Source organism: Stegodyphus dumicola, chromosome 6 (genome assembly GCF_044657685.1).
Source record: "Stegodyphus dumicola isolate Sdum_Otavi_A_Nest chromosome 6, ASM4465768v1".
In the NCBI taxonomy this organism is placed as follows: domain Eukaryota; kingdom Metazoa; phylum Arthropoda; class Arachnida; order Araneae; family Eresidae; genus Stegodyphus; species Stegodyphus dumicola.
This window is the reverse complement of record NC_140773.1, coordinates 166077213-166653928: the sequence shown is the minus strand read 5'-3', so window position 1 is coordinate 166653928 and position 576716 is coordinate 166077213. Positions and strand designations below refer to the sequence as shown.

Genomic DNA, 576716 nt, shown 5'->3' with positions numbered 1-576716 from the left:
GAATTTCCGTCGTGAAATTCAAGGAGAGACATACAATACTCTGGCAGCAACATAAGCGAACATACAGCTTCATGTTTAACAAGCGTGTACAGGTAGAAGGAGATCACTTCCAGCACCTCTTTTAATGCACTTTTGGTTTTCAAACGTAAAGGTATTTCCCGTAAAAATTTGATTTCGTTTCCTTTTAATATAAGATTTTTATTTCCCTTTTCACTTTTTTTTATCACTTCCGAATGAGATACCTTGTAGCATTTGTAATATCTTTTATTAAAGCGTTTTAAGAATTTTTAATTTGCATCAAATAGATAAATTACTTTAAAAGTAAATAAGGAATAGTATGTTAACGAATGCATTTATTGATTTTAAATCGCTCAAATTCCTCAAGCAGTTACAGACTGACTAAATATGAAAGACTTGTTAGAAATCTTTATGAGTTTAGTAAAATGGCAACATTTTTGAGTTTCCTTATAAGGAAATATTTTGTGGTTTATGCGCTAGGCACATTGAAAATAAACGCCTTGTATTTTTGTCTAACGGTCACACTTGCTAATGGGAAAGGATAATTTATTCTCAGTAGCGTATATAGCATTATGAGCCAGTCATTTTGGGAAGACTCACGATAACAACATTTCTAATGTCTATATTTTCACCTAAGTCATACTTCAAAAGGAAAATTTTCAGCGCAATTAATAGATTACTTTACAAAAACATACTGCTTGATGTAATAAACAGCTGGCTGACAGGCATTTAGCCCACAATGTATAACTGAAATAAGGCGAATCGTCGGTGTTTCGCTTCTTAAACAAACGTGCCATTCATTATTACCATATTGGCCTGCTGTCTACTTGACGTTTGAAATAAAGGATTTAGTGTTAAATCAATCATAGTTTGCTACAAGGTTTCGGCTTGATATTTAAAGAGAGTTTTTTTTTTCTTTTTTTTTTAAATCCCATTTAAGAAACGTTTTTCATTTGCCTATCAGGTTACCAACTTAGTAAAAAAACAAAGAGCGAGGTTTTATTTTTCAAGGATGTTCGATGTTATTTCTGTTGGGTTTATTTACTTCTTTCACCGCTTAGAATTCTGACAAGAATTTGCGGATTTAAATGCTATTCCATGTCAATCTCGTTTACTCTCAAGTGCTTTAATTTTTAAACAGGCGTTTGACAGGGATGTATTTGGAATTTCGTTTTTTTTTTATGGAAATTTGTCTTAAACAATATTTAAAGGCGTCAAGAGTTAAGCACTTGATTTATGAAAGCAATCTTGAGCTTCAATATTAAATTCCGAAGAGGAAGAAAAGAGTAACGCTATCTTTTGAATAACATCTCTCTTTTCAGAAGTGCTACTTCAAATCGTGCGTTGGATATTTACGAAGAATAACAGAAAATATTCAAGGTTATAATTTTCTTATACATTTCCTTATGTTGCTTATTTGTGAAATTATACCCTTGATAAATTTATAAAGATAATAGCTTACACCTTTGATAATGTAATTAAACTAACAGATTTCGTTTTTCTTATGCTTTTATTATTCGAGATATAAAATTGTAGATGAACTGTGTAAAGAGAGTTTTTTAATTATTTTTAACCCATTAAACTATATACAAATTATTGTTTTCATTTTAGTTTGTAGAGTTGCGCGCCTCCAACTTGCACGCAACCAAGAGGTGACTGTTGAAACTGGAAAAATGATAGAGTCTTGCTAAGGGTTTAAGTCCCTTTTTATTCAACTTAAGAAGTTACAATTGCGTGCTCTTGACGCTCACAAACTACGCCGACTCGGCGGTAAAATAAAAATAAGAAGCTGAAAAGAAACTAATAACAAGACTCTAACTACGAGGCTCTCTAAAAGTAACTAACCTCACCGCGTTTTACAATACCGCTGCTAATTCAGCAAACTTTGAATATCACTCTGAACGATTAACAATTCTCCAAGGGAAGCGCACAGGCCGAAACGCGAGGTTCTTCAATTTCTGGCTAACTACCTCCGCGCTCGTGAAGTACGAACAACACACTTCGAACTCGTTTCCTTTCTATTTAACTCAGAATACTTCCGCTGATAATTTGAATCCTTGCGCGTTCTGTTAAAATTTACATACTCTGGCATTGGCAGTTCCAGGGGAAAGTAAGGCTTGACAGGAAAGATAGTTTAAACTTAAAATAAATGTTAGTTAAAATAAATATAAACCCTACATTTGCCGCTGCCAGAATTTGGAAAACTTGGAAGCAGGTCCTACAAACGACCTGTTGTAAGTTTCTATAATTCTGAACTAACTCTCGAGAACCTCGTTTACACAAAAAAAAAAAATCTTATGTAACAAATTGTATACTAAATTTCTGTCGATACTTATAAATCTCTCTTCTTACAGCAACTTTTCCTGGACTTCATCAATTAATCTTGTTCTTTTCCTTCCAGCATCTGGAAGGAATAAGTATCAGTATCTTTCTAAATACATTATAATTTACACTTTCTTGACACTGAATAAATTTTTGTTTTTAAACGATTCGTTTTCCTTAGTTATTGCTTAATTCACATTCATTCAATTTTTCAAGCATTAATTTAACTTTACCCTGGCTCTCCACCATGTGTGGTGTCAAACGGGAATATACGTGTTTTAGTCTTACAACACTTCCCCTAACCACCATGATTTGTTAGAATTCAACGACCAAATAGACACACCTTACTCGACATTCTACAACTCGATGAGCTACTTTAACATTCTTAAAAATTCAAGTGTAGGTGGAGAACCCTACAAAACACATTCATTATAACTTGCCCCTCATTCATCTTTAAACATGCAGGCTTTCGCTCTAAAGCATGACTTTATCTACAGTTTAATACTTAAATTTTGAATTCATTGCTTTTGAACATTTTACTTTTAGCATCTAAAATTTTATGCTTCTAGACTAAATTCTACTTTTACATAACATTCAAGTATTTACGTACATTTACAAAATTTTAATACATATGATTTTTACAATTTACCATAACATGAATAAGAGAAAATAAATTTTTACTTTACTCATTCTTCGCCAAGCTGGCGGCACTGAAACTAAAATTCTTATTAATACAAGAATACGAAGTTTTTTTTATCTTCGGCCAAATTTTGGCTTTAAAATAACAGAATTAGTCTTTCGACCAACAGAAAATGCTTGTTCTTAGCTTTTATACTTAAAGAATATAATACTTTTGCCTTAGCTAAATAAAGTAAAACGAAACTAAGTCTCAATCGAGACATATTGACTTTCGTCAAGACATAGAACTTCGTACTTATGCAAAACATTTCGGAACAAAAGAAAAAAAAAATTATAGAAGATTTTAACTTATCTTTGAGTTATCGATGATTGAAACTCCGTCATTCTTTTGTGGCAAAATTGTTCCCATGTTATAGGTTTCATGGACGTGAATAGGATCCTTACTGACCTGCGAGTGTCGTCCACATTAGTTTTTCTTTTGCGTCCTCTGCATGCTGGCCTCTTGGCGGAGTAATCGTCGGGTTGTTGTCGTTTCCGTTTTTTCATTGGACGGTTGGTCTTGACGTCCTCCGGTCTGGAGTCCTTCTTGAATTTCTTCTGTTGTTCCTGGTATTTTCGTTCCTCCTGCTGCCGTTTCAGTTTCTGGAACGGCGGCCTTGCTTGCACCTGAATCTCTGGCCATGGGAGCGTTCTCTTTGATGTATAATTTCTCCTGCGATACGTTGTAGGTGGTGTTTTCCTCTTTACCACGGTTTCTTTACGCGGTGCATCTGCATTCTTGTTTTTCTTAAATGCTGGAGTTTGAAAGTTTTCATTTTTCTTTTTGGTACCGTCGTCCGGGTTGTAGAAGGGCTAGGTCTCTCTTCAGTTCTCTGCTTCTTGGGTGCTGGAACAGTTGTTGTTATTTCTGGACCTTCTACTCCGTTTAGGCTTGAGTCCTGCAAGAAACTTTTAAGGATTTCAAAATCATTTGGATTATAGTATTTTTTCACCTGGTCGGGACTTGCTTTACAGATATTTCCTCTCTTTTGTTCTTAAGATACAATACGACTCCTTTGATTTCCTGAATTACATAGGCGCCTTCAAATTTTGGAGCTAGCTTTGCAGTAAAATCGTCTGGGGCACTTGATAAAGAAAATTTCCGCTTCAATACTCTATCCCCAACTTTAAAATCTGCTTCACGGCGTTTTCTATCATAATACAATTTTTGCTTATTTCTTGCCGTATCCGAGCTTTTAAGCGCCTGATCAATAAGTTTTTGCACATCTTTCTGTTTAAACTCTTGCTCTCTTTGTTGCACAAAGAATAATTTCTCTAAAGGCGTAATTAACTTTCGGCCTAAAAATAATTCTGTTGGGTTTTTTCCCGTAGTATCGTGATTTGCCGTTCTTAAAGCATAAGCTAATTCATTTATGTAGCCATCCCAGCGCTTGTGATGTGTGCTAACGTAACTGCAAATTATTTTTACTATATTTTTATTCACTCTTTCTGCTATGTTTGCCTGTGGTCTATACGGAACCATTTTGATATGGCGTATGCCAAGCCCAGTGCATATGTTTTCAAATATTTGACCAATGAATTGTTTTCCGTTATCGCTAATGACTTTTATCGGTGCACCGTATTTTAAAATGTATCTGTGTAAGAATGCATATGCGACTGTTTTGGCTGACGCGCGTTTAAGTGGAACAATTTGTGTCCATTTTGAAAAATGATCTACTATTACTAAAAGAAAACGATTTTTATTTAACTCGTTCTGGGGAAAGGGACCAAGAAGATCTATGCCTAAAATTTCATTCGGAAATGTAGCGCGAATGCTATTTAAGTACCCGGCCGGGCTGTAATTAATATCATTTATTAACTGACATTGATGGCAGGACCTGACATACGCAGTTACTATTTTGTATAATTGCGGGAAATATACCGCCTCGCGTACCCTTTTTAAAGTCTTTCTGACCCCTAAATGACCCGCTGTTTTCGCGTCGTGTAATTCCTTTAAATGCTTAATTGAAGCGAGGCTGGATGACTGGTTTGTACTCAAGATTTTCGTTTGTTGTTTTCGTATAAAATAATAAATTATCTATTATTTCATAGTTTTCTGCTCTATTTCTTATCGCATCGATATCTGTGTGCTCAAAGCTTTCGGGGTCTTTCAAATATGCATAGATATTTCCAAATTCAGGATCAGCTTTCAGTTCAGTGATAATCGTATCTCTAGAATCTAAAATTTTTGAAGTCAACACAGCGCATTTAAGTTCATTTCCTTCATCGTCCAGTTTTATACGAGAAAGTGCGTCAGCTACATTGTTTTCCTTACCCGGTTTATATTTTATTCTGAGATTATATTCTTGGAGTTTTAAAGCCCATCTTATTAACCTGGGCGTTAGGTTTTTCCCCGAGTAAAGTCTACCAACAGCCGCATGATCCGAAAAGACTGTTACTGGCGCTTTGCCGAAATAAACTCGAAATTTGTGTACTGCCATTAATACGGCTAATGTTTCTCTCTCTGTAGCTGTATAATTCCTTTGTGTCTGATTCAACGTTTTACTAAAAAATGCCAGAGGATGGCTATTTTGCATAAGAACCGCTCCCACCGCATAGTCTGACACATCTGCTGCAATTTCCAGGTTTTGGTCCCCCTCCGGGAATTTTAAAACAGGGCCATTGATGAGCGCTTCTTTTAATCTTTCAAATGCTGTATTTGCTTCCGCTGTCAACGTAAATTTACCTCTCTTTCTTTTGATTACTAAGAGTGGTTCATCAATATTAGCGAAATCTTTTATGAAAGACCGATAGTAAGAACATAACCCAAGGAAAGAAGAAAGTTTCTTGGCGGTGTTGGGCGGTGGGAAATTCTTGATGGCTTTTATTTTTGAATCTTGAGTTTCTATACCCTTTTGCGAAATTTTATAACCGAGATTTTTAAGTTCTTTAGTTGCGAATTTGCATTTTGAGGCGTTAATTGTAAGACCGGTCTCTTTTAATAATTTAAAAACTTCTTCTAGATCATTAATGTGTTGTTCCAACGTACTACTCGTTATAATTATATCATCTAGATAGATTAAAGTTGATTTTCCTAGGACAGGCTTTAGAACAATGTCCATAGCTCTCTGGAATGTTGATGGGGCCCCACACAACCCAAAGGACATGCGTAAAAATGCATAAGTGCCCGATTTTGTTATAAACGCGGTTTTATGTATGTCTTCGGGTCTCATAGCTATTTGATAGTAGCCAGACGTTAAGTCCAAAGTAGACATGTATCTTGTCGATTTGATCTGTCTAATAATTTCCTCTATAACCGGCAAAGGGTAAACTGGGAATTTAGTAATACTATTTAGTTTTCTCTAATCGATAGCAAACCTCCAAGCCCTTTTATCCGAAGGAGGAAACTCGTTCTTTTTCCTACATAGGACGACTGGACTCGCGTACTCACTATTTATGGGCGTTATTATTTTATTCTTTAAAATCTCTTGAATATGTTCGTCGATGATTACGTCTTTTTGTTTGTCATAGCGGTAAGGTTTAGTCCTACAAGGTTTTTCGGCATTTAATTGTATCTGATGCGTAACTATTTGGCAACTACCAGGCTTTTCTGAAAACAAGTTAGAAAAATTATTTTTTTCACCACTTGCTGGATGTCTTGACTTTCATGGTCATTCAGATGGCTAAGGTCCACTTGCGGTTTCTCCACAGGTTCCACCACCCTCTGGTCCATCTCCAGCACTACGGAACTGTCTTGAAAATTCAGCTTGGCCCTCGCGGCCCTTAAAAACTCCATACCTAAAATAAGAGGATTTTGCAGATTCTTCACTACAAAAATTAATACTTTGAGGCTTTCCTCTTTTACCTGTATGTTTAATGATAATTTCCCGATGCAGTGACATGTTTTTCCTTGCGCCGCTATAATTTCCGTATTTTTGGTTTTAAATAATCGTACCCTATAAAAATTCTTTTTGAAGAATGATTCGCTCATAAAATTTCCTTCTGCTCCTGTATCGATGTGGGCTTCTACTGGTACATCGCCCACCAGGACTTGTATAATTGGTAGATGTGAGTTCTTCACGATGACCGTATTTAAGTGTCTTTTTGAGGGTTTTTTTAAAACTTCCGGGGTCTGGACCCTCGCTTTCACAGGCCCCTCTACTCGTTTAAAGCTTTCCTTTCAACTTCTGCCTTCTGGGTACGCGGACGTTTGTTTTCAAATTTCCTTTTTGGGCCTTGACCTTCGAGGTTCGATGAGTTAGCTTGATAGCTCTTTCCCCCATAAGAGCGGTTTGCATTTCTGGTCTGCTCATTTGAAGATTGCCTTCGGGTACTTTGAGAATACGATGCCCCTCTAGCTTTTTCCGCTATTCTGCGATTTTGAAACTTCACCGCCAATTCGAAGAGCTCCTGCAATGTGCTTGGGTTTCTAATTTCGAAGTAATCTTGAACAGCAGGTAGCAATCTTGGTAAGATTATTTCAATAATCTCCGCGTCGGGTTTCTTCCCATACAGCATATCCGTCAGCTTAATTTTTCGCAGAATAAAGTCCGTTAACTCTTCTATATCCCGTTGATAGAAACTATATAGTTCGGCTTCTAGCCTTGCTCGATCTTTCACTATGGGGAAGGCCTTTAATAACGATTTTTTGAAATTTTCAGATGTATATGTCTGGCCTCCAAATTCCCCTAATAAAAATTTGCCTATATTCTTCCACCATAGCGCGGCCTGTCCTCTTAGTGCAGATGTGGCGATGGCAACTTTTTGTCTTTCAGGCACAGGGTAGAGCTGAAAGTGATTGTCGAGGTTTTCTAGAAATATCTCCACCGAATTTTTTCCGTCGAAATTGACGTTTGGCTTGATTGACGCTCTCAAAGTCTGGACCAGGTATTCAAATCCTTCCAATTGGCTTGCCATTTCTTGGTGTTGTCCAGCGGCTTCCATCCGATTTTCGGCCATTTCAGTTCGATAAGTGTTCGGGCGCCAATGTAGAGTTGCGCGCCTCCAACTTGCACGCAACCAAGAGGTGACTGTTGAAACTGGAAAAATGACAGAGTCTTGCTAAGGGTTTAAGTCCCTTTTTATTCAACTTAAGAAGTTACAATTGCGTGCTCTTGACGCTCACAAACTACGCCGACTCGGCGGTAAAAGAAAAATAAGAACCTGAAAAGAAACTAATTACAAGACTCTAACTACGAGGCTCTCTAAAAGTAACTAACCTCACCGCGTTTTACAATACCGCTGCTAACTCAGCAAACTTTGAATATCACTCTGAACGATTAACAATTCTCCAAGGGAAGCGCACAGGCCGAAACGCGAGGTTCTTCAATTTCTGGCTAACTACCTCCGCGCTCGTGAAGTACGAACAGCACACTTCGAACTCGTTTTCTTTCTATTTAACTCAGAATACTTCCGCTGATAATTTGAATCCTTGCGCGTTCTACTAAAATTTACATACTCTGGCATTGGCAGTTCCAGGGGAAAGTAAGGCTTGACAGGAAAGATAGTTTAAACTTAAAATAAATGTTAGTTAAAATAAATATAAACCCTACAAGTTCATTAATTAATTTTTGACTTTTAAATATTAAATATGCTTTACATATTTATGAGTTTTGAATGTGTGAAACTTATTTTTTAAAAGTCTTCTTTTGATATTTTTTATTTTTATCTTTCGGGAATGAAAACGTTATCAATCAAATTAATCGACTGAAAATCCCTTTGAGTGAATTTTTCACAATGACTAATCAACCATTTCAACAATAACTAATCATTCTTTTACTTCCAACAATCCTGCTATGTGAAATGGTTTAAAAAATTTAGCGAATTCCCCCAAATTCAGAAATTAAGTCTCATATGCACTTTAACAGATTTTTTCCTCTCTCTGTCTGATAGGGAAAATAATAAAACTATGAGAGTTTAAGTTTGTTTCTTAAACGAAGATACATGTAGAAAACCATTTTAACATTAAATTTCAAAAAATACTAACTCCAGTTCTGTAAACATTCCCTCACTATATTGCATCGTTATCAAAATGCGTGCGCATGCAAAATTTGGGCTTCATAGCTTATCTGGAAATAGTTCAAGAACCTACGGTAAAGTTTTAATCTTAGTGATAAACACCATGAGGAAGTTAAATAAAAGCTGGCTGACAAGCGGCCGAGCGCTGAGATCGCTGAACACTGGCGGTAGTTTGATCCGAGGCTTGCGAACGGGCTGGTTGCTTGGGCGCTTTCGTGGTTTTTCCCACGTGTAACTTGTATACGAGCCAGTTTCCCTTAAGAAGTTCTCTACGAAGGCTTCCTCCCTCCCTAGGCAAATGGCTCTTAAGTGCTTTGCCATAATTAAATATACCATACTAAAAATAAAAGCTTGTAAAAATATAGATAGTTTAAAAATTCTAGAAAGTAGTATAATTAATAATTTTTTATTTTATTACTATTTCTTGTTTTAAAAGAGGTGAAGTGGTAATTTTATAATTTTTGTAAATTTCAAATCTTTATGACTAATATATTTTTCTCTAAATGTCTGTGTCGACTAAATGTCCTGTTGGCTAAGCGATTGTCAACTTAATGTCAAGGATCTTGGATCTTACTGATATAACTGATATAATGAGCCTATATCCTGTGGGCAAAGTATCTTGTTGGCTAACAGGTTGTCAGCTGAATGTCAAGGACCTTGGATCTGACTTGTCCAATGAGTCTTATAACGCACTGAGCATATTTACTGTCGAGGAACTCTCGGAGCCCTACTTATATATAGCGCAGTACGAGTTTAGGGAAGAACCAGTCGAAAGTGTATTTCCCCCGAATTTTCCCCAAAGTTGCCATGTTGGAGAGAAATAGCCAAATGTCGCCAGCTTGGCGATAAAAATTTTCTTAAAGGTTTGTCAGGAGCATATTTGCTCAGAATCTACCCTTCTGCCTTCTGTTTGGGTTACTTTTAAAATTTAAACGTTACCAGAGTAGAAAGCTCTAAGATTATATACCCCGTTCCAAAAACTTACATACAAAACACATGGCTACAAATTCAATTACACACAAAATAAACTCTAAAATTATCACCTTAAAATCAAAGAATGAATAAATATCGAAATATAACAATAAAATATAATGCAATAACCCTTTCCGGCACGCCACCTTTTAAAATCGGAGTTTTGATAAGAAAAAAAAAAAGGTAGGCAGTCTAATTAGGCCTAGAGAAGTACGCAAGTAAAATTTTGTGAAGATAGCACTTATCTTTTAATTCTGTGTCACACTGATTGAATAGAGCTTCGAAAAGTGTGCTGAAACGAGCATTGTTGTCAATGAACTGACCCATGAGGTGTGGAGAAACAAATAATACAGACTCTCAGTTGTCCTAGATTATCGGTGAGCCCGGTCTGGGCACACCTAGGGTTCGCCGTTTGATTTTAGACAAGATTTCAAGGTAAAAATTTAGAACTAATATAGAATAAGGAGATTAGCATACAGCCAAAAAATAACATAGAAATTTCTTTTCAAACAATTCCTTTTATATCCTAAAAAAATCTGGAAGATTTCTTTGAAAAATAAGGGTCTTAAAAAACTAAACATGGCTAAAATATATGGACTGGTTTGTGTTAAGCTGCCATCTACTATAAATAAAGAAGGTTCAGAGTAACCTCTAGCAACCTATAAATCTTTTTTTCATTCAATTTTTCTGTGCGTACAGAAGGAAATTTTTAGGTGTGTCTACATCGGACACACTGTGCCGCAAAGTGTTAATGAACAAAAATAACAATGCAGTAAAATCAATTTAAATATTTACAGAAATTTACAACAATGTCAAACTAATGGTCTAATAAAATAAATATTGATTTGGTATTTAAATAGCTAATGTTAGTTGAATTATAAATAAAATTGTTTTATTCCCCGTGCAGTGTAGCGCATGACGAATATTATAGGAAAGCTAAGCCGGAAAATTAAAAATACAAGAGCATGTGCATTTAACATTTAATAAATAAATATATCTCTTTTTGTTTTCGAAAAAGTTCTAGAAAATTCTCGCGCGCGATTTAAAAATCTTATAAAAAGGAGGAAAACCTCTCAATTCGATGATTAGTTAGCTTGTTGTTGTTTTAAGAGTTTGTTTAGAAAACTACTCTTGTTGACTGTAGCGAATTCGCGGATTAGCTTTCTCTAGCTGTTTCGAATTAAGTTCTCTTGAACGTTTGAGTAGTTAAAAGACAACTACTGTGAGATATTGTCATACTGCACGAATAGTTTAGGAAATTTAAGCATATTTGTTGTGATAATAATAAATTTTTGTTCATTTTTCATCAGACTTGTGCATTCATTTCGTAGCAAACCCGTACGCACGCAACAATTTTTGGTGTCAGGAGTGGGGTTTGAATGCCAATAACAAAAGCGATGAAGAACGGTTCAGGCAGTTGATATCAGCCTTTGCCTCGTTTAAGGAAGAAATGAAAGCGGGACAAGAAGAAATGAAAGCAAAGATGGAAGCTAGTCAGGAAAGATGGAAGAATCCGTTAGAAGAGAGATGAAATCTGTTAAAGAGGAAATGAAAGTAGGTTAGAATGAATTGAAGAGAGAAATTACTTGCATAATAGAAAACAAGTTCGAAGCTATGGAAGGAAGAATAGATACAGTTGAAGACAAAGTTGGAGAAATTCAAGAAATAGTTTCTGCAGTAGAGCAACAAATTGAACAAAGAGTTTCTGCAGTCCAACAACAAATTGAGAAAAGGGTTTCTGCTGCTGTTGCCAAATATATTGACACTTTAAAGAAGAGCATAGCTACACAGGGAAGCAATTCTGAGGGTTTTAAATTCTTACCGATGCCTGCTCGTTCATCTCTGAAGCTATCCACATATGATGGGAAGACATCCTGGCAAGTGTATAAGACCCAATTTTCTATAGTTGCGGATGCGAATGGATGAGATTTCCAAGCTCAGGCATGTCATCTCGCCGCTTCTCTGAGAGTAGATGCAACGGATATCCTGCAGACGCTTTCCGAAAATCAGAGACTAGACTTTGGATCTCTATCCGGCGCATTGAGGCTGCGCTTTGGGGAAAAGTGTTTGAAAGACTACAGCAGGCTTCAACTAAAATCTCGTCAACAGAAGCCCACCGAAACACTTCAGGAGCTCGCCACGGATGTTGAAAGGCTGTCACATCATGCCTTTTCCGAGTGCCCGACAGAAACAAAGGAAATCCTGTCCATGAAATACTTCATCGATGGTATCCGGGACCCTGAAATACAGAAAGCACTGCGAATGGCGGATGTTAAAGATTTGAAAAGCGCTCTAGTGTACGCCATGAAATTCGAGGCAGCCCAGCAAGCCACTCGTAGAGACCGCCCCCCAATCAGAACTGCTCAAGTCCAGGACCCAGGAGATCAAGTCACTGCTTGTCTAGACGATTTAACTAGACAATTGAACGCCTTGAGACGGAATATTGGTGATAAGAAACCGAGCGTAAAGTGTTGGAACTGAGGTGTGAAGAACACATACAACAAAACTGCAGAATACCCCAGGGTACGGATGTTAAGACCGCTCCTAGCAAACAGCAGGGAAACTAATTAGTGGCCATCTCGCGGGGCGGAGGTTGCCAGATAATGAAAAGCTCCAGTTTAAAGGGCTTCAAATTTCTGCAGTGAGAGGCGGCAGTAATGGACTTTTCGTAATAGGATATATTAATGGAGTTCCCTGCACTATGACGATAGATACAGAATCCAATGTTACCATCATCCGAAACGATTTGGCTCAACAACTGGGAAGCAAACATATCTGAACGCCGCCCTGCGTTACCCTCCAGACTGTGTCCGGTGACAAGATCTACACCGACGGAAAAGTAAACGTTAACATCACGTTTGGAAGTGCCGCTTACCATCACATGGCATATGTAGCAGAGATCACTGATTCTTGCATACTCGGATTGGTCTTTCTAAGGAAATACAATATCACAATACCGGCAAGAACAGAAATTTTACTTCCTGGATCCATAGCCGAAAACAGAGATTTCCGCTACGGCATCATAGAATATCCCAATAACTGTAATAGCCCAAAAGGAGTACTACTAGCCTCAACACTCGTCGATCTATCCAGAACGGTTATCCCGGTAAGAGTCACAAAACTGAGAAGGCGAGATTTATTAGGAAAGGTGAAGTGGTTGGAGCATGTACTCCAGAAACCAGCGTTGAAAGAAAGAGTAAAATCTCAGATTCCGTGTCCTCAGAGAGCATTACATCGGAGTTATTGCAGAATGCGCAATTAAACGATAAAGAGAGGAATGCTGCAGATCGCGTCATTAAAGATCTTCAAGTTGTTTTCTCCCGCTCGTCTTCTGACGTGGGTCGAACCAGTTTGACACAACATAGAATCGATACCGGCGATCATCCCCCGATCAAGCAACATCCAAGACATCTACCGTTTGCTAAACAGGAAGAGGTGCGAACACTATTAAAAGATATGGAAGAAGGCGATGTCATCAAGCCTTCAGCAAGTCCATGGGCGTCTCCCATCGTCCTCGTTTGAAAGAAAGACGGCTCAACAAGATTTTGTGTTGACTATCGCCGGCTGAATGAGGTTACGAAGAAAGTCAGTTACCCTCTTTCTAGAATTGACGACATTCTATACACACTTTCTGGAAGCAAGTGGTTCTCAACACTTTATTTAAAAAGTGGGTATTGGCAGGTAGAAATACACCCTGATGACCGAGAAAAGACGGCATTTACTACGGGACAAGGGCTTTGGCAATTCAAGGTGATGCCGTTTGGACTGTGTAGTGCGCCGGCAACATTTCAACGCCTGTTGGAGACTGTTTTGAAAGGACTTTCCTACGCAGCCTGTCTGATATACCTGGACGACATCATCATCGTCGGAAAAAGTTTTGAAGAATATCTAAAAAATCCTAGAAAGGTGCTTCAGAAACTGAAAGCCAATCTGAAGCTGAGTCCCGCTAAGTGCAAATTGTTCCGAAAGGAAGTGAGTTACTTGTGACATGTCATCTCTGCAGAAGGTGTGTGCACGGATCCTGAAAACGTATCAGTGGTTAAATCCTGGAAACGTCCCGAAAATGTCCATCAGCTGAGGAGCTACCTTGGGCTTTGCACCTACTATAGAAGATTCGTGAAAGACTTTTCTTCCATCGCAAAACCCCTTCACAAGCTGACAGAGAGCAAGCAAAAGTTTTTGTGGACAAAAGAATGCGATGTTGCATTTAACAACTTAAAGGAAGCTGCCCCAATCCTCACGTAGTCTCTGCCCATCTGCCCCAATCCTGACGTATTCTCTGCTTGACATACCATTTATTCTCGACACGGACGCGAACTATCAAATTGTCGGCGCTGTTTTGTCCCAAGAAATAGACGGCCAAGAAAGTGTAATAGCTTACTGGAGCAAGTGCCTGTCTAAACCGAAGAGGAATTACTGTGTCACTAGGGAAGAGTTGCTCTCCATAGTTAAAGCAGTAGAGCATTTCCATCATTATCTATACGGCAGAAAATTCCTCTTCCGCACGGACCATGCATCAATTGCCTGGCTTTTAAATTTAAAGAATCCTGAGGGTCAAATAGCCAGGTGGAAACAGTGACTCCAAGAATATAACATCACTATCCGTCATCGTAAGGGATCATCACACGGAAACGCCGACGCCCTGTCTAGAGGACCTTGCCCAGAAAGCTGCCGATGTTGTTCCAGAGTCGAAGCGGAATACAAGCTGCTGACTCCGGTCGCAAGACAAATTACAACATCAACATCGGCTGATCTACACCCGTGGAGTGACGATGAAGTCAGGAAAGACCAGCTGGAAGACCACGATATTAAACCCATAATTGATTAATGGAGTCATCAAACAGAAAACAGACATGCAGGACATTTCTATCTGTAGTCCCCCAACAAAACAATACTGTGCACTCTGGAATTCCCTTCACATTCGAAACGGCGTCTTATACCGGAATTTCGAATCGGATGATGGGAAGACGTTCCGATGGCAACTGATACTTCCAAGAACCGGATTCCTGATGTCCTTAAAGAACTACATAACCGCCCTACAGGAGGGCACTTTGGAATAATGAAGACTTTGCTGAGAGTTCGTGAGTACTTTTACTGAAATAATGCAAAGTGGTGCCGCACGTCATCCTTTGCATTATTTCAGTAATGCCTGTGCAGGTCGGAAAGGACGGAAGAGACGCAGACGAGGCAAGCTGCAACGTTACAACGTAGGGGCGACTCGGTTTTGACATCTTGGGACCTCTGCCACGAACTGCTGATGGCAACAAATACATACTCGTTGTCATTGATTGCTTCACCAAGCGTACTGAAGCGTACCTTATTCCTGATCAAGAGGCTGTCAAAATAGCTGAGGTGATGGTGCAGCACTGGATTTCCAGGTTCGGAGAGCCTCTTCAGTTACATTCCGATCAGGGAAGGTGGTGGCGGTGGTGTATTCAATTATGGCAAAGCACACTAGGGCTATCTGCCTAAGGGGAGGGATGCCTTTCGTGGAGGACTTTCTAAGGGAAACTGGCTCGTATACACGTTACACATGGGAAAAACCACGAAAACGCCCATGCAGCCAGCCCGTTCGCGGGATTCGAACCTCGGACCGAACTACCAGTGTTCAGCAACTTTACCGCTCGGCCGCTGGTGGGCCTCGAATAGGGAAGGAATTTTACGTCGGAAGTAATCAAAGAACTCTGAAACTACTCGGCATTGACAAAACTCAAACGACGCCATTACATCCCCAGTCTGACGGTATGGTAGAGAGGTTCAATCGAACCATCCTTAATAACCTCTCATTAGTGGTTTCCAGAAACCAACAGGATTGGGACAAGAAATTACCACTGTTTTTACTGGCTTACCGCAGTGCTGTCCACGAGACTACAGGCTATTCACCATCACAGATGCTCTTCGGTGGTGAACTTCGTCTGCCTTGTGATCTCTTGTTCGGTCGCCCTCTAGATGCTCCTTCATCGCCTGAAGAATATATTCAAGATCTCCAAGCCCGGATTGAAGTGATGCACAACTTTGCACGGGAGCGAATCAACTTGGGGATGGGGAAGATGAAGACCCGATACAACACAAGAGCTACTGAACATCAATTCCGAAAAGGAGACAAGGTTTGGTTGTAGACTCCGACTCGACGGAAAGGACTCTGTCCGAAATTACAGTCATCTTGGGATGGTCCGTACACAGTCCGAAACAGGCTGAATGATGTTGTGGTTCGAATCCGTAAGTCTTCGAACTCTAAACTTAAAGTCGTTCATTACGACAGGTTAGCTCATTACTATGGCCATAGTACGTAGTATAAATAATTGTAAATAATGTTGCGTGCGTACGGGTTCGTTATGAAATGAATGCACAAGTCCGATGAAAAATGAACAAAAATTTATTATTATCACAACAAAAATGCTTAAATTTTCTCAAATTATCATGCAGTATTACAATATCTCACAGTAGTTATCTTTTAACTACTCAAATGTCCAATAGAACGTAATTCGAAACAGCTAAAGAAAGCTAATCCGCGATTTCGCTACAATCAACAAGAGCAGTTTTGTAAACAACAACAAACTAAGCAACAACTACGAACTGAGATGTTTTCCTTCTTTTATAAGATTTTAAAATCACGCGCGAGAATTTTTAGTACTTTCTAGAAATCAAAAAGAGATATTTATTAAATGTTTAATGCACGCGCTCTTGTATTTTCAATTTTCCGGCTTAGCTTTCTTTTAATATTCGTCACGCGCTGCACTGAGCGAGAAATAAAACCTTTTACTCTATAATTGAACTAACATTAGCTTTTTAAATACCAAATTCGTAACACTGACCCTTCCCAAGGACTGCACGTCCCGCGCAGTTCAATCCCTGAACAGGAAGCCAAACTTAAAGTATAAATGCAATAATAAGCATTACATTACAATAATAAACAACATGAACAATAAATGCAATAAATAAAACATATCAAATGCTATCAAATACAAATCAAATACAAAATACAAATCAAATCAAAATACAAATCAAATACAAAATACACATTTAGAAAAAAAAAAGGACCATGGTCTTATACTATTTACAATTATTTACATTACGTACTATGGCCATAGTAATGAGCTAACCTGTCGTAATGAACGACTTTAGGTTTAGAGTTCGAAGACTTACGAATCTGAACTACGACGTAATTCAGCCTTTTTAGGACTTACGGGCCATCCCAAGGTGACTGTAATTTCGGACAAAGTCCTTTCCGTCGAGTTGGATTCCACAACCACACCTTGTCTCCTTCGTGGAATTGATGTTCAGTAGCTCTTGTGTCGTAGCGGGTCTTCATCTTCTCTGTCCGCAAGTTGACTCGCTCTCGTGCTAAGTTGTGCATCACTTCAAACCGGGCCTGGAGATCTTGAATATATTCCTCAGACGATGAAGGAGCATCCGGAGGGCGACCAAATAATAGATCACAAGGCAGACGCAGGTCACGAACGAAGAGCATCTCTGATGGGGAATAGCCGGTAGTCTCGTGGACAGCACTGCAGTAAGCCAGTAAAAACAGTGATAATTTCTCGTCCCAATCCTGTTGGTTTCTGGAAACGACTAATGAGAGGTTATTAAGGATGGTTCGATTGAACCTCTCTACCATGCCATCCGACTGGGGATGTAATGGCGTCGTTTGTGTTTTGTCAATGCCGAGTAGTTTGAAGAGTTCTTTGATTACTGCAGACGTAAAATTCCTTTCCTGATCGGAATGTAACTGAAGAGGCACTCCGAACCTGGAAATCTAGTGCTGTACCATCACCTCAGCTATTGTAACAGCATCTTGATCAGGAACAGGATATGCTTCAGGCCACTTGTGAAGTAATCAATGACAACGAGTATGTATTTGTTGCCAACTGCAGTTCGTGGCAGAGGTCGCAAGATGTCAAAGGCTATACGTTCAAAAGGCGCCCCTACGTTGTAACGTTGCAGCTTGCCTCGGCTGCGTCTCTTGGGTCCTTTCCGCCCTGCACAGGCATTGCAGGATCGGCACCACTTTTGCACGTCATCCTTTGCATTATTCCAGTAAAAGCGCTCACGAACTCTCTGTAAGGTCTTCATTATTCCAAAGTGACCTCACGTAGGGCTGTTATGTAGTTCTTTAAGGACATCAGGAATGCGGGATCTTGGAAGTATCAGCTGCCATCGGAACGTCTTCCCATCATCCGATTCGAATTTCCGGTATAAGACGCCGTTTCGAATGTAAAGTGAATCCCAGAGTGCTCAAGATTGTTTGGTTGTAGGACTACAGATAGAAATGTCCTGCCAGGTAGGTTTTCTGTTTGATGACTCCATTAAATCAATTATGGGTTTAATTTCTCGGTCTTCCAACTGGTCTTTCCTGACTTCATTATTACTCCACGGGTCTCGATCAGCTGATGTTGATGTTGTAATTTGTCTTGCGACCGGAGTCAGCAGCTCGTATTTCGCTTCCACCCTGGAACAATATCGGCAGTTTTCTTGGCAAGGTCTTCTAGACAGGGCGTCGGCCTTTCCGTGTGATGATCCCTTACGATGACGGATAGTGACGTCATATTTTTGGAGTCTCTGTATCCACCTGGCTATTTGACTCTCAGGATTCTTGAAATTTAAAAGACAGGTCTATGATGCGTGATCGGTGCGGAGCAGGAATTTTCTGCCGTATAGATAGTGATGGAACTGTTCTATAGCTTTGACTATGGCGAGCAACTCTTTCGGTTTAGATAGGCACTTGCTCCAGTACGCCACTACACGTTCTTGGCCGTCTATTTCTTGGGAAAAAACAGCACCGACACTTTCATTGCTCGCGTCGGTGTCGAGAATAAATGGTCGGTCGAGCTGAGGATAGGTCAGGATTGGAGCAGATGTTAAAGCCTCCTTTAAGTTGTGAAATGCATCCTCGCATTCTTTTGTCAACAAGAACTTTTGATTGCTTTCTGTCAGCTTGTGAAGGGGTCTTGCGATGGAAGAAAAGTCCTTCACGAATCTCCTATAGTAGGTGCAAAGCCCGAGGAAGCTTCTCAGGTGATGGACCTTTTCGGGACGTTTCCAGGATTTAACCGCTGATACCTTTTCAGGATACGTGCACACACCTTCTGCAGAGATGACATGTCCCAGGTAAGTCACTTCGTTTGGGAACAATTTGCATTTAGCGGGACTCAGCTTCAGATTGGCTTCTTTCAGTTTCTGAAGCACCTTCCTAAGATTGTCTAAATGTTCTTCAAAACTCTTTCCAACGATGATGATGTCGTCCAGGTATATCGGGCAGGCTTCGTAGGAAAGGCCTTTCAAAACAGTCTCCATAAGACGTCCGAATGTTGCCGGCGCATTACACAGTCCAAACGGCATCACCTTGATTTTGCCAAAGCCCTTGTCCCGTAGTAAATGCCGTCTTTTCTCGGTCTTCAGGCTGTATTTCTACCTGACAATACCCACTCTTTAAATGAAGTGTTGAGAACCACTTGCTTCCAGAAGGTGTGTCTAGAATGTCGTCAATTCTAGGAAGAGGGTAACTGTCTTTCTTCGTAACCTCATTCAACCAGCGATAGTCGACGCAAAATCTTGTTGAGCCGTCTTTCTTTCTGACTAGGACGATGGGAGATGCCCATGTACTTACTGAAACCTCGATGACATCGCCTTCTTCCATATCTTTTAACAGTGTTTGCACCTCTTCCTGTTTAGCAAACGGTAGACGTCTTGGATGTTGCTTGATGGGGGGATGATCGCCGGTATCTATTCTATGTTGTGTCAAACTATTTCGAGCCACTAAACTATTTCACGTCAGAAGAAAACTATTTCACGTCAGAATACGAGCGGGAGAAAACAACTTGAAGATCTTTTATGACGCGATCTGCAGCATTCCTCTCAATCGTTTAATTGCGCATTCTGCAATAACTCCGATGTAATGCATTCTGAGGACACGGATTCTTGGATGTGACTCTTTCTTTCAACGGTGGTTACTGGAGTAATGCTGCAACCACTTCACCTTTCTTAATAATTCTCCCCTTCTCAGTTACATTGGGGACTCTCACCGGGATAACCGTTCTGGATAGGTCGAAGAGTGTTGAGGCTACTAGTACTCCTTTTGGGCTATTATAGTTATTGGGATATTCTATGATGCCGTAGCGGAAATTTCTGTTTTAGGCTATGGATCCAGGAAGTAAAATTTCTGTTCTTGCCGGTATTGTGATATTGTCTTGTGCTATGATTTTATGGACAGATTTAACTTCTTCATCATTAAATCCAAATAACGCTGTATCCTCAAATGTAGAATGCAATTCGTTATTTTTAAAGTCCAAGGAAAAATTGTATTTCCTTGCTGTTTGCTAGTAGCGGTCTTAACATCCGTACCCTGGGGTATTCTGCAGTTTCGTCGCATGTGTCCTTCAGCACCGCAATTCCAGCACTTTACGGTCGGTTTCTTGTCACCAATATTCCGTCTCAAGGTGTTCAGTTTGTCTAGTTAAATCGTCTAGACGAGCAGTGACTTGATCCCCTGGCTCCTGGACTTGAGCAGCTCTGACTGGATGGCGGTCTCGACGGGTGGCTTGCTGGGTTGCTTCGAATTTCATGGCGTACACTAAAGCGCTTTTCATATCTTTAACTTCCGCAATTCGCAGTGCTTTCTGTATTTCAGGGTCCCGGATGCCATCGATGAAATATTGCAGGGACAGGATTTTCTTTATTTCTGTCGGGCACTCGGAAAAGGCGTGATGTGACAGCCTTTCAACATCCGTGGCGAGCTCCTGAAGTGTTTCTGTGAGCTTCTGTCGACGGAATTTTAATTGGAGCCTGCTGTAGTCTTTTAAACATTTCTCGCCGAACCGCAGCTCCAAAGCGCCGGATAGAGCTTCCAAATCTAGCCTTTGATTTTCGGGAAGCGTCTGTAGGATATCCGCTGCGTCTGCTCTCAGAGAAGCGGCGAGATGACAGGCTTTAGCTTGAGAATCCCATCCATTCGCATCCGCCACAATAGAAAACTGGGTCTTATACACTTGCCAGGATGTCTTCCCATCATATGTAGATAACTTCAGAGAGGGACGAGCAGGCATGGGTAGAAATTTAAAGCCATCACTATTGTTCTCTCACTCTTGCTCCCAGTTGTCGCTACGAATTTCTTTAAAGTTTCCAGTTCTTTGGCAACCGCAGAAACCCGGTCATCAATTTGTTGTTCGATTTGTTTTTGAACGGAACAAACTCTTCCTTCTATTTCTCTTTAGAAGAAACATTTTCCTCAATTTCTCCCACTTTATTTTCAACCACATCTATTCTGCCTTCCATAACATCAAAGTCGGTTTCTATTATGCAGGCAATTTCTCTTTTCATTTCGTATTGAGTTTCTTCAATCTTGACTTGTACAGCTTTTATTTCTTCTTTAACAGATTTCTTAACTTTTATTTCGTCTTTAAAAGTTAATTGACCAGCTTGAATGGACTTCATCTCTTCCTTAACGGATTCCTTGCCCAATTTCACTTCTTCCTTAACGGATTCTTGACCCAATTTCATTTCTTCCTTAAAGCAAAGGCTGATATTAACTGTCTTAACTGTTCTTCCATTGCTCTTGTTATTGGCATTCAAATCCCACTTCTTACACCAAAAATTTTTGCGTGCGTACGGGTTCGTTAAGAAATAAAAAGGAGGAAAACCTCTCAATTCGATGATTAGTTAGTTTGTTGTTGTTTTAAAATTGCTTAGAAAACTGCTCTTGTTTACTGTATCGAATTCGCGGATTAGCTTTCTCTAGCTTTTTTGAATTAAGTCCTCTTGAACGTTTGAGTAGTTAAAAGATAACTACTGTGAGATATTGTAATACTGCACGAATATTTTATCAAATTTAGGCATATTTGTCGTGATAATATTAAATTTTTGTTCATTTTTCATCGGACTTGTGCATTCACTTCGTAACGAACCAGTACGCACCCAACAATATTGTTGTGTAGCGAATTTAATTTAATTAAGGGATTCATAAAAATCAAAATTTTAATTTGTAATTATTCAAAATTTGAGCTACACAAGTTTGGTTATATTCTTTTTTTGGTCTATTAATTCTAGTGTAATATATTTTGGCTTTCCGAGTTTACGCGAACTGTGTCGTCAATCTTGTACACGCAAACAATGGATAGGTGATTTTTTTCACGTAATAAACTCAGTTTTTCATGTCAAAAATTAATTTGATTTCTTAGTATTTAATATCATTAGTTGCAGAAAAATTAGCTCTTTAATTTGACATAACTTTTGTTTTTCTAACTTTAATTGCATATCAGTTATGAGCTTTAATTGGTAAATTTTTCTTCGTTTGCTTGTGATTTAGTTAAAGGGGGATGAAATGCCCTCTTTCCGGTTGAAAAGTCACTTTTTGCGAGTTTCAGCGTTCTTTCGTTGGGACCCCTTGCAGGGTTGTTGAAATTCCGAATTTTTCCCTGCCACAGGTGGTGTTTATTTGGCGACATAGAATTTCCGTTCAGGTTTCAAAGTAGTGGATTTGGCGAGTTTGATAACATGAGGGTATGCTGTTGTTGCAACTATTTCAACTTTCGGCGAAGAGTGGGTTGTGGCAACTTGGCAGTCCGGCGTCCTCCCTTTTAACAGGATGTTTTGAGGGACAAGGTCTCTTTTTTGCACTTTTGACTTACCATCGGACGCTGTACTCGTTGGCAGATGAATTTTTTTCGGAAGATGCATTTTTCCACCTTTGGATCTACGGGCTTCTTGCCCTTGAGTTTTGAACGAGGGACTTAGTTTTATGCATCATGTCCTCGACTAAATTATAATCTCATCAGTTTTTTTTTTGTGTTTGAATATTTAAGTTACTCAAAAGATAATTAAACTAGAAAAATGCTAAGAAAGGTGATGCCTGGTAATGGTGCCGTTAAGAAGAAAATTTCAGTTTCTCCTCCACGAATAGAGTCTTCATCTGTCTCGATGTTTCTTCCACGCCTTTAAGAATTATTTTCCGCTATGCAAGAAATTCCTTCACTGCTAGCTCCGGGGTCGCTACAACATAATGCATCACTTGGCTTGAGTCTACTCCTCGTTGCGTCTATGACCTGTGAGGATGGATTCACTGCTAGCTCCGGGCTCGCTACAACATAATGCATCACTTGGCTTGAGTCTACTCCTCGTTGCGTCTATGACCTGTGAGGATGGATTCGTCGATTCCTTTAACCCATTTCTTGATGTAACTTCAGATTTCTTCACCTTGCTGAACAACTACTAACTTAAATATTGGATTGTAAATCAACTATCATAAGAACTTGGAACCTCCATAGTGCATCCTAAATCAACTAGAAACTTCTCGGCTCCATTGAAAATTCATCTACATATGAACTCTTCTCCTTTTCCACCACGCTTGGCAGCCGTCCTCCTTGGCATCAATGATAATTTTTTTAAATATGAGGGTTTTCTCCTCCTCCTATTCACTTGCCGCCTGTGATTTCTCAGATAAGTCTTTTTGTTTTCTTTTATTTGTTAGTCTGATGTTAAAAAAAATTCTGCAGTTAATAGTGATTGAAATAATTTAATTAGTTGAATTAAAATATTGTAGTTGAGTAAATTAACCTAATTCTAATGAAATCATTTTGTTGTCCATAAAGTAAATTATTAGATTGGCTAAGGAAATATATCCTTATTTAAATTATTTAATTGATACAGTGAATGTAACTTAGTTGGATTGGTTAAGGAAATATATTCTTCATTAAATTATTTAATTGAATTTGTGAATTTCTTTCATGGTGAGGATTGATTGGTAAAAGTGTCATTATTTGAGCTTCTTTGCTCCTCTTAGGGACTAAATTGCTAGTAGGATGTAATAGCCTGATTTTATTTAACATTTTACCCGGTTAAATCATTCTTTTTGAAAATGGAAAGTTACTATGTGCAATAACCTGAATTACATTGGTATTGATTATTCTGTGTGAAATGTTTTTTTTTGGAAAGTGTAACTTGTTAATTATTCTTTTTTTTTCTCCCCGGGCAGGGTATTGTTAATTTATCCAAAGTTTTATCTGATTATGTTTACCTGAATGTAATAGAAATAATAGTTTGATATTATTGAGTCTAAGATAAAAGTAATATTACTCTGTAGGGGTGTGCATTTGTATAAGGCAATATTTTACAGTTCAGCCTGAATATAATTTGCTTACTGAGTTAATTATGCATTGTGTAATCATCAATATGTTATAGTTCTGATTGAATATAAATTGCTTTCAAATTAATGGATTAAGTAATTCTTGAAGAATTAAATAAATAGGCTCACTTTTCTAGATCAGTCAATGTTTATTTTTTTTTTTTATTTTTATTTTTTTTTTTTGTGTGTGCTCACGATTTTCACTAGTCTCTTTCTCAAATTGATTTCAGGGTTAATCCGAAAACACAACGCAAATGTACAGGTCTTATTGATATTAGTATATTACTGTGGTTAGAAAATTTTAAGTATTTGGTCAACTGAGTAGGAAACCTTTTAGGTACCTACCTTAAATTTTAAATCATAACAATATAAACCAGATTTGAAAAAATCGCTTCACCGCATTGATTGCTATCGACAACAGTGTGTGTGCAAAATTTGAACTCGACAGCTAGTCAAAGAACAGGTTAAAATTGATGGCGAAATTCCAGCCGAGATAAGATAACATGAATGAACTAAATAAAAGCTTGTAAAAATGGCTGGAGATATTACTCCTCGCTGTGACAAAAGAATTGCATTTTGTATTTGCAAAATTATCACCTCTTACTCCCAAAACTATTTTCACAATATTGTTGTGGGCGTACAGGTTCGTAATAGACTGAAAACCCTCACTCAGAATTGATGATAGCTTGATAAAATTTATTTTACCAAAAGAAACACTTCATAGTTCTGGAACTTTTCACAAAAATAGCCGAACAACTAACTCTTCACAGTACCACAAAGTACAATCAGTAGTTACTCTTCAAAATACAAAGAACGTTAAACACAACCAATTCAAAGGTCATCTAAAGAGCGAAGCTAACTGGGAGATATCTCAGTACTTCGAAATCACACTAAACTGCTTTCTCCGATCCTATACAGTTTTCACCTGGCAGCCGAGAAATTCATAGCACTTTCTGCTCTTCGAAATTACTATAAGGCATATGAGGGTCGAACTACTGTTACAGCTACATGGAAGATCAATTACAGTTATACAGTTACATCACCCATTACAGTAATACAGGGACCAGATTAAAATTCGGTCAAATGGTTACAAAGATTTGTGACTTTTGACGATTTATTGCCAAATTTGTCGACAAAACCGTTACTAGCTAAGTGATATCTCGCCAAATTAGATAGGCATTTACTCGATAAATAGACTTGCCCCTGTATTATTGTTTTTCCTGCAGAGCATCGTTTCTCTCGAGCTTTTCATGTTACTAAAAAAAAAAAAAAAGAAATTTCACTCAAATTATTTTTATGTGTACAAAATTCGTAACATTGCCCCTTTTCAAGGACTGCAGTTCCTGGGCAGTACAATCCTTGGACAGGAAACCATACTTACTACTAAAGAAAAATCAGTGCAACATTAAAACTGTAATTTCAGTAACAAATCGACTACTAAACCAATAAATAAATGCATAAATTTACAAATTTATATACAAATATGACCATGGTCTTAGTACAATAAGTGCATTATATGCACTATGGGAACGCGTACCGTGGCCTTAGTAAGGAGCTAGCTTATCGTAATTAACGACTTCAGGCTTAGAATTTGATGATTTACAGATCTGAACTAAGGCGTTATTCAGACTGTTCAGGACTATTTCAGGGCCGTCCCAGGAAGACTGCAGTTTAGGAAAAAATGCTTTTTGTCGAACTGGATTCCATAACCACACCTTCGTTGAATGAATGTCCTTTAGCTCTCGTGTCGTATCGGGTCATCATCTTGTCCTTGCCAAGCTGTCTCGCTCGCGTGCAAAATTGTGTATCATTTAAAACCGTGCCTGGAAATCTTGAATGTTGCCCTCAGACGAAGAAAGCGCATTCAGAGCGCCACGAAATAACAAGATAACAAGGCAGACGTAGGTCAAGATCGAAAATCATCTGCGATGGGGTATAGCCACTTGTCTCGTGGACAGCACTGCGATATGCAAGTAACAAGAAATGTAATTTTTTCTCCAGTCTCGTTGGTTTCTTGAAACCACTAGCGAGAAGTTATTAAAGATAGTTGGACAAAACCCCTTTACCATGCCGTTTGACTGGTGATGTAAAGATATCGCTGGAGTTTTTGTCAGTGCTGAGTAGCTTGCAGAGTTCTTTAATTACAGCTAAGGTAAAATTTCATCCTTAATCGGAATGTAACTTAAGAGACACTCCGAACCTGGAAATCCAATGCTGTATCATTACCTCTGCTACCGTAACAGGCTCTTGATCCAGGAACATGATTCACATCAAGACACTTGATGAAGTAATCCATGGCAAAGAGGATGTATTTGTTGTCATCAGCAGATCGTGGTACATTTCGTTCTAGGATGTCAAAGGCGATAGGTTTAAAAGGCGTTCCTGCACTGTAAGGTTGTAGCTTCGCTTGGGTGTGTTTCTTCGATCCTTTCCTACTTGCACAAGCATAGCTCAGGCTGGCGACATTTGGGGATTTCTTGCCAAATTTGGCAACTTTTCCAGCTTGGCTATACCTAACCAAATTAGGGAGATAGCCATTTACTCAATGTTAAGTAGACTTGCTCCTGTATTCTTATTTTCCCGGCAGAGTATCGTTTCTGTCAAGCGTTTCATGTTACAATACACAGGAAAAAAATACAGCAGTTTCACACCTTTTACTCATTATTTATATATGTATAAATTCGTAACAATATTCTTTACTCTGTACTCAGAAACTTTGCAGGCACACTAGCGGCCGAGTGGTAAAGTCGCTGAATACTAGTAGTTTGGTAAAGGGTTCGAATCCCACTTAACGGGCTTTCTGCATGAACGCTAGCTTCACTTAAATAATCTTCCACGAGGGCATACCTCTCCTTAGGCCTCGAGTGCTTTGCCATAATTAGATAAACTAAACTAAACAGAAATTTTTCGTTTCTTCAGAGGATTTGTCCGCAACATCTCTCTTCGTACGAAGTAAAGGAAGTATTATGATCGCGAAAGTTTTCGGGCATCATATCTTAACAGAAATGTAGTACATTTTGACCTTCCAAAATTCATTTGTACGACTTTTGAGTGATATCTGCGCGTACGGACAGAACGAAGGACTTTTTTTTTCCCAAGACGGATGTAAAATGGATTTGAAATGGATTCAAAAGGGATATTTTTCGTGACGTCTATACATATGTACTTATATATGTATGTATATATCTCGCATAACTCAAAAATGGTTTGTTGTAGAAATTTGAAATTTTGTTTATGGGATTATAATACATAATCTATTTGTCCATGTCATATTTTTATTGCTATCGTCAGAATCAAATGTGTTAAATTCTTTGCATTTACAAGCTTATTTGAAATTTATTAATTATTAATTTCAATTTTTGGTCTTTGAGAAAAATTGGTTCTAAATTTCTTACTGTACGTCTTTAATGATAATTTTTCTGCAGCTTAATGTGCTGAAATACTAGGCATGTTTATGTTTTATTTTCGAAAGAAATATGCATCAACCTCTTATTCTGTCTCTAGTTTCGCAATCGTTGGTAGTAGTCATATGCTTCCAGAAGTTACAGAAATGTTACAGAAGTGCTTTAAATGATGAAAATATTCCTGTTTTGACAATAACAAACCAAAAAAGAATTTAATTATCAACAAATAACAAAATCTGACTTTTAATGCTGTCTTCCGTTTCTTATATTTGAGAGCGTTTTACACTCGTTATGAAAAAATAAAATTATAAGAAATCTGACTCCCGTAGTCCGGGATATTTAATATCAAAATTCGCCGTTTTTGATATCATTTTCAACTTGCCTCGACAGAAAAAAATTTTCCCCGTTGATTATTATTATAAACTTTTACAATCTTCTTCTTGTAAGTCTTCCCACCAGCGGCCGAGCGGTCGCTGAACACAAGTCGCTGAACACTGGTAGTTCGGTCCGAGGCTCGAATCCCGCGAACGGGGCTGGCTGCATGGGCGTTTTCGTGATTTTCCCCATGTGTAACGTGTATACGATCCAGTTTCCCTTAGAAAGTCCTTCACGAAAGGCATCCCTCCCTTTAGGCAGATAGCCCTCGAGGCTTTGCCATAATCACACACACACACACACTTCTTGTAAGTCTTTCATACAGTTATCATATTCAATACAAAACGCAAACATTTTTTTTTTTTAAAATTCATGAAAGGATATTAAAACAGTTATTTATTCATTGTAAGTCTTTTCTGTAAAGCAACCTAAAATTAATTTAGATACAGCAAAATAATAGAAAATTAAAACAAATTTTGATAAATGCGCTATCAACATATAAACCATTTCATATATAGTTTCACAATCTTTTTTTTAAACAAATATATCTCAATATTATTTCCGCGCAATAATTTCATTTCTTTTATGTCTTTGTGGTTTTGGTTCTAAATTTTTGACTATTTTATCTATAATTATATATATATATATATATTATGTATATTATTATATTAATTATTATTTATATTATAATAATATTATGTTGTTTATATAAGTATAATTTACATCTCAGATAATAATTCATAGATTTATGGGTTAAAAAGATGAAGTATTTTGATATCAAAATTTTGATAACAAAAACGGAAAAAATTAATCTTTCTTTTCTAAAACAAGTTATTATCAATTATAATGATGATATTTTTTCTTAGCAAGAGGATGTCGATAAAAGGAGGCTGCTACTTTGAAAGACGGTTGCACAGATTTTTGGCGATTTACGTGGCGCAATTATTGGCGTGGTTTTTACAATCGTCAGCCATCTTGAAAAACGCTGTTTTTACGTATTTTACGCATAGTAAAGTATTCGAAACTTTAAAAAAATAAATATTGTTAAAAGTAATGGATTAATTTTTTGTTGAAAATGTCGTTTTTCAAGATGGCAGGCAAATGTAAATAAATACATTTACTATGAGTATAAAATACTAAAGTAAGGTTATTATTACTTTCATATAGCAAAGAAATAGAATAAAACACCGCTATAAAAGCATTGCACCAACGTTTAATTTTATTAAAATATTACTTAAATTGAATATCGAATTAAAAACATCATACCAACTTTTAAAAGAATTAAAATATTACTTAAACTGAATATCGAATTAGAAACATCATACCAACGTTTAAAAGAATTAAAATATTACTTGAATTCAAATCCTTTAAAATAAGTTTTATAGGATATAATAATTTAACATTAAAACATATGTGCAATAAATATCTCGGCAATTTTTGAAAACTGTATTAATTTTTTAAATAAAAGTTGAAGTATACAATTATAAAGTAAAAGAAAAATATGTATTTACATTTTTTTAGTATCATATATATATATTGATAAGTACCACAAAAAAATCGGAATCATAAATTAGATATCGATGAAAAAAATTTCCGCTAAATCGCAGAATAGGCTGCATCAGTCGATGCTGTGTTTACTTCTCTTATGCTTGGACACGCCTTTTTATGACGTAATGTTGGTTACGCCTCTCCTTAAAAACAAGTTATAAGTATGCTCTAGCTTCGCATTTAAAGAAAACTTAAATGAAGTTTTAACTGAGTTGAAATGGTAGGTTTACAATGTTCTGCGCGAGATTTTTTTAATTATAAATCTACTTTTGTGTGGTGTGTGGTAGTGTTAGCATTTAACGCAACGAATTATCTCTAACAAATGTATTATTAAGATACCAAACGATTGAAAACGATCATTACCAAACGATTGAAAATATTGAATGCATGAGTTAAAAATTATAACCGTAACTTTTGAAAATACAGAAGAGAATTCTTTTGCTTAAAGAATGTTTTGATTATTCATGAGTGTGTCAAAATCGGTGCTTACTACAGAATGGATGAGTATCTGAATATGGATTTTTTTAATCAGTTGGAGCGAAGAGGCAAAAAGAGCGTTATTGAGTGGTGTATGGAGAAAAGTTTGATTGCAATATCGTATAAGTGCCCAATTTGTGGAACAAATATGAAACTAGTAGAGAGACGGTTTTGAGACGTATAGACGATTTTGAGTGGTGCGCAATGCCGAGTTTGTGCAACTCTGAGATGTTTTTTTAAGTGAACATTGATCGATGTGCACATGGGCAAAGCCAATGCTGTGCGCGATGCCGAGTTTGTGCAATTCTGGGATGTTTTTTTAAGTGAAAATAGATCGATGTGCACATGGGCAAAGCTAGTGTGGTGCGCAATGCCGAGTTTGTGCAATTCTGCGATTTTTTAAGTGAAAATAGATCGATGTGCACATGGGCAAAGCCAATGTGGTGCGCAATGCCGAGGTTGTGCGCGACGCCGAGTTTGTGAATTCTGGGATTTTTTTAAGTGAAAATAGATCGATGTGCACATGGGCAAAGCCAATGTGGTGCGCAATGTCAAGGTTGTGCGCTATGCAGAGTTTGTGCAATTCTGGGATGTTTTCTTAAGTGAAAATAGATCGATGTGCACATGAGCAAGCCAATGTGGTGCGCAATGCCGAGGTTGTGCAATTCTGACATTTTTTAAGTGAAAATAGATCGATGTGCACATGGGCAAAACCAATGTGGTGCGCGATGCCGAGTTTGTGCAATTCTGGGATTTTTTTTAAGTGAAAACAGATCGATGTGCACATGGGCAAAGCCGATGTGGTGCGTGATGCCGAGTTTGTGCAATTCTGGGATTTTTTTAAGTTACAAAAGATCGATGTGCACATGGGCTAAGCCAGTGTGGTGCGCAATGCCGAATTTGTGCAATTCTGGGATTTTTTAAGTGAAAATTGATCGATGTGTACATCGGCAAAGCCAATGTGGTGCGCAAAGCCGAGGTTGTGCGCGATGCGGAGTTTGTGCAATTCTGGGATATTTTTTGAGGTGAAAATAGATCGATGTGCACATAGGCAAGCCAATGTGGTGCGCAAAGCTGAGTTTGTGCCATTCTAGGATTTTTTTTAAGTGAAAATTGATCGATGTGCACATGGGCAAAGCAAATGCTGTGCGCGATGCCGAGTTTGTGCAATTCTGGGATGTTTTTTAAGTAAAAATAGATCGATGTGTACATGGGCAAAGCCAATGTGGTGCGCAATGCCGAGGTTGTGCGCGATGCCGAGTTTGTGCAATTCTGGGATGTTTTTTGAAGTGAAAATAGATCGATGTGCACATGGGCAAGCCAATGTGGTGCGCAATGCCGAGGTTGTGCCATTCTGGGATGTTTTTTTAAGTGAAAATTCATCGATGTGCACATGGGCAAAGCGAATGCTGTGCGCGATGCCGAGTTTGTGCAATTCTGGAATTTTTTTAAGTGAAAATAGATCGATGTGCACATGGGCAAAGCCAGCGTGGTGCGCAATGCCGAGTTTGTGTAATTCTGGGATTTTTTAAGTGAAAATTGATCGATGTGTACATGGGCAAAGCCAATGTGGTGCGCAATGCCGAGGTTGTGCGCGATACCGAGTTTGTGCAATTATGGGATGTTTTTTGAAGTGAAAATAGATCGATGTTCACATGGGCAAGCCAATGTGGTGCGCAATGCCGAGGTTGTGCGCGATGCCGAGTTTGTGCAATTCTGCGATGTTTTTTTAAGTGAAAACAGATCGATGTGCACATGGGCAAAGCCAATGTGGTGCGCAATGCCGAGGTTGAGCAATTCTCTGATTTTTCTTTAAGTGAAAATAGATGGCTGAGCACATGGACACCGAGTTTGTGGAATTCTTTGATGTTTTTCGAGCGAATACTGATCGTTGTGTAGAAGAGAAAACGAGGTTGTGTGTGTACATGGGCAAAGCCGAGCAGTAATGTAACTTTATTTATGTGCAATGTTTAACATATCGTTAGTGCATTTTAAATTTGTATTGTTGTTTTAATTGTGAATTATATTTAAGACGTCATTTTTCATTTAAATTGTATTTTTAATTTTTTGGCTTTGATTTGTTTATAACGCTTTCCGACTTACGACATATATCGATAGCCCGACGATCTACTCAACAGTAGCAAAATTATTAACTTTAACTCTTGAAGTAACGTTTACCTTATATTTTAATACGTAGTGTTTGGTATCGTAATTGCACTTGATAATATGAGTTCATTGATAATATGTGTGTGTGTGCGTATGTGAAGCATTGCTTAGTGTTCCAAGTTTGTAGTATTTATTTTATTATATTATTTTCTTTCATTCTGAGAAATTAGTTTTTTTATTTATTAATGCGTAGAATTCTAGCATGCCTACACAGAATATGGCGTGATTTAAGAATTTTAGAAACTGATATGAAAGCTGTGTAATGATGTTCATATGCAATAAAAAATATTCTTCTTTTTTTATTAATGTAAAGTTTAAAATTTTTAGAAATAATGAAAATTGTCTAATTATTGGTATGTAAGGAATTATGTCGTTACGTAGCAAGAAGGTAATTTGTAAAAATGATAAAATTGAAATGTTCCACAAAAGGAATTTAAATTTAAAAAAATTATTTTATTTGTATAAATAAAAAAAATAATTAATAATAATAATAATAATAATAATAATAATTTAATAAAAATCTTTGAAAATATTGAAGCTCTACAAGTATTAGAGACTGCGACGTTGTTTAGCGTTTTAATAATTGGTAGAATTCGCTCACTGTATCATGGTAATTTTAAATATAAACAATTTATTATACTTATTATCAGTAACGCCTAAGCTTAAATGTTATAAATGTAAATTAAAAGTAAAGAATTTGATATTAATTTACAATAATAAACAATTTATTATTGTTATTCTTAAGAGAAAATAGAAAGTACACGTAGTGTAAATGCGAGACTATATTGTGACGTCATAAGCTTAGTCCCACCCATTTATGGACGTCACACAGCTCCGCGTACTGAACTTTGTTGATGCAGCCTATTCTGCGCTTTTACCAAAATTTCAAAAATGTAATATAATTGTCGCGCCACTATCGAACTCCATGAGAGGTAAGTTTCTCTGTTACGGAATGGCAACGAGAGAGATTGTTGTTCAGAAAAGATGGATGATCGAACTGCGTTGTAACGATCATTTTTGTGGATGTTGCGTATTGTAAAATGAACCTATTACACTGTGCTAAATAGTATTAAAATGCTATATATTAAAAGATCTTTTATCTGATCTAAATTTTAACAAACCGCTCATTATTTTCTCTTAAACTCACAATGTTCACGACATTTCTGGCGCCCCCGGGTGGGCGTGTTTGTTGGAAACATGTTGGATGAAAGAATAGATAGGGTAAGTTGATTACCTTATACTTCCGTTTTGAAGTTATTGATTATTGTTTTACTGAAGTTTAAAATACTTTTCTTGCCTAATTTTTATGTGAATATTTTAAACTTTTATGACAAAATGGAAGTGATGAAAAGAAACAAAACTGCTCAACGTTCAGCTTTTACTAAAGCATATAAAAGACTAGATGAACTTTTAAATGATGATAATGTTGATTATGAAGAAGCAGAAATGTGTTTTTATTTGTTCAAGAAAAATGCAGAAACATTAGAATTGACGCACAGTGCTTATTTAAATACTATAACTGATGATAAAGAATTCGAAACAGAATTTGAAATAACAGAGGACTATCGAGAGAAGGCTGTTAGGATACAGTTAAAATCAGAACGATTTCTCGATAATATTAAGAGTAAATTAAACGAAATCCAAAATACATCGTCAGAGAGTAGTCAGAAATTAGTTACTGATGAAAATAATACATGTAAAACTTTGTGCCAACGCCTACCGAAAGTAGAACTTTATAAGTTCGCAGGTGATTTAAAAAATTGGCTTACGTTTTGGAATCAGTTTCAAAACATACATGAAAATAATAACTTAACGAATGCAGACAAATTCCATTATTTGATACAGTCAACAAAAATTAAATCAGAAGCTAGAGATATTGTAGAATCTTTTCCGGCAACGAACGAAAATTATCCTTTGGCTATAGAAAGCCTTACTGAGAGATATGGCCGTAAAGAACTTTTAATTGATTTTTATGTTCGAGAGTTAATAAAACTTGTTTTGGATAACGCAGCGAAAAAGAAGCAGGATTCTTTGAGTAGTTTGTATAACAAACTTTCAACACAACTAAGAGCCCTGAGCAGTCTTGGTGTAACGACTGATCAGTGTGGAACAATTTTATATCCTCTTGTGGAAAGTGCTATTCCTATTCACGTATTGCGATCGTTTGAAAGACAACGAAAAATTACTGAATCTGAACGAAACATTTCGAGTCTTGATGCAATAATTGAATTTCTGAAAAGCGAAGTTCAGTCAGAAAAAAAAAAAAAAAAAAAAAAAAAAAAATAAAATTAAGCAGAGCGGATATTTTTTTAAAGTCTGATTGTAAGCACTTGGCAACTAGCCAAAATATTCCTTCCGCGTCGGATTTCATGAATCATGAAGCAATACCTTCTTGTTCGTTTTGTTTAAAAGATCATGAAACGCGCAATTGTAAAATTTTATATTCCGTTAGATGAAAAAATGTCTGCAGTAAAAAAGAAAGGTTTATGCAGAATATGCTTGGTTAAAGGTCACCTCAATAACCAGTGTCGATCAAGTGTTAAGTGTCAGATTTGTTCAAAAAGGCATTTGAAATTTTTTTGTCCTAGTCTTGAATGTAATAAGTCTAGTGAAATGCATAACCAGGAAAATGATGAGAAAAAAAGAGAAAACAATCGATTCTTTGCATTCGCGTGCAACGAATGAAGTTTTCCTTCAGACCCTAGTTGTAAACATAGAGGGTAAGAATAAAAGGCGTAAAGTTAGATTAATGATTGATACGGGTAGCTCAAAAAGTTATGTTTTAAAGTCTACCGCAGAAGAAATGGGTTTTGACTTGCAATGGGAGGAAGAATTTAGTCACTCTTTATTTGGTGGAACGAAAACTGAAATTTATAAACATAAATGTTTCAAGATTTATTTGAGTAGCCTTCATGGTAAATATTCGTGTAAATTAGATGCTGTAGACCATGATGTTATTTGTAATGATATTTCAAGCATAAGATACGGTTCTTGGATTCGCGAATTAGGAAATAAAGGAATACGCTTAACTGATACCCAAGCGAATCCAGGCCCTATTGAAGTACTATTAGGGGCAGACGTTGCAGGGAAGTTATTTACTGGCAAACGAGAAGAACTAAGAACAGGTTTAGTGGCTATACAAACAAAATTGGGTTGGACTTTGATGGGTAAAGTACCTCAATCCGAACATCAGCACAATGTAAATATGACTATAGTTTCTATGTTATCTCAAGAAGACCTGCCTATTTCATCGTTGTGGGACTTAGAATTATTGGTTATCCGAGATCCTGTTGAACAAAAAACTAAAGAAGAGTCAAGAAGAGCTATACCGAATCTACTACGAAGAAGTTGGAAAAAATCGGATATCGTGAAAGGTATCATGAAGTCTTTAATGAATGGCTGCAGGAAGGAGTGATTGAAGAAGTTCCCCAAAAGGAGTTGTCTTTACCCGTTGTTCATTACCTCCCACATCGTCCAGTCATTAAGGAAACGTCCTCACTATCTTCCATGAAAATTAGACCCGTTTTTGATGCTTCGGCAAAGCTTTCTAATCAGCCATCTCTAAATGATTGCTTAGAGACTGGAATTAATTTGATTGAAACTATTCCGTCTATTCTAGGAAGATTTCGCTTACATGAAATTGGTATGATTTCAGACATCAGAAGAGCTTTTTTACAGATATCTCTAAATGAAAGAGATCGAGATTTTTTACGATTTCTTTGGTATGGTGATGATGGTAGAGTGAAGACATTTCGTCACACCCGTGTGGTATTTGGCATTACTTGTAGTCCATTTTTGCTGATGGCGGTTATTGACCATCATTTATCCAAAGAAACGTGGAAAGAAAAATATTCTGAAGAATTTCTTAAAAAATTACAAGATAGTTTTTATGTCGATAATTGCGTAACTAGTGTACAAAATAATGACGAACTAGAAATATTCATCGAATCTGCAACTAATGTAATGAAAGAAGGAATGTTTGATTTCAGAGAATGGGAAAGTTCTGGCATTCCTGCATTTTCAGAAAGTAAAACATCACCGGTATTAGGACTGGTTTGGGACAAAGATTTAGATACCTTAGAAATAGACACCGAATTTTTGAAATTTGATGAAAGAGAAAAAGTAACTAAAAGGAAAATGCTTTCACTAGTTAGTCGAGTATTTGATCCCATAGGTTTCCTTGCACCTGTTATGATTCAGCCTCAGATTTTGCTGCAGGCCGCTTGGAAGAGCGAAGAATCATGGGATGATGAAGTGAATGATGAAATAAAGAAGAATTTTTTAAAATGGAGAAAACAACTGAAATACCTCAAAAATATAAAAATTCCAAGATGGTTAGGTGTGATGAAGGAATCCAGTTTAAGTATCCATACTTTTGTCGATGCCAGCAAGACAGCTTATGCGGCATGCATTTTCTTAAGAAGTGAATCCAGTAAGGGTTCAGTGCTGTTCAATTACTTCAAGCCAAATCACGAATAACTCCAACGAAGACTATTACTATACCACGACTTGAACTAATGGCTGCTACCATAGGTGCTAGGCTGTTTAGTTCTGTGAAACAAGCTCTAAAACTTCCCAACATCAAGACTTACTTTTGGACAGATTCTTCCACAGTTCTTGTGTGGATAACTCTTCGAGAACAGTGGTCGGTATTCGTTACAAACAGAATAAGTGAAATTAGAAAATTGACTATTTCGGAAGATTGGTTCCATATTTCAACTGACCAGAATCCAGCAGACATTTTATCAAGAGGTTGTGGACCTAGGCAACTTCAGAAACGCAAGTGGTGGCAAGGGCCAGCCTGGTTGAAGAATCCGAAGGAGCAGTGGCTAAAGTCAGCTGTAAATATTAACGAAAAAGAAGTAGAGATAGAGAAACGAAAGTCAGTCATCTCTGCTAGTAACACAGAGCTAGAGTCAATTCCATTACAGTTAGCCAGAAGATTCTCTAGATTTTCAAAGATGCTTAAGGTTATGGCTTGGATACTGCGTTTTCAACCAAAGGCCAAGGACTTAAGAAAATGTAAGGAACTTCAAAATGAAGAATTGTTAAATGCACAAAGGACTATTTTCCGTGTAATACAAAAGGAATGTTACTCTAATGAAGAAACACGAAAAAATTTGAAAGGTCTTCTAATATTTGAAGATGAAGAAGGAATTTTACGATTGAAGTTCAGATTGATAAATGAGGAAGAATCGAAAGATTTTACTTCTCCAATAATTCTACCATCGAAACACCTGGCAGTGAGAAGATTTATAGCCCAAGAACATATTGCTAACAAGCATGCTGGGACATTAACTCTACTTACTGTTTTACGGGAAAGATTTTGGATAGTGAAAGGGAAAAGAACTGTCCGGAGTGTGATCAAAGAATGCTTAACATATAAAAGGCAAAAGATAAAACATCTTGAGGTACCTTTTCCGCCTCTTCCAGAAGACCGAACAGAAGTAGCAGCAGTTTTTCAAGTATCAGGTGTAGATATAGCTGGACCTCTGTTGACTAAATCTAAACAAAAGGTGTGGATAGTACTTTTTACTTGCGCCGTATTTAGAGCTGTCCATCTTGAGCTAATACCTTCACTGAGTACCAATGACTTCATCCAAGCTATGCGTAGGTTTATAGCCAGAAGAGGACGAATTTCTGTGATGTATTCAGAAAATGGTACTAATTTTACAGGACTAAATAATGCTCTGAAACAATTAGATTGGACTACAATTGAAAGTGAATTTAGAGTCAACGAAATTCGTTGGAAGTTTAACCCACCCTCCTCTCCATGGTGGGCAGGCTTCTGGGAACGCTTGATTGGGATTTTGAAAGATCTTTTGAGAAAAAATCTTGGACGCTCCTGTTTGTCTTACGAGGAATTGCAGACTCTCGTCTGTGAATGCGAATCTATCATGAACAGCAGACCGTTAACTTACATATCCGAGGAACAAGATCTGAAGACCTTGACCCCCTCAATGTTTCTTCAGGACATTCCATTAAATGATGTTCCTGATTTGGATCAAATTGAAAAGACTAATATTGTTTTGAGATGGAGACATATTCAAAAGGTTCGTGAAAATCCTAAACGAAGGTTTAAAAGGGAGTATCTGGGTTTCCTTCGTTCTTCAGTTAACAAAAGAGAAGATAAAATAAATGTAGGTGACATAGTGTTAATTGGTACAGATGATAAAAAAAGGCTCCTAGGGAGGCTTTTTTTATCATTGGCTGCTAGGGAGAGTATTGGAACTCTTTCCAGGAAAAGATGGAATCATCAGACTTGTGAAACTGCGAACTGAAAAGGGAAACATATTAAGACCAATCCAACGACTGTACCCTTTGGAATTGACCCCAAATTACGAGCAAGTCGTATCGGAACCTCAGAAGGTTCCGGAAGTGATAGCTGAAAAACCTGAGCTTAATACTGACTCTAATGAAACTATTCGCGTGTCTCGCTCAGGACGAAAAATAAAACCAGTTAAAAGACTGGATTTATAAACTTCTAAACAAACTTTTGAACTTTCTGTGTTTGAACTCTAAAATATTGATTTCAATTTGCATTCTAATATTTTGAAATATTTCTATTATTATTATGTACTCTATAGTTATCTCAAAATTGTATGTATGTATTATCATTATATTACTGTTTTGAGTTTGTATCCCCAAACTCAAGGTGGGGAGAATGTCGCGCCACTATCGAACTCCATGAGAGGTAAGTTTCTCTGTTACGGAAGGCAATGAGAGAGATTGTTGTTCAGAAAAGATGGATGATCGAACTGCGTTGTAACGATCATTTTTGTGGATGTTGCGTATTGTAAAATGAACCTATTACACTGTGCTAAATAGTATTAAAATGCTATATATTAAAAGATCTTTTATCTGATCTAAATTTTAACAAACCGCTCATTGTTTTCTCTTAAACTCACAATGTTCACGACAATAATTTTAAAAATGAAGGAATTCGAAGATATGAATAATAAAATTTTAAAATGGCGCGGTAATGCACAAATATTCAGTAACCAATCAGGGAGCTGATTACAGCTCGTTAATGCACAAATATTTTGTAACTAATCAGGGAGCTGATTACATCACAAGTAGAATTAAAACTATTTATATAATCATACATAATAAAATCATTTTAAAGAAAATGCAAAATTAAATTGTATTTTAATATTTAACAGCCATAAATAATTTTTAAAACATTAGATTAAATTTATAGATTTCAAAACCAATTACTTTTAATGTAATATGACGTCCTTCATTACATCATCCACAACATAAAATTACATAAAATATCATAAACAATAAAATTTTTATTTCTAATAAAAATGCAAAATTAAATTGATTTTTAACATTTAGAAGCCGTAAATAATATTTAAAACGCGGAATTTATGCATAATAAAACGCATTATTTTTAAATAAAATGACAACGAAGTATCGGTTACTATAAATAACTTGTCTAGCAATGGGTTTACCATAAGTCGTATCGCCCGCCCCCCCCTCAAAAAAAATTGCTCAAATCCTTGCAACCGTCTACTAAAGCAGTACCAAAAGGAGGTTAAACATTTTATCGTTTACTTTCTTTTAGCGTATCACTGAAAATCCGTTTTCCTAAATATTCATTCCTTTTAACCCCTTAAGGCAATACATATTTACAGTTCTCATGTAACAAATGAGGATTGCGATTTTAATGAGTTGGTTAGCCAAATACTCTGTTTCCTAGAACTGAATGGCAAAATTTGTCATTTGATTCTAAATTAAGTGTACTTTTATTGAAAATGGTTTACACCTTCATTTCATCTTCACGCTACGTCATTATCTATACATAAAAATGAGCAATATTAATATTATTGAAGTTAAATTCTTTCTTTAGTTGCTTAATTATAAAAATTTAACGGATTATTGATTTACTAGCTTAGGTTAAGGCAACGAAAAAAATCTGTATTATTTAAGGTTAATTAGCGGCTTCACTCTAGTTAAATAATATAATTGCAGTTAGACTTAAATTTCTGCCCATTCTATAATAGAATTGAACTGCCTCTCTTTTTTTTACACTTTTTAAACATACTTTGAAGTTTACTTTGAAGAGTTTCTCATTGATAAGCTTAAAGCAGTTTTCTAATCAAGTTGAGTGAAGCATTAATATAATGCGTTCCTCAGGCGATTGAGATTTACCGTCATTTTTAAATTTAGCTCTTTCTGATAGGATGCAATGCTTTTAACATCATCTCAATAAAACATGAAAAATGTATTCAGATGCGATATTACTCATCTGCGTCTGAACGCAATAGTAGTATTGGTTTATTATATGAAGACAATGGTATTTTTATTTCACATGACAGAGGCAACAAAAAATTAAATAATGCTTCAATAACTTACTAATTGTTCAATAGCTATGACTGTTTAATAAAGTTTTTAAATTTCTAAATGTTTTTAATTTTTATCGTTGAAAGAAATATATGAATAGTACTACAAACTTATGCAAACATTGTAATATCAAGTTTGCCTGAAAAAGACAGGTTAAACACTTATAAAGTTTTTTTATTTTAACCACGAAGTATTTATTTAACACCGTTTCATAGAGGAAATTTTCGAGTTTAAGACTCCTTCGTTACGTTTGTTTCCTTCACGGCAGCATCGGATGAGCGTTCTTTACATCAGTCAAAAAATATGGCATTTGATCAGGTAAGGAAAGATTTTGTGTGCTTGAGTAATATTCAAAAGCAAATTTTGTTATTGGGTTACGGCATAGTTTTAGAAATGGACGAAAATTTGCCTTGGTTTTGAATCTGCGGGGTGTCCAAACGAGCAGCAGACCAGAATATGGCTTTGAATTGTTGATCACCATGAAGTCTGGATTTGCCATGGTGTGACTACTTCTTCTTGGAATGCATAAAAGACTACGTTTGTTTCTCTCGTCCCTACAAGTTTGGAAGATTTTAAAAAATATATTGTAATAGCTGCTGCAATTTTAATATGGAAATGCTGAGAAAAATTTGGAAAGACTTTGACTATTGCTTTGATCTCTGTTCTGTTACTAGAAATATACATTTGTAACTTAGCCATGTAAACTTCAAGACATATTGTTCTAACATGTAAGTATTTTAGTAGCGCTATTAAAAATATAAATTTCTATAGAACTTTAGAATGCCTATATGTTTTAGTCTAACCTTGGGTATTTGGAATGCAACTATGTCCGTAACTATAGTGTTATGTTTTAGTGTAAGAAATACTGCTTACTATTTACTATTTTGAGCTTGTATATGACTAGGACACTAGATAAGGAATTTCAAAATTTGAAGACTTTAGGACAAATATAGCAATAATATGGCAAAATACAGTTAAAGTGGAGACTAAGAGAATTCTATCTTCGATATTTGAACTGATTTTTACAGCAAGAATGGTAATTCAGATATGGTAATAGAAGAGGGTAGAATGATAACCACGAGAAGCCGATGTACGTTTTACAGCACTAAGTTCTGTTGTTAAGGTGCAAGAAAATAAGTAAAAAAAAAAAAAAAATAAAAAAATAAAAAAATAAAAACTTCTGTAACTTTAGTAAATTAACTTCTTGAATGATAAAGCTTCAATTCCATTCTTATTACACATATGTAGAAAAGCTTATTCCTAGCAAGCACTCTAACTTCCGCATTGCCAGTAAAACTTCTTCCGCAAGAGTTAGCAATAACAACATTCTGATAAAGGTAGACTAAGTTCTAATGAAAAAGCAATTCTGCAATAAGTTTTAAGTTTGTTAATTTTTACATTGCATTTCTTGATATACCTCCTGTTATATTTACTTTAAGTTGTTTCCCGTTGAGGAATTTCTTGTCAACCAATGAGCAAATGATTATTCTTTCCCTAGATACTTAATACTAGCATTAGAAGCAATTTTTAATTGTACAAAAACTAAAACTAATAAAATGTCATTTAGATATATTATAAACTATATCAATAAAATGTGTGCAGTATTCTCGAATGCTCTTTCCTAACGTGTATGATTAGTTCGTCCAAGTAACAAATGAAGAACCATAGTTCGAATCCTAGAGAAGTTCGAATCCTAAAGTTTTCGTGTTCTTTGTTCTGAAAATCATAATATTCTCCTCACAGGCGATAGAACTAAATATAGTGAATAATAACTGGAGTCTCCAGGATTTGGCCAACTGGATCTTTTGCCCCTCTTCATTGACCCTTTAGGTGGGAGGCTATAAAAATGTTTCCTTTAGTAGTTTTTTGATACAGCATATCTGACAACTGAAGATCCTTATTTCGAATTAAGAGAGGGGTAGGACTAATTTTTCCTGTTTCCTGGCTTCTAAAAATATAAGTCTCCATAATTATGCTACAAATTACATTCATTAACTATACTGTTAAAATAAACAATCAATTATTAAGAGGTAAATTTATTGATTTTGAATTTAAGCAACTATTAATAAAGTTTGAAAAATTAAACTAAAACTATTATCTCAGGTCAAATGGCAGAATACAGTTGAAACGCGTGTGCTGCGTGAATAAAAAATACTTTGGTAGAACAATGTAACATAGTATCGGCCCCCCTCTCCAAATTAGAAAAACTAAGCGATATATATTTGTAATCGTAGACAATAAATTACATGCCTTTTATCAAGTCGTTACTAAATCTCTATAGATGCGTTGGGGGGAATTTTGCACTTTTTATCTGTTAAAAAGTGCATTGATGATATCGATAACTCACAACACTACAACACTATGAAGAAAGTTTTGCCAAAGTGGCGCAAAATTTAAGAAAATGCTTTCTATTTTAGAGTATTACAGCTGCGTTAATTACGGATTTCACCAGAATGTATTAAATTCCGTAACCAAGTAAGCATATGGCGTAGCAAAGACGGTACAAATTGGTCGGAGAAGTTGTTCAATGTAGTCCTGTTACTTTTACAACGTCTTTGCCACGTAGCGCAGACGCAAAATGTGCGGCGTCGTATCTTGGCCATTTATCGAGGCTGATGAAATGTTGTGAAATAAACACTTTTAGACAAGACTGTTCTACATTCCTTCGCAGTTTTCAGCTGTATATTTAGAATGAGAATGGACTCATTTTTCAAGTCAAGAATTTCCCACAAGCTTCGATTTTTTAATTCAGTATTTAGCTCATCTAAAAAATATAAATTCAATGCAAATCATTTTAATCCTCAATTTAGTTAATACTTAAAAGTGCGTATTAAATGAATCTAGGGTGAATGCGTCAAATTAAAACATAAGTTTAATATGAATTATTTTTATATTATATTCAATCAATACTTAAAAATACGAAATAAATAATCGTTTGAAAATATTCTTGATTAATACTTAAAAATCTGTTTTTTTTAAACTCGTGTAAAATATAATATTTAAAACTCAAAGGAATATATATGCTATAAATTATTACTAATTTATGCGTTTTAAATATTAAAAAAATCATATTTTTGAGGGATAAAATACGAAATTTAATTCTCCGTACATAAAAATTTAATTTATTATTAATTTTTACACACGAAAATTTTATAATATAAGTAGATTTAGTTCTTTGTTAATAAATATGTTAAAAATACAGACATACTGCTCTACATCATCTGTACTTCAAAAACTTAAACTATTCTGAAAGGAATGAGAGTGCTGGAACAGGAGGTGGGTATCTTTTTTTTATATGTGCGTTGTAAATGTAACATTTTCATATTTGTGTTGCAAATATGAAAATTAGTAGAATAAATTAGTTAAAATATTCCTCCCCTTCCAAGCGTCTAAACGCACTTTATTTGTGAATCTCTACCAAGTGATACCCATAGGCGTCATTTTAAAACAGTAATGCAATTCTTAATTTATTATACTAATCAATTTATTACTCTTAATTTATTAACTAATCAAATTACAGTAATTTATTATACTCAAAAATCATGAATTAAAGAAATCAGATTCATATTATAGTTTTAAAATGCAGAACAAAATAGGTATTTTTTAAAGAAACTGTAATCCTAGTACATTTTTTAACGTTTTTTTGGAAGAAATTATTGCCAGTCAAAATTATTTTCTCTAAATTTCAAAATTTCCTATAACTTTCATATTGATGATTTCGTTGCTGTAAACATTCTTTGGGAAAAGGCAAAAATTTTAGAAAAACATCAGGTGTGTTAATGGGGCGCAATTCTTTCCCTCACCAAAAATTCTACTTTTCAAACGTTCATTTTATTTTCTTAAATAAAATATAAAATTGTACGTTAGAGATTTAAAATAGATCCGCAGTTAATATATTAAAAAGAGAGAGAGAAAAGAACCGCTAAGATTTAAACTAATTATTCTACTTTCACATGCAGCATTTAATGAAACGGATAGAGATTGAAAGGGGAATCAAGCATTATTTACAGACAAAATATATTTTAACGGTTTACATTGAGCCCAAAAATAATATTTAGAAAATAAAGATCTGTTAGGACTTAAAAAAATTGTTTTTAATAGCATCTAAAAACAAACAACTGGTATAATTAAATTAGAACCTGACTTGCGATACTGTTTTCAAATGACGCAAATGGAATGGATTCACTTCGAATGGATTCACAAATAAAGGCGCACTTAAAAGCTTGGGAGAGGAGGAATATTTTGCTTCCAGTCACAACTGAAATGAGCCAAGTTCATTTCAGTTGTAATGATGTTAGAAGAGTGATAGTGTTCGTCTGTACAAAGTAAGTAAACAAATCTTAATATGAATGTATAAAAATGTAGTTATTATGCATGTGCTTTACAGGTGTCCTTCTTAAACTTTATTATCAATGAATTTTCTCATCATGTACGATATTAAGACTTATTGTGTTGATTTTGATAGTACAAATTTCGCAAAGCTACCGTTCTATTCTCCGCGGCTATCAGAAACGTTACTTTGAGGAGGCGATACCTATCTTCGAAGCCTTGAGCTTTTCATTCCAACTAAAGACAACATAACGTTCAGTATTGTCTGTTTTAAATAGTAGGTTATATTTTTAAATAGAAAGGGTAAAAAATGAATAAATAAATGAAAAAATTGTTAACATTATTATGCTAGTATTTTATTTTAATTTAGAATTATATTTCGTTACCTTTCAATAATTATGCAAAACATTTAATTTTTCTTGCTTTTGATTATAATAATAAGTTTGCAGTGGCCCAGTTACTGCATGCGTACTAATTAATTTTAATTTCAAGTAATTTATATTTTTAAATGCATTTAATTATTTTGTAAAATTGACTTTAACCTTTCCTTAATATTCATACTTATATTTCTTTTATACCAAATGGTAAGAAGTAGTTATTAACTCAAAAGGGACGATAGTTCCCAAGGCGGTAGAATAGCGGGAGTAGGCACGATATCACAAAAATGAAGAAAAAGAGATGTTCGAACACAAAACGTAACGCCCTTTTGGGAGTAATATAAAATCTGAAAGCTTTCAGATTTTTATATTTTTTCGTTAAGTATTAAAATTAAAATGGGATACTTATAAACATTGACTGACGAGTAGTTAATATGTAAACAATACCGATTAGAATGTAAACAAAACCAGCCGGAAGTCCACCTATGACAGCGGCCATGATAAATCGCGACATCAGGAGAGGTTTACTCCTTTCGATGCGGCATTTTGCGTCGAAACACCTTAAATGAGTTATATCACTTTTCAAATTGTTGCCACCAAATATTATCGTCCTGTATTACATTTCAAGAAATTAAATAAAGAAGAATCTGCAAGAATGTAAGTATGTTTCTTGCATTGTGAAAAAATAAAGGTACCTAGAACCATCAAATTTTGAGTAACATAGTTCTCCACCCAAACACGTGCACTAGGAAGCCCGTATTTTAAATTTCGAATTTGTTTTATTATCTATTCCATCTTCGGTAAAACGTTAACGAATTTTGATTAACAAACACAACGATTTCATAGCAAGCAGCGGCAACACTGTACAGAATTAGACATTTTTATCTCCAGTGTGCGAGACTGTCTATCGGAAATTCTAAAGATATGCTGTTTTAAGTATTTTGTGATTTTGCTATTGAATCGAATTTTATGTGGCGTAAGCGTCAAGAACGTGATGTCTAATAGAATAAACATACAAAACTTTAATAATAAAATAATAAAAAATATTTTAAAGCCAAAGTGAAAAATATTTTATATTCTATGTAGCTATTAAGTGAGTGTATGACCAACAAAAATTAAGGAAAATATTTTCTTATACAGTGATTTAATTATTGGATATTTTTGTGGGAATCTACAAGAAAAACGTCTCATTTAATACATGCAAAAGTTTATGAAAATATTTCCTACGCTTTTCCTACAAAATAAATTGTTCAAAGAAGAAAACAGATCTTATCACTTGAAGTTTATTTTCTAAGCTCAACTTGTTAGAAATAATTTATACCGCCTAATAAACAGTTCATTCGGTCATATAAAAATGCTTCAGATATTTTATACGAGTTGCTTATAAGATCTAATCAAATTTGTAATTCGTATTCAGTTTTATTTAACTATTTTTCGTTAATTAACTATTTATCAAAATATGCAGTTTTATATAAATCTTCCGAAAAGTGCATAAGTAAATCAATTTCAGAACATCAGAAACCTTGAAAAGCAGAAGTTCGTGGAATAAATCAAACGAATTCGAAAATTTAGTTGGAAAGTTTAATTGGTATGTATAATGTATTATTAAATACTAATTATATTTATTAAAAGGTGTCTAAATAACGTCTTCTCAATAGTCACAAAAGAGGATACATTCCTGCAGATATTAGGACGTCACAATGCGACGTCGTTATAACCTAATATCCAGTGTTTTTGAAACAAAAATGGGGTTTGTGAAAACGAGAAAATGATGTCTTTGCGTTCATAGAGGTGAAAGTTAAGACGTGTTTACAGCGATCACAATACAGTTGAATTCCTCAGACATCCGGGTGTCATAAAGATGACATGATTAAACAAGTTTGTAGCATCATGCGAGACGAAAATGCTACGTTGTTATTCCGTACTCGTGCTACTTGGATAAATATAAAATACAATTGTCATTATTGTTATTATAAAATGTTACTCACCCCCTTTGAAATATTTGAAACTGACCAGTTAATTACATTGCTGAAAAGTTCTCTGACTAAACAGAAATCTCTTAACCAAAGAATTTGACAGGCCTAAAGAAGTCTACTAGAATCTTTTACTGAAATTCTTTGGTTGAATTGGCAAACAGAGCTAATGTTACGACTGATGCTATTAAGGAAATTTTTGAAATTTTCTGTATTCAAGGAAAGAGGAAGCAGTGAATGGTTTCTTATGAGCTTGGGGTTATACGCGTGATTCGTCTTTTAGAAAATTAAATTTTTTCATCCTTATCAGTTTGCTTTGATTCAAAACGCTTTTTAATTTCTGTTTTGTGAAAACAGTTTTTCTGTTTGTTTAATTTCTTTAGGTCTTTTGTAAGATGTAGGATATTGCGCCTTTGCTTTGCGACCACCCACATCTTGGGGGAAATAAAGGAATTCTCAATTGATAATTGAATAGGGCAGCTACATTAGGGATAAGACGATCTTCCTTTTCCATCTTTTACACAAGAGTGAAACTCAATATATTTTTTTAACTATCTTTAACTAACGTTTTTATGCCAAAATTCATCTTTATGACTAGCTGTGCACATAAAGATTTCTGCATTGAAGATAAGGTGATGATTATTCGAAAAATATTGAACATATGTAGTCAAATCGTTATCTGCTGGGAATATAATTTATCCAAAGCTACAGATGGAAAAACGTTGAGAGAAGCCGAGTATAAGGATACTGAGGAAGCATTGCCTCCTCAATATCCTTACACTGAGCTGAAATCGTTGAAATGGTTGCCACTCAAAGAAATTGTAATCTGCCAAAAGCTGGGTAAATACTTCAGATAAAGGCGAATGAGTTTGCTAATCACTTTGAAGGGATTGACTTTTAATGGTCAAATGGCTGATTGGAGCGATTCAAAAGGAAAGACATTTGTACAGCTAAACTAATTTGTCGGAGAATCAAAAAGTATTTCAAGATTAGATGAAAAGAATGGTAAAAAACGTGGTGTGATATCTTTCGCCAGTGAAAAGAAAAAGCCACTTTTAACGCCAATGAAGCTGGGTTTTTCTACGAGATGATCTCAAACTAGATGATAAAATTTAAAGACAAAACGAAGATGATGGAAAATAGCAAAAGCTAACAATCACAGTTTTTGTGTGTGCTAATGTAAACGACACTGACCGTAACACGGTCTTATTTACATAAAATATCAAAAGCTGAGATGCAATTAAAAGATGAGATTCTTCCTGTTGAAACTTTGAAGATGATGTTGAAACTTTCTGAAGAAGAGCTACGGAAGTAGGATCATTAATGTTTCCCTCAAAGTTTCTACTCTGATTGAATTATACTCTGATTCTGATTGAAAACTACGTTGCACACGAAGCTATCTAAACCTATGTTGTACACGAACACATCCAAAACTAATGCTGTACACGAACGTATATAAATTTATGTTGCACATGTAGCTGTCGAAAACGTAGAATTGATTTAGGTTGTTTTCTTGTCTCTGAGTGCAATTTTGATGCTGCAATCATATGAAAAATGCATGATCAGGAACTTGGTCAGGAAGTGTCATACCCAAAAAACAACTCATTTTAGGCATTTTGCAGAAATACGACAATCGAGTAAATTACAACATTTCACCTCTCGATGGAATGCTACCACTATAAAAGTCTTGTACAGAATCGTCAGCCCGAAACTGCATCGGGCTTGCAAAGGGTGTCAAAGAGGAGATAATGAAAATGAGGATTTGATTATCGCTTAAGTACTTAGAAAAACGTAGCCTTTAAATGCTTTCGAAATGAGGTACGAAGTTTATCCAAACGTGCAATAACGATGTTGTTACATGCAAAGATTCGAATAATAAGTATGTGGCAGAAACTATAATGAAAAAATGCTGATCTGAAGAGTCTTCTATCATTGTTGACACAAGAGTTGAGCTTAATCTCATTAAATAAATTTTATTCACATACAACTGTTGAACCGAAAGTGATGGAGTCTTCATTATGCCAAAAGTAAATTACAAATTATTATTGTACTCAGGTTTTAAGTGAAAGTTAAAAGAAAATTAATCAGTTCTTTTTTCCTACTAATTTTTAGTGTTTTAGTGTTAATAAAATAATTATTTATAATTATAAGTGCGTATTTTAGAGGGATATATGTAATTTGAACAAAGGATCAGCTTCATAACTTTTATGCTAAGTTATAAGGTATTTTCCCACTTTCCCTAGCGAGCCTTCGTGGTGTAGTGGTCAGCACACTGAGCCGGTATTTCAGAGGTCCGTGGTTCGATTCCCGGCGAAGGCGTTGCTAATTTTTCATCTCTCCGACCTCCAACAAAAGTCCTAATGTCTCAATAGTGACACCCGAACTAAAAGGGTTGTGGATGATGATTCTCCGCCGCCAGGATTTGGCGATTGGGTCCCCTTAAAACCCCAGTCGCCCTTTAAAAAGGGGAGTATATAAAGTATTTCTCCAACTTTCCTAGCGTGCCTTCGTGGTGTAGTGGTTCTGCACGCTGGGCTGGTATTCCAGAGGTTCGTGGTTCGATTCCCGGCCAAGGTGACTGCTCATTTTTCATCTTGTTTGCTTCCAAAAAAAAATTCTAATGCCTCTACAAAGTAATTTACCTTTTTTATCGCATCGTTAATAGTTTTGTTAAAACTATTGATGTATACTAAATTGCAAAAGATGGACAATAAATTTGATATTTATATGTACCCATAATTGTAATTAAATCTTAATATGATTTGTTTATATTTATTGTTAATTTGTCTTCGTAAATTCATTGGGTTGGAAGTAGCGAACCACCAGAAATAGTTAACTAAAAATGTACTTCCCTCAAAGTTTATTATATTGGGTTTCGAATTTATCACTCGGTCTCTGTGAGAGCTAACGTAATTTAAATGAGATGTTACTAATTAGCTGTCGTGTAGTTTCCCCTGAAAACTAGACGTTTCCTGCCGCTACACGAATATCATGAGAGAACTGCTGCTTGTTAATGAAAAACGCAGTCTCAATTAATGTTCTTGCATCTTTTCTGCTACAGGAAAACACGCTCGAAATGAATTTCTGACAAAAAAGGTAGAGGCATCAATGTATCTATTAGTAACCTTAAAATATATTGTACCTCTTTCTTATAACATTGTTCTTGCTTTTTAAGTAAATGTCATCAATATGTTTTGCAGCGAAAAAGATCCAGTTTTTCCTAAAGTGTCTAGATAGAGTTATCCAGACATATGAAAGACAGAATTAAAGTGTCATACAATATTTATTCTTTCCAGGTCTCTCAGGCTGATAAATACAATCAGAACATTTGTTAGGCCTCGGTCATATTTTGGAATCAAATTTCGTACAAAAATAAGCCAAGATTTCATTGAAAAAAGTTAACCTATCGAGAATTCATGGAAGCCATTCCAAAGCAAATCTTTTCGTCTTTTCAAATTTATTGCATCTCTTTTGCGATTTGAAGTATCGATCATCAGGTTCCAGACAGTAGACTGAACACAGACGCAGTGTATTTGTATCAAGATTTCAATATTCTTTGAGATATTCTGAAAAAATCTCTTTCAAGTGGGAAATAGAAGTGATAAAAGAGTCTTGATGCAAGGAGCCTTACATTCCGTATGGCAATCATCAAATTCTTTGAAGAAGAAAAGACGTTCAGAAAAGATTTCTTTTTATAGCTAAAGCGAAGAAAACACACAGTTGTTAGAAAGGGTTAGAGAATATGTGCTTATTGCGAAATATATTTACAAGTTTAAGGGAATGATTGATTGGAGTTATTGTTCAAAATTGTATTTATTGAGCAAAGCGTTTTAATTGAAGAAATATTTTTCGCACAAAGTACTAAAGGAAATTTTGTTTGAGGTTTATGACTTAAAAAACTCGAAGACTGTCGGCGCAGTTTAGAAAGAGGCTCATTCAGAAAAATTCATGAAGGCATAAATTGTAAGTTGGTCTATAAATTGAACAAGCAAAGAAAGTTGAAATGATAGAAGTTGAATATGCCGTGAAAGATGAAAATATGTTTATATATTAGTTTTTTTTATCATTTGTTACCATGAGTTTTACCAAAATCTACCGCAAAAACTTTGGGTTGTTCATATACTGTGTTAGCTATGTATATAAGATTTAGAATGTTTAGTTCTTTCGTAAACTGTCGATGCACACAGAAAATCAAAGTTCTAAATTTCGGCAGCAATAAATACAGGTGACACATAAACTAAGTGACCCGAAAATTCTTGGAAATAGCTATTCTGGTTTTCTCAAAAACTCTTTAGAAAAGAGATACGTGGGAAGTGGTTATGGGAATTTTAGTTGCCATGGTATACTTCAGAGGAGAATTAATGTGTAAAATACATTTATAGTAAAAATAAAGATTCTTATGTAACTTTACGGCACCTATATCGTTTACATTACGAAGGGAAACTGGGGAAATAATAAAAAATCACGAAGCTTATTCAAGAAGATAAGTGTTTTACCTAAAGCCAATGGCGTTAATAATGAGTACGGCATACGTAAAACCATTACGAATCCTGCACTATACAGGATGTTCTAAGCATGTATGTTTAGGTTGTATTTAGTTATATACTTTTTGTTACAAAATTCCTCAAAATAAAATATAGAATTTTATAAAAATAATATAAGCCTGAGTTTTGGTACTCATGATGAAAAACAAAATAGTTTTATCAAATTATTATAAATTTTATGCCATTTAATATTTGTTCATACAAACTGATTTTCAGAAATTTAGTGCTTTAAACGAAACTGCTGACTTTTATGTAATGATATTTAGTATAGTTAATAAAGTTAAATTAAAAAAGTACTCTGTTTCTTCGAGAGCTCGATAACGCGCAAGACAATAAGCAGATTCGTAAGTTTGTACTAGCTTTTTGTACTAACCACGTATAACATGAACATGATCTAGCTTACCTTGGAAAGGCCTCCATAAAGTTAACCCCCCGTTAGGTAGATAGCGATAATGTGCTTTGCCTTAATCTAATATTACTAAATCTACTGTTACTACTACTAAATCAGAACTGAATATTTTACAAAAGTCTGATGATTTAGGTTATTGTACTCCAAGAAAAATTTTTTATTCGTTTTTATTTCAAGCTATTTAATTGCCTGCAACAGCAATGAAAAACTACTATAAACTGACGTACAGAATGTTTCGGGGTATATTTTAAATATTTTTTGAAAAATAAATGATATTGATAATAGCTTTTATTATGAATACAAGAACTACATTTCGAAAATATGTTTTAAGAAAAATATTAATTTTAGTCTGTAAATAATATACCCTTTATAATGTACTGCTAGACATTTAAATTAATGTATCATGGAGGAAAACCATTAGTGGAATCATATCTCTTTAAAAAATACACTATAATGAGAAAAAATTAGTAAAATTTCAGGTTATGTTGAGGTATAGAACAGGCGAAATTCAAAATCCTGAACATTCGCCTTTGGCAAAAATAACAGCTTTATATAACTGGGTTAAGAATAAACTTCAGATAGAGAGAAATTTGGATGGCAGTCGCGGTTCCTGTTCCGATTTGTCGTAATAGATGACAGGTGTCGTTATGCCACTCTCTGTGCAACCTTGATTACACATTTTCAATTGAAGGGAGATCTGGAGACCATGCCAACCAAGGCAGGTGACAGGTAGCGGAGAGGGGTGATTCCTAGTGGCTCTGAAGAGCTGAACACAATGTGTGTCGAGTAAGCGCAGGACAGTGTGGCCAGCATGCGGTCAAGCACATTCCTAGTGAAAAACAGAGTGACAAAGGCTCCGAAGATATGGCACAATCTCAGTAACATAATGGTGATTGATCAAAGTACTGGATAAGAGGACTAGAGGTACACGATACGAGTATTCGACGGCTCAGTCATACCATAAATACATGGTTAGGGTCGGTAAGTTGATACCTATGCTGTAGCATCAAGGGAATCCGAAGCAATCATCGTCTTAACAATCCATGATATTGCAGACGCCGTCGCAGCATACGTACGGATACGTATTGGTATTGTGCAATATACCAAGTTTCTTGTGCCAGTGAAAATTATATGGCTATACGATTCCTAATAAAGATTATAATAATGTCTGTCGTCTTGAGCATTGATGAGAGGGGGCAGTTGAAATTCTGCACAACACTCTGTGTGGCTTTTCTAGACTCATCGATTACAAATTTTTACAACAGTCATTGGATCTTGATCAAATCGAGCAGTAATTGCACAGTACAAGAAATTGTACTCTCGATAAACTATGGTTCTTCGGCTATAATTCGGAGACTAGTATGAGTTTCTGCTTCTTACGTAAGGCATAATAGGATCCATAACACAAAAAACAACTACTAAATCCAATTTTTGCAAGGAAAAATTAGTTTTTCAATATGCTTTTTTATTCTGCTTCGAAAGTCATTACTGTTGCCTATATATCATGAAATGCTGATCATTTGCATAACTTAGCATATTTTTTTTTCATGAAAATGTCAGGTTTGTTGGCGCTTCCTTAGTAACGTCGCAATTATAACAGTTAGCAGTGTAAAAAAAATAAAAAGAAAAATGTGGAGTAATCAGGATCTAAAAATTAATACTTGTCCTAAAACCTACTGATAAAAATGAAGTCAATAACACATTCAGTTAATATTCGCGCTACAAATTATCCAATAAAAATCAAAATAATTGAAAATCAGACACATGAAAGCTTAACTTTAAACATCACTTCCATCGTCACCTGAGCTCACTGAAAAACGGAAAGTGTAGACAAGAAAGAAAACAAACAGCGCGAAAAAATAAAATTTCATCAGATTGACTATTCCTCCCCCAAATTATAAAAATCTTTATTTACTGATACGCCTAAAAATAATTGTTCAATTTTGATAATTATATGATAATTATAAATTTATAAAGCGCGTAAAATACTGACACATTTACACACGCTCACAATTTCAATAATTAACGATAAAATCGAAATATCTTTAATTCTTTATAGCTTTTAGGATTTTAATTCATGAAAAACTTTAATTATTTATTCTTTTCTTCATTCTATAGCGTTATGTAATTTTATCAGACTGTAGTTCGAGAGCTTCCTGCCGGAAGTAAATGTAAACGCGAAATATGGTGCGGCTGGTTTTTTTTATTCATTAAGACAAAACACTAGAGAACAGTCCTGCTCAAGGGATACCTTCGTTTAGCCTTTTCTTTTGGTACACTAGTGGCCGAGCTTAAAGTCGCTGAATACTGGTACTTTGACCTGGATTTCGATTCCAAGAGAGCAGGCTGGAATCGAACCCAGGTCAAAGTATGGCTGCATGTGCATTTTCGGGGCTTCCTTTATGCATAAGATGGATACGAACGAAATTCCCTTAGAAAGTCCTCTTAAAAGTCTTCTTTTCACTTAGGCTGATAGCCATAATAAAATAAACCTAAGGCTAATTTAGGAGTTTTTGATAAAAACTACTTCAAATTCATGATATGCAGGTGTAAGACCACGAAAACAACCATGCTGCCAATTTATTCTTCGAGATTTGATCTCCTAAAGTATTAGTGTTTAATTCTTAATTACTCTGTCAATGATGGGCAGAGCACACGCGAATTTATTACTGGAAATTCTTGGACATTTTTAGCGATACCGTATCTCTAGCATATGTTAGGAGAGGGTCGAAATTCAGGATATTTCAAGCCCTTTCTATTAAATTAAACTACGAGTATTATTTATTAGATGCAAAATTTTGAGTTGATCTATCAGTCGATATTTACACGGTTTGCATAACAAACATGAAGATGAAATTTTATTTTTGTATATTATTAGAGTTTAACAAACTGTAGTAAGAAAAAAAATAACAACTTAAATTAAAAAAATATTAAATTTAACATTCTTCCGATAGAAATCATTAAATAAATTCTAATTCAGAAAAAGTAGCAAAAATTGAAGTTATCTATGGCAACAATTTGACAGACTGAAGGAAAAAATAGATTAGTATTATTTACTGTAAACGGGCAGATAATGCAGTTTAAATTGCGGAGTACAACAAAATATGATCGTATACTTTAGGGACAGTTTTAAATTAAAGCCAGATAATTCTTGAACTAATTTATAAACCAATACCTGACTTCATGAAATTCAATAAAGAGATGGTAACGTCGAATGAAAATACGAGTAAAATAAGTTTCTAGAATTGAATTGAAAAATCTCTTCTCCGCGATTAAAACTAAAAGGCAGTATTTAATTAAATGCAGAATCTTTTGTGAATACTGCTTAAAATAATATGATAAATAAATAAGAATAAAAAAAGATTGTTCCTGGAATTCTTTTCATGAATGCAGCAAATTAACGTGACATACGTAAACAGCATTAAGTCAAGGCTTTTTTCCTCCTTTTAGCGGATGAAAAAAATAGAACTTGATTTTTTTTCTCGAGATATTTTACTGTTATTTCAAACATTTTTTTTTAAATCTGCGTGTTTATAAAGCGTATTGGAAACAAAATATTGTCTGCAGCGAAATGGTAAGTGTAGTTTTCAGTTAGTTGGAGTATGTGCCAACAAATGATTCACTATACAAAAAATTAAATAGTAATTTAACAGTGTATTATTTTGCGACGAATGTGTATCTGAGTAAAAAAAAAAAAAAAAAAAAAAAACCATGCAACTTTCTTTTTTCCATATCGCCACTGACAAAACAGCTGGTCCATTGGGATAAATGCCTTACCAGCCTATTAGATCCTGTCGATGGAGCTAAAAAACACTGGAGCTTGGTGCAGTGTCCTCCGGATCTTGACTAGGGGAAATATTAAAAGAAGAAAACGAACACGGACGGAGAGAGAAAGTGGGGACTTTGCTATTTCAGTATTGTAGCCCAAGTTGGGAATACAAGTTTAATAAGACCAGGATGCAGATGCAATTGAACAGAAAATCTCAACAGGAAATCTTCCGTAAGCAGACTGAAATTTCGCAATTTCAGATCCAAAATAAGTATACTATGCCGGAAACATCGAGGGCGAAAGTACCAGAAAATACATAATGAAGACTTTAATATCACACTTAAGACATTTCGTATTTTTTTAAAGCAGGAGAGATGAAAAATGGGCAATGCCCTCGCCGGGCCTCAAAACTGGGACCTCTCGAATGCGAGTTGAGCATGCTCATCACCCCGAAGGCATGCTAAGAATGCTGGAGAAATTCCTTACATACTTCCCCTTTTAAAGGGCGACTGGGGATTAGGGGACCAATTCGCCAATCCTGGTGGTGGAGAATCATCATCCACCATCGTTTTTAGTTCGGGCGCCACTGTAAAGACATTAGGCTTATTCAAAGCAGAAGACATGAAAAATGTGCAATGCCCTCGCCGGGACTCGAACCTCGGACCTCTCGAATATGCGCCGAGTGTGCTGGCCATTTCACCAAGAAGGAATGCTAAGAAGGCCTTATAGACATAAGACTAAAAGCATAAGCTATTTTAGCATTGATCTAAGAATTTAAGCTAAATTCATTTATAAATGAAGTGCATAAAAGGAATTCGATATACGTCAGAAGATTTAGACGATCTCCAGAATTTTCTAGTTTCTAAATATCTATTTCCTGGACAGATCCGAATTCGAAGATTTGAGTTGCTTCCAGAAAACGATCAAATGACGACATATTTTTGTCAGATTTAGTTAGTTAAGAAAATTTGGAAATCTGATATTTTCAGTTCTACTATAAAGCGCAAATCTAACCTGCATGAAGTTTCAAAAGCTTAAATACGATGAAGCAGCTACATACGTAAATAGAAAACAAATATATATACATTCTTAGCAGTTAGAGTTCAAAATAAATAGCTACCAATCCAAAATAACACAAAACAAACAAATATTTAAACTGATTTTTAACGGCACAGATTTTACACGTTATTTAAAATAATAAAGAGTTGTAATAATCTAGTTGACATTAAATATTTCTTTGGGAAATTTTTTAATATTGCTATTTATTTTAACATTGCTATTTAATTAAGATATATAAAAGAAAAAGGTATAACGGTTTCTTTTTGATATTTAAAATAGTATTTAACAGTCTCTTTTAAGAAAATTCACCCTTTTACCGCGTAATTTAAAAGTATAAAAAGTTGTCTTTACGTATAGTCAGTCTACTGTGTGAGTCTGTTTGTTTGTGACATCATCTCCTTCAGAACGGCGGGGAGTTGAATTTCGAAGGAGGTACCTCCGGATTCTGAAACTTCGTGAGAAGCCATTTCGATCATTCTCATCTTCGTACGACTTTAATCAGCCGAGATATTAATTAAAAACTCTGAAAACGATAATTTGTGTCCTCAATTTTCCGAGTGGCAACAGTCTCGCGCATTGGAGATAAAAAACGCCCGTCTCCGCTTTAACCCAAATCCTCTAATTCAGCAACGCTATTGGCTGTTTAGAAATATTAAGATTTTGCATGGGTTACAATGTTTTATCTTTTATTACCTAAACGACAATTAAAAAATTCAAAGCAAATACATCATATTTTGTCAAATATAGCCAAGTAGGTGATTAATTGACTGTATGATAATTTAAGTTGAATTGAAATGTAACTTAAAAGGTATAAGTATAATAAATAAAATAACTTGAACAAAGAAATAAGTTTTAAGCAGGCAAATTCATTTACGAATTGGTTCTTGCGAGACATTAATTATAAACTCTAAAAACACTAATTTAGCAACAAAAATTTTATTTACAAATTGGTTGTTTGCTTGTAAAGCCCGCTCATATGGCGGGATTGTCCGCTAGTTTATTATTTAATTTGATTTTCGCCCATTTTGTCTTTTCTTACAAATAGTAACTTCTGCAAGTATATCTTGGTAAATGGACGCTGTAAGAACATCCATAGATATTTGTGGGACGGTTAGCGTTTAAATTCATAGAATAAAATTTCTTACGTACATAAATTATACATACATTTTTTGAGTCATGTTTTAATGTACTGTTATGATGTACTCATTATGCTCGAGAGTAGACGTTGCTAAATAAACTCGCAAGATTATATTAATAAGTCTTGGAACTTTATCATGCTAAATTACAAATGCTTTCGTAACACCATAAATATCGATGCGATAGTTTAATTCTTCTCAAACTCGTCTATGCAAGCCCATGTCTACAGTCGCAGCAGAGGTAATGCGCTGTTTAAGATAATCCAAATGTGTAGACAGGAAAGAAATAAAATTCAAGCCTAGATGTGTCCCAAATAAGGACTATACGGATAGTAAATTAGGACTTGTTGAGAAATATGTTCTGGTTTGTTGAACCGCCAATCCAATACTGAGGTAGACTGTCATCCACACCGTACTCTAAAAGGGCGCTGTATAAAAATAAGAAAATTTTGGTTTTGCATTTTGAAGCACAAGGTAAAGCCTTTTCTACCTAATTAGCAGCCATACTGCTTTAGCAGCCATATTGCTTGATTGAAATTTAGAGTTCTCACAAAATGCCAAGATCACACACACAAATAACGGAAAGAGGAGATTCGTAAACTTGAAGACGGTGATTATTAAAACGGTACCAAATGATTCCGGATAAAAATTAATTCTTTTCCATTTTTAAGCATTTAATTATTTTTTTAGGCTAACTATTGGGTCAGTCCATAAATTCTTGCGTATTTTTTGGTAAATTTTTAAATAATATAAAAAACACAATTTAACATTTTAATCAATTATATATTTTCCTCCATTATCTACAATGTTTCGCCGTCTTATAGGCAGCTTTTTTTATGCCATTGCTGTAGAGAGACTCTGGTTTTGATGCAAAAACCTTGAAAGTTCGTTGTGTACATACTGTTCAGAATTTAATTTTTTCTCAGTAAACAATTTTGTAAGGTACGAAATAAGTTAAAATCACTTGGGACAATATCTGGGAAGTAAGTAGGATGTGGAAAAAGCTCCCAATTAAATTCACTAATTTTTTGCAGCATTGTTCGAGCCGTATGCGGTCTAGAGTTATCATGGTGAAACAACACTTTCTTTCATATTCACCAATCGTGGGCGTTTTTTGATCAATTCCGACTTTAGACGGCAAAGTTGTTCACTATAAACTTCTGAATTAATCGTTTGATTTGGTTCTAACAGTTCAAAACGTCCTCAAGGGGGTTCATCATAAATGCTGCTTTTTCCGACTTTAAATTAAATCAACAACAACTCTGGGCAGTCCTTACACTAATAGTGTGTTCACCGTGTACACTATTAACTTTTATCGCTGCAAACCTGGCGGATTCACCACACGAAAATAAAAAATGTAGAACAGCACGTTTGTACTGATTATCTATATTCATCTTCTATGGGTACTAAAATGCGTTCGATATTTATGAAAGTTGGTGGTGAACTGAATAATATGTTAGTCAAACGATGACAAGTTTCAACAGGTTTAAAATTGTATTCTTTTAGTATATGCGTCATAGTGAATTCTACGCATACTCTTAATGCGCACGAACTTACGGACTGACCCGATATATAATCCATATTACAATTCGCTCAGGCATGTAGTCATTAGTTAATGATATTCACCCCTATTGTCAAATATAAAAAACGATGAGAACGTAAACTAGCAGCATTCTTTCATAACTTTCTTTTCGTTGAATGTTTTGTATTTATTTCTTTCCTTTTCTATTTTTTTTTGTTTTGTTTCTCCATAAAATGAACAGGTAATAATTAAAACGATGCAACCTCAAGTTTAAATCATAATTCTTTTCCTGCTGAATTCAATAAGAAAAATAAAATAAATGGCCATACCAGGGAAAGACAAGAAAGATAGTAGTTAATTCATTTTCGGAATAATTATTAAAATTTCTTCGAATCACATAAAACAGTTATCAGTCATAACAAAATTGGGAACGTAACCTAGCATGCAGTAAAGTCATTATTTTGGTTCTTTTATGCTGGGACGTGCTCAATTTCTTTACCATCATTCATGGGATCAAAGTTAGTTGTCAACACTCAAAACAACAAACGATTCTTCACGTTGTTAGTGTAAAACAAACGACTTATGTTCCTCTCAGAAGAACTTGGGAAAGAGCCAAAAGTTTTCTTTCTTCTTCGAGAAGATAGATATTATTTACACACCCACGATTTCGGAAAATTTTACGCTCTTTTACCTCAGATTGCATTGCAACAGAGGAAGAGTCTTGTTACTTTCCAGCTGTTTTAGTAAGACTAAAGATATAACATAATAAGAAAGAGATTATTATTTTGAAGCAGCTGTAGATTTAATCAAAGTATCTGTAATGAGTGCAGCGAACTGAGTTTGGCAATTGAGAAACGTCAAAATAATTTTTTACATAGAAACTTGACAAAATTTTGAACATATTTTGAAATTGTGGGTGCAAAGATTAGTAAAAATGTAGCATATAAAATATAGGAAATAAAATCTTCTTACATTAAATTAACTATCTTATTACATTTAAATCGTTTTCAATTTTATAAATATATGAAATGCAATTTATAAAAGGATGTAAATATTATTACAAATATGTGAAAATCAATGGTAAAGGCAGATTCATGCAAGTCGCCAAGGATCCTGCTTTTCAAAGCGCTATAGATCATTTTCCCTGTTAAAAAAAGCAGTATAAAAGTGTGAACCCATTCCCCGGGATTCTCAATTAAAATTTGAGCTGAGCTGCACAGAGGTGGGGGCTGTAAATTTTGCTGAATCATGTGTGGGCAATATTAATCTGGATTTGCATTATAATATCCCCATTAAAAATAAATAATATGTTGCATGTTGCAATTTTATCTAAGTGTCTCGATTATTCAATATGTATCTGTTTTCTTGAAAGATCAAAGCATTCTGGAGATTCAGGACATAATTTGCTCTTTACCTTTCCTAATTATCAAGGTGATACCACAGGGATATTCATAATTTAAGACAATGAAATGTGGGAGTTGTTTCCGAAAAGCAAAGATCCGTTTCAGACTCTCTCTTGGAAATACATACGGTTTTTTTTTTTTTTTTTTTTTTTTTTACCGTTTTCTTTACTTAATTGATATTAGTTTAATAGAGGATTGCATTCAGTTTGTAAATTTTGTGTACGTATTAATTAGTCTGTATTATTAGCAAAATGCACATTTGTTCTTATTTTTAATTGCTTACAAATAGCACCTGATTTCAATTAAGTAATAAATTATATTTTTCAATATGTTTAATATGTTTAGATTGTGTATTGAATTTAAGCATTAAGTATAAAAATGATCAAAATACGTTAACTTTTTTATCTTTTTAAAATTTTTTAAAAAATGTTTGATTTTTAACTTATAAGCGCAGTAATTTATATGAAATATAAAAAATAAATGTTTGCTAATTTATGAGAGTTTAATTTAACACTAAAATTTAAAAATGAAGGTCTCTTTTTCTCTAGCCTATCCAATAAAAACGAAAAAAAAATTACTTCCCTCAGTATATATTGATTGCAAAATGCACAGTTTTGTAATCAATGAAATGAAATAATTAGTGCAAATAAAGCCTTTTTTTTATTTATTTTAAATTTAATCTCAACACTCAATCTCTCATTTGAAAGTCGTTATTTTTTACGCATGAAAAACTCTTACTTAAATCCTTTTTTTATTGCTGTCAAAGGCTTTGAAAATACTGCGTTTCATACGTTCTAAAGAATTTTTCAGCGAATTACAGATAATAAATCGTCAGCAGAAAACATTAATTGGCCCGTCTTTGCCAGATTTACATCAAATAGAAAATAACGTCACACGTTTCATCTTGATAAAAATCTGTCAACTGTTTGCTAATCGTCTTAATTTTAATCAAAGTAGATGGTTTTTCATTGCATATGTTTGCCTTAACTGTCAGCTGAGCTTCAAATTTTATTTTTTACTGGCTCTTTACTGAATAAATAAAATAAACAATGCAGTACCTCACTTCGGAAATTGGTTAATCCACATGAAAATCTCACAAGAAAGTTTTTTTTCTTGTTAATAATGTTATTTTGTATCCTTAAAAAAATTAAAAATGGATTAGGGGATATTTTGAGATAGTTGCCGAATGAAAGAATTAAAATTTCTTTGAATCTGTGGCAATTAAAAAACAACGACGAGTGTAATCCTTTATAAATAATGCCTTCTTGTTCGGCCCTAAAATAAAATTGTCTCATGATGTCTTCCTTGTAAGGCCTATAAATTATACACATTTTTTGCTGCACTTCATTTAAACTTGCTTCCTCTACTTTCATTAAAGATATATTTTTCTTTCAATCAATACAGTTCTGATTTCGCTGCAAGCCAAAATACGTAAAAACGCAAAACATCTTCATTAAATAAACCTAAAATACCAAATACAATTGAAGTTTTTCTTTTAAAATTTTTTTTTACAATTACAGTAAGAGTTTCTACGCAAAAGCAAGCAATTCAGCTAGCCAGCAGGAAGACAAAATTTTCAGTGCTCGAAACTGGAAGTTAACTTTTGATCCCACTGGGGAAAAAGGCACTGAAGTTGGTGCACTGACTTTAATTCACTATTCCACTAAGCTTTTCAAATGTAAACAAATCGTAGCCTTGTTAGGCCTAGCGCACTTAACCTTTTAAATTGTTGATAACTCTACAACTATCGCCGGCAGATTAACTACTGAGTAAAATCCTTAACCGGAACAATAACAGCAACATAATTCAATCATTTTTAAAGAAAAAAATTCACAATTTACCAACATATAAGAATAAAAATCTGAGCTTACCGAGCCGGTATCTTTATCCAATGGAGGATAAAGTTATCTTTGTTTGAAGGTAAAACTTTGATATGAAGTTACTTTGTTTTTTCCGTGCTTTGAGAAGGGGCGAGAATTTTCGGGTGAACTATTAGAATGAAAATATACTGGAATGGGTTTCACAGCTAATTCTGGATACAGAAAAGCAAAGATTTTTTTTTATGAAAGAGAGATTTTGATCGATTTCAATGTTCCTGCTCTGAAGAAGTGGCATTGAAAGTTGATTTAATTTCTCTTTAATTCTTTTTTGTTCATTAATTTTTGAACAAGGGTTTTACTTGTTTGAAGCATTTTAGTTTTAACATTTATTAAATTCTTTTATACATTTATAGGACTTTTTTTTAATTTATTATTGTTTGCAAGTTTGTGTAAACCAACAAAAGATGCATGTCTTGCCTTTTAGTAACGATAAAATTCGTGAATCTGATCCGTCTCTCAACTGAAACCAGGAGGATTTTATCAACAAGAGAATCATTATTTTGTTCCTTGTTGGGCTAGGTTTTAGTCAATTCTCACCTAAGAGCTGAAAGGAAGGCATGTCGAATGTATGATGATTAAGAGAAGACTACTATATATGCATAGAAAGTAAAAAAAAAAAAAAAATTAGAACTTCACATTCTAATAACATTTTCTCCTAAAGAAAGTCTTCTGTTCAATGTTAAGCATAAAGCCAGAAACCGGAAAATTTTATGCCGTTGGCATGTATCACATTTATCATTAAAATGGCAAAAACTAAAATGTAAATCAATAATTCGCGAGAAAATTACACGGTAACAATTCTTATTTTTTTGATAAACTAATCAACAGCGACGATAAAAAAAGATTAGTATCTAGGCAAAGAAACGTGACAAAACCAGATGATTAACATAATTGCTTTCTGGCAGATCTTTTCCTCGGCCAAGATAAGAGCAATTCCCATTAGGTTGACCCTGTTATCTGCAATAGCAGAGATGTTTCTTTTAATGAAGTTGATCTTTCCACATTTTTCATTATGTGTTTTAGCATGAATTTAATACAAGGGACAATGAAATCTAGTTAAAAGTTTTATCTGTAACCATTTCATGTTACAGTGGATAATTAAATGCAGAAAACAGAAATATGTCAGAAAGTTACTCAAAAAATTCTAACAGCACAAAAAAGTGTCCATTAGCTTCCCTTTCATGACATGGAAAAAGTACTAAGAGCATGTTCTATCTCTACAAGGAATTCTGAAAGGAATATTTTGAAATTACGAATTTCCGCTGAACATAAATAATACTAGAATAGTTTAGACAGCAAAATAAAAGCGTTATGATCCTCCTTGGTAGATTTCAGAAAGCGCATATACGAGTAGCTCTGGAAAATGCATATTGATAATACTGAGGTGCAGCTATATATTATTAGAAGCTCTGGAAAATGCATATTGATAATACTGAGGTGCAGCTATATATTATTAGAAGCTCTGGAAAATGCATATTGATAATACTGAGGTGCAGCTATATATTATTAGAAGCTCTGGAAAATGCATATTGATAATACTGAGGTGCAGCTATATATTATTAGAAGCTCTGGAAAATGCATATTGATAATACTGAGGTGCAGCTATATATTATTAGAAGCTCTGGAAAATGCATATTGATAATACTGAGGTGCAGCTATATATTATTAGAAAATAATACGTTGTTGAATATCAATCAATTAAAGAAAGGCATTTTTTCCTCCAAATACCAGTAGGTTCCACTGAACACTTTTATTTCGATACGGGTTCAAATCCCGGTGAACGGTGTAGCTGAGTGAACGTTTTTGAGTTTCTGCCATGCGTAATGTTAAAATAAGTCAACAGTTTTTAAAAAGTTCTCCACAAAGAGACAATCTTATTAAGCATTCATTTAATGAATAATCCAAACCTATACCGAAAAAGCATCTGTTCCCGACAGTATATTAAAATAAAAGATCTTCACTCGGAATTAATATGATTTTTCTGTTTCTTACGGGTATGCCTGATTAAGTATAAACAGTCGGTTCATCGAAAGGCTAATTTGATAAATTTTCCTCATGCTTTATTGTTTTGAACAGCGATAGCAAACTCAGTTGCAATGAGATAATTTTTCAAAAATCATAAAATATTAAAAAATTTCATACTTATTTTATAAGTATCCGCCTTGCTGGCATGCATTCGTGGTCAGCACGCTCGACACATATTCGAGAGGTCCGTGGTTCGAGTCTCAGCGAGGGCATTGTTCATTTTTCATCTCTCCTTTTTGAAATAACCTAGTGTCTGTATAATGGCACCCGAACTAAAAAAGGTGGTGAATGATGATCCTTCACCACCAGGATTTGGCTATTGGGTCCTCTAATCCCCAGTCGCCCTTTAAAAGGGGGAGTAGTATATAAGTTATTTTTCCCACCTTCGTAGCATGCCTTCGTGGTGTAGTGGTCAGCATGCTCGACGTGTATTCGAGTCCCGGCGAGGGCATTGCTTATTTTTCATCTTTCCTGTTTTGAAATAACTTAATGTCTCTACAGTTTATACATTTTTTTACGAATTTTAGGATTGTGCGCATGAAAACGATTTCACGACTTGAATTTTTGTTTATTAAATAAATAATTATATATACATGATTACAATGTAATAAATCAAATAAAGTTCACCACTCATGTCAAGACTACGAAAATTTAGTGTTCGACACACTTTTTTATAAAAATATACGAAAATTAAATTTTTAAATGTGTTGTTTATGCTGTTTAAGTTTGTTATATGTATTGTTAAGAACAAAGTTTCCATTTAGTAAGTCTTTCCTTTTCTAAATAAAGACTTTTTGGAGAAGTCAACAGTGATCTGGATCTCACATTACAATCTACAACCTTGAAAAATGGCCATTAAGAATGCATAATAAAAAATTTCAAAATTTAAATAATGTTAAACACACACACACACACACACAAAAAAAAAAAAAAAAAAAAAAAAAAAAAATTTTTTTTTTCCTTTTTAGCAGAAAAGGGACGTTAATATCGAATGAGATGTTTGTCTCAAAACGCATTTTGTGCTGAATCACTATAGCCCTCCACCTGGAAGCCTGAATTTTCAATTTAGAATTTATTTTATTACCTATTTCATAGTTTGTAAAACTTTTACGAATTTTGATTAAGAGTCTCAACGATTTTAAATCCAGCAGTGGTTGTGCGGAAAGAAATATTTTTATCTCCAGGGCGTGAGACTGTCCATCAGAAATTCTAATAGTATACTGTTTTTGAATATTTTATGACTTTGCTATTGAATAGAATTAATAACAAAACATTAATAATAAAAAAATAAAAAGTTTTGTAAATTCATTAAAAAAGTGTAGATCAATACCGTTCCAACGGGAATTCTAAACTTATATTGCTGTGCTACTTTAAATTTTTTAAAAATTTTGTTAATTTAAAGCTAACAAAATGGAAAGGTTAGTAGGAGTGACTTAACATCAGATTTGTAGAGTGCCAGCTCAGCGAGAGCGAAAAAACCTTAACAAATCCTTTTGGGCTACGGTTCATATCTGAAACCTTTCAGATTTTTTTTTTTTTACGAGAATCTGTACCTACAGATTACTTTGTATTACGTAAGATATGAGACATGATATAAAAACAATTTTTTTAATTATAACAAAGTTGCAAATATACGTAAGATTATTATTTGAATATATTAAAAACTAAATGTGTTTCAGTTTGTATAAATTAAACATATTATAAAAATCATTAAAGTCGTAAATTAATAAGAATTATTTTTAACATTTTAAATTGCTGTTTAGCGCAAACACTGATCACTCGCAATTGTACTCGCAATGATAAGAAAACTGATCACTCGCAATTGTCATTAGTTAGTCTCCAAAACTTTTGATTAATAATATAAGGTATTTATGCGAAGTTCGATTTGTATTGTTGACTAAGTCAGATACGGTAAACTTTTTTTTTTTTTCATTTACGTGTTTTTATTACGAAATCCGTATAAAAATTTAATTCCTTATATTTACATTGAAAAGTACTCTGTCACTAAGTATGTCGTAGGAACCTTTAAATATCTTAAGAATTCGACAGCGTCTAATATACTGGTGGAAATGATGTCCTTGGGGACATATCTAAATGTTTATTATCTGGCAAATTTACTTCAAGTCAGAATGGTAGGTTCGGCGTTTACATGAACTAATACAATAAATAAAAACTTTCATACAATAAATATGCACTTAAATTAATATAAACTGACTACTTTTCAAATGCACAACTGTGCACGAACACATACAAAATCACGCAACCAAGACTGACCATTACATCTTTCGAATTGTAACTTCAGTCACTGCCAGTTTAGAAAGGCATCCTTTAAAAAAGGTTGTTTCCGTTTATTAGCAGACGATTATTTAAATGTTTTAATACAGTACATCCACTGATTGCAGAAATCATGTGCGTGAAGCGCATTAGGAAAGTGCGATTCTCATTTTAGAAAAAAAAGGATTGTTTTCAAAGTAACGCTTCTCATGTATACAGTGGCATTTTTCTTTTTTGTTTACTGAAATATTTTCCCCCTCCCTTTTTATAAAAATGTTTGGTTGCTTGTGTGACATGTAATACACTTACTTCCAAAAGTTAAGCACGAAGATATAAAATGCAAAAAGATCAACAAATAGTGCTTTGATTGACAAAGAATTTGGCAGGAAAGTGGCATATATATTTATGCATAAAACAAAATCATCAATTATATACAGAAATGAAAACAATATTAAATTTTTGTAAGTTATCAGATAATGACATACTGGATACTTAACCAGAATTATGTATTATCAATGGGATTAAGGTCGGGCGAATATGCTAGCCACGCCATAGGCACAATCCCTTCACTCTCCAGGTAGTCATCGCCGATGTCAGCTCTATGGGGACGTGCATTATCGTCCATTAAAACAAAAGTAGGGCCAACTGCTGCATCGTACAATCTCACAATAGGTTTTAGGACTTCATCTCGATACCGGGCAGCCGTCAAAGAAGCCCGTTTAAAGATGTGCAGGTCGGTGCGGTATCCTAATGAAATCCCTGCCCACACCATAATGCTTTCGCCTCGGAATGCGTGATGTTTTGGGACTGATTGCGTGTTCGTTGTTCACGCCATATCCTTATACGCTTGTCATCTGGCTCCAGAGCAAATATTGACTCATCAGTAAACATGACATTGCCCCAGTCAGACACATTCCAACTGACATGTTCCCGGCATAATCGTGCCCCTCTTGATTGGACGAATAGAGAACACAAACTCGAGGTACCCGGGCGTGTAATCTTCGGCGTACAGTAACTGCAGATATCGCCTTACCAATGGACGCTGTAACCATAGATGTCACACGTGTGGAGGTCGCTCTGCGATTCCGCTTGGCTACAATAGAAATATATCGATTTTCTGCGGGGATTGTAACCCTTGGGCGACCGGCTACGGGGCTTCGGATAACTGTCTGTGTGGTTTGGAATTGTTTCCATAAACGTGAAATTACAGAATGATGAACGCCGAAGAAAAGAGCGACATCTGTGATTCACTGTCCTGCTTCAATGCGCCCCACAGCACCTCAGCGCTCAGAATCTTCCATTTGTCTTTTGGAAGTCATAGAAACATGTATGCCTTGAAAACAAATTGTACGAAAGTTTAAACACCTTCTATCAGCACTTACAATCAACTTCTGTAACTCTTCAAAGCTGGTTTCTTATAAGACTGCCTTTTTACATATTTCTTGATATGAAAGCGCGATTGGCTGTTACCTAACATATTTGCACACTTCCATCTACCTCTGCAGCGAATATATCCTCTTCAATTCTGATTGGCTTTCGGAAATTAGCATTTTCCTCTCCGTGCTTAACGTTTGGAAGTGAGTGTATTGGTTTGACTGTATATTGCAATTTTTACTTTCAGAGTTATTCTCCTGACACTTCCTATGTCTTAGAAAAGTAGATGTTTGTGGATCTGCGGTTTAATAGAAATTTAATTTTGAACCGAATTTTGCAATTTCACGAAAAATCTATTACAATAACAAGGAAGAGTTTTAAATTTCCGAATATCTTCATTTATGCTTGAACTGAAAGATTTGATTAATAAACAATTTCATATAATGATAGCTTTTTCAAGAAGACAGCCAGAATTCATTCACAGGTTTTGATACATATAAAGTTATTGGTTTAGTTGTTGGATTATGAGGCATTTTGGCAACTTCCTGAGAACGTTTCTCTCAAGTTGATTTCTCTTTTTCATTTCCTTAATAAATTTTAATTCCAAATCTTTATTTTTCCAAATATAATCCTCTGTGTTTTGACAGATTGAGTAATTTCAGAATTATTAATTGTGCATTCGGGAAGATATTAGTCCATAGGTTTTTTTTAAGGTATTGATTTATTTTCAAATGGATCTAAGCTACAGTACACTGCAGTTTTTCTTATATTATAATCTCTATTACGTGTAAGGAAATGGAGCACTTGTATTTTAAATCACTTATAAAATACCAATTGATTCATTTATATAGGATCGCCTGGCAACTTCTGAAAATATTAGATCATTACGCTAGAAATTAACAGTCATTTTGGTAATAAACTGAAAACATTGAGCTTCATCTGAGTCTGAAAACAATAAACTAAAAGCATGACTTCCTCGGCGATACTAAGGTTTTTGCTATATAATTTATTATTTTAAGTAAAATCACAAATACGAAATTTAGCGATGATATTCTTTCCTTGTTGGACTTTCGATGATTAAAACATATTCTATTTCAGAACGCTGTTCTTTGCTTATACTCACAATTCTATGAATATTCTCTGTTTTATTTTATTGCGTCAGAATCTTTATCGACATATGTTAAATTTGTTTAAAAGAACTTGCAACCTGTTTTCTTCATATTACAAATTAATATCTAAACGATATTAAAGAGTAGTATCCTCGCAGTTTAAATATCGACTCGTTACATACTGAGACCATAGAAAAATTGAAATTAATTTATATTAAATAAGAAACCTTTACTGATGTGCAAATACGGTAAACTGAAAGGGAATTATAAAGTTTCGGAGTTTAAGAACCACATTTTGTCGAATTAATTGACATAATATCATTTCAGTGTTTGATTTGTTAACTTCAGGAAATTAAAATTGAAATTTACTGTGCGGTAAAACAGAATATTTATCATTTGCATATAATTTGGTTTAGGAAGGTAAGGAACATTTTAGATGATGGTACTTGAAACCATCAATCCTTTAACATTCTGCTGTAGGCTTTATGAAATTTCACTGCTCTTGAAATGATCCAACTTTATTAATTTCCAAATCATTGTATACACAAGAAAGTGATACCTTTCTGTTACAAATTTTTTCATGTATTAATACTAGCCGCCTCAATCAGTTTGGTAATAGCAAACATTGGCTACAATGTTTATGGGTACGGTTCGAATCTAGATGAGGTATAGACATTTGCAACTATGTCGCCCTTGCAAAAAGAGACACACAGAATCCGTCTGCTCAAAACTCTCTTTAGAAGTTAGTGGTAGGGAATGAGAAGTACAAGCCCTTAGTGTAGTTCTGGAGATTATGAAACCAAATCTTTTCCTCATTCTTTCTTTAGCTAATACATACAGTCTTAGCTCCGATTAGTTAACTACTTTAATATTTATTGCGAATTTTCACTTCCTTGTACGAAGTACTGCAATCGCGAAAAATTTCCTATCATATTTCAACAAAAATATCCTTTTTGACCGCTGTCGAAACCATCTGAATGATGTTTTTATGTGACATCTGTACTTACGGACAGAATACCCCCCAAAAGACTGTAAAATGAATTTAAAATAGATTCATAAACGATTTTTGTCGTGACGTCTGTACATAAGGACAAAATAAAAGACTCTTTTTCCCCAAACGAAGTATTAAACTGATTTAAAATGGATTAAGAAGAGATTTTTCTTGTGGCGCCTGTACGTACCGTACATACGTATTTATGTATCTCGCATAACTCAAAAACGAGTAGCCTCAGAACGTTGAAATTTTGTATATAGGACTGCTATAACATGTAGTTGCGAAACAGCCTTTTGGCTGCAATCGGCGGCACAAAAGTATAGAAATATATATTATATACCTACTCTGTTACTCGGCTCCGTGAGCTCAGGTTTTTATACTTATATGTTGTTAAATTGCGAATTTTTTGCTTTAAAAAAATGGTTGAATTATGATGTTCTTATCTTCCGGTTTAGGTTTTTATACCTTTAGTTCAACTGCATACAATAGTCGTAGAATTATCAACAATTTAATTTAAAAGTTGTTTAACTGAGGCCACGCCTAAATTTTTTTTAGCATAGCAGCCACATTTGTTTACATTTGAAACTTAGCAGAATAGTGAATTAAGTCTTTTTGGCGAGTGGGACCGAAAGTAAACTTTCAGTTTTGCGCACTGAAAAGTATGCCTTCTTGCCTGCGGGCCGAACTGCCTGTTTTTGCGTAGAAACTATAATTTTAATTGTAAAAATTGTTTTAACTGTATTTGGTGTTTTATGTTTTTCTGTATTTTTCAATTTTTAATGAAGATAGTTTGAGTTTTTATGTATTTTTTGCTTTGTCGCGAAGTGAGAATTGAATTAATTGAATGAGAAATATATCTTTAATGAAATTCGAGGGAAGATTAAATAAAATGAGGAACAAATGAGTATACTTTAATACTTCGTATGAGGAAGTCATGTGGCGTACACATCAGATTTTTTTATTCCTATATGTTGGTAAATTAAGCGTTTTTTGCTTTAAAGTGATTAAATTATGTTGTTCTTATGTTCTTGTTAAGGGTTTCATGCCTTTAGTTAAGCTGCATGCAATAGTTGTAGAATTATCAATAATTTAACAGTTGTTTAAATATTACTAAACCTAAAGAAGCCGTCATTTATTTACATTTGAAACTCTTCGTAAAATAATGAATTAAGTCAGTTTCTGCACCCACTTCAGTGTCTTTCTGCTCACTGGGACCAAAAGTAAACTTTCAGTTTTGTGCATCGAAAAATCTCGCTTCCTGCCCGTTGGACAAATTGTTTTATTTTTCATAGAAACTTTAATTTTAACTGTAAAATTTATTTTTTTTCAAACTGTTTATTCGGTATTTTACATTTTTCTGTAGTTTAGAATTTTTGATAAAGATGTTTTGAGTTTTACTTGTTTTACTGCCTTGATGCGAAGTGAGAACTGAATTAATTGAATGAGAAATATATCTGTAATGAAATTTGAGGAAATACGTTTAAACGAAATACAGAAAAAAAGTATATAATTTAATAGGCCATACAAGGAAGTTATGCGGTGTCCTCATCAGATTTTTTTAAGATAAATGATACAGAGGGCGTTTTCACATTTTTAGAAAGATTTCGATAAAAAAAATTAAAAAAAGGTTGTAGGGTTTATATTTATTCTAACTACCATTTATTTTAAGATATCTTTCCTGTCAAGCCTTACTTTCCCCTGGAATTGCCAATGAAAGAGTATGTAAATTTTAGTAGAACGCGCAAAGTATTCAAATTTTAAGCAGAAGTAATTTGAGTTAAATAGAAGGGAAACGAGTTCGAAACTGTGCTTTCTTGCTTCACGAGCGTGAAGGTGGCTAGTTAGAAATTGAAGAACTGCGCGTTTCGGCATGTGTGCTTGCCTCGGCAGATAGTTGAATCTTTCAACTTAATATTCAGAAGTTTGCTGAAATATCAGCTGTATCTTAGAACGCGGTGAGGTTAGTTACGTTTAGAGAGCCTCGTAGGTAGTAACTTGTTGTTATTCATTTTTAGTTTCTTATTTTTATTTTACCGCCGGGTCGGCGTAGTTTGTGAGCGTCAATTGCACGCATCTGTAACTTCTAAAGTAGAATAAAAAGGGAGTTAAACCCTTAAGAGTTATTGTGTGCTTTCCAGTTCATAGCAGTCACTATTATTGTTGCGTGTAGGTTGGGGGCGCGCAACACCAAATTGGCGCCCGAACACTTGTCGAACTGAAATGGCCGAAAACTGGATGGAAGCTTCTGGACAACACCAAGAAATGGCAAGCCAATTGGAAGGATTTGAATACCTGGTCCAGACGATGAGAGCATCAATCAAGCCAAACGTCAATTTCGACGGAAAAAAATTCGGTGACGATATTCTTAGAAGGCCTCGGAAACCATTTCCAGCTCTACCCTGTGCCTGAAAGACAAAAAGTTGCCATTGCCACATCTGCACTAAGAGGACAGGCTATGGTGGAAGAATATAGGCAAATTTTTATTAGGGGAATTCGGAGGCCAAACATATACCTTTGAAAATTTAAAAAAATCATTATTAAAGGCCTTCCCCATAGTGAAAGATCGAGCAAAGCTAGAAGCCGAACTGTATAGTTTTTATCCCCCCAGGGGGTTGACTCAGGAGACGTCTTGGGAAGCACTGGTTAGGATCTGTACCTAGGCAGTCTCAACCACTGGGGTATACAAACACTCTTCACAGGACTCGAACCCGAGTATTGTACTCAGGTAGGTTTGGGCTTGGCAGGGATCGTACTGGTACTGTCGTGTCCGTTCCCCCGGCTGTTGTGGAGCTGATATGTAGATATAAGCGGGGCTTTTCGATGGGAGTTTGGCCCTCATAGTCCCAGTGACGGGGACTGACAGAGTAAGGCAAGGCACCGATCATGAATTAACTGATGCTGAGGGAGTGGTGCCCCGAGGTAAAGGTGACATAGTGTATCTTCTTCGTATTTAGCATTTTTACCTCGCCGAGGCTATGTATAAAGCCGGGCAGGGACTGTGGGGTCTGCGCCGCCACTGATGAGTCCCTCCAGAGCCCGTTTCATCAAACTTTGTAAGGAATATCCAGGTCGAAGGTTCGGTCTCTGGTGTTCGTGTATAGTTTTTATCAACGAAATATAGAAGAGTTGACGGACTTTATTCTGCGAAAAATTAAACTGACGGATATGCTGTATGGGAAGAAACCCGACGCGGAGATTATTGAAATAATCTTACCAATATTGCTAACTGCTGTTCAAGATTACTTCGAAATTAGAAACCCAAGCGCATTGCAGGAACTCTTCGAGTTGGCGGTCAAGTTCCAAAATCGCAGAATAGCGGAAAAAGCTAGAGGGGCATCGTAGGCAATCTTCAAAATCTTCTCAAGGTCTCCGTAGGCAATCTTCAAATGAGCAGACCAGAAACGCAATTCGCTCTTATGGGGGAAAGAGCTATCAAGCTAACTCATCGAAGCTCGAAGGTCAAGACCCAAAAAGGAAATTTGAAAACAACCGTCCGCGTACCCAGAAGGCAGAAGTTGAAAGGAAAGCTTTAAACGACTAGAGGGGCCTGTAAAAGCGAGGGTCCAGACCTCGGAAGTTTCGAAAAAACCCTCAAGAAGATACTTAAATACGGCCATCGTAAAAAACTCACAATTACCGATTATACAAGTCCTGATTCGCGATGTACCAGTAGAAGCCCTCATCGATACAGGAGCAGAAGGTAATTTTATGAGTGATAATTTTTTTAAGAAGAATTTTAATAGGTTACGATTATTTAAAAATAAAAACACAGAAATCATAGCAGCGCAAGGACAAACTTGTCAATGTATTGGCAAATTATCATTACAAATACAGGTTAAAAACGAAAGCCTTAAAGTATTAATTTTTGTAGTAAAAAATTTGCAAAGTCCACTTATTTTAGGTATGGAGTTTTTAAAAGCCGCGAAGGCCAAACTGAATTTTCAGGAAAGTTCTATTGTGCTGGAGATGGATTGGAGGGTGGTGGAGCCAGTGGAACAACCGCAAGTCGACCTTAGCCATTTGAATGACAACGAAAGTCAAACCATCCAACAAGTGGTGAGTACTTTTTCGAACTTATTTTCAGAACGGCCTGGTAACTGTCAAATTGTTATGCATGATATACAGTTAACTGCTGACAAACCCTGTAGGACTAAACCTTACCGCTATGATAAACAGAAAGAGCAAATCATCGAACAACACATTCAGGAAATGTTAAAGAACCAAATAATAACGCCCATAAATAGTGAGTACGCGAGTCCAGTCGTACTATGTAGGAAAAAGAATGAGTTTCCTCCTTCGGATAAAAGGGCTTGGAGGTTTGCTGTCGATTACAGAAAGCTTAATAGTGTTACTAAGTTCCCAGTTTATCCTTTACCGATTATAGAGGAAATTATTAGAAAGATTAAGTCTACGAGATACATGACTACGTTGGACTTAACGTCTGGCTACTATCAAATAGCGATGAGACCCGAAAACATATATAAAACCGCGTTTATAACAAAATCGGGCACTTATGCATTTTTACGCATGCCCTTTGGGTTGTGTGGGTCCCCGTCAACATTCCAGAGAGCTATGGACATTGTTCTAAAGCCTGTCCTAGGAAAATCGACTTTAATCTATCTAGATGATATAATTATAACGAGTAGTACGTTGGAACAACATATTAAAAACATAGAAGAAGTTTTTAAATTATTAAAAGAGGCCGGTCTTACAATTAATGCATCAAAATGCAAGTTCGCCACTAAAGAACTTAAATATCTGGGTTATAAAATTTCGCAAAAGGGTATAGAAACTCAGGATTCAAAAATAAAAGCCAGCAAGAATTTCCCACTTCCCAACACCGCCAAGAAACTTTCTTCTTTCCTTGGGTTATGTTCTTATTATCGGTCGTTCATAAAAGATTTTGCTAATATTGTTGAACCCTTGTTAGTAATTAAAAGAAAGAAAAGTAAATTCACGTGGACAGCAGAAGGAAATACTGCATTTGAAAGGTTAAAAGAAGCGCTCATCAATGCCCCTGTTTTGAAATTCCCGGAGGGGGACGAAAACTTGGAAATTGCAGCAGATGCGTCGGACTATGCTGTAGATGCTGTTCTCATGCAAAATGGCCGTCCTTTGGCATTTAGTAAAACTTTGAACCCTACGCAAAGGAATTATACAGCTACAGAGAGAGAAACATTAGCCGTATTAATGGCTGTACACACATTTCGAGTTTATTTTGGCAAAGCGCCGGTAACAGTCTTTTCGGATCATGCGGCTGTTGGTTGACTTTGCTGAATTCAAAGCTGATCCTGAATTTGGAAGTATCTATGTGCGTATTTGAAAGACCACGAAAACTTTGAACACACAGATATCGATTCAATAAGAAATAGAGCAGAAAACTATGAAATAATAGATAATTTATTATTTTATACGAAAACAACAAACGAAAATTTCGAATACAAACCAGTCATCCCAGCCTCCGTTCGATTAAGCATTTTGAAGGAATTACACGACGCGAAAACAGCAGGTCATTTAGGGGTCAGAAAGACTTTAAAAAGGGTACGCGAGGCGGTATATTTCCCGCAATTATACAAAATAGTAACTGCGTATGTCAGGTCGTGCAATGTCAGTTAATAAATGATATTAATTACAGCCCGGCTGGGTACTTAAATAGCATTCGCGCTACATTTCCGAATGAAATTTTAGGCATAGATCTTCTTGGTTCTTTCCCCCAGAGTGAGTTAAATAAAAATCGTTTTCTTTTAGTAATTGTAGATCATTTTTCAAAATGGACAGAAATTGTTCCACTTAAACGAGCGTCAGCCAAAACAGTCGCATATGCATTCTTACACAGATACATTTTAAAATACGGTGCACCGATAAAAGTCATTAGCGATAACGGTAAACAATTCATTATGCAAATATTTGAAAACATTTGCACTGGACTTGGCATACGCCATATCAAAATGGTTCCGCATAGACCACAGGCAAACATAGCAGAAAGAGTTAATAAAAATATTGTAAAAATAATTCGAAGTTATGTTAGCACACATCACAAGCGCTGGGATGGCTACATAAATGAATTAGCTTATGCTTTAAGAACAGCAACTCACGATACTACGGGGAAAACTCCAGCAGAATTATTTTTAGGACGGGTGTTAATTAGGCCACTAGATAAATTATTCTTTGTGCAACAAAGAGAGCAAGAGTTCAAACAAAAAGATGTGTAAAAACTCATTGACCAGACGGTTAAAGGCTCGGATACGGCAAGAAATAGACAGAAATTATACTATGATAGAAAACGCCGTGAAGCAGATTTTAAAGTTGGGGATAAAGTGCTGAAGCGGAAATTTTCTTTATCAAGTGCCCCAGACAATTTTACTGCAAAGTTACCTCCAAAATTTGAAGGCCCTATGTAATTCAGGAAATTAAGGGAGTGGTATTGTACCTTAAGAACGAGAGAGGGGAAATCTGTAAAGCAAGTCCCGACCAGGTGAAAAAATATTATAATCAAAATGATTTTGAAATCCTTAAAAGTTTCTTGCAGGACGTAAAAGAAATGGAAGGTCGAGAAGTAACATCACCCGCTCCACAACCCAAGAAGCAGAGAACAGTAGAAAAACCTAGCCCTTCTACAAGTCATGCGACGGTACCGAAAAGAAGAAAGGAAAACGTTCAGACTCCAGCATTTAAGAAATACAAGAAAGCAACGCCGCCGTGTAAAGAATCTTTGGTAAAGAGGAAAAGATCAGTTACAACGTAACGCAGTAGAAATTCTGCATTGAGGAAAACACTTCCAGGGCCAGATCGTCAGGAGCAAACAAGGCCGCCGTTCACGAGAACGAAAAGACAGCAGGAGAACGAAAAGACCACCACCAACAGAAGAAATTCAAGCACGATTCCAGACCGGAGGACGCCAAGACCAGCCGTCCAGGGGTAAAACGGAAAAGACAGCAACCCGACGACTACCACTCCAAGAGGCCTGCATGCAGAGGGCGAAAAAGAAAAATCAACATGGACGAAACTCGAAAAACACAAAAGAGACGACTGACTTCGATGAATTCCATAACGTGGGAGCAGTTCTGCCAGAAGAGGATGTCGGAGTTCCAATCATCGAAAACTCAAAGATAAGTTAAAATCTTTTATAAATTTTTCTTTTGTTCCGAAATGTTATGCGTAAATACGAAGTTCTATGTTTTGACGGAAGTCAATTTGTCTCGGTTGAGACTTAGTTTTGTTTTACTTTATTTAGCTAAGGCAGAAAGTATTATTTCTTTAAGTATAAAATCTAAGAACAAGCAGTTCCTGTTGGTCGAAAGACTAATTCTGTTATGTTAAAGCCAAAATTTGGCCGAAAGTAAAATAACTTCGTATTCTTGTATTAATGAGAAATTTAGTTTCAGTGCCGCCAGCTTGGCGAAGAATGAGTAAAGTAAAAATTTATTTTTCTCTTATTCATTTTATGGTAAATTGTAAAAATCATATGTATTAGAATTTTGTAAATATACGTAAATACTTGAAAGTTATGTAAAAGTAGAATTTAGTCTAGAAGCATAAAATTTTAGATGCTAAAAGTAAATACTCGAAAGAAATGAATTAAAGTTTAAGTATTAAACAGCAGATAAAATCATGCTTTAGAGCGAAAGCCTGCATCTCTAAAGATGAATGAGGGGGAATTTAGAATGAATGTGTTTTGTAGGGTTCTCCAGCTACACTTGAATTTTAAGAATGTTAAAATAGCTCATCGAATTTTAGAATGTTGAGTAAGGTGTGTCTATTTGGTCGTTGAATTCTAACAAATCATTGTGGTTAGGGAAAGTGTTGAAATACTAAAACACGAATATTCCCGTTTCACACCACACATGGTGGAGAGCCAAGGTAAAGTTAAATTCATGTTTGAATACTCGAATGAATGTGAATTAAGCAGTTATTTAAGGAAAATAAAACGATTAAAAAAAAACTTTATTCAGTGTCAAGAAAGTGTAAATTATAATGTATTTAGAAAGATATTGATACTTATTCCTTCCAGAAGCTGCTGGAAGGAAGAGAACAGATTCATTGCTGAAGTCCAGGAAAGGTTGCTGTAAGAAGAGAGGGTAAAATGATTATCTACAGAAATTTATTTTAATTTGTGAGAAAACAGTTTGTTTTATGTAAACGAGGCTCTTGAATTTTAGTTCAGAATATGGAAACTTTTCAACAGGTCGTTTCTAGGACCTGCTTCCAAGTTTACCAAATTCTGGCAGCGGCAAATGTAGGGTTTATATTTATTCTAACTACCATTTATTTTAAGATATCTTTCCTGTCAAGCCTTACTTTCCCCTGGAATTGCCAATGAAAGAGTATGTAAATTTTAGTAGAACGCGCAAAGTATTCAAATTTTAAGCAGAAGTAATTTGAGTTAAATAGAAGGGAAACGAGTTCGAAACTGTGCTTTCTTGCTTCACGAGCGTGAAGGTGGCTAGGTAGAAATTGAAGAACTGCGCGTTTCGGCATGTGTGCTTCCCTCGGCAGATAGTTGAATCTTTCAACTTAATATTCAGAAGTTTGCTGAAATATCAGCTGTATCTTAGAACGCGGTGAGGTTAGTTACGTTCAGAGAGACTCGTAGGTAGTAACTTGTTATTATTCATTTTTAGTTTCTTATTTTTATTTTACCGCCGGGTCGGCGTAGTTTGTGAGCGTTAAGTGCACGCATCTGTAACTTCTAAAGTAGAATAAAAAGGGAGTTAAACCCTTCTTAAGAGTTTTTGTGTACTTTCCAGTTCATAGTAGTCACTATTATTGTTGCGTGTAGTTTGGGTCCGCGCAACACCACAAGGTAAATCTTTTGGAATACAAATGTTTGTCACCAACTTATTAATTAAAATGAGAAATATTATCTTCTGTTTTTTAAATATATTCTCCTTTCAAAATATCGTCTGCTGTTTTTAAATATATTCTTCTTTTTAAATATAGCATGTAAACAAGCTCTGGATTGAAGGATACGTCTTTACGCTTTTCGAGGAGAAGTATTCCTATTCTATAATTTAGAAAAGTTATGAGATGCACGGCATTAAAATTAAGTGGAAAATAAGCAATATTTTCAATTGCAAAGGGAAAGACTGTCAATCATTACTCTTACATAGAAAGAAGACTCCAAACCAATATCCTAAATGGTGTCTGCTATTTCTAATGTTTCTAAAGTTATATCGTTAATAACAAGAGAAAATATACCGACGCAGAAAAAAATTTCAAAACCTTTAAATACATCTGCAGCAACAATAAATACAATAATAAACAAAGATTTACACCTTAAAACGCTAAAAAACGTAATATTTACGCTTTTGCCGAGGCATGTAATTCAAAGCAAAGCAGTTGTAGAACCTTGTAATGAGAACTATTTAGCAGGGAATAAATGGAAGCCATTATGACCCTTGATGAAGCATATATTTACCTAAATGGCTACAACTAAAAAAGCCTATTTGTTATCGAAAACGAAGAAAAAAATGCACAAACCTGTTTCTGTCAATGCAAAGAAAGTTTCAGTAATGGTATATATGATTGTCACAGGCTATTTTCCACGGAGAACTTGAAAATAAGGAGAATGGAAAAAAGTGTTAAAACCAACTCAACGTACAATCAAGAACAGAATTTAAAAGTAATAGTAAAGATGTTATGGTAAAGAATTCCGAAACGTCATCAAGACAAAGCAAAAGCCATACTTTAAAAAGTACCACTGCATTCCTTGAAAACATGAAGACTGATGCAGATATTGCAAATGTACCTTCCTAATGTATTCCTACTAAGTAATACGCTATAATGTTAGTATAAGTTGTAATGTATTACCACTGACATTTCACCTATGAAATGTTGTGGCTTTGGTCTCTTGAAAAGAGCTTTTTCTAAGCGTAAACCCATCATTACTCTGAAAAGTAATAGAAGAGGAATGGAAATTTTAAGAAAGGTCCTTCTAATATGGCAATCTAAAAGCAAACTTATAGTTCAGAAAATAGGATTTCAGAATAGGGATTTAAAAAATAATCTTTACTGATAAAATTAATCAAATGGCCCCGAAATCGTACTTAAAATGTGTAAACACCCTTTATAGTTAACAAGTATGATCCGGAATATTTGTTTGCCATTTATGTATTATTTCTGCGACAGCAATAGATATAAAGCTGGAAGTTAAAATAAATAAAGAAATTAAAAAAGTGGTTTGCTCTATAAGTAGCAAAAATAAACTTTAGGAGCAAAAATAATGCATAACAACTCGAATAAATTAACCTGCTTGTGATTTTTGTGCTGTTGGAAGCATATTAATGTAGCTTAGCGCTAAAATAACCACAATGATATGAAAAAAGTAAAGAAAAATAGTGGGCTGAAATAGCAAGAAACAGCAAGAGCAGTGAAAAGAGAAGAATAAGCTTTTAATAACAAAAATTGTCTATTATGTATTATCTCATCGACGAAAGGCACGCATGACACATAAACAATTATTACTAGTTACACATTTCTGAACATAGAGCTTGAAACTTATTTAATTTAGTCAATTTACCATATGCAGTTAATATTACTAATATATGATTAAAAGTTTTATATATCTTGAATACGTGACATTTGTGATTCCTTACTTAAAATGTTGATGCGCAAAAGTTAATAAACAGTGGTAGATGAATTTATAGCTGTGACAAACCATAAATAGCTGCAAATTCTGTAAGTCCATTCATTAACTATTCAATTAATCAGAAAATACGGTTTTTCTTCATTCATTTTAAAAGTTATAATGTTATAATGTCGATTTTGCATCCAAGTAACAGTGATGTTTCTATACAAGAAAGATGAAGTGTTATAATATATAAGCATTTCACTGCTAGTCAAAACCTAAGCAAAATGGTGTCAGTATACAATCCTAAATGCTTTCCATTTTTATTTTATTGAAAAAGTAATGCATATTTTTTATATGAAAAACGATGGCTGCTTCTTTCTCTCTCTCTCTCTTTATATATAGGTACGTACATACGAACGTATGTATGCATACACATATATTTGTGTGCATGTATGAATCATATTTTTTTAAGAAACATAAAATTAGACTAGGAAACTCAAGACACTTCACAGTCAATGCATTGTTGGGAAGATCAGTCAACGCATTGTTGTAAGATCAGTCAGTGTCAAAAGATTCTAGAATCAATCTTGATAAAACAAATAAAGAATTAAAAAAAAAGATATACGATATACATAGTATAAAAATTAAGTATATTCACTCTTTCATATGAAAAAGATACTGTGTTGTAAGAAAAAGTAACTGTGCGACTGGAGGTTATTTAGAGTCTGTGATTTATTTGCTGTAATTTTTAATCGAGGGATAAAAGAACAGGCTGTTTTCTTTATTTAAATTAAAGATATACATTTTATTGCTTAGTTCTAGCTTATTATAGATCAAGTGTAAAAAATGCTGTATTTATTTTACCAATAAATGTTTAAAAAATGTATGAGGTTGTAGAGACATTAGGTATTTTTGAAGCAGGATAAGTGAAAAATGAGCAATGCCGTCGCCGAGACTCGGACCACGGACCTCTCGAATACGCGTCTAGGGTGCTGACCGCTATACCACGAAGGCATGCTGAGAAGGCGGGAGACATACCTTACAAGGTAATCGCTATTTTGCTCTTTTCTTGTAACTATATGATAAATTTTATTTAAATAAATATGACTTTATAAACATCAAAATTCACATTATCTTAATAAGATATCGATTACTATATATCTTTTTCTGAATCGTATGCCATCAGGTTTTTTGCTCGTGTAATATTAAAAAAAATGTAAGCTTCATCAAACACTTACTTGGAGACGAAGGAAAATGATAGGGTAATGTTTTTTTTTAATATTCGTAAACCAGTCTTGAAGCTACTTTCAATTTATTCTTATTTAATTTCGCTTCTAAGGTAACTCGATTTTGCATCCAAGTAACAGTGATGTTTCTATATAAGAAAGATGAAGTGTTATAATATATAAGCATTTCACTGCTAGTCAAAACCTAAGCAAAATGGTGTTAGTATACAATCCTAAATGCTTTCCATTTTTTTTTTTAATATTAACCACTTTTGAGTTGTGAAACATGAAAATATATTAAATGGGAGTATAATCAGAAATTTTTAAAGCTGGGATCCCACAGTATCAGTTCTTGGCCTAATGTATATGTTTTTTATTCTCGTGATATTCGATGCTTTAGTTATAAAACGGACATTGACTAACCGCATGCTATGTAGATGATATTGCAGCGATGGCAGTCTAACTATGTGACAGATAAGCTAATGAAGAGGATTTTAAAATGGATGTAAAAAAGGAAAAAGCTGTATTAATGCATCAAAGCTTAATGTAGAAAAATCATATAAACAGAGACAAGGGAAAGGTTTATAACATCTTAACCAAACTGGAGCCTATTCTAAGTGAAAATTTGTAGCTAAATCATGCTAGAAGACTCCATTTTCCTTAACTATCATTCGTACAATTATTACATCTTGACAAAACTTCATCTATGGGAAATTTATTCCCTCCAGGTGTTGACTAGTTTGCTGACTAGAATCCGTACATAGGCAACCTCGGCACCGGGGCATAAAATACGTATACGGCCAGAAAGGGCAGCCTATGCTATCCCGGACTGTCTTGGTTTAACACATCTGAATGGGTGGAGCGACGGCCAGAAGACAGGTTTTTTATTATGCTTCCCCGCCCATCGTGGTCTTTGTGCGCCCGGTAGTGGCAACCTTAGGCTGCCGGTTCATCGAGGGACGTTAAGAAAGAGTTTTTTTTTCAAATTTTGAAACTCCGAAGCAGTGGGGTGGGATCACATTGCTCGGGGTTTATGAGTTAATGAGGACCTACTTTTCAGGGCTTCCTTCCTCCCGCCTAATAAGGAGGTGTGGGGTCCGTCCGTGTAATGCCAGAATTAGAGATGGCGGAACACGTAATTCGAATAGATATTCCCAGCTTAATCTTGCATGCCTAAAAGGGAACTCCAGCGACTTCAAGTGCTTCAAACTAGTTTTTGAGGACTATTATGGGAGCATCGTATTTCATAAGAATATAAGTGCTGCAGCTGAGAACCTTAAGCTAAGAATGTCTGGAAAATCACTTAGAATCGAGTAATTCTTCAGAAAATCTAGAATTTGCGATACTAACAAGTACTAAGAGAATTTCTATTACAAGATGTTATTGGATGACCAAACTGTATGTTTTGGACGAGATCTGGTGTATCACCAGCATATAAGCTGCCTGATTATGTATTTTAATGTTTAAGGTTAAATTAAATTAAATTTTTTGAATATTTCAAAGCACACGAAATTTATCTGCTTAAGAGGAGGAATGCCTACATGGAGGACTTACTAAAGAAAACTGCCTCATATTCAAATTATACACGAGAAAATCACGAAAAACAACCATGCAGCCTGTCCGTTCGCTTTGGTTCGAACGACCAGCATTCAGTGACCTTAACTACTCAGCCTCTAGTATTAAGATATTAAGTCTAAATTATTCCCTGTACTTTCGTCAGGCACTTGCCTTCTTATTCATTACTCAAATCCAGTTCTCCAGCAATGTTAGGAAATACAGATATATAAAATTCTTATTGCTCAAAAGATTTCATTAAGTTAGGATGCTAGTATGCGTGGTAGTCTAGTGTAAAAATTGTATATCTATTTATTAAGGTAATATCACAAAATTTATTTTCTGTACCAATGAGGACAGAATTCTACAGAACTGTTCATTGGTATTTCGAGGAACTTTAGATTTCCGCAACAATATTTAGACATATATTTAACAGTTATTCAAAATAGTTAACTTCATTCAGTTTTCCCATTTTGTGACGATAGTTTTGTACACTTTAAATGTACAGGTTGAAGAAAATGAATCATTTTGACTTTGAATTTCATTTAAATTAAAAGATGGTTTTAAAATTAACATATCTTCGTGATCAACGTTAATTTTAAATCTTCTGACGATTAGTAGTAGGAAAGTTCTGACGATTAGTAGTAGGAAAGTAGAAAGTAGGGAATAGCGGTAAAAAGTTTGCCTTGCCAACAGCAGAAAACTTGAATTGTTTCCAACTTTTATAGATAAGAAATCTTTAAAATAATTTTAAGCTGATTTTTAAGTTCCTAATAAAATTCTAAGATGTAGTTAAAATGACTATTGGAAAAGGTTTTTTACATTTTTTTTAAAGCTCATATGCGTTAGAAAATGTTTTTCTTTACATCTTGGCAAAAATTAAATTAAGAAACTGCTAAAAGGTTTTGATATGCGAAATCCGATTTCGAATATTTAATCAGATTTCAAATAGATTTACTGAAAGAAAAAACGAGATAACATTCTTATTGAGAAGTGCAGTAATGGGTTTCAAATATTAAATGCTTCTGTGATCTGTTATGTTTACATTATGCAACTTAAAAAAAATCTCTGTTCCTTATTTAAAAGTTTCATTAATTTTATAAGGTATTTCTCCCGCCTTCTTAGCATGCCTTCGTAGTGTAGTGGTCAGCATGCTCGACCATACAGGAGAGATTCGTGGTTTGAGTCCTGGCGAGGGCATTGCTCATTTTTTCCATACCTGCTTTAAAAAATACCTAATGTCTCTACTATTTATTAAGAATAATTATTCTACACTGACTACCAATATGTATTTGGACACCTATGCAAATGACGATATCTGCGGTCCCAAGGTACGCCACGGACTCCGCCGGTATATATCGTGTAGGAAACAGCATCGGCTTTAGTCGCATGCAAGATGCCTCGCAGTTCGGAGCTCTCTAATTTCGAGAAAGGTATAATTATCGGGTATCACAAATGTGGCCGATCCTTAAGGGACATATCTAGCGATCTGAAGTACCCAATATAGACAGTGGCCTATGTGATTAAGAAGTGGAAGGTGAGTGGTGATTTTCGGAATGTGGCCCGAGTCGGCAGACCAACGAAACTGGGGCATAGAAACCGACGAGTGCTGTTCAGAGAAATTCGGAAGAGCCGCACCCAACCGATAGCCCTCCTCCGCGAGGAGTTTCAACAGGCATCCGGGAGTATTGTTTCAATGAATACCATCCGTAAGGAAGCACATCTGCTTGGATTTCATGATCGTGCTGCTGCCCATAAGCCTTTGATCTTAAAGTCTAACCGCGCTGCTCGGTTAATGTGGTGCAAAGCACATTGAAATTGGACCGTAGATCAGTGGAAACGGGTTCTTTGGAGTGACGAATCAAGGTTCACCCTTTACCGTTCGGATGGAAGGGTCTGGGTCTGGCGTCTACCTGGAGAACGTCTCCTGCCAGAATGCATTGTGCCAACAGTCAAGTTCGGCGGAGGTGGGATTATGGTCTGGGGATGTTTCTCCTGGTATGGGCTGGGACCCTTGTTCCCCATTTATGGTAAGCTCAACTCCGATGCCTACTGCACTATTTTGGATGACAATGTGCTTCCTACGTTGTGGCAGTTTTACGGGTTGGACCCCTGTTACTTTCAGGACGATAATGCCGGTTGTCATGTTTCGACGTTAACCAAGGCTTGGTATGGTGCCAATGGAGTTCATCGAATGGACTGGCCTGCCCAGAGTCCAGACCTGAACCCTATCGAGAACCTCTGGGACGAGTTGCATCGCCGAATTCAGGGGTGCACTACCCGTGCAAAATCGGTGAAGGAATTTCTATGTCTTCTCCAAGCCGAGTGGAAGAAAATACCACTAGCTGTCATACAAAGACTTGTGGAAAGTATACCCCGGAGGGTACACGCTGTAATTACCTCTCTTGGAGGCTCTACCAACTATTGATTTTGAATAAAGTTAGTTTTTCTTTTCTATCACAGGTGTCCAAATACTTATTGGTAGTCAGTGTATAATCATCATAGAATTTGAAAGCTGACAGACGTACTTGACAAAACTAAGCCGAGAGACTTTTATAGAAATATTCCTGACAAACTTGGATGCAAGCATTTTTTATTCAGAGAAATATTGAGGAAGGGTGAATAAATGTAGCGCTAAAGAACGAGATATTGAAGTGAAACCCTTTAATTTTCCTTTAACAATCAGAAAAATTATTCGTTCTTTAGCAGAGTCGTCTTTAATGTAAAAGCGATGATTATTTTGTTTAGGTAGAAAATAAGGGAAAATTTATTCAGTGTTACTATATGAAACTAAGGAAAATTTTAAATGCCTTTTTAAACTTTTGTAAATTAATAAAAATAATAAAAAGGTGGCAAAAAATATTTGAAACTCTGAAATGTGAGTTAAATATTCTACACATATTTGAGGATTTAGAAATCAGTCCACAATATTCCATAACCATTCCAAATGTGTATTATTTTTGCAATAATTAAATGTACAAACGTATGCCAAAAATGGCGAAAATGATAGTGATATTTTTATTAAGTTCATAAGATCTGTTGCTTGCCAGTGCTTGCTAGGGATTACAGGAATACTGATAGTTCAGAGAGTTCTCTTTTTGATGGACGCATCAATGGATGAGCTGCTTAGGAATTGATATGAATTTAATGTAACTGCGAGATACTTATTTATAGAAGGTATCCTTCTGATAAATCATAATGATTGTCTTCATAACTATTATTCTTTGAGTTAATATAAATAAATTGTTATGCCAGAACTGAAAGATAAATATAGGTTGTGGTACAGTGAACGACAAATTTACTTCAACTTCATTATTTGTATTATAAAGAAGAAAAGATTTTTTTCAATGAATATTAAAGAGCTGATTACAAATAAATTGGTAGCTAGATAGCAAAAATTAAATCAGTCATTCTACAGAAAATTATTTTTATGGACGTCACATCATTTTTAGAGTGGTTTTAGATTAGTGGATAACATAGTAAACAATGGAAGTTCAAACCAAGTTCGAATTCTGATCAACGACCTAACTACATGAACATTTTCGTCTTTTTCGGTATTTGTAATTGGAAATGTGAACGATTTTCCTTTAGTAAATCCTAAACGAAAGCATCCTTTTTCTTAAGAAGATAATCCTTTTGCATTTTGTTAAACATACATTTATGCAGTAACTGGCCCTTAGTGTTATCGCTAAAAAGTATATTTCGTTCGAAAGATCATGTATAGTTCCCGTAATATTCACAAACAAAAAAACCGTATATTTAGTAATGTGTTTCAGAGAAGTAATTCATTTATCAAATTTGAAATCACAGTTGTTGTCAGGTACATTTTTGGGATTTAAAAAGACGCCAACTTGATCCAATGTTTTAAAACTATTTCTCGAGCTCAAACGCTCTTTAATTCTTTTGCTATTCTTTCTCTTTCTCTCTCTGTTCAATATTTAGTTTTAGAGAAAAGTTATAAGATTTAAAGATTCAATAGTGGTCTAATTTTTTTCTTCCTTCGGCTGAAGTTTCATTTAGAAGATTACCTTCGGGAGTTTTTAAGATACTTAGGTTCTTTGAAAAAATCAGCAAAATCACTTTCAATTTATATATTTTTATTACAAATGCACAAAAAATGCTTTTATAAAACAGAACTTTCCTGAGACGGTGGAATTCGAACATCACACAAGAGGGCCGAGGTATTCCAGATGCGGCCTGGAACCTCTTCCTCTCCTAGAGCAATCAGCAACGTCGAATTTAATAGTGATTTAGGTGATTTCAAACACTCATTTGTTATACAAAGAGGCTTCATTTCTTATTGAAATATTTAAGTATGCATAAAATAAAAGGGAATGGGAATCGATGTTTTTCTTTTACACTATTTACCATTATAATGTTGCTCATCAGCTACTTAGTTATAAAAGTAACTTAGGAAAAGTATGAATAAATTTCAAAACTGCACAAGTAATTTAAGTTAGCGTTTATTTTAACATCCTTATGGGTTAGTCATCAGTTATTTTCTTACAAAATACGTGTACTGCTGACACCCTAATTTGCAAGACGCAATTGACTTCAACCTGACTCTTAATGTGTAGAAACCATTGGCACTTTATTTTGGAGCAACAGAAAAATGTACCATACCCTCAACTGGGCTCGAACTTAGGACCTTCCGATGACAACTTGGAGTGGACGTATTTTCCACTAACACCACGAAAGCACCCAGTAAGGAATGAGAAGAAACCTAAGAAATTAAATCAAATAAATTTATAAAGATGTGCCCTTTGATAGGTGTGCACTGTACATATCTACGATATGTATATTAGAAAATAAAGATTGCAACCATCTTTATGAAAATACATTCGAGTATCTCAGTTTATTAAAATTTTGTTTTACAATTTTTTAAATTAGAAAATATTTATTTATAACCCCGCTTACAATATATGTATAACATTACACCCTCTCATAGAAAATGATTTTTTTAAAAGTAACTATGCTCTTCTAAAGATACTATTGCGCATTGTTTGGAGATTTAGATTTTGCCTTAATCTCGAGTAGTACTTTGCATGGTAATCTTATTTTAAATGTACCTGTGAGGAGAGGATCATAAAGATGGATTTATTAAGAGGCTTTTGGAAGCAATAAATCCATCCTTTTTCCTACATCCAATTATTAGTTTAAAGGGGCTTTTTTCCTGAAGGACTATTGTTTCGTTTCGCGATTTTGCGTTGAAAACTTTTTGCTATATCACTTATCAAATCGTTGCCACCAAATACTATCACCTTGTATTATATTTGAAGAAATTTAATAATGAAGAATCTGCATAAATGCATGTATGTTTCTCGCATTGTGATAAAACAGCGGTACCTAGAGCTATCCAATTTTGAATGACATAATACTACTGCGAATATGGGCATCTGAAAGCCCAAATTTGAAATTTGGAATTTGTTTTATTATCGATTTCATATTTTGTAAAACTTTAACGAATTTTTGATTAACAAACTCAACTATTTCAAAGCGAGCAATGGCAACACTCTACGGGGAAAATAAACCTTTTTATCTCAATTCCGTGGAACTGTGCATCGGAAATTCTCAATTTATGCTCATTTAAAAATTATTTTGCGACATTGCTGTTGAACAGAATTTTATGGTTTAAGTTCAAAGAACAGGATATTTAATAAATAAAGGTAACACACAGAAACGTTAAAAAAAGTCCCTTTGAATGTAATTTAAAATCTGAAACTTTTCAGATTTTTTTTTTTTTTGGTTTTTATTTTGAATGCTTTGAAATCTTACGAGAGGCTTTAATGTTTTAAAAAATTATTCTTTATGCAATTTTTAGTGTCAAATACTGAAAATTTTACTTATTTCTCCTGTTTTAGAATAAAAAGAGAATAATAAAGATGTAGAATTTAAGCATAGTTATCCTACAAAACAAATATTTGAGTTGCATTGACGTTTTTCTGAAGGCGAACCTTCTACTTTTATATTATTTCTTATTTATTCACATACATAAAATCAGTCTGAAGTGCAAATCCTTCAATTCAATTATGTTTTCTCGGTGATTCTTAAACGCTATATTTTCCTAGGTTTCCTTGATTCTCTTCAGTGAAACTTATAAAATATGAATGGACTAAAATAATAATTGTTGCATAAATTAAAAATATCTGTAACGTACGCTTCCATTTTTTGCCAGACATTATTTTACGTTAAAAGGAAACATCATCTAGAAGACTGTTCTTCCTATTTGATTACAAAGACGCTAATATATTAATACAATTTTCTTACTTCCTTCGGTTTAACTTAACAGTTCTTTCAACTGACGATGCCATTTACCGCAGCTGGCATTTAAGATACTGCAGGCGCCCTGTTTTATTCACATTTATTCTGGTGAGTTCATACTGAATGGAATAGTTTTTCACACATATTACAAAATTTTTTTATTATGCGTGATACTTTAGAAAGTGTTTCTGAATACTAAAAACGCAAATATTTGAATACCCAGAATTCTAGTAAACAATTATCCCACGAGTAGATGTTCCTAAAATTTTAAATATATTCATTCGTTTATCTAAATGTATAAATAATGCAATTTTAGTTCATTTTAATTAGCGATATCCTGGATTAAAATGTTTTTAAATCAATTTGAAAAACTCGATTGCAGACTAGTCTTTAGACCAAAAGAGGCCTTTTTTCTTTTAGTGGAACTGTCATCTCTGACGGAAGTGAATGTTTAAAATTTAATATCTGAAATATATTTTACTAAAGATTGTGTTAAACTTATGTCACAAATAATATTCAGAATTTCTTCTTCAAAACTAGTTCCAACACTCTTTCCCTTTCAACTTCCTTTTTTCCAGGAGACTTAAACGTGTTCTTTTGAAACTACTGGTCTATCAAGCAAAAGATATCATCAACAAGATCACTATGGGATCACGTTTTCTAAGGCTTCCCTTTCGTAGAAGACAAGAATTACACAGGAAAGTCTCTCAAAACTTGTACCTTTGATAAAATACTTTTGTGTCAGAGTTCTCTTTTCTTTAATAGGATGTTTTCAGTGGAAAAGATTAAGGACTTATTTTTGCCACTCCTCTGAAATCCTTTATTACATATAATCTTATCAAACTGAACAAGAAGGCTATGATACTTTGAGAAGGTCATATGATACTTATAAACAAAATCAAAAGATAAGTGGATGCAAATGTAAATAGTCATTTTTTAATGTAAATAGCCATTTTAAATCTTTTCATTGGATTACTAGATAGATGCTTCAGATTATTTAATTTGTTGGTGAAAATTTTTATCTTTGTTTTAATCAAATTTCAGCGTCTAATTTACTTTTCTGTAATTTCATACATGAATGTACCTCTTAATATTTGAAACACCTCGGGTATTTTAGCTTTAAAATGTTTCTGCTAGTTTCTTTCTTATTTAACAATACGAAACAATAATAAAATTTTGAAAACTTATTTTTTATTTTACATTGATATAAAACTTCGTCTCTGTATTTCTAATATTACTTTATTATGGTTAAATATTTAACTGGACTTTTCACTCTTATTTGTATATCTGAAAAATGATGAGCATTAGTGTTGAACTGATAATAATTCATAAATTAATCTTCTTTTTAAATTGTGTTCCTTCGTTAAGAGGACAGAAGAGGAAAACTGCTTAATGGCTTTATTTATTTAAATGAACTAGATCTAAATTATGCATATGTATTCACCAAATTTGTGAAGATATTGTTGGACATGTTAATTCTTGTGATATTTGGTAGCATACTTTTACGTGTGAATTTTAATTATAAATTTTACTAACCAAAGTTATAATGAAAATAATTTTAAAATGCTCCATTAAAGAACGAAATTTCATTTTCAGGGAAAAAAGTTAGTTAAATTTTCGTCGATAATCATACTTGATTTTCATTTCCAGTATTTTCCTCATTCATTTCAGCTGAAACAGTCCAAAAAATATTTCTATAGTTAGTGACTTCTTTAGTTATTTGAAGTCCTTAACCTTTCTTAAAATCAATTAGTATCTTGTAGTTAAAGTTTCTAATTCTAGTTCTCAGTAGCCAATCGCATCTACCCAGTGCATAGAAGCATCTACCCAGTGCATCGAAGTATACACGATAATATACGAGTAGTTACTACTCCTTCATTCTTCAATCGATGGACAGTAGCACTGTTATGTTGCTGAATTCGGGAATTTTAATCCAAATCTTTGAAAATAATCATTTGTAACAGTCACATAAAACTTGAGTTGATTTAGTGTTTAAATGAGAACTCTTAGTTACAGATTGCACATTCATTACTACAGTCTAAGGTGAGGTGCGCATAACTTATGTGGGCCGTCTTCGGGGTTCCAAAAAGATGAAAATAACTTAACGGTTAAAATAACCTAACCTAAGGAATACCTCATCAACTATTCCACTCTAAGCAGGAGGACCCCTGATTTTAATACACCGAGTTCTTAACACTGCCCTTCATCATACCTGTGGAACTATCCTCATCATCACGTTAAATATTAGTTTGAAACAGTCTTTTACAATATGTTGCAGTCAAGGTTACATCACTAGGATTGCATCACAATCGTCTACTAAAGCTGGAGTTGACACATGCGCGTCTCTTTCACTCTTCTCTCATAAATTAACCGTCTCGAAACGTATTTCTGTTGACCACTGTTTAAAGGGTAATATGACTGTAATCCCATTGCGCACAATATATCGTAGATAGGAACACATCACACGGATTGTTGCATCATGATTACAGACGGAGGCCAATACTCAAAGTCTCCAAGTCTGGATTTTCACGTCCTCTTCACCGTCACCACACATAAAGAACAGATTCGAACCCCATTTCAACGCCCATAACTTAAGTAACTTCCTGGCTGATCATCCCGCGATTTCCACGGGCAACTCAAATGTACCAAAATTTGCTCATCCCGCGATTTCCGCGGGTATATGTTTTTCTTCCTTTATTGAGGAGCGGATTCCGTTTTTTCCCCGTTTAACCATTGAAATAAATTATATATAGTATTAGGTGTTTAGTTTGCGTTTTGGCCAACATAAATCGTCCACTAAATTGCGGCATTTGAAGGCACATGGTAGTAGCGCTCGAACTTCACTTTTTGTAGCTTTTTTCATACAGAAATGGCTGCTAGAAAACGTTAAGCGATTATCTTGATTATTTAATTAAATTATTGAATTATTAATTAGATTTATTGATTAGATTAATAATTAGATTGATTATCAATTAGATTTATTGAATCTGGTGCAAAGACTGTGAAGTTGGACTTTTCCTTGAAACCTGTTTTGAACTCTATCACATTTATCTTTTATTAATTTAAATTTTTGTTTTATTTTTAAGAGTAAATTGAATTTAATTGATATAAGTAATTTATTTCTTTCATAGCTAACTAATTAATAATTATGAACTCGGCTATTGTGATATCTAAAAGGTTTTCGATGTTATACAATACGAATTTCGATATAATCGGTTGGTTTTTGCAATATTTCAAAATCAGGACTGGCTGTACTTCAGCCTTCTTGGATTAAAAAATTAAACAAACAAATCTAAAGTTATAATAGGGAAAATTTAACGTGTAAGGTAAATTTAACTACACCTTGACCTTTATATCAGACGACAGAGTATGTTTTTCATTAGAGTTGTAACATATCGTTTGAGCAAGCTCAGAATAAGCTCAGGTGATTACGTTCACGTGATAAAGGGAAAGTAAAACTTTTCGTTAGAGCTTTATAGCTTTTTAGAAAATGGTTACATCACGTTCTAATCTACTTAAAGCATTAATTAGCTAGAGATTTCCCCCATTGTTTGTAAACTATTATTTTTATCGCCTTGCAATAAAATAAATTACTAAACACAAGTAACTGGTTTGTTATGCTATTTATTATGTTAATTATATCGGGTAAACCCAACTACAAAACACAGATAACTCGATGAAAAAGTTTCATAAAATTTTATAAAAGCATATACTTTGTGCATCTGACCACAATTTAAAAATTAATTTAAATACTAGGCCCACCAGCGGCCGAGCGGTAAAGTCGCTGAACACTGGTAGTTCGGTCCGAGGTTCGAATCCCGCGAACGGGCTGGCTGCATGGGCGTTTTCGTGGTTTTCTCCAGGTGTAACGAGCCAGTTCCCTTAGAAAGTCCTCCACGAAGGCATCCCTCTCCTTAGACAGATAGCCCTAGTGTGCTTTGCCGTAATTTTTCCTATTTAAAACGACAGATTTCGTCGAACTTTACTATTGTAATTTATCTGTCTCACAATAAAAAAAGTATGCTAGAAAAAAGGAGAAGAGAAGAAAAGAAACGAACCCCCCCTTAACGTTTACTCGATAAGTACATACAACGCGAAAAGTGACAGTTGCCGATTTGTAATGGTTCAAATTTCTGAACCGTAAATTTCTAAACCTCGCTTGCACCATTCCTTAATGATACAATAAAAAATATCCGTTTCTCGCGAAATTAAATAACTACGATGATGATGATGATGATGCCTTCTTAATGGTACTTCTCCTTTCAGATAGCAATCTAAGCAATTGATTAAGTGAAGTTTAAATAGGCTGTTAAGAAACGGGGAATTTCTTAGAAAGTTCGATAAACCTCCATAAGAATTTAGTCGATGATCGTATGTAGTTTCCTCGCCATTTAACATGCAATCATGATTCAACGGAATTATCCGCTATTATATGAAAAAGAAATTACACTCATGTCCATAAATTAAGGATAATGCAAAATCAGGCAAAGAAAGAGTTAGAAGCAAAACAAATTTGACTTATTTGTAAAGCTTATTTATTAAACAAAAGATACAGAGCAAAAAAAGAGGCTATATGTTTGATATTATTAAAAACAATAGCGATTTTTTCTCCATGGAGCAAATTTAAAAAAAAAACCTATTTACAAAAAACCAATATTACATGGTTGTATGATTGTTAATACATTGTATGTCTCCCAGACGATGCAATACAGTCCGTACAACGCCTAGGCATGCTGAGTATCAAATTATCGATCTGATCTTGGCGAATATTACGTCACTCACGAAGTTCTCCGAAGTTAGACATGTAGGAGGAGGTTGACGGGCTGCAACTCGTCGGCCAAGCATGTCCCACACGTGCTCTACTGGATTCAAGTCCGGTGAGAATGCTGGCCCGTCCATACGGGTGATATCCTCCGATTGAAGGTATTCGCTTACGATGTTTGCACGGTGAGGACGGACGTTTTCATCCATAAACACAAATTGTGCGCCCATGGCGCCCCAAAACAAACGTACATGTTGTTCCAGAATGACGTCCCGATAGATTTGGCTTGTCATGGTTCCAATTTGAACATGCAGGTCAGTTCTAGAACCCAGAATATTTCCACTCCAAACGAGCACTCCTGCACCACCGTAAAGGTGTCGTTCAATGATGTTTTCTTGATGGTAACGGGTACCTGGAGCTCTAGATATGAAAGTCCGGCGAGAATCAGACTGCAAGCTAAACCTGGACTCGTCGGAAAACATCAAACAAGCCCACTGTTGCGGTGTTCCCAATGCATGCTCTCTACTCCAGGCTAACCGCAGGCGACAGTGAGTTGCAGTAAGTGGAACGTATCTGACAGGTCTACGAGCATATAGACCAATCTGCCCTAAGCGTCTGTACACGGTCTGCCTTCACCAGTGGCTGAAGAGAGCTGCCGATACAGGTCTGAGGCTGTGCTCCGCCTGTTTCGTTTGGCAGTAACTGTCAAATACCGGTCTTCATTCGGCGTTGTAACTCTGGGGCGACCTGTGCTGTAACATCAACTCACATTACCATCATCTTGGAATCGTGGCCAAAGCCTGGAGATGACACTCTGGGCAATTCCAAGTTCGTCTGATACTTCCAGTTGGGTACGCCCACATTCCAGACGGCCGATAATTCTACCACGTAAAAAATCATCCAAATGCGTCCTTTGTGTCATAACTATTCGGTTATTGCACTGAAATGCTTATAAAGCGCCTGCGAACAATTTTACTTCTTTGCCTGTATTCTTATATAGCACTCTCTTACACTCTCGTCATTGTGACGTACCATAGGTGTCATCTGGTTACTTCCTGAAATTTGCATATGATTCTTGAAGATGTGTGTAGTGATTTTACAGGTGATTAATTTATTTTAGAGTTCGATTTTCGCTTGACTCCGAATTATCCTTAATCTATGGACATGAGTGTATTTCTGATACAGCAGATTTAATCTTAACTAACATAGAATTAATCTTAACCACCGTGAGAATAATGCTGTATTTTCAATGTATTTCAGTCTCAGTGACTACGAATGGAAAAAACTAAATGAAGTTCTTTTGTTTTACACTTGGCATATAAAATCTTGTCCTGTTAAAATAAAACTCGTATACATGATTATGGTCCGGAAACTGATAGGCAAAGAAGAATGGAAATTATCTAAAGGCAGCCCTTGTTAAATGCAGCAAGCAAAATTTAGGATCTTTAATTTATCTTCCATGTGCTTATCTGACAGGTCTACGAGCATATAGACCAATCTGCCCTAAGCGTCTGTACACGGTCTGCCTTCACCAGTGGCTGAAGAGAGCTGCCGATACAGGTCTGAGGCTGTGCTCCGCCTGTTTCGTTTGGCAGTAACTGTCAAATACCGGTCTTCATTCGGCGTTGTAACTCTGGGGCGACCTGTGCTGTAACATCAACTCACATTACCATCATCTTGGAATCGTGGCCAAAGCCTGGAGATGACACTCTGGGCAATTCCAAGTTCGTCTGATACTTCCAGTTGGGTACGCCCACATTCCAGACGGCCGATAATTCTACCACGTAAAAAATCATCCAAATGCGTCCTTTGTGTCATAACTATTCGGTTATTGCACTGAAATGCTTATAAAGCGCCTGCGAACAATTTTACTTCTTTGCCTGTATTCTTATATAGCACTCTCTTACACTCTCGTCATTGTGACGTACCATAGGTGTCATCTGGTTACTTCCTGAAATTTGCATATGATTCTTGAAGATGTGTGTAGTGATTTTACAGGTGATTAATTTATTTTAGAGTTCGATTTTCGCTTGACTCCGAATTATCCTTAATCTATGGACATGAGTGTATTTCTGATACAGCAGATTTAATCTTAACTAACATAGAATTAATCTTAACCACCGTGAGAATAATGCTGTATTTTCAATGTATTTCAGTCTCAGTGACTACGAATGGAAAAAACTAAATGAAGTTCTTTTGTTTTACACTTGGCATATAAAATCTTGTCCTGTTAAAATAAAACTCGTATACATGATTATGGTCCGGAAACTGATAGGCAAAGAAGAATGGAAATTATCTAAAGGCAGCCCTTGTTAAATGCAGCAAGCAAAATTTAGGATCTTTAATTTATCTTCCATGTGCTTTGGCGCATAGTGGGTGTTCAAAGTGTCTTTGCTTCCAAAGTGCTGGAGCATAGCGGATTTTCAAAGTGATCTCATACTTTGCTAACAAAATTATGAGATCTTTAACTTACTTTTCGAATTTAATCAGCTTGTTGTGGATTAAGAAACTAAGCAAAATATCAGAAATATGTTGCCACTGTGTCAAACAGAAGATTTTGAATTTATCTTTCACAGACCCTCGCCTGCAGAATGTTACGATTTCGTAATCCTATCTCAGACCATTTACTATTTCTCAGAAAGTTACCATTTGGTAAAATATAAGATGTGTACCTTTTAGATTCAACCCCTCTGTCACTAATTTACAAACAAAGCGATTTAAAAGCAATAAACACATCTTTATTAAAATTTTTATTTTACTTTATTTAATTATGTATCTTATGGATATAAATTTAAATCTTTTTTATTTCTAATATAGTTAACTAATACATTTTGTAAACATTTGCAGCTTTGCTTCAATCAATAGAAGGCATTTCTAGATAAAGATTTGGTAAACTAACTAATAGTAACTAGTAACTGGTAAACGAATATTAGTATTTTTAGAATACAAGGACACTTCGTTTGATACAGAAATGGCTGTACCTCACGATAAAAAAAATTGAAATTATACGATGAAAATATATGTCTCTAACAGTTAAGAAAGGAAGAAAGAAAAACATTAAATTTGAATAAAACATAACACATATATATTAAAAAAGTCTTAAATTTAAAATTTTAGCTTCAAAGTGCACAGAACCACACTTATTCAAAATGTGGTGATTCAAAAGGTGTCTCCGCTTTTTCATAGTACTACAAAGTCACGTATGAAGACTTTATGCATGTTTACATATGATAGCTAATTACAAATGCATGTAATATCTATCATACTTGATATACATTTTTCTGCCTTTCGAAGATGAATTCCACTGGACTTCGCGGTAAAGCTGACTTTGAGCTACTTCTCATTGGATTTCACTTAACATATTTAAAGTACTACAGTTAATCCTTTAATTTCTCCTGCAGTGTTTTATTCCTATTTAGACCTAGAATGAGCCCCTATTTTGGTATACAAAATGTTTTCAAAGTTCATGTAAGACATCTTGAAATTCATAAACTAAGTTAATTAAAATACTTAAGTATATTAGACAACATTCGACATATAGAGTTTGAATGTCGTTCATTCTCATTTAAAATGTTATTCAATCATTATAATTTACTTAAAAATGTAATTGATTAATCGCTGAGAAAATTTTAGTTTTGTACAATGTTTTCTATGAATGAAGTTTCGATATCTTTGATATAAAAGGTAATTTTCAATTCAATAATTCGGAATAATTTTGTAGAAATACAACTGATTAGACTGCGTCTAATATTCTTTAATTGTGTATAATATTTTACGTAGATGTAGCCACACTGAAAAATATGCTTTAATAATTGATTAAAAAAAGAAATAATCTAGTGTTACCAGTCTAGCATTTATTTATAAATCGTATAAGAGTGATTCTCTATTTCTTTTTATTCAAAAGTTAGGTGCAAAATCAATAGTTTTTATGAAACGTTTTCTTGGTCTTAAAATGTTTTAAATGCATAATGAAATGCTTTATTTTTGAAGAAGAAGGACGAAGAATTAAAAAAAATTAGAGTATTTTTTAACAAAATGAATGTTAACATAAGATACAGTTCATAAAATTTTTAAGGCCTCTAAGCATATTTGCATTTATTACATACTTGACAAAAGTTGTAGAATTTCTTTTTTTGGAGCAACATATGTGGTGTTATTTACAAAGGCACAGGTATGAAGGTTGTGGGTGGGACATCAGAATTTTACCATTGGTCGTACAGGTATAACCCTATTGCACTAACTGTGCAGTTTCGTTGGAGAATACCCCAAGCGACGGATTTGAATGCTTCTACTCCTCTTTCTGCACCACTTAAGCACCGCGAGAACTTTCGGCTCTCCAGTATTTTAAGCTTCCCAAGCCACACAGACACTATATACTTACAAGCATCCGTGTCTTCTTTGGAATTCGAAACCACGCCCAACGATACGGCAGCCAGCATCGCTACCCAATGTCCCGATCACGGCGACTTTACACACAGAAAAAAATTCTATTCTAACATATAAACCTACATCTAACATTCAAAATGCCCTTTTTTAACGAATGGAGATGAATATTATCTTAGCGTTTCGTTTACCTTCATAATACCGAAAGAATGAAAACAATGCTTAATAAATTAAATAATTTTTTCTCTAAATTTTGAGGGTTATCTGTTAATAGGAAAAGTTAAAAGAAAAATTAAAATACTGTTCACTTTGCTCTACAAACGTTTTAGATCTGTATTAAACCACAAAGGGAGATAAAAGTTGCTTATGAAGTGACAGTCCTGCTGAAGTGAGAATCAAGGTTGCTACTTTCATCTTTAGTACAAGCGGAAGGTCAAAGTAGCCATGTCTGTGAGCACAGAAGATTTTCATATAACAATGCACTCCCAATCTCAAATGTCTTCAAAGCAGAAAATATACACGACAGCTGAGATTGCATATTTAGATAACGGTTTAAACATGTTCCTTTATTCCATTGTTACTTAAAAAAAAAAAAAAAAAAAAAAAAAAAAAAAAAAAAAAAAGAAACAATTTTAGCTTCACAAATTGAACTTTCATTTTGATATTTTCAGTTGTTACCCCAAAAGAGCTATTAATTTCATTTTGGCATTTTGTTTTGGTTTAATATAAATGTCGGTTCACGTTTCAAATTGTTGCCACCAAATATTAGAGCCATTTTTATATTTAAAGAAACTAAATATTGAAGAATCTGCATAACTGTAGTGTTAGGGATTTAGTATTTATTTAGATATTTTTGGTAGAATTGTAATTAAAATTGTTTTATTTCTTCGTGTAATGTAGCACTTGACGAGTTTCAAGAGAAAGCTACGCCGAAAGAGTAAAAATACAGGAGCACGCGCATTTAATAAAATAGATATCTCGCAATTTATATTTAAACAGAAAAAAAAAAAAAAAAAAAAAAAAAAAAAAAAATCTGAAATTTTTCAGATTTTAAATTACGTCCAAAGGGGCGTTTTTTTAACGTTTTGAGTGTTACCTTTATTTATTAAATATCATGTTCTTTGCACTTAAACCATAAAATTCAGTTCAAGAGCAATATCGCAAAATAATGTTAAATTAAGCATATCTTTAGAATTTCCGATATACACAGTCTCGCGAGCTGGAGATAAAAGTATTTTTTTTTATATATAACGTTGCCATTTCTCGCTTTTAAAGCATTGAGTTTGTAAATCAAAAATTCGTTAAAGTTTTACAAAATATAAAATCTATAATAAAACAAATTCCAAATTTGGGATTTCAGATGCCCATATTCGCAGTAGGATTTCGTCATTCAAAATTCGATGGCTCTATGTACCATTGTTTTATCACAATGCGAGAAATAGACAATCATTTATGCAGATTTTTCATTATTTAATTTCTTCAAATATAATGCAGGACTCTAACATTTTGTGGCAACAGTTTGAAAAGTGAACCGACGTTTATGAGTCCGACGCAAAATGCCAAAACGAAAGCAATAGTCCTTCGGGACTGAAATCCCTTTGGACTAATAATGCAATTGTGTGTTAGCTGTAACTGTAATTCTACCCTTTTGCCTTTCGGAAACTTAGAAAAATTACGAGAAGCTTCTCGTGACTGATTAGAAAGCTTATAATAGCCGGAGAAAAAAACTCAATTCAGTTGTTTATTAGTTGTTGTTTACTTAGCTGAGGTAAATTTTGTTGAACAGATTAACTTCTTCTGCGTTTTGAATTGTGTTCTATTTAACGTTTTAGTAGTTTAAAAATATAACTAGTGTGTGATATTATGATACTGTATGAATATCTGTGAGGAAAAATTTCAGCATTTTGTTTTATTTCTTGTGATAAGAATAAATTTTATTAAGTTTTCATCAGACTTGTACTTTCTATCTATTACGAACCAGTTCGCACGCAACAGTATGTATGTTTCTCGCACTGAGATAAAACAACGGTATCTAGAGCCATCAAATTTTGAATAACGCACGTTTCCACTCGAATATAGGCATCTGAAAGCCCAAATTTGGAATTTGGAATTTTTATTATCTATTTCATATTTTGTAAAACCTTAACAAATTTTTGATTAAACTGAACGATTTCAGAGCGAGCAATGGCAACACTGTACCGGAAAAAATATTATTTTCATCTTCATCGCGCGAGACTGTATCGGAAATTCTAAAGATATGCTCATTTAAAAATTATTTTGTGATATTGTTGTTGAACTGAATTTTATGATTTAAGTGCGAAGAATATGATATTTAATAAATAAAGGTAACACACGAAACATTAAAAAAACGCCCCTTTGGGCGTAATGTAAAATCTGAAAGCTGTCAGGTTTTTTTTTTTTTTTTTTCCGTTACATTTTATTTTGTTCTTCTTTTCTTTTTTTGTTTACCTATTTTACACATTTTCCATTTAAAAGCTTACAAAATATTTTATATAAAATAATAAAACACGACCGTGTTACTAATTTTCATGAAATTATTAAATTTGATGTAAACCTCATAAAAAAAAACTACTTAAACAAGATAAATTTGCAAAGCATAATTAAAAACGAAGTTGCGCTGTAACCAACACGAGTCAATTGATGCTCATTTGGTTGTAATCAAAACTGAAACATTGTAATGGCCTAGAAAAAGAATTCAGAGTTAGAAGTTGGCTAACATTCAGGACTGCAGTGTTATTAAGTTTCGGTCTAATAGCAGTTCTTGATTTGTATCTCATTGTCAGTGAAATTGTTTGGGACGACATTCGTAATTTATTAGGACTGAGAAATAATAGCTGGTTTAAATAAAGCAACGATTCTAAAAATAATATTTGCTCTCTCCAAAGGAAAATTACATAATCTTCTCTGATTCATTTTTAGAATTTGAAAATGTTTTCTGAAGTTTACAAATTTTATTAATATCTGTAATGGCATTAATTTTCATGAAACTAGCAGCTGTCTTGAAGAGAGAAGCTCAGATTAAAACTTGAAAAATTTATTCTTATTTGTTTACATTCTTTGATTAAATATGTGCAATAGTTTCTTAATTAAATGAAGCCATGTAATCCTATTTAAAAGTAAAGGTAACGAAATAAAATTGTGTTTCGAAACAATACTGTTGGCTGAAACGCATATTTGTAGTTGGCATGTTGTATTAATAAGAGACCTATCGAATTTGCTGTTGAAGTTTTCTCTTAGTATAATAAACTGAACATTCCTCAAATTAACAACATAAGTAATTATACGTCGCATCCACACAATTCCTTACGTGGCCTTTTTATTTTCAACCATTCGTCATAGACAGGCTCTTTCAATAATAACTTTTTAATAAGTCAATATTCCTATTGTTTCATTTTTTAAATCTCAAAGTCAGTTTTGTAAAATTATGAAAGCTATATGTTCAGAGGTTCTCCCAGTCCTCATAGTTATGCCCAATAAAATTTATACTCATTCTAAAAAATAAAACTCTAAACTTTTAGCTCCTGTACCAGCAAAATTGATTGAGATATATAAATTTGCCATTTGAGATGCATATTTCTGAAATTCAGGCATTGTATACAAACTGAACAGTAAAATATTAAAATTTGTAACTAAAAATAAAATATCAGTTTAGAAAAAATAACTGGTGTAATACCACCAGTTATTACATCAGCAACGAAATTTGATTCAACGCACATTGATAGATTGTTTTAAAAAAGTTATGATCATACAATTTTTTCTTCCAAAAAAGGATACTTTATTGACAGACTAAGATAAAAACTCATATCCCTTTGTTAATTTTAATACATTAATTTCCTAACTAACGAAGAAATATCTTCTTCGAGTTAAGGATTCAGACTTTATCTATTAATAGATTTTAATAAGGTTTTGTAGAACAGATAAGTGACTTTTTATAACAGACCATTTTAAAAATCTTGGAAGTTTTTAAAAGTATCATCATTTCAGGACTTTCAAAATGCTTCATGCTGTGGTCGACTGGAGAGATCAGTAGCATTTCGCTGTAACATGACTTTGTCTGAGGGTTACATTTTGGTATTTTTTTCCTTGCTTCGTCCTCCTTCTTAAACCATTTTTTTCCATACTAAAATCTTCTGAAGGGACATTTTTTCGCTATAAAACAAGTACAGAGAACGCTGAACGTACACAGGAAGAACGGCAGGGGACCTAATTTTCCAATAACCCTTTATACTCCAGATAAATAGGAAGAAATTAACCCTTTATTAAAAAATTAAAGACACACAGCAAGATATGTAACTATAAATAGCTAAAGGTGAATGCGGATAGTAACAATTCCTTTCTAGCGCACGAAAAAGATTGTAAGATCCCTAAATTATTCGCCCAGCAGCGATCGAGCCGTAAAGTGGGTGAACATTGGTTGTTCAGTTCGGTGTTTTAAATCCTGGGAACGGACTGGCTGCATGAGCGCTTTCGTAGTTTTCCCACGCGTAAAGTGTGTACGAGCCAGTTTCCTGTTAGAAAGCCAACCACGAAGACATCCGTCACCTTAGGGAGATAGCTCTTGTGTGCTTTGCTATAATCAAGTAAACAAACCAAGCCCTAAATCACTCACATAGTAAACTCTAAAAAGCAGCTAAACTCAGATAAATCTCTTTTAAAAGCTGACTCTCGCAGCTGAATAACACCTAACTCATCCTAGCTATCGGAGCCATATTTATGTAGTGCAGCATGGGATTCTGAAATCTTTCGGAAAAATCGGTTTTAAGGCTTAAAAATGCGTTTTCTCGAATCTTCCAGAGATTCGCCAAATGTCGAGTTGTTGAAGAAGTTCGAGAGTATGTGCCAAATGTCTCCGACTTGGCGACAGCTTAGCCCGCCAGGATCGTATTTTCCCATAACGCACATTTCACTTGATTTGTTTTCACAATTTAAATGTTGTTGGACTTAGAATTGACAAGTTAAAAATTCTTTGTAAGAAATAAACTTATAAGGTTCTTCCGTCTTCTTGGCATGCCTTCGTGGTGTGGTGGTCTGCACGCTGGGCGCGTATTCCAGAGGATCGCTGTTCGATTCCCGGCAAAGGCGTTGCAAATTTTTCATTTCTTCTTCTTCCAAAAAATACTTAATGTCTCTACAGTGGCGCCCGAACTAAAAGGGTGGTGGATGATGATTCTCCCCACCCAGAATTTGGCGCTTGGGTCCCCTAAACACCGGAGTCGCCCTTCAAAAGGGGGAGTATGTAAGGTATTTCTCCCGCCTTCTTCGCACGCCTTCGTGGGGTGGTGGTCTGTACGCTAGCCTCGTATTCCAGAGGTCTGCGGCTCGATTCCCGGCGAAGGCGTTGCTAATTTTTCATCTTCCCTGCTTCCAAAAATACCTAATGTCACTACAAACTCTTATATGCAAAAATACATAGCCATAAACTGGATTAAAGACAAAATAAGTCTTAAAATTATCTCTCCAATAGTAATAAATAAATAAATAAGCAAGACACTGTACAGTGTTCCAAGAAAACAGAAAAACAACAATGCAATAAAAAAATGAAGTATTTATAGATATTTACAACTGTGCTCACAGATATGCATTTAATTTAATATTCCAGTGCTAAATTACCTTGGACAATAGCTAAATGACCCAAGTTTATTAATTTTCGTCCAATGAATGGGAGTATGACATTTCAAATCATTCATTAGTTCAAGAGTTTGAGGATCCATGAGAATATTCTTAATAAGACTGGTGCTCTGACTACAGCATATGAGGGATTTCTTCAGTACGTAATAGAAATTTATAGCATTATCGTACAATTAATTTACTGATGTAGCTTTTAGTTTATTCGTAATTTCTGTTGTTAATGATTTAAATTTATCACGTACTTTTTTTTTATTAAGTGTCTGATTTCATGAGATAACGTTTTCAGCACACTAAAATATTTTTTAACGAAAATGGTTAGTTAAAAGATTTATAAGAAAAGGCTTCTATAAAATTTATGTCTATTCGAGTAAATGCAATGCAAAGGACAGAAGGGCAAAACGTTGAAAATAATCCTTTTTTTATAGGGCGTGTGTGTGTGTGCAATTTAATGGATTGTGTGTGTGTGTGTGCAATTTAATTAATTCGATGTTCTTCTTCTAAAGCGTTTTATAGCAATATGAATTTAACAGTTACTAAAATATGTAGTTTTTCTTATAAAACTGTGCTTGATTATGGACATTTTTAGTAATTATGCAGCGATTATGATAATTTTGCCAGGAACCTTAGGTTATTGAAAATGCGCATTTGAATTTTAACATAAAACCAGTAATTATTCGAAAATGCACAAAAGTAATGTTCATGCTTGTGTGTCTAAATAAAAAAAATAAATTAAAACTTAAAATAAAATAAAATAAAATTAAAAATTAAAATTTCAAACACTTCGCTTATTACACTACAGGTATACATATTTATGCAAAAGAGAATGTTTAAGAAAGACAAATATTTTGCTCTGCATTTTGTAGTCACAGAAGTAATCTACACTCATGTCCATAAATTAAGGATAATGTAAAATCAGGCCAAGGAAGAGTTAGAAGCAAAACAAATTTGACTTATTTGTAAAGCTTATTTATTAAACAAAAGGTAAAGAGCAAAAAAAGATGCTATATGTTTGATATTATTAAAAGAATTAGCGATTTTTCTCCCTGGAGCAAATTCCAAAAAACTCCTATTTACAAAAAACCAATATTACATGGTTGGTATGATTGTTAATACATTGTATGTCTCCCAGACGATGCAATACAGTCCGTACAACGCCTAGGCATGCTGAGTATCAAATTATCGATCTGATCTTGGGGGATATTACACCACTCAAAAAGCAATGCCCTCCGAAGTTCCGGTAGACATGTAGGAGGAGGTTTACAGGCTGCAACTCGTCGGCCAAACATGTCCTACACGTGCTCTACTGGATTTAAGTCCGGTGAGAATGCTGGCCGGTCCATACGGATGATATCCTCCGATTGAAGGCATTCGCTTACGATGTTTGCAAGGTGAGGACAGGCGTTGTCATCCATAAACACAAATTGTACGTCCATGGCGCCCCGAAACAAACGTACATGTTGTTCCAGAATGACGTCCCGATAGATTTGGCTTGTCATGGTTCCAATTTGAACATGCAGGTCAGTTTTGGAACCCAGAATAATTCCACCCCAAACGAGCACTCCTGCACCACCGTAACGGTGTCGTTCAATGATGATTTCTTGGTGGTAACGGGTACCTGGAGCTGTCCATATGAAAGTCCGGCGAGAATCAGACAGCAAGCTAAACCTGGACTCGTCGGAAAACATCACACAAGCCCACTGTTGCGGTGTCCACAATGCATGCCCTCTACTCCAGGCTAACCGCAGGCGACAGTCAGTTGCAGTAAGTGGAACGCATCTGACAGGTCTACGAGCATATAGACCAATCTGCCCTAAGCGTCTGTACACGGTGTGCCTTGAAATTGTCGTACCTGTGGCTGAAGAGAGCTGACGAGACAGGTCTGAGGCTGTGCTCCGCCTGTTTCTTTTGGCAGTAATGGCCAAATACCAATCCTCATTCGGCGTTATAACTCTGCGGAGACCTGTGCTGTAACGTCTACTCACATTACCATCATCTTGGAATCGTGGCCAAAGCCTGGAGATGACACTCTGGGCAATTCCAAGTTCATCTGATACTTCCAGTTGGGTACGCCCACATTCCAGACGGCCGATAATTCTACCACGTAAAAAATCATCCAAATGCGTCCTTTGTGTCATAACTATTCGGTTATTGCACTGAAATGCTTATAAAGCACCTGCGAACAATTTTACGTCTTTGCCGGTATTCCTTATATATCACTCTCTTACACTCTCGTCATTGTGACGTACCATCTGTGTCATCTGGTTACTTCCTGAAATTTGCATATGATTCTTGAAGTTGTGTGTAGTGATTTTACAGGTGATATATTTATTTTAGAGTTCGATTTCCGCGTGACTCCGAATTATCCTTAATTTATGGACATGAGTGTCGTTAGCATTCCTAATGCTTTCAAAACCTGAACTAATGAATAATTTGAAGTGTAATATTTTTAATTAGTCGACCAAAATTAATATATTGGTTAATATTGGTTATTTGTATTTCAGACGTTAATTTATTTCGAATATGGCTGTTGTTTAGGGTTATTTAACATCCTACTTTTGAAGTAGAAGTACACGTTGCACGAAAAAAAAGGGGGGTTCAGTTCTATATCTTCCGCTCTACTAGGCCGATTGATGAAACAGTATTTGCGTTTTTCATGTCTGGAAAGCGCGACTTAGGATATATATTAGAATTATATTCAACTTAGGATATATATTAGAATTATTTTCTAACTTAGGTATTCTGTTACAATATCGGACTGAAATCTGAAATGACATACTGATTTGTTTTCGTACTTCGATTCTATGACTCAAATTATGCCAAAGTGCCAAGTTTTGCAAATATCTCACGAGTTGCTTTTAAATAATTATAAATCAGAATTTTAGCTCCTCAATTGTAATTGAATTTGGTATATATTTATTAATATCTCTTTTTTATTGAGCTTACTTGATTCTTTCTTTCACGATTCCAGATTTACTTTCAATCCATATAAAATTCGCAACTCTTTTCTGATTTTTTTTTAAAATTTGTATCATTTTATAAATTTTTGGAAAATATTTTGAATTATATAACCCATAAATATTTTCCATCATCTTAAAATAATGCATTTTTAAGCATATCTGCAAAAAACTTAGAGATTTTCTTTCTAAATTTCTAAGATATACATGAATTTACATATTGGCACGTTTTGAAATTTGGTAAATTTGTTATAAGGTGATAATAACGCCAAATGTGGTTTATGTACTATTTGAAAGAATGAACGAATTGGTTTTTTTTCCTGCTTGTGAACAGTGAAAGGGAAAGGAAGATAGTTTACCATAAATTAAGTATTTCGTTTTATTCTTGGTGCAAACTGAAAAAAGCGCGCCAAGATCAATTTTTAAATTTCTTGGTAAGTTTCACACCAAATTTTACAAACCTTAATGTTAAGGCACAATCTGAGTCGTAAAATCGAAATATGGAAAAATGTCGGTATTTTATTTAAAAAAAGTACGATTTTGTGTCAAAATACCTATGTTAGAACAATGCTATACATAAATCTAATATATATCCTAATTCGCGCTTTCGAGACATGAAAAACGCAATTTCCTAAATCAACCCAGTAGAACGGGAGATATAGAACTGCCCATTTTTTGTGCAAAGTGTACATATATATTGCTAATATCGAGAAAAGGATGAAGTATAAAAAGCATTTCTGAAATATACTGAAGTATGCAGGGAAAGTTGCGCTGAACTAAAGCTTTATCTACGTTATATAATAACAATATTCTACTGACTGCATTAGTCGGCCACAAGACGATCGATGAACATTTCCCAATAATACATACAGATAATATATCTTTATTGCGGAAAAGTCTTACAGTTGAAACGTATTCAACAAGGCTTTTTCTGTCGTCTCTCATAGATGAGCATCCAAATATTATATAAAGGCAACAGAAATACTACTTTTTGTTGTCATCGGTATTTTTGTGTCAAGCGAGTTTTCTATTAAGTAATAATAATAAAAAGAAAAAAATATCAAGTAAAACACTTTTGTAAAATTTAAGAAAATGCCTATTCATAATTCGGCTTTGTGAGAAAGGTACTCTAAGAAAATGTCATACTCATATATCTGGTTGAATTGTAAAATATAATAAACAGAAAATTAAATAAATATAACTAATTTTTTCAAGAATTTTAGTTGTTATCTTTTTATTGAAAACTATGAAAAATTGTTTTGATTTATTTTTTGGCCGTGATGGTGCATTTTATTCGTGTTAATGAATAAATTGTAAAAGCATATTTTCCCTTTTTCTCTCACTCAAAACTGCTAGTAAATTTTGAATTATAAGCGTTAATGTTGCCTACATTAGGTGTATATTTTAATCTTTGAAGAATTCTACCTTTTTAAGGTTTATTAGAATATAGCCCCATTATAACCACATGGATAAATTTAAATCTGAGTTACATTTTTCTCTAGTCTTCGAAAGAAGGTTTTATTTTTGAAATTTGAGTTATTTTCTTAAAGCAAACAGTATAGATATTTTTACATAAATTATACGATAAGTAAACAGTGAAAATTTCCCAACATTTTACTAAAGTTTCAGATAATTTTGACATTTTGTGGTGACAGGCATTTTAGAAAGGTGAAATCTAATATCTATGTACATGCCTTAAATAATCAAATATCTGTAGGAGGTAGTTAGCACGATAGGAATAAAACACAACCAGAGGAAGCATTTGATTAGTAGTATGATGAAGTTTCAGTCTTTACTGTCGTAATTATCTAATTCTGCCATGTGCTAACAACTGAAATTATACACATCGTCGAATTATATATATGAAATAAATCCGAGTATGATGTCTTCACAAATTTTGAATATGAAACGGGTTTATCAAATCCAATGACATCATCACTGGGTGCTGTAATTTGAGAATTCTAATGATATTAGAGCTCAAATCATGGAAGTCTAATATACATTTATAAGATAAATAATAATTTTTCTTCGTGAAATTGCTTATGAGAGTTCGGAAACCAAGAAAGGTACTATTCCAACGTTTTGTGCCCGTTGGAATAGTACCTTTCTTGGAGGCCTTTCTTAGTAGAAGAAGGCCAATGGAAGTTTTCTTCAACTTGGCCCAGCTACGTACATACTTCGACTCTGAACTCCAGATCGATCTCAAGAGACTTACAGAAAGTTACATAAAACAAGTTTATTATTTTTGAAATACTAATATTTGTGATATACTTCCTGCTGTCGAAAATTTTAATAGAATCTACAAGGTTAAACAGCATTTTATAACATATTTTATAACATATTTTACCTATTTAAATCTACATTTGCAATTTTCTGTTTTTAGAATTTTCTGCCATTTTATCTCTAGAGATATAATAATCTAGAAGATTATCTCATAAATGTCAAATGAGAACAAATCTATATTACATTTGTATAGCACATCAATGACTCTTCAACGATCATAATTTTAGTACATAGTTTTATAACTCAGCGGCACTACGGCTTTCTTCTGTAATACGCTTTTTAATACTCGTTTAGGATTTCATGCCCACTCTGCTCCTAGATACCCTCTTCTAGGAATTCTGTTTCCATAGCAACCTGATTACTTCATTTCTATGATCTTTTCACGGTTTGTGATTGCATTTTTACGCCTTATAAAAGGATCCTTTTTTATATGGCTGTTATTCTGAGCACTGATGACAGTTTTCTTCCGAAGTTATTTGCTCCTCCCCTGTTGATAATTTAAGTTTTCCCAGAAAACTAAATGTACTCTTTTCGATTTTATGTCTACAGTTTATTTCGCAGAAACTCTCTGAGAGGACTAATGTGCAAAAGATAGAACTGTTTTATTGGCTTCAGCTATATTTAGGTTATTCTTTAATGTGCAAGTGACTGGAATGCAGTTCAACAGATAATTTTGGAAAGAAATTACATTTTTGATACAGTGTTTCAGAATTGCACGTATGATTCGTTTTTTACGAAGTTTAAAAGGTACTCTTTTGTTATCTGGACCGGATTCAGAAATGTATGTATGCAATCACATGTATATGTATGTATGTTTTACGTATGTGTGCATATGCACACACACATGTAAAGAATACATGGACACATGAGTCCCTACATTTATAAAAAACGCACATATATTCTTGATAAAAGAAGAGTACCATTTAATCAAACCCTAATAATATTATGTCGTATACCTGTCTAAAACTGTTTCGAAAGCTGTTTCTTAGTTGTGTAAATCTACAAAACATTCTTGAAGCTGAAAATTATTAGTTTTATTGGAAATGAAATGTAATTCTGCAAAATATTAGTAATTTTTTGAAGAAAGATTCCAGATTTCATAAGATTCGAATCTACATAACAGGTGCTTTCTTGTTCCTAAAACTTACTTTTTTGTTTCTTAGAAAACTCTCTTCCAGTTTATAATTATATTTCATTTTGTTTAACTTTATTAATAAACACCCCCTGTGCAAAATTCTTTCTTCTTTCCTACTTGCTTTTCTAACTGCTGATAATCGCCTTAACCAAGAAATTGGTAGATGAGCTATTATTAGCAGATCGTTAGATGAGATATTATTAATAGATTCATGAGTAATTTATTTCTGCTGATAATCGATTATGATATATTATCTGCCTCATGGGAAGAATGCCTTTGATTCGAATTCAAGCAGATTTATTGATTTAAAACATACAGAAAGTATAGATTTTAAAGTTTAGAAAATAAGCACTATTATCATCAGAATAGAGCAAAGGCACGCATAATCATTTTAAGATTATTATATGAAACGAATAATAATCTTAAAATGATATAACAATCTTAGAATGATTTATTATAAGCGTATAAACCTAAAATGAAAGTATAGCTAGACTATGAGATAACAGCAAGTAAAAGGTAAATATATTTTTGAATTTGTCTTATAACAGGAGAAGTGTGTGTGTGTGTGTGTGTGTGTGTGATTATGGCAAAGCCTCGAGAGCTATCTACCTAAGGGGAGGGATGCCTTCGTGGAGGACTTTTTAAGGGAAACTGGCTCGTATACACGTTACACCTGGGGAAAACCACGAAAACGCCCATGCAGCCAGCCCTTTCACGGGATTCAGCCTCGGGACCGAACTACCAGTGTTCAGTGACTTTACCGCTCGGCCGCTGGGGGGCCTTTACAAGAGGAGAAGAGAGTTTGCATGTACAATGGCCTCACATACTTGAAATCTTGAACGTATTCTAGATAAAAACGTAATTAATCTGTCTAAATACAATATCTTGAGATAATGTAAAGCAAATATATTTACTTTTAATGCAAAATTTATGGGATGGGTCATTCATTACCTGAATATAACCATTTTTAAATGTTAGGCTGTTCATATAAGCATTTTCAGATGGATGTAAACATCTTGCCTTATATTAGGGTCAATTGAGTATCTAAAAAATGTTTTAGCAATATTTATCTCTCTTTATTTAATAAAAAGTACCTTTTCTTTAAGAAACCGTGTGCTATTTCTCTCAGTGTTGGGTGAACTGTAGTAAAAACATTTGATTTAAAACTTGAGAAAAGGAGCTTGATTAAAATTGTTCCGTGCTTAGAAGGAAAATGTACGCGAAAGAACGAACAGTTATCGAATAATAACTTTTAGTCTAAGAACATTTCTAAATTTAGTCCTTATTTGAATTTAAACAGAAGATATTTGCTTTGTACGCAGCTTTCCATTTTCTGCATTGATGATGAATTTATCAGACAATTAGTTTACGCTATCCAAAAGCAAAAGAATAAAAATCCATGAACAAAATTACTGTTAACTTTACAGTGTTATTCCTTATATCCTGATATATGGTGTCATGTTATCTTGAAAAATTTCCTTTCAGTCATCATCTGTAGAATTTCTTGAAATTACATCTCTGTGTCATTCTTCAAATACGTTTCGATATTTAAATGCATTGATGAAAGAAGAAGCAGCTTAAAATTACATATAGCTTCCTTTAAACTCCAAGAAACTTTGTGCAAAACTTTGAATGAACTATATCAGTGCATATACGTTTTTCAGTTCTATTTGATTTAATAAATTGTGTTGAATGGAATATATGTGCTAGTAATTCAATTTCCCGAGAAGATTTATTTACCATCTTTATTGAATACTATTTTGCTGTTAAATGAATTTAATTTTCTTTAATTGAAATTTTTATGAAATCTGAAACTCTTGATAAGTAAAAAATGTAATAAAACGTTTAATTCAACGCGAACTTATTTAATAAAATATGGGTAACGAACCGATTGAAACGATATTATACCTATGTAAAACTGTAAAACCGTGTAACCTGAGCATGAAGTTATACCTGTGAAAAACTATGAAACAATGTATTTGAAAATCAGGTAAAGCATGTATACATTTACATTGTAACATTGTTTAATTTCGCTTTGTAAGGCACTTTTTAACTTCCTAACAAGGCACTGTTCCACTTTCCTGTTTTGACGTGCCTCATTTCCTTCTACGTTCATTTCCCGCAGGAAAAAATATTAGTGAAACTTCGATTATCCGTCAATCTCTGTATCTTTATCGAGGCGCACTAGACGGTTAACAGAAAATCTACCATCATCGGAACCACCAGTTAACAGCAATCGATAACAGTTTTAGCGCAGTATTTTGTATATTGTATAGTAAGAATGAAAGGCCATCCTAGAATTGAAAAGTGGGAATATTATATCTCTTTAGCTTGCTTATTGTTGCATAATGTAAAAACATCATATTTAAAACAAATCCAAAGCCGTTTTCAGCCAAAATACGATCAAATGTCGTTTTAGGATACTTTAATTATCAACTTAAAAATAAAATGTAGAATTGTGTTCTTACCTATTACAGTAGTTAAAAGGTATACATTTTATTTATAAATATAGACTATAAGGTATTTTCTCCATCCTTTCTGCATGCCTTCCTAGTGTAACGGTAGCATACTCGGCGCGTATTCAATAGGTCCAGGTTCGAGTCCCGGCGAGTGCATTGAACATTTTTCATGTCTCCTGCTTCAAACTAACCTAATGACTTTACTAAGGCTCCCGAACTAAAAGGTGCTGGATGTTGATTCTTCACCGCGAGGATTGGGTGATTGGCCAGCCTAATCCCCAATCTCCTTTAAAAGGGGGAGTATATAAGGTATTATCTCTCTCCTTCCAGCATGCCTTCGTGTTGTAAGGGTAGCACGCTCGGCGCGTATTCGAGATGTACAGGTTCGAGTCTTGGCGAAGGCACTGCTACCTACTTCAAAAATTCTAATGACTCTACAAGACCATTCTAAATTAAGAAATTTTATGTTATTGTATTTAATTTTACTTCCTTGTACGAAGTAAAAGGAGTATCGTAATCTCGAAGATTTCGGGTATCATATTTCAATGAAGATACGCATTTTAACCGATCCTGAATCCATTTGGACTATTTTTTTTGCATGACGTCTGTACTTACGGTAGTTACTTACTCTAGTAGATTAAAGGACCCGTTTGTATTACAAAACGGATTGTAAAATGGATTCAAAGGGGATTTTTCGAAAATGGATTATAAATTGATTCAAAATAGATTTCTTCGTGACATCTGTATGTACTTATGTATTATCACGAATAAAACTATTAACTGAGAGCGCTGAAATTTTATATATGGGACTGCTATAGCATCTAGTGTTTGCACCTCCCGTTTGTATTACAATCGGCAGTATCAAATATATATATATATATATATATAAATTTAAACAAATTTAAATTCTTAACAAATACGTATAAAAGTAAAAAAGTAAAAAAGCAAATTTAAATTCTAAAAAAGGAAAAAAGCCAAAATAATTTAAAATAATTTAAAAATATGCAAACATGTAAAAGATTTAATTCTCGAACTAATTTTTTTAATTAAACTCAATTTATTCTTATGTATATATATATATATATATATATATATATATATATATGTACATATATATGAATACATACACATATTTACACGCCCATTCCCTTATCCGGCCTTTATTTTCGCAGTCGTTGGTCATAGTTATATACTTTAAATTACAGAAGTGTTTAAAATGACGAAAATATTCACATTTTGACAACGCCAAATTAAAAACCTAAATAATTATCGACAACTAAGGAAATCGAACTGTCAGTGCGATCTCCCGTTTCCTATACTTATATTTGAAAAAGTGTTATACTCGGTATGGAAAAATAAAATTTTAAGAAATTTTATTCTCGAACGACAAAAATTGATCGGGATATTTAATTTGAAAATTTGTAATTTTTGATGCAATTTTCAACTTGCCTTGAGGAACCGGTTAATTAAGTTAGAATAATTCGATGATGTACGTTTAAATGTATTGCAGTAAAAAATGCGTATAATTAAATAGGTCATACACGAAAGTCATGTGGTGGCCGCATCAAATTTTCATTTCATTTTTTTTTTTCATTCATCGGAATGTTTCAGTACTGTCGCAAGCTAAAAATGTCGCTTAAAAGTGTTACAGAATAATGAAGATCCTACTATACTATGCAATTGAAAATGATATATTAGGTCAGAATTCTATAGAAATGAGATTATTATTTTGTGATGTGTTGATTTTGTTTTTCAGTTCACCTTCAATATTTTGTTAATAAAATTTTCTCATCTCTGTCATTCATTATTAGTTTTAAATTTCAAATATCTAACAAAATGTCCAACTCCTGTTATGTGTTACAATATACTTTGCCGTAGCCCAACCGGGATAGTGCTTAGTGACTCTAACTGCCGTACCGAAGGGCCCCGGCTCGAATGCCGGAGAAGGCATGGATGTTCGTAAATGTATAGTGTTTGTGTGGCATGGGGCACTCTAAACATATAGCGAACCGAAAATCTTCTCGAGAGATTGTTGATAAAAAAAGAGAGGTGGGAGACCCTCGGACTCGTCCTCGGGGGTAGCTGTCTTTCAAAATTGGGGGCGAAACTAAGCAAAGTCTTATCGTCACCTGTATGGTGCTCAAGGCTCTTGCCAACGACAAGCACAATCTTGCACTCCTTGCCACGAGGAATTTCGTGGCTTGTTCTGATATTACTGTCAGACAACCGAGAGAGATATGTCACAAAAACAACTGCAATAATATATTTTGCCTAACATAGACATGCTTTAAATCAAAGTCTCTAAAACATTGAAGTCTTAGCTAAAGATGTAATTTCATTAAGACTACTTTATACACAGAAATCTTGACGATCGTCCACTGGTAATCAAATTCGGGACTTTCTATTTGCTAGTACACTATAATATAGGATGCTTGTTATCGCATATTTAGAAAGCGACTGAGAACGAGAGATGAGATTTAGTCAATTAAATGAAGACCGGTACGCGTTATCACTGAAAACATTCGAACGCCTGGTAAGTTACCAAACTTTTTGGTGAGCACAAATCTTGAAAAATCTACTGTACTTTCCCTGCCTGTCGAATTTGAGGTCTCCTAAATACTAACCGGATGTACTGGCCATCACGCTACAAGAAAACACGGGAATAATAATTATTATTAGTCCAAAGGGATTTCAGTCCCGAAGGACTATTGCTTTCGTTTTGGCATTTTGCGTCGGACTCATAAACGTCGGTTCACTTTTCAAACTGTTGCCACAAAATGTTAGAGTCCTGCATTATATTTGAAGAAATTAAATAATGAAAAATCTGCATAAATGATTGTCTATTTCTCGCATTGTGATAAAACAATGGTACATAGAGCCATCGAATTTTGAATGACGAAATCCTACTTGCGAATATGGGCATCTGAAATCCCAAATTTGGAATTTGTTTTATTATAGATTTTATATTTTGTAAAACTTTAACGAATTTTTGATTTACAAACTCAATGCTTTAAAAGCGAGAAATGGCAACGTTATATAGAAAAAAAATACTTTTATCTCCAGCTCGCGAGACTGTGTATATCGGAAATTCTAAAGATATGCTTAATTTAACATTATTTTGCGATATTGCTCTTGAACTGAATTTTATGGTTTAAATGCAAAGAACATGATATTTAATAAATAAAGGTAACACTCAAAACGTTAAAAAAACGCCCCTTTGGACGTAATTTAAAATCTGAAAAATTTCAGATTTTTTTTAAAGTAGTTAATTGCATTAATAATTACATTAATATATTACAATGAAAATAAAGTCATATTAAATTTAGTGCATATTAAAAACGTTCCTGAAAACTGTTAGCTGTTTTCTAAGACGTCTAGGTATCCTTTACAGTATTGCAGCTTCTACGTTTACTGTAATGCTGATAGCAAAAGTAAAAAAAAAAAAAAAAAAAGTTTAAATGCTATAATTTTACACTGTATTCGAGTTCTGTGAATACAAATTTGAGTTTGGTATATTTTATTAAACATTTTGTGTAGTGCTCCGCTCCTTAATGCTCTATGCAATGAGTTGAACGTTTGGGATATTTAATATATATATATAAAAAAAAAATTAAAAAAAAAATCTGAAATGTTTCAGATTTTAAATTACGTCCAAAGGGGCGTTTTTTAACATTTTGTGTGTTACCTTTCTTTATTAAATATCATGTTCCTCGCACTTAAACCATAAGATCCAGTGCAACAGCAATATCGCAAAATAGTTTTAAAACGAGCATATCTTTAGAATTTCCGATACAGAGACTCACGCACTGGAGATAAAAATGTTTTTTTCTGCACAACGTTGCCATTGCTCGCTTTGAAATCCTTGAGTTTGTTAATCAAAAATTCGTCAAAGTTTTTAAAAATAGGAAATCGATCATAAAAGAAATTTCAAATTTCAAATTTGGTCTTCCACATGCTCATATTCGTTGGAGGATTACGTTATTCAAAATTCGATGACTCTATGTACCGTTATTTTATGACAATGTGAGAAATATGCATACATTTACGCAGATTTTCATTACTTAATTTCTTCAAATATAATGCAGGACTCTAACATTTTATGGCAACAGTTTGAAAAGTGAACCGACATTTATCCGTCCGACGCAAAATGCCAAAACGAAACTAATAGTCCTTCGGGATTCAAATCCCTTTGGACTAATAATGTAACACTGACTACCATGTGTATGTTTCACAGGATGAGGCATCGAAATTAATTTTTGAACATAACTTAAAATTAAAAGTGATTTACTTGTACAATAAAATACAGTAAAATTGTTGATTTTAGATTAATGAATACTGTCAAAATCATGCTTTTCATTTTTATGTGCAAGTTTCGACCTTCCGATAAAAGATGGCGCTGCTACCGTAGGTTTTCATGCTAGAAATAAACCCTCATCAAAGAGAGTTGGGAGAACTTCCAACAGATTTTGTTCGAGTTGTTGGTTTTGACGGGACAGCTCGTTCGAACGCTGAATTCTAAGTTATGTTCAAACTTTTTTCTTTGTGGATTCATGCCACTGACGGAAGGTAAACAGCTTCAGGAATGGGTATGTTAACTGCATTTATTTTTCCTGCCTTTAGAGTTTGCAAATAATTTTTAGTAAAACTTTTCGCCCAAAATCAATCATTTAGTTCAGTAAGAATATATTATTTAGTGGAAAATAATTTTTAAAACTTCAGTGCTGAATTATTTGGTACTTTTGAGCTAGCATTTTCGAGTGAAAGGGAAATGATTTTAGGTCTCTGCTTTTTCTTCATTTGTTAAATTCAGTTTATGTAATAAATAATAAATTATTTTGGTAAATTAAGAAATACATTAAAGCGCTTTTCTAGTATTGTGCATTTTCTATTATATTTTGTACGCATAGTTTTGAAGAATTAGAAGAAAAATATTTTTAAAATTTAAAAACAGCTGAAAACAATTTTAATCCATGTAAGTAGGCTCATAATACACTCACGTGTTTTACTTCTTCGGGAAACTTTCAAGAAAAATATCATTTTAAACATTACTGCTAATAAACAGCTCTATTAATGATAACTTATCTTTAATAATCTGGAAATATGATACTCGATTAATTGCTTCTAAATTTTGTCTTGGGGAAAAATTAATCCCATGTGTATTACAAATGAAAACATAATACAACCATTAACAAAGCTAAAGATTTTTTAAAATATTATATCATTTTTGTTGTTATTTTCCTCAGCGCAAGATCACCACTTACCTGTACTACAGAACATTGTATTGCCTTTTGTTCTATTTATTTTAACTTCCAAAATGTTTCTTTTAATTGATTTAATTTAAATTGTTTGCAGTTGATTATTAAGTGTTCTACAAGTTCTACTAGGACATTCGAATCATTGAATTCCGTAAATCTCGAAAAGGATATGGCATTCCAAAACTCGAATCTCCGCACTGTTTCTTCATTCGAATCATTCCACGTCTGTCTTAGAAACGGTTAAACGTTTTAATTCAAAATATTGCAAATAGTGTAGTAATATTAAATTTAAATTAAGATATTTAGAGAGAATTTTGTATACACGTCTAACATTTATTTCTTGTAATTCTTGAAGTACTTCTACCGCTCTATACTCGCTTTAATTAAAAAATATTCTGAAAAATCTTAAAACATTTGAAATATTATAAATATATTTTTGGCAAATTGCTTTTCGAAGATAAACTCGAGATTTTTAATTAGGTGTTTCTTTGAAGTACATTTCATTTCCATTTTTTTACTAAGTGTACTTTTAAAAATTGCATTTTTAATTTGCCTTTTGATTAAATAGAGGTTTAAAGTATCGCTGTAATTAAAAACCTTTATTACTGATAAAAAATTGTCTTTTTCTTTTGATTCTTATTATATTTGTTTGAATGATTCATGATTCATAAGATTCGAGAGAATCGAAAATATTTCATTATTCGGTTCGACAAAATTTAGGAGCCGTTCCAATTCTATTTTCTACAATTTAAGAACAGTCTGTATCAGCTTTATCAGTTATTGAACACTTTTAATGTGTTGAATAACACATTAAAAGTGAACATGGAAGACACAAACAGTACGTAAAGAGATGATATGAAGGAATATAACAGAATTTATAAAGCTTGTGGAACTTATATATCTATAGTTCATTAATCGATTTTGCAAAAGTGATGTTTTCTGTCCAGGACGGAAGTTGATGGGGTATTTGTAAAAGAAATTTGGGAACTACTCTGATATGCGCCCTCGAGTGGCCACATTTCTCGCCAAACATTTTTGGCGAGAAACTTCACAGCTCCATTTTACTATTTAAATTTTTTGTCGACATTTCGAACTTTAAGCCTAAATGTCTCCAAAAACGCGGTTTTCGCACATGCAAAAACCACGTTTTGAACACACAATTTAAGCTAAAAATCCAAAACAAAAACAAAAAATTTAGATAGCAAAAACGTAAAGTTTCTAACCAAAAATACTTGACAAGAATCCATGTACACAGCGATATGTTTTAACTTAAAAAATATCTAAGAATTGCAAAATATAGGCAGCGAAGGAATCTACGAACTACGCACACCTCGCTTTAATAAATTAACATAACAACAATAAATTTCAAAGAATATGTACACAGCATACTGTTTAAACTTTAAAAAAAAATCTACGAATTGCACAATTTAGGCAACGAACGAATCTACGAACTACTCACACCTCGCTTTAATAAATTAACATAACAACAATAAATTTCATAGAATACCATGTACACAGCGTTCTTTTTCAACTTTAAAAAACATCTACGAATTGCACAATCTAGACACTACGCACTAATCAACAAAATAAACTAAAATAAATTTCAAACAATTAAAAAAAACAATAACGACAGAAATTCATTCTAAAAAAACAATGAGCATGACATTCTACAAAATAAGAACAAGAATAAAATAAAATGCACTTACCATGAATTAATGCTTTTTCAAACAGCAGAAATACCAACATGCCGACACGTAATCACTATCGTATTTATATGACAGCCAGACACACTATCTAGAAAATTCATACTATGGTTCACAAAGAATAAAATCACAAATCCCTACTTCTATCATGCACTGCCATTAAAAATAATCTCCCAGACCCTCTTTTCACTCCTCCAAACACCCACTGCCCCTCAACAGGATGGCCACAATGATATTTCTTTTTGCCGAACTTCAATTCAACAACTTCCACCAGTTTATCTTCCCCCACCCCTATCTTCTCAGACACAGACGCGAACCAACGTGCTCCAGCGAAAGATTTTTCAATGTCAAGAGGGTTGCCATACAACACGCAGTCGCTCCAAAAACTATCTCAGAACACATATCCCCACATTTGGTTAGTTTTACGATGGCTCGGAAATATACGCAGCTAGTGGAAACCGTATAAGGTATTTCTTTCACCTTCTTAGCATGCCTTCGCAGTGTAGTGGTTAGCACGCTGGGCGCGTATACCAGACATCTGTGGTTCTATTCCCGGCGAGGACGTTGCTCATTTGTCATCATTCCTGCTTTAAAAATAACCTAATAAATCTCGAATTTAGACTTTCCCCATATAATCAATGTGAAATACGGTACGATAACATCGCAGCATACGAGGAAGTAAAATTGAAGAAGTTCATAATTATTTATATACAAAAAAATTATAAATAAAAGAAATAGACCAGGTTGTTATTATTTTTATGTTTTGTGCTATTTGGAAAACTTCCTCTGAAAACTTAGGAATTTTCCATAATTTGTTTATTTTTAGTTTTAATTAAAGTAAGTTGTTTATTTAATGATTAATTAAACATATTACCGTTATTTAAAATAAATGTCAATCTGAAAATTTATATTTCGTTGCAAATATTTTCGAATTACCAACATACAAATATTTCCTAAAGGTACCAAATTTTTGATTTCAGATCGGAAATAAATATAAATTTGATTTTTTCCCCTGCAATATTGTTTTTAAAGTATGCTTTAATAAAAATTTAAATTAAAATAAACTAAACCTTTTTTAGAATTCCTTGGTATAAGTTTGGTACCATACTGAAGAATAATAATGCTTCCCAAACTTTCACTAAATGATGATGCCAACGTTGACTGTGGTAGCTATTCTCAAACTTCAGTAGAAAGGAAAATGAGTGAGTTTTCACTTTACGATTTTCAGCAACTAAGCTTTCTTCAGCATTGAACTGAGATGCATTGCTTTAAACATTCATCAGGCCTAATGTATTTCTATTTTATGTACTCGTGTGTGTGTGTGATTATGGCAAAGCCTCGAGGGCTATCTGCCTAAGAGGAGGGATGCCTTCGTGGAGGACTTTCTAAGGGAAACTGGCTCGTATACACGTTACACATGAAGAAAACCACGAAAACGACCATGCAGCCAGCCCGTTCGCGGGATTCGAACCTCGGACCGAACTACCAGTGTTCAGCTACTTTACCGCTCGGCCGCTAATGGGCCTATTTTATGTACGTTATACGTTAACAAGTACCTGTGCAACCATTTAGTATTCACAATTTTTAATTCCGATAGTCACAAATTAAATGAGACATTTAAAATTATAGTGTTAAAATATTTTCCCCGAGTAGGCTATTTCAATTCTTTTAAATATTTTGAACATGTTTAAGATAGATTAGACTGTGATGTAGAATATGTTTGATGTATTAAATGTATTTTCGATTTACGATATTTTTTGTTCGCATGTATTTATTAGGAGGTAAGCTCATAAAATCGAAGAATGCTCTCTTTCTCTCTGTATATATATATAATTCATAATAATTTATACTAAGAAATTTTTCCATATACCAGTCTCCAAGGAATAAAAATTCAATTTAAAACTATGAATGAAAAAAAAATTAGTCAGAATTTAAATTAGTATTTAAGTAGTAATTTCAATCTCCTTGTTTAAAACAATCTGCTAACAAAAATCGTTAATTACAAAAACACCAATAATTATTTTATTTCGAATTATTAGCAAAATAATTTCTTTATTTTGAATTTATATATGTATAAATTGTGTAAACCTATTCTACTCTAAAGCTGCAGGATTGAAGTAGAATAAACTTAAAGCATCTAAATTTATTATAAACTGGAATAAAAGCAAGGCATTTCCTCTATAATATAATAACTGCGACCGTCTATAAATGGTTTAATACAATATCAAACAAATCCAATTAATGAATTCATATTAAAACAAACTCGAAAAATAAAAATGCGAAAGGAAAATATGCAAAATTATACAAATAAAAATGAATCTCCTTTTATTGAAACTCCAATTCAGAACTCATCAGGGAAAATTGAATTAAATGGCAATTAAAAAACACAGAACTTTACATGATATACATTAAAATTTAAAAAAAAAAAAAAAAAAAAAAAAAAAAAAAAAAAAATTGGTGTAAAACCAATATATGCTAATCCGAAATTCAGCAAGTATAAATAAAGAGCAAAACTAATAGTCATTTAAGCAAAACTGAAAACTTGGGAGTTCCCCGATTATGCTAAACTAAGGTTTTAATACCAAGAAAACGAAAAACTGTACATATAGCTTTCTATAAATATAAAAAGTTAAATGTGAGCCTTGAACAGCTAAAAACTGAAAACCTGTTTGTAACAATAATTGAAAAAAATTGAAAAACGCAAACTTACTGAAATCTTAAGACAACCTTCTACGCATAATCTAACTGAACTCATAAGATGACCAAACTGTCTTCTTGCTAAAAACATACCAGGGGTGCAAAGCATTTATGATGTAAATAAAATATTATGTTTTTATGTAGAAGTACACCCATACAAGGTGCGTGGAGGTGTTGTGCAGTGTCACAACTGCTAACACTTCCACCACTCTAGTGAGAATTGCAAATTGCAGCCCCGCTGCGTAAAATGCGCGGGTGCACATAAAACTACTATGTGTAATGTTGAAAAATTAGAAACGCCAATTTGCTGTAATTGTTTGCAATCAGGGCACACGGCACATTACCGTGGTTGTCCTAAATTTCCAGTACGACGCACGGCTGGCGTTAAGTCAGCTAGTACAAATAATGTTAAAAATGCTGATGTCAAGGCACCCAGTGCGCCTCATTCTGCTATGGTGGCCCCCGGCCGAAGCTACGCCAGTGTGGCCAAAGGTTCAACTGTTAACCTTGCTGCGGCTTCCGTAGCAAAACAAGATGTTGTAAAAAATGTAAATAGTGTTAATCATGTTAGTACTAGAACTGTAAATAACAACAGGACTGATGTGGCTGCAAGTAGCAGCAATGTTAATGCTTTTAAGGATATTTTTAAAGTGTTTAAAGAAATTTTTGACATGTTCAAAGGAACTTCCTTTGTTACTGTTTTAGCAAAAAATCTCCGTAGTAATGCCTGAGTTAAGGGCAACGGAGAACACTATTGATAAACTGTTCATCTTGTTTAACGTGTTAGATGATGTTTTCAGTTCTTCTTTAACTGCTTATTTATGAATTGTACTGTATATAGATATTTAAGCATAATTACTTGGAATGCGAACGGATTGTATCGTAAAATCAATGAACTCAGGGAGTTTGTAAATGAGCACGCCCCCGACTTACTTTTCCTACAGGAACACAAGCTTGACCCAAAAATACCAATTAATGTTGCGAATTATAACACCTACAGATCTAATAGAAGTGCCAATGCTTTACGACCAAGAGGAGGAGGAACAGCGCTCCTTATCAAATGCTGCATCCCCCATAATCATGTAACAATACACAGCTTTCGGTCATTGAGGCCACAGCTATCTGCATCACAACAGACACTAACATAACATACACGTTTTTTCCACCTATATACCACCAATGAAACCAATGGCTGCTGTTCAGGCAGACCTTGAGACGTTACTCACACTTGGAATACATATTGTCATAGGTGGAGACTTAAATGCACGACACCGCGCGTGGAACTGTTACACCTCAAATGCTACAGGCAAATTAATTTACAGTTTAGCCGGTTCGGCTCGATTTAATATAACAGTTCTAAAAACCCCAACACGGTATGCTGCTGGGTCAGCTGCAATAATTGACTTCTTCCTGCTCAGAAACACCAGCAGTCCGCTGGATGTTTTTGTGCTGGATGAATTGTCATCTGATCATAATCCGGTCAGAATTATTCTGGACCTCAGCAGTTTTACTACAACAGGCAGAAGAGCCTTTCGCACCGACTGGCAAATTTTTGCCAAAGCTCTAACCAACATTCAGTACACGATTCCAACGATACGTTCGGGGGATGACATTGATTGTTTGGTTAAGGAATTCACCTGCCAAGTTCAATCTGCTTATGAGAAAGCAAGGATAGAGGTTAAACCTGAGAAAGCCTTCAAACCATTAGAGTTACGTCTATTGTTAAAACAAAGGAATGCAGCCAGAAGGCAGTACCAGAGAACAAGGCACCCACAAGACAAACAGCACTTCAACCAACTGTGTGAGGCAGTAAAGCCTCTTACAAACAAACTTGCACAAGATCGCTGGACCAGCTACCTGGAATCACTTTCCTGTGAGGATAGCTCATTATGGAAAGCTGTGAAAAGGTATAAAAAATGCTACAAGTCCATTCCGCCCCTTAACGGGCCTCAAAGGATCCACTACACTGGAGCTGAGAAGGCAGAACTTTTAGCGCAGCATCTGGAATCTCATTTCTGTATGAACAACATTTCAGACAACAACACAGATCAGCTTCTTGCTGACTTTCATCACAATTACACAACAAGCCCATACACCGACAACATAATCTTAGTCATGCCGTCGGGGGTCTGCAGTTACATCAAAAGGCTGAGAAGGAAAAAGAGCCCTGGGTTGGATGGTATTTCCAACCAGATGATCAAGAATTTTCCACCAAAGACCATATATTATTTCACCAAGCTGGCTAACTGCATCTTACAGTGGCAACACTTTCCGGCATGTTGGAAAACTGCTCAAATTACGCCAATACTGAAACCTCACAAACCAGCCACTGCACCTGAGTCCTACCGTCCCATCAGCCTCCTGAGCTCTGTCAGTAAACTAATGGAGGCAATAATACTGAGCAGATTGAATAAATATCTGGAGGAGTATAAGGTCATCATTCCATACCAATTCGGTTTTCGTCAGAAGCACTCAACCACCCATCAGCTTTATAGAGTTGTAGAGATGATCAGTGATGGTTTACAAAGAAGAAGAGTGACTGGTGGTCTGTTTCTAGACATTGCTAAGGCCTTCGACCGTGTGTGGCTAGATGCCCTCACATGCAAGTTACACAACCTGGGGTTACCAGGCTACATCACTAACACGATCAAATCCTACCTAACATTTAGACACTTTGTCGTTCACGTTTCTGGCACATTATCCACCAGCCGCCCTATAAGGGCTGGCGTACCGCAAGGGTCCCTTTTGGGCCCCCCTCTATTCAACATTTATGTGAACGACATACCCACTACACCCAACACGACACTCGCAATGTATGCAGACGACACTGCGATCCTTACACAAAGCGCATTTGTTGGTTCAGCTATACAACACTTACAAGAACACATCCAGGCATTAGAGGCTTGGCTTGTCAAGTGGAGGTTTAAGGTTAATGTTGAAAAAACATATGCTATATTGTTTACAACAAAAAAGAAATTTCCAGTCTGCCTGCAAATGTATGGAGAAAGCATCCCGTGGGTCAAGCAGGTCCCTTATCTTGGGCTGATCCTCACTAAATCTCTTACATGGAACCCACACATTACAAATATTATCAAGAAGTTTCGAGCTAGTAAAGCTTCACTCTTCCCCTTAATTGCTCGAAACTGCGTTCTATCTATAGATAACAAGTTGCACATTTACAAATCTATGTTACGCCCCATTCTGAGTTATGCCTGCCCGGTATGGGCATACTCTTGTAAATCACTTAGAAAAAGACTGCAAGCAGCCCAGAATGGGGCAATTAGACAAATTTGCAATACCCCCTGGTATGTTAGGAATAGACAGCTCCACAAGGATTTAAAACTTGAGAAACTCAAGGATTATTAAAGCCGCCTATCGCGGAATTTTTATGACAAGCAGGAGACTATTGACAATCCTGCGATAACTAAGTATAACTATGATGTAAATAATCCTATGAATATTAAGCGCCCGCGGGCCATTATGTGTGTTAACCTACCTTAATTTCTGTGTGTAATGACTGATTATTATTATACATATATAATCTACAAATTTCTGTACTGTTATTGTATTATATATCATGCATGTTGTCAGTTTAGAGGCAGCAAAGTAGCGCACTTACCTCTTTTGTTTTGCCATGTTTGTCTATGTTCTCTTTCCAGCTCTACCACTCTACAGCTTCTGTGCTTGACTGGCTTTCTATCCAGATTATTGCTTTAAGTTACCGTTAGGAGATATGCTTTTAAAAAATTATGTACCATTACCTGATAATTATGTATATCCACAACATTTTAAGATATGTTCGTTAATGCATTCAGTTATAATTCACATATATTCGAAACTATACTATAATTTGTTCGATGAGGGGTAGGGTTAGTAATACCCAGGTACCCTGGTGTCTGGAACCACTTTAGATATAGCCACCGGTGTTTTTGCTAAAGAAAGTAGAATTCAAACTGGTCTGGAGAAGCCGAAATTTTGTAATTCTTGGAAAAACTGATAAGATTCAAAGTGTCCAATAGCAAAACTAAGTGTTTATGTATATGTGTTCAAAATGTCCTACCCTGTTAAACTTTGCGGGGTGTCAATGGTGGGGTGCAGTCTCTAAAAATTATTACCAATGAAGAGGGTGTGATCGTCACCCCAAAATGGTGGCGTAAGAAACTTCTAAAAGAAGCTGCTCTGTGTAAAGTCTTAGAGCACGAAAACAGTACTGGCTTAAAGTTGCGGAAAAGAAAAAAAGTATATGTTATAAAAGATAAAAATCTTCACGTAATTGGAGTACAATGCGCATTAGAAACTAGAAACCCCATTTAGTAACAGCTAGGTTTGCCAATTATTAAATTTACAAAATCATAGAGAGCCAGTATATAAAAATAGTAAAAATAATTAAAAGGACAAAATACAAGATCTTTAATATAAGTAATAATTATAATATTTCTTTAGATGAGAAATGAAAAAAAGTAGTTAATACCAGCTTTCTTTAAAGTTATAGAAATTTTGAATAGAGGTGTTTTATTTTCTAAGAGAATAGTTACTTAGTGATTTCTTCTTGTAAGTATTCTACGTTGTTGCAAATATCTTTTATTCTAATGAGTTGAGTATGTATGGTATTAAGTATTACTCTTTTGGAAACATTGGAGTACCAATGGATGAGTTTTATAGTAGGGATATCAAAATATCTTCTTTTGTCGTAAATTTTAATATCTTTAAAATTGATAATTTGTAAATCTAGGTAATTAATATCTCCTTGTTGAAAGTTAGTTTTATTTAGTTTCAAACATGAAGGATAAATGCCATTTTATTCTATTTGATTGTAGTTGTTGAATGTCCATCCATATATCTGTAAATGATAGAGTAATATGTTCTTGAGATAACTGTTATTGGAAATGAAATTTCTTGGTGAAAAGGTACAAATTAAAGTTCGCTGAAATCGTGCTAGTCTCCATCGGGATACCGTTGATTTGTTTAAAAAAAGCGTTATTAAATACGATGTAGGTATTAAACAGAATACTTTTTAAATACAACTGCTACTCTTCTTTGGAAATAACAATAATTTTTTTTCCAATGGCAGATTGTGAACAATTACAAATGTAACCCAGTCCATTAATATATACAAGGCCGGATTTGGTGGTCTCTTTATTATGGAGGCACCTAATAGGTGGGCCACCATCGCTCTTCCTATGAAGGGACGGACAGTTACAACCATGCCTTCTCCGGGATTCGAACCCAGGTCCTTAAACATCGCAGTTAGCTTCCCTGACCACTATACCGACTGGGAGACAGAAATAACAGTAATAACTTGTGGAAATAGGTCTGGTAAATTAATAAGGTTTTGAAAGTGTAAGAAAAGAAAACTTCTTGTAAAGGAAGAGCTGTGTGTAAATTCTCGAAATCGTAACAGAAAATATTATCAATCCTTAAAGCGTAAAGTGCTTCTAGTATCAGTTCGTTATTACTTATTATCCAGTCGAAATTGTGGTCTTGCCTCTGTTCATCTTTAACAAAGTAGACAACTTTTAAAAGTATTTTAGGAAACGTAGTCTATTTCTTTCATATAATTTCTGGTCCCGTTAGCTATGAATCGAAATTTGACAGGTGTTTTGTGAAATTTAAGCAATGCATAAAGGTTAGAAAGTCTGTTTTAAAATTTATTTGCAGTAATTTTAAGTCTCCGACGAATTGCAGTGAAACGTTTTTGCAGGATATTCGCCGTAGTTTTAACTTTATGATGTGTAACTGCGGAGTTCTTTTTTGGTCAGATTGTAGTAAAAAGCCTTTCAAATAATGCTAAAGTTGTTACTGGCTTTGTCTATTTTCGTAATGGTGAACAGATCCTTTAAAAGTTTCACTTTCTAAATCTTCCTTATTATGTGTCCTATTAAGTACTGGTGCTTCAATTCGTCTTCTGAAGTCGCTGAGCACTTCCTCTTTCCATTCCAGGTAAGTGGTAGTAGGAAAGTTAGTTTTGTAGCTGGAGAATGCTATGAAAGTTTGTAGATTTTTTTCGAATTGTTGTGTGCAGAAAGTTTCGCTAACTTTGAAAGTGGGTCGAAAATTTGGTGCCGAGATTCATCAATCGCCTTAAATTTTTATCTTCTATAATTTCTAAATTTCGTAGCAACACATCTAAAATCTCTTATATTTAGCAAGTCTGCACATAGCAGTCACAGTCAACTGTATCATAAACAGTGGATGCTTTATGTCTGTAATAAAAATATTGACCAGTGCGTAAAAGATTTTCGTTTACAACTGATTTAAAATAACTCAAAAGCTTTAAAAAATAATAAAAAGAGAAAATGTATTGCATTGATGGGAGATTCCAGCATATGCAGTCCCAGGATTAGATATTTTCTACAGAGGAAAAATTATTGTAATTTATAATTTTACTACGTTTCAGTCAAAACTAGATGCTACTATCATGATCTCATGTTGAAAGACACACATTAGAAAATTGCTATAAAACTGATGTTTTGAGCTTTAGTTTGTTATGTCATCAGCATTGTATATAAGGTATTACCCCTCTTTTTGACATGCCTTCATGGTGTAATGAAGCATACTTGAAGCGTATTCGAGGTCCAGGATTCGAGTCCCGTCGAGAGCATTTCACATTTTTCACGTCTCCTGCTTTTAAAAAAAACTTTAGTTCGGCAAGTGGTGCCCGAACTAAAAAGTGGTGGACGATAATTCGTCACCACCGGGATTTGGGGACTAAGTCTCCTAATCTTCACTGGCCCTTTAAAAGAGGCAGTATATAAGGTATTTTCTCCTTCCTTTCCGTATGCCTTCAGGATGTCATTGAAGCTTACTCAACGCCGATTTGAAAGGTCCATAATTCAAGTGCCTCGATGACACTGCACAATTTTCACGTTTCTGCTTCAAGAAGAGCGTAATGACTTTGAAAACTCAAAGTGATCAACGTTAGTTTATTAAAAATTATAAATTTAAAGAAGAGAATTAGAAGCTATAATTATTATTCGTACTCGAAACTGTCGTAAACAAAAGGAATAAGTTAAACAAGATAAAAGGGTTATATTGTTGTAGCAGTGAGGAGTTTTATTGTTATTTTATCAGTGTAGTAGATTCTTTGCAGATTTACAAAGGATGAAATGTTTTCCAGAGCATTATTCATTATAAAAATATGAAAGCATTTTATAGATCGTGTTTTCGCAGAGGCTTTAAAAATTTTTTGACAGGTTACATCTTCATATTGATTCTGCAGCATACATCACACTGCTGTCTTTTGTAAAAGTTTCATCCAACTGGTATCACTTTGAAATAAATGAATGATGCATATCGGCATTCTTTGTACCAAAGTAATAGAATTTATTTAAGTGTGGTGCCATAAAAAGATGTCTTTCTTTGCAATTTCTCTGCGGCTTCTATCAGGAAGAGGAAACAGAATACAGAAACGCTTCAAATGATAGAGCATTAAGAGGAGAACGTGTGGAAGCCCTTAATGGGAACTCGTTTCTTGTGAAGTTTCAAATCAAATTTGTTTCGGAAAAGAACTAGCAGCATAAGAACGGTGTTGATAATTTGACTGATGATTATAATTCCCATATTTTTGGTCAAGCTAGAAAAGTTCATTTCAAATGCAAGTGAGTAAATTATTTTTATTAGAATGTTTTCTGGGAAATGATATAACATATTTTATAGGGAAACTGTTACAGTAAACACTAAGTACGACTAATGAAATTTATTGCACTGTATTTATTTTCATCCAGAAAAGAAGGTATAACCCACTTTAAAATTACTACCCCAGGAAGAAAAATAAATAGCAGAATCTAATTTATTGTACACATACAGTATAATGGTTAGAAGATATGATTAAAATTTGTAGTTGCTTTTTGCTGCACATCGTGAAAAATTTAGTGCACAGGACTTCCAACTCTGGTAGGAATCTCAAAGACGTCAAAGATAAACATTGAAAGGATAACATAAAGTATAAATTATTTACAAATATATCTTAAATCAATAAATCAGGGAATTTTGATGAAAAATGCAATTATGATTTAAAGGATAAAGATTTTGTATCAGTCTAATGGCAAAATTCTGGAAACTACTAGTTATATACTAGGCAGGGTGACTCGCATCTTGTATAGATTAATCGTATATCGTAATACTTAGAGAAATCTCCTAAAGCTAATAAAAGCGTAATAAGATAGGGTAATGTAACAGTACGAAAATTCTGGAGACACCGAGCTAAAGACTAACGGCAAGATGAAAGAATGTCACATTAAATCAATGAATTGTTGCCAGCCGTATGACAACTGCAAGGCAAAAACTGATTTGGTTTTACATTATACACAGAGAACAATTCAAAAACGCCCATGCAATCAGCCAGATTCTTAGGATTCGATAGTGAGTTGAACTTTTGAAGGAAATATGTAAAATGTTCTGGGAAAGAAGAATCGTTAAATATCTTTAAATTTTGATTATGTATAAGTGATAATTATATTATATTACGATTCATTATGGATTTATTAATGGCAAAGCACACTAGGGTTGTCATTTTAAAGAAAATGATGTCTTCGGTAAAACTTTCTGAGAGAAACAGACTCATATTCACGCTGCGACAGCCCAGTTCGAACTCATTTCGCATTATCAGGTTCAGCAGTCGTATCTGCTCATGAATTAAGTTTTGTGAAACTTGTAATTAATTAAAATTTTATAATGAATTTGAACCCGTAAATCTCATGTAAAATATTTTTACTACTGAGTAGTTTAGATGAACTTTTGTTTTAGCTTATTATTTTCATTACGTAAAAATTACTTAAAACATGATTCATGGGTGACACTTTTACAGTACATTAAATGTATCTTTATATGCTGATGAAGGAATGAATGTCCAAGATTTTTCCGGGAAACAATGGTTACTGATTGAAATTTTTTGCTAATGACGACTACTATAAACATTGGCCATTCTAAGGCCAAAAGCGATGGTCACTTTATTATGGAGGCGCCTGATAGGTGAGCTACCGTTGCCTCTTATGAAGGGACAGACAATTTACATCAATGCTTTTCCAGGATTTGAACCCGGGCCTTTCGGTACGGCAGTCAGATACACTAACCACTTTCGCGTCTGGGCGGCACTGATTGAAATTGTTCATACGTATTTGCACTTTTTGAAGAAATCGCTAAAGAAATAAGATCGTCAAAACCAGTAATTTCACAAGTCATTCCAATCAAAATAGCAATAAATTGATCCTCAAAATCAATCAACAAACCATTGTAAACTACTTGATGTTGGAAACGTAGAAGGCAAGTACTTAGCATGTAGACATGGAAAACTTTTCTATAAACATCAAGGCTACGATAAAGAAACTAAAAAAACATTTATTTCTATTAATGAAAACGATATTTTGGTTAAAACTCTCTAAAAACTGAAAGCTGATTAAATAGTGTTAAATCTCAAAGTAATGAAATTTAAAATTCTGAATACCTTTTTATGCCTAAATACTTTTTAATTATATACACAGAAGTATCATTATTTATTTAAGTCTTGGAAAATGAATGCAGAAATTTATCTTATTTATTTATTTATTTATTTTTTTGAAATAGTAACGAAAATATTTTTAGACTAGCTACTATCATATACACTCTATGAAAAAGATTTGCTAAAAGGTGTTGAACAAATACTATTGTAATAACAATTTTTCAGATAACAATTTTGAAACAACATCATTGAAAAGTTTGGTCACTTTGTAAAATCAACTAATTGTCTTAAAATGCAGTTTTTATTTCGTTGTTTTGAATTAAAAAGCATTTTGTCTTTATATTGTTAAGTGATAAAATTCAATAAAAGACTTGAAACTTAAAAAGGGAATACTGTTTTTTAGCCTAAAAGAGCGTTAGGGTAAATGGCCTATTAGTCTAGAAGCCGGATATGGCGGCATGTCACTTTTCAATTTGTAGTCACGAAATATTATTGCCCTGTATTACTTTTAAAGAAATTAAATAAAAAAAAAATCCGAAAGGTTTTCCAGTGTGCAGACTACCACACCACGGAGCATGCTAGAAAGGCGGGAGAAATACCTTATATACTGTTGAAATGAATGTTATGTGGAAAGAACATAATATTGCATTAATAAATTCAACGCACAAGACGTCAATAATAAAAAGACAAAAAAAGTTTGCAAGCCATCTTACTGAGAAAACTGTACATTGACATGATAAACTGAGAAAAGACTGAATAAAAAAGAAAAATTTATACCAGCACTTTAAAACTCTTTCGGGAATTCTAAACGCATGCTGCTTTTAAAATTTTTGTAATTTTTCAGTTGAATTCATATTATGAAAGCGCGAAGAAAATGGTGCTTAAAAATAAAGCTAAAATGACAAAAAAGAAATGGATTATCAGAAATTAGTGCAACATCAGACTGGTAGACTGTAAGCTCAGAAAAAGCATGAAAAAAACCTTAATAAAAACTTTCGGGCGACCGTTAAAATCTGAGTCCTTTTAGATTTTTCTTTTTTTATTTATTATGTATTTAAATTACCGAATATTCGGCTGGATGATTATAATATCCATCAACATCTTGGTCGCAGTTCTGTTGCAATCCCATTAAATGTTACTGGGCTACTGTAAATTATGCATCGGGTTTAAAATTAATTTGTTTTTAAAAATTTCACACATAGGGCAGTATTTTATGTGTAAACGAAACGGAAACCCACTAAGTTTTCTTCACAGACTATAAATATTATATATGCGACCTGCTAGTCATATTACAGGGACGCGTCCAAGTCCTTTGTTGTAATGTGCATAACTTCTTTTGGAGGTATGTTAAGAACTATGCTTTTGTGCATATTTCGCTCCAGGTAACACTAATAAAGCTCAGGAAACGCATCGGAGTTGTTCTGATCATTTTTTAAAATTGAATTGCATTATTTAATTACAGTAAACCCCAATAGGACTACCTGGTAGTGTGAAGTGAAGCATTTGTCTAAGCCTTTCATTACAGAACTTCTTTTGTATGCAGTTTACACTATGGGAAACCATCATACAGCATGCCCGTTCGCTATATTTCAAACCTTATTCGAGTTATCAGTATTCCAAGGTCTTACCCATTCAGCCACTAAAGAATCCCGTTGTCAAGGCAATATTAGAAAAGGTACGGATCAAATCTGAGTACTCTTTAATATATTTCCTATGATCAATTTAGCACATATAGAACATTTCTAGTTTAGGATAAAAATCTGGCGTGTTTTTTTATATATATGAGTTATTACAGGTGACATATTTTTTAAAATATCGTACTCTCGGATCCGATAAATTATTTATAGTAGCTCTATATTTAAATCAGGCGGGTCAGATTTTCACGATTTTCTAAATAATTGGATTCTCTTCTTGAGCACTATTCCGGACAATTATCATAATCTTGTTTCAAGGAAAGTTTCACTGTAAGTCATTTTTTTTCTTCATTTCTAAACCCATCACTCTCAGCGTAACTTTTGTAATACGAGTTTAATCTCCCCCTTCTTACCACTTTGTTTCTCATTATAATGAAACAAAACTGCATATTTTCTTTGTTAACTCTCCCATTTAGTACTTATATGCTAATAATATACCAGCAAAAGGAATGCAACCCAGTTGCATGGCATTTGAGGTGTATGGTTTAGTAATTAAACGAAGGCGGTTACAATTGCTTCTATAAAATTACCACAGCTGATTCTTAACGTTAGAGTGAAACAGTCGAAACAGTCTTATGCGAGTGAGAGCATGATACTCCCGTTTGAAAGGAATGAGTAATTAACGTTTCCCCCCTTTTTTCTGAGATAGAAGTGCTAGGATGTATTTGTTCATATTAATGCTTGTACACCCCTCGCACTTCGTCGAACTTTCTAGAGATAGGATGTATTATAGCTTTCAGATTTTTCAAAACCCCTAAAGGGGAGTTTTTAATGTTCTTTTTAACGCTTTACTTATTAAATATCATGTTCTTCCCACTTAAACGATACAATTAAATTCAACAGCAATATCACAAAATATTTAAAACAGCATATCTTTAGAATTTACGATACACAGTCTTGCGTGCTTGAGATAAAAATTTTATTTATTTATTTATTTATTTATTTTGTACAGTGTTGCCATTGTTCTCTTTGAAATCGTTGAGGTTGTTAATTAGAAACTCTTTGTTTGACAACATATAAAAGAGATCATAAAACAAATTCCAAATTAGGGCTTCCGGATGCACTTATCCGGTGGAGGACTATGTTATTCAAAATTTGATGTCTGTAGGTACCGTTGTTTTCTCACAGTGTGAGAAACATACATACATTCATGCAGATTATTCATTGCTTAATTTCTTTAAATATATCTCGGGGCTCTAATATTTGGTGGCAATCATTTGTAAAGTGATCCGACATTTATACTGAACCGACGCAAAATGCCAAAACGAAATTAACTGCCCCTTTGGGGAAAAAATAAAAATGCATTTTATACGAATATTTTTTAAGAACAGACATGCTGATATAATTATAGTGTAGAATTTTACGAAGTATACAAATAAAAAAGTATATTTTATTAAACTATGAATGGCGAAAATGAAAGATTGCTCTGAAGATAACTTTTATTTCCTTTGCTTTCAAACGATTACTGTCAATTCCTTTATTGTGATGTGAATAAATTTCATTAATCTTCACTTTGTTCAATCAACATCAGGTGGACGTTCAGCTTTATCTCTGCTGCAAAATAATGCGACATATTATGCTTGTAATCATAACGAAACGAGAAACACTTGTATAATTTGATACAAAAGGGACAAGCACAATTTATACATTCTATTCCCAAGTTGGCACATTGCCCAAGTTTTAAGGGTCGGACAACTTCATAATGAACTAAAAGCAGTTAAAATTCATCTGAAAGTGTCATTTGCATAGCTAAAGTGGTTCTAATTAATTAGATGGTATTCACGATGGTTCCGTTTTAGGAAGTGCAGGAATGAAATTTCAGCTGGTTAAAAAATGAATGGAATGAAAATTTTCAACTTATATTCCATTAGGCGTTTAACTTCGGTTTGGAAAGCTGACGATTAATTTCTATCTAGGCCACGAACTTCAGAAACAAGGGGAATATTTAAGCAGTTTTTAATTAATGCTGCATATATGATTTGTATAGCGGCTCAGATATGCGGGAATTTTATTTTCATTTGATGTATTTGATACACATTTCACGCAATATAATTGAAAATACGTTAATAAATCATTTTAAATATATTTTATATTTACGTGCCATAAAAAACGGTCTTTTCTTTAATGCCAAAGAAACAAAAAATAAGCAACTTAAACTGTGATTTCTAAATGATTTTCAATGAATACATTTTAAATAAAAGTTCATGCCTCACTGCTTTATTTCAAAAGGCTGGAATAAAGCTTTATTGGATGAGCGGTTTTTTAGCAACCGTTGCCATTTATTTTAGAAAATAGCTCTTAGAATTTATCATGTGAATTCAGGAAACAAATCATTTATCATCACTACAGTTAGAGATACATAAAAACTTAATATTTTTCTATTCTTTCAAACAAATTCTATGTAAAGAAAAAATATAAAAATAAAAACTTAATATGTTTCTATTCTTTCAAACAAATTCTGTGTAAAGAAAAAATATAAAAATAGAATATATGTTTTTCAAACACTGAATAATACATCAGTGGCTGTTGAGCCACATTAAGTCTCACTACCAGTTTCTTATCTCGAACTCAAATTCTTCATGCTTCTTATATGGAGTATGATTATGTACGAGATTCATTAATTAAGTATTAAGGAATTACCACATTCCCTCACCGTGATGTGGTGTTGTAAATGGTTAGCACGTATAGCTAGCAATTAATAATCCGTCTTCCGGATCCTGTAGAAGGCATCGTTAATTTTCCATGTAACTGAAACGTCTAATTATGTCTACAATAGTGGCGAAATTTAAATGTGATGGACAATAAATCATCCTCCCGGATTTGGTCGACTGAATTTTCTGTCCTTCCCCAGTCGCTGTTTCAATGTAAGGTACTATGTAATGTAAGGTACTCTCGCATTTCCTATTTCGGACTATCGTGATATGAGTGGTTAACACATCCTGCTCGAATATTGACATGATTATAGTTGATTTTCATGTTTTCTACTCAGAAAAATCAAATGGCTTGCCGAAAGTTTTCAATGATAACTATTCTTTGCAAAACGAGACTGATTTCATCTGTTGTTCGATGAGCTTGTTAAGAATGTAGATATAGTACTTTAATTAATTTATTTGGAAAATTCTTCAATTCAGAATTTACATTTTGAAACAAGAAATTTATTGGTTAGATTGCTTTCGAATAACATAAATGTATCTTTGCATATTTTCTACATAAAAATCACTTAAAATTGAACAATCGATTATTAATTTTTAATGAGTTCCAAGATAAATAATTGTGGGTAAAGAACTAAGAAGCTTATATGAATGATTTTATGGTATTTTTTAATTAACTGAAAACAAAAATAACTATACTTTAGTAGTAATAGCATATAATAATAATAATAACTTTTGGGCTAGTAATACTAATTTTTATTTATTAATAATAATTTTTGGTATTTCATAACAAAAGAAATTTGCTTTGTTCCTTGGGTAATTATCTGAATTAAAAATATTTTTAAATTCCTGAAGTCTTTCAAAATAACGTAGCCTCAAAATGCAAATAGAAGGGAAGAACAACGTGCCAGATATTCATTTTATGTCATATGCGAAGTCTAAATTATGTAGACTTGATCAAACATGTTTTGAATCATTCACAATTATAAATCATTCCCTCATACGCATAATACATATCAGAATTAGTAAAAGAAGACGTTAGAACTACTTATTTATTTTGAAATTAATTTTGAGGAATTAATGATATTTGATAAAAGTAGCTTCGGTATTTTGTTTATAGTGTCTAATAATTTTATACATATCTTTTATTTCACTGTGCAGTTTTCTAGTTAAATGTTCAAAATAAAAAGGAATTACAAAACTTTCATGAAATCTTTCATGAAACATCACTTTTAGCAGTTTTTTTCTGTATCAACTTCTTTCAGATGTATTTATATTTGTTAGATACATAAAGGTCGTACCGCAAGCAATCTAGTCTTAGTTATCAATTTTCAAGAACCAAAACCGTTGAACAGAGATGTTAGCTAGGGGTATACTTGTCTGTTCTTTCACAGATTGTGTCTCATACCTTCAAAATGTAAACAATCGTTGACCACAAGCTATCAGATTTCTTAAATGTACTTATAAAAAAGATAAACGTGAACAAAATGTACTTACACAGATCATATTATTTTTCTTTATGAGTTCGAATCCTTGGCCCTGTGAGAGGTTTTGTAATTTTCCCATGTGTAACCTGAATGCGATCTAGTTTCTGTTAATAAATGCTCCACGAAGGCATACATTCCATAAGCAGATATCCATCGAGTCGCTTTGCCTTAATCAATTAACCTGAATGAATCTATCCGAATTGCTCATGCCCATTCCTGCTCATGATTGAGTTATCCGCAATCACGCAATAATAATATCGACGAGAAATTTGCAAGAATTAGGATCAGTTTGCAATTTTCAACTTCTTGTTGCAATCGTGCTTGGCGAAATGGACATCTGTTGTTGAGGAAGAACGTTTTAGCAACATATTTATAAAATGGATTCGGAATAGAGCTGCCACATTGGCTTTTCCATGTCCAAGTTTATGTTTACAGGAAAAAAAAACCTGCAAAATAAAAATTCAAAATTTATCTCAAATGTATAAATTTTTTAGATCTAGCTCCAAACTGTAAAAATCTGTTACGAGATGTTTACTCGTCATTTTTACCTCTCGAAAATCAACATTGATGGCGTAAAAGAAGAAATTTTGTCTTGTATCCTCAGTTACAATTAAAAGAAAGAAAAAGGTACCGAAGTCTTCTAATCGGATGGGTTGTAATCCAACGAGATTTCTTGCTTTCAAAGAAATACTTCAAGAATATCTCTATTATCTTCAGAAAATGTCAAAAAATATTATTTCTGACGAGACTTATGTCGACGATTCTCTAAGTGCGAATGACAGTGAAGTGGAGGGTTTACACCTGGAGTTTTTCGGATTATGTGAAGATGAAAAATTGTGTTTATGACTGTTGAGTATTTTTATGGTTTCTTATTATGTATATTTGACTTTAAATCAAAATTCAATGTGAAAACTATGCAATGAAATATTTTATAATTTTTGTTGAAAATTCAAACTGTATACAAATTTATAAATTTACATGTTTCATCCCCAGTACTGAATATTGATAATTCTAGAATTACAGTTAACTCCTTATTAACAAAGGTGGATTAATTGGGCTGAAGATAAACCAGGCTTTGTCTAAAAGCGTTCAGTATGTTTACTATGGAATAATAGAAAGATTACAAACCATCTATCAGAGTCAAAAATTTTTAAAAATACAAAAAGAACAAAGTGCGGGAGATCATAGTATTATCAGAAGATGCAACCTGCCATATGAAGCTCCATCAAAAACGGAAACGTTCTAAACGATTGTTTCGCGATCTTGAATTCAAAAATATTGTTTGAGGTTTTCCTGACATTTAAAATTTAGTTTCCTTATTTTAAATGATGTTTCTTCCTTCTTCTATTTACAATTAGTTCATTTTGTTTTGAATCCTAATTTCATTTTCGTAGCCACATTGTATATTAATCCGTTTGAAAAAGTATATTAATCCGTTTGAATCCTAATTTCATTTTCGTAGCCATATTGTATATTAATCCGTTTGAAAATGCAAGTATATTGCTATTATTATTCTCCAGATTAATGCGCTTGAAAATTCAGGTAGATAGTGAATAATATTGTTCTAATAATTACAAAAGATTCTTTCTCATCGCTTCGTTTTTTTTTAAATTCTCCTCTGATTAGTCATGATTTTGCATGGATGTCGTCCCCTTTAGTACCCCTGTTATTACGGATTTAATTACACATATCATAAATAATATTAATTACAAATGATGTTTTATCAGTTTTTATAAGTGTGATAAACATATTCTTTTACAAACTGGAAAATAAAGCTTTAACACAAATTAGAAATTTCTTTATCCGAACTAATTGAGAGGAATCTATCTCTGGAAGTTGAAAGGTAGAAATAAATGAACACAATATTATTAAGAAAAATATATGCATTAGTATATATTTACATATCTTTGCAAAATATTAACGCAGCTTTATTACAAAGCATGCGTCTTTATTATAAAGCATGTATACAGAGTAATTCCAAAATATTTTAAAAAAATGTAAAGACTGGTAAAGGGAACCGAAATAAAACGGATTTTTTAAACAAATGTGTTTGACAAATGCCTTGATATTTTGTGCTACTGAGATGGGTAGGTGAAAATAGCCCGGTGGGGTAAATCTTGGTCCCCGTGCAAATTTTGAGTGGTATAGAAAGTAAAGCTCATCAGTGGACATTTTAGCTGTACACACAAAGAGTAAATGTTCAAAGAATGTACAAATAAATATTTCTGAGCAGACAAGCTCATGAATGTTTGAATGTATTATCGTCGTTGTTAATCTTTTGTTATTATTGATGATCACACATCTGATTACTTTTTGGAAAGCGAGGAATTATTAAATTATTTGTTTCACTTGATTTTTTTCTTACTTAACTATTTTTCGTACCTCTCTGACGTGTCAGCACTTACACGTGCCATTTCCGCACACATATTCTGCACGTTTAGTGCTCCCTACCTGAATTTATAATTTTTCCCGATATTTTATAATCACCCTGCACGTATATAGTAGTTTTACCATTTGATCCACTCTCCACCCCACCCCACTTCCGTAATGCTCAAGAGCAACTGTGTGCTTGACAAATGATTGAGCAGCATAGATGAAAATCAGGAACCAAGAACGGTATCCTGGACCGCGAGTTGTTCACAGTTCCATTATTTCCGCACGGATTTAATTGTTTTCATTATAATATACACACTTTATAAATCTTTAAAGAATTTAAAAAGTAAAGAAGGAGTAAAATAAAATGATTTTTTCATCTTTTTTCTACCAAAGGAACTGCTGTAAATCCATTATTCTGACTTCTGGAACTGGACTTATTCCCCCTTCGATGTTTGAGTATTACGAACAAAATATCTGCCAATTAAGTCGTCTGGGGAAGAAATGAAAATATTTAGTGAATCGTATAACTTAGTATGGTATTAAATTATCCTGCTTTCCGACAGTTTAGAAAAAATGAGAATGCAAGAAGTAATATTATGTTTGATAGGAAAAATGTAAATATGAAAGGCAGATATTAAATATCTATACTAAAGAAATACAGGATTGATAAATAAATTTGCCACTTCTTTGAAAATAAAAGAAGATGTAAATATTTTTTTCCTCCATCAGCTTTGGTAAAATTAAACCTATCCTTCAAACCTTTAGAAAAGATTCAATATATAGCGAGTAAAAATACAGTATGAAAACGTAAGAAGAAAGTGGCAACTAAGGAATTATTGATTAACAGAATAAACGAGATCGTTAACCTCTCAATAACTCACCTAAAGAACCTCATTGCTTAGACAAGCGTGTAGCACACAGAAGGCGGAAAGTGTGTCCAAGAATTTAATTATAGTACGATCTTTCTGTTGCTAATTATTGCCACAAATTATACCCCTGTTCATGAAAGTTCTTAAGCAGCCTAGCCCAAAAGAAGTTTTTTCTATCGATGAGTTCGCAGTCTACCAGCCTGCTGTTGCACTCATTTTTATTTTTCGTAACCTTTTTCATTTTGTCTTTTTAGCTTTATTATTAAGCATAATTTTTTTTGCACTTACGCCATGTACGATTCAATAGCAAAATTACAAAAATTTTATAAACAGCACAGCTGCATGCATATGTTCAGAATTCCTGATGCAGTGTTAAGTGTTGGCAGAGATCGCTCAGATTTTTTTCAATTTTTTTTTCAGTCTCAGTTCATCATATCAATGTTCAGTTTTCTTAGCAAGATAGCTTGAAAAACTTTTTGTTTTTTAATTATTACCATTTAACGTGTTAAATGAATTAATTAAATATCATGTTCTTCTCACTTATGCCACATAATATTCATTTCAACAGCAAAATCACAAAATATTTAAAAACAGCATATCATTAGAATTTTCAATATAGTCTCACGCTGGAGATAAAAATGTTTTATTCCCTATACACTGTTGCCCCTGCTCTCTTTCAAATCATTGAGTTTGTTAATCAAAAATTCATTAAAGGTTTACAAAATTTGAAGTTCTAAGAAATAAAACAAAGTCGGGCTTTCAGGTGCACATATTAGAGTAAACGACTAGGTTATTAAAACTTTGGTAGCTCTAGGAACCAGCAGGCTTTCGCAGTGCGAGGAATATACATATTTACATGCAGATTCTTCATTATTAAATTTATTTAAAAATAATTCGAGACGATAATATTTGGTGTCAACAAATTGAAAAGTTATAAAGTCGTTTATAGTGGAGGATGCAAAAAAAAAATCCCGTTTTGAAACTAACAGCCCATTAGGATTAATGCCTTTTGTGCTAAAAAGTGTTTGAATATGGAATGAGGAATATATTCATGTTACGGATTTTTTAAATTTGAAAAACCAATTTCGTAAATATTATGAAATCTAACTTCTGATTTTAACTCTTTGTCCCTATTATTGTATTTATTAAGAGCTTCTACGCATTCTAAGAAATAAAACAAAAAATGCTTGACTCTTACACGAGAAACATTGATCGAGATCTTTAATTTTAAATTTGAGATCATATTGTAGAGAGAAATGCGTCCGGAGTCATCTGTTTACAGAAATGTACAGAATTCGTGTTCTGGAAACGAGAGCCAACCTTCAGTATTGGGATATAGAAAATTGGTAACATTATTTTCATACATTAAAAATAAAAAAAAATTCTAGTATAAGCAAATTTTTTAAAAAAAAATAAAACTGAATGGGAATATTAATAATGAATTTTTCGCATTTGAATACTTATAAACATTTTGTGTGAAAATTCTTTCGGTATACCTAATGTAACAAAGTTGTACATTAAAGAATTTTAGACACTAGTAAAGCACAAAAGAATATTACTGAAGAACAGAGGAATAATCAATCTTGAATTATTCTAATTTACTTTTTAATCGACCCCTAAAGGAAAATCGAAAAAGATATTAAAAATTCAAAATTTAGAAATTAACTTTGTTTCGGTAGCGGTCTTTTTTTTCTCCTGAAATCTAAGTCTGCCGTTTCACTAATTCTTTGAAAAGCTGTTGCACTGAAAATTATGTATTTGATTTATGTCTGATTATAGATTTATATTATTTTATTAATATTTATTATTATATATTTATGTTATTTGGTCATGATGCAGCTTATTAACCTATAGATTATACCCTGCTGCATAAAAATTTGGAATCTTAAAAGTTGCAGTAATAAAAATATGGTTTAATATATTTGTATAAAAAACTGAAAATTGAAACTAATATGTTTAACTACCGGAAGCAATCGACAACATAAGTGCATCTTCAGATCTTGATCTATGTATAACAAAGAGATATTTTACAATTGCGTATTTTCCCTGTTATGCTTAAGAGTTAGGCGTGATGACATTGAATGAGAGATAAAAATTTTGCATTTAATTGCCCTTACGTGCAAAATATTATTCTAATCATGGCTCTATAATAATCTGTAAATAATAACTGGGTGCTGATAATTCCTTGAAGCATATTTATTAAATTTTATGGTTATTCTGATAAAATATTTTTTAATCCAAAGAAAATAATTAAGATGTAGATTGTTGCCAGGGGGCAGACAACAATAATAACGGAGTATTACTTTCTTGAGTCCATTTCTAATTACATTTTAATTAATTTTGAAAAAGACTATTTTTTTGCACAAAAAGTAAACAAAAAAGAAAAAAAAAATGTTACCAGAAATCAATCGACCCAAGGCAATATTTCGGGGAAAAAGTCGACAAAGCAACAGAAAAGGAAATGGCGCCTCAACCGACCAAAATGTTAAAAAAAAGAAGAGCAAAATAAATAGCAGAAAAAATAATTTAAGTAAAAAAGTGCATACTTCATTTAAACAGAAAGCTATTTGCACCTCATAATTTGATCTGAAGTTCAAAAACTAACCAAAGAGTTCAAAAACTCCTGACTACCGTAAACAGTGCCTACAAAAGTTAATTTCTAAACCAAAATTAAAGACTTCAACATAATAACAACAGAATAGAATATATAAATATATATAGATAGATAGATATTGTAATGTATTTTGCAGTAATTGACAAAACAGGCAATCTTCTTATTAGAACATAAATTTTATTTCTAGTTCACGGAGATAGATAATTTGAAGAAATTATTTAGTGGCAAAAATTTCATACAACTGCTAGCTCGTCAAACATCAGAATTCTAATCTTAAAACAATTTCTTACGTTGCTGAGTAACGGTTATATGGTACAAATATGGCGTTGCCATTTCAACAATAAATATAGTTATTTGTTAAATAACAAGATATTACAATATAGATATCTATATATGTGTATATATATATATATATAAGCAACACACACCAAACATAATAATAACATACAAATATAGTAATAGCAGAATATATATATATAATATATACATGTACCTTTGAGATTCACGTTTTTCGTTTTATATGAGTTTTTATGTAATATAAATTTGTTTCTTTTTGGGTTTTTGATCTCAAATTTACCGGGAGAACGAAACATGTTTTCGAAGCATATTAATCAACTTTTATGAAGCTTTAATTAACTTTCCCCTGATGAGTTCTGAATTAAAGTTTCAATAAATGGTGATTAATTTTTATATTTATATTATCTTGTATATATTTTCCCATTTTGCATTTTTAGTTTTCGAGTTTGTACTACTATGATTATTTTATTTTGAAATGTTTTGATTTTATGCTTAACACCTTTACAAGGATGCAATTATTAATATTGTTGAGGAATCGCCTTGCTTTGATTCCAACTTACTTTTAACTTTAGATGTTTTAAGTTTATATATACATTATTACGGAATTTGTATTATTTAGCTATTTTTAGTTGAATCTGTAATTAAAATTGTTTTACATTCCCGTGCAATACAACATGAGACTTATTTGAAGAGAAAGCTACGCCAAAAAAATTTAAAACACAGGAGCAAGCGCATATAACAAATAGATATTTCGTAATTGTGTTGTGTAGAGAATTTGTCTGATAGCATTATAAAAACTAGGTGAATGATTTTCTGATTTATGGAAATCTTAATTTTATTTGATTCTGAATTATTTATTTTAATTCTTTAATTTTGGGGGAAAACAGATGCTTCTGGGAATATTATTTAGTTTAAAAGAATATTATTTATTTTTCTTTTATTTGCAATTTTTGTACAAGCTTTGATTCATTGTGAAAAGAAGCAGGGAAAGGGAGGCAATTTTTCTAAGTCATGATTTCGCGCGCTTTGTCCTTTAGAATGTTCTAGAAGAAATTTCATTGTGCAGTTGACCTTAGGACAGGAAGTACGTGACAGAAGGGTCAGAGGTTGTCACTTGACTTACATCGAAAGTCAAGTCATTCAGGTTTTGGCTATTGAGGGTCCGGTTGTTGGCTAAGTGAAGAAGGGCGCGATCACCCTTATTTCCGCATTCAGGAGTTGAAAACGCAAATTTTGCCATAATTAAGGGGGCGATAATTAAAGCCATAGTGGGAGCCCGCGCTTGTGGAGGAGAGGAAGAAAATTCGAGTTTGAATGACTTTTCGTGCGAGACTTGGCGAGACTTGCTTGCGGAACTTACTTTGGACGTTACTCTTGAAACTTGCTTGAAAGCGATAGAAAGATGTAATTTACGAAGAGAGATGCTCCCCGGCCGCGTTTTGACTAAGAGGCGAGAGACTTTACTCACTTACTCTTCTTACTCTTGGAATCACTTACTGGGTGGACTTGCTTACTTTCGGGCTAAGAGTGTAACTTCGAGCTTGCTCTTGGGATGAGCGAGAAAGGACGAGCTGTAATTGCCTAGAGTTGTTTCCGGCCGGGAGCTGCAAACATGCTCCCCTGCCGCGTTCTGGTTAAAAGGCGAAATTGAACCGGGCGAGTGACTTAAGACTTTCAAGACCAGGCGGACAGCCGTGCTGGGCAACAGTGCTCCTGTTTCTGTTTTCCAGAGTAAAAATAGCTTCGTCGTTATGAAAATCAGTTACCTGAGTGTGTGTTTCGCCAACAGTGCCAGGACAGGACGATGTCTTCTGAAACTTCCATTTGTGACCGTAAAAATCAGCCCCGCCGACGTCAACGCTTATTAGGATACGAGTCCTCCACTTCAAGACGTCCTTGCAAGATAAGTTCTATTTTTTTTTGTATTTGAACTTTAAGTAAGGTTTCAACGACTTCCTTGGAATGTAAAATAACAACGTCGAATCTTAAATTAATTCTCAGGCTTTCAATTGTTTCCCTTTCCCCTTCTAAATTACCGAGACAAACCTTAAGGTTTTTATATGAATTAGGATGTAATAATTTAAGTTGTTTGTGTAATCTTCCTTAGAACAGATGTGAATAGCAAATAATATGTTTTCCTTAACCTCTTAGAAATTATAGATCGGGTACCCGTTAAATTAAAAGAGTCATGTAATAGATTTGCAAATCATGAATTTAAATGCAACAAAAAGGTAAATGACAAATTGAAGAACCCACCTGTGTCTAAAATAAGTAAATTGTAACTGTAACAAAAATAAGAAATTAGACTCTCTGATTAGGATAAGATTTAATTTTAATTGTGAGGAATTTGAATAAACTGGTATTTAATCTGGAAACCTATTACTTATGTTTCTTTTTATCTTTTATGTGTTTTTCTTATATATTTATTGATTTTACATGTTGTTTATTCGATCCTCTCACGGCGCGGTCCCGGATGCATTTTCACAACGCAATGCATTAAAAATTCACTTATACGATCACTAAAAGTGTGGTAATTAGCAAACTCTTAAGAGTTTAGTTTCTCAGTTGATATTTAGTTAATTATGGTTTCACCTGTCTGTTTCTGCATTAGTTTCCTCCCTAAGAGGAAGTAATAACACTGCATTGGTGCTCATGATTTTTACGGCAAAGTATAGAAACAGAACATTGGTGCAGTAGCTATTTAACAATTGTACGCTTTTGCTTTCCAGAAAAAATCTAGAAAATATGAGAATTTTCTCGTGCATTTAAAAAGTTTATAAAAGCTGGAGGAAAACATCTCAATTCAGTTCTTTTATGAGTTGTTTAGAAAACTGTTGTTGTTTACTTATTGCTGTTAATGACTATAACGAATTCGGGGTGAAATCAGATTAGCTTTCTCTGTTTTGAATTGAGTTCTGTTGAAAGTTTTAGTAGTTTTAAATATAATTACTGTGAGATATTGCAATATTGTACGAAAATCTAAGGAAATTTAAGCTTTTTGTTTTATTTGGTTTGATAATAATAAATTTTATTCACTTTTCATCGGACTTGTGCATTCAGTTTATTAAGAACTCGTGCGCACGCAGCAATAGATAATGTATACATAAATAAAATGCAAAATATAAAGTAATAGCCCTTTTGTTCTTCATTTTAATTCGGGTACTCCCCCTTTTTGTCCTAAAAATAGTAAGTATTTATAAGATACTAGTATAAACTGTGTCATTTAAAAATTAATCTTCATCGTAAGGCCCAATACGGTGGAGGAGTAAAGTCGCTGAACACTGGTAATTTGGTTCGAGGTTCGGATCCTGCGAACGGGCTAGCCGCATAGGCTTTTCCGTGGTTTTTCCCCATGTGTAACGTATATAAAAGCCAGTTTGACTTAGAAAGTCCTCCATTAAGGCATCCCTTCCGTTAGGCAGATAACCCTCGATTGCTTTGCCTTAATCAAATAAACCAAAAACCATAAGATCTTACGTAACACGGCGATGCAGTCTCTAAATAAGATTTCAATTAAGAGCTGAAACTTTTGACCCCACGCACGAAATCTCCCACGATTTTTGTGAATGCTTTGCACATTTTCCAGCTTACTTGCATCAAAGTAACACGTCGCCACTCGCTTATATTTAGCAACCTTTGTCTTTATATGTAAGCTTCCAAAAATTGTGGCATATGTATTGCGTCCAAAATGATGTGTGAATCAAATTATTCGTCCACAGAACTTTGTTACCCAGTAATAAAATGATTCAAAGCTGTATATACAGAATTTGAGTGACCCTGATATAAAATGTTTATTAGCATTTTGATGAAATATATCAAACCAACTTTTATTAAAGTAAAAGTGCTACAGACCATTAAATCTCCGGCCTGGACTGCTTTTATTATAAGATGAGACGGCAAAAGAACTCTTATTTCTTTATTTGTCTGCCACATGATATATCTGGCACATGACAGTAATAATTGCTGGACTAGACTTTCAGATGGTAAAAAATTCTGGATCGAATTTTTTGCAATTAGAAATATTTTTTAAATAAAAGGAAAAATATAGGTATGATTAAATATTAAAAACAGCCATGGTGATAAAGCTATTTTATTGGTTAATTATTATAATTCAACATTTTAATTTATTATTATCTATATGGCTTATTTCCCCTCGCTGAACTACTTTAATTATTGTTTTAAAGTAGAGAATTTTACGAACAACCACAGAGCAAACAAGAAATTTCAACCTGGTAACTTTAGGTTTGGTTTGGTTTATTTAACTATGGCAAAGCATACTATGGTTATCTGCCTAAAGGGAGGGATGCCTTCGTGGAGGACTTTCTAAGGAAAACTTGCTCGTATACACGTTAGACATAGGGAAAACCACGAAAACGCTCATACAGCCAGCCCGTTCGCGAGATTCGAACCTCGGACCGAACTACCAGTGTTCAGCGACTTTACCGCTCGGCCGCTGGTGGGCCCCTGATAATTTAAAAAAATGTTTGTAATTTTGGTTGATGTGTTTAGAATCCCCTTTTCATATTATGTCAAAGTTATCAACGATTGAAAACTCTGCCACTTCTCTTGTGATTATATTAATTTATTAACGAGGAAGAGAATTATGACACACATTGTTCTGTGCTTATGAAGAATAAATATTAAAGATGCGAATTTCAAAAATGCAAAGTTAAATTTCAAAGAGGGGGGGAACTTAAGTTTAATTTATATATATATCTATGTGTGTATATATATATATAAACAATGTGCAAAAAAACATAGTAATAACGTAAAAATATAGTAATAGCAGAATATATATATATATATATATATATATATATATATATATGTACCTTTGAGATTAACTTTTTTCGTTTTATATGAGTTTTTATGTAATATAAATTTGTTTCTTTTTTGGGTTTTTGATCTCAAATTTACCGGGAGAACGAAACACGTTTTCGAAGCATATTAATCAACTTTTATGAAGCTTTAATTAACTTTCCCCTGATGAGTTTTGAATTAAAGTTTCAATAAATGGTGATTAATTTTTATATTTACATTATCTTGTATATATTTTCCCTTTTTGCATTTTTAGTTTTCGAGTTTGTACTAATATGATTATTTTTATTTTGAAATGTTTTGATTTTAATTATTAATTTAATTATTAATATTGTTGAGGAATCGCCTTCCTTTGACTCCAATTCGCTTTTAACTTTAGATGTTTTAAGTTTATACGTACATTGTTACGGAATTTGTATTTAAATGTTATTGAATTTAGATTTTTCCATATAGTTTGATTGGTTAGAATTACATTCATCAAATTTTATTCGTCCTGACAATATAGCTTACAAAGCTGTGTTATAGTTGTTACGATTGTACATTTATACTTGTCACTTTTGACTAGCTTTGAGTGCAAAAACGTTTGGTAGTTATCAGATAACTCATGGTATTTATTTTCGGTAATTTTAGGCAGAAATATACATCTATAAGACTGTGAAGCAATAATTTTTTATTATAATGCACTTTTATAGCTATACTGAAAATTATTTAAATATCTCTGTTACTTAAATTGCCAGATCTTCTGTCAAGGGTTTTATTTTATTTCATCTTTTCAGTGTAACATGTCATCCATTACGCCGTAAACCGTTCAGACTAGATTTTTTAAAACAATTTAAATACCTCATTTTTGTACGCATATCAGATGCGTGCGAAAGGTTTTTTACAATTTTATTGTTGTAACTCTTTTGACTTTCACATTTGATTTCTGCGTTCATTAGGTGTTTAGCAGAATAGAAAGATGGTATTTAGTACCGAGCCTAGCTAGATCTGATAAGCAATTTATATGAGTTAATGTCGCAGCTGTTGTCAATTGTAATGTCAGTTTTGCAATAATCGCAACGTAAGACTCTTGTGGAATTTTATAAAAATTAATGAGTGATGCTAAAAGGAGATAAGAACGTTTTTTTTTTAAATTTTATATGCAGGTTAAGAACTGCATGTGAACGAATGTTGCGGCTTTTAGGTCCTAAATGTAAAATAAGAACAATTTGAAGGTTAGCAAAAAATAAAATAAATGACAATTTGAAGGGGATAATTTTTAATAACTGAGTTATAAGAAAAATTATTAAGACAGTGCTGTTTTTTAATTATTGCAGGAAATGTAATGCCCTTTTTTTCGCGATTTAATTGTTTCTAGATGCAAGCAACAGACAGATATGAGTATGAAATTTAAAGTTGAGACTTGTTAAAAAATAAGGAATTTATATCTATTAGTAATAATATTAAGAGTTACTTTAAAAAATGGAAATTGTAGTAACAATATGAGTGAAAGCGTTCAGTATCGAAACATTAAAAAGAATCGTTAAATATTAAATCTGTGTTGAAAATTACCCTCATCAGTTTGAATAAATGACTGCGCCGTATTTAAGGCAAATATTCTTAAATTGTTTTCCAAAGAAGAAAAAAAAAGTACTGTACTATATTTAGTTGCATTTGCTAAATTTGAAAATTTTATTTTTCCTTTTAGAGGAAAAAAAGTTACAGTTTGGTTCAGAAATTTATGCAGTTTCACTAAATCGTTCCGTTAATGCGTTTAATAATTAATAACCGAAGCTTCTTAGATGTTTTCTGCACGCTATTTCACTTAAAAATCACTTAATTAATCAGCTTCTTTTAGTAACATTAAGTAGAATCTTTTTATAGGATATGGTGGTATTCTGGAAATCTCGTTGGTGTTATTTGACAGTAAGAGAAACCGAAAATAATTAAAACTTATTAATCTTTAAATAATTGCCTTTATTTTACTCTACTGATTATATAAGTTGTTGAATAAAAGACATTTTTTTTCAGCAACAATATAAGAAAGTTTCTCCCTCTTTCCTGCATGCCTTCGTGGTGTAACGGTAGCACACTCGCAGCGTATTCGAGAGTTCCAGTCCCGGCGAGGGCATTTCTCATATTTCACATCTCTTGCTTTAAAATACGTAATGATTCTACTGTGGCGCCCGAACTAAAAGGTGGTGCATGGTAATTCTTCATCACCAGGATTTTGGGATTGGGTCCACTAATTCCCAGTCGCCCTTTAAAAGGGGAGTACATAAGGTATTTTTCCTCCTTTCTGCATGCCTTCGTGGTGTAACGGTAGCACATTCAGCATTTAATTGAGAGGTTAAGGTTTGAGTTCCGGCGAGGACATTGCTCATATTTCAAATTTCATACTTTAAATTTCCTAATGACTCTACAACAACTTATGTAATCATTTTAACTATTAATTAACAATTCGGATAATTCAATAATTAATTAGAACCAAATGTAGTGGTTTTAATGCACCTCGAAAATCAGAAAACACCACATATCTATACAGAGCAAGTTAATGTTCGATTACGTTATTATTATCTTATGACATTAATTATTGGCCTTTATTACTATCCTGGAAATAATTATCAGCGTGAGGTATTTAAATAATAGTTATTCGCATGTACTGCTTATTAGCAAGGTTAAGTAGCATGAGAGAGCATTTTATAATAGTTTGAATGCCTAGCGAATTTTAATGATTTAAAGACATTTGTGGGATTTGATGCAATATTTAACGAGTCAAACAATTACATTTCGAATTTTTACTTTTCACTGCACTCACAAATGGCCGAATGTAAATGACTAAACGAATGAAAACTGTGTATGGAGCTCTACTGATTACGGACATGAAAGTTTCCTCTAAGTTACTAAGGTACTTGCTGAATTCTAATTTCGCTCCCTAACATTGAAACCATCTATTCAAACTTCTGTAGAATGTAAGCTAGCCGTTTTCTTGCGCAACTACATGCGTAGATTGCAAAAGACGCTATCGTTTGGCGCGTAGCGGAAATTTCAGGATAAATTGCATTATTTTATCAATGTTGGTTTTGCTTGGTGTACCATTTGAAGAGTACCATAATCTTGCTTTTTGTGATTTTGTGCAATAAAACTTCAATGACCCTTGCGCAATGATTGGTAAGTTATTTTCAGAACAATGGTGGCTTCACATATTTTGTTCACGTGACAGTTACAAAGTCGTACATCTTGTTCTTTATGAGTAACGAAGGTCAAGCATTACTACTAAAAGGTTTTTGAATTTATGTATCGAGAATATCGATAACATTGCGAAAACTTGAAAAACCTAGATGGAAAAGTGACGATATCAAAAAACATGCCAGAAAATACAGATATTTCGTGCCTTCTGAGATTCGCCACGCAGAAGCAGCGCAAACTGTAGTATATGGACCATCGTTCCGATGTTGTTTACGTAGTACAAAAGCTGAACCATATCACACAAAATAACAATGCACAGTTTGTAACACTTGACTCTGCCTAAACGATAAGAAAAAATGTTTCCTGCAGTACCGTCAAAATTAAATCGAGATCTACAATTCTAGTGATATTATAGCATAACCACCACATTTTTCATAATAATTTAAAAGCAAAATAAAATTAAAATATAAATGCTTTTCTGTTTGTGTTAAACATTACCAATATGTTAACCACATGACATGCAAATAAACCGTTTTTACTGAACGCGTTTTTTAGGAAGCCAAAGGGTTAAACAGACTCAGAAGCTAAAATATGCTTCAAAAGTTGAGAAATTTATAAAATAGTTTATTATTATTAAAGTGATCTAACGTACTGAATTTTCTGAGGTGGTTAAAATTAACAAAATTTTAAATTTATACTAAATCTAAATGTACAATATTTTAAGGTGTAAGTAGTAACTATTTAATATGTTTGTTAATAATTAGTCATTACAATCTGCATAAAGTATATATATATATATATATATGCAGCATATGCATAAAATATATATTTGTATATACACTGGCCAATGAATTAAAAACCCCAGATTAATATTTTATTGGACCATATTTTGCACGGATAACTGCTCTGATTCATTTGGACATGGAGTCTACATGCTTCTGAAGTGCATTTACGTTCAAATAATATCATTCATTGGTTACGCAGCATTTTAGATCTTGTAAATTAGATGGAAGAGGAGAGTGCTATCGGATGCGTCGTTTTACCATATCTCGTACATTTTCTATGAGGTTAAGATCCGTGCTATGCAGTGACCAGGGAAGGTGCTGAAAGTCAAGATTGATATTCAGCGAACCAATCGTGCGTGAAGTATCCGTTGTCATCAGAGTAAAAATGCAACATTGTAGAGTACACTTGATATGTCAGCATATCCAGGTATCTCATGGCTGTTTACCCCTGTGAAACACCAGAGCACCCCTTTCATGCCAGAAGAACATGCCCCATAGCATGATACTCCCAGTAGACCCTTGCACAGTGCGAGTAAGGCAAGATAGCTTCATGGCTTCATGGAGTTCTCACCAAATTCGACGTCTTCCATCAGTGCAAAGTAAGTTGTTGCGCGATTCATCCGACCACATTACACGTTTCCAATCATCAGATGTCCAGTATCTTCTTCCCGACACCAAAGCGAAGGAATTCTTGCTTGTCGGGCAAAAATGAGTGATTTTCTCACAGGCACCCGACTATGCTTTTCTATCCTCTGCGCATGGTTCGAGCTGAAATCTTTTGGAAAGAGTCTTGGTTGACAATCTGTGTCAGTTGAAACATAGTAGAGTTCTGCCGTGTAATTCATCGAAGACGACGCCGATCACTCTCTTGGAAAACTGTGCTCGAACGCAGTCATATCTTCTTAAGAAGGACTGTAGGTTCTGACTCCAACTTTTGAAAAACCTTTGATATGGCTGCTTTTGAGAATACAGTGAGATTTGCTGTCTTCGAAATCGAGGCTCTGCTAAACGGGCACCAACAATAAGCCTTTTTTCAAATGGTGAAAGATCTGTCGTTTTTGCCATTTTACTTCTTTCATCGTGAAAAGCACTCTTATACTTTACGTATGCTAGCATTCTATTCACGTGTAACTGACATCATAAAAACTGTTCGTATACTTCATCCCTAGCACGCATTCAAATGAAAATCTCAAAGGTTTTTAATTCATTGGCCAGTGTTTATATTGTTCTTAACCTTCTTCAATATATCCAAACTTAGTGATATAAAAAGATTTTAAGTTTGATTTGCAGTGAAATGTAAAGTAGGAGTTAGTATCTGGTCTAATTAAGGGCACCTGACACCTGATCAAAAATAAATAATTAAATAAATAAAGTTCACCAGATGAACAGGAAAGTCTCACAAACTTTAAAAATTATTTCGAACACTTTCAAAATTGAACAAATCCTACTTTGCAGAAATGCCTTCGGATATCCAATTAAGATTTTTGCTTTAACGTGTAATATTGAGCTTTCAATATTTTCATGACTGATTTCATGACTGATGCAAATAACAAGCATTTAATAAGTTGCGCACATTTTTCAGCTCTAGTAAAACCTATGAATTTATGAAGCATGTTATCCTAATAAGCAAGCACGAATAATGAATTTGGCAGTTCGGCATTTTTATGGATTCAATACTCTTTTTTTAGTAGAACAAAAGATTTGTCACTATATTGCAGGAAGCTACTCAAATACAGGAAAAGCATTTCGTTGAGCTAAACGGATTGTGTCACTTTTCTCAGCCCGTGAAGAAGAAACCACTGAATTAGTACTAGGCTTAGCAATATCCCGTTTGGAGTCAGTGGCTTCGTTAGATGTTAAGAACCACTTTTGTTAAAGGTTCATTTTATAAACTATTAGAAGTTTCATTCCAGTATACTGCATATAAGCTTTAAATTAAAAGTTAGCGATGGAGCTTTCAGAGAGTGGCATAATGGTTTCAGAGTGACTAAGCGAAAACTTGTTTCTTTGTTATATGTTTTATTCTAGTCTTATGCTTAAAAGATATGGGAAATCGAAAGTTGATATTTTATGCTATTGTTATCCATATAATTCTTTTTTGGCTCTTGGAAATATATTTATTGAACGAATCTATCTTTCAGACAGCTTTTCAAAATTGAACTTTTTATCTAAATGAATGAAATTTAAAGATGCCTATTGCTATTACTCAAAGGTATTTTAATTCCAGATGTCTATACCTTATCCAGATCTAAAGAATCCATCTGGTTAATCTCCTGTAGCCGACAAATCGACTGCTACGGTTTTTATTATTGTAATGACAAAGATATTTTGCCTACGTTTTGTCATTCTGTCGCGCTTAATAGTTCATTAAGCAACATAATAAATGTTGACTGCTCTGATCGGTATAATGGTCCAGACTGCTGTACTGTTGGCCTCTGATTCGAGTCCTGGAGAAGGCATTTATGTTTGTAAGTGTGCAGTGTCTGTGTGACATGGAGTCACTCAAAATTCACAGCGATTCTTCTCGAGTAGTTTGATGGTAGAGGAAGAGAGATGAGAGACCCTCAGACTCCCACCCTGTGGTTCTGTCCATCATAACTGGAAGAGAACCTAACAGTTATGGACGCTATATTACCTGTACGACTAACAGTGAGAGGCTGATATCCCACCCTACTTAACCTGTACTTATAATATATGTTTGAAGAGATATTTTTAAGTATAGGAAGGGAATATGTTTGCTGATATCAGTAAAATATTTGAATTAATTTATTATTACTCTAGAATTTGTTATTTGGAAAAAGATTTACTAATATTTTAATTATTCAATCATTATTGCTCAACCGCTCACTGTCAGAAAAACAAATGTGTTCCAGGAAAGAATCACCACTTATATTTTCCCTGAAGATTGCAGTAATGGGTGAAATACATTTAAATGCGTATAGTAATTTAACACAAAAGGAGAATGGATGCTATTGCGTTCCCTTAATCTTGTGTCTACGAAAGTTTAAAATCGCAGATCATGTCGTCACCATCAGACCCGAGAAAAGATTTTTTTTTGGGGGGGAGGGGTCATTTTTATCCTAAAGGAGTGTTAGCTCAGAAGGGCTGTTAATTTCGTTTTGACATTTTGCGTTAATTCACCATAAAAGTTTTGAATCACGTTGTTGCCACCGAACACTAGAGCCCTGCATTACATTTAAAGAAATTAAACATTGAAGAATGAATGTATGTATGCTTCTTGCATTATGAAAAAACGGCGGTACCTTAAAGACATCAAATTTTGAACAACGTAGTCCTCCACTCGAATATGTGCATCGTAAGCCCAAATTTGGAATTTGTTTTGTTATCTATTTCGTATTTTGCAAAACGTTAACGAATTTTTGATTAACAAACTCAACAATTTCAAAGCGTTCCATTAACATTAACATCGTGTGTATCTTCAAGCACGGATAATTTATTCGAGAGATTTCTTTTTTTTTCCTGATATTTTGTTGAACTGAATTTTATGGATTAAGTGCGAAGAATATGATATTTAATAAATAAAGGCAACACACAAAACATTAAAAAACGCCCTTTTGGGCGTAATAAAAAATTCGAAATCTTTCAGAATTTTATTTAACTTTTTTTAAAATAAAAGAGAGCATTTGAAATTCGGTGATTGGCGTCATGAGAAAAATGCATGTAAAAAGAAAAAATATTTAATTTTAAATGCTTAAACTTTAATTTAAAAAGTAATGTAATAATTAAAATTATAACTATAACTTGCTTTGTAAAATGACGCACACCTCTTTGATAAATTTAACTTCTTGTGAGTACGCAATGTAGGGAAAGGTTAAATAATCCTCATAATAAAAGAGCATCTGCATTGTATTTGTACCATATGGAAAGGAAGAAGCACTAAAAATACAAACGCCGTCAGCTTATTTACCGCAATCTAAAATAGAAGCAGACACCAACTTCTAGAGTAAAGTTCTTTCAGATGTTGTTTTGCAAGTATATGGGATGTAATAAAGAGAGCAATTCATTCGATTCTCAGAAAAACACTTATTTATAATATCCACGTTTAAATAGGACACAATGGTAGCCACGAAATGGTCCAAATATTACATATATGCTTTTTTAATTTGATTGTGATTACCATGAAAAGGCAATTTTAATGTAAAATAGTGCGTAAAAGAGGAAGTGATATTTACAATTTATTGCTTACTATTTAAAGAAATATCGACGTATCATTGAGTTATTGCACTTAAATAGACAGAAATGATGGTGTACACAAATATCATGGCACAGACATGAGAGAATTGGAGACAATCATTCTTGGCGGAGGGCGAATTTTGGTTAAAAGCCCTCGTATCAAATCTTTTGTTTATATTCTATGACCTTGTGAATAAGCGAATTCGGGAAAAAAGGTGTTAGACAGATCAAATTTATTTGATTAACAGAGCATAAAATGACTGGCGGGAATTAAGAGCTAACTCCATTCTGCAATACCCTATCTAAGTGGCTTCAAATTGGCGGCTTTGGTAGCAATTTTATGCTGCCCGCGATTACATTTACCGTAAATTAATTAGTATTATTATGACAAGCATTTGAACAAAAAGTTTCAGATTTTAATGGTTTGGAGTAAAATTTTATATTATTTTCATTACCGATATAACGTATTTCTCCCGTCTTCTTAGCATGTCTTCGTGGTTTAACGGTCAGCACACTCGGTGCGTATTCGAGAGGTCCGAGGTTTGAGTCCCGGCGAAGGCATTGCTCATTTTTCATCTTTCCTGCTTCGAAATAACCTGATGCCTCTACACTGAAAGCGAACGTTGTAGAGTCAGAAGGGTTTCTGATATGGGAAATACTAAAAATGAGCAATGCTGTCACCGGAACTCGAACCTGGACCTGGAAAAACTAGGAAGAAAATACATTTTATGCTCCTCCTTTTAAACGGCGACTGGAGATTAAATGACCCAATCGCCAAATCCTGGTAGTGAAGCATCATCATCTACCATCTTTTAGTTCGGACACCACTCTAGAATCGTTAGGATTTTTTGAAGCAAGAGATGTGAAAAATGTGCAGTGCCGTCCTCGGCACTCGAACCTGGACCTGTCGAATACGCGCTGTCTGTCGTACTGTTACATCACGAAGGCATGCTGGAAGGAGAGAGAAAATATCTGATAACGTGAGTAACGCTCCGGAAAATCTACAAATGGAGCTAATAAATACACAGTATGATATAAATCTTAGTCAAAGATTTGATGATACAAATTTGACTAGTTATTATTAGTACTTGTTAAAAAATAAATATCTTTGCCCACCTAGTTTTGCAGTAAAAATAATTGCTTTGTCATGGAGTGTATTTACAAGTAAACAGTTTTTTCCGTAGTTGAAAAGTAAGAAGTCTTAGAGAAATTATTTATAAATCTGAATATTTCTCTGAGTTGTTTTATATGTATGTTTTCATAAAAATATAGTAAAATATTTTTAATTCAATTAATAAATTTTGTTTTGTAAAAAAAATCTTATTTTTTATTTTATTATTATTATTATTGCTGCCCGTTAGCTACTTTCAATACCGTACATTTGGCCCGCTTGGAATTAGCGTTTGAGAGCACTGCCCCACCTAACGTCCATATGCATGGATTTTCAAATAGTGGAACAAAAATTTGCGAAGATATTTATCTTTGAAAATATGCCAAATTCATCATTCTAATGGTTCTTTAAACAGTAAATTTTCTGACAAAAGATATGCCCTAACCATTTAAAATAACTTACTAGTCCTCAAAAGTACATTTGATTTAAATGATAAAAATTAAAACTAAAGTTTTGCAATCAGCGAAATTGATTTTTCTGGAAAATCTATCTCAAATAAAAGGGCTCCGTGATCAATTCAGATAAATGAGCTCAATTTACGTCCTTCATATTTCTGTCAAGTATTACGTTATCTGTTGAGCGAAATGAATTATTCAGTTTTTCTTAAAAGGAAAAGATAAAAGATTTTGATGCAGAAGACCTAATGGGTAAAGCGAATTCCCTTTTATGACAAATTGGTAATGTATTTCTCCATTTGTATTGTATCCACCCAAATGCCTTGAGTAAAATGTAATTTATTTTAAAGGAATTCATTTAGGCGATTTTAGATTTTGCTGAATACTGATTATTTTTGCCGAAGAGATTTTAAAAAAAAAATAGAAGAATATCTGAAAGGATTCAGATTTTAAAGTCGAAAACCCTCCGGTGCGTGACACTCTAATAAATACTATATTAGATATAAGCGTTACAAGCGATGCACGTTGCCGCCCAAAAAGCAAACATTTGAGAATATGAAATTTTAGTGTTATAAGGGTGTATGTGTTATTCGGAAGGACATACACCTGAGTTAAGGCTCCAGTTAAAAGACTGGGTATTAAGAGATGAAACAGAAATAAAGATGGATGTAAGAAATGGCCCATCTGTATTAAAAGTCCCACTTGAGGCCATTTCTACAGGTGCTGATAATAAGAGGATTACATAGGAACGCAAATGCACAGAGATGAACTTCTGTAATATAACGCCTTAGGTAAGTGTCCCATCGATCGCCAGTAAAGCTTTGTATTACCACTTTGCAAACCTTGAGATATTTATATTTTGAATTCAGTCAGAGAACTCGGTGAAATGAAAAAAAGTTTGTTACCATTCGGCATTATATCTGTCTCTGGAATTTACTGAGCAAACTCAGCAATTAAAAGAAATGCGTTGTCACTGCCGGAATTAAAATTTTTATCTCTCATGCGGCAATATTTTGTCATTCAGAAAAGTGTACGATATTTAATTTTCTTTCATATGTATTCTATGATTAATTAAGAAGTAAGGTTATTATTTAAATTTATCAGTTATTTATAATTTCAGCCCTTACTGTTCTCCGTTCCATTTTCTCACCAGAATGTAAATGAGTTATATGCTATGTAAACTGAGGTTTTGGGTCTTAAGATAGAGCGTGTTTCTAGCCTGCGTGTGCACACTAAGTTTAGTTTCTGTCAGCTTTCATAGTTGTAATTTTGGGCTTTACTTTATCTTCTGCCCATAAATTTATTCCGAAGCTCCGATTAGAATTTATTGAATCAACTTATAGGAAGATTTAAATTGTGTAGTCTTCGACTACTATTTCTATATTTTAAATATGACTGTTTCTGTTTAGTTTCCTCACCAAGACCTGTAGTTGATATAGTCGGCACACGAAGGTGCATTAATGTTCTAAGTTCTATTTAAATAAACAAAACAACTTTATTTAAACCTTTCCCTGACATTGTAGTTACTTTCAGACATAGCGATAATTCTTTTCACGTCTGTTAGGGGTTTTGGACTAATTAATTTCCACCAGATCAAGTAAGACCCCATAAACATATTAAGCGAATTAAAAGAAATAAATGCCGATTCACATGAATTATTAATTAGTAATTGTACCCGTGAAATTAAACAAGCCGGATTCATTAAAATCCTCTATATACATAAAGAAGAGTGTCCGTTTGTTTATTTGTATATGTATAATTGATACAAATGTACAGTTTTATCCCGATCTTGATGAAAGTTTGAGTACCTGACCTTCAAAACAACACTGTCTACGTAAGGCCACTGTCTACTCTTTCGAAAATCTCTTCTTCAACAAACTCATAGCGTGTATGATAAAATGTTGAGCTCATGTCACCCATCTTAAACTTGTTTTTAGCAAGGAGTTTATATTTTTTAGTTTTACAAAAAGTAAATATTAATATTTTTTCAGAGTTTTGAAATCACGTTATCCGTCTTAGTTTCATGTCGTCATTGTTGCGTTCCCTCTCAGTTCTTACTTAACATCAGTTGGCGCCGTCTTCGTTGCCTTTTTATAAGAATATAGAACTTTTCAGAACAGCGTAGAACCTTTGAAGTTCAAGTACGCTCTGCATAAATCTTTCGTGGATATTTCGAAAACGGTGAATAAATCGGCACAACTGAATGGAGATTTCCCATAAGCTCATTTCGGAAGAAAAGCATAAACGCTAACAAAAGAAGTAACAGTCCTTGCTAAAATCATTACATGGCATCGTATTGTTACGAATTTGGTATTTAAAAAGCTAATGTTAGTTCAATTATAAATTAAATGGTTTTATTTCTCGCGCAGTGCAGCGCGTGACGAATATTAAAAGAAAGCTAAGCCGGAAAATTGAAAATACAAGAGCGCGTGCATTAAATAAATAAATATCTCTTTTTGATTTCGAGAAAGTACTGGAAAATTCTAGCGTGATTTTAAAATGTTATAAAAGGAGGAAAACATCTCAGTATTTGCTTAGTTTGTTGTTGTTTAGAAAACTGCTCTTGTTGATTGTAGCGAATTCGCGGATTAGCTTTCTTTAGCTGTTTTGAATTACGTTCTATTGGACATTTGAGTAGTTAAAAGATAACTACTGTGAGATATTGTAATACTGCATGATAATTTGAGAACATTTAAGCATTTTTGTTATAATAATAATAAATTTTTGTTCATTTTTAATCGGACTTGTGCATTCATTTCATAACGAACCCGTACGCACGCAACAGTATTAATTCTGCACTGTTATACAGTTACATTCAAGAGTGGCAGAAATTTGCATTATTCACCTTGAACCAAAGTAAGAAAATTATCACTATCTACCTGAGATTTTGAAAAGCCTACTCCTATCACCATAAATTTAGGATTTTCATCTAGTTTTAAGTATTTTAAGATGCATATATTTTTAATAATGTTTTTAAAATTATATTTGATTTGTGATTAACTTAATGAAATCCATTTTTATGTAAGAACATGAAGAAGACGAAACCTTCAGCCGCCCATCAGATATATAATTTTAATAACAGAAATATCTTTATCTGAGTCTTTTCAAAACTGTTGGACTATCATATTACATTACAGTGCGCTACCATCTGCTCGCTTTTGGGAAGTGGATATACTTATGTTTTATGCAATATATACTGCTCGAAACTATAGTGTTTAATTTATCGTTTGCGCACGTTGCGCATAATCAGATCTCAGTCTTTTGCCATTCTATGAAGTGTAAGATTTCAAATTTATGTTTTGAATTTTATCAAGTCGTAATTGCTTAAAAAAGTAAGTGATTTAAATAAACGCATTTCTTAATATCTCATTTCTTTACTTTTTTTCAGTAAAATAGCTAACTGACATAAATTAAAGTGCACCATTTTGAGTAATAAAATATATTTCTAACATTATATATATTATGTCAATGGTTTACACGTGTGTTTAAATTTTATGTTTTTTCTTAGGCACTGTTCTAATTCATCTTAATAGGTGATTAAAGTTACAATGATTCAACAGTCGCGTATCAAACGTTCAAAAACTAGGAAAGTTCAAAGTGGGTAATAATGGCAAATGGGTTTCAGTGCATGATTCTTTTAAACTGTCACATATAATATGTCATTTGGAATTTCAATTGCAGTTTAAGTTGTTGGCTTTAAAGACTTTCTTTGGAGCAAGATGAAGCTTTCCAGAGCAGAATGAAGTTTCATGAATGAGAATTATAACTTTGAAGTCGACAAGTTTTATTATGAGATAGCATCTATCTCATCCTCTTTGTTGATGATAGCAACATTTTATTCGTAACTCTGCCCATTTTGTTAGCACAAAAAGAAGATAGGAGGCAATGTTGAAGCAAATTCCGGATTTTTGTTTTCATTTATAATAACCATTGTACTGCGTATCAGTCATCAAGAAGAATATTTTACTGATAGTCTTAAATAAATCCTAAATGTCGGGTTTCCGTGGCTTTCAATAGTATTGCAAAGTAAGCTTCTTTTATCATCCTCTCAGCTATCGGCGTAACCAAGGTTATATGTATAATAGTCTCTAAGAGTTTAAACAATAGCTTAACTGCCTTTTGAAACAGCTATCAATGGCTCTTTCGTACAAGTTTTTTATTTGGTAACTTCCCTCCACAAACAAATGATTCTAAATGGTTCGCCTTGGATCTTATAATAATAAAATATGATATTTATCTTATCAAGAATAAGTACAAAGCCAAGAACAAATATTCATAGCATAAAAAGGGTACTTACTAGCTTTATTTTTTTATATCGGCGGTTCTGAACCGAGAGAGGGGATGTTTTTTTGCGGGGTATTTTATAGTTTAAGTGGGGGGAATGCAGTCACCTTTATATTTATTTGTTAAATATTTTATTTTATGAATATAAAAAATTACTTCTATTCAAGTTTTATTATTTATAAACATTTCATATACTTTTTGTGGTTTAATTAAGAAACACGTTGTAAAATTAACTATATTTAGATAACTATATGTAAATATTATTTTTATAGCGTTTTGAAAAAAAAATAAAGAGGATATCTGAAAAATAGTGAGAGGGGTGCATGCTGCAAAAAAGGTTGAGAGCTCCTGCTCTAGATAGTCACTGGCTGAAGCATTCATCGTTGTTCGGGCTTTACACAGAATGAATAGGCTTCAATAAAGCAGTAGTCAGCAAACCGCACCTTGCAAGCTCCATGCGGCTCTTTAGTCACTTGAGTGCCGCTCTGCCACAAATCGATTTCGACTACGTGCGGGGGAGTAGGGTGCGGGTCTGGTTGACTTAATGCAGGTGTGATATGTAGAGTGGACCCGAAGCGAACCATTCACATCTTGTTCGTCAGTGTGTACTTGTGGTCAGTGCCTGGAGTGCCAAAAAATCTCAAGCGAGCAATAAGAGTGCTTACTTTTCAGATGAAGCTAATGGTATCATTAAGCCAGCTGCAGATCTCATAGGTATTTCTGGCATCAAATTGTAATGATCTCGTGGTGTCGTAAGCTCTCTCAGTGTTGCTCGATATGTTGCTGCTTGCTCATCTCACCATCATTTAGCACCTTTGAAGTAGCGCACAAGATTGGTTTGCTCTTGAAGATTATGGTGACCTTGGAATTTGATCATAGGTCTATTAAGTGGCATTCAAATGACACACCGCTAACACAAAAGAACTTTTGGGCGACAGATTCAGAAATTCGAACTGCTTTGCAGTGCGAGTGTTTGATTGGCTATCGTGATCATTACAAATGTGACAATTTGTTATAACTTTGTGTTTTTTTTATTGTTATAAGGGAGAACATGTATCGAAATGTCACGTATTTGATATGACTACAAAGAAAGCAAAGAAAAATGGAAGAAGAAAAAATTTCAAGTTGCGTGGGCCAAATCAATCACGTATATACAAAACTCAAACAACTTTCCAGCCTGTTTTATTTGTTGAAAAAACTGGCTCAGAGCAAGAAATTTGGAGAGACAATTTGCTACTAAACACTCGTCATTTGGCAGTAAATATCCTGCCGGTGATGTGAGGAAGAAAGCAGGTGAAGGACATCAGAAATGTCAGAAAACTTAAGTTCCGCATTTAATTATTACAGTCTTAATTTTACAAGCATTATCGTTAATCAAGAGATCGCTAAGAGAGGAAAAACATTTATAGATGGGTTAATACATTAAATGTTATTTTATAAATGGATCCGAAGATCATTTTTGAGATTTAAAGAACAAGGCAGAAATTCTTTAAAAATTAAAGATGCCACTGTCTGCTAAAACAAAGACAGTCAAAATACTTTCGAGTATAACTACCAATCAGGGAATCGAAAAAAATTAATTGGTTACAGCTTTATCAATAGCTGTTGACGAATCTTATGACATAGATGATACAGGGCAAGTTTCACTTTTTGTTCGATTTATTTTGTCTACGGGTCCTAAAGAAGAACTTGTAGGATTATTGCTTCTAAAAGGCAAAATATGTGGGAAGGATTTTGCAGATGCATGGAGAAACATCATATTCCATTCAATAAAACTGTTTCAGTTTCAGGGGCAAAAAGTATGACTGAAGTGTGAAAAGGTTTTGTTTTCATTTTGAAAGAAAAAAAGTCACAAAATACTTGTTCACATCATTCATCAAGAAATGCTTTGTGCGTAGACATTTCCAAAAGAAATCTGCAATGTTATGGAGTTAGTGATCCAGATTTTTATAGAATTTTTAGTTGAAATGGGGAGTGATTGGGCAGATTTTCTACTGCATAATAAGATACATTTCTCTCTTGATTTTTTTGAGGTTTCTTTCCACTGCCGATCAGTGGATTCAAAAATTTTATTTCAAGGCAGACGTTACGTCTGATCTAAATAATCGTAATCGAAAACTACAGGAGAAAAGAAACGCAATTTTTTTTAAAGCTGGGAGAAGTCGTTTCATTCGAAAACGAATTATCCCCTTTTTCTCAAGATTTTGAAAGAGAAACGTTAATTCACTTTTCGAAGTCTACTGAAAAATCGCCAAGAAAATAATTCAGTAACTGACATTTACTATTTCAAAACAACAATTTTAAATATGAGGGAAGCTTTTCTATGGAAGTTGCAGGAATTCAGAAGTAGGATAGCGAACTTGGCTTTTAATAAAATACTTCTCATCGCTGACGTAACAGAACTGATTTTTTTCTTCTTTTAAATATGAATATTGGAGCTTTTGAAATGCAATTACTGGAGTTAAAAAACATTATGGAGCTCAAAATTTGAACGCTTTAATTCTGATATGAAAAATCTGAAGAAAAATAAGTGTGATCTAAATAAGCAAAAGTGGTCTACTTTGAAAGACAAGGTAATTTTCAACGCCTAGAATTGTGTTTCTGACTCATATATAATCAGTTAAAACAAAAAACTAGTATTTGGTGTTCTTCGGCTGTTTATGTTCATGCGAATAATCGTTTCAAGCATGAACCTTATCAAAAGTAAACTGAGAAATCCTCTTATTGATGAGAACCTGTAGTCCTGCCTGAAATTAAAAACAACGACATACAAAACTGATATATCGAAACTTTTCAAGAAAATGCAAAGTCATTGTTCACGTTAAATACGTGTTTTGTCATATTTTTATTTTAATGCAAAAAATACTTTTGTCAGTACATAAGATTATCATTTTTGTGATAACTGGTTTTATTTAATGTTAGTAGCTAGCTTAATCCTACTCTTGAAAATATGGTTATTGAAACGAAATTTGGCTCTCAAAAGAAATCTTAATCGTTTTACTGCTGATCTTTGGCTCTTTCGACTAATGAGTTTGCCAACCACTAATTTAGTGGAATGGAGGTTTATTTAGGTTGATGGAATGGATTAGTTAAAATAAACATAAAAATTTTAAGTACCTTATATTATGTCTCAACGGAAATGTAAATTTTCATTTAACATAAATCCTGTACAGTGAAAATAAAACCTGTGGACAGTAATCTCAAATTGACAGTTGAAAAGAACGGAAAGAAACTCGCAGTATCTTTTAGCAAGTGTTGCCACAGTGCAAATTATGAAACCTTTAATATATCTTCCCTGAGTTCTCACACACAGCTTATTCTCAGATTGTTACCATTTAGTAGAGCAATTTATCTTCAGTTTAATCTTAATTTATCTTTAATTAAGTTTAATAAGCCTGTTATTGACCAGCAACAAAGCTATTCTTAATAATTTAAATCTTTTTTAAATTTTAATAATGAATCTAATTGATTTAAATTAAAAATATTTTTAATTTATTTGACCTTAGATATTTAATGTTTACAAGCATTTGTAGCTTTGTTTGTTAATAACGGATTATTTTAATTTCATACATAGTGTAATTGGTACAAAAGCATTTGAGATGTTAGGCTGTAAAATGAAATTTCCATATCGGAATTTTTATCTGTTTGTGTGTATTTTATTAAATTTTGATGGTAAAATGGTTATTCATTTTGTAATAATATGGGTTATTTATCAGAATATTTATTTATGAATGTTTCGAAAAAGATGTGATTGTTTTTAATTCTCAAATTTTGTGCCTTGGCAAAATCGAATTTGCTGCTACTTTACAGTTTTTTAACTACGTGATAATGCTGCTTTTAAGCTTGAATTTCTAGGAATTAATTTTTAGATTAGTAGGCTAATCCTGTCGGTTTAACTCAGAAACTTTTTCAAATGTTAAACTGGAATGTGGAAATGAAGTCAAACTGCAGGATTTTTAGTATCAAATCTTTTATATATTTAAGTTTTTTTTAGCTTTTAATAGTAAATATATATTATGGGTACTATGACCTGTAATATTTGTTTCAATTAACACATCTTTTTTGTGTTAAATGTATCTTGTTACTTCTGTTTTTCCATCAGCATCCCCAGAATGCAAATAAGGAGGTGTTTAAAATAGTTAGCGAAGGTGTAACCTGAGAAAGAAAGAATTTGGCAATGCTATTTATATCGTGAGCAGTTAAGTTGTATACCATGCTAGTTTTGGTGATTGCCTTTCTGACATTGCAAGTGTTTATGCTTAGAGGTTTCGAATAATACGAAACCTGGTCATGTAATAATAATAAATATTATGTAATAAATATATTTATTATGTGTTACATATCAAAAAGTTTCGTATTCCAAGTGTCCACAAGGAACAGAGAATAATTTTTGTTAATTTCTAGTTGCAACTATAAGCGATGATGTAAATAAAATTATACTTCAGCTTTTAACTCTGATCTGCTTTTTTAAATTCCTTGACCTTAGGTTATGTGGATGGCTTCGTGGTTGAATGAAGCACCGTTTAACAAAACGAAACAAACATTTATTAAAAATAACATTTAAAGTATGATATTAAACTCAGAGCCGTACATCGCTCCCACAGCCATAGTAAAGACCGAGAACCTTTGTCTTCCGAGGCTAAGATGCAACTCTTCCAAAATACATTAACCCTCTTTGGAGAAGAGGCTACACACGCCAAGCGCGCTTTGTTGATCGCTAAACAGTCGCCAGATACTACAGATGGATGATAAGCCTTTTGTTGCACAGAAAGGTTAAACTAGTAGTAGTTGGGAGACAGGTTTAAACTAAACTTTCAGACTTTAATCTGAAATTTCCATATTGTACTGTGAACCGTGCAGAAAATCATCTAAGCTGTTTTGGTCAGATTGGCATGTAAAATGCTGATGCGTTTTCAGGGAAAGACTACCCTAAGCATGATTAATGTTTAACTCAATAATCGAGGAACATCTGTATCCTCATTTTAAAGATCTTATTCCCTAGCATCGATGATAAATCGTAGCATATGTTCATATACGGTATTCGTCATCACTCATGGATATATATATATATATATATATGTATATATATATATATATACACGTGTTCATGATTGATGACGAATATATATATATGTATATATATTTCACTGAAGACAGCTAGCATTATTTTCTCTAAGTGATCATCCGCATATCATAGAAATACTATGACTTGTAATCATGCAAGCAGTCATTGCGAGTGATGTCTTCATTAGCAAATTAACTTCTTAATTATGCTCTTATCCCATGATACATTTGTAACCAGGTGCGCAGCTAGCGTGGAAATATGATTTATGAATTAACGTATTGCCTTTCTTAACTAATACATGTTTTAAGGGTTTAAAATCATTCTTCCAATGTAGTACTCATACTTAGCCTGTAGTGGTAGCGTGTAGTGATAAACAGGTGGTAGCAGTTACTAATGTCGATTTTCGAGAGAAAATAATTACTTTTCATGATTTCTTGGGACCCAAACCCTAACGATTTTATAAATTTATATTATATGTAAGCGTATTTGAAGTGCATAGATCCGTTATTACAAGGAACGTTTTTAACAAACATATTTACACAATCGCTCTAATGTTCTCAGTAGTTTTATAAAATAAGCAAATGAATCGTCATATGTAAAAATTTAAGGCATTAAAAATGTCATGAACGTAAGAAATATGTAAATGTTAGACCAACTGTTCTAATAGTTTCAGCATTTTCATAAAATTAGCAAATAAACTATTTAGTCTTTAACTAAAAACTTTAAATTTCATATCTATTATGAACGTAAGAAATATGGAAATTACAGTCCATTTTATCATTTATTAGTATAATATATATATAAATTTGTTTTAAAACGTCCGACTTTGCCAAGATATTAGCAAACAAACACTTGCAGATTTATTACGTCATCCCTAAAAGTGAGAGAAAAATCAAACTTGTAAAGATAAATCACGTCTGCTTAAATTTGTTTATACTATGACCCTAGTTTAATAATATTTTGATCTCCTCCGTTATCTGAACCATTTCGAGCTGAGATGCTTGTGATTATTTGGTACAATGCCACGTTACGTCTGATGCCCGTATATTCCTGAAGAGTTAATGCGATAAATTGGGGTACTGTAATAAATAATATCTACTGCAAATGCCGCCAACTTTTCACTCTGCTCGAGTTAATATTGCAAATCGTAAAATAATCCCAAACTATGTGTGTTTAAGCACGCTGAAATTTTCTCCGAGACGAAGATAAATGTAGTTGTGTTTCACCGAGAATCAGAATTTTTTGGTATGTGCTCTATATAGTTTTAATGTAACGAAGTTTCCAGCACCTTAATATGAATTTCAGGGGGTATAATTCACTATGGGATAGTGTGGTGTAATGTACTACTTATTGTAAATTTGAATGTTGTATAATTTACTAAGTTTTATTACCGTCGTGACATATTATCAGAAATTTCTGATAGTGGGCGAGATTGTACTATTTTATAAATCAATCGTATTGCCCAACGATGAATAATACCTGTATCTGTAAACAAAAGTGGTTTGTTAACTAATCGTGGCACAGAGAGCAAGACATTTCTGCCTATAATAAGGAAGCCATTCATAACGAAGTGTATAAGGGAAAATGATTCGTATTAATGTTACGCTTGGAAAATCATCAGAACACCCCTACTGTAAAGATATTTTGTAGGGCTTTGAGCCCAGTATTCATTTTTGTTATGTATTTCTCAATTAATTGGAAGTCTATTTATTGGGACAAAAATATCTTTGCTTTCATGCAAATTTCTATCACAATACAAAGTTATAATGCTCTGAATTATAAGCTGGATGTAATAAAAACATGCGTTTAATGTCTATGGATCTAAAGCACATTTCGTAGCCTTTTATCCAGGGCGGAGCTTTTCAAGTAATATTCATGTTCTAAGAAACACCTACGTGAACATTATAAATAATGAGTTATGCATTTACATATCATTAACCTATTCAGTGCAATTTCTTGCGAAATGTATAATCATTCCTAAGAGAACAGAATTCTGGTGGGAAAACATGGGTCTTAAGAGAAAAATACTCAATTTCTTATAATATTCATGGGTCAGAAAATGCAGACATGGACACTGCATATGAATAGCTATACTTTTACCTAATATTAACCCATTTACCTCAACTTCTCGCGAAAGAAATGATTTCTCATGGAATAATAGGACTCTAGGGAATGCCGTTTGAGAAATTCTGGTTTAAAGCGTAAATTTCTGAAATTTTAATTTTCAGTTAGTCATATGAGAACTTATGCAAAGATTCACCATTTTTAGGGAAGGTACTGAGCATATTTCATCTTAAAATGAAATTATAAATATGAATTCTAAGATTCACAGATAACGGATATAAAATTTTACCCAGAACTTATTACAGTTAAAAAAAATCTGATGTGTACACCACATAACTTTCTTGTAAGGAATATTAAATTATACGCAATTTTTCTTGAATTTAATTTAAATTGATTGGATTGAATTAAATCTACCTCGTCGATAGCGCATAAACCACAATAGAATAAATGCACTCTTTAAAATTCCCTATATTTGTTTACTATAACTATCAGGTTCAATGTTCCTTCTTACCTTCTTCGGGAGCATGCAAGGACCTGACTCGGAACAGAGAGTTTACTAAAGCTATGTTCACTAATTGTGGGAAGTAGACAGGATACAGACGAAGGGTATACAAAAACCCTTTATTTTTCTCTATTTACAAAAACTTCCGTACTTCGGAATACACAGACACGCTACTCGGGGTCTAAAGTAAAAATATAAAAATAGAACTAAACTCTAATTTAACTTTAAAATAATAAACGTGGAAGATTGGCCTTATATTAACAGGAGGCGTATGTAGTACAGAGAACTGTGAACACTACAATACGTTTAAAACTTATCAAGAGGATTAAAACCTCTGGCCTGGAAGGCAACAAGCAACTGCGTAACTTCTAAGGTAAGCGGCCTGCTTCGACTCACTGCTTCCTCTCTCTCGCTTGGCAGAAAGCCACAACTTAAATACTTGGCGTTCGCCAGACAAACTTTGCATAAAAACCTTAACGCTTATAATTCTGGCCGGAAGTAGAAAATAAGAAGTGATAGTAAAGATTTAAAATAAAATAAACGTTAGTAAAACTTAAGATCCTTACATAATTCCCGCCAGAGTTAATTAGTTTGAAACTGAGGTCTAAAACGACCTTGTTGAAAACTTTTAGCTCTAGAATCTAACGCGAGGCCAATCTTTTATAAACATACTTCGCTAGAAACTAGAAATTTAAAAGAAAGAAATTTGTTTTTACAATAGCAGCTCCCAGAATACACAATTTTTTTTTCATCTGTACTGCATCCAAAAAGGAGCTCTTATTCAAATCTGATTCCTTCCAGAGATCTGGAAGGAAAACTAGTTTAATGAAATGTTACACAAAGAAATGGCAAGTAACATGTATAATTATACTTCTCTTAACATTCTTATTTCATTCATGACTATTTTAATTATCTCTCCCCGTGCTCTCTGACATGTGTTGTAAAAGAACACCAAACACGAATGTGTTTCGGTCTACGTGTTCTACACTTCCTCCTACAATCAAAACACTAACGTGTTAAAATTCAACATGCCAAGACCTCGTAACACACCCTAATTTCAACTCTAAACCCTGAGGTACTATTCTGAAAGTGTCTAACTCTGAAGTGTAGCGTCAGAGAGCCTAACTACATCATTCAACCTTTAACACATATTCACCATGATTTAATCTTTTTACAGTCACACGAATAAAAAAAATTGTAAGATTCACTTTTACCATATCACGGTATTTCTTAACATTTAAAATAACAGTTCACATTTTATATAAGAACATATCAACATGCCGTTAATTTTACACATTTGAAAACATACATTAGTAGTACATTGTTAACTTCTATACTTTTCAAAGCAAGTGCCAATTCTTTCTACATTGAAATAATACATTTCAAAACGTCTTTCAGACTAAAACATCTTTCTTGCTAGAATGTTTTAAATAAAATTTATACAATAACTTTTTACAATATTTAAGTCTTTACACAACGCTATTATACATCAACTTTAGTTTTACGCGCGAGTAATTGAAAAACATAATACCAAAATCGGTAACAACTCATTTCTCGCCCTTTTGGCGATAAAGGTAGACCTCGCATGAGGTAAAACTTCTTGAAATCTGCCACTTGCAGTAAGAATGAAAGATTAACTTAATGTTTGCAAAGTAACATAAAATTTTACTTATCTTTGTGATATTCGGACATCCTTTTCTGGGCCCAGTCCTTAAAGGTATTGCAGATAGTTGTTTGATTTATCCTCCTTCTTGTACGGGCTCGCCCTTCAGTGCCTTCCTCTGGAAGCTTACTTTTTTCACCAGTTCGGTCACCCTTGAATACCTTCTTTTTCTCCTCTGCTTGTGGTCTTGGCCGTTTGATGGCAGCTGGTCTTGGCGGAACCGGGAAACTTCTTTCGTGTGCCTGCTTGGACCTCGTTGCTGGCCGTTCAAATTTTCCTTGTAACTTTTCCTCCGTCGCTGGTGGCCCTTCCGCAGTTCGGCGACATTTGCTGCGGAGAGTCCTATCGGATGAGTAGATCTTCCGTTTTAGAGCCGGGTTATAGTTGCCGTGATTTCTCCTGGTTCTCTTCACATACGTCGTCCTTCTCCCTTTTTCATTCTTGGGGTGTTCGTGAACTCTCTTCTCTGGACGGTGGAACGGCTTCTTTTTCTTGCTACCTTCAATTTTTCCGCGGGGAAATTTTCTTTTCACTTGCTCCTGCCTCTTAATGGCTTGCCCTTGTACTTGTCGTTTTTCCACCTCTGGAGCTTGTGCCTGCGGTGTCTGCCTTGCCGGATCCTGCAAAAGACCTGAAAATATTTGCATTTTATTACGATCGAAGTAGGGTTTGATTTGATCAATGTTTGCGGAGCAGGTTTCACTATTTCTGGCTTTTAACACTACTACAGCGTGAGTTATTTTTTCTATAACATATGGTCCTTCAAATCGTGGAAATAATTTGGCAGTTTTATCTTCTGGTGCTGAAGAAAGTGAATGCTTAATTTTTAAAATTTCATCCCCTACTTTATAAGTTACTCCCCGTCGTTTCAAATCATAATATAATTTTCGTTTTCTCTGTGCTACTTCAGTATTCTTCTTTGCTTTCTTAATTAGTTTTTCTATATCACCTATTTTAAATTCCTGGCCTCTTTGTTGCACATAAAATAATTTATCTAACGGCGTTATAATCTTTCTGCCTAGAAATAACTCAGCAGGAGTTTTGCCCGTTGTATCATGTTTTGCGATCCTAAGGGCGAAAGCAAATTCATTGACATAGTTATCCCAGCTTTTATGAAAATTTTTAACATAACTACGGATAATTTTCACTATATTTCTATTGACCCGTTCCGCTATATTTGATTGCGGCCGATACGGGACCATTTTTAAATGACGTATGCCCAGTTTTTGGCACATGTCTTCAAATATATTACTTAGAAATTGAGGACCATTACCCGATATAACTTTTAGGGGCGCCCAGTATTTTAAAATATACTTATTTAAAATAGACTCAGTAACTAATTTCGCGGAGGCTCGTTTTAAGGGAACAATTTCGGTCCATTTACTAAAATGATCAACCATAACAAGGAGATAGCGACTTTTATTTAACTGACTTTTTGGGAAAGGGCCCAATAAATCGATGCCAATTATTTCATTTGGAAATTCGGATTTAATACTATTTAGAAACCCGGCCGGGCGGAAATTAATGTAATTAACTGCTTGACATGTTGGGCAGGACTGGACATACGCCCTTGTTAACTTTTGCAGTTCAGGAAAGTAGACTGCCTCGCGTACGCGTTGGATAGTTTTTCGAATACCAGCATGAGAAGCTAAAGGGCTGTCATGGAGCTCCTGCAGGATATTTAATCTAAGACTAGCTGGGATAACAGGTCGAAATTCGTTGTTGGAATTCGTAGTTTTTGTATAAAATAATAGACCATCTATTAGTTCGTAATGGGCCGCCCTATTTCTTATCGCCACAATATCTTGGTGGCTAAAATTTTCAGGATCCTTTAAATACTCATAAATGCTTCCAAACTCAGGATCCTTACCCAGTTTGGTTATTACAGTTTCTCGGGAATTTATTGTGCATGCTGTGAGCATTGCCACCTTTACAGTATTACCTTGTTCATCTATTTTAATTCTGGATAGGGCATCTGCTACGATAGTTTCCTTTCCGGGGGTATGCTTGATTACCAGATTATATTCTTGTAGCTTGAGTGCCCATCTTATTAATCTTGGGCATAAGTTTTTCCCTGAGTACAATCTAGTTACCGCCGCATGATCAGAGTACACTGTTATTGGCGCCTTTCCAAAATAGACTCGGAACTTTTGCACTGCTAACAGAACTGCAAGTGCCTTTCTCTCGGTCGCGGAATAGTTTCTTTGTGTTTGATTTAAAGTTCGGCTAAAAAATGACACGGGCTGCTGATTTTGCGAAAGTACCGCTCCTACCGCATAATCCGAAGCATCCGCTGAAATTTCTAAATTCTCATCCTTTTCAGGAAATTTCAACACAGGGGCTTGCGTTAATGCTTGTTTTAATTTTTCGAAAGCACTATTGGCTTCGGCCGTCCACGAGAATCTTGCCTTTTTCCTTTTTAATTTTAACAATGGCTCAGCAATAGCTGCAAAATCTTTTATAAAGGACCTATAATATGAACAAAGTCCTAGAAAAGAAGAGAGCTTCTTTGCCGTGTTCGGAGTCGGATACTTTTGTACAGCGATTATTTTTGATTCGTCTGTCTCGATTCCTTTCTGAGATATTTTGTAACCTAAATATTTTAATTCAGGGGCTGCAAATTTGCACTTTTCGATATTAACTTTTAGACCGGCCTCATTTAATAAAGAAAACACCTGTCTTAAATCCTGTACATGTTGGTCGAGATTATCACTAGTAATAATGATATCGTCTAAATAGATAAATGTGGACTTTCCAAGAACAGGCCTTAACACAATGTCCCTACATCGCTGAAATGTTGCCGGTGCCCCTGAAAGTCCAAACGGCATACGCAAAAATGCATAAGTGCCAGACTTGGTTATAAAAGCAGTCTTAGGCACGTCCTCAGGCCTAAGCCCTATTTGAAAATAACCAGTCGTTAAGTCTAAAGTCGTCATATATTTGGTGGATGTTATGTTCCTTAGAATTTCTTCAATAATAGGTAACGGATATACCGGATATTTAGTTATGGAGTTTAATTTACGGTAGTCAATTGCGAATCTCCACCTTTTTGGATGTGTCAAAGGATAGTCATTATTTTTCTTACATAAAACCACCGGGCTAGCATAACGACTTGAGATGGGTGTTATGACCTTTTTACGTAGCATATCGGTGATATGCCATTCTATAATTTTTTCCTTATTCTTATCATACCGGTATGCTTTGTGGCGAACTGGCATTGAATCTCCGGTGTCAATACTATGGTTAGTAACCTGAGTAAATCCTGGAATATCACTAAATAACGAAGCAAATTCACTTACCACTTGTCGGATTCTTCCTTGCTCGTCATTAGGCAGGTGGTGAAGATTTAACATCGGCGGTTCAGCCTTTTCTCCACGAACTGGTTTCATCGTCAGCTTAAGGGACGCTTCATTAAAATCCAGCGTTGCTTGTGCCTCTGAAAGAAAATCTATTCCTAAAATAATATGTGCTTGCAGATTCTTTACTATGAAAAACATAACCTTTACTTGTTCGTCCTTGATACGGACATACAGCGGTACTTTACCTATGCACTTACATTTTTCTCGCTGCGCAGCTAACACTATCGTATTATCCGAATTATATATGCGATATTTACGAAAATACTTCCTAAAAAAATCTTCTGCCACACAGGAACACTGCGCGCCTGTGTCCAGGAGTGCGGTGGCTGGGATATTATTCACCAACACTTCAATCTTCGGAAGAGTCAAATTTTTCACCATTACTGTATTTAACTTGTAGGAAGAGGGGTTTTCGTGGCCTTCGGATTTCCGCACCCTCCCGTCAGCAGAAATCCGTTTTAGTTTAAATCCTTTTTTGTTTCCATGCTTTCCTTCTTTTTCACTGGCCTTGAGACGTTTTTCCTGAGTTGCTATTAAACTGTCGACGTTCGCCGGCTGTTATTGAATGCTCGGGTTTTCTTGCCCACTGATTCGCTTTGCCTCCGTAGCCGTGTGCTTGAGTTTGTTGTAGTCTTGGCGTACCAAATTGGTTTCGCTGTTGATATTGGCGTCTTCTTTCGACGTCCGCCGTTCTTCTACTTTCAAACTAGATTGCTAGCTCAAATAACTTTTCCAGTGTAGTCGGATTTCTTAATTCAATAAAGTCTTGCACTTGGGGCAGTAACCTCGGCAAAATCACTTGAATTATTTCAGGATCCGGACGGTTTCCATACAAGAGTTTGAAGACGTGAATTTTTCTTAAAATAAAGCTTGAGAGGTTTTCGATTCTTTGTTGATATATACTAAAAAGTTCCGTTTCTAATTTCGCACGATCCCTTACAACAGGGAAGGCTTTTAGTAGGGCAGTCTTGAAATTTTCTTAAGTATAGGTGGGACTTCCTGCTTGACCCAAGAGACTTCTGCCTATACATTTGAACCAGTTAAGCGCTTGGCCCCTCAAAGCGCTGGTAGCTAAGGTAACTTTTTGAAACTCGTGCACGGGGTAGAGCATGAAGTGGTCATCCAATTTTTCCAAAAAACTGGTTACCGGTGAGTTTCCATTAAATGTTGCTTCTGGTTTCATCGAAGCGCGCATGGTCTGGACGATGTAACCAAATCCTTCCAGGGCGGCAGCTGGCATTTCTGGATTCTGAGCCGTTTCTGCAGGCAGCACAGGTTCTTCTTGAAACTCGGCCATGTTTATTCTTCTTCGTTGGGCGCCACTATCAGGTTCAATGTTCCTTCTTACCTTCTTCGGGAACATGCAAGGACCTGACTCGGAACAGAGAGCTTACTAAAGCTATGTTCACTAATTGTGGGAAGTAGACAGGATACACAAGAAGGGTATACAAAAACCCTTTATTTTTCTCTATTTACAAAAACTTCCGTACTTCGGAATACACAGACCCGCTACTCGGGGTCTAACGTAAAAATATAAAAATAGAACTAAACTCTAATTTAACTTTAAAATAATAAACGTGGAAGATTGGCCTTATATTAACAGGAGGCGTATGTAGCACAGAGAACTGTGAACACTACAATACGTTTAAAACTTATCAAGAGGAATAAAACCTCTGGCCTGGAAGGCAACAAGCAACTGCGTAACTTCTAAGGTAAGCGGCCTGCTTCGACTCACTGCTTCCTCTCTCTCGCTTGGCAAAAAGCCACAACTTAAATACGGCGTTCGCCAGACAAACTTTGCATAAAAACCTTAACGCTTATATTTCTGGCCGGAAGTAGAAAATAAGAAGTGATAGTAAAGATTTAAAATAAAATAAACATTAGTAAAACTTAAGATCCTTACATAACGACACTCTGAATGCTCAAAATTTATATCATTTGAAGAATTATCATTGCCACATGTTCTATTCAAATACTATAATAAAGCTAAACCGATGTATGAAAGAAATTAAGCAAACAAAGCAGAAAAGAAACAGTTTTTCACAGACGATTTAGTATTTCTCATTCAATTAATTCAGCTCTCACTTCGCGACAAGGCAAAAATACATAAAAACTCAAAATATCTGCATTAAAAATTACGAAGAAATCTTAAACACTTATTTGCTCGAAAGAACTCCAGAAAGGATTAAGCATGATTTAATTCGAAATAATAAATGAAGACGTTATTTTTGTGTTGCGAAGGTTAGTCTCTCTAGATTGGCAACAAATCTACAATTCTGCTGTTTCAAATGTAAACAAGTATGTCCGCCATGTTATTTAAAACTTAACCGCACTTAAACAGCTTTTAAATTGTTGATAATCGTACAAATATTGCTTTCAGAATTACGAAAGGCATAAAAACCTTAACCGGAAGGTCAAAGCAACATAATTCAATCATTTTTAAAGCAAAAAATGCACAATTTATAAACATATAAGACTAAAGATACTGAGATGGTTAACAGAGTGGATATATATATAAATATATTTATATACGTTTTCTGCGGCCGATTGCAACCAAAATACGAGGTGCACATCTACATGTTGTAGCAGTCCTATATACAAAATTTCAACGTTCTGAGACTACTCATTTTTGAGTTATGCGAGATACGTACGTACGTACATACGTTCGTACAGACGCCACGAAAAATTCTCTTCAGAATTAATTTTAAAGCAGTTTTATAATTTGTTTTGGAGAAAGGTGTCTTTTATTCTGTTCTTACGCACAGATATCACGCAAAAACATCCTTAAATTGCATTTGATAGCGGCCAAAATGGATATTTTCGTTGAAATATGTTGCCTGAAACTTTTCGCGATTAATACTTCCTTTTTACTTCGTACAAGGAAGTAATTAGAAAATGTGCTAAATGTTAAACAGGCATTGTGAAATTATGCATTATATTTGGTACGCTTCTTTTTGTTAATGAAAACTGTGGTTAATATTGGTTTCCAGTCGTTTTCACAGACTGACACATGCACATTTCAGTGATTATAAAAATTTCAGTGTTTCGTACATTTTACAGAAACTGCATATTTTCAATTTTCATAATTTTCTCATATTTTCGTTGTATTTTTATGAAATTCTTTCATAAATATTTCACGCTTTCTTAATACGTATCATTCCGCTTGCACCGTCTCTTTTTTTACTGTAAAAATTTTGTGACGTTACAAACATCTTTAGCGTAGTGTTTATAAAATGTTTAAACTGTTACTCTCGCTACATTACGTTATATTACTCTAGATGTATCATTTGTTCGCTTGCCAAGTGTTGCTATCCAAGCAAACGTTAAGATGTTTAATTTACGTTGCACGTGAGCTTACCCATAACCAGCTCCCAAACATAAATTGCCATTCAGCGAAGCATAAGATCTACAATTTTTTTCATTTTTAATCGACCTGTAACTGTTTATAAACTAAAAAATTTAAAAGCAGTAAAAGCCTTCTTAATAATTTAAATCCTTATTTCATTCTTAATAATTTTAATGGTAAATTTTATCACATTGTATTATTTATTTTTCGATATTATAATTATTACAACTAACTGATATAATTTAATTATATTTAAAATTAATAATGGGTGTAATTTTAAATATAGTGAATGAACTGTATATCAAACTGATGATTTTTATGAATATTTGCAGCTCTATTTTAATCAATAAAAGATGTTTCTAACTCCAGATATCGTAACTGATTACTTAGCTTTTATGAGAAGTTGAGATACTTAAGACAATATGATTTTAAAGTGTGGAAAAAAATTAAAAAATTAACTACTGTAAATATTTGTTCCTAAGGAAGAGATATTCACATGAAAAATTAATTACTGTAAGCGTTTGTTCCTAAGAAGAGATATTCACGTGTTCTGTTTAAATTGGAAAAGAAGAAAAAAACCAGAAAACTTCTCTGCGGTTTTGAAATTGCAGAATACATGATTATTTATTTTTAAAATTACATAAATCTGACGATTTAAAAATTCATTTTACGCCACTTCTCCTCTGAAAATACTATATATTTGTGTATAGTATTATACTTTACGATTTACGAAATAAATCGTGTGATGATGGTTTAGCTTTTATTGCCGAATGTAAATAAGTGGAATGAAGCTGAACTTTCGAAGGAAAACATTTCGGTGAAGGATAAGCTATCTGGTAATAAATTGTTGAACGCAAAAGTTTATTTAGAATGACATGCAATACTGGAAAATTAAACACAGTTTTAAAATGGAATTGACTGAGGTTTTTCCTCTAACCAGATAAATAATATAAGACAATAACAGACAATAGAAATCTTACTAAAGCCAGCGACATTGCTTTAGTGGGTAAGTCCAGAAAGTATGTAGCAGAATCATTCAATCTATTAGAAGCTGAAGCAAGAAAATTAGGCCTAACCATAAATGAAGATAAAACAAAATTTTTAGAAATTGCCCATAAATCAGCTAATCCGTCGCCACTGACTGTGAATGACTACACTTTTGAAAATGTGGCACAATTCAAATATCTTGGAACTATAGTTACCAATTATAATGATTTATCTATGGAGGTTAATAACAGGCTCCTCATTGCAAATAGATGCTACCATGGTCTTAAAAATGAGTTCAAATCTCGATTTATCTGCCGTAATACTAAAAATAATATATATAAAACCCTGTTACGTCTCATCATAATATATGGCTGAGAGTGCTGGGCTATGACTAAAATAACTGAAAGTAAACTACTGATCTTTGATCGTAAAACTAAGAAAAATATTTGGCGCTGTTTGTGAAAATGGTGTTTGGAGATCAATGTATAATCATGAAATCTACCAAAATTTTTAGAATCTGATATTGTCAAGGTCATAAAAAGCCATGGGATTTGATGGTTGGGTCATTTATACAGAACAGGACACAAAACCAACTCACATTTACCAAACCTATGGGAGCTAGAAAGCGAGGAAGGCCACCAACAAGGTGGCTTGATGCTGTTGAGGATGACATTAATACCATATATAAGGGAGACTGGAGGAGTATTGTTGGTTGAATAGGTACAGATGGCTCAGTAGGCTGTAGTAGCTGTAGTGGCGTATTTCTTTCTCGACAAAACTCGACAAAATAAAAGGACTCGACAAAATAAAAGGACAATCTGAAAGTATGCTTACTGACTGAAGTTTGCAACCGATGTTCAGTGGTGTGACTATTTATGTTAATTATCTGCAACTGAATATAAAATTAGGTTAGCTCTTGAAATAAGCAAATTAGCCGAATGGTAACGTGTTGTACAATTGACACTTAATGAATTTCGGATATTTATGTTTGTGTAGTTTTTGAGGCGTTATTAGTATTTAGTAGTTATGACTTAAAAGCATCATTTAAGTGGCGAGCCAAAGCAGCAGTTAATTGGTAGACTCGACGAGGAGGGCAAAGGCAAACGAATTTTCCATCTACATCTGAATATCCTTCAAATGGTTATATACAATCCCTGGAATCGTATTTTAACTAGCAAATGATACAGTATACAGCCCGATCAAGGGCAACCAAGAGTAACTATTACACACGAAGATACTTTTCTGCCATTGTTGACTGAAAGGCATTGTGAAGTGACTGCAAGAACGTTTTTGTACCGTCAGGATGTTGAATCAGCCGTTCTGCTGCTCTGCAAAAGCTTTGTGAGTTTAGACTTCAGGAGTGAAAACAAATGGATCGTGCCTCACTCAGCTCATGTTTCAACTCTTTTAAAATGGTGTCATCGTCTTTTTTGAAGCATTCGTTTAAAGAGGTGTCGTCAGTGGATCCATAAGAAATATGACCGTTTGCTGAAGTTCAGATATACTTTGAACTATGATTCCAAATGTGTTTCGCTCTTGTCGTGTAGCGAAATTCTGTTAAGTAATTAATTGATGACTTATTAAAAATTAATTTATTTATATTCTAAATTATGCTACACAACGTGTATTTATTTAATCCCTATGCGAATTTGTTTAATTTTAATTGGTTTTTTTTTTTTTTGGTACTTTTAAGATTTGTACATTATTCCACTCACTATTCGGCGAACGCGCTGAGAAGACAACGAAATCAGGTATTTTCCCCGTAATGCTCTTGAATTTTTGTTACTTAATTTAAGTTTAATATTCATAACTTTTACTACTGGAAGCAGAAAAATAAGCTTTTCAATTCAAGACTACTTTCAAGCCTTTAGCTATAACAGATGTTAAGTTACAATAAATTATTTAACTAAATTTTGCAATTTCGGGCCATTTTTGTAAATGGGAGAAAGAACACCGAAAAACACAGTTTGAGCAAGATTTTAACTCTCCTCTTTTCACTGATAAGGGATTTCTGGTTGGAGTGAATAAGTTTGCCAGTTCAGCCTTTGCAGGCGGTTTTGTTTTGGCGGTCTTTTGGCGATGCGTGAATTTCTGGTTAATTTAACGCCCTGGAAAAAAGGAGAAATTTTACAGTGTGTAAGGCGGTGAGTGAAAAACTACTTTTGTCACAATTTTAAGCGTGTATTGGCAATTGTGGTAAACTTTCCTAACAAAACCAGGAAACATTCAGTTTAAACTTCACTTTATACTTGACTTTGCTTCTACTGGAGCTTCAGGTTGCGGTGTGCGATCGGATGTAGCTTCCACATTTGGGGTGCTGAAAATGTTAGCGACGAATTTGTAGGGGCGTTTAAGCCTGAGGCTATTGATGTGGCAGAATTTCCTTTACACCTTCCATCACGCTCCGAGAGTAGCGATTTCACTTTCAAAGATGAATTCAATACGCTGTCCCTTTTGGATCTCAGCTTCACTGTAATTTGCCATTGAAATAGATATTAGTAAGGTTCTCCACCCTTTCGTGTCAGAGAAGATGTCCGTCGTCTTCTTCAAGCTGCTGTCCCAGCCAAGGTTTCCTGGTTGGACCTGTTCCCGTTTCCATCTAATCAGGGAGACTTTTCATCTAATCAGGGAGACGGGAGTGATTCTTCATTTTTTTCAACAATTCCAGTGATGGAGGACTTCCTAAAAAATCAACACCATCTGATTAAGCACCCTAGTCTAATCAACACCAACTGATTGTTGTTTCTCTCTTTCCTACTTGGATCTCGGAGGGAGGCCGCCTTGTTTCTCACCTTCAGTCTCAGTCGGCTCCGATGACATAGTTAGGATTTTTTTTTTCAAAGGATGCAGATAAGTTAAAAATTTTATGTTTTTCTGTTTTGTTCCGTAATCATCCAGTAATGGTAGTTAAGCTTTTCCAGCCATATTAAGATGAAAAATTTCTTCTTTACTAAATTCTGATCAGTTTAAGAAAATTTATATTTATATTCAGTAACTTGCAGAGATTATAAAAACATAACTAATCAGTAAATTATTGTACACCAAAGAAAACTTAGTGGTAGCTCTTCTCTAATGCAAAGCTTATTATTTAATGTGTCTTCAATCGATCTAGAGCTGTGTATTATATCAATGAAATTTTTCTGATGAAAATGCTAAATATCATCTAAATTGTTTTCATACATTGAGTAGTTTTGATATGAAAAGTGCAATCTATAAAAATGAACTAGTGCAATATTTAGGTTAAACTAATCTGTGGTTGGGAAATTTTCACCAAATTTAGTATGAAACTGTTAAAGAAATCATTATGTACGTAGAATTAAATTGTGTTATTAATAATTAATCTCCCCGGAGACATTTTAAAAAATTAATCTTGAAACTCATTGTTTTAATAATTGTTTACCTTCCACTTTAAGAAAATTTAATAAAATTTAAGTTTTATATATGGGATAAAGGTTGTATGTGTTTATTACCATGTATTATTTATTACATATGACCTTTCACCAGTCTTAATTAGAAATAAGGGTTACTCCATTTTTCACACAACGCAGATGTTACTTTGAGGTTAGATTGAGGAAAATTTAATTTGTGTGTAGTGACTCTTAAAGGTACCACATAATACTCTACAGTAAACGAAGAAGGTGACTGAGTGAGCGCCACCAAGGAAGACCACTGACCTGGCCTTAGCCTCACAGTGTGTTATCTTCCTGGCAGAAACCATCTACTCTCTGCTCCATCCTGCTCCGGGAACGCAGCCGAATAGACGGCTAAGAGCCTCATAAAGTCTACATATAAGCTTGGATGTTGTTGTACGGGGAAAGAGTATCCTGTTAGGAACTACTTAAAATTAAGCAAAGAAGCAATCAAAAGACTGTTAAGAATCGCTGTTAGAATAGACAGAAACTTGTGTTAGATAAAGTAAAGATAGGAGGACTCTGCCTGAAAAATTAACTGCCGGGGATTTTCTGGACTTGCTAAATGTCTACATGCGGGTGCTTATCCTGACACAACTGTCATATCTTTATGGGCCTCATAAAGTCTACATATAAGCTTGGATGTTGTTGTACGGGGAAAGAGTATCCTGTTAGGAACTACTTAAAATTAAGCAAAGAAGCAATCAAAAGACTGTTAAGAATCGCTGTTAGAATAGACAGAAACTTGTGTTAGATAAAGTAAAGATAGGAGGACTCTGCCTGAAAAATTAACTGCCGGGGATTTTCTGGACTTGCTAAATGTCTACATGCGGGTGCTTATCCTGACACAACTGTCATATCTTTATGGGGCTTCTGTGAAATCGTTGGTCCTGCATGGAGGAAAGTTGTAACCTATTAAAGTATTGCACATAGTAAACTTAAAAAATTATAATAATAAATAAATAAAAAATAAAAAAATAATAAATAAAGAGAGAGAGATTAAAAGATGATTAAAAAAATCCTAGCGCCCAAACATAATTTAACGCAGTTTACTTTCCATGTGCCTGACTCTTATGTAAGAACATTTAAAAGAATGGGTACCTGTTATCACTAAGATAACAAATTCCTGCATAATTTAGTTCTTTGCGCATACTTAAACTGTAGTTGTTTTACAAATTGAACCATTCACCTACATTTTCTTTCGTAGTACTTGCAGACAGGATAATACATACATAAGTACAAAACTGAATATTAAAGTGAAAAACTAACATGATACTGAGTACAGAAAGCTGATCCCTAATGCCTGCATACATAACACTTAAAAATGCATACATAATACATGAAAACTAAAAATAAAACTGATAAGCATAATACATAAAACTGATCATTAAGTACTGCTATGTAGTCTGTAGCGTTGCGCGCCTCCAACTTGCACGCAACCAAGAGGTGACTGTGAAAACTGGATAAAAGACAGAGTCTTGTTAAGGGTTTAAGTCCCTTTTTATTCAACGTAATAAAGTACAAGTGCGTGCTCTTGACGCTCACAAACTGCGCCAACTCGGCGGTCAAATAAAAATAATAACCTGAAAAGAAACTAAAGACAAGACTCTAACTACGAGGCTCTCTAAAAGTAACTAATCTCACCGCGTTTTACAATACCGCTGCTAATTCAGCAAACTTGAAGATCACGTTGAACGATTAACAATACTTCCAGGCAAGAACACAGGCCGAAACGCGGGGTTCTTCAAAATCTGGCTAACTACCTCCGCGCTCGTGAAGTAAGAATATCACACACTCGAATTCGTTTCCTTTCTATTTAAATCAGAATACTTCCGCTGATAATTTGAATCCTTGCGCGTTCTACTAAAATTTACATAGTTTGGCATTGGCAGTTCCAGGGGAAAGTAAGGCTTGACAGGAAAGATAGTTTAAACTTAAAATAAATGTTAGTTAAAATAAATATAAACCCTACAAGTCTAAATCCTAGCCAAGTACGAACTTGCCTTCATAGTACATGCAGAGAAGGAATAAATACAGACTTGAGTACTTTAAAGTGAACATAAACAGAAAAGTACAGCACCATACTCAGTAAAGCTGATATCTGATTCCAAACACTTGAATACATAATGCTGTTACATAATTACAAAGATAAACTTACCTACATTAATTCCATAGTTAGTTTTATCACCTTAGAACATGCACATAATTTATACAAAACATAATTAAGCACGTAATGCTGATCACTAGGGAAGAGATTCAAACATGCAATTGATCACATAAATACAGATATTTCTTCCCTAAAATTTGCATAAAAAGTTGAATATTTATTAAAATTAAGAAGGCAAAAATGCCATACAAATAATAATATCATTCATAAACTTGAGGTGATAACATAAGTTGACCTTGCCCTTCTTGAACCTATTTATCACAAACTTGTAATTTAAATACACGATTAGTAAGTGTAGGAAAAACTCATTGCTGTTGAAGATTTTACTGGCTCGATCTGGTCTTGCGAGTCCTAGACCTGTACATTAATTGCAAAAGTAAACATTATAAAGAATATAGGCAGGTTGTTGCCATAGTCCTAATTATCTAAGTTAGTCTTGGGTTGAGAGGTTCGAGGTGTGTGCCCAGATTGATTTAGTGTGATTTATACATTTTATGATTCAGAGCGCTAAGCACTTGATTATTTCTATTTGGGGACACTTATCGTCGTGTTAGAGAATACTTTCTCTGACAATGGCTGATTACCGCTTGTAGCTTTTTATTTGCTGTTTTGTTTGTTCTCATATTTGCCGCCCATTGTGGCCAGTAAGCTTGATTTGGCTTTCTTATATGGTACTGTGCCGTGTTTGTGCAGTGGAAGACGTAGTGGTCTGGATCCCCCACCTCTCCACATTGACATCTTTCTGTGTCACTCAGGCTGAATCTATGCAGATAGGTCAGGAATGGGCCATGACCTGTATAAAACTGTGTCTGACTACCACTATTGCAGTTTAACTCTAGCGTTGTTTTTGGGAAGAACATATACGTTCTCCTTCCTGTATCTGCTGTGTCCCATCTGGCTTGCCATCTGTCTATCAGTTGTTTTAGAGTGATCTTTTTGAGATGAGACCTAGGTAATTTATCTGGCAGTTCTGTTCTTGAGACCTCCTTTGCCGCTTCTTTTGCCAGGGTGTCTGCTTCCTCATTGCCTTTAATGCCCACGTGAGCCGGAACCCACGTGAGGCATGGCCTTTCTGATGGTAGAAGACTGAGGAGGATTTTTCTAATTTCTTGGACATACTGGCTTCTACTTTTGTAACCTTTGATTGCGTCAAGGCTAGAGGCAGAATCACTGTAAATAGTAATGTGGATAAGTCTGTTCCTCTTCACATAATTAATTGCTGCTTTAAGTGCTGCCAGCTCAGCTTGGAATACTGAGTTCCTACTGCCAAGTCTTCTTTTCCATTTATACACAGCTGTATTACCTTTTAGAACGCAGAAGGCACTGCCAGTACCCGTCTCAGTTTTTGAGCCATCTGTAAATATAGCTGTGTGGTTATCTTTTGGTGTCACATAGTGGCCTAGAATACACTTTTTTAGATGTGTTTCAGCCGGATGTCCTTGCGGCTTGTGTTTTTCAAAGTCTTCAGCAAAGTGGTGTTGTTCCCATAGAACTCCATCCTCACCTAGCCTTAACACTCTTGCAATTAACGACTCCTTTTCGAAACGAAGAAGGTATAACTTGCCTTCCCTCTTTCATGAAAAATACCGTTTCCACAGAAGCTGTTTGATGGTTTGAATTGCAATGATTAGAAATGGGCGCACCGAAGACACAGCCACAGTTACAACAGCACAACGTATATTCCGGTTACATACATAGTGAAACTATAGCGATCAGCCTCTTAAAAGGATGTTATTTCTGAGAATATCGATAAATAATGATAATAAATATGTCTGCTAGTTATATTCCGTAACGCGACCATTTTCACAGAAGTCAGAATTTGATTAAAGCTGCGCACTCTATTTTGACGATCCTACTGTGAAATGTAAGCACACAGGAAAAAACAAACAAAAAAAAAAAAAAAAAAAAAAAAAAAACAAGGTGAGACTACTGATTGATTGAAATAACATGATTATGCTTTAAAATGAGTTTTTTTCTTCATAAACTCTCTCATACTGGTAAGTTGTTGAAATATTTCACTTTGCTTTCAGAAAGTTCTAGTCACTTACCATAGTTTTTAATGATATTTTTCATTTCACACATTTTGGATTACTCAGCTATCATTGCGTGGACTTTCCAGTAATATTGGGAAATATAACTGCACGACGTTTAATATTTTGAGTTATATTAGATGTGCATTTGTTATATCAATCTTATTTTTACTGCTAATTTAAATTTTATATCTTATTTGGTATGATGTTTTAGGTGTTTTTTGAAGACGACGGGATGCTCAGAGTCTTTTCTTATCTAATATTATGGAAGTTGTTTCTCCGTTTTATGAAGCGTTTCATTGAAAGTCTCTTTTAAAAGGAGGAGATATTGTATATTCTTTTTTTCCTTTCTTTTTTATGCATGTGTGTTTAAATGCTAATTGCTAAATTTGAAAAGTTAAGAACTTATTTGTATTCAATTGATTATATATAAGAATAAAAATTTCCGAAGTATCTTAATCGGAAAAATAAATAAATTATTTTTTAATAGTTTGTGTCTTAACGCTTTTAATGCAATAAAACTAAAGAAATAATGGAAATGAAGTTCTTTCTGTCTTATATTTAAGCATAAATAGTATTAAATTTTATTAAATGGAGTCTGTTGTCGTGACAGCAGTTTGAAACATTTGTTGCAATAGATGGTACGTAAAAAGCATCAGTCCTAGAATACCGTCAAGCAGAATTTATTTTCCTCCTTCAAAATGTTGTACGGCAAAAAGTTAAAACCAAGTATGGGTATGTGCAAATATCTCTCATGTGTCTCTAATGTCTCAAGTCATTATAAACCCATCTTGCTTTTGCTTTTTTTTTTTACATTTCAACGCATTGCTATAACAAGGAAGAAGAATATTTTAAAGCTACCTAAGATAACATTATGTAATTATTACCACTAGCGTCATTTTATCCAAGATAACATGTTGTACATTAAATTTGGTGGTAATTCATTGCTATACTTAAAAGAGATAGTGAATATTAAATACTATTCTTTTGTTTAACACTGGATAATAAATTCCATTTCCCAGATCTGCAATCAAAAGGTATTTCGTCTGTATTATTTGCCTTGCTTGTGAATATTTGTTGTAAATGTGAGATAAGGGTTTCACAATTTCCATTGCTTATTTTAATAATATTATCCAATTGTGTTAATGTTCAGTAATTACTTTGAATACAATCTAGCGTATAGTATGCGAGTGAATGGAAGAAAAAATATCAGAATGCCCACGATTTTTAGAAAAATGGTCAACAAAGGAGTATTCATATTAAATACATAATTACATATTCATTTTCTCATTATTCGCAATTTATTTCAAATAATCTAATACGATACCAGAGTATCCAACTTAATGCAATGTGGCATTGTTAAACTGAAATTCTACTAAACAAGCACATCCTTAATTACCAAATTAGGTGTTAGGGTTGAACATTATATCGCAGTGCAGAGAGTGAAATAAAATCCTTTGAAGCATATTATTTTGTTAATCTCCGAATGAAAAGGATTCCATTAATTCAACGTTGCACCAGGCGCCGTTGACAGCATTTAAAGTGAGAACAATTTGGATCCCCGCAGAGATGCAAAATCATCTTCAAATGTCAGGGCCAGCTAGTTTATTATGATTTCTAATTAATATAGAGACAAAAACGAAAATACCATTAATAAAGAAGCATAGATTTATTTCTAATATGTCTTTTCTTAATTGCTTATCGTGCCAAGAGCTTGGTATTTCAAGGTTATTCATTCGGTTTAGAAAAGTATTTTAAAAGCGTTTTTAATTGGATGCGAATGCTTTTTGTAATCGCAACTCGAATACAATTAAAAGAATGTATTATGGGATAAATGATCTTATTTTAATGTTCAATTGTTATAATTCTAGGTCCAAAACAATCGTGATCATGTATATGAAATGTCGTGTATATGAAATTTGCAATATCAACCAAGACGATGCAGTTTGCGCTGTAGTGCAAACAAAATGAAAGCATTTTTTGCTCATTCGGCAGCGGTTTTTGTGAAGGCACAAACATCTCTTTCCGAGCAGTAGAATTTGGAATAAAGAGTGTTTGAACGAAAAAAACCTGTGTTTCTTTTATTAGAAATAAATCTCTATCATGCTGTTTCTTCCGCATCTGCCAGATTTCTCAGCCTTTTTCCTCTCTTGTTTTTCTCTGTCAACAAGCCCGTGGAATCGGTATTTTCAGATAATTCAAGCTATTCAAAACGATGCGACTGATAATCTATGATAGATACCGAAAACTGTATTTTTTCAGTGCTTCTAGAAATGGCAGGAGGTCTGGAATCTGTTTAATTTATCTTATTAAATCTTATCTATCCTATTTATTTAAGATAGAACGTTAAAGTAGAAGCGTGTATTCCAGTATGATTGTAAGGAATTATCTTATTCCACCGGACGTGCTTTTGCGATATAATAGGTTACCAAAACCATGTAATGAATGGAAAGAATCTGTGTTTCGAGCTAAGTGCCTTTCAAAACCATATAATGAATTGAAAGAATTTGTGTTTCGAGTTTCGAAAAAGGCACAACTGATTTTCCCTGTTTCCTGCACCCTAAAATCTTTTGAATCTCTACAGTGATACTGAATTAAAAAATGTAGTAGGCAATAAATAATTCGTAACTATCTTAATTTGATCGATTATATCTGGTGCTTTTTAATCTTCTTTTAAGTGGGAGAGAATGTAAGGAATTTTTGCATTACTCGTACATGTTCTCGTGGTGAAATAATTAGTTAGCACATCTATTTAAAAAACAGAAAGTCCGTTGCTAGAATTCTGTTGAAAGCATAGCATCACATTTTGAATTTAGGAAACTTAGGGATCTTTAAATGATACGCTTCAAAGCTATGCATCATATGAGTAACAATACTAATATTGTCCTCAAACCACGAATCTGCATTTTTTGTTGTTCGCATTTATATGAATTTTTACCTGGACGTTTTTTCAATGTTATGTTCTGTAGCACAAAATATTTTGTGAGGAAAGTAAAAGCATTATGTAATTACTAAAGCAATACTATAAAAGTCATATTTCGGGATGGCTGTCAAATTTTGAAACGAGTTTTTATCTGGAAAGATTAATTTTGTAAATATATAGTTTTAGCACAGGACACGCATTTTTACATGTCAGTTTTATTCTTCATTGCAGAAAAGTAAAACACTGAAGTGCAGTAAAAGTTTAAATAGCTAAACTAACTCGTATTCTATACTTTTCTTTTCTCAGTAGAAAAAATAGGGATACTTTAAAAAAAAACTTAATACTTCTTTTTTTTTTGTTTCATTGGCTTCAAGCCAGACACGTACTTATAACTACGCAAACGAAAAAAATGCTATATGTGGTGAGACAGAAATTTCTTTCATCTAGAGCTAACTCTCGTAGCATACATCATTTGTTTAATACATTTTTAGAAAAAGAGCACTTACCAGTGTTTCAGAGAATGCTAAGAGAACTGCTGGTATGCACATACTACGTCAATACATTTCTGTTAACATTTATGGGCTCTGTATTTTTCGAAAATTTTATGCCTATCTGAATGTCGAAACGCTTCCCGTAATTTAGTTTAAAAAATAAAATTTTTAAATCATATTCTGTTTTATCATTTTGCGTTAATGAAAATACTGGTAGTTCGGTCGCGAGGTTCGAATCCTGCGAACGGACCATGCGCGTTTTCGTGGTTTTCCGCATGTGTAAAGTGTATACGAGTCAGTTTACCTTAGAAAGTTCACCACGAAGGCGGCCCTTCCCTTAATAAGATAGCTCTACTATTCTTTGCAGTAATAAACCATTTTGCGTTACTTAAATCAAAGAAAAATTTAAAACATATGTGGATTTAACCACGAGCTAAATTTTCCATGGCCTAGATAGAAAAAACGATCCTGATAACTGAGTTTCCGGATATTTTGAGTCTTGATGACTATATTCTGCTGTAAGTTAATTCCTGCATAGATACGCAACCATAATAAAATGGTTCTATTTTTAATAGTCTATAATCAAGCCATAAATTATTTCCTTATCTGCTTGCCACTGAAAAGTGTTCAGAGAATTTCTAGGTGCTTATATCTATTAACGCAGGTTTTAAATTCAAGAATAATGCAGAGATATGCATTGGCTTTATACGTTGCTGGTGGAAATGTATATTTGTTAACTTTGCCGCTCAACCGGGGTAGTGGTTAATGACTCTGACTGCCGTACTGAAGGGTTAGGGTTCAAATCCCGGAGAAGTCATGGATGTTTGTAAATCTACAGTGTCTGTCTTGCATAGGGTACTTTAAATATGCGGCTAGCCAAAAAGTCCTCTTGAGAGATTAATGGTATGGGAAAGGGGGTGGAAGACCTACAGACTGATTCACCATCTCTCAAACCTGGGAACGGAACTGAGTTAAAGTCTAAACAGAGTGTCGCTTATGTGCTGCTGAAGGCTCTTACCAACGATATGCGCATTTGGCTCTCTGCCACGATGAATGTCTAGGCCTTGTGCTGACCTTTGTCAGACAAGTGGGATTGGTAACAACAACAAAAACAGCAACATTTGTTTACCATTGAACGTTAAAGAATAATTTAGAAAAAAGCAATAAATTTCAGAGTTTTTAGAAAAATTATTTTTCTGGATAGCAAATTTTTCACTTTTTAAGATTTATGTTTCGTATAACTTTTTATTGAAATTTACTCGATTTTTGAATTTAATACAATTAAATTTTGAAAGGAATTGACTATTCTTGGTCTAGTCATTTTCTTTTAAAACTTTGCCTACATCGCTTGAATGGGCGTTAAATAAAACTTAAAACGTTTAATTTAATTTCAAGTCAATGAGAAAACCTACTAGTTTTTCCCTAAGGCATACACGACGATTGATTTTAAATACAAATGCCTGTTATGCACTTGAGATCACTTGTTTTTCTTATAAAACTTGCTGTATATTTGCCTCTGAAGGAAAACAAAAGTTTGATTATAAAAGAAAGTGGCCGGTTTTGAGAAGCATTGACTCCTTATCATTTTTCTCCGTGGTTTCCCTGTATTTCATCACTTATCGGTTAAAGCCTTCGGTTTAGAGAAATAGGATAAATACTTCACTTTAAGAAATTCGGGTAATAAGGGAACTAATTTCATTGAAAGATATCTATAAGAGCGAATACACTCTGTGGTTGCAATCTATAGCTTCTTGGCCCAAAGCGATAAAAATCGGTAAAATCCCTGAATACTGGTAGTTTCGACCTGGGTTCAATTCTGGAACGGACTGGTTACATGAGCATTTCCGTGGTTTCCCCCCATTTGCAACGTACATACGAGAACGTTCCCTCAGAAAGACCTTCAAGAAGGCATACCTCCCCTTAAGTAGAAAGCCTTAATGTGATTTGCCATAATTAATCCAAATCAAAGCGATTACATTTCAGATTGATATTTTCTTATACAGTGTAGAGTTCGTAAACAAAAATGAAACATCTCCTGTTATCTCTAGAGCGAAACTTCAAATATATCTAAAAGTAGAAATACTCATGTGACTTTAAAAAAATCGATAATTACACATAATTTAAGGCATAGAATGGAAATATGAAAAAAAAAAGTTATATCCTTTAGAAAAAATCAATTTTATGTCAAAATATGTTAGCGTATTGCTGTATACAAATCTTATAGTATCCTAAGTCACACGTTTGATACATGAAAAATGTAATCTGAAATTTGAGGATGCAGACTTCTGTTTTTTTATTCGACTAATAATGTACATTTCCCAATGTTTATGACGAAAATGTTTTATTTTTTTAATACAGCTTAAGCAGTCCAGATAAACCTTCTAAGATTTTTTCATCATCTTGTCGTACCATTAAATATGAATTTATACCCATTAAAATGTACATTCAAAGCCGTTTTCTCAGTTGCAAAAAGAACATTCTTAATAAAGATGAATCATGCATTATGAAGGAAAAGATATTATTTTTTTAATAATTTAAGTATTCTTGACTTTAAAAGATAATGGATTCTCTTTAAATTTTTAAAGGCAGCTAAGAATTCCAAATCATTTTGTAGCTACAAATTTAAATAGAAATTAATTTAGAAAATTAGATTAAAAAACTTGGAAAATATTAGAATGTGAAAAACGGAAATAGAATAAGGCATTTTTCCCTCCTTTCTGCACGCTGTCGTGGTGTAACAGTAACACACTCGGCGCATATTCGAGAGGTTGAAATTCGAGTCCCGGCGAGGGCATTACTGATTTTTTTCAATGACTCCACTATGTGTAGGAAAATTTTGTGCGCCATTTTGCTTAAAACAGGTTCGGAACGTAAATCCATATCTTATCAAATTGTTGTAGTTTTTAGAAGATAGTTATCAGTTTTAGAGATTTTATATGAACCCCCCCCCAAAAAAAATGGAACTAATACATAGCAGCTGCGTTAAGGATTACGAGGATCCTTTTCATTATTTCTCCTTAACCCTTTTTTATATGAATTCATTCTGTTTTGGATGCTTTCAGTTCTCGTACATATGCCTTGCTGTTAAATGCTAAAGATTGTGAAAATTAACAAACAGTTAAATGAATTCAGAAGTTTCAACGTCTTTAATTCAAGCATTGACTGACTCCTTGCTGGAATTATTTTTCCCGCTATAATTTGAGAAAAAGGTCAGTTTCAGTCTCAATTGGTATCTTGTTAGTTTTAGATACTCCATTTAACTTATAAATTTTATTCCAAAACGTTTTAGTTGTGACTTCCATTTTGCTGCTAAATTTCAGAAATAATAGTCTTAAATAATATACTATCGTCAGCAGTTTTCATTCATTGATTAACAATCTGTAATATTTTGGTTTAATGATAAATTTATCTGTAGTAAAATTAAAGTGATATGCCTGTCCCTTTATAAAATACAGTGAACTGAAACGCATGGAAGAACTATTTCCTTAGATTTACCTTTCATTTAATAAATTTCACTTACGCAGTTGGCCACATTTATTGCCGAAATGTAAATATGCTGTAAACATAATGAAAAAAATAAAAATAAATAACATGACCTTTAATAATAATACAAATCGTTATATAAATATGTAATATTATTTAAACTAATAATTTTTTATGATTTCGGTCTTTTTTATAATTTCTCCTTATCATATTCCTAACCAGAATACAAATGAATAACCAGCATTTAAAATAGGGCCTTTAGTTTTTAAAACAAAGATTGTGTCTGGATTTGCGCATACGCTAAGTTTTAGTTTTCTGCCCGCTTTGATGGTTGTAAGGTTGTAATGATACGGCGTTGCGTTTTATCGCTGCTGACGTTTTGATTTTGACCCCCCGATAGAGCTACTGAGCCAGTTTATAGTATACTTAATTGCATAGTCTTTGACTATTGTTCAACGTTTAACTTAAATTTCACTATTTGTTCTATTTAGCTGCATTACCATGACGTACGGCTGATACTGTTACACGAAAGAGTGCCTTTGTGTTCTAAATTCTCTCTAAATAAGAAGATTATTTAAACCTTCTCACTGCTTTGTAACTTACTTTAAACGTGCTGATGATTTGCTTCACGTTGTTAGGGTTAATGGATTAACTAACATCATCAGATCAAGTGCAATTCTGCAAATCTCCTGCATAAACTTCTCATAGAAGTAACTATGAAGAAGAATTTTCGGAAACATCGTCTGTAAATTAAAAAATAACTTTAATAGTAGTTACATTGTTCTGGCTTAGGATCTAATTTCAGGTGTTATCCGTTGCTTTAGGGAAGCAATAACCAAATCAAATGCTACATTTAATAGAACTTCAAATTTAATTCGTTATGATATTTTGTGTTACTAATAAATAATCACAATATTTTAAAAGAGGAAAGAAGCTCCAACATTTTAGCTTGAGGTAGAGTGCAAGTCAAATGACTTGTTATTCCAAATGAGCAGCTACAAAATAAAAGCTACTAAATAAAACCGTCATCTGCTAAGCAAGTAAGATTAATGAGAGGTGGGCACTTACCCAAAACAAACGGAGAGAGAGCTTGAAAATTAAATACTCTCTTTGTTGTATTCTTCGATAAGAATACTAACATAATTATTGCATTTTTAAATCGTCACATAATTTATTTACTTTTTAACTTTTTGCTTACTGTAACGAAGTTATCTTATTAAAAATGCAGCTACATAAAATAAAATTAGCTTACATACATTGTACAAGTATAATATACTAGGAAAATATATATTGTGATGAATATTAGAAGGATATGATAATATGTAAATTTAAAGTTTAAAAAGTTATTTTTCAAACAACCTAGTTAATAAACTGGGAAACGTGCCAATGTGAAACTTAAAAATTAAACAAAAAGGAAACCTTAGATTGTCATAGTTTTTGAATAAATGTCAAAATCTACATAAAAGTTTCGAGAACTTTGCAAGTCTAAGATTGATATTTTTTACTTAACTTTAAAAGCTGTAAATGTCATACTCTGATTAATAGTCAACCGGCAATGGTTGGTCTTTTATTCAAACAACATAGACTCAACTTTAAGTAGTACGAAAAGCATTCATTTAATAAACCATACCGAATACAACTATTATTGCTAGCGGAACAAGTGCTAATTATATGTATGGAAATTTTCAATAGTTTTCATTAATCCTTCTAGTCTATTTTATGATAGTATCTTAAAGCTTCTTTTTTTTATTATTTTATTAAAGCTTCTTTTTTTATTTATTTTATTTTATTGGAGAAATATTTGCCAGGTTCCGTTGCCTAGGTAGAAAGAATAAATGAATTTTACTGAAAATGTAATATACAGCACCTGAATGACTGTTATGTCTCTAACATCAGGTTTTTCAATTAAAAGAAAAGGAAATATCATCGTTTGAATTAACGTCTGAACTTCCAATACATATTGGAAAACAGGATAAAATACCAAAAATAACATTAGCAGGAAACATAATGAAAGATATAAGCCGTTCTGTATTCATTCTCCGAATTTAATTGTTAAATATGCTTTTATGCCCTTAGAAATTAAAATAAAGTATCGAAAGAAATGCTAATAAATAATATAAAGTGAAATAAGAATGTTCAGGAGAAAAACTTCGAATTTGCTCACTAAAAACCACACAAAAAGCATCTCTTAAAACCAATTTTTGGAGTATTTCATAATTTTATTCTATGCAATTTGCAAATTCTAACCCCTTATGCTCAAAATAATGAAACACGTGTGCATCATTATTAAAATGTGACAGTAAAAATAATATTCTCTGACATTTTATAATAATAAAGATTATTAATCCCATTGTTGTTGCTGCTAATATTCATTAATGTTTAATAATCATTATTGTAATATTAATTATTATTGTAATGATAATTATTCATAACTAAATTTCGTAATACATATTTACGTGTTACATGTCACATATCTGCGCAAATTTCAGTATAAAAGCTTATTGTATTTGATTCATTTTTTAAAAATTGATACTGATTTACTATCGACTACTAAAAATAGAAGTTTATGTATAGAATATTTTGAAAAACTGAGTATGAAAAATTTACATTGCTTCGTCTAAGATTCGCTTTATATCTCGCAATATATAAGCATTGCTCATTCTACACTTTCCTGAATAAATTAATGGAGTTTCGAGCTTAAAGCAATATTTCATCGATTTTGTTTAGAATGAAGAAATGAATTAGAAATAAATGATGTAAAGAAAATAATGTGCTGGCCGGACTATTACCTTCGTAAATATATCAGTTTACTTAATAGATTTTATTCAAGTCGTTAATTCTATATTCAGGATCATTATTGGGATAAAATGGAAATTACCGAATGGCTACAGGCTCACCAGCGGCCGAGCGGTAAAGTCGCTGAACACTGGTAGTTCGGTCCGGTTCGAATCCCGCGAACGGGCTGGCTGCATGGACGTTTTCGTGAGTTTCCCCATGTGTAACGTGTATACGAGCCAGTTTCCCTTAGAAAGTCCTCCACGAAGGCATCCCTCCCTTTAGGCAGATAGCCCTCGAGGCTTTGCCATAATCACACACACACACACACACACAGAATGGCTGCATGAAAGGCAAAGGTGCGTAAATATTTAAAAGCTATTCATAGAAACGTTCTTACTATATCATTCATAAACAACATTAAATACTTCACTACATAATAAAGAAAATTTTCCTTACAGATATTTGTTTTGGCATAAAGAATTTTGCATTAGCGAGAATATAAATAACAAAGTCTATTAAATGAACTGTTCTTTCAATTCAATAGATATAATATACTGTATTTTGTTTATGACATATTTTATTATTTGTCTATTACGCGGACAGTAGAAAAATCAACCTTGAAATATATTAAAGGATTTAGAACACTAAAGATATTTAGTTGCTGTTCTGACAGCCAAATAGAAAATATTCTGCTAACTGAAATGATCGGATTTTTGAGATCACTTTATTACATACCGTACAGCTGATTTATACGAACGTGTGTAAAGATGTTAAGAACAAGGAATTATTTTAAGTGCACAATCATTTATTTTCGCTACTTGATTTGCCAAAGACATAATCATGTAAGGTGATTTTAGTATTACTAATTTCAAGAGCGCATTTGTATTTTATATGAAGCATATATATGCGCATTCTTCCAGTAAATATTAATTTTTATTTTTAATATATCGCTATTAAGCAGTACCAACCAGAAAATATAACATAACACAATCTATTCTACAAATTTCATAAAGCACAAAGACAAAATTATCAACATTTCAGATACTTTGGACAAATATAATATATTATTATGAACAATATTGGACATAACCCAATATGAGAAAAAAACATTGTTATACAACAAGACACAGAATCGAAGGGATTTTGGATGGAATTTTAGGTTGCTGCAGTCCGTTCAGCTACAATTCTTTGCTAAAATTCAGCTTTTGAGATTGCGTATAGTTTTTGTTGTATGTGTGTATGGGAAAACATTATGTGCAGCTTTCAATAGGGAAAAGATCTGTTGAACACGTGGACCACGTAAAAATATAAGCATGTCCCAGAAGTGTCGAACACTGAGGGCTATGTAAGTTCGCTCATTATCCTGTTGAAAAGTGGTTATGGGATGCTAATGCACATATGACACAATCACAAGTTTTAGCTCGTTTGTCATGTAACGTCGATTGGGAAGAATGAAAGATATGAGTATCAAATGCGAGTGAGACTCTCATTCAATTGCACCTCATGCCATAACTACCAGTGCTAGGGCGATGTGATAATGCATAAGGCAAATTTCTAAATGAGTGCTCCACACGGTAATGCCATATGCGCAGACGTGCATTATGATGTCGCAGGCAGATGCGGGTTCGTCTGAGAAGAGAACGTAAAGTCAGTTATACAGCCATGTGTGTTGTTTGGCGAACCATTGTAGGCTTACACGTCTACTCTGTACCATTGAAAATAGGTAGGTTAAGCAATTGTCGTCTTTTAAACAGTCTATGATTTTCAAGGGAATATTTTACCGTATGTGCAGACACTTCATGCCGTGCCACACAATGAATTTTCTGTCTTAAAGAACTTGATGTGGCTGTAAAATCTTTCGTATAAGCTATCTATCCTTTCAAGCAATGGTGGGTTGAGATCAACGTGAGCTCTGCTACTTCATTTTCTCCTTCTGTTATTGATTCTATGTTCGCGTGATACTGATGCGAGTGGTGAGGCAGTTTGGCCGAGATGATAATCCACAGTAACTGGGTGATGTTATTCTTCATTTATCAAGTTTGCTGCTGTTAGGTCTTGCTTTCTTATTCAAGGCACAGCCTATAATTCGAAAACTCGCTCTCTCTTTTTCTAGTTCTCTGTTTCGACCTCTGTTTTTCCGACCTCTATCAGGGTTTTCAGTGCCAAATGGTGCCAAATTGCTAATCATTTTCATATCTTTCCTATGCTATATCTATTATGCAAATTTCGCATCCAGCGGCTGTATCCTTCATCGTACTGCGATTTTAATTATCAATAATATAGTTCTTCTTCTGTAGCATTTGAAATAATAAAATGTTAATTATCATAGTTTTCGGTTAATTTTTATTATTTTAATACATTATTGAAAACTTTAAATAACATGTAACCTTAAAAACATAACCAATTCGCATATGGCATCTTGAATGCCGTTATAGCTTCCGAGATGGTAAAAAGTTATGTCACTTGAAGACTGAATTTTGTGTATTTTACTGTAGATATTTCAAGTATTTAATTTATAATAAATTGTTTGATTTTCTAATGTCTAGAGATAATAGTATATTATTATTAGCAGTTACTTTCCCGGTTATAGTACTGTATTAAAATAGGTACGAACACATAAGGTAATATTTACATAAACAGATGTTCTAAACTTATGAGTTCGATGAATACAGAGTTTTAATGCAGATATATTTTCCATTATTATTTCGTGTAAATTCTTTAAATAAGAATGAAGAATATAATGTATGCAAATAACATATATGTGTGAATCTGTTGTAAGATTTACAGTTTATTAATTTTTACGAGTTTAGTAAGTAAAATGTGGTATACATATTTGGAACTGCGAAAAAACTGATGATTTCACTAATCGTTGAAATTTAAAGGGCAAACCTTTTCTATTTTAACGAAGCTGATCATTACAAGCAATTTTATACATGGGTACATATATAGTTCATCTTTTCGGGGTAGAAAATTTAACATGCGCATTCTTTTAAATAAGTTTTCCGTGGTTGCTAGATAGCATTGCTAGATAGCTGCTTCTGGGATTTGAGATGTTTTTGTCTGGTATGGGAGTTTCAAATATACGGCCTAAGAAAAAGATTCTTGTGACAAAGCCATATTCTGATATTGTACTTGTTAGCACGAGAAGGAAGTACTGAAAAGAAAACAAGAGCAAAGAACCTGTATCTGATGCTTAGTGTCATTAAGTTAAATATTATACTTAATAAGATGTACGTTTTAACCTTTGTAATTATTAAATACAATTAATTACTATCATTACTTTTGTATTATTATGTTAGTTAGTTAATTAATATTATGTTAGTTACTCTAGGTTTTGTATGCTACAAAGTAAGGAGTTACTTTGTTTTAAAGACAAAAAAAAAGGGTTAAGTAAAGTAATAATTAAATTACTATTTGATATATTGCTTATGCTTAGCCTTATAATCTATGAAATTTTCAGAAACGTCGTAAAGAATTGTGTCATTCTTCTCGAAAGCCCTTTTGTAGTGTAAGTGGTTATATGTGAAGCTGGGAATCAGGGGACTCTAGTCCGAATCTAGGAGATAATGTAGGTGATTTTACATCTTTCCTGATTCAAAGTTCCCAATCGTCTTTACAGAGTAGAAAAATGTTTTGTGATAGAAAAACTCTGATAGATTCTGAAAGCAACATTTTATTGTATCAAAGACCATACAGATGACAAAAAAAGACATTGTGTCAGAAAATTCTTAAATATAACTTTTAATTTTCCTATCTTCTAAACCGTCCTTTCTCAAAATTATTATCATTTTAAAAAGAACACTAAAATTCTTCAAATTTCTAAAAGCAAAACGAAAATCTGTCATCTAATTACTCATACTGTTACTTTTAATGTTAAACCACTTATAATTGATTGCATTGTCTTGACTGAGCGCTATAAATTTTATAAAAGTTTCGCTATCATCTTTTGTAGACTAGAAGCAGGTGCGATAAAAATCTCTCGTCCTATTGTCTTCGAAATAAGTTCAATTGTTGCTAAAAATCTATGGCATTAAACCTGAATATTCTAAAGAGATAACCGTTTTTGTCAAACTATGTGCATAATTTTCTTTCAGGAATTAATAAGAAAGTATGTGTTCTGGAAGTAAATTAAAAAATTGGGCAATAAACCTCTATTTTAGTACTTTATATATTCTTCAGTCATAAATAATATATCTCGTAGTGAATCGATCCCATACTGATGCAAAGAATTTACCTCCCTCACATCGATAATAGTGTTTAATATGAACATTCGAACGGTAGTAGAGTGCTGTTTATACGAAATGAATTAGTTTGTAAATTAACCCAAAAAACGGGATTCTGACACGATTATAATGCATGTCATGCAAGAATGTTTTTTTATCTAGTTAGGGGTTTATCCGAACTTATTTAGTTCGCATTAGAAGCGTTCTATTATATTTTGGATATAACGGTTTACAGAAATTTTTCGGGTACTTTAAGACAAGGCCTGTTTGAAGAATCTATGGAAATGCTTGAGTTTTGTATACATAATTTTCAAAAAATAATGTAGTCACACAGTTTGAATAGAAAATACTATGGCATTTTCTTTTAAAACATTTCTTCCATCTAATTCACACAAAAATGATATACATCTATCTATACATTTAAAAAAATCTGTTTTTTTTATTGAAATTATAATTTTAAGTTTTTAAATTTTTCTCTGGTGCATTACACAGGAAACGCATAGTGAAGATTAATTTATAGGCATAAAAACTTCAGATGAGACCTGTCTCTTCAAACAACCGTTTATCATTATAATTCCATAAATTAATAAAAAATTAAATTGTAAAACATATGAAAATTTTAAGAAATTATTCTGTATACTAATTATGTAACAGCTGGCGTCAAAACATCTTTTGATAGTTACATCAAGGCTACAAATGTTCATAAAACTATCCATTAGTTGCATTTAAATTAAATCTGTTATAATCTGAATTAATTAGACACTTTAATTTAAAATCTGAAATAAGTTTTTAAATTATTAAGTAATGTGTTTATTATTTTATATCACTCACTTTGTTAATCAATAATAGCCTAACTAAATTTGAAAGAATAAATTAAATTTCCTATAATTTATCAAATGGCTACACAATAGGTTATGAGAGAGAAAATAAATTAAACAAACATTATCCGTTTTGATGCAGTTGCAGTAGTTTAGCTGGTACTATATCATAATAAAATACTCTCGTCCGCCAGGTTTCAAGATGTAATTGATGTACGGATCAGTTCTACGGTCGACGGGTATTTTATTTTGACGAAACGTGATTTTATGCGTCAAATGAAAGCAAAAATTTTTGAAAGCGAATAAAATGAGGAGGAATTTGTATAAAACATAAAATTAAGAAATTTTGTAATATTCCAACAATAACGGCTAGTTTACATTTCATTTATTCTCTTCTGAGGTATTGTCAACATCGATAATAGTAGCCCATTGTTTTCTGCATAAAATTGTTTAGTGTATTAATAACATTTCACGTAGGATATGTGGAAAAACATTCTTTATAATCCATTAAAATTATTATTACCTATAATTTTTAGCCAAGACATTGATTTTAAGGACTTATTTTAACATAAAATAAATTTTAATTAAAAAAAAATCCAACATGGAAAACAGATATTTCGAAATCATTCCCCTGAACAAGATATTTCACAGTGCATTATTCTTTACATGCAGTATTCTGATGCAATTTGTAAACATTATAAAATGTATTTATCTCTAAACAGTGAAAATTGCTGTTTAAAAAATATTGGAGATGACCGGATTCAAATATCGTATTCATTTTTCTTCTTTCGGTTATGCAGAGTTACGCTTAATAGCTTTTTGCTGTATTTGATTTTTCATCTTTTTCAGTAGTTTGAAATAAGGAGCAATGATTTTAGTAGCGTATATACCAGGCTTCATGACTTTGCTTACCGACAACAATTGAATTAATTCTAATTTATTTGCTTGTATTTATTTGGGATGCCAATGAGCCACGCGATGGGAAAAACAGCAAGAAAAGAGGAGATTTCTAAATTTCAAATAGCTAACAATTTAATCAATCAGAAATTTTCAGATTCTGCATCTTCTGGGCCGTTTTCGTTGAACTACAATGCATAGTTTCTCTTGTTCAAAAATAGATGGCCGTTTACTGTGTGAAGACATCGGAAAGGTAGAAAAAATGATAACTAACACATGTATAAAAAATATCTTACAATATTGAATTTCACGTTTTAGTACATTAATTTTTATTTAAAAAGTCAACAGAAATACATAGATTATACTAAAGCTATTCAAACTGGTATATTTTCAAAAAGGAATTATAAAAATTTTTCGAAATATAAATGAAATATGTGCTGGAGGATATTTTATTTAATTCTTCTTTATGTTGTGTATTAGACAATATTAAATAATTCAGCATATTAAAAATTAGAGGGTTCGATAGAAGTCGGATGTATGCATAACGTGCAGAACAGACATGCTCACTATAAAAAAGTCGTAGTAGCATTCTGTGCATTTCCAGCTTACCCCTTAATATTACTCCTTTCTTGCTGACATTACTTATGAGCAGGCCATTGTATTTTTGACGAGTACAACTTTGCACTCATATCCGTAACATTTAATGTTATATTTCAGAATCATCTTTGAAGATTTATTTAATATTTATACGTCTATTAAATTAAACAATAAACACTAGTGGTATAGAAATTAAATTGATGAAGTAATATTTGTCTTTTCTGCAAAGCCATTATTGTGCGACATATTTTTTGAAATATTAAGAAGAATTATTTAACCATTCGAAACACAAAACTAAGCAAATATGTACCAAAATATTTTACTTTAAAATAACTGTATTTATGCTTCCAAACAAGCAGAAATTTTTTCCGCGTGGCTGGTAATCTGCAGTGATGTTTGACGCACTATTTCTCATGTCTTCCTTCAACAGTTGGCAAGAGTTATATGGAACTTTGAGCATTCATCTCTAGATGTAACCTTGGAAATAACAGCTGCGGTTTTTTTCTCTCCTTCCAGCTGAACACATTTAGCATATTTAGTATCACATTTCAAGTAGGCTTGCTTATAGTATTCTAAACTGGAGGAACTAGCCATATTTTATCTTGGTAAATATTCGCAGATATTACAACTTATTTAACAACTATTAGCTACCCTTGTGTAAAAATAAATGATATATTTTTGTTATCTATTTTTAAAGTACCAAAATATTCCAAAATGTTATAATTGGCCTTTACAAGAAAAGGAAACTGCGCATTTGTTTTCAAGTGTTCTTTGAAGGATTTAACGTATTGTGAACAATGTGAGAAAGTTATTAACGTGACTTAAATGGAATATATTCTTCTTAAGTTGCTGCTTAGAGGTGCATTTCGTTCACGAAAAAGGCATAAGCTTTCTTCTTATTCTGAATAAGCTGTTTTTTCAATAAATTTTCAGGCAATATACAATGCATTAACAGTACTTAAAGTACATTCAATGTATTAATTAATTCATTTAGCTAATTCCGTTGAATGACGTAGTTAGCTATACTCAATATTTCTGCCTTGAAAAATATGATTCTTTTTTGTCTCTTTAATGCCTCTGGTGTGTTAAATAAACCATTCAGCTCTTGAGATAAAATTCTTCTGAATTAAAATAATGGTTATTTCAGTGCGGGGGATAAATATGTAGTTTTATTAATTTTTTTTACTTCTTTTTAAATGTGTGCAATGTTTCTTAAATTAGGTTTTTAAAAATATGCATTAAAGTATGCAGAAAAGACATGTTTATGATAATATCTTATAGCTGATTTTATTTCTTTTTTGTGGCAGAAATTACATTTTGAGCCTGACTATGTTAGAAATTACGGTTTGAAAGACCAGTGCAGAATTAGCTATATTTCCATATTACCTATATCATATGCCTTTACATTAAGCCTACTTTTTTGTTACTGCTAGAAAAATATTACTCAAAATTTCCTCTTAAATAAAAGCCCTTTTCGAGTAAGCTTTAACAACTATTTTTATTGTAATAAAACTTTAACAACTACATTTTTTATAAAGTAAATTTGAACATCAACTATTCTGTAATCTCGGGGATTCGGTTGATTTACAACATGAACAAAGGTAATTAGGAAAACGAATAGTGCTGATATATGAAAGAAAAATTATCACTATAAATAGAAATTGTGTTCACATCTGAAGTTCTTTTAAATTGCTATTACTGAGACGAACGTTAAAAATATACAGGAAATGTACGTTAACGATGGGAAAAAATACAGCAACAATGGAAAAATAAGTACACTTTCGAAATATTTATTTGGACAAAATTGTTTTAGCTTCATTCAGATTTAGTATTTATAGTTTAACTGTTGCGCATATGACGACTATGGAAGTTTTCGTCACATCATAGAAATATAGAATAAACCAGGAAAATTAGCTTTACGACCTATAATTCTGCATTCAAGATAATCGAGGTGTCTTTACACGCTGCCTAATAAGAGAATATGAAATATCTTGGGTGGGGGTGGGGAGTCTGTAGTACTTATTTGTTCTTTAAAGAATTAAGATACGTCTTTCAAAAGACCACATATTTGTGTATGGTATTGAACACAAAATCGAATACAAATGTGTAGATGGGAAGATTTGGAATCAATTTCTTTCACTTTTTCATCTTTAAATTTATATTATATCTCCTACCTCTGTCTATGCATATCTATAACATATATATCTCTGTCTAAATCTCTCTCTCTCTCTCTCTATATATATATATGTATATATACATATATCCCTCAATTACTAAATAGTGCAATACTATTTTTGGACAAAAGTAATGATTGTCATGAATTGAATAATTCAGGTATACTTCCTTTTCTCATATTATTTATTAAAGGAAAAAAGTACTAATTGAAAATAGTCCTTTATAGTTTCCTTTTTCTAAATTCAGAAATTGACAGTACTCTTCAAATGAAAAGTTTTATTTTAGCTGAGAAAAGAAAATAGGAAGTAACAAAGATAGTCATGGCACCACAGGTGTTTTCCACCAGCGACATGAATGTGGCATCCTCCAGATATTCCCGTCAACTCTTTACGTTGGACGGGTTAAAGCGGTGGCATATGAGTCTGAACTAAAAATATATTTCGAATTTAGTTATCAACTATGAAATGTAAGGAAAGTGTACTTATTTAAGAAACATTAAGAGCCACTGTAGTATTTCGGGTTATGAAAATATAATTGGCTGTTTATAAAGCGGATTTATACTGCATGGATTAATTTTTCATACGGATTTTTGTTTTCAGTAAACATATTTATTGGAAGAAGTTTTTGATGTTGACATGGAAGTTAAAACATTTCGTAGATAAACCGAGAAATTTCGAAAAGTATGTAAAAAATAAAGAAACATTGATGCATTATGGAGGCGTAAAGTATGTGTATATGCTTCTATTTCGCCTTTCATACCAGAAGTTACAAGAAAAATTGACGTAGTTGCAAACTCATGCAACTTTAATATTCATACAGCTAATAGTTTTCACAAGATTTTTATTATATGACGTCGGACATATTTTCGAAACGTAGAATTGTCTATTTATGAAAAATAAATTTAAATTAGAACACAGAAAATGGCATATAAAGGGGGAGAACAAAAGTTTGGTGTTACAACTTTTTAGAGGAACATAGAAAAAATTAATAAAATGAAATGGTTAACCGTGACGAAAGGTAACCTTTTTCATGCTGTATTGTAAAAATCTTATTTTATTCTAACCAATTATTAGTTTGATTTTCCTTTTCTTTCTGATTTCAGTTTAATTCCAGAATGTAAATTTTAATGACGTAGTATGCAAAATCTAAGTGTGTTTAGAAGGAGAATTTAAGCTGCGGTTTCAAGAGTTCGTGAGGAGTAGTAGTGGAGTTAGTTCCGAGTTTATACTGAGTGTTTTGAAATAGCTCTCTAGTTGGTACTAGACACTCATTTCAGGTTATATTGATATTCTAGACTCGGCTTTGCTGTGTGCAGCCGATTTAGCGATTTAGATCAATGAGGAGCCAGTCGCGTAGTCATCCTAATTGTGATATTTTATTTAAATTTTCTCTTCAAATTATTTAGCCACAAGTAGTGGTGAATTGTGAGCACCGAGCGATTGCATCTTATTACTTTGTAAGGATTTTAAGTTTTACTAATGTTTATTTTATTCTGAAACTTTGCTATCCTCTCTGATTTTCCATTTCGGGCCAGAATAAGCGCGAGTAAAATTTTATGTTAATGAGTCGCAAACTGTATGGGTATTTAAGAAGTGGCTTTTAGCCAAGAGAAGAAAGAGACGTCTTGCTGCCTTGCCAAGCGTGTGCTTTTCAGTCAGTTTATGTCAGCCTTTAAGGCCAGAATTTAGTTCCTGCTGATATACTAAGATGTATTGTAGTATTTGCATTTCGTTCACTAAATACGTAGCGTCAAAAGGCCAATCTTCGCGTTAATAGTTTCTGTAAAGCATTTAAATTTAGTTCTTATTTAGTTAAGTTAGTTTATTTCGTATTTTCAACGTTTTAGACCAAAACTGTTGGTCTTTGTATCTCGAAGTGCGGGAGCGGCTGTACGCTGTGAGAAATAAAAGGTAAAGTCAGCCCTACTTATTTGTGTTGTCTCTTCTACGCACACACGAACATAGTTTGAGTAAGCTTCCTGTTCCTACTCAAGACTCCAATTACGTTTCCCAAGGCAATTAGGAGGAACAGAAGTCCAGACAACGTTAATTCAAATAACGTAGTATCAGTCTTCTGTAGTATCAGTTCTTCAAAGACATAGCGAGAATTCGCTACGCATTCTTTTCACGTAGGGGTCTACTGTGAATGCTCCCAAAAAGAACACGTAGATTCCAGAGCATATTATCAAAGTATATTCACTATGAATAGCGTTTTGAAGGTCTTGGAGAGTGGTATGCGGAGGCTGAACTGAAGAAATCAGCATCCTGGTAGGTACCCATGTGTTCTATACGATTTAAGCATGGAGAATAGGCAGTTCATTCCATCCACTGCATTCTTTCTCAAGATAATCGAGCAACAGTGCAGCGCGTTGAAGACTAGAATTGCAACTCATTAGAAAGAAGTTATTACCGATTGCAACTCTAAATAGCTTGGCATAATAATCAAGAACCTGGTTTCTGTATATCTTAGTACTGATAAAAATGCATAGGAGAGTGCGGCCACTGAGAATGACACCCGTCAATACCATTATTCTACATTTGTACCGATAACTTTCATAGATGTTTTCAGGTTTCTTGCAATTGTTTTGCTCTTTCCAGATTGACCAGACGTTCGGAACCACCCTCCAAACAAAAACGAAATTATTTGGTAAACGGAAATTGGCTCAGTCCGTGGTACGCCTGTCATGATGATTTCTGGCCATTACAAACGGGTGCTACTTTGATGCTCGACTTGGCGGCAGTTTCTCGTATCCAGCCTTCTATTACGATCTCAATGCAAAACTGTGTCCGAATGATTCTTTGTGAATTCGTTAAAAAGGAAATGTGATATTGCGGAATTATTAGCAAATTCTTTTGTTCTGTTACTGATAGAAGTAGACAAAGCACACTTGAAAATATTATTAAGATATAAAGGTTAAATATTTTAAATATGATCTCTGTTCCCAAAAGAAGACATCTTATTTAAAGTTGCGAAGTTAGTAGTTTTCTGCAAATTAACAGCGTTTCAAGATTGTTTTCGCCAAATTCTACAAATAAATATTTTCCTAAGAAAAGTCTATAAGATCTTCATATTCTTGTAAGGTATATTTTAATTTCATAACAGTTATTTTAATTTAATTTTGCTTTCTTATCTTTCCTCGTTTCAGCTTAAACTCCCTACCAGAAAGAGGGTTCAAAATGCAAATGAGTAAGTAGTAGTATCAGCGGGAGTTTTAACTTAATTCGAGAGAGAGTTAGGAATCATGAATAGCGCGCGTTTTCCTTCGGGCTAAGGCTATAAAAGCTGTTATTCTCGGCCGTATGTTACATGCCTTTTTGATAGCCTCTGGCTAGTTTAAATTTAAGGGCCAACTACGTTAGATTTGTGTTAGCTTCGACTAAGCCTCTTTTAGTTAGATGTAGTTAATTCTTATTTCTTACTTTTGAGTTTAAGCCCAAGTGGAGGCTTTGATGTAAGCCTGAAGAAAGGGGCCGAATGTTCATCTTATTTTGAGTGAAATAAAGGCTAGTTAACTCTTCTAGAGTTTACGATTTCTATTATTTGAACTAAGCGGTAATTCTCTTAACAGTTCACTAGGTTCTTCGACATTAACTTTAGTAGAATAAGAGTGAGGAACTCTACATTCTCCTCTAGACGTCATTACACTGGCGTTTTCATTTAACTTCGCATAACTTTTAAAAAACAGCATGTCCTTTCCAGTTCTTCTCCGCATTGTTTGTACGGATGATTACAAATGCAATGCTAAAATACCTTTTTTATGTTAAGAACTGATTACATAGTGAATACGTTCGAAGTTGAGCACCTACAATCCATAATTTTAATCTCCAAGCAGCTATCTCCGAGATATATTATATTCAAAAATGGTATTTACATGAGCTCTCAGAAAAACCGATCGCTTTCAGAGGGGTTTTTCCTAAACAATTAGTCTAAGACATTACACTGTATTAAACATTTGTAGGATATTAAAAAAGTGGGATAATAACACAGTTATAAAAGATACATTAAAAGTATTTTAGTTCATAGCACTTCAATTATCTGTCCAATCGTATAAAGCTATAGCAGTTTTCAAGTATATTATTACATTATTTTTATATTTGATAAGCACATGAAACCTGTTTCAGTCTTTGCCACTGTCCAGCCAGAATCTCTCCAAATTTTTGTTCTCCATCTTTGCTTAGAAGATAATTTTGATACTTTGGGAATTTGGATTACTTCAAAAACTTTTGTGTCTAAGCTAAAAAATTTAGAAAAACTATTTTCAAATTCTTATATCTGCCTGATTTTTATAGTAAATAAAAGTAGATGTCCTATGTAGAAAGTGCACTCAGATAAAATGTAAAAATTATATTCAGATCGACTAACATTTTTATGCGTTCCAATAAGTGATCGATCCACCACTGAGGCTTATCCATTTTTCGTTTCCGGAGGCGCACCTACGTTAAGTTTCAGCGCAGAGTATAAAGCCGGGACTGAGAACATCTTCATTGTTTGTGTTGTGCTCATTTCATTTCAAAACATTGATTTTCAGCCCACTTCAAAGAAGAGAACACTTTGTATCGAATCTAGAAAAAGAACTAGATTATAAGAAGGAGAATTTTCCTTCAGTAATTCATCTCCCATGTGGGAAGGAATCTCAGTGCAGTAATACAGATATAGGTGGTGAATAACAGATATACAGGTTATGAGAGGTACATGGTATTGAAAGAACAGGCTGCAACATCGTAGATGGTATTATGAATTACATGGTATTATGAAAGAACAGGCTGCAACATCGTAGATGAAAAGCTGCTCTGCAATCATTAGCCATGTACTGAATGTCTGTGATGAAAACACGCATTAGATTGTGTAATCAATGCCCTAATTTTTTATCCGAGAGAACAATTTCTACTCATCTTGTATTTCTTTCGCTTCTGTTGGTGTTCCTGCATAAGCACTGCAGTTGTGAGGCGTGAACTGGTTCACATGGTATATGGTACTCTGTAGTATTATATTGAGTCACAATTCACCACGATGTTATACGATGGAGAAAATGAGGTGCTTATGTTCTCTGCAAACATGAAATGTATATTACTGGATGGACCATAAATGATGTAACGTGAGTATTATAGCTTTACATTCAGACTAGACCCTAGAAAACCGTCATGTATCAGCAGTGAGTCACCTAAAATTCCAATTTGTTTTCGGAATGCCCAAGGTGCCATTTTGTAGTAAGATTACTAAAAATCTAATTTGGTACGAAATGTATCCAGTATTTTAACTGTTCAACATAGCTAAAACTATTCTCTGAATTTGATCTTACTGCTTGTCGAATTTAATAGAATGATCTATCTCTTCCTGTAGGGGTTTATCTTGGACTAATGTATTTTTTCCACAATTTTCTTTGAAGTTATTTATTGGAGAACATGAACTAAATTATTCCATCATTATACAGAGCTACTGTCAGAATGAAACGTATGTGTACGACTTATAAAAATTAAGTATAATTATACAGAAATCTAAAATTATTAAGAAAAATTTATACACATGTAAAATATAAATAAATAAAAGTTCTTCCGTAAATACGTCACATTTGTGTGCTGTCAGGAATTTTTTCATGAAAGAGATATGTAATATCGTATAGTCTATACTAAGGTGTTTCTGGATATAAGCTGTCTATGCCTTTCGAAACAGAATACACGTGATAATATTAGTAATATCCGTAGCTGTCCTGATACATGAGCCAGTGAAATCCTTTATATTTAATACCCATAATTGTTTTACCAGTCCTTGATACTAAATATCCGTAATTGTTTTAACAATTTTTTGTATATAATAAAAGCTTTATTCGAATATCTTCCTTAAAATACATCATTTATAAGAACTTTTGATAAGCATTTATGTCAAAAAATGCATATAACACTGGGCATATTCCCAAAATGTTGTTCCTCAGATATTTTAATTTACTTGTAAATTCAGTGCTTTAACTGAGTGCTTATCACAATTTATTTTCATTAAACTTCGATCTTATGTATTTTTCAAATTTTTCCTTTCTTAGAAATAGAAAAAAATAATTTAGCCGCGTATTTATACAGTAAATGTTTCGTATAACTGTGATTTACTTTCTTTCTTTAGGAATCGGAACCGTTCAGACAATTATCCTCAAACTAAATTTACAAGAAATAAATGCCCGATTGATCTGCCTGCCGCCCTTGCTATCGAGCTCTAGTTGACTAGGTAGTAGTTAACTTCCCACTGGCTGGGCAAAAAAAATGACTTAAAGCATAATGGCATGTGAGCGCCCAGTCAGCGGTGATGGGGAGAAAAAAATTGAATTTACATCCTGTGCTTTTAATAAGAAGGATATCTTTTATACGAAAATTAAACGTTACAATAAAATTTATGACCATATATGAGCTGATAAATGTATATTAGCTAATTAGTTATAATAGTTTTAAAGGAACATTTTCATAACCAACATAGGTTTGCATACCAAATAATGTGAAACAAATTCCTTATTCAAGAATGAGTAAAAATATAAAACTAATAGATGATCAAGTATTTTAGAAAGGCACATTACATTATAATTATAAAAGCTTTAAACTTCCTCAGCCAATTAGATTTCTTGGTTGCAATGGGCTTTACAAATTTGACACTTTCTAACTGGTATTTTTAACATTATATGTGGAAGCACTGATTTCAAAAATGTCTTTATAGGAATCTCTAAATTTTGTTTTAGCCATTTTGTTATGTTACATTACACTACCATAAATATATATTATACACTTGTCTCGGAAAGTATTGCCATCTCAATAATCATATGGTGTTTACGTTCTCATCAGTGCAGTCATAAGCAATTTTTAGAATACTGTCATTCGGCGCAAATTTAGATAATCTGAAACTGCTTAACAAAACGGGTGCTTTAAAGGCAACAAACGCATTTCTCAAGAATTAAAAATTTTTATTTTATTTTTAATATTATACCTAGTTTATATAAACTAACCAGCATATTATTTCTAATTTATTCAAATGTTAACTTTAATTAATATTTTAGCCTTATAGATAAGATTTTTCACAGGAAACTGAGAGATAAGACCGAAGTTTGATACAGGTATAAACATTGTCAATGCGGTTCTAAAAAATTGTATGCTCACTATTGCGAAGCATTCACAGCTTCAAAGCTGTTGATAGAACTGCTAATCTTTGACATAAAATGGATAACGTTACTGAGAAGTGAATTCAGTAACACTTTAGTTTGTAAACAAACTAAACTGAACTGTTTAATTAACTAGCAACTCCTCAAAGTACTTTATTGCACTGATGAAAGGGAATGAAAACATTGTAATTCTAGAAAAAGAGGCCCTGTAGTTTGGGAAATATATCCTCAGAAATTATCCAAAATGTTGCCAAGTTGGCAAGAAACTGCTAGCCCTTAAAGTCCGGTATACTTCAACAAACTTACACATGGAGGACAAAATAATGCGAACACCTGTGAAAACGTATGACGTATTTTACAGTACCTGCAGTACAGCCACGCCACCTGCAACAGACGTCTGCCAACTAGTGAGCGTGAAGAGGAAGGTACCAGTCTCTCAACAGCTATCACCTGCGTTGCATGCTTCGATCGAACTGTCTGTGAGAAGTTGAAATGTCAGAGTTCCAAAGAGGAATGGTAGTTGAAGCGCGTTTAAGTGGAGCACCGGTTATGGAAACAGCAATCCTTGTAGGGTGTGTAAGTACTATGGTATCACCTGTTATGACAGCGTACACTAAAGAGGGTAAGACGATGTCTTCAAAGAACAACAGTGGCCGAAAGTCAAAGCTGGCTGATAGGGATAGGCGGGTAGCGCATAGTAGCCCGAAAGCACAAGCAATCGTTATCCGAGATAACATCCGAAATGAACAGTCATCTCCACGACCCCGTTTCAACGAAAACTGTCAAAAGGGAACTTCATGCTGCGAACATTTATGGCAGAGTAGCAATTCGTAAACCCTTGGTGACAACAACTAATGGTTTCAAGCGACGCCGATGATGCAGAGTTCACAAAGGCTGGTCCCCACAGCAGTGGCAACAGGTAATATGGTCAGATGAATCGTCATTCACCCTATTTCAGACGACCGGACGTGTTTATGTCTGGAGAACGCCCAAAGAAGCATTTCATCATCCTGACTATCTGTTGCCGACCGTGAAGCATGGGGGTTGGCGCCATTATGGCATGCGGTGCGATATCTTGGCGTGGTCTTGGGCCACTTGTTATTTTGCATGGGAGGATCACATCCAATCACTATTTAAGCATTCTAGGGGATCATGTTCATCCTTTTGTCTAGACTGTATTCGCTGGGGAGCGACAGCTTTTTCAAGACGACAAGGACCCTATCCACACTGCTAGGTGTATTCAAGAATGGTTTGAAGAGCATGACGATGCAATTAAAAATCTCGCTTAGCTCCCTCATTAATGGGCATATTTGCAGTCAAAACTTCGTTCCCGATTTCCATCTCCATCCGGACTTTCGGAATTAGAGACCGCTCTGCAGGAGGAATGGCTCAATATTCTTTTAAATATTGTCCATGACCTTTATGCATCTATCCCACGTCGCTTTCAATCTGTACTTCAGTCAAAGGGTGGTCCAACCCCCTATTAATAAAGATTTTCCATTATTTTCCAGGTGTTCGTATTATTTTGTCCTTCATCTGTAGCTTTGTTTTAAATATTTTCATACTTCCAAAGTCTATTTACATAGAATTGCTACTATTATAAAGCTGTTGAGCAATGAAATATGTAAATATATAATAAATACCCACGTATACACTTATAATCAATATAAAACAAAACAAAAAATAAATAAGAAGTAAAAAGAAGCTTGTGTTGTTGTGCATTTCATAATAATACCAAAATGCATAGTAACCAATTTAAAACAAACAAAAGAGGAAAAATCAAAAAAATGCAATCGAATGTATATAAATTGCACTAATATTATGCAATCAGACGCCGAACCGGGACAGCGGTTAGCGACTTAATTGCCGTACCGAAGGGCCTGGATTCAAATCCCGGAGAAGGCTTGGATATTTATAAATGTATGGTAATGTGCGGCATGGGGGCACTCTAAATATGTGGTATGGGAAGAGGGGTGAAAGACCCTCGGATCCGTCCCCCTCGTTGTGCTGTCCTTCAAAATTGGGGGCAGAACTGAGCAAAGTCGTACTGTCACCTGTATGGTGCTCAAGGCTATTGTCAATGACAGGCTCCAATCTTTCGCTCCTTGCCACGATGATTTTAGTATGCTTGCTCTGATGTTACTGTGAGACAAGTGAGATACGTCACAACAGCAACAATAACAGCATATTATGTAATCGTTGTCAGTATAGTTAACTCAAAAATCCTACAGTAATGTGGGCAGTAATACAGCATAGAAAAATTCTTTAAAACTGTTATTAATATTCAGAAAAATTGCAGAGTTTATTACATACTTCCCCTTTGAAAACAATCACAAACTGCCATGTCAAAACAGCGAAATGGCCATTTTGAAATCCCTAAAATGATCGATAGACAGAAAGTTCTGTCTTACATCTAAATGAATGAAACTCTGGCAAGCCTCTAATAATTACTACCCTTCTGTCCTGATTCCCAATTCATTTCCCATAGCCTAAGATTTAATCCTTAAAGGATACTGAATGCGTAAAAGTTAAGTAAATGGTTAGATTTAATCGCACATTATCTGGAAAAGAATGAATCAGAAATTAAAAGAATTAAATGAAAAAGATTTAAAAATAATGATTCTCTTTTCTTTTGAAAGGTTTCTCTTAAATACGTGTAGAGGAAAATGAGCACGTTTTAACGTAAGAATGTTATTTTAGAGCTCAGGGATGTTTAAAACAATTCTTTAAAAACCAAAATTTCGTCTCTGTAATTCCCTGTTTCAGTTTTCTACTTTTGTTTAAAATGGATATCAAAAGTCAGTCACTAAACTTTCTTTTTTTGTACAGCAATCTATGTCAAAAATAATAGTTTACGGATACCTCTTGTGTCGAAAATAAAAGTTTGCTGAGCACTTAGTAGTCTGCTGTTCAATTTCTAGACATCTCTTTCTCAATCAATGTAACTAACTAGACACATATGCGTATCGCAAACATTTATCTAAGTGCACCACAGAGATTAGAAAAACAACAGGCTATGTGTATTTTGGCAATTACGTACATAGAATTAACGAAGAAATAGCCTTCAAATAAGTCGTAAGAGTAATTTGATGGAATTCAGAAACACGATTGCTATGGAAACAATCAGGCTGGAAATCTCACACTTCCTGTTATTGGAGAAAGAAAAAGGATTAAGATTTTTCTAAAAGAAGAATTACAGTATTTTAATGGGCGTTTTGAAAATGTGGGTTATCGATTTAAACCTAGAATTCTTTCTCTTAAGAAATGATATTTAGAAACTTTGAAAGGTTTCACCGTTTCACACATATACTTTTATTACGTAAAACAGCATTACAATTAAATTAAGATATGATGAGTATCTCAACTAAGCAAAACATTTAATAACGATTTTCATTGGAAAAGCTTTAAATATTAAGGCATGCATTAATTAAATTCCATATATATATATTAGAACAATGCATACATCATAACGTGTTAAGCACGCACGCTTATGTTTGCTTCAAAATATCGTTCAAGTAGAAACGTTGTGATCATATGTAAAAAATAAGAAAATACCGCGAACAAAATATATACCTTAAAATAACATTATTTTGCATGAACGGCACCTTTCATTTAAAAACATATGTTAAAATGACCATTTTTCTATTAGTACGATTTAAAATCAATTTCTTGGTTCCATAATTTTGCGAAACTGAAGATGAAATTAGTTTGCTTTGTAAAATATTTCAACACATTACAAAACAGCTGTAGTAAAATTATATTTTGCTTACTAAATCTTTTATATTTTGTTTATAAATTTGATAACAGTAGAAATAAATCATTTGTGTATTAGTGACTTAGCAATTGAACAAAGTTACATGACACAAATCATTAAATTTATAGACAGAATTTCTGACACAAAAAATTGCTGCATGAGGTTATAGGCCTCTCTGTAAACGGATGAACGTAAGTGATTGTAATCTCTGCGTGCAAGTCTATTTTACCCATTGTTACTTAATCTAATATAACTACTAAATGCCATCATGCATTATTTTATTCTAGATAGAGTACTGGAACTTATAAGAAAAATCATCAGGTGGAACAATCATGGAAGTAGATGGAAAAATATTGATGTAAAAAGTCTCAGCCTGTAATTATTCCCATCTACCCCCCTGAGAATATCATTAATTATAAAAATTTCTTAAGTTTGTAGCTTTGTATTAAAAAACAGGGGCATCTTTAGGTTAAATTCAATATTGCATTTGTGAAAAATTCATTGTTTGCTTCAGTTTTTAAATCTACTATATGGATATTGGGATGCATATCCCCCCCAAAACCAAATTCTGTATGGATGTGTTACGTACGATGCAAAAACAAAGGGGGGATAGAGTTCCTAAGGATAGAGAGCAAAAACCGCCATTCACATTTAAATTACGCTTTTTTCTTTCAACAGAGTTCTTTTCAACAGTTTTCTTTCAACAGTTCAACAAGAGAGTTAAGTTTAGATTTACTTTTTTTCTTTAAGTTCTTTTAGAATTAATATTACTTGTAATGTGAAGCAATTATTTTTACTCCAGAAAGCTGAAGAAAATTTGTTACTAGTTTTATGGAATATTTATGTATTAGAAGTACCGTCATATTAATTTCTTTAACGTTTACGTTCGGCTAAAGATCTTTTATTATAAGCGTATATTAGTTACGTGCAATGCTTTGCGGTTGTTACATGCATTGTATCATCCGCCAAAACTATGCAATACTGTGATATAGTAGAGAAAGGAATGTTAATTTAAACTTGATTTGCTTTGTTCTTCAAAAACGTAAAACGGATACAATAAATCAAGCAATTTCGCACTGCTTTTGAATCTTTGCTATATTTCATTATAAGAACATCTCCTATTGGTGTATCATATTTCGCGCCTTTCGACATTGAGACACATTTCTTAAGTTTAGCTATATTTCATTATAAGAACATCTTTTCTTGGTGTGTCATATTTCTCGCCTCTCGACATTGAAACACATTTATGGATAAGTGGATGATAAGTGTCAAACATTGTGATAAAAGGGGTGCTATTTTTCTCGAAAGTAACGGAATTGAGAAGTTCCATTACAAATAAAAGTACTCTGATACCACACATTTCGTAATTCGCTGGAATATTTCAAGCTACGCTGAGTGTTTCTGTTGCTATTTTTGCTAAATTAATCGGTTTTTGAGAGACATGTCATACTTTACGGAGCTGAAGAGCTTTTATGACAGAAAGGAGCAACAGATATTTGGCATTATGTATCAAAGTAAACAGAAAGTAATATTTTCAGCTGACACGCACTTTGTTGCATAACAAGACGAAAGCACTCTAAAAATGGAAACACTTTTCTTGTGAAATATTAATAGTGATTTTCATTTTAAGGGTAACTATAAAAATGTTTTATTTCAAGACTCACATGTACACTGAAATTTAACACTATCACTACCTGTACGTTTCATCTCCATATATATGTAGATATGTGTTTATACGTTTATATTTAAAGAACAAAATTTTAAAACATTCAATTAAAAGCTAATAAAATTGAGCAAAAGGTATCGAAATTGTTGTTAAACTCCTTTGAACTTCTAATTCCTAAAATTACCCAAATATATTGTATTTTTTTGTAATGTATTTGTAGACAATAAAGAAGTGATTTCCTGTGAGTTGCGACAGTGCAAATTGTATCTTAATGAAAGCAGTTAATTAAATTAAATTAAATTTTAAAATTTTTTTATTTTAATTTTACTTTATTTTCAAAATTAAAAAATAATGCTTTGGTTTAAATTCGTGTAAAATTTAGTTCTTAAATTTTTTTTAAAAAGATTTTTTGCACTTCCTTAACATATACATAATTCAGAAACGTCGTTCTATTGATAATTCTCTTGGCTGCTCCTTGAAATGACCAAAAGATTTTGCCAACTCAAGAAATTTTTTTTTATGATTAAATTTTTTACTTTTCGGATTAGTTTCCTATGTTTGCTGTTTGTTTACTTTTTTCATGTTAGATAATCTTCCATTATAGATAAATTAGATTTCTTTTTATAGATAAATTAGATAAAAATATTATGTTTCATGTATTTGTCAGTATAGCCTATTAATAGTGTGGAGAAAGTCATGAAAATTATTCATAAAATATGCACACAATATTCGCATTATTAAACAGAAACTTTATGAGTATACTAGATAAATGAAAAATAAGGATTTTTTGTTCAAGGATTTAATATTTGTCTTGTAAATTATGATTAATATAACACTGAATATTGCATTTTTCACTGTTGCTTGAAACAATATATTGATTCGATGTTTATATCAAATGAATTGACAGTAATACATAGGTTCCATATTTTTAGTGCCATGATGTTCACTGGGTTTCTTTCTATTATGTTGACAAGTCCCACATGATTATGTCATCCCACATGATTCAAACTCTGTTTGCTTAGATCAGAAATTCCTGCAAGACATTTCTCCTTCCCAGTGTTTAGCAAAAATATTTGTCTTTTAGGAAGTCGTTCAAAAATTGAAGGAAACTAGTCAGCAAGGAAAACGTATAGGCTTTTTCGGATGGAAGCTAGGTTTTCAAAGTGTAAAGATGTTTGGAAATGTAAAGATCCTTTCTATTTTTGAAAAAAAATGTTTATCCTTGTTGACGCGTTGACGTTTCATATTGTTGATATGCTTTTGACGCTAGTTGACACTCTGACGTTTCATATTTTTCAACGCTGACATTATTCGTATTATTCAAACGCTGACGTTTCATATTACTGAACGACGGACTTTTTGTTTTCCATCATAACTCACTGTTTCAAAAATGGATCCTTTTTGTTCTCTAGAACTCGTAAAAATTCTTTCATAATACAGTTCGATGATTGTTTTGAATTAGCCTTCCGAAAAATAGTTATCTTCAGTGCTTTCTTTTCCTATACAACATGTTCGAGATTATCCACGCAGTGTTTACAATTTTAAAAGTTTATTTAAAATTTTACAAACTCTGGAATTTCCTCAAAATTTATATACGAATCTACTCATCTAAAAACATATAATAGTGAAACAGTTAGCTGTGATATTCCGTCTTTTCTGTGAATATCACCAATAGCGAAATTTTGGTACTTTTCCGTTTGGCCGGCGCAAATCTCGCCAAACAGACTTTGTTGGCGTCAACATACAGTATACACATAAATAACAAATATTGGTTCTAAGAATTTTTATTCTGAAAGCATAAACATTTTAATATCATTTAAAATTTTGTAAAAAGACAATAAATAAAGGCAGTAAATTTGTAAAAAGACATTAATTTAAGAATTTACTATGATCTCATGGTTCAACATCCCGATTCACCGGGTTTATATCACATGACCCCATGCGATCTCTTCTCACATAAATTACGCTACAAAAATCTAGTTCTGTAAGTAATTATCCACATTAATTTCAAGTTAAATCTTATGGATTATAAATATAAATGCAAGAATTATTTCAATTCGTACGAATAGCTAACTCTGAAATTACGTAAAACCGCAGTGCTTTACTTCGCTAGAGCATTCTCATTAGAACTGATGAAATTAACTTCACTTTTTCTATATTTTCGGGTGAGCGGTGTGATTGCATCTTAATTCACTTAGTTACCGCGAAAACCCTTAGTGATAGAAATTAAATGGCAGATATATTTTGAAAATATAGAAGAAAGAAATATGTCTGCAATTTAAGTAATTTCTATCACGTTATCAGCATGATATACTCTAAAGAAGTTTATTTATTAGAAACGAAGAAGAAATTTTGATATTTCCCAAAAGAAAACGAAGGAACATCCATAGCGCCGGCGAAGCTAAGCCTAACATGTTGAAAGTAATTTCTATCACTTAGGGCATAAAATTGAACTATCTGGTAAAAATGCTATGTAATTTTATGCCCGTATTGAAAGAAACAATCAATCCGATAAGAAATTGCTGCTACTTGTTTTGAAAATCTAGCGTAAAAGGTTACCAGATAGGATATTCCGTTTGTCATCGGTTGTACCATTTTTGGCGACTTTATCGCCTGCGCCGACAAAATGGAAAAGTACCGAAATGGTTAATAAAAGCTTAAATGTTTCACAAAATCTTCTGTGTCACCGAATATAAATAGATTTGTGTACTTTCAGAAGTTACGAATTTTCTAGGCATGCAAATAATTTAAGTGAAATTATATATAAATCGTAATATCTCTTGTATAATGTAACATGATATATAATTACTACAAACTGCGAAAAATATCATAATATACAATTTTTAAAATTTGAATAACAGCAGACTATCTCTTAACATATAAAAAATGCAATAAAAGGGAAAATTTTAAAGTTTTAAATTAAAATCGGTTAAAAAAGTTTTTAAAAACATAGTTTCATATTAGGGTTATTTTATATTGAAATACTGCGGGCTGTAGTTGGCCAGTTAAAACCTTGGGTTTCATTTATCAAGTGCGGATTTTAGTTCCTCGCTAAGACACGATTAGTGAAATAATCGGTTAAATTCTTCAGTTAGATTAATTGCAGTCGTGGCCAATAAAACGTATTAGTTGTTAAAATATTAATTAGTTGTTAAAATTCTTGATATTAGCTGTTAAAACCAATAATGCCCCCCCCCTCTTCCATAATCTGAAGGCATCTCGAAACTGCTATAATCAGTGATTTTAAACACATTACCACTGCAGAGATTTAATATATATTTTAATCAATAAATCTTGATGTAATGAGATCGCATCAAATGAAACACATTATATTAAATTCAGACTTATTTCTGAGAAAGGAAATAATAATAAAAATGAAAAGTGAGTTCAAAATTTAGTTCTATTTTAAAAAAGAGACAAACTAAAATTTGTTTTGTAATAGAATGGATTCTAAATACTTAGAAGCAATAAGAGAAAACTTGAAGACTAATAAAAACATACGAAATAAAATTAAAAATAGGAAGAATTTGATTTCTAGAGTACAAATATAGAGGATTTTGCTCTATTTTTTTGACTTCCTATAATGGGAAAACTAATAGTAAATCCACTTGACGCTCTGTCCAGTATAGTGGTTAAAAGAGGCTGATTGCTAGTCAGAACTGAGAGTGTGGGTTCGATCCTACCCTAGACTTGGCTGAAACTGTCTTGTATTTCTTTTCCCCTCCTGTCGGATTTAATATTCATCAATCCCCACAATTAGCATTTGGGCTCGGAGCAAAGTCTCTGGTGACAAGGTGACTAAATGATAGGTTCGGCCATTCTGACGAATGCTTCAAGAGCGATTTTCCAACCATTCAATTAAAATATTTTTGATGTATAGCAGTATTTTATTTTCTCGTAGAAAATGTATTTATGTAGAAGCATGCGAATCATGAATAATCTCGTATGATTTATTCAGTTTCACATAGAGTGAATTTAGCTACATCAACTTCAAAATTATATTTTGAATCACCAAGAAAGTACCAGCTTGTTAAAATTATAATTGCATATCAGATAGGTCTCCTCTGGATGAGCTCCGAACTTAGTAAAACAAATTTCTTTTCCGTCATTCCTCGACGCAGAAACGCGTGGTTTATTTAAAAATTCGAGAAGAAAAAATGCTTCACCTGTTTAACGTTGCATCTATGAAGAGTATTAGAGTCTGATGTGTCTGACAGGTTTTAAGAAAAAACGGCCGCCTTTGATTTTTGGCAGTGAGTTTCCAATGAAAATAAACCGTTTTGACGCCTCTAAACTGAGATCCAGCTGCTTCGGAAGACATTTTTCCCCAGTCCTGTGTAAAAAAACGTCAGTTAGTTTGACAAGGTTCTACGATCTTTTAAGCAAACTTACTTAGGCTACAGTCTCGCAAAGCTACTTGGTATGCCTTCCATTTAAAAATATATTTATCTTTTTTCCGCAGAGGTTAAATTCTAGATACGGAAATGAAAGAAAATCTTAAATCAGGAGTGGCTTGGGTCACGGCAATAGAATGTGATTTAACTCTTAGATTCGTTGCGTTCATTTCTGCCTTGCAATTAACGCTATGAGATTCAACAATCGTTTTTTTGAAGAAGATTTCGAAGTGATTATGCTAAAATACGTTTATTTAAAACGAAGTTTCTTTAATAAAATTTTAATTAATAAAGTCTCCATAAGTGAACATTTTTATTAAATAACTTGCTGTAAATAGGATTATAACTAATAAAATTCATAATATCGCTTTTACAACAGATAATTAACTTATTGTATTTTTCCGCTAAATGAATAATTTTTTCACACATAACTTCAACCAATTAACCTTTTAACCATTTTCAAATTAACCACTGTCGTAGGGTGACGTCAGTAACTGAAGTTTAATCAAAGTAGTTACGAAGACCTATTTAGCACTTTTCATCATTAAAAAGGCAATTATTCAAAATATTGATATTTTGGGCATTAATATTGGGCATTTGGCAACATCGTAACATTGATTGTTTTAGCATTCGTTTTCCTGAATATGAAGGATCATAAAATGGACATTTTTAGCAAGTAACTAGTGAATAACCCTTCAGAGATGCGCAAGTAACCATATAGTTCTTGAATCAGGAAGAAAAATAGAAAAGATTTAAATCAAAAGGAAATGTTACAGGATTTTAACAACTATGTTTAAAGTTTTAATATATGAAACTATTTTGTAACTAATGGTGTGGAGAACATACGTGTTGAATATTGTTCCTGGATATGTAACAATTTTGGTGTAATATTGATAGGCTTAGAGTGTAAAATTCAGACATTTTGTTATTTTGTTTGGATTAAATAGATGAAACATGAAAAATGAATCTTGTAGAATGAAACATAAGCAAAATAAAAGTATTTGGGGATCACAATGTACAGCAAATCTAACTAAGAGTTACAATCATATTAATGAATGCAATTAAAGCTCTATTTTCCAAACTATGTTGATGAATACTCTGAAGTTCATCTACATGTATATAAAATCATTTTACTTCAGCTGCAGAACAATTGCAGTTAGCGGTTAGTTTTAACATGGTGAATTATATTTTGAATTGATATCAACCGATTAAAATTTTATGTTTCCCAGTTACACCTATTCCTTATTCTTGCGGATCTATAAAAATTCTGGAAATAAACAAATTTAAGATTTCAAAAACCGAAACGGTAAATTGTTGAAATACAATTATTTAAACCAGATTGTAGCGGTGTCCGACGCCAACACAGGTTTGTTACAGGATAGCTAATTAGCCGTTGCTACTGCTGTTGTCTCATGGAGATGAATTTTAAGTATCTTTATAGAACATTTCTAAATTAATCTGATCTTTTCTTAAGGATTCCTAAGGCATAAACTCTGTTAAAGGTCTGATAATAAACTCTCCAGATTCTGAAGAGGCCAATCCAAGGCAGAACTTGAACAAAAATGCTTCTTTAACTATGAAATAAGAAAGGCACAGTTTATGAGCTATGGAATATTAAAAATCAATAAATATCTCTTATTATCCTGTGACGACCTATAACATGTCCCAAACATTCAGATCGTTTATACTCCACCAGAATATCGAGGACATTGTCCAACGGATCCACATCATTATTCACAAGACACGTATGCATTCTTTGCATTCGCTTGTTAGTAATGTTCAATGCCTGCCACAGCTGAACTATGCATTTTTGCGTTGTTTATCCACCGGACATTATTTTTTTTTGCCTATCTAAAACAACAGAATGCATCATCGGCATCTGATGGTTTTATTTTGGATCTTTGTGCATATTAAACTTCCTCCTCGTGAGTTTCATTGGTACTCTGCATTTCGAATATAGCATATATTTCTAGTTTTATATTTATAGGGGACATTTTCTTATTTTTGGCTATAGAATTCACTGCCGGCGTTTAATGACTTTATTTTTGGACACCCTGTATAGCTGATTACTTAACTGTGCTGGTTAAGATGATTTAAGGGTGCTTGTCAAGCTGAAAGGAGGAGAAAATTTTAATTATCATTACATTAATTATATAATCTGCATATTGCCTATAAATGAAATAGTAATAATTCTTAAATTTACTTATATATTAAATTATATCTGTAGTCTATTTTCTGTGCTGATCAAACCGTGCCTTAGAACAAATCAAAAGGAAATGTTACAGGATTTTAAACACTATGTTTGAAGTTTTAATGTATGCAACTAGTTTGTAACTAATGGTGTGGAGAATATACTAGTTGAATATTGTTTCTGGATATGTAACTATTTTGGTGTATGTTATTTGGTGTAATATATTTTAATAATAAATATATTATTAAAATTCAGACATTTTGTTATTTTGTTTGGATTAAATAGATGAAACGTGAAAAATAAATCTTAGAGTTTCACATATTATGAATAACCATTGTCTTCTGATATTATGCTTAGAATTATTCAGCTACACTATCAGGTTCAATGTTCCGTCTAACCTTCTTCGGGAACATGCAAGGACCTGACTCGGAACAGAGAGCTTACTAAAGCTATGTTCAATGACTGTGGGAAGATAGACAGGATACACAAGAAGGGTATACAAAACCCTTTATTTTTCTCTATTTACAATAACTTCCGTACTTCGGAAATACACAGACCCGCTACTTGGGGGCAAAACGTAAAAGTATAAAAATAAAACTAAACTCTAATTTAACTTAAAAATAATAAACGTGGAAGATTGGCCTTATATTAACAGGAAGGCGTATGTAGTACAGATAACTGAGAACACTACAATACGTTTAAAATTATCAAGAGGATTAAAACCTCTAGCCTGGAAGGCAACCAGCAACTGAGTAAACTTCTAAGGTAAGCGGCCTGCTTCGACTAACTGCTTCCTCTCTCTCGCTTGGCAAAAAGCCACAACTTAAGTACTTGGCGTTCGCCAGACAAACTTTGCATAAATAGTACTTTAATGCTTATAATTCTCGCCGGAAGTAGAAAATAAGAAGTGATAGTAAAGATTTAAAATAAAATAAACGTTAGTAAAACTTAAGATCCTTACATACTTCCCGCCAGAGTTAATTAGTTTGAAACTGATGTCTAAAACGACGTTGTTGAAAACTTTTAGCTCTAGAATCTAACGCGAGGCGAATCTTTTACAAACATTTTTCGCTAGAAACTAGAAATTTAAAAGAAAGAAATTTGTTTTTACAATAGCAGCTCCCAGGATACACAATGTTTTCATCTGTACTGCATCTAAACAGGAGCTTTTATTCAAATCTGGTTCCTTCCAGAGCTAGTTTAATGAAATGTTACACAATAAAATGGCAAGTAACATGTATAATTATATTTCTCTTAACATTCTTATTTCATTCATGACTATTTTAATTATGTCTGCCCGTGCTCTCTGACATGTGTTGTAAAAGAACACCAAACACGAATGTGTTTATGTCTATGTGTTCAACACTTCCTCCTACAATCAAAACACCAACGTGTTAAAATTCAACATACCAAAACCTCGTAACACACACTAATTTCAACTCTAAACCCTGAGGTACTATTCTCAAAGTGGCTAACTCTGAAGTGTAGCGTCAGAGAGCCTAACTACATCATTCAACCTTTAACACATATTCACCATGATTTCGTCTTTTTACAGTCACACGAATAAAAAAAAATTTTAACATTACTTTCACTTTTACCATATCACGGTATTTCTTAACATTTAAAATAACAGTTCACATTGTATATAAGAACATATTAACATGCCGTTAATTTTATACATTTGAAAACATACATTAGTAGTACATTGTTAACTTCTATTCTTTTCAAAGCAAGTGCCAATTCTTTCTACATTGAAATAATACATTTCAAAAAGTCTTTCAGACTAAAACTTCTTTCTTGCCAGAATGTTTTAACTAATATTTATACAATAACGTTTTACAATATTTAAGTCTTTACACAACGCTATTATACATCAACTTTAGTTTTACGTGCTAGTAATTGAAAAAACATAATTCCAAAATCGGTAACAACTCATTTCTCGCCCTTTTGGCGATAAAGGTAGACCTCGCATGAGGTAAAACTTCTTGAAATCTGCCACTTGCAGTAAGAATGAAAGATTAACTTAAGTTTGCAAAGTAACATAAAATTTTACTTATCTTTGTGATATTCGGACATTCTTTTCTGGGCCCAGTCCTGAAAGGTAGTGCAGATAGTTGTTTGATTTATCCTCCTTCTTGTACGGGCTCGCCCATCAGTGCCTTCCTCTAGATGCTTCCTTTTTCACCAGTTCGGTCACCCTTGAATACCTTCTTTTTCGCCTCTGCTTGTGGTCTTGGCCGTTTGATGGCAGCTGGTCTTGGCGGAACCGGGAAACTTCTTTCGTGTTCCTGCTTGGACCTCATTGCTATTCGTTCAAATTTTCCTTGTAACTTTTCCTCCGCCGCTGATGGCCCTTCCGCAGTTCGGCGACATTTGCTGCGGAGAGTCCTGTCGGATGAGTAGATCTTCCGTTTTAGAGCCGGGTTATAGTTGCCGTCATTTCTCCTGGTTCTCTTTGCATACGTCGTCCTTCTCCGTTCTTCATTCTGGGGGTGTTCGTGAACTCTCTTTTCTGGACGGTGGAACGGCTTCTTTTTCTTGCTACCTTCAATTTTTCCGCGGAGAAATTTTCTTTTCACTTGCTCCTGCCTCTTAATGGCTTGCCCTTGTACTTGTCGTTTTTCCACCTCTGGAGCTTGTGCCTGCGGTGTCTGCCGTGCCGGATCCTGCAAAAGATCTTTAAAAATTTTCATTTTATTACGATCATAGTAGGGTTTCATTTGATCAAAGTTTGCGGAGTAGGTTTCACCATTTCTAGCTTTTAACACTACTACAGCGTGAGTTATTTTCTCTATAACATATGGTCCTTCAAATCGTGGAACAAATTTGGCAGTTTTATCTTCTAGTGCTGAAGAAAGTGAATGCTTAATTTTTAAAACTTCATCCCCTACTTTATAAGTTACTCCCCGTCGTTTCAAGTCATAGTAGAGTTTTTGTTTTCTCTGTGCTACTTCAGTATTCTTCTATGCTTCCTTAATTAGTTTTTCTATATCACCCATTTTAAATTCTGGGGCTCTTTGTTGAACATAAAATAATTTATCTAACGGCGTTATAATCTTTCTGCCTAAAAATAACTCAGCAGGAGTTTTGCCCGTTGTATCATGTTTTGCGGTCCTAAGGGCGAAAGCAAATTCATTGACATAGTTATCCCAGCTTTTATGAAAATTTTTAACATAACAACGGATAATTTTCACTATATTTCTATTGACCCGTTCCGCTATATTTGATTGCGGCCGATACGGGACCATTTTTAAATGACGTACGCCCAGTTTTTGGCACATGTCTTCAAATATATTACTTACACATTGAGGACCATTATCCGATATAACTTTTAGGGGCGCCCCGTATTTTAAAATATATTTATTTAAAATAGAATCAGTAACAAATTTCGCGGAGGCTCGTTTTAAGGGAACAATTTCGGTCCACTTACTAAAATGATCAACCATAACAAGGAGATAGCGACTTTTATTTAACTGACTTTTTGGGAAAGGGCCCAATAAATCGATGCCAATTATTTCATTTGGAAATTCGGATTTAATACTATTTAGAAACCCGACCGGGCGGAAATTAATATAATTAACTGCCTGACATGTTGGGCAGGACTGGACATACGCCCTTGTTAACTTTTGCAGTTCAGGAAAATAGACTGCATCGCGTACGCGTTGGATAGTTTTCCGAATACCAGCATGAGAAGCTAAAGGGCTGTCATGGAGCTCCTGCAGGATATTTAATCTAAGACTAGCTGGGATAACAGGTCGAAATTCGTTGTTGGAATTCGTAGTTTTTGTATAAAATAATAGACCATCTATTAGTTCGTAATGGGCCGCCCTATTTCTTATCGCCACAATATCTTGGTGGCTAAAATTTTCAGGATCCTTTAAATACTCATAAATGCTTCCAAACTGAGGATCCTTACCCAGTTCGGTTATTACAGTTTCTCGGGAATTTATTGTACATGCTGTGAGCATTGCCACCTTTACAGTATTACCTTGTTCATCTATTTTAATTCTTGATAGGGCATCTGCTACGATATTTTCCTTTCCGGGGGTATGCTTGATTACCAGATTATATTCTTGTAGCTTGAGTTCCCATCTTATTAACCTTGGGGATAAGTTTTTCCCTGAGTACAATCTAGTTACCGCCGCATGATCAGAGTACACTGTTATTGGCGCCTTTCCAAAATAGACTCGGAACTTTTGCACTGCTAACAGAACTGCAAGTGCCTCTCTCTCGGTCGCGGAATAATTTCTTATTGTTTGATTTAAAGTTCGGCTAAAAAATGCCACGGGCTGCTGATTTTGCGAAAGTACCGCTCCTACCGCATAATCCGAAGCATCCGCTGAAATTTCTAAATTCTCATCCTTTTCAGGAAATTTCAACACAGGGGCTTGCGTTAATGCTTGTTTTAATTTTTCGAAAGCACTATTGGCTTCGGCCGTCCACGAGAATCTTGCATTTTTCCTTTTTAATTTTAACAATGGTTCAGCGATAGCTGCAAAATCTTTTATAAAGGACCTATAATATGAACAAAGTCCTAGAAAAGAAGAGAGCTTCTTTGCCGTGTTTGGAGTCGGATACTTTTGTACAGCGAACGAGAATCTTGCATTTTTCCTTTTTAATTTTAACAATGGTTCAGAGATAGCTGCAAAATCTTTTATAAAGGACCTATAATATGAACAAAGTCCTAGAAAAGAAGAGAGTTTCTTTGCCGTGTTTGGAGTCGGATACTTTTGTACAGCGATTATTTTTGATTCGTCTGTCTCTATTCCTTTCTGAGATATCTTGTAACCTAAATATTTTAATTCAGGGGCTGCAAATTTGCACTTTTCGACATTAACTTTTAGACCGGCCTCATTTAATAAAGAAAACACCTGTCTTAAATCCTGTACATGTTGGTCGAGATTATCACTAGTAATAATGATATCGTCTAAATAGATAAATGTGGACTTTCCAAGAACAGGCCTTAACACAATGTCCATACATCGCTGAAATGTAGCTGGGGCCCCTGAAAGTCCAAACGGCATACGCAAAAATGCATAAGTGCCAGACTTGGTTATAAAAGCAGTCTTAGGCACGTCCTCAGGCCTAACCCCTATTTGAAAATAACCAGTCGTTAAGTCTAAAGTCGTCATATATTTGGTGGATATTATGTTCCTTACAATTTCTTCAATTATAGGTAACGGATATACCGGATATTTAGTTATGGAGCTTAATTTACGGTAATCGATTGCGAATCTCCACCTTTTTGGATGTGTCAAAGGATAGTCATTATTTTTCTTACATAAAACCACCGGGCTAGCATAACTACTTGAGATGGGCGTTAAGATCTTTTTACGTAGCATATCGGTGATATGCCATTCTATAATTTTTTCCTTATTCTTATCATACCGGTATGCTTTGTGGCGAACTGGCATTGAATCTCCGGTGTCAATACTATGGTTAGTAACCTGAGTAAATCCTGGAATATCACTAAATAACGAAGCAAATTCACTTACCACTTGTCGAATTTTTTGTTTCTCTTCCTTAGGCAGGTGGTCAAGGTTTAACATTGGTGGTTCTGTTTTTTCTTCTCGAACTGGTTTCATCGTCAGCTTAAGGGACGCTTCGTTAAAATCCAGCGTTGCTTCTGCCTCTGAAAGAAAGTCTATCCCTAAGATGATATGTGCTTGCAAATTCTTTACGATAAAAAACATAATCTTTACTTGCTCGTGCTTGATACGAACGTATAACGGTAATTTACCTATGCACTTGCATCTTTCTCCCTGCGCAGCTAACACTGTCGTATTATCCGAATTATATATACGGTATTTACGGAAATAATTCCTAAAGAAATCTTCTGCCACACAGGAACACTGCGCGCCTGTATCCAGGAGTGCGGTGGCTGGGATATTATTCACCAACACTACAATCTTCGGAAGAGACAAATATTTCACCATTACTGTATTTAACTTGTAGGAAGAGGGGTTTTCTTGGCCTTCGGATTTCCGCACCCTCTCGTCAGCAGAAATCCGTTTTAGTTTAAATTATTTTTCATTTCCGTGCTTTCCTTCTTTTTCCACTGGCCTTGAGACTTTTTTCCTGGATTGCTATTGAACTGTCGACGTTCGCCGGCTGTTTTTGAATGCTCGGGTTTCCTTGCCCACTGATTCGCTTTGCTTCCGTAGCCGTGTGCTTGAGTTTGCTGTAGTCTTGGCGCACCAAATTGGTTTCGCTGTTGATATTGGCGTCTTCTTTCAATGTCCGCCGTTCTTCTACTTTCAAACTGGATTGCTAGCTCAAATAACTTTTCCAGTGTAGTCGGATTTCTTAATTCAATAAAGTCTTGCACTTGGGGCAGTAACCTCGGCAAAATCTTTTGAATTATTTCAGGATCCGGACGGTTTCCATACAAGAGTTTGAAGACGTGAATTTTTCTTAAAATAAAGCTTGAGAGATTTTCGATTTTTTGCTGATATATACTGAAAAGTTCCGTTTCTAATTTCGCACGATCCCTTACCATAGGGAAGGCTTTTAGTAGGGCAGTCTCGAAATTCTCGTAAGTATAGGTGGGACTTTCTGCTTGACCCAAGAGACTTCTGCTTATACATTTGAAGCAGTTAAGCGCTTGGCCCCTCAAAGCGCTGGTAGCTAAGGTAACTTTTTGAAATTCGTGCACGGGGTAGAGCATGAAGTGGTCATCCAATTTTTCAAAAAAAAAACTGGTTACCGGTGAGTTTCCATTAAATGTTGCTTCTGGTTTCATCGAAGCGCGCATGGTCTGGACGATGTAACCAAATCCTTCCAGGGCGGCAGCTGGCATTTCTGGATTCTGAGCCGTTTCTGCAGGCAGCACAGGTTCTTCTTGAAACTCGGCCATGTTTATTCTTCTTCGTTGGGCGCCACTATCAGGTTCAATGTTCCTTCTTACCTTCTTCGGGAACATGCAAGGACCTGACTCGGAACAGAGAGCTTACTAAAGCTATGTTCACTAATTGTGGGAAGTAGACAGGATACACAAGAAGGGTATACAAAAACCCTTTATTTTTCTCTATTTACAAAAACTTCCGTACTTCGGAATACACAGACCCGCTACTCGGGGTCTAACGTAAAAATATAAAAATAGAACTAAACTCTAATTTAACTTTAAAATAATAAACGTGGAAGATTGTCCTTATATTAACAGGAAGGCATATGTAGTACAGATAACTGAGAACACTACAATACGTTTAAAATTATCAAGAGGATTAAAACCTCTAGCCTGGAAGGCAACCAGCAACTGAGTAAACTTCTAAGGTAAGCGGCCTGCTTCGACTAACTGCTTCCTCTCTCTCGCTTGGCAAAAAGCCACAACTTAAGTACTTGGCGTTCGCCAGACAAACTTTGCATAAATACTTTAATGCTTATAATTCTGGCCGGAAGTAGAAAATAAGAAGTGATAGTAAAGATTTAAAATAAAATAAACGTTAGTAAAACTTAAGATCCTTACAACACTTGTTAGGTAACTTATTGTAATGTCATGTCTTACTAAATATTGCACTTCCACCAAAACTCTTAATTGTTGACTTTTCAAAGCTTCAAAAGAGATTTTCCGTGACAAAGTGGGCTTAAACTCAAAATTTTGGGAAGTTCTCTAGCGTTAGAAGCTAGCTAAAATGATTAAACTTGAGAGTTAGAATTAATGCCTAAACTTCGTAAAATAAAATCTCTTTCAGATCAACAAAAGCAGAGTTTCCCAAATAGTTTTTATTTCCGATACTACTTAACTTGTTTGAGCTAAATTTTCTAACTTCCTATCCTTTCTTACTTATTTGCGTATTTACTGATATGTTTCTTAATTAATATTATATAATTATATTTAGTTAATATATGAGAAGTATCCCGTAAGTTTTAAACCTAAAATATTTGGACGTGTCAAATGTCTCAAATTACTCTCTCAGTTTTCTGCCTGCTTTGCCTTGACTTCAATACATAGCAATCCATTAAGTGTCGGATATCAGCAGAAAAAAAAAAATGCCACAGCTTTCAAACCTTCTCCGAGTAGTGTACTTCAAATCATTACTGCTGCTGTAGCGTGAATACTGCAAATTCTACTGAACTTTTTGCAGTAAAACAAATCGCTTGAGGCAGATCTGATGAACACAGTGAATGAAGGGGAACCTGAGATCTGCCTTGTTGAATCGCTATTTGGGGAATCTGAGCCTTGTGCGCTGAAGCGTTGTTGAAAAAAAGCGAACGCTTTTCGGCTGAGTTTGCTGCGATGTTTTAACACTATGGTTTGCAATATTTGAGTTAACAAATTCGGATAATAATATTTGTTATCATGGTATTATGTCGTATATAATCACTATGCAGTAGTGCCTGTTTATTCCAAAACATTTTGCATAAAGTCTTCCTGGCAGTTTCCTGGGGTTTGAACTTGTGGATCGGGGCAGATGTAATGTGTTCCCACGCTGTGCTGTCTTATTTCGTTCTTGTGTCGCAACAGTAGGCAACGTTTAATCTCTCGTCACTAGCAGTGAATAAAAATTTTATCGGAAATTATCAGCAAGAGAGGTTTTCCCAAATATTAGACCCAAAGATTTATCACGTTAAGCGTCAATTTTATAGATACCAATCTTGCGCAGACAACATCCCCTTCGTTCCATGCATTTGTGTTTTCACTAATTCAACTATGGTGCCCATTTTTATAATAATCTGAAAAACTATAATTCTTCTGTTTTCCATAACGTAATCCTCGACTTCCATTTCGTGCAGTTCTTTGGTGATCACATCCATACTGTGATCTAGTCTGGGATCAATTCGAGTGCATCGTTGACTGTAGCATGATCAGCTTTGAGTGTAACTTTGAGCTTAGCCCTGTCTAAACAAGGCTGCCTCCTTTTGGTGGTGGTCTAGGACGGTGCTACATCTTAAACAATAATTGATATGATGCAGTGTTTCAACTAGAACTCAATCACCTGACGATGCTTTGCACTTTCACTATTAACAGATATTACTGACAGACATCATTTAAACAGTCCCTTAAAATCGAATAATAACACTTACTTTGTGCGCTTTCCTTCTTACACTTCGAAACAACGAAGCAATCATTTTACGGCATTTTTGTCATCCCACAAATATTACATCATACTTAAGTTAAAATTTGTTGAAAACTCTGGTTTACTTATGATATGAATTAAAAATTTATTAATTAAACATTTACTGTTCCTTTGCAAAATTATTAATCCAAATAAATTATAATATACAAATAATTATTAATTCAAATAAAATGTAATATAGCATTTTAATTTATTCGCAATAGAAGTCATTCGAACACAAAGATGAGCTTATTGAAAAGTTCAGCAATATTAAGATTTAGATTTGTTGTGTAAAATCTGCATAAATGAACAGGCGGTTGTGTAAAAACTGTATAAATGATGACAGGTTAATACTAAAATACTCATATTAACACTTTATTATATATGTTCCAACTGTATCGAAAACCTTACATTTTATTTAGAAGTTTAAATGCAAAGAACTGATTTAATATTTTTCATTTCAACGTATGGTTTTCTGTAGCTTGATATAAGTAGTTTCATGAATATTTTGCTAGACGAGATTGCTGTATAGATAACTAAAAACAAATATAAAATAACACAAAATAGATTAGAATTATTATACGACAAAGTACAAAGTATAACAAATAAATACAATTACATTAGCAGGAACAAGTAAAGGAACCACACTAAAAGCTCGTGTAACTTTAAGTGATTTTGCAGATAGGAACATGGCACTTTTCAACTCTTTAAACAAAAGGGTTGGCTTTAAATGCTTTGTACTTTCTGGAACATAAAGATTTATTAAGAGCTGCTGAGACCTGTCGACACTAGAGATTTCTAGTTCAAGATAATCTTTTGTGGTGAGAGGATTGTCATAAAGAAACAATAATTGAACTATGTAAAATGCTAAGTAGACGATGTTCTTGCTACAATATTGGTAATACAGGAACTATGACATCAACAAATAATAGACAAGATGCATTCTATATGGAAGCATACACAAAGAATGATGAGAGTTACTTTTCAGGGCTAAAGGCGAACACCAACAGATGTTCATCGAAGGATGAAAATGCAAAATTGAGGACGCCATTTATCATTTTATGATATGTTTTGAGTGAACGTTGCAACAAGGTAATAAGATCAGCACAAAGATAAAAAAGTGCAATGCATCAATGGCTCCACAATATATCAGGATAACAGAAGCGCTGACTCATAGGTATTCAAAACAGTGAAAACTATATTAAAATATTATGATTATTTTTTTCACTTCAGACTGTATAAAAAGCAAACAAATAGGAAGTTTACCTTTGGAATCTTATTCATATTTTGTGAGAGAAAAGATAAGTGCAAAAATATTTACAATATTCCTCACGAACCTAAGTATTCAAAGGGCGCCAATACAAAGATCTCGTTTTATACCCAAAATCCTTCCTTGCTGCTCCAGAATTGAACTATTTTACCCAATAAGTTCTCTGAAATCAACAGCCTTATTTTCATACTAAGAAGGAAATTAGAAGCTTGATCATGTAACCTAGTGAAGTAAGTTTCTTTACGTCTAATTTCGTTATATGACAGGTTATCCCTTCGTAGGGTAAGAATTCAGCTTTTTCAATCGTTCATAACATGCTGAAATATATCTCCAAACATTCCTTTTATGCTCTAAAATTGGAAAACGGAAACTTATTTTGTATTTCTTTTCAAAATAAATGAAGATCTATGCATACAAATACGTAATTTAAGTAGAACTCCTTCGCATGCAAATGCTCTATTTCGAATTCAAATCAACGTCGTATTTCAAGGATGCCTCTGTTGGCACATTTGTGTAGCGGAGAAGGAAACTATTGTACTCTGTTTGAAGAGAATATTTCGAATCTTATTTTCGCGGAACTCCTTTGGTCATATGATGCGTGGTGGCTTAAAGAAAGACAGAAAAGGAATTGACTTCAGAAGAAGCAACGACAATTTTTATTTACACCATCTATGCATTCGTCTGTTTTACAGTTTAAGGATATCCACGACAGTATGTGATTTACGCAATAATCAACGTTTTACTTTGACAAAGAAACAACATAATTTCTGTTTTAGTTTCCTACTCATGTTCCAGAATTAAATCGGTAATTAACATATTTAACCAGAAACAGTTATGAAGATTATGAATATTTATTTATACCAGTGTTTCTTAACAAAGGATTTACAGCTACCCTACCTATAAGGCTGGGGGGATCAAAGGAGACCAATAAGGAGGTACTGAAAAACAGATAACTCAGAAACAAATTGAAGATAAAAAGGCATTGAAAAACAAGTGGGCGGCAAGAAAAATCTTGCTAAATTAATTTGCATAAACACCTTTGGAAAACGCTTTTAAGCATTTATTTCATTACATAAATATTGCATTAACTATCTTTACAAATATCTCGTCAAATTATATCTGTCGGCATTTCACGTGTATTGGTCCAATTAGATATAAATTTATTTTTTACAGTGTTCAGGTTATTAGTCTAAAATTCTAAAAATACGACTTCAAGTTCGTATTTTCAGTGATATTCAGTACATCCAACACTGCATGTACTGTAACAGGTTTAGGTACAATTTAGTAAAGACTATTGTTATAAATGCTTTGAGAAGTCTTTAATTATCATCTCCTGTTTCAGTGCCACATAATTAGATTTAACTTTTATATGATATGCAGTTTTGATGGAAGAAATTCATATCGATTTTATGCGTTTTCACTCAACGAGATAAAAAAATATCATCTTTGTAAGGCTAGGTCGTAGTTGAATAACCTCAAAAGGAATATTGAACAGGAAAAGCTAGAAAAGAGAAAGGTGTACCGAAAAAGGTTTGGGAAATTGTGATTTATACTGCGCACAAAATAAATATCATTTGTAAGCTTCTATTAGAATATATATATATATATATATATATCAAGAAATCTTTTTAATATATACAGGAGTAAATGTGTATGCATTTGAGGGAGTTTTACATGTAAAGGAAGGGAGAAGTATGTAAAAAAGCTTCTTTTTTACCATTTAAAATGCAATTATTTTAAACAGTTTTGTCAAATACGTACCCAGTTTGTATTATAAGAACATTATATAAAACGAAATTTCTGTGATATTTTTAATAGAGGTATAAAACTATGCTCAACAGCACAGGCATAAAATATTGTTTTTACATGTTTTACGCTTCTAGATATATAAAAATATTAACATTATATAAAGTCAACAGGTTTATAAAATCGGAGAAAAATTAATTTACGATTATGCCTGTAAAATGCATTAGGGTTTTCTAAGTCCTTTAAGCTAGTTTTGTGCTGCGTGGACTTGCAATAAATTATATTCCTGCTACACTTTTTAACATCTTGAGAGAAATCTGTTTCCACATATATATTGTTTTCAGTGTAAACGTGACGATTCCGATAAAAAAAAGAGTATTGCCAAGTAAGGAAAATAAATGCTTGTTGCAAACCTCAACAACTAATGCATTGAAATACATGCACAGTTATGTTTCGAATAATTCTTTTCTTTATTAACCTAAGCGCTTACGTCTCACCATGTAGCAATATCATGTTCAATGAATTCAATATTATAAACGAATTTTTCGTACGATTTGGCGTTGCTGTTTTAATAGATCATCTTAAATATATTTTTTATGTTCTATTGGCTGTTAAAATTCTCCTACTTAATATTTTGTCTGTATAGTACATAATAATTTAGAAGATAATATTAACTGAAATCATTGTTTTGGAACTCCTAAATGAAAAATTTAGAATAATTCCGATTTTATTTATTCCGTTTTCCGCACCTGTTTACATATTTCTCGGACTTTAATTCTCTCTCATACATACTTATGCATAATTAAACGCTTTATTGATGTCTGTATTACATACTGAGTTCTTGAAATGAAACGTATTAATCGTAAATGTTCAGCTTAAATTGTTTTATATTAAACTGGAATGAACCTATGAAGCTTAGATTGTAGTTTTTCTTTTCTTCTTTTTTTTTGGGGGGGGGAGGGCTCGATCCTCGAAGCAGGTCGTTTCGACGCCGACGGTTCGACGCCAGCAGTTCGACACCAACATTTCGAAGCCGGGGCAGTTCGACGCCGTACGTTTCGACGCAGGGGCAGTTCGACGCCATATTTTTTTCGTATTTTTATTTATTTTTAGAATAAATATGAAGTAATATAAATAAGTAATATGACTGATTTTTATTTATTGAATTAGGGATTGTTTGCATGCATATTTGAAATAAATATATGTGTGTGTATGCGTGAAAATGTTCTAGATTTTTGTTTGTGTCCCAGATTAGGGAGAAGCCCCCTTGCCAACGTCAAGGCCCCGGGACATGAGAGAGGGTTTATTTATTTATTTCACAAAACAGCATCAAAAAGGCAAAATACACAAATGGTAAATAAACATATGGTTACAAAGTAGTTACATTATATTGCAGACAAATATAATTACAGATAAGTAAGATTACACATAAATAAGATTAGAGATAAATAAGAACTGTTATTATACTAATCCATTGCAGAACTTTTATTATACTAATCCATTGCAAAATTATGATTTAAAAAAAATCCACACCTTTCAGGTATTCCATTATTTCTCGATTTTCAAAATAATCAACTATTACTTTAATTTTTATATCAGCTCACAGATACCTATTCCGCTTCTGCGGCGGTTCATCTCCACGTACAAATTGTTTATAACATTGATCAATTGATTTCTGAATACGTCTGAGACCATCTATGAATTCCCATAATGTGGGGTGTGAAACACCAAATGATGATGACACCAAATTTATTTGAATGATGATGCAAACTTATTCTAAAAATAAATAAAAATACGAAAAGTATGGCGTCAAACAAAAGCAAAAAACGTATGGCGTCGAAACGACCTCGTGTCGAACTGACCACGCGTCAAAACGCTGGCGTCGAACCGTTGGCGTCTAAACGTTGGCGTCGAACTGACCTGTTCAATCCTAGAAGATTCTGCACAAATCAAGACGCTGTTAACTTATTTAAGGCTTCCACATGATTTTTTATGACGTAATATTGGCTACGCCTCTTTCTAGAAACAGGTAACAGTTATGCTCTAGCTTCATATTTGAAGAAAATTTAAATTATATTTCATTTTAACCAAGTTGAAATGTTAGGTTTATAATGTTACAGTTAGGCTGCAGTTTCATATTTGAAGAAATCTAAATTGACCACGCGTCGAAACGCTGGCGTCGAACCGTTGGCGCACTGAGTTAACTGAGTTGAAATGTTAAATTTACAATGCTTCTACGCGAGATATTTTGTTATAAATATACTTTTCTGTATGTTTGTGCTATTGTTAAAATTTAACACAACGAGTTAGCGCTCAAATCTGCATAATTAAGGTTTAAGAGACGACTGAAAATATTAAATGAATGATTTAAAATTTATAACAGTACACACAGAAAACAAACACAGAAAAGAATTCTTTGACTCAAAGAACATTTGGATCAAGGTTCTTAACGTGATTTTACGAACCCTGCTTTTGATCGCTGATGAGTTTGTCTAATCTCGGTACTTCCCGCAGAATATGTGAATATTGGAATTTGGATTTTCTTTACCAGTTGGAGCGAAAGGGTAAAAAAAGTATGATTGAATGGTGTATGGAGGAAACATTAATTGCAAAGCTAAGTCATTTACTCTATCATGTTAATTTTAAATATAAACAATTTATTTTATTATACTTATTTTCAGTAACACCACAGCTTAACTATTAGTAATGTAAATTCGAAATAAAGAATTTAATGTTAATTTACGATAGTAAACAACTAACTATTGTTCTTTTCAGCAAAAAAATAGTAAATACACATAGTGAAAACTGCGAGATACGAGTATATTGTGACGTCACAAGCTTTGTCCCACCTATCTATGAGACCATTAAGCTCCGCCTTCGCAATTTTGCGTTTTCAACGTATTCTGAGCTTTTACCTCATTTCATCATGAATAACTTATGAAGAGATCGTAGTTTTTATGTTTTTTTACTTTTAAATTTTTAAAAATTCTTTATAGTAATCTTATAAAGGTTTTAAACTGCAATTTGAAATTTTTTCTCCTTTGCCTTGTTACTAATGTGTACTGTTTTTTTGTCTGTAAACAACAAATGTCATTTATAATTAAATGAGATGGAAGTCAATAATTATAATGTCCTATTTCTGTTATGTACACTGCGGGAAAAAGAATTAAAAAAAATGGGACAAGTCTATCATAAGAAAAAAAAAAAAAAAAAAAAAAAAAAAAAAAAAAAAAAATGGAACATCTCCCGGTCTACTGGGACGATTGACGAAATTCAAATTGCTTTTTTCATGTCTGGAAAGCGTGACTTAGAATATATATTATATTTATTTATAGCATTGTTCTAATATAGGTATTTTGACACAAAATCGGACTTTTTCTGAAATGGCATGCCAAATTTTTCCATATTTCGATTGTATAACTCAAATTATGCCTAAATAATTTGGTGCGAAATTTACGGAGAAATTTAAAAATTCATTTTGGCGCAATATTTAGTTTGCGACAAGAATAATTCACTTGGCGAACTATTTTCCTTTATAACAACGTAATATATATAATATTTTATAACAACCTATTTTCCTGTCCTTTATTTCATTGTACACGAGCGGAAAAAATTTCACGTTCGTTACTTGCAAATAATTTTTAAAAAAGTGCGTGAACCACATTTGGCGTTATTATCGTTTGTAACGAATATGCCAAGTTTCAAAACGCGCCAATATGTAAATTCACGTATATCTTAGAAACTTTGAATAAAAACTCTAATTTTTTGCAGGTGTGCCTAGCAATGCATCTACTTTAAGTTGATGTTAAACATTTTATAGACTATAGTACAAAAATATTTTCAAAAAATTTATAAAAAATATTTAAAAATACAAATTAAAAAAAATAAATCATAAAAAATTTTCGAATTATGTTAGAATTAAGCCTAATTTTCGAATTCTGCAAGAAGAAATCAAGTAAGTTTAATAAGAAAAGATATATTAATAGATATATATCAAATTCAATTAACATTGAGAAGCTAAAATTTTGAGAGGTAATTTTTTTAAAAACTACTCGTGCGATTTTTACAAAACTTGGCAGTTTGGCATAATTTGAGTCATAGAATATGGAAAAATATTGGCATGCCATTTCAGATAGGTCCGCTTTTTTGTCAAAATACCTATATTAGAACAATGCTATATATAAATCTAATACATATCCTAAATTATGCTTTCGATACATGGAAAATGCAATTTGAATTTCGTCAATCGGACCAGTAGAAAGGGAGACTTCGAACTGTCCCTTTTTTCTTTTGCTCAGTGTGCGTATTTCTGTTAGGTAATAAAACTATGGCTCTACTATGAACAGTCTAAAATTTCAATTCTCTGCATTTTATTTTTATTTTTTGCTGTTCTTGGAAATTAAAAAAATTTGCGGTCTGTATTTTACCTTGGCTCGTATAATTTCAGAAATATAACTTTTAATTAGATTGATGAGAATATTTTAAACGCGTCTTTGTCCCTGATGAAGTTTTGTTCAAAGCAATTTTTATCATTTTGTGATATCAATAACCTTTTATTTCATTAACTTCAACAACCATTATTTTATTAAAAATTTTATAAAAGTGTTTCTTGTCTTTAATTTTGGATGCACTAACCATTTATTAATTTTATTCTTTTTCGTTCCTTTAAAAAATTTATCCTAAGTTTATAACAGTTATTATTTAAGCTTCTTTCCTATCTCTTCTAATTTCAGTTTACAAATTCCTTACAGGAATGTGTTTATAAAATCGCGTTAAATGTAAATCAGAGGGTAATCAGAGGGAGTGGTTCGGCGCGTATTCGAGAGGTCCGTGGTTCGAGTCCCAGAGAGAGCATTGCTCATTTTTCATCTCTCATGCTTAAAATAAAACTGATGTCTCTACAGTGGCGCTCGAACTGGAAAGATGGTGGATGATGATTCTCCACCACCAGGATTTATCGATTGGGTTCCCTAATCCCTAGTCGCCCTTTAAAAGGAAGAATATATAAGGTATTTCTCTCGCCTTCTTAGCATGTCTTCGTGGCGTAGTAATCAGCACGTTCGAGGCCAAAAGGCAAACGTGCGCTAGTCAGTAACTCTGATTCTCTCTCTCGAAGTCAGTGGAACTTCGACTTAAATGCTACTCTTTTCATTTGCATTTAACGCTTTCAAAAACACAATCTGGTAAGGAATTTGTAAGCTGAAATTAGCAGAGATAGGAAAAGAGCTTTAACTTAAAAAATAACTCTTATAAACTTAGGATAAACTTACATCTTTAACTGATATGTATTTTTACGTTGAGCAGATTTGTAAAGTTTTTTAAAAAAAATCTTTTCAATATATATATGTACATATATCTGTGTGTGTAATAAAATTAATTAGTAATTTAACTTTTTAGTTAACCTCTATGTTTTCTATCGTGTTGGTCTCCTAATATGAACCTTTAGAATTTCTCAGTTTTACACTACATTGTACGAGGGTAACTTTGCACAAAGAAACCGGCACTTCTTCAAGACTGAAATTTATTTTTCGCGAACTGTCGTTAAATTATTTATTTTGTATGATAGATTTTATTCCGCCATTGTTAGTTTTAACGATATAATGACCACTTTTCTGTTTCGTTTTGTATAAAATTTTTAAATCTGTGAAAAATTATTCTAAACGCGCTTAGAGTAGAGTACTGTTGTTCTAACATATTCTTAATAATAACTATGGATTTCACAGAATTTAAAAAAAGCGTAATTTTCATTCCTCAGTTTGCCAAAGAAGAGAAAAGACTGAAAGGAATTTACAATTTCGAGAAAACACACTGGTTTTGTCTGCTAAAGGTATCATCTATTTGCAATGAGTGCATACTAAACAATGCACAGTAGGCAAAATGCGAGAAATAACAGTTCTTATTGCTTAAGTTCGAACAGCATTTCTAGTTTAATTCAAATGTGATTTAATGCGGTTTACCAACAAATTACTGCAATAAACGGTGAAGCTACCGTGTTACGAAATCGAAACGAAATTATTATGAAATTTCGTATAATCCGAAATCGTAAAACTTCTTTAATAAACATTCAAAGGTAATCTAAATTGAGTATATGACTTTGCTGAGAATTTATTCGAAACTCTTAGCAACTGTTGAACGTTACAGTCTTCTAAATAGGATCCATTTGTTTATAGCAGTTCGAAATCTATTTCTTATGTTTGATTTACCCCAATGTGCAATACTGCAAGCCAAACCAAGTAAATCAGTTGTTGTAAGGCATTTTATTTAACAAGATAACATGGAAAAGCCATTTATAAGACTGAACGCAGTCTGTACTATTTATCATTTAGATCTCCTCTTATCCTTTCCACAACTTACCCGTTGATATGGAATCAATGACTATAAAGGTTAAGAACCAATGGCTTTTAACTTGCTTTCTTGTTAGCATTATCGCTTAATCTGCTAACCATTTGCCATCAATTTTAACGTCACTGGAAATCGTTTCCTAAATCTGCTCCGTATATCAAATTCCATCATCTCCGTCTGCAAAACGGGTGTCTCAACCACTGGATTGAAATTCATTTTAGAGGTAATTCCAACACGTGTAAACGACATTCTAGTCTTTCCAATAATGTCGTTATCTATTAATAATTAATTAAAATGCTCCATTTACCAAATCCATATCATTATTTAGCGAATAGACTAAACCTATAAATTATAACAAATTACTAATTACAAACATTCTCTATATAAAGGCCGTTTATAATGAAACATTGAGCAAATTTTAATTCCATCAATTAAATGAGCAGTTTCACTTAAGCGGAACCTTTTCTTATAATTCAAATATGAAAAAAATGTAGAGTTCAATGAAACAGAATTTAAATAATCTAAATAAAGCAATATTTTTAAGTTACACGATTTTAGTTAAATATGCTAAGAAAGTTTCAAAAATTTTAGCTGCTATAATATTTTTATTCCGATGCGTCTAAAAGTAAAATCGAGGTGCTTCAAATGGTGAATTTGGAATAAAAATATTCGAAATGAAATTTTAGGAAAATGAATGCAATCATTGCTTATATATGAGAAAGACTATCACTTACAATGTTTTTTGAAATTCCGTTAAAATTCTGTATGTTCTGCCCTAGCCCGATGATTAAGTTTTCAAGTCATATATGACAAAAATATTATGAATACTAATTTTATCTAACATTGTAGAGACATTAGGTATTTTTGGAATCAGGCAAGACGAAAAATGAGCAACGCCTTCGCCGGGAATCAAAACACGGACCTCTGGAATACGCGCCCAGGGTGTAGACCACCACACCACGAAGGCGTGCTAAGAAGGCGGAAGAAATACCTTATAACATTTTAATGCAGTTACCAAAACTCATGTAACTTATATTATTTTATTTTATACTTAGTCAAACTAGGATCTGGATTTATTTCATTACGGCAAACCACTCGAAGGTTATCTGTATAAAAGACAGAGAATGTTTTTTCATTTGTTTGTTGTATTTACCTTAGAGATGAGGAAAGACACGAAAACTTTCACACAGCCTAAACTTTTCTGATATCTCAATAAAATCTAACCAGCAGGGTTCAACTGTCTTATCCACTTTGTCATTCAAGGACCTTCTGTAGGTATGAAAAATTCTTTCTAATCGGTTTTTGTAACAAATACACGCAATATCACTATCCCGTAAAAGTCTTCCTATCTATTCGATGGAGTAAATTTGCATTTTATTCAAACATCTGTTTGAATTAGAAATTTCACCTCATCATCACTTAAATTCATATGGCTGCTGACAATGAAGGATTAAGTCTTTTGATACAAAAGTCCAGAACTGTTATCAACTGCCTAGTAGCTGGAAAAAAATCACAAAATTTGAAAAGCCCTCCAAACTGGCAAACTTTATTATAAGTTTCGAAGAAACCCTTTGGAATATTACTTTTCAATCTATCCGATGGGGTTAAAGATCGACAGCAGTTAAGCAAGGATGTATGACAAAAGTAAATAGTAATTAAAAAAATGATCTATATTGAATTTTGAAAACACTTTCTGAAGTATTGTTTTGTAATACCTAAGTGGAAAATTTCAGGAAAATCAGTCAAGAGAAAAGGGTTAAAATTAATTTTAATACTTAATTAAAATAAACTAAGTGAAATAAAAATATATATTTTTTGGCTAGAATATAATAAATCATAATTATAGCAAAATTATATTCACAAACATATAAGAAGAAAATCTGATTTTCGAACAGAATTTATTTGTAAGAAAATTGAGAAGCCAGAAAAAAAAAAAAAAATGAAATTTTTGAAGCGAAAACTTTCTTGAATATTAATTTGCTCCGAGCATTAAGCATATTTTGAGTTACTCAGATAAATTTTATTTCAGTTATAAATAATTGTGCGATATTAAAAAAATATGCAATATTTAAATTAAAGAAAATTAATTTTAATTGCATAATTTTATTTACATAACAGAACTTTTATTTCGACGTTTGTGAGATGAGAAGGAAAAATTAAAGTCTCGGGACTGATATTTTTGTAAACATTTTTATGAATTTATTTCAACAGTATATTTAAATTTATTTTCAGTACACTTTACATAATAATTTAAAAAATGACGTACGTCTTATAAATAACATACCTATTTTAGCATTAAATGTGGCACCTTGGATCGTAGCTTTATGTCTCTGTCTTATGCTTTCCATCGCTTATCTTCTTCTTATGTACCGCGTTGTAATTCTTCAGATCTCTTTCTTTTCATCAGCTTCGTATATAGTTTTTCCCTTTGAATTGCGTATACATTCTCATTTCAAAGTCGGATAATACGTGGCTCGTAATGGATTGAATGCACAGTGAACCGATAACTTAATAAAATTTGTTTCACCAAAAGAAACATTTTACAATTCTGGAACTTTCCACAAAAATACTTGTGCAGCTCTTCTTAGTATCACAGAACACAATCAGTAGTTACACTTTAAATTACTAAGAACGCTAAACGCAACAAAATGCAAAGCGCATCTGAAGAGCGAATCCCACATGGAGATATCTCAATACACCGAAGTCGACTATGAACTGTGAAACTGAGAGCAGATGCTCTCTCCGGTCTTATATAATTTTACTCTGGTTGCCGAGAAATCTCTAGTACCTTCCATTTCTGGAAATTACTGGAAGGCATATAAGGTTAAAGTTACATATAAGGGCCGGATACGGTTACAGTTACACGTAGGGATCAATGACAGTTTCTTTATTACGCTACCAATTATAGTATACAAAGACTGAACCAGAATGTTTCCAAAGCTTCTTCAGCTTTGGCGACTTTTGGCGATTTCACGCCAAATTTGACGACAAAAATTAATTCTACAAACGTTTCCAAGCTTGACGATATCTCGCCAATTTAAGCGAGATAGCCATTTACTGACTTGCCCCAGTAATCTTATTTTTCTGGCAAAGCTATGTTCTTCAGACTTTTCATATTACATTATACAAATTTTGTAGCGATACACTTTCGCGGTAGCGAGAGGAATTAGAGAATCGATATTCTTCAAATATTCACTGGGATGGATTCGAACTTCGGGGCTTTCTAATGACCGGTAAGGTATGCTGATCATTTTGTGATAAGAGAGTCTGGCAGAGATGTCATAATTCTTTAAATATATTTAAAACGTTGATATTTCATTTTAAATAAATATTGAAGAAAATTGTAAATGTTAGAAAATATTTCGAGGCCGTCTTAGATGATATTGTGGTAGGGACTTGGCTGTCATAGAACGCCAAGATCTGAATCTCGGAGAAGGCATGGGTGTTTGTAAATGTATACTGTCTCTGAAGGAATGGAAAATTTTAATATTGTCGGGCTTAAAACATTCCTGTAGAGAAACAGATAGTAGACGAAGAAGGATATGCGATCCGATCCATCATGCGAGGAGCTCTTTGTCGGAATCGGGAGGAGAGGGACAAACTCCTACTGTCACCTATAAACTCTTAGCCGACAGTTAGTCAACTACTATTTTCTTCTTGGCCGTAGTCAGTTCGTTGTCCTTACGTTCAGACTGGAAGGATTGGTAACGATAACAACATTGAGAACACATTAGATGCTTAAAATTGAGTAGTTAAAATTGGATTTGTAAGATTGCTATTATTATTATGTTAATTAATCAGTTAATGCGATTTAGACTTTTATAATCACTTCTCCTTTCTGCTTTCTCACCAGAATGCAAATATAGTTTGAGAACATTTAACTCGAGGTTTTCGGATTATAAAACAGAGCGTGTTTCTTCCTCTCAAGGCCGCTTTACTATGATTCGCAGTTCTGATAAGATCGCAATTCTTCGGCTAGTGCGTTTATGTTCAAGTTCTGTCTTTAAAAAAGGGAGGTTTTAACCTTTTCAAGACTTTGTTGCTACTGAAGACTAACGATACTTCGCTCGGTATAATAAGGATGGTACTAGTTTATGTTACTAAAGAAAACCAACCTCTGTAAGACTTAAAAACTTTTAATTATAAAATTTTACTAAAAGCTGCATTTGAATTAAATTATTAATTCTTTGAGTAACTCTTTAAAAGTAATTCAAATTTCCCCTACGTTATAGTACAGTAATTACTTCTGTGTATTAAACTTACCTGACTGCACGTTAATTAAAGGCTTACCCTTAAATCTATGAACTAATATTCCCGAGCTGTGTCTGCATTCATTATTGTACATTACTTATTGGTATCCATTACGCATTCAGTGTTCCAAGGCATTAAGTAATATTACATTCTAGGTCAATTACGGCTGTTTTGAATTCGTAGAACTCATTTCACAGTTTCAAGTGTCCTCTATCTGATATACTTACGTAATACGCTCCGAAGTCCTGTATTCATTAAGGATTGTAGTAGTATTTTCTATTTCAGCATGATTAATAATAAGACTCCATTGGAATCTCTGAGGTAGTTACACGAACTAATCTCCGAGATGACAATCGAAATATTCTACATATTATTTATATTTTAGTTGCAAGAGTATATCGTTGAACCGTGAGTAACATATGCTCTGTAAAGCAGGAAATGATAATAGAATATGAATTTATCGAAAGAATTTTCCCAAAACTTAACAAGCAAAAACCAATATATAATTTCCTTACTTTTACACGCAATTAAATGAAATAAAAAAGATAAATTCCTGAGGAACTAATATTTAAAGTTTCATTAGTAGATTTATGTAGGAAGTTCATGTGTTTAAATTGTTTATAGAAAACAAATACATATGCGAAGTATTAAAGTATACGTTAAATAAAATAGGTATTGACACTTGACTATAAATCTAAACAAAAAATTAATTAATATATTTTTTCATTCTAGAACGCATATTTTAAATTCAGAGAAATGAAATTTGATTTCATAAAAATGAAATTTCATACAGATGAAATTTCATAAAAATGAAATCAAACGCTAATATACATCTAGCAGTTATTACTTGTAATCGACTTAATCGAAATTAATAATTCGTAAAAAATTGCTATTTTAAGCCACCATCGATCCTAATGCAAGTCCTATTTTTACGATCTTTAAATAGAGATTTGTAGGAATATCGTAAGAAATGCTTTTTTCTGCTGAAAAAAAAGACTTATGCCAATTCGATCCCGAAACCAAGTTGGTTTTATTTAAATTCTACGCCAATCTAAGGCTGCTTTTTTTCCTTAAGAGCTTGTTTGTTATCACGGGTAAAACTTTAATCCATGTTATATCGAAATTGAAAGATTTAGCAAACTTAAAACTTGAATTCTTATATGCCTCTACACACATATTCAATACATAAATTCTTCTAAAAGTAAAGACCATTTTTATTTATAATTATTAGATGAAATCAATCAGTTAATAAATTATATTAACTTATGAAATTAAAAAATACCTAATGTGAAGACCACGTAACTTCCTTATACTCCCTACTAAGTTATACGCATTTTTTGCTGCACTTCATTTAAACTTATTTCTTGGAATTTCATTACAGATATATTTTTTACTTTAATAATTCAGTTCTCATTTCGCGGCAAGGCAGAAATATATAAACACACAAAACATCTTCATTAAAAATAGTAAAATACAGAAATAACTAAAGCACCAAACGCAGTTAAAAACACAATTCTCACAATGAAAATTAAAATGTCTATGTTAAAAAAAAAACCGCCAACTGGAAGAAAGACGAAATGTTTGATGCACAAAAGCCAAAGTTAACTTTTGGTCACACTGGGCAAAAAGATACTAAAGTTGGCGCACCAGCTGGGGTTAATTCGCTATTCTACTTAGAGTTTCAAATGTAAACTTACATACAAATTAACTAAAGACATATACACTTCAACCAGAACATAAGAAAATATAATTCAATTACTTTTATAGCAAAAAATGCACAAATTTACCTACATATAAGAATCAAAACACAGATCTCACTAAGCCAGGTAAGTAGTGTTTATGTATATAAATAAACGTTTGGTGTGGCCTATTGAAATACGAAAGGGAGTTGCTTAATTATACTGCATATTATATTACTCCCATACAGAAAATTTTAACGTTCTACGGTCAATCGTTTTTGAGCTATGCGAGATACATACATACGTACGTATAGACTTTACAAGAAAGTCTCTTTTAAATGATTTGAACCTGTTTTAAATCCATTTTTCAATCCTTTTGGAAAAAAGCGTCTTTTATTCTGTCCATATAGATGTCACACACAAAAATCGTTCAAATGAATTCGAAAGCGGTCAGAATGGATATTTTCATTGAAATATGATACCCGAAATTTTTCGTGATTGCAATATTTCCATCACTTCGTATAAGGAAGTAAGAAGTCAATGATGTTTAGAACACAACAGCATATACCTCTGATCGCATCGATGCATTTATATAGCTACATAATGCAAATCAAAATCACATCATAACAATTTGTAAATTCAGTTTTTATGCATGTGAGGAACATTTATATCATATACAAAGTCACTTTTTAAAAAAAATATTTTCGAGATTTCCAGCATTTTTAAATATTTTTATGTAAAATTAAACTTTTGATCACGGGTAGCACAATTTTTAAATAAATTAATAGCACGATTTTTGAAGAAAATCTCATTCATTGAAAAAGCCTTTAATACTTTAAGAAAGTTTCTGTTAAGTGTGATATATTTACACTGCGTTATTTACGTTTTCAAACAACATCGCGCTATGACTGAAATTGCAGTGCATTAAGCAGTTTTATAATAGAGCATATTGTATGATACATAAAAGATTTTAATTTTCTCCGAGTTTAAATAAAAAACTGCAGTCTGAAAACTTCAGATTAGAGTCTAACACCTCGAAGAGTTTGCCATTAAAGCTTGAATTCTTTTTAATATTTAAAAAACTAAAATATTATAATTATAAAAAACAAAACCTCAAGCTGAAAGATTTCGGTTTAACAACGAAAATAGTTTTAAGTAAGCGATTATTTACTTTAAAAATTACTCCTTTGGGAACTGAGGATACAGATTATAAAATCTAATGTTTATAATGAGGCGTTCAAAATGGCAAAGCCAATTAACTGGTCGAAAAAACCTGCCATATCGTTTCATCCTAAATTAATGCCACGTGGGGAGCTATGAGATTATTTAATAAAGAAAGGACTTCATTTATATTTTTCGTTTATATAAGAAAATTTGAATGGGACATATAATAAGTTTTTTCCCTTAAGTAACTCTCTGAAGACAATGTGAAAGTTAGTTTTCATGAAATGCAGTCTAGAGATATAATTAAAGCAACAGCAATAATTACAGTAATTAATTTAGTTGAAAGAGTACTAATGAAATTAGTCAATTTTAATCTGTTCTTATTTGCGATTCAACTCTTTTTTCGTATTCTTAAATAACGAGATTTCTCAAAAGTAATAAAAAAAGTAATAAAATAAAAATTTCTTTCTTCCTATAAATAAAGCTTTTTCCACGTAAGGACAAAAATTTCGATATATTTATAAATACAAGGCACTCATGACACGGACACAATGTGAACAAATTTCAGATATTAGTAACCTTTAATAACCTTTTGGATGCTATGAGACCTTTTTACAGATTGTATCAATGAAGCTTTTAGTCCGTCTTCAGACTAGTACCTGTTTGAGATGAATTTGCCTTGATTGTTATGACAACGCTCTTGCTCATCTCCCAGGCCTATAAAATGACTTCCTTGAATTTAAACTCATCAAAATCCAGTTACTATCCCCCAACACCATTCCTTTATTGCAGCCCATGGACCAACAGGTCATTTTAAATTTTAAAAAGCATTACGTTAGAGCCTTCTGGAGGAACCAATATCATTGTCATAGAGTATTAAAACACCACTTTTACATAACTGACTTCATCAAGATGATTTATAAGGCATGAGAGGGGTCACCAAGAAAACCTTTACTTCTGCATATAATAAAGCTTTGACCGAACAGCGTTTCGAATGCGACTCTGAGGGCTTTCAGCAAGTGCTTGTGGAACCTTTAATCAACAAAATTGTGTCTCTGGCTAAAATTATGGGGTCACAGGCGGATTGCAATGACTTCAATGAGCTAGTGGGAAAACATAGAAAGAAACGGACCACCGAAGAGCCTATGGATCTGCATTCTGTGCGACATCAAGACTTCTAGAGGAGATTTCTTCAGGGGAGGTGAGATAACAACTAAAACAAAGAAACAATCCTCGAACAGAATAATGCAGATGCTGAAAGCATGGGAAACTGTTGTATAGTACGTTGAGAACCGTCACCCTATAAGATAGTAGCTATGTGAGTTAAAATTTTATTTCACCATAATGCTGTGTAACATTTTTGCCAAATCTGTAAGCGCAGGCATAAACAAATATCCGCTTAACGAGTGTTTCGCACTATAAGAAATGTTCAGGAACAAATTATCATCGTTTAAGCGAGATTTCACGCTCGTATTAAACATACTAAAATAAAAAACACTACGATGAATACTAAGAACAACGAAAATATCAAGTTCTTATAATAAAAATGCATAGGACTTCTTTTACTAAAATAGTTCTCAAATTATTTTCTGCTGTAATAAATACTAACTAGCATATATTAGGTGTCGCCAGGCCTAACTAAATGTTAAGTTTCCGCCCCAGTTTTGAGGGAGAAAACGGGGGCGATTCGAGTATCTCGCACCCCGAACCTCTAGAGAGGACTTTCGGCTTGAATGACGGAGGCCGGGGACAGCTGATGGTTAACAGAGGTGTAAGCAGGTATACGTCCCACGTTCTTCTCTGAGAATTACTGCCTACAGCGAAATGCCTTTCTTTTAAACAAAAAATACTGTATAACGGTAAAATTCATCACGGATAATAAAAAGTTGTAGATGAATTTTGTTAAGCAAATTATTTTATCTCCTATTCTTTTAAAACTGCATCATAAATTATATTTCTTCTTTTAGTTTATTCATTATATTTTATTATTTTAAAAAAAGCTTAGTTTATATAAAAACATTACCTTATTTGTAGGTATTATAAATAACCTATCCTTTAATTTATTTCTTTCCTTGAGCAAAAATGTTTCCAAATAACATTACAATCATCATTAAGTAAATTTTCCTTTTTTTCGGGGAAGGGGGAGTTCTATTTCAGGCAGCATTTTTTTTTTTTTTTTTTTTTTTTTTTTTTTGTACACACAGGCATTGCTAATGTAGTGATTATACAGAAGATAAATGACTCAATAAGCCTCAGTAAAAGAACACAATATAGACGCGTCTGCTATCGGGAAAACCTGAGAGATGAACGTTTTTTAAAAAGCGAACACGAAACCCGCTAGATTTTAATGAATTCACCTGCAATAGTTTTTAGTTAATTCATTCTGGACTTTTTATGTAATCAAATATTAAAAACGTCGTGAAGTGCAATTTTCATTATATCCATGAAACACCGAATAATATTTGTGTGCGTTTTACTATTCTAAATAACTCCTATTTATTTATACTATAACAAATTAAAATTCAAATGAACTGCTACTATGAAGCAGATATAAGTAATTAATAAGCAGCACTAGTGCATATAAAGCATAGATAATTTGACTGATAGCGTAGCTTCAAAACATAGTAGCAAAGTTGGTGAAATGTTGAGAAAGCGTTTACAATGAAACATTAAAATCATCGAGATATCAATGAATACTCAAAATGTGCCAAACAAATATTATCATAAAGGTTTCCTTCGGCAACCATACACTTTTTGTGCATCATTTGTTCTGATAAAATACAAGCAGCAATTTAGCAACCAGTCTTTTTAAATACATTTTTGCTGTCTAAATTCAGTGCTTTTTTTATATCATTTTAATATTTAACAATGGAAGACTCTCCTAATTAAAATATTATAAAGTAGTGTTTCTGTGAAGCAAATACTGTCACCAAAAAGACAATAAATATTTAGGATTAAAATATTAAAGCAAATGATAACCTGAATATATTCTTGAATGCAAGTAGGGATATTTACTTCAGGCTACATAAGAATTCCCAAAACCCGATATTATAGATGATTGTGAAGTTTTCCAGGCGTATGATCTGGAATCACGCAAGATGTATCAATGTCAATCATCGCTCGCTCGGATGCGAGCATTTTTTCCAACTTTTTGAAATGGAAATTGATCGCATGCCGTTCTGCTGCTGTTACATTAATTAGAAATTGTTGAGGCGAACAGAAATGAACTTTTTATGACAATTCGATAGTTCAAAAAAGTAGAAAATAAGTAATATGCATGTTTCTTTGAAAGAATTGTTTTCGAGGGTAAAATTTAAAATGAGTATTTTAATAAGATATTACAGAGAAAATTAAGTTCCTTTGTCTTCCGTGGAGATACAAATGAACACCTATTTGAACATGACACAGGTAAACAGGCTATTGGGTTTTAACATGAAATATTTTCACTCTTTATTGCCTGACAGAATCATTTATATTGTACTCAATTAACTTATTTTTATAAATCTGTTTATAAGATATTTCTCCATCCTTCTTAGCATACCTTTGTGGTGTAGTGGTCAGCACACTTGCCGCGTATTTGAGAGGTCAAAGGTTTGAATCCCAGCCAGGCATTGCTCATTCGTCATGTCTCCTGCTTCGAAATAACCTAATGACTCTACACGTTTCACTAGTTTTAATTTATGCTTTTTTTTTTTTTTTTTTTTTTTTTGCATTTTTCTAAACTTTTTTGTGTTATTTATATTCTCCTAATTGAATAGGATTATTTTATATTGACAGTTTAATACACATCAGTAAATATTATAAAATAATTCTGATATTATTTGGGGAGGAAGCCCATATAGCTTTTATCATTCCAGACAAAAGAAGAAGTGATGGTTAATAATCAAATTATTTTAATTGCTTAGATGGAATCCCTTTCACAACTTTGCAATTCTTAGAGAGTTAACATAAAAGGAATAAACACTTTAATAGTTTCAATAGCATTGCGAAGATGGTTAGAAAAATACAATATTCAGTGTAGTTTTTACATGGCTAAGTCACAACTATTCTATGTGTGACCTTTTTGCAACATGACAGATATGAAGAAGTTTTCAAGTTCTTTTCAAGCATATCTCGGTATCTCAGCAATAACAGCAGCTGTTGTGATCGTTGTTTAGTATCGTTCGAACTTGTAACGAGGAGAGGAACAAAAACTTCGCCCTTTATGTATCCTCACAAGAAGTAATCCCATGAATTTAAATCTTAATGTTTTGGTGATCAACATGCCAAAAACAGGTTCTGCTCTGAAATCTGAATCCAGAGTACAAACAGCATTAATCAATTTCCACAAGGTACAGAAAAACAACGAAATTTATTTTTTCATATTCAAGCACACAAAAGGCTTTTCTGGTCGATTAGTAGCTATAACTAAATCAATGTCAAGAAACGTGATGATAACATCATAAAAACAGAGGAAAGGATGAGGCTCATAATCTTGAAGATTTCATCTATAAAACGGCACTATGTACTTTCTGATAAAAATACACTTTTCTATTTATAAGAATTTAATTTATCAGTTTGTTTTAAATTAATTCTTTATTCATAATCATAAAGAAATTTAGAAGTAACGTTACGTTTTTCTTAACGCGAAGTAACAGAGAATTCATTTTCAGCAGAAGGAGATTTAACTCGAATGACGTTTATATAATTCTGCATAATGAACCATAAACTGATAAATCCGTAAATTACAGGGTGAGTAAAAAATAGCGGCACATTTCACCACGTCGTGCGATGGCTATGGAAAATGAGGTAGGCAAGAAAAAGTCGGTTCTTCAAACTGACATGATAACACTAACCAATCTCATTTTATTATTCTTTCCTTCTCTACTAGCGAACGCTTCCATAATGACTTGGGAATCTTTCCAGGAGGCTTTCTTTTCAGAAATGTTTCCCACTGTAAGCACAATCGATGACAATAATTCCACGTTCAAATCCAATATTGCCAGTCTCACATCTTCAAGATCATTTTGTTATGCAATCACTCACACTGCAACGATATCGTTTGCTGCACGTTTTAAAGCCATCTTAACTAATCATGCAAGTTCGAGCATATGACTTCTATTTGAAATGAAAAATATACAGCTTCAAATTTAACGACCCTTTGCAATATATACAGTAACACACTCTATTTGTTCAAACTTTTAGTAATATTTCTGGCTTCCCTGTAAATACTTACTACATTGTTTAAAAGAAAGTGAATATAAAATGTCATCCGATATTTTTGCTTAATACTTATAGAAGCTTAAGCAAAGAGTGTTCTCGCAAATCAATATCTTAAGTATAAATGTGAACATATTAACTATACATTTCCAAGCGTGTAATTGGCATAATCAGTATAAGCATAACTAAAATTGTTATCAACGATTTTGTGGAAAAGTGTCTAATGTTTACACCGAAAAATATTTAGTAACTTACTTTTTATTTTAAAATTTTAATCTGCAGTAGATGGGAAAACTTTTTAATGCAAATAATATTAAATGAAAAAATTTGTAAAAAAAAAAGATAAATGATGAGAAAACACGAACCACACATCCTCTAACCGTCTAGATTTGCAGTTATTTTACATGACCGACATGCCACGAAATTTGTAATATATGTAAAACTTCTCTGAGATTTCTTCATTTACCACAGTATTATTCCTTACTAAGTAAATTCATAAATTAGCAAAACAATTTAACTTTTGTAGAGAAATTTAGAATACTTTTGAAGCCGCGAAACGAGAAAAATCAGCAATACCCTCGCAGGGATTTGAACTCTAGATCTTTCCATTACCAGCCGGACATATTGTAAGCTATACCAAAGAGATATCCAGCAAGGGAGTCTGGAAAGGAAAGGAAAAATTCTTTACATTCCTCCCCACTTATAGAAAGACTAAGGACCAACAGTGCGCCAATGATTGAGACCGCTAAATGTTCGGAGTTCGACATAAGTTCGATTCCAGGCAAATGGGCTGGTTGCATGTGAAAAATCTTCTTGAAATGGTGAGAAAAATCTTCCACAAAAGCATCCCTTCGCTTACGGAAAATAGCTTTCTTGTGATTTCTGTTTCGAGGAATGTTTCGTAATGTTACTAAATTGCGGCATTACCAACTAATTTAAGCGCATTGGCAAAATGCGCCGATTCTTCGAAATGTTGCCACTTTCATGTGCCTTGGTAAACTGCCAGTTTTAGAGCTCTTCCAATTCAACGTCTGGCCTATCAGTTGCCGAGAGGTTAATAGTAATAGTTCTTCTGCTGAATCCAAATTCAAATCGTGCTTCTCACATGTTAGAGCTATCTGTATAAGATAATGAACACCTTCGTAGAAGACATTTTGAAGGAAACTGGCTGTAATGTTAAAGCAAGCCAGTTTTCCCCAAAACCTTCTCCTCGAAGGCCTCCTTACTCTTAGGTAGGTAGCGTTCGTGGCTTTGTCAAATTCAAATAACCTAACCTAACTATTCAACATTTCATAAAATGCTTATTTTATCATTTAAATAACAACATTGCACTGCTCGTAGCAAACAGAATTGAAATCGAAATAACATGCTTCTTAATAATGTTTTTAGAATTAGAAATGAAAGATGGTATGATGCCATATTTTAAATACTTTTGGTGCTTACTTTATACATTATTACATTATCTGGCATTACTTACTCTTCAGGGGTTTTTGCTTTGCCCTTTTTGCGCCCGTTTAATAGGGCGCTTTGCTATGGAATCGCCATCCACATGTACCCTCATATCTGGCAACGAGTCGATTTTCCAAACTACCATTGCGAGCTGCAGAGTATTAAAACTTACCTTTCAGTTTATAAATATATGTCCAATAAATTGCTTTTAGCTAGATGTGTTACTTAAAGCCATAAGTGCATTTGAATATTACGAATTTTATACTATTAGTGAAATTAATAAAAATAATTTAGCTTTATATATGTATTATACTACTTTTCAACTTTTTTTCATATAAATAACATTATAAAATGTAGATGATAATTTTTTTTATATTTAGCATTTCTTAAAATTTCTTTAAAGTATAATAATTTATCTGCAACTTCTGCGGAGGCTATTAGTACCAAAAAAAAAGTTACTTTCGATACCGGATTTCTGAAACTGTTATCTGCTTCAATAGTAGTTAATGGGGATTGCCATTAAATTTAATGACTGTGGCTTTAGTCAATACCTCAATCATTTATATCGCTGAACTCTTTATCTCAGTTGGGAAAGAAAGAAATAAATTATCCGAAGTTTTCAGATTTTGCGGGGTAATCGGATTGCGAGTCATTAATAAATACTAAGTTTTCGATACTGGGCCGAAAAATACGACTCTTAATTTCTAAAAAATTCTTGGTTAAGATCTTTTACAGCGGTCATTGGGATGGCATGAATTTGTGTGTTGTTATTAAAGGTTATTTAAAAGCAGTTAAATACTGCATTTCAAACCATGAATAATTGTTAGGTGGAGAAGTTAGAAAATTTTAAGATCTACAGACGCAACCCGGGCTAAGTAAAATACAATGATGAAATAAAAAAAATGGATTTGAATTTTCATCTCTCGAATTTCTTGATGTTTTAAGTATAGATATAACATTCTTGATACAATTTCGGCACACTTATGATGCGTAAATACATTGTAATTTATATATTTGAGTAATTATTAAACATATTTTGTTACGTACAGAATAACATTTTCCATTATTTTTTTATCATTGTAAAATTATATTCGAGACTTACCAAGATGAATGGAAGTCTGAAGCCAGTGAAAATAAGCATTCCTCTCTCGAACGATAAGTATTATAATCCGAGTATTTTTTAATTTTTATGCAAATATTAATAATGAACTGATTCATGCAGCAGTCCGTTAATCAAGATTCGAATCTAAAGGAACTGTAATTTCTCAGCCGTCTTATCTACTTGTTATCTACTTTTGGTCTGCAACTTGTAGTCTGATACATTGATAAATCCACTATTATATATACTACTGTACTACTAAGATGCTTTCTGATAAATTGTGAAATAATAATTATGTATAGTGAGCCTGACGGGGAAAACCGCGAAAGTTTGCAATGTCTTGGAAGCTAACACTGTGATGTTTGCAATGTCTTTGGAAGGGACATGTAGCAAGGTTAAAGAAAAAGAGATATATAACCTTCGAAAACTCTCTAAAAGCATCTTCATAGAAAGAGTAATATTCAAGCTAAGTATCCATTGGAAAATAATTGAACACCTGAGCTAAACAAGGAGATAAGCGATAAACGACAGAGGACGTGGGCACTGTTCCTTTGCCATTCGGTTAATCAGTACAGCACCACGTCCACCTTTATCTAGAGTTGGCCAGTTGGTGTGGCCACACGAGAGCCTCGCACAAGACTCCCAGATCCAGCGCCTAGAGCATCCGGTGGACAGTCGAACAGACCAATATGTCCCCTCATACAATCGCCCGGGCCCAGCATTTTTTGAAACAATATCAATCAATATATGGCCATACAAGGGCTTTGTCAACATGGTATGACAGACTGTTGATATTGCTACATAGGACTTAACATGACGATGACCTCCTACACATTCTTGGTTATTACCTAAATAAACATGTATAGATACAAACATTACAATATATACAATTGTATATTGTACATTATGGCATACTTGCGCTATACTGTACCTTATATTATGTCACACATTATATATGATACCTTACTTTTGTACATTTCACTATATTACAATGTGCGTTTTACCATACACTACATTTTACCATACTTTTCATTACTTTATACATTTGCCTTACGTATTTAAACATAAAAACATACATTGAGAACATATTATACATGTTATGAAAAATACACAACTTTTGATCCCTTCCAAAGTGAGGCCTCCAGCAGTGGCCGAGTGATTAAAACCGCTGAATACTGGTAGTTTTGGACAGGCTCTATGGTTGGTTTTCATAATTTTCTTCTTAGAACTTGTTCCACGCGAATACGAGCTAGTTTCCTACAGAAAGCCTGTACAGAAGTATGAGTCTTCGCTTACGCAAATAACTCTCGTCAGGTTCGTTATGTTCAAATAACCTAACATCCTTCAAAGTGGTCAGTTTAAAAAAAAAATGAAAATAGGAAATTTGAATAAAGTTTAGCCAGAAATGAAGCAACGCAAAAAGTTTAAAGATGGTATATTGCAGTCTATAAAGAACGGTATGCTATTTAGAGAATATAAATTTGAATAAAAGAATTGTTCCGTTAAAATATCAATCAATTAAGAAATATATTTAAAGTGAATAAGATATTTAAATTTCTTGAGAAAATTAAACGAATTAATTTAATTTCTCCTGTTCAATGCGTAGCCGCAACAATAGCATGCGACAAAATACAAAACTGCTGCGTTCACTTGAGCTATTTAGAATAAATATTAAAGAATTAAAGCTTATGAAAGGTAAACGAAGCTCTCCAGCTACATGTTGCTATTTTCAGCTTCTGCTGTTGAATTGCACAAACTGCATAATTTTCATTTTCGTATTTTTATCTAAGCCTCTGTGTAGAGATTGGTTATTTAAAACGGCAATAAAGATTTTCATTTCGGAAACCTGCAATATTTAAATGATTTTTTTTTTTTTTGAGAAATGACAAATGAAATTAAACTAACTTCAAATTCCTTCCATTCTTTTAAAATAGAATCATCAACTCCCAAGGCAATAAACATAGTACTTCATTTATTTCCTTATGTCTGTTATCGGAAATACCAAAGCAATTCCCTAAATGTTATGCAAAAAGCACTCATTCATTAAACTCCTTAAAAATGTGTGAATATTTCCCTGAAAACAAATTAAAAATTCATAATTTATTTTGCTACCTCGTAGCATTTATTATGATATTTTTATTGCAAAACAAATTATCCATTCAGTTTTGGTTCATCTCTGAGTCTGCCTTTCTTTCATAAACAAAGTGTTGTGAAATTGTATTTAAAAGAAGATGGTAAAAATAATTTTCTTTCCAAAATAAAACATTAATTCTTCTCCCAACAGTCAGCTTTGTTTACTGATGATAATTAAAGAACTGAGAATATGCTTTTATTAAATTATAGGTAATAAAAATGAAAGATACTGGGATATTTTGTTGATTCGATTTTTATAAAATAACAGATATTTGGAAATTTAAGTCAATAACTAAAAGCGTTCATAACTGAGAAAAATTTAATTTTAAATATAATATATAGAAATGAAATAAAGCAAAATATTAATTTGGAATATAAAATATTAGTAACATTCATAATTAAAATGAAATTTCTTTTGAAATTTTAAAATAAACCTACCATTTTAAGACAATATTCAAAGGTTCATGTACCTTTAAATAATTAAAACGAAATCGAAATTTTTTTATGATCTTATAATCCTGATTTTTGCGAGCATTTTAAAACAAATCCCATGTAAAAATTTTGGCTACAAACAAAGTTATGGTGAAACATTATTCTAAAATTTTGCCATTTAAAGTACCAGAAAATAATACTAATCAATATATACGAGTAAAATGCTTTGGGAGCATTATACATAAAATGCATTTGCTTGCTTGAAAAGTTAACTTATTAGTGTATCTATCTATATATTTATTAATTTTATTCTACTATTATATTCTAACCAGCTGCAAAAGTAATTTCATTTTCAATTAAAATGGCTTTAACTAACCACTTTCGCAGCTGGGCGGCCTTCTGTGCGAATGCAAAATGACATCTAGTATGCTTCTTGCCTAAAAGGTTTAGAACTTAACTTCAGGTTAAAAAAAATAGTCGCTTTTGCCATTTTAAAAATAAAAAATATTATTTTTCTGGAAAATAAAATTTAATTTTTTAGGTCATTTTAATTACACATTATTTTCTAATGTGGGGGAAAAACGGCAAACAATAGTGGTTTCTTTATCTATAAAGCTGTGCACAATGCATATTACAAATTTAAGTGGATGGCGAAGGTGGTATTTTACTTTCTTATTTAAATTGCTTGATATCTGGAAGATCCGGGGAAAAAACAAATAGAATATCAAGAATACCGAAATAAGTATACAGCATCTGACAATAATCCGCCATTTAGTTATAAAAGTTCTGAGATTTAAAATGTGTTATATTTTTGGCATACATTGATACTTTAATAGGTACCTGACGCTAAATATACTTAAGATATTATACTCATTTCAGCATTCTGCTTATTTCCTAGTTATATGTTAATTTTCGTGAAAATGAATTTAAACAATTCGCAATTAAATTTATAATTGTGGAAATATTGATGCAACAATAAAACAGTTACATTGCGAAGTTTTGTCGCAAATTATTTTTTTTTATACAGGTGTTGAAATATTCAGAACAAATACACTATAATATACCACAGCTTGTAGTAAAAACGTATGGCTGCTGGAAGCAATTACAAGATAATCTAGCACTTTTTTTACAAAACTTTTTAAAAAAATGTTCGGTCAATGTAATTCAGAAATTTTTAATTAGTTATTTATTTCGGTGATAATTTGTCAGATTTACCTATTAATTTACAAGATTTAAGCTTCTTTTTTAAAATACATAAAATCTTGCAGCCCAAATTCAATTGCATTATTATAAACATAATTGAATTCTTAATATAATACTTCTGAATGGTACTAATATTTTATATTAATTCGATAAATTTTGCATTTAATATCGCGTTGCAGAATACATCATAGAAATTATAACCTTGTAAGGAACTTCACTGTATATATAAATATTGCGTTTATGTACCTTGAGATAACTTCTTAGACTTTAATTTAAATTAATTTTTAATTTAAATTCCGAAATTTACTTTGTTTCTCAATACCTATAATTAGGACTGAAATTTTGAATTTTCCGTAATATGACTCGTTCATTCTGATATACAAAAACTTACTTATAATTAATTATCTAAAAAGTATTTGTTCACTTTTTAGCGAAAGAGACTATTGGCTTAATACATATTTTTGATTTTAAATATAAAATTATCTCCTAGCATTTTAAAAAACCATTTCTTAGTTCTTGACAGTTAGTTTATTGCTGTATTAATGCATTTTCATTTTTTTTCACTGCTTTTCCGCTTTTTGTGATGTATTCGTTTACAATAATAGTAACTAAAGTGGCTGTGTTACTCTGACGACAATAAACAAATTACTTAACAAATTTTTCATATTTTTATTTATTTCATATATTTTATTGCCAATTTTTAATTAATAATTCTTGCTTTTATCATTTTATTTTAAATTATTTCTTTGTACTCATGTGTGGATAATCTGTTCATCTAAGGCTTACTGGAGATAACTGATAAGACGTAGCACTGATAAAAATAACAAAAGATGTGAGCTATGACAAAGATTGAGGTGTCTGTTTTCATCATTACGTCCATAGATAATAAGGTTTCTAGATATAACCGGGAAATTGATTCCTTGGTTATTGACCAGTCATAAGTCATGCCCGCAATTAGTTCTTATAGGGAAGTCACTCACTTTCCTCCTGCTTTATTTTCTTCAGATCGTGTGGATATGTCCACTCTTTCTGAATGATATTTTTATAAGTAATGATGCCAATATTTACTTTCCTCCTTCTTCGAACTCATAAGGCTATATGAATAGATATCACATGCACCTTTTCTTGCAAATTGCGTGCCAGCGCGAATCCCCAAAATGCTTTATTGGTAAGTAAATGTCTGTTGTTTTCAGAATAGAATAATTACGATATCTGCGTACGTGGTATATCCATATATCACTGAGAATTTTTTTAAAGGATATATTTGTGATTCTGTTTAAATTTCATCGATATCTTTGAATTTTATGGAAAGAAAACTAATAAACTCTTCATTTTCATTTTTCTAGCTCTCATAAACTGAATTTAATTGGTATGTGCTCTGTGAATCTAAAAGTTAAAGGCAATTTCGATTGAACTGTATAAATCAAAGCTTCCTTGTAACCATCTTCATCCTTGTCTTCGTAATTAAAAACTTAGATAAAACGTAACAGAAAAAATTGAGAAATCACGCTTTCACTAAAGACAAAAACAACAATTAGATTTAGAGGAGAGGATTTAAATCTTAGAAAATTCATTCGTTATGTCAAATTAGGATTTTATATGTAGGTATAAAGGATGGATCTGTAAATTAAGGCAGAGCACACAAGTTATATCTATTTTAAAGAAGGTATCTTCATAAAAGAAGTTTAAAATAAAACTTGACCTGTATTTAAATTATACAAGCGAAAAAATGTTAACTGCGTACCCTAAGTTTCCGTTTAGATTATTTAAGCTGAAGACTTAGGTGCAAAAGGCTCTTGATTGATCTTGATTGATTCCTGAGTAATAGCCGCATCCTGAGTGGAACAGATACCAATAACATGACTTTTGCTAGCATAACATGGTATATTTAGATGTGAGAACCAACGTAAATGCTAATTCTCGTGTGATGCGTCTTTGTAAATCTCCAGATATCGAGTTACTCTACATAAACCAGATCAGTGAGTCTGCTTAAACTGAAGGGAGTCAGCTTATACAGCCTCAACTGGTAAGTGTCAAAACGGGTTTAAGCTGAGCTTCGTTGCTACGTAGCCAGACCAAGGGATCTTGGCATAAAAGTGGAATTTTTGAACTCTATGCCAACTTAGTATCAGTACCGACCAATCAGAGCGAACGCGCGGAACCTATTGAGCTGGAAAACAGAGAGGGAGAGCTGTAGACACATCCACGCATGCGCAAATTCAGCTTCTGTAATTGGCTAGGCCTTAGACACTATCTCGCAGGTGCGAACGGAACTCCCGAATTTTACACCTTATGACTGTGCGTCTAAGACATTTATACCACCGTGTGAACAGAGCCTTAGCTTGTGCAGTCTTCGACATGAGAACTTGGAATGAGACACTAGTGTTTCGGAATTTAACTCCCCATCTCTTGGTCTTCCAGTAATATGTTTGAATGAAATATTATATCATGAAAATACTATGCTAAAGTCGAGAATCTTCTTTTTTTCCATTATTTCCACTTACGTAATATTTTTATAATATTTTGCCCTATACTGAAAAATAGAAGTGCATATTCTTTCTTAGTAATGGTTCCTAAAGATTTCGTAAATTAACAAACCAGATGAAGAGGAAAATTTGAACCTACCTAAAAGCATAAAGGGATAGCAGATTTACAAAAGAAGAGAAAATAGTCAAATAAAACACAAAAATAATGTTGTAATTATTAGACGTTAGAAGCATTAATTTTAGACTCAGAAATGAATATCACCATTTCGATTCTAAAAGCAAAGCATCGCTATTGTCAAAAATCCACAAATTTAAAGTTGAAAGTACACGGTAGAATTACTAAATCACAAAGAAAAAATTTCATATTTTGCTGTTGAATAACTGAGTGATAAATTAGCAGTATTTCGATCCGCAAGCAAATTAGACGAAACTTTCAAGTAAATCAACTCCTTTGCCCAAAAGAAGTAAAACAAAGAGAAAGTATGTTTTAAAACCAATAATCGGAGCCTTTTGAAAATTTACATTTCAGGAATTTTCACATATCAACAAAGACCAGCAGATTCCAGTAACCTGAATTCTCGATTCTGTTTAAACTATTTCCATAATTTCAATGTCTACTAAACAAAATTAGAAAACCGAAAAATTAATAAGGAGTTAAACACATAATACAATAAAAGCAAGCAAACTAAAAATATGCTAATAAATAAAAATTTTAAAATGTGAAAAATAAATAAATAAAATTCGCAGTAGGACAAAATACATTAATAGAAGCCATCACATCGGCGCACTCATTCACTCAAATTTTGTGAGAGAATATTCCATAAATCCGAGGATATCATTTATATCCCTTTGCTTACTAATAAATTCTTTAAAATTATTATCATACTTATGGAGTTAAGGCTTCTGTATTTTGCATAGATGTTTAACATCGATAATTATTTGTGTGCAAAATTCTAATCTTCGACATGGCATTGTAAAATGCCATGTCGAATAATCTTCGACAAGTTCTTTGCTGAATGGACAGAATAAGCGCAATATGACTGATTCTGTTATCGAATTTTTAATCCTTGGCTTTGTTACATTCCGTTGTTGAACTCAAAAGTAATATTAATTTATTTAGAAAGTTTAACTTTTGTTTTTCTATTTCTTACATGAATTCCTACAGTTACAAGCTTTTTTCTGCAGCTGTCTATTGCATTATTAGAACATAAGCATCCTTAGCAAATACCAAAACGTCTTTTGATTACAACGCTCCATATGAAAATTCTTTTAGTTACGACTTTATTATTTTCTAATTTAATTATCCTCGTTAAGAAAAAATAAGTTAAACGATTTGTAATTCCCTTTTATCTTTTGTAAGTTAAAGAAACAAATTTAAATCTGTTAGAAAAATGCCATTGTAGAAGGATTCTTAATAGACTAATCGGGAAACATATTTCATGCACTTTAATGTTGTTTCAGAAAAGTGCTTTCCTGATTGCATAATAATGTACAAAACTCCGCACGCGATTTTTGTAGCTCAGGTACTTCGACTATGCCCCGTAAGTCACAAACAAATGTCTCACGCAGAAGACATTTTTGTTTACAGCTCTGTGAAAATACCTTTTGACATGTCTCACTTCCTTTGATTTCTTTCTCTTTGTTCGCTTCATACTCTGTGATACATGCCATGAACATTTGCACAGTAAGTTGACTTGCCAGAACTTGCTTGAGAGATGTTTCTTTTTTCCTCAAGTGAAAAACTGTTGAAAAGAGCTTCTTTCGAATATTTTGACGCGGTTTATTCATAAGTACTAAAAATGCATAAAAGACCGAAGAAACGTGACAGCTTTCCGGTTGTAAAGGTCTGGGTTACAATCCTCAAATATGCTTGGATGATTTCAGCTGAAAATGATTGCCTTAGTATCAAATGCTCCTGACATGAAATATTTTTTGTATAAAGTTATACTCTTATATTTTCAAAAACACTGTTTTCGTTGTTAAGAGCAGTAATAATTGTATTTAAGTAAATACGTTAAATAAAAATTTATTATAACAGAATGCTGGTTAATATTCCTTGACACTGATTGTGACCTAATTTCTTATATACTAACAATTAAAGAAAATTCTATCTTTTTCAAGTATTAACGTTTTTTGCGTAATAAAATATTTATAAAAGGATTTCAAATTACATTGTCTTATTAAAAATAATAAAAAGTTTAAAAAAATTTGTTTTTGTTTCGTTTTAATATGTTAGCCAAAAACAAGTATATATGATAAAAGTAAAACAGAGAGGCCCAAGAAACAAAAGATATAACACCAAACAATTGCAAATATAAGAGTAATTACACTAAATTTATTTAACTTCCCATTTGAAAAATATTATTTTAAATTCCATCCTTGTTAATAGGCGCAAGATATTGTTTTAAGTATCATATCACCAAGAATATTGCAAGAACTTTATATTAACGATTGTATGAGAAATTATTCCCAGGTATTTAGTACAACAAAAAAGTCAGAAGAAGAGTGTAAAGAACCCTTTATTCAATATAATATATTTGCACAAATTGGCCCCACTCGGGCTTACACAAAGCCAACTGCTTTAACTCAAACAAGTAACGTTGAACGTAAAATATTAAACTTAAATTTTAGCCTAACTGCTCAAAGGATAATTTAACTCGCAGAAAGACTTTGCCACTTAGAAGTCGGCGGAAACAAATCTAAGTGATAGAAGCATTTGTCTTCACAGAATCAAATTTCTAGGGTAATTCAAAATAGCAACATGACCTTCAAGCAGGCATAACACGCTTTAAAAATCGTCTTCCAAAACGCTCCCTTAAATAGAACTTCTTTCTTCCTCAATTTGAATACACATGCTTATAAGCATTCTGGTAAGAAAGCTTGGGTGAAAACGTGAATGAAAGGAAAGTTGCTTTAAAACTAATAAATCCCCACAAACATTTTAATTTTTAGTATTGATCAAATTAATCTAATTCGTACAATTTAAAAGTTATTTAATCTATTTCATTTTGTGTTTTTTTAGTCCAGATTCTAGGGAAATGATAAAGAAAGAAATATCACCATATCTTGAATATTATAAAACGGTTCGTTTTAAACAATGTGGAAATGGAATACGAGACGTCACTTTTCTTTCAAGGTCTTCCATTCTATCCTGTAGTATAAGATTGCATTCAATTCATTTAAATTTCTGTTTGATTTAAAATTCGACCTTACCAACACTTGCAATCATGAGTCTATTAAAAATGAAGAATTTAATCATTGATTAAAATTTAGTCATTATAATTTCATCATTGATGAAAATTTCATTGCCGTGAGCTGCATTATTACTGAAAAGCTGAACAGCTTCGAAAGACCAATGAAATCAATTAAGTTATGGTATACATTCCAAAAAGCTTCACTTCGAAAATTATAAAAATTATACTTTGAATTGCCCGATTAGCAAAATTCTGTTTTGATAGCGCTAATCAATACGTTCGGATTTTCGAGAAAAATTTAAAATCAAATAAAAATTATCTGTCTGTAATTTGGAAAAAGAAAGGAGTTGTCGTGTTGTTCTACATATTTATATATGAAAGACTTAATGGATATCGGCTAAGTAAAAACGAGTAGTAATTCATTTTAAGATACGATTCCAAACTAACTAATTTAGAAACCAAGATTAATAAGCAGTCAGAGTCTCATAGATGTTAATAATAAGACAGATCTTTTGACTATTTTATAGCCAACATCAGATTAAAGTGAGAAAAAAGAGCATCGGTTATCTTATTGTTGGGCATTGATTCGCGCGGTAGCATACGATTGATTTCCGTAATTAGCTTGCTGCAAAACACGTAATTCAGGGCCTTGGATCATTTGCACGTTCTTGATAGGAGAAGGGAGAGATATCTTAGTTTCATATCTTATGAAGACGTGAATCAATAACCAGAATAATATCACAGATGTTTTCTTTCTTTAGTCTAGTCTGATGATGAATAATATAGGATGACTGAATGATCTTACTGATAAATAAAATACATGCGTGTTTTAGCAAAGAGTTAGGCAGTCTAATAATCATACTCAATTTATTATTGTATGTATATTAAAATAATTTGAATCTATATACTTGCACCAAAAAGGAAATTCTACTTAAATCGTCTACTTCTGCATTAAGAAGCTATGGAATCTGGATATATGTATTAAAATGAGCTAAAATAAGAATAAATTGTTATGTCCGTAAAAGTTATTGCTCGTTTTTAAATAATTTAAGAATGTAATTATCCCACATTGAAGAAGCTTATGATTTTGTTTCGCGTGCAGAAATATTTCAAGAATACATCTTCATATATAATACTGAAGGTGAGCGTAATTAAGCGAAATACATATTGAAGAATTAAATTTCATTATAATAAGTTTAGCAAATATTGTATCTTCTTACATTTTTCCTTTCGTGAGTTCCTGCCAGGATGCAAATTAGTTAATGTTTATAAATTAATAAATTCCATCCTTTGGGGCCGGATACTCTGTTATAACTCTTTGCTACTGAAATTATCAGAAAAAATTAGATTTAGTTCCAGCCGCTTCTTGAAGTTTTGAGGACCGATTCAAACTATATTTTAATTTGCTGAAACGTTTTTTTCTGGATATCCCGCAAACTGCGGAGTTTGTGTTATATTTTTTAATTTGCATAAACTTCATACATAATAAAAACATAATAAGAAAATAGAAAACTTTACATTCAACCTTCATCTCAGATTGTGGTCTCTGTATTTTAGGAAGTAAGACGGAACCACAAGGCATCTATCTACCTGTCTTTACAGTTCCGGAAGTTAGCATTTAAAGTAATTTCGAATTTTAAAGAAACTGGAAAATTCTCATATTGAATTTACATCTGTTAGTTCCAACTTACCCGTCTAATTGTGAAACATTTTATTTATACCTGATTTTAGGTAATAGTTATCGTAGTAAGAATCTCAAATTTAAACATAATTGCAATTTTAAAGACCATCTGTTCATTTATTCTCTTAAAAAATACTAATTTGATAGTAAAAATCAGGTCTGCGGAGTCGGAGTCCGAGTCAAGAAGTCGGAATCGGAGTCGGGCAGATTTTGGGTTAAAAGGAGTCAGAGCTGGAGTCGCTAAAATCAGGTCGACTTCGACTCCAATTTTTGTTGGACAGTTTGAATTTGAAATGAAATTAAAGTGAATTGAAAAAAGCATTAATCACAAACTGAGTTATTATGTTTATTCATAAACTATATACATTAATAAATAGTTATTTTCTGTTTCATTGACATATTAGTAAATAAATATAAGGGAGGAGGATGGATGTGATATTTGTCATTAGTGATTAAACTGATTAGTTACTTCATTTAGCTGCAAATCTCACTGGTAAATTTAGGTAAGCAGCAATAAAAGCAAGGACTCTCAAAATTGATGCCATTCTTAGGAAGCGAGCAGGAAAAGGAGCAATTACTGATCAAGCAACGCAATGGAGAAGTACATATTTGGTGATATAGAGGTTGTTAGAATTAAGAAAGTTTTTAGAAGATGTAGATAACTCTAATGCTTTACTAACAGAATAACTGTGGAATGATCTATCAGAATTGAAAAATCTTCTTTCTACACCGTATATAACCACAAAAAAAGCTACAGTTTGAAGAATTAAGAGGAGGCGAGAATGGAAGAATGTGATGTTTGTTCTTTCTGAATTGGGAGGGGGTTTACTGCAGAAGGAATCATTTCTTCAATGAATTAAAGAGAAACTAGTTTGCTAGACAATGAGATCTTGCTGGGTTCAATATATATAGATCTAAAACACCCAATTTTGTTGGATGATGAACAAATTAAGAAGGCGAAGGAAGCACTCTATGAACTTTCAATAAGAATGAAATTATTTTGAGAACAATTGAAGTATTGAAATCAGGACAGTCAAACTGCAGATATTGCAACTGAGTCTCTATTATCCTCTTCCAATGATGAATTAGATTTTGAGACATATTTTAGGTAATATTGAAAAGGATAAAGGAAAGCAAATGAAAATAAAGAACCAAGAGCGTTTAGATATAAAAATGAAAAAATAGAAACAAGATTTTTACGCGGCCTTTGAAGAAATAGAGAAATGCGACTGCTGTTGCAAGACACCTCTTTTAGAACTTATAAAAATTTATCCTGAAAAGTTAAAAGAAGTAGCCCAGTAGTAATAGCTCTTCCTCCTTCACAAGTCAGTGTGGAAAGTTCTCAGCTTGGAAGTTTATCAAATCGGATCTATGTTTCTTCAACAAAGATCTTGCCGAAGCTATACTGTTTTTTAGAAATAACTAATGTCAGTTTTTCTATTTCATAATAAATGCTAATTAATGTAAATAATTTGCTATGCCATTAGTTTCTTTTCTGTAACATATATTACTTCTTTTATATTAAAAAAGCCTTAACCCATGCTTTTATATATAACCATAAACATATTTATATACATATGTTTACATATATATATATATATATAATAGAGTCGGAGTCGAAGTAGGAGTCAGAGTCGGAGTCATTAAAATTCCGAGAGTCGGGGGTCGGTCATTTTCCCTACCGATTCCGAAGCCCTGGTAAAAATTGCATGCGTTTTACTTATTAAAATAAACTTATCAATTAAATTTTCTATGAAAGTCATTCATGGTTTAGAAAAAGGTTTTCTTGAATTTTGATTCCTGTTTTTTAAAGTTTATTTATTATCTTGTTATCCCTTGCTGGTAATTTGGTTTGTGTTCAAATGCCGGCAAACAAGCTGCCTACATGAAAGCTTTCGAGTACAGTTTCCTAAAAATGTCCTCTACGAACGTATTCTTCTTCATAGCCCTCGAATGCTTTACCATAATGTAAACTATTCCGTTCCTTAGGATTTACTGCAATATTTTGATAAATTTCAGATATTATTATTTATGTTTAGCAATTTTTGACAATGCTTTTACAGAAAAGAATGTGTACAGTGAAGATTTTGATTATTTTCATGAACTGATTTAATTTGTTAATTTTACTGCTCGTTGTTGCACAAAGTTATGAGTTATGTTGTAAAATAAAACAATGAAGTAATTGGTCCACCTGCGTTTAATGTTTATTCAATATTAGTTATTTCTTATTTAATCTTTTTAATCTTATCTCCAAGTTCCAAAATGTATATACAACTTTAAAGTTGGACTTATTATTTACTTTTTAATTCTCCCACCCTCATTTTCATACAGTTCATACCATAGCGAGTTTCAGTATAGAATTCATACTGGAGCGTTCTCTTATTCAATACTCATGATATACTTACTCGTAATATATATTATATATTTTTATTTCAAAATTTACTCTAATTCTACTATTTGTGTAATATTTTCTACTAAATAATTAAATTTAATTACGATTCTAAAATTCTTTAATTACTCTATTTTTTTTTTATTTTCACTTTTCATTTCGGTACTTGAAATGAATTTCAAAATAATGTCGATAGGGTTAATAACCATTTTAATCAGCTTATATTTTAACTGGGGAATTTCTTTTCAGAGATTACGTCACCTACCAGTACGTCACCTAGCACCACATCAATTACACATCATTGAATTAGAAGGGGCCGAAATCCATATCAGTTACTGGTATATTATTTAAAGTGCATTTTCCGTACACCCTATCTAAATTTTCTAATGTTAAAAAAATCTAGAAATGAAAATCACTATTCTTTATCCCTAAGATTATAAGTCTTTACGATTAAACTTATGGTGAAATAAAAATTAGTAAATACAAGCCAAAGTAATTTTAAAAGAAGCGCTCTCTTGTCAAAAATAAATACTCAGAGTCTAAATATAACTTATGTAAACCTAGTTGAAATTTCCTATATAAAGCCCTGAAACGTCAGATTCGGTTATTAATGGACGCCAGTTCTTTCTAACGCAATAATTACTGTTGACAGCTAAATTCCTTTACGATATAAATGAAAAACTGCTTTCAAGTATCAGTGCCACAGACTTCAGATTATTCGCATTACGCAAATATCTAAATTGAATTACTTCAAAAGCCTTATTTCGCATCAGGGATGATTGCCTTTAATTAGAGAACAGCAATCCTTTATCAATTACTTAGCTATCGAAGTAACAGCCTTGCGGCAATGCCATCTTTAAAGTAAGATGAGTGACAAAGTATCTAATCTCAAATTCAGTTTTAGTATATGCGTTTTTCTATTGTTACTTCCTATCCATGTATGAATAACAGCCGAAGGGTGTGCTCGAGATTGAAAGAAATACGGAAAACTCTTTAAAAGATGGAGGAAGTCTTGCAGAAATGATTTCATGCTTCAGTAGATAAACATTTCTTTTATTTTATTTGTGCTTCAAGGAGTTAAAATAAAAAGTTGTATCAAACTATAAGAGTGTTATGTCTGTATAGACCCTTATAATAGGACATAGAGGAAACATTTGCTTAAAATATTATTTAGGCGTATGGTAGTAAAATCTTACGGTAATTTCTAATATACTCGCTGACAACATTACTCAAATAGATTTTCATTGGTTGTAAAGAATTGGCTGCTTATGTACTGCCACTGTGCTCTGCTTATCTTTTTTTCCTCTTAAATGTAAAATTATTATTTTATGTGTTGTTATACTGTAATAACTAGAATTTGTACTGTTGTAAATTAATGTAAATATATGTTTAAGTTATATGTGAATTTGTTATACGTCGAAGGATGCGTATTATTATAACTTATCATATAAAAATCTTGTCCTGGTAAAATAAAATATGTAAACACGATCATGCTTGTAAAACTAATGGACGACATTAATGTAAGAATCTAAAAGCCTTTTGCAAATGCTACTATTTGTAGAATCATGCTAAAACACAGAACTCATGTCGCATTTAATTTATTTACCGCATACTCTCTTCAATGCTAGAAACCCAGACCATTGCCATTCGGCAAAGCATTAGAATATGATTTGAGTGAAAACGTTGACCTTTACCAGATGTAAACGCGTCTTAATAACTAAAGCTTTTACACTTTTTTAAATATTGTATATAATTGATATAAAATAGGTATGTTTAATATGATATATCTAAATGACAATTTTTATTGTATTTGAAGTTTTGTTTTCCTTGCAAAAGGTATTTTTGATTCCATACATTACATAACCGGTACGGAATCGTTTTTTAAATTTTTAATATAGACCGTTTTTAATGTTTTTAAGATTTTTTTTCCTCTCTCTCTCGGTATTTTTCACTTTTGTTTTAATTTTTGTCAAGTTAATTTATGTCAAGTTTCTAATTTTTCAAGCTTTTAAATTTTAATTTTCAGCTTCTAGACTGTCGTCTGAAGTACTTAGGTGGTAATTTAGATATTTGTTTTACATTAAAGTTAATTTGAATTTCTGATGTTTTATTTAGAATAGAATGAATTTTATACTTCGCTGTAATGAATAAAAGTTTTTAATTCAGAGTCCAGTCCGAATTTTATTTTTCGTATGAAAATTGTTTCGTATAGTAAAATAATTGGACGTTAAATCGTCTACAAGACATTTTCGTGTTACCTTGTAAATTTTGGGGATCAACCATCTCTGTTTTCCATTCATTGCTGTTGTGATACTTTTAACTAATATTGAACTGTATAATGTTTTGGTTTTATTATAATTCGTATGTTTATATGTTTTTTTAATTTTTATAGATATCTGATGTATGATATATAGATATCTGATTTTATAGATATCTGATTTGATTATCTGATTATTTATAGATATCTGATTTGATTATCTGAATATTTATAGATATCTGATTTGATTATCTGATTATTTATAGATATCTGATTTGATTATCTGAATATTTATAGATATCTGATTTGATTATCTGATTATTTATAGATATCTGATTTGATTTTATATAAATCTGAAATTGATTATCTGTCAATTTTTATAGTTGTCTGATTTTATCCTGCTGAATGCTGATTCCACATGTTTGATTCATGGCGAATGAAAGAGCAACAGAAACTGAGGAAGAATCATATCCCATTTTCGATGAGCAGGATTTTGTTCAACTTTATTGCAATTTCTCTGAAATTAACCAAACGGAGTATTCCAATGGTAAGTATTCACGTTATTTAGCTCAATATGTAGGTTCATTACAAATGATCCACCGGGTTTCACGAGCGCTAAATTCCGCAAAGCATTGCAAATAAAAATAAAAAAGCTGCGTAAAATGAATTTCAAATTTTAGTTGTAACACTACAAATATTCTACGTGCATTCCTCTCAGTACACAACACACGTTCAAGCGGTAGTTTAACACTCCTAGGCTGATAGTCACCAAATCAATTTCAGTGCTATCTTGGAGATTTTCTTAATGCTGTATAAAGTTGTAGAATGAACCTAAATATTGTTGTTACTTTAAATAAATCAAAATACACACTGGATGGTAAAATCAAAGGACATTGATCATCATCTGAGCCAGGGAGGTAGGAAATAAGCCATCATCCTCCATAATCTAATCTTACCTCCATGATATTAACAGTGTTGAATCAGCTCCTCCAGTGTCGACAATCTAATGGTATGGAAGCTTATCATTCGGGCAGGGACTTGCTTGATTACACCCTATATGTTGGCACCCTATCGTGCTGAAATAGCAATTTTTTATCACATTTTATTCGAGGAAATACTCACTCTGGTAGCGTATCAAGGTGCGACATTCTTACTCGTCTCAATGTTCTCGAAGAAAGCAAGAAAGGCCTGTACATGTTTTGAGTATAAAATAAATTTTTGTTTCGATGAATTCCACTTCTGTTCAATAAGGCCATAGCAATCTATGATTCATCTCTGTAGAGTTTTGCGATGATTTGCCACTCCGTACATATGAAACATCACTTCGTCATTGAATATTAAATGGTGGGAAAGCCATTGCCTTGCAATACTTCTTGAATATAATTTTAAAATATATATTGCTTGGTGTAACAATCTGATTGAAAATATTATAAGATTTGTGAATGGTATGGCTTTCATTTCGATCGCAGTTTCAAAATTTTTCAAACTGTCGGACCATGAATTGCAAGTTAAAATATCTAGGGCGATTTATTCCCTGCTAAAAATGCCCCATAGAAACCAGTAAAACTTTTTATGGGTACCCATAAGATTTTATGGGTTTCTATTGACTTTTACTGGTTTCTGTTGGCTTCTGTGGGGTTTTTTTACTGGTTTCAAAATGACCCATAGAAACCAGTAAAACTTTCTACTGGTACCTATAGAATTTTTAATGGTCTCTATTGACTTTTACTGGTTTCTATTGATCTCTGTGGGATTTTCTTACTGGTATCAATTGACACCCATACAACCAACATTCAATGGCAGAACTTTGTACTGGTTTGTATAGGTTTATATTGACTTTTACTGGTTTTCTTACTGGTATCAATATAATAATAAATCTTCTGTTGGTTTATATGGGTTTATGCTATTTTTTTATCTGACGTTAATAGACTTCTTGTAAACAATAAAATTAACAGAATGAAAATATGATCTCTTTAAGACCATCAGAGTAACCTGGAAACGCAGGTGGTCGTTTTAGAGAGGGTTTTTACTAAATATGCTTATTTATTTGATTTAATTTTTTTTTCGGAAACAATAACAGTAATCATATACACCACACACAATGAGGTCTCTCTAAGGCGACCAGCCGCAAATAAAAATTCATCTTTGCAAGTGGTCGCCTTAGAGAGGTGATGCTCAATACCAATATATACTCACGTTCTCAGAGATACGTTTATCTTTTAGAGGTGGTCGTCTTAGGGAGATTGCACCTACGGAATGAATCTCTCTAAGGCGACCAGCCACACTCGCAGAGTTTTCTTTGTGAATGGTAGCCTTCCAGAGGGAATGGTACTTACGTATTATCGCAACCAGGCCAAAATTTGCATAAATTGCCAAATTTGGCGACCTTACTTACGGCAACCCTACGTGTTATACGTAGTTTTGTAAAAAGAGCATGTGGAGATTCACAAAATTTTCCTGCATTTTCGTGCAAATTTTTGTAATTTATGAGAAAATAGCAGTGTACATGGATAAAGTCAAGAGTGTGCGCAATGCCATTTTTGTGCAATTCTGGGATGTTTTTTAAAAAAAAATAAGTCGACGTGTACATGGTTATGGCGAATACGGTTTTCAATCAGTGCTAAAAGCAATAGCCAAAAGATTTCGGCCGAAAAGATAATTCTGCAACTTATTCAAATTCGAAACCGGAAGGGTTTAATTGCTATTTTATATTTTAAAACAAAATAATATAAAAAACTGTATTAAAAATTATCTGTAATTAATAAATGTACATTTTTCTTTCTATTCATACTTTTTTACTGAAACTTACAAGTAGCGCCAACCTGGTTGCGATAATACGTAAGTACCGAGGGAATATTCAATACCAAAGTATACTTAGGTTTTCAGAAATGCTGGTCTCTTTCAGAGGCGGTCGTCTTAGGGAGGTGGTTTTTGCTATGAGTTGGTTCTCTGAATACACACACATAAGCACTTACATTTCTGATATTACAAATAAACACCGGTATCAACCAACATCTCTTTAACGCGAACAAGTTCATTCACAATCGCAAAACTTTTCTCTCTGTTAGCGCTGACGTGAGGAAAAAAATTCCCCTTTCCTCCCCCACGCTCAGAAGTTTCCCAAACAAGCAATATGGCGCCGCTCTAGTCGTTGTGCGATGGTGGTGTTATTTTCTTCGTGGTTGTAGTAATGCAATATATTATTTACGAGGATTTACTGTATTACAAATTTTACTATGTTTTACTGTTTAGAAATTAGTAATAAATAATAAAATACCAGCACTGACTATGAATATACAACTAAAGCCATGCACGTGTAATCGTGTCTAATGTTTGAGAGAACGTTGCTGATAACTGACTAGTTCTGAAATGGAGTTTCTGTGCGTGAAATTGATTTTTCATCTTTACTTTTAACCTGAAAAACAATGTGCTTAAAGACTGAAAAGTGATAATTTCAGACTTGATAATTTGGTTCAGTGTGCAGATGCAGAAATATAGTTTTTGCATTCTACTGAAACTGTATTTTGGAAATTTTTTTTGTTTTGTTTACAGTTTAGAAATACTTTTTAAAGCTTGTTCATGTAGATTGCTTTATCATTTGAATATTATGTACTAATAAATTTGAGCATACCTTACTTAAAAATGATCTTGCATGATTCAATTTTTCGACTAATGTGATGCGGCCAAACAAAAGGAATGTTTTTTTATGTTTTAAAAAATGTACTAATTATATTTCGCGAGCAAAAGAGGTAAGTTATTAATGAAATAAACATTGAAATACTTAATGTGTTTATTACTTATTGAATGGGGGTAGACAAGACATACAAGCTTAAGGAATCTTTTTTCCACTACTAAAATTATGTGAAAATTTAGATGATCATAGTAGCTTACATTGTTTTTTCTTTTTGGTCTATTTTTCTTTACAAGTATGAGACTAGAACCACATTTTTGCATTAAATATTTTGTGCTATTTTGTTAAAACACATATAATCATTTTTATGCATACTTTAATTTTCATTATTATTAGTTTGATGAAGAAAATTTCAAATGTGTTTTTCATGAATTGCTCTATAGATTTGTGAATAAGATTTATGTAATATTAAATGTACTAGTCTTGGGAGTATAAAAAGTGAATTATTTATTTGAAACAAATTACATTAAGTTGAAACCTCATATAGTGGTTATTTTCTTAAATGACCACCTCTGATAATGGCACATTTGTCAGGACATTAATTAAATAACATTTATGTTCCTTTGAGATGATATATGAAAAACCTTGTGTAATAATAAATTATTAATATATATAGGTAAATGGTATTTTTATATATTTTTTCGCGTAAAGTGCAGAATCGTCCACTTATTTATTTGGCACTTACAAAAGTAAAAGGAATTGGATTTTTGTCAATTTTCTTTTGACGTTTTAAGTGAAAATAGGTCGATGCGTACATGACTAAAATCGAAGGAATGCGCAATGGCATTTTTGTGCAATTCTGGGATGTTTTTTTAAGTGAAAATAGGTCGATGTGTACCGAGTATGTGCAATTCTTAAAAACACGCCAAGCAGTGGGCGATTCTACACTTTCCCCATTTTTCTGTAGGAGTTTAGTTTCATTAAATTAGTTATTTAGTATAATTATGTGTATAGGAGTATATTCATACTTATTCACATAGATGGAATTTTTACAGTACGAAAGTTGATCTTTTTTACATCAAGAACTACATATAGTATAAATACCCATTATGTTATAGATTTTATTGATATAAAATCTGTGGAAGATTATATAGCACTAAAAGTGAGATTGTAGCCTTGGCTACTAATGTTTAAAATTAATTTATGACTAGGAACAGCATGAATTATAAACAAATAGCTAAGTTATTGCATTTTATTTTCCGGCTATCGAAATGCGACGCTACGAGCAGCGTTTTGAAACCAAAACCTAGCAATCATGAATCAGAACTAGAACTAGTTGCCATTCAGCATAAAGAAATTTAAATATAAATATGAACTACTTATTGCCATTCAGCATAAAAGAAATATAAATATTAATATTAACAAAATATTAAAGTTAATTTTATAAAATAATTAAACACATGAACAAATATATGAAATAAAAAATAATTATTTCTCATGCAATAACTGGGCCAATTAAACACATAAACAAATATATGAAATAAAAAAATAATTATTTCTCATGCAATAACTGGGCCACTACAAGATACGGAATAAAACATTATACGTTATGAGATATTTCCTTAATTCCCGAACTGTGCGTTGAGAATTGGTATTTGTTGAAACTTGTAAATTTTTTAAAATTGGTTTTGTTACAATATAATTTATTGTATTTTGGGTATTATTAAGTTTATTATATGTTATCTTCATGTTTCATTTATCTTTTGAGAGATACAGGTAACATTCAAAGTATTGTAATAAGGGGTTGACACAGTGTTTATATATTATTATTTCTTCACTACATTATATTCTTGGATTCATCCTTTCACGCAAAACATCTATGTGTATGCATGTCATAATAAGCTGAACGGTGTTACTATCATTGGTAAGCGAGCTTTAAGAGGATAGCAAGTATGCTAAATTTGAACTCTATGTTAAGTTTCTAATTTGCAAGTCTCGTATTCTCTTTGCTTGCTTGTTTATAATGTTTCTCTTCCTGAAAATTTGGGTTTCTTCTAGTTTTGTTTTTTAATTCGGTTTAGTGCATTGTAGGTAACTTAAAATTTAAACAGATGCTAGAAAGTACCATCCTTTGGCAATACATTTCTCATTAGGTATCAAATTATTAAACAAGCTGATGTGATTAAATACAATTGTTTAATTTCCCAATTAAAGAACTGAAATACAAATATATGCAGTGAGGTACAGCAGTGAGTTACATATATGTATATATTTATAATGAAATCAATAATATATATACAGTCAAAGTAATGATTCGCAACCATCAAATGAAATGATATTATATATATATGTAATAGATTCTGTAGTCCAATACAAGCAGCTGAATCCATAATGAACAGCAAGAATTTTGATGGCTTAGAGATGTTGAAACTCCAATCCACAATGAATAAGAAATTTGGCAGTCGAGGTAGATTTAATTCAACTTTTCTTTCAGCAAATATGTTGCAGCCACAAACACGTTGGCACATGATTTATGCCTATTCCAAAAATTAACATTTTTGATAAATGTGTAGTAAGAAACAAGGAGCAGATAGACTGCAATCCAGCTAGGCCAAAGCGTAAAAAGCAAATGCGTTATGTTAAGGGTGAAATCTTAATTCAGACCGAGTTAATTTTGGTTCTCGATGCATTTTTACTCGTATTTGATAGTTAATACTGCTGTAAAATTACTATTGGCTGTTTGAGTTTTAGTTTCTTTTACAGCATCAAATTATGTAAGAGTCATATGACATGAATTAATCTTGAAATGATGCAGTGCAGAAAGATTACTGTTTTTAGAATAGAGAAGGAAAATTAATTTTACACTGCTAATTTAATCTTTTGCATATTCCTTATTTTTCTTACATATATATATGTACATATATCATTCGATGGTTGTGAATCATGACTTTGGTTATTATCTTTCTATTCATTTTATTTTCAGAATTATATAAAGGTAGTTTAAAATTTTGTACAGAGAATTTATACAAATATTTTGTAATATGTTTATAGATATTGACGTGTATTAAGAAGGAAAGGGGCTCGTAGGCTTCTAGATATTTTAAAATTTTTATTTATTCGCATTGAATTTTATTTAAATTACTTTACATGCTTTCTCCGCCATTTAGTTCTGTACATTTCACCAGTGCTAATTATGTACTTCTGCTGGTTTATGTTTTTATGGAAATTTGATTTACAGTTCTATTTTTATGTATTGTTTTTTATAGGGATTCTGTATATGGATACCCGTTCTATGTACGATTCTATGTATGGATACTCCACTATGGTATAATGCTATTGGTTCTGTTTATGGGTTTTTGTTTACTGTTTTGTGCAGCGATTTTTCCAAGAGGTACCTTTATTGGTCTGTGGATTTTTGTGTAGTGGTTTTTACAGGATTTGGCGTGTAGGTGCCTGTATAGGTGTACATGCTTTTGTTTACTGGTTTTTACAAGGCTTAGACCTATATATGGATGTAGGTCCATTTTTAATGGAAATTTAGCCAATGGATATGCATATAAAGTTCTGATTTTTGGCTATGGGTTTTTACTGGGATTTTGTTTATAGTGCCTACAGTTCTACAGGTTTCTACAGAGATTTGGCCTACTTGTATCCGTACAGTCGTACGGGTTTCTGTTTACAGGTTTTTCACGGGTATTTGGCCTACAGGTACCTATACAGCCGTGCAGGTTTCTTTCTATGGGTTTTTACGGGTATTTGGCCTATGGGTACCCGTACAACCATACGGGTTTCTTTTTATGGGTTTTTACGGGTATTTGGCCTACGGGTACCCGTGCAACTGTACGGGTTTCTTTCTATGGGTTTTTACGGGGGGATTTGGCCTACGGGTACCCGTACAGTTGTACGGGTTTTTGTCTGTGGGTTTTTACAGGGATTTGGTCTACGGGTACCCGCAGAGCTGTACGGGTACCCGTAGGCCAATTCCCCGTAAAAATATTTTATGGGTTTCTACGGGGCATTTTTAGCAGGGTTACCTTTTCATGAGCTAGGGGGAAATTCTCTCAAACCTTATTCTCTACGTCGGCCGATAGAAACGCTCAGTCGTCTGTAGTTGCTGTCCTTAAACATATAGACAATGATTTTAAACTGCAAATACTTTCGCAAGATGTTCTGGTAGTTTGATAGATGTTCGTCGTACTGCCTTCGAAGAACATATTACATAATAACAATGAATAAAAACTTCACATATTCTAAAGTATAAATTTTAAATTTTCTTCGGTTATAAGCTTGATGTTCTGAAAGTAGAACTCATATCTGGCGCATGACATGTCACAAGAAATATTGTAGACACAAATCTAAAAATTTAAGGTATTTTCATTCTTGATTTCTCTGAATATTAAGAACACGTGCAGTACGTAAGTTGGTATATAAAGCCAGAGGATTCATTTGTAAATAACTTTGTCTTATTACATAAATATCTAATGATGATACCGATAAATGGTTTTAGATTTGCAATGGTTTGGCATTAGCAGTACCGCCTCTAGAGGTTTTTGGTTCAAAAGAAGATAAAAAGAAATGTCACCAAAAGCAAATTTTAAGATTTTCAATGCTAAACAGTACTTACCAGACAATTTAATTTTCAGAACATTTTTGACAGCTTTGCAAGGTGATTTGGCTAAAACATTACTGTTATAGCTTTGCTTCGTGAGACCAAACATTTGGATTGAAATTTTACTTTTAATGTATTAAAAGGTTTGAATACTGTAGTTGAATTCTGCAGTTGAGTTCAACTTCAATTTTAACCAAAATCTTTTATATTCATATTTTACAAAGCATCTACAAAATGTTTTATAAATGGTAACAATTTATAAAAATCAAATAGTCTAAAAAACTGGCATATCAGAATGCAGCTAATAAATAAAATCTTATCATAAAGCTGGAATTTGTCTCCTCATAAGAAACATTTAGTTCAATGTTTTATTGTTAGACACCGTGTTAATGTCACGAAAAGGCACAAGCTGTTTAGAAGAAAATGTGAAACTATGAGTTCATGATATACTGAATGTACTTAATAATACTTTCTTTCTTTTCAATGACGGCGGGACAGTCAATCTACTGGGACAGTTATCATATCAGTGAGGTGACCTCGCTAACGAAATTAACTTTACTACAAAAGTTGCTGGACTGCAGGCTCCCCAGGCCTATGTTTTAGGGAGGGGCAAGTAAACTATTGCGTTTCAGTACGTTTCAAAACTCAAAGTCCACGATACACTTTGGTGTGTTTTGTGTGAGTGTTGGGGATTCAAAAAAGAGTGCTGGGGAGTCAAAGGTTCAGGGATGGAAGATGAATGGTTAGGCGAACAATTTATGTTTCGGCATATAAAGAACTAGACATGAGTAAATACAACTTAAATACTCTGTTAAACTTGATAATACTGTAATAAGCTTATAAATTAAAAAGAAAAAATATTTACAATATTTATTTTTTACATTCTAATCTGATAGACGTATATAGACACGCTGTCTAATAATGAAAATTTGAAGTAAAATTTATTTTTGTGATAAGCCAAATCTATCCTCGTCATAGGTCCTTAAATGCTAATCGTACTGTGATACACCATTCTGTTCGTTTATACAGTTTTTAATCCTCTAAATTTATACCCTATATTTTCAACAAATCATAATAATGATTATACCTTCTGTTTTATTTTTCTATATAAGCATAATTTTAACAGCACAATGCAAAATATTTCAATATGATTGCACAAATATTCCGTGAACGGTTGGTTGTAAACCCAGGGATGCTGCTATATGAATGAATCAAAAGATAGTCTTTTAGAGTATAATAGCATTGATAAGATGGCTATAGAACTTGAAAAACAATTTAGGACAATACTTGTCTTATTGTTTGTTCTTAGATAACTTTCATTATTTACAAGTTTACAATCTCCGCGAATAAGTAGAGATTGTTCATTGTTATTTTCCGAATCTTACGCCTCGTTACCAATAGGAGCCATTTATACTGATTCTCCATTTTCTGCACCAGTCCTCGTTATCTAAACCAAAATCCTGGAGTTTGGAGATGGCATTATTGGTTTGGATAGAGCTGACGGCTACCGCTGTGTTGTCGCAATCGCAAGTTAATATTGAGTTATTATCCAGTTCATCTCTGAGAAAATTGATTACGTAAAACAGTAGAGAATTGTCACAAGACAGGAATCTTTGGAACACTCCTACAATGATGTTTTTAAAAGCTGAATAGTCATTTCCTTGACTGACACTAAAGTTTTGGTCAGAAAAGAAGGAATTGAGAAGAATAATTTCCATCCAAAGTTTATTTTGATCAGATTGTAGATCAATCCTTTAAGACAGACGAGGTTGAATGTTTATTCTACGTCTGTCAGAAGGTGTATTTAATTATGGCAAAGCACACTAGGGCTATCTGCCTAAGGGGGAGGGATATGTGGAGGACTTTCTAAGGGAAACTGACTCGTATACACGTTACACATGGGGAAAACCACGAAAAGACCCATGTAGCCAGCCCGTTTGCGGGATTCGAACCTCGGACCGAACTACCAGTGTTCAGCGAATTTACCGCTCGGCCGCTAGTGGGCCCGTCTGTCAGAAGGAGTGCCGTGTATTTCTTATGGTGCAGAGCTGAAGCAATAAATTTAGCTAGCCTGACTAATTACTTTCAAAAAGACAGTTGCTTTCTGAATCCGTACTGAAGATATGGATGCATCATTTTTCAGATAATGCGTTCATAAATTTTGCTGAGATTGGAAAGCAAATTCATGGGGCGAAATTTCTCTACTTTGATGCTATCCTCTCCAGGCTTGGCGAGAACAAAAACTTTGGCACTATTCTAAGGATTGGAAAAATAATTGGAGTCAGGCGGGCAATGATAATTCCAGTGAACTTGGTGATAGTGTTGGAAGGTGAATTGCGTAACATGTTGTTGATAATTCTGTTAAGACTCGGGGTCTTTTTAATATTCAACTTGCGTATTATATTGAGTTTTACCTGGAGTAGTGATGTCAGGTGTAGGGCTTGCTGAGGGCGCAGATCCAAGAATCAACAAAGGTCTTAAACATGTGTGATAAATTCTGGGTTCATCAGTGTCACATTAAGGGTGAACTGCTATCCTAAGTGTTCAAAGAGAGTCTCATGTGTTCATTATTTGAGTATTCAGTAGAGTTCGCAGCAATAATAGGCTGATTGTTCTGTCTAAATAAGTTCAAACCTTCGCTTAAATACACACGAGCTAATTTGTATTCTTGAAGGAAAACGGAAAGAGAGAAGTAACAGTTCAGTTTCGGAACATAAAATAACTCATTAATTAAACTAAACCTTACAACGTATATAGGTGCACGCAGATGCACACGTACTTTTAGCTTAGAGGTGAAATCTTAGAGATTTACTTTAAGTGCAAATGTGACGTGACTGCATTTAAATAATTGACTCAAAGGATGTGAAGTAAGAAGTGAAAGTGAAATATGTTTTGAACCACAGATTTCATCGTCATTCTTTCCTCATTTGAGCGTATTGAAAGGAATAATTTTCCATTTTTTTGAGCATTTTGAAGATTATCTATCATGAAGCACCATTTTAAAACTGTGAAACCTTGAACGCTATTAAAATAGTTCATGATCATCATAATAAGAAAATGTATATTACTTTAATCTTTTCTAATTCATTTGCGCTGCCAAAGAATCACACATGACGTTACAAAAGGTGAACGTTTTTTCTGTGATAGGGATCCTAGTGCTACTTCAGTTTGAGAACTTTCTTAATATGTCTAGTGGAAGATTCACACTATCTATGCGGTATCTCTGATTTGGCCCCAAATAAGTTTCATCTCTTCTCTGTTGTGAAGGTCATCATGGGGCTACAAAATTCAAGAATCAGGAGAATGTCAGAACAACAGTGTCACTCAATAATTAAGACACTGCATTTTGTTACACGGACATCGGAAATCTCGACCTTGCTTAGATAATATCTTAAGCCATCATAGTGGCTAAGTCTAAAAGAATGATGTATATCATAGAATAAATTGTATAGCATATTTTGTCCAAGAAAATATTGCTAAGTAATTAACTCTTCAAATTTTACTTTTGCCACGCCTTGTGCATCAGTCAATATATTTTTTCGCTTTGCTCATAATCCATGCCATTTTATAAAATTTCTACTGCTTATTTATTGTCTTTCACGTTTTAAGAATATCACCATCACCTTCTTTCATAACTTATTTTATAACAACAAATGAGAACTTAGATATCTTTGCAATATCTTCAAATTTCTCTACTGTGTAGCTTAAAGTTCTGTAAATAATTATGCATAGTCATTGCGAAATTGGAATCGCTGCCTTTTTCTTTAAAATAGGAACGTTTTCATTAACTGTAGTTTGTAAGGTTTGATATTTGTTTTCGCAAGACACACTACAGAGTCATTGTTGATATTTCCAACTATCGTGAAGCTGTGCATACAAATTTTTTCGCACACCATGGGGAAGCCTTTCTCATTCATTGAATGTAATTTGCATTCACATCTGACTGACCACTTTTCTTCTTGGGACTCTAATACCTAGCAAACTTTATATGCGACTTGTTGATTGCCTTTGTGATTAGTGGTATTTTCCTGTACTTCATCCTAAATTTTTGTTGGACATCCGATGAGATCTTCGTTTTCTCAAATTCTAGCACGCAGAAAGTCTTCTCAGCTCTAGAGAATGCCATCTTCATCACGACAGAACCTAGCGACGATATATGAAGTTTCACGTAATATCTGCAGTGATAAAACGAACTTAAGCCTTACTCTTTGAAATGATATACTTTGTAATGCAGGTCGTTTGACTACAATAATGCTTTTAAAGTGTTCCCTGACTTTTGCTACACTTTGTATCTACTACAATTTGGAAAACGTATGCTACATTTTACAAAAACATATTATTTAAGTACTTAAATATAAACACCTGGACCGAGCAGTAAAAGATACTGAATAGTGATAATTTAGTCCAGGGTTTGAGTCCCGGCGGGAACGGGCTGGAAATATGGGCGGTTTGGTGTTTTTCCTGATTTGTAAGGTGGATATAAGATATTTGTAAGGTGGATACAATACTTAAAACGTTCTCCACTGTGCATTTCTCTTTTTCCGTGTAGTGTATAATAGCGAAGCACCGAATAATTATAAAAAATAATAAAACAGGTATTTGCAATTAAGTTTTATTTCTCTTGTTTCATAAACAGGCACCTGCTAAGTTTTAAATCTTAAATATAAACTAGATTTTAAAATTTATCATTTAGTAAACGAGAGATAAAGAAAGTAAAGAAATCATATTTTAAATAATTTTTTCATGGATATTGGACATCCATGCAAATACCGATATCTGCGGTCCTGATATACGTTGTGCCTTCCACCATTAAATATCGTATAGGAAACAGCATTGGCATTAGCCACATGCTAAATGCTACGACATGCAGAGTTATCTGGTTTCGATAATGGTGTAATCATCGGGTATCACAAAAATGGCCGATCCTTAAGAGACATATCTAGGGTGCTGAATTATCCAAATTGGACAACGGCGTATGTGATTCAGAAGTGGAAGGTAAGCGGTGATTATCAGAATGTGCTTCGAGCCAGCAGTCCTTCAAAACGGCTAGATGGGCTGCTGTCCAGAGAAATTCGGAAACAACCCACCTAACCGATGGCACACATACTCCAGGAGTTTCAAGAGGCAGCCGGGGTGTTGTTTTGATGAATAACATCCGTAAGAAAGCATATCTGCTTGGTTTTGATGGTCGTGCTGTTGCTCATAAGCAGTTCACACGCTGCTTGGTTAATGTGGTTAAAGCACGCCGCCAATGGACCATTGAGCAATGAAAAAACGAGTCTCTAGAGTAACGAATCAAGGTTCATCTTCTACCGTTTGGACGGCAGAGTCTGGGTCTGGCGTCTGCCAGGAGAACGCCTCCTGCAAGAATGCATTGTGCCCACAGTAAGGTTCGACGGAGTTGGAATTATGATCTAGGTATGTTTCTTCTCGTAAGTACTAAACCCTTGGTCTAAACTCATAGTAAACGTAACACCGAGATATGTTGCACTATTTTGATGGCAGTGTGCTTCCTACGTTATGGCAGTTTTAGGAGTTGGATCCATATTGCTTTCAGGACGACATCGCCAGCTGTTATGTTGCGAGGTCCACCATGGACTGGTATGGTGAAAATGGGGTTAACAGAATGTACTGACTTCCCCAAATCTAGACCTGAACGCTATAGAAAAACCCTAGGCCGAGTTGGATCGCCGAATTAAGGGGTTCAATATCGGTGAAGGAGCTTGCCTTCTCCAAGCAGAATGGAAGAAAATTCCAATAGTCGTCATATAAGGACTTCTATAAAGCATGCCTCGGAGGGTTGAGGTTGTAATTATCGCTCGTGGAGGCTCTACCGTTTATTGAATTGGAATAAATTTTGTTTATCCTTTGTATCACAGATGTTCAAATACTTATTGGCAGATAGTTTACTGCATTAATTAAATTTTGCTTAGTTTAACGGACATTTTGACAAAGTCTGTTAATAATCTTTAATGACAAACATTAAAAAACTTATGAAGCGAGAAATATATTTTGTTCTTGTACGACTTTTATGTTTCAAGCAAAATCCCTAGTAACAATTGATGAATTTTCAAATGTGATAACTTATAAAATTTACGATTATTAGATTTAATTTATTAAAACTTTTATTATTTTTAAAACTTACGTTTCAGTAACAATTCTCCGCTGAGTGCCTTAACAGGCACAGATTTCTAATTTCTACATGTATAACGTAAATAGAAGCATAGGTTTTCTTAGAAAGTCTTCTATGAACGCATCCCTTCTTTAGCCTTGTAGTCCTTAGTTTTAAACAATTAGCCATAACCAATCCACGTTCAGTCTTATTCGACATTCCTTTGCGAATTAGATATCTTTTACAGATTATTGTATTTTTCTACTTTTTCTACTGATAAAAGCTTCATGTGCAATCTAATAACTTCGAGATCACTATAGCAGTTCCTTGTAATGTACCTAACTGATTGTGGAGCTCATCATAGATTGAAAAGAGCTTTTATTGAGACACTTAAATCCTACAAAATTAGATTACAAAGTAAACAGCATTTTCGTGCAATTTTTATGACCTTAAAATACTTATTTGCAATATCTTTCATTTCAGAAAATCTTTCATTTTGCAAGGTCACATGGGATGGTGTATCATGTTGGCCTATGACTTTGGCCGGCAATACGGCAAGACTTCCCTGTTTTGCTGAACTCAATGGTGTCAAGTATGATGTAAGTGGTAAGTCAAAGACCAAACATTTTAATTGTATGAAAACAGTCATTCACGGTAAATTTTTTTTTCAGCTTTTGGAACTGTTTAATGCAATTTAAGAATTCCTGCAAACTTAAATACTTCTGAATTAATAAACTTAAATACATTAATTATGCATTATTAACACGACTGTGGCAAATATGTTATATATGAAGACTGAAACACTTGAAAGACGGATATTAAGTAATTACTTTAGTTAATTTTGAAACTTCTAACCGAGTCACAGAAGGTTAAAGTACTTTTTGTATTGGAAATAGAGTTTACATTTACTTGGTAAAAAGGAAAAAGATTGGCATTTTACGCAGCAAATAGGGAGAAAAACATGATTTTGAATGTAATTACAGTATTTTCAAAGACATTTTAGTAAAACTTGCAATCACTATCATGTAAATAATTTGTAATAATTTATACCTAATTAATAAATTGTTGAACGCAGTACTAAGCTTGGTGTTAATTTAAATGAATAACGAAGAAAAAGATCAAACAGAACAGAAAATTCATTTTTGCATATTAACCCATGTATAAATATGTTTAAAGAGTAAAATGCAAAATTACTACAGAAGTTCTCAATGAAATACAGAGGTAGCAAACAAAAAAAGCAATGGACGATGTTGCAAATAGTTCTGAACAAAAAATAAATTAAAGCATATTCTTCACCCTCACAAGCAGCAATTAATTACTGATTTAACAGATTTGCAAGTAAAGACTGTGGGAACTCTTGGAAATTTCAGAAAATTTTAAAATTAATTTTAGTAATCAGCGAAATGGATAATAAGCTCCGATTAAGTGAGCAGAAATGAATTGACTGACTAGTAGGAAATTTCATTTCTTAGTTCCTGCCGCTTAATTAAAGTGCAATTAATTTAATTCTTTCACTTTATGCTCATCAAAGTAAAGTGTTTTCGTAGATGGCGAATGTTGATTTAAACTGTACTCCACGCTAAGATAAAGAGACTGATTTACGAAAGCAGGAAAGATTGATTTAATTTCTTTTCTTTATTGCGTACTTCATTGCGCTGTGTGTTATTTTAGAAACCGATCATAGAAACCTACACGTGGATATTTGTTGTTCATTAATTATTTCATAAAATTTGCTTCATTCATTCATCAAATAATACGGTTAGATTCGGTTATTTGTTTAAGATCTTTTTCCTTTTTGATATGAATGTTGTTCTTTGTATTTTTCGGTAATATTCAAAGTAGTAATCTCTGATGCACTGATGCAGGCTTTCTTATCTTGTACGAGGGCCATCCAGGAAGTAGATTACGTTTCCGTCTGTGTCCGCTAGGGGCGGGGCTAGCGCGGCCATCTTGGGGTCAGAGCGTTGCGCAGCTCAGTCTGCATCTAGCCGTGCTAGTGAGAGGTTCGTGCTGTGCTCCGTTCAGATACTGTGACGGTTTGAAATGTCTGCGTTAATTGAAAATCCCGCGAGGTGCGCTCAGTAATAAGGTTTCTGACTGCAAAAAACTGTAAACCGATAGAAATCTATCGGCAGCTTCGTGAAGTGTATGGGGACAACATTATCACTGAAGGTGGAGTGCGTCAGTGGGTCATAAGATTTCAAAATGGCCGAACCAATGTTCACGACGAAGATCGAAGTGGGAGACCCAGCATAGTGACCGCCGAACTTCTCGAAAAAGTCGATGCTAAAGTCCGTGAAAATCGAAATTTCACAATAATGGAACTTTCTTTGAGTTTTCCACAAATTTCGCGAAGTTTGTTGCACGAAATCATCAGCGAAAAGCTTGGTTACCACAAGTTTTGTGCAAGATGGATTCCAAAAATCTTGACAGAGGACCACAAAAATCAGCGAATGGCTGCAGCGTTGAACTTTTTGGACGCTTACCATAAGGATGGTGACTCTTTACTCGATCGCATCGTTACTGGTGACGAAACATGGGTGAAACATGTGAACTGTGAAACGAAATTGCAATCAATGCAGTGGGGGCACACAAGTTCTCCCCAAAAACCCAAGAAATGCATGCAAACAATGTCGGCAAGGAAGATGATGGCGACTGTTTTTTGGGACAGAAAAGGTGTAATTTTGGTGGACTTCCTGGAAAGAGGCACTACAATAAACTCTCAAAGGTATTGCCAAACTCTCCAAAAACTCAGAAGAGCAATTCAAAACAAGCGCAGAGGAATGTTGAGCTCTAAGATCTTGTTGATTCACGACAACGCCCGGCCCCACACGGCAAATGTCACTCGTAAAGTTCTTGAATCTTTTAAGTGGGAGTTGTTTCCTCATCCGCCGTACAGTCCCGACCTGGCACCGAGCGACTTCCACCTATTCCCAGCAATGAAGAAGTGGCTGGCTATGCAGCGTTTTGATGACGACGCACAGCTGCAAGAAGAGGTAACGAAGTGGTTGAAGGCGCAGGCGGCCGAATTTTTCGACGAAGGAATTTCCAAGCTCGTACATCGCTACGATAAATGCCTTAATTTGTATGGTGACTATGTAGAAAAGTAGTATTTGAGTGTGGCTTTCATCTGTATATAATAAAATTTGTTTCCTATACTTTGTTTATTTTTTTATTCCAAAACGTAATCTACTTTCTGGATAGCCCTCGTACGTTGACGGAAGACAAACATTTACAAGATATTTATCTTTTTATTTCGTATTTTTTCATATTTACCTTCAGTTTCAACATTTAAATTAGACAGATAATTAGTAATATTAGAGATAATCAATGCAATTTTCATTCGAATTCATCCGGGGCAAAAACTCGGGGTACGGTTTTCCAGATTTGAGTGTAACACTTAAGAGCTGACTAAAAACTAGTAGTAATTAATGATTAAGTATTGCTAATTAATTTTTAATAATGAGAAATATTTTAGTATAAAAGTATTATGCTATGTCCGAATTGCGTTTTGTCGGATCACTTCATTGTGGTCAACGAATTCATTGTGACCAACGCGCCTGTCAATGACTGATGCTTTGCGCACCTTTCAGATGAGAGTAGGATATTGTCTATAGCCAGTTCCATTTTCTGTAAAGAAATTCCCGTTCGCGGATCTGAGAATCTCCTACTTCTCTTTCTTTACCATTAACCTCTCGAAAGGACTTTACCTCGACGATATTGAAGCCCTATGACATAAACACACTATGCATTTACAAATATCCATGCCTTCTTTAGGATTCTAATCGAGGCCAAAGGCAATGACAAACAGCTTCTTTACCACCATGCCAACAGATTGAATATATATTTTAGTAGATAATCTATCAAACAATAAATATTTAATTTGAAGATAATATTGCACTTTGCATGTGCGCTTCTTGCTCAGAAAAGATGCAAATGTTTCGCATCACCGTGTAGTGAAAACTATAATTGCTGTAAGGAACGGAGAGCCAAATGAGCCATTTGAAGTAAATGAGTTTATTGATGGATTGCGTTTGTTCTGACTTCATGCAATGCGTTACAAATTATAAGGAACTAGGTGCCAAATGAAGTGTTTCAAGTAAAATGCTTTTACTCATGGATTGATTTTGGTTTAATTTCATAAGATGAGTTGATTAAAATGTTTTGTCAGGTGGAAAAATATATATTTTAATAGACAGATTTTTCTTTTTGTCGCAGTTTATTCTTTTTTTAATTCGCGTGCCTGTTCACAATTCTTTAAATTATTTCGGATAAGTTAAGGTTTTTCTATTTGATTACCGTAATAAAATTTATTACTTGGCAGATGCACACAGCTTGAAACTTTTCTTCTTTTTGTTTAACTTCCTCCTGAGTACAGACAACTATACACAGAAATAAACTAAAATAAGGATTATTATATGCTTGATACTCTCGATCTTAGAATCAAAACTAGTCTACTCAGTAACCCTAGAAGATCGTCGAACGACGTTTCCTTCCATCTGACTCCTTAGCTAAACTCTTCGCAACCAAGGTAATACCAAAATAAAATTGTTTATTACACGTTGACCTAACTATAACACAAACTGAAAAACATTTACAGAATGAAAACTCCGTTAATTTGCGTGTAGGCACTAACATAGGTTTTAGTTAAATCAAATGTACAATACAAAATTAGGAAAGCCTTCCTAAACTTTAGCTATATCTAACAAAGCGCTCGTGAAGAAATCGCAGCGAGTAAAACGTTGTCGACAAGCTCAATGAAAAGAAAAAATTATTTTTGTTTATATTCCAAGTTCTCCACAATTTAAAAGTCGATAGATTTCACATCATTAGTGGTCTCAAACTAGCGGCGGCCTATGAAGCAATTTTACACAGCTCGCGAATACATTTCTCTTAAATTAATTGGCATTAATTATTATATAAAGAATGTGAAGAAGCAGTTTTAGATTTTCAATGATTTGGAGTCCAAATTTACATTATTTTTATTAGCAAACACGGCTGATTAACACTTTAAGATTTTAACGGTCGTCCATAATGGTTTGTTAAGGTTTTTCATCGCTCTCGCTGAGCTCGTAGTCTAATCTGCTGTTGCACTCCCTCTTACTAACCTATTTATTTTTGTCTTTTTGCCTTTTCCTGATGAAGTGTTAAGTGTCGGCATACATTTTTCTAAAACATTATTTTTGTCTGTCTATTATTAACGATTTGTTAGTAATATTAACTTATATTATTAATTAAATATCATGTTCTTCGCACTTTCGCCGCACAAAATTCAGCTGAATAACAGAATCACAAAATATTTAAAAACAGCCTATCTTTAGGATTTCGAATATACACTCTCGTGCGCTGCAGATAGCAATGTTTTAATCCTCACAGTGCCACCACTATTCAATTTCAAATCATTGAGTTTGTTAAAAATTCATTAAAGTTTGAAAAATATAAAATTCGAAGCTCAAAATTCGGGCTTTCAGGTGGAGGACTACATTATTCAAAATTTTATAGTCCTAGGTAACGGAATTTTCTCACAGTGCGACAAAAATACGTACATTCTTTCAGATTCTTCATTATTTTATCTTTTAAAAGTAATACAGAGCGACATTATTTCGGGGCAACAATTTGAAAGTAATTCAGAAATTTAAAGTGATACTCCGCCGAATCTCGTTTCGGAAACTAACAGCCCATTTGAGGTAATGTCCTTTAGAGTTAATTATTAAATAACAATAATCTGAAAGGTTTCAGAATTTTAATTACGTCCAAAGGGGCGTTTTTTTTAACCTTTGGTGTGTTACCTTTATTTATTAAATATCATGTTCTATGTACTCAAACGATAAAATTCAGTTCAACAGAAATATCGAAAAATAATTTTAAAATGAGCATATCTTTAGAATTTACGATACAGAGTCTCGCGCACTGGAGATAAAAGTGGTTTTTTTTCGTACAGTGTTGCTATTGCTCGTTTTGAAATCGTTTAGGTTTTCAGTCAAAAATTCATGGAAGCGTTACAAAATATGAAATCGATAATAAAAGAAATTTCAAATTCAAATTAAGGCTTCCACATGCCCATATTCTATGGAAGATTACGTTATTAAATTTTGATTTCTCTAGGTACCGTCGTTTTATCACAATGCGAGGAACATACATATATTCATACAGATTCTTCGTTATTTAATTTCTTTAAATATACATATAATATTTGGTGGCAACAATTTGAAAAGTGATTCGCCGTTTATAGTTTTCAACTTAAAATGTAAAATTAATAGTCCTTTAGAGAAAATTGCCCCTTTGGACTAAAAAGCAATAAATTATACTATAAAACTACGCAAACACTAAAATACAATCAAATAAACACAAGTCAATTTACGATAGGTTTTGACGCAAATATTGTAAGATGATAACTTTTTTCCTGAAAACTGTGTTCGTGTTATAAACGAAGAATATAATTAAAATATATGTATTCGGCTTATTACTTAATTTATGTGTTAGTTCGTTTTTCCTTATGAAATATTTTCGAAAATATAGATTCCTGTTACATGCGAAGCCATTTTATAATCAGGCTTTGCTCGGTTTTAAGTCGCTGAATAAATCAGTTTATATTCCGAGTTTGAACTTAGAGAGGAAGTCAATGTATTGTAGCCGAGAACTTCCGAAACTCTCGTGTAAAGATTAACTCTCATTGAGCATGAAAGAATTAAGGTGACATCTGAAATGAGTTTTAAAGGAACTATTGACTTTAAAATTTCCGTTTAATCCACGAAAGGCTAAGTTAGATTGAAATATATTAGGTAGCCTTTCAAAGGAGTAGTGTATTAGAAACAAAAAACTGAGACATAATAGAATAAATAAGTGTTGATAAGAAACCTTGAAAGAACAATTATTTGCTGTAGTGTAAACTAATAACAAAACCGAGATGCAAATATCGAGGAAAAGCAATTAATATTATTCTATGTCTTATTTAATAAAACTCATATTTAAGATAAATCTTAAAAATACTGTCACATTTATGAATACTAGAATTGCTTATTGCTACATTTGCTGAAATGAGTTTGATATAAAAATCTTTTAATTCGCATTTTTATTTGTTCATTTCCGTCACTTCGATACTGAATGGAATTTTAAAATGACGTTATGATGTTTTAGAGAGAATTTTGAATAAAATATGTTGAGCATATTTATTTTGTCATTTTGAATAAATATTGAAAAGAAATAAGAAACAAATTAAGATTTAGTATTTTAACTTATGATGGTCCTCTTTAAAAGCAATGTACCAAAAATTAGAAAACACTTATTGCTGGATTCGGCACTGAAGCAATGACGTTTTTCATAGCATAAGCTCACTGATACTGCTTTTGTCTGGTATATAATCTTCTCTAAACAGAAATATTAAAAGAATATCCCAGAACATTACGCTCAGCATAACAAGATACTATTTAAAGCTCCTGTAGAGCAAGGTAGAATTCTGTTCTACAGATACACCGATTATGTGTTCGACTCTCAGTCGAAGTTCAGATTTACAATAGCATCAACATTCCTCAGCATCAGTAAGACATGAATGCTTTATTCAATAGCCATTTGAAACAAGGTGTTCACTAACATTTAAAAATAGATATTTAATAAAAACATTTTAATTTAAGGAAAAAATTAGAAAGCTTTCAGATTTTATATTACATCCAAAGGGACAGTTTTTTTTCCTTTACATATGTTACCGTGAAAGACTGAAATTGGAGAATGTCGACTTTCACTGGAGAATGTCGACTTTCACTGGAGAATGTCAACATTCACCAAATACGTCGGTGAAAGATCGAATATTGCATTACATTCTTGTATATTCGGACCCTCACCGGTTATGTCGACAATCACAGATATGCTTTGATGTAGGTCGAAAAGAGAGGATTATATGTACACGCTGCCATTGCAAAAAGAAGATTTCCACAAATAAATGCAGTCGTAAAAGCAAGGGCCTCTTGTGCAATTCAAAGTGTCATAATAGTTTAATTTGTTGCAATAAATAAGATTTGAATCACATAATTTAGTAAATTTTTAACTTCTATTATTTTCCTTTCTCATTTTGAATGTACTGTGTGTTTTTAAGTTATGTTCTTAAGTTCTTATTTTAAGTCTCAAGTGCGTTTTTTCGTCACTGAATTACGGAGAAGAAAATATAATATTCTTATATGTTCAACATTCACCATTAGTACATGGTGAATGTCGACATTTACCTGTGTAAGTCAGAAATAAGAGTATTTGGGAAATATTTCGGACATACACCAAACGGCTATGTGAATGTTGACATTAACCGGTGAAAGTCGACATTCTCCAGATTTCGATGTTTCACCGTATAACACATATACAACACGTATCGAGATAATTTGGGCTAATGTTCTTTTGGGCTAAAAATCTTCTAAAACAGCCTATTTTTAGAATTTCTGATAGACAGTCTCGTGCTCTGGAGACAAAAATGTTTTTTCCCATGCAGTGTTGCCATTGCTCGCTTTGAAATCATTACGTTTATTAAGCGAAAATTCGTGGAGGTCTTACAAAATATAAAGTACTCAATAAAATATATTCGAAATTAAAACTTCGAGCTTCCAGCTGTCCATATTCGGTTGGAGGACTACGTTATTCAAAATTTGATGGCTGTAGGTACAGTTGTTTTATCACAATGCGAGAAAAATGCACACTTCCATGAAGATTCTTCATTATTTAATTTCTTTAAATGTAATAAATACAGGGCGATAATATTTTATGGCAACAATTTGAAAAGGATTCAAACTTTGATAGTGATTCAACGCAAAATCTCGTTTTGGGACTAATAGTGTAATAATTTTGGGACTAATAGACTTCTGGACTAACGCTCCTTTGAGCTAAAAATTATTTACATATATAAAATAACAAAACAGCTTGAGAGGTTAAGGAAAGGTACAGAACTTAAACTAATTTGATATGTCAAATAAGAGAAATTCTACAAAGCAAACTGAAGCTTCATCCGAAAGGAGTAGCTGTAAAACATACAAAACAAGTATTTAAAGCTACCTACTTTTCTATCTTTTCATCGTTCTTCTAAACGTCGTTATTAGGGCGATTTGCATATGCACCGTAATGTAATCATTTGCGTGTCCTATCAAGGTCTATTCATGATACAAATTTCAAGCTTATTGGATACTTTCTTCTTTTTATTGCATTATATTACATTATTACTATAAAAGAATATTATCTCTCATGATAAAAAATCCCAAGACTGAAGTAAAATCGGAGTTAGATTCTAGTTTATTTTTCACTAGGAAATGAGTGTAAAATAAAATGAAGCATGTCAGAATAAAAAGGCAGAAAATTGCTAATTAATAAAACTAAGCATAAATTACAGCATGAAATTAAATAATATAATATGTATTAAACATCTATACTAAGTTTATGTTAGTATACTTAATTTCACTTTATTTTATGATGTTTTTGGTTTGAAGATTATGATGTTGTTACATCATTTATAGTAAATTTTATGAATGATTTTATTATAATGTTATTTTATTTAATAAATTTGAAATAGAAACTAAAGGCATAAAATCATAGACTTAATTATATAGGATGTTTTTACTGTAATGCTTTTAGTTTTTTTTTATGAAAAACTTATAATAAAATGAATGATACTCAAAATGAACTTTAAAAAATTTGGTACTTTCTGTTATGCACCTGCCTCGCATTTGTGTGTGTGCATTATTTTGTTATGAACCTGCTATGCATTTCGGTGCGTGCGTGTGTGTGATTAGACAAATGGTTTTGTCCCCAGATGGCATTATCGTTGGTCTTGGAGTGTGTTTGGCTTCTTTTTCACTGCCGCCAAAAAGCGTACAGGTGCATAATGGAAAAGTACCAAAAATTTCAATATTCTCAAATTTTATATTTTATATTTTTAAAAAATGACTCTAAAATTCCCTGCAAAACTAAATTTAAATTAACGTTTTAATATCTAACAATATATTGTTAATAATATTTTACTTTATCCCTTGAAATTGTGTTGGAAAGGAGCAAAGCGTACTGCAAAATCAATACAATCGAACAGTTCTTTGGAATACTACAACGTTCATGCACAATCTCTTCTAGACGGAAAGACTGGTGAAAGTTAGCTACTTAAAGATGTTGCATTATCGACCTGAATTCTATGCGATTTATCACTTGAAAAATCGACCGAATTGTCAATTCACAAATCGGGTTTTACTTTGCGAACATGCAAGAGTGATATGTGGACAAGCGTCTGCAAAGAGAAATGAACAGACTTTTATCCCATACTGTTTCTAATGCAAATGAGGAAGGTGAGTTAAATTGTTCTTAAATGGTCAGATGTATAGCAAAATCTTCTTAAATGTATAGTAAATATTGCATAAAAATATTGATTTTATGGCATCAAATGAATATGCTTGAGATTTAAAAGCAAAAGCATAGCTTTCAGTTACTAGAAGTATTCTGATTTTGCTCGAATTAAGGAAGGATTCCTTCTAAGGACTGAATTATATATATTTTGGCAAGGACCACAAGGCGTGTCTACTGAAGGAAAGCCTTGTCTTCGTGGAAGACGTTTTAAAGAAAATTGGTTCATGGCTACATTTAATATTAGGAAAACTATAAAATTCCCATGCACCCAACCTTTTCATTTGGATTTGAACCCATTCTTAACTACCAGCCATCAGCAATTTTACTTTTCGGATGCTGGCGGATGATTTTCATCTCTGATTTTAATATGCTTTTTCATGTTTAATGTGATTAAGTGAACCATATTTCAGTCTCATTAAATTCGCCATATTTATGCAGTATTTTTACGATATAAATCAAGAAAGAGTTTAGGACATAAAACGTCTGTGGTAGCTATATATGATTCTCATTTATACTTTGTAACGTTCCAATATGTGAATCTAACCAATTATTATGATCTAGATCTTTACTGTCACTTCTTCTTTCCGTTTCGCTGGCAGAATGCAAATCAGGTTAAGGATATTTAAGATGAGGCTATCGGATTGTAAGATAGAGCGTGTTTCGACCTCACGGGGCCACGTTACTAAGTTTTGCTAGCTGAGGTAAGATTATATTATTAGGTTTTGTATTACATTGAAATTGATGCACCAGTGAGAAATTTGAGAAGGTTATTTTGTAATCTTCTGAAGTCTTTGTCGTCATCTTCAGACGAGCGATAATTCGCTCCAAGTCTGCTCGGAAAATGGATACGAGTTTGTACTACCAAAAAATACCAAACTCTATAACTTTAGACATTTTATTTTGTAATAGAATGAAATTATAAGTTGTTTTGCATTATTTTAGACTAAACCTTTTCTCAGCTTCTGCTTTTCATTACATTTATTTATTACTACTTAATAAATAGCTTGGCTAACGAAACACGCTCTCAATAAACTCAGAGATTCACCCGTTTAAATAAGCACTTCACTTAACTTTAAATTTACATCCTGGCGAGAGAATGTGAGGGGAAGTTGAGAAGTTTAGAAAAAGATATCAACTTTTAATTTTTTTTTTTAATTTGAAAGGTTTCAAATTTAAATTACGTCCAAAGGGGCGTTTTTTGTTAACGTTTTGTGTGTTACCTTTATTTATTAAATATCACTTAAACCATAAAATTCAGTTCACTAGCGATGTCGCAAAATAATTTTAAAATGAGCATATCTTTAGAATTTCTGATACACAGTTCCGCGCCCGCTTGAGATAAAAAGTTCTTTTCCCCCGCCGTAGAGTGTTGCCATTGGTCGCTTTTAAATCGTTGAGTTTGGAATACGTATAAAACCAAAGTAAGCTTATTATAATATTCATTTCCGTTTTATGATTAAATTACATGCATGGTTCTTCAGCTAAGCAATCTCTTATTTTCTGCAAAATAAGAGGAAAGCTTTTGCTCAAGATTGTTAGTTAAAATTTTCTTCCGGTTCATTACGGCAACACATTTTCGCCGCCGTTAAGACGGAGGGGCATAAAATTTAATGATGCACTTAACTTACAAATTAGCCTCGGATGCATTTCCGACTGCTGGTGACAAATTTCCTTATCTATGTCTTAGTTTGTTTGAGGCATTATACGCTAAAAGAATTCATAGGCAAAAATAGTGAAAGAATCAGCGAATTATGAAAATGTGTTATTGTCCCCAAAGAAAATACTACTTCTTAGGCCAAGAACAATATTTAAAAGAAGCTTGCAAATAGTGTATGATATTTTAAAAATAATTATAATCTTTGGTTGAAAGATTAATGTTTGTTTAAAACTGTTGGAATAAATTTGTTTTACTGATTTGAGGGATTTATAACGTTTAATGTTTCTCTTTTATTACATGACTGTAGTGAAAGCAAGATAACATCTCATTGGCGTTAATGTAACTTAAGATAATACAGAACATTACACATTTTTATACACTAATCATGAAACTATTACTTAAATGAAGCGCACATTAGTAAAGGATGAAAACAATTAATTAGAAGGACCGGTAATTGGCAATGACCTATTTAAAAGTTAACTACGTTTAAGTGATAATACGGCAGTCCTACAAATTGCAACGTCTTCCAATTCCTCGCAAACTTCATTCAAAACGCTAAGGAATTTACTGCCTCTTATTTCAAATCTCATCACGTTAAAACCGCTTATACGCGTTTGATAAGTCCAATTTCGTATTATATATGCCACTGTGAAAGACCGAAATTGGAGAATGTCAACATTCACCAAATACGTCGGTGAAAGATCGAATATTGCATTACATTCTTGTACATTCGAACCCTCACCGGTTATGTCGACAATCATAGATTTGCTCTGGTGTAGGTCGAAAAGAGAGGAATATATGTACACGTTTGTCATTTCAAAAGAAAGTGTTCCACAAATAAATACAATTGTAAAAGCAAGGGCCTCTTGTGCAATTCAAAGTGTCATATTAGTTTAACTTATTGCAATAAATAAGATTTGAATCACATAATTTAGTAAGTTTTTAAATTCTATTATTTTCCTTTCTCAGTTTGAATGCACTGTTTGTTTAATGTTCATAAGTTCTTATTTTAAGTCTCAAGTGCGTTTTTTCTCGACTGAATTACAAAGAAGAAAATATAATATTCTTATATGTTCAACATTCACCATTAGTACATGGTGAATGTCGACATTTACCGGCGTAAGTCAGAAATAAGAGTATTTGGAAAACATTTCGGACATACACCAAGAGACTATGTGAAAGTTGACATTCACCGGTGAAAGTCGACATTCTCCAGATTTCGGTGTTTCACCGTAACATATACATGAAATGAGCGAAAACCATTATGATAGAGTAAATAGAGAATTATAAGCATCAATGCGCCAAGTTGTTTTAGCGTTTCAGAATTATAGTCTTAAAAATATTTTTTGCTCGCGTGTCATTATTGAGTTTGTGGCTAAGTATTGAAATTGAAGAAATTTTAACATAGTAAATAATTAATGTATCAGATCGATGGTATTTTATAGAATTCAATTTGCTTGTAATTTTTCGCAGCGATATCTATGATTGTTTTACGTGGAACTATTTTAATTTTAATTATGGCGTTTACTATTTCTTCAGAGTGAAATGTAGTTTGATGTACAAAAAGTGTTCTTAAAATAAGATTGTAAACCAAACTTTTAAAACGATATTTAAATCTGCATACATACTTAATATGCATCAAGAGAGTATTATCCATTAGGACTAACACCACGTTAATTGTTAATTTCCCTATAGAGGTAGTCATCTTAGAAATCTCATTCTCAATACCGTTATCAATCGTTTTCTCAGAAATACTGGTCACTTTCAGATGTGTAGTCTTAAGGGAGATGGTATATTTATAATTCAAACCTAAATGTAAAGATTTTATTGTATGGCAAGCACTCATTGATATCAATAGATATATTTCTTTATCACCCATGAATTACTTTTATACTTGTATTATCATATTATTGATAGCAACAGCATTTGCTGGGGTACCTAAAGAATAAATCACTGCTAAGCTATAAGAGCTCTACACTGTGAGTGCAAATAATGAATAAAATTAATCGAAAGCAGCAACGCATGCAAGTGACAATTCAGAAGTTAAAGCAAAGTTAATTTGAATTAACGCATTTCGGTTCCTAAAAGCGAACTATTAGAATTACCTTTATTGTATTTTAGACAATTCTCTTTGTACTTGGTCCTACAATCCTGTACTATGGAAGGAGTAATTCAGCTCTATTTTGAGAGTAAAGCTCTCAAAGAGATGGGAACACTTGCTTGAGAATGTTTTAGTAGCCTTTAATTACTTAGCGTGGCATGACTAATTACTACATGACAAATAACAAGGAGTTTTGAATAACAGCTTTAAGCTGCATGAAGTACTGAATGCTTTTTTATTTCCCATTTAGAACAATGGCTGTCACAAATTGTTTATAGCTTTTTATATGCATAATCTAAGCTCAAATGCAAAATAAATTTTGATTATTTTCTTGAGGAATTCCATGCTTTCAAGTTAGGTTCCTAGCATTACAAATGGCAGATAAACACAATAATAAGTTCACACAGCTTCATATGTAAACACTCAGGTATTTTATAATACTGAGCAGTGATAAATACTGTAGCATTCCATTGTCTCTTTCTTCTAAATTTCTACTTGTTTTTCATATGCATGCATAAAATTCTGAAACTTTTTACTTAGATTTCTTCGGTGGTCTTATTTATTTTCGACTTCAAGAATAGTATTTATATAGTCTCTTCCCCGATAGCAGTTTGAAAGACCGACCTCTCGATCCTATTTCGACAATTTTCGTCGTATCACTGTTGGAAAAGGTCAAAAGAATTTCATAATATAACTAACCGACCAATTGCTTGTACTTTTTTTCCTGTTATAATTTCGAGATGTGTCCAGATTATAAACAAATATTTTTAAATAGCATATTTTCACTTGTCACAATTAAAAAAGGTTTCTGAACAATGTCATGCGAATTTTAGTTGTCACTTATAATCTAAATTACACTAGAAATAATTAAAAATGAAGCATGATTTGTTTTCGGTTTTTCCCCCATGTATTTACAAATATTGTTTTTAATTTAGAGCTTCCGTAATGAGAAAAACAGGCAAAAGTATTTAAAGAAACTTGTACTGTTGGATATAATTAGGTTTGGGAGCTTATCATATGCTTTATACAAAATGTCGCATTAGTTTAACAATGTCAAGAAATAAATAACTTTAAAATTATTACCGAGTCTTTAACACCTGACATCAGGTTTCATGTACACATTTTGCGTCAGTCAATCATGTCACCGTAGTGACAGATTTTGTATGTTTTGGTTATCCGCACTTTAGAAAAAAAATCATAAGTACCAAACAAGAGAGGAAAGCCTCTTAAGTGATTAAATACAGCAATCTAAACACGACTAAGACTTTTTTCCTATGGCAGTCTATACAATGAGCATAAATATTTTCGCGCTTTCGGAACGATGCTTCATTGTTCCTGAGGCGCTTTTGATGAAAACATAGGATTTTTAGTATTCTATCTGAGCATGAAACCATGCAATAGAGACAATACAATATACAGAGTGATTCTAAATTGTTTTTACAGATTAAGAGGGTGATAGTACTCATCCAGATGAACAATAATTACCATAGAACATAGGGTCGCATTCCACTCTGAGAAGCAGAAAAGAGGAATATTAGAATTCCAACCTGAACTTAACCAGTGTTGGGAGAGCGAATGAATGAGACCAAAAGTTGCGCAATTAGTTTTGTGAAAACTTATATAAATAGTTTTAGTGATAAAGCATAAAGCCGATAAAACTAAAGATAGTGCATAAAGCCGATAAAACCAAAAACCTTGCGTTCGAATGTTAATTCGAGGTTCGCAAGGTCTCAACCTCGAAAATGATTGCAGCAAGTTAATAAATCCCTTCGCCATCATCTATCCTGTCCTCCTGGACATACGGTGCTGCGCTTATTTATTCATCTTGAAGTGCCCTTCTATGGGACACGAAGTGTTGATAGCCTGAACACAGCATGAACTTTTCATGCTAATCTCGGCATACGGAAGTTGTAGTTAGTTGATAATGTTCATCCCTTGATTAGATAATTAACTTGTTGCAATCGTTTGCTAGGTTGAGATCTTGCAAACCAAAGATTGTGTTTTGCAAAACAAAGTTGAGTGTTTGCGATGAAAGTCTGATCTCGATTTAGCACTCGAAAGCCAAGTTTTCAGTTTTATCCTCTTTGTGCACTCTGAGTATTTCACTAAACTGATTGCGCAGCTTTTGGTCTCGTTCATTCGCTCTCCCGACACTGTTGTAAGTTAAGGTCGGAATTCTAATATTCCTTTTTTCTGCCTCTCAGAGTGGAATGCGATCCTGTGTTCTATGGTAATTATTGTTCATCTGCATGAGTACTATCACGCCTCTTAATTTGTAAAAATAATTTAGAATCACCCAGTATATCATTAATATACGATTTCGGACATTATATACAAAGTTGCGGTATGAAAAATACAAAAAATGATGAAAAATAGGGTAAAAAAAACATGCAGGAATGTAAAATAAACAAAAAAATAAATATTTCTATAAATTTAGGAAATATATTATCGTAATATCCATTTTAACCTCTTAGCCTACACGATATCTGCCAATTACGCGAGCTATGGTAAACAAGAAAGTACGTCGCGCGCCGTGCCATTCAGCCGTGTACCCGAACTGGCGCAAAATGTATACTTTTCATGACATATATATTTCAGTGTAACGAAAGGAATTGCGAAATAATAAACAATGTTTAAGTACAAATAGTAATTTTAAGACGTCTAGGGTCTAAACATAATAGATTGATCAGTTGACAAAAATAATTGCATGATGGGTAAAAGAGTTTGGCATGATGGGTTTAAGAGTTTGGCATGATGGGTATAAGAGATTTTTAATTCTTTATACGAAATTATATTTGAAACGTGTGAACGTAACGAAGCTTTCGGGGAAGTGAAGTAACAGATCATCCAGTTTCATTAAAAACAACTGAAAAAAAAAAAAACAAAATACTGACGTTACAATCAAAGGAAAAATATTCGATTTAGAATAACTCCAATCGCTTGTTCTCATAATAATACGGCATTGTATGCGCAAATTCCTCACCACGAGTCTAGAGAGAAAACTTCTGTACCACGAGTCAGACTCATGGTTTTTGTTTATGGCACAAATTCTTTACCACGAGTCAGATTCGTGGTTATAGGCCAAAGGGTTAATTAATACGGCTTTGAGTGTTATCCGCGGTGGTTTTAAGTAAATGTTGGAATGCACTACCTCTCAATTTGCCGGTCGGCTGTGTAGGGTTCCTCACTTTTATTCTATTAAACTAATTGTTGAGGAACTTAGTGAACAGCTAAGCGAATAATTGCTCAAGTCCAAGAACAGAAACGTAAACTCAAGAAGATTTAATTAACCTTTATCTGCTCTAAATGAAGATGCACAGTTGGCCCCTTTACTCATCGCGTACAGCAAAGCCTCCACTTGGGCTTAAACTCAAAATATAAGAAATACGGATTAACTAAAGATATTTAGCCGAAGCTAACACAATTCTAAACTAGTTGGCTAGTAATATTAAATTAGCCAGCGAAGCTATCAAAAGCACGCAATACGGCCGAGTGTAGTAACAGTTAGATAGACGTAGCCAAAGGCAAATTCGCGCTTTTCAGGAATCCTAACTCTCTCAGGCGAAGTCAGTGGAAACTGACTTAAATACTACTCTACTCCTCATTTGCATTTAACGCCATTCTAAAACCTCATTCTGGTAAGGAATTGTAAGCTGAAGCTAGAAGAGATAGGAAAGTGGCATAAAGTTAAAATAGCTGTTATAGAATTAAAATATACCTAAAATAATATAAAATTAAAATAAATAAGTTATAAAATTAAAATATACAGTACAACTTACCTACTATTATTTTAAATTTTTATACAAAAACTCAGAAGAAACAGATGTAAGAGCTAGCTGAATTTCATAAATTCTAATTATTAGCGCACTAACAAAAATCGTTGACATTCCGAATCGAATTTATAATAAGATATAGCTATATTTGAAGCCATACTTCCATCTGATATTAATATTTAGAACATTTTCCTAATACTAATATTTAAATTTTACAATACTTAAATTAATAATGTTCTTTTTCTTATTTAGCAATCGTTGTCTCAGCTGAAGCATAAAAGAAAGTCTGCTGGCGTTCGTTAAGATACAAAAATCGTTTACTTAAAATTTATCATTTGATAAATAAGAAGAAATGGCGATTTAAAAAATTCATGAAATTTAATGACAGCAGGAGTAAATGGATTCTTTTTCAGCTACCTTAAAATAATTCTTAGAATACTATTTTGAAACAGGTATTTTTATTTTTAAGCTGAAATGTTTCTTTATGTATTTTTAATGTAAATTGATATTTGCGGTAATTTCAAAACGTTATTAAAAGCACTTGTTTGAAAACAATTGTTCGTTTTATTGCCCTACTAAACAATGTACCATCGTAATTTAAAATGTAAATGAGTGATATTATAACACATGCACTGACAACACTTTTGTTTCGTCCTGGACTCTGAGTGAGGGGGGGGTCTTTCATATTTTAAAGAGCAGGTGAGAGAAGTCTACAATTTAATTAGTTAATGTGATTTTTATGTCATTTTTATTTTTAAATTACATAATTAATATAAACAGCATAAAATCAATTTTATTTTAAGAATAAAAAAGTAATATATTCCTTTTTACGTATGCATTACTTTTTCTTAAAATAACCAAGACTGGCTGAATTTATTTTTTCCTTGCAATGCATGAGCAGCGAAAATTGTTCGATCTATTTTCTTTCCGGGGAATCCTTATCGAAGACGCATAAAGTCCGATTTGCCAAGGCTAGAGAAGAAAGGATAAAATTCAGTAGCCCGAATTTATGGCCGGATGTTCCGTGGCCAGGGGATCTAGAAGAAAGAACAAATCGCTTAAGTCCGTGACCTGAGACAAGAGGAAAGAATTTATAACATTATTAAATTGTAAAAGTGTTCTTCAGAATAAAAAATGAAAGATTTATGCTTTTCGAAAGCAATGCTAGAATGTTTTCAGTGACTAAACGTTAAAGACGTTTTAAAAAAATCAAGAAAACTGATATCAGTTAATAATTGACTTGAACGAAATACTTCTATAAATGCATGAAATGTTTAAAATTATTGTTTTTATGATGCCGTATAGTTGTAGCTATTTGATGAAGCAGCAACGGCAATCTTTGTGCATTTTTCCTCGAAGACTTTCATACCTGATGGTTTACTAAAAGATCGTCTAATGTATACAAATGAAGTGCCTACATTTGATTTCTTTAAAATGATATTTTCTCTCTTGAATTTTTAGTAACAACAGTACTTCAACGAACTCGTTAGAGTAAGATGAAACTTTTCCCTTTTATTTGTTTTTTTTTTGTCTGAAATTTCATTACTGTCAACATCAATACATATTCTTATCACTGTATGCTGATATTTTTATCATTGTATATACACTGTATACCTAATATAAAATTTCATAAACAATTCAAGTAGTATGAATTCGAGTAGTATTTCTTTAGAAACGTGAATACACGAAATTTAAAAAAGAAAAATCATTAATATTAGTATAATTAAAATATTTTTCAAGATCTTAAGACTCATAATAATGAACTAAACAAAACGCACACAGCGTAGACGAAATAATTTTGCTGTCCTCAACTAATTCTGAAAGTTGTATTACTTGTTATTCATTGTTGTGTTCATTATAGTTATACCGCATATAATATACATATAGTGTAAGAAAAAACAAATGCTTCTCTACCAAACACCTCTTCATCTAAAGGTTCTGCCATGAGTTATTGTGTTCATCATGTTATCAGGACTGGTTGATCGTCTAATCTGTTTAGGGAACATCTAATGTCCTGAATGGGAACAAGGAGCTTACTCAAGCTCTGTTCGAGTATGTGTGGAATAGGGAACACCAGCAGAAAGAGTTAACTTTACCCTTTATTCTGCACGATATTACAGGCGCTCCTGCACTTCGGGATACAAAGACCAACCACTTGTGGTCTAAACATAAGAAAATAAGAACTACTAACTATCTATAGCTACTAACTCTTTATCGAGAAATTTAAACAAGAACTAAACTCGAGCACTTTGCACAGATGATTAACTCTAAGACTGGCCTTACGTATGTAGTACTCAAACTGCGGAAAACTACAGTACGTCTTACATTCAAGAGGACTAAGCCTCTGGTCTTAAATATCGACAGAAACTGATTGAAAGCTCGCGTGAAGTACAGTGGCAAGAAGGCTCACTCTCTCCCCATCTAACTCTGTTCTTGGCAAAAAGCCACAACTTAAATACTTAAGAACTTGCAAGTACAATTTGCATAAGCCGATTAACTCGTTTATTCTCGCCTGAAGTGAAACATAAGAGAGGACAGTAAAGTTTTAAAACAAAATAAACGTTAGTCAAACTTAAGATCCTTATAATGTAATTAAGAGCTCAGAAAACATACCAATATCTCCAAGCAAAACCATGAATTTTCAATTTTTCTGCTTTCATAGTTATGCATTTGACATGCTATTTTTCAGTGCTTGCTGATATGCAAATTTCGTAATTTCACTATATCGAAGTTACTGCGTAGATATTAAAATTCAATTTATATCAAAATCGGTTTTATCCAACACATTTACACGGACTTTTCTCGAAAGAGAGTTTGCATATTTGCGACGCTGAAGTGGAGATGATGATATATGTGAAGTATAGGTAGTGTCGGGCTTAACTCTAACTGTGATTGTTTAAATCTGCAGTATTTTACCACAGTAAAGAGAATTATAGTGTCATATATCTATAAAGATGTGTATTAATGCAAAGATAAAGATAACGTGCCTGTTTTTACATCCACTGCTTTAATTAGATTAGAAAATACAGTAAAAATTAATTTCGCACATGTACACAGATAATAAAAATAAATATAAGATGTAAGTCGCTCGAAATAATCAATAATTACAGGCAGGAATCCACGTACCACGTAGTTCGCAGGGAACGTTAACTACTAGTATTGAGAGTCCAGAGCGAGGTCAGTTCGACTCTTTATCGAGAAATGAACTGTCGAAACTAAGTCTGAAATTCTCTTCCCTACTAAGACGAGAAAGAGGGAAAGCTAGTAGCGCCATCTCTTACATTTGGCTGCTTCTAAAAAGTTCTCCACAAATCTCCACAAATGTAAAATACAGAGGAAACTCTGTAAGTTTTTGGACAAAGTCAGATAATATAGGCTAAAATTGTTATGTGTTAAGTGTGTAAATTTATTTCTTCTTATTATTATGGTTTTATGTCTGAAGAAGATCATTTGTGGTAACACTTGGAATTTATCTGTTGTAGAACAAATTTGGAAAGAGAGAAAAATGATACTGACGTAAGAGCATTATTTCCCCATGATTTCTCATAATTTTCAAGTGTAACTAATTCAAAACGAATGCCTTCAACGTCTAGATTTAGCAAATGGAAATGACGCGTCATCTTGTGCCCCTGTATTCAGGTGGTTTACAGGATTTTGGAGAGGTTGAAATTCTCTCTTGGATGAAGAACACACGGAAAGATGTATGTCAGGTGTCGATAATAAAATTTATTTACCGTTTTTTGACGTTCCAACATGCCACGAAAGTAACGTAAGAATCTTTGAAGATGGCCCTAATCAGCAATGTTGAAAAGACAACGAGCAACAAAAAAGGTAATTCATGCAGAAGAACAGGACTCGTCAGAGTTAGAGGGGCAGAAAATTGGTACAACTAACTGGCTTCCAAAAATTCTTTAAAAAGTGAAAATTAAGAGATTCTTGCTTCACCATAATAATACATCTTCTCTTTGAAGAAGATTGGCAGTTGAATTACTTGTATCAAAACACTTTAAAGGGATATAATATACACCTTGTTCTTCGGGTCTTGCTATGTGTGGCATTTGCTTATTTTTTAATCCAAAACAAAATTTAAGTGTTCGTAGGTTTGCTTCCAAAGATGAGGTTGAGAAGGCTATCAAAACATGTTTTTCATAGATTCTAAGAAATAAATGATTTGAAGCACTTATTTTTTTAATTCGCCTACAAAGTGAATTTCTTTTTTCTCTGAGCACTCTTAAGATTTGATAAGTTTAAATTGTATCACTTAAATCTATCTCAAACATTTCAGAGTAATCCTCATAAAACCCCACATTTAATAGAAATTGCTTTTAAATTTTAAATCTTTATCAATTTCTGAACTGAATATATCGATATAAATGGAAAGGATTCAATCAAGACAGTTGACAGCAAATATATGAGATATGCATTTGTTGAACAGAAACATATGATGAAAAGAAGAAATTGTTTTGTTCAAAGCTACTTTTTTTAACTACATGCCTGATAAATAATCAGGGTACGGGTATATCGATGCTCCACAATCTTCTACCAGCTATTCGAGTCTCAACAGAAAATACAATTGTTCATTTGTGCAATATTTCAATATATCTGCGATATTCCGTACCCCAAATATTTAGTTAGTGCGACAATCTATACTTCAAATACTGCTTCAAATATTCTATTTACTTCTTCAAATATTCTATTTAGTTAGTGCGACAATCTGTACTTCAAATACTGCTTCAAATATTCTATTTACTTGACTAGAAGAGAAACACGCTAATGTGACAATCAAAATCGTAAAAACAACCTTGTATTTAGCGTAGCTATAATGAAACACTCAATCGATTTCGAGGGCAGCTAAAGGTCCTCCCTCATCAGGAGAAAGAAATACCTAGAAAGAAGAAAATAAAGGAAAAGGGGTCACAGAAACACGTGGTCCTTATCAGCACTGCACATGGTTATAACTAGATTTTTAATCAGAGTTGCACTGGCCGCCTACTCTGAGCCAGGCTATCTGATCGAGCATGAAAAATTAGCGAAGTGTGGGCAAATGCACCTTACGCTCAAAATCTGAACTTCAAAAAATGGAAAGCAACCACTGAACGGATTTTTATACCCTCTGGTAGTACCAAACGAGGGGGGGTAACGCCATCTATCGGCAAAAATAACTGAATTAAGATAGTAAAATTTTAAAGGCATTAGGAAGGACTGGATTGGACTTCAAATCATTAACTAAACCTGCTAAATCTTTGTGAATGTGAAAAGCCTCAAGAAAATCCAATTCACCTATGGAAGAAGCCTTTTGGATAATTTTTGATAGATTTGATAAATCCAAAATCAAAATTATGGTTAAAAGTCCAACTATGATACGCTATTGAAGACTTGTTAATTTCGCCTTTTCTGACATAAGATTCGTGTTCCTTGATACGTTTTCCAAACGCTCTTTTCGTTTGGCCGATATATCTTAACCCTTTAACTGCTTAAGACGTGTTTAAACGTTTTTGGAATTTCTTTAAAAATGCTTAAGACGTCTTTACACGAATTTCAAATCGCACGAAAAATGCTTAAGACGTGTATACACGATACCCGAATTTCGCGAAGATTGCTTAAGACGTGTTTAGACGACGCGATCTGGTCTTCCTTCCCCTACCTTTCTGCAGGCGGATGTCAGTTGACACAAAGGTTTTAATAGGGTGTGAAGTCTCTTTGAAAAGAGCACTTTAGGAAAAAGTCCTTAGAGTGAAGTATCTTTGTCAGACAGCAGGTATGTATTATCTGTGTGCCGACTAAAAGTTTGCGAAAGAAGATAAATCGTTTTACAACTGTTTGCCTTGTGGTACTTTATACAAATGAAAGTCAAACAGGATTCGACGTTGTTATAGTACATTGCCGAATTTTAGTAGAAACAAAAAAAAAAAAAAAAAAAAAAAAAAATAAGAATTGTAACGGAGGACGCCTTTATGCCTATATGTTATAGAATCAAATATTTTATTTTTGTATTGAAAAATGATTACAATTTCTGATTCGTCAGGAAAAAATATAAAATGTTGCAACCAGCTTTCTTGTTTGCTTTCGTATTTCAAATGCGCGTTATTATAATGGTGTATTCTTCTTTTTACATTCTTAAATGTTAAAACTGTGCTTTCAGCGTGCCTGAGTTTTGTACTCATATGTGTGGCTCTATGCTCCGTAGAAATGGCGAACTGACATATAAAGATTATATGAATGTTGAAAGGAAGATATTCTACTCGAAACTTCAACTAAATGGAATAAATGAATACGCCGAAGGAATTTCTAGAAATATTTGTTTTAAAAATTTCCTATGCGGACGATTTTATGCTAGTTGTGGCAGGAAGGAGTAACCTCGAAATGAGATCTCAATACTGTCTTGATCTGTTCTCCCAATGGGCCAGAGCACATAAGCTTCAGATTTCGGCAGAGAAAACTAAAGCTTTGCTCATAGGACGTAGCAGGCAGCTAAGACGCAACCCAAGCATTAAACTCCATGGGATACCGGTAAAATGTTTCCCCCAATTGAAATATCTTGGGCTATTACTCGACAACCGACTTTCTTGGATGCCACATGTCAGGAATCTTAAGACTCGAATTAGCATCCTAAGCAACAACATGAGACGCATGACTTCACATAAATGGGGTATCTCATCTAAGCTACTAAAAATTTGGCATAGAACCATTACAGAAAGAGTAATAGCTTATGGAGCAGCAATCTGGGGTGGCGAACTTACCTCTCATATGAAAAGATCCCTGCTCTCTATTCAGAGACAGCAGCTACTTCAAGTACGCAGGGCCTACCGTACCACGTCAACACTAGCCCTACTACAACTAGCAGGAATTCCTCCCCTAGATTTGATAGTAGAAAGGGAGGCAGCTATCGTAAGGGTTACCAGGCTGGGTCAAACTTCAACACTCTGGGGTCATAGTTATCACCACTCGGACTACGAGGAGCAAAACAACTGCAATAACTTTCATCCAGCAGCTTTTAATCTCTCTGACGGTATCAGTATAAACGACCAACCAATTCAGAGGTACAGTAATAACCTTTTCACAGATGGCTCCAAAACTGAGAACGGCACGGGCAGCGCCTTTTGTAGACTAGAAAATGGAGTTGTAACATTCGAGTGGAAAAGGAAATTAGGCTCGAACAACTCGGTATACCAAGCAGAGCTTCTAGCTATCAGTGCTGCAATTAGATATGCGAACACATGTCAACAGAAGAAATTCTTCATACTCAGTGGTTCGGCATCAAGTCTGGCGGCTATCGCAAGTCAAAACAGCCGGAGTCCATTGGTATACAGAATTCAGAAACAGCTTCTGACAATGCCTATTTCGCAAAGACCCACTTTAAAATGGGTTCCCGCTCACACAGGGATTCAAGGCAATGAAGCCGCTGACCTACTGGCCAAGCAGGCAGCCAACTGCACGGATATATTAGAAAGACCAACTAAACTTCCTTGGTCTCATATTAAGAGAACAACTTTGACAAGTCTGCTACAAAATTGGCAAAGTAGATGGACAGAGGCAGAGGTAGGACGAAGGACATTTCGCTTACTGCCAAAAGTTAACATGGAACTAAAGACCCACTGTGCTAGCCTAACACAGTTTTTGACAGGTCATGGACCATTCCCAGTATACCTGAACAGATTCAGACTTAGGGATACTCCTTTCTGCGAATGCGGAGAGGAAGGCGACACGGACCATTATTACTTCCATTGTGTACATACAAGAACCTGGCACTTGAAGAAACCAGCGGACTGTGCCTGGGCAATGTGGACGACTAACACACTCAAAAACAGAATAGCCCTTGATAAAATAGAGAAAATCTCAGGACACTGCCTAAGCAGAAACAACCGTGGATAATATTATAATGTTTCAAAAGTTCAGAACTTAAAGCAGATAACCAGAATAATGCTTAGTGCCTTGCAGTTAACAATATGTAAAAACTGTTATTAGTTTATAATATTCAACCTTGTTACTCTGGAGTCTTCCCCGCCGTGATGGTATATAATTCCGTTTGGTTCATGTCCGTGGTCGGAAGCCATCATAGCGGTGCACTCACTCACTCACTCACTCACCTTAGGCAAATAACCATCGAGTACTTTTCCATAATCAAATAAACCTTTATCCATAACATGCTTCAAATATTTTTATGTTGAAACGTTTATGCGCCAAAGTTGGGCCCCGTTGAATGAAGTATGTTGTTTATTTTTTCTTTGTTTTTATAATAATAATGTTCTTGTTTTCAGAATCTGAATTATCAATAAAATTCTTTTAATAACATGCGATTCTATTTTGTTTCTTTGTTTAATGAAAAATTAATTTAAGCGACAAATCTCTTACATTTAGAAAAATTTTCGATTTTCGAAACGAGTTCCTGTCAAAAGCGCATCTTCTCGTTGCTGCATATATTTATTTAAAGCAAACTGCTTGGCGCGTGTGCTTTTATATTTGAAAAGATTAAGAGAATTTTCAACAGGGAAATAAAGTTTAATTTTACTGAATTTTGTGGATTCTTTGTGTTTTGAGGTAAAAGTCAAACCATCAGATATGTGACAACCTTAAAATAAGGATATATATAAGCAGGATTTTGCGGCCAGACATTCCCAGCGAAATACATTACAAAAAAATTATCTATGTAGAATTAATGTATATTCTGTTTAGTATTTTAATTTATCAGTGTTATTACCTATCAGTTTATCAGTGTAAGTTATATCGAGTTTTAGTTGTGTTCGATATAAGAATTTTATTTGGTTTCTATAAATCCGATTCGTTTAATAATATTATATTTATTAAATACTATTTATTAGGTTTCCAAATCGGTCAAACCCAATCAATGGCCTTCTGGCTAAGATATCTGATTATCGCTATTTCGACTCATATTCGAACCCAAACAAACGAACTGGTTGAATTTTGTGATTTTCCCTATGTGTAACATGAACATGAGTACGTTTTGCTTAGAAAGTCGTCCATGGAGACATTCATTGCCTTCGGCTGATAGGTCTCGTTTCCTTTGCCATACTCAAAAAATCTAAAAATTTTTCAAAAAGACTAACAGATGCATATAACAAAATAAAATTAAGTAAATGTATATAAGAAAATAAAATTAAATAAATGTATATAAAAAAACTGAAGTAAATGTATATAACGAAAAAAAAAAATGAGCTAAAAACAAATTTTCAATAATTTTTCAATACAGTAGTTTTTAAATTGCTTGTTTTCAAATTTTATTTCATTTTATGTATGTACTAATATACAGTGTATGTGTGCGAAAGTGGGCTTGTTCGGCATATCCATATATATTAATTAAATAAATCTGATTTGAAAATGCATGCACTAACGCACTATTCTCGTAATTTGAAAAACACTAAATATTGTCTGAGAAAAATATTTATAAAGAAAATTAAATTTCGTCTCCTTACTCGGTGCTGTGTAAAACATTTACATAAGCTTATTAATTTATTTCTTCTTTATTAAAAACAAATTAGTTTCTTTTCATCTATATATGAAAAATAACAAAATCTTGCTGTCAGAATGGAAATTCTTAAAAATATAAAACTCATTTTTTTCGAACAAAAGTTTCTGAGAAATTTCTCTAGGTCAGCAGGTAGTAACAGGACCACTGACTGCTTTGTTTGAAAAACCCGATGAAGTGGATGATTTTACCCCCAAAAGGTTTTCTTTAACAAAGCAGATGCGGTCCAAATGGCTTTGCTCAGAAGCGGTTGTATTTGAATAGCTTGAAGCTTGAAAGCTTGAGTTGGAAGACGTTCCCGAAGCAATCAGTCAAACAGCAATAAAATTTGTTATAGATATTTCTCTCTCTCTCTGTGAGTTCTTGAAATCTTGGAATGGGTGAAAGTTTATTTTGTTTTACATATATAAGGAAAGTGCATGTAAAGCAAAATAATTCAAGGCACCCATTGTATGTTAATCATTGTACGTCCCCTCAGCTCTTCGGTTGGGTATTAAGAAAAGAAATTCCTATACTGCTTTTGTATTACTTGTATAGTGAAAGATTTGAAAAAAATAGCTTCATATGAAAAGTTTTTCTCCGATGAACGAATACAGCTGAAACATGTTTTTGTCTTCAAGTATATCCACAAAACATGAAATAGCATTGTACTCTTTTGTATTCTATTGCATTTTTATATTACTTCGTGGTAAATTTTTTGATTCTTAAATTTCTCTCTCTCTTTTGTTATAATACACAAGTAGTCTTTCAAATATGGCTGACCTATGAACCTACATTTTTATACTATAAAATTTTATATAAAAATTAGCCGTAATCATTAGACACAGCTTTGTGTATATTATATTCTTGAATACATGCCTGCAATTAATACTAAGAATACTATTGATAAAATTCGTGATATAATTAATAATGAAAATACTGTTTAAGCTAAAAACCGTTTTGAATCTTTTTTTCATTATAGGGTAACATGAGCCAAACAATTTTCGTTAGAAATATACAATTATGCTAACTTGACAGATCAGATAGAAAATATTTTATCGTCATCATCGGCTATGATAAAAGATTTATACGCTTAAGATTTTGGATTATGATAAAGCACACAGGACCTATTTGTCTAAGGGAAAGGAAGTCTTCAGGGTAGATTTTTTTTTGTGGGAAACAAACTGTTAATTCACAATCAATTGTACTTATGAAAAACCCCTAAGCCTCCCATGCAGCCGCTAGAATTTACCGGTGCTCAGCTATCTTACCGCTTGGAGACTAGTTGGCTTTCTGAACTTACGCAATATCTATCTGAATTTTAATATTTGCATAAAAAACGAGCAAAATAAAATGACACATTGTAAATAGTACATTTTACTGAAATCAAACTTTCTTTGAAAAAGGAAAATTAATTGTAAGAAGTAAGATGGATGCATTTAATTAAACGGCGCGCAATAACAGCGCTGATCATATGTTTCGTATAGGAAATCATTTTCTTCGTGTTATCGTATAACGAAAAATATCCACAGATTATATTTTACAGTTTTTAAGAAGTCATGGGTTATCTGATTTAAGAGAACACCTTCGTGGGCAATTTTCTAAATAAAATTAGCTTGAATTCACGTTACGCATCGGGAAAATCATAAAGGCCACAAGCAGCTAAACTGTTCGGTTGCCAACAACAAACTACCAACATCCAGCAATCTTATTCACTCAACTATAGTGAACTTAAACTAATGTTTGTATATTATTAGTAGTATTAAAATAACGAAAATATTTATTCTAATAAAAATTTTTGTTTGAATATCTTCCTTAGTAAGGTATTTCATTTGGTTGGAGGTTTGTCAACAATAAATGCTATGTTCAAACAAGACATTTATTTAGAGAATAATGCTTCAAAAATGTATGCTGGGATCCCTAGGAAAAAAATATCGCCGGAAAATATATCTCCGAAAAAATATTTAATTATTCATATTCTTATGATTAATTATTAAATAATTAATAACTTTTATAATTATTAAATGAAATGCTTATTTTTACTTTACCAAATGTACAGAAACACTCTTTCTTTACAAAAATACCATATTGAATAAATTATATTGTAAGCTAATAAGTAACATTGCTTTGTTTAATTAAGATACAATAACAAGCCGAACAAACATTAAATTGGAAGTCAAACAACAAAAATCAGCGTTATATTTTCAAATTTTCACAATCTAATTTTCATTATATCTTATCTCGTTCATTTGCGCTTTTGCAGCTGAAGATGATGGTTTGGTAAAACCATCGAAACTAGTCCTGTGAAAATTTGAAAATATAACGCTGATTTTTGTTCTTTGACTTCCAAATTAATTGCTTTGTTTGTTATAAATATGTCTCATCTTTCCTATTTCAGATAAAATTTACTATTGTTTCTTGGACAGGAAAGCAAGAATTTTTATTTTGAATCAATAAATTTATGATACACTGAAAATGGTTTCAAGTTATAATTCCCTTTCTGAATATCTTGAATGTATATGAAAAAGTAAAATTCAAATTTAATATTAATATTATCACCCTTAAAAACACCCAAATTTTTCGCTTATTACTCTCTTAAAACTACGTAATAATTAAGGAAAAAAGAAATTATTTAAAATAATTATTAGTTGCATGCAGTTGAAGAATATAGGAAAATGCTGAAGGTTTTAAAGATTTTTAATTAATGACAAAAATACAGAAAATCGGAAATAATACGAAATGTTTCAGCAATATCTCAGAAGGAATGAAAATTGCACCAGATATTTGTCAGAATATAATTTTAGTGATAGCAGTTTAATCAGTCTGCATTGAAATTCCGGTGATAATCAGTGACATACAGATTTCGGTTACTTAGGTTAAAAATGCGTAATAATTTAAAATATAACCGGGTAAATATTAAAACCAATTTATTTGAAAACTAGCAGCTTCGCTGTGAGGCTTCGTCTGGCTTTTAAATGTACCGGAAAAATAGCTGAAGGGAACTCCAAACGTTAAATTTAAAAACTGCGTAGGATTTTACTCTGCAGAACAACTTCAGAAAAAAAGTTATTACGTATAACAAAATTACAATGAAATAAGCAATATCCCTTAATACAAATATTAATTATCCTAATAAATAAATTAACCAAATTCCCTTTGCAAAATCTTAAGAACTCAAATGGTATAAAAGAGGTTCAGCACTTTGTTTCCTAAAAAAATCAGTCAAAACTTTTCAATATCTTAAAAACAGTGAAATGAGCAAAAATAAAGTAAAGGAATGCAAAAAACAAAAAATTCTGAAAAGCAAAGTATAACTAATGATATTTTATCTTATGTTTTCAAGGGAAAAATTACAATGAAATAAGCTATATCTCTTAATACAAATATTAATTATCCTAATTAAAAAATTAACGAACTTTCCGTAGAACAAAAATCATGCAAAACTTTTCAATATCTTATAAACAGGGAAATAAGCAAAAAATAACATGAAAGCAACTCAAAAAACATAAAATTCCGCGCAGAATTTTACTCCACAGAACAAATTTATCAAAATAAATAAATAAATAAATAAATAAATAAATAAATAAATAAATAAATAAAAATAAAAAATAAAAATATATTATATTTATATAAAAATGAAAATGAAATATACCAATCTCTTAAAAACAGTGACATAAGAAATACGATGAAAAATTGTTGCCAAACCCATATTTCTAAAAGAATGAAACTATTCAAAATGATGCGATTTCATCAAAAATCTATCAAAAACAATAAAACAGGAAAATTGTTGCCAAAATCACATTTTTAAAGATGTGAGAAGTGTACTCGGAAGCTTCATTTAAAAATACAAAATATTATCATTTTTCCAAAATTCTTTTTGTAAAAGCATTCGCAAGGATGAAAGTTTAACGTGTCCAAAAATCAAAGAAAAATAAACTTTTTTAGAAAAAATCCCATTGAAAAAGTGTTAAGCTCCCTTTGTTAAATAAATTCGTATTTAATCGATTTATTGAAACACGAAATTTATTTTAAGTTCGTAAAATAGCTAAGTGCCTACGTTTCATGACGATGTAAAAATGGAGTGTGTAGAGTAAAATCTCGCTTTCCTATAGCCCATTATAAGTTTCAAAATGACACGATTTCGTCACAAAACATGAAATAAAAAAAATTCGAATTCGAATTTCGAAAAAATCGCTTCGAAGTGCACTGGCTCTTGTGTAGATGTACCTATGTACCAAATTTCGTATTCTTGTGTCTATTAGCTTACGCGCAGCTCGAACGAAAGGCACACACACAGACAGACTCTTTCTTTTATTATATGTAGAGAAGATATGTAGAGATACGATTGTTTAAGGGAAGGAAACTTTTAAGTTTCGCAGCTGTACCCTGACCCTTAAGACGGTCATCACGGAGGGTCTAGCCTTTTGCAATTCTCTTGAGAGCTCAGATCTACCGAACAATATCTAGTGTAATCAATCTCACTTAGCGGAATCATTGAAGTAAAATTCTGGGAGGGATGGGAAATAACAAAAGAACTGCTTGACAATTTTCAGAGGATTAGGGTTATTTTAGCGACATTTTACAGGAAGTTCGGTCCAAAACTAGCGACAGTTTTAAAGGGATTCGCAGAAAATCACTCGACAGGCTAAGGGTTAAAAAAATGCTATGGTTTGGCTATCGTTTAATCTTGGCATTATAGAACTCACTGTTACGACATCCCTGCGAACGCTGTTCGGAGTAACTGCCCGGAGAGATTTTTCAACAGGTTCAAAGTAGAAACGGAAGCGCTGACTCATCTCCCCTACGTTTCTACTCCGTCGAAGTAAGCGTTTACATTGTCAAAGTAATCGTAAGGAGCGACTCGCTCCGAGCCGCTCTGACAGGTGTAAACTGACCTTAAAGCTATGTTCAATAAATGTGGGAAGTAGACAAGATACACAGGAAGGGTATAGGAAACCCTTTATTTTTCTCTCTTTATAATGAATTCCGGACTTCGCAATACAGAGACCAACCACTTGTCGTCTGAACGTAAGAATATAAAAATATTAAACAACACTGACACGATATACTATAAATTCCCCAAGAATTCAGGACAGAAACGCAATCTTTTAGAGTCGAAAGGTGAATTTTATTAATAGGGGAGACCCGACTTGAAAATTGAATTTCTGGAGAATCCGTGCAATTTTATAGCTAACAGAAGGATAAAATGGAAGCACGACAAGGTCATTAATATTATTTCTAACAGTGGAATGTCTTCTTTGATGGGAATCTGAAAATTTTTTAACGGCTTTATCAATAATCACGGGAGAAAATCCACGGTCAATCGCAACTGCTCTCAAATAATTAAGTTCATTGGTAAGCAAAGATTGCTGGATTCATTGGAAGCAAAGATTATTACTGGAGTCTCTAAACTGATAAATGAAGGCCCATACTGCTCGATCCCTAAAGATCCTACAACTTCGGACCTCACGAAAGTAAAAAGTGCCATTAAATCTTCCCACATTCTGCCAACTCAGTTGAAGAAATCACTTATTCCACCTATTACTAATATCGCTAGACTTTATGCTCTTCCAAAAGTCCACAAAACCGGTATTCCTTTTCGACCAATTGTTTCCAACATAGGTTCATATCCTTTGGCCAAATATTTAGTTTCCAGATTTTCTCCTCTACTTGCTAACAATATTCACACTGTAAAAAATTCTGTTGAAGTCATTGATAAACTTAAAAATACCAGTATTTCTCCACTTCGTCCCATTATGGTTTCATTTGATGTCAAATCACTGTTTACTAATGTTCCGGTCGAAGGAGCACTAAATTGTCTTGAAACTAGGCTTCGTGAATTTCACTTCACACATACTGAAATTAATGAGTTGGTTTCGCTTACTAAAGTTTCTCTAAGCCAAACCCACTTTGTTTTCCAAAATGCATATTTTCGTCAAGTTGAAGGATTGGCTATCGGTAATCCTCTTAGTCCGGTACTTGCTGACATTTATATGCACTATTTTGAGATGAAATTATTTGATAAACTAGCTTTTCGTCTTTGGACTCGGTATGTTGACGACACTTTCGCACTTTTTGACGGTTATAAAGAGGATTTATCCGAGATTCTATCTATTATGAATTCAACTGATCCAGCCATCCAATTCACTCTTGAAATTGAATTCAACAATTCCCTCCCCTTCCTCGATATTCTTATAATCCGCAATAAAACTGATTTTAGCACCACTGTGTACCGTAAACCCTTTGCAGTTCGTTTACCACCCCATGTTAAGTCATGCCGCCCTGTTAAGCAAAAAAATGGCTTCTTTTTACTATTATGTATTCCGCGCGATTAAAGTTTGTTTCTCTGAATCTTTGCTTACCAATGAACTTAATTATTTGAGAGCAGTTGCGATTGACGTGGATTTTCTCCCGTGATTATTGATAAAGCCGTTAAAAAATTTTCAGATTCCCATCAAAGAAGACATTCCACTGTTAGAAATAATATTAATGACCTTGTCGTGCTTCCATTTTATCCTTCTGTTAGTTATAAAATTGCACGGATTCTCCAGAAATTCAATTTTCAAGTCGGTTTCTCCCCTATTAATAAAATTCACCCTTCGACTCTAAAAGATTGCGTTTCTGTCCTGAATTCTTGGGGAATTTATAGTATATCGTGTCAGTGTGGTTTAAGATATATCGGCCAAACGAAAAGAGCGTTTGGAAAACGTATCAAGGAACACGAATCTTATGTCAGAAAAGGCGAAATTAACAAGTCTTCAATAGCGTATCATAGTTGGACTTTTAACCATAATTTTGATTTTGGATTTGCAAAAATTATCCAAAAGGCTTCTTCCATAGGTGAATTGGATGTTCTTGAGGCTTTTCACATTCACAAAGATTTAGCAGGTTTAGTTAATGATTTGAAGTCCAATCCAGTCCTTCCTAATGCCTTTAAAATTTTACTATCTTAATTCAGTTATTTTTGCCGATAGATGGCGTTACCTCCTCGCGTTTGGTACTACCAGAGGGTATAAAAATCCGTTCAGTGGTTGCTTTCCATTTTTTGAAGTTCAGATTTTGAGCGTAAGGTGCATTTGCCCCAACTTCGCTAATTTTTCATGCTCGATCAGATAGCCTGGCTCAGTAAAAGTGGGCGGCCAGTGCAACTCTGATTAAAAATCTAGTTATAACCACGTGCAGTGCTGATAAGGACCACGTGTTTCTGTGACTCCTTTATTTTCTTCTTTCTAGGTATTTCTTTCTCCTGATGAGGAGGGACCTTTAGCTGCCCTCGAAATCGATTGAGTGTTTCATTATACCTACGCTAAATACAAGGTTATTTTTACTATTTTGATTCTATTTACTTCTTCAAATATTTTATTTAGTTAGTTCTGTAGGCCTAGGTGCTTTTATTTTCAGTATAATGTTGAACTTACTAATTTCAGCCAAACGATTATATCCAACTGTATCATAATTAAAGTAAGTTTTCTTAGCACATTTAGTGAAGACTAAGCTACAGTGTAGGTTCAGAGCATTAGATGATTTTGAATATGTAATATTTTCAATTAATAACATCCTTACCAGAATTTAATCTTGTGTTAAACTAAACGTGGTACCCAGTGTTTAAAAAAAGTATTTAAAGATCTAGCCTTTCGCACATCATGGCAGTGCACTGAACATATTCATTTGAATTTCCATTTATGCATCTATTTATCTATATTTTGAAACATTTTCTTTCCTAAAAGATACATAAAAACTGTTTTAAATGCGGTATCATAAAAGGGTCGCGCTAGAATAACGAAGCATCAGTATTGAACAATAAGAATTTCTGAACCTATAGTATTAAATAAGATAATTATTGATAATAATCGAAATAAAAGTTATCCCAAATTCCTTTGCATTCTCTGCACTCCATGAAATGAATTATTGAGATACTCTTAAGACAAATTCTATTGAGTAGTGGAAGTGGAACAACATGAAACTGCTTTTAGCCGTTCATTGCTGATAACAATGCTTTGGCATACATTCAAAACTTTTCTCTGAGGTTTTGTAAAATTTTCCTTTTATACAAATGGTCATGCTCTTACGTTTGTACTTTCATATGATCTTAGCTTTGGAATGTTTTTCCTCTTGTGCAACTAAAATGCGTTTTTCGAAGAAAATGCTTCTGCGATTCTTTGCGTTCATTCATTCTCATTCCTGTCTGCCTTCCTCTTTCCCAGACCAACCCTTCCATCCTTATTAGATGGAAAGGTCCTGAATTTCTGAATGTAATGTTTATTCTAAAATTCAGTTATAATATTAATTTATTATAATCATATGACAACCACATTTGAAAGCTGTGTTTCTGAGAACAAGATTAAGTAAAAGTACTAAATATAATTATAATAATTTTCTCTATAGCAACGATCTGTGCAGAAGATCAATCGCATTGCTAAGCCATATTAATGGCAATGTTTCAGTAATTTTCGGAGCCACAGTTTTGTTCTTTTCTTTCATATTTGTTGAAAAAAATCTGTTTGACGACATTATACAAACATAAGAAATGAAGAATATTTCATTCAAGGATTTCGCCAAATCTCTGCATGATTATTGCCAGCTTGAAAATTCATATGCGTAAGAAACAGCGTAGCTTTCAACTACGCTCGCATACATTTTTCAAATACATTTTCGAATACACATTTAAAAAGAGACACATCAAAAAGGAATTATCCGAATAGGACGAAATTGTGTATGCCCAATCCTTATCTTAGAATATGCAAATGTTTAACTTTTGATGGCCAATGACTGACCGGCTGGATCTTTAGCGCACTGCAGCTGAGCGGATGTTGTATGTAACTGAGCATGTTCCAATGCTAAGACATAACTACCATGAGAATGTGGCTCTGTCGACCCACATGTTTATTTAAGACTTATTTAAGAAGTCACCTACCTATAAGTCACTTCTTAAATTCACATACGAGAACTGAGTCGTATAACTGACGCACCAATACGTCGTAGATGGATATGCGAAAAGTATGAGCAGATGTCACTATTTACGAAAGGAAGCAGGGTGGTCAAATCACAAATTCGCTAGACATTTGTTTCGGATCGATGCTACCATTCAACGATGTCGGTAGGAATGGGTGAACCATGACCGTATAGAGAGTCAAAAATGTAGCTGTCGACCGAAAGCGACAAAAGAAGGGGAGCACAAAGTGAGCGTCTGATAGGCGATCACAACCTCTGAGTTTTTTTATCAATGATCCAACATGTAACGAGGACAAGATACGAAAAGAGGGGAGTGAGAGTGGTGTTATGCACTCAGTGAAGAAGCTGTTATTAGGGTTAGGGTTAAAAAAATACAAAGAACCATAGGCGATTTACTTTAGTAAGCGGGTTATGACTTGAACTAAATATTATTTTAAGATACAATAAGATACTAAATAGGTAAATTACTTATTACTTAAGTATATTAATACTAAATATGTAATATAATAAATAGGTGTGCGAAAACATGCATTTCTTCCTAAATTTATTTTTCTTGAATACTTTTCCTTCAGCCAACTAAGTCAAACCTTAAATGTCCCTTAAATAGAAATGTCGTATCCCGCCTGCATACATTTTCTTTTATCAAACTCGACTTTAACGGGCTTCTTTTCTAAGATAGTGTGATTATATGTGGCAGTGAATGGAAACTGAATCGTTTGAAAATAAACTGTCAGATTTAAGGAGTTAATTAAAAATTTAGCCACGATTTTATTGCTTATTTTTGAAGGTTATCATTGCTCAAACTCTCATTTTTGTAGATATAAAGAAGCATGATCTTGGAATGAACATTTCCTTTTATGAAAATTCTCAGTCCAAAGTCAAGCGTAACATCTATATGTGTTTTATATGCAGAAATAACAAGAAGAGAGTATATAAATGTTTAGTTCTTATGTATGTTTAAAATGTTTTGTTTAATTAGGCAGAAAGGCAAATTATGCTTAGTTTATTCAATATCTTTGCTTCTATTTTAGTAGCTATTTAAAGAAATTTAAATGTCTATCTCCAAAAGAAAGCAAGAGACGAGGAAGTGATAAACGAAAATTTCCAAGAGAGTTTTCTTCTTGAGAAAAAAAGTGTGCAGTTTGCACGCAACGTTGTACACGAAAGCTAAAAATTAAGGAAATGTCGGTATTTTATATCTCAAGGTTTCGGTAATAAATCAGTCATAAATTAATTTGTTGAAGAATACGATAAATTAGGAAACTAAATAAATGGAAAACGATAAAATGGGATAAAATGTTTCTAGTCGGCATTTTTATGTTAATCCTTAAAAATATTTTCGTAAATAAATTTCTGTTTTTTTCCCTTTTTCATAACGCTAGAAAAATAATAAATAAAATAATGTTAGGACGTTAACGTATTAAAAATAGGTTGTTAAAAGTGGCTAATTCGAATTGAAGACTATTTGCGGTTGTGGGTAAAAGAGGAATTTAAATGATATGGGTATTATTTAAAATATAAACTCAAATCTTTTCTTTTTTTTTATTTTATCCTTATTTATAATTTTAATTTTGTTTGCTTATTTATTTAGGACGAGATTTGCTCACGTTTTTTATACGGGTATCCATTTTTAATTTCTCTGCAATCATGCAGAATTGAGTGAAATCGATGAGACCAAACCATGTGTTCCTCTTATTAGCTTAATCTCCACCAACAGTCGAATGCTAAGATTTCTGAGCGCTGGAATTACAGCCCGAACTCAAATATCGGCAAACGGACTCGTTGCATGGGAGAATTTATGGTTTTTTCCTATATTTACATAAATGCAAGTCAGTTTTCCTTAAAATATCTCTCCCCCCCGACTGTATTCGCTGTGAGTAGATAGTTACCATACGTTTTACCATAATCAATACATTCTTGTTAATTTTTGTTCATTAACCTGAGACTATGTCTCTGTAGCCAGTCTTTTATGAGGTATTTAGACGTGCTATCATTTTGAAATACCTTATACAGCAGCTCATGCGTTGAAAACTGTTAATATTAAACTCACTGCAAACGGACAAGTAATTGAGTAAAATTTGTAACGGAATAAATTGCATCCATAGCATTTTTAACTTTCAAGCTCATACATACTATGCCCAAAACCAAGCGAAGGGCGAAGATGCTTGCAAATGTTTTTCTTTCACTGATTTCCACGTTTTCTAGAAACCGATAAATTTCCTTTCGTATATAGGCATAAGGCTCGATTCGGTTTTGCAACTGATATTTACATCGTATTTCCAACTAGAACTCATTGAAATTAATCAGAAACAACCTTATGTTGGCGTAGATTTTAAATATAACTCTATTAATTTCACCAGGTGATTAGACACAGGTCCCTTTTGTCAAAAGCAAAAATATGCTTGCAAAGCGTTTTCTGTAGGATATTAATTAGTGAATTCCAAATGCTGCACATTCGGCAAAACGTGCCATTATATTGAGTATTCTTCCACCTGTAACAATTCCGGTTCTTTTAATCAATAAACATGATACTAATAGCTTTAATCTATAAACATGATTTTTTACTCTTAAGCAGTAACTTCACATTTAGTTAAAATACTCCTTACTTCTAATAAAAAGGTAAATCCCATCATTTTTACTTGAACAGCGTAGTATCAATCAATAAGTCATGTTTCCCATTCTTCGTTTAAGTTTCTTCTTCGTTAAGGGATGAACTCATTTTAGAAGTGTCGGTTTAAGTAAAACACATGAATTAGGATCTTGACTGTTCGTAAAATTAAATTAATTAAATGTATCGGGAGATCTGCATCGCCATTCAATCAGTATCATAATTTTTAGAAATTTAATTTTATGAAAAATTGCCTTATTAATAATTAATTTTTATGATCATTTAATGTATCATTAAAAATCATAGCATTTCTTAATTTCTATGAAATTCAAAGCACATTATTTTAGGAATTTTGCGAACGAGGAACGTTCCAATTTAAAATGTAAAGTAAGACAAAATATAATTTCAGACTAGCGTATTTTTTAAACTTTAGACACCTTTAAAATAACGTTAGAATTTTTTTCTCTGAATCTGAGTGCTTTAAAAATTTGCTAGATGTAAATTAATAGTACTTTCTTTTAATAATTTAAATTACAGATCTTATATTTAAATTACTCTAAATCTCAAGTTGACGAATATCGTTTCCTGTTTCACAGATAAATGTAAATATTAAACAACTATTAGCTTTGTTTTGATGATGCTTAAGATTAATAGTTCTTAGTGCAAGCAATTGAGAAGTTATCAGTTTCCCTTAGAACGTTTTTCCACGAAGACTTCTTTCACTTCAGTATACAGCTCTCACCTGCTTTGTTGTTATCGATTAAACAATAACAATGATAGAAAAAAAGGATCTTTTATGAAGTCTTATAAGTTACGTGAGCTAAAATAGAGCTTTTATGATAGAAATAATCTTTTTTGTGCTTAGAATTTTTCTGTATCAATAGCATTCAGCATATGCTTGTAAAATGACTCATTCTGAGTATTAAATTCCTACGCAGTGTGATGTAATAGTTATGTAGAATAAATAATCTTTGAAAATAGCTAATACAAATACAGCGTCGAATGACATATAAAGAGACTGCGTAATACACGAAACATGTAAAAACTGCATTTCAGTATTTATTTCTGTAAAAATGCTTTTCAGATTTTATTATTTGGAGACTTTTTATAATTTTTTAAATAATTTAATTTTTAATTTTTAAGAACTATATTTTTAAGCAATATTCTGTGATAATGCTTCAAAACTAAATAATAGCAAAATATGATGACTCATTACTCAAATCCATATTGCTTGTTCAAGGATTGTCGTTTTCTTTTGAAATAAGAATGTTTAAACGTTTCCTTTAGTGAAATACAATACGTTACCTATTTCCTAAAACATGCCTTAACTATAAATATTTTATTATGTATTGAAAATGTAAAGTAACAGATAAAAATTATTTTATTCAGTGGTATCCTTTCTTAAAATCCTTGGCAATAATTGAGCGAATATGCTGATAATTTTATTCCAGCAACAAAAACTAGTTAATTTATTAATAGCTTTTATGACTCTCCCATGCCTGAGGTATTGTTCGCAAAACCCTTTAAGAAACATTTTCTAAGAAAATAGCCTTTGGAATAGCTATAGCCATCATCATGTAACTTAATCTTTCATTCCAGCCTATAAAAGGTATGCTATTAATATTTTGCGAGATCGTAAAAAAGGGTGGTCACCTTATAACGCGTAGACTTGTAAATTCCGAAACTGGAGGATACCAGCATTAAAACTTTTGTCAATTACGTAGTAAAAACATTTTCAATAAATGCATCCGTATAAAATATTTTCATAGATTCCCGAACATTCTCAAACTTTACCTCCTATGCGGAGTGAGTAGAAATAAAACTGTTGCCAAGGTAAATGTTGAAAACCCCGATTAAAAACTGTAGAGTGTAACGTTTCAATATACGGAAAGAATAACTATTTAGACAACTATTTGAAACTTTTTAGGTTCTCAAACAAGGGGGGGGGGAGTTTCGCAGCTTCAGAGGGGATGCACTCGGGCTTTTATTTAGCAGTTAAGTATTTAGTTTTAGTTTTATGAATGTAAAAAACTGCTTTTACTCAAGTTTTGGTATTAATTAACATTTTCTCTGCTTTGTAGAGTATCTTATTAAGATTTTAGTCTTTAACTGTATTCCTCACAAGAATGCAAATTAACTTTGAGTGTATTTAAGCTGAGGGTTTTTTTAATCTTATTACAGAGAGCTTCTAACAATCGTGTCTCGGTGTTAATATTCCTCACCAGTTCTGCTTCAAATTAATATTCAGGCTTTAGCATTTTTGCTAGCTGATGAATTAAACCTCACGTAAAATACCTCTTGAGCTGGCTTATTCTATTGCATATGTAGTCTTAGACTACGTTATCACCGATTGAATTTAATTGTTTGTTATTATTAAGTTAAATAGCAGAAGGCGTGGTTTTATTTGTAGCACATATTCACTTTATGCTCAGTTTAAGACTAAAATAAGAAAATTGTTTTAAGGCTTCTTCAGTATTTTGTGAATATTTAAGACTTAGCGATAACTTGCTATTTTTCTAATTTGATTGGCAGGACTTTATGCCTAGTTACACCATGAACCCTACAACGTTTTGTTATTTAATTTATGAAACGCGTTAAAAATAATCCAAATCTAAACAAATGTATGTATGTATGTTTCCAGTTCTGGAAAAGAAGTTTCGAGTTTTGGAAAGGATGGGCGAATGATCTTCTAACAATGGTAAAAGCGATACATGGGCCAAATCAGGTTGAAAACCATTAGAGTAATAATCTAATATTTAAAGAAAGAAAAAAGTTTTTAATCCTTTTTATTCTTTTCTTCTGTTTGTTTTATTTCCATCTACCTTTAAAGGGTTAAAAATTCTTATTCATCAAATTAAATACTAGTTAAGAACAAGTAAACTCCTTTCGATGCAGAAATACTTTTTAACCCTTTCATTCATATATTCTCCTAGATTGTTCTTTTAACAAAAGTTAGTCGGGACGTAAGTGAATTACTAAATTCTTTTATCCTAGGTAAAGCAGCAAATGGACTTCTGAATTATTCTGTAAATAGTCTCCTTTCTGGATTAAAGAAAAAGACTGTTTTCTCTGTATTTCATTAACAGCTGTCGAAGACATGAAAAATAAACTGTGCTTTGTTATTTTAAGTGCGAATGAAATATAAAGTGAATAGTAATAGTAGATATTCATTCTAGTCTGATATGAAAAAGAGAAACGCTTGGGAAAGGGAAAATTTGAATTTAGCAAGTTTAGGATAAGATTAATTTTCTCCGTATTTTGGTTGTCTGAACGTATTATTTCGATAATTCTTTGAAATAACATCAGTTGATCAAAGAATTTGGCGTCTTCTTATATGCCTTTAACGTTAGTGCTTTTGATATTATCCACGCAGGGATAAACTGTCATTTTCTCTGTAGAGACATTAGGTTAATTGGAAAAGCCGGAGAGATGAAAAATTAGCAACTGCCTTCGCCGGGAATCGAACCACGGACCTCTGGAATACCGGCCCAGCGCGCAGAACCATTACACGACGATGAAAAGTGGGAGGATAACCTTATATCTCTTTCGTAAGTTCCCAAAACTTAAAAAAGATTCCAAAGTACCGTAACAAAAACTGCCTTTATTAATGCTGTCATGGCCATCCAGTGAGAGAATGATTAGAATTGCTGAATGCTAGGAGTTCAATCCCAGGCGACCGGGCTGTTGCATGTTCGTTTTTCGTAATTGTCTTCATGTGTAAGGTGACTGGGTGCTAGTTCAATTTCCTTCAGAAAGTCCTCCCCGTTATGCAGATAGCCCTCATGTACCTTGCCATGTTAAAATAACCTAATTGCTGTCACTAGAACTTCCTTAACGATGTAAAACAAGCTGAAATTAATTAACTTTCTGTAATTTTCTTTTAAATTAATTAAATCATAGATAACAATACATCTAGATTATGTTGGCAGCAAAGCACTAGATTCTAAGCTCTATCGCAGCATTCATCGGATTAAAGCAGCATGGTATTCTTTATAATTCTCTTTTTATTTAATAACTATCCGAGATTATTACTATTAGAGACTAATTTAATTACTAATACAGACTATTTAATTACTATTAGAAACTATTGTTTAAGAGGAAAGAACAAACTGCGGCTTTAAATCTACTGTAAAAATCCAAAATTCTTAACAATGATTTGATACCTATTCTCGTTATATTCGGATATATTTCCTTGAAAACGGGTATAAATAAAAGCTTGAAAATATTATTCACTTCATATTTTATTTAATTACTATCTTTATATAATAACAAAGTAATGATATTCTGTATTGAACTGATCGCAATTTCTTGAATTTACTCAATAATGAATACATTCACTTATATTCACTTATCACATTATACTTATTGACAAAACAAAAAGTGTAATTTATGTTGTAACAAATTTCGAATGATTACGTTACACATAATTATTTAAAAATTTATTGCTGTACTTTTTAGGAATTATGCTGCATATAATTTTCTGATTAATATATTTTACTGTTAGCAAACGCCAGCAGGGAATGCCTGAAAAACGCCACTTGGTCAAGCTGGTCCAATTATCGGTCGTGTAAGCCCCTAACAATTCCAGAAGATGAATACTTACAGGTAATATTAATGTTAAAATATATAAAATATCCCTTATATTATGTGATTTCTAATGCTATGTATTTTTCTCTAGCAATCACGTTGCAGCTTTCTACCGGATCTTGTAATAAACTTATATTTGTTGATATTTGTAAACTGAGATGAATTTATAAGGTCAGAACCGATTTATGATCCGATGTTTAATAGGAATATCTATTTTGACCATAATCCATTCCAATATGCATAAATTTATGCTAATTTTAATAAACATTTTCGCGCGTGTATGTAAGTAAATAAATGCAATTAAAGATAAAATGTTTTTTATATTTTTAAATACTGCGATATCTATTTCATATAATTTTAAGTAAAGAAAAATAAAAAATAATAATGTTATATTTTTCTTTAAATTTAGGAATGAACCGCATTAATCAAATTTTTTGTCAAATATAAAAAATATTTTCTGTAGCATAATTAACAAAATTCAGAAATAAATTATCAATAACGTCATAAATTAAAAAAGAAATGAAAAATCTGAAAATTTTCAGACTTTAATAGTAGCCCAAAACGGTTTGTCAAGATCTTTTACACTCTCGCTGAGCTCGCCCTCTCCACCAGCATGCTTTTACACTTATCAGGTTCAATGTTCCGTCTAACCTTCTTCGGGAACATGCAAGGACCTGACTCGGAAAAGAGAGCTTACTAAAGCTATGTTCAAAACTGTGGGAAGTAGACAGGATAAACAAGAAGGGTATACAAAACCCTTTATTATTCTCTATTTACAATAACTTCCGTACTTCGGAAATACACAGACCCGCTACTTGGGGTCAAAACGTAAAAGTATAAAAATAAAACTAAACTCCAATTTAACTTTAAAATAATAAACGTGGAAGATTGGCCTTATATTAACAGGAAGCCGTATGTAGTACAGATAACTGTGAACACTACAATACGTTTAAAAATTATCAAGAGGATTAAAACCTCTAGCCTGGAAGGCAACCAGCAACTGAGTAAATTTCTAAGGTAAGCGGCCTGCTTCGACTAACTGCTTCCTCTCTCTCGCTTGGCAAAAAGCCACAACTTAAATACTTGGCGTTCGCCAGACAAACTTTGCATAAATACTTTAACGCTTATAATTCTGGCCGGAAGTAGAAAATAAGAAGTGATAGTAAAGATTTAAAATAAAATAAACGTTAGTAAAACTTACGATCCTTACATACTTCCCGCCAGAGTTAATTAGTTTGAAACTGAGGTCTAAAACGACCTTGTTGAAAACTTTTAGCTCTAGAATCTAACGCGAGGCCAATCTTTTACAAACATTTTTCGCTAGAAACTAGAAATTTAAAAGAAAGAAATTTGTTTTTACAAAAGCAGCTCCCAGGACACGATTTTTTCATCTGTACTGCATCTAAACAGGAGCTTTTATTCAAATCTGGTTCCTTCCAGAGATCTGGAAGGAACACTAGTTTAATGAAATGTTACACAATGAAATGGCAAGTAACATGTATAATTATATTTCTCTTAACATTCTTATTTCATTCATGACTATTTTAATTATCTCTCCCCGTGCTCTCTGACATGTGTTGTAAAAGAACACCAAACACGAATGTGTTTATGTCTATGTGTTCAACACTTCCTCCTACAATCAAAACACTAACGTGTTAAAATTCAACATACCAAGACCTCGTAACACACCCTAATTTCAACTCTAAACCCTGAGGTACTATTCTGAAAGTGGCTAACTCTGAAGTGTAGCGTCAGAGAGCCTAACTACATCATTCAACCTTTAACACATATTCACCGTGATTTAGTCTTTTTACAGTCACACGAATAAAAAAAATTTTAACATTACTTTCACTTTTACCATATCACGGTATTTCTTAACATTTAAAATAACAGTTCACATTGTATATAAGAACATATTAACATGCCGTTAATTTTATACATTTGAAAACATACATTAAGACATTGTTAACTTCTATTCTTTTCAAAGCAAGTGCCAATTCTTTCTACATTGAAATAATACATTTCAAAAAGTCTTTCAGACTAAAACTTCTTTCTTCCCAGAAAGTTTTAAATAAAATTTATACAATTTATCGCTATTATACATCAACTTTTAGTTTTACGCGCGAGTAATTGAAAAACATAATACCAAAATCGGTAACAACTCATTTCTCGCCCTTTTGGCGATAAAGGTAGACCTCGCATGAGGTAAAACTTCTTGAAATCTGCCACTTGCAGTAAGAATGAAAGATTAACTTAAGTTTGCAAAGTAACATAAAATTTTACTTATCTTTGTGATATTCGGACATTCTTTTCTGGGCCCAGTCCTTAAAGGTAATGCAGATAGTTGTTTGATTTATCCTCCTTCTTGTACGGGCTCGCCCTTCAGTGCCTTCCTCTAGATGCTTTCTTTTCCTCCAGTTCGGTCACCCTTGAATACCTTCTTTTTCGCTTCTGCCTGTGGTCTTGGTCGTTTGATGGCAGCTGGTCTTGCCGGAACCGGGAAACTTCTTTCGTGTTCCTGCTTGGACCTCGTTGCTGGCCGTTCAAATTTTCCTTGTAACCTTTCCTCCGCCGCTGATGGCCCTTCCGCAGTTCGGCTATATTTGCTGCGGAGAGTCCTGTCGGATGAGTAGATCCTCCGTTTTAGAGCCGGGTTATAGTTGCCGTCATTTCTCCTGGTTCTCTTTGCATACGTCGTCCTTCTCCCTTCTTCATTCTGGGGGTGTTCGTGAACTCTCTTTTCTGGACGGTGGAACGGCTTCTTTTTCTTGCTACCTTCAATTTTATCGCGGGGAAACTTTCTTTTCACTTGCTCCTGCGTCTTAATGGCTTGCCCTTGTACTTGTCGTTTTTCCACCTCTGGAGCTTGTGCCTGCGGTGTCTGCCGTGCTGGATCCTGCAAAAGATCTGAAAATATTTGCATTTTATTACGATCATAGTAGGGTTAGATTTGATCAATGTTTGCGGAGCATGTTTCACCATTTCTGGCTTTTAACACTACTACAGCGTGAGTTATTTTTTCTATGACATATGGTCCTTCAAATCGTGGAAAAAATTTGGCAGTTTTATCTTCTGGTGCTGAAGAAAGTGAATGCTTAATTTTTAACACTTCATTCCCTACTTTATAAGTTACTCCCCGTCGTTTAATATCATAATAAAGCTTCTGTTTTCTCTGTGCTACTTCAGTATTCTTTTTTGCTTCTTTAATTAATTTTTCTATATCACCCATTTTAAATTCTGGGGCTCTTTGTTGCACATAAAATAATTTATCTAACGGCGTTATAATCTTTCTGCCTAAAAATAACTCAGCAGGAGTTTTGCCCGTTGTATCAGGTTTTGCGGTCCTAAGGGCGAAAGCAAATTCATTGACATAGTTATCCCAGCTTTTATGAAAATTTTTAACATAACTACGGATAATTTTCACTATATTTCTATTGACCCGTTCCGCTATATTTGATTGCGGCCGATACGGGACCATTTTTAATGACGTATGCCCAGTTTTTGGCACATGTCTTCAAATACATTACTTACAAATTGAGGACCATTATCCGATATAACTTTTAGGGGCGACCCGTATTTTAAAATATATTTATTTAAAATAGAATCAGTAACTAATTTCGCGGAGGCTCGTTTTAAGGGAACAATTTCGGTCCATTTACTAAAATGATCAACCATAACAAGGAGATAGCGACTTTTATTTAACTGACTTTTTGGGAAAGGACCCAATAAATCGATGCCAATTATTTCATTTGGAAATTCGGATTTAATACTATTTAGAAACCCCGCCGGGCGGAAATTAATATAATTAACTGCCTGACATGTTGGGCAGGACTGGACATACGCCCTTGTTAACTTTTGCAGTTCAGGAAAATAGACTGCATCGCGTACGCGTTGGATAGTTTTCCGAATACCAGCATGAGAAGCTAAAGGGCTGTCATGGAGCTCCTGCAGGATATTTAATCTAAGACTAGCCGGGATAACAGGTCAAAATTCGTTGTTGGAATTCGTAGTTTTTGTATAAAATAATAGACCATCTATTAGTTCGTAATGGGCCGCCCTATTTCTTATCGCCACAATATCTTGGTGGCTAAAATTTTCAGGATCCTTTAAATACTCATAAATGCTTCCAAACTGAGGATCCTTACCCAGTTCGGTTATTACAGTTTCTCGGGAATTTATTGTACATGCTGTGAGCATTGCCACCTTTACAGTATTACCTTGTTCATCTATTTTAATTCTTGATAGGGCATCTGCTACGATATTTTCCTTTCCGGGGGTATGCTTGATTACCAGATTATATTCTTGTAGCTTGAGTTCCCATCTTATTAACCTTGGGGATAAGTTTTTCCCTGAGTACAATCTAGTTACCCCCGCATGATCAGAGTACACTGTTATTGGCGCCTTTCCAAAATAGACTCGGAACTTTTGCACTGCTAACAGAACTGCAAGTGCCTCTCTCTCGGTCGCGGAATAGTTTCTTTGTGTTTGATTTCACGTTCGGCTAAAAAATGCCACGGGCTGCTGATTTTGCGAAAGTACCGCTCCTACCGCATAATCCGAAGCATCCGCTGAAATTTCTAAATTCTCATCCTTTTCAGGAAATTTCAATACAGGGGCTTGCGTTAATGCTTGTTTTAATTTTTCGAAAGCACTATTGGCTTCGGCCGTCCACGAGAATCTTGCATTTTTCCTTTTTAATTTTAACAATGGCTCAGCCATAGCTGCAAAATCTTTTATAAAGGACCAATAATATGAACAAAGTCCTAGAAAAGAAGAGAGCTTCTTCGCCGTGTTTGGAGTCGGATACTTTTGTACAGCAATTATTTTTGATTCGTCTGTCTCTATTCCTTCCTCAGATATTTTGTAACCTAAATATTTTAATTCAGGGGCTGCAAATTTGCACTTTTCGACATTAACATTTAGACCGGCCTCATTTAATAAAGAAAACACCTGTCTTAAATCCTGTACATGTTGGTCGAGATTATCACTAGTAATAATGATATCGTCTAAATAGATAAATGTGGACTTTCCAAGAACAGGTCTTAACACAATGTCCATACATCGCTGAAATGTTGCCGGCGCCCCTGAAAAGCAAAACGGCATACGCAAAAATGCATAAGTGCCAGACTTGGTTATAAAAGCAGTCTTAGGCACGTCCTCAGGCCTAACCCCTATTTGAAAATAACCAGTCGTTAAGTCTAAAGTCGTCATATATTTGGTGGATGTTATGTTCTTTAGAATTTCTTCAATAATAGGTAACGGATATAACGGATATTTAGTTATGGAGTTTAATTTACGGTAGTCAATTGCGAATCTCCACCTTTTTGGATGTGTCAAAGGATAGTCATTATTTTTCTTACATAAAACCACCGGGCTAGCATAGCTACTTGAGATGGGCGTTATGATCTTTTTACGTAGCATATCGGTGATATGCCATTCTATAATTTTTTCCTTATTCTTATCATACCGGTATGCTTTGTGGCGAACTGGCATTGAATCTCCGGTGTCAATACTATGGTTAGTAACCTGAGTAAATCCTGGAATATCACTAAATAACGAAGCAAATTCACTTACCACTTGTCGGATTCTTCGTTGTTCTTCATTAGGCAGGTGGTCAAGATTTAACATCGGCGGTTCAGCCTTTTCTCCACGAACTGGTTTCATCGTCAGCTTAAGGGACGCTTCATTAAAATCCAGCGTTGCTTGTGCCTCTGAAAGAAAATCTATTCCTAAAATAATATGTGCTTGCAGATTCTTTACTATGATAAACATCACCTTTACTTGTTCGTCCTTGATACGGACATACAGCGGTAATTTACCTATACACTTACATTTTTCTCCTTGCGCCGCTAACACTGTCGTATTATCCGAATTATATATGCGGTATTTCCGAAAATACTTCCTAAAAAAATCTTCTGCCACACAGGAACACTGCGCACCTGTATCCAGGAGTGCGGTGGCTGGGGTATTATTCACCAACACTTCAATCTTCGAAAGAGTCAAAATTTTCACCATTACTGTATTTAACTTGAAGGAAGAGGGGTTTTCGTGGCCTTCGGATTTCCGCACCCTCCCGTCAGAAAAAATCCGTTTTAGTTTAAATTATTTTTCATTTCCGTGCTTTCCTTCTTTTTCCACTGGCCTTGAGACTTTTTTCCTGGATTGCTATTGAACTGTCGACGTTCGCCGGCTGTTTTTGAATGCTGCCCACTGATTCGCTTTGCTTCCGTAGCCGTGTGCTTGAGTTTGCTGTAGTCTTGGCGCAGCAAATTGGTTTCGCGGTTGATATTGGCGTCTTCTTTCAATGTCCGCCGTTCTTCTACTTTCAAACTGGATTGCTAGCTCAAATAACTTTTCCAGTGTAGTCGGATTTCTTAATTCAATAAAGTCTTGTACTTGGGGAAGTAACCTCGGCAAAATCACTTGAATTATCTCAGGATTCGGACTGTTTCCATACAAGAGTTTGAAGACGTGAATTTTTCTTAAAATAAAGCTTGAGAGGTTTTCGATTCTTTGCTGATATATACTAAAAAGTTCCGTTTCTAATTTCGCACGATCCCTTACAACAGGGAAGGCTTTTACTAGGGCAGTCTTGAAATTCTCGTAAGTATAGGTGGGACTTCCTGCTTGATCCAAGAGACTTCTGCCTATACACTTGAACCAGTTCAGCGCTTGGCCCCTCAAAGCGCTGGTAGCTAAGGTAACTTTTTGAAACTCGTGCACGGGGTAGAGCATGAAGTAGTCATCCAATTTTTCCAAAAATCTGGTTACCGGTGAGTTTCCATTAAATGTTGCTTCTGGTTTCATCGAAGCGCGCATGGTCTGGACGATGTAACCAAATCCTTCCAGGGCGGCAGCTGGCATTTCTGGATTCTGAGCCACTTCTGCAGGCAGCACAGGTTCTTCTTGAAACTCGGCCATGTTTATTCTTCTTCGTTGGGCGCCACTATCAGGTTCAATGTTCCGTCTAACCTTCTTCGGGAACATGCAAGGACCTGACTCGGAACAGAGAGCTTACTAAAGCTATGTTCAATAACTGTGGTAAGTAGACAGGATACACAAGAAGGGTATACAAAACCCTTTATTATTCTCTATTTACAATAACTTCCGTTGTTCGGAAATACACAGACCCGCTACTTGGGGTCAAAACGTAAAAGTATAAAAATAAAACTAAACTCTAATCTAACTTTAAAATAATAAACGTGGAAGATTGGCCTTATATTAACAGGTGACAGGTGACGGAGGACGGGGACGCCTGGCGTATAACATAGGTAAACAGGCATATGTCCCACGTCCTCCACTATCTCGAAGAAGCAACTCGCTGGAGCCCCGTGAGGCTGCACCGGGAGTTTACATGGCCATACAGGTGCTAGATGTCGGGTAGTTTTTACATAGGACGTTGTTAATAACACAAAGTAACTTAAAAAAGAATATAAAGGATAGCATTAAAACACTAAAACACTCATATAAGCTGAAACACATAGATATACAAAATTAAACGTAAAAGCATAAAAACACACTCGTAATTACGTAACATAAAGACATAAAAACACACACAAGAATACATATCATGACACATAGAATACATATGGAAACACGTAGAGCACATAAATGCAAATATTACACACAGAAGAAACATATGAGACATAGTAACGTGTGCGTAAAGCAGTAGCGCTGTGCGGAAATATGCTCAGTTCACATAATACATAATGTACATACTTTCATTAGGGGCTTCTGTTGCATGAATTACATATTTCGTTGCATACACTACCTTCGTGCATTGTACGGATATTATATATTTCGATTTACGATAACACATCATTCCATTGGGTGCCTAGTGCTTTACACTGATAAACATGTCAGTAACATTATTTCTGCAAGTTGGTGGCTATTGAAAGCAGATGTTAACACGAGGCTCGAAATTGAATGTGGAATGTGTATTACAGAATGTGTACATACTGCGAATATCTAATCGTTGAGTACATTGTCTGCAGTACCATGCTACTGTGGCTCGCAAATGTCTTGCCCTAGGGCGTTGATTTGCTGTACAACTGCGCAGATACTCCTTATAGCTGGCGGGTGTTTGATTATGAAACGATAGTAAAGTGTTCTATCATTCGTTGGATGTGGTAAGTGGTGGTTTGTTGTTAGACCGCAGTCAAATAGGTAGTGCTCGGGAGAACCTAGCATGCCACAGACACAATTGTCAGATGCTGAGATGCCATGACGCATAAAATAAGATGGAAATGGGCCATGACCCGTTATGTACTGTGTCAGTGGGGCTATTGTTATAAGACGTTCCGTGTCTACCTTTGGTAGGAAGTTATACGTCCTTCTCCCTGTGTCGCAACTATTCCATTCTTCTTGCCACTTTTCTTTACAGATATTACGCAGAGTTTTCTTGAGGTGTGAGACGGGGGTAGGGGCTCTTATAGTTTGAGCGTGGATGTTGTTGGCAGCCTCATTAGCCAGTCGGTCTGCGACGTCATTCCCTTCGTTGTCGGAGTGTCCTTTCACCCATACCATGTTAAAGCGGGCTTGATGATTATTGCGTAAAAGTTGCTGTATATCTATGATGATGGGTGAAGTGTGGTGATGATCCCTGAGTGCGTGTAGCACTGACATGCTGTCCGTGTAAAAAGTCGCATTGGTAAGGGAAAGGTTGAGGGCATGTCGTAGCGCATTAAATATTGCTAGTGCCTCTGCTTGGAAGATACTATTGCTGTTAGTGAGATGTCCTTTCCATTCCTTTACTAGTGTGCCATGTTCGTAGTGAGCAAACGCGCAGCCCACTCCCTGATCATGTTTTGATCCATCAGTGAACAGTTGTGTAATCGCAGAGGAAGTGTGTTGTCTGGAGTGCGATTGCTGATGTTGGATTTTGACATGGATCCCTCTACCTTTGATGGCAGTGTGGATGTGTTGCACACTGCCAGGGAGTTCGTCTGTTGTTCTGAACGTAATTCCTGCATATGTGGCTTCTTGTCTGTGATGGGTGATTCGTACATAGGTAGCCTCTGCCTCTGCCTTTATGTGTAATGGCAGCAGACCTGCAAGTATCGTGGCGGCGCTGGACGCTGTTGTGCGATAACCTCCGCAGATGTTTAATGCAAACGGCCGTTGAATTGTGGTCAGTAGCTTGGTCTTTCGGCTGCTCATTGGTTGTGCCCATATGACTGCTGCGTAGAGAATTATTCTCTCTGCCACTGTCAGATATAATAGTATCCTGATATGGGGGTTTTGTCCCCAATTTCTCCCTTGAAATTGCCTGGCTTTCCTTGCGATGGTCGATGTTTTTGTACGTATTTCTTGGAGGTGCCTTATATTAACAGGAAGCCGTATGTAGTACAGATAACTGTGAACACTACAATACGTTTAAAAATTATCAAGAGGATTAAAACCTCTAGCCTGGAAGGCAACCAGCAACTGAGTAAACTTCTAAGGTAAGCGGCCTGCTTCGACTAACTGCTTTCTCTCTCTCGCTTGGCAAAAAGCCACAATTTAAATACTTGGCGTTCGCCAGACAAACTTTGCATAAATACTTTAACGCTTATAATTCTGGCCGGAAGTAGAAAATAAGAAGTGATAGTAAAGATTTAAAATAAAATAAACGTTAGTAAAACTTAAGATCCTTACACACTTACACTTGCTAACCGCCTTTATTGGTCATTTTACCGTAGGGGAACCTACTGCGGTACCGAAGGGCCAGTGTTCGAATCCCGGAGAAAGCATGGACGTTTGTAAATGTATAGTGTCTCTAAATATATGGAGAGCCGAACATCCTCTCTTGGGGTTTGGCGGTAGAGGAGAGGGGTAGGAGACTTTTTGACCACCCCATCCCGGGTGCTCTCCGTCAAAATTGAAATGACAGTAGAAGTCCAACTTCCTTGATGCTTTGGCAACCATTCTCTCATAAAATTCAGGGACAAGATAACAAGAACAACTGGAGCGGAGGGGACTTAACTCTTTTAAAGCTTCTTTCTACAGCGTTCGTTAGACTTTAGATATATTTCTGTGGGGGGGGGTTATGAAGGCAAAACGGTAGCGAATACCTGCAGCCGATGTTCCAAATTTGCGTGCCCAAATTTCGGTGGCTATAGATCGAATGCTTTTGAAAATGTGGAATGGCATAGAATACCACTTACATATAGTTGGAGCTATAGATTGATCGCATGGATACATGGTACGAAAACTGAGTTCATCTTTCTATGTAAGTCACAATACAATAAACACCATTGATTTCGGATATACGTGCCGTTCTTTTTAATCCTTTCTTTCTCAAAGACCTTGTAGAATTCTAAAATATTAAAAAATTTGGAAATGCTTTTTAAAATGTTCGGTAAATTATGATTAAGTATGGAATTCTCCTTTTAATATTAAAAGAACAGTTCTTTATGTACTCATGCAACAATTTATTTTTGAGATACAGTTTGGAGATATATTATAACCTTGATTATCGGAATTTAAAATGACTAGTGAGGAAACCGAATTCGGAGAATTTACAAAGTTAAGTTCAATTTGACTTGAGCTAATCTTCTTAGACTGTCGGACAAATTATTACTCGTAACTTTCTATACCAGGTCACTTAAATAATTACAAAATTGCGGCTTATATATCAACACGCCTCTCTGTTGGTATTGTTATTGAAGGGCCGCTTGCCAAAGGCTTGTTTACTCAGCCAACCTCTCTTCTCTCTCTGCCATTCTTCTGGTAATCCTAAATCATAACCACACCTTTCCACTCGTCAATATACATCATCTGCAAAGCAATACCCATAAATGCATTCAACTGGTATGGGTCCGATCACAAATTTGCTAGAGACAAGTAGCAACATAAACGCAGAGCAAATAAATATCCCGGGACTTCCTTCTTAACTGAAAACGGGACTGCTTCAAAAAGCCACCCTGAAATGGCGACTGAATAGGACTGTACAGTATATTACACAAGATTTCTTCCCGAAAGTCAAACTCCGGAGACACTTCTCCGCCCCCCGAATCACCAACTTTGCTGGGGAGCAACGGACTGTTCCTTCGCTTTGGCGTTTCGGAAACTGCAACACTTGCGTCTGCGCAGCATAATGCTTTACCAACTTCACTCGTCTACGTCAGTGCTTCAGTAATGTGGACACTCACAGACGCTTTATTATACAGAATCGCGTAACTTTGGACCAGATATGTCAGACTATCATCACGATTGGGAGCTCTAGGGAGCTGTTGCTACTATCCAAAGGAGGACATAGGAAGCATACCTGCTCATCCCTGTTAACCAACAGACGTTCTCATCCTCCGCTAGCTGTCACCTGCCAAAGGCTTAGGTCCGATTAGAATTCTAGAGAAGAAATGGGTGTTTGCAAGAGTTACCTTTGCGGTACAGGAACACTTAAAATATTGCCCAGCCGAAAGTCCTCTCGAGACGTTGATTGAATATGAGGAGAGGTGAAAGACTCTCGGATCCATTCCTTGGCGAATCCTCCCTCGAAATTGGTATAGAGTTGGAAACATTCGTACAGTCGTCTATAAGGTAGCGAAAGCCTAAACCAACGATGGGCGTAAATCTTGCCTCTTGGCCATAATGAAATGCGTGTGCTTGATCTCATGTTCTTGTCAAACAAGCGAGATAAGTCGCAACAACAAAAGCCAAAATTCAAATCTGAATATCGAAAACTCCGCTATTCGACTGCTAATTTAACTTCTATCAAAGACATTCACCATCTCCTAGTAACATTGCTCAAGGTAGACATACATTAACAGAGGAGTGTCACCAAAACAAGTTGACGTTTTGCCAACCCTGCTTATTCTTCTGACAGGAAGGCAAAAGTTTCGGTGTACAAAATTCAAAGTTAACTTTCGGTCTCAGCGGGTAAAAAACACTAAAATTGGTGCATCAGTTGACTTAATTTACTATTCTACTAAGAGTTTAAAATGTAAACAAATGGAGGCCTTGTTAGGCCTCGAGCAATTCACAGTTTTAAATTGTTGATAATTTTATCACTATTGCATGCAGATTAATTAAAGGCGTAAAATCCTTTACCGGAACTTAAAACACAATTCGATCACTTTTAAAGCAAAAAAGGCACAATTTATCTGAATATAAGAATAAAAACATAGAGCTCACCGAGCCAGGTAAAAGGGTGGGCATATATGTATATATATATATGTTTGGTATGGTTGATTGAAATATAAAAGGGAGTTGCACAACTATATGTTATAGCAATTCCCTATTCAAAATTTCAACGTTCTATGGCAAATCATTTTTTAGTTATGCGAGATACTACAGACGTCACGTAAAAGCTTGCTCTGAATCTATTTTACAACCTGTTTTGGAAAAGAGAGTCATTTATTCTGTCTATACGTACAGACGTCACACAAAAATCATTCAAATGAATTCGAGAGCGGTCAAATGGATATTTTGTTTGAAATATGACAGTTCAAATTTTTCGAAAATTTGAAAAATTAACAATACTTCCATTACTTCAAACTCGAAAGTAATAATTATCTTAGTTTTCCTGTCTTTGATAAAATACTGGAGTTAAACTGAATTTTTTAGGCTTTTTCTACTTACAATTTATTCTCCAGGGAGTTTTCGTCATAAAATAATCTTTTTTGAAATTAGACAAAAAGCAATCTCAAGTTACCGTAGATTTTGAATAAAGCTCTCTTTCAATGTAATCGTGTCTTGATTTCCTATTATAAATTCCTGACCTTATAATTATTTTGATTGGGTAAATGATAAGAAAAGGAATAAGCGTTTTCCTTTTGACAACTAAGGATACTATCTCTATGAATATTTTATCTGTAAACACGATATTCCAAAAAAAGTTGAAGAAATGAAGTGACCTGAAAATCGATGTTTAATCGCTGTGTAAAAAACACGGTCTGCACTTGTCATAAAAATTAAAATTATTTAATCTCGAATAATATTTTCTGTTTCAGACTTTAAATTACTTATATAAAGTTCTATTTATTATTATTTTTCCTACGAAGTATTGCATTTAAAAATCATCTTTGAGACTTCCTATTATAAACATGGAAAATTTGTATTTTGCATTGTACGCATGGTTAGAGCATCTGTACTTAACAGGAAAAATAATATCCGTCATTTTAAATTTTGTCTTGCTATTTTTCGGTAATGGGAGTCGCTTGTCGAAAAACATTATTCTCCAAATGAGGCAGACTTAAAATGCAGTTTCGTCATGATGCCATTGAGAGGTATGGTTTTCCATTATTATTTGCATTGCATAAAGTCATATTAATTTTATCTTCTCGGAAACTACAGAAGCATTTGTCCTTAAATTACCCGAACTCTATTTCCTTGTCTTAAAATATATCTCTATAGAAAGCATTATTATTTCCAATTAATCTTAATAACGCTTTGTTTTCTTGTTCTATACAGAAAGTCACATATTTGCATATAAACGTCTGTAACATAATATCAAAGTTAAACTGACCCTTATTGTAAAAGCATTATTAAGTAATTATTGTTTTTTAGATTTCTCAGGAATATGAGTTTAAACATTTAATATCTCATAAACAATGGCTTTCATTATCTCCGTTCAATAAAAAGAAACTCCGAAACAATTACTTCGATTAGGGGAAGATTTAACTTCCTCAACTTCCTCGAATCAATTTTAAATCACTAATAATTTAAATAGACTGCTGTATTACTAAAACGAGACGGGAATAATGTGTGCTACAAAATTATGAATAAGTTATCAAGCAAAATTGTTACTTGAGGCGTTTTATTTTTTATATTGCAAAATTGATAGTATAGAATTCCCTATAAATTATGTTTGCAGATTGTTTCCTTCAATGTTTTAAAACGTTTCATAAGCATTTCTTATTATAAAAACAACAGAATCTGATATAAAATACATGTGAATCCCCTCTTTTTAATTTTACTGAATAGAGAGCAGTACATATCCAAGTATTTGAGAATTCAGTAGCTCGCAGCTCCATTAGTAACCAATTATTTAAGATCGCTGAAAACTGGTAGTTCGACCCGCATTCCAAATCAGGCGAACGAGCTGGTTCTGTGGTTAGTTTTCATGGTTTTCCCAGTGTGTAATAAGAATAGGAGCCAGCTAACCTTAGAAATCCTCGACGAAACTATCCCTTCCCTGGACAGTTAGCTCTCATATGCTTTGTAGTATTCAAATAAGCTACCTAAGTAGCTTGTACAAAATTAGCTTCTTATGAAGCTGAAAAATCTTGTGCTATTCTTTGTTTCAAAAATGCATAAAATTTTTTCATCATTTCTAATGCTAAATAAAGTAGAATTCCGCCAGTCGGTTATTGGGTAATTTATACATTACGAATAGCTAAAAATTAATCATATTAAGGAACTATATACGAGTAACTAAATTTAATTATAGCTAAAAATTTTTCATTATTAATTTGTAAAGCAAATATATTGTTTAATATTACTACTTGATTGAAAAATATGTACTAATGAGATGCTGGAGCTGTAATAACATTAATAATGTCAGAATCAAAATTATTTGGTTATTAGGTTATTCTCAAATATTTAGTTTGCTTGTCCGATTTTTTTCAGTTATTTATTAAATACGATGAAAGCTAAAATATGTTTCTGTTAAGCAAAATATGTTAAGCTAAAAGGTTTTTTTAAAAAATAATATATTTATTTCACATGTTTTCTTTCAAACAAAAACAAATCTGTTGTCTGTTGGTATATAATAAAATTTCCCTTTGTAATCTGACTTCATTTTAATTAAATCTTTAAAATAAATTCACTTTGAGTTACATCATACGCTTAAAAATCTACAACCACGTACTTATCATCCCGTTATTAAATTTAAAATAATATTCCATTCATTTTTACTACTGCTTTTGTTCAAAGAGAAGTTTCTGAAAACATGAACTACAAATTTATTTAAAGTTATTTAATGAGAAAATAATAATTTTTTTCTAAATTGTATTCAATGACAGGTATAGATTTAATACTTTTACGTGATTTCAATGAATCCTGTCTTCTAACCCTTCGGAATTAAAGAATCCTTCCTCTCATTATCATAGTTTAGAAGCTTAATCCATCGTCTTCCTTTAAATAAATTTAAATTAATCAAGTTCATGAAGAAGTAAATTACAGTCTGTGACACTTAAATGTAAGCAAGCTGTACGCACATATACAACGGGATTTCAGCAACTGATTTATGCATCATACAGAGCTGAGAATGCTTCATATATCTGCACAGGATGATGTTTTTATTAGTGTCAGTCACATCATTTGTGATTCTTTCCTCTAGTGATTTCGCTGTCAAAGGATCCTTATAAGTGCTAGGCTATTTTCTTATAAGAACGCTTCAAGAATAAATCTATATTCATATTAAAATGAGTGTGGACTGGTGGAATGATAGGAGGACATATCTAAGTTAAAAGACCGTATCTAATAGTTATAATTGATATTTCAATTAATTAGTTATTACGTAGCTGTAATTACTTTGAAAGAAATAAGGGAATGTTTATTTTTATTCGAATTTCAAGGGAGAAAATTAGTCTATCTTGTTTGAAAACTAAAAAGCTAAGGACGCTCACTAAATGATAGCTTATAACTGCATAGAATTTTGGATTAAATTTAATATAAACTGCCTAATTTCCTTTCGTTGTTTTCATAAAAAGGAAAAACGTAAGAAACTCGTAGAGTCATTGGGTTATTTCGAAGCAGGAAAGATGAAAAAATGAGCAATGCCCTCGCCGGGATTCGAAGCACGGACCTCTGGAATTCACGTCGAGCATGCTGACCACTACACCACGAAGGCATGCAAAGAAGGAAGCAGAAATACCTTATAAACTGAACTATTTTGTATTGAGATTCATAGTACATGGCTTTAAAACGTAATGCTGCAAATGTTCATAATTAGTGAATGGATGCATTATAGAACTAATATATATTTTAAGCCGTGTAAATTAGCAATATTATATTAAAGATGTAACAACCCGGGAAGGAGTACAAAATACACTGGTTATCATTAGTTCAAGAAAAGTCACAAAAATGACGATTACTCAAAAAGTTAGAAGTAGAATTTATTGAAACTGAAACTGATCCACAGTATTTAGCACATAATAAAGTACGAAATATATGAAAAGATGTTATATGACAATTATGACGTTATATCTCCTCTACAAGCAATACAACACATACAGCTGTCGGTTAAGTAGTCTGTCAGCTCCGTAAGAAGTGATAGTCATTGCTCTTCCAAAGCAGGAAGAGGAGGATTGAGAGCAACTGTGCGTCTTTCTAAAGCATCCCAAACATGCTCGATAGGATTCAGGTGCGGTAATCGAGGTGGCCACTCCTGGTGCTAAATTGTTTGATGCTGAAGATAATCATCCGCGATGCTCTGAAGCGTACAATATTATGCTCATCGCAGGTGACGCATTTCAATTGCAGCGCCAATTATTTGCATACTGAAGTCGTACTCAACAATTCTTATTTGACACCATATTCAAATTTTATACGGGTTGGGTTTTTTTAGCGAGTTATGGTTACTTTTGGAAACCAGCGTAGTACATATGCCTACAATATAATTAAAAAAATCACAAATGCTTTTGATACTGGAGCTTTTCTTGTTGTGAAAAGAAACGTTTAAACACTAGCGAGCTCTATAACCATCATTTTACTAATCATTTCCGGCCCATCGCATTGTCAAGAGTCTTCTTAGCGTTGTTAAGCCTATGCAAGGCTCTACTGAAAAAATAGTTTGGTTTATTTTATTTGTTTGTTTATGGCAAAACTCTCGAAGGCCATCTACCTAGTATCGAAAAAATTTATATGATGCTTATGTGACTGAGAGGAAATGTCTCTGTTGCAATATATTATTAATGATTTATATAGAAAGATATTTTATAGTTCTTGGATTATTTACATATTTTGAACAATCACAATATTTTTAGTGCTATATGTGAGGAAACCTATACTCGGATTGCTGCCAGTGGCAGATTTTAAATCCAAACTGTAACGAAAAAATTAAACTTAATACTGTTACTCTATACTGTTACTTATATTTTACCTTGAAAATCTGTTACTGAATACAACTCCCATATGGAATAATAATGGCAGGTTTTTAAAACAAAATTATAAAGAAATTTAAGAAAAAATTGAATGCAATCATTTTTAGACATATTATCTTTATACTACCATCTCTGCTGTTTTTTTTTAAATTCTGTTAATGTACGAATTGATTTCGTATATGAGCGATTTCTATATGTGATTTAGAAATCCTAATTTATCATCACATAAAATTATGCGGCTGCTTACGACAAATGATTAAATATGCAAGAAAAATTTAGCACTGAATGAAAATTTCTGTAATGAATTTTCAAACGCATTGCAAATACGTGCGTAAAGAATGTGAAGAAAATCTCTCTATGGAAGTAGATCAAAAGCTGATTTCGAAAGAGGACCTAAATAACCAGAGAAACCAAGATAAATAAAATCATAGAAAAATATAATACTGGATTATTAAGAATGGTTTTTGCAATTTCCGAATCTTTCACTTTGTTAAGCATTAATAATATTAGAGATAAATATTGTATGTTCTTATGCAGCGTCGATTGGCGATACAATTGAATCTAGCTATCTCATAGGTAAAATAGAAAACAAATTAAGCAACAATGCAGCAGCAACCTTAGACAACTTGCGTAGAAATTAATGCACTGTAGAATAACGTAATTATTCAAAACGTCTGACGACTCCATTGAAGAAATTGTTAATGCCCAAAATAAATAAATTAATGTTTTCTGTTCCGAGGTACAAGATATATATAATATTAGAAATATATTAATCAACATAATGATAGAAATGTTCAAAAGTATCGGTTGAATATGTTCTAAGCTAATTGTTTTTACGTTGTTTCAAATAGATGGCTTATTAAAACAAAAAATGAAGATTAAAATTAGTAAGAAGTGCACATTAGGCTTTTACACAATTTATGTATTAAGCAGTTATAATAATTTGAGATCGCATATCACTTCAAATGGTAATACTCTGAGAACTGCTTATTTGAGAAATAGTATTGAAATTTAATTAAGATCTTAAAACTTGGTTCAGTGACTAGTCCTGCTTAATTGCAAAGACGATGCATGCAAAACCTGAACAGTAGACAGAGTAATATAACGTAATAGAATAGGCAAAACATTTTGTAAAGAATCCGTTAAAAATTGTTTAACATCCATTAAATACAGTTTTAAATTATTAAGGAACGCGTTTATTACTTCTCAGTTCCTCGCAGGGTAAAGAAATACGATTATCATTTGAAAGATACGTTCCTGTAACACAACTAAAACAATTAATTGCTTTTAATATGTCATATATAATGTATACGTAAGGCTGTTTTACATATGCCAGTTTTTTTGTTTTGTTTTGTAAAAACTCTTGTAAATGAACTCACCCTATATTTCATCTAATAGGACTTTCATATAGTGTTAATATTTCGAAGGAACACTGTGTGTAATAATTTTTAATGCCGTTTTCTTCCTAAAAAATAAAAATCCAGAATCTTACCATAAATATTAAATACACAATCTAGAGTCTTAATCTTGTTGGGAGCATAAAATGTAACCCTACTGAAGACGAAGTTTTAACAACCTTTTTATTTTAACTAAACATACCATGCACACACTCGGTGCTCACACACTAACCGCGACTTGTGGCGAAGTAGCTTAAAGCCAAAATCAAATTCAATCAAGTAACAATCAAGTAAATGAAATTTTAACTACATGACTGGCTTCAGCGTCAATCTAAATCAAATTTATCGGCGGCACGCAGTAAAGCCGAGTCTGAAATATCATATATGCTAAAATTAAGTGACTAGCACAAATATTCTGCTGCAGAGCTATTTGCAAACACGCTGCATAAATATCGCTCGCCGTATAAACTTCTTCTCGGCGTAACCAGCAATAGCCGTATCAGGTTCAATGTTCCGTCTTACTTTCTTCGGGAACATGCAAGGACCTGACTCGGAACAGAGAGCTTACTAAAGCTATGTTCAATAACTGTGGGAAGTAGACAGGATACACAAGAAGGGTATACAAAACCCTTTATTTTTCTCTATTTACAATAACTTCCGCACTTCGGAATACAAAGACCCACTAGTTGTGTTTTACACGCAAGTAATTAAAAAACATAATACCAAAATCGGTAACAACTCATTTCTCGCCATTTTGGCGATAAAGGTAGACCTCGCATGAGGTAAAACTTCTTGAAATCTGCCACTTGCAGTAAGAATGAAAGATTAACTTATGTTTGCAAAGTAACATAAAATTTTACTTATCTTTTTGATATTCGGACATTCTTTTCTGAGCCCAGTCCTGGAAAGTAGCGTAGATTGTTGTTTGATTTATCCTCCTTCGTGTGCGGGCTCGCCCTTCAGTGCCTTTCTCTAGAAGCTTTCTTTTTTTTTCCAGTTCGGTCACCCTTGAATACCTTCTTTTTCGCCTCTGCCTGTGGTCTTGGCCGTTTGATGGCAGCTGGTCTTGGCGGAACTGGGAAACTTCTTTCTCGTTCCTGCTTGGACTTCGTTGCTGGCCGTTGAAATTTTCCTTGTAACTTTTCCTCCGCCGCTGGTGGCTCTTCCGCAGTTCGGCGACATTTGCTGCGGAGAGTCCTGTCGGATGAGTAGATCTTCCGTTTTAGATCCCGGTTATAGTTGCTGTCATTTCTCCTGGCTCTCTTTGCATACGTCGTCCTTCTCCCTTCTTCATTCTGGGGGTGTTCGTGAGCTCACTTTTCTGGACGGTGGAACGGCTTCTTTTTCTTGCTACCTTCAATTTTCCCGCGGGGAGACTTTCTTTTCACTTGCTCCTGCATCTTAATGGCTTGCCCTTGTACTTGTCGTTGTTCCACCTCTGGAGCTTGTGCCTGCGGTTTCTGCCGTGCCGGATCCTTCAAAAGATCTGTAAATATTTGCATTTTATTACGATCATAGTAGGGTTTGATTTGATCAATGTTTGCGCAGCAGGTTTCACCATTTCTGGCTTTTAACACTACTACAGCGTGAGTTATTTTTTCTATGACATATGGTCCTTCAAATCGTGGAAAAAATTTGGCACTTTTATCTTATAGTGCTGAAGAAAGTGAATGCTTAATTTTTAATACTTCATCCCCTACTTTATAAGTTACTCCCCGTCGTTTCAAGTCATAATATAGCTTTTGTTTTCTCTGTGCTACTTCAGTATTCTTTTTTGCTTCTTTAATTAGTTTTTCTATATCACCCATTTTAAATTCTGGGGCTCTTTGTCGCACATAAAATAATTTATCTAAGGGCGTTATAATCTTTCTGCCTAAAAATAACTCAGCAGGAGTTTTGCCCGTTGTATCATGTTTCGCGGTCCTAAGGGCGAAAGCAAATTCATTGACATAGTTATCCCAACTTTTATGAAAATTTTTAACATAACTACGGATAATTTTCAGTATATTTCTATTGACCCGTTCCGCTATATTTGATTGCGGCCGATACGGGACCATTTTTAAATGACGTATGCCCAGTTTTTGGCCCATTCTTCAAATACATTACTTACAAATTGAGGACCATTATCCGATATAACTTTAAGGGGCGTCCCGTATTTTAAAATATATTTATTTAAAATAGAATCAGTAACTAATTTCGCGGAGGCTCGTTTTAAGGGAACAATTTCGGTCCACTTACTAAAATGATCAACCATAACAAGGAGATAGCGAATTTTATTTAACTGACTTTTTGGGAAAGGGCCCAATAAATCGATGCCAATTATTTCATTTGGAAATACGGATTTAATACTATTTAGAAACCCCGCCGGGCGGAAATTAATATAATTAACTGCTTGACATGTTGGGCAGGACTGGACATACGCCCTTGTTAACTTTTGCAGTTCAGGAAAATAGACTGCATCGCGTACGCGTTGGATAGTTTTCCGAATACCAGCATGAGAAGCTAAAGGGCTGTCATGGAGCTCCTGCAGGATATTTAATCTCAGACTAGCTGGAATAACAGGTCGAAATTCGTTGTTGGAATTCGTAGTTTTTGTATAAAATAATAGACCATCTATTAGTTCGTAATGGGCCGCCCTATTTCTTATCGCCACAATATCTTGGTGGCTAAAATTTTCAGCATCCTTCAAATACTCATAAATGCTTCCAAACTCAGGATCCTTACCCAGTTCGGTTATTACAGTTTCTCGGGAATTTATTGTACTTATTGTGAGCATTGTCACCTTTACGGTATTACCTTCTTCATCTATTTTAATTCTGGATAGGGCATCTGCTACGATATTTTCCTTTCCGCGGGTATGCTTGATTACCAGATTATATTCTTGTAGCTTGAGTGCCCATCTTATTAACCTTGGGGATAAGTTTTTCCCTGAGTACAATCTAGTTACCGCCGCATGATCAGAGTACACTGTTATTGGCGCCTTTCCAAAATAGACACGGAACTTTTCACTGCTAACAGAACTGCAAGTGCCTCTCTCTGGGTCGCGGAATAGTTTCTTTGTATTTGATTTAAAGTTCGCCTAAAAAATGCCACGGGCTGCTTATTTTGCAAAAGTACCGCTCCTACCACATAATCCGAAGCATCCGGTTAAATTTCTAAATTCTCATCCTTTTCAGGAAATTTCAACACAGAGGCTTGCGTTAGTGCTTGTTCTAATTTCTCGAAAGCACTATTGGCTTCCGCCGTCCACGAGAATCTTGCCTTTTTCCTTTTTAATTTTAACAATGGTTCAGCCATAGCTGCAAAATCTTTTATAAAGGCCTATAATATGAACAAAGTCCTAGAAAAGAAGAGAGCTTCTTTGCCGTGTTTGGAGTCGGATACTTTTGTAAAGCGATTATTTTTGATTCGTCTGTCTCTATTCCTTTCTGAGATATTTTGTAACCTAAATATTTTAATTCAGGGGCTGCAAATTTGCACTTTTCGACATTAACTTTTAGACCGGCCTCATTTAATAAAGAAAACACCTGTCTTAAATCCTGTACATGTTGGTCGAGATTATCACTAGTAATAATGATATCGTCTAAATAGATAAATGTGGACTTTCCAAGAACAGGTCTTAACACAATGTCCATACATCGCTGAAATGTTGCCGGTGCCCCTGAAAAGCCAAACGGCATACGCAAAAATGCGTAAGTGCCAGACTTGGTTATAAAAGCAGTCTTAGGCACGTCCTCAGGCCTAACCCCTATTTGAAAATAACCAGTCGTTAAGTCTAAAGTCGTCATATATTTGGTGGATGTTATGTTCTTTAGAATTTCTTCAATAATAGGTAACGGATATAGCGGATATTTAGTTATGGAGTTTAATTTACGGTAGTCAATTGCGAATCTCCACCTTTTTGGATGTGTCAAAGGATAGTCATTATTTTTCTTACATAAAACCACCGGGCTAGCATAACTACTTGAGATGGGCGTTATGATCTTTTTACGTAGCATATCGGTGATATGCCATTCTATAATTTTTTCCTTATGCTTATCATACCGGTATGCTTTGTGGCGAACTGGCATTGAATCTCCGGTGTCAATACTATGGTTAGTAACCTGAGTAAATCCTGGAATATCACTAAATAACGAAGCAAATTCACTTACCACTTGTCGGATTCTTCGTTGTTCTTCATTAGGCAGGTGGTCAAGATTTAACATCGGCGGTTCAGCCTTTTCTCCACGAACTGGTTTCATCGTCAGCTTAAGGGACGTTTCATTAAAATCCAGCGTTGCTTGTGCCTCTGAAAGAAAATCTATTCCTAAAATAATATGTGCTTGCAGATTCTTTACTATGATAAACATCACCTTTACTTGTTCGTCCTTGATACGGACATACAGCGGTAATTTACCTATACACTTACATTTTTCTCCTTGCGCCGCTAACACTGTCGTATTATCCGAATTATATATGCGGTATTTCCGAAAATACTTCCTAAAAAAATCTTCTGCCACACAGGAACACTGCGCGCCTGTATCCAGGAGTGCGGTGGCTGGGGTATTATTCACCAACACTTCAATCTTCGGAAGAGTCAAAATTTTCACCATTACTGTATTTAACTTGAAGGAAGAGGAGTTTTCGTGGCCTTCGGATTTCCGCACCCTCCCGTCAGAAGAAATCCGTTTTTAGTTTAAATTATTTTTCATTTCCGTGCTTTCCTTCTTTTTCCACTGGCCTTGAGACGTTTTTCCTGGATTGCTATTGAACTGTCGACGTTCGCCGGCTGTTTTTGAATGCTGCCCACTGATTCGCTTTGCTTCCGTAGCCGTGTGCTTGAGTTTGCTGTAGTCTTGGCGCAGCAAATTGGTTTCGCTGTTGATATTGGCGTCTTCTTTCAATGTCCGCCGTTCTTCTACTTTCAAACTGGATTGCTAGCTCAAATAACTTTTCCAGTGTAGTCGGATTTCTTAATTCAATAAAGTCTTGTACTTGGGGAAGTAACCTCGGCAAAATCACTTGAATTATCTCAGGATTCGGACTGCTTCCATACAAGAGTTTGAAGACGTGAATTTTTCTTCAAATAAAGCTTGAGAGGTTTTCGATTCTTTGCTGATATATACTAAAAAGTTCCGTTTCTAATTTCGCACGATCTCTTACAACAGGGAAGGCTTTTACTAGGGCAGTCTTGAAATTCTCGTAAGTATAGGTGGGACTTCCTGCTTGATCCAAGAGACTTCTGCCTATACACTTGAACCAGTTCAGCGCTTGGCCCCTCAAAGCGCTGGTAGATAAGGTAACTTTTTGAAACTCGTGCACGGGGTAGAGCATGAAGTAGTCATCCAATTTTTCCAAAAATCTGGTTACCGGTGAGTTTCCATTAAATGTTGCTTCTGGTTTCATCGAAGCGCGCATGGTCTGGACGATGTAACCAAATCCTTCCAGGGCGGCAGCTGGCATTTGTGGATTCTGAGCCACTTCTGCAGGCAGCACAGGTTTCTTCTTGAAACTCGGCCATGGTTATTCTTCTTCGTTGGGCGCCACTATCAGGTTCAATGTTCCGTCTTACTTTCTTCGGGAACATGCAAGGACCTGACTCGGAACAGACAGCTTACTAAAGCTATGTTCAATAACTGTGGGAAGTAGACAGGATACACAAGAAGGGTATACAAAACCCTTTATTTTTCTCTATTTACAATAACTTCCGTACTTCGGAATACAAAGACCCACTAGTTGTGGTCTAAACGTAAAAATATAAAAATAAACTAAACTCTAATTTAACTTTAAAATAATAAACGTGGAAGATTGGCCTTATATTAACAGGAAGCCGTATGTGGTACAGAGAACTGTGAACACTACAATACGTTTAAAATTATCAAGAGGATTAAACCTCTGGCCTGGAAGGCAACCAGCAACTGAGTAAAACTTCTAAGGTAAGCGGTCTGCTTCGACTAACTGCTTCCTCTCTTTCGCTTGGCAAAAAGCCACAACTTAAATACTTGGCGCTCGCCAGACAAACTTTGTATAAATACGTTAACGCTTATAATTCTGGCCGGAAGTAGAAAATAAGAAGTGATAGTAAAGATTTAAAATAAAATAAACGTTAGTAAAACTTAAGATCCATACAGCCGTAACTAACTCTTCTAACTCTTAAATTCTGTTACTTAAATGCTACTTCTGAACTCGCTGATATTTTGCGTATACGTAATTTAAATTTGCACACTGGCAGTAAATTGGAATCAGAAGAGAAAAGAAAGTGTCTTAAAACAAAATAAGGTCTTTACAATAATACGTACACTGGGCAAAAGAAAAAAATGGAGCAATTCTATATCTCCCGTTCTACTGGGCCGCCGATTGACGAAATTCAGTTTGCGTTTTTCGTTTCTCGAAAGCGCGACTTAGGATATGTATTAGATTTATATACAGCATTATTCTAATTTAGGTATTTTAACACAAAATCTGACCCTTTTTTTTAACCACATACCAATTTTGTTTCCATATTTCGAGTCTAGGACTCAAATTATACCAAACTGCCACGTTTTGTGAAAATCGCACGTGTAGCTTTTAAAAAATTGGCTCTCAAACTTTTAGCTCCTCCATGTTAATTGAATTTTGTATGTATTTATCAATACCTCTTTTTTATTAAATTTATTTTAGTCTTCCTTTCACATTTCGAAATTGAATACGTGAATTTACACATTGGCGCGTTTTGAAATTTGGCATACTCGTTGTATACGACAATAACGCTAAATGTGACTTCACAATAATTATGCGAAAATGATGCCAAATGTTATATGAGATAATAACGCCAAGTGTGACTTCACAATAAAGCACTTTGTTAAAAGTATTTGAAAGAATGAACAATGACCATTTTTTCGCTCTTGCTCCACCAAATTTTACAAAATTTAATATTTAGCCATAATTAGATCGTCGAATCGAAATATGGAAAATAATTGCCATGCCATTTCAGAAAAAGTCCGCTTTTCTGACAAAATACCTATATTAGAACAATGCTATATATAAATCTAATATGTATCCTAAGTCGCGCTTTCGAGACATGAAAAACGCAATTTGGATTTCGTCAATCGGCCCGCTAGAACGGGAGATACAGAACTATCCCGCGGTATACTTCTAGTTCCAAAACCTATGTTGTTGATATGACTTTGAAAGCCCAAAGGTTTGGTTTGGTTTGGTTTATTAGATTACGGCAAAGCACTCGAGGGCTATCTGCCTTAAGGGAAAGATGCCTTCGTGGAGGACTTTTTAAGGGAAACTGGCTCGTATACACGTTACACATGGGGAAAACCACGAAAACACCCATGCAGCCAGCCCGTTCGCGGGATTCGAACCTCGGACTGAACTACCAGTGTTCAGCGACGTTACCGCTCGGCCGCTGGTGGGCCGAAAGCCCAAAGGACTACACAATGAATAAATAATCTGATATGTTTTTTTGAAACGTAAGAGTGAATTAAAGGGTACTTAACGAAATGCGAATGCAAAAGTTTGATTCTGATGCATTTAATACGGACACAGCTTTGGCATACAGACTTATTTTATATAAAAAAATTTTCTACGTTATTATTCTATCAATTACAGAGTTTAAAATGTGTTATTTCGTGCAATCTGGATTAAATCTCATTTCTTCCGTGGCTAACTTAAACTTTCTCCATTCTGTGACAAATCAAAAGCAAAAATCTTCAAATCTCCCTCAAAAAAGATTAATTTAAAGTGAAGAAACAGTCAAAAATAACCACTATGGGATAAAATAACATTTAAAGCTTTAATTTCAATGAAGTAGTTCCTTAGAGTTCAAACTGTCAAAATGTAATGAAACCATTATTATACATACCGATTTTCTTACTATAATAAAATGGAATTTAGATTCCCGCTTATACGATCTGTCGCTCTCTATGCAACAAACTATAACTAAACTATGCAGAAGTTTATGCGCAATTCCGTGCATGCGCTCTTTTGTGTAGTAAATTATTCTTAAGAGGAAACAAATGCGAATTATGCACATACGCTATATCTGAAATACTTACGAAGACAATAAAATTATTTCAGTTCGTTTCAATATCAAAGCAAGTAAAGTGAAATACTTTCCTATTTTTTAAATAAATACGAAATTCCTTTTTGAGGGGGAGAAGATTGAAGAAAAGAGAAATATATTCAAAGGTATTGCATGCGGTGTGGCATTTTGGTTTTGAATGCATCTAACCAACGGCGCATAATAAGTTATTATGACAGTTGGACATTTACACATCTTATTTGGAAGTCAAAACAGAACTGAACTACTGCACCGTTAAAGCTTTTACTTGTCATGTACAACTAAAAAAATTATAATACTGATAAACGAAAAAATTGCTACAATCTTTAACTTGCAATGAAATTTTTAAATTTTTAGACATCAATGTTTATTTCTAAATAAAAAGCGGCTTTGAATTTCTTGGTTAAAGAAAATATTGCTTAAACGATATATGTTTTCAAATTGAGAAATGTTTTAGTCTTTCTACCGGTTGCACGATTTTTAATTTGGCACTACGAAAATAGCTCATTTGATGCTAACAAATCAATATTATTATTTTTTATTATTAGCAAGCTCGTAATCAAAAAGAGTGTTTAGAATAATCACCAAACGCAAAGTGTTTACCAAGTCAAATATTAAATAAAAAATTTTAAGAGTTTTAAAACGAACAATATCTCTTACATTAGAACAAGTTTTCACATTTTAATAAACTTTCACTTTTTAAGTTGTTTGCAGCTTTTTATAATAAAAAGCTTATTTCCTCCCAAATTAACATTTAGGAATATTCTTATCGTGTGGTCGTAATAAAGAATTCAATTGGTTTCATATTAATCGCCTATCTTGATGCATGCATTTAAATATTTTAAGATATTAATTATGATTTCCAAAACTAAAATATTTTAAGCGGCCACTAAAACTTAAAGTAAATAGCTATGTACAGACGAATAAAAATGTCAAGTTTGAAATTCAAATATTAACCTACATAAGATACCATCAGCCATTTTATTTGAAAGACAAAACTTCCAATTGCATTCAAATATTTTAAATGCATTTCTTTTTCTTAACTTAACACTTCCATCGGAATCTATTTGTTTCTAATTCACGTCGCATTACGTAAAGAAAATTACTTTCCATTGATAAATGAAAGTGATGTTTAAACAAAGCATAAAAAAACTAAATGCTAAAGTATTTTAGAGCACTTAGGTAAGTAGAAAGTTGAAAAAAGAAACTTAAAGTATAAAAACACTCAGTAACCTTTTTAAGTACTAAGGCCGTGTTTATTCTTAAAATAAAAAAATGAAATATATTTGAATAGGCATTAGTTTTAGATTTGAATGTTAAAAATATAGTGAATATATATTTTCTTTTAAAATATTAGGTAGAGACATTAGGTTATTTCGAAACAGGAGACATGAGAAATGTGAAATGCCCTCGCCGGGATTTGAACCAATACACGTCAAGTGTGCTGACCAATACACCACGAAGACATGTTAAGAAGACAGGATAAATACCTTATAAACTCCCCCTTTTAAAGGGCGACTGGGAATTTGGGGGACCCATTCGCCGAATCCTGGTGGTGGAGAATCATCATCCACCACCTTTTTCAATTCGGGCACCGCTATATATAGACATTAGGTTTTATTTTTTTTTTTTTTTTTTTTTTAAGGAGGAGAAATGAAAAATGAGCAATACTCTCGCCGGGACTGGAACCACCGTCCTCTAGAGTACGTGCCGAGCATGCTGACCACTACACCACCAAGGCATTCTAAGAAGGCGAGAGGAATACCTTATACTTACATTGATATGAAAATACTAATATGCAATGAGAATTTTAATGAAAATGTACTTTTAAAATAGTTATTAAAATTTTGCAAAATTCAGTTTTATATTACATTTTATTTTATATAAAACGTTGTATGTTTTAAAAAAAATAAAGAAACGAAAAAGAAGAAATGACACGGGTCTTCATTTTATATGAGAAAAAGACCATTATATGATAAATGTAAGCTTGATAGTAAATTAGAAAGTTTTCATTTTTTTGTTTGGAACTGTGTTTGCTAAAATTAATTTTGGACTGGGAAAACTTCATTGTGAAATAAAAATTAGAATTAAAATCTTCACTAAATTTGACATATTTTGCTTAATGGAGAATGTTTTTCAAGAGATCTAATTCACTAGTTGAAGAAATTAAGAGTTAAAAAACTGACTAAAAGACAAAAGAATAAAAATGCAAGCTTTCTTAACATCTCCTTTTAGAAGCCCAAGTTTTTATTTCGTTAACAAATTTTAAAGCGCTCTTAATTTATCTGATGTGTATTAAATGAACTAGTAAAAGTTACAATACATTTTTCTGGACTTCATGTTCGGTATAGGGTCTTCAAGAAGCGAGTTGCAATGTTTTTAATAATAAAGAAAAATATGTTTAAATTTAGATCTAAGGAGAATTCTAGCAAATCTGCAATTAATTGTGAGACAGAAAGAGCATGCCAACTATTTGTTACTACATATAATGGAGGAATGTCCTCTCGTGGGGAGAGAGAAAGAATTTTTTTGTAGATTTCGTCACTTTGTACTCCTACGTTACTGTTGGAAATGAAGAATCTTAAGAACTGATAAGCGAATAATCGCTTGCTTTCGTGTGACAGGAAACAACAAGATGGAAGGGTAACTAACCCTTTATTATTTCAACTAAGGTTTGACAAAACTCTGTCTTGGAGTGTACAACAAAGCCGACACTTGGGCTTTGAACTTAAGAGACTGAGAATAATACTAAACTAATCTAAACTAAAGAGGTATAGCCGAAGCTTCTAACAGAGTTGGCGCCTTAACGTTAATAGACTGCGAAGCTATAAAGGGCCTAAAGTACGGTCGAGCGTAATAATAGCTTACAAGAGACAGTAGCCTAAAAAGGCGTCCGCGTGCAGACAGAATACCTGGTATCTCTCTCATTCATTAAGACCGAAGAACTTTTAGCGGTTAAATACCGCTCTTTCTCATTATGTATTCAGCCGTGATTCTAAAACTACGTTCTGGCCGGAAGTAGAAAGTTTAAGTTAAAAATTGATAAGAGAGGACTTTAACTCAAAATTTAACTGTTAATAAAATTAACATATTCTTTACAGCTTTATCAATATCTATAGAAGAAAATCTTCTGCTTATAGCAGTAGTTCATGAATAACTGTGCTCCAATGCATGAGGAATTTCTTATTTCCAGTTTTCTCTCATTTGTGATTATAAGCAACAAACTATGATAACAGTTCTACAATAAAATGTGAGACTTTTTCTATGAGTCTTCCTCGCCACTCCAAATATAGCTCTTTTGCTCATTTGTTGTAACATTTTAATTTTTCTTTCACTAAATGTTTGTTCTTCAAAGTTCATGTTAAAATTAAAGCAACATAAGAGAAGGGTTCACAATTAAATTTGATATTTTACAGCTAGAAGAAAGAAATTTTTTCGTTCCAATCCGCATACCTCCTTGGTGTAACTGGAACGTCCGGCTAATGATATGCAAATCGGATCAGGGGTTCTAATCACAATGAGGGCATTGCTGATTTTTTTTGTTTCGATAAAATTCCTGTGACTCTACAAGTGGCATTCGAACTAAAATGTAGTACGTACTAATTCGTCACCGCATAGATCTGGCGATTGCGTCCCATCATTCTCAGTCATTCTTTAAGAGAGGGAGAATATGAGGCATTTTCCCCTTCTTTACTGCGAACCTTCATTGTGTAATTGAAAGCCGGTCCAAATAGCAATCAGGAAGTCTGAGTTCCAATCCGAGCGAGGGAATTACTAATGTTGCTCCTCCAATAAGAAACCTAATGCATCTACAAGCCTTTATTTACTGTTCAATCAATTTGACTTAATTTTTGTCAACAAATTATTCGTGTTTACAAAAGTTATTACGCTCAATTTTTATTTAAATTCAGCAGTATATTTATTAACATCTAAGAAACAAATGGTAGAAATCTTGGAAAAACATTATAAATAAACAATCTTTTTTCCCCCTTTTTTCCCCTCTTTTACTTTCAATTATTAATATTTGATTTTAAAGTCAGTTTCATTTTAACTATGTACAAGCAGTACCCATTCAAATCGAAGCTATTATTATGATGATGAAAGAATGAAAATTTACATTCTTATTTTTTTAATTCTCAAATTTAATTTAATGTGATCGAGTACTTTGTGTTGTTTTAAATTTTATAGGTAAAGAAAACGAAAAACGGGCTTTTCGATTTTCTAGCCTAAGATTGTAAAACTTTGTTCTATTTTCCCCCCGAATAGGTGAAAAATTAAGCTGAGCCTTTGGCTTGGGCTATGGATATTCAAGTTCAATTACTGTCTGTGTTAATCATTAAATCATATTGATAAACACCATAATTACTTCTAAGATGATCCCTATTCATTTATTATATTGCATTCTTGGAAATTTAAAGATAGCACTTCTTTTTATCTATTCATCCTCACATGCTGCTTTTCGTAAACCTTTTAACAAAAGGCCTAAATTCTTGTTTTCTCAGGTTCTGTGGGATATGCGAGATGCAGTCACTGTATATTATGTTGGCTACGGCATATCGTTAGTGGCTTTAACGCTTGCGCTTTGGATTTTTATATATTTCAAGTGAGTATACAGTCATTTCATAATCTTAAGTTTCAGAAAATTAGACAGTATTATAATAGCTGTAATTAATGAAGTAGGAATTTTAAAAAGGCACCACATCCAATCCTGTTATTTGCATTAGTTTACTCTTTTCATTTTTATTCCTGTTGTGTTTCATTTTTCGATGTTTTAACTAAGGTAAAAGAATGATATATACATTTTGAGAGGTAAATATTTTAGAACTATTGTGCAGAGGTGATAGCTAGGATTATTATGAAAACTAAGCATGTGTCTAACCTATAAGCGTGGCTTCACTGAAAAATCTGCATTCATATCTTGGCATGCACAATATACATACTTTTCCTAAGATAGAAACAGGAAAAATACCTTTGCATACTATATCGATATATTAGAAATTCCCTTATTTAACAGAATAATATCCTATCTCCTTATAAATATCTATAACAGGTCGCTTGAATTTAATTCGCAATTTTGTGAACATTTTACGAACAAAATCACAACTATATCATTTATACAATGTCGGGAATCTTATTAAATAGTTATTTTATCAAGTAAAAAGTTATTTTGTTTTCAACCTTTACTATAATGTTTTCTTTCGGTTCTTTCGCTATTCTTCACCAGAATGCAAGTCGTAGGGGGTATTTAAACGGGGATTTTGGGATTTGAGAAAGGCAGAGCGTTTCTTTCATCGGTTGCCCGCTACGCAGTCAGTGTCCTGCCAGATTTAATGGTTGTAGTTATTTGGCTTTGAGGTCTCGCTGCCGGCACTTTAATTTTGACGCTCTGCTACAGTTAGTGAGCAGCTTCTGGTATAATATTTAATTGTATAGTCCTTGACACTTGACAACTGTACAACGTTTGATTTCATTTAGATTGCCCAATCTGTTTTGCATCAGCAAGAGTTGCAAATGTAAAACAGGGGAGACCTTTGTGTTCTAAATTCTGTTTAAATAAAAAGATTATTTTAACCTTCTCAAGGCTTCTCGCTGTTCTCAGACATAGCGATAATTAGATTCACGTCCGTAACGTTTATATAATTAAAACAGCATCACTAAATCAAGTGTAAATCTGTAACCTTTGATACGGGATAAATTAAAGTTTTTCTTCCATAAACATTGCTGAGCAGTACTTAGTGGTTTGAATACTTCGAAATATTGCAGGAATGCGTTGCTTTTCCTGCAGATGCAATAATTGAGGGGATAAATGATATTTTAAAACTTAAGTACCAAGAAGCGTATCATAAATAAATCATATTTCGCGATTAAAGAGAAAATATTTAGAAGACAATCAAAGAATCTCGAATCAAAAGCTTAGAAAGAAGATTTTTTTATGTAGTGAAAAAGTACATGTGTGTTCAAAATTTGGTTACTGTATTACGGGTTTCACTGCAGACATAGTTCATCTGTAAAGATGCTACATTTACAGGAACCACGGAAATTAACATGAAAACTGTATTTTCTCACGCTACTTCGATCAGTATGATGGTCAACACTGCTAGCTGCAAACTGTGTCTTGTGTATTGTCTTTGCGTATTCCTTTTGTGAATACATATTAGCTTTTCTTCACTGTGTTATTTAAAAATTTTGAGTTTATGACATCATCATGCAGTGCATTAATGGGTAATAACTTAACTCCGTGAAAATAAAAAGAATAATATTGAAGTGTGAAAATACTCTTGCAACTGATTTGTTTGAAGTACACAGCTTTCTTTCAGAGTCTTAAGGTCGTACCTTCAAAGTTGTTTGTACTTCAGAGTACGAGACACGTCCTTTCCTTCAGAGTCGTACAATATCAAAAGTTGAAGAAAGCAGCACCTTTATTTCTTAACCTTCAATTTACAATCTTTCGAATATACAATGCTTAGCACACTCATACACCTGTTCGATTCCAGTGTATAACTTATCTTCTGAAGCATTATTTAAATTTACATTTAAGGTTTTCTGAATCTCTTCATTGCTATTGAAATAATGATCTTTGAAGTGAAACTTGGCTTTGGGGAAGAGAAAGAACATAGTCTACAGATGCTAAATATCTTAATCTTTGCTAAATAAGAGAATAGTTGAGAGCTGTGAAATGTTTCTTTGCCAGAAGCTTCTTAAAGAAAATGATATTTGTGCAGTAGAAATTAGTTATTTTAGTTGCTTTTTATCAATCGCAAAGAACCGAATGCACTTCAGAAGTCTATCTATTGTACTTTTACAATATACTTACAATTTTATATATGTTTAAATAATTTTCGTGATATTATATGTGAAATTGTAGTATCTTTCGTGTAATGTAACATGAAATGCCTGAAAAAGCAAAGCTCTGCCAGAAGTATAAGGTTACAGGAGCAAGCCCATTTACGTTAGGTTAGGATATTTGACTAAGACAAAACAACTCAGAAGCTATCTGCCTAAGGGATGCCTTCTTAGAGGCTTAAACTGGCTTATACTCACGTTATACATGGGAAAAGCCACGAAAACCAACCATGCAACCAACTTGCTGGTCGAAATTTGATCCCAGGTCGAACTAACAGTGTTCAGCGACTTTACCACTGGAGCGCTCGTAAGCCAAGTCTATTTAACATTGAGGTAAGCGGGTATCTGTCTATATCGCCAAGCTAGCGATGATTCTGGCCACTAATATGAGAAGAAATCACCAACGTCGCCAAACTTGGTGACTATTTGGTGGCATTTTGGTCCGGTCCCTGTACAACTGTAATTGATACAGTAATTCAATAAGCGTAATTGATACCTATATGTAACTATTACCATATCCGACCATTCTATGCAACTTTAACCGTACATGCCTTCAATAATTTTAAGAAATGGAAGGTACTAGAGATTTTTCGGTGGCCAGGGATAAATTGTATAAGCCTGGAGAGAGTATAAGTTCTCAGTTTTTTAGTTCAATGCTGAGTTCGTAGTACTGAGAAATCTCCGAAAAGTCTTCAACTTTTACATGCCTTTTGCATTGCGCTATGTTTAATGTTCTTAGTAGTCTGAAGTGTAATTACTGATTGCCCCCTATGATACTGAGACTGTGGTCTTCTTAATTACATAACTTCTCCTTCGATCTCGGACTGTAAACAGGGATTCTGGATTATTGGGATGAATTAATTGAAAAAACGCAACCTCACAGCAGAACAAACGCAAATAAATGGACTCAGGTCTCTTGGGAAAATTAATTAAATCTTTAAGTGACTGAAAAAGATATACATGACATCAAGGCTTACCGTTGATGACAATTTGTTTTTTTTTCTAAGTTATTATTCCATTATCATTACAAATGTATCTATTCGTTAGATTATTTTGCCAAATATCAACTCATAGATATAGTCTTCTTGGATAATATATGTCACTACAGTCATAGGTCCAAACAATCATAGGGCCCCCGAAATGTGTGTCCAATATTCATGGATACCTCTTTTTACACATTCTATATCGCCGCTACCATAGTGTCACGGAGCTAAGTACCCAAATATTGTATCACTACAATCACAGGTTCAAACAATCATGTAACCTCGGAGGTGGGTGTCATGGCATCCAACACTGCACCAAAAGGACAAAATGCCTATTTGTTTCTTTCGCCCACTCTTGCGTACCTCTGTCTCTTACAGCTATCTTCTTTTATCTGCTTCCAAGGGGCCAAAAAAGTTCGACGAAAGCTCTTTCTCACTGAAGTGGGGTGTCAAACTTAAGCTTGTCTATAAGGCACGACGCTAGATCGCAAAATAGCGTTCAGTAATGTAACTCCATGTTACACTTTCTTACGTTACATTAACGTCAATTTAAATTTTTAGTTATGTTTCGTTTCGTCACATATTCCCTCAATCTAGAAGTTTATGCAACTTTAACTGCAAGTGACATAATTTAAATTGCAAGGAAGGATCGTAGCCTGTATGACTTGTAATAGAGACTTGGTTGCTGCTGCTGACGCCTGCCTGCCTGTTATAAAGGAAGAAGACAACTGAATCAAACGTGAATGCTTGGCATTCATGCGACTTCGCTTTGTTAAATGTGAATTTTAAAGAATTTAGCTTGTCCGACCCAGCTGACATTTGCACCTTCACGTGATGTTGTAGCCTATTGATTTTCTGTACGTCCAAACAGTAGTTATGAGTCAAGGAGGTTTACATTTTATTTTGCATTATTTTAATTAACTAGCTGTGATAAAATAAAGTAGCTGTGATAAAAACGTAAAACCTCGCATTCACAGTACGGGTAACTGTTGGGGTGGTAAGTAGTCGATAGAAGAATGTAATTAAGTAATCATCAGCTCTCTAACTGTTATACTTATAATTTCTCTATCAATATCAAAGTACACGATGAATGTGTACCTCCGAACTGAGAAACTCTGCAAATGTAAGGAATGGATGTGATTACTAATTATTTGTATTATTAATTCATTCATTTTAAATAATATTTTTGTACGAAGTTATCATCATGGAACAAAACAAATTTCATGTGTGATAATATGCTGATTATATTTCATTCGTTTCCAAAAATATTCTGATTTGCTCTAAAATTATATTTAATATTGTTTAGAGATTTGCGATGCATCCGTAATACCATTCATGCCAATCTCATGTTCACCTACCTTCTCTTGGATGTTACATGGATTCTTACGGCTCACCTGCAATCCAGCCAGGAGTATGCAGCCAGTCGAGTAAGTAATATCCTTTCGTTACTTGTAGTTGAACAGGAAGAAACAAGATAGATGTTGAGCTATGATGTTAAGATCTCAAGTAAGTAGACATCTTCTTTGCCTCTAATCTGATCTGATGTTAAGATCTCAAATAACTAGACACCTTGTTTGTCCCGAATCTGATAAAGTTAATAATAGGTCAAGAGCTAACTTCGTCAATTTTATTTTCCTAAACCTTATTTAATCCTTAGCTGATTAAATGTCAACAAAGATATTACTTGCGTCTAATAAAAGTAAAGAAATTTATAAAATATAAAACTTATTGAGAGGAAAATATTTCGTTGGTTACTGTATGAAGAATAAACCGTTCTTCCCTGTGCAAGCTCTTGTGGTGTAAGTGGGTGCTCTTGTGGTAGGCATGGCTAGTTAGCAACTAGAAAATCCGTGATTTGAATCTGGAGGATAACAGTTAAATTTTGGCATTTCTCATTTCAAAACACCTAACAGTCACTATAATACTAAAAGGCAATGAGTAGTAACTTCCCTATATCTAGATTTGGTAGACTGCTTTTCTTGCTTTTCCTTGGTCGTTTTTAAAAGGAAGAGAATGTACTAATTATTGTACTGCTCCTGTGCAATTTCTTGCAATATAAATGGTTAGTGCGTCTAATTGGCAGCTAGAAGATCCGTGGTTCAAATCCCAGCAAGAGCACGGTTGATTATTACATCTCTCGCTTTGGGAAACCTAATAGTCTTTACAAATCTTAATAATATTATCTGCAATAATATTATCCAGATATGAGAGCTTTAAAGCTTGATGTCCATTGAGGAAGGCTGTATAGTGTCCGCATGCGCATATATGTAAATTTGAACTTATGGTTTGAACTACTGTAGTCATTTGTTACTAGAGTTATTTGAACTATCGAGACTATGTAATATTCTGTTATTGGTTCTATTAAATATCAGTTCTTTGGAAATTTTCTTCCTTACCGTACTTTGTCTCATATTAGAAATAAATACCATAGTAAAATTTAAACTAAAAATGATTTATTTGGTTCTACTTTAGTCGGAATCATAGAATAAAAAGAATTAATATTCTTGTGTCTTTCTTGTTTGTAAGACCAAACCTGATTAATATGGCACAGTTTATATTACTTCAAATACATAAATAATAAACTAAAAACCATTTAGGTGTGGTTTTGGGCTAATTTTTCCTCCATTCCAGGTTCTTTTGATGAATATTACTCATACGCATGGATAGAGAACGGATTCTAACTTATCTTAGTTCCAAATTCTAAATGGTTGTCGAATCTCTTAAATCTTTTGTATAAAAAGAATAAGAAGAAAATAACTTTTATTAAATATTAAACATTTTTAGCTACAGCAAAATTCGATATCTTTTTGAATGGAAAACAAATTTTAGAAAACAATTTTAAAACATAATGTATGCTTATCAAAATATACAAATGGTATTTAATGAAGGAAGCATGTAAATAATTTTTTCTCCTTGAGATACATTTACTCAATTTGATGAAACAAGCTATTTGAGAAAAAACTTCAGACTTTTTCCATGTTTCCCAAACCTTTTCAAATCAAAGCAAATGTAGAGATGAAAGTCTATTTAAAGTGTTTACGAAAATAAGAAGTAAGCATGGAAGTAAAAGTTTCTTCAGAAATCTAAGAGTGTGGTAATCAATGTCACCACGATATAGGTCTACTGCAATTGTAACAATTGCATTGTTTACGTAATGCCCACTTCTACTAGTCATCAATAAAACTAATTTTTACAAAGTTTTGGATAAAATATTTAATGAGTTTTACTTTACGATTTGAAAGATTCGCGAGACGAAAAATGTTCGAAGGTTCTGAAATTTTTATTTTCAATATCTTCCAAGGTTCATAGGATTCGAGAATCTGAATGTTCATCTCTAATTACTGTAAGTACTCTTTTAGGATCATGTTATCTTTGGGCACATAAACTCTACTAGATCCTACTAAGGAACCTGGAGACATCTTGCACAGGCTTAAAGGAAACCAACGCAGAAGAAGAGTAAAAATAACCCTTTATTATTATTCGAACTCTGAGCAGAAAAAGGCACGTATTTCGTGCTTACAATAACACCGATAACTTGCGGTGGAACTTAAGAATCGTTACACAATCAATTCAAGACTAAAGAGTAGTGCCGGACTAGCACTTTAAGTTAAGGCTAACTAGGTTAGCTCGACAACCTACCCGGCGTGATAATTATTTAAATGGTCAAAAAGGCGTATCAGCAACTCCGCGTAACAGCAAGTACGCACTCGTAACGTGCGATGGCTAGCGAACGTTGAGTAGTTCAGAAAAGATAACAAAAATTTGAATAATTGGTTAAGTGAACTAAGGGAAACCATACACACTTAACTGTGATTGTTGATTCTATGAATGCTGCTTCCATTCAATTACGGGCAGCCAAAAGAGTGCAAACGTTGTCGCTAAGAAAACTGCTATGAGATGTATTATCCGGATTCTTGTTATATTAGCTATGATTTTCCCACTTAAACATCATATGTATATTCATTAATACTCGATTACTCTGTAACTTCTGGTTAGGCCTGAAATTAAATGATAACCAAAGGAAAAGAGAATGTAAAGGCTTAATTAGTTAACCCTTTGCGGCACGGTGTGCCCGGTCTGGGCACACCTAAAAATTTCCTTCTGTACGCACAGAAAAGTTGAATGAAAAAGGATTAATATGTTACTCTGAATCTTCTTCATTTATAGTAGATGGCATCCCAACAGAAACCAGTCCATACATTTTAGCCCTCTTTAGTTTTTAAAGATCCTCATTTTTCAAAGAAATCTTTCATATTTTTTTAGGATATAAACGGAATTATTTGAAGTGAAATTTCTATGCTATTTTCTTGGCGATATGCTAATCTCCTTATTCTATATTAGTTTTAAATTTTTACCTTGAAATCTTGCCTAAAACATCAGATGTGGAGTGGCATCACTAGGAGACTAGGAGAAAACCAGCAACCGTAAATTTGTTTATCTGCAGCTCACCGGTCAGCTCTTTCATAATAGAAAGGTGGGTCCACATTTGTGTTTCATTTCCTGTTTTTCTCTCTTTTGGGCGGGAGGGGAGGATCGTTATCAACTAAGAAGTTGCTGGGGTGATTTTCTGAAGGTCAGGGGTAATTTTATCAGTTAGCTGTTTGGTTTTTCACTAGAGCAGTTTTCTTTATCCTTTTCGCTTTCATTCAAAGAAGTTTTGATAGCTTTGAGTTGTAGACTTTTATTTAATTTTATTTTATAGTTTATAATTTCTAATTGTAGCTATAATATTAGCTTATTTTTTTCGGATTTTTAATTATTTTCCAAATAGATCGGAGAAGGCTGTCCGTTTCTGAAGCACTGAAAGTGCTACACGAAAGTACTACACACTTCAGATAGTGAATCTGATACGGATCCCGGTACATGTGCAGAACATGCAATGTTGGGCTGTGCTTTTTCAAAGGTGGTATCGCTTTCTTCGAAAAGTACCACCTAGAACAAAATTGACGAAAGTGTAAATATGAGATGTAAATAACGTAACTATCATATATCCAAGTTAGTTTTTTTCATTTATACGCATGTAATCATCATATAACCAAGAAGAGCTTTTTAGGGGATATACAGTAGCAAGACTTCCCGTGGCACACCCTGGGTAATGCTAAATCTGCTACGATATTTAGAATCTAGTGTTTTTTAATTGTAAGCAAAATCCTTTTACCTGCTTCTCAGCAATGCTCGTTTCAGCGCTCTTTTCGAAGATCTATTAAATCAGTGTGTCCGCTTCGGGCACACCCACAGAATTAAAACGTTAAGTGCTATCTTCACAAACTTTTACCTGTGTACTCTTCCAGACCTGATTGTACTGCCTATTTTCGGGGGGGGGGTCGAAATTCCAACTTTAAAAGGTAGTGTGCCGTAAAGGGTTAAACTATGCACATTTGGGATTTGTTTTTTAATTTCCGATTTTGTATCATTCTGACTTCGATGCTCTAGATCTTGAATATTTACCCTTTCAGTTGAAACTCTTCACTTTACTCTTAAGTTCAACAGATTGAAAAAAAAGTTTATTAATTAAAAACATATTTATAAAATTTTCCTATTGTCATTTTTGTATTACTATTTTTCTATGGTTTATTTGACGGGAGAGTCAAAATCTAAAAATTTCTTAGAAAGCAAGATTAACGTTTTATTTAATTTTCCTAAAATGATATAATTAAAGCTAATGAATTATCAGCCTGATCTCTCTCTAAAATTAGATATTCAGAAGATTACAGGCAGTCATTCGATATTATCCAAAATGAGTGTTCATATCACTAATAGAAAGTAATAAGAATAATATACTCACAAATAATTAATTTCTGTTAATGTTAATGGAACGCTTTGAAATCCTTCAGTTTGTTAATAAAAAATTCGTTAAGTTTTACAAAATATGAAACAAATAATAAATCCATTCCAGATTCCAAATTTTGGTTTCCAGACGCCCATATTCGAGTGGAAGACTACATTATTCAAAATTTTATGTCTCTAGGCACCGTTCGTTTTTACAGTGCGAGAAACATACATTCATTCAGATTCTTCATTATTTATTTTCTTTAAATATAACGCATGGCTATAATATTTGGTGGTAACAATTTGAAAAGTGATTTAATCTTTTATAGTGAACCAACGTAAAATCCCAAAACAAAATTAATAGCTCTTCTAGGCTAACGTCCTTTGGGCTCAAAAGAATGTCTAGAAGTGTGCTCAACTCTTGCATTGCATTCTTTATTTTTTAAACATATTTCTTCAATCTGAAAATGTCTCAGATATTTTCTTGTTGTTAAATTGTATATTATTTTTCACCAACAGGTTGCTTGTTTTTTGACCATTTTCCTCACTTATCTGATGGGCACCAATTTCTTCTGGATGTTTGTCGAAGGTCTTTACCTTTTTATACTAGTAGTGAAGACATTTTCTGTGGATAACATCAAAATGTTCGTGTATCTCCTGATAGGATGGGGTAAGCGTAAATGCATTTTACAAATAAATTTATTTTAAAAATTCAAAATTTATCTATCTGTTATATTGTATTTATCACGTGTTGTTAATAATGTATTGGTTTTAAATGAATAGATGAGTCTTTTTGATCATACAAACTGCTCTGTTTTAAGAATCCAGAACTACGTTTTATAAAAATAAAAAATTAATAAAATTAAAAAGTTGAGATTCCAAAGTAAAAATATATTATACTTTATCCGAAGTGTTAAATTCTTTTTGACATATAGAGAAATCTGAATGTTTTTCCAAATTATATTTCCTTTGAAAAAATAAATTAAAAATATTATAATAAAGTAGCTTTTTGACACTTTGCTCTCTGAACTATTTACCTGAAAATAAAAAAAAGGAAAGATATCCTTAACATTTCACTATTTTTTACGTCGATGGGTTTCGAAATGCCATTTTTCGCAATTTACAACCCAGACTAACATCTTTGTGAATAACTTTCAACTGCATAAGACACTATATATCTTTGTAAAAATGAAAGAACATCGTTTCCTCTTCGTCCTCCACATCATTTCTCATATATCAAAGTTACTTTTCAAATAAATGTTCTTCTCCATTCATTCTAAGTTGCAGTATTTATTAAGTTCATACTTTTTGGTGCATTTGGATGAAATAACAACCTATACGAGTTCCTTTTCTCTCTATTATCCAAGTTCAGAACTTCAATATTTTTCTTATCAAATACATAAATGCATAAATGCAGTACGTAAAACTCGTCATTTTCATTTTTAGATTTTCATATTCCATATCCTCGAGTATCTAAAAAACGTTACATTCTTCTTTTGAACTTTGTAATGCTTTACTTTTTCCCATTCCCATTTTTAAATTTTACTTTGAATGCACCTTTGACATATAGTAAATGTAATCATAACCAGTTATCATTAATTTTTTTAAATTTTTCCTTGAGGTAAAGGTCTAATAAACATGATCTACTAGGAACTTCTTGCACTAGGAATTGTAAAATAAAATCTAAGAAACTGTAACACTTAGAATAAAATTCTAATGGTAATCATTCTGAAATTTAAGTGCGAAAACGTCAACGAATATAACTTTGAATCAATTAAAGCAGTTTAATTATACAACTAAAAATATGAGATTCATTTTAAATGATACCATGTTACATAATATGTGACATAGTATGTATATCACTAATATATTGTAAGGATCCTAAGTTTTACTAACGTTTATTTTATTTTAAAACTGTACTATCACTTCTTATTTTCTACTTCCGGCCAGAATTAAATGCATTAACTTGTTTATGCAAATTGTCTTGCTAACGCCAAGTACTTAAATTGTGGCTTTTTGCCAAGAGAGAGAGAGGAAGGAGTTATAGGAAGCAAGCCGCTTGCCACTGTAGTTTTACGAGTTTTCACTCTGTTGCTGGTTGCGTTTAAGGCCAGAGGTTTAGTCCTCTTGATAATTGCAGAGGTATCGTAGTTTTAGCAGCTCGGCGTACTACATACGTACCTTTTTTAAATAAAGGCCAATCTTAGAGCTAGGCATTTGCATACTAATTCAAAGCTAGTTTTTAGTTAGAGTTTTAGTTAGTAGTTTTTATATTCTTACGTTCAGACCACAAGTGGTTGGTCTTTGTATTCCGAAGCTCGGAAAATCCTGTAAAAGATTGAAAATAAAGGGTTTCGTATACCCTTCCTGCTTGTGTTGTCTACTTCACACCTTCTTGAACATAGCTTGAGTAAGCTCCCTATTCCGATTCAGCACAATTCATGTTTCAACGCAAAGCAAGAGAAACACAAATCCTGACAATATTATATTAGTGAATTTCCTATAATAAAAAAACATGGAAGCTCTGAAATACATTTAAACATAGAAATTACTTTTCAACAGACCGTTTCATAGTCAACGTTTTTCATAGTCACTTTATTATAGGTCGTTGCTTCGACCTATAATAAAGTGACTATGCTGTATCACTGGAGACAGATTGCAGCATTTCTATTGAAAGTGCATTGAAATGTGTTGCGTGTCTTTGCTATAGTAACGAAATGATGTCCTACAATGAATAATAGTTTGGAATGCAAGCCCTGAAATGATTCTGTGTAAGTTAAGTATTCCGATCACAGGCATAAATAGTATGCAATGGCGTGCGTGATATTATAAAACGGTTGTAAATTTGCTAATAAAAGTAACATATTCAGCGAGATACAATTTATTTCTGTAGGAAATTCTTATAAGTTTCAAGCAATGAAAGTAAAATAGCAAAAAATCCAGCAACTAGGGTGCTTCTTAAATATTCCTAAAAATAAGAAGAGACGTACACTGCAGAAGAAAAGGGGTACAGTTTTATATCTTCCGTTCTACTGGGCCGATTGACGAAATTCAACTTGCGTTTTTCATGTCTTGAAAACGCGACCAAGGATATATATTAGATTTATATTGTTTCAATACAGGTATTTTAACACAAAATCGGACTTTTTCTGAAATGACGAAATTCCGGTAGACATGTAGGAGGAGGTTGACAGGCTGCAACTCGTCGTCCAAGCATGTCCCACACGTGCTTTACTGGATTCAAGTCCGGTGAGAATGCGGGCCAGTCCATACGGGTGATATCCTCCGATTGAAGGCATTCGCTTACGATGTTTGCACGGGGAAGATGGGCGTTGTCATCCATAAACACAAATTGTGCGCCCATGGCGCCCCGAAACAAACGTACTTGTTGTTCCAGAATGACGTCCCGATAGATTTGGCTTGTCATGTTTCCAATTTGAACATGCAGGTCAGTTCTGGAACCAGAATAATTCCATACCAAACGAGCACTCCTGCACCACCGCAACGGTGTCGTTCAATGATGTTTTCTTGGTGATAACGGGTACCTGGAGCTCTCCATATGAAAGTCCGGCGAGAATCAGACTGCAAGCTAAACCTAGACTCGTCAGAAAACATCACGGAAGCCCACTGTTGCGGTGAATCTGCCTTGAAATCATATGCAGCCTTGAAATTGTCTTACTGCCTTGAAATTGTCGTACCTGTGGCTGAACAGAGCTGAGGAGACAGGTCTGAGGCTGTGCTCCGCCTGTTTCTTTTGGCAGTAACTGCCAAATACCGGTCCTCATTCGGCGTTGTAACTCTGGGGCGACCTGTGCTGTAACGTCTACTCACATTACCATCATCTTGGAATCGTTGCCAAAGCCTGGAGATGACACTCTAGGCAATTCCAAGTTCGTTCGACTTCCAGTTGGATACGCCCACATCCCAGATGGTCAATAATTCTACCACGTAAAAAATCATCCAAATGCGTCCTTTGTGTCATAACTATTCGGTTATTGCACTGAAATGCTTATAAAGCGCCTGCGAACAATTTTACTTCTTTGCCTGTATTCCTTATATAGCACTCTCTTACACTCTCGTCATTGTGACGTACCATCGGTGTCATCTGGTTACTTCCTGAAATTTGCATATGATTCTTGAAGAAGTGTGTAGGGATTTTACAGGTGATATATTTATTTTAGAGTTCGATTTCCGCGTGACTCCGAATTATCCTTAATTTGTGGACATGTGTGTGTATATATATATATTAATATATATATGAAACGATATATATATATATATATATATCGTAAATGTAACTGTCAATTTAGAAGAAATGCTGCCGAATTGCTTCATATTTTTATCTGTAGAATGTTCTGTCATCGTCTTACAATTCTTAATCTCAGATAATACTTCACATAAGTGGTAGTAACTCATCCTTTAAATGCAATATATTTGTAAAGAATTCTTTCAAAAATGAAATGCGAAACTATTATTATAATTAAGTTATGTTGTATTAGAAAGGTTCTGTAAGATCTGTAAGTTCCATAATGAAAGAAATTTGCTAAATTAAAACTTCAAAAAGAATGATTTTTACATTGCCTTTCTATCTAAAAGGATATGTGTTACTTGATTCTAATATACAAAATGTTTCTGATGTACTTTTATACAGAGTGATTCACTACCAGACAGACAAACTTGCAGTGTGTGTAGGGGCTACAGAGACCACTCAGAATCGCATAGGAATGCAAGGTCGCAAAAGCCGTAGTTGCGAGCTATGGTGCAAAGAAGCAGAGAAAAAGAAAAGAAACAGCAACACATTAATGGGACAGAAAACATTTTATTGAAAGGTTGTACTACAACAAGTGTTCGAAATTACTACCAGAAGTCGTGTGGCAGGCCTGATAGCAGCGCTGCATGTAATTACTTATGTTCTGGAAGTTCTTTACGTTCCTTACGCATGTCACGTATCCTTCCGGAAGCTACAGATAGTCGAGCGACGAGGTCTTCAACTGAAGGAACGGGCGTTTCTTCCACCACACACCGCTGACCAAAGGTTACGTCGACGTGTAGGTGGACATCAGGTGAAGGAGCTCCCTCATTTTGATATCACATGGAGCGGCGCATCGACGGAGGAACCAGTGTTGCGTCAAGAAGTTTGGGCAGGACTTGTTGCAAGAAGATCAGGCATGCCCTACGGTCCAAATGACTGGGAAGAAGGTACTGTCCGATGAGGTAGTCTCCAAGAATGCCGCCCAAACGTTGACCGAGAAAGGCTCTTCAGCTGCACGTGGTTGCGTACGATGAGGGTTCTCCAAAGCCCACACACATGAGCATTATGCTGATTGAAGGTTACCTCACGTGTGAAGTACGAGTATACTTCATATGTGAACAATACGGACTCATGTGCTGTCTGTAGCACTCTGTTGCAGGAACCATGTAGCAAACGTCCTCCGGATAGGATAATCCTCGGGCTCTAATAATTGGACTCGATGAAGATGGTATGCGCTCATTTGGTTTGCTGTGATTATCCTCCAGACAATGGATTGAGTAAGCCCACTTCTTTGGCTATCGCTTTAAGTATTCGTACTTGGAGTGTCTTCTGCCAGACATACGACCACCTCCTCATTACCGGGTGTTCTCGTCGTTCGCTGTTGATTCATTGTAGCTCTCGTTAAACAAAAAGTCTCACGTATCCTTCTGTTTACACTTGCGAAGGCTGTGTGATGTTAAGCACACTTTTTCGGGTAACGTTCCTACAACCGCCGAGCGTGTTACTGTTACAGTCCTCAACTCCATACGCGATCATTATGTTGACCAGTTCATCGCTTGAATATGTATTCATCCTATTACCTGTGGAAACGGATCGCGGTTCACGCAACCTTCCGTTCAGTGCCATCTACTGCAAGACTGCTGGAAGGAATCTTCCAGAACGTAAGGTATTCCATGCAGCGCCGCTGTCAGGCCTGCCCGACTACTTCTGATCGCAATTTCAAACACCTGTTGCAGTACAACTTTTCAATAAAATGCTTTCTGTCCCATTAATGTGTTGCTGTTTCTGTTCTTTTTCTCTGCGTCCTTGCACTACAGCTCGCAACAACGGAAATTGCGACCATTCACTCCTATGTGATTCCGAATCGTCTTTGTACCCCCTACACACCGGGCAAGTTTGTCGGTCTAGTAACGAATCACCCTGTACATTTATTTTCAGTTCTAAGTATTCAGCAGTTCGGCTGTTTAGACTTGGAGTAAGCTAATTTTAATAACCGGTGTGAAATTTATGTGCTAGTATTAAACATCACTCCAAGTCGCTAAATTGCTTTTCTCCGCCCTCACAAGAAGTTTATTGCTTTGGTTGTTAGGTAAAATTACATCTTAACGAAATAAAATCCGTGAACACGATCATGTCTAAAGCAGGAAGGACAAGAAGAACGAGATAGTTCTAGAAACATTCCTTATCAAGTGTTGCCTCTAAGAGAAGCATAAGTTTATTAGTTTTTCTTTTACATGTTTCCGTGCTTAGCTGATTTTCGGGTACTGATATTTGACGAAGTATAATACTCGTATCTTTAATTTGGATTTCAAATTTAATGAGTCTATTATCTATTAAAAACTTTTGCTGTTTAAAAGCAACAAATACGCTTCCTAGTAAATATACTGATGGCCATCCAAATTACAAAACGAAGAAGGACAAGAGATATCAAAACAAAATTTATTTCAGAGATTACACATAGTATCAGTGTTAGTTGATTTGAAATGCAAACTATTTTGAGGAAGGAACACGAAAAATTCGATAATAAGTGTTGCTTCCACGTTTGTCAATAACCACTGCTATACGCCGCGGTATCGCGTGTGTGGCGGTCCGCTGGCCAAGGTTGATTGCTCGCCTGGTGTGCCGTGCTTTCAATGCTTCTGGCGTTGCCTGCTGGTGGTGACATCTGTGGCCCGAAATCAGAAGAGAAGTGCAAGAGACCACGGTAGCTTCGGGTATAGAACTCGGGTCTGTTTCATGTCTGTGGAATTTCTTACCACTAGCACAAAAGGACTTCTATGCGGTAGGTTTAAGAATTTCGACTCTTTCAAATTTTGAGATCACTGACTAAATTCGCGAACGTCATATATCCTCTCCCAACAGCTTATTGTTACGTTGTTGGCCTGCTGAGCTGCATTCATTGGACGTGGCTAGTTGGGCAGGTTGAACGCTTGTGGAGCAAAATGTCGTGGTTGGGGCGAGTGATGTAGTTTGTCAGATTTTTTTCAAGCCACTGTGGTCGAAAAAGTCGCACAACCCCGAACCATAAATTAACATTGTTCGCGCATAGCCACAGTGGTGCCCCTTCTACATGACAGGAACATGCAGCTCCTCCAAGCACCCACCTGAGAAAAAACTGACAAGCTAGGACACTCGTGCCACCCCCGGCGCTTTGCTCCATGAGTGTTCGACGGGCCCAACCTGCTAAGTGAAATGAACAGAGATGAATCATTCACATCAAACGCAGAGCTTAAAACACGATAACAAAGTTGTCCCTCCTCATTAGCATTTAGCTGCTGGGGATGGATACGCAGTGACTGCGAATCCAATCAACACTCACAAAATTTGAAAGTGCCCGAATTCTTGAACCTAGAGCATTGGAGCTCTTTTGCGCTAATCGTACAGAATTTCGCCCGCATAAAATAGACCCGAGTTCTGTACCTGAAGCCACCGAGGTCTTTTTCCCCATGCTTCTTATTTCGATCCACAAATGTCGCTACGAGCAAAGCTCCCGCCAGAAACATTGTAACACGGAACACCAGGCAAGCAATAATTCAACCTTGCCACGGACTAACGCTTGCAAAATTTGAAAGAGTAGGAATTCTCGAACGCAGCTCATAGGAATTCTTTTGCGCTAGCGATAGAGATTTCCGCCCTCATGAAAGGAGCCGAGTTGTATATCCGAAATCATAGAGATCTCTCGCGTCATCTGTGAGATCTGTGACATCGGCGACCGCCACGAGCAAAGTTACTGCTAGGTACACCGAGAGCACGGAACACCAGGGGGTAAAATAAATCAACCTCTACCAGCGGACCGCTACAAGTGAAAGAGGGTATGTTTGTTTTGTTGGCGAATGGCAATCCATGGAGCTCCCAAGGCTAGGCGTTCGCAAATCATTCACCAGACATGTTAGATGAGCGATAGATCTGGAGAACGGACAGGCCACGGTAGCACTGCGATATGGTGGGCTAAACCCTAATCTTAAGTGCAAGCGAACTAATTTGGATTCTGGCCGTCAAACGGAAGGGAGAAAAGACAGTTAAGATCCAAAAAAATAAAATAACTGGTTAATTAACATAAAGGAAACTTACAGTTGAAGGTAAGAAAAGCAATGGGAGCCTTGCGCATGGTCCATTGTAGTTCTCATCATTGTATTTCGAAGCACAGCCACTCACATATGAAACAATTCCCAAATACGGATTCATCCTTGATCCTGAATTCAACAGCAGAAAGCTGCCTTTCTGGTATAGCCTTGTTCAAGACCAACTTGCAGTCACTGCATATTAGAAGAAGAGCCAATTTAATTAAGAATTTCAATAAAATATACAGTTTTTTCTCCCAACATCATACTTCGTTGTATCTTCACACTTGGCACAACAATCAAAGACTCAAGAAATACAACCCTGTTAGCTTAGCAGAAACTTAGAACCTGATCTCTCGGGAGGTTGTACCTCTATCTCTAAAATCCCTTACTGATTCCTCAGTGGGACTACCGAGAGTTCTCTTCCACTTTGATATGAAATCCACTGCAAACAAACAAACTCACCATGAAGACCTTCTTATACAGATGGCTCTGGAAATTATTATTTGCAATCCTAAAGATGCAGGTCTATACTCACGGTTAGTGGTACAGAAAATCGTACCGGCAGAGGTATTTTTATTAGGGCCCCCCACTTTGAAGCTACGATAAAGCAACGCAACGCTGACCCTTGCTCTGTCTTCAGAAGCGAATTAATTGCGATTAATGTGGAGCTTGATGCTGTCATGATTGTGATTTTGGAGAACAATGGATTTTATTGGACAGCTGCAGTGCACTACAAAATCTTGGTGGCTGTTAATCCGTAAACGATGAAACCAGTTTATCTAGTCTGCTCAAACTGAAGAAGATCTCTCAGACCCACGACGCCCACCTCCAATGTATCCCATCACATGTTAACATTAGTGGTAATGAGTTCGCTGACTAACTAGCCAAAGAGGGCAGTGAGAACGAAACGGTTACTATCTTTTCTCTTACTTATCAAGAACTTTACTCAAATGAAAGACAAACTGAATATATTATGGCGTATTCCACCTACGCACTAATGGCACACAGGAACATCCCCTGGCTCTCTGCTGGAAATCGAATGTGACTGTGGCTTCCAGACTGCTTTGGCTTAGACTAACAAGTGGCCACCTTAAATGTCTTTCCTTTGATAGTGGCAGAAAAATCCACCGCGCTTGCAAAACATGCAGTGACCATCCGGTTTCACCGGATCACATACGGGGTTGCATCTGACTAACATCCGATCCTCTTATTGATATTGATTTTTTGGTGATCAACAACCTTCTGAGGCAGATCTGACATATGTCTGATCTTTCAACGATAAGCAAGAACACCAACAACAGTTCTCATTATTCCTTGTCAACATGATAGGGTCCGAGATGACATCCGACCTAATGGACTAATGTTATCCCGATGAAATAAAAGTGACTAGCAGACACTCATTTACTGAAACAATTTACCGTTTAACATTACAAGTCATGTTATGCTACATAAAATTCTTAAAGGCGGACAGCAACTGATTGCAAGCTCGCGTAAAGTATAGTGGCAAGAAGGCTCACTCTCTCCCCACCTAACTCTGTTCTTGGCGAAACCGCCACTACTTAAATACTTAAGCGTTAGCAAGTACAATTTGCATAAACAATTTAACGCGTTTATTCTAGCCGGAACTTTAAAATAAGAGAGGACAGTAAAGTTTTAAAACAAAATAAACGTTAGTCAAACTTAAGATCCTTACAATGTTACAGAAAATATTACATGGCACACAAGTTCGTGCTTCGTTAGACTCTTACATTATTCACAACGATTTTTATCTTGTCCTGCGCGTTTAGCGTATTTCGACATTTAGCATTTGAGAGAGCGGCGAAAATAAGAGATAAATGATAAAGTAATAAAATTTTTAAAAAAGATTAAATAATAAAGAGTCCATTGTACTCTAAACGACTCTAGCAGACACCGAATTTTGTGTTACAGACTGCATTCGTTGTAATATGGTTACGGATGTGGCAGTGCACTTTAGAGGCGCTATGCGCACTATATGGCAGTCTTCTTGTGGAGTGGTGAGATGAGGTGAATGCAGTTGTTCCTGTCCGTCAGTCATTCCCTTCTGCATCCACTTATTCCATATTCGCATGACTGTCGCTTGGCTACGTCTGATATGTTGACCGATTTCTCGGAAGGATAATCCGCAATCTCTCTAAGCAACAATTCTACCTCGGTTGAACTCAGAAACATGCTCAAATACTGTAGCTGTACACACAATTCTCACGAGAGATCAATTTACGCTGTTCAAAACGGCAAACGTTTTCCATTTACATACGGATTGTAAGAAGTGCTGCAGTCAGCCATGATGTGCGCATGAGCTTAAAACATAATTATATGTATATGCCGCCGCGGTATACACATAATGCAAGTTTCATGCTGTTTGTATGTTTTCTTTATGATGTTTCATTTTGAATGACCAGCAGCTTATATGTTTTACTGTAGGCACTGTAATAATGTATCTAATTAACGTAATTTAAAATATATTTTGCCTAGTATTAAAATATATTAAAATTGTTAGCTGAAACTGCTTAGTATTAAAATATATTAAAATCATCAGCTGAAGCATATAACAATTTTATGAACATCTGATAAATTTGTTGTAATTGATAAAAGATGTTAATGACGACAGATGTTATGCAATTAGTACAGAAATCGGTTTTCAGATTCCAGTGCCCTTTTGCCATTGAATTCGACGATTGGATGTAAGCACAGAATATGTTTCCAGTTTATCAAATATATAGTTTCAGAGATTCGGAAATTTCTATATTCCTAACTTTTTCTAATCTAACATTTTCCATTTACTTGCTTTTCTATGCAATTGTATCATGTGATTACTTTTATTGTTAAATATTATACTTAGTTCAATAGTTAGCTGTCAGATCGAATGCAATCTATTTCATATACTGTATGCTGCCTGGTTATTAAACTTTAGAAAAGATCTTCCGTATTTGAAAAAGTCTAATTATTGCCTAACATACAATTTTACCAGTTTGTTTGTAAAAGGAATCAAAAAGAACAACATTTTGTGAGTAGAAATTTACGAAAATTCTTTAAATAATTTTTAAATCAGCTACATTATGTTTCTATGGTTAATTCATGTTTATCGTGTAAGCTTTGCATCAAATAAAATGTCTCAATTCCTAACGTTATATAATGAACAGAGTAACCATTCTAAAATAAATCTACTAAATCAAACATTGGCATTATTTTTAATTCATTAAATTTTTATTTATCTCTGTTTCATGCATTCTTGGCACAATTAATGGCATATTTAATATTCGGCGTAATTATGGCATAAATGGAATAATTAATTTTTAGAACTTTATTAACTTGTGATTAAATTTCGAAAATTAAGCTACAAATAGAGGCCAACCTAAATTTAACGCTATCTTTCGATTTAATAGTGATTTCATTGATTCTGCCAAAAACTTTAAAAAAGCAGCGAAAAAGAAAGTTGTATGTGGATTAATTTTCCATTTTATTGCAAGATTGCATCATATCCTCTCTTAATAATCCCTATGAATATCTAGACAATTACTTAAAGGATTGGCACTGTTATATCTGAAAAAAAAATTAATTTAATCTTTTACATTTAACTATCTTTTCTCTTTCAACTGACTGCTTGGTGCCGCGACAAAAAAAAAAAAAAAAAAAAAAAAAAAAAAAAAAAAAAAACCAACTACTAAACTTTGTACATACATAATCAAAACTTTTAAACTCTACAAGACATCAAAGAAAGATATCTTTCCTGATGTTTAGGTAGAATCACGATTAATTATGCACATCCACAACAAAATCTTTAACAGGCTATCTCTCACTAAATTAAAACTAATTTATATCTCCAACCTGAAAACACATAAATTTCAGTACAAAATCTAGAGATAGCCTTAAACCCTTAACACTTCAAATAACACACAGAACTCTTCAAACACCAGGGAAAGATACAATCATTCAATTAAGAAGTCTACTCATCAAATCAAAACAAATTCAGTAAATGGATCGTATAGTCACCAACACAAAACTGATTTTTTCCTACTACCGCAATATGAGTACCCAGGTTCGGTTGAGAAACCATGTTTTCGTAAGGATCACATGGGTGACCTACAGTAGACCACGATTAATACACAAAAGAAACATACAATATTAAAGATAATAAACACATTTATTGAAAATTCCCACACATTATAATTTAAGATAGCTGGCCAGACTACCCCTACAAAAATCCTTTAAAGTTATTCATAGTTTTTTTCAAATCAATCTCATATTTAACATTAATTCATTAATACAAAAATCATAGCGAAACACATCACAGTTCTTAATCATTTTAAGCAGGAACTCATAAGAGATTAAATTCATTTAAAAAAACTAATTTAGAATAAATCATATTGAACATAGCACTTAAACATTAGAACAAAGATTCACTTCCTCCAATTAGTTCAATTAACTTCAGACTATTAAACATTAAATAAAAAATTACTTTCTCAGCTAGAAATTTGGTAAAAATATTCAATTTTTATCTACTTAACATGACAACTCTTGCTTTAGTATTAAACATTTCCAAATTTAAAAAGATTATTTAACAAACTAAAACACCAATGAAAATAAAAAGTCACTCACGAAATCCGCGGACCACCTTTGAGAGACTCAGGGAGCTGCCCATATCTAGTCACAAATCGCCGAAACAATAACTGCCAAATTTTCATCGTTGTTTTCCGGAACCGGAGCCTTTTCATAGTTCCAGTTCATAGTTTTCAAATTCCTCCGTCAAGCAGCACTTTAACTCAATCAACTTCCCGTTTTCGAAGTTCCACTGAAGATAAGAGAAGGATGACGAAACTGGAGACAAAAGACCAAGGCAGACCTCAGGTGATGACGACCTTTCATATTTCCATCTTTTCTAAAGCAAAATAGAAACTCCAGCACGAACGAGCAGTTCAGACTGTTCCACAAATGGGAAAGAAACATCAGCGACGAAATTGAAAATAATAGGCCGCAAGAATTTGCCGCCGTCAACATGTCGAGCATCCCCATTGTCTCGGACCCTCCGTACTCAGATTCTCGGAGATAAAAACTTAACTGTATACCGCGGTCGACCCCCGAAGAACCGCCGCGTTTTTCCTCCGCTCCATCCCAGCACCTCACTGACCGCGGCCGGCCCCGTAGGTGGCCGCCGTCAAAGTAGCAAACCCGCTAAGGCTCAAAAGAAATCTGCTAATAGTCTTCTCTAAAAATCTCTTTTTTTTTTCAAGTCCAAAAGATCTTCCTCCTTTATCCGTGCAACGGATTAAGAAACCTCGGCAGACGCTCACCAAGAAACGCCTCAAAATTACTATTGGTTCAAACAACACTAAAATTAAAAATTTAGCCAATCTTAAGGAAACCTGGACTCCCTTTCGCCAACTAGAAGAAAGGTAATAAATTGCCACTGAAATTCTCAGAAATTCAGAACTTTCTACAAGATGACAGACCCTTTCTTTCCCACGCAACAGAAGAATGTTTCCAACCTATAACTCTGTCAAAATATCGCCGCCCCTTAGAACTATTCGCCTCTGAACGAGAAAAACACGTGTTTTCAACCCCCCGAAAAAAGGGGAAAATGCAGTTGGACAGTGACCTCTAACCTCCAAAGAAGCTTACGCGTGAGAAACGGAAATACACCCGCGCCCTTTTAACTGTAACACAATTCTGCCAAACTTACAGGAGCTTTGCCGTAAAGTTTAACAATATTAAATATTATACATTAATTTAAAATAAGCTCAATACAAATTCATTAAACACAATAAAATAATATAATAAGTAAGAATACAATATGCACAGTAAAATAACACGCAATAATACATCAGACAAAATACACAACAAAAATACATCAGAATTTACATAACAGAAGGGGAAAGAAAAGTGCTGAAAGGATTTCAGGAATATGTCATCAAGAATTCAAATGCATTAAGCCAAAATGCAAAACATTTTATTTATTCTGAAATGAGCATGTATCGTGTGTAAAGAGATAGGATAAAATCTTAGGTTACTCTTTTTCTGTAACGAACAATTTATTGCCATACTATTGTTGCCTAGAAAATTTATCAAAGGCTTCAACAATATTTTTCTTTTTAAGTAGTTTTTCCCCCCTTAGTTTCTTTTCTTACAGTAATCTTTCATCCTAATGGGAAAAATAAATTCGAGCTAAAGATTTCTCTGTAAAAATAATATATTTTATTGTTAGTTTAGGAATGGAAGCCAAATGGCTAATGTTTGAAATCCTGAACAAAATTAGCATATGTCGATTTTCATTTATCGATTGAGTAAATGTGCATTATTTGTTTCAGAACTCAGAAATTTAGGAATTATTTTTCAAAAATGTTGTAACTAGTGGGAAAAGAATAGAATATATGCATTTATGTCTTTTATACTATTTTTATTAATTCCACTTTACCGACTTATTATGAGCTAACATGTTTAAAATTAAAGATTTCAAAAATATCCATTTACAATTTTTGATCCTAAGATATTCCAATCCAAAACCGTGTTCTGAAATTTACATTTCTTCTGCATTTACAATAACATCATTTTATATTACAACTTTTTGAAGTAGATTTTATTTTATAAATTCATACTTTAAGTTTAAAATCCCTTAAAAAGAGAAACTACATATCTATACATCACGTTTTCTCAGTTTTACCAAAGTTTTTCCTCTTTTGCTTCTTTTTTTTAAATCTTTGCTTCAATCTGTTTATAGCAGCAATTATTAGTTATAATAAAAAAAATCCTAGGACTATTTGCATAATATATTCATTTGTTCAGGCTAACACTTGTAAGGATCCTAAGTTTTACTAACCTTTATTTTATTTTAAATCTTTACTATCACTTCTTATTTTCTACTTCCGGCCAGAATTAAAAGCTTTTAACTTATTTATGCAAATTTGTCTTGCTAACGCCAAGTACTTAAGTTGTGGCTTTTTGCCAAGCAAGAGAGACGAAGGAGTTATTAGAAGCAGGCCGCTTGCCATAGTAGTTTTACTCGGTTGCTGGTTGCCTTCAAGGGCAGAGGTTTAATCCTCGTGATAATTTTAAACGTATAGTAGTTTTAGCAGCTCTCTGTAATATATACGGCTTTTTGTTAATTATTGGCCAATCTTAAAGTATCACTTCTTATTTTCTACTTCCGGCCAGAATTATAAGCGTTAAAATATTTATGCAAAGTTTGTCTGGCGAACGCCAAGTATTTAATTTGTGGCTTTTTGCCAAGCGAGAGAGAGGAACCAGTTAGTCGAAGCAGGCCGCTTACCTTAGAAGTTTACTCAGTTGCTGGTTGCCTTTCAGGCCAGAGGTTTAATACTCTTGATAAATTTAAACATATTGTAGTGTTCACAGTTCTCTGTACTAAATACGGCTTCCTGTTAATATAAGGCCAATCTTCCACGTTTATTATTTCAAAGTTAAGAGTTTAGTTTTATTTTTATATTTTTTACGTTTAGACCACAAGTAGTGGGTCTTTGTATTCCGAAGTACGGAAGTTATTGTAAATAGAGAAAAATAAAGGGTTTTGTATACCCTTCTCGTGTATCCTGTCTACTTCCCACAGTTATTGAACATAGCTTTAGTAAGCTCTGTGTTCCGAGTCAGGTCCTTGCATGTTCCCGAAGAAAGTAAGACGGAATAATTGAACCTGATAACACAACCGGGCTAGCATAACTACTTGAGATGGGCGTTATGATCTTTTTACGTAACATATCTGGAATGTGCCACTCTATAATTTTTTCTTTATTCTTATCATATCGATATAGTTTACGGCGAACTGGCAGTGAATCTCCGGTGTCGATACTATGGTTAGTAACTTGAGTAAATCCGGGAATATCACTAAGTAACGAAGCAAATTCACTTGCCACCCCTCGAATTTTTTGTTGCTCTTCCTTAGGCAGGTGGTCGAGGTTTAACTTCGGTGGTTCTGTTTTTTGTTTCTGAACTGGTTTCATCGTCAGCTTAAGGGACGCTTCGTTAAAATCCAGCGTTGCTTCCGCCTCTGAAAGAAAATCTATCCCTAAAATGACATGTGCTTGTGAATTTTTTACGATAAAAAACATGATCTTTACTTGTTCGTCCTTGATACGAATGTATAAGTGTATTTTACCTATGCATTTGCGTCTTTCTCCCTGCGCAGCTAACACTGTCGTATTATCCGAATTATATATGCGGTGTCTACGGAAACACTTCCTAAAAATCTTCTGCCACACAGGTACACTACGCGCCTGCATCCAGGAGTGCGGTGGTTGGGATGTTATTCACCAAAACTTCAATCTTTGGAAGAGTCAAATTTTTCACCATAACTGTATTTAACTTGAAGGAAGAGGGGTTTTTTTGGCCTTCGGATTTCCTCCCGTCAACAGAAATCCGTTTTAGTTTAAATTTTGTTACTTCCTTTCCATGCCTTCCTTCTTTTTCCGCTGGCCTTCTGACTTCTTTTCTGGCTTACTATTGAACTGTCGACGTTCGGCGGTTGGTTTGGGATACTCGGGTTTCCTTGCCCACCGATTCGCTTTGCTTCCGTAGCCTTGTTCTGGACTTTGCTGTGATCTTGGCGCACCAAATTGGCTTCGTTGCTCATACAGGCGTCTTCTTTCAATGTCCGCCGTTCTTCTACTTTCAAACTGGACTGCTAGCTCAAATAACTTTTCCAGTGTAGTAGGATTCCTTAATTCAATAAGGTCTTGTACTTGGGGAAGTAACCTCGGCAGAATCACTTGGATTATCTCAGGATCCGGACGGTTTCCATACAAGAGTTTAAAGACGTGAATTTTTCTTAAAATAAAGGTGGAAAGATTTTCGATTCGTTGCTGATATATGCTGAAGAGTTCCGTTTCTAATCTTGCACGATCTCTTACGACAGGGAAGGCTTTTACTAAGGCAGTCTTAAAATTTTCGTAAGTATAGGTGGGACTTCCCGCTTGATCCAAGAGGCTTCTGCCTATACATTTGAACCAATTAAGCGCTGGGCCCCTCAAAGCGCTGGTAGCTAAGGTGACTTTCTGGAACTGATGTACTGGATACAGCATGAAGTGGCCATCCAATTTTTCCAAAAAACTGGTTACTGGTGAGTTTCCATTGAATGTTGCTTCTGGTTTTATCGATGCGCGCATGGTCTGGACGATGTAACCAAATCCTTCCAGGGCGGCAGCTGGCATTTCTGGATTCTGAGCCGCTTCTGCAGCCACCACAGGTTCTTTCTGAAACTCGGCCATGGTTATTCTTGTTCGTTGGGCGCCACTATCAGGACTTGTGTTCGTCCTTACTTGCTTTGGAAACATTAACTTTCCTGACTCAGAACAGGGAGCTTACTAAAGCTATGTTCCATAAATTGTGAAGGAGACAATACACACAGGAAGGGTATACGAAACCCTTTATTTTTCTATCTTTACAGAGATTTCCGGACTTCGGAATACAGAGACCAACCACTTGTTGTCTGAACGTAAGAATATAAAAATATTAACTAAAACTCTAACTAAACTAACTTTGGATTAATATACAAGTGGTAAGTGAATTCGAGGGCTGGTAAGTGAATTTGCTTCGTTACTTAGTGATATTCCCGGATTTACTCAAGTTACTAACCATAGTATCGACACCGGAGATTCACTGCCAGTTCGCCGTAAACCATATCGATATGACAAGAATAAAGAAAAAATTATAGAGTGGCACATTCCAGATATGTTACGTAAAAAGATCATAACGCCCATCTCAAGTAGTTATGCTAGCCCGGTTGTGTTATCAGGTTCAATTATTCCGTCTTACTTTCTTCGGGAACATGCAAGGACCTGACTCGGAACACAGAGCTTACTAAAGCTATGTTCAATAACTGTGGGAAGTAGACAGGATACACAAGAAGGGTATACAAAACCCTTTATTTTTCTCTATTTACAATAACTTCCGTACTTCGGAATACAAAGACCCACTACTTGTGGTCTAAACGTAAAAAATATAAAAATAAAACTAAACTCTTAACTTTGAAATAATAAACGTGGAAGATTGGCCTTATATTAACAGGAAGCCGTATTTAGTACAGAGAACTGTGAACACTACAATATGTTTAAATTTATCAAGAGGATTAAACCTCTGGCCTGAAAGGCAACCAGCAACTGAGTAAACTTCTAAGGTAAGCGGCCTGCTTCGACTAACTGCTTCCTCTCTCTCGCTTGGCAAAAAGCCACAACTTAAATACTTGGCGTTCGCCAGACAAACTTTGCATAAATATTTTAACGCTTATAATTCTGGCCGGAAGTAGAAAATAAGAAGTGATAGTAAAGATTTAAAATAAAATAAACGTTAGTAAAACTTAAGATCCTTACATACTTCCCGCCAGAGTTAATTAGTTTGAAACTGAGGTCTAAAACGACCTTGTTGAAGACTTTTAGCTCTAGAATCTAACGCGAGGCCAATCTTTTACAAACATTTTTCGCTAGAAACTAGAAATTTAAAAGAAAGAAATTTGTTTTTACAATAGCAGCTCCCAGGACACACAATTTTTTTTCATCTGTACTGCATCTAAACAGGAGCTTTTATTCAAATCTGGTTCCTTCCAGAGATCTGGAAGGGAAACTAGTTTAATGAAATGTTACACAATGAAATGGCAAGTAACATGTATAATTATATTTCTCTTAACATTCTTATTTCATTCATGACTATTTTAATTATCTCTCCCCGTACTCTCTGACATGTGTTGTAAAAGAACACCAAACACGAATGTGTTTATGCCTACGTGTTCAACACTTCCTCCTAAAATCAAAGCACTAACGTGTTAAAAATTCAACATACCAAGACCTCGTAACACACCCTAATTTCAACTCTAAACCCTGAGGTACTATTCTGAAAGTGGCTAACTCTGAAGTGTAGCGTCAGAGAGCCTAAATACATTCATTCAACCTTTAACACATATTCACCATGATTTGGTCTTTTTACAGTCACACGAATAACAAATTTTTAACATTACTTTCACTTTTACCATATCACGGTATTTCTTAACATTTGAAATAACAGTTCACATTGTATATAAGAACATATTAACATGCCGTTAATTTTATACATTTGACAACATACATTAGTAGTACATTGTTAACTTCTATTCTTTTCAAAGCAAGTGCCAATTCTTTCTACATTGAAATACTACATTTCAAAAAGTATTTCAGACTAAAACTTCTTTCTTGCCAGAATGTTTTAAATAAAATTTATACAATAACTTTTACAATATTTAAGTATTTACACATCGCTATTATACATCAACTTTAGTTTTACGCGCGAGTAATTGAAAAACATAATACCAAAATCGGTAACAACTCATTTCTCGCCCTTTTGGCGATAAAGGTAGACCTCGCATGACGTAAAACTTCTTGAAATCTGCCACTTGCTGTAAGAATGAAAGAATAACTTAAGTTTGCAAAGTAACATAAAATTTTACTTATCTTTGTGATATTCGGACATTCTTTTCTGAGCCCAGTCTTGGAAAGTAGCGTAGATTCTTGTTTGATTTATCCTCCTTCGTGTGCGGGCTCGCCCTTCAGTGCCTTCCTCTAGAAGCTTTCTTTTTTTTCCAGTTCGGTCACCCTTGAATACCCTCTTTTTCGCCTCTGCCTGTGGTCTTGGCCGTTTGATGGCAGCTGGTCTTGGCGGAACCGGGACACTTCTTTCTCGTTCCTGCTTGGACCTCGTTGCTGGCCGTTGAAATTTTCCTTGTAACTTTTCCTCCGCCGCTGGTGGCCCTTCCGCAGTTCGGCGACATTTGCTGCGGAGAGTCCTGTCGGATGAGTAGATCTTCCGTTTTAGAGCCGGGTTATAGTTGCCGTCATTTCTCCTGGCTCTCTTTGCAGACGTCGTCCTTCTCCCTTCTTCATTCTGGGGGTGTTCGTGAGCTCTCTTTTCTGGACGGTGGAACGGCTTCTTTTTCTTGCTACCTTCAATTTTCCCGCGGGGAAACTTTTTTTTCACTTGCTCCTGCCTCTTAATGGCTTGCCCTTGTACTTGTCGTTGTTCCACCTCTGGAGCTTGTGCCTGCGGTGTCTGCCGTGCCGGATCCTGCAAAAGATCTTTGAAAATTTGCATTTTATTACGATCATAGTAGGGTTTGATTTGATCAATATTTGCGGAACAGGTTTCACCATTCCTGGCTTTTAACACTACTACAGCGTGAGTTATTTTTTCTATGACATATGGTCCTTCAAATCGTGGAAAAAAATTTGGCAGTTTTATCTTCTGGTGCTGAAGAAAGAGAATGCTTAATTTTTAATACTTCATCCCCTACTTTATAAGTTACCCCCGTCGTTTCAAGTCATAATACAGCTTTTGTTTTCTCTGTGCTACTTCAGTATTCTTTTTTGCTTCTTTAATTAGTTTTTCTATATCACTCATTTTAAATTCTGGGGCTCTTTGTTGCACATAAAATAATTTATCTAACGGCGTTATAATCTTTCTGCCTAAAAATAACTCAGGAGGAGTTTTGCCCGTTGTATCAGGTTTTGCGGTCCTAAGGGCGAAAGCAAATTCATTGACATAGTTATTTCAGCTTTTATGAAAATTTTTAACAAAACTACGGATAATTTTCACTATATTTCTATTGACCCGTTCCGCTATATTTGATTGCGGCCGATACGGGACCATTTTTAAATGACGTATGCCCAGTTTTTGGCACATGTCTTCAAATACATTACTTACAAATTGAGGACCATTATCCGATATAACTTTTAGGGGCGCCCCGTATTTTAAAATATATTTATTTAAAATAGAATCAGTAATTAATTTCGCGGAGGCTCGTTTTAAGGGAACAATTTCGGTCCACTTACTAAAATGATCAACCATAACAAGGAGATATTTATTTAACTTTCGACTTTTATTTAACTGACTTTTTGGATAAGGGCCCAATAAATCGATGCCAAATATTTCATTTGGAAATTCGGATTTAATACTATTTAGAAACCCGGCCGGGCGGAAATTAATATAATTAACTGCTTGACATGTTGAGCAGGACTGGACATACGCCCTTGTTAACTTTTGCCGTTCAGGAAAATAGACTACCTCGCGTACGCGTTGGATAGTTTTTCGAATACCAGCATGAGAATCTAAAGGGCTGTCATGGAGCTCCTGCAGGATATTTAATCTAAGACTAGCTGGGATAACAGGTCGAAATTCGTTGTTGGAATTCGTAGTTTTTGTATAAAATAATAGACCATCTATTAGTTCGTAATGGGCCGCCCTAATTCTTATCGCCACAATATCTTGGTGGCTAAAATTGTCAGGATCCTTTAAATACTCATAAATGCTTCCAAACTCAGGATCCTTACCCAGTTCGGTTATTACAGTTTCTCGGGAATTTATTGTACATGCTGTGAGCATTGCCACTTTTACAGTATTACATTCTTCATCTATTTTTATTCTGGATAGGGCATCTGCTACGATATTTTCCTTTCCGGTGGTATGCTTGATTACCAGATTATATTCTTGTAGCTTGAGTGCCCATCTTATTAACCTTGGGGATAAGTTTTTCCCTGAGTACAATCTAGTTACCGCCGCATGATCAGAGTACACTGTTATTGGCGCCCTTCCAAAATAGACTCGGAACTTTTGCACTGCTAACAGAATTGCAAGTGCCTCTCTCTCGGTCGCGGAATAGTTTCTTTGTAATTGATTTAAAGTTCGGCTAAAAAATGCCACGGGCTGCTGATTTTGCGAAAGTACCGCTCCTACAGCATAATCCGAAGCATCCGCTTAAATTTCTAAATTCTCACCGTTCTCAGGAAATTTCAACACAGGGGCTTGCGTTAATGCTTGTTTTAATTTTTCGAAAGCACTATTGGCTTCGGCCGTCCACGAGAATATTGCCTTTTTCCTTTTTAATTTTAACAATGGTTCAGCAATAGCTGCAAAATCTTTTATAAAGGACCTATAATATGAACAAAGTCCTAGAAAAGAAGAGAGCTTCTTCGCCGTGTTTGGAGCCGGATACTTTTGTACAGCGATTATTTTTGATTCGTCTGTCTCGATTCCTTTCTGAGATATTTTGTAACCTAAATATTTTAATTCAGGGGCTGCAAATTTGCACTTTTCGACATTAACTTTTAGACCGGCCTCATTTAATAATGAAAACACCTGTCTTAAATCCTGTACATGTTGGTCCAGATTATCACTAGTAATAATGATATCGTCTAAATAGATAAATGGGGACTTTCCAAGAACAGGGCTTAACACAATGTCCATACATCGCTGAAATGTTGCCGGTGCCCCTGAAAGGCCAAACGGCATAGCAAAAATGCGTAAGTGCCAGACTTGGTTATAAAAGCAGTCTTAGGCACGTCCTCAGGCCTAACCCCTATTTAAAAATAACCAGTCGTTAAGTCTAAAGTCGTCATATATTTGGTGGATGTAATGTTCCTTAGAATTTCTTCAATAATAGGTAACGGATATACCGGATATTTAGTTATGGAGTTTAATTTACGGTAGTCAATTGCGAATCTCCACCTTTTTGGATATGTCAAAGGATAGTCATTATTTTTCTTACATAAAACCACCGGGCTAGCATAACTACTTGAGATGGGCGTTATGATCTTTTTACGTAGCATATCTGTGATATGCCATTCTATAATTTTTTCCTTATTCTTATCATACCGGTATGCTTTGTGGCGAACTGGCATTGAATCTCCGGTGTCAATACTATGGTTAGTAACCTGAGTGAATCCTGGAATATCACTAAATAACGAAGCAAATTCACTTACCACTTGTCGGATTCTTCGTTGTTCTTCATTAGGCAGGTGGACAAGATTTAACATCGGCGTTTCAGCCTTTTCTCCACGAACTGGTTTGATCGTCAGCTTAAGGGACGCTTCATTAAAATCCAGCGTTGCTTGTGCCACTGAAAGAAAATCTATTTCTAAAATAATATGTGCTTGCAGATTTTTTACTATGAAAAACATAACCTTTACTTGTTCGTCCTTGATACGGATATACAGCGGTAATTTACCTATACACATACATTTTTCTCCTTGCGCCGCTAACACTGTCGTATTATCCGAATTATATATACGGTATTTCCGAAAATACTTCCTAAAAAAATCTTCTGCCACACAGGAACACTGCGCGCCTGTATCCAGGAGTGCGGTGGCTGGGATATTATTCCCCAACACTTCAATCTTCGGAAGAGTCAAATTTTTCACCATTACTGTATTTAACTTGAAGGAAGAGGGGTTTTCTTGGCCTTCGGATTTCCGCACCCTCCCGTCAGCAGAAATCCGTTTTAGTTTAAATTATTTTTCATTTCCGTGCTTTCCTTCTTTTTCCACTGGCCTTGAGACTTTTTTCCTGGATTGCTATTGAACTGTCGACGTTCGCCGGCTGTTTTTAAATGCTCGGGTTTCCTTGCCCACTGATTCGCTTTGCTTCAGTAGCCGTGTGCTTGAGTTTGCTGTAGTCTTGGCACACCAAACTGGTTTCGCTGTTGATATTGGCGTCTTCTTTCAATGTCCGCCGTTCTTCTACTTTCAAACTGGATTGCTAGCTCAAATAACTTTTCCCGTGTACTCGGATTTCTTAATTCAATAAAGTGCTGCATTTGGGGCAGTAACCTCGGCAAAATCACTTGAATTATCTCAGGATCCGGACGGTTTCCATACAAGAGTTTGAAGACGTGATTTTTTCTTAAAATAAAGCATGAGAGATTTTCGATTCTTTGCTGATATATACTAAAGAGTTCCGTTTCTAATTTCGCACGATCCCTTACAACAGGAAAGGCTTTTACTAGGGCAGTCTTGAAATTCTCGTAAGTATAGGTGGGACTTCCTGCTGGACCCAAGAGACTTCTGCCTATACACTTGAACCAGTTAAGCGCTTGGCCCCTCAAAGCGCTGGTAGCTAAGGTAACTTTTTGAAACTCGTGCACAGGGTAGAGCATGAAGTGGTCATTCAATTTTTCCAAAAAACTGGTTACCGGTGATTTTCCATTAAATGTTGCTTCTGGTTTCATCGAAGCGCGCATGGTCTGGACGATGTAACCAAATCCTTCCAAGGCGGCAGCTGGCATTTCTGGATTCTGAGCCGCTTCTGCAGGCAGCACAGGTTCTTCTTGAAACTCGGCCATGGTTATTCTTCTTCGTTGGGCGCCACTATCAGGTTCAAATTTTCCGTCTTACTTTCTTCGGGAACATGCAAGGACATGACTCGGAACAGAGAGCTTACTAAAGCTATGTTCAATAACTGTGGGAAGTAGACAGGATACACAAGAAGGGTATACAAAACCCTTTATTTTTCTCTATTTACAATAACTTCCGTACTTCGGAATACAAAGATCCACTACTTGTGGTCTAAACGTAAAAAATATAAAAATAAAACTAAACTCTTAACTTTGAAATAATAAACGTGGAAGATTGGCCTTATATTAACAGGAAGCCGTATGTAGTAAAGAGAACTGTGAACACTACAATACGTTTAAAGTTATCAAGAGGATTAAAACTCTGGCCTGGAAGGCAACCAGCAACTGGGTAAAACTTCTAAGGTAAGCGGCCTGCTTCGACTAACTGCTTCCTCTCTCTCGCTTGGCAAAAAGCCACAACTCAAATACTTGGCGCTCGCCAGACAAACTTTGCATAAATACGTTAACGCTTATAATTCTGGCCGCAAGTAGAAAATAAGAAGTGATGGTAAAGATTTAAAATAAAATAAACGTTAGTAAAACATAAGATCCTTACAGTTTTATGTAAGAAAAATAATTCCTATCCGGTAACACATCCGAAAAGGTGGCGTTTTGCAATTGACTATCGTAAATTAAACTCCATGACTAAATATCCGGTATATCCGTTACCTATTATTGAAGAAATTCAAAGGAACATAACTTCTACCAAATATATGACTACGTTAGACTTAACGACTGGTTATTTTCAAATAGGAGTTAAACCGGAAGATGTGCCTAAGACTGCTTTTATAACCAAGTCTGGCACTTATGCATTCTTGCGTATGCCGTTTGGCCTTTCAGGGGCACCGGCAACATTTCAGCGATGTATGGACATTGTGCTGAGGCCTGTTCTTGGAAAGACCACATTTATCTATTTAGACGATATCATTATTACTAGTGATAATCTGGACCAACATGTACAGGATTTAAGACAGGTGTTTTCATTATTAAATGAGGCCGGTCTAAAAGTTAATGTCGAAAATTGCAAATTTGCAGCCCCTGAATTAAAATACTTAGGTTACAAAATATCTCAGAAAGGAATCGAGACAGACGAATCAAAAATAATCGCTGTACAAAAGTATCCGCCGCCAAATACGGCGAAGAAGCTCTCTTCTTTTCTAGGACTTTGTTCATATTATAGGTCCTTTATAAAAGATTTTGCAGCTATTCCTGAAGCATTGTTAAAATTAAAAAGGAAAAAGGCAAGATTCTGGTGGACGGCCGAAGCCAATAGTGCTTTCGAAAAATTAAAGCAAGCATTAACGCAAGCCTCTGTTTTGAAATTTCCTGAGAACGATGAGAATTTAGAAATTTCACCGGATGCTTCGGATTGTGCGGTGGGAGCGGAACTTTCGCAAAATCAGCAGACCGTGGCATTTTTTAGGCGAACTTTAAGTCAAACAGAAAGAAATTATTCCGCGACTGAGAGAGAGGCACTTGCAGTTCTGTTAGCAGTGCAAAAGTTCCGAGTCTATTTTGGAAGGGCGCCAATAACAGTGTATTCTGATCATGCGGCGGTAACTAGATTGTACTCAGGGAAAAACTTATCCCAAGGTTAATAAGATGGGCACTCAAGCTACAATAATATAATCTAATAATCAAGCACACCCCCGGAAAGGAAAATATCGTAGCAGATGCCCTATCCAGAACAAAAATAGATGAAGAAGGTAGTACTGTAAAGGTGGCAATGCTCACAGCATGTACAATAAATTCCCGAGAAACTGTAATAACCGAACTGGGTGAGGATCTTGAGTTTGGAAACATTTATGAGTATTTACAGAATCCTGAAAATTTTAGCCACCAAGATATTGTGGCGATAAGAAATAAGGCGGCCCATTACGAACTAATAGATGGTCTATTATTTTATACAAAAACTACAAATTCCAACAACGAATTTAGACCTGTTATCCCAGCTAGTCTTAGATTAAATATCCTGCAGGAATTACATGACAGCCCTTTAGCTTCTCATGCTGGTATTCGAAAAACTATACAACGCGTACGCGAGGCAGTCTATTTTCCTGAACTGCAAAAGTTAACAAGGGCGTATGTCCAGTCCTGCTCAACATGTCAAGCAGTTAATTATATTAATTTCCGCCCGGCCGGGTTTCTAAATAGTATTAAATCCGAATTTCCAAATGAAATAATTGGCATCGATTTATTGCGCCCTTTCCCAAAAAGTCAGTTAAATAAAAGTCGCTATCTCCTTGTTATGGTTGATCATTTTAGTAAGTGGACCGAAATTGTTCCCTTAAAACGAGCCTCCGCGAAATTAGTTACTGATTCTATTTTAAATAAATATATTTTAAAATACGGGGCGCCCCTAAAAGTTATATCGGATAATGGTCCTCAATTTGTAAGTAATATATTTGAAGACATGTGCCAAAACCTGGGCATATGTCATTTAAAAATGGTCCCGTATCGGCCGCAATCAAATATAGCGGAACGAGTGAGTGAGTGAGCGCCACCAAGGAAGACCACTGACCTGGCCTTAGCCTCACAATGTGTTATTTTCCTGGCAGAAACCATCTACTCTCTGCTACATCCTGCTCCGGGAACGCAGCCGAATAGACGGCTAAGAGCCTCATAAAGTCTACATATAAGCTTGGATGTTGTTGTACGGGGAAAGAGTATCCTGTTAGGAACTACTTAAAATTAAGCAAAGAAGCAATCAAAAGAAGAATCAAAGAAAATCAAAAGAACAAGCAAAGAAGCAATCAAAGAATCGCTGTTAGAATAGACAGAAACTTGTGTTAGATAAAATAAAGATAGGAGGACTTTGCCTGAAAAATTAACTGCAGTGGATTTTCTGGACTTGCTAAATGTCTACATGCGGGTGCTTATCCTGACACAACTGTCATATCTTTATGGGGCTTCTGTGAAATCGTTGGTCCTGCATATAGGAAAGTTGTAACCTATTAAATTATTGCACATAGTAAACTTTAAAAAAATAAATAAATAAATAAAAAATAAAAAAATAATAAAGAGAGAGTTTAAAAGATGATTAAAAAAAATCCTAGCACCCAAACATAATTTAACGCAATTTACTTTCCATGTGCCTGACTCTTATGTAAGAACATTTAAAAGAATGGGTACCTGTTATCACTAAGATAACAAATTCCTGCATAATTTAGTTCTTTGCGCATACTTAAACTGTAGTTGTTTTACAAATTGAACCATTCACCTACATTTTCTTTCGTAGTACTTGCAGACAGGATAATACATACATAAGTACAAAACTCAATATTAAAGTGAAAAACTAACATGATACTGAGTACAGAAATACAGAAAGCTGATCCCTAATGCTTGCATACATAACACTTAAAAATGCATACATAATACATGAAAACTAAAAATAAAACTGATAAGCATAATACATAAAACTGATCATTAAGTACTGCTATGTAGTCTAAATCCTAGCCAAGTACGAACTGACCTTCATAGTACATGCAGAGAAGGAATAAATACAGAATTGAGTACTTTAAAGTGAACATAAACAGAAAAGTACAGCACCATACTCAGTAAAACTGATATCTGATTCCAAACACTTGAATACATAATGCTGATACATAATTACAAAGAGAAACTTACCTACATTAATTCCATAGTTAGTTTTATCACCTTGGAACATGCACATAATTTATGCAAAACATAATTAAACACGTAATGCTGATCACTAGGGAAGAGATTCAAACATGCAATTGATCACATAAATACAGATATTTCTTCCCTAAAATTTGCATAAAAAGTTAAATATTTATTAAAATTAAGAAGGCAAAAATGCCATACCAATAATAATATCATTCATAAACTTGAGGTGATAACATAAGTTGACCTTGCCCTTCTTGAACCTATTTATCACAAACTTGTAATTTAAATACACGATTACTAAGTGTAGGAAAAACTCATTGCTGTTGAAGATTTTACTGGCACGATCTGGTCTTGCGAGTCCCAGACCTGTACATTAATTGCAAAAGTAAACATTATAAAGAATATAGGCAGGTTGTTGCCATAGTCCTAATTATCTAAGTTAGTCTTGGGTTAAGAGGTTCGAGGTGTGTGCCCATATTGATTTAGTGTGATTTATACATTTTATGATTCAGAGCGCTAAGCACTTGATTATTTCTATTTGGGGACACTTATCGTCGTATTAGAGAATACTTTCTCTGACAATGGCTGATTACCGCTTGTAGCTTTTTATTTGCTGTTTTGTTTGTTCTCATATTTGCCGCCCATTGTGGCCAGTAAGCTTGACTTGGCTTTCTTATATGGTACTGTGCCGTGTTTGTGCAGTGGAAGACGTAGTGGTCTGGATCCCCCACCTCTCCACATTGACATCTTTCTGTCTCACTCAGGCTGAATCTATGCAGATAGGTCAGGAATGGGCCATGACCTGTATAAAACTGTGTCTGACTACCACTATTGCAGTTTAACTCTAGCGTTGTTTTGGGGAAGAACATATACGTTCTCCTTCCTGTATCTGCTGTGTCCCATCTGGCTTGCCATCTGTCTATCAGTTGTTTTAGAGTGATCTTTTTGAGATGAGACCTAGGTAATTTATCTGGCAGTTCTGTTCTTGAGACCTCCTTTGCCGCTTCTTTTGCCAAGGTGTCTGCTTCCTCATTGCCTTTAATGCCCACGTGAGCCGGAACCCACGTGAGGCATGGCCTTTCTGATGGTAGAAGACTGAGGAGGATTTTTCTAATTTTTTGGACATATTGGCTTCTACTTTTGTAACCTTTGATTGCGTCAAGGCTAGAGGCAGAATCACTGTAAATAGTAATGTGGATAAGTCTGTTTCTCTTCACATAATTAATTGCTGCTTTAAGTGCTGCTAGCTCAGCTTGGAATACTGAGTTCCTACTGCCAAGTCTTCTTTTCCATTTATACACAGCTGTATTACCTTTTAGAACGCAGAAGGCACGGCCAGTACCCGTCTCGGTTTTTGAGCCATCTGTAAATATAGCTGTGTGGTTATCTTTTGGTGTCACATAGTGGCCTAGAATGTACGTTTTTAGATGTGTTTCAGCCGGATGTCCTTGCGTCACTGGCTTGTGTTTTTCTTCAGCAAAGTCTTCAGCAAAGTGGTGTTGTTCCCATAGAACTCCATCCTCACCTAGCCTTAACACTCTTGCAATTAACGACTCCCTTTCCGCTTGCAGGTCTAGCGGAGGAATTCCTGCTAGAACTTGCAGAGCTGTCGTTGAAGTAGTTCTGTAGCCCTTGCAGATGAGCAAGAGTTGCAGCCTTTGCATGGACAGGAGTAATCTACGCATGCTTACGTTGAGTGTATTTCCCCAGATCGCTACGTCGTAAAGAACAATTCTTTCTGTTATTGCTTGGTACCACCTCTTAAGCACCCATGGTGGTGCTCCCCACTGCATTCCTGTTGTGCGTAGCATTATGTTTGTGAGTGCGATACATCTTTTCCTAAGTTCTTTTAAGTGGGGAATCCAAGAGAGATTATTGTTGAGGATAAATCCTAGGTATTTTATGTTTGAAGACCATTTTATTGAGCTACCGTTGAGTCTAATGGTAGGATTTCTTTTCATTACTCTTTTACGCCCTATAAATAGCATGGTAGTTTTTTCTGCTGAGATCGTAAGTTTATGTGTTTGTGCCCACTCTAAGAACCTATTTAGTGCATTTTGTGTAATTTTCTCGATATTCTTTCTTCCCGAAGTTACTAGAAGGAAATCATCCGCAAAAGCATGCAGATGTATTTCGCTCTCCATCTCAAAAATTTGGAACGCTGAATTAGCTACTAGGTTCCACAGGGTTGGCCCTAGACAATAACCCTGTGGACAGCCTTTCTCCAGTTTATGCTGGAATATTCCATCGTTTGTAGTTATTTGAACTTGTCTGTCTTCAAGGTAGCTCCTTATCAACTTTAAGATCTGAATTGGGCAGTTGATTGAATCTAATTCTTTTGTTACATCAGGCCACCAGACATTATCGAAGGCTCCCTTTATGTCAATAGATATTACTATTGAGTGATTGTCTTCCTCTCTGTTCTTTTTCAGCACTTTCAGGAGATCTGCTACTGCCTGTTCCGTAGATATTCCTTCACGGAAGCCATACTGTTTTTTATTAATTACTGCACTTTTATTCAGGAAATAATTTAGCCTCATTAGAATGATTTTTTCTAGAACTTTGCTAATTGTGGGTAGGAGACTTACCGGGCGGTAGGAGGTCAGATCCGAGGGATCTTTCTCCTTTTTGTGAAACAGAGCGATCTCTGCCAGCTTCATATCTTTCGGAAAGTGTCCTACTTTCCAGCATGCTTTGCAGACTGAGTGGATCAGCTCTGGAAACTCATTATGCAATGCCTTGAATATTATATTGTCTAGGCCATCCGGCCCCGGTGCCTTTTTCCTTGCCAAACCATTTATGATTAAGTCTACTTCCTCTATTGTTGGTGGGAGATAGTCTCCATTTTTGGAAGACCAGAATTTTTCCTGAAATTGCGTCCTTATTAATGTGTGCATTTCTGAGTCATTGGCGGGATCATCTGAAGGAAAAACCATTTTCAGTATTACCGAAAGAATATTTCTTGTATTTGGTGCGTCAGGGGCCACATTCGCAGTCAATTGAGTCGGTCTAAAGACCTTACCTGCGGCGATTTTTTGTATTTTCCCAAAAATTTCCGGTATTCTACTACAGTGTTCCTGCCAGGAGTCGGATTTGGCCTTTATTATCTGTAGTTTGTATTGCGCAAGTGCCTTCTTGTACGTCTGCATTTTTTGGTCCCTTTGTATGGAATCTGTTTCTGACTGTGCCAGTCTTCTGAGCGCCTGAACTCTGCTTCTGTTTGCCGTTAGTTTGTCATTCCACCAGGAAAGTTCTTTCTTCTGGCTGGGTGTTTTTTTCTTATACGTTTGCTTTGCTGCACTTGTTAGAGTTCCAATTAAATGCCTGTAGGCACCATCCAGTCCGTCTATGGTGTTGCTTGCTTGGAAGTTGAAAATCAATTGACCTACATAAGGACGAAGCAAATTAAGGAACTTCTGATGTCCTCCATAAGCTGTCTTGAACCTCTGTTTCAGAGTATAAGTTAACTGAGCGCCCATTAGATAGCCGATTATTCTGTGGTCGCTCAGAGAGGGAATGTCCATAACATGCCATTCCGACATTTGATTTGCTAATTGGGAAGAAACCATGGTTAAATCCGGCCAACCTTCCGCCCTTATAGCGGAACGAGTCAATAGAAATATAGTGAAAATTATCCGTAGTTATGTTAAAAATTTTCATAAAAGCTGGGATAACTATGTCAATGAATTAGCTTTCGCCCTTAGGACCGCAAAACATGATACGACGGGCAAAACTCCTGCTGAGTTATTTTTAGACAGAAAGATTATAACGCCGTTATATAAATTATTTTATGTTCAACAAAGAGCCCCAGAATTTAAAATGGGCGATATAGAAAAATTAATTAACGAAGCAAAATAGAACACTGAAGTAGCACAGAGAAAACAGAAGCTTTATTATGATATGAAACGACGGGGAGTAACTTATAAAGTAGGAGATGAAGTGTTAAAAATTAAGCATTCACTTTCTTCAGCACCAGAAGATAAAACTGCCAAATTTTATCCACGATTTGAAGGACCATATATCATAGAAAAAGTAAATCAGGCTGTAGTGGTGTTAAAAGCCAGGAATGGTGAAACCTGCACCGCAAACATTGACCAGATAAAACCATTGTATAATCGTAATAAAATGCCAATATTTAAAGATCTTTTGCAGGATCCGGCACGGCAGGCACAAGCTCCAGAGGTGAAACAACGACAATTACAAGGGCAAGCCATTAAGAGACAGGAGCTATTGAAAAGAAAGTTTCCCCGTAGGAAAATTGAAGGTAACAAGAAAAAGAAATCGTTCCACCGACCAGAGAAGAGAGGGCACGACCACCCCCAGAATAAAGAAGGGAGAAGTACGACGAATGCAAAGAGAGCCAGGAGAAATGACAGCAACTATAACCCGGCTCCAAAACGGAAGATCTACCCTTCGGATAGGAGTCTACGCAGCAAATGTCGACGAATTGATGAAGGAACACCAGCTGCGGAGGCAAAGAAACAAGGAAAATTTGAACAGCCAGCAACGAGATCCAGGCAAGAACGAGAGACAGTTGTCCCGGTTCCGCCAAGACCAGCTGCCATCAAATGGCCGAGACCACAGACAGAGGCTAAAAAAAAGGTCTTCAAGGGTGACCGAACTGGAAGGAAAAGAAAGTTCATGGAGGAAGGAACAGAAGGGCGAACCCGTAAAAGACGGAAGATCAACCAGACTGTAGTCTTCGCCACTTTCCAAGCCTGGGCAGAAAAAAAGTATATCTGAATATCACAAAGATAAGTAAAACTTTATGTTACTTTGAAACCTTAAGTTAATTTTTCATTCTTACTGCAAGTGGCAGAATTCAAGAAGTTTTACCTCATGTGAGGCCTACCTTTATCGCCAAAAAGGCGAGAAATGAGTTGTTACCTATTTTGATATTGTTTTTCAATTACTCGCGAGTAAAACTAAAATTAATGTATAATAGGAATGTGTAAATACCTGAATATTGTAAAAGCATTGATAATCTTTGAGAAAGGTAGCTTAAGAAAATTGTAAAAATTATTGTATAAAATTTTATTTAAAAGATTCTGAAAAAAAAATTTTTCAGAAGAAGTTTTAGTCTGAAGAAGAAGATTTAGAAGAAAGAAGTTTTAAGAAAAAGAAGAAGAAATAAAAGAAAGTTTTAGTCTGAAAGACTTTTGAAATGGAGTATTTCAATGTAGAAGAATTGGCACTTGCTTGGAAAAGAATAGAAGTTAACAATGTACTACTAATGTATGTTTTAAAATGCGTAAAAGTAACGCCATGTTAATATGTCCTTATACACAATGTGAACTGTTATTTTAAAAGTTAAGAAATGCTGTGATATGTTAAAAGTGAAAATATTAGAGTAATGCCAAAAATTTTTACTTATCGTGTGACTGTAAAAAGAGCAAATTATTGTGAATATGTGTTAAAGGTTGAATGAATGTAGTTAGGCTCTCTGACGCTACACTTCAGATTTAGCCACTTTTCAGAATAGTACCTCAGGGTTTAGAGATGAATATAAGGTGTGTTCTCAGCTCTTGTTATGTTGATTTTTAACACGTTAGTGTTTTGATTACAGGCGTTAGTGTTGAACACTTGTACATAGACACGCTCGTGTTTGGTGTTTTCCTTTACAACACATGTCAGAGAGCACGGGGACATAATTAAATAACGTCATGAATGAAATAAGAATGTTGAAAGAGAAATATAAGTATTCATGTTACTTGCCATTTAATTGTGTAACATTTCATTAAACTAGTTTTCCTTCCAGATCTCTGGAAGGAACCAGATTTCAACTAAGAACTCCTGTTTAGATGCAGTACAAATGAAAAATCTTCTCCATGGAATTTATAATGTAAAAACGACTTTTTTTAATTTCTAGTTTCTAGTGAGAAATGTTTCTAACAGATTGGCCTCGCGTTAGATTCTAGAGCTAAAAGTTCTCAACAAGGTCGTTTTAGACCTCAGTTTCAAACTAATTAACTCTGGCGGGAAGTATCTAAGGATCCTAAGTTTTACTAACGTTTATTTTATTTTAAATCTTTACTATCACTTCTTATTTTCTACTTCCGGCCAGAATTAAAAGCTTTTAACTTATTTATGCAAATATGTCTTGCTAACGCCAAGTACTTAAGTTGTGGCTTTTTGCCAAGCAAGAGAGAGGAAGGAGTTATTAGAAGCAGGCCGCTTGCCATAGTAGTTTTACTCGGTTGCTGGTTGCCTTCAAGGGCAGAGGTTTAATCCTCGTGATAATTTTAAACGTATCGTAGTTTTAGCAGCTCTCTGTAATACATACGGCTTTTTGTTAATTATTGGCCAATCTTAAAGTAGACACTTGTATATTAATCCAAAGTTAGTTTAGTTAGAGTTTTAGTTAATATTTTTATATTCTTACGTTCTGACCACAAGTGGTTGGTCTCTGTATTCCGAAGTCCGGAAATCTCTGTAAAGATAGAAAAATAAAGGGTTTCGTATACCCTTCCTGTGTGTATTGTCTCCTTCACAATTTATTGAACATAGCTTTAATAAGCTCCCTGTTCCGAGTCAGGACAGTTAATGTTTTCAAAGCAAGTAAGGAGGAACACAAGTCCTGATACACTGTCCAGATCTGTGTAGAGACGATATACTTTTACGATAGTTTCTATGGATGGAAGACTTTCTACGGAAATTAGTTCGTAATTAACTCTACACTTGATGGAAATCATCAACCGCCTAAACAGCAAATTCGTTAACTTCAATCCGAACCCTGGTTAAGCTTCAGTAATCTCAATCACTGTGCCACTGGTGAGCGACTTAGAATGAAAAACACCTCCGTAAAGGCTTTCCTGAGTGAAATTATGTCGTATTCATGTTACAAATTAGAGAAAATATAAGTTTGCAGGCAGCAGATTCCATCAACGTTGCTAGAAGTTAAGATAAGTATTTTGCAGCTTTAGTTACCCCTTCATTTGTGAACTTTAAGCACATTAAGAAATGCAAATTTATATTAATGGCATCTGAAAATGTTATAAAAACGATTTAATGTAAAAATGTATATACATAAAAATTATTTAAAATCTAATTCATTCAGAATGAGCAATATCTTTTTTCCCCGAAATCACCAGTTCATCTACAAAATGTTAAATTCGTAAAAAATGTTTTAAGAGAATTGATTTGTGTTTTCAATGCAACATTTTTCTTAGTGCTACAAACATGTTATTCCGTTCATAGAATAGCGAATGCTTCCTGTAAAGGGTAAAAAATTCAAATTTTAAAATACAGTTTACATCTTACATTACTTTTTAATTCCTGAAATGCGTTTAAAGTAAGTAACATACTTCGTATGTACCAACACATAATGAATAAGTAGTGTTTTAAGCTTGATAATACTTTTTTGTAATCAGTCATTCAGTGCTGATTGTATTGTGAAAAAGAAACTTAATTTTTACTTGTTATTTGATCTTCCGTTGCGTGAGAGTAGAAATGTTTTGCATAAAATCAAACACAAAATATATAAATATTGAATAGAACAATTGATATTTGTTAGCAATGTTGCCAATAATTATGCCCGGGCTGGGCAAGATTGACTCAGCCTTTCATCCCTTCAATGGGTCGATAAAATGAGTACCAAGTGCTCTTGGGGACTAAACACCGGGGATCCTACGACAAGCTGACCCATGGAGGTATGAGCTCACCACTTGCCCAGGGCATATGCTAATGCACTTCGGGGCCCAAGGTCAAGAAAGCAGATTTCGAACCACTGCATGCCATGCCCCACTAGGATTGTTTCGCCACTGAATTTAGCTTTAGTTGCCAGTAATTAAGGTAATTAAAACAATGTGGTAATTATGTAAGAAATTTTCTTCTTCCTTACAGTGTACCTTCGTGGTGTAGCTAGAAGTAAGTCTTACTAAGTTTTCAGGTTTCTTGCTCCGAACGAAATGTAATGACTCTACAAGAGACTTCCGAACTAAATTGCGGTGGACGATAATTCGTTACCATCAAATTTTGTGACTGTGTCCCCTCCTGCTCACCAATCCTTTAAATAGGAAAGAATGTAAGGAATTTTCTCCTTCTTTGTGGTGTAATTAGAGGATTGTCCGGCTGGCATTCAGAGCACACACAGCTCGAATCCAGGTCTATTGCTTGTCTGATTTTTTTATGTTTCTAACTCCGAAATAAACTTAATGATTCTATAGTTGAAAAAAGCAAGATAATTAATTTAGAAAATAAAGTAAAGTAAATATTAGCTAAATAATCAATTGACTGCAAGATTTCAGTAACACAAAGTTATTACACAATTAGAAGAGTAACATTATGCAAACTTATTAGTTGTTGAATTATTTTTCTCTGAAAAAAACTTTTAATTACCTATTTTTCCTAGATATTTACGACTTTTCTATTTCTTAAGTAAGGAATCCATACAACATTTCTACGAATGTTTCTTAAATATTAATTATCGCGAAAATATATTATTACAAAAGCTTCATTCTTTATTAAATGAAGACCATTATTTCTTAAGATAACGGTATTTCAGAAACTGCTTATGACATTTATCCGTATCTAATCTTTTTACTTCAGTTGATTGCTTTATCAGTATCTGTTAATAAACGTTTGATTTAAGCTAAATGAATTAGAAAGTAAAACGATAATTCCCTTTGAAATTGCTTTCTTAAAAGATAATGAAGCTATTAACGTGGTACAGTATATTTCAAAATGCCTTTTTTATTTCCTGTTGATCATTCTTCCGTTTTTGTCTTGAACTATAAAAAATTTTCTATTTAAAAATTTTTTATAGTTCAAGACAAAAATAAATCAAAATTATTAATAATAAATATACTAAAAATTAAAAAAATTTTAAATGGCATGTGTGATACGAGCTTGATATCAATTAGGAATTTCATCTCATAATTAGAGTTAAAAATGGTATGAAAACTTGTTCCAAAGCATTTAAGTTTCAGAAAAGATTTAAATCTTTATTAAAAGGTTTACCTATTTCAAAAGAGACTGGTATAAAATAATTCTTCTTCCTTGAGAAAAAACTTTACTTCGGCGGCGTCAGAAATATATTTAAATGTAGGAAATAAAGTAAATAAAAAGAAAGCACGTATGTTAATGCTCCATTTTGCCGAGCTGAACAGAAAGTAATAAAAAAGTATGACAGAAGATATAAGCTGAAAGGGAACAAATTTGGACGATCAGCTAAAATAAATAGATTATCGTGAATACCAAAACCTTCGTATTTAAATTGCAGATGATATATAAGATATTTAAGAGACCAAAATTCATCAGCAGTATAAAATGCATTACTATCTCTACTTAATATATAAAATGCATTTACAAAGTTTTAGGACAAAGTTCATACAGGAATGTTGCGAAATGGCCAGCGGCTTAGCGGTGATATAGCTTTCCCGCAAAGCAATGTTAGTTTGCCCGAAAGTGGCAGAAAAAGGCAGTGTTGCCACCTTTGGCGCGAAATCGCCCATTTGGCGATAAAATCAGCGATATGCCGTAGGGTGTGAGAACAGTCTAGAACTTGTTCTTAGCGGTTTGCACGGGAATATTCTCGAAGGTATGTTAATGCTATAATATAGATCCTGCCTCTATGCAGAGTATCTTGAATTCAGTAGTGTAGTAGTATCCTGAGTTCAGAGATTAGCATTAGGGCGATCGACCGAGTCGGGAGCTGTACTTTAGTGTTTTGCCGTGAAGCTGTCTTTACCCTTATATAGCCTGAAGGCTATGTTACTCATTGTTCCAGCGTGTTTATTGTAGTTTTTCGACGATTGTAAACGTGTCTTTTAAACTGTCCTGTGTAATACTGGCGAATAAATTGTTTTAATTCTTCATCAAGTGTTATCATCAATTACTCCAAATTCACGAAGTTTTAGGACAAAGTTCGTGCGAGTTCAAAATCCAGAGCTGAAGGAAATGTCATTCTTATTTCGCAGATATTCTTATTCTATATGCAATCCTTATACGTTTATACAACTCGCTGCATATTCTTGGCACGTTCATGCAGCTACTTTATTCCGTCGCAGAACTGCTCTTTTGAAATGCAGTCTAAGTCTCTGTTTGCGGTTTCCTGAAAATAATGACCTTTAAGCTGAGATTTCATTTTGGCAAAGAAACCGTAGTCAACAGGTGTCGGATCTGCTCAATGAGAGGGAGCGGTAGAGAATTGTGATACTTTTGTTTGCTAAAAGTTGTCTAACGAGAATCGAATTGGATGAGAATGCATTATTATGTAGCAGAAAAAAGTATTCGATTGAGCTTTTAGAGTCCTGCCGCGCTGAATTCTATTCAAATCTCTGTCCATTTATTTTTTTAAATATATAGAATTCACCGTCTGTGCTTCAGCATATATCTTCTGAATTATCCACTTCCATTCAAAATATATCATCAGCATGAGCTTTACTCGAGGTATCTGAAATCGAAGCTTGTGTGTCCCTGGTGAACCTCCTCCAGCCCACGTAAATTATTGCCGTTCTGTATTAGGATCATGAGCAAAGCACCACGTTTCATATCCAGTCACAATTTGTTTGAAACGTTTTGCTGTTTTTTTAACTTTACAAAAAAATGTATGCTATTCTTTACTCAATTTTCCAGTTCATGATAGCAGATACTCACTAGATCAAAGCAAATGATTAGCTGTATAGAAAATTCTATTCGTGACCAGATGATATTTTGCTATAAGGGATTTAAGATGTCATAGTAGTAAATGTTAACCATTATCTTTTAGCATATTAGCTGAAAATGTTTTTAAATTTGTCTTTATCACTCTAGACACCCTGTACATACACCCTAGTACCCTAGTATTTCTTACAGGTAATTTTATTATCCAGGAGTGAAAATAATAGTGTAATAAAGCATATAAATTTCTGTGGAATTAAATACAATGGACCAAATAAATAAAACTGAAACACGGCAACAAACAACTGGGCTTATTACGATTAAATACAAATAGATGAAATATAACTACTTGAATTTTGTTTAACAAAGAGTTGAATATATTGTTATGAAATGTCCAGCCACGGTAAGATTGCTTCCCCTCAAAGCAGGCTTAGGGTTGCCAGAAAATGGCTAGGGAAGGCAGGGTTGCCATATTTGGCAAGGAATCCCCCATTTGGCGACAAAGTTGGCGATATGCTATAGACGGATAGAGAACCTTCTGGAATGAATTCTTACTAGTTTACCCCAGAATGTTCTCGAACGCAAGCCAAAAGCTATATAAACCCTGCTGGTACGGGGAAAGTCAGTTAGTGTCTCGTCTAGCGAGTTGATAGTCAGTCAGTGAGTGCCTAGTCGAGTCAGTTAAGAGTCAGCTAGCGAGTGTCTCAAAGTCTCGTGCCGAATTGGTCGCCGAGTGCATCGAGAAAGTCTCTTAGTGTATCGCGAGTTAGTGAATCGTCGAATTTTTATCTTAGAGTGTGCTGAGCTACGAGAACGACCAAATAGAGTCCGGAGCTGTACTCTAGTGTATCATGGAGTGCATGTCTAGCTGTAGCGTAAAGGGTCTTGAGAGTACGTTGAGTTCCGAGAACGACTGAACCCAGTCGGGAGCTGTATTCTGGTGCTTTGCCGAAGCTGTCTCAACCGTTATAGCCTGATAGCCTGGAGGCTCTGTCGCTGATTGTTTCAGCGTGTTTATAGTACTTCTTCGACGACTGTAAACGTCTTACTGGAGCTATCTTGAATAATACTGGTTAATAAATTGTGTTTCGACACTTCATCAATGTCGTCGTTATTCACTCCAAATCCACGAACCCATGCGTACATAAGAAGAAAAATGTAACAATACATTTTGTTAGAGCGGTTCAAGTACAAATTTATAATATACTTTGCGCTGCTTTCAATGGAAAGCGCATCTAAAAGGCGAAGCTAACACTGAAATATCTCAATACTACGCAGTCGACTCTGAAATAAGAACTGAGAGCAGATGCTATTTCCTCAATTATATAATTTTCTCTTGGCCACCGAGAAATCTCTAGTACTTCTCAAAATTACTGGAAGGCATACGAGGGCCGGATATAGTTAGAGCTATACATGGAATCATTTACAGTTTTTCAATTACAATTCACATTACGGTGATAAAGTAGCCGAACAAAAATCTCGCCAAGTTTTGCGACTTTTCGTGATTTCTCGCTAAATTAGGCTACAAAAATTAGTTGCCAAAACAGGCGCCAGCTTGACAATATCTCGCCAAACTAACGAGATAACCATTTACTCAATGTTAAATAGACTTGCTCCTGTATTCTTACTTTTCCGGCAAAGCATCGCCTCTTTAGAATTTCGTCTTACATTATACAAGAAAGTCTGATGTATGCATCACATGACTTCCTTGTACGGAATATTTAACTATACGTATTTTTTCCTGCGTTTCGTTTAAATTTATTGAATTGAATTAAATCTATATTTCGTCGATAGTGCATAAACCACAATAGAATAAATGCGCTTTTTAAAATTCACTATGCTTATTTATCATAGCGACATTCTAGCGCTAGGTTCACTTAACGGCATTACATCTCATTCATTTTATAACTCAAAAATTATATTATCTGAAGAATAATCTAATTGTTGCCACATGTTCTATTTAAATACTATAATAAATCTAAAACGATGTATAAAAGAAATTAGACAAATAAAAAACAGCTTTTCACAGACGATTCAGCGCGGCTTGCCTAATGCGCATACGCTACTCGTAAACCTTCTCCTCTGTCCGAGACAGAGTGGAGACAATATTTGCTCCTAATAAAAAGCACTTATTTCCTCGTTTCCATTAGAGATGCATTTCTCATTCCGTTTTCTCTTCACGGCAAGGCAAAAATAGATAAAAGCTCAAAATATCTTCATTAAAAACTGAAAGATATAGAAAAATTTAAAAAAAAAACAACTACAGTTAAAGAAATTTTTTGAAAAATTTACAATTATAATTAGAGTTTCTGCGACAAAACAAGCAATTCGGCCAGTAGATATTTCGGTGCACAAAATTATAAGTTTCCTTTTGGTCCCACTCGGCAAAACGACGTTGATGGTGCAGAAAGCCTTAATTCACTATTCTGCTAAGTTTCAAATGTAAACAAATATGGCTGCTATGGTAAGAAAAATTAGGCTTAGCCACACTTAAACAACTTTTAAATTGTTTATAATTCTATAACTATTGCACGCAGATTAAGTAAAAGCATAAAAACCTTACCCCGAAGATAAGAACAGCATAATTCAATTATTTTTAAAGCAAAAAGTGTCTAGTTTACCAACATATAAGAATAAGAAAAAAACCGAGCTCTCGGAGCCGAGTAACAAAGTAGATATATATATATATATATATATATATATATAGTATAGTTTTGGTGAGGCCGACTGCAACCAAAAAGGAAAATGCTCAACTGCATGTTATAGCAGTCCTGTACACAAAATTTCAACGTTCTGAGGCTACTCGTGTTTGAGTTATGCGAGATACATCCATACGTACGTACAGACGCCACGAAAAAAGTCTCTTTTGAATCCATTTTAAATCAGTTTGTAATTCGTTCGCAGAAAAAGAATTCTTTATTGTGTCCTTATGTACAGCTTTCACACAAAAACGCAGTTAAATTGCATTCGATAGCCGTCAAAATGGATATTTTCTTTGAAACATGATATCCAGAGTTTTTCGTGATTACAGTACTTCCTTTACTTCGTAAAAGGAAGTAAAAATGCTACAATATCCCGTGTAATTTCACTAAAATTAGTTACTTGGATGCAAATTTCGTAACAATGTATTTATCTTGATGGAAACTTCTGCATCATTACCTTCTGCAGTTTCTAAATTGAAGAAAATTCGAAACTGAGACTAGAAATTAAATCTAAGGGATATGTTCAAAACCGACTCTTTATAGTGTAAGATTCCAACCCTTGAGTTACAACTAAGAATGAAGAACCTTAAGAATTGGTAAGCGAATAATCGATTAGTTCAATAGACAGAAAGCAGAACTCAAGAAGGGTGAAATATCCTTTATTATTCAAAATAAATTTAACAGACGACTTCTTTTTGGTGTTTACAGCAAAGTCTCCACTCGGGCTTGAACTCAGGAATACTAAGAAGTAAAACTTAACTAAACTGAACTAAACAGATATAGCCGAAGCTATCAAGATTCTAACAGAGTTGGCCCCTTAACACTAACTAAACGGCGAAGCTATCAAGGGCCTAAAGTACGGCCGAGCGTAAGAGAGGGTAGCCTAAAAGACGAACGCGCGCTGCTCAGAATATCTGGTTCTGTAACGAAGTCAGAAAAATTTCAACTTTAAATACTTGCTGTTCCTTTATTTGCATTAACTGCGCTTCTAAAAACACCTTCTGGCCGGAAGTTGTAATCTGAAATTAAGAAGCGATAAGAAAGTGGCTTAAACTAAACATTAACTGTTAAAAACTTAGGATAAACCTTACAATAATTTTCAGTTTCAGATTTTTGTATTTTTCCCCCTTAGCGTTACCTAAGAAATTCGTTACCATATTTAAAAGACTTCCATACTTCAGATTCTACGTTATTCAGTGGACTTTGAAACGCAAAATTACCTCAGTTACTAAATTTGAAGCCCAGAAATCATTCTTCCTGACACAGTTGTTTCTATGTCATAATATACGATTCTGTTATTTGATGCAGTAAATGAAAATAAATAGAAAAACTGATATGATCTTTTGAAAGTTCATTTTTACAACGACTTTGATATCGTCTGCGATGTTTACTTGAAGCCTGAGTCTGCAAAGTGGATTGACAGAATATTTGAGACACTTTCAGTATCTTAGAAATTTTCATCTGCGTCTCATCAGTTTTCATCTTCCCAAAAAATTTCTATCATTGGTATTTTTCCATGTTTTTTTCTGTTAAGAAAAATTTCTTAACAGAAAAAAATCCAGACAGATGTACCCAAATAGGAACCTCAAAAAGACATGTATAAAATGCATATAATTATTTTGTCAGTTTCGTAGTGTGCCTGAATTGTTTCTATTTTTTTTTCTACGTTTCACTGACTATAGAGTTTTCTTTTCCTTTAAATGTTTATTTATTTACATATTAACTAAATCTTTTATTTGTGTTGTACACCTTGGATTGTCTATAGTTTGTTTTGTATACTATTCTTTAAATTCGAGCGCTAATGAATAAATAAAAATTGCATATCCAAACTAGTACTAGCAGTGCCTCAGAGCCAGATTTCGAATCTATCCTGTTATGCTAAAGAATATTTATAACTGTCATTTTTATGCAGAGCAGAGACACAAAATCTTTTTTAAAGATTTTTCTTAACAGGGTGGATGACAAAGGAAAAAGAGTGTGCAACTCTCACCTCGATTCTGCTGAGATACTCTGGAAGTAATATCTCAATTTTTCGAACTGAAATAAATAATTTCGGAACGAGGAAGCCGTATTCATTAAAAGTGCCCAGTGCCATTTGACTAGTAACAAATACATCCTTTCTTCTTACTCATCACTCTTGAACTTTAAGTGTCCAATAAACTTGAAATTTGAAAATTTCGTAGAAATGGTAAAATAAGTTACGTTAGACTTGTTAATAATATTTAAGAAATATAAAACGTAGTATTGATACTTTAATCATATAAAGAAAGTTTGAAATTATAAAGTGGCAGTAAATATTCTAAATTTTAATTATTAATATAGTTATTGTTTAAGTTTTTAATACATTCTAGTTTTTATTTTTCCTTTAATGTTTGATTAAAAATTAACCTAATATAATTTTTACTTTCACTCCTATCTTTGCCATATTTCTAAAAATTTCACATAGTTATTTCATGCAACTGATTGCAATTTCTTTTGTATAAATCTTACATAAAAAAAAGTTACGTTAAACTTTATGGTGCGTCTATATCAAATTTCTGCGAATTGTTTTAAGAATTTATTGTTATCGTCATGGAATTATCACACTTTTGTAAGTACCTTAACAATTTACTTTACTAATATTTCATGAAGATTTTTGGGTTTTATAACTATATTTTCTCTGTTAAAAAGCTTTATTTCATCACTCCACTACTTAGAAAGATTAGTATTACCACTAGATTTCTTGTATCCGATGAAAATTTGCTTTCTGGATGACTTGAGGCGTGTCTGAAGTTGGGTCGTAAAGTAAAAGATGCAAGGGGTCGTGAAGAAAGAAAGGTTCACCAAAGGAAAATCTAAGTTCTTATCTAGTACTTGTAGTGCGGACAAAAAAATTGTTCGTTGAATTTTATGCTTTCTTTCCCTCTTTTTTTCCTCCTGCTCAAGAAAGCTTCAGATAAAATGAGTTTTGGGATTCAAGTATCCCTTGTTTTCTTGCAAAGTTTCGCTTCTCATCTGGAGAATTCATGCGTTGTAGGTATAGAGAGTAAAGGCACAGCATTATTTGATTTTTACGCGCCCCGCCCGTCAGATAAAAGAGGCTACAAGGAACTGAGAAAAATCGAGAATCGTTACTTTGTAAAACTATTTCCGTTATATTTTTCAGCAACAAAACCTTAGAAAATAAATCTTAGAAAAAATTACTATTTTTGAGTAAAATTTATTTCACATTTGTTCCAGTCGCCTTCCACAAATATAATGCGTTTCATTTTGAAATGCATTTTTCTTCATTAGCTTTTACATAAATTAGAAAACTTAATTAAAAAATGTAAATTACAAAAAGATCCTTGCGCGCCTCTCTAAATATTCTGAAATCATTAACAGAAAGTAAATATCCGCATAGCTTTTGCTAAATAAAAAGCAGAGATATATACATGATTGGCTGTATACATTCTTTGTATTGCTATTCTCTGGACCATCTAATTTAAAATCTTTAGATTCCCTATTACATGATAATTCCCAGTCAGAATATATACATCCGAACTTCCTTTAATAAATACTGCATTTTAGCGGACACTGCCCATTAACAGCCAACCGGAAACAAGGATCCGAAGTTAGAAAATCCTTCCTGAAAACGGATAAATCTTTGGCTTCGTGAATGCCCTCTAATAGAAGATATAACTGTAATTTTTATTTCATTGTTTGTTTGCTTGTTCGTTTGTTTAAAACTGATCTGAAACCCATCTGATTCTTTACAGACGGTTTTAGGTATTCTGGAAAGTTTCATAATTCCATAATATAAATGTCTTATTGAAAGTGAAATCTGAAAGCTCTTGAGAAAGATTTTGCATTATTAACAATATATATCTTGGAGCAATTAAATAAACAATATTTAAATACTGTTTTTCAATTATTGCTGATTGCTACATTTAGATGGAAGAAACGAAATGTTTTGAAACAAACGTTATAAGGTAGTTTTCCCGCCTTCCTAGTGTGCCTTCGTAGTGTAGCGGTTATGCAGGCTGGTCCGGTATTCTAGCGGTCCGTGGTTCGATTTCCGGCGAAGGCGGTTGCTCATTTTTCATCTTTCTTGCTTCCAAATTATCTAATGTCTCTACAGTGGCACCCGAACTAAAAAGGGTGTTGGATGATGATTCTCCTCACCCAGGATTTGGCGATTGGGTCCCCTAAAAACCCCAGTCGCCCTTTAAAAGGGGGAGTATATAAGGTATTTCTCCCGCTTTCCTAGTTTGCCTTCGTGGTGTAGGTTACAGCCGGAAACATCGCGGACGAAAACGTCGCAGAGAAAACAACGCAAGGCGAAAACGTCGTGCTACAAAACATCGTGGGAGAAAACATCGCAAAGAGAAAACATCGCAAAGAGAAAACATCGCAGTTCTAAAACATCGTGGTACAAAACATCGTCGTCGAAAATAAAGCGGTTCAAAAACTTCGCAGTTTAAAAACATCGTATTCGGAAATATCGCGGTAAAAAATAAAGTATCTACAAAATCATCGCATGACGATAACATCGCAGACATGCTTTTTCAGGATTTAATAACTGTAAATGTAGATATTCCCATAATGATTTGTGAGCGCAAGATGGAAAGAAGAATAACTTTTGCTTTTAATTTTTTATTAACTAATAATTTTTTGCGGAGAAAATAAGAAGGAAACTTAAGAGCTGTTATTTAAGTTGCATAGAAAATTAATGCAACTTATAACACTTAATAGAATTTTAAACCAACATAGTTAACTAACAAAGGCCATTAATAAATCACTTTTTATAAAGGTTTTACTGGTAATTTTTTGCGAAAAGTATAATCCATAAATTGCATTTAATTTTCTATGCTTAAGTTTCCTTCTTACTTTTTCAACAAAAATTTATTAGTTAATAAAAAAATGTGAAAGTAAAAATTATCCTTCTTTCCATCTTGCACTCACAAATCATTATGGGAATATCCATTTACAATTATTAAAACCTGAAAAAAAGCATGTTTGCGATGTTATCGTCATGCGATGATTTGTAGATTTATTTTCTACCACGATATTTTCGACGACGATGTTTTTAAACTGCGAAGTTTTTGAACCGTTTTATTTTCGACGTCGATGTTTTGTACCACGATGTTTTAGAACTGCGATGTTTTCTCTTTGCGATGTTTTCTCCCACGATGTTTTGTAGCACGATGTTTTCGCCTTGCGTTGTTTTATCCGCGACATTTTCCTCCGCGATGTTATCGGCGGACACCTTGATATAGAGGCTCTGCACGCTGGGCCAGTATTCCAGAGGTCCATGGTAGGATTCCCGGCGAAGGCGGCTGCTCATTTTCCATCTTTCCTACTTCCAAATTACCTAATGTCTCTACAGCGTTAGGCATAAAATAATATTGTTTAATTATTAGATCCAATAAATGACACTAAAAATGCTATTCTGAAAGCCTCTTATCTGCGAAAACAAATACTTAAAACTGCATTAAAATAGTTTATTGTATATGTCTGAAATTTTCTTTTAAAACAAAGCATTCTCCTTGCTTAGTTTTACCTCAAAATATGATATTTTGAGAAATTTATTGTCTCTTTTTATGCATCTTCCTATAAAACTCGAATATAGAAGGCCATTTTACTATATGTATTAGTTCTATTTTTGTCATGAAGCAAACTTAACAGCTGGAGATCGTTTTATACTTGAAACCGTCTAATAGTTTGGTAGTATAGTACATAAAAATAGACAACATAATATAGTACATAAAAATAAACATACGTATTTGTATTTTAAATGGTGCATGTGTTACTGCAAAGCACCAAAACTTGAGAATGTCGATATTTTCCGGTGAATGTCAGCACATACCAAATTCGTCGGTGAAAGACTGAATGTTTTGTTTCTAATACATTCGGCCCATATAAGAACAGATATAATCTTCTAGAGGTCGAAACGAGAAGTCGAGAAGACGTAAGGTTCCACGGCTAAATACATTTATAAAAGCAAGGGACTCTTGTGCAATTTAAAGTGTCATAACAATTTTCAGTTGCTGCAATAAGTAAGATTTCATAACGTCAGTCACATTGTTAATTAAATTTGTTATTGGTGTTATTTTCTTTTCTCATTTACAATATACTGTTCGTTTTAAGTTCAATAGTTTATTCACATGTGTTGTTACTTAAGCTTTCTCCTATTTTAACGTAGATCATAATATCTTTTAATAACAAAGTATGATTTTAAAACTTAACAAAAAATATTTTACGCCACATTCACCATCAGTATATGGTGGATGTCAATATTTACCAGAGTAAAATGAGACATAAGGTTATTTAGCAAATATTTCGGGTTTAAACTAAAGCGACTATTGAATGTTGACATTCTCCAGATTTCGGTCTTTCACGATGATATATACATACAGCAAAAGTCGGATAAGATTACTTCTGCTCAAGGAAAACGAAAAGCCATTTCGGCAAATGTATCAAAATGTATCAAAAATAAAATAAAATAAATTTTAAAAAATCTGAAAGCTTTCAGATTTTATATTACGCCCAAAGGGGCGTTTTTTAATGTTTTGTGTGTTACCTTTTTTTATTAAATATCGTGTTCTTCGCACTTAAATTATAAAATTCAAGTCAACAGCAATATCAAGAAATAATTTCAAGAGAACATTCTTTAAAATTTACGATACACAGTCTCGAGCTTTGGAGATAAAAATGTTTTTTTTTTTCCTTATTTTTTTTCGGGGGCGGTTCAGTGTTGCTATTGCTCCCTTTGAAATTGTTGAGTTTTTAATTAAAAATTCGTTACAGTTTTGCAAAATATGAAATAGATAATAAAATTAATTCCTAATTTGGGCTTTCTACTGCCTATATTCGAGTGGAGGACCACCTTATTCCAAATTTGATGTCTCTAAGTACCGTTGTTTTTTCACAATGCGAGAAACATACATACATTCATACAGACTCTTCAGTATTTAATTTCTTGAAATATAACGCAAGGTTCTAATATTTGGTGGAAGCAATTTGAAAAGTGAAACACCATTTTATAGCAGACGACGCGAAATGCCAAAACGAAATTAATAGTCCTTCTGAGCAAATAAAATATAAATAATTAAAATGTCTCTCTCAGCGCCGTAAAAATAACATAAAAGAGGTTTATGAGATGTAAATCTTAATGTTATGTATTTTGATGTTAAAAATACCTCTAGAAATGCTTTTTCAAACGTTTTCGAGCATTATACTTAGTTGCATTGCGCTGCCATTTAGTTTTCATCCTCTTGTTCTAGAAGCTATTACCACTGCAACAAACATTGCACAGCCGCATACTGGTGCCTATCCGCTCTTAGACTTCTGGTGATGAAGGGTCTTAAAAGGTATGAACTTCAATTTAGTATAATTTTAGCAATTGATCTAAATTCACTGTACTCTTTCATAACAGTGACATACAGGATAACTTCCAGTTATACGGTGGCTAACCCGCAAATTACTGAAGATAACTGCCTGCTTTAGTTTAATTTAAATATCCAAATTGCTGTTCTGCACGTTAACATGCAAGCTGAGCGCTAGTGATCTTCAGATCGTAGGCCGGTGTTTAACAGACTTGATGAGCACTCATGTATTTACTTTTTATTTTAATTTAAACATATAACCCAATTGCTTGATTTATGGCTTGATTGGCAGCTAAAGTCTATGGCATTCATTATGCTATTGCTAACTACAGCCTTGACGAGCACAAATATCGTTTGATTTAATTTTATTTAAAGAAACTTTATCTGCTTTTAGTGCACTCCCCACTTCAATGACAATAGCTTGCGTACCAACAACTATCATCGTGTGTGTTACCGGAACCAACAGCCTTGAAGAGAACCAATAAGCTTCGCTTTAATTTAAAAATTTATTATTGTGCCACCTACACTGATGACCTATGGATTCACAATTAGTGACTGTAAACTGTAAGTCGTAAGTGATGTAATATATTTGACGAACATGATAAACTTCAGTTTAATTTTTTAAAACGTATCTACATTTATTGCACCTCCCTGTATAAGGGACCTATGAGTTAACGTCAATTTGTAGATTGTATTTGAGTAGCAGTCTCGATGAGCACGCGTAATTTATCTTAAAATATTGTCTGATTTTTCTATCCCGCTCCCCACAGTCAACTGTGAGCTGACTCTTAATCTTGCAGTTCTATGATAGTTGATCCATAAGTTGTTGCTAATCATCCACGGCGTGAAGCAGCGCCGTAAATTTGCTTAGTTCATTAATATAAAATTAAACTGAACTTACTGGTTATAGTGAAAGCCGCTAATCATCTATGATCTACAACATGATGATCAACGATAATCAGCAACTAGATTGCTGATATAAGACTGTGCAGGACATTTAGACAGAATTTTAAAATGAAATTAAGCGGAAGGACACTAATGTTTATCACAGCTGTTAATCACCTGTGACCTACCAAGCAGATGGTCCTTAGCAGTCAAATCGTAGGCTACCAGTGTGAATTATAAAATAAACTTGGTAGCTTTTTAATTACTATTAAACAGAACCACACTGGCCCCCATCAGAACTGTTGGTCATCGATGACATACGTGTTGATATTCACTGGAAGTCAATATTTTGAGACGATGTGATGAATTTATATGAATTTTTTAACTGATGTTAAGCCAAAGAACACTGATACCCATCAGAAGTGTTGGCCATCGTTAATTTACAGCTTGATAGTAATTGGAGATAAAAACATACATCACACTTGTGGAGCAGTAGCTTAGATAACTTTTTAATTAAATCGAAAGCTTTGAGGCCTTGTTAAAGCTGTTGGTTTCCAGTGTCCTGCAGGTTGATGTGTAAGGATCTTAAGTTTTACTAACATTTATTTTATTTTAAATCTTTACTATCACTTCTTATTTTCTACTTCCGGCCAGAATTAACAGCTTTAACTTATTTATGCAAATTTGTCTTGCGAACGCCAAGTACTTAAGTTGTGGCTTTTTGCCAAGCAAGAGAGAGGAAGGAGTGATTAGGAGCAGGCCGCTTGCCATAGCAGTTTTACTCGGTTGCTGGTTGCCTTCAAGGCCAGAGGTTTAATCCTCTTGATAATTTTAAACGTATCGTAGTGTTAACATTTCTCTGTACTACATACGGCCTTTCTGTTAATATACGGCCAATCTTCAAGTAGACACTTGTTTATTAATCCAAAGTTAGTTTAGTTAGAATTTAGTTAATATTTTTATATTCTTACGTTCAGACCACAAGTGTTTGGTCTCTGTATTCCGAAGTCCGGAAATCATTGTAAAGAGTGAAAAATAAAGGGTTTTGTATACCCTTCCTGTGTATCTTGTCTACTCCCCACAGTTATTGAATATAGCTTTAGTAAGCTCCCTGTTCCGAGTCAGGTCTATGCATGTTCCCAAAGAAAGTAAGACGGAACATTGAACCTGATAGTGGCGCCCAACGAAGAAGAATAACCATGGCCGAGTTTCAAGAAGAACCCGTGCTGCCTGCAGAAGCGGCTCAGAATCCAGAAATGCCAGCTGCCGCCCTGGAAGGATTTGGTTACACCGTCCAGACCATGCGCTCTTCGATGAAACCAGAAGCAACATTTAATGGAAACTCACCGGTAACCAGTTTTTTGGAAAAATTGGATGACCACTTCATGCTCTACCCCGTGCACGAGTTTCAAAAAGTTACCTTAGCTACCAGCGCTTTGAGGGGCCAAGCGCTTAACTGGTTCAAATGTATAGGCAGAAGTCTCTTGGGTCAAGCAGGATGTCCCACCTATACTTACGAGAATTTCAAGACTGCCCTAGTAAAAGCCTTCCCTGTCGTAAGGGATCGTGCGAAATTAGAAACGGAACTTTTCAGCATATATCAGCAAAGAATCGAAAATCTCTCAAGCTTTATTTTAAGAAAAATTCACGTCTTCAAACTCTTGTATGGAAACCGTCCGGATCCTGAGATAATTCAAGTGATTTTGCCGAGGTTACTTCCCCAAGTACATTACTTTATTGAATTAAGGAATCCGACTACACTTGAAAAGTTATTTAATAAGCTAGCAATCCAGTTTGAAAGTAGAAGAACGGCGGACATTGACAGAAGACGCCAGTATGAACAACGAAACCAATTTGGTGCGCCAAGACCACAGCAAAGTCACGAACACGGCTACGGAAGCAAAGCGAATCAGTGGGCAAGGATACCCGGGTATCCAAAAACAACCGGCGAACGTCGACAGTTCAATAGTAATCCAGGAAAAAAGTCTGAAGGCCAGTGGAAAAAGAAGGAAAGCACGGAAAGGAAAAAACAAGATTTAAACTAAAACGGATTTCTGCTGACGGGAGGGTGCGGAAATCCGAAGGCCAAGAAAACCACTCTTCCTTCAAGTTAAATACAGTGATGGTGAAAACTTTGACTCTTCCAAAGATTGAAGTGTTGGTGAATAACATCCCAGCCACTGCACTCCTGGATACAGGCGCGCAGTGTTCCTGTGTGGCAGAAGATTTTTTTAGGAAGTATTTTCGGAAATACCGCATATATAATTCGGATAATACGACAGTGTTAGCTGCGCAGGGAGAAAGATGTAAGTGCATAGGTAAATTACCGCTATACGTTCGTATCAAGGACGAACAAGTAAAGATTATGTTTTTTATAGTAAAGAATTTGCAAGCACATATCATCTTAGGGATAGATTTTCTTTCAGAGGCAGAAGCAACGCTGGATTTTAACGAAGTGTCCCTTAAGCTGACGATGAAACCAGTTCAAGAAGAAAAAACAGAACCACCAACGTTAAACCTTGACCACCTGCCTAAGGAAGAGCAACAAAAAATCCGACAAGTGGTAAGTGAATTTGCTTCGTTATTTAGTGATATTCCCGGATTTACTCAAGTTACTAACCATAGTATCGACACGGGAGTTTCACTACCAGTTCGCCACAAACCATATCGATATGATAAAAATAAAGAAAAAATTATAGAGTGGCACATTAGAGATATGTTACGTAAAAAGATCATAACGCCAATCTCAAGTAGTTATGCTAGCCCGGTTGTTTTATGTAAGAAAAACAATGACTATCCAGTAACACATTCAAAAAGGTGGCGTTTTGCGATTGACTATCGTAAATTAAACTCCATGACTAAATATCCGGTATATCCGTTACCTATTATTGAAGAAATTGTAAGGAACATAACTTCTACCAAATACATGACGACTTTAGACTTAACGACTGGTTATTTTCAAATAGGGGTTAGACCGGAAGATGTGCCTAAGACTGCTTTTATAACCAAGTGTTCCACTTATGCATTCCTGCGTATGCCGTTTGGCCTTTCAGGGGCACCGGCAACATTTCAGCGATGTATGGACATTGTGCTAAAGCTTGTTCTTGGAAAGTACACATTTATCTATTTATACGATATCATTATTACTAGTGATAATCTGGACCAACATGTACAGGATTTAAGACAGGTGTTTTCATTATTAAATGAGGCCGGTCTAAAAGTTAATGTCGAAAAGTGCAAATTTGCAGCCCCTGAATTAAAATATTTAGGTTACAAAATATCTCAGAAAGGAATCGAGACAGACGAATCAAAAATAATCGCTGTACAAAAGTATCCGACTCCAAACACGGCGAAGAAGCTCTCTTCTTTTCTAGGACTTTGTTCATATTATAGGTCCTTTATAAAATATTTTGCAGCTATTGCTGAACCATCGTTAAAATTAAAAAGGAAAAAGGCAATATTCTCGTGGACGGCCGAAGCCAATAGTGCTTTCGAAAAATTAAAACAAGCATTAACGCAAGCCCCTGTGTTGAAATTTCCTGAGAACGGTGAGAATTTAGAAATTTCAGCGAGTGCTTCGGATTATGCGGTAGGAGCGGTACTTTTGCAAAATCAGAAGCCCGTGGCATTTTTTAGTCGGACCTTAAATCAAACACAAAGAAATTATTCCGCGACTGAGAGAGAGGCACTTGCAGTTCTGTTAGCAGTGCAAAATTTCCGAGTCTATTTTGGAAGAGCGCCAATAACAGTGTACTCTGATCATGCGGCGGTAATAGATTGTACTCAGGGAAAAATTTATCACCAAGGTTAATAAAATGGGCACTGAAGCTGCAAGAATATAATCTGGTAATCAAGCATACCCCCGGAATGGAAAATATCGTAGCAGATGCCCTATCCAGAATAAAAATAGACGAAGAAGGTAATACTGTAAAGGTGGCAATGCTCACAGCATGTACAATAAATTCCCGAGAAACTGTAATAACCGAACTGGGTGAGGATCTTGAGTTTGGAAACATTTATGAGTATTTAAAGAATCCTGAAAATTTTAGCCACCAAGATATTGTGGCGATAAGAAATAAGCCGGCCCATTACGAACTAATAGATGGTCTATTATTTTATACAAAAACTACAAATTCCAACAACGAATTTAGACCTGTTATCCCAGCTAGTCTTAGATTAAATATCCTGCAGGAATTACATGACAGCCCTTTAGCTTCTCATGCTGGTATTCGAAAAACTATACAACGCGTACGCGAGGCAGTCTATTTTCCTGAACTGCAAAAGTTAACAAGGGCGTATGTCCAGTCCTGCTCAACATGTCAAGCAGTTAATTATATTAATTTCCGCCCGGCCGGGTTTCTAAATAGTATTAAATCCGAATTTCCAAAAGAAATAATTGGCATCGATTTATTGCGCCCTTTCCCAAAAAGTCAGTTAAATAAAAGTCGCTATCTCCTTGTTATGGTTGATCATTTTAGTAAGTGGACCGAAATTGTTCCCTTAAAACGAGCCTCCGCGAAATTAGTTACTGATTCTATTTTAAATAAATATATTTTAAAATACGGGGCGCCCCTAAAAGTTATATCGGATAATGGTCATCAATTTGTAAGTAATATATTTGAAGACATGTGCCAAAAACTGGGCATGTGTCATTTAAAAATGGTCCCGTATAGGCCGCAATCAAATATAGCGGAACGGGTCAATAGAAATATAGTGAAAATTATCCGTAGTTATGTTAAAAATTTTCATAAAAGCTGGGATAACTATGTCAATGAATTAGCTTTCGCCCTTAGGACCGCAAAACATGATACAACGAGCAAAACTCCTGCTGAGTTATTTTTAGGCAGAAAGATTATAACGCAGTTAGATAAATTATTTTATGTTCAACAAAGAGCCCCAAAATTTAAAATGGGTGATATAGAAAAATTAATTAACGAAGCAAAAAAGAGCACTGAAGTAGCACAGAGAAAACAGAAACTTTATTACGATTTGAAACGACGGGGAGTAACTTATAAAGTAGTAGATGAAGTATTAAAAATTAAGCATTCACTTTCTTCAGCACCAGAAGATAAAACCGCCAAATTTTTTCCACGATTTGAAGGACATACGTCATAGAGAAAATAACTCAGGCTGTATATCATAGAAAAAGTAAATCAGGCTGTAGTGGTGTTAAAAGCCAGGAATGGTGAAACATGCTCCGCAAACATTGACCAGATAAAACCATTGTATGACCGTAATAAAATGCAAATATTTAAAGGTCTTTTGCAGGATCCGGCACGGCAGGCACGGCAGGCACAAGCTCCAGAGGTGGAACAACGACAATCACAACGGCAAGCCATTAGGAGGCAGGAGCAATTGAAAAGAAAGTTTCCCCTTAGGAAAATTGAAGGTAACAAGAAAAAGAAGCCATTCCACCGATCAGAAAAGAGAGCGCCCGACCACCCCCAGAATGAAGAAGGGAGAAGTACGGCGAATGCAAAGAGAGCCAGGAGAAATAACGGCAACTATAACCCGGCTCCCAAACGGAAGATCTACCCATCGGACAGGAGTCTACGCAGCAAATGTCGACGAATTGCGGAAGGAACACCAGCTGCGGAGGCAAAGAAACAAGGAAAATTTGAACGGCCAGCAACGAGATCCAAGCAGGAACGAGAGAGAAGTGTCCCGGTTCCGCCAAGACCAGCTGCCATCAAACGGCCAAGACCACAGGCAGAGGCTAAAAAGAAAGTCTTCAAGGGTGACCGAACTGGAAGGAAAAGAAAGCTCATGGAGGAAGGAACTGAAGGCCGTACCCGCACAAGAAGGAAGATAAACCAAACGCTTGTCTTTGCTACCTTCCAGGACTGGGCAGAAAAAAGAATGTCCGAATATCACAAAGATAAGTAAAACTTTATGTTACTTTGCAACCTTAAGTTAATCTTTCATTCTTAGTGCAAGTGGCAGAATTCAAGACGTTTTACCTCATGTGAGGTCTACCTTTATCGCCAAAAAGGCGAGAAATGAGTTGTTACCTATTTTGGTATTATGTTTTTCAATTACTCGCGAGTAAAACTAAAATTAATATATAATAGGAATGTGTAAATACTTGAATATTGTAAAAATTATTGTATAAAATTTTATTTAAATGATTCTGGCAAGAAAGAAGTTTTAGTCTGAAAGACATTTGAAATGTAGTATTTCAATGTAGAAGAACTGGCACTTGCTTGGAAAAGACTAGAAGTTAACAATGTACTACTAATGTATGTTTTAAAATGCGTAAAATTAACGGCATGTTAATATGTTCTTATATACAATTTGAAATGTTATTTTAAACGTTAAGAAATACTGTGATATGTTAAAAGTGAAAGCAATGCCAAAAATTTTTTATTCGTGTGACTGTAAAAAGAGAAAATTATTGTGAATATGTGTTAAAGGTTGAATGAATGTAGTTAGGCTCTCTGACGCTACACTTCAGAGTTAGCCACTTTCAGAATAGTACCTCAGGGTTTAGAGATGAATATAAGGTGTGTTCCGAGGTCTTGTTATGTTGAATTTTAACACGTTAGTGTTTTGATTGCAGGCGGTAGTGTTGAACACTTGTACATAAACACGTTCGTGTTTGGTGTTTTCTTTTACAACACATGTCAGAGAGCACGGGGAGATAATTAAATAAAGTCACGAATGAAATAGTAATGTTAAGAGAAATATAAGTATTCATGTTACTTGCCATTTAATATGTAACATTTCATTAAACTAGTTTTCCTTCCAGATCTCTGAAAGGATCTAGATTTCAACTAAAAGCTCCTTTTTAGATGCAGTACAGATGAAAAGTAATTGTCCATGGAGTTGATAATGTAAAAAACGATTTTTTGTTTTTTTAATTTCTAGTTTCTAGTGAGAAATGTTTGTAAAAGATTGGCCTCGCGTTAGATTCTAGAACTAAAAGTTTTCAACAAGGTCGTTTTAGACCTCAGTTTCAAACTAATTAACTCTGGTGGGAAGTATGTAAGGATCTTAAGTTTTACTAACGTTTATTTTATTTTAAATCTTTACTATCACTTCTTATTTTCTACTTCCGGCCGGAATTAAAAGCTTTAACTTATTTATGCAAATTTGTCTTGCGAACGCCAAGTACTTAAGTTGTGGCTTTTTGCCAAGCAAGAGAGAGGAAGGAGTGATTAGGAGCAGGCCGCTTGCCATAGCAGTTTTACTCGGTTGCTGGTTGCCTTCAAGGCCAGAGGTTTAATCCTCTTGATAATTTTAAACGTATCGTAGTGTTAACATTTCTCTGTACTACATACGGCCTTTCTGTTAATATACGGCCAATCTTCAAGTAGACACTTGTTTATTAATCCAAAGTTAGTTTAGTTAGAATTTAGTTAATATTTTTATATTCTTACGTTCAGACCACAAGTGTTTGGTCTCTGTATTCCGAAGTCCGGAAATCATTGTAAAGAGAGAAAAATAAAGGGTTTCGTATACCCTTCCTGTGTATCTTGTCTACTTTCCACATTTATTGAACATAGCTTTAGTAAGCTCCCTGTTCCGAGTCAGGTCACTTAATGTTCCCAAAGCAAGTAAGGAGGAACGCTGAACCTGATAGATGATCTGTAAGAGTCGTCACCGACGCGTGATAAAAGAGTATGTTTGGATGGAATTTTAAATTAAAATTTAATTAAACCACACAGGTGCCACCTAAGTCAGCTAGTTACCAGTGACCTATAGTTGAACGGATATTGGCAGTCAATCTGTATTATATGCTACACTGCAATAAATTTAGATAAATTTGAAAATTAAAATTAATACAATAGACACCGATTCTTATTAAGGCTTTTGGTCACAGATAACCTGCAAGTCAAAAATGCTACGATCAAAAATATCGATGACCTTCCGAATCAAAAGTGAAAGGAAACCTTAAGTGTCAAGAACATAAGACTTGCCTTTTCGGCCATGCTATTGGGTAGCGTTTATGTCTTCAAGCATTATACGAATGCTATCTGTATACCATCTGACCAATAATGACTTAAACTTAACGATAAATAACGCTCCAGTTAATACAGGGTGGGAAGTGGCCCGATGAACAGAGTTACTCTGATTTCCGGGCTACTTTTATTTTCCCTACACTATACTAATAGATTTATAACCTGTAGCTATGGCTATAAATGAGGTACTGTGGATCAGGCTGTAGTTACTATGGAGTGGATGATAATATAACTATTCTTGGCATAGTACACTTACTACGAATAAGTATTTGGACACCTATGCAAATGACGATATCTGCGGTTCTAAGGTACGCCACGGACTCCGCCGGTATATATCGTGTAGGAAACAGCATCGGCTTTAGTCGCATGCAAGATGCCTCGCAGTTCGGAGCTCTCTGATTTCGAGAAAGGTATAATTATCGGGTATCACAAATGTGGCCGATCCTTAAGGGACATATCTAGCGATCTGAAGTACCCAAAATCGACAGTGGCCTATGTGATTAAGAAGTGGAAGGTGAGCGGTGATTGTCGGAATCTGCCCCGAGTCGGCAGACCAACGAAACTGGAAGATAGAGACAGACGAGTGCTGTCCAGAGAAATTCGGAAGAACCGCACCCAACCGATGGCCCTCATCCGCGAGGAGTTTCAGTCGTGCTGCTGCCCATAAGCCTTTGATCACAAAGTCCAACCGCGCTGCTCCGTTAATGTGGTGCAAAGCACATCGAAATTGAACCGTAGATCAATGGAAACGGGTTGTTTGGAATGACGAGGTTCACCCTTTACCGTTCGGATGGCAGGGTCTAGGTCTGGCGTCTACCTGGAGAACGTCTCCTGCCATAATGCATTGTGCCAACAGTCATGTTCGGTGGAGGTGGAATTATGGTCTGGGGGTGTTTCTCCTGGTATGGGCTGGGACCCTTGGTCCCCATTCATGGTAAGCTCAACTCCGATGCCTACTGCACTATTTTGGATGACAATGTGCTTCCTACGTTGTGGCAGTTTTACGGGTTGGACCCCTGTTACTTTCAGGACGACAATGCCAGTTGTCATGTTTTGGCGTTAACCAAGGCTTGGTATGGTGCCAATGGAGTTCATGGAATGGACTGGCCTGCCCAGAGTCCAGACCTGAACCCTGTCGAGAACCTCTGGGACGAGTTGCATCGCTGAATTCAGGGGTGCACTACCCGTGCAAAATCGGTGAAGGAACTTCTATGTCTTCTCCAACCCGAGTGGAAGAAAATACTCCTAGCTGTCATACAAAGACTTGTGGAAAGAATGTCCCGGAGGGTCCACGCTGTAATTACCTCTCGTGGAAGCTCGACCGACTATTGATTTTGAATAAAGTTTTTCTTTTCTATCACGGGTGTCCAAATACTTATTGGTAGTCAGTGTATATTAACCATTACATCCTTCAAGCAGTATTAGTCAAACTTAATGACTATGTTAAATCACTTTCCTCGTCAGCTCTCATTTTCTTCAATTTGTCTAACTCGACTTTCAACATAAACGTCTCTGTACTCACCGTTAGCCTGCAAAACTGCTTGTAATTTTATCACTCTTACATTTACAGAGTGCCCTCATGAAGTTCATCGGTTCTTCCGAAATAAGATGCCCTTGACGAAAATAGTATCTATAAAAGATCAATTTAAACGATCCATGAAATCAATGGTTTTGTCAGGTTGATCCTTCCGTGTCATCGAAGCGCGATTCAAGTCCTGTAATTCTATAACTTGATTTAGAGCCAATTCTGAATATATTAAGTACGGTTGGTTATTTAAATGATCCTCAGTAGTAATGGCAACTTACTATCTGGAGCATTTTTTTAAACTGCGTAAAGTTTAAAATGTTGTATGTTTTTGCTAAAATGTATCGTGTTATAAAGAGTATCACACTATCATGTGATAAAAAGTATCCTATCTAAAATTTATTTAAATAATTCTTTAAAGTGGTATCTTGGGTTTGTGACTTCTCTTTCGAGTAATAGTCAGTCTTGACAACTTTTTGAACTATCTTATGTATTTTGTTGATTTTATCAAAAAAATAATAAATATGCATAGAAACGTTTTCATGGGGACAGCTTATTTACATACTTGTGGAGTGGATAGATGTTTTAAAGATGCTGTCATGTTAAGATAATGAATAATTAAAAGCCGAATTGAAACCGAATATTTAGTAAAACCTTTCAGCATTGCTTCACTTGACTATTTATAGCGCAGAGAATGTCTTAAAATAAAATGCTTGCATGGTACCTTATGGTAATTATTACTTAAGTCTTTCTTATAATTTCTCTTTTCAGTATTCCTCATCAGAATGTAAATTAGGTTTATGTGTATTTAAGCTCAGTGTTTTGAATCATTAGATTAGAGCTTCTGACAATCGTGTGTTGCTGTTAGTTATTCCCGCCACCTCTGCTTAAATGCTGTATTCCTGCTCTAGCATCTCGCCAGCCGATGTTTTTAAAATACTCGCCGGACTGACCCTGCTTAAATTAGTCTGTTTTATGGGTAGTCTTAGATTGCATTTCTTAAATTCGACTTTTTTTATGTTCATTTAAATATACATAAGTAGTAAAATTTAATCTGAAACACATGTTGTGTCTGTTCTGTTATATTGTAGAGACATAAGGTATTTTTGGAAGCAGGCAAGATAAAAAATTAGCAACGCGTTCGCCGGGAATCGAACCGCAGAACTCTCAATTACGCGCTCAGCGTGCAGACCACTACACCACGAAGGCTCGCCAAAAAGGCGGGAGAAATACCTTACATACTCCCCCTTTTAAAGAGCGACTGGGGTTTTTTAGGGGATCCAATAGCCAAATCCTGAGTGAGGAGAATCATAATCTAACACCCTTTTAGTTCGGGCGCCACTATAGAGACATTAGGATTATTTTTGTAAGCAGACAAGATGAAAAATTAACAACGCCTTCACCGGAAATCGAATCGTGGACCTCTCAGTTAGGCGCTGAGCGTGCAGACCACTTCACCACGAAGGCTGGCTAAAGGCGGGAGAAATACCTTATAACATTAAGACTAAATTAGAAGGTTAATTTAATCTTCTTCAGTATTCCTTAGAATACTGGAGAAGGTCTGCAGGGTTATTTAAGATTTAGTAATAACTCACTATTAGTCTATAGTAGGGTCTGCAGGACATTAGCTTCGCGTTACAACAGAAACTCTACATATTACCTAAAATAATTTCCAGCTTCAGTAATCTTTTAATATGTTCCCCACTATTTCTGAGATATTTTTTCTTATTCTACCTGCTTCTTGCGTTAACTAACGGGGCTTTCTATATTTATCGTTTTTTTTTTTTTTTTTTTTTTTTTTTTTTTTTTCTTTCCTTTGGGTAAAATGCTATTTACTTTTAAACCTACTTAGTTATCTTATTAAGAAAGAAAACTTGTTTTATTATCATATTTATGTTAATATAATAGTATGTTACGAATAAAATTAATTTAATGCGTGAATTTTTTATTTAAATCGCTAAGTGCATCATTTTGTTCAGAACAGAGTTTTTTACTGAAATTATTTTGTATCATATACTTAAAAACCCGTCACTTAATATACTGAAAAAAACTAAAGCGAATTGGGTAAAATGCTCAAATTCTAAATAAAAGGGGTTTAATTATGCTATATTAACAATTGTTTTGTATTCAGCTATTATTTTATATTTTAAATGAATATTTTGTTTTCAAAATTCATCATAATCATAAAATTATAGAACATTTTAATGAGTTGTCTGGTTTCTTTATTCAATTTATTGCAAAATTCTTTTTAATATGCTGAAATAAGGAAATTTTAATTGAAGTAATTTTCATATTATACCAGACTTAGATCTTAACAGAATGATAAATACGAATGTAACGTTTATAGTTTTCATACTGCGTTTGATTAAAGATCATAGTACAAGAATAAGGATTCAGGAAAAACATTAATTCTTAAAAAAATTATTTTTTAATTCCTGCGGAATTTAAGTTAAAACTCTGCATTGTATAGTAATACAATTAGTTGTATAATTCAATTAGTTCTCTAGAAATTGTTAACTTGAGTGCATTCAGTTATTCATAAAATAATGTAGGCAAAGTGATATTTAAAATTTGTTATTCCTAGAGTTTAAATTTTATTCCTTTCTTTTTATGCAATTATAGTTTTAAAACACTGACGTTTATAGGCATTTATTTCTGACAAAACGTCATTTTTAATTATAATTATTCTTAACACGTAAAAGCTGTTTCTTTTAAAATCAAGGAATTAAAACTTCCACTTCCTTCCGGTAACCTTAAAGTACTAATCATAAAAAATATTTTCTATAAAAGAATTCTCTTTACATATCAAGAAAGCAACAAATGTTTTTTAACCTTTTTTTCACATTGTTTAATATCTGGAATAGGGAGTTTCATTCTAGCAATACTAAAATTCGTTTTCAACTTAACAATTTTAATTTAGTGTTACTTAAATTCTTATACGCGCTTGATAAAACAAATCTCAATGAAAAATTATCCAAACCCGAATTAAATAGAAAAAAAGGAAAAACTCCTCCTCCAGAGTGTCAGAATTACTCGAGATATTAGTTTAAATTTTCGGACCATATTATAAATATTCAAAAGGCCATTAAAAGTCTCTGAATATAATTTGTGAAAAATAACTTTTATGTTAGAAAGATACAGCTCCAAAAGAATTTATTTCGCATCTCGCTTTTTAAAATAGTTAAAATTTGGAATTTGCGTTTATTAAAACTAAATTTTATGCGAGCCTTAATCTTCGGCTGAACGTATGTTAAAATTCATATTTCTGATATTCTGCTTTTCAAGGTCAATTTTTCAAGCATTAAACTGAATTTCTTCTAATATATTCTAGGAATCCCTTATTAAGTGGAACCTTCTCCATGCGGAGTACTTATAACACTTGGTTTACATTTGATTCAGTCCCTAAACTAGATAAATGAATCCATTCAAAAGATATTTAGTTGGGAAAACTTTCTAAAGCACGCTCCATTTAACGTATAGCAATACAGGTTTAAATAGCATATGTTGTATTAGGAAAGGCAAAGAGAGAAAAAGGGGGGCGCGTGGCGTTGACGCACTCAGCTGATCAATGTTTACGTTTACAGAAGCGTTAAATGTTGCCATGCTTTATTATATATTTGCTGTATTTGGGATGTAAATTGATGAAGATATCCATTGGGATTGGCTCCGGATATCTTCACGTGTAAAACCTGTTACTGCTTGGAAATGTAAAGAAGCTTCAAACGTTTTACTCTTCTGTCGTGTTTATTTCTCAAAGTTTATAAGAACTGTTAACAGACAAAAAAAAATGCTAACTCAGAAATTTTGAAAACACTGGAAGATATCAAAGTATTCAGTTTGATTATTCCTTGTTTTGAAAATTACAATTAAAACGATTTGCAAAGCAATTTAAAATAGAATCTTAAGTTTTAAATCTTTAATTTTTAAAAACAGATATGATGTTATTTTATATATTTAAGAACTGTGAATTTTAAGATTCTAATTATACAATAAATAGGATGCTATCTTATAAAACGTTCTACCAATTCATTTTAATTTGGGAGAAATTATATTCCTGTTAATCTTCCTACGTTACGATGAAGTTCGTGGATTAAAATACAGTGCGTAAAAGAAATCAGCATCTTACGGAGTTAATGCTTAACGCTATAACAAATTGTACATTAGTTTTAAACAAGACTGACTGAAAATCTCAAACCTATTAAATAATATGTAAGTTATTATCTATTATTCTTCTCTTTACGTTCGTGTTTTTGTGCTATAAATGGACAAAATGTATTTTTAAAGTACAGATTTATTCATCTTCTTAAAATGTCAGTTATTAGCAGTTGAGTGTACCTGAATCCTAACATACGTCTCATACTAACATAAGGTTCGGCCATTCCAGCAAAAATAACCTTATTTGTTTATCTTCAATTAGAATTAAACAATAACGTTCTGACAAAACAGGAACACAATGTATCCTCTCTTGTCATTTGTGCTGGTGTTTAAGGAAATTCATCACCGACTGATATACTATATTACCCTGAAATGCGAGACAATGCATCGATATTGGTGGACTCGAAGCTAAAACGTTGGCTGTTAATTTTGGAATATTGCCTACGGACTTCATCCCAGGTGTCAGTACAGCGTCAACCAGTCGCTTCATATGACGTATTGCGACCTATCACCCTTTCTAAAAATGCTTCCGACTTTCCTTATTCCTTTCCTAAGGCAAAGGATAGTAGATCATTCTCCTCTATGGTAACTGACCCTTTATGTGATTCCCTTTTGGGGGAAATAAATGGAAAAACGTGATTTCGTAAAAGCTTAAATCATTAGGCTCCCTATCTTACTTTTATGGTCATTTGCGCAGCGGTGGTGGGAGGAAACCATGAGAAATAGTGGTCAGTTAGATAAAAGCTTCTTTCTTTCATTTGAATGCTACGTTTAGTAAATATTTTTATCGAACTTGCCACATCAGTCATTTAATTCATTTGTTGTAAAATAAGTTGTGTATTTGAAAAAAAATTTTATGCGTTAAATCCATCTGTGGTGCCAATCTTTCTCTTATACGGATTTTAAATAAAGCAGTTGCGTTATCTTTACAACCGTACATCACATTTGAAGTTCCTCATTATAACAGAGGTAATGAGATGTAATTAAACCCGAATTATACTATCTAACATTTCCTCCACGATGGCATCTTTCACCTTAGATATTTCAATTTATCGGTCCACCCATATACATATTTAATAAATTTATACAAAAAAAATTTTATATCCAAAATATTCCCTGCATATGCAAGCCACTTGTAACAACAGAACTTACTTCAATTATTTTTTGCAAATACAGGATGTCTCAAAAGGTCGTTGCCAAACTTAACATGCTGGTCTGTCATACCATGACAAACACGATTTACGTAGGAACTTGTGTCCGAAAATGCGAACGGCGACCGGTAGAGTGCAATGGTCGCAGGCTTATTTGACAGTGGGAAGTGTGATCATTTCTGGCGAGGACGCTGCAGGAGAAGGATGAATCAGTTTACTAACTCAGCTCTTTATGGACATTTTGTGGAAAGAATATTGACGTTCCAGCAGCTACACGCTGAAACATCTGGTATCAGCATGATTGAGCGCTTGCACATTTTAGCTGCACTATTTGGGAATACCTCAATAGGAAATATCTTGAGCGCTGGATTGACAGAGGCTTACCAGTGGCATGGCCACTGCGATCTCCCGACCTGACTCACCTGGATTTATGTCTGTGTGGATACATGAAGCCTATGGTGTACGAGGTGACTGTAACATCGGACATGGATCTCGTCGCCAAAATCGCAGAAGCGGCGGCACGTGTCCGTGACACACCTGCCCATTTTGAAGGGGTCCGTGAATCCATGTGTCGACATTGTGAAGCATGCAATTTGGCGAACGGAAGGAATTTTGAGCATCTTCTATTATTTAATCATGTTCTTTAATAAATGTCATTTTTATACCTCTTTCGGCTTCCTTTCTTTCTTTCCCTCCGTGCTTGCGAACATTATCCTCTAGCGGTCGCCGTTCGCATTTTCAGACACACGTTCCTATGTAAATCTTATTTGTCATGATATGACATACCAACATGTTATAAGTCTAGCAACGACCTTTTGAGACACCCTCTGTAGGTCGTAATTTAAAAAGATCTAATTTATAATTAATACCATTACTTCAAGATCGAATGCATGCAATAATTAAACATGATGGTCCCAGATAGAAAAGTCTTTTTTCTACCGCAATAATCATCTGCAATTTCCTTAATAATGTAATGCTTGTTTACTTCTCTCTGAAGTTGTGGAAAATAGTTCGTGCAGATGCATCTACTTGTAAAAAATAATAAGTAATATCTTTTGAATAATTATTAAAATATGTGTTATATTCCGTAAAGGGTCTGATTCATAACTAACGTCATTGCTACAAGTTGGAGTTCACACAATAATTAAGCGAGATGGTCACGGATTGGTAATAAAGCCATTTTTCTACAGCAACAAGACATTTGTAGACATTTAACAATATTACGCTTATTTATTTTTACCTGAAGCTGTGGAAACTAATTCCTGTAGGTGCATTCACTTATAAACAAACAGTATCTTTTAAGTTGTAGGATTCTCCTCTGTGTAATTTTAAGTTACTGTCGGAAGTGAAGAACCTTAAGAACTGATAAGCGAATAAAATAGGGAAAAGCAATATAGGTGGAAACAACGAATAATGAAGATTCATGGGTTTTAGCATGGCGCCGAAGATATGCTCCAAATATTCAGCTGAATGCAAATGTTTGAAAATTGCCATTTTCTAGCAGAACTATTATTATGCAAAAGAATGCTTGTTCCACAAACATTTAGTACAGAATGGCAAAACAAATTTTCCTTTCAGGTCATTTGAGAACACTCAAATATGTGTAGAATTTGACTTAATTCACAGCATGAGAGCACGAAGTAATAGTTAAATGGTTTATTTAATAGAAAGAAATAAAAGTAAATAAAGATGAAGTTAACGGTATGCAGGATTAACATAATGATGTAAAGGCATAACATCGAAAGCACAATTAAAGTTCATAAACTCTTGAAGACGTGTGAGCCGTCTGCTCACGTCTGCCTTCCACTCTCGACCAGGTCTCAGCGCTGTCTGGGATGATTCTTACTGCGCTGGGTGATGCTATACTGATGACGTCATAACGGGCAATTCTCATTCAGCATTGGACGGTATGATTTCCCACAGCTTCGGCCAGCCTGAAGAGGCATCGTCCTCGATGTCTGTTGAATGGACATCACTATCATGTACCTGCAAAGATAAATAATAAAAAAAAGAAAAGAAAAAAGAGAGTATCAGGTCCTTAGGCTTTGAGCTGATACAAGCATTAAATCAATTTGACCATGGCTTCATATGGTCAGCCGCAGTAGATGTCAAATTTGGTCCTTCATGGCATCCTACTTTCTCGACTTCATATCTATCATTTAATCGAACAGCTATGATTTTATACGGTCCATGAAACTTAGGTCGTAGTTTCAAACCAGTCCCATATTGAGTTCTCTGAATGGCTACCAAGTCGCCAATCTTGTATAGTTTCGGTTTCTTACGTTTCTTGTTGAATTGTTTTCGATTCTCTTCTTGTATCTTCAAAATGTTGTTTTTAGCATCTTCTCTCATTTCATCACGTTCTTGCATCAATTGTTTTAGATATTCTTCATTCAATATCTCACTAATTCTCAAATCTTCTTTATTCTTCATTTTCGTACCTATGAGAAGCTCAAACGGTGAATATTTCGTACTTCTCGTAGTTGTACTGTTGATTATTCTCTGAACATCTGAAACATATCTAAACCATTTCGTTGAATCTTCATGTGATAATTTTGACAAAACAGGAATCAAAATTCTATGAATTCGCTCAATTTGTCCGTTACCTCTTGGAATACCGGTAGTAATTTTGACATGTTCTATTCCTTCTTCAGTACAATAAGCTGAAAATTCTTTCGATGTAAAGGCACTACCTCGATCTGAAATGATTCTGGCTGGATTTCCAAATACAGTCTGTTGTTGCTTCAATTTTGAAATAACTTCTTGTGTAGTTGGTGATTTCACTGGATAGAACCAAGTAAATTTCGTAAAAGCGTCGACAACAGTTAGAATGTGTTGGTATCTCTTGTTCGTCGATGGAAGAGGTCCAATAAAGTCGATATGATACATACTCAAAGGAACGTTTTCTTTCGGTACAGGATGAAGAAATCCTTCTGCTTTTCCTTGCTTCTTGTTGTACAGTATACATTCTATACAGTTAGCAATTACTTTTTCAACTTTGCATTTCAGTCTGGGAATATAGAATTCTTGCTCTACAGCATTCACAGTTTTATCTACAGCAAAGTGACCTTTTTTATGTACCTTCTGTATGATTTCATTCTGTAAGGATTCTGGCACTAGTAGAAGATCTTTACCATTTTCAAATTTGTACAAAATATCATTTCTCACGAAGAATCCATTTTCTTCTCCCTTCTCAACTAAATTCTTTATCAATTTCACATGTTCATCTTCGTTCTGTTGTTGTACTAACCGAATCTTCTCAGTTACATCGGATGTGTATGATGTTAAAATTAGAGCATTTCTACTTAGAGCATCAGCATGTTTCATTTGGCTTCCTGAACGATGTACAATTTCGTAATCGAATTCTTCAATGAACATTGCCCATCTTGCAATTTTAGGAGTTAAATCTTTCTTATCTAAAGTTTTCTGAAAAGCGCTACAATCAGTTACAATTTTGAATTTAGTCCCTAACAAATAGTTTCGAAATTTCTTCAGAGCTTCTATTACTGCAAGGGCTTTTAATTCGTAACTACAGAGTTTCTCTTGCTGCGGTGAAGTCTTCTTACTCATATACTGGATTGGGTGATAATTACCATCATCAGACAATTGGAGTAATACCGCACCAAAGCCTTGACTACTAGCATCAGTATGAAGTTCTAATGGATATCCTTGCCTAAATATGTGTAGAACAGGTGCCTGAGAGAGAATTTCTTTCAATCTTAAAAAAGCTTCCTGTTGTTCGGAATCGAACTTAAAACCAATACCTTTTCTAGGTAAGTCACTAAGAGGTTTAGCTATTTTAGCATACTGAGGAATGAATTTACGAAAATATCCCGTTAGTCCTAAAAAGCTTTGTAGTTGTTTACAGTTACGCGGTTGTGGAAAGTTTCGAACAGCAACAGTTTTGGAAGGTGATGGTCGAATAGTTCCGTTTTCAATTACATGTCCCAAAAATTCAATTTTACGTTTTAAGAATTGGCACTTTTTGAAATTTATTTGTAATCCATACTCCGAAGCAGTTTTGAATACTCTTTCTAATTTGTCTAAACATTCAACTTCATCATTAGCCGGTATGACTATATCATCCATATAAATAATTAGTACACCCTCATTTAGCAAGTCACGAAATACTGAATAAATATACCTTTGAAAAACATTTGGACTAATACATAAACCAAAAGGAGCTTTAAGAAATTCGTAGATACCATTATGTGTTACAAAAGCGGTATATTTGGTGCAATTTTCGTCTATGTCTACATGGAAAAAGCCATTTTTCAAATCTAGTGTCGTGAAGACTTTGGACTGTTCTAAGCGATCAAGTACTTCCGGAATTAAAGGTAGTGGAAATTTGTCTTTAATAATCTTCTTATTTAATTTCCGATAATCTATACATAAACGTTTCGAATTATTACGCTTGTTACACAAAACAATAGGCGCCGAATAATTAGAATTGCTAGGCTTTATTATGTCCTCTTTCAACCATTCCTTAATTTGATCGTCAACAATTTTTTGTTCCGCGAAAGACATGTATCTTCTATTTTGACAGACAGGAATATCATCGCATAAATTTATTTGCATCTTGAAGTCAGATTGTCTATTTTTCCGTGGTTGGTACGAATTAATTAAATTACACAGTCTTTCTTTATATTCTGCATTCGAAATATGCGATAAATCAATCTCGTTGACAGAAATAGCATTCACCAGATGTGAAAGGTAATTAAACGTCGAGCTACTTCCGCTTTCGGGACTTTTGTTTACATTAACAGAGACGCCAGACGATCGCGAAGGATCATAAGCATTCTTCAATGAGATAGCAATATTCAAATTTCCCATAACGCAACGAACGTTAGAATTTCGATATGACTCAGCAGTTATCAAGTTTACATTACTTTTATTCCGATGAGAAATTATTTGAAGGCCATTCTCAGTAAAAGAGAAGTTAAACTGACTCAATACATCCAAACCTAATACAATTTGATTACATAATGACTTAACAACATAAATTTTCGTACGCAGTGAAAAACTATCAATTGAAATATCAGAAATAAAAAGGCCGATAGGGTACGTTTGTTTTGATTCAATTCCGTTTAATGTGATATCACTACAATTTAAATTAGGAGAACCAATCTGCTTGTGTAACTCTACGCTGCATATCGTTACATCTGAACCAATGTCAACTAGACTATCAACTAAATGATTATTTATTTCTACAGTCTTCCTAATTCTATCCTTGTCACAAATTCGTTGTAATAAAGCTGCTTGTTGTGTCTCGGGGGTCTGCTCTGGACAGTTCGTTGAATAATGCCCGAACTTCTTACATTTTATACATTTTACACCCTTTGATTTGTTTACACAATGCTTAGAATAATGCTATAATTCCTGGCAATTAAAACATTTGACCTTATTAACGTTAGATTGATTTCGGTTTGATGACGAAAGCTTACTTCTATCTTTAACTTGAGTGTCTACTTTCGGTTTCGGATTTTTAAACTTATCATTGTCCGATCTCATTTTATCATAAATTTTAAGCCTTTGTTTAAATTCAGATATTGTTTCGCAACCATATAATATCGTTTTCCTAACCACAGAATCGGGAATACCATCAATAACATATTTAATTAATGAAGCATCTTCAATGTTACCTCGCGAACACATTTCTTTCATTTTCAAAAAATACTCATCTAAAGATTCATTAGGCATTAATTTACGTTTACATAACATTTCATGCAACTCAGCAGAATTAAAAGCTTTACCATATTCAGATTTCAAAAGCTTTTTTAACTTACACCAGTCATTAACTTTAGGTTCACTCTGAATAAATAGTTTCGCTTTACCTTTTAATGATCTTTTAGCAAAAACTAATTTATGCAAATCACTCAATTTCAAAGAGTTTATAACATCTTCAAATTCATCAATCCATTTATCAACATTTTCATATGCATTACCAGAAAAAGGATTAACAATACTTTCAATATCAGAAAAACTAAGATGAGGTTTAAAATGATCTTGAATTGGAAGCTGCATACTGTTGTTTACTTGAGACTCATTAAAACCAGGATTGGCTCTTTGATTATCATCAAGCATTACTTCAGAAATTTTATTAATAGTTTCATCTTCAATATCACTATTTTCTTCATGCAAAATATTTTCAAATAATACAGATAAATCACATAGGTAAGAGACAATTCGGGTTACGACTTCCGTTTTTGAACCTTCTGAATTTATGCACAGTACATTGCAAATTTTAATTAACTCATTCAAAGTAAAACTATTCTGCACTGCATCTATTTTCTTATTAAATTCTTCAGAATCTGGTTTAAATATAAAGCCAGAAAATTCACGTAATCTTTTCCGGTTATTTCGATCTCCATCAGTATTAAAAATAAGCTTATGCAAACTTTTGATTTCAGAACTTTTACTGTTCTTTAAAGCTGCTTCCAATTCTGGAATTTCTACTAACTTCATATTGGAAAGAAAATTTTGTACTCACCCGACAGATGATCGTCGTCAATTGGGTAATCCACACTTTATACGAGTAATCCAATAAATCGAATAACTTGTGACAACAGTTCACTCAGTTCACAGTTCAAAGCACAGTTCTAGTACTCGCACATTTTGGAATTCGAGGCCCCACGTTGGGCGCCATATTTTTTTGTAGAATTTGACTTAATTCACAGCATGAGAGCACGAAGTAATAGTTAAATGGTTTATTTAATAGAAAGAAATAAAAGTAAATAAAGATGAAGTTAACGGTATGCAGGATTAACATAATGATGTAAAGGCATAACATCGAAAGCACAATTAAAGTTCATAAACTCTTGAAGACGTGTGAGCCGTCTGCTCACGTCTGCCTTCCACTCTCGACCAGGTCTCAGCGCTGTCTGGGATGATTCTTACTGCGCTGGGAGATGCTATACTGATGACGTCATAACGGGCAATTCTCATTCAGCATTGGACGGTATGATTTCCCACATATATACATACAAATATTATTTCATATTATTCAGAAATGATTGTTATTTCTAGTCAAAATTTTTTTCACGTTATGGCATTAAATTTAGTAAAAGTCACAGGGTAAACCCTAACGTTGAATCGATACTAAAAACCAAGAAACTTTTCCAAATTACCTTTGAATGCATGCCAACGTTTAACTATTTCAAATGAAATATAGCAAAAAATTTAAAGAAAATTCATTGTTGATTCATTGTTGTTTTTATTTCAATAACGCCTAACCTATGAACAAATATTCGTCTATAAACCACTCTTGGAGAATTTCTGTAATTACCCAAACTATTCTGTTATTTCGCTAAATCACTGGGAGTGTTTTTGTAAATTCTTTTCAATGGGTGCGGTGTTTCAGAATGGTACACTACCATAGGTTTGTGTTTAAAATCTTTTTTTGCACCTAAAAGCAAGGTGCAAAGCAAGCAAGGTACGAAAAGCAAAGCACCTAAAAGCAAGGTGCATATTAGGACCTTTTGATGCTTTAAAATCTAGGAATGCGTTTTTTATCTCTTGAAATATATATCCGGGATGGCATCCTCTTTCAAAATAAACCAGTTTCACCTATTAAACCATTGAATGCAACTTGTCGTGGAAAGTTTCCATCAGTAATGATTTTCCTAAACGTCTATGAAAATTCTTCCACAGCTTTATTGTCAGCACTAGCTGCCTTGCTGTAATCCTGAAACTGAGAATATTGCTTCGTTTCTTGGATCGATCAGACCACCCTCGACTAGACACAAAATATTTGGTTGTCTTACCCTTTTCTTGCTGCACAAAATCAAAGATGCTTTTTTCTTTTGCCATAATTATGGCTTAACCTTATGTTGTGTTTCGTGGTCGATCTAGATGCTGAGCGTCTTTCCATCTCTTCAAAGACTGAGTTTCTGCATTACATCACATTTTTGCTAACATACTTGATATTCTGTAGCAGAAAACTGAATTTTTTTCTGAATTTTGCAAAAGTGTACAGATAATTGAAGGTGCTAACTTTAACGAACTGGAGATCTCAACCTTCGAATCGAGTTGTCACTTCTAGTTTTACTTCTAAAAAGATACGATGTTCATATTTCGAAACTAAATAAAAATTCTGTAATAAGTGCATTTAATATGAATATAGTGTTAGAAGCTTTTTGCTAAATTACGGTAAATGTTAATAATATTCTCTGAATTTCGTATAAACAAAATAATCTTACATCGCGTGGAATGCCAGCAGTCTCTAAAGTAAGCAATTTACAAAGTTTTAAAACGTTAGTTGTCACCAATGTATTTGTTTTTGTTTTTTAATAAGTAGTTTATAAATACCTTTATTTTTTCATAAACTGTTGACCCAAATATTTTCACTTGTCGTCGAAGAATTAATTAGTATCCTGCATTTTAATAAACAGTATAATGTTATGTTTCATTTATTGGAATACGATAAGATACACAAAGGCTATCTGCCTAAGGTGGAGGATGCTCCTTGGAAAGATACACGTTGCAGGGAAAAGCCACGATGCAGCCTTCTCCGAGACTTGAACCACAGACAAGTTAATGTTCAGTGAATTTACCACTCGGCCGCTGGTGTGTTCAGTATAATGTTAGGAAATAGATAGTGAAAAGCCTGCTGCCAGTGATTATGCTTTTTATAATGTTATTTTTGTGTACTGTAGGAAAACGATATTTTTATTAATATGCATTAATTATGATTTATTTTCAGTTTCTCCAGCATTAATTGCCGCTACATGGGCTGGAGTAAAAGGTCATTATGGGAATACAAGTGAAGATACGCTTGCTCCCCAAGGGTAAGATGTGATTTCGAAACGATCATTAAATGTTTAATAGCCATAATTTGTTAATACGAGTAATTATCTCATTTAACATGAGTTTAAGCGTAAAAGAAATCAAAAATATTAATTATTACTATATTTATGAGATCTTTACTATACATTTTATGTATTCACAGCTCTTTTGCTGTCTGATTTTTTACCTTTTCGATTTATAATTGTAACACATACATATCCTCATAAACAGCATTTTTTCTCTCTAATGTAAGTTCACCAGAAATTTAATAATATTTGCAACATGACGTTTTTACTTCCATTCATATATGTGAAATATATATTGGCGCATGGAACATCTGGCTTTAAAAATCAAGCTAAACATATTTTCTGACATCTGACATTCTCGCTAGTTTAGTTTATAAAAAAAAGTTCCTCGAAATTTAAAATTAGTATTGGGTCTTCGAATCCTCAAACCTTGAAAACTCATAAAATCTCGAATTCTAATTTAGAAGATGTTTAAAGGACTTGAACTCAAAATTTTGCTTTTATTTCACTAAAAAAAGGACGAGGTCGTTGTAATCACCTAGCACTACGCGGCGGGCCGAAGTCCGCAGTGTTTCGATGTGCCATCTAGCGAAGTCTACAGAAATAATCATGTAAATTAGTTTAATTTAATTTAGTTTATTTTGACAAAGCACTCTATGGCTATCTGCCTATGAGGAAGGATACCTTTTTGAAGGACCTTTTAAGGGGAGCTGCCTAGTATACAGGTTACACACGGGAAAGATCATGAAAACGCTCATTCAGCCAATTCGCTCAGCCGCTAGTGGGCAAGTCATTATATAAGGTCATTAGTTTTGTCGAAGCAAAAAAACATGAAAACTATCTACTGTCCTTCCTAAACACCGGGATTTTCGATTGTTAACCGAGGATATTTCCAGTTACACCCCCAAGGTTAGGATACGAGATAAAGAAGGAAAAATACATTTCATTCAGTGCGTTGCACTTTCTCGAAAATTCTCAAAGCTATCGAAGAGTGGTAATAATTCTCGACGTATATAACATACTGTTAAAATTCCCGGTTATCTATAGTTTTATTATATCATATATAAACGTATATAAATGCGTTTACCTTATCATATATTACGTATATCTTCTCATATATAAGGTATAAATAACTTATCATATGTAAACGTATATTAATGCTGTGTTTGACATCTGACTCTAATTATCTGAGAGTTGTACATCTGCAACACAGCTGTGGAATTCAGAACTATTAATTGAAATTGGAAAAATTATTCAAATATTTTGTCTAAAATTTTGTTTAGAAAATAAACCTTAAGATACATCGATTTTAATAATGTACTTCCCTTACAAGACTGCTTTTGCATCTCCTTTGTAAAAGTTATATGCATGAATTTGTGTTTTCCATTAAACACAGATTTAAAATTTTGTTCTAATCCAAAAATTATAATATTAAGTAAAAGTAATTTTTCTAATTATTATTTGAAGGACCTCGAGATTGGTATGCTTGAAATATTTGAGATTCGAATTCAAGAAAATTTAGGATTTGCCCTATCTGTATTGAAATATGTTTCATAAATGTGTATACCATGCCTTCCATCCGAAACACGTATAATAATCAATATTTCAAGAGGTTTTTTATTCTTTTCCAACAGATTTAATAGAAAATTTTAGAACAATACCATTTAGAAAAATGAAAAAATAAATTTTCTTATCTCATTTGCTTTTCATCTTCATTTTAGATATTGTCATTATTTTAATTACTTTTAATATTTTTAAATTAAATTAAATTAATTATTAGACAATTCATTAAGTTTTACGTAGCTTACTTTGTTTCACATTTTAAGATCTTAGGCAAATACAAAACTTAATTCTTTAATTCTTTCAGAAAGTTAAACTGAATTTTATTTATGTAAATTTTCTAAAAGCTTACTCCCTTCTTTTATTTAATTCGCAAAGTTTATGTGTGAAAACAAACAAAACAAGATATTTTTTCAAGTTGCCTTGACTTTCCACTCCACTGGTAGTCGTATTGAGAAGAATAGTTTAATGGTTTCTAAAACGGTGAGGGGAAAGAGCTGCAGAAAGTCATACTTTTATAAAGCTGAGTTCCTCATAGATCAATACCGGGCTTCGATGCTCTGAAAAACTTCCTTAACAAAAGAATTCTCTGAGGCAAGAAGAACATACGGTTTTCGATCCAGCAAGTCGCAACCAATATCATTCCAGAAGCCAGAAGTTCTTTATTTGGCTTCTTATAAAAATAGAAAATGGAGTGGATATTGTTTACGATCATACAGACGTTGGAGAATATGCTATGAATACTTTAGCCGAGCTATATTCAATGCCTTAGGCACAGATGCTGCTGGGCAGAGAATTCAAATTGGTTTTTTAAAATACATTCATTCATCCCGTTTAAAACTGTTAATCGTCCATTCGAGGTTTCTCTTTACTTTAAATTAATAGAATACTTTTTCTTGAGATTCAGAATGTCTATGATTAAGCATATAACAAATAAGAAGCGTTGTAGGTTCTAAAAAAATAAAATTGGTTATTGAAGAAGACTGTGATAAAGAACAAAATTAATAAACTTCATCTTTCGCATTGAAAAATAAACTTTATCTTTCGCATTGCAAAATAAACCTTAGAATGTTCAAAATAAATATCAATTTAAAAACTCGTAAATGCTGTCGTCATGTTTTTTGTGGCATTAGTCTTTTTTAATAAATCGTGAAAGAATGGTGCAGATTGTAAAATGGCTACTTTCATTTAAAATTAAAACTGAATTGCAAGCTTTAGTTAAGACATCAAAAGTGTTTACAGTTATTCTATTACTTCAAATCATCAATAATTTAAATTAACAATTACCGTCAGGTAACTAATCATCCCGTCTTCTCATCATATCTCAAAATAAAAGGTTAAAATAAAATCTATTTGTTTACTCGTCGACCGAAGAGTTACACAAGCTCAAAAGTTTAACGGAAACAGTACTCTTCCAACTTGCAATAATCGCAACACACATTCTAATTAAATTGAATGCAAAATACAAAGTCAACATTTAGAAGTGTTGGTTCACTCTTATGTGTTCTCAAAGCAATAATCGTTAGCCAAAACTTAAGCCAGTAAGTTAAACTTAACTAAAGGAAAGTTAAGCTGAATGTTTCTGAGCCTACGCTGTCAAGCCCTCGCTCTGAAAACTTGAGCTTATTTATACTTTAAATAATGTGTATTTTGGTAGAATTTGACGAACGTAAAGCCAAATTAATATCATAATTTGGTTAACTGATCTATAACCTTATAAATTTACTTCTGATTCGGTATAATGTTTCCCAACTAAAATCATGTTTTTTAAGCTATAAAAAATAGCCGTTTATATTTGCATTCTGAAACCAGTTAGTAATTTTGAGGATGTTTAAACGGCTACTTCGTATTTTAAGTTGTTAATAAGTGAAATATTTAAGACGCTGAAAAAGACCATGCAACTTAAATTTTTCCCAAGTACTTTTATAAAATTTCATAAATTTCGTAATTTATGTGAATTATTTCATTCTTTCAACAAAAATATTATTTGATTTGATTGATTTCCTATATCAAAGTTTAGTTGTTGTTACAGTTGAAATGCTCAAATATCTCTGCGCCAACTCTAAAGCAAAAGAACATTTGAGCATCTGAATTTTAAACGTAATCTAGCAACAGCCGAGTGGTAAAATCTCTTATTATTAGCAGTTTGACCGAGGATTATATCCTGGAAAGCGAGCCGGCTGTATTGGAGTTTTCGTGGTTTTTCCTATGTGTAAAGTAAAGCCAGCATCCGTAAAAAGTCCTCCCCGAAGGCATCTCTTCTCGTAGTTAGATAGCCTTCGAGATGAACCTAACTTAAATTTCAGACTGCTTCATGTTACAGAGATCGTTTAAATTATGAAATGCAAAAAACGTTTTTTGATGTTTTTGTCAAGAGAAACTAAATAGCTTATTTTAATTTTTAAATATATTAATATTATATTTTTGCATTTCTCGCATACCTAATAATTATTGACTCCTGTACATCTTTGATGATAGTGTTTTATTGACACTGTCATCCTTCAGGCTTTAAATTAATTGGTGTACAATTTGCTTAAATATAAAATCGCACGTCAAAGTATTTTTAAATAATACCTTATATATATATATATATATATTTTCCAGATGTCCATGGCAGAGAAGAGACTATTATGACTACATTTTTATCAGTCCTGTTATTCTTGTTTTATTGGTGAGTCAGAATATTTTCCACTTTTTTAAAATACATATTGCATTTCAAAATGTTTTATTCTAAACTTCTTTGTTTTTAATAAAGGAATATATAGCAGAAACCAGACAGTCAATTTTCAAGTTACTGAATAAAGTAAAATAAATAAAATTAGTATCATTTAATTAAGAGAATAGCAAGTGCTACAAATATTAAATTAAATTTTCTTTTAAGCTATATTATCACTTCTTCAAATTTTATTTCGATATGACACTATGTTAAAAAGAAATTAGATATAGTATAACAATGCATAATTAAATTTATTATTTAATACTACATTAAATAATATATTTTATCAATTTTTTATTACTTTTGCCATTACTCTATAATAATTGATTTATGAATTTAGTTATAAATTAAATGCTGCCTTGGAAATTTTAATACCAGAGGTTGCATTACTCTAGCATAATAATTTCTAAACTGTAAAATTTTTAATGTTTTATTAATGCTAATGTGAAAATACGCAAAAGAAGTTTTAAAATTATACTTTTCTGCCTTAAACCGAATCTGAGTGAACATCTGTTTCATTACTTCCCAACAGCCCACAGTATTAACAGACCTATAACTTAAATAGTGCAAATTAAATTAAACCTAATATTCCAGTTTCCATATTTCACAAGTTCTCCAAATGCTTGTTTCCCGTATCGTATGAAAGATGTACAGTGATGCTTTTATTAAATGAGGCCATAAGGTATTTCTCCCGCCTTCTTACCATGCCTTCACAGTTAGCACGCTCGGCACGTATCGACAGGTCCGTGGTTCGATTCCCGGCGAGGACATTGCTCATTTTTCATCTTTTCTGCTTCAAAATAACTTAATGTCTCTGCAATGCTATGTTTCAGACGCTTACTTATAACTATCGTATAAGATAATGTACGTTCATCTCTTGCTATACAGACAAGTATTGAAATGATACTGTGTTTCTGGCAGCATCGAATGGTAAAAGTGCTGAATACTGGTAATTCGAGACAGGCTCAAATGCCAGCGAATGAGCTGGCTGCGGGAGAGCTTACGGGATTTTCCCCATGTGTAACGTGAATATCAGCCAGTTTCCTTTAGACAATCTTCCATGAAGATATTCCTCCCCTTAGGTAGATAACACACGAATGCTTCATCATGACCAAAGTAATCCTAATTCTAGTCCTGACAAGAGGTTTCTTAAATTTTAATTAGGTCTGCAGCATTCAAGTCTCTGTCACAGACATCAAGATATGAGGAAGCGAGCAAAAAATTAGATATCCGATATTGAATATTTGTTATTGATTCCTTTGATCTGGAAAAATGTACTTGTGCGTTTATTAGTTCTATTTTATTTACATAAAACTTTCAATAAAAAATTACTTCTTTTCCTTCCAAAGTAGCTTCGACATAAAAATTCTTTCAAACTGCCGAAGGGATTATAAACAAATGAAATTTAGACATTTATTGCTCTGTTATCGTTAATCACTGAGTAATGTTTTCAGAAAACTGAATAGTATGTTGAAAGCAATCCTTTAATCTTTTTCCCAAAATCTCATGTAAAGTAATTAGCTTATCCATTTAAAATCACTATAAACATTGTTTTGCCATTCGTATATGAAAAATGCTTTTGCATCTATTGATTACTTTATCGTTTTTCCACTAAGACAAGTAGAGAACTTCTTAAGTATTCGACGGAAAAATAAGAATGGTAGAATTTAACTAAACTTGATTACTTTAAGAGCGTTTCAAAGAGCATTAACATTCACATGAATCAGTTGTAAACAGCCATTTGCTGTTTTTTATGATTTAATGTTTTAAAAGTTTGGGCAGTGGGAATATGGTTAACACGAATATGTTTATAAAAAACTTTATTCTCTACGCCTCACTATATGATAACTTTTAATGAATATTTTACTGGATCATCGATAAATTCTTTCTAAATTGTTTAATACCTAACATAAAAATGACGCAATGAATTTATTACACATGTAGCCAATTAAAAATCAAAAATGACTTTTTTTCTGGTAGCATTTCTAGTAGTATTTGTATTGTTTCATTATTATTTGGCTGTGTAATACCAACACTACTTATATAACTTATATAATCTTATATTAATGGAGAAAAAAATCAAGATATTCAGTATTCTCATACCTAAAATGCACATAATGTAAATTTTGCTAGTACAACAGTAAGTACGAGTCCCTAATCTGAATATTCGCTATTAGGATATAATGAATTACAAAAAAAGAAAGAAAAAAATTGTACCAGTTCAATAGCGAAGTTTCTCTCTTGTTACGACAACATGTCATTGCGTAAAAAAACAAAGCAAGTTCATAAAAGTTTTTATCCACTTGAAGAGAACATGCCGCTTGCTTGTAGTCATTATTTACTTTTCTGCTTGATAGTTTGAAGAATGTGAAATATTGTTGTTTTCTATTGAATGACGCCTTGATTTAAAAATACTACGTGGGGAATTTTTCATGCAAGATCTATTGCAATAAAAGTTGTTATTTATTAGAACTGTCAGAAAATCTTAAAATCATCTACTATATTCTTTCTAATTTAGGCAGCTAAGTGGCCTGGAACACACTAATGCTCATGTTTGAAATAAACTTTCCTTCTATAAATCATTTGTAAAAACCCCTTGCACTTTGCATTAATCATTTGCCTCTTATCTGCTATAATAGAAATTTAGAAGTTCTAAGCTTTCAAGTGTATTAATTATATCCAAAATATGATTTATATACTTTGTAGGGAATCGTATGTTTATTAACCAGGTATTTTGATTTCAGTCTCAACTGTAATTTCTTCTTGCCGTACTTCTTATCAGAATGCAAACTGGTAGTGTGTATTTATATTGAGTTTTTTTTTTTTTTTTTTTTTTTTATTATTTAAGAGTGTTTCTGACATCGCTTGCGTGCTACTTGTTTCCTTCCAGCTCTAATAGTTAAGTACCGGCTTTGCAGTCACTACCCAGTTAAGCATCCTACCTTTCAAGGATTACTAATTTAGCTAGGCTATTACAAGATTAAGAACCCCTGTTCTAGACTGTCATACATAATTTCTTCTTATATTTCTGAGGCTCAAAAGTAGCTTTTTTTTTTCATTTTTGTTAAGAAATTAAAATAGATACATTATATAAAACTGATAAAAATTATGCGTAAATCCGTTTTATTAATTAAATCTTATCGTTAAAAAAGCGCCATTTCCTGGTGTTTAAGTAATAATGAAATAAATTTCCCTCTTCAAAGCATTCCTCCTTGAAAGAAACCAAAAACAATAATAAATCCACCAAATTTTGCGAAAAAGTATTATATGTTTTCAGAAATAGCAACCACTGTCAGCAATACGTGCGTTATCTGTCTATTTCTTTCACAAAATACCTCGTGTGTATAAGAAAGGAGTTAACCCTTTCCCATACTGAGGAAGACAAACAGAATAAGTAATGGAGAATGCAGATAGAATAACGATGAGCAAGCAGGCTTCTCTTCTATTGAAGAATATACCAGTTCGGAACAGATGTTCCTTACCCCGTCACCCAAGGTGTCATGTCTTTAGTTTGTTATTTGCCATCTATTGCTTTTCTTGTATGGTAAGGGAAGTCGTCGTTAGAAATGTTATGATGAAATGGAGGTTATGGTTACAGAATAAATATTGATACTAATCACTATAATTTGGTAAGGAATGTCATCGTAAATTCCGAAGAAATTTGCTAGAAAAGTATTAAAAATGCGTTTTTTTTTTTTTTTTTTTTAATTTTATTTATAAATTTCCCAAAAATCATTTTGAATTATTGAATAAAAGAGAACATACACTGGTTCATTTTCTTAAGATCATTGCGATAAAAACTAATGCGAAACAAATTTCAGTTCTTGAATCTGGCTTATTAAAGTATAAGGTATTTCTTCCGCCTTTCTAGCGTACCTTCGTGGTGTAGTGGTTTTGCACGCTGGGCCGGTATTCCAGAGGTCCGTGGTTCGATTCCCGCTGAAGGCGTTTGCTATTTTTCATTTTTCCTGATTTTAAAAAATACCTAATGTCTCTACAAAACAATTCATGCTATTTACTAAATGTTTTAATAAAATAAAATAATAATAAAAGTTTGAAGCTTTTGATACTTAAAATAGCAAAAGAAAACTTTCTATTCCAAATCATTTTGCTGTCTGTATATTATTATAAAATAAAGAATATGTATGCCAGTTCATCGCATAAGACAGAGACGGATAGACCTAGAGCTATGAAATTTGGAATATATTGTTATAAAATGCCCACCTGCGGTAAGATAACTTCCCCCCAAAGCGGGTTTGGGTTTTCCAGAACGTGGCAAAGAAAGGCAGGGTTGCCAGATTTGGTATGAAATCTCCCATTTGGCGACAAAATTGGCGACATACCACAGACGGAGAGAGAACATTCTAGAACAAATTATTACAGGTTTTCCCGAAAATATTCTCGAATATGTCTATGTTTTAACTTAGGGTAAGAGGGAATCGGCCTATTTCAGCCTTTACCAATATATTATTCTTGACTTTTCTAAATCTTGAGAATCAAGGGAGTTGAATCCACTAGAATGGAAAGTACTTGTACACATACTGTGCTAGAATTCAGAGATTTTTAATGGAGGCTCCAGTGCCGTCATGTGTTAAGAGATAAGTAAACTTAGAAGATACGAAGGTGCTCATGTGGCTCCATCTATTTTTGAAAATGAAAATCTTCTTAGTATGCTGGTGGAGTCATCTCTTGTAGGTGAGGCATTTTTGAAAAAATGTTCACACTATTCTTTAAATAAGTAATTATTGGCAAATGATTATATGATGAAATAGCATAGTTTGTCACACTAGAAAACGGTTCACAAGAATAAAACTATATATACACCAAAGTCTATAGCTGCTTTGGCAGGGACAAAGTTCATAGTGCTTTGTTAAAGTAATGCGGTAAGATGAAAAGTAATAATGATAATAAAATAAAACTTGGATAAATAAGTAAAGAACGAAAATATATTTACAATTAGCACCGACTATTGTGGTGAATAGTAAGGGGTCTTTTGTGGCGTTGTTCTACTGTGTAATCATAATTTCCGAGATTTTTAGTAATATTTCCAGGATGATTGTCGCACTTCGTAAAGAAGTTATGAGATAATTTTAAAATTTCTGCATCTGTTGGTTTGATTTTCAAGTCATTGTGTAAGGTGCTATTCCGCACAAACCAGGGTGCATTTGTAATTTTTCGAATTGCCTTGTTTTGAATCTTTTGAATTTTTGTGCGGTGAGTTCTTGCAGTAGCAACCTAAGCTAGAGATACATAAAGAAGAATGGGACGTATTGTCTGAAGATAAATTACTCTTTTTGTTCTTAGACTAAGTTAAGAATTTTTTCCTATGAGCACATAAATAATTCCTATTGCTTGATTAGCTTTTTTGCATGTATTTTCAACATGATCTTAATGTTGTTGAACGTGATCTTAATGTTTTCAACGTGATCTTAATGAATGTGAGTTTTTGGCTAAACTCCTAAATATTTGATGCATTTTTCATTGGGAATAAGGATGTTATTGATGATAATACTATTGAGATGGCTTCTAGGGTTCTTTTGAAAATAAATTGCAGTTGATTTGCTTTCGTTAATTTTAATTTTCCATTCACTGAACCATGGGAAAATATAATCTATTGCATTTTGTAAGTTTGAACAGCTCTTTGAGAGTTGATGGATTTACTGAGAATGGCAGTGTCGTCTGCATAGCAGGCAGTAATGGCATCTTTGTGGCTTGGAAGCGCGTTTATATACATATTAAAGAGAAAAGGCGAAAGGTTCGAGTCCTGAGGGACACCTGCATTCATATAACTGATATTTGAAAGTTCGTTCTTAATACGAACTTGAAAAGTTCTGTTTCCCAAAAAACTAGAAGTTAGAAGGATTAGTCCAGGTGGGAAATTGTTGCCGATAAGTTTGATAAGCAGGCCTATATACTCGAAGGCAGATCGAAAGCTTTATATACCCTTACCTGTACGCAGAGTAGGAGTGTATCGAGAGTATCTTGAGTAGTAGAGTTATATGTTGAGTTCAGTGGTAGTATCTTGAGTTTAGAGATTAACTCGAGTGCGATCGCCCGAGTCGGAAACTGCACTGTAGTGCTTTGCCGTGAAGCTATCTTCGCCGTTATATCCTAATAGCCTGAAGGCTGTGTTTTGATTGTTTCAGCTTGTTTGTCATAGTTTTTCGACGACTGCAACGTGTCTTTGGAACTGTCCTGTGTAATACTGACAAATAAATTGTGTTTTGGTTTTTCATCAAGTGTTGCTTGTCATCAATCACTCCAATCTACGAACGAGTAGAATGCAACAATATTTTCTCTGGCCGATAAAAGTGTGAACCTCGAATGACTTTTTTATTTCAAAATTAGATTTTTCTATTTAATACTGGATTTTTTTTTCATATTTCGCACAGATCTTCGTCTTGAAGCTGAAATACTACTAAAAGTCTCAAACTTTTACTGTTCGCACCACTCAAAGAAATCTCTTAAGTACATTTTATACCTAATTTTTGACGTAATGTTTTGACAGTAACTTTGTTACTTTGACAATTTTTCAAAACTCGTTCCATTTTTCCAGCTGTTTCCCGTGCATTATTTTAAAACTTCAAGCATCCAAAAATGTTATCTGTTATAAAGTTCTGAAATTTTCAAACATTATAAATCAGGCACTTAAGCATTTGCTTGAAACAAGAATGCTAAAGTATATTAGACGATTTTCTAGAATTCGTTATGCTGTAGAGCGACTGCAGAAGTCCCTGCTCTTCCTTGGGCACCATGTGTTTTCACTTTGAAATATGGTCTCGAAGATATGACATTATTATACACCACATTTTTTTTCTTCCTGCATATATTTCCCCAGCATTAATTTTGTGTTCTTTTCTTCTCACTAGAAAGAATTGGAAGGAAACTAGGCATATTATAAAACTCTTCTGAGGTTTTATAAATACTGCTTCTTTCTTTTTTAAAGACAGATTTCGCATTTATAACTCGTTATTAGTGTTATCATTCTAGTATGATGTACGATATTCTAATATTGTGATAGGATATACCTTAGCGTACTACATCTTAAAATAGTACTAGGATATAACGAAGTGTCTCAGGTATATTTATAACGTTACGTGTAACGATGTAACCAATATTAATAGAAAACGGTACTAGAGTTTCCAGAGCTTCTACTTCTGTAAACTAAAATAAGAGGAATATATTATTTATATAGGAAAAAACCTGCTTATATAATTTATTATCCATAAACCGTAACATTTTCAGAAGTTAGTGCTGTTTTTCCGATAATTTTTATGCGACCCCCAACTTCAATAGCTTCTATACGTAACATTTAAGGAATATTTTTAAACTGAAATCTTTTTTATGAAACATTAAAAGCGTCTTTTCCTGTCCTCCGATGTAAAGAAGGTGAAAAAAATCATTTGGCAGTTCATCATTAAAGCCTAATATGGTGCACAGCAAACAACTTCTTTTAACTTCGTTAACAAACACTTTTTTGAATTCATTAGTAGTTTTTCCATTTCGCTGCTTCTAAACCCATCAGGACTTAATGCAATATCACGTTTAGGAAACCGTAAAAAATGGCAAAAGGATTCCGAGAGGTCTCACTTTCATCTTGTGTTACTTTACCGTTGCCAGATGATGAATTTCCTAAATTTAGTTACTTTTTTCCCATCAGCTTAATTATTTAAGAATTCTCTCTCTCTTTAGACTTTAATTCAAATTAGGAAAAAATAATTCCGCCTTTGGAAGTTTCTAAAAGGTTTTCTTTCTTTCTTTTTTTAATTCTACTAATAACTTTTTGTGAAGATATTTAATTTCGGTTTGGATTTAGTTCATTTGAGCTGCATTGTAGCAAAATATTGTTTTTCGTAAGTTTAAATTGTTTTTTGTTATATTTCTTCACTATGCATCTCATACTATATTTATGTAGTGATTATCATTGGTATCCGCCTGACCGGCTAGTAATAATGATTTTATTGTATCCAGTTAGTGTAATTTCATAAATAATTTTTTTTAATTCGATATATCATAAAATAAATACATTTTGATTTAAATTAGTCATACTTCTGCGTTTATTGCTTTTAAATCGCTTAATTTGTTAATCAATAACAGACTGCTGTGTTAATCAATAACAGACTGCTGCGTGGAAGATAAATGTATTTTATTTCTGGCAGTGGCAACACACTGGTTTGGTTTGGTCAGTTAGAAATTTGAATCACTGCTGCATTCTTAGGCAAATCTTATAGCCTCCTTTAGAATAAATCAGATGTTTTGCAGTCAAAATACTTTTAAATAGATGGTATTTTATTTTTGGTATGAAGTTTTTTATATTAGTGAAACTTGCATTTATAGTCTAAGGTAGGAAAACTGCTGATCGGATTTGATTGAGCTAGGTGCATGGAATTAACTGATTATCTCAAGTATGAAGTATCTTTCCTTGGCGTTTTCTTCAAAAGGTAGACGGCCCTTCTGTGGCACAGTCTTTATTTATTTTTATTCGGGAGAAAACCTCTAAACGTGATCAGACGGTGATTTCTCAAATAACACGAAAAAATCTGATGCGGACACCACATGACTTTCTTGTACAGAAGATTAAAATATACTTATTTTTCCTGCTTATCGTTTAAACTTAGTTCCTCGAATTTCATTAGAGATATATTTCTCATTCAATTAATTCAGTTCTCAATTCGCGACAAGGCAAAAATACATGAAACCTCAAAATATCTTTATTAAACACTGAAAAATATAGAAAAATATAAACATAAATACAGTTAAAACAATTTTTACAATTAAAATTAAAGTTTCTACGCAAAAACAAGCAATTCGGCCAGCGGGCAAGAAGGCAGATTTTTCAGTGTACAAAACTGGAAGTTTACTTTTGGTTTCACTCTGCAAAAAGACTCTGAAGGCGTAAAATGTGCTTAATTTGTTGTGGACGCAATGCTGAGTGAATATATGGGATAATTTAATAACTTCAATGATAATTCCAGAATGGATTAAGCATGATTTAATTCACAGTAATAAAAGAAGACATTATCTTTGTTGATGCGAAGCTTAGTTTCTCTAGATTGGCAACAAATCCAATATTCTGCTAAGTTTCAAATGTAAACAAATATGGCTGCTATGGAAAAAATTAGGCTTAGCCGCAATTAAACAACTTTTAAATTGTTGATAATTCTACAACTATTGCGTGGAAGTTAACTAAAGGCATAAAATCCTTAACCGGAAGAGCAACATTAATTCAATCATTTTTAAAGCAAAAAATGCACAATTTAGCAACATATAAGAATAAAAAACAGAGCTCAACGAGCCGAGTAACAGAGTAGGTATATATATATTTATATACTTTTGGTGTGGCCGATTGCCACTAAGAAGGGAGGGGCACAACTTCGTGTTATATCAGTCCTATATACAAAATTTCAACGTCCTGAGGATATTTTTGAGTTCATACGTACAGACGCCACGAAAAAATATATTCTGAATCCCTTTTAAATCAGTTTTATAAATCGTTTTGGGAAAAAGAGCTCTTTATCCTCAGGACGTACAGATTTCACGCAAAAGCATTTTTAAATTGCATTCGATAGCTGTTAAAATAGATGTTTTCGTTGAAATATGGTACCGGGAATGTTTCTTGATTGCAATACTTCATAGAAGGAAGTAATAATGGTAGCCAACAAAAATATCATTTACGCCTCAAATGAATTTAGAAAACTTGTATAAGTTATGACATTTAGAAAATTCGACGTCACGTGAAAAAGTGTAGGTAAAGATAGCATTCTGCCAAACGCCGCCAAATTTACCATATTATTGAATCTAGTATCTTAAAATTTTCAGAACTATTCACAAATTGTAAAATTGTTAAAAATTTTTAACTTTAAAACAATAACATATATATTAGAAAACAAATTTACACAACTGTTTTCTCAAATTTATTAACACTTTGCTTTTGGTAAATAAGAAGAATATGAATATGAATCTCTTGACGGCTAATTATTGTTGGAAGGGGGGGTTAATGTACCTTTCAAAATATTATTTAGTTATGGATGGCCCACTCTGAAAAATATTTGTTTTACTTATTTTATTCATTATCTTTAATTAATGTAAGAATTTAAATCATATTTCTTTAACTCGATCCTTTAATTTTCTTCCTCAAGTTTACCCGTACTTATTCTTCAAGCCACCCTCTTAAATGATATCATACACATAGCTGTTCTTGTACCTCAGTAACTTTCTATGCGTATAATCCCTCTTCCAGGAATGATTATTTTAGCTAATATTCGTAGGATTCAATAAAATGAATTCTTCTGTGGGGGAGTAAAATTAGCTTTTGGCAATACATAAAACGTCATCATTCATCGTATATGAGGATAAATTGCCTAAAATATGTTCGGAAGATATGAAAGAAATTAGCTGAAAGATGAAGGGGGATTAATGATAAAAATAGCAAAAGTGAGCCCCTAGGGTTATCCTCTGTCCTTCTCAGATATTATTGAATCTATATATCTATTATCATTCAATTTTAATCGATTGTTTCACTGACGTACAAGAATCGTCCTATCTAATTCGATAAGGAATACTTTAATTTGATTAATAGGACAGTGCTTTTAAGCAAATGAATAGATTTTTATAATTAGCGATATTCGCATTTCTGTTCAAAATTCGAATTCTGGAACACATGGGATTTTAGCGGGTAATTATTGGATACGCATTAAATTTCTCTTTGCATCATTTTAGGAGCTATTTTCGCGTCGTTGGTAGTCAAGTCCGGGATGTAAAGCAAATACTTTTTTCTTTAGACAGATGGATATTATTTTACGAGTTTAATAAAGTATTCAAACCAATTATTAAAAACAAATCTGTATTTGTATCTTGGAATATCCTGGTCATCGATAGAGCAAATCTATAGCGATAATGGAGCGCTGGTTTTGTCTCCTTTGTTTAGAGTATGTGACAGTCTTTCACTAAGTTTATGCATTTTACGCATCGATTGAAGGAGACGAAAGACGATATGATAAGAATATCTCATTCGCATGGTTAATTCCTTAATGGATTAATTCTAATGATGACTCAGTAAGATGTCATTTCCCCTCTTCCAAGCGCGAAATCCATTTCCAGGCAAATTTTTTTATTAATAACACCATCTACGTGTGCAGCAGAAATGTCTTCAGCAGCTTTGGTATCTTCAAAACATTGATTGAAAAGGAAGAGAATCAAATACCGATATGTTTATTTTATCTGTTTATCACTGTTTAGAGAAAAACAAAAGTGCAATAAACCATATAACTCTGCAATAAAATATTTTTCAAACAGCATTCGGAAAAAAGGTGCAAAAGTATATATTTCCTAATCTAATAAAATACGTTCATTGGTGAAGTTTGTATAAATTTGAATAAAAACATTGTTGTCCAAAATTATCTTTATATGTACACCAAGCATATATAAAAATGTCAAGTCACTGATGTTCCGAAAAGTCACCAAGTCACTGACGTGTCGAAAATGCCTACATATTTTATGAAATAAAACTACGAAATATAACCAAAATTTCACTTTTTTCAAAGCAAAAGTTGCTGCAATTTGAGCCATATTTTGACAAACCGCACGCTGATTTCATGTTGCAGCTCAAAATTTTGTCTTTCTTACAACTAGTTAGCAAATTAGGAACTTGCATATTAATTGCTATCTGGAATATCGATTAACGCTGAAATATAGTTGTAATTTGCCAAGAAATAGCGGCTTCCTTGTTGCAACCATGCACCCAACCTCCACCAACATATGACGGAGGTCAAGAGTGTGGCTTTATTTTTACCATCACGTTTAATCTTGTTTTATTACCTTCGATGTGTTTCGCATTTAATATCTCTTAATGGTCTCTGGAATTCGCCAAGTAATAAAACAGAAATTATCCACTATCCCTCGCCCTTCAGAATCAGAATATACCGCCAAATATAGTAGAGTATTTAAATTCCCATACAATGAAATCATCACTATGGGAAACATATTATGAAAATGCAGTCAAATGGTAAGAATTATGAATAAAAAAATACATTAAATAAACTTGATGACACTCAAACATCTGAACCATTAATTTACGTTGCTGCAAGGATTTAATATCGTTCACACATTTTGTTATGATAATTTGGATATAGCATATAAAACTATGGTAGGTTAGAATTCCTTCGAGAAATTCACATCATCGAAATATAGCGAGAAAGGCAATTTCTGGAATCCGGATAAATCCGAAATTCGCCATCAGAGTTGTCTAGGAGGCAATCGAGGCTACTTTTAGGGCCTATTGCAAATACAGCAAACTGTTACTGTCCCAATAACGCGTTAAAAGGCAAGAACTTCAAACTGGTATTTTCAACTCTTGCTACTTGAAATATTTTGAGAACATAATATTTTAGTCCAGTGAAACAATTATGTCAATCACAACTTTTTAAAAGAGTAAATATGTTTTGCAAAATTGTAAATAATTTATTCAAAAACTTTACAAAATAGAGTAGAACGAAATGTGTTAAATAGAAAATGTTCATATTAAGCGGTTTTTTTTTTTTTTTTTTTTAATTTTTTGTTACATTTTAAAAACTGTTCCCTAATAATGAAAAAATGTTTCCAAGTATTTACTTATCCTATATAATTAAATAAATTATGATAAAAATTTGATATTCAATGTATGTAGAAAAGATATATTCACTTTTCAACGCAGTTATTTTTAAAATAATAATTCGATGTTTAATCTTTTAATGTATGTCAGAAATATTTACATATTTTTCAACGCAGTTATCATCGAAAATATTTGTACTTGGTATTCATCTGTGCTTTATATGATATCTGTTAGGACAAAAAAGTGTGCTTAGTTGAATGAATACTATCAACTATAAAACAAAAAAGGACGTCCTTTCATTGGCGTCTTGCACAAAATGCTATCGTAATACAGCATAACATTTAAGAGCGTCTTTTGGTGTAATAACATTCTAGTTAAGAATATCTTGAAATTAGACTGCAAAAGGTATTTTCTTAATCCCTACGTACGTGTGATTTACATTCTTTTATTTATCTACAAATGCTACTATTTATGGCGGGGGCAGAAAGCTAACTCTAGATGCTCAGAGATTGAAGCATTAAGTCTCATTATGTTCTGTACACGTACTAATAAAGCGTCATGTTGCCCCAGATAATTGAAGAAAGCCTTGGCTATTTTTTATCGGTTAGGCTTATTCTTCAGTATACGCTAAATAAATGACAGACGCAATAAATGAATAACCGAGATATATTGTATTTGTATTTTTAGTTAAAGACGAAATTTCTCTACTTATATATTCTTCCGAAAACGATTCAATAACCTAATATTTAAAATACGCAGTGTGATCCAAAAGCCTATGATATGCAATGATAATTATAAAAATATTTTTTAATTTTCCTTTTTTAATCCTCTAACCCTTAAGGCCGCATATATATGGCCTGGAGTATTTTTATGACAGCTTTAAGAAAGCATATATATATATGCATTTTAAAATATGTCCAAGAAATTAAAGCGCTTTTTTAAAATTACATAAATCTAGGTTTCAAGTACCAGAGGCATTATGGCAATAAAATCAAAAAAATAACTTTTTCTCCTGGCAGTTTTCGGAAATTTGTGCTTTCTTAGCCAAACCCAGTGCCTAATTGGTTCTTTTTAACGAATTTACTGTCACAAAAGAAATTTTCTTAACTATGGTAAAAAAGAATTTTTTGTTCTCTCCAGTTTCTCATTTTCAACAACACAGTGCATCTCCTTATCAGGGAAAAGTTATGTGAGATCATTTGGAAATAAGAAATTTCTCGACAGCTGAATCTCATTGGATGATCCGTCTGAAAGTTTTTTCGTCCTTTGGACATTACGCCTTTTGATTTCTTTCCTATGGGACTATAGCAATGTGTTTAAGTAGCTTACGTTTCATTTTTCATATTTTTTAAATGTGTCAATGTCTTTTGTCCTACACTATGTACTAAGATAACTTATCATTTAGCCTTTGCATTTTGCATTAAAAGAAAAATTGCGTCGTTAGTTTAACTCGAGGAAAGTTAAAGTTTTGATGACTAATGTAGTGCTAGATATAGTGATAGTGACGGAGGACGTGGCCACCACCCCTTTACTATTAAGTTAATTAGCATATAGGGCCACGTCCGCCCTTATACAGAGTAAAGCCAGAGAGGCCACATGGGAGGCTTGCACAAAGCGCCCAAACCCAACGCCTGGACCATCCGGTTGGCAGTTCCGCGAACCAAATGCCACCGGGTTGACACCCGTCCAAAGTGCCCGGGTCCAGTGATTTTTGAATCTTCAAGAATAGCATTGTACATGGCTAAACAAGGGCAGATATACATTAGTAGTTATTTACATGCTTCTGTTAATACATATTTGCTGATATGCAATCCAGCACTGTTACGAACATATACTTTCCAAATACCTACATGACATTACCTTAATTTGCTTTGGAATAATAAGACAGAGCTAGTATATACACGTAGCACAATAAAAATAAAAATAAAAATAAAATAAAATAATAATAATAATAATAATAATAATAATAATAATAATAACATACATTAGGACACGCTTGCCCACACTATATACACACATCGCAGATATACCTAGATTACTTATGCTTGAATGATACTGATTTACATTGAAATTAGCTGACATACTGACCAGTTATATTTACACATGGCATAAGTCTGGACCCATGTCCATTAGCTTATCAACTATATGAGTAATTTTGCTGGTCTGGTGTCGCTGCTTGACCATAAATCTGTTGAATGCCTCCCTGTTCGTCTGCGGGAACGGAATGTGCAATCCCTCCGTGAGAGGACATTCATGAACGTAGTGTTCTGCTGTGCCCAGATCGCCGCAGCAGCACTGTTCCGAATTGGAGATTCCAAATCTCTCAAAATATACTGGAAAGGGCCCATGCCCTGTGATGTAGTACACCATTTGTGGCTGTGCAACCAACCAGTAGTTCCCTATCTACTTTAGGCAGAAATGTATGCGCTCGGCGGCCTGTGTCTTCGTTGTCCCACGCAGTCTGCCAGAGTGCTAGAGCTGTAGAGCCCAGATTCCGTTTCAAATGAGAAACCGGCCATGGGATTTGTACTGGGACTGTTTCGACGTTATGGGCTGCTTCTTTTGCAAGCCGATCTGCAGTCTCATTACCATGATTCCTGATATGGGCTTTCGTCCATTCTAGATTAATTTTTAATTCTTTATGAGCACGGAGGTATTCCTGAATAGCTGCTATTATTGGAGAACTGTGGGTGGGGTTAAGGATGGCGTATAACGTAGACAGGCTGTCTGTTATTATGTAACTATTGTATAGCCTCTGCTGAATTATCGCTTGCAGTGCATATCTTATAGCTGTGGCCTCGCTTTGGAAGACACTATTGTGCGCTTCCAAATGCCCCTTCCATTGGCTTACTATTCTACCCTCTTTAAGTGCTGCATTTGCACAGCCCACACTGTCGTCTATTTTAGATCCATCCGTATAATAGGTAACAGCTATGTTAGTAAATCTTGTGGTCTGCTTTAGGTTGACATTAACACCGCGTCCTTGCAAAGACGGGTGCCTGTCAAGGCTGATGACTGCTCTTTCGAAGTTATCTGCAGTAAACACCTCTTCCCCAAATTGCGTTGTTTAGCCGAGTTGCTTGACTGTCTGGTACGTAGCTTCCTTCTCGCACTAATGGACAAGGGTAGTGCGCCAGCCAGGACTGCCAGTGCATTGGTCGGGGAAGTTCTAAATGCTCTCGTGATATTTAATAAAAACGGCCGTTGGATGCTTTGCAAATGCTTTACTTTTCTGCCCTGCATCGATAAGGCCCAGACAGCTGCTCCATATGCCATGATCTTCTCAGTGACGGTGTTATAGAGGATCTTGAGGATATGGGGGTTGAGACCCCAGCGATATCCTTTCATCATCTTGAGCTGCTGAGCGATGCTTGTTGTGCGCTGTTTTAGGGAGAGCACATGCGCTATCCAATTCAGCTTGTCATCATTATTCCCAAGTATTTGAGTTCTCGCTTGATTGCAAGTCGTTCCCATTGAGCGTGATGCGTGGTTGTCGCGTTAGGGAGCCTCCCTTTTTTGGAATCAATAAAACTTGGGATTTTTCTTCTGCAATCTTCAACTTCAGCGTTGCACATCGCTCCTGAAAGAGGTCGCAGGATTCTTGGCAGTTTCTCTGCAATTGCTCTCTAGTGGGGCCGTGTACTATTAGTGCCGTGTCATCGGCATATGCAACTATTTTCGTGTGACTTGGCCACGGCTGTGTAAGTATACTATTGTACGTTAAGTTCCATAGGAAGGATCCCGCGCAGGAACCCTGCGGACATCCCCTTGTTTGATTATTTTGTAGTATGCCACTATTATGCTGCAGAGTTAGTTTTCGTTCTGCGAGATAGTTCTCCAGTTTCCGATAGATATTCCGTGGACAGCGTGAGTTCCTTAGTGACCGTAGGATTGCCGGCCACCACAACGTGTCAAAGGCACTTTTGAGATCGACTGAGATGAACGCGGTGTGATGACCGGACAATCTGTTTTGTAGGAGACATTCTTTAACCTTCTGCCTGTGCGGAACCCATATTGATCCTCGCTCAGGTAATTACTAGAGTGCAAGTGATGTCGGAGCCTGTTCACTAGCAACTTTTCAAATGTCTTACCAAGCGCTGATAGTAAGCATATTGGTCTGTAGGCATCCGCTCTTCTCGGATCCTTGTTCTTTTTAAGGAATACAATTACTTGGCCGATCTTGAAGCACCTGAGGAACGTGCCGGTACTTAGTAGTTTGTTGAATAGATGCCGAAATAGATTGATAATCGAACGCACAATGAGTTTAATTATACGATAGTCTACTCCGTCCGGCCCAGGTGCTTTCTTTTGCGGTAGCACTTTAAGACGTGCAATATTTCTTGTTTTGTAAAACAAGCATCTTCTGCAGTATCAATGTCCGAGGTATCATATCGGATTATTCTATGTGCTTGCGTGTCTTCGGAGGGGTCGTCTGTGGCGAAGACCGCCTTCACGATTTCTGCAAGCATGGTCTCTGTGAGTTTCTTGGAAATCTCTGGGACAGGTAGCACATGGAAGGAGGCGGGTTTGAAAAGCTTACACGTGGCAATCTTGTGGTGTATGCCATATATTTCGGTATTTTCCGTGCAAAATTTTCTCCGGCTTTCCAGTTTGGCCTGTAGGATCATTTTTTTATATTTTGCTTTTTCCTGTTGAAAGGTGATGAGCGTGTTAGATGAAATATTGTGACGCCGCTCCTGCTTAAGACGGCGTCTAAGGGCGCGAAATTTCTGCTGTTGTTCTCTGAGATGACTGCTCCACCAGTTTAGATTAGAGATCCTTTTGGTTGTTCTGGTTGGCAACAATTCATTACAAACTGTTCTTATGGTGGACATTATGTCACTCGTGATAACTTGTAAGGCTTCGGTGGTAGTTGCTTGTTCGATCAACTCTGCGAGGTGGGCAAGTTGGGATTTAATGGCTGCAGCAAATGTCCTTACTTTATTACCTGGCAAGTTATACCTCTTGATTATCAGTTGGCTGTCTCACTGGCGATAGAAAATCTAATATAATTGTGGTCTGAAAGGCTTAAGCCTTCCACGACCGTCCAATCCTGAATCTTTTGCGCAGTTTGTAATGTTGCTACTGTAAGGTCGGGACATCCCTGTGAGTGGACGCGATCGAAGGTGGGTGCAGCATCATGATGATTAAGTACGCTTATATTTTCACTAGAAAAGAAATCTTCTAGCATCCGGCCTTTAGGATCAGTGCTGGCATATCCCCATGTGGAAGTGTGGGCATTGAAATCCCCAGCACATAAGATGTTATGGGACCTGTACCGCTGAAGTAGTTGCTGCATTCGCTGGATAGTTGTATCTATATTAGCTGTCGGAGGGGAGTATAGTGAAACCAAGAAAACCGTTATGTTGTGCATCTCAAGAAGAATAGCCACGAAGTCTCTTTCTGTGGTGATGATAACCGGTGTCCACGCTGGGTTGCAATTGATCAGTATTGCACGGGGGGAATCGTTAACATCTTCTTTTTGGTACACTGTCCATTGTAGAGGATAGCCTACCGCTTTTCCCTTCAAGCAGTATGGTTCTTGGGCTAATATTAGATCAACCCCTTCGGTTGCGGCATATGCGGCAGCTTGTGCCGTGGCTGCTTTGGCATGTTGCAGATTAATCTGAAGGCACCTTATTGGTGTTTGAACTGGGATCGTGTCCATATTAATGTCCGTTGTCAGTGCAGCGTCCAGTTGCTGAGGTGGCTGGGTTAGACTATTACTAGTATGAGGTGCAGAAGTAATTGAAGGCTGTGACGTACTTGCTTCTGTATGGGTGTTCACAGACACTTTCTCTTCAGTATTCCGTTGCGCTACGGACGTTGTCAACTGCCCGTTGATAAATTGCGCATTCTGCTGCATAAGCAGGGTAGTGGAAATTGTATCTGGTACCCAACCTGTAATTTGCGTCTCCGCAATTAATGCATGATGGTTGGTCTCCAGTGCAGGCTCTGGTTGCGTGAGCGCCGGAGCAGAAATCGCAGAAGATCTTGGAGGACCTGCACACGTCCTGGCTGTGTCCAAACTGTTGGCAGCGATAGCATCTTCGTACTCCAAGGAACTCGGAGATGCCATGCGCCTGCCATGCCGTGAATATGCGCTTTGTCTTGATTGCTGCAGCAAATCCTTCTGAGGAGCACTCGATGGTCCATTTGACCCTCTGTGGACGTCGCTCACGCAGACGGAAAAGAATCTTGAAATGCAGGGCGGAGATTCCTGCTGTCGTGCTGAGCTCAGAGATGAGCTCCTCTGCCTTGGTATGCTCCCCGACATTATGTACTGCTATTCTTGGTCGACGTCGCTGTTTCCTCTGTATATCTATATCGATGTCTGCTTTTTGAAGATGGTCCTTTAACTTATCAACTTCTTCGGAGGTATCACAATAGACTTCCAGACCTCCTTGCGGGGCGGGCTGTATTCTCCGTACTGCTACGGGGATTTTGTCCAAAGGGACCTTGTCTTGTAGAGCTCTCCGCAAATCGTCTGTTGGCCTTTTGGTCTTTGGTTTAATCACGAGACTGGGCTTACTGTTCTTGCGCACGGCCTCTGCAAAGCTTTGCGGTGTACTGTTTACTGTTTGCGGAGGGGCCTGCTCACAGGCGGGCTGTTGTGCAGATGGAGAGGGAGTATGCACTGTACCACAGCAAACAAAAGTAGAGGTATTGGTACCTGCCTCTACTGCTGACGGTTTGGGGCGATACTCTGGACCCTCTAAGGCAAGGCCTTGGAGCACAGATAATGCGTCCTTCAGTCTATTACTTAAATCTTGAGGGAGAAGGTATCTACCTCCTCGGCTTGTATCGGTGATATTCCGGATCTCGTTGGCTAGTGCAGCGATCTTTTCTGGTGTTGTCCGATCGGACTCTAGCAATTCTGCTGAATTAAGCTGTGTTGAATTACTGGCTTCCTCTGGGAGCTTGTACTGGCGTGTCATGTCACAGGTAGAAGCGTGATCCTTTAAATTGACACTATGGAGGCGCTGGGTAACACGTATAATGCACTATTGAAATCACTCTTGACACTGATGTGTACACTAAAATACACTTATTTCAGCATTGTATGCACTTACAAACACTGTACGATACTATTTACACTAGCTATGACACTAGTGTCGCACTTTAAATCACTGAAGAGAAAACTAACTTCACTGAAACAAAGCCTAGCGTTGCTTGGTCCCTGCAACAAATACTATATTTCTAGCTGAGGGCTTTAACTAGTGGCCATGCACTATTCATTCACTTAAAGACACTGAAATTGATTTGCACGTATTTACACATTTTCTGTATCGCACTGAAATGTATAATAACTTTCACTGAGATGCACTAACGTTGCTTGAACACTGAACTAAATCACGCACTATACTTTACCGACGCTTTGACTAGGGGCTGGGCACGATTAATTCACTTATTAGCACTGTTGTTGACACAATTTGCACATATAAGCACTAACGAAGCTTGAATCGTTGAGCTATAGCACACACTTATCGTGAACTGAAGACTGGTGGTTATGCACTATCAGCTCACGTTGTAACACTGGATGTGACTCAATAGTATTCGAATATCATTTATATGTCCAACACAGGATCAGATGATTTCTAAGTTTTCTCAAAACAGAAAAGACACCTACGCAGAAGGTATTCTTATCAAATGAGAAGGTGAAAAACGCCACAGTACTGAAAGATATTGTAAAGTAGTCTATTCCAAGTTCTTGAGCCGTTCTTAAATCGTTGCAAAAAAGAACACTTCAATGTTAAGATGTCTAGCTTAAAAAAATAAATATGAAAAAAAAGGATAAAAAAGGCCCATAGTGTCATTTGATTCTGAAAATAAACAGGTAGTCTTAAAACTTTTCAGTTAGTCTATGTGTACTTGAAGCCATCTATTACGCAAACTCTTTCTTTCCTACTAAAAAAAAAATCTTAAAGTTTGCGATTTTCTTATGTTTAAGGCCGTCTTAATACTCAAGCCAATACGCTTATGTCCCACTGGTAGTATAACTAAAAGCTATATTCTTAGCAAGAGGAAATCTTTCCAACTAATGACTCCATTTGATTCAACTTGGCTTCCATCATTCATAATTTCCTTTGAAATAAAAAGAAATACAATTTTTTTGTCAGATTAGGAAAATTTCATAAAACGTTTGCTACTTTGAAAAGAATTTTTTTAAATGATCCAATAACGGTATATTCTGAATTAAATTATTCTCGTGTAATGTGACGGCTTTAAGGTGGCTAGAAAAGAGAATTCGGGCATTCTAGAGAGTTGCTAAAGGAGGATATACAATAATTAAGAAGCTTTATTAACTCTGAAATTCCAGCTAAATCTTACATATGATCACGTCAATCCTCTCCTCTTTATGACTTTTGCTGCCATTTGATATTCGTATATAAATGTTCCTGATCTACTGTAGTCTCCATCACAGCATGTTAAAATAAAATATTGCTGCTTTGTCGTATTCCTCAGCATTTTAAATTAGGTAAGCAGAATTAAAACGCATTGCAATTTAAAAAAAATTCAGATATGCTTTTATCAGCCACCTTATTTTTAAGTAAGCGTAAAAGATAAACTTTCAATTTACCACTTATGCTTAATTAAATGAGCACAGACAGAAATCACGCGCTAAACCCTGATGAAAGAGATTCAAAAAGCTAAATAAGTAACTAGAGTTTGCTTTAAAATAATCTAAGAATAGATACTTCATTTTAATTTTCGTCATTTATTTAAGATGCTCTCATATATTCTCCAAGGCATTTAAAACTGGAAATTTAACTAACCTGACAAAGATATTTTTCATAATTTTCTAACAAATACATTTGGTTTTAGCTTTATGAACCCTCGAATTATTATCCAGATAAATATGTTGTTTTATCTGAGTCTTCTAAATGCGCAAAGAAATGACATGACCGTCTAAAAGTTTTTCCACATCCCTCCTATGTATGATCTTGTGGTGTAAGTGATTAGAATATCTAACTTACGCTGGAAGATCCGTGGTTCAAATCAAGCAAAAACATGATTGCTCTCTTTTTCGAAAAACCGTAGCAATGTATACAGTGATGCATGAATTTAATTGGTGTATACTGTAGCTCGTCACTTGGATCACTTGTCACTGATAGTCACTGACTGTAACTCGTCACTGATCACTTGGATTTGGTCAACTGAATCTCTTGCCTTGCCACTCTTTAGATGAGGGATAAATAAGGAACTGTCGCATTCCCTTTTGCGAGCTGTGGGTCAAGGTGTGGGTGGTTAACACGTTCTGGAAGTTCCATAGTTCGAATCTGGCGATGACCCATTTGACTTTTCTCGTTTCGTGCTCCAAAACAGCCTCCATAAACATAATGGTAAGTTTTTGTGTTGTCTCGAAGTTGTACAAAAAAAAAAAAAAAAAAAAAAAAAAAAAACCTTATCCTGTCAAATTAGCACATATTGCGCGAGTTCTCTTTGAAAACATTTTATTTAGGTTTATGTATTCTTTTATTATTGTTTTTATTTAGTTCATTCAGGGCGTTTCTAAAATTTTATACCCACATTATTGGGCGATAACAATGCAGTGTGGTGAAGCGATTTTTCAAAATTTGATTTAGAATTTTTTATTTAATGTTTAATCGATTTTTTGCAAATATCTTTATTTAACGAACAAACTAAGCATATCAGAATTTTACTGTTTGCACTATCCTATATAGAGAAAAAAAAATCTTTTCAATGAAACTTATATAAAAATTGCAACTTAATTTCTGAATTTTGAGGGAATTTTTTAGACTATTTCAATTTATGGTTTTAAAATATCAACAACTACAAATGTATCGCATGCAAAGTTTTTAAATTCTCACAAATTATGAAAAAAGTATTTCACCCTCTTTTAAAACAAGAATAAAAAAAAGTTAATTGAGCGAATTTTTATACTTTCTTAAAAAATGTGTTGTAGTCTGAATGAGACTGCGCAAAAAGCGTTTCTTGGGGGAAAAGTCGCTTTTGTGTTGCCATCTTGGCACACTGAATGATGAAGTTTGTCATCATTTTTATTGATAACGAATAATTGAGACTAAAAAACAGAAAATAAAATGCAATTAAAAAAGGTTTTTCTACATAAGCTTTTATTTTAAACGGATATAATAATTAATGCACTAAAAGGAGAATAGTTTATCATACAGTTTAATGGAAATAGTTTAAATAGTTATATTTACAAAGTTCATCTACTATTTTAGATCGCGAAAATAAAAGCGTGGGGCTAAGCATGATAATTTAAAAAAAAATAATTGCTTATACATTTGACTATGTAATTAAATTGCTAGGAAATTTAAAAATGTAATCGCTTATACATTTGACAGTGCAATTGAATTAATAGATTTCCTTACTTTAGGGGCCCCATGCTTTTATTATTCGCAATGTAAAATTGATGAATGAATGATTCATCAATTCTGCAACATGGCTGAAAGTAGACGAATTCTGTAAGCAGAATTATTTAATCTATTATTCCCATTAAATGGTGTGATATTTTTTTTTCCTTTTACTTCATTAATTATGATGTCCATTTTAAATAAAAGCTTACTGTAAAAAAAGAAATTTTTCTAATGGTATTTTATTTCCAACTAACTTCATTTGTCTTAATATTTTTAACATTATTTCTTTAAGAGTTTCTTGATAAACTTTATTAATAAAATTGGTTAATTCCCATATTACAGCTATTCAACAAAGCAGTGTGACGAAAATCGATTTAAGGTAAAATTAACATTTTATGTTTTGTACGTTGGCTACTTATATGCCAGTTAAAATTATTAGGAGCTCACATTTTAAAATATATATATAATCCGAAAGGTTTCAGATTTTGACGGTCGCCCAAAAGGGTTTGTTAAGGTTTTAAACACTCTCGGTGAGCACGCAGTCTACCAGTCCTGCTCTTGCATTCACTCCTGTTAATCTTTCTTTCTTTCTCTCTCTCTTTTCGCAAAATATTTAAAAATGTTTAGAATTTCCGATAGACAGTCTCGCGCGCTGGAGATAAAAATATTTTTTTCGTACAGTGTTGCCACTGCTACAAGTGGCACCCGAACTAAAAGTGATGATGACTATGACTCTCCACACCCAGGATTTGGCGATTGTTTCCCCCAGAAACCCCAGTCGCCCCTTAAAAGGAGGAGTATATAAGATATTTCTCCCACTTTCTTGGCATGCCTTTTTGTAATGGGGTAGTCTGCACGCTGGGCGCGTATTCCAGAGATCGGTGGTTCGACTCCCGGCGAAGGCGTTGCATATTTGTTATATATATCCTGGTCACGGCACCAATGTTATATAGTTAACTCCACGGCACCAATGTTAAATAAGAAACTACTTGCCGTGAAAGGTTTCTACTTCCTCTTAGGGAGGAAACTAAACTCTTAAGAATTTGCTAATTACCAAACTTTTAGTGATCCTATAGGTAAAACGGTAAAGCATTTGCGTTGTGAAAAATGCATCCCGGGACCGCGCCGTGAGAGGATCCTAAACATAAGAGAAACATATACAAGATATATAGGAAAAACGTATTAAATATATAAAGAAAACATACTGTAATAGGTTTCCAGATTAAATATCAGTTTATTCGAATTCATCACCCAAAAAAAAATAAAATCTTATCCTCATCTGAGAGTCTAAGGGGAATTCTTCAATTCGTCATTTACTTTTTTTTTTACATTCAAATTCATATAAAACCTTAAGGTTTGTCTTGGTAATTTAGAAGGGGAAAGGGAAACAATTGAAAGCCTGTGAATTAAATTAAGATTCAACGTTGTTATTTACATTCCAAGGAAAATCGTTGAAACCTTATTTGAAGTTCAAACACAAAAAAAAATTGACTTATCTGGTCTTGAAGTGGAGGATTCGTATCCTAATAAGCGTTGACGTCGGCGGGGCTCATCTTTACGGTCACAAAATGGAAGTTTCAGAAGACATCGTCCCGTCCTGGCACTATAGGCGAAAACACACACGCAGGTAACTGGTTTTCATAATGACGAAGCTATTTTAACTCTGGAAAACAGAAACAGGAGCACTGCTGCCCAGCACGGCTATCCGCTTGGTCTTGAAAGTCTCAAGTCAACACGCAGGTAACTGGTTTTCATAATGACGAAGCTATTTTAACTCTGGAAAACAGAAACAGGAGCACTGCTGCCCAGCACGGCTATCCGCTTGGTCTTGAAAGTCTTTAAGTCACTCGCCCGGTTCAATTTCGCCTTTTAACCAGAACGCGACAGGGGAGCATCTCTCTTCGTAAATTACATCTTTTTCAAGCAAGTTTCAAGAGTAACCTCCAAAAGTAAGTTCAGCCAGCCAGTCACTAAGTCTCGCCTCTTAACCAAAACGCGGCCGGGGAGCATATTTGCCGCTCCCCGCCGGGAAACATCTCTCTTCGTAAATTACATCTTTTCAAGCAAGTTCCAAGAGTAACGTCCTAAAGTAAGTTCAGCCAGCCCGTCAGTAAGTGATTCCAACTCGAATTTCCTTCGTCTCCTTCACAAACGCGGGCTCCCACTATTGCTTCACTTATCGCCCCCTTAATTTTGGCAAAATTTGCGTTTTCAACCCCTGAATGCGGAAATAAGGGTGATCGCGCATGCGCGCCCATCTTCACTTAGCCAACAACCGGACCCTCAATCTCCAAAAACCTGAATGACTTACATTGAAAGTCACGTAGCAACCTTTGACCTTTCTGTCACGTACTTCCTGCCTTAAGGTCAACTACACAATGAAATTCCTTCTAGAACATTCTAAAGGACAAGCGCGCGAAATCATGACTTAGCAAAAAATTGCTTCCCTTTCCCTGCTTCTTTTCACAATGAATCAAAGCTTTTACGAAAATTGCAAATAAAAGAAAAATAAATAATATTCTTTTAAACTAAATAATATTCCCAGAAGCATCTGTTTTTTCCCAAAATTAAAGCATTAATGTAAATAATTCAGAATCAAATAAAATTAAAATTTCCATAAATCAGAAAATCATTCACCTAGTTTTTATACCGCTATCAGACAAATTCTCTACACAACATTTTCCTTTCCCCTAAGGAATTAAATTTTGGTGTACCAAAATTTAGAAGACAGACACTTCTTGAAATACCATGACTCATACTGTGCAATAAGGCTAAAGGATAACATAATGTAACAATATTTCACACGACTCCTTGGTAACAGTGACGTTACTGACACATTAAATTTCAAGTCCAAAATGTGCAAGGAAAACAACAAGATTAATCAAAGCAATTACTAATTAAAATACTCAAGGAAGATCATCAAAAACAATTAACCCGAAAACATCAATTAAATCACTTAATTAAACCTAGAAATACTCAGAACACATACAAAAATAAGAATAAAAATAAGGCGTTAATCACAAACAAAATATGTCTAAGATCAATCCATAATTTTATGACAAAAAGAATTTCTCCTTTTTTTTTTTTTTTTTTTTCAGTTCATTACATCACACTAGTGTTGCAGTCTCTGTGTGGCCACATTTCTGAAAGTTTATTTGTCCATTCATTCTTTCCTTTCAGTCGATTAATGTAAACAATTTCACCTGAGGTCGAACATTTTACTATTGTGACAATTTCTACTGAGCACAATCATGGAGTACATTAAATAAGTACGGAATTGTCAATGCAAGCGAGGGAAAACCCTGTAGTTAGAAATCATTGTGTTAGCAACTCCCCCCTGCAGCCTTCAACGCGAGAAAGTGAAAGCAACAACCCCGTAATGTAAGAACTCGGCACCACAATAGCTTTAGTAGAGGATCACAATGCGCGAAAAACAAACAGCTGACTGACCGTTTATTAGAATACAAACCAAGAAACTTGACCTAAAAAGAAACCAGATTTCACCCCCCTACGTCTCACCTTCGACCAAGGAAGAACAATCACTCTTTCAAAGTTGAAGACTTTATCTGTCAATTTTTCCCTTACGATAGATAAGCCACTGCATGTGTTCGGATACACACACCCGAAGAAAGAAATAATCTAATCCAATTGTTCACACCAAAAAAAAATAAAAATAAATAAATAAAAATAAGATAATCAACGTGCCGCAGATACATAAAATACATTCCTGAGAAAATAAACACACTAATAATTCAAACAATTCCAAATAAAATATGTCACATGAACGTATTCAAACAAAGAGTAAAGACCCCCCTAAGTACTACGAAATTGAATAACTTCCAGGAATGAATCCCAAACAATCACGTCTAAGAACAGAAGCGGCCTGATCAGGGCCAAGCATTAGAAAAGTAAAGAATGTTACAACACAAGGAACCTCGGAACCAGCCGAAAATACCCCACACAAAAAAAATCAGAAAGAAAGAAAACGTGATTGTCCAAAAATTCAATCCAACCAAAATCAATTCCGAAAATTAACATAACGAATACGCTGTGCAAATACCAATTAGAATTTTATCCAATACACACACAAAAAATAATAATAATAATACAACCTAATGCATATACAAAATAACGTTTGGCCAAACTGAAAAATTCAAACTATATACAAAATATATATATATATATCTATATGTATATATTTCGCTAAATTCTGATTTACTGAGTCCAAAAATAAATGTTTGCAAAGCCCTACATTAGTAAGCAACAAAACCCTGCGAATCCCTACGTCTCAGGTTATAAGGAATATCAGCACATTGAATATGAATTCTCTCTGGAGCATCAGAGTTGCACGCCTGCAATGAAGGAAAGTTTATACGTTCAGGTAGGTACCTTTGTCAATCTATCCACATGTACTACCTGCGACTGCTGTGGGCTCGTAACTGACTCAATTTTAAAATTCACTTTGGTGACCTGTTCGACCACTCTAAATGGACCCTTATTAAACTTCGCAAATTTCTTAGTCAATCCAGGCCGCAACACAGGAGTATAAAGATACACCATATCCCCTATTTTAATATCTTTTGAAAAACCAACCTTATCTCTAATCTTTTCCTGTCTTTCAGCCGCCTCCGTTAAGTTTTTATTTACTAAAGAGAAAACCCTGCGGAGTCTTAAAATTAAATCCCTTGAATAAGTGTCTGTGTCACGATAAGTCTTAAAGTCTGTTTGTGTCAACAAATCAATAGGTAAATTTAAATCTCTTCCATAAAGAAAAATGCTGGGCAGTCCAGTAATGCGCTATGCCGTCCAGTTCTGTGCGCTAAAAGTGCGAAAGGCAAATGTCTGTCCCAATCTTCCTGTGTCTCACTCACAAGGTGGCTGAGAGAATTTATTAGAGTAGCATTTAAGCGTTCAACAACTCCGTCAGACTGCGGGTGGTAACTGGTGGTGGTGTGCTTAGTGATGCCTAATTTCTGATGTACTTCTCTTATTGCATGTGAAATAAAATTCGAGCCCCTGTCAGTAACTACGTGTAAAGGCACACCATGAGCCGAAATAAAAAGTTCCAGTTTTTCTATGATAGATTCAGAAGTAAAGTCTTTCAAAGGATAAGCCTCGGGCCACCTCGTAAAATAATCAGTGATAACTAAGATGTATTTATTTCCCTGTAAAGTAATGGGTAAGGGACCAACAATGTCCATGGCTATTCTTTCTATCGGACGAGAAGCCACAGGCATTCTCAGAAGAGGAGCCTTGTGAGAAGGCTGGTGACCCCTCCTTCCGATACAGGAATGACAAGATTTTACATAATTATGAATGTCCCTATGCATCCCTTTCCAATAAAAGGATTTTTGAATACGTTGCAGTGTACGATGGAACCCGGAATGCGCCGCCACCGGCGAATCGTGGTGCTCTTGCTGAATACGTGAAACTAAAGATCGTGGAACAACCAACCTGTGCAGTTTTTGCCAACGGGTACGTTGCTTAGCATATTCACAATATAAAATGCCATTACGCATAAAAAATTTCAAAAAACGAGGACAAGGAGTCAAATTTTTTTTATATCTGAAATAATCTGCTTACACTGCATATCTGAACCCTGCTCTTCTTTGAACGTCTGTAATAAGTCTGGACTGACAGAATTTTGAACAAGATGCGTTACATTTACTGCTCTAGACAAGAAATCAGCTGTTACGTTCAATTTCCCTGGTTTATGTATTATTGTATAGTCAAATTGGGATAAGTCCATAATCCACCTAGCTATCCGGGAAGTGGGATCCTTCAATTTTAGTACGTGGGACAGCGACGCTCGATCTGAATAAATTGTGAACCTTTTCCCTAAAAGGTACTGGCGAAAAAAGGCAGTTGCCCAAACTACTGCTAAAACTTCCCTTTCAACTGTACTGTATCTGGTCTCCGGATCTTTTAACTTCCGGCTTGCGTAACAAATTGGATGCAAGAACCCAGTATCATCCTCCTGACAAAGAACAGCTCCTATGGCTAAATTGGAAGCGTCCGTACAAAGCGAAAACTTTTTGGAAAAATTGGGTAGAGTTAAAATAGGTTCCTTTAAAAGTTCATTTTTAAGAGTGTCAAAGGAATTTTGAGCTTCATTGGTCCATTTAAATACAACTTTTTCTTTTGTTAGCTGTGTAAGAGGAAGAGCCTTCTGTGCGAAATTAGGTATAAATCTTCTATAAAAACCTACAAGCCCGAGAAACCTTCTAACTTCTTTTCTATTCCGAGGAGGAACAAATGCTTGTACAACTTTTAAATTTCTGTCATCTGGTTGTAAGATACCTTTTGATACCTTAAATCCTAGATAAGTTATTTGGCTTTTGAGAAAATGACACTTGGACGGTTTCAACTTAAGATTATGATTTCTGAGTCTGTCAAAACTATTTTAAGCTTTTCAAGGTGTTCGTCAAAAGTACTCGAAGCTATCATAATGTCATCTATGTATATGCCTATTTTTAACGGGGATAGATTGGCTAAGACAACAGACATGAGCCTTTGGAAGGAACTGGGTGCATTGCGCATACCGAAAGGTGTCCGAAGCCATTCGTAATGCCCGGAAGGGGTCGAAAAACCACTTTTAAATGTGTCATCCGGGTGGATCTTCATTTGGAAAAATCCCGAAGTTAAGTCCAACGTAGAAAACAAATTCGCATCACCCAATTGTTCCACAAGCTCGAACATATTAGGAAGAGGAAATGAATCTTCAACAGTTTTTTCATTAAGTTTCCGAAAATCCGTCACTAGTCTATAAGTATTATCAGCTTTCTTTACAAAAAGAACCGGCGCACTATATGGACTATCGCTTTCTTGAATAATATTGGAATCCAATAATTCTGTTATTTGCCTATCTAATTCCTCGCGAAGATGAAAAGGCACTTTGTATGGCTTTTGTCGAACCGGATACTATCCTTAAGGTTAATATTGTGTAGAATTGTATCGCACCCCGTTAGCTGAGTTACAGAAAAAGCGAAAATGTCATTGTAATGGCTTAAAAGCTTAGTCAGGTGCTGCTGCTGATCCGGTGACAAGTGAGAAAGGTCAAATTCTCCCCCCCCCACGACTCAAAATCCTCTCCTTTCTCCATGGTCGTCGTGTTATTCACGCAAGCAGTTTCTATTGAAGACACAGTAACAGGAAGAATAGATGCTAACTTAGTTCTTTTGTTAATATGAATAGTCTGTGTAGTAAAATTTGCTATCTTAACGTTAAAAGTCTTAGAATCATTATTTAAATTAACTGGTCTTGCCACAGAGAATTTACTATGAGAGTTTTTATCAATCGGCTCTAATAGGACTGTGTCATGCGAATCATTAAACGTAGGAGCAATTACCTTTACTATATTCTCAGAAAACGGCAAAAGTTTATGTTTACGAACTGCATAGCAATAATCCAAGGAATCTATCGGTCTCGGAAAGAGACAATTTGAACTGTCACACCAACGTAAAGCAAAATTTTGCCCAAGTAATTGTTTAGTGCTAAAATCCAGAATGAGTGCATTATCAAGTAAAAACTGTGTTCCTAAAATGGCACCATAGTGCAAAGAAAAATCCTTGTCCTTAATGAGAAATTCAACAGGAAAAATCCTGCCTTGCAATACCATGGGAAGTGAAACTTTTCGTGTGATTAGAACATTCTGATTAGAAATTCCTTTTAAATAAAGTTTACAAGGAGAAAATGAAACTTTATCCCCTAACCCTGCAATAATGTTTTCCTCTATAATATTAACCGTCGCCCCCGAATCTATCAAAAATTTAATTTCTGTTTGTAATATAGAACCCTCTACTATTGGTAATGAAGATTCTCCTGTAGTGACTACAAAGACGGATGGCACCTCCAAAAGGGCATTCGAGGATGAAATGGAAGTGCGTTTCTCCCCACCCTTTTCTAGTTTAAATTAAATGTCTGAGCTTGGTGATTCAATTTGCTACCAGTTGCACCTCGATCCTGAGATGCTACCGCCAAATGTTCGGGTGCCATATGAGAATTAAGTGTATTCGCCGTTCCTGCCTCTCTTTGTCGAAATCTGTGATCTGATCTGCCCTGCTCGTTATTAGACCTGCCATTTGCATAACAATTTCTGCTTATGTGTCCTACCCGCTTACAACGGAAACATCTAGGCTGTAAGGATCTCGACCGAGGATTATGCACCATCAAAGATTGCATTTGGCTCTGCAAAGTATTCATCATCTGTGTCAACTGGGTTAAGTTCTGTTGTTGCAATCTAATAGCCTCTACAAGCTCTACATTTTCACCCGAAACGCAAAGAGTGTCCTTGGAATTTACCGTACCCGTAGTATGGACCGCCTTAACTTCAGCTGACTGAAAATCTGCTTCAGCATGGTTTTTTATCCACATCTCTTCCTCCAAAACTGCGTGGTTTTTCGCTGCTACAAATGATTTATGATTATGGGGCAAAAGCAGACGTCTAAGGTGCAAATGCAATCCTTCTAGAAAAACAGATAATAGCAATTCCTGTCTCTGAGTCTCTGCTGCCGGATCGCCCATCCTTTCTACTGGTACTGTTTTATAAGATAAAGCCTCGATACGCGCAGCGAATTGTCTGACTGACTCCCGCGGCTTTTGAAATGCCTGTATAAGGGAGCGAATATGGGAATGTAGACTTTGAACTGTTGTAAACCTGTCCTTCAAGGCACCTACCAGGTAGGAAAAACCAGCTTCGCTCCTCAAACGCGGATTATTCCTAACAAATTCCGCGGCTCCCCCCCCAACCCGAATTACCGTAACTTTATCTGACTCCGTCCATCCTACATGTGATGCTATCAGTTCGAGTCTTTCGAAAAAATCAGCTAGGCTAATGCTATTTTCTCCTCCCGTAAAAATAGGAACTGACTCCAGTGGGTCCAAGCCAAAAACTGAAGTACCCTTTACGCCCGGGGCTGTCTCTTCCAACATCTCTACTGATGGGTCAGGCTGTCTAGCAGAACGGCGCGTTTTCTTCGACATATCGCCCTCTAATAGTTTTGAATCATTTAAAAAGTTTCCAAATTGTCAAGCTAATTTAATCAGCTGCCAGTTACGCGCAAAACTTTAAAAAAAAAAAAAACCTCCACTCATTGACAACTCCGGTACTTTTACAGAAAACATAAGTATCGATCATTACATCCAAAACATACTGAGTATTTCGAAAGCCTCAAAATTTGAAATTCACAAACCTTCTTAAAACCTAATACTTTTGTACTAGTAAACAACCTAACAAGCACAGTATGAAATCATCGAATCACACCTACCAAAACACTATCTTTTTAGTTAATTTTATACCAAAACAATTTACCTAACCTTAAATTCAATTCTTAAATTAAATTAGAGAATTAATATCCTGCAGTAACCAGTAAGCAAACATAATTCAAATCAAAACCTTAATTAGTCCTCACACATAAAATTTAACACCTTCTTAAAACAGTAAGTTATACAATACAAATAAATTCAAAAAATCAGTTACTGATTCGATCCTTCACTAGCAGAGGTCACGGCACCAATGTTATATAGTTAACTCCACGGCACCAATGTTAAATAAGAAACTACTTGCCGTGAGAGGTTTCTACTTCCTCTTAGGGAGGAAACTAAACTCTTAAGAATTTGCTAATTACCAAACTTTTAGTGATTGTATAGGTAAAACGGTAAAGCATTTGCGTTGTGAAAAATGCATCCGGGGACCGCGCCGTGAGAGGATCCTAAACATAAGAGAAACATATACAAGATATATAGGAAAAACGTATTAAATATATAAAGAAAACATACTGTAATAGGTTTCCAGATTAAATATCAGTTTATTCGAATTCATCACCCAAAAAAAAATAAAATCTTATCCTCATCTGAGAGTCTAAGGGGAATTCTTCAATTGGTCATTTACTTTTTTTTTACATTCAAATTCATATAAAACCTTAAGGTTTGTCTTGGTAATTTAGAAGGGGAAAGGGAAACAATTGAAAGCCTGTGAATTAAATTAAGATTCAACGTTGTTATTTACATTCCAAGGAAAATCGTTAAAACCTTACTTGAAGTTCAAACACAAAAAAAAATTGACTTATCTGGTCTTGAAGTGGAGGACTCGTATCTTAATAAGCGTTGACGTCGGCGGGGCTCATCTTTACGGTCACAAAATGGAAGTTTTAGAAGACATCGTCCTGTCCTGGCACTATAGGCGAAAACACACACGCAGGTAACTGGTTTTCATAATGACGAAGCTATTTTAACTCTGGAAAACAGAAACAGGAGCACTGCTGCCCAGCACGGCTATTCGCTTGGTCTTGAAAGTCTCAAGTCAACACGCAGGTAACTGGTTTTCATAATGACGAAGCTATTTTAACTCTGGAAAACAGAAACAGGAGCACTGCTGCCCAGCACGGCTATCCGCTTGGTCTTGAAAGTCTTTAAGTCACTCGCCCGGTTCAATTTCGCCTTTTAACCAGAACGCGACAGGGGAGCATCTCTCTTCGTAAATTACATCTTTTTCAAGCAAGTTTCAAGAGTAACCTCCAAAAGTAAGTTCAGCCAGCCAGTCACTAAGTCTCGCCTCTTAACCAAAACGCGGCCGGGGAGCATATTTGCCGCTCCCCGCCGGGAAACATCTCTCTTCGTAAATTACATCTTTTCAAGCAAGTTCCAAGAGTAACGTCCTAAAGTAAGTTCAGCCAGCCCGTCAGTAAGTGATTCCAACTCGAATTTCCTTCGTCTCCTTCACAAACGCGGGCTCCCACTATTGCTTCACTTATCGCCCCCTTAATTTTGGCAAAATTTGCGTTTTCAACCCCTGAATGCGGAAATAAGGGTGATCGCGCATGCGCGCCCATCTTCACTTAGCCAACAACCGGACCCTCAATCGCCAAAAACCTGAATGACTTACATTGAAAGTCACGTAGCAACCTTTGACCTTTCTGTCACGTACTTCCTGCCTTAAGGTCAACTACACAATGAAATTCCTTCTAGAACATTCTAAAGGACAAGCGCGCGAAATCATGACTTAGCAAAAAATTGCTTCCCTATCCCTGTTTCTTTTCACAATGAATCAAAGCTTGTACAAAAATTGCAAATAAAAGAAAAATAAATAATATTCTTTTAATCTAAATAATATTCCCAGAAGCATCTGTTTTTTCCCAAAATTAAAGCATTAAAGTAAATAATTCAGAATCAAATAAAATTAAAATTTCCATAAATCAGAAAATCATTCACCTAGTTTTTATACCGCTATCAGACAAATTATCTACACAACATATTTTTTTATCTTTCCTGCTTCCAAAATACAAAATGTCTCTACATATTTATCAAAAATTCGTTAAAAATTTACGAAATATGAGATAGGTAATAAAACAAATTCAAAATTAGGGTTTCCAGGTGCCCACGTTCGGGTGGAGGACCACGTTATTCAAACTTTAATGGCTCTAGGTACACTTGTTTTTTTCACACATGCATACATTCGTGCATATTCTAATATCCCAATCGGGACTAACGTCCCTTTCGGGCTAAAAAAAAAAATCACTGTTCATTTGAGAATACTGAGAATCCTCTCTTGTATCCTCCCTTTTGTAAGTATGCATAAGCTAATTATATCGAGCGAATTTTGGAAGTGTGTGTTTCAAAATTATGCTTCGATATTAATCGCATTACACTTTTCCTTAAAATCAAAGCTTTAATTTTCTGCTATTTTGAAAACATACACGATTCATTGAAATCCGACGTAAATAAATCGATAAAAGGAAATTGGTATGCTACTATGGATAAAACAATTGTCAAAAGACCTCAATAGTTCAATATAAAGACACACAGTTAGCTCACTATGTACTCTGAAATGACAAATGTGAATACATGGTAAGAAATGCTCACACCATAGGAATAACTATAGTGTGTGTAGACATAAAAGGTAAACTTAAGCGCATGCAGGCAAGTAGAGACTCTTAAAGCAATTTTCTTGAAAGCCTCCATCAGAATAAGAACAGATGAGGTAAAAAGGATGGATCCGTGCCAGAGCTCCAAACTCTTACACTTTTCTTATGTATCATTTCTTCTCCTACAAGTAAGCGTCTTTGTAAAGAGGGGCTTTAAATCGAAGTTTTAATTAAAGCTGAAAGAGTAAATGTTCTTAGTCGGAGAAAGTGATATTAATTTTTAGAGACCAGAATGTGTATTTATATATTAGTCTAAAAGCTACTGAGGAAAGTAAAACCAGAACTTACGTCACAATTTTCATGAAAGATTAAGCAGGATTTTTTAACCGGACGACATTTACCGCTATAGTTGTTACTAGATTTTGTGTTATAAAAGAAACGTCAGATGAAATATGAGACTCCATAGGTTTGAAGATCTTCTTAATTTCATAAAAGATGAATCAGTTCTTTTCAATACATCTATAGCAATTAAAGACTTTAGAGGGAAAAAAATCAGAGATAAAGTAATAAATGTAAGAGTTTCACTCTGAAATAAAAGTTAATAACCAACAAATTATTTTCTGTGCATATTTATTTGGTTTTGATATTAGAGATATATATATTCTCGTTTTACGAAAACTCCTTTCATGAAACGAACTTTCGTAAAGCGAGAATACATATGATTTCAGTGTCATCAAAAATATACATAATGCGGTCTTTTTTTTTTTTTTTTTTTTTTTTTCGGGGAGGAGAATAATAAGAAGAAATCAAAAACGATTTTCATTTATATGAAAAAAAAGAAAGGACAAAGTCTAAGACTTTTTTAATCTGACATAATTAAACACAAATTTGACTTATTGATAAAAAAGGTAAGACAGTTTTGTGAGGATGTTTTTATTTATTAGGAAGGTTGTACGCTGCATTAGTCTAAGCCAGAGTTTCTTAAATTGTTGGTCGGAACCTTCGTGAGGATCGCGGGACCTGCAGCAGAGGATCACCAAAACTTTTAGCAGTTCTAATATTTCTTTAACTTATTTTAACAATTTTACAATTACCAAATATTTTTACACAACGTAAAGATAAGAAAATACAGACAAATAAAAAAATGAAAACGTTTCGACGCATTCTTTTTATAATATTGTAACGTTGCGCGCCTCCAACTTGCACGCAACCAAGAGGTGACTGTGAAAACTGTATAAAACACAGAGTCTTGTGAAGGGTTTAAGTCCCTTTTTATTCAACGTAATAAATTACAATTGCGTGCTCTTGACGCTCACAGACTGTGCCAACTCGGCAGTCAAATAAAAATAATAACCTGAAAAGAAACTAAAGACAAGAATCTAAATACGAGGCTCTCTAAAATAACTAACTCACCGCGTTTTACAATACCGCTGCTAATTCAGCAGACTTGAAGCTCATTTGAACGATTAACACTACTTCCCGCCAAGCACATAGGCCGAAACGCGGGGTTCTTCAATTTCTCGCTAACTACCTCCGCGCTCGCTAAGTAAGAATATCACACCGAACTCGTTTCCTGCTATTTAAATCAGAATACTTCCGCTGATAATTTGAATCCTTGCGCGTTCTACTAAAATTTACATATTCTGGCATTGGCAGTTCCAGGGGAAAGTAAGGCTTGACAGGAAAGATAGTTTAAACTTAGAATAAATGTTAGTTAAAATAAATATAAACCCTACAATATAAACATTCATTTTACTTGCTTTGCACGTGACGCTGTCATTTCGTCTGTTACTTATTTTCACATTGTTCTCTGTCTTAAAATTAGAAATGAAAGTTAATGACCTAAATCTGCAATGATATATTACAGTACAAGTGAAAACATTGACAGTTTCACTCCCGCGTGTGTCGGATATGCGCAATGCTTATGGGGTGCCACGAAATTTTCCTAAATATTAATGGGAGTCGCGAAAAAATCTCAATGATAAAAAGGGGACGCGAGTGAAAAAAGTTTAAGAAACCCTGATCAAAATCATTTTATTTCTTTTCAGACTTCTCAGATCAGCTTCAACCTTAAACACTGGAGCAAGTAAAGTTAGAAATCGTAAAAATGATGACAAATAATTAATAATATATGAGATAATTAAAGACGACCTTCGTCCTCTCTCTTGTGCCGTCTCTTATTTTAATAACAACTGATATTTCGATCAGTTGTTATTAAAATAAGAGGCGGTTACACTATCATGTTAATTGTTACACTATCATTGTTACACATAACATTGTTACACTATCATTCACAATCAGCATTTTCAAGCTTTGTAATGTATTCGCTATTTTTCAAAGTTGGAATACTATACTGTGCATTTGATACTTCTATTTATATGAGCTTTTTATTTATGGTATCATTTGAAATACGACGAGAGCACCATTTTTTATTAATATGGACTGAGTAATTTTCATATCATTGTTTCAATGTTATTTTACGTTTTATGTGATATTTAATATGATTTATACTATACTTTTGGGAAAGAAAGGAATTTTAGGAGACTCAAAAAATTGTTATAATTTGTTCATTACTTTAAGAATTGCATTTTATTATCGTGTAAAAAACTGTGTCAAAATATAGCATTGTATGAAAACAGCTTTCTAACTTATTTTGGAAAATTATTAACAGAAATGTCAACAAATGACAATCTCTTCAAATCTGCATTATCTCTATTACTAAAAAACTGAAATATCTGTATCTGTGTTCGTAGCACTGTGGAGCAGCGGTGGAATCTACATTCACCAAATTTTTAAACTTGTAGACCTGCCACACGAACATGTACATCTTGAAGCCGTAGTTTTGATTTTGTTTTTACTTATTTTATTTTCTCCCCAAACTTCTTGCATTTTTCATTGACAAACCAGCGATTTAGAGATTCTAAGCTTACTACAGTTTGTAAAATCATTGCTTGAAATAAAATACTTTATACTTTACTTCCCAGTGTGTTGTTATTTCGCAAAGCATAAACTATTTATCTTTCAAATTTAATCAAAAAATTCTCCGATTTCAAAGCAATGTGTTACCATTGCCCGAAATAAAATACGTTAGTGAAGCATAAGTTATTTAAATTATCTTTCAGGCTTAATCTTTCGATAACTTTATAAGGTATTTCTCCCGCCACTACGAAGGTGTGGAATGGTCAGCACACTCGCCGAGTAATGGAGAGATCCGTGGTTTGAGTCCCGGCGAGAGCAATGCTTTTCACGTCTCCCTGCTTTAAAAAGTCCTAATATCTCTACAGCGGCACCCGAACTAAAAAAGTTGCTGGATGATGATACTCCACCACCAGGATTTAGCAATTCTGTCCCCTAATCCCCAGTCACCCTTTAAAATGGGGGAGTATATAAGGTATTTCTCCCGCGATCTTAGCACGCCTTCGTGGTGTAATGGTCAGCACACTCGGCGCGTATTCGAGAGGTCCATGGTTCAAGTCCGAAAGCATTGTTCATTTTTAATTTCTCCTGCTTTTCAAAAAGTACTTAATATCTCTACAACTTATTAACATACTAAGCGATTTAAAAGCAATAACCGCAGTTCGTAATAATATTTGTTATTCTTTAATTACGTTTCGGACTGATTTAAATAAAAATGCATGTATTTAATTATCTAGTTAATAATTTTATTAACTTTTTTACTTTTGTATTTGCAAAAGATTTTTCTATTGTGATATGGCACATACCGTATTTCTTTGAGTATTTTCTTCCCTAGCTAACGCCAGGTTCTCAAAAATTTTTAAATATTTGCATTCATTTCCCTTTTCCTCAATGCGTTTAAAAAAAGAGCTGCCCTAAATTTTCAAGCGGATTCATCCTTGTACTGATTGTTTTCACCTTATTAAGAAGGACAAATTTTCGCAAGTTACTTGCGAAGATCATGCCGTTTGGTTTGGTTTGGTTTATTAGATTACGGCAAAGCACTCGAGGGCTATCTGGCTTAAGGAAGGGATGCCTTCGTGGAGGACGTTTTAATGGAAACTGGCTCGTATACACGTTACACATGGGGAAAACCACGAAAACACTCATGCAGCCAGCCCGTTCGCGGGATTCGAACCTCGGACCTGACTACCAGTGTTCAGCGACGTTACCGCACGGCCGCTGGTGGGCCGAAGATCATGCCGAACATTTTCTTTCTAACTGCTGAATTTTATGCCTGCGTAATACAAGACCAGTAACAGCGAAGCAAACACGAATTGACATTCAGTCTACGATTTCGCGGAATCAGCTACACATCCACTTTCTCTAATTATTTATGGATGATGTGAAGACTAAGGAGTAACAGAGACAACAGTAAGAATAGGCGAGATTCAAGTTACAGGGCAGAAGAAATGAAGATATCTTATTAGATATTGTAATGTTGCTATTACTATGCTTTCTTATTGAAAGGTTGCTTTGATTTAAAGAAATAATGTTTGTTTTAATATCACGTAATTCAACACAGTGTAGAACGGAAATTTGAACTTTCAATGCATATTCTTTTTTTTTTTTTTTTTTTTTTGTTCGTTCTTAAAATGTATATAATTTTATGAAAGTATGTAATAACTGATAATAAGTTCTGTCTGATTATTGTTATTTCATCTTAAAAGAACAACTTTTCTTTTTATTGTTGCAGATAAATATTGTATTCCTCATGAAAATAATGTGGGTGCTCATTACAAAGCTACGAGCTACGAATACTGTGGAATCAGAGCAATACAGGTCTGTATTAAATAATATCCTATCGATGCTTAAGTGTAGGCTAGCTTTATCTAACGTTTATGTCTGTATTAAATAATATCCTATCGATGCTTAAGTGTAGGCTAGCTTTATCTAACGTTTATGGCTACTGACAATTATCTGGAACCATTTTTCTGCTCGGATAATCAATTCATGGACTGCATTATTTTTAAAAATTTCAATGGTTAGAGAAATAGAATGAAGTTTTTCTTACATGAAGTATTCGAAACAGATGACTACAGGTTTTATTTAAATATTGATACTAGATTATAAAATTTCTCGGAATAAAATAGTTAACTGCGTGGAAACAGTTTTCAACATCGTGAGTCGAGGGATTTATAATCTGACATTTAATATACCTCATAAAGCATAAAATTTTTATTAGTAATATAATTTAATAACTTAAATATAAAACGTTCTATATCTTTACGTGTAGAATTCACAGATATTTGTGGAATTAACATTTTCATGGAGGCTAATTCCATATTTAACTACGGGCGCTGTTTTATTCAGTATAAAACCATTAATATCTGATACGAGCAGCTTTTTTATATACATATTTAGGCGTACAAAAAAATGTTAGGTTTCGGGGAAAATGCGAAACATCCAAAAATATCTTCGTTAATAAATTCATTCTCTATTTTTGTTTGAATTTTCAAACCTAAACTTAGGAACTTGGTTTATTTAATTTATTGAAGCAAATTATATATTTTATTAATTGTACTTTTTACTCTTCTTGGAAATGCGTAAAATAATGTACTTTAATGTGTAAAATAATGCGCAGAACTTTTCATCTGCAATGTTGAATCTGCTTTTGAAAAATTATTTACCTAAATCTGATAAATTATATAATTTCAATTGGAAGTACTACAGTGGCTCTTCGCACATTTTTAGATGATTTTCAGTGTACTTACAGAAGTATTTTAACTGAAATTTTTATGTTTTAAACGTTCTATTTCACAACCCTTATTCTTCACTATCTTTCTACATCGTAATTTCCAAGACAATAACACCTTTTGTGATATCGGAAGAGATATTTTTTCCCATTCCTCTTAAAGTCTAAGGACGGTTGTAGGTCGACGTTTGGACGTTTCCCGCTTTTCAAAAGTCCAAAAGAACAAAATTCAATGGTGATATATCATGAGATTTAATAGGGATGTGAGTGAGTGGTATGGCCTTAACACCCGTTTCTTATTCTATTTTTCCCTGTAAATTAACAGCGGAATTTGACTTGTGGTTGCTTGCTTTGTCTTGATGCAGTTCTACTGATTGATGGCACTATAGGAAAAGGCAGTACTTCTTAATTGAAAATAAGACGCATCACGAAGCACCGAGACGATATAAAGCAAATCGGACACAAATTGATATGCATACAGGTTTCGACGGAAAATGCAAAGTTTTACATTTTGGCTGCCAATGAATGAACGGTTGTCGCTACAGCGCATATGATCTGCGCAACTGGTAGGATATTTAAGAGGAGAAATTACGATTTCAGGTTATAAATTCTTCATAAATTTCATTCCGTGTACTCTGGTAGGCAGTAACTATGCCTCGCATACAGGTGATGGAACGATATGCGCAGATGTCAGAATTTGAGAGAGGTCGTGTAGTTGGGCTCAAAGAAGCCGGTTGGTTTTATCGGCGAATAGCTCGACATTTGAGCGATGCCACTATTAGATGATGTTGGCAGGAATGGGTGAACCATGGCGGCACACAGCGTCAAGAAGGAAACGGTAGGCCTAGAGAAAAGACAGAACGTGAAGACCGAGCAATCGTCAGAGCGGCACTCACAGCCCCAGATGCATCATTGTCATCAGTGGCCGCAAGGACCATTCATAGGCGCCTCACAGAAAGGAAGCTGAGGTCACGGCGCCCCTTGCGCCGACTACCATTGACCTCTGTACAACATCAAGCCCGTTTGCAGTGGTGTAGGACTCATTCGCACTGGAATGACACTGACTGGAGTAGTCCCGTTGTGAACTGAGCCCCAATGACCAGCGAAGGCGAGTTTGGAGACGCCCCGGACAGCGGTGTGATATCAACCTGACTGTCTTCTGGCAGACAGACCGACAACCAGGAGTGATGGTCTGGGGTGCCATTTCATTTCACAATAGGACCCCTTCGGTTGTCATCCGTCGGAACCTTACAGCACAACGGTACGTCAACGAATTTCTAAAGCCCGTTGTGTTGCCCTTCATGTCACGCCACCCTGGGCTTACATTTCAGCAAGATAATGGCCGCCCCCACACTGCACATGTTTCTACTGCCTGCCTTAGTGCTTGCCGAACATTACCTTGGCCAGCAAGGTCGCCGGATCTCTCTCCTTTTGAGCATGTTTGGAGCATTATGGGCAGGGCCCTCCAACCAGCTCGGGATGTTGACGATCTAACTCGCCAGTTGGACAGAATTTCGCACGATATCCCTCAGGAGGACATCCGCAACCTCTATCAATCGATAACAAGCCGAATAATTGCCTGCATAAGGGCCAGATGTGGACAAACGCGTTACTGACTTTTTCATTTTGTGAAGCTCTATCACTTCAATAAATCATGCAATTTTTCTCAAACTGTAATCATTTGTTTTCTGCACATGCACATCACTTCTACCGATTTTCGTCCCATTCGGATAACTCATTCTTGGTGCGTCGTTTTTTTTTTTTTTTTTTTTTTTTTTTTTTTTTTTTTTTGTCTAAGAGTGTATGTGGAATTGATCTCAATATTTTTCTCTACTCTATTCTTAACTTGTCATTATATGAAAAACCGCAACAATCATAAATCCCTTTTAAAAACTTTCTTTATGGTCTTTGAATCATTTTTAAAGTTTTTTTTCTCTTCTTTGAGGATAATAAATGCATCTTTTTATTACAGTCATTTAAATACACCCAAGATTCATCTATTGTGACAACATTTTTTTCCATTTTTGTCGGGATGAATGTTTCTTATGGTGAATTCTGCAGCGCGTTCTACGATAGTTTGTCGAGAAAGACAATGCACATTATGCTTCTTTTTCGCCTTTTAAAGATTCAAATCAATATTAATCATCTTGTTTGTAGTTGACACTGAAATGTCACTGAAATGTGACTGTTTAAATGATTTTGCAACTCTCCTTTGATTTGTCGGAATTTCTTTTAACATTAAAGGTCTTACCTTTGCAACATTCGAAACATTACTTTTTTTTCCTTAGATATGTATTTGGGACAGTTTTCCACTTGAAGTTTTCGAAGTTTTTCCCTTTCTTTCTGATAATATTACCTATCATAGCTTTAGATATCGAAAACCTGTGGCTTTCACAGCAATTTTTAATAACCAGATACGAATAATTTTCTTCGAAAAGAGCACAAACATAGTCTTCCATCCATTGCTTCTTTAAAAATGCCATGCATGAGAACCAAACTGTAAAGTAGCAGCAGACCATAATTTTTACTTTGAAAAAAATATAGTTGCAGCTCAAAAATAATTTCCGAGCACACAATATATTTTATAGCAAAGTAAAATCGTCGCAAAAATGTGCGAACAACCTCGGTATTTAGAATGAATTAAAGAAATAAAGAATATAGCTACGATTTCGGTAACTCCTTATCAAAACCGTCACAAAATTAGTTAAGTATTTTCTATTAGCAACATCATTTTTCACGATAAAGAAATTTTAAAACAAAAAATACCATTAAAAACAAAACGCAATTAAATACACTTATATAACGATTAACATGTAAAGCATAAAATAATGCTGAGGACAAAAGCAAACATTATTTGATAAAAAAAAAAGCAATCTACATCAAATAAAACTGCATACTATAGCATTGTAAATTCACCAGCCAGCTTCTAGTTTGGAATTTTTAATGGAGGTGCTGGTAGTGATAGTAATGTACTATGTAGTATTGCGCAAGGCTTGAGGTCTTTGTAGGTAGTGAAGATTGGGATTTTGGCAAGACCTAAAGAGGATCGTCTCGTTATCGTTCAAATTCTGGGCAAACAAATCTCTTACATATTTTTGTCGTATTCAGTCCTTCGTTGACTTTACAAAACACTCTGTTCGTGCTTTAAACTAATGTGTTCTTCAAAACCTGAAACCATATTTTGTTTTTAAATTCTTGCGCAAAATATGTTTCAGTTGCTATTTTGGGTTTTAGCATTTTTCGTAAAAAAAGAAAAGAAAACCTTCGAACTTGTTGTGGGAGAATAAAGATAGTATTTTAAAATTTTAAATCTTCCGCAAAAAAGAGATAAATCAGTTTAATTGACAAATACTAAAATACTCATTCAAATAAATAAATAGTAAATTGATTTTTTTTAAGAGGAGTGTACTTTATACGCTTTTTAAAAGGATATAACATTAGAATCCTTTGAATCTTAAAGAAGATTCCAGATTCAAAAATTTGAATCTTACATTTTTTCGTCAGTCAAGTCTTCCGATTCCTAACCTAAATAGCCTTTAATTTGTCTCAAAATTTTGGAAAGATAAGTTTTATTGACGTACATTAGGAATATCCGTTAGAAAGCACGATTATTGCGATTTCAGTAGATCAAGATCAAAAATATCACTTCGTGACGGCCCTGAATGTAATGCTTTCTGTTTATGGAAAGAGTTTTCTGTTCTGTTTAGTGTTGATGTTAATTCTTCAAGTAATTCTTCCCCTCTACACTTATTTTAATTTGAAAGATTCTGAAAATGTAATGATAAGTTTAAACTGTTGCAAAAATATATTGCATTTTGTCAAATGATATTGAGAAAAGGAACAGTTGAAATTTTAATTACATACTGGTTTTATTAACTGTTTTGTCTTCTTATAAACATAGATGTATTTTAAAAAGCTGTAATCTTATACTTGCCTTCCATTAAACCAAGTTTCAAATAATGTGTTAATTAAAAGCTTTAAAATGGCAAGTAAAAAGTTTCTTTTTTATCTTCTTATTATTTATATACGTAGGACTCGAGAAATTAATTCTTCCCCTCTACACATATTTTAATTTGAAAGATTCTGAAAATGTGATGATAAGTTTAAACTGTTGCAAAAATATATTGTATTTTGTCAAATTATACTGAGAAAAGGAACAGTTGAAATTTTAATTACATACTGGTTTTATTAACTGTTTTGTCTTCTTATAAACATAGATGTATTTTAAAAAGCTGTAATCTTATACTTGCCTTCCATTAAACCAAGTTTCAAATAATGTGTTAATTAAAAGCTTTAAAATGGCAAGTAAAAGGTTTCTTTTTTATCTTCTTATTATTTATATACGTAGGACTCGAGAAATTCATTATTCAAAAAATTAAAATAGCTTTCGATATGATTCGGATATGAGAAAATTTAGAATTCGTCCCATCTCTAGTTCTTACTATGTTTACAGTATTATTTAATAACATATTCAAAATTAATTTGGATCTTTAGGCAGAATAACTGAGTACGTAGTCCATATCAAACGAAGTGAGTTAAAATATTAGTGGGAATTTTATTAATGGAAGAGAAAAACAGGAAAAGGATCTATTTTTTTTTTTTTCATTGATTACAACGTTATATCTGGTTGTTATTGCTTATGTGGCTTAAGAAAATGTTTATTTTTATGGAATCTCTTTATTATTCAGAATTTATGATATCATTGATAATACTCAAATTACATCTGGTGCTTGCATATCACTTTTATTGCATCCTCAGTGTTATTGTAATACAAGATTTACTTTTCTGTGACGTCACTGACTCATAGTTTGTCAAACTCTACTCCTTTGTGTCTTAGTCCTTCTTCTTCTGTACATCAAGTGACATGATAAACCTCCATGTCCCTTGATGGACGTGACACATCGACGTCACAAGCTTGGAAAGAGCTTAACCTTCTTTGTCTACTGACCTTGCTCTGTAATAACATAAAATTTCAATAAAGCTCTTAAAAGTGTTTTAAAACTCTTTTTATAGCATTATTGTATTAAACATCCACAGTTTTCCTATATCAGCTGCGCAGTAATTACCATGTTTATGAAACGTAACATTTCAAATGCCGTCTATTGTTTAGGAAAGCTGCAAAAGCACTTCTTGTCCTTATTCCTCTCCTTGGAGTGACATACATCCTGGTAATTGCCACACCCGAACACAGAACAGGAGAAGTTATATTTACTTTCATACAAGCCACACTTCTATCATTACAGGTAAGAATGTTTTTCCTCGAATGTAGCATGTTCTTTTATATAGTAAGTGTTATATGTATTCATTATTGTTCGCATTTTGCTCTTTTGCGTAAAATCGACTATGTAACAAAAAATAAGTTTTGTTTGATATACGTTTAAACTAAAAATATGTAAAAAAAAAAGAACCTATTTTAAATACATTTACTTTGTAGGGTTCCTCATTTTTTTTTTGTCTAAAGTAAACGTCCAGAATCATAGTGAATTGTTAGCTACTTATCCCCGAGTTCAAGTAACTAAAGATATAAACTCAAGAAGGTTTAAAATACCCTTTGTTTCACTCAAGATAAACAGTTGGCCCCTTTCTCGGGCTCACCACAAAGCATCCACTCGGGCTTAAACTCAAAATAAGAAATAATAATTAAACTATAATTAGCTTAGCGAAAGCTAACACAAGTATCTAACGTATTCACCCTGAATTTAAACTAACGACGAATATCAAATGGCGCGTAATATAAGGCCAAGTGTAACAGCTTTAAGAGAGATTTAGCCGGAAGGCAAACACGTGCTGGGCGTGTATTCCAGAAGTAACAAGTGGTTCGATTTCCGTCGAGGGCGTTGCTCATTTTTCAACCTCCTGCTTCCAAAAAAATCCTAATGTCTCTACAACTGTACAGTTCTGTCCCAATTTTCGTGGAACACACCAAGAGGGACGGATCAGAGGATCTCTCATCCGTCTTCTGCCACTTGATAGGACTTTCGGCTCGGTAATGTTTTAAGTGCCCCCATTGCATACAGACACTTACTTCTCATGTTTTACAAATATCCGTGTCTTTTTCAGGTTTCAATTCCGGCCCCCATAATATAGTCAGCATCATAACCACTATACACATCAGGGCGAAAATGTTATTCACAGATAGCCGTAACATAAGACAGAACCCCTACAATACAATTAAATTTCCTTAATAATAACGTCAGCTGAGAATAAAGAAATTACACTTTGTTGAAATAAAGTGTGTACGGTGAAGTAAATGTAACACAAGGAGGAAAAACAGATATAGGTTAAACTCCCTTAACACGCGCATATTGCACATCACCATAAACGCTCACACAGGAAAGTCTGAACCAATAAACTCATTGTCGCTAGCTTAGATCTGAACAATTCAGCTAATTTAATTAGTTCACTGCTCCAGAAACAGTCGTATTTGTAGAGTTGCCCAAGCACTTCCGGAAGCTTCGAAAAACTCTCGCCTAGGACCACGAAAATGCGTTTTTCGAAAACTTCAAAGACGTCGCCAAGGCTCATAAGGAGGGTTTGTGTCTATATCTTCAGTTTTAAATGAGCTACCTTGAAGTTCAGAAGTCAGTTGATTCACAGTTATAAAATCTGCAACACAATGCATGAAATAAATACATGCGAACACAATAAGTGGCCACAGATTGAACAGAGATAAAAATATACAGTAAAATCGTTACATTAAATGCATTAATTATGTTTAATAAATAATGTAATGCATTAATTATGTATAATCAAATAAAAATAAATAATGTTTACGAAACTTTACTACGGTAGCATACTGAAATAGAATGTAATTAAAATATGATAGTGAGAACAAAATTTGTGAACACCGGAAAAGAAAAAAAATAGTTAATTACGTCTGTTTATCAGAACAAATAAAGTTATATTTCTAATTAAAGATCCAGTCGAAAAGAAACAAAAAATTTAAAACAGAATTTCACTAGCGCTAAGCTCCGCACAACAAAATTTATAAAGATCTCTTAACTAAAAGCAAACAGTCGAAAATAACGGATTTTTGAAAAAAAAAAGTAGAACACGGAAGTCAGGATTATGCTAAAAAAACTCAAATAAGGCTGTTTCGCCAAATAAAGAAAATCTGAAAGGATCAGATGTCAGCGTCGCACCAGAAGCTTTGTTAAATTTTTTTATGCTCTCGCTGAGCTCGTTGTTTCCCAATTTGCTCTTGGATTCACTCCTTTTGACGCAACTTTTTTGCCTTTTGTACTTTCTCATTGAACATAGTTTTCTTCACATTTATACTACATAAAATTTAATTGTAAAATCATGAAATTTTTAAAAGCGACGTATTTTAAACTTCCCGATAGAGCGTTAAATGTTGCCATCCATTTTCCTACTTTTTTCCATCTTTTCTCAGTTCATTATATCAATGTTTATCTTTCTTAATAAGATATTACTTATACAACATTTTTTTTCTTCTTTAACTTTATTCTTAAATCTCACTTCCTTCACACCTTCGCCACATAAATTTCAATAGCAAAATCGCAACACTTTTAAATGCAGGATATTTTTAGAAGGCCCGCTACAGTGTACAGTGGTGCCTGTAATTTTTTTTTCAATCTTTTCACAGTTCATCATATCAGTGCTCAGTTTTCTTAGTAAGATGACTTACGCAACGTTTTTTGTCTTAGTAAGATGACTTACGCAACGTTTTTTGTCAACTTGTTGCCTTTTTTAACTTTGTTAAACTTCACTTTCTCCGCCCTTAACGCCTCATAAAATTCAACAGCAAAATCACAATGTATATAAAAAACAAGATATCTCTAAAATTCTCGGTTAAGTGTCGCAATATGTTTTTTAATAGTCCCTATATTATTTCTTTAAAAATAATACATGACCATTACATCTGGTAGCAACATCATTTTATTTGAAAAGTATACGAACAAAAAAAAAAAAGATGAGCGTCGAAACTAATAGTTCTTCTGGTGCTAAAGATACCCTCGTTTAATAGTGATTAATAATGTAGATGAAAAAATCCCTACATATAATTTTAATATCCTATACTTTTGATCAATTAATATTATAATAAACATATTTGTTTTAGTTACAAAATTAAAATAGTATAAATTTTTGTAAGTTTTTAAATCTAAACCTGTTTTTTTTTTTTTTTTTTTTTTTTTACTAGTCATTGTTCGCAATTGTTCGAATTATTTTTACTGTTCGAATTATTTTTTTCAAGAACTTAACGACAGTGATATATGGAAATTGTTTATATATACTTAAATTTATTTTAACACATACGTACAAGTACGTAAATACACTCTGTAGTTAAAATAGCTCCCAAAAATTATTCTAAAAATTTGAGTCTTCTGAATTAGCTGCACTTCTGTTCGGACTGTAATGAGAAAGGGATTTTTTCCTCATTTATTTTCCCATTCTGCCTAGCTTGTTTGAAGGGATGAAAATACTGAAGGAAGCCTTACTCTGATTATATCTTTCGTGCTTTTAGCTTCTTTCTGCAATAAATTAACGAAGAAATCTGTACCAAGAGAAAGATACAAACCGCTGTGTCGCCAAGAGAAAAAGCATCTATCTATAATGTGGGATCCGATCCACTTAATCAATGCATCCATTTCCACATTTGTCATGAGGTAATGTCACAGAAGTGGGTAAAAGCACTTTTGCAATCCTTCAACCTTATATCACACTAAAAAAATGTTAGTTTATAGATATATACAAAATAAAGTTTAGCAGTGTCTAGTCTTCTTCCAGAAACTAATTCAATTATAGCAAATATATCAAGCCATTTAATATTTATCATTTCAAAATTAAATCTTGTGAAGGCATAAAAGAAACACAGCGAAACTTCTAGGGCAGTTTTTTTCATAACAAAAAATAGAAGATCCTTAGCGTAAGATGCTTAATAATTATTTTAGCACGGAGTGATAAACTACTATAATTTTTCAGGTAATTTTTCGCTTTTAAGCATGGATTCAAGTTCTTACGCTTTCAAAATAGCTTCGCATCGTTCAAGTTTAAGCATGGATTTTATTCTCTTTATAATTATTTTATGAAAGCAGGCTATATCGAGTTTCAAATAATTCCAACCTTAAAATTTTTCTGTCAAGATATTTCCACAAATTTCGGTTAAATAATACTATCAAAGTAATCTATGTTACCGACAAAGGGAGAAACCTGACACTATATTAAATACCTAATCATTTCGTAGTACAGGCTGTTATCGTGTACAGTACTTGTAGGCGACATTTGGTGAATTTCCCATGTTGCAATCTGTGTATCATTAATATGCATTTTATAATTAGGAATGTGCATATCATCTTTGTAATCGCAATCTGATATTTTTTATTTGATTAATATATTTTTATGGCCTTTAAACAAAGGTATGGAATGCTATGCTAAATATTACCGAAAGATTAGAAGCTAGCATGTACATTTAATTCTTTTCTTCCGAAACCCTTTTTTTACAAATTTGATTTAACAGGAATTTAAAATAAATATTTCATTATTTACTCTTGTTTTTCTCATTTAAACTCATGTCCATAAATTAAGGATAATGCAGAATCATGCAAAGGAAGAGTTCGAAGCAAAACAAATTTGACTTATTTGTAAAGCTTATTTATTAAACAAAAGGTAAAGAGCAAAAACAGATGCTATATGTTTGATATTATTTTAAAAAATTAGCGATTTTTTCTCCCTGGAGCAAATTACAAAAAAAAAAAAACTTATTTACAAAAAACCAATATTACATGGTTGGTGTGATTGTTAATACATTGTATGTCTTCCAGACGATGCAATACAGTCCGTACAACGCCTAGGCATGCTGAGTATCAAATTATCGATCTGATCTTGAGGGGTATTACACCACTCAAAAAGCAATGCTCTCCGAAATTCCAAAAGACATGTAGGAGGAGGTTGACGGGCTGCAACTCGTCGGCCAAGCATGTTCCACACGTGCTCTACTGGATTCAAGTCCGGTGAGAATGCGGGCCATTCCATACGGGTGATATCCTCCGATTGAAGGCACTCGCTTACGATGTTTGCACGGGGAAGATGGGCGTTGTCATCCATAAACACAAATTGTGCGCCCATGGCGCCCCGAAACAAACGTACATGTTGTTCCAGAATGACGTCCCGATAGATTTGGCTTGTTATGGTTCCAATTTGAACAAGCAGGTCAGTTCTGGAACCCAGAATAATTCCACCTCAAACGAGAATTTTTGCACCACCGTAACGGTGTCGTTCAATGATGTTTTCTTGGTGGTAACGGGTACTTGGAGATCTCCATATGAAAGTCCGGCGAGAATCAGACTGCAAGCTAAACCTGGACTCGTCGGAAAACATCACACAAGCCCACTGTTGCGATGTCCACAATGCATGCTCTCTACTCCAGGCTAACCGCAGGCGACAGTGAGTTGCAGTAAGTGGAACGCATCTGACAGGTCTACGAGCATATAGACCAATCTGCCCTAAGCGTCTGTACACGGTCTGCCTTGAAACTGCCGTACCAGTGGCTGAAGAGAGCTGACGAGACAGGTCTGAGGCTGTGCTCTGCCTGTTTCTTTTGGCAGTAACTGCCAAATACCGGTCTTCATTCGGAGTTGTAACTCTGAAGCGACCTGTGCTGTAACGTCAACTCACATTACCATCATCTTGGAATCGTTACCAAAGCCTGGAGATGACACTCTGGGCAATTTCTAGTTCGTCTGATATTTCCAGTTGAGTACGCCCACATTTCAGACGGTGGATAATTCTACCACGTAAAAAATCATCCAAATGCGTCCTTTGTGTCATAACTATTCGGTTATTGCACTGAAATGCTTATAAAGCGCCTGCGAACAATTTTACTTCATTGCCTGTATTCCTTATATATCACTCTCTTACACTCTCGTCATTGTGACGTTCCTTCGGTGTCATCTGGTTACTTCCTGAAATTTGCATATGATTCTTGAAGATGTGTGTAGTGATTTTACAGGTGATATATTTAATTTAGAGTTCGATTTCCGCGTGACTCCGAATTATCCTTAATTTATGGACATGAGTGTAATACGAGTTGGCAGAGAAATTTGCGAAGAATTTTCTTAAAATTAAATTCTTAATTATAGATTGAAATTAATCAAGTTCCATTAACGTTAACCGAATTAAAACGAGCAACACTGAACCCATGTTTGAAAATAAAATGGTTTGGCCGTAATGAGTAAAAAGCTCTCTTCATCCCTAATACGACCAAATTCCCCAGCTCATTACAATGGTACACATAATTGACAGAAAAGGATTCGATGCTCTAACGTTTGAAAATACTGAAGAATTCTTAGTCTCCAAAGCCATAACCGTAGAAAACATATTCGAGACCGTCTTTAAGACTCCTAATGTAGATGTCGTTGAGACGTAATGATAATGAAGAAAATTATCTAAATCTAAATACAGATTTAATAAAAGAAGATATAAAACTGGTCAGAAAATTGAGTAGTCATTTTATCAAACGTGATCCTAATGAAAAACTTGCTGAGACGTTTCAAAGTGAAATTGAGTTGTTGACAGCATCTTACAGATAATAATATAACGTCCTAATCAAAACACTATGATAAAAAGCTGAATTTGTTCATAAAATCGGTGTAACATCAGCAACAGAGGATACTAGTATTAATTTTGTTTTTATTTTTGATTTGATTTGATTTGATTTAATCAAGAGATCACAGAAAGAATTCATTAATAGAAGAAGAAGACGATGTCCACAGCATATCTAATGACAACAGTGATATCTTAGTGGTATGCGAAATTGTACGCTGTTTATTGTCAGAAAGTGGAAATGAATGAATCTTGTTATGTGGAATGTGGGAAATGTTATATCATGATATTCCCTAATCCCCTACTGTGTGACGTGTCATTGCATCAGCATGTTTTTCCCGCCTTCGGAAGAAGACGAGGATTAGCTGGCGAGCGGAGCAGACGTCGCTCAATCGCTCGTATACCATTTTCATTAATTGTAATCCTAATGTAATCTATATTTGTAAATAGTAATAAATGTGTGTTATCAACTATGGTCGTTGCCTTTCCCCACATTTTGGGGGCTCGACCGTACCTTTTGTGCATGCGTTAATCGAACCCTAGACACCAGCAATCACTAAAGACGTTCAGAAAGCTAACAAAGGCAAGACGTGCCTTTATGACGATTTAATATTCTTCTTCAAGCCGGACGACGTATGTGAATGAAGACGTGCCTTTATGACGATTTAATATTCTTCAAGCTGGACGACATATGTGAATGATGTTACATGATACTTGTCCATTCTTCTGATTTTGGACGTTAAATCGAAATTCGATTTTGGATTACATTGGATTGGCCAAGAAATATTTTGGATTATAAGGACTGCCCCGAAGTTAGGTAGGCCCATTTTTCCCTGATTCGTACATAATTTATTTAGTATTACGATTTTAAGCTGTGTTTATACTATTTAATTCTCATTCATACATACCCTATTTCATATTCATATTGTCCTATTTTACTGTTTAAAGAACTATGGCCCTAAAATTAGGTGATATCCCATTGATAGCGAATTCTCTTAAATATGGCACAACATGAGTTATTAAATTATTTAATACCGTGCTCGGATATTCCGATTTTGATCATTCTTCGCGAAAGCGAATGCGAAATTTTGCCGCGTTCCCGGACAGTTTCGATTTAGCAAAACATAAAGAACTTCTATTAAAAGATTTCTCTTTATCAGATTTTATATCAGTGGCGAATTTATTACATTTGGAAGCTTCCATTAATAAAGATGTTTTATGTGGAAAAAATTTTCATGTGCTCACTAATCTGACGGATTTTCACGATTCTCTAGATGTTAGTTTTTTATCCGATGACGATCATTCAATTTCAAACACCGACAGTGCACCGACGCCTGTAGGTCTAAGTTCTTCTGTTCCCCCTTCCCCTCCCTCCACGGCGCCAAGCCCAAATCGCGTTGCTTCTGTGATGTATATTTAAACTAACTTTAACTTTAATGGCGCTCATGCTAAGCGATTCCGTTGTTGTGATGCACGTGTTACTGTGCTAGCTAAATGTCATGTGAACTGTTTAAAATTGTAATAATAAAAAGTTTTGAATTCTTGAGATATACTCATTAGTTGAGTCTTCTTTTAAAGTACAGAAGTAATTAAATTCAACGAACTACACAAGAAGTTACATGGTGTCAGGAGCAAAATGGATTTCAGACCACCTGCTCCGCTAACGTTCTCCGTCGGAAATGTTAAAGAAAAATGGAAAAAATGGAAGCAAGAGGTAGAAAACTATTTACTTACAACGGAAAAAGATGCCAAGCCAGATAACACTAAAATTGCAATCCTTTTGAATTTACTCGGTAGTGAAGGACTCGAAATTTTTAACACGTTTCGATTTAAGCCACCTGAGAATAAAGAGAAATACGAAGAGATCTTGAAGTCTTATATGAACGTTACAAATTCTTTTCGTGTAGTCAGCAAGAAGGACAAACAATTGAATGTTATGTCACTCAATTAAAGACTTTAGCGTCAACTTGTGAGTTTGCTGAACAAGAAAATGGATTGATTCGCGACCGTATTGTACTAGGCATTCGGGATAGGAGTCTGACCGAACGTTTGCTTCGAGAATCTAACCTAGGATTAGAAAAGCTATAGAAATAGTTTTTGCCGCTGAAACAAGCAAAGAGCAACTCCGGAACATGAAAGATGATCCAGCGACTGTGAACAGCGTGAAGAAAACAGCAGCATCAATCAAAACAGTCAGTGCCACCGAAATTATCGTCGCAGCAGAAGCAATCAGCACTAGAATCAGCACCAAGAATATTTATGAAGTTGGAATACCAAATAATGAACTTAGAATATATAATGAACATAGTGTATTTGTTGACTCTGTAATGATGAATCCACCAGTAAACGGGCATAGTGAATTTAAAATAAGTGCAAAATCAATCAAAGGTTTAACAAATTCTATTGATGAAGTAAATAAGGATATTCACAAGGTAAGTGAAACATGGGTGAAAAGTATTACAATGTATGTAAATAATAAGTATTTCAAGGTTGATTTTAAGTTAGATACTGGTGCAGAAGTAAATATTTTGCCTTTGTATGTTTTAAATAATGTTAAACTTAAGCCTAAACTTAATGAAACTGATTTGTTCTGCATATGGTAATTTTAAGTTAAAACCAGAAGGTACTCTTATAATTAATTGTTCAACTGAAAGGCTTAAGATGTACCTTTACAATTTTATGTTCTTGATGTAAGATCTAAGCCTATATTATGGTTAATAGCTTGTTCTGCATTAAAGCTAATTGAAAGGATTGATTCTTTAAAGTGCAATATTATTAATAAAAATGATTTAATTGCTCAGTATAAAGATGTATTTACAGGCACAGGGCAATTTCCTGACGAACCATATCATATAACCCTTAAAGATGATGCAATACCAGTAATACACCCCCAAGACGTGTTCCTCAGGCTTTACAGCCTAAATTAAAAGATACTTTAGATAAACTTGAAAGAGAAGGGATAGTATCGAAAGTAAATAAACCAACTGATTGGGTTCAAAGTTTGGTTATAGTTGAAAAACCTAACAGGAGTCTGAGATTATGTTTGGATCCTAGAGATCTAAATAAAGTAATTAAAAGGGAACACTATCAAATTCCTTCTCCAGATGACATAATTAGTAGGTTAGAAGGTAAAAAAGTATTTTCAGTTGTAGATTTAAAAGATGGATTTTGGCATGTACCACTAGATGAAGCTAGTTCTGAACTATGTACATTTAATACTCCTTATGGAAGATATAAATTTAATAAAATGCCACTTGGAATATCCTCCGCCCCAGAAATATTTCAGAAAAGAAACCAAAAATTATTTGGTGATATTGAGGGTGTGGAAGTTTATTTTGATGATATCATAATTGTAGGATCTTATGAGGTTACTCATGATATAATTATCTCTAAGGTTCTTGAAAGAGCTAGGTCTCTAAATAAAAAATTTAATCCTGATAAATTACAATATAAGGTACCGGAAGTCAAATATGTAGGCCAAATTATTTCTGAGTCAGGTGTAAATGCCGATCCTAGTCATATTAAAGCAATTATTGATATGCCAACACCAAAATCAAAAACTGAAGTAAGGAGGTTGTTAGGAATGTTAAATTTTCTGTCAAAATTTATACCTAATGTATCTAAAGTTACTGCTCCTTTAAGAGAAATCATTCAAGAAAAGGTAGAATTTAATTGGGGAGAAACTCAGGAAGAGTCATTTAACAACATCAAACAACTGCTAACCAAAGCTCCAATTTTAAAAGTTTTCAGTGGTAATGAAGATATAATTATACAGTGTGATAGTTCGAAGGATGGCCTAGGATCGTGTCTAATTCAAAAGGGTAAGCCTGTATCATTTGTGTCTCGCAGCCTGACTAACAGTGAAAAAAATTATGCACAGATCGAAAAAGAGCTATTGGCCATAGTATTTTCTTTTGAAAAGTACCACAATTTTGTTTATGGACGGAAAGTCACAGTACAAAGTGATCATAAACCGTTAATGGCAATTGTTAAGAAACCATTGCATAAAATTTCGTCTAGAATGCAAAGGATGATCTTAAAGTTACTAAAGTATGATTTTGAGATAAATTATGTTCCAGGTAATCAAATGCTTTTTGCTGACACTTTGTCACGTGCATATCCTGTGAATGAAACTATCAGTGATGATCCTGAAATGCTAAATGTTGTTCACATTATTTCGAAATATTTGCCTATGAGTGAAAGAAGAGTGGTGCAATTTAGAAAAGAAACTGAATAAGATCCAGATTTGCAAATAGTTATGAAATATATTAAAGAGGGTTGGCCTAAATGTTACAAAAAAGTAGATAGTAGTGTAAAAACATATTTTAAAGTTAAAAATGATCTTAATATTAATGACGACTTGTTATTTATTAATGAAAAATTAGTTGTACCTTATGGTTTGAGAAAAGATATGTTGCAATTAATTCATGAAGCGCACTTTGGAATTGAGAAATGTAAAAGTAGAGCCCGTGAAATTTTTTACTGGCCAGCTATGACAAATGACATTGAGCAGCTTGTTTCCAAATGTGAAATATGTGAAAAATTCAGAAATAGAAATCAAAAAGAACCTCTAATGCAACATGAAATTCCAACTAAACCATTCGAAAAATTGCCCTTGATATCTTGCAATTTGGTAATCAAAATTACTCAGTAGTTATCGATTATTACTCTAAATGGATTGAGGTTTCTAGCATAAAAGATAAGACAGCAAATGAAATTATGATAAAGTTAAAATGCATCTTTGCCAGGTATGGTATTGCAAATCAAGTCGTTTGCGACAATAATCCCTGTAATAGCTACTTATTTAAAAAATTTGCTGAAGATTGGGATTTCGAACTTAAATTTAGTAGCCCCAGATATCCACAAAGTAATGGGTTGGCTGAAAAAGCTGTAGGAATAGCAAAAAATATCATGAGAAAAGTGCAAGATATAAGTGTAGGCTTAATGGAATATCGAAATACCCCAATTAGTGGAATAAATTTGTCTCCTGCACAACTGTTACTTAATAGAAGATTAAGGACAAAATTACCTATCAGTAATAAATTGTTAAATACTAAGATAAACAAACCTTATTCTAAATTTCGTGCACTTCAAGCTAGGCAAAAATATTATTTTGATAGAACCCCACAGAAACTGCCTGAGTTAAAACCTGGAGATAGTATAACCTTGTTCAACTTTAGAACTGGGCAATGGGATAAAGGTGAAATAATTTCAAAACATAAAGCTCCTAGATCATATATTGTAAGAAATTCAAATGGGGAAATATTGCGAAGAAAAAGACGCCATATAAAATTTTCAAAATCACCTTACAAAGTTAATAATGATTATGATGATATAGTATTAGATAAAGAGGAAAATTCAAATGGAAGCCCTGAAATTGTTTCTGTGCCTGTTAATATAGGAAATCAACAGAATAATCTATCCAATAGTACAATAACAAAAAGTGGACGGTTGATTAGACAACCTTCAAGATATAGAGACTTTGTCATGGAATAAAATAATGTAACGTATTGCATATATCATTTTTATGTAACTTTTTTTTGTTATTGTATGTCATATTGTGGTGCTACTTTGGTAGACGGTTGCACGGATTTTGGCAATTTTTTTGCGATATTCTTTTGGCGAGTAATACAACTTATGGTAAACCCACTGCTAGATAAGTTATTTATGGTAACCGATACTTTGTTGTCATTTTATTTAAAAAATAATGTGTTTTATTGTGCATAAATTCCGTGTTTTAAATATTATTTATGGCTTCTAAATATTAAAAATCAATTTAATTTTGCATTTTTATTTGAAATAAAATTTTTTTTGTTTATCATATTCTATAAAATTTTATGTTGTGGATGATGTAATCAATGACGTCTTCTTACTTTAAAAGTAATTGGTTTTAATATGTATAAATTTAATCTAATGTTTTAAACATATTTATGGCTGTTAAATATTAAAATACAATTTAATTTTGTATTTTTTTAAAAATGATTTTATTATGTATGAAATTTTAAACAAATTTAATTCTAGGCGTGATGTAATAAGCTCTCTGATTGGTTATAGAATATTTGTGCATTAACGAGCTGTAATCAGCTCCCTGATTGGTTACTGAAAATTTGTGCATTTCCGCGCCATTTTAAAATTTAATTCATTTCTTGGAATTCCTTCAAAGATGTCTCTTTCGAAGATGAATGTTGTTATTGGTAAGTACCAAGAATTATTGGTATCGGAATCAAAAAATTGTCCTTTGAGACCTTATTTTGGCCAGCCTGGCTGTCCTAATCAAAGATTTGTTTACAAATTCTTACAAGGTCAGAGGAAATTTATTTTAAGTTTTTGGAAGAAACCTTGCTAATTGCTTCTTCAATGAAGTGCGAGAAATGTGGATCACAGATGAAGATGGTTAAAAGAGCCGATTCCGAGGATGGCCGTATATGGTATTGTGGTCACGGTGGAAGAAATAATCGCTGTAACGGTAAAAAAAAGTATTAGACTTTCCTCCTTTTCTACCGGCAGTAAACTTCCAATTGCTGTCATTTTAGCTCTAGTGTACGAAATATTCATGGGTTCTTCGTACGATAGAATTCAATGTGAGCTCGGTATTTTTTCAGAAGCTGTAGCCGACTGGCGCAGTTATGTAACCGACGTTTTAATTAATTTTGTAGAAACTAAAACGGAGAAGATAGGAGGGCCAGGGAAAATCGTGGAGATTGATGAATCTAAAATCGGGAAACGAAAGTTTAGCAAGGGTCGATTCGTTGAAGGGCAGTGGGTTTTGGGGGGAATAGAGCGCTGTTTTTTAGTTGCTGTGCCAGACAGACTCTTCTCGCTTTAATTAAGGATTGGATCGAACCGGGAACCCAGATTATTTCAGACTGCTGAAAAGCTTATGACCGTTTGAGCGAAGAAGGTTTTAATCACTTGCAAGTTAACCATTCGCTCCATTTCGTAGATCCTGAAACCGGAGCTCATACTAACACAGTTGAAAGACAATGGCGTGACTTCAAAAATTCTTTGCCGGTTTACAATCGTCGAGGAGATTTTGAAGGATACATAGCCTGGTATTTGTTTAGGAAAATTTGCTCTGCATTGAATGAGCATCCATATGTTAAATTTCTCGAAATTATTAGAGACATAGACTGGGAAGATTGGCATGTACTTCAGGGAGGGGCGGTTAAAGGATCTTCGAAATCTTAAAAACAATACCTATTATTGGATTTTTTTTTCAAATTTTTTTGTTATTTTTAATCTTCATGATCCATTAATTTGGCTCTAAATTGCTTTATCTAATTATAATTTTTTTTTAATTTTTTTATTCCTGCCCTTGATATTACATTTTTCAAATTTTTTTCATTGATATCTAAATTATGATTCCGATTTTTTTTTTTTTTTGTGGTACTATTAGTTCAACTCATTGCAAACTTTTATTCATAATCATGAACAGCACTAAAAACTTATACAGAAAAAAATTACAGACGTCCACCTTCAGCACACCCAACACCAACACATGTCGTGAACGAAAAAACACATGGTCAACAAAACTCTTTAGTCAATGTTACAGTTACATATGAAAATTTAAAAATAACACAGCAAAACAAAAATGTTCTGAAAATTCACACACTTAATTTTAAAAAATTAAATGCACATTATTACAGTTATTAGCAATGACAAATAATTATTACACTTTTCTTTCATAATTTAAATTGATTTTTTTACCAATGTCTGGGCTATCACCAGGCCACTGAAATGCTAAGTTCAAATCCAATATATTGGACTGGTGCAGCCATCTACTGACAAGATAGTGAAATGCAAAGTGTTCTAACATTACTCCCTCACCAGTAACTAAGTTACGATACTTAAATTGCATTGGTAAGGTCAATAATCAAATAACGTGATCACTACATCTCATGATCAAAATGCACTTCACGTATAAAAGAATGAATTTCTAAGCTTGCATCTGGTTCTGAATTGTAAGGTTATAGCAAATTAAAATACAAATAATAATTAAGGTAGCTGGAACTTCAAGATATATCACTAATCTTTTTTGTTCCATGCTGGAAATCCACATAATTGTAGATACCACATTCAATATTCTATACATTCATTATTATATCTCAAAGTTAATATATGCATACATACTCCATATCTGGGCTTAACTGAACAATTCAATGACATGCTTTCAGTGACATGAAAATAGTTAACACCAATAAAAATCTGATCAGTATTACTAAAATTTTCACATTTCATAGCAGGTATTTTAAACACCAAATTCACTTTTCTTATTTTACTCACTCCTGACTGACTCAATGCAACACTGTCCTGAATATACACCTTAGCAACTAATATTCTTTGAAAATTATTAGTTTTCTGAAAAACAGGTATTAGTACTGCATTAAGCTGCAGCTGGATAGAAATTATATTTGCTCTAAAGCTCATATATGCCTAATACCAACATGATTAGAATACTACTTATTTACATACAGCTCAAATTCTTAATTTTCAATACTGCAATCTAACATTAACAAATTAGTGAAAAAGACATATCTCATAATACATAGATATATGTGCACTACACTATATAGCACTGAAATATTCTAACTGAAACAATAATTGTATTTTATAAGACAGCTTCTAAGGAGGTAATGCAGATGTTATGCCTAAGCAAAAACACACTGTATTCCAAAACACAATAATACCAACCCTTACAGCTATTACATGCATATAGAATTTGAAGCAAAAATTTCTAGAACAGTAAAAACAATATGGAAAGTATATCTGAATATATTCATGAACAGTAATATATTGCTCAATATCTACACCACTATGACTCTGGTATATTACAGAAGATACATAAATTAGAAATTATAAAATCAGTATACATATTTGTGAAGGAGATAAATACGATATGACATTAGCCTTAATTGGGGAAGTAGATCATGAATAATAATATTTGCAGTAACAAGAGATGAGTTGTGGTTTAGTTTTAAGTTCGAAACCTAACAGGAAGTTTTATTTCTCTACCACAACGAGTGTTTGTTGGGAAATTACTATGATGCATTTCCTTTGAGGATCCACCATTGGCATCATCGTCAAGAAGCTGATTCGGTAGTTCTGGCATGCTATCTGCATTCATAAGGTAAGCAGGTTTCAGCCTATCAATAGAGATGTTAACATCTTTTCCTTTAATATGCAGAGAATAATACTTATCATGTCTTTCTGCTACAGGAAATGGGCCATCATATGCAGGCTCTAGTGGTTTTTTCACCCGATCAACTCTTACGAACACATGAGTACAGATCCTTAAATCTCTATGCACAAAAACTTTTTGATAAGATTGACATGTATCTGCAGACTTCATTGGCTTTACTAGGGCCATTTGCTGCTGAAGATTGTACACAAATGTGTCAGGTTCAACGTGGACACTGGGTTTTTCAAAAAATTCACCAGGAAGCCTGATATTGGTACCATATACCATTTGAGCAACAGAATAGTTTGTACCATCTCTGATAGCAGCTCTTAAACCCAACAAAATAGTGGGTAGCATATCACTCCATTTTACATTATTGTGAGCTTTTATTGCAGCCTTTAGTGTCCTGTGAAAGCGCTCTATTTTCCCATTACATTGGGGATGATAAGGCGTTGTATGCAGAAGTTTAGCACCACAAATAGCAGCAAGATTTTTAAACATTTGGGAGGTAAACTGGCGACCTTGGTCAGTAACAATACACTGTGGCACTCCAAATCTGCTCACCCAATGGTCATAAAAAGCTTTACTCACCAGTTCTGCAGTGATCTCTTCTAATGGAACTACCTCCATCCAACAGAAAAATCTATTAATGCATGTTAGACAGTAAATTTTACCATTAGATGGTGGCAAAGGCCCAATCAAATCAATATGGATGATGCTAAATCTGGCATCAGGTTCTTGATATGTACCAAGGGTCGATTTGGTGTGTCTTGTTACTTTAACTTTCTGGCACTGCAGACAAGCTCTAGCCCAATCACTTGCTTGTTTCTTCATCCTGGGCCATACAAATCTGGCAGTCATCTGTTTTACAGTGGATCTGACACCAGGATGTGCAAAACTATGGATATGATCAAAAATTTTCTTGCGAAAACTTTGAGGTACATATGGGCGAATATTACTAGCTGAAGTATCACACCATAGGACATTTTTAGATTGTAGTACATATTCCTTGAAAATTAACGAGGTGTTACTTGCAATTAATTCTTTCAACTCAGGGTCATTCTGTTGTGCCTTTGCAATTTCTTCATAATCAATTAGAGATATCTCTTCAATTCTGGAGAGAGTATCTGCTACAATATTGTTCTTTCCACTAATGTGCTGTATATTTGTAGTAAACTGGGAGATGTACTGTAACTGACGCATTTGCCTAGGTGAAGCTTTATCATTCTTTTGCTTGAATGCAAAAATCAGTGGTTTATGATCAGTGAAAATTTGAAAATCTCGTCCTTCCAGCATGTATTTAAATTGCTTCACAGAGAGATATATTCCAAGCAATTCACGATCATATGTACTGTATTTTCTTTGAGGCCCATTCAGCTTCTTTGAATAAAATGCAACTGGTTTCCAGTTACCATCTTCATACTGTTGCAAAACTGAACCAATTGCCCAATCTGAGGCATCAGTGCACAAAGATAATGGACATTCAGACTTAAGATAACTTAAGAGGGCAGTATTAGCCAAGTCAGTTTTGCACTTCTCAAATTGCTTTATGCTTTCTTCAGTCCAAGGAACTTTACTTTTATCTTTTTTCTTTGCTCCCTTAAGCATTTCATGTAGCATGGCCTGGGTCTGCGCTGCATCTTTCAAGTACCTCCTATAAAAATTTACCATGCCTAAAAACGTTCTTAAGCCATGAAGAGTGGATGGCAGTTCATAATCAAGAACTTTGTTTAACTTTAACTTTGTTTGGCAGAGGTTGCGAACCAGAAGGCGTAATGAGATACCCCAAAAATTCAATTTCTTTAACTCCAAATACAGACTTTGACACATTTAAGCATAGGCCATATTTATCAAGCCTTTCGAAAATTAAGCTCAGATGTGTTTTATACTCATCCTCAGATGACGAGGCGATTAAAACATCATCAAGATAAGGAAAACAGAAATCAAGCCCTCGAAACACCTCGTGTACAAATCTTTGAAAGGTTGAGGGAGCATTTCGGAGACCAAAGCTCATAACGTTAAACTCGTACAGTCCAAATGGTGTAATAATGGCTGTTTTTGGTTTATCCTCCTCAGCTATGGGTATTTGATAGTATGCTTTGAATAGGTCTAATTTTGAGAAAATTGTTTTCCCACTCAAGATTAAATGAAAATCCTCAATCCTAGGAATCGGGTATCTGTCCGGAATAGTCTGCTCATTCAGACGTCTATAATCACCACAGGGTCTTAAAGTTCCATCTTTCTTTGTAACCAGATGCAGAGGACTAGCCCACTGTGATTTAGATGGCCTGATTATACCATTGTCTAACATGAACTGAAACTCTTGTTTTGCCAAATTCAGTGTCTTAGCATCAAGCTGCCGAGCACGAGAGTAAACTGGCTGTCCTTTTGTAGCAATATAGTGCTGGACCTTATGTTTCACTTTGGTGTTCAATAAATTGGGCTTCGTAATACCAGGGTACTTTCGCAACAGCTCAGAGAATTTTACAGAATTGCTCACTGTGCTAATCGCAGTATTTTCAGTTACTGACATTACATCACTATGTACAAACATATTTGTCACACCATCAATTAATTTTCTCTGGCGAATGTCAAGCAGTAAGTGAAACTGATTCAGAAAATCGGCACCTAAAATGCCTCTGTTTACTTTTGCTACAACAAATGGCCATTGGAATGGGCGACGTAGTCCGAGGTCCACGGTCAACACCTTACTTCCAAACGTTGGGATTTCAGTTCCGTTAGCTGCGTATAGCTTGTATGAAGTGCAGGTACTTTTAGATTTCGTATCAGCTGGAATCAAGCTGATATCTGCTCCACTGTCAATAAGAAATTTGATTCCTGTTTTTCTGTCTTTGATAAAAAGGCGAAATTTGCGGCAATTAATGTTTCCAGTAGCAGCAGGGCTTGCCGCTGATTCTATTGCTAGTTGCAGTTTTCCGGCTGCTTCCAACTGCAGAGAGGTTTGCATTTATCAGGGTAGCATTTTTTTCCAAATTTGAAATGGAAAAAACAGTATTTTCCATCTGGGTCAAAACGCTTGCGGGATCTGCTGCGACTCCTACTTCTTTGATGGCTTCGACTTCGTCGTCTGTCTCTCGTGTCTTGAACACTCAGAGTCGCAATTTGTTGCTCAAGTGAAGAAATTTTTTTAGCAACATATCATATGGGCCAGCTTCTTGGACCACACTCGCAAGCTCTATCCGGGGATTCATCTCAAGAATTTTATCGGCCATTGTGGCCAACTTAGCAGTACCTTCATCACTAACAATTAAAATGTTTTTTACTTGGTCTGGCAGTTTCTCCATCCATAAGGTTCTCAGAATTTTTTCAGACACATCATCAGCATCTCCAAGGGCACGCATTTTTCGGAGTAGTTGGCTGGGCTTTAGGTCTCCCAATTCTAGTCCAGTTAGCAATCGCTTGATGCGTTTGTTTTCACTTTCTTTAAAAGTGCTCAGAAGTCTTTCTTTAGCGGCTGAATATTTGTTTGGCGTGTCGTCTCGAATAATCTCCCAAATGTTTTCTATAAATTTGGGTTCAAGTTGTGCAACCAGGTAATTAAATCTTGTGTCTTCGGAAGTAATTCCACTGATTTTAAACTGTGCCTCTACGGTGAAAAACCACATTTCAGGTTTCTCTACCCAAAATGGCGGTATCTTAACACTCACTTTACTAGCTTCAAGTTTTGAAGTAGATGCAGATTCACTGTCCAATGGCATGTTTGCAATTTTAGTCAAACTAAAACATTAGCATTCCTAATAAAACACGGGTCACCAGATATTAGTTCAACTCATTGCAAACTTTTATTCATAATCATGAACAGCACTAAAAACTTATACAGAAAAAAATTACAGACGTCCACCTTCAGCACACCCAACACCAACACATGTCGTGAACGAAAAAACACATGGTCAACAAAACTCTTTAGTCAATGTTACAGTTACATATGAAAATTTAAAAACAATAACACAGCAAAACAAAAATGTTCTGAAAATTCACACACTTAATTTTAAAAAATTAAATGCACATTATTACAGTTATTAGCAATGACAAATAATTATTACACTTTTCTTTCATAATTTAAATTGATTTTTTTACCAATGTCTGGGCTATCACCAGGCCACTGAAATGCTAAGTTCAAATCCAATATATTGGACTGGTGCAGCCATCTACTGACAAGATAGTGAAATGCAAAGTGTTCTAACAGTACTTATCAATAAACAACAGATTAAATGATTCAAGAAAAATCTAAGTACATATTTTTCTTTTATTTTATAATTGTATACTTCAATTTTTGTTAAAAAAATTCGGTACTTTTCCGTTTTGCCGGCGCAAACCATAAAGTCGCCAATAATGGTTTAACTGATGCCAGACGGAATATCTTCGCTGGTAACCTTTTACGCCTCGGTTTCAAAACAAGTTGAAGCCATTTCTTATCAGATTGTTTCTTTCAATACTGGCATACAATAATATAGAATTTTTACACGATATTTAAATTTTATCCCCTAAGACAATTCACGGTAATTAAGTCAATTAGAACGCAATTACACCGCTCATCTGAAGGCGAAATCAAGTGTTAAATTCATCAATTCTAATGAGAATGCACTAGCGAAGTAAAGCACTGCGGTTTTACATAATTTCTGAGTAAGCTATTCGTGCGAATTGAAGTAATTCTTGCATTTAAACTTGTATTCCAAATTAAGATTTAACTTGAAATTAATGTAGATAATTACTGAGCGAATTAGATTTTAGTAGCGTAGTTTACGTGAGATGAGATCACTTGTGGTCACGTGATACGAACCGGCGAATCAGGATTTTGAACCATGAAATCATAGTAAATTCTTAAATTAATGTCTTTTTACAAATTTATTGTCTTTATTTATTGGCTTTTTACAAAATTTTAAACCATATTAAAATGTTTATGCCTTCAAAATAAAAAAAATTCTTAGAATTAACATTTTTTATGTGTATACTGTATGTTGTCGTCAACAAAGTCTGCTTGGCGAGATTTGCGCCGGCGAAACGGAAAAGTACCAAAAATTCATATACTATTTTTAAAAATTGCTGAGATAATTATTGTCACATATGTTTTAATGTTAATTATATTCTATACAACGTATTTTAAAGTATTTGAATTTAATAATATTCTAATTCTTTTAAATGTTGGATGATGGTTTTTAATTCGATATTCAATTTCAGTAATAATTTAATCTATTTAAACGTTGGCACAATGTTTTTATAGCGGTGTTTTTATTCTCTTCTTTGCTATATGAAAGTAATAACCAAACCAAAACCAAAAGTAATAACCTTACTTTAGTATTTTATACTCATAGTAAATGTATTTATTTACACTTGCCTGCCATCTTAAAAAACGGCATTTTCAACAAAAAATTAATCCATTACATCTAACGATATTTATTTTTTTTAAGTTTCGAATACTTTACTATGCATGAAAACAGCGTTTTTCAAGATGGCTGACGTTTGTAAAAATCGCGCCAACAATTGCGCCAACGTAAATCGCCAAAACTCCATGCAACTGTCTAACAAAGTAGCACCCATATTGTAAATATACTTGTATTGATATTATTTGGTATTTTTATTATTGTTTATAAACTGGAGGAAGAGATGTGATGTATATTTAAAATAACTTTAACTTTAATGGCGCTCATGCTATGCGATCCCGTTGTTGTGATGCACGTGTTACTGTGCTAGCTGAATGTCATGTGAACTGTTTAAAATTGTAATAATAAAAAGTTTTGAATTCTTGAGATATACTTATTAGTTGAGTCTTCTTTTAAAGTACAGAAGTAATTAAATTCAACGAACTACACAAGAAGTTACAGTTTCTTCTGACGCGGAAGTAATAAATTTGAATTCGAGTCGTTCCGGTGTTTATATGACGGCGAACACCGAGATTCACGAGATGAGTCATGACTTATGGTTTATTTTCAGAGGTCTTTCAAACACTTGCAGAAACTTTTCAAGCAATGATTCCTATTCAGTCCGTGCTTTTTCAACGATATAGAGGATAATTTCCAATTATTCCCAAATCTTACCGACCAGCAAAAATTAGTTTTTGCGAAACGACTTGTTGTGGGTACTGCTAAAACTTTTTTGTTTTCACAACGGAATCTCAATTCATACGACATGTTTAAAACAGTATTACTTAATGAGTTCTCCGATAAAAATTACGTCTATTGAAATTCATAAACAACTCGAAAGAAGAAAAATGCGCTCGAATGAAAGCTCTTTGCAATATTTTATCGCAATGCGCGAAATTGCGAATCGTGGTGACGGTGTTATCGACGAGGCTTCTGTCATTCAGTATACCATTCAAGAAATACTAGGTACCCCATCCGATAAAATTATTCTCTACGGTGCAAAATCATATTCTGAATTCAAGGAAAAGCTACGCACTTATGAATCTGTAGTTACGACTAGACATACAAATATCTCTCATCCATCAAATTTTAAAAATACGAATAATGGCCCCAGTCCTGGTACTGGAAGAAAAAATTCAGACCAACAACACGACACGAAATTTAATAATACTGGTCCATCTAAAACTAAACCACAAACTTGTTTTAACTGCAATGAGGTTGGGCACCTCTGACGGTCTTGTCCTAATCGTTCTCTTGGCCCAAAGTGTCTAACTTGTGGTCGTTTTGGGCATAAATCTATGAATTGCCGCCCCACTACATCAAATGAGACTTCCACTCCACCTGCTGAAGTAAATACAGTACAAATCTCTCACGGTAATATATGTAAAACTGTCGTTATACTCAATAGCACAGTTTCTGGATTAATTGACACTGGAAGTGAGGTCACATTACTGAACGAAAACACATGGATTCAACTTGGTTCCCCACCACTTTCAAATAATTCTGGAGTGTTAACTGGCTTCGGATTCTCGAAAATTCCTATTATTGGCTGTTTTCAAACCATTATCAACATTGATAACCAGGACTTTCCGGCTAATATTAGAGTTGTTCCAAATCATTCTATGCAATTTTCTCTTATTGTAGGATGTGACGTAATTAAAAATGCTAAATTAGTTATTACACCAGGCGGTATATATTTTTCAAAACCTCCCGAGCAATGCTTTGAAACTGCTCCTGAATCTTTCATTTTTGCAATAAATGACGATGTTTCAGCTTTTGATATTGGTTCAAATGTTTCCAAAGAAACTCGTGCTGCGGCAGAACGTTTGCTGAATTCTTATGTCCCAAATAAAACAAAGACGACAGATATTAAACTTAATATCACTCTATCCGATGATAAACCGATTTTTCACCCTCCTAGACGCCTTCCTTTTATTGAACGGGAAATTGTTGACAAACAAATAAATGAATGGTTGAAACTTAAAATTATTGAACCTTGTTCATCTCCATATACCAGTCAAGTTCTCGTGGTGCGTAAAAAAGATGGTACACCCCGTGTTTGCATCGATTATAGGAAACTTAATCGACTTTTAATTAAGGATCATTTTCCTCTTCCTCTTATTGATGACATTGTGGATAAACTTCAAGACGCGCAAATTTTTAGTACTCTTGACGACCTACGTAACGGCTTTTTTCATGTGCCAGTAGCGGACGAAAGTAAACCATATACAGCTTTTGTAACTCACAAAGGACAATTCCAGTTTCTTCGAATGCCATTTGGTCTTTCAAATTGCCCTTCCGTATTCCAGCGCTTTATAAATTATGTTTTTCGTGATTTAATTGTCAAAGGTTATGTTTTACCCTACATGGACGATGTAGTTATTCCTGCCAAAAACGAAAATGAGGCCATCCATCGTCTCAATCAAGTACTCAAAGTTGCTAGTGAATATGGTCTAGAAGTTAATTTTCGTAAATGTCAATTTCTTCACAAAACAATCGAATTTCTTGGACATATCGTTGAAGGTGGTAAACGTTTTTCTTCCCTTTCGAAAACAAAATCTGTAATTAACTACCCCGAACCTAAGAGTACGAAAGACGTCCAACGCTTTCTCGGTCTCACGGGATATTTTAGGAAATTCATCCCCTCATATTCTAGCATTGCAAAACCTCTTAGTGATCTCCTTTGTAAGGACATCCCCTTTCAATTTCATGCTGATCAGAAAGCTGAATTTCACAGATTAAAATATTTGCTTTCTCAACAACCAGTTTTAAGTATTTTTAATCAAAACAGTCCTATCGAAATTCATACCGACGCATCCATTGATGGCTTGGGGGCAGTCCTACTACAAAAATATATGAACGATAACAGCTTTCACCCTGTCTAATACATGTCAAAGAAAACATCGGACAACGAGCGTAAATACACCAGTTATGAACTCGAAGTCCTTGCAATTGTTGAAGCTTTAAAAAAGTTCCGTATTTACGTCCTTGGTTCACATTTTAAAATTATCACTGACTGCAACGTCTTTGTGCAAACTTTAAATAAAAAGGAACTCAATTCGAGAATAGCCCGATGGGTTTTATATCTCCGAGATTTTGACTACGAAATTGAGCACCGTACCGGCTCAAAGATGGCTCACGTGGATGCCCTCAGTCACAGTCCATGTTGCATGACTATCCAAGACAGTGTCCTCCTCCAATTTCGCAAAGCACAAGAAACCGACGCGCATATTACGGCTATTAAAGCACTCCTTCAAACAACGCCTTCGTATTATAACTTTCTCGTTAAGAACAATCTCCTGTACAAAAACGTCAATTGGCATTGACTTACTTGTGGTGCCTGAGGATATGCAGGCAAATGTCATTAAAACAGCTCACGAACGAAGCCACTTCGCCGTAATCCGCACTCAAGAACTTTTAAACAACGAATATTTTATCCCAAATCTGAATGAAAAAATTGAGCGGTGTATCCATAACTCATCCCATGCATCCTCAATAATCGAAAGCGTGGCAAACAAGACGGACTTCTGCACCCCATTGACAAAGACGACGCACCCTTGCACACGTACCATATCGACCACCTAGGTCCACTTGCCACCACATCAAAAGAAATACAAACATATTTTGGCAGTTATAGACTCGTTTACTACATTCGTGTCGCTTTATCCGACAAAGTCTACAGACGCAGATGAAGTTATCAGTCGGCTGGAATCTCAAAGATCAGTCTTCGGAAATCCTTCACGGATTATCTCTGATCGAGGCCCTGCATTCAAATCCACTGCATTTGCAAACTATTGTGACACACAGAGAATAAAGCACGTTCTTATTACAGCTGGCCTCCCACGATCGAACGGTCAAGTTGAGCGTTTGAACTCCATTATTATTGCTGTCCTTTCTAAACTCTCCATAACCAACCCTGAGCAATGGTACCGCCATGTTCCCGCCGTGCAACAAATTATTAATTCAACTTTTCAAGGTAGCATCAATTCCACTCCCTTTGAACTTCTCTTTGGGACTAAAATGAAATCGCAAAGCGACATAAACATCGCTGCTCTAGTCGACGAGGAGATCAAATCTGCATTCATTCAGCAACGTGACGATCGCCGTAAGGACGCAAAACAGCAAATCTCTAAAGTGCAAGACGAAAATCGCAGTACTTATAATTTGCGACGAAAACAGGCACAAAAATTTCAACTTCATGACCTCGTGGCTATCAAACGAACTCAGTTTGGCCCTGGTCTTAAACTCAAACAGAAATTTCTCGGACCTTATAAAGTCACCAGGCTCAAACAAAATAACACACATGATGTGGAAAAGTATGCATTTTTCGACGGACTATCCAAAAACATCCACTTGTGCTGAATACATGAAGCCCTGGTCCAACAACATTGAACGTATCACTTGATTTTTATACAACTGTCAGCATTATAGGTCCTCCTGAGTTTGGACAGATGACACCTGAGAACTTTCTAATATTTTTTTTCCTCATATCAACTTTTTAATTCATTCTGTCATACTAATGGTCTTTTTATTTTTAGTTAACTGCTGTGGTGTGTTTAATCTATTTTTTGCTCCATTTGTGTAAGTATCCTCAGCTTTGTATCTACAGATTATCTTTTTCATACCTATGTTACTATATTATAATATTTTTTTTAATTTAATGATACACTATGTTGCTTCAGGCTAGGTCGCCTGTCCGGTCATGATGGCCGAATGTGGGAAATGTTATGTCATGATATTCCCTAATCCCCTACTGTGTGACGTATGCAATGCATCAGCATGTTTTTCCCGCCTTCGGGAGAAGACGAGGATTAGCTGGCGAGCGGAGCAGACGTCGCTCAATCGCTCGTATACCATTTTCATTAATTGTAATCCTAATGTAATCTATATTTGTAAATAGTAATAAATTTGTGTTATCAACTATGGTCGTTGCCTTTCCCCACAGTAAAACATATTTTTTAATTAAAAGTTTTTTTTTTTTCATTTCAAAAGCAAATTTATTTTAATACGTATTAATCACATATTAGTGCGTATATACTGAAACAAAGTAAGAAGCTTAAAACAAATATTTCCAAACTTATTTTTGAATTGCTTTTGCTAATGTTTTAGATTCGGAACCAATTTTCTTTTCTTCTAGAGCCTCCTTTTTTTTTTTTTTTTTTTTTTTTTTTTTTTTTTTTTACAAAACTTTTTTTTTACGTATTCTACATGAACATATTTATCGTTTAAAAGCAAAATAGGTGTATTTTGTTCCTCTCTCAAAAGACGACAGTTCTAAAAATGATGCAATAGCCTGCTGATGATATTTTAATTCCTCCTTATTTTCTCATGTAGGCATGCGATGGTACAGTACTTCAGTGGTTTGTATGATAGGAAACAGATGTTTTCGAGATTTAAAAATAGTCTTAAAAAATGGGAGTGCTTTGCTTTCAAAAAATATGAATTAATATGAGTAAAGTATCTGTGCGCCTGCATGGATTAGGAAGCAAATTTATTGCAATCAGTCAGATATACGTAGAAGTAGGCAGAACTCCAGAATTTTACCATTCGGTCGTAGGTATAGTCCTGCACCACTAACTGTGGAGTTTCGCCTCATTTTAAAGAACAGGACTTTCATCTCATAGTGTCTTTGAGTGCTTCATTTGCCACGTAGACACCATGTGCTTAAAAAACATCAAAACTTGCTCCGAGATTCGAATCCGTGATCATCTGTCAGTCAGTCAGCGTCATTAACTACTATATCGGCTGGGTGGCATACAAATATACATGACATGAAGAAAACGTATCCCCGAAAATCACATGATTTCGGATTACATGATCATAAAAAGGACCACACGGCATCGCCCTGCAATCCACCAGCAGCACACGGAGTTCTCCGTCCATGCGCCCAAGTCTAAACATGATGCCAACATTTATTTCCAATCTTTTGGGATTTCTTAATATTTTGCTTTATAATTTTGCACGGTGTGTATAGACTTGTAGCGTTTCTTCTGGTATTTTGCTTTTTTATTATTATTATTGTTATTATTATTCTATCATGACTCTTGTGGGTTCCACAATAACTTTGCATGACCTCATGATATTTCCTTCGTTAGTTGCATAGTTTCACTTTTTATCTGACAGTCTCTTTGCAGTTAACTTCGTAATATTCTATTCACATCATTTATTGTCTCTTCCTGTTTGTACTATATTATAACCATTTGCTTTCATTCTTTCAGTGGGGATCCGACCAAGATCTCTATCAATATTTTGCAGATACTTCAGTATTTTGCGTATGTTTTCTCGCTGTTGTTTCGTTTTAATTAAAAATCTTTTAAAAGGTTCCTCCTTTTAAAAGGAATCTCATTTGGTTTTCTTCTGTAAGGCTGAAATTAAATATGTAATGGCAAATGACGTCCCTTTCCCCACATGCGCAAGTATCTATGTTTGAGATGCCCCTTTCGAAAAAGTGTGTTAAAAATGATCCGTGGCCTGTCGTATAAAAATTAAGAAATAGGTTTCTACTTACTTCTTCCTTGTTGACTTTTGAGATTAAGTCATGTAATCTTCTCCCTTTATTGGCACTCCCCGATGAAAATATACAGGTACAGGTTAAATATGGGGGACACCAGCGATGTACCATGGGTCAACTGGTAATGCCTTCCCATATTATTATGAAAATATACAGGGTTTCACAAATAAAAATATATCTTGATCAAATTTCAATGCAACACTTCTTTTATTAGCGTGTATGTAACATATTGCATAGTGGTGCATGTCATACTACTCTAAACAAGCCCACTGTGCCAAAACAAATTAAATTAGCGTGTTTTTCTCGATTTGTATATGCTTTTATTTAAGAAATCTTGTATTTTTCTACACAAAGAACATTTAAAAAAATATCGGTAACATAAACTGAAAGTGAATACCTTTGTTCACTAAAGATTTAAAATGAAATAATTAATTCTTTTTACTGCATGTTATGTTTCTGTTAAATTACTCATACAATATAAATTCTGAAAGAAACCTCCATCTTTGTTAACCGATAGCTTCAAAACTAAGAAACGAGTTTATCAATTATTTTTAGTATCCAAAGTACGTGATGCTATTAATATGTGCATATATTCAACGGATGTGTGTGTAATATATGTGTATATATGTGTTCAACGGAGAATAAGACTTATATTTCCCTCCAAGAATAATTCTTACTCTTGCTCGAAGCCTTGCTTGTTTACTATTGTTAGGAACTTGGTACTAATATCCTTTTACTATTTTTTAACCGTTTGATGATCCACCTTCTGAGAAGCCTACTATCCTCGAAGTATTACGTAAGAGTATCCTTACCTTGTCTGAAATATTTTCCTATGTTTCTGTAGCCATTTTACTTGAGCTAAATCAGGAGGATATTGTATGTTGTAACAGTATTCATTTTGTTCGAATATTCAACGAGAAATAAGCTTACTTTCGTTGCTTTACCTCGCATGGAAATGACAAAACTATACTACCACTTAGAGAACAAATTTGACAAATATACAGTTTTCAAAATAATATAATATTCAAGAATAAAAATTTACTTTATGTACTATCGACGCAATACCATTAAAAAATGTCAGATTCTTTATTGAACAATTATTTTAAATTACGTCCTCTTACATTTACGTTTTTTAGTACACAGTTTGCTGTTTGAAAATTCCTTAGTTTCCACTAACTGCAATATCATCTGTAAGGTTCTTGTACATTTCCTGTTCTCCAAATATTTTTTATCAGTTGACAATATCAGGTGTCTGTAAGATCATATCTAATGCTGATAGTTTCCTGTTAGTTAAGATAATAATTCATTATGAATAATGTCTAACAGTGGATGATTAAATAAATTAACAACTTTTCTTTTTTTAGGGTTTCATCGTTGCTGTTTTATACTGCTTTCTCAATGGAGAGGTAAGTTTTCATTCTCCTTAATTAAATTAACATTTTTAAATGGCAAAGGAATATTATAAAATGCATAGTATTATTCAGAAGAGATTAAAGAAATCAAGCTATGTTACAGAAATTAGTAGTATAGACAATAAGTTTACAAAATTTGCTGAATTTGTTTCCCTTTTTAATTAATTTATTGCCTCTCTATAATTTACTGCCTTTTCTAATCATTCCCTTCCTTTTCTAACGAATTCACTTCCAGAAAAGAAATTTGTTTTAATATGATTCATATTTTTGCCATCTTTCTAATTTTTAATTTACATCCAAATGTAATCTGCACAACCGAGTGGACGATGAGGTAAACGAGTGGGCGATGGAGTTTCATTTGAGGCGTTTGCCTCAAGTGAAAAATGGAAACGGGTTGCAAAATATAATACGTCAAATATAGATGTAAAATACTGAATAAAGCTATTTAAGGAGGTATAACTTTATAATTTGCCTTGGATATTAAAATCGATCAAAACGACTCTCGCCATTTTACTCCAATAAAGGCATTCTCGTTCGTGGAATAAGTTCTGCAAAACCATCTGCACGAATCATTTACCCACAAATGGTTCAGCTAGCATAGTTCTAAATTCTTTAGACCACTTCGGTATCTTCTTACAAATGAAAATAAAAGCAAATGTATATGGCAGATATACGAACTGCAGATAGCAAATGTAGTAAATCTCGGAATACAAAACAATTCAAGCAACTGTAATTGTTTAGCAATCAAATTTTGTACGTATATAAACTAAATATTAATTAGATGTTCTTCGAGAAGGAAATGCATATTATACACTCTGAAATTTAGTAACAATATAACAGAATTTTTTAATTTCTATTAGAAATTTTTAATTTCTGTTACAATATCTATAAATTTTGTATTCTCAAAATAAAGTAAATAAGGAGTAATTATTTCTGGAGTAAGGCGCATATGACTCTTTGATAAATATAATGTAATACCAAAGAGTCGTAATTTCTATTTTTGTACCAAAGATTCATTTTTTTTAATGACAGATATAGTTTGTCATGCCTTATGTCACCAAAGGACTACGTTTTGAGATATTTAACGATGCTTTGGCAAACCCTTTCTAATAGTGACGTTTTTCAGACGTTAATTCAGAAGTTAATATGCAAAGTTTGTATTACTTAATTTAGTTTTGCATACATTAAAATCTGTCCTTGCTGTTTCGTGTATTCACCAGAATCTGTAAATTAGAAGAGTTTAAAATAGTCTAAAAATTTAAATTAAGAGAATAAAGATTATCATAGCCATCAGAGCTTAAAGCAAATCGTACCCGACAGGAGCGGTATTTTCTTCGAAATAATAACATCCTCTTTGCTGTTGAATAATAATTAGTCCATAAAATTTACTGAACCAGGCGTTAGGATAAAAATTAGCCTGTGATTCTAATTTATGCATTATCCCCATGATTCCCACGACACTGGAAATAAATTCATATATTCCATATTTTGTACTTTTAGCTGAAGTCTTTAATAAATTTAAGTTCTACTATTCTGAGAATCATAGAAGTCAGGATTAAAATTCGTTTTCCAGTCTTGAAATTAGCTTTGCGTAGCTTAGGCCAGTTTGATTTTCACCTTTGAACAGATTTCTTAGAAGGGATGGTATAGACGTTAATTCATCATCATACTGCATGATCTATGTAGTCTTAATTCTGAATATTAAGAACGAGTGTTTGAAAATGTGACTTTATATCCTGAGAGATCCTTAAGTAGATGCGATTTTCAGGGTAGGTTAGTTAGCTACTGCAAAGCAAATGGCAGGTTTCACTAGACATTATATTTATGTTTTGATAAATAGAGATAAAGGAAGTTCATGTATTTGGAAAAACCCTATAGGGCCCCTATAGGGTCCTTCTTAGGTAGCATAAAATTAGACCAGATCTCTAAACGACAAGTAGCGAATTCGCACTATGTCTTGTAAGGAACACAGAGACAGAAAAGTATGTAAAGGACCCTTTATTCATCCAAATAAGGTTTAGCTGACGACTCCAGCTCGTGCTTACGGGAACCAATAGTTTTAAATCAAAGATGACGAATGAATAAAACTAATGAAATTTAAGTATAGCCTAACGGCTTCACAGTATAAGCTAGCTCTGACAGAGCTCGGCGTAAACAAGCCTAATGGCGAGAATAAGTCAACGCCGCAGAATACCGATCCCTGGAAAATCAAAGTTAGCAACGTGGCCTTCAAGCAGGCAGTACACATTCTGATTTTACTCTCGAAAACCTTCCTTTAAATGCTTTCTTCTTTCTACCTAATTTGAATATCGCGAGAGCTAGAAATTTACATTCTGGCAGGGAAATGGAAACGAGGCTGATAGAAAAGGAAATTAACATAAAATCACGTGTTAGAAACTTAAATGATACTTTACAACACTTTAAAGAGAACATTTAACGAGAAATCATAAAGAAGAATTAGGCAATAGTTAATTAACAAAATTTCTGTCCTACTGCCGTGAAAACAAAATAAATTCACTTGATGATACAAAAAGATTTATATGAAAGTAACCTTAACCAATTTTTTTATCGGCGCTATTAAGACAATATAACATGAATTTATAAAAAAAAAAGAAATTATAATTTAAGTTAATAGTTCAGTTGCAAACCAAATAATTATTAGAAATGAAAATTTAGTTCTTATGAATGGATTTGAATTCCTGAAAGTGTGCAGTGATTTATAAAGAAATCAAAATTGTAAAATAGCCTGATTGTCTTCTGGTAACTGAGTGTATCTTCAGACAGTTCTAAATCTAACGCTGGGTTGTCTTTAGAAACGATCCTGTCATAATAATCTTTGCTGTCAGATCTGAGATATATGTAATATTAAGCTTACTATTTGAGTCATATGACAGTTCACATACAAAAGGCATTGCATTTCCTTTAATATAGCATACCAAGGTCCTTTTGAAAACTGAATCTGTAGATAACCTGTCCTGTCATGTTAAATAGTATAAGAGAAGAAAGCAGTGATAAGTAGGCTTATTTTATGGTGGTTTTTATTGGAAGGCTATTGCTTATTAATCTAAGAGACATTTTTAAAGGCCCTCTCAAAACATTTCGGGATAACAGCTGTTTAGTGCAGGTTTCTGCTTCGTGACACGATATAAAGCAGCAAATCACCCTGAATCCCTTTTGAAGTTACAATGTAAAAAAGAAACTAGTTCTCCTTAACAAACTGAAACACTAGCAAAAAAAAAAAAAAAAACTCCCATTCAAGTTGCTAGCTTGATGCTCATTGGGTGAAAACCATGTGAAAACGCACCATCTACAACTTTTTATGAAAGAGCGAAAAAAATCGCGCGCGTTTCTTGCAGTGTTCGTCCGAAACAGATGCATGTTGTGACAGAGCCCTGAAATTTTCATCGATAACAAAAGATTTAAAATAACTGAATTCTTGAGTAGTATTTGATTACAGGATAAAAATAACGATTATTTAAACATCCTCTTTCCGCCTTTAAAAGAATAAAAAATAGCGAGTGTAAAAAAAGGCCTTTTTCCGCCTTTAAGAAATGGACAAAAATTAATCTGAAAAGAAAAGCAATCAAAAGTATTTTTACGGTAAACTACAATGCACATATTAGTTTTATTTATGTGTAATTAAAGGTAAAGAAAATAAAGAGAAACAATAGGTTCAATTATTCTCTTTGTAGTTTACTTTTATTTAACAACTTTATTACTTTAGAGATATATATATCTTTCCTTTTCGTTTAGGTTTGAAAAAGCTTTTAAAGATTATTTCCCTTATTCTATCTGAAGACATTTCCATTAAAATATATACAATAACTTTTTTCCACGATATTTCCCTTTCCCATTAGTTACAAAATTTCTAAGATTCAGTTAAAAAACGAAAGCATATTTCATGATAATCTTCCTCAAGGAATCGTCAGTATATTTATCGTTTGGGTTTCCTGACCAATCTAAATATCCGCCAAAGAAATAATAAATGTTGAATCATTCCTCAACATAAAAACAGCAAAATGGCTTTAAAAAGACGTTTTGAGAAATGAGACATTAAGAAAATGTCTCTGCTATCATTTCAGGTATGATTCATGTTTATTTTATGACTTATGACTTACTTTTTTCTGGTCATTAACTACTAAAGAGTTTTCACCAGTAGATCGCATTAAAGTGCACTAGGCAAAGATATTTTCAAATAAATGGTACTAGGGAAGTACCAACACCCGTGGGCGAAGAAAATTCAGCTGCGTGAGCAGGCATATCTTAATACTTAAGAAAGTAGGCGTTCATCATAAAAATTGTGCAGTGGTAAGCAATGGCATTAAATTGAAGCATGCAGGCAGGTTCAGTGAGTTGTATGGCAAATGCAGGTGGTGAGTGCAATATAGCTAGTAAGAATGCAGGATAAGCAATAGTGAAACATCATGAAAATAGCGCGAAGACAGTTTGAAGCTGTGAATGGCATAAGCGTTCAAAGTCCTTCAGAAGTATGCAGTAGCTAGATAGGCCGTAAAAAGTTCAAAAGTTCGTAGAATCATACGATAAGGTAAAAATTCATACAAAATAATTTAAAAAATGAAATAGTGACATAAAAATCTTGAATAAAAAATTTTCTTGATTAACATAAGATGCAACACAAATAATAGGATAGAGTCCAATTTCAGAGTTCAAGTAAATTTTAAAATTAAAATTCACAAGTTACCACCATGACGAATTGTGATGAATTGTCCTTGGGCGTTTGACAGTGTATTCAATGGTTGTATCATAATCCAACATTTGTTTAATTGCGTTATACTGACTATGCTTCATCTTCTCGAAGAAGTTGGGAGCTGTCATGAATATAAAGTTATGCACAGATGGAATATCCAGGCCGTTATGAATTATAGAGTTTCTCACGTACCAAGGTGCATTCAAAATGCTACGTAGAATTTTATTTTGAAGTATATCCAATTTTTTGCGCTCAGTTTTATTCGCGATTGCCCATGCCGGCACTGCACATAGCATGATCGGTCGAATTAGAGATATGTAAGGCATTTTCTTTATTTTTAGACTGAGCTTCGATTTTTTGCCGATAATAGGATAAATTGCCATGTAGGCTGCATTTGCTTTGTTTAAGATATAAGAAATATGATCTTTGAAGTTGAGAGACTTATCTATGTAAACACCTAAATATTTATAGGAATTAGCTACAGGGATTAGAGTTCTATCTAAGTAGATATCAGTATTGACTCTTAATTTTGTTTTGTATCTCCGATAGAGCACAATACAACATTTAAAGGCGTTGAGCTTAATTTTCGAAGTCTTGCACCAGTGATTGATCATATTGAGATGCATTTGTAAATTACTTAGAGCGAGCTGGGGACTTCTGGATTCAGTCAGTACTACAGTGTCGTCAGCGTATTTGAGTATTTTCGTGTTGAATGGGTGCGGGAAATCATTTATATAAACATTATAGAGCCGGGGGGAAAGAACGGATTCTTGCGGGACCCCGCTACGAATTCTTTTTCTGACAGATAAGGCGTCACCGCAGCGAACTTGAAAAGTCCTGTTTTTCAGATAGGAACTAATGAGTTTTACGAAACTGTTTGGAAGCATAAAATTATTCAATTTATGCAGGAGGCCTGCATGCCACACTCTTTCAAAGTCGAGATAGCATTGATTCATGTTTAAAAAATGCTTCCAATAATTACTTTTTAAACATATACAAATTATGCTGACTAAAATAGTGCTTAGCTACAGAGGCAGCCGAATTATCCCACATCGGTTGCTTAAATTATCTTATTCATTCTCTTAAGCTATTACGAATAGCTTACGAGAAATTGTATGCATATTTAATTATTTTTTCCTCTCTTCGTATAGGTTCAGAACTCGTTTCGCCATCGGTTTGAGCGATGGAAGGTTCGAAGAGCTATCAACAGAGGTCAGCACCAGACACTGAGTTGTCGTTCTTCTCCACATGATGGTGAAAAGTTGTATCGTAATCGAGGCGTTAGAGATAGCTGCACAAGTTTTGCCACATCCACTTCATTCATAAACTTTCAGTCGGGGCGTTCTCCATCAGTTCCCGCTGTAAATCGTTTTGATAACTGTTCACCTGTACTGGAAACAACTCCAGTGAAAGACGATATTGTGTAACATCAGCAGAATTTTATTACCATTTCATATGTAGATTTCTGTAATCATGTTGTAATTCCCTGACTAAAAGTGTTTGAGTCAAGTAATATAAATGCGTACTGCTATCGTACAATTCTTTCTTAATTTATAGTGAGAATTTAGGAGGTATTTCCAAGTAACATTATCTAAACATTTTAACCTCCTTAAGTTAGTAGCCCTTGAGGGCTTTGCCATAGGTTACCAATACACTTAAACATTTTCAAAACATAGTGAAATTTAGTTGTTCGAATTCAAAACTATTATTTCTTTCAAAATCTGAAAAGAAAAGCAATCAAACGTACAGACAAGAAGCTAGATTTGTGCGCCGTTGAAAGGAAAGGAAGAAAGGAAACTAAATTTCTAAATCTTTGCAGTTAATGAAAAGTTTTAAAGATACGTTTTTGATAAACAAAAAACATCATTGAAGCGGTATAATTAGTATCGTAATTAATATAAAAAAATTCTTAACTAACTTTGAAGCATTTTTTATAATTTAAACAAAACAAAATTATTAACAATGTTATCAAAATCTAATCGAATATTTAATTCATATCCTATATAGTAATAAAGATGTTTAAAAATTCTCTTTGACCAAGTGAAGATTTTAGAAAATTTTTATTATTATTTTAAGTGTGCTGAATCTTCTTTCATAGCAACTATCAAAAATATTCTTAATAAAACTTCTAAATTTGGCTAGTATTGAAATAAGCTGTATTTATGACTTAACTCTGAAAGAACTCAATTGCAGTTGTTTTAGTATTTAGAATAATTGGAGCATTATAGTTTTAAAAATATATATTTCTGATGAAATTTCTTCAGCATTTATGTCATTTGGATATTTAAGGGCCAAGATAAAAGCTGCTTTTTTTTATGGAACTAAATCAAACTGCATTAATTTCTCACCAGTTAAAAGATTAAAATCGAAACATATCATTTTTAATTTTTCATATTTCTGTTCTATTTGTGAGATCGACACATCTATCACTTCTTTCATTTCTGTAGCGAAAGAAAAAAAATTTCTGAAACCTTATATCTCTTATTAATTGATTTTTAACTGTCTGGTTTGATTGGTTTTGATCCACCTTCTTTCTTTTCTCTTTAATTCAAAACTAAATTTTAATATTTCCCATGAACTTTTTAAGAAGTATAATCTGTTATCGGCTGTAAAAAAAAATTATAGTTGTACTGTTACGTTTGCTTAATTCAACGTGTCAGAGCTACCTGCATAAGGAAAGGAACATTTTAAGGAAACTTAACCCATACATACTTTAAACATGGGGAAAACGACAAAAATATTCTATGTAACCGCTTGTTTCCCCAGGGTTTGACACAAGATTAATCACTATTAAAAAACACAGATTTACTTTTGGTTTGGTTTATTTAATTATGGCAAAGCACTCGAGGGCTATCTGCCTAACAGGAGTACTTTTTAAGGGAAACTGGCTCGTATATACGTTATACATGGGCAAAATCACGAGAACGCTCATGCAACCAGCCCGTTCGCGGGGACTCGAACTTCAAACCGAACTATTTAGCGACTTTACCTCTCGACTGCTAGTGGGCCTTCAGATTCACGTACAGTTCCAATTTTTTATTGCAAAGCTATATTTAAAATGTGTTTCTTGCAGTAATAAATCCAGTGCAGATAGCATACATAATGTTATTTGATTGCTTCAGAAATGCTACTGTTTTCATTTCGCGTTGCTTTGATACCTTACATAAATCTGAGGTACTCGTCTGTTATCGGGACCAGATTTAGAACTGTATGTATAGACTGATGTGTTCATGTATGCGTGAACATGTACGCGTTTATATATGTACATACATGTTTATACACACACATACACGCGGGCCCACATACATAATTCCTGAATCCGATCCTGATAATAGAAGAGTGCCAAATTCGATGTATTAATATTAATGTTAAGCATTAATAACGAGCTGAAAAATAATGTAAAATACGAGATAGTGTTCATTCTATCTCTATTTAAATCGTTTACAATTTATTCATTTTCGATTTGATTTGCCCTCAAGCATACGAGGTCTTACAGAAAGAATACCTTCGTCGAGGACGTTCTTAGGAAAACTGGTTCCTGTTCAGGTTACACATAGAAAAAGTCACAAAAACGCTGAAACAGTCCCCCCGTTCGCGTGCCAATGTTAGCCGTTTAGGACTATCAGTATTCAATGGGCTTATTTATTCGGATATTTTCTAGAAACCTCAGCCAGTAATCAAATATTAATGAGAATTTTAAAGTTAATTTCTATTTTAGAAAAAATATTAAAATAAAGTATCTTTTTTTATTCTTGTATTATAGTTACTGTTGAATTTTAATTTGAGTGATGTTGAGAGTAGCGTAGTGAAAAATGTGGTTGCCTAAATATGGAGCATATGAGCTGCTCGTATTTATTTTAAGTTATACATGTAGTATTTTCTTTCAAAACACACACGAGGAGGGCACGTCTATTGCATTATTAAATGCCTTATTATACTAATAATAAATATATAAAAGTAATAAAAGGTAAGTTAAGTAAAAATTAATATTGCAGGTGATGTCATGCTAGTTAGTTCACACAATTCATGTAATGATGAACATTTCTCACATACTCTTAACATCCACAGCTAGCTTTAGATAATATGATCAGTTTGGCTACAAGGAACTTAAACATCGAAGGAAACCATCTGTTTCCACCAGCTCTTGGAGGATTTGCAAGCCGTCTGTATGCCTCCGCTCCTCTCCACGTCTGGAAGCTATCTGGCGTTGTCTCGACTGCTCAGCACTGTGCTAAGCTATGATGACGTAAACTCGCTAGGTATTCTAAGTCAGCATCGGTCGTCGATGATCTCCACATACATAATCTTTAATAGGTGCTTTCATTGAGCTTAACGGAACAGATGAACAGCCTATGTTTGGGAGGAAAACGATAACATGAAAAAGACGGAAGATAGATAACAGATGCTTAACACTTGACTTATTTGTCGGCAGGTAATTAACTGCAATAATTCCATACGATATTCCATGTAAATGATGTTCGTGACACTCTGCTAGATTCCTATTTCCATTCGACAGCTATTTTTCATGTCATAATTCCATACATTAGATTACCACACCACGCTGGAGAGAATCACGGCCGCTAGTCACGTCGATAATGGGGACGACGCACACGCCGAATAGGCATGTTGGGATGACACGCGAACTTCACACAGACACACACATCTTTCTTTGCTTCTACCAAAGGACTATATACCTCAGAATTTTACAGATATTCAGAACTGCGCAGACGCAAAATAAAATGCGGATTTTCCCAACACTCTCCTTAGCAGAGTTTAAAAAAAATAAAACAAAAAAAGCATTCATTAGTTAAAGTTCAAGACCTAATAGATTCATATATATATATATATATATATATTGTTGTTTTTGTTTGTCTCTGCCAAACTTCTTCGTTAAAATATCGGCGGGCATTTCTGCTGTAGACATATACTTAATCTCAGTTTCCTTTTTGTCATACAACTCTCTAATATAATGAAAATGAGTATCAGTGTGTTTTATTCGAGAATGATGAACTGGATTTTTTACTAAATGCTGTGCACTTTGATTGTCATTATATAACACAAATTGTTTTGCTATCTTCTCCGAAAAACCTAGCTCTCTTTAGCAAAAGCTAATGCATTCTTCTTTTGAAGCTTCAGTTAACGCTATGTAATCTGCTTCAGTATTTGATAGCGCTGCAGTTCTTTGCTTGTATTTTCGGTCTATCCCACGCCTATATAACATTTAAGATTTCCATTTGTTTTATGATAAGTTATTTTCCTTTTTATGTTGATTTAAGGAATCGTAGTACCCGTTTTTCTTGAATCCAGTGAAAGTATTTCGGGTTACTGTTAAATTGATTAGTCCACTAACAGAATTTGCAATGTCAGGTCGTATAGGTACAACTACATAAATTAAGGATCCGATTAAGGATTTATACTTTCATTTTCTTTGGCGATGTTTGATCATTCGCATAGTTTAATGTTAGGGTCTAACCGTGTTGATATAGGCTTCCACTCTTGCATATCGTATTGAGTTCTTTTACGTACCGAATTTGGCTAATTGATACATTTTCATTTTGTTCAATGTTAATGCCTGAACACTGTTTTATTTAACTCAAATCCCTTATTTCAAAAGCTTTGCTGAGACGTTTTCTTAGTATGGATCATAGAAGATTCACTTTTAGTTAGAATAGTTAGATCACCTACACTAATAACAATTATGATACAGTCCTCTGTTTCTTTTGGAACATATATACAGTAATCTTAAGTTAATTTTTTGAGTTTTATATTCTGCAAAGTATCATATAATTTTAAATTCTACATTCGTCCTGCTTGCATCTGTGATTTTTATCAGCTTACAAACTTTGCTATCAGCAGTTACAAAACTTTCTGGTTGAGACATGAAATTCTCTTCATCAGTTTTCCCATTCAGACAAGCTATTTGAACATTCATTTGATGCATCTTCATACCCTGTTCGGCAGCTAAAGCAAGCAATATTCGTATAGAGTTGTAGCAAACAATGGGTGAAAAAGCTTACGTATAATCAATTTCGTACGTTTGGGAGCATCCTTTGATGACGAGTCTGGCTTTGTACCGCTCACTGCGCCGTCCACCTTTTGCTTTATTCGGAATACACATCTGCACCCAAAAGTTTTTCTATTCTCTGGGAAATCGGTTAATTCCTACGTGTGGTTCCTCATTAAGGAATTGCACAGCTGCTCTCCATTTTTCTACACCGGGTCTGGATAAAGCTTCTTCTACAATTTTTATATCCGCAAAAACTTCAGAATTTCCCAAATTAGCGTGTTCTAACTCACAGATCTTTCTTGCTCTGCCTGGTTTTCCTGTTTTCAGAAATGTAAGTCTTCCCGTTCATCTTTCTCAACTTTGACCTTGAATTACGTTTTTTTTTTTTTTTCAGCGTCTGCTGTATCTTTATCTGACACTTCGAAATTCTTGTTAGCTTCTGAATTTTCTTCAGTAGGAATAAATTTCATAAGTTCCAGCTGTTAAAGTCTCTAATCTTCCTTAAGTTCTAACAGTTTCAATAATCTAACATCACGACTTTGTGTTACATCACGAGTTCCTAGTTTCCATAGACGATATGCTTCTTCTTCCTCAGAATATCCATTAAGAATGTATCCTTTCCTTTTCGGAGAAATTTATTTTTCTTATTCGAGCTGGTTAATGCAGTTTTGCTTCCTGTGATTCTGAAATGTAATTACTGTAGGTTTTCTTTTAGAACATATACAGTGGTGGCCAAAATTGTGGACACTTTTGGAAATTTTTATGTTTTTGAACTTTGTATGCTTATAGAAAATGCTACGTTTCGCAAAATGCAAATTTGTATATATCATTTTAAAAAGAATTTATTACTGAAGTCAATACAAACCACAAAATTCAATTATTTGCAATACAAAAAAAGTTATATGTACTTTAATATAAATAAAAAAAACACAGTTATGAAGTGGTTTGTAATGTCTAGCTTTCCTGGCCAATCACTGTTCTTGTTCTGAGAACCAATCAAATGTTAGTAACTGCAAGTAGAAGCTGACATCATGTTTACACTTGAAACAATTCATTATTTTGCTTTGTTCTGTAGAAGGAGGACCTGTTTCTTATACACTGCAATTACAAGTAGGAATTTTTCTAAAAATTTTTAATATTTAGTCAAGGAGCAATGACATCAAATAAAAGAGTAGATTGGACACCTAGAACGAGATGTAATATTATTGTGTTACGAGAAAGTGGTCTTTCCTATGCTAAAATTGCAAGACAGGTGGGTGGTTCAGTGACTACATCTGGAGTCCGAAAGTTTTGTTTACAATATCAGGAGACAAATTCAATAAAAAACAAAGAAGGAAAAGGCCGAAAAAGGTGCACCACATCTATTGATGACAGAAAAATAAAAAGACTATGTCTCCAAGATAGAAAAATGTCATCAGCGGCCATCAGAAGTGATCTGAATGATGTTGGTGTTTCTGTCAGTTCAAGAACAATCAGGAGAAGATTAACAGATGTTGGACTGAGAGGTAGAATTCCACGAAAAAAGGCCTTATCTTAATTTTCTGCAACGAAAAAACAGACTACAGTGGGCAAAGGAACACATTAATTAGACAAATGATCAGTGGTCACAAGTTATATGGAGTGACGAAACTAAGATATCGTTATTCGGTAGTGATGGGCGAAAATATGTAAGACGCAGAATAGGAGAAGAGCTACATCCTGACTGCATTCAAGCAACCTAGAAGAACCCAGTTAGTGTTATGATTTGATCATGCATGTCAGCAGATGGTATTATTCGCCTTCATGTCATCGATGGGACACTGAATGCCAGAAAATACATTGACACTATTCTAGAACCAAAACTTCTACTTTCCATCAGAGATCTCTTTCCCAACAATGCTTCGTTTATTTTTCAGCAGGATTCTGCTCCTTGCCACACGGCCAAAATATCGAAAGAGTGGTTTCGTACAAAGAGCATTAAATTGTTGTCATGGCCAGGAAACAGTCCTGACCTCAATCCTATCGAAAATTTGTGGCACCGTTTGAAACCTCCTGTCCGAATGAGGCGCCCATCAAATAAAAGGCAACCAATTGAGGCTATAATTGTTTCCTGGCATCATGTAATAACGAAAGAAGAGCTTAAAACTCTTGTCAGCTCAATGAAACGCTGATGTGAAGCTGTAATCAGAAATAAAGGGTACCCTACTAAGTACTGATAACTCACTGCAATCATCACTATCTAATGTATATCGATAACTATTATCGTCTAACGTTTTTTGTATTGCAAAATGATCTATACAAGTTTGCATTTTGTGAAACGTAACGTTTTCTATAAGCATACAAAGTTCAAAAACATAAAAATTTCCAAATGTATCCACAATTTTGGCCACCACTGTATATTTGGCCGTTTTTGATCTGCTTTTGTAGGACATCAGTTACGGACGTAAGCTGCTTTTGATACTATATATTCCCACATACCTTGGGGTAATTTTGATTTGAACGCCTCCCAGGCGGTAAAGTGGTAAATGACCCTGACTACCGTACCGAAGGGTCCTGATTCGAATGACGGAGAAGGCATGGATGTAAATTGTCTGTCCCTTCATAGGAGGTAACGGTGGCCGCCTTTTAGGTGCCTCCATAATAAAATGATCACCACTTCTATCCAGTGGCCAAAGCCAAAAATGGCAAGTACCAACCATAGTTATTTTCTTAAATTTGATTTGAACAGTATACATCTTTATAGCTAGGGCACGATTTGTACGTTTTGCAACTCTGTTCTGTTGTCGTCTATATCGACTGAAAACTGGCGTTTAATGCTGTTCTTTTCTAAGAATTGATTAAATTCGTGGCTTTTGAATTCTTTAGCATTATCGCTTCGGAGTATCTTTAGTTTCTTCCTTTTTTGTTTTCCAGTTTGTAATTTTTTTTTAAATACATTTTCCGTACGGCGTGCACAGTAATTTTCAGCGATTTCTCGTTGATGAACGTTGTGAAGTATTCTACGCCACCTAAATATGTGACATTCATGGAATCACTAATATCAGTATGTACAAGTTCAAGGAATATCAGAGTTTACTGCGTGTTTTTCCTTTAGGAATGGTAATCTTATTCCTTTGGGAATGATAATTTTATTCCTTTCTGAATGGTAATCTTAACTAGCCACATTAAAATGGGGAATAAAAAGGATTATTTCTAAATTAAAGTTAGTAATTTTCTTGCATATTTATACCTTTTATATAGAGTAAAAGAAGAAACACATTCGCATTTATTAATTATTGTTAACTGAACGGGAGTTGGTTTGTTTCCCTTGGAAAGTCAACCAATTTTCGATTAATGACGATAATTACATGGTTTATTAATTTTCGTATTAAAAGTTTGCATTTCTATTTTTCATGATTTCAATTCAAGTTCCTTTAAAAATATTATTTTCGGTATTAAATTTCTTACTTCTGGATTACTTCATTTAGATACATTCTACTAAATTTATTCCAGGAGGTAATATAATCAATCTTACTTTAGTAAATAAATTATTATTACCTTACTTTGCAGCCATTGCGAAAGTATTAGGAAATTTAATTAATTTCAATGAATTTCAGTTCATTAATTCAATATAAATAAATACATACATACATACATATATATATGTAATAGATTCTGTACTGGAACGCTGTTGGTTGTATCCACAATGAACAGCTAGAATTTTGATGCCGTAGAATGCTGAAACGCCGATCCACAAAGAATAAGAAATTTGGCAGTCAATGTATATTTAATTTAACTTTTATTTCAGTAAACATGTTGTGGCCATAAAAAAGTTGACACATTAATTTTTCCTATTCCAAAAAGCTTACATTTTTGATAGATTTGCAGTAAAAACAGCCAGCAGTCCAGCTAAGCCAAAGCAATGATAGCCAAGTGCGTTATGTTCAGAGTGAAATCTTAATTCAGACTGAGTTTTGGTTCTCAATGCATTTTGATTGGATGGTTAATATTGCTGTAAAATTACTATTGGCTGTTTGAGTTTTAGTTTCATTTACATCATCAGAATTATATAAGAGTCATATGACATCGATTTTTCTCGAAATGACTCAGTAAAAATAGAGGTTACTATTTTTCGAATACAGAAGGGAATTAATTTTCTCTGCTAATTTAATCTTTTACATATTCTTTATTTGTCTTTCATATATATATATATGAGCAAACTTTTAATTTTTATTGGCAATATTCCCTCTTATTCTTCATTTTAATTTGGAAATTTTCCTTTCTGCCTAAAATTAAATATATCAATTTAAACTGCCCCATTTCAAACTTAATCCACACCATACACCTTACGTAACGCTGCAAAGCGTTACGTAAGGTGTATACAATACAATCACTGAACACATTTTAAATACAATCACTGAATAATATTTCAGTTGCGAACCAAATCTTTTTGACTCTCTCTTCCCCATGCTTTCTTCTGTATGCTTCACATTTCGCTTCCAGATTCGCGCCTGACAGCTCGCTGTTGCTGTTTACTTTCTTTGAAAGCTTATTTCACAGGTTTATTGGTAGTGATGGGAAAATTCTTTAAGAACAGACGGCCGTAACGTCCGTTTTACTTGAGTTGGCTTGATGAAAAAGATACCTCACATGAATAAAAAGTTATTAAGTTTTCCCACATCCTGAAAGTTTCTTTTTCTGTATGCAAGTTTCTTTTTCTGTATTAGTTTCTGTATGCATGTTCTAAATTACCAACTTTGCCAAAATATATATAATATGTATAATAGGTCTGCATATTATAAATTGATCTTCTTTTGAGAAACAGTTTTTGATGGCATATATTTGATGCACAAAACAACAGTTTCTGTAACTAAGCTCACTGTGTAGGGTTTTATGTTAATTAACACAATTAATTTATTATTTTGCCTTTAATATCACTTTTACTTTTGTCCGTTCCAACAACGATGCAAATTAGTTAATGTATTTGAGCGTAAATTTCTAAAGTTCAGGTGAGAGCCTATGACAGCAATTTACCAGTGGCTCTGTATCAACTCCCTGCTACTGAGCTGATCATAGGCTTGAGGTTCGCTAAGCACAGTTGCTTCGTGAAATATTTTACTCCCAGCTGAAACTTATTTAGACTCATGTTTCTTTGTACTTAATAATTTAATTTGACTGGAACTTTTATTCTAAATTTTTCCGCAAGCAGAGTAGACTTCATTTTATGTTCCTGTTGTCCGTTTTATGTAACCGTCAGAATAAAACTTTGATAGAAAATGTTTTTTGTTTAAATCTTTATGAGTTTGTGATTACTCTACTTAGCAGGTATGAAGGGACGATGAGTCGTCTATCATACGCCTGCCTTTAAATTCTAGGAGTTGGCAGTCAGAATTTGTGTAAAATCAATAAAATGGTTATTATTGTATTTAAATACGAAATCGCCAATTTATTATTGAAAGAAATAATTTATTAAAAATGTTCTTCGGAAAATATACTAATAAGCTGTAAAATTTCCACTATGTCAGATATGCTTTTCCTAAAACTAAAATTTTGATGGAACGTTTTCAATGATTTATACCTAGATCAAATCTTGTACGATAAGTGTGAAGCGAAGATTATATTTTTAAATTATTTATATCACTTTTTAAAAACTGATACAAGGAAATTTAAATATTTGTTAAACTGAACTATTGAACTCTTTTTTTTTCACATTTTTAAGAACAAAAAATAAAGATTTCAGAAGATAGGATTTCTACGAAATTTGAAGCTCCTGGGAGATAACAAAATAAGAAATCGAACGGAGTTCTGACTTTCGAAAACAATTACTATGTCCTAAATCTAGAACATCAGTTTATTTCATAATTAGATCTTCCATTTGTGCACATAGAGTTGCTGACTTAAGAGTTTTCTCGTAAATTGGCTATCTTTCGATAAGGCTTTCTCAACTTTTCTTTTCCATGACCCGGTTATTTAAAAATTTTTCCTTTGTGACCCAGAAAAGTGTTTATGGCTTACATTAAACTAATTTTAATATTCAAATACTTTTATTTTATTGGTGAAAGTAACAAAAATATATCAAAAATGTAAAACAATAAAAAAAACTTTTAATGGGAAGTGTGATGTTGTTTCTAGTGAAGTTCAACTTTAAAGTCTACAGAAAAAGATGGCAACATTTTTCTTATATCTGTTTTGCCCTTTCAGTTTATGCATTTAGTTTTTAGAAAGACAAGTGTCCAGAAGGCTGTTTCGCATTAAAAGCATTAGAAACTTAAGTAACTTTTCCCTAAAAAATAAATATCCTGTTGGATTCTGCTATGTTTATAAGTTTCTGTTATTGCCTTTCAGAACCTACTAGACTGGAAACGGGTTATCACTTTATTCTGAAGCAATGACAAGTCGGAAAATGGTTTAAATGAGCTTTTTATTTAATTCTTCGATGAACAGACAGCATTTGTACGACAAACGAACATCCGCTGCTTGCAGGTATTTAACTTACATATTGCATGTAGTATAAAGTTAATTTCAATGTAAGTAACGTAGTCTGAGATTACAACACAAAGTAAGCTATTTAAGCTGATTCAAGATAATTAATGGCGCATGGCGGAAACGTCATGTAGCAAGATGCATTTTAGCAAGATGCTAAAAGTGGAATAACATTGGGGTTGGCGATCGTACGTAACTGCAATGTGAGACTGCCAGCTGCTCAAAAACATTCAAGCCCTCGGCTTAAGGGTGGCTTGGCAAGTGCGGTCAAGAGCAGGAGACTGGCGTTAATTACGGAAGGGTAAAGTAAACGGCTGTGTCAGGGATCATAAGGGGAGATATATTTTTAAAAAAAGTGTTTTTAGGTCTCATTCAGTATCAGTATATCAGAAATAAATGATACACATGGTATCAGAATGGAGACAAATTACATAAGATAAAAAAAGTTATATTTATTTGTTTATTAACATTTCATTATTAGATTGTTTTCGTTCAAGAATTTCCTTCCATCCCCTCTGAGCAATACATACAGGTACATGTAAGTCGGCTGAAAAGCACTGCTATAAACAAATAATCCAACCCAATTCCAGTTGAACAGCGCTTATTAATACTAATTGTTTACGGAAAGCATCCTAGTTTTTGAAAAGTTTCGTATCATCTAACATAAAATTAATTAATTAATCATCTTAAGAATGATTTTGTGTTGAATATGGCAAAACATATGAGGGTTGGCTAGGCATGATTTCATGGAGAATTTTCTAAGGAAAATGGGCTCATATTTACATACCTTATATTACATACCTTAAGGAAATCCCCGAAAATGCCTACACAAAGTGGTACGTTGCAGTTGGGTTCCTTCAATCCATCTGTTAAATTTGCATCTAATTGTCAAGTGCTCCCAACTGTTAAATTTGCATCTAATTGTCAAGTGCTCAATTTTTTTTTTTGGCTAGTTTATACATTCAAAGGAAAATACAAGTTATTCACTGAACTTCGCACGTTAGTCTGAATAACATTTAAACCCGATGAACAGTATATTTCTGTGAGAAGGCGAGCTTTCTGACAGTACAATCTGTTTTACATTTAGCGAGCTTGTGCGGAATAAGTTTATTCGCTATTTTATGTAATTTCTGCAATATTTTGTAATTCTTTTATTTTTTTTCATTTAAATTTTATTTTTTTAAAGATAATTTCTTTTTATTCACAAATATTTATATTTTCTATTTTTCTAATAAGTGAAACATTTAATTAGATTCTGATATTTTGTTTTCATAAGTTAAAGTACGAAACATTTGTTAAAATTTTCATTGCTCACTGTAGTTCAGTGACCGTATTTTAATGTGCTATTTTATTCGCGAGTCCATTCATCCGATTTGAAACTTGGAAATGAATTAACAAATCGAGCTTTCCATTCAATTGGTCCTATCGACTTGAATACAGTGAGCCTGAGTAAACGGGAAGTATCTTTCGTAAATATCAAAACCATTATAAGCGCATTTCGAAATAATAATTTTAAAATATAATTTTCACAGCTGTTTGACGCTGCTTTCAAAAGATTTCTTAATTATAAATATAAATATATATACTGAAAATTACGAAGAGAATAACACATACGTATCTGTTATTACGAGAATAAGTATTTCTAATGTATACAATAGGGAAATTTATTTACTGTATCGATTTATTACTTATTGTAATGGATTGAAATATTTGAATATGAATTAGCTGAATATTTAAGAAAAATATTATGACTGCGAGAACAGGAAAAAAAAAACATTTTTTTAATATTTACTTTCTGATAGAAGGCAGATGAATTCATTTTTACTCAACGAAAATCAAAATTTAGTAGCTAATTAATCTGTCCTGTATCGAGCACTTTAGTTCAGTGATCCGTATTAATGTGGGCTTTTTTTAAAAAAATTTAAATGCGTCAAGAATAATTAGAAAAGGGCATAATTCTTTTCTTACCCTTAAATTCTTCAATAAAAAAACTGCATTTTCAGATATAACCAAGTGAAATAATTTTCTAAATATAATTCAAAGCATGAAAAATAAGGTACATAAATAGCTTGGAAATGGAACTAGCATTGAGATTCTCTTTAAGAAATATGGTGAAGCTTAATAAAAAGTCTACGAAGTGAAGTAATTCCGTAGAATAGTTCACTCAATTATACTTTATAAACGACATGTAAATACTATTTAATGTATATGTGTGGATGTGTGTGTGTGTGTGGCTCACTAGAGGCTGAGCTGTAAAGTCGTTGAACTCGGCAGGTCGATCCGGAGTTCGAATCCGGATCGACGGGGATGGCTGTATTGGCGTTTTCGAGGTTTTCCCCTCGTGTAACGTGCATAAGAGTCAGTTTTGCTTAGAAAGTTCTCCACGAGGCACCCTTACCTTTAGGCAAATAGCCGTCGAATGCTTTGCTTTAATCAAATAAACCAAACCAAACAATAGATATATAAATAAGTAGCTTAAAAAACTGCTATATTTTATGTATACTTATCAAGTAGTATTTCAATATATATAAAGATTAAAAGAAAGGAAAAGTCGGATATTAACTGATTGTATATAATGTAATCCCTATGAAGGCCCTAACAATTCTTTCTCACTTAAAGTCGTAACCCAAAAAGAGAATAAATTAAACTTCAGATACGTATACAATACTGAATCTAATACAAAAAATACAAAATATAAAAATAAATTATATATGTACGAAACCTAACTAACTATTTACATTGATATTACGTAAATATACATATGGTAATGAACATTGTATAATAAAGATATTTTATACCTTGTTCTATATTTGGTTCCATTTATATATACCTATACATAGATATATATAATTTAAGGATTCCATTTAAAGATTATAGTAGTAGTTAATACTACTACATATAAAACACAAAAGTGCATCAATAATGTATTTTTCAGTATTATTTAACTTCATTCTTAAGAATTTTCTGCAGTCTAGTTCGCGTTATTTTATTCATAAGTCTCAAATAAAAACAATTATTGTTTATATGTCATTAGAAAATTAACCAAAAAGCAGCGACCACAATGTAATTGAGAAACAGTCCTTAGCCGTGAAAAGGTTGAAAGCCATTCGGTTATGACTATTATCTCACATATTCAGCTACTTCGCATACATGGAACATAGCATTCGAAATGAAAAACTCAATATTTACTACAAATTCATTCGTGTAACAAATATCTGTCTTTCTACACCTATGGCTTTAAAAAAAGATGTTATTTATCTTACAGTTTATCGTTAAGTAATACATTTTCATTGTACAAATTACATTCATTCGAAGAATTCAATTTGTATTTTCCTCTGTATAAAACTGATTGTAGAGAAGTTAGATGTTTAAACGACCCCCACATTTTCTCAAGAGAACGAGCAAAATTATCTTCTCCTTTTCATTTCTTATTCATGTTTTATTGCTATCAATTGGAGAAAATAGTCTTTCAGATTTGTCTTCAGACCTATCATATGTTCCCTGATATGAACAGAAATTTTATCGGGCATGGAAGTAATATCGTACTCTTTTTGCACTTCGGTTAGCTTCATCAAAGCATTATGATATCCTGCTTCCACACAAAAGGTTTTAAGGATCGTGTTCTCTTTGGTCACATAAACTCTACTAGGTCCTACTAAGGAGCCTGAAGCTGATTCTCGCACAGGCGTAAAGAAAACCAGCACAGAAGAAGGGTAAAAATAACCTTTTATTATTATTTAACTCTGACCAGGAACGGCACGTACTTCGTGCTTACAATAACACCGATAACTTGCGGTGGAACTTAAGATTCGTTATACAGTCAATTCAAGGCTAAAGAGTAGCGCTGGACTAGCACTTTAAGTTAATGCTAAACAGGATTACTCGACAACTTACCCAGCGAGATAATTATTTAAATGGCTAAAAAGGCGTATCAGCAACTCCGCGTAACAACAAGGACAAACTCGTAACGTGCGCTGGCTAGCGAAAACACGCTTTGAATAAACTCCAAGATTCACCCGCTAACTACTCATTTCACGTAACTTTAAATTAGCATCCTGGCGAGGAAATACGAGGGGAAGTTGAGATGTTCAGAAAAGATTTTTAAAAAAATTTTGAATAATTGGTTAATTGAACTAAGGAAAAACCTACAGATTCACAAACTGAGATATTTCATTTCAACTTCCAGCTTTTTTTTTTTCACTTTAAATGCAGCTACATTGTTGCCTTGTAATAAAAGATTTAATTTATTTAAAAAATTAAAAATGTTATAAAAGTACAAGAACTTCATCAAACATTTAGCACCACTGAAAGTATCTTTAAATTCAAATTTTCATCTTTATCGATTGGGGGATGTTGGCTTAAAAATGTTAAAACTTTTTCTCTCATTTCCAGAAATCTCTTCAAAAGCTTCCCTCTGGATAACCATCGTACTTCTCAATGTAAAAGATGTTCAGGTTCACTGCCGAACTCTTTACATAATACGCTGAATAACCTGGAATTTAAGAGAAAATGTTTTCTAAAATTGCCTAACTCTTTACATAATACGCTGAATAACCTGGAATTTAAGAGAAAATGTTTTCTAAAATTTATAAATATTTTACACTCTTTCATAGCAGTTTGCAAAGGCATTTTTATAGCCAAATGGCCAAGGCTTCTTTGTATATGCTGCAAGGAAACCACAAACATACTGATGTTATGAGCTTTATTTTTGGAAAAAGCTCTGCACGGAGCCTCTCACTGCGAGAGCGCAGTCGCTGCTCAATCTCACTCAACGTTTCCCAATCAATGTCATTTTGACCGATCAATAAAATTTTTTAATTTGTCCTCTCTTGTTCTTGTATTCAATAGTTTGCAAAACAGAAATTCTTCATTAGATGTATTTTCAAAATCATATCTCACAAAACACATTAAACTGACATTGTCTAATATGTCTATAATTTCATCGACTTGAAGAGGGGGGAAATTTTAAGTGAACAACTATAGGTTCTTCATTATATTTAACTTGTTCTGCTGTTTTTTAATCACATATACGAAATGCCAATATTTTCATCGTTAGAATTGACTTTTCAACAAATCTAGAGAATATCTAGTTTCCGCAACTAATTGGGGTATTTTTAAGAAGTCATAATTAGACTTTCAAACAAAGCGCTTGAAGAAAAATTCGAAGGCATAATGTGTTTGTTAACTATTCATTCCTACAAATGATTTACGTCCTATTTTTCCAAAGAAATCTATTGGCTTATTATTGCAGTTCGAGTTTTTTAATTCCAAATGCCGTTCCAACTTTCAGTGTCTCATGAAATCGTATGCAAGGCCGCATAACAGATAACACACAATGGTTTTTCACATCAGTACCTTTAATGAAATCGAACTTTATATTTTAATCGTCAGAATGATTTCCTTCTTTTTGTATGTGTATCGGGCAACACCTCATGAAAACTTTTGTTACAGCCATTCTTAGAACTATTTTTCAACCTCATGAACAGAAATTGTTTCCGTCTGGACATAGTTTGATTACTACACGGTGCATCTTTATTTATTAACCATTTATTCTATTGGTAATTAGATGCAATATAATGCTATAATTAAAACACATACGTACAAAAAATGCACGCAGCATTTGAAATAATAACTATCAAATAATAACTGAAAGGGCAAATAAGGCTGCGTAAAGCTAAATAATTGTACGTATTACTATATCAAAGACGGAATAATCCAAAAATATGTCATTTATCTCTTTTAAATATTTACGAAATCAGGAAATGTACCAGAAATATTTTCTGAATTTAAATGCGGTTTTCTAGGTTTTTTTTTTTTTTTTTTTTTTTTTTTTTTTTGGCTTATCTTTAGAAGCGGTTTCAAAATTTTCTAGTTTCACTGAAGCAATCTTATCCTCCAAATATTTTGTCTGCTTCTTCCGTATGTTGGAAAATGCTGAGGTTCTCGTGATTGGTTCTGCTTCGTGGTTCTTATCTTGAGTTCTTTTCTTCATATAAGTGTTTGTAGGGCATAATTTAAAATTTGTGACATATCTCAAATTACAGTTACAGCACTTTTAAGTTTTTTATCCATTCAGCTCTACATTGAGAGCTTTTGTGGTCGCTAGCACATTTAACAACCCTCGACATGAGCTTACACTTAGCCGAGGAATTAAACGAATGCTGGTACTGAGCCACGCTACCCTTTAGCTTATACACATCATCAGAGAAAGAAAAGATTGATAAAACTTGAAAATCATAAATTTTCTCTATCCTACCCCTCGGTTTCAAACTACATCTAGAACAGCAGCATGGGAAAACATGTACGAAATTTGTACATCGGATTTCCTTTCACAATACTGAAAGCTTTAACGATTAATTCTGTTGTATCTAATTTTTAGTACCAAATTATTACAAGCAAATTTTTGATATAAATACTGTGGAGACATGAGGGATTTGAAAAGCAGGAGAGATGAAAAATGAGCGGCGGCGGACTCTAACCTCGGAACTCTCGGATACGCGCCGAGGGTGCTCACCATTACACCACGAAAACATGCTACGAAAGTGGAAGAAATACCTTATATACTCCCCCTCTTAAAGGCGTTTGGGTATTGGGGACCCAATCGCCAAATCCTGGTGGTGGAGAATCATCATCTACGACCTTTTTTTTTTTTACTTCGGATGTCACTGTAGAGACATTAGGTATTTTGAAAAGCAGGAGAGATGAAAAATGAGCAATATCCTCGCCGGGACTCGAATCACGGTCATCTCGAATACGTGCCGAGGGTGCTCACCATTACACCACGAAAGAATGCTAAGAAGACGGGCAAAATGCCTTACAATACAACGTTTTAATCTTCTCCTTAACTAACATTTGACACAATTAAGTACAATACAACCGGAATTGATTTACTAACCCAGGTTCGATTTATATATTTCAATTTTTAATTCATTAACTGGATCTGTCGTGAACAAAAACATATTCCTAAATAAACTCAAAATCTTAGCTACTAAATTGTTCATTTTCTAAGTATCACAATAACATAAGCGATAAGCAACGGAGGACGTGGGCACTGTCCCTTTACCAAAAGGTTAATCGGTATAGCACCACGTCCACCTATATCTAGAGCCTAAAGAGGAATCACAAGACGCCACGCACCGGGCGCCCAAACCCAGAGCCAAATTCAACCCGGGGGCAGTCCAACAGACCAAATGCCCACGAAAGACAGTCCCAACAAGCGCCCAGGCCCCACATTTATTAAATAAAATAACAAAATCATGCAGGGCCAAAAAGGGCGAGTTTTGACAATAAGCAAAAATTTTACAAAGGTGTAATACACACAAATATAGAACATACATAAGCTAAAGTACAGTCTGATGTTGGGCAGCCCAATAATATACAATGAGTAAAATATAGACAGTAGAATTAGACTTCATATAACATAAAAATAGAGAACATAGTGACATAATGAATGTAAATGATTACAGCAATACACAGAGGATATACCAAAAGAAATAAAAATAAAAGAATACAATAGCCATCAGTGTGTGACTGGAAGTACTGATACATGGGAAATGCGTAAAGCATTCAGAATTCGACTTAATTCAGAAGACTAACAACTGGATCGGGATACATTGCATAGCCAAGTACATATATTTAACAAAGCAACATATTGAAAGTCAGTGTAATAAACTAGATATTCGCTATGACAAAGTCATGTTACAATACCGCAGGTAGTGATGTGATACAGAAGAAGTAGGTAGCGTACAATATAATTTGATCTCGATACGCATTCAATCCCTATAGTACAACAATAGTTAGGAAAAAGGAATATGTTATACAAAATATATTTAGCATGCAACTGTGTTTAAGATATACAAAGGTCGATACATTGGTTACTACCAATTATGGTACAGGATTCGTACCAAACTTAGTAACAGAATGCAATAGCGGTACAATACAATTGATCACGTGGTATTGTGGGAAAAACATGCAATAAGGCTAATTATACGATTATGAGGAATAAAAATAACATATTTAGCCTGCATAAAAGTTAACGAATATAGGATACCATACAATAATATACAATATTACAATACAATACAATACAAAAAAAAATTTAACATATTTAACCTGTACTAAAAGCCAACTGATATAAGATACTATACAATACTATACAATACCACAATACAATACGATACAGTAGATACAATACCACAATATAATACAATACAGTAGATGCTATACAATACTATACAATGAAAATACAAAATACATTCAGTGTTGGTGACACAAAAATACATTTAAAATTGTCATGACACCAGTGATCCTAATGCAGAAAATAAATTGATGCAGTTACCTGCATAAAAGATAACTAATATAAGATACCATACAATACTACAATACAATACAATACAATACAAAAGCTAATTAAACGATTATAATGAATAAAAATTAACATATTTAACCTGTATAAAGCCAACTGATATAAGATACTATACAATACTAAACAATACCATAATACGATGCGATACAGTAGATACTATACAATACTATACAATAAAAATATAAAATACATTCAGTGTTGGTAACAAAAATATACATTTAAAATTGTCATGACACCTGTGATCCTTATGCAGCAAATAAATTGATGCAGACAGTTAAATGTGTTACTATACATTTGCAAAGGATGAAATATAGACTTAAGTATGCCACAAATTATGAACATATATTATACTGTGAAAAACACAAAATACATTCAATGTTGGTATAAATACAATGGATATATTTAAAACAATGGATAATGGTTGGATATATTATACAATGAAAATCTCTAGCGACCCCAATACATTCAGTGTTATTATTACACAGAGAATTAAATGTATGATATTACATGGGCAATTGATGAAAAGAAGACAGTAACAGTATAATGTATAGCCAAATATGCAAGTATATGGTATACCGATGTTTAACAGCAACTGGCAAATAATGTATCATTAATACGCCCAACTAGATATGCCAAGATACAGTGTTTGAATGTCCACAATAATGGGGGATGAATGCAGAGGATTTAAAATGGCATACAATGTGGAGAGACTATCGGTGAGAACATAGGAATGTGAATATCGATGATTACTGATTGTTTGTATGGCTTGTCGAATAGCAATAGCCTCACTCTGGAAGACGCTGTTAAAAGAAGACAGATGACATTTCCACTGGTGAAGAGTTGTCTGATCTTGCAGTATGGCTATATATGCACAGCCAACCTGATCTTCCAATTTAGAGCCATCAGTGTAAAACACCAGATCAGCATGAGAAACTTGATGACTCGGTTTGAAATTAACTTTAACTCCCGTACCATAGAGGGAGGGGTGTTGATCTTCTCTGTTTATTGCTGCTTCGTAATCATGGGAGGAGAAAGAGTGATCTCCAAACTGAACTGAACAGCCAAGTTGTCTAATCAACTGATAAGCTGCGTCCTTTTCAACCGCAATAGGTAAAGGCAAGACTCCAGCTGCAACTGCAAGGGCGTTAGTTGGTGATGTGCGGAAGGCACGAGTGATATTTAAGAGAAATGGTCTCTGTATACTATTTAAATGTCGGACTTTGCGTCCTTGCATTGGTGCTGCCCAAATTGCAGCACCATATGAAACAATCTTTTCAGTTACTGTTGCAAATAAAACTTTAAGAAGATGTGGATTTAAGCCCCAGTGGATTCCCTTCATAAGTTTAAGGCGTTGAGCAATCACAGCAGTACGCTTCTTGAGATCTAACACATGGGGAATCCAATTGAGTTTGTCGTCGAAAATAATTCCAAGGTATTTAAGTTCACGTTTAATACGAAGACGCTTGCCATTTATGGTTATTCTCGGCTGACGAGTCATAGAACCACCCTTCTTAGGAATGATCAGAATTTGCGATTTCTCTTCAGAGATTTGCAATTTAAAATCTTCACATCTAGTCTGAAACAAAGAACAGGTCTCCTGTGAGTTTGCTTGAAGTTGATCACGAGTCCTACCTCGCACTATGAATGCGGTATCATCGGCATAAGTAACCACAGTTGTATGTTCAGGCCATGGCTGCTTAAGGATAAGATTGTATGTCACATTCCAGAGAAAGGGGCTCGCACATGAACCCTGCGGGCACCCTCGAGTCTGACATCTATGTACCAGGCCTCCATTATAGGAAATGATCAAATGTCGATCGGACAGATAATGTGCAAGAGTATTATATAAATTGCGGGGGCAATTGGCATCTCTTAATGCATATAGAACTGCCGGCCACCACAGCGTATCGAAGGCGCTCTTTAAATCCACTGAGATAAACGCTGTGTGGTGGCCGGAGAACTTATTGCGCAGGATGGTATCTTGAACTTCCTTTAAAGCATGCAGTGTTGATCTTTTGGTGCGAAAACCGTATTGAAAAGGACATAGATAATTTGTTGAGTGCAAATGAAATCTCAATCGTCCCATAAGAAGTTTTTCAAAAGTTTTGCCAAAAGCTGACAACAAACAAATAGGGCGATAAGAATCGGCTCGGGCTGGATCACGGTGTTTCTTTAAAAATAAGATCACCTGGCCAATTTTAAAACATTGAGGAAAAGTTCCACTATTGAATAGCTTTTTAAACAAGCTTTGGAAGAGACTGAGATTGGTGCTAATAATCAATTTGACAATACGATAGTCAACACCATCTGGACCCGGTGCGCGCTTATTAGGGAGTTGGCGTAAGACTTGCCGAATTTCTTGAGTAGTAAAAATAACATCGTCTGGTGTTTGAAGATTAGAAGTTTGATTTCGAATAGTCTGATGAAAGGAGGAATCAGTTGAATTATCATCTGTAGAAAAACCGTGTCAAGGACTTCTGATAGAGTTGATTCAGTCAGGTGACTATTAGGACTAACTGTAGGTAAAAGATGAAAAGTTGCTGGCTTAAACAGCTTGTCGGTTGCAATCTTATGATGAATACCATAAACAGATGTTGTCTCAGAACAAAATTTGCGCCAGCTAGTTAATTTGGCACGTATAATCATTTGTTTGTAACATGCTCTTTCCTGTCGGTAAAGAAGCAGAGTATTGGAGCTGATATTATTTCGACGCTCTTGCTTTAGCCGACGTCGAAGAGCTCTACATTTTTGTTGTTGAGTACGAAGCTGAGCATTCCACCAATTTAATGTACATAACTTCTTAGTGGTACGAATAGGCAAAACACTATCACATACTATTCAAATGGTAGCCATAAGATCACTAGTAAAATTTTGTAGATCTTCACGAGAATGCAGAGATTGAAGACGAGAATGATAAGAGGCCAAATTGGCTTGAATGGCTGCAGTAAACTGTCTGACCTTTCGGCCAGGTAAATTATAACGCCGTATGATGGAGGTGGCTGTAGTTCCCGCGAGTGAAAAACGTATATAGTTATGGTCTGATAGACTTAGACCCTCAATTACTCGCCAATCTTGAAGAAGAGAGGCCATAGGCAAAGTAAACAAAGTCAAATCTGGCCAACCATGTGAATGTTGACGATCAAAAGTCGGAGGAGCATCATGTGAATTATGTTTCACGAGATTAAAACTGGATATTAAATCTTCCAGAAGTCTACCCTTTACGTCCGTAGTAGCATATCCCCACGAAACATTATGAGCATTAAAATCACCAGAAAAGAGCAAATTTGGAATTTGAATTGAGGTCAGTAAATCTTGCATCGCAGAGAGCACAGGTTCGATTTCTGAAGACGGTGAGGAATAAATGGAAACCAGGAGGACTGTCAGATGATGAACTTCCAGAAGAACAGCAACAATATCTCGCTGCGCAGTGACAAGTAAAGGAGACCAGGAAGAATTACAATTGACAATAATTGCACGGGGTGGAAGTAAAGGATCTTCCTTTTGATATAGTGTCCAGTGCAGTGGAAAGCCAACCGCCTTACCATTTAGACAATACGGCTCCTGGATTAAGATGAAGTCAATATGCTCAGAAGTAGCATATTCTACAGTCTGTGCCGTCGCAGCTCGAGCATGTTGAAGGTTTATTTGTAGACATTCCGTCGGTAAAGTTCGTTGCAGAAGAGTGGTATTAAGATCTTTTTGTATATGATCCAATGAAGAATCAGATACTAAGTTACCTGATGCTAGACTATAAGGATTGAAGTTAGTATTCTGTGTTTGCCCTGATGAGCTGGACGCGACGTTGATACTCTGGACAATCGGGGTGGTAGGCGGGATGGGCGAAGTCATATCTGGTACCGTAACGATTATTGGCTTCGCCACAGTTGATGCATTCAGGTGTTTGAGCTGTGCAATCTTTGAGCCCGTGATCTCCTGCACAGTAGGAGCAGTATTTTCGCTTACTCTTGCATTCTGTTTGCACATGGCCATATTGCTGGCAGGAGTAACATCTTTTAATTCCAATAAATTCAGTGGCTCTGTGAGCTTGCCAGCCGACGAAAATTTTTCGCCGACTCATGACCGCAGCAAAACCTGGGGAGTCACATTTAACAACCCATTTAATGTATCCCTTCCGTCGCTCCCTGAGACGGAATCGCATCGTGAATGCTGTTTCTGGCAATCCCGTGGCTCCGCTGAGTTCTGAAAGTACTGTTTGCGGTGTGATTGATTCCGGCAAGTCATGGATAGCAATTCTTGGTTTTCGTCTGATTGGTCTACTGACATCTGCTGGTACATCAGAGCGCGTGTGTTCTTGTTCGAGTGTCGCAACATCATCAGGGGTTTGACAGAAGACCTCCAAACCTCCGTTATTTATTTTAGTAATACGATCTATTCCAACTTTAAGTTGTGAGAGCGGAACTTTGGTATTAAGCTGTTCTTTAAGCGTATCACTAGTAGTGTCAGCTTTAGGACGAATAATAAGGCTAGGCTTTTTAGGTCGTCGAACAATATCCGCAAAAGATGGAGCAGGAGCCAAAGCCTGATCAGCTGTAGATGGGAGAACAGGTGACTGGAAAGAATGTTGTCGAACCGCTTCACAGCAAAGTATGGTAGATGTATTGACTTCAGCGTCCACCAATTCTGGAATAGGTAAGCCCTCAGGCCCCTGTAAGGCCAAAGTTTGCAAATTTGTCAGAGATTGTAACAGATGCTCTCGAAGGTCCGAAGATAAGAGGATTCTGCCACCTCTGCTGATGGTAGCTACTTTGCGTATATCAACACAGAGTAGTGTAATTTTATACGCATAAGGTAAGTCAGAGTCTAACAAATCGGGTGCGCTAGTAGCCCCCTGTGATGTTTCTCTGGCAGTTGTTAAAACAGATTTACGGGACATTATAAAGTATTAAAGAGCAGTAATAAAACATAGACTAAAAGTGCAATGTCCAAAAGTCACTAAGAACGATCAGATTAAAATGTCTATGTGACACGTGATAACAGAGAATAATACAAGCTAAATTCCTGTATAACTAATCAATATACACAAAGTAATGTTTAGACAGCAGAATGACTAAAATTTTAACTGACTCAAATACATATCGAAGTATATTATCAGCAGTTATAATAGCAAGACACTAAATATAGGCAGAGATTATAGATTTCAATCTTCACAATATGAAACAACTAAGTCCAGTAAAATGAATTAAATTACATAAAAAAAACCATAAAATAAAGTGAAACAATGCTTAAGGAAAATTATAAGACAGTTGAGAGATCAAGAAATATACTTTAAACACTATTTTAAGCAATACAAATGTCAAAAAACGAAAACCGAACACTTGTCGAGTGAGATTCGACAATAGTCTAATGACGAGAACTGGATCTCGACAAAAAGTTCAACTTCTCGACAATGTTAAAAATTTCGCGAAAAACAACTGCCAAAAGGACAAACCCTTTGGAGCAAATACATATGAAAGTACAGTTAAGCCTATTTAAATACAGGGTGAAATTTAGCATAAGTGCATAAAAACATAGCTATTATAGCCTAACTCGTCAAATATGAATAAAAGATTATATTAAGTAATACAAAAAGATAGAACTTAAAATTTAACACATTTTGAACAAAACCCGGTATGAAAATCACTAAAATTTGAAGAGTTATGGATTTTTGAAAACAATTGTCTAATCTCTGGACTTAGAAAATTTCAAGCAAAAAGTTAAGCCTACCTCGGTGCCACGTGTTTGGCCGGCGGGAACCTTCCGTAGGGAAGGCGGCGAGGTGAGTGAACAGAAGTCCGCTGAAATCGCAGCAGGCTACAATCCTTTGTTATTGCACTAAAACACTTATATCTCTGTAAAAAATGGTCACACACACATAAACAAAGTATCCACGCATGCAGCAGGTATTCATACTAACTTTAAAACCAAGGGCGCACTTTCGGCAGCAGAATTTCCAATAGAAAATCTCGAAAAAACAGGAGCGAAACGACACACGTCCGATCTCTTAAACATATGATCTAGGTTCTCACAATAACATAATAAGATCAAAACAAACATGCAAATACAACTTATCCTAATGTCGGGAATAAATTCCCGAATAAATATTCACATTTAAAATCTAAGGCTCTAAGTACCACATTAAATATTAAATTCACACATACCACAAATTGCTTAATTTTACATAATCATCATTACACGTAAGGAGAAGGTGAAGAGTACTTATATAACAGTAACTTGGAAACTACCCAGGTTCGATCAAATAATGGAATATTTAGTCTGTTAACTATACTGCAGGTGCAGAAAACATAACCTAAATAATAACGTAGCTTTGCTATGCAATTATAAGGACACAATTACATAATTAGCATACTAAATACATGAGAAAAATCACAATTAAGGATTTTGTCTTATCTAAAGGAAAATCTAACACAATTAACATTTCATCATAACAAAATACACATTGAGAGAAAGTAGAGGGACTTACATCTGCAGACTTCGGAGTCCTCACTACTAGATTTCGTTAGTCAAATTAAGCTGAGAGTCAATTGTCAGTCTCTTCTTATTACTTCAAAGTCCGAATCGTGGCACCAGAGTCAATTGGTAGTCGATTTTCTAAGCCACTAAGTCTATAATTTTGCACGTTCACACTCATCTGTTCCTCCGCTCATTGAATAACAGTCTCGAAAAGATGTCATTGACCTTCGTCGAAGGACTCATAATTTCGGGTAATCGTCATCGCTAAGCCTGTAAATTTGGGAAGTTCCCGCTAATTTGTTCCTCTGCTTATTAAAAAAAGTTCTTGAAAGGGTATTCATTGATCGTCGACCAAGAATTTATAATTTCGAAAAACCGACATCGCTAAGTCTTGAAATTTGGAAAGTTCACGATCATCTGTTCCTCCGCTCCGTTCAGCTGATCATCATGCACGAAGCCGTTATTCGCTTTCTCTGCTCTTCCTCTGCCTTTTTTTTTCCTTTTCTTTATCTTCTACATATTACTCAACTCTTTCTAATTCAAAGCAAAAGCTAAATGCTAAATACCACTCTCCTCGCAACTCAAAACAAGTCGCTCAAGAAAACTTTGAGCCGCCCGTCCCTTTTTTATTTTCTTCTTCTATCTTTTTGTCTACAAAACTAGCACTTGAAACCCTCACAATCCAAATCAAAAATCGTTAACTCAAGGGAAATATCCCCTTGATGAAATCTTTCTTATTTTTTTTTCCTTTTCTTCTTCAGTTTTATTAATTCTTCATACCACTTAAAGCAAGTCCCAAACTTATTCAAGGAAAACCGAAAAGCCCCATTTCAATCAAAAACTCTTTCTTTTTACTTCTCGCCTAATTAATAATTATCCAACATGAACCACGCCTCATTTCGAATTAATTGGTGAATCCGAATCTGACTCGACCTTAGTTCAGCCAATAATAATTCCGTAAAAATTTGGTACGCGCCGCACATCTTTCTTTATTATCGGCGTGCAGAAACCTCAGTGTAAAAAAAATGCCTTACAATACAAAGTTTTAATCTTCTCCTTAACTAACATTTGACACAATTAAGTACAATACAACCGCAATTGATTTACTAACCCAGGTTCGATTTATATATTTCAATTTTTAATTCATTAACTGGATGTGTCGTGAACCTGTCGTGTCTACCTCATAGACTCATACCTCTTACCTGCACGTACAAGAGGCTTATGATATCATATTTTTCTGCAAGAGGTGCTACCGTAATTGCTGCAGGATGTTCCGGCTGTCGTTCGTGATCGCATGTGGTTCCAGCATGATGGTGCACCAACCCATAACTATGTGCGGGTCCGCAATTACTTGGATAGGACATTTTCGCGCCGATGGATTGGCCGTGGTGGACCCGTTCGATGGCCAACCCGTTCGCCACATTTATCCAGCTTGGATTTTTTTATGGGGCCATCTGAAGAGCATCATTTACGAGACTCCCGTTGACTCACTGGAGGACCTCGTTGCACGACTATCCATTGTGGCTGCAAGCGTGCGCGAAATGCCTGTCGTTTTTCAAAATGTTCGTCAATGCCTTCTGCGACATTATCAAGCATGTATTATTGCTGGTGGTCGCAATTTTGAACATTTACTGTGAATACTGTATTGCTACAAAGAAGCACTTTGCGTTGATTTTGTATATAAACACATTTTCCTCTCGGGTCGTTTTTTTTTTATTATTTTTTTTAATTTTTTAATTTTTTTTTTATTTCTTGCCTAACGGGCTGGCTGCAGGGACGTCGTTGCCAATATATCTGTCATTACCAACATATCTCTGGTTATTCCAGAAGCATAAAAGTTTAAGGCATAGAAAACCTGCTTTAAATAAATAAATAGCGACATATATAGAACTGTATTACAAGTATATCAACATATGCAATGAAAAATATTGCAACAGATATTCCTATTTATACTCTTTTTAAATCGATAACACCAGCGGTCGAGCGGTAAAATCGCTAAAACTGGTAATTCGGTTCCGAGGTTCGAATCCCGCGAACAGCCTGGCTGCATGGGCGTTTTCGTGGTTTTCCCCATTTATAACGTATAAATGAGCTCGTTGTCCTTAGAAAGCCCTCCACGAAGGCAACCCTCATCTTAGGCAGATAGCCCTCTAGGCTTTGCCGTAATCACATAAAACTAAAACCAAACACCTTTAAAATCCGAATAAAAAATACATGAAACTGATGTAATATCTAAAAGCAAACCACATTAAAAAAATCTGATAACTAATTATAAATCATGTATTAAAATATTTATAAGAATTTAATTTAGATATTTTTAATTAATTAATTTAATTAAGTATACAGGAATTTAACTTGAATTATACAGGAGATTCTAAAAACTACTGGAAACTGATATTCGTATCGGTACAATTAAAACTACTTAAACAAAGTTTTTGTCTTAAAGCAATTTGACATGAATGTTGCATTTAGGATGTGTACAACTTGAATATATACTGCATATTCTTTAATGCATTTATTAAGATATTACATTTTTATACTCTACAAATTAAAATAAAAGTAGAGGAAATATATTATAATTTAAAGCATAAAATTTCAAAAATATATAAATTGCTCATCAAAACATGAAATTAAGGACATTATTATAGGTTATCAGGTTCAATGTTCCGTCTTACTTTCTTTGGGAACATGCACAGACCTGACTCAGAGCTTACTAAAGCTATGTTCAATAACTGTGGGGAGTAGACAAGATACACAGGAAGGGTATACAAAAACCTTTATTTTTCACTCTTTACAATAATTTCCGTACTTCGGAATACAGAGACCAACTACTTGTGGTCTGAACGTAAGAATATAAAAATATAACTAAACTCTAACTTAAATTTGGAATAATCAACAAGGGCCTATGTGTAAGATTGGCCGGATATTAACAGGAAGCCGTATGTAGTACAGAGAACTGTTAACACTACAATACGTTTAAAATTATCACGAGGATTAAACCTCTGGCCTGGAAGGCAAACAGCAACCGAGTAAAACTTCTAAGGCAAGCGGCCTGCTTCGACTAACTCCTTTCTCTCTCTCCTATGGCAAAAAGCCACAACTTAAGTACTTGGCGTTCGCCAGACAAATTTTGCATAAATAAGTTAACGCTTTTAATTCTGGCCGGAAGTAGAAAATAAGAAGTGATAGTAAAGATTTAAAATAAAATAAACGTTAGTAAAACTTAAGATACTTACATACTTCCCGCCAGAGATAATTAGTTTGAAACTGAGGTCTAAAACGACCTTGTTGAAAACTTTTAGCTCTAGAATCTAACGCGAGGCCAATCTTTTACAAACATTTCTCACTAGAAACTAGAAACTTTTTTAAAAAATTTGTTTTTACAATAGCAGCTCCATGGACACCCAATTTTTCATCTGTACTGCATCTAAACAGGAGCTTTTATTCAAATCTGGTTCCTTCCAGAGATCTGGAAGGAAAACTAGTTTAATGAAATGTTACACAATGAAATGGCAAGTAACATGCATATTTATATTTTTCTTAACATTCTTATTTCATTCATGACTATTTTAATTATCTCTTCCCGTGCTCTCTGACATGTGTTGTGAAAGAACACCAAACACGAATGTGTTTATGTACACGTGTTCAACACTGCCTCCTACAATCAAAACACTAACGTGTTAAAATTCAACATGACAAGACTTGTAATACACCCTATCATCAACTCTAAACCCTGAAGTACTATTCTGAAAGTGGCTAACTCTGAAGTGTAGCGTCAGAGAGCCTAACTACATTCATTCAACCTTTAACTTAAGTACTTGGCGTACTTTAACACATATTCACCATAATTTGGTCTTTTTACAGTCACACGAATAAAAAAAAATTTTTTTTGGCATTACTTTCACTTTTACCATATCACAGTATTTCTTAACATTTAAAATAACAGTTCACATTGTATATAAGAACATATTAACATGCCGTTAATTTTACGCCTTTTAAAACATACATTAGTAGTACATTGTTAACTTCTATTCTTTTCCAAGCAAGTGCCCATTCTTCTACATTGAAATACTACATTTCAAAAAGTATTTCAGACTAAAACTTCTTTCTTGCCAGAATGTTTTAAATAAAATTTATACAACAACTTTTACAATATTTAAGTATTTACACATTCCTATTATACATCAACTTTAGTACGCGCGAGTAATTGAAAAACATAATACCAAAATCTGCCACTTGCAGTAAGAATGAAAGATTAACTTAAGTTTGCAAAGTAACATAAAATTTTACTTATCTTTGTGATATTCGGACATTTTTTTCTGAGCCCAGTCCTGGAAGGTAGCGAAGATTCTCGTTTGATTTATACTCCTTCTTGTGCGGGCTCGACCTTCAGTTTCTTCCTCTAGAAGCTTTCTTTTCCCTCCAGTTCGGTCACCCTTGAATACCTTCTTTTTCGCCTCTGCCTGTGGTCTTGGCCGTTTGATGGCAGCTGGTGTTGGCGGAACCGGGACACTTCTTTCTCGTTCCTGCTTGGACCTCGTTGTTGGCCGTTCAAATTTTATTTGTATCTTTTCCTCCGCCGCTAGTGGCCCTTCCGCAGTTCGGCGACATTTGCTGCGGAGAGTCCTGTCCGATGAGTAGATCTTCCGTTTGGAAGCCGGGTTATAGTTGCCGTTATTTCTCCTGGCTTTCTTTGCATTCGTCTTACTTCTCCCTTCTTCATTCTGGGGGTGTTCGTGAGCTCTCTTCTCTGGACGGTGGAACGGCTTCTTTTTCTTGTTACCTTCAATTTTCCTACGGGGAAACTTTCTTTTCAATTGCTCCTGCCTCCTAATGGCTTGTCCTTGTGCTTGACGTTGTTCCACCTCTAGAGCTTGTGCCTGCCGTGCCGGATCCTGCAAAAGATCTTTGAAAATTTGCATTTTATTACGATCATAGTAGGGTTTTATTTGATCAATGTTTGCGGAGCATGTTTCACCATTTCTGGATTTTAACACCACTACAGCGGGAGTTATTTTTTCTATGACATATGGTCCTTCAAATAGTGGAAAAAATTTGGCAGTTTTATCTTCTGGTGCTGAAGAAAGTGAATGCTTAATTTTTAACACTTCATCCCCTACTTTATAAGTTACTCCCCGTCGTTTCATATCATAATAAAGCTTCTGCTTTCTCTGTGCTACTTCAGTATTCTTTTTTGCTTCTTTAATTAATTTTTCTATATCACCCATTTTAAATTCTGGGGCTCTTTGTTGCACATAAAATAATTTATCTAACTGCGTTATAATCTTTCTGCCTAAAAATAACTCAGCAGGAGTTTTTCCCGTTGTATCATGTTTTGCGGTCCTAACGGCGAAAGCAAATTCATTGACATAGTTATCCCAGCTTTTATGAAAATTTTTAACATAACTACGGATAATTTTCACTTTATTTCTATTGACCCGTTCCGCTATATTTGATTGCGGCCGATACGGGACCATTTTTAAATGACGTATGCCCAGGTTTTGGCACATGTCTTCAAATATATTACTTAAAAATTGAGGACCATTATCCGATATAACTTTTAGGGGCGCCCCGTATTTTAAAATATATTTATTTAAAATAGAATCAGTAACTAATTTCACGGAGGCTCGTTTTAAGGGAACAATTTCGGTCCACTTACTAAAATGATCAACCATAACAAGGAGATAGCGACTTTTATTTAACTGACTTTTTGGGAAAGGGCGCAATAAATCGATGCCAATTATTTCATTTGGAAATTCGGATTTAATACTATTTAGAAACCCGGCCGGGCGGAAATTAATATAATTAACTGCTTGACATGTTGAGCAGGACTGGACATACGCCCTTGTTAACTTTTGCAGTTCAGGAAAATAGACTGCCTCGCGTACGCGTTGTATAGTTTTTCGAATACCAGCATGAGAAGCTAAAGGGCTGTCATGCAACTCCTGCAGGATATTTAATCTAAGACTAGCTGGGATAACAGGTCGAAATTCGTTGTTGGAATTCGTAGTTTTTGTATAGAATAATAGACCATCTATTAGTTCGTAACGGGCCGCCCTATTTCTTATCGCCACAATATCTTGGTGGCTAAAATTTTCAGGATCCTTTAAATACTCATAAATGCTTCCAAACTCAGGATCCTTACCCAGTTCGGTTATTACAGTTTCTCGGGAATTTATTGTACATGCTGTGAGCATTGCCGCCTTTACGGTATTACCTTCTTCATCTATTTTAATTCTGGATAGGGCATCTGCTACGATATTTTCCTTTCCGGGGGTATGCTTGATTACCAGATTATATTCTTGTAGCTTGAGTGCCCATCTTATTAACCTTGGGGATAAGTTTTTCCCTGAGTACAATCTAGTTACCGCCGCATGATCAGAGTACACTGTTATTGGCGCCTTTCCAAAATAGACTCGGAACTTTTGCACTACTAACAGAACTGCAAGTGCCTCTCTCTCGGTCGCGGAATAGTTTCTTTGTGTTTGATTTAAAGTTCGGCTAAAAAATGCCACGGGCTGCTGATTTTGCGAAAGTACCGCTCCTACCGCATAATCCGAAGCATCCGCTGAAATTTCTAAATTCTCATCCTTTTCAGGAAATTTCAACACAGGGGAATCTTGCCTTTTTCCTTTTTAATTTTAAAAATGGTTCAGCAATAGCTGCAAAATCTTTTATAAAGGACCTATAACATGAACAAAGTCCTAGAAAAGAAGAGAGCTTCTTCGCCGTGTTTGGAGTCGGATACTTTTGTACAGCGATTATTTTTGATTCGTCTGTCTCGATTCCTTTCTGAGATATTTTGTAACCTAAATATTTTAATTCAGGGGCTTCAAATTTGCACTTTTCGACATTAACTTTTAGACCGGCCTCATTTAATAAAGAAAACATCTGTCTTAAATCCTGTACATGTTGGTCGAGATTATCACTAGTAATAATGATATCGTCTAAATAGATAAATGTGGACTTTCCAAGAACAGGCCTTAACACAATGTCCATACATCGCGGAAATGTTGCCGGTGCCCCTGAAAGGCCAAACGGCATACGCAGGAATGCATAAGTGCCAGACTTGGTTATAAAAGCAGTCTTAGGCACGTCCTCAGGCCTAACCCCTATTTGAAAATAACCAGTCGTTAAGTCTAAAGTCGTCATATATTTGGTCGATGTTATGTTCCTTAGAATTTCTTCAATAATAGGTAACGGATATACCGGATATTTAGTTATGGAGTTTAATTTACGGTAGTCAATCGCGAATCGCCACCTTTTTGGATGTGTCAATGGATAGTCATTATTTTTCTTACATAAAACCACCGGGCTAGCATAACTACTTGAGATGGGCGTTATGATCTTTTTACGTAGCATATCGGTGATATGCCATTCTATAATTTTTTCCTTATTCTAATCATACCGGTATGCTTTGTGGCGAACTGGCATTGAATCTCCGGTGTCAATACTATGGTTAGTAACCTGAGTAAATCCTGGAATATCACTAAATAACGAAGCAAATTCACTTACCACTTGTCGGATTCTTCTTTGCTCTTCATTAGGCAGGTGGTCAAGGTTTAACATCGGCGGTTCAGCCTTTTCTTCTCGAACTGGTTTCATCGTCAGCTTAAGGGACGCTTCATTAAAATCCAGCGTTGCTTGTGCCTCTGAAAGAAAATCTATTCCTAAGATAATATGTGCTTGCAGATTCTTTACTATAAAAAACATAACCTTTACTTGTTCGTCCTTGATACGGATGTGTAGCGGTAATTTACCTATGCACTTACATCTTTCTCCTTGCGCCGCTAACACTGTCGTATTATCCGAATTATATATGCCGTATTTCCGAAAATACTTCCTAAAAAAATCTTCTGCCACACAGGAACACTGCGCGCCTGTATCCAGGAGTGCGGTGGCTGGGATATTATTCACCAACACTTCAATTTTCGGAAGAGTCAAATTTTTCACCATTACTGTATTTAATTTGAAGGAAGAGGTGTTTTCTTGGCCTTCGGATTTTCGCACCCTCCCGTCAGCAGAAATCCGTTTTAGTTTAAATCATTTTTCATTTCCATGCTTTCCTTCTTTTTCCACTGGCCTTGAGACTTTTTTCCTGGATTGCTATTGAACTGTCGACGTTAGCCGGCTGTTTTTGAATGCTCGGGTTTCCTTGCCCACTGATTCGCTTTGCTTCCGTAGCCGTGTGCTTGACTTTGCTGTGGTCTTGGCGCACCAAATTGGTTTCGTTGTTGATATTGGCGTCTTCTTTCAATGTCCACCGTTCTTCTACTTTCAAACTGGATTGCTAGCTCAAATAATTTTTCCAGTGTAGTCGGATTCTTTAATTCAATAAAGTCTTGCACTTGGGGAAGTAACCTCGGCAAAATCACTTGAATTATCTCAGGATCCGGACGGTTTCCATACAAGAGTTTGAAGACGTGAATTTTTCTTAAAATAAAGCTTGAGAGATTTTCGATTCTTTGCTGATATATGCTGAAAAGTTCCGTTTCTAATTTCGCACGATCCCTTACGACAGGGAAGGCTTTTACTAGGGCAGTCTTGAAATTCTCGTAAGTATAGGTGGGACATCCTGCTTGACCCAAGAGACTTCTGCCTATACATTTGAACCAGTTAAGCGCTTGGCCCCTCAAAGCGCTAGTAGCTAAGGTAACTTTTTGAAACTCGTGCACGGGGTAGAGCATGAAGTGGTCATCCAATTTTTCCAAAAAACTGGTTACCGGTGAGTTTCCATTAAATGTTGCTTCTGGTTTCATCGAAGAGCGCATGGTCTGGACGGTGTAACCAAATCCTTCCAGGGCGGCAGCTGGCATTTCTGGATTCTGAGCCGCTTCTGCAGGCAGCACGGGTTCTTCTTGAAACTCGGCCATGGTTATTCTTCTTCGTTGGGCGCCACTATCAGGTTCAATGTTCCGTCTTACTTTCTTTGGGAACATGCATAGACCTGACTCGGAACAGGGAGCTTACTAAAGCTATATTCAATAACTGTGGGGAGTAGACAAGATACACAGGAAGGGTATACAAAACCCTTTATTTTTCACTCTTTACAATAATTTCCGTACTTCGGAATACAGAGACCAACTACTTGTGGTCTGAACGTAAGAATATAAAAATATAACTAAACTCTAACTTAAATTTGGAATAATCAACAAGGACCTATGTGTAAGATTGGCCGGATATTAAGAGGAAGCCGTATGTAGTACAGAGAACTGTTAACACTACAATACGTTTAAAATTATCACGAGGATTAAAGGAAGGCAAACAGCAACCGAGTAAAACTTCTAAGGCAAGCGGCCTGCTTCGACTAACTCCTTTCTCTCCCTCGCTTGGCAAAAAGCCACAACTTAAGTACTTGACGTTCGCCAGACAAATTTTGCATAAATAAGTTAACGCTTTTAATTCTGGCCGGAAGTAGAAAATAAGAAGTGATAGTAAAGATTTAAAATAAAATAAACGTTAGTAAAACTTAAGATACTTACATACTTCCCGCCAGAGATAATTAGTTTGAAACTGAGGTCTAAAACGACCTTGTTGAAAACTTTTAGCTCTAGAATCTAACGCGAGGCCAATCTTTTACAAACATTTCTCACTAGAAACTAGAAATTTTTTAAAAAAATTTGTTTTTACAATAGCAGCTCCATGGACACCCAATTTTTCATCTGTACTGCATCTAAACAGGAAAACTAGTTTAATGAAATGTTACACAATGAAATGGCAAGTAACATGCATATTTATATTTTTCTTAACATTCTTATTTCATTCATGACTATTTTAATTATCTCTTCCCGTGCTCTCTGACATGTGTTGTGAAAGAACACCAAACACGAATGTGTTTATGTATACGTGTTCAACACTGCCTCCTACAATCAAAACACTAACGTGTTAAAATTCAACATGACAAGACTTGTAATACACCCTATCATCAACTCTAAACCCTGAAGTACTATTCTGAAAGTGGCTAACTCTGAAGTGTAGCGTCAGAGAGCCTAACTACATTCATTCAACCTTTAACTTAAGTACTTGGCGTACTTTAACACATATTCACCATAATTTGGTCTTTTTACAGTCACACGAATAAAAAAAAATTTTTTTTGGCATTACTTTCACTTTTACCATATCACAGTATTTCTTAACATTTAAAATAACAGTTCACATTGTATATAAGAACATATTAACATGCCGTTAATTTTACGCCTTTCAAAACATACATTAGTAGTACATTGTTAACTTCTATTCTTTTCCAAGCAAGTGCCCATTCTTCTACATTGAAATACTACATTTCAAAAAGTATTTCAGACTAAAACTTCTTTCTTGCCAGAATGTTTTAAATAAAATTTATACAACAACTTTTACAATATTTAAGTATTTACACATTCCTATTATACATCAACTTTAGTACGCGCGAGTAATTGAAAAACATAATACCAAAATCGGTAACAACTCATTTCTTGCCTTTTTGGCGATAAAGGTAGACCTCACATGAGGTAAAACTTCTTGAAATCTGCCACTTGCAGTAAGAATGAAAGATTAACTTAAGTTTGCAAAGTAACATAAAATTTTACTTATCTTTGTGATATTCGGACATTTTTTTCTGAGCCCAGTCCTGGAAGGTAGCGAAGATTCTCGTTTGATTTATACTCCTTCTTGTGCGGGCTCGACCTTCAGTTTCTTCCTCTAGAAGCTTTCTTTTCCCTCCAGTTCGGTCACCCTTGAATACCTTCTTTTTCGCCTCTGCCTGTGGTCTTGGCCGTTTGATGGCAGCTGGTGTTGGCGGAACCGGGACACTTCTTTCTCGTTCCTGCTTGGACCTCGTTGTTGGCCGTTCAAATTTTATTTGTATCTTTTCCTCCGCCGCTAGTGGCCCTTCCGCAGTTCGGCGACATTTGCTGCGGAGAGTCCTGTCCGATGAGTAGATCTTCCGTTTGGAAGCCGGGTTATAGTTGCCGTTATTTCTCCTGGCTTTCTTTGCATTCGTCTTACTTCTCCCTTCTTCATTCTGGGGGTGTTCGTGAGCTCTCTTCTCTGGACGGTGGAACGGCTTCTTTTTCTTGTTACCTTCAATTTTCCTACGGGGAAACTTTCTTTTCAATTGCTCCTGCCTCCTAATGGCTTGTCCTTGTGCTTGACGTTGTTCCACCTCTAGAGCTTGTGCCTGCCGTGCCGGATCCTGCAAAAGATCTTTGAAAATTTGCATTTTATTACGATCATAGTAGGGTTTTATTTGATCAATGTTTGCGGAGCATGTTTCACCATTTCTGGATTTTAACACCACTACAGCGGGAGTTATTTTTTCTATGACATATGGTCCTTCAAATAGTGGAAAAAATTTGGTAGTTTTATCTTCTGGTGCTGAAGAAAGTGAATGCTTAATTTTTAACACTTCATCCCCTACTTTATAAGTTACTCCCCGTCGTTTCATATCATAATAAAGCTTCTGCTTTCTCTGTGCTACTTCAGTATTCTTTTTTGCTTCTTTAATTAATTTTTCTATATCACCCATTTTAAATTCTGGGGCTCTTTGTTGCACATAAAATAATTTATCTAACTGCGTTATAATCTTTCTGCCTAAAAATAACTCAGCAGGAGTTTTTCCCGTTGTATCATGTTTTGCGGTCCTAACGGCGAAAGCAAATTCATTGACATAGTTATCCCAGCTTTTATGAAAATTTTTAACATAACTACGGATAATTTTCACTATATTTCTATTGACCCGTTCCGCTATATTTGATTGCGGCCGATACGGGACCATTTTTAAATGACGTATGCCCAGGTTTTGGCACATGTCATCAAATATATTACTTAAAAATTGAGGACCATTATCCGATATAACTTTTAGGGGCGCCCCGTATTTTAAAATATATTTATTTAAAATAGAATCAGTAACTAATTTCGCGGAGGCTCGTTTTAAGGGAACAATTTCGGTCCACTTACTAAAATGATCAACCATAACAAGGAGATAGCGACTTTTATTTAACTGACTTTTTGGGAAAGGGCGCAATAAATCGATGCCAATTATTTCATTTGGAAATTCGGATTTAATACTATTTAGAACAGCCGGGCGGAAATTAATATAATTAACTGCTTGACATGTTGAGCAGGACTGGACATACGCCCTTGTTAACTTTTAAAGTTCAGGAAAATAGACTGCCTCGCGTACGCGTTGTATAGTTTTTCGAATACCAGCATGAGAAGCTAAAGGGCTGTCATGCAACTCCTGCAGGATATTTAATCTAAGACTAGCTGGGATAACAGGTCGAAATTCGTTGTTGGAATTCGTAGTTTTTGTATAGAATAATAGACCATCTATTAGTTCGTAACGGGCCGCCCTATTTCTTATCGCCACAATATCTTGGTGGCTAAAATTTTCAGGATCCTTTAAATACTCATAAATGCTTCCAAACTCAGGATCCTTACCCAGTTCGGTTATTACAGTTTCTCGGGAATTTATTGTACATGCTGTGAGCATTGCCACCTTTACGGTATTACCTTCTTCATCTATTTTAATTCTGGATAGGGCATCTGCTACGATATTTTCCTTTCCGGGGGTATGCTTGATTACCAGATTATATTCTTGTAGCTTGAGTGCCCATCTTATTAACCTTGGGGATAAGTTTTTCCCTGAGTACAATCTAGTTACCGCCGCATGATCAGAGTACACTGTTATTGGCGCCTTTCCAAAATAGACTCGGAACTTTTGCACTGCTAACAGAACTGCAAGTGCCTCTCTCTCGGTCGCGGAATAGTTTCTTTGTGTTTGATTTAAAGTTCGGCTAAAAAATGCCACGGGCTGCTGATTTTGCGAAAGTACCGCTCCTACCGCATAATCCGAAGCATCCGCTGAAATTTCTAAATTCTCATCCTTTTCAGGAAATTTCAACACAGGGGAATCTTGCCTTTTTCCTTTTTAATTTTAACAATGGTTCAGCAATAGCTATTGCTGCAATTTTGCAGCTATTGCTGCAAAATCTTTTATAAAGGACCTATAATATGAACAAAGTCCTAGAAAAGAAGAGAGCTTCTTCGCCGTGTTTGGAGTCGGATACTTTTGTACAGCGATTATTTTTGATTCGTCTGTCTCGATTCCTTTCTGAGATATTTTGTAACCTAAATATTTTAATTCAGGGACTTCAAATTTGCACTTTTCGACATTAACTTTTAGACCGGCCTCATTTAATAAAGAAAACATCTGTCTTAAATCCTGTACATGTTGGTCGAGATTATCACTAGTAATAATGATATCGTCTAAATAGATAAATGTGGACTTTCCAAGAACAGGCCTTAACACAATGTCCATACATCGCGGAAATGTTGCCGGTGCCCCTGAAAGGCCAAACGGCATACGCAGGAATGCATAAGTGCCAGACGTGGTTATAAAAGCAGTCTTAGGCACGTCCTCAGGCCTAACCCCTATTTGAAAATAACCAGTCGTTAAGTCTAAAGTCGTCATATATTTGGTCGATGTTATGTTCCTTAGAATTTCTTCAATAATAGGTAACGGATATACCGGATATTTAGTTATGGAGTTTAATTTACGGTAGTCAATCGCGAATCGCCACCTTTTTGGATGTGTCAATGGATAGTCATTATTTTTCTTACATAAAACCACCGGGCTAGCATAACTACTTGAGATGGGCGTTATGATCTTTTTACGTAGCATATCGGTGATATGCCATTCTATAATTTTTTCCTTATTCTAATCATACCGGTATGCTTTGTGGCGAACTGGCATTGAATCTCCGGTGTCAATACTATGGTTAGTAACCTGAGTAAATCCTGGAATATCACTAAATAACGAAGCAAATTCACTTACCACTTGTCGGATTCTTCGTTGCTCTTCATTAGGCAGGTGGTCAAGGTTTAACATCGGCGGTTCAGCCTTTTCTTCTCGAACTGGTTTCATCGTCAGCTTAAGGGACGCTTCATTAAAATCCAGCGTTGCTTGTGCCTCTGAAAGAAAATCTATTCCTAAGATAATATGTGCTTGCAGATTCTTTACTATAAAAAACATAACCTTTACTTGTTCGTCCTTGATACGGATGTGTAGCGGTAATTTACCTATGCACTTACATCTTTCTCCTTGCGCCGCTAACACTGTCGTATTATCCGAATTATATATGCCGTATTTCCGAAATTACTTCCTAAAAAAATCTTCTGCCACACAGGAACACTGCGCGCCTGTATCCAGGAGTGCGGTGGCTGGGATATTATTCACCAACACTTCAATTTTCGGAAGAGTCAAATTTTTCACCATTACTGTATTTAATTTGAAGGAAGAGGTGTTTTCTTGGCCTTCGGATTTTCGCACCCTCCCGTCAGCAGAAATCCGTTTTAGTTTAAATCATTTTTCATTTCCATGCTTTCCTTCTTTTTCCACTGGCCTTGAGACTTTTTTCCTGGATTGCTATTGAACTGTCGACGTTCGCCGGCTGTTTTTGAATGCTCGGGTTTCCTTGCCCACTGATTCGCTTTGCTTCCGTAGCCGTGTGCTTGACTTTGCTGTGGTCTTGGCGCACCAAATTGGTTTCGTTGTTGATATTGGCGTCTTCTTTCAATGTCCACCGTTCTTCTACTTTCAAACTGGATTGCTAGCTCAAATAATTTTTCCAGTGTAGTCGGATTCCTTAATTCAATAAAGTCTTGCACTTGGGGAAGTAACCTCGGCAAAATCACTTGAATTATCTCAGGATCCGGACGGTTTCCATACAAGAGTTTGAAGACGTGAATTTTTCTTAAAATAAAGCTTGAGAGATTTTCGATTCTTTGCTGATATATGCTGAAAAGTTCCGTTTCTAATTTCGCACGATCCCTTACGACAGGGAAGGCTTTTACTAGGGCAGTCTTGAAATTCTCGTAAGTATAGGTGGGACATCCTGCTTGACCCAAGAGACTTCTGCCTATACATTTGAACCAGTTAAGCGCTTGGCAACTCAAAGCGCTGGTAGCTAAGGTAACTTTTTGAAACTCGTGCACGGGGTAGAGCATGAAGTGGTCATCCAATTTTTCCAAAAAACTGGTTACCGGTGAGTTTCCATTAAATGTTACTTCTGGTTTCATCGAAGAGCGCATGGTCTGGACGGTGTAACCAAATCCTTCCAGGGCGGCAGCTGGCATTTCTGGATTCTGAGCCGCTTCTGCAGGCAGCACGGGTTCTTCTTGAAACTCGGCCATGGTTATTCTTCTTCGTTGGGCGCCACTATCAGGTTCAATGTTCCGTCTTACTTTCTTTGGGAACATGAATAGAGCTGACTCGGAACAGGGAGCTTACTAAAGCTATATTCAATAACTGTGGGGAGTAGACAAGATACACAGGAAGGGTATACAAAACCCTTTATTTTTCACTCTTTACAATAATTTCCGTACTTCGGAATACAGAGACCAACTACTTGTGGTCTGAACGTAAGAATATAAAAATATAACTAAACTCTAACTTAAATTTGGAATAATCAACAAGGGCCTATGTGTAAGATTGGCCGGATATTAAGAGGAAGCCGTATGTAGTACAGAGAACTGTTAACACTACAATACGTTTAAAATTATCACGAGGATTAAACCTCTGGCCTGGAAGGCAAACAGCAACCGAGAAAAACTTCTAAGGCAAGAGGCCTGCTTCGACTAACTAATTTCTCTCCCTCGCTTGGCAAAAAGCCACAACTTAAGTACTTGGCGTTCGCCAGACAAATTTTGCATAAATAAGTTAACGCTTTTAATTCTGGCCGGAAGTAGAAAATAAGAAGTGATAGTAAAGATTTAAAATAAAATAAACGTTAGTAAAACTTAAGATACTTACATACTTCCCGCCAGAGATAATTAGTTTGAAACTGAGGTCTAAAACGACCTTGTTGAAAACTTTTAGCTCTAGAATCTAACGCGAGGCCAATCTTTTACAAACATTTCTCACTAGAAACTAGAAATTTTTTAAAAAAATTTGTTTTTACAATAGCAGCTCCATGGACACCCAATTTTTCATCTGTACTGCATCTAAACAGGAGCTTTTATTCAAATCTGGTTCCTTCCAGAGATCTGGAAGGAAAACTAGTTTAATGAAATGTTACACAATGAAATGGCAAGTAACATGCATATTTATATTTTTCTTAACATTCTTATTTCATTCATGACTATTTTAATTATCTCTCCCCGTGCTCTCTGACATGTGTTGTGAAAAAACACCAAACACGAATGTGTTTATGTATACGTGTTCAACACTGCCTCCTACAATCAAAACACTAACGTGTTAAAATTCAACATGACAAGACCTCGTAATACACCCTATCATCAACTCTAAACCCTGAAGTACTATTCTGAAAGTGGCTAACTCTGAAGTGTAGCGTCAGAGAGCCTAACTACATTCATTCAACCTTTAACTTAAGTACTTGGCGTACTTTAACACATATTCACCATAATTTGGTCTTTTTACAGTCACACGAATAAAAAAAATTTTTTTTGGCATTACTTTCACTTTTACCATATCACAGTATTTCTTAACATTTAAAATAACAGTTCACATTGTATATAAGAACATATTAACATGCCGTTAATTTTACGCCTTTCAAAACATACATTAGTAGTACATTGTTAACTTCTATTCTTTTCCAAGCAAGTGCCCATTCTTCTACATTGAAATACTACATTTCAAAAAGTATTTCAGACTAAAACTTCTTTGTTGCCAGAATGTTTTAAATAAAATTTATACAACTTTTACAATATTTAAGTATTTACACATTCCTATTATACATCAACTTTAGTACGCGCGAGTAATTGAAAAACATAATACCAAAATCGGTAACAACTCATTTCTAGCCTTTTTGGCGATAAAGGTAGACCTCACATGAGGTAAAACTTCTTGAAATCTGCCACTTGCAGTAAGAATGAAAGATTAACTTAAGTTTGCAAAGTAACATAAAATTTTACTTATCTTTGTGATATTCGGACATTTTTTTCTGAGCCCAGTCCTGGAAGGTAGCGAAGATTCTCGTTTGATTTATACTCCTTCTTGTGCGGGCTCGACCTTCAGTTTCTTCCTCTAGAAGCTTTCTTTTCCCTCCAGTTCGGTCACCCTTGAATACCTTCTTTTTCGCCTCTGCCTGTGGTCTTGGCCGTTTGATGGCAGCTGGTGTTGGCGGAACCGGGACACTTCTTTCTCGTTCCTGCTTGGACCTCGTTGTTGGCCGTTCAAATTTTATTTGTATCTTTTCCTCCGCCGCTTGTGGCCCTTCCGCAGTTCGGCGACATTTGCTGCGGAGGGTCCTGTCCGATGAGTAGATCTTCCGTTTGGAAGCCGGGTTATAGTTGCCGTTATTTCTCCTGGCTTTCTTTGCATTCGTCTTACTTCTCCCTTCTTCATTCTGGGGGTGTTCGTGAGCTCTCTTCTCTGGACGGTGGAACGGCTTCTTTTTCTTGTTACCTTCAATTTTCCTACGGGGAAACTTTCTTTTCAATTGCTCCTGCCTCCTAATGGCTTGTCCTTGTGCTTGACGTTGTTCCACCTCTAGAGCTTGTGCCTGCCGTGCCGGATCCTGCAAAAGATCTTTGAAAATTTGCATTTTATTACGATCATAGTAGGGTTTTATTTGATCAATGTTTGCGGCGCATGTTTCACCATTTCTGGATTTTAACACCACTACAGCGGGAGTTATTTTTTCTATGACATATGGTCCTTCAAATAGTGGAAAAAATTTGGCAGTTTTATCTTCTGGTGCTGAAGAAAGTGAATGCTTAATTTTTAACACTTCATCCCCTACTTTATAAGTTACTCCCCGTCGTTTCATATCATAATAAAGCTTCTGCTTTCTCTGTGCTACTTCAGTATTCTTTTTTGCTTCTTTAATTAATTTTTCTATATCACCCATTTTAAATTCTGGGGCTCTTTGTTGCACATAAAATAATTTATCTAACTGCGTTATAATCTTTCTGCCTAAAAATAACTCAGCAGGAGTTTTTCCCGTTGTATCATGTTTTGCGGTCCTAACGGCGAAAGCAAATTCATTGACATAGTTATCCCAGCTTTTATGAAAATTTTTAACATAACTACGGATAATTTTCACTATATTTCTATTGACCCGTTCCGCTATATTTGATTGCGGCCGATACGGGACCATTTTTAAATGACGTATGCCCAGGTTTTGGCACATGTCTTCAAATATATTACTTAAAAATTGAGGACCATTATCCGATATAACTTTTAGGGGCGCCCCGTATTTTAAAATATATTTATTTAAAATAGAATCAGTAACTAATTTCGCGGAGGCTCGTTTTAAGGGAACAATTTCGGTCCACTTACTAAAATGATCAACCATAACAAGGAGATAGCGACTTTTATTTAACTGACTTTTTGGGAAAGGGCGCAATAAATCGATGCCAATTATTTCATTTGGAAATTCGGATTTAATACTATTTAGAAACCCGGCCGGGCGGAAATTAATATAATTAACTGCTTGACATGTTGAGCAGGACTGGACATACGCCCTTGTTAACTTTTGCAGTTCAGGAAAATAGACTGCCTCGCGTACGCGTTGTATAGTTTTTCGAATACCAGCATGAGAAGCTAAAGGGCTGTCATGCAACTCCTGCAGGATATTTAATCTAAGACTAGCTGGGATAACAGGTCGAAATTCGTTGTTGGAATTCGTAGTTTTTGTATAGAATAATAGACCATCTATTAGTTCGTAACGGGCCGCCCTATTTCTTATCGCCACAATATCTTGGTGGCTAAAATTTTCAGGATCCTTTAAATACTCATAAATGCTTCCAAACTCAGGATCCTTACCCAGTTCGGTTATTACAGTTTCTCGGGAATTTATTGTACATGCTGTGAGCATTGCCACCTTTACGGTATTACCTTCTTCATCTATTTTAATTCTGGATAGGGCATCTGCTACGATATTTTCCTTTCCGGGGGTATGCTTGATTACCAGATTATATTCTTGTAGCTTGAGTGCCCATCTTATTAACCTTGGGGATAAGTTTTTCCCTGAGTACAATCTAGTTACCGCCGCATGATCAGAGTACACTGTTATTGGCGCCTTTCCAAAATAGACTCGGAACTTTTGCACTACTAACAGAACTGCAAGTGCCTCTCTCTCGGTCGCGGAATAGTTTCTTTGTGTTTGATTTAAAGTTCGGCTAAAAAATGCCACGGGCTGCTGATTTTGCGAAAGTACCGCTCCTACCGCATAATCCGAAGCATCCGCTGAAATTTCTAAATTCTCATCCTTTTCAGGAAATTTCAACACAGGGGAATCTTGCCTTTTTCCTTTTTAATTTTAACAATGGTTCAGCAATAGCTGCAAAATCTTTTATAAAGGACCTATATGAACAAAGTCCTAGAAAAGAAGAGAGCTTCTTCGCCGTGTTTGGAGTCGGATACTTTTGTACAGCGATTATTTTTGATTCGTCTGTCTCGATTCCTTTCTGAGATATTTTGTAACCTAAATATTTTAATTCAGGGACTTCAAATTTGCACTTTTCGACATTAACTTTTAGACCGGCCTCATTTAATAAAGAAAACATCTGTCTTAAATCCTGTACATGTTGGTCGAGATTATCACTAGTAATAATGATATCGTCTAAATAGATAAATGTGGACTTTCCAAGAACAGGCCTTAACACAATGTCCATACATCGCGGAAATGTTGCCGGTGCCCCTGAAAGGCCAAACGGCATACGCAGGAATGCATAAGTGCCAGACGTGGTTATAAAAGCAGTCTTAGGCACGTCCTCAGGCCTAAGCCCTATTTGAAAATAACCAGTCGTTAAGTCTAAAGTCGTCATATATTTGGTCGATGTTATGTTCCTTAGAATTTCTTCAATAATAGGTAACGGATATACCGGATATTTAGTTATGGAGTTTAATTTACGGTAGTCAATCGCGAATCGCCACCTTTTTGGATGTGTCAATGGATAGTCATTATTTTTCTTACATAAAACCACCGGGCTAGCATAACTACTTGAGATGGGCGTTATGATCTTTTTACGTAGCATATCGGTGATATGC

The 576716-nt window shown here is 34.2% G+C and overlaps 1 protein-coding gene across 3 annotated transcripts; it reads left to right on the top strand.

Annotated features, from left to right (window-relative positions):
* The first annotated feature begins 118243 nt into the window (after positions 1 to 118243).
* LOC118184571 (diuretic hormone receptor-like) lies at positions 118244 to 531309 on the top strand. 3 transcript variants are annotated; one of them, XM_085819142.1, is made up of 14 exons: positions 118254 to 118382; positions 188498 to 188613; positions 275219 to 275382; positions 289671 to 289793; positions 332608 to 332708; positions 363646 to 363746; positions 368276 to 368396; positions 373258 to 373408; positions 445860 to 445944; positions 450133 to 450199; positions 489689 to 489774; positions 495798 to 495930; positions 524684 to 524725; positions 530591 to 531309. In XM_085819142.1, exons 3-14 carry the CDS (start codon positions 275265 to 275267, stop codon positions 530864 to 530866), a joined length of 1404 nt encoding a protein of 467 aa, XP_085675268.1. In that variant the 5' UTR covers positions 118254 to 118382; positions 188498 to 188613; positions 275219 to 275264; the 3' UTR covers positions 530867 to 531309. The 3 variants fall into 3 exon arrangements, with proteins under 3 accessions (XP_085675267.1, XP_085675268.1, XP_085675269.1); XM_085819143.1 differs by lacking the exon at positions 188498 to 188613 and adding an exon at positions 121834 to 121956 and having other exon boundaries at positions 118272 to 118382; XM_085819141.1 differs by lacking the exon at positions 188498 to 188613 and having other exon boundaries at positions 118244 to 118382; positions 530591 to 531231.
* The last annotated feature ends 45407 nt before the right edge of the window (positions 531310 to 576716 follow it).

Bases quoted from the DNA above. Each gene is read 5' to 3' on its own strand.
- LOC118184571 (XM_085819142.1), top strand. From the start codon at position 275,265: ATGGCGAATGAAAGAGCAACAGAAACTGAGGAAGAATCATATCCCATT. The intron at 275,383-289,670 runs GTAAGTATTCAC...CTTTCATTTCAG, and splicing joins CCAAACGGAGTATTCCAATG to AAAATCTTTCATTTTGCAAG. The intron at 489,775-495,797 runs GTCTGTATTAAA...TCTATTGTTTAG, and splicing joins GTGGAATCAGAGCAATACAG to GAAAGCTGCAAAAGCACTTC.